At 39.0% G+C, this 434,743-nt stretch overlaps 16 protein-coding genes, 1 long non-coding RNA gene and 78 other non-coding genes across 108 annotated transcripts in view; 7 read left to right on the plus strand and 88 right to left on the minus strand.

Moving 5' to 3' along the window:
• The window catches only part of trnaq-cug (transfer RNA glutamine (anticodon CUG)), a 72-nt gene extending 9 nt beyond the window's left edge, over positions 1-63 (minus strand). The window contains exon 1 of the tRNA in view: positions 1-63. This exon is cut by the window's left edge and continues 9 nt beyond it. This is a non-coding gene — a tRNA (tRNA-Gln).
• Positions 64-629: 566 nt separating this feature from the next.
• trnaf-gaa (transfer RNA phenylalanine (anticodon GAA)) lies at positions 630-702 on the minus strand. The gene has a single exon. It is a non-coding gene; the product is annotated as a tRNA-Phe (tRNA).
• Positions 703-1,201: 499 nt separating this feature from the next.
• Positions 1,202-1,273, minus strand: trnaq-uug (transfer RNA glutamine (anticodon UUG)). Its single transcript has one exon. It is a non-coding gene; the product is annotated as a tRNA-Gln (tRNA).
• A 100-nt stretch (positions 1,274-1,373) lies between these two features.
• Positions 1,374-1,446, minus strand: trnaf-gaa (transfer RNA phenylalanine (anticodon GAA)). Its single transcript has one exon. It is a non-coding gene; the product is annotated as a tRNA-Phe (tRNA).
• Positions 1,447-1,945: 499 nt separating this feature from the next.
• On the minus strand, positions 1,946-2,017 carry trnaq-cug (transfer RNA glutamine (anticodon CUG)). Its single transcript has one exon. It is a non-coding gene; the product is annotated as a tRNA-Gln (tRNA).
• A 100-nt stretch (positions 2,018-2,117) lies between these two features.
• trnaf-gaa (transfer RNA phenylalanine (anticodon GAA)) lies at positions 2,118-2,190 on the minus strand. Its single transcript has one exon. It is a non-coding gene; the product is annotated as a tRNA-Phe (tRNA).
• Positions 2,191-2,595: 405 nt separating this feature from the next.
• trnaf-gaa (transfer RNA phenylalanine (anticodon GAA)) lies at positions 2,596-2,668 on the minus strand. Its single transcript has one exon. It is a non-coding gene; the product is annotated as a tRNA-Phe (tRNA).
• Positions 2,669-3,167: 499 nt separating this feature from the next.
• Positions 3,168-3,239, minus strand: trnaq-cug (transfer RNA glutamine (anticodon CUG)). The gene has a single exon. It is a non-coding gene; the product is annotated as a tRNA-Gln (tRNA).
• A 100-nt stretch (positions 3,240-3,339) lies between these two features.
• trnaf-gaa (transfer RNA phenylalanine (anticodon GAA)) lies at positions 3,340-3,412 on the minus strand. Its single transcript has one exon. It is a non-coding gene; the product is annotated as a tRNA-Phe (tRNA).
• A 671-nt stretch (positions 3,413-4,083) lies between these two features.
• trnaf-gaa (transfer RNA phenylalanine (anticodon GAA)) lies at positions 4,084-4,156 on the minus strand. Its single transcript has one exon. It is a non-coding gene; the product is annotated as a tRNA-Phe (tRNA).
• Positions 4,157-4,655: 499 nt separating this feature from the next.
• trnaq-uug (transfer RNA glutamine (anticodon UUG)) lies at positions 4,656-4,727 on the minus strand. Its single transcript has one exon. It is a non-coding gene; the product is annotated as a tRNA-Gln (tRNA).
• A 671-nt stretch (positions 4,728-5,398) lies between these two features.
• Positions 5,399-5,470, minus strand: trnaq-cug (transfer RNA glutamine (anticodon CUG)). Its single transcript has one exon. It is a non-coding gene; the product is annotated as a tRNA-Gln (tRNA).
• Positions 5,471-6,141: 671 nt separating this feature from the next.
• Positions 6,142-6,213, minus strand: trnaq-uug (transfer RNA glutamine (anticodon UUG)). The gene has a single exon. It is a non-coding gene; the product is annotated as a tRNA-Gln (tRNA).
• Positions 6,214-6,313: 100 nt separating this feature from the next.
• trnaf-gaa (transfer RNA phenylalanine (anticodon GAA)) lies at positions 6,314-6,386 on the minus strand. Its single transcript has one exon. It is a non-coding gene; the product is annotated as a tRNA-Phe (tRNA).
• Positions 6,387-6,884: 498 nt separating this feature from the next.
• On the minus strand, positions 6,885-6,956 carry trnaq-uug (transfer RNA glutamine (anticodon UUG)). Its single transcript has one exon. It is a non-coding gene; the product is annotated as a tRNA-Gln (tRNA).
• Positions 6,957-7,056: 100 nt separating this feature from the next.
• Positions 7,057-7,129, minus strand: trnaf-gaa (transfer RNA phenylalanine (anticodon GAA)). The gene has a single exon. It is a non-coding gene; the product is annotated as a tRNA-Phe (tRNA).
• A 499-nt stretch (positions 7,130-7,628) lies between these two features.
• trnaq-uug (transfer RNA glutamine (anticodon UUG)) lies at positions 7,629-7,700 on the minus strand. The gene has a single exon. It is a non-coding gene; the product is annotated as a tRNA-Gln (tRNA).
• A 671-nt stretch (positions 7,701-8,371) lies between these two features.
• trnaq-cug (transfer RNA glutamine (anticodon CUG)) lies at positions 8,372-8,443 on the minus strand. The gene has a single exon. It is a non-coding gene; the product is annotated as a tRNA-Gln (tRNA).
• Positions 8,444-8,989: 546 nt separating this feature from the next.
• Positions 8,990-9,061, minus strand: trnaq-cug (transfer RNA glutamine (anticodon CUG)). The gene has a single exon. It is a non-coding gene; the product is annotated as a tRNA-Gln (tRNA).
• A 100-nt stretch (positions 9,062-9,161) lies between these two features.
• trnaf-gaa (transfer RNA phenylalanine (anticodon GAA)) lies at positions 9,162-9,234 on the minus strand. The gene has a single exon. It is a non-coding gene; the product is annotated as a tRNA-Phe (tRNA).
• Positions 9,235-9,904: 670 nt separating this feature from the next.
• On the minus strand, positions 9,905-9,977 carry trnaf-gaa (transfer RNA phenylalanine (anticodon GAA)). Its single transcript has one exon. It is a non-coding gene; the product is annotated as a tRNA-Phe (tRNA).
• A 498-nt stretch (positions 9,978-10,475) lies between these two features.
• Positions 10,476-10,547, minus strand: trnay-aua (transfer RNA tyrosine (anticodon AUA)). Its single transcript has one exon. It is a non-coding gene; the product is annotated as a tRNA-Tyr (tRNA).
• Positions 10,548-10,647: 100 nt separating this feature from the next.
• Positions 10,648-10,720, minus strand: trnaf-gaa (transfer RNA phenylalanine (anticodon GAA)). The gene has a single exon. It is a non-coding gene; the product is annotated as a tRNA-Phe (tRNA).
• Positions 10,721-11,218: 498 nt separating this feature from the next.
• trnaq-uug (transfer RNA glutamine (anticodon UUG)) lies at positions 11,219-11,290 on the minus strand. Its single transcript has one exon. It is a non-coding gene; the product is annotated as a tRNA-Gln (tRNA).
• A 100-nt stretch (positions 11,291-11,390) lies between these two features.
• On the minus strand, positions 11,391-11,463 carry trnaf-gaa (transfer RNA phenylalanine (anticodon GAA)). Its single transcript has one exon. It is a non-coding gene; the product is annotated as a tRNA-Phe (tRNA).
• A 1,242-nt stretch (positions 11,464-12,705) lies between these two features.
• trnaq-cug (transfer RNA glutamine (anticodon CUG)) lies at positions 12,706-12,777 on the minus strand. The gene has a single exon. It is a non-coding gene; the product is annotated as a tRNA-Gln (tRNA).
• Positions 12,778-13,323: 546 nt separating this feature from the next.
• Positions 13,324-13,395, minus strand: trnaq-uug (transfer RNA glutamine (anticodon UUG)). Its single transcript has one exon. It is a non-coding gene; the product is annotated as a tRNA-Gln (tRNA).
• Positions 13,396-13,495: 100 nt separating this feature from the next.
• trnaf-gaa (transfer RNA phenylalanine (anticodon GAA)) lies at positions 13,496-13,568 on the minus strand. Its single transcript has one exon. It is a non-coding gene; the product is annotated as a tRNA-Phe (tRNA).
• Positions 13,569-14,067: 499 nt separating this feature from the next.
• Positions 14,068-14,139, minus strand: trnaq-cug (transfer RNA glutamine (anticodon CUG)). The gene has a single exon. It is a non-coding gene; the product is annotated as a tRNA-Gln (tRNA).
• Positions 14,140-14,810: 671 nt separating this feature from the next.
• On the minus strand, positions 14,811-14,882 carry trnaq-uug (transfer RNA glutamine (anticodon UUG)). The gene has a single exon. It is a non-coding gene; the product is annotated as a tRNA-Gln (tRNA).
• Positions 14,883-14,982: 100 nt separating this feature from the next.
• Positions 14,983-15,055, minus strand: trnaf-gaa (transfer RNA phenylalanine (anticodon GAA)). Its single transcript has one exon. It is a non-coding gene; the product is annotated as a tRNA-Phe (tRNA).
• Positions 15,056-15,553: 498 nt separating this feature from the next.
• On the minus strand, positions 15,554-15,625 carry trnaq-cug (transfer RNA glutamine (anticodon CUG)). The gene has a single exon. It is a non-coding gene; the product is annotated as a tRNA-Gln (tRNA).
• A 100-nt stretch (positions 15,626-15,725) lies between these two features.
• On the minus strand, positions 15,726-15,798 carry trnaf-gaa (transfer RNA phenylalanine (anticodon GAA)). Its single transcript has one exon. It is a non-coding gene; the product is annotated as a tRNA-Phe (tRNA).
• A 499-nt stretch (positions 15,799-16,297) lies between these two features.
• Positions 16,298-16,369, minus strand: trnaq-uug (transfer RNA glutamine (anticodon UUG)). Its single transcript has one exon. It is a non-coding gene; the product is annotated as a tRNA-Gln (tRNA).
• A 671-nt stretch (positions 16,370-17,040) lies between these two features.
• On the minus strand, positions 17,041-17,112 carry trnaq-cug (transfer RNA glutamine (anticodon CUG)). Its single transcript has one exon. It is a non-coding gene; the product is annotated as a tRNA-Gln (tRNA).
• A 546-nt stretch (positions 17,113-17,658) lies between these two features.
• Positions 17,659-17,730, minus strand: trnaq-uug (transfer RNA glutamine (anticodon UUG)). The gene has a single exon. It is a non-coding gene; the product is annotated as a tRNA-Gln (tRNA).
• Positions 17,731-17,830: 100 nt separating this feature from the next.
• On the minus strand, positions 17,831-17,903 carry trnaf-gaa (transfer RNA phenylalanine (anticodon GAA)). The gene has a single exon. It is a non-coding gene; the product is annotated as a tRNA-Phe (tRNA).
• A 499-nt stretch (positions 17,904-18,402) lies between these two features.
• On the minus strand, positions 18,403-18,474 carry trnaq-uug (transfer RNA glutamine (anticodon UUG)). Its single transcript has one exon. It is a non-coding gene; the product is annotated as a tRNA-Gln (tRNA).
• Positions 18,475-18,574: 100 nt separating this feature from the next.
• Positions 18,575-18,647, minus strand: trnaf-gaa (transfer RNA phenylalanine (anticodon GAA)). The gene has a single exon. It is a non-coding gene; the product is annotated as a tRNA-Phe (tRNA).
• Positions 18,648-20,004: 1,357 nt separating this feature from the next.
• trnaf-gaa (transfer RNA phenylalanine (anticodon GAA)) lies at positions 20,005-20,077 on the minus strand. The gene has a single exon. It is a non-coding gene; the product is annotated as a tRNA-Phe (tRNA).
• A 499-nt stretch (positions 20,078-20,576) lies between these two features.
• On the minus strand, positions 20,577-20,648 carry trnaq-uug (transfer RNA glutamine (anticodon UUG)). The gene has a single exon. It is a non-coding gene; the product is annotated as a tRNA-Gln (tRNA).
• Positions 20,649-21,319: 671 nt separating this feature from the next.
• On the minus strand, positions 21,320-21,391 carry trnaq-cug (transfer RNA glutamine (anticodon CUG)). Its single transcript has one exon. It is a non-coding gene; the product is annotated as a tRNA-Gln (tRNA).
• Positions 21,392-21,937: 546 nt separating this feature from the next.
• trnaq-uug (transfer RNA glutamine (anticodon UUG)) lies at positions 21,938-22,009 on the minus strand. The gene has a single exon. It is a non-coding gene; the product is annotated as a tRNA-Gln (tRNA).
• Positions 22,010-22,915: 906 nt separating this feature from the next.
• On the minus strand, positions 22,916-22,987 carry trnaq-cug (transfer RNA glutamine (anticodon CUG)). The gene has a single exon. It is a non-coding gene; the product is annotated as a tRNA-Gln (tRNA).
• Positions 22,988-23,087: 100 nt separating this feature from the next.
• On the minus strand, positions 23,088-23,160 carry trnaf-gaa (transfer RNA phenylalanine (anticodon GAA)). The gene has a single exon. It is a non-coding gene; the product is annotated as a tRNA-Phe (tRNA).
• A 498-nt stretch (positions 23,161-23,658) lies between these two features.
• trnal-caa (transfer RNA leucine (anticodon CAA)) lies at positions 23,659-23,730 on the minus strand. Its single transcript has one exon. It is a non-coding gene; the product is annotated as a tRNA-Leu (tRNA).
• Positions 23,731-24,401: 671 nt separating this feature from the next.
• Positions 24,402-24,473, minus strand: trnaq-uug (transfer RNA glutamine (anticodon UUG)). Its single transcript has one exon. It is a non-coding gene; the product is annotated as a tRNA-Gln (tRNA).
• Positions 24,474-25,142: 669 nt separating this feature from the next.
• Positions 25,143-25,214, minus strand: trnaq-cug (transfer RNA glutamine (anticodon CUG)). Its single transcript has one exon. It is a non-coding gene; the product is annotated as a tRNA-Gln (tRNA).
• Positions 25,215-25,314: 100 nt separating this feature from the next.
• Positions 25,315-25,387, minus strand: trnaf-gaa (transfer RNA phenylalanine (anticodon GAA)). The gene has a single exon. It is a non-coding gene; the product is annotated as a tRNA-Phe (tRNA).
• Positions 25,388-25,885: 498 nt separating this feature from the next.
• On the minus strand, positions 25,886-25,957 carry trnaq-uug (transfer RNA glutamine (anticodon UUG)). The gene has a single exon. It is a non-coding gene; the product is annotated as a tRNA-Gln (tRNA).
• A 669-nt stretch (positions 25,958-26,626) lies between these two features.
• On the minus strand, positions 26,627-26,698 carry trnaq-cug (transfer RNA glutamine (anticodon CUG)). Its single transcript has one exon. It is a non-coding gene; the product is annotated as a tRNA-Gln (tRNA).
• A 100-nt stretch (positions 26,699-26,798) lies between these two features.
• Positions 26,799-26,871, minus strand: trnaf-gaa (transfer RNA phenylalanine (anticodon GAA)). Its single transcript has one exon. It is a non-coding gene; the product is annotated as a tRNA-Phe (tRNA).
• Positions 26,872-27,370: 499 nt separating this feature from the next.
• trnaq-uug (transfer RNA glutamine (anticodon UUG)) lies at positions 27,371-27,442 on the minus strand. Its single transcript has one exon. It is a non-coding gene; the product is annotated as a tRNA-Gln (tRNA).
• A 100-nt stretch (positions 27,443-27,542) lies between these two features.
• Positions 27,543-27,615, minus strand: trnaf-gaa (transfer RNA phenylalanine (anticodon GAA)). The gene has a single exon. It is a non-coding gene; the product is annotated as a tRNA-Phe (tRNA).
• A 670-nt stretch (positions 27,616-28,285) lies between these two features.
• On the minus strand, positions 28,286-28,358 carry trnaf-gaa (transfer RNA phenylalanine (anticodon GAA)). Its single transcript has one exon. It is a non-coding gene; the product is annotated as a tRNA-Phe (tRNA).
• A 669-nt stretch (positions 28,359-29,027) lies between these two features.
• Positions 29,028-29,100, minus strand: trnaf-gaa (transfer RNA phenylalanine (anticodon GAA)). The gene has a single exon. It is a non-coding gene; the product is annotated as a tRNA-Phe (tRNA).
• A 499-nt stretch (positions 29,101-29,599) lies between these two features.
• On the minus strand, positions 29,600-29,671 carry trnaq-cug (transfer RNA glutamine (anticodon CUG)). Its single transcript has one exon. It is a non-coding gene; the product is annotated as a tRNA-Gln (tRNA).
• A 100-nt stretch (positions 29,672-29,771) lies between these two features.
• On the minus strand, positions 29,772-29,844 carry trnaf-gaa (transfer RNA phenylalanine (anticodon GAA)). Its single transcript has one exon. It is a non-coding gene; the product is annotated as a tRNA-Phe (tRNA).
• Positions 29,845-31,200: 1,356 nt separating this feature from the next.
• trnaf-gaa (transfer RNA phenylalanine (anticodon GAA)) lies at positions 31,201-31,273 on the minus strand. Its single transcript has one exon. It is a non-coding gene; the product is annotated as a tRNA-Phe (tRNA).
• A 499-nt stretch (positions 31,274-31,772) lies between these two features.
• Positions 31,773-31,844, minus strand: trnaq-uug (transfer RNA glutamine (anticodon UUG)). The gene has a single exon. It is a non-coding gene; the product is annotated as a tRNA-Gln (tRNA).
• A 671-nt stretch (positions 31,845-32,515) lies between these two features.
• trnaq-cug (transfer RNA glutamine (anticodon CUG)) lies at positions 32,516-32,587 on the minus strand. Its single transcript has one exon. It is a non-coding gene; the product is annotated as a tRNA-Gln (tRNA).
• A 546-nt stretch (positions 32,588-33,133) lies between these two features.
• trnaq-cug (transfer RNA glutamine (anticodon CUG)) lies at positions 33,134-33,205 on the minus strand. Its single transcript has one exon. It is a non-coding gene; the product is annotated as a tRNA-Gln (tRNA).
• A 906-nt stretch (positions 33,206-34,111) lies between these two features.
• On the minus strand, positions 34,112-34,183 carry trnaq-cug (transfer RNA glutamine (anticodon CUG)). Its single transcript has one exon. It is a non-coding gene; the product is annotated as a tRNA-Gln (tRNA).
• Positions 34,184-34,283: 100 nt separating this feature from the next.
• On the minus strand, positions 34,284-34,356 carry trnaf-gaa (transfer RNA phenylalanine (anticodon GAA)). The gene has a single exon. It is a non-coding gene; the product is annotated as a tRNA-Phe (tRNA).
• A 498-nt stretch (positions 34,357-34,854) lies between these two features.
• Positions 34,855-34,926, minus strand: trnal-caa (transfer RNA leucine (anticodon CAA)). Its single transcript has one exon. It is a non-coding gene; the product is annotated as a tRNA-Leu (tRNA).
• A 671-nt stretch (positions 34,927-35,597) lies between these two features.
• On the minus strand, positions 35,598-35,669 carry trnaq-uug (transfer RNA glutamine (anticodon UUG)). The gene has a single exon. It is a non-coding gene; the product is annotated as a tRNA-Gln (tRNA).
• A 669-nt stretch (positions 35,670-36,338) lies between these two features.
• On the minus strand, positions 36,339-36,410 carry trnaq-cug (transfer RNA glutamine (anticodon CUG)). Its single transcript has one exon. It is a non-coding gene; the product is annotated as a tRNA-Gln (tRNA).
• Positions 36,411-36,510: 100 nt separating this feature from the next.
• trnaf-gaa (transfer RNA phenylalanine (anticodon GAA)) lies at positions 36,511-36,583 on the minus strand. The gene has a single exon. It is a non-coding gene; the product is annotated as a tRNA-Phe (tRNA).
• Positions 36,584-37,081: 498 nt separating this feature from the next.
• trnaq-uug (transfer RNA glutamine (anticodon UUG)) lies at positions 37,082-37,153 on the minus strand. The gene has a single exon. It is a non-coding gene; the product is annotated as a tRNA-Gln (tRNA).
• A 669-nt stretch (positions 37,154-37,822) lies between these two features.
• trnaq-cug (transfer RNA glutamine (anticodon CUG)) lies at positions 37,823-37,894 on the minus strand. The gene has a single exon. It is a non-coding gene; the product is annotated as a tRNA-Gln (tRNA).
• Positions 37,895-37,994: 100 nt separating this feature from the next.
• On the minus strand, positions 37,995-38,067 carry trnaf-gaa (transfer RNA phenylalanine (anticodon GAA)). The gene has a single exon. It is a non-coding gene; the product is annotated as a tRNA-Phe (tRNA).
• A 499-nt stretch (positions 38,068-38,566) lies between these two features.
• trnaq-uug (transfer RNA glutamine (anticodon UUG)) lies at positions 38,567-38,638 on the minus strand. Its single transcript has one exon. It is a non-coding gene; the product is annotated as a tRNA-Gln (tRNA).
• Positions 38,639-38,738: 100 nt separating this feature from the next.
• trnaf-gaa (transfer RNA phenylalanine (anticodon GAA)) lies at positions 38,739-38,811 on the minus strand. The gene has a single exon. It is a non-coding gene; the product is annotated as a tRNA-Phe (tRNA).
• Positions 38,812-39,481: 670 nt separating this feature from the next.
• trnaf-gaa (transfer RNA phenylalanine (anticodon GAA)) lies at positions 39,482-39,554 on the minus strand. The gene has a single exon. It is a non-coding gene; the product is annotated as a tRNA-Phe (tRNA).
• Positions 39,555-40,223: 669 nt separating this feature from the next.
• On the minus strand, positions 40,224-40,296 carry trnaf-gaa (transfer RNA phenylalanine (anticodon GAA)). Its single transcript has one exon. It is a non-coding gene; the product is annotated as a tRNA-Phe (tRNA).
• A 499-nt stretch (positions 40,297-40,795) lies between these two features.
• Positions 40,796-40,867, minus strand: trnaq-cug (transfer RNA glutamine (anticodon CUG)). The gene has a single exon. It is a non-coding gene; the product is annotated as a tRNA-Gln (tRNA).
• Positions 40,868-40,967: 100 nt separating this feature from the next.
• Positions 40,968-41,040, minus strand: trnaf-gaa (transfer RNA phenylalanine (anticodon GAA)). Its single transcript has one exon. It is a non-coding gene; the product is annotated as a tRNA-Phe (tRNA).
• A 498-nt stretch (positions 41,041-41,538) lies between these two features.
• Positions 41,539-41,610, minus strand: trnaq-cug (transfer RNA glutamine (anticodon CUG)). Its single transcript has one exon. It is a non-coding gene; the product is annotated as a tRNA-Gln (tRNA).
• A 27,365-nt stretch (positions 41,611-68,975) lies between these two features.
• LOC103042955 (melanocortin receptor 4-like) lies at positions 68,976-75,372 on the minus strand. Its single transcript, XM_022669130.2, has one exon. The coding sequence runs from the start codon at positions 74,738-74,740 to the stop codon at positions 73,721-73,723; it is 1,020 nt and encodes a 339-aa protein (XP_022524851.1). The 5' UTR covers positions 74,741-75,372; the 3' UTR covers positions 68,976-73,720.
• Positions 75,373-77,353: 1,981 nt separating this feature from the next.
• On the minus strand, positions 77,354-81,663 carry LOC125781340 (uncharacterized). The gene is made up of 2 exons (XR_007424547.1): positions 81,566-81,663; positions 77,354-80,384 (listed from the first exon to the last, which is right to left on the minus strand). It is a non-coding gene; the product is annotated as an uncharacterized LOC125781340 (long non-coding RNA).
• A 5,003-nt stretch (positions 81,664-86,666) lies between these two features.
• On the minus strand, positions 86,667-113,936 carry LOC103042649 (E3 ubiquitin-protein ligase RNF31). The gene is made up of 23 exons (XM_022669131.2): positions 113,586-113,936; positions 112,065-112,300; positions 110,504-110,650; positions 110,155-110,310; positions 109,211-109,279; positions 108,757-109,027; positions 108,183-108,333; positions 107,921-107,976; positions 107,073-107,182; positions 103,987-104,235; positions 103,187-103,465; positions 102,893-103,078; positions 101,623-101,829; positions 99,190-99,363; positions 97,635-97,733; positions 97,436-97,525; positions 96,657-96,771; positions 95,812-95,924; positions 95,009-95,122; positions 90,175-90,223; positions 89,950-90,043; positions 88,860-89,025; positions 86,667-88,334 (listed from the first exon to the last, which is right to left on the minus strand). Exons 2-23 carry the CDS (start codon positions 112,260-112,262, stop codon positions 88,287-88,289), a joined length of 3,141 nt encoding a protein of 1,046 aa, XP_022524852.2. The 5' UTR covers positions 112,263-112,300; positions 113,586-113,936; the 3' UTR covers positions 86,667-88,286.
• Positions 113,937-114,037: 101 nt separating this feature from the next.
• Positions 114,038-121,179, plus strand: psme2 (proteasome activator subunit 2). The gene is made up of 11 exons (XM_022669132.2): positions 114,038-114,245; positions 115,872-115,904; positions 116,326-116,388; positions 116,924-117,010; positions 117,116-117,152; positions 117,255-117,352; positions 118,332-118,400; positions 118,794-118,861; positions 119,864-119,918; positions 120,115-120,201; positions 120,949-121,179. The coding sequence occupies exons 1-11, from the start codon at positions 114,207-114,209 to the stop codon at positions 121,027-121,029; spliced, it is 717 nt and encodes a 238-aa protein (XP_022524853.1). The 5' UTR covers positions 114,038-114,206; the 3' UTR covers positions 121,030-121,179.
• A 1,252-nt stretch (positions 121,180-122,431) lies between these two features.
• Positions 122,432-126,728, minus strand: lsm5 (LSM5 homolog, U6 small nuclear RNA and mRNA degradation associated). Its single transcript, XM_022669133.2, has 5 exons — positions 126,571-126,728; positions 124,918-125,013; positions 124,766-124,793; positions 123,372-123,444; positions 122,432-122,663 (listed from the first exon to the last, which is right to left on the minus strand). Exons 1-5 carry the CDS (start codon positions 126,614-126,616, stop codon positions 122,631-122,633), a joined length of 276 nt encoding a protein of 91 aa, XP_022524854.1. The 5' UTR covers positions 126,617-126,728; the 3' UTR covers positions 122,432-122,630.
• A 1,101-nt stretch (positions 126,729-127,829) lies between these two features.
• On the minus strand, positions 127,830-148,577 carry avl9 (AVL9 homolog (S. cerevisiase)). The gene is made up of 16 exons (XM_022669134.2): positions 148,269-148,577; positions 141,225-141,345; positions 140,818-140,903; positions 140,133-140,204; positions 139,057-139,146; positions 138,900-138,966; positions 138,469-138,509; positions 137,915-137,953; positions 137,727-137,796; positions 134,957-135,429; positions 134,142-134,276; positions 133,114-133,333; positions 131,796-131,913; positions 131,215-131,268; positions 130,849-130,937; positions 127,830-130,032 (listed from the first exon to the last, which is right to left on the minus strand). Exons 1-16 carry the CDS (start codon positions 148,350-148,352, stop codon positions 129,914-129,916), a joined length of 1,878 nt encoding a protein of 625 aa, XP_022524855.2. The 5' UTR covers positions 148,353-148,577; the 3' UTR covers positions 127,830-129,913.
• A 1,947-nt stretch (positions 148,578-150,524) lies between these two features.
• On the minus strand, positions 150,525-162,146 carry kbtbd2 (kelch repeat and BTB (POZ) domain containing 2). The gene is made up of 4 exons (XM_007260018.4): positions 161,397-162,146; positions 158,043-158,542; positions 156,336-156,501; positions 150,525-155,312 (listed from the first exon to the last, which is right to left on the minus strand). Exons 2-4 carry the CDS (start codon positions 158,216-158,218, stop codon positions 153,750-153,752), a joined length of 1,905 nt encoding a protein of 634 aa, XP_007260080.1. The 5' UTR covers positions 158,219-158,542; positions 161,397-162,146; the 3' UTR covers positions 150,525-153,749.
• Positions 162,147-163,907: 1,761 nt separating this feature from the next.
• On the plus strand, positions 163,908-170,434 carry LOC103038526 (bucky ball). Its single transcript, XM_007260019.4, has 7 exons — positions 163,908-164,130; positions 165,909-166,067; positions 166,815-167,386; positions 167,492-168,398; positions 168,956-169,066; positions 169,728-169,847; positions 170,140-170,434. Exons 1-7 carry the CDS (start codon positions 164,112-164,114, stop codon positions 170,169-170,171), a joined length of 1,920 nt encoding a protein of 639 aa, XP_007260081.3. The 5' UTR covers positions 163,908-164,111; the 3' UTR covers positions 170,172-170,434.
• Positions 170,435-171,185: 751 nt separating this feature from the next.
• Positions 171,186-197,405, minus strand: LOC103043583 (cadherin-20). The gene is made up of 12 exons (XM_022669135.2): positions 197,268-197,405; positions 190,607-190,887; positions 189,036-189,330; positions 187,199-187,318; positions 185,744-185,911; positions 185,402-185,589; positions 183,790-184,043; positions 182,969-183,105; positions 181,362-181,483; positions 180,369-180,486; positions 175,099-175,350; positions 171,186-174,001 (listed from the first exon to the last, which is right to left on the minus strand). Exons 2-12 carry the CDS (start codon positions 190,811-190,813, stop codon positions 173,481-173,483), a joined length of 2,382 nt encoding a protein of 793 aa, XP_022524856.2. The 5' UTR covers positions 190,814-190,887; positions 197,268-197,405; the 3' UTR covers positions 171,186-173,480.
• A 6,415-nt stretch (positions 197,406-203,820) lies between these two features.
• ppp1r9bb (protein phosphatase 1, regulatory subunit 9Bb) lies at positions 203,821-232,948 on the minus strand. Of its 3 annotated transcripts, none has more exons than XM_022669140.2 (10): positions 231,638-232,948; positions 214,828-214,960; positions 213,684-213,804; positions 213,487-213,591; positions 211,935-212,070; positions 211,436-211,597; positions 210,458-210,511; positions 208,807-209,036; positions 207,267-207,357; positions 203,821-206,556 (listed from the first exon to the last, which is right to left on the minus strand). In XM_022669140.2, exons 1-10 carry the CDS (start codon positions 232,772-232,774, stop codon positions 206,503-206,505), a joined length of 2,223 nt encoding a protein of 740 aa, XP_022524861.2. In that variant the 5' UTR covers positions 232,775-232,948; the 3' UTR covers positions 203,821-206,502. The 3 variants fall into 3 exon arrangements, with proteins under 3 accessions (XP_022524861.2, XP_022524860.2, XP_022524859.2); XM_022669139.2 differs by having other exon boundaries at positions 207,261-207,357; XM_022669138.2 differs by having other exon boundaries at positions 207,252-207,357.
• Positions 232,949-233,905: 957 nt separating this feature from the next.
• On the plus strand, positions 233,906-271,349 carry heatr1 (HEAT repeat containing 1). 2 transcript variants are annotated; one of them, XM_049464629.1, is made up of 46 exons: positions 233,906-234,099; positions 234,565-234,665; positions 234,985-235,140; positions 235,520-235,736; positions 235,857-235,998; positions 236,277-236,378; positions 236,457-236,603; positions 237,620-237,831; positions 238,017-238,147; positions 238,920-239,025; positions 239,752-239,856; positions 240,990-241,107; positions 241,261-241,368; positions 243,314-243,409; positions 243,616-243,701; positions 243,808-244,016; positions 244,367-244,488; positions 245,232-245,426; positions 246,788-246,959; positions 247,061-247,209; positions 248,164-248,356; positions 248,447-248,619; positions 251,087-251,248; positions 252,376-252,618; positions 252,719-252,850; positions 254,205-254,308; positions 254,414-254,551; positions 255,708-255,823; positions 256,795-256,916; positions 257,011-257,139; positions 257,231-257,452; positions 259,271-259,400; positions 259,593-259,762; positions 259,867-259,919; positions 260,019-260,142; positions 261,384-261,524; positions 261,636-261,937; positions 262,924-263,074; positions 264,358-264,516; positions 264,703-264,837; positions 264,944-265,048; positions 266,809-266,977; positions 268,005-268,192; positions 268,698-268,856; positions 269,954-270,062; positions 270,839-271,349. In XM_049464629.1, exons 3-46 carry the CDS (start codon positions 234,999-235,001, stop codon positions 270,925-270,927), a joined length of 6,477 nt encoding a protein of 2,158 aa, XP_049320586.1. In that variant the 5' UTR covers positions 233,906-234,099; positions 234,565-234,665; positions 234,985-234,998; the 3' UTR covers positions 270,928-271,349. The 2 variants fall into 2 exon arrangements, with proteins under 2 accessions (XP_049320586.1, XP_022524857.2); XM_022669136.2 differs by lacking the exon at positions 234,565-234,665.
• Positions 271,350-272,016: 667 nt separating this feature from the next.
• arg1 (arginase 1) lies at positions 272,017-374,120 on the plus strand. 2 transcript variants are annotated; one of them, XM_049465024.1, is made up of 8 exons: positions 272,017-272,206; positions 272,286-272,358; positions 278,637-278,811; positions 278,897-279,056; positions 279,321-279,415; positions 280,462-280,566; positions 280,667-280,803; positions 374,041-374,120. In XM_049465024.1, exons 1-8 carry the CDS (start codon positions 272,141-272,143, stop codon positions 374,103-374,105), a joined length of 876 nt encoding a protein of 291 aa, XP_049320981.1. In that variant the 5' UTR covers positions 272,017-272,140; the 3' UTR covers positions 374,106-374,120. The 2 variants fall into 2 exon arrangements, with proteins under 2 accessions (XP_049320981.1, XP_022524862.2); XM_022669141.2 differs by lacking the exon at positions 374,041-374,120 and adding an exon at positions 282,468-282,684.
• On the minus strand, positions 284,191-310,430 carry p4ha1a (prolyl 4-hydroxylase, alpha polypeptide I a). 3 transcript variants are annotated; one of them, XM_049465021.1, is made up of 15 exons: positions 310,328-310,430; positions 306,183-306,267; positions 305,590-305,686; positions 303,800-304,089; positions 302,384-302,635; positions 301,701-301,888; positions 299,806-299,982; positions 298,645-298,715; positions 296,485-296,550; positions 292,842-292,941; positions 292,667-292,720; positions 291,725-291,790; positions 291,520-291,588; positions 291,277-291,373; positions 284,191-290,188 (listed from the first exon to the last, which is right to left on the minus strand). In XM_049465021.1, the coding sequence occupies exons 2-15, from the start codon at positions 306,265-306,267 to the stop codon at positions 290,118-290,120; spliced, it is 1,683 nt and encodes a 560-aa protein (XP_049320978.1). In that variant the 5' UTR covers positions 310,328-310,430; the 3' UTR covers positions 284,191-290,117. The 3 variants fall into 3 exon arrangements, with proteins under 3 accessions (XP_049320978.1, XP_022524864.2, XP_022524863.2); XM_022669143.2 differs by lacking the exon at positions 298,645-298,715 and having other exon boundaries at positions 296,485-296,555; XM_022669142.2 differs by lacking the exon at positions 296,485-296,550.
• nudt13 (nudix (nucleoside diphosphate linked moiety X)-type motif 13) lies at positions 311,476-319,129 on the plus strand. Of its 4 annotated transcripts, none has more exons than XM_022669147.2 (9): positions 311,476-311,874; positions 311,996-312,097; positions 313,842-313,984; positions 314,197-314,304; positions 314,836-314,942; positions 315,050-315,175; positions 315,443-315,554; positions 316,471-316,625; positions 317,826-319,129. In XM_022669147.2, exons 2-9 carry the CDS (start codon positions 312,021-312,023, stop codon positions 318,048-318,050), a joined length of 1,053 nt encoding a protein of 350 aa, XP_022524868.2. In that variant the 5' UTR covers positions 311,476-311,874; positions 311,996-312,020; the 3' UTR covers positions 318,051-319,129. The 4 variants fall into 4 exon arrangements, with proteins under 4 accessions (XP_022524868.2, XP_022524866.2, XP_022524867.2 ...); XM_022669145.2 differs by having other exon boundaries at positions 311,477-311,772; XM_022669146.2 differs by having other exon boundaries at positions 311,477-311,740.
• dnajc9 (DnaJ (Hsp40) homolog, subfamily C, member 9) lies at positions 319,197-324,167 on the minus strand. Of its 2 annotated transcripts, none has more exons than XM_007260021.4 (6): positions 324,016-324,167; positions 323,586-323,764; positions 322,151-322,291; positions 321,777-322,031; positions 321,604-321,687; positions 319,197-319,724 (listed from the first exon to the last, which is right to left on the minus strand). In XM_007260021.4, the coding sequence occupies exons 2-6, from the start codon at positions 323,757-323,759 to the stop codon at positions 319,617-319,619; spliced, it is 762 nt and encodes a 253-aa protein (XP_007260083.1). In that variant the 5' UTR covers positions 323,760-323,764; positions 324,016-324,167; the 3' UTR covers positions 319,197-319,616. The 2 variants fall into 2 exon arrangements, with proteins under 2 accessions (XP_007260083.1, XP_007260084.1); XM_007260022.4 differs by having other exon boundaries at positions 323,861-324,146.
• si:ch211-207i20.2 (C2H2-type zinc finger protein) lies at positions 324,610-330,407 on the plus strand. The gene is made up of 5 exons (XM_049465022.1): positions 324,610-325,225; positions 325,720-325,888; positions 326,243-326,301; positions 326,670-326,772; positions 327,465-330,407. Exons 1-5 carry the CDS (start codon positions 325,004-325,006, stop codon positions 328,472-328,474), a joined length of 1,563 nt encoding a protein of 520 aa, XP_049320979.1. The 5' UTR covers positions 324,610-325,003; the 3' UTR covers positions 328,475-330,407.
• On the plus strand, positions 332,248-434,477 carry ccser2b (coiled-coil serine-rich protein 2b). Of its 4 annotated transcripts, XM_007260026.4 has the most exons (12): positions 332,248-332,744; positions 360,039-361,413; positions 361,840-362,030; positions 387,114-387,213; positions 391,106-391,217; positions 395,557-395,713; positions 400,530-400,610; positions 404,120-404,206; positions 412,561-412,662; positions 420,781-420,865; positions 424,214-424,253; positions 428,953-429,203. In XM_007260026.4, exons 2-12 carry the CDS (start codon positions 360,081-360,083, stop codon positions 429,083-429,085), a joined length of 2,421 nt encoding a protein of 806 aa, XP_007260088.3. In that variant the 5' UTR covers positions 332,248-332,744; positions 360,039-360,080; the 3' UTR covers positions 429,086-429,203. The 4 variants fall into 4 exon arrangements, with proteins under 4 accessions (XP_007260088.3, XP_007260087.3, XP_007260089.3 ...); XM_007260025.4 differs by lacking the exons at positions 420,781-420,865; positions 424,214-424,253 and having other exon boundaries at positions 332,248-332,582; positions 332,682-332,744; positions 428,953-434,477; XM_007260027.3 differs by lacking the exon at positions 424,214-424,253 and having other exon boundaries at positions 428,953-429,176.
• The last annotated feature ends 266 nt before the right edge of the window (positions 434,478-434,743 follow it).

A 434,743-nucleotide genomic window follows, 5' to 3' on the forward strand; every position in this document is an offset into this window, starting at 1 on the left:
CGAGATTTGAACTCGGATCGCTGGATTCAGAGTCCAGAGTGCTAACCATTACACCATGGAACCCACGTCAAGAGCTTACCTTGAAGATTTCTTATAAACTTATCATGTCAATAGCTGATTAGAAACACAACGTCAACAAGCACAAAGAACACCCTCAGTGTTCTGCCGAAACCCGGGATCTTTAGATCTTCAGTCTAACGCTCTCCCAACTGAGCTATTTCGGCAGCACACAGAGGAAACCTCACGCTGCATCACCTGTCTGTCCATGTTCAGTTAAGCTAGCAAACTCCAACAAAAACCTTGCAACAACTTAATGTGTCTTTCTTGGGTGGAAAGCTATGTGGAAGGCTATGCTTTGCCTTTGAAAAAGAATAACTTTCTCCCCGTCGGGAAATCTAACCCCGGGCTTCCGCGTGACAGGCGGAGATTCTGTCCACTATACTAACGAGGAGCACAGAATGCTTCTGTGTACTCCAAAAAAACGTGATTTACTGAACCACCAGAGTGCTAACCATTACACCATGGAACCCACGTCGAAAGCTTACCTTGAAGATTTCTTATAAACTTATCATGTCAATAGCTGATTAGAAACGCAACATCAACAAGCACAAAGAAGACCCTCATTGTTCTGCCGAAACCCGGGATCGAACCAGGGACCTTTAGATCTTCAGTCTAACGCTCTCCCAACTGAGCTATTTCGGCAGCACACAGAGTAAACCTCACGCTGCATCACCTGTCTGTCCATGTTCGGTTAAGCTAGCAAACTCCAACAAAAACCTTGCAACAACTTAATGTGTCTTTCTTGGGTGACAAGCTATGTGGAAGGCTATGTTTTGCCTTTGAAAAAGGATAACTTTCCCCCCGTCGGGAAATCTAACCCCGGGCTTCCGCGTGACAGGCGGAGATTCTGTCCACTATACTAACGAGGAGCACAGAACGCTTCTGTGTACTCCAAAAAAACGTGATTTACTGAACCACTTGTTTGGCTTCACCACTCTCTGCAAGAGTTTCGTCTTTGAAACAGAGCATTTTCCCTACCAAACAGTGACGGTACAGGATCTAGAGTTCTTTTACAAGGCTTCATTTGAGTTAGTGTTCATGAAAAACGATGGATGTATTTCACCACTCTACAGACTCTTTAGGTAGGCGATGTGTTATTTTGCCCTGTTTTCTCAAATTAATTGTATTTTGAAGGAAAACAAGGTTCCACCGAGATTTGAACTCGGATCACTGGATTCAAAGTCCAGAGTGCTAACCATTACACCATGGAACCCACGTAGAAAGTTTACCTTGAAGATTTCTTATAAACGTATCATGTCAATAGCTGATTAGAAACGCAACATCAACAAGCACAAAGAAGACCCTCAGTGTTCTGCCGAAACCCGGGATCAAACCAGGGACCTTTAGATCTTCAGTCTAACGCTCTCCCAACTGAGCTATTTCGGCAGCACAAAGAGGACACCTCACGCTGCATCACCTGTCTGTCCATGTTCAGTTAAGCTAGCAAGCTCCAACAAAATCCTTGCAACAACTTAATGTGTCTTTCTTGGGTGGAAAGCTATGTGGAAGGCTATGCTTTGCCTTTGAAAAAGAATAACTTTCTCCTCGTCGGGAAATCTAACCCTGGGCTTCTGCGTGACAGGTGGAGAATCTGTCCACTATACTAACAAGGAGCACAGAACGCTTCTGTGTACTCCAAAAAAACGTGATTTACTGAACCATTTTTTTGGCTTCACCACTCTCTGCAAGAGTTTCGTCTTTGAAACAGAGCATTTTCCCTACCACACAGTGACGGTACAGGATCTAGAGTTCTTTTACAAGGCTTCATTTGAGGCAGTGTTCATGAAAAACGATGGATGTATTTCAACACTCTACAGAATCTTTAGGTAGGCGATGTGTTATTTTGCCCTGTTTTCTCAAATTAATTGTATTTTGAAGGAAAACAAGGTTCCACCGAGATTTGAACTCGGATCGCTGGATTCAGAGTCCAGAGTGCTAATCATTACACCATGGAACCCACTTCGAAAGCTTACCTTGAAGATTTCTTATAAACTTATCATGTCAATAGCTGATTAGAAACACAACGTCAACAAGCACACAGAACACCCTCAGTGTTCTGCCGAAACCCGGGATCGAACCAGGGACCTTTAGATCTTCAGTCTAACGCTCTCCCAACTGAGCTATTTCGGCAGCACACAGAGGAAACCTCACGCTGCATCACCTGTCTGTCCATGTTCAGTTAAGCTAGCAAACTCCAACAAAAACCTTGCAACAACTTAATGTGTCTTTCTTGGGTGATAAGATATGTGGAAGGCTATGCTTTGCCTTTGAAAAAGGATAACTTTCTCCCCGTCGGGAAATCTAACCCCGGGCTTCCGCGTGACAGGCGGAGATTCTGTCCACTATACTAACGAGGAGCACAGAACGCTTCTGTGTACTCCAAAAAAACGTGATTTACTGAACCACCAGAGTGCTAACCATTACACCATGGAACCCACGTCGAAAGCTTACCTTGAAGATTTCTTATAAACTTATCATGTCAATAGCTGATTAGAAACGCAACATCAACAAGCACAAAGAAGACCCTCAGTGTTCTGCCGAAACCCGGGATCGAACCAGGGACCTTTAGATCTTCAGTCTAACGCTCTCCCAACTGAGCTATTTCGGCAGCACACAGAGTAAGCCTCACGCTGCATCACCTGTCTGTCCATGTTCGGTTAAGCTAGCAAACTCCAACAAAAACCTTGCAACAACTTAATGTGTCTTTCTTGGGTGACAAGCTATGTGGAAGGCTATGTTTTGCCTTTGAAAAAGGATAACTTTCTCCCCGTCGGGAAATCTAACCCCGGGCTTCCGCGTGACAGGCGGAGATTCTGTCCACTATACTAACGAGGAGCACAGAACGCTTCTGTGTACTCCAAAAAAACGTGATTTACTGAACCACTTGTTTGGCTTCACCACTCTCTGCAAGAGTTTCGTCTTTGAAACAGAGCATTTTCCCTACCACACAGTGACGGTACAGGATCTAGAGTTCTTTTACAAGGCTTCATTTGAGGCAGTGTTCATGAAAAACGATGGATGTATTTCAACACTCTACAGAATCTTTAGGTAGGCAATGTGTTATTTTGCCCTGTTTTCTCAAATTAATTGTATTTTGAAGGAAAACAAGGTTCCACCGAGATTTGAACTCGGATCGCTGGATTCAGAGTCCAGAGCGCTAACCATTACACCATGGAACCCACGTCGGAAGCATACCTTGAAGATTTCTTATAAACTTATCATGTCAATAGCTGATTAGAAACACAACGTCAACAAGCACAAAGAACACCCTCAGTGTTCTGCCGAAACCCGGTATCGAACCAGGGACCTTTAGATCTTCAGTCTAACGCTCTCCCAACTGAGCTATTTCGGCAGCACACAGAGTAAACCTCACGCTGCATCACCTGTCTGTCCATGTTCAGTTAAGCTAGCAAACTCCAACAAAAACCTTGCAACAATTTAATGTGTCTTTCTTGGGTGACAAGCTATGTGGAAGGCTATGCTTTGCCTTTGAAAAAGGATAACTTTCTCCTCGTCGGGAAATCTAACCCCGGGCTTCCGCCTGACAGGCGGAGATTCTGTCCACTATACTAACGAGGAGCACAGAACGCTTCTGTGTACTCCAAAAAAACGTGATTTACTGAACCACTTGTTTGGCTTCACCACTCTCTGCAAGAGTTTCGTCTTTGAAACAGAGCATTTTCCCTACCACACAGTGACGGTACAGGATCTAGAGTTCTTTTACAAGGCTTCATTTGAGGCAGTGTTCATGAAAAACGATGGATGTATTTCAACACTCTACAGAATCTTTAGGTAGGCGATGTGTTATTTTGCCCTGTTTTCTCAAATTAATTGTATTTTGAAGGAAAACAAGGTGCCCCCGAGATTTGAACTCGGATCGCTGGATTCAGAGTCCAGAGTGCTAACCATTACACCATGGAATCCACTTCGAAAGCTTACCTTGAAGATTTCTTATAAACTTATCATGTCAATAGCTGATTAGAAACACAACGTCAACAAGCACAAAGAACACCCTCAGTGTTCTGCCGAAACCCGGGATCGAACCAGGGACCTTTAGATCTTCAGTCTAACGCTCTCCCAACTGAGCTATTTCGGCAGCACATAGAAGAAACCTCACGGTGCATCACCTGTCTGTCCATGTTCAGTTAAGCTAGCAAACTCCAACAAAAACCTTGCAACAACTTAATGTGTCTTTCTTGGGTGACAAGCTATGTGGAAGGCTATGCTTTGCCTTTGAAAAAGGATAACTTTCTCCCCGTCAGGAAATCTAACCCCGGGCTTCCGCGTGACAGGCGGAGATACTGTCCACTATACTAACGAGGAGCACAGAACGCTTCTGTGTACTCCAAAAAAACGTGATTTACTGAACCACTTGTTTGGCTTCACCACTCTCTGTAAGAGTTTCGTCTTTGAAACAGAGCATTTTCCCTACCACACAGTGACGGTACAGGATCTAGAGTTCTTTTACAAGGCTTCATTTGAGGCAGTGTTCATGAAAAACGATGGATGTATTTCACCACTCTACAGACTCTTTAGGTAGGCGATGTGTTATTTTGCCCTGTTTTCTCAAATTAATTGTATTTTGAAGGAAAACAAGGTTCCACCGAGATTTGAACTCGGATCACTGGATTCAAAGTCCAGAGTGCTAACCATTACACCATGGAACCCACGTCGAAAGCTTACCTTGAAGATTTCTTATAAACTTATCATGTCAAAAGCTGATTAGAAACACAACATCAACAAGCACAAAGAAGACCCTGAGTGGTCTGCCGAAACCCGGAATCGAACCAGGGACCTTTATATCTTCAGTCTAACGCTCTCCCAACTGAGCTATTTCAGCAGCACAAAGAGGAAACCTCACGCTGCATCACCTGTCTGTCCATGTTCAGTTAAGCTAGCCAGCTCCAACAAAATCCTTGCAACAACTTAATGTGTCTTTCTTTTGTGGAAAGCTATGTGGAAGGCTATGCTTTGCCTTTGAAAAAGAATAATTTTCTCCCCGTCGGGGAATCGAACCCCGGTTTTCCGCGTAACAGGCGGAGATACTGTCCACTATACTAACGAGGAGCACAGAACGATACTGTGTACTCCAAAAAACGTGATTTACTGAACCACTTGTTAGGTTTCACCACTCTCTGCAGTGGTTTCGTCTTTGAAACAGAGCATTTTCCTTACCACACAGTGACGGTACAGGATCTAGAGTTCTTTTACAAGGCTTCATTTGAGGCAGTGTTCATGAAAAACGATGGATGTATTTCACCACTCTACAGACTCTTTAGGTAGATGATGTGTTATTTTGCCCTGTTTTCTCAAATTAATTATATTTTGAAGGAAAACAAGGTTCCACCGAGATTTGAACTCGGATCGCTGGATTCAGAGTCCAGAGTGCTAACCATTACACCATGGAACCCACGTAGAAAGCTTACCTTGAAGATTTCTTATAAACTTATCATGTCAATAGCTGATTAGAAACACAACGTCAACAAGCACAAAGAACACCCTCAGTGTTCTGCCGAAACCCGTGATCGAACCAGGGACCTTTAGATCTTCAGTCTAACGCTCTCCCAACTGAGCTATTTCGGCAGCACAAAGAGGAAACCTCACGCTGCATCACCTGTCTGTCCATGTTCAGTTAAGCTAGCAAGCTCCAACAAAATCCTTGCAACAACTTAATGTGTCTTTCTTAGGTGGAATGCTATGTGGAAGGCTATGCTTTGCCTTTGAAAAAGAATAACTTTCTCCCCGTCGGGGAATCGAACCCCGGTTTTCCACGTGACAGGCGGAGATACTGTCCACTATACTAACGAGGAGCACAGAACGATACTGTGTACTCCAAAAAACGTGATTTACTGAACCACTTGTTAGGTTTCACCACTCTCTGCAGTGGTTTCGTCTTTGAAACAGAGCATTTTCCTTCCCACACAGTGACGGTACAGGATCTAGAGTTCTTTTACAAGGCTTCATTTGAGGCAGTGTTCATGAAAAACGATGGATGTATTTCACCACTCTACAGACTCTTTAGGTAGGCGATGTGTTATTTTGCACTGTTTTCTCAAATTAATTGTATTTTGAAGGAAAACAAGGTTCCACCGAGATTTGAACTCGGATCACTGGATTCAAAGTCCAGAGTGCTAACCATTACACCATGGAACCCATGTCGAAACCTTCCCTTGAAGATTTCTTATAAACGTATCATGTCAATAGCTGATTAGAAACGCAACATCAACAAGCACAAAGAAGACCCTCAGTGTTCTGCCGAAACCCGGGATCAAACCAGGGACCTTTAGATCTTCAGTCTAACGCTCTCCCAACTGAGCTATTTCGGCAGCACAAAGAGGACACCTCACGCTGCATCACCTGTCTGTCCATGTTCAGTTAAGCTAGCAAGCTCCAACAAAATCCTTGCAACAACTTAATGTGTCTTTCTTGGGTGGAAAGCTATGTGGAAGGCTATGCTTTGCCTTTGAAAAAGAATAACTTTCTCCCCGTCGGGGAATCGAACCCCGGTATTCCGCGTGACAGGCGGAGATACTGTCCACTATACTAACGAGGAGCACAGAACAACACTGTGTACTCCAAAAAACGTGATTTACTGAACCACTTGTTTGGCTTCACCACTCTCTGCAAGAGTTTCGTCTTTGAAACAGAGCATTTTCCCTACCACACAGTGACGGTACAGGATCTAGAGTTCTTTTACAAGGCTTCATTTGAGGCAGTGTTCATGAAAAACGATGGATGTATTTCACCACTCTACAGACTCTTTAGGTAGGCGATGTGTTATTTTGCCCTGTTTTCTCAAATTAATTGTGTTTTGGAGGAAAACAAGGTTCCACCGAGATTTGAACTCGGATCACTGGATTCAAAGTCCAGAGTGCTAACCATTACACCATGGAACCCACGACAAAAGCATAGCTTGAATATTTCTTATAAACTTATCATGTCAAAAGCTGATTAGAAACACAATGACAACAAGCACAAAAAATACCCCCGGTGTTCTGCCGAAACCCGGGATCGAACCAGGGACCTTTAGATCTTCAGTCTAACGCTCTCCCAACTGAGCTATTTCGGCAGCACACAGAGTAAACCTCACGCTGCATCACCTGTCTGTCCATGTTCGGTTAAGCTAGCAAACTCCAACAAAAACCTTGCAACAACTTAATGTGTCTTTCTTGGGTGACAAGCTATGTGGAAGGCTATGCTTTGCCTTTGAAAAAGCATAACTTTCTCCCCGTCGGGAAATCTAACCCCGGGCTTCCGCGTGACAGGCGGAGATTCTGTCCACTATACTAACGAGGAGCACAGAACGCTTCTGTGTACTCCAAAAAAACGTGATTTACTGAACCACTTGTTTGGCTTCACCACTCTCTGCAAGAGTTTCGTCTTTGAAACAGAGCATTTTCCCTACCACACAGTGACGGTACAGGATCTAGAGTTCTTTTACAAGGCTTCATTTGAGGCAGTGTTCATGAAAAACGATGGATGTATTTCACCACTCTACAGACTCTTTAGGTAGGCGATGTGTTATTTTGCCCTGTTTTCTCAAATTAATTGTGTTTTGAAGGAAAACAAGGTTCCACCGAGATTTGAACTCGGATCACTGGATTCAAAGTCCAGAGTGCTAACCATTACACCATGGAACCCACGACAAAAGCATAGCTTGAATATTTCTTATAAACTTATCATGTCAAAAGCTGATTAGAAACACAATGACAACAAGCACAAAAAATACCCCCGGTGTTCTGCCAAAACCCAGGATCGAACCAGGGACCTTTAGATCTTCAGTCTATCGCTCTCCCAACTGAGCTATTTCGGAAGCACACTGAGGAAACCTCACGCTGCATAACCTGTCTGTCCATGTTCAGTTAAGCTAGCAAACTCCAACAAAAACCTTGCAACAATTTAATGTGTCTTTCTTGGGTGACAAGCTATGTGGAAGGCTATGCTTTGCCTTTGAAAAAGGATAACTTTCTCCTCGTCGGGAAATCTAACCCCGGGCTTCCGCATGACAGGCGGAGATACTGTCCACTATACTAACGAGGAGCACAGAACGATACTGTGTACTCCAAAAAACGTGATTTACTGAACCACTTGTTAGGTTTCACCACTCTCTGCAGTGGTTTCGTCTTTGAAACAGAGCATTTTCCTTCCCACACAGTGACGGTACAGGGTCTAGAGTTCTTTTACAAGGCTTCATTTGAGGCAGTGTTCATGAAAAACGATGGATGTATTTCAACACTCTACAGAATCTTTAGGTAGGCGATGTGTTATTTTGCCCTGTTTTCTCAAATTAATTGTATTTTGAAGGAAAACAAGGTTCCACCGAGATTTGAACTCGGATCGCTGGATTCAGAGTCCAGAGTGCTAACCATTACACCATGGAACCCACGTCGAAAGCTTACCTTGAAGATTTCTTATAAACTTATCATTTCGGCAGCACACAGATGAAACCTCACGGTGCATCACCTGTCTGTCCACAATCAGTTAAGCTACCAAGCTCCAACAAAACCCTTGCAACAACTTAATGTGTCTTTCTTGGGTGGCAAACTATGTGGAAGGCTATGGTTGGCCTTTGAAAAAGGGCAACTTTCTCCCCGTCTGCGAATCGAACCCCGGTGTTCCGCGTGACAGGCGGAGATACTGTCCACTATACTAACGAGAAGCACATACCGATACTGTGTACTCCAAAAACGTGATTTACTGAACCACTTGTTAGGTTTCACCACTCTCTGCAGTGGTTTTGTCTTTGAAACAGAGCATTTTCCTTACCACACAGTGACGGTACAGGATCTAGAGTTCTTTTACAAGGCTTCTGTTGAGGCAGTGTTCATGAAAAATGATGGATGTATTTCACCACTCTACAGACTCTTTAGGTAGACAATGTGTTATTTTGCCCTGTTTTCTCAAATTAATTATATTTTGAAGGAAAACAAGGTTCCACCGAGATTTGAACTCGGATCGCTGGATTCAGAGTCCAGAGTGCTAACCATTACACCATGGAACCCACATCAAAAGCTTAGCTTGAATACTTCTTATAAACTTATCATGTCAAAAGCTGATTAGAAACACAACATCAACAAGCACAAAGAACACCCTCAGTGTTCTGCCGAAACCCGGGATTGAACCAGGGACCTTTAGATCTTCAGTCTAACGCTCTCCCAACTGAGCTATTTCGGCAGCACAAAGAGGAAACCTCACGCTGCATCACCTGTCTGTCCATGTTCAGTTAAGCTAGCAAGCTCCAACAAAATCCTTGCAACAACTTAATGTGTCTTTCTTGGGTGGAATGCTATGTGGAAGGCTATGCTTTGCCTTTGAAAAAGAATAACTTTCTCCCCGTTGGGGAACCGAACCCCGGTCTTCCGCGTGACAGGCGGAGATACTGTCCACTATACTAACGAGGAGCACAGAACAATACTGTGTACTCCAAAAAACGTGATTTACTGAACCACTTGTTAGGTTTCACCACTCTCTGCAGTGGTTTCGTCTTTGAAACAGAGCATTTTCCTTCCCACACAGTGACGGTACAGGATCTAGAGTTCTTTTACAAGGCTTCATTTGAGGCAGTGTTCATGAAAAACGATGGATGTATTTCACCACTCTACAGACTCTTTAGGTAGGCGATGTGTTATTTTGCCCTGTTTTCTCAAATTAATTGTATTTTGAAGGAAAACAAGGTTCCACCTAGATTTGAACTCGGATCGCTGGATTTAGAGTCCAGAGTGCTAACCATTACACCATGGAACCCACATCAAAAGCTTATCTTGAAGATTTCTTATAAACTTATCATGTCAAAAGCTGATTAGAAACACAACGTCAACAAGCACAAAGAACACCCTCAGTGTTCTGCCGAAACCCGGGATCGAACCAGGGACCTTTAGATCTTCAGTCTAACGCTCTCCCAACTGAGCTATTTCGGCAGCACACAGAGTAAACCTCACGCTGCATCACCTGTCTGTCCATGTTCAGTTAAGCTAGCAAGCTCCAACAAAATCCTTGCAACAACTTAATGTGTCTTTCTTGGGTGGAAAGCTATGTGGAAGGCTATGCTTTGCCTTTGAAAAAGAATAACTTTCTCCCCGTCGGGGAATCGAACCCCGGTCTTCCGCGTGACAGGCGGAGATACTGTCCACTATACTAACGAGGAGCACAGAACGATACTGTGTACTCCAAAAAACGTGATTTACTGAACCACTTGTTAGGTTTCACCACTCTCTGCAGTGGTTTCGTCTTTGAAACAGAGCATTTTCCTTCCCACACAGTGACGGTACAGGATCTAGAGTTCTTTTACAAGGCTTCATTTGAGGCAGTGTTCATGAAAAACGATGGATGTATTTCACCACTCTACAGACTCTTTAGGTAGGCGATGTGTTATTTTGCCCTGTTTTCTCAAATTAATTGTATTTTGAAGGAAAACATGGTTCCACCTAGATTTGAACTCGGATCGCTGGATTTATAGTCCAGAGTGCTAACCATTACACCATGGAACCCACATCAAAAGCTTATCTTGAAGATTTCTTATAAACTTATCATGTCAAAAGCTGATTAGAAACACAACGTCAACAAGCACAAAGAACACCCTCAGTGTTCTGCCGAAACCCGGGATCGAACCAGGGACCTTTAGATCTTCAGTCTAACGCTCTCCCAACTGAGCTATTTCGGCAGCACACAGAGTAAACCTCACGCTGCATCACCTGTCTGTCCATGTTCAGTTAAGCTAGCAAGCTCCAACAAAATCCTTGCAACAACTTAATGTGTCTTTCTTGGGTGGAAAGCTATGTGGAAGGCTATGCTTTGCCTTTGAAAAAGAATAACTTTCTCCCCGTCGGGGAATCGAACCCCGGTCTTCCGCGTGACAGGCGGAGATACTGTCCACTATACTAACGAGGAGCACAGAACGATACTGTGTACTCCAAAAAACGTGATTTACTGAACCACTTGTTAGGTTTCACCACTCTCTGCAGTGGTTTCGTCTTTGAAACAGAGCATTTTCCTTCCCACACAGTGACGGTACAGGATCTAGAGTTCTTTTACAAGGCTTCATTTGAGGCAGTGTTCATGAAAAACGATGGATGTATTTCACCACTCTACAGACTCTTTAGGTAGGCGATGTGTTATTTTGCCCTGTTTTCTCAAATTAATTGTATTTTGAAGGAAAACAAGGTTCCACCGAGATTTGAACTCGGATCACTGGATTCAAAGTCCAGAGTGCTAACCATTACACCATGGAACCCACGTCGAAAGCTTAGCTTGAAGATTTCTTATAAACTTATCATGTCAAAAGCTGATTAGAAACACAACATCAACAAGCACAAAGAAGACCCTCAGTGTTCTGCCGAAACCCGGGATCAAACCAGGGACCTTTAGATCTTCAGTCTAACGCTCTCCCAACTGAGCTATTTCGGCAGCACAAAGAGGACACCTCACGTTGCATCACCTGTCTGTCCATGTTCAGTTAAGCTACCAAGCTCCAACAAAAACCTTGCAACAACTTAATGTGTCTTTCTTGGGTGACAAGCTATGTGGAAGGCTATGCTTTGCCTTTGAAAAAGGATAACTTTCTCCCCGTCGGGAAATCTAACCCCGGGCTTCCGCGTGACAGGCGGAGATTCTGTCCACTATACTAACGAGGAGCACAGAACGCTTCTGTGTACTCCAAAAAAACGTGATTTACTGAACCACTTGTTTGGCTTCACCACTCTCTGCAAGAGTTTCGTCTTTGAAACAGAGCATTTTCCCTACCACACAGTGACGGTACAGGATCTAGAGTTCTTTTACAAGGCTTCATTTGAGGCAGTGTTCATGAAAAACGATGGATGTATTTCAACACTCTACAGAATCTTTAGGTAGACGATGTGTTATTTTGCCCTGTTTTCTCAAATTAATTGTATTTTGAAGGAAAACAAGGTTCCACCGAGATTTGAATTCAGATCGCTGGATTCAGAGTCCAGAGTGCTAACCATTACACCATGGAACCCACGTCGAAAGCATACCTTGAAGATTTCTTATAAACTTATCATGTCAATAGCTGATTAGAAACACAACGTCAACAAGCACAAAGAACACCCTCAGTGTTCTGCCGAAACCCGGGATCAAACCAGGGACCTTTAGACCTTCAGTCTAACGCTCTCCCAACTGAGCTATTTCGGCAGCACACAGAGTAAACCTCACGCTGCATCACCTGTCTGTCCATGTTCAGTTAAGCTAGCAAACTCCAACAAAAACCTTGCAACAATTTAATGTGTCTTTCTTGGGTGACAAGCTATGTGGAAGGCTATGATTTGCCTTTGAAAAAGGATAACTTTCTCCTCGTCGGGAAATCTAACCCCGGGCTTCCGCATGACAGGCGGAGATACTGTCCACTATACTAACGAGGAGCACAGAACGATACTGTGTACTCCAAAAAACGTGATTTACTGAACCACTTGTTAGGTTTCACCACTCTCTGCAGTGGTTTCGTCTTTGAAACAGAGCATTTTCCTTCCCACACAGTGACGGTACAGGATCTAGAGTTCTTTTACAAGGCTTCATTTGAGGCAGTGTTCATGAAAAATGATGGATGTATTTCAACACTCTACAGAATCTTTAGGTAGGCGATATGTTATTTTGCCCTGTTTTCTCAAATTAATTGTATTTTGAAGGAAAACAAGGTTCCACCAAGATTTGAACTCGGATCGCTGGATTCAGAGTCCAGAGTGCTAACCATTACACCATGGAACCCACGTCGAAAGCTTACCTTGAAGATTTCTTATAAACTTATCATTTCGGCAGCACACAGATGAAACCTCACGGTGCATCACCTGTCTGTCCACAATCAGTTAAGCTACCAAGCTCCAACAAAACCCTTGCAACAACTTAATGTGTCTTTCTTGGGTGGCAAACTATGTGGAAGGCTATGGTTGGCCTTTGAAAAAGGGCAACTTTCTCCCCGTCTGGGAATCGAACCCCGGTGTTCCGCGTGACAGGCGGAGATACTGTCCACTATACTAACGAGAAGCACATACCGATACTGTGTACTCCAAAAACGTGATTTACTGAACCACTTGTTAGGTTTCACCACTCTCTGCAGTGGTTTTGTCTTTGAAACAGAGCATTTTCCTTACCACACAGTGACGGTACAGGATCTAGAGTTCTTTTACAAGGCTTCTGTTGAGGCAGTGTTCATGAAAAATGATGGATGTATTTCACCACTCTACAGACTCTTTAGGTAGACAATGTGTTATTTTGCCCTGTTTTCTCAAATTAATTGTGTTTTGAAGGAAAACAAGGTTCCACCGAGATTTGAACTCGGATCACTGGATTCAAAGTCCAGAGTGCTAACCATTACACCATGGAACCCACGTAGAAAGTTTACCTTGAAGATTTCTTATAAACTTATCATGTCAAAAGCTGATTAGAAACACAACATCAACAAGCACAAAGAACACCCTCAGTGTTCTGCCGAAACCCGGGATCGAACCAGGGACCTTTAGATCTTCAGTCTAACGCTCTCCCAACTGAGCTATTTCGGCAGCACACAGAGTAAACCTCACGCTGCATCACCTGTCTGTCCATGTTCGGTTAAGCTAGCAAACTCCAACAAAAACCTTGCAACAACTTAATGTGTCTTTCTTGGGTGACAAGCTATGTGGAAGGCTATGCTTTGCCTTTGAAAAAGCATAACTTTCTCCCCGTCGGGAAATCTAACCCCGGGCTTCCGCGTGACAGGCGGAGATTCTGTCCACTATACTAACGAGGAGCACAGAACGCTTCTGTGTACTCCAAAAAAACGTGATTTACTGAACCACTTGTTTGGCTTCACCACTCTCTGCAAGAGTTTCGTCTTTGAAACAGAGCATTTTCCCTACCACACAGTGACGGTACAGGATCTAGAGTTCTTTTACAAGGCTTCATTTGAGGCAGTGTTCATGAAAAACGATGGATGTATTTCACCACTCTACAGACTCTTTAGGTAGGCGATGTGTTATTTTGCCCTGTTTTCTCAAATTAATTGTATTTTGAAGGAAAACAAGGTTCCACCGAGATTTGAACTCGGATCACTGGATTCAAAGTCCAGAGTGCTAACCATTACACCATGGAACCCACGTCGAAAGCTTACCTTGAAGATTTCTTATAAACTTATCATGTCAAAAGCTGATTAGAAACACAACATCAACAAGCACAAAGAAGACCCTGAGTGGTCTGCCGAAACCCGGAATCGAACCAGGGAACTTTATATCTTCAGTCTAACGCTCTCCCAACTGAGCTATTTCAGCAGCACAAAGAGGAAACCTCACGCTGCATCACCTGTCTGTCCATGTTCAGTTAAGCTAGCCAGCTCCAACAAAATCCTTGCAACAACTTAATGTGTCTTTCTTTTGTGGAAAGCTATGTGGAAGGCTATGCTTTGCCTTTGAAAAAGAATAACTTTCTCCCCGTCGGGGAATCGAACCCCGGTCTTCCACGTGACAGGCGGAGATACTGTCCACTATACTAACGAGGAGCACAGAACGATACTGTGTACTCCAAAAAACGTGATTTACTGAACCACTTGTTAGGTTTCACCACTCTCTGCAGTGGTTTCGTCTTTGAAACAGAGCATTTTCCTTCCCACACAGTGACGGTACAGGATCTAGAGTTCTTTTACAAGGCTTCATTTGAGGCAGTGTTCATGAAAAACGATGGATGTATTTCACCACTCTACAGACTCTTTAGGTAGGCGATGTGTTATTTTGCCCTGTTTTCTCAAATTAATTGTATTTTGAAGGAAAACAAGGTTCCACCGAGATTTGAACTCGGATCACTGGATTCAAAGTCCAGAGTGCTAACCATTACACCATGGAACCCATGTCGAAACCTTCCCTTGAAGATTTCTTATAAACGTATCATGTCAATAGCTGATTAGAAACGCAACATCAACAAGCACAAAGAAGACCCTCAGTGTTCTGCCGAAACCCGGGATCAAACCAGGGACCTTTAGATCTTCAGTCTAACGCTCTCCCAACTGAGCTATTTCGGCAGCACAAAGAGGACACCTCACGCTGCATCACCTGTCTGTCCATGTTCAGTTAAGCTAGCAAGCTCCAACAAAATCCTTGCAACAACTTAATGTGTCTTTCTTGGGTGGAAAGCTATGTGGAAGGCTATGCTTTGCCTTTGAAAAAGAATAACTTTCTCCCCGTCGGGGAATCGAACCCCGGTATTCCGCGTGACAGGCGGAGATACTGTCCACTATACTAACGAGGAGCACAGAACAACACTGTGTACTCCAAAAAACGTGATTTACTGAACCACTTGTTAGGTTTCACCACTCTCTGCAGTGGTTTCGTCTTTGAAACAGAGCATTTTCCTTCCCACACAGTGACGGTACAGGATCTAGAGTTCTTTTACAAGGCTTCATTTGAGGCAGTGTTCATGAAAAACGATGGATGTATTTCAACACTCTACAGAATCTTTAGGTAGGCGATGTGTTATTTTGCCCTGTTTTCTCAAATTAATTGTATTTTGAAGGAAAACAAGGTTCCACCGAGATTTGAACTCGGATCGCTGGATTCAGAGTCCAGAGTGCTAACCATTACACCATGGAACCCATGTCGAAAGCTTACCTTGAAGATTTCTTATAAACTTATCATGCCAATAGCTGATTAGAAACACAACGTCAACAAGCACAAAGAACACCCTCAGTGTTCTGCCGAAACCCGGGATCGAACCAGGGACCTTTAGATCTTCAGTCTAACGCTCTCCCAACTGAGCTATTTCGGCAGCACACAGAGTACACCTCACGCTGCATCACCTGTCTGTCCATGTTCAGTTAAGCTAGCAAACTCCAACAAAAACCTTGCAACAACTTAATGTGTCTTTCTTGGGTGACAAGCTATGTGGAAGGCTATGCTTTGCCTTTGAAAAAGGATAGCTTTCTCCCCGTCGGGAAATCTAACCCCGGGCTTCCGCGTGACAGGCGGAGATTCTGTCCACTATACTAACGAGGAGCACAGAACGCTTCTGTGTACTCCAAAAAAACGTGATTTACTGAACCACTTGTTTGGCTTCACCACTCTCTGCAAGAGTTTCGTCTTTGAAACAGAGCATTTTCCCTACCACACAGTGACGGTACAGGATCTAGAGTTCTTTTACAAGGCTTCATTTGAGGCAGTGTTCATGAAAAACGATGGATGTATTTCACCACTCTACAGACTCTTTACGTAGACGATGTGTTATTTTGCCCTGTTTTCTCAAATTAATTATATTTTGAAGAAAAACAAGGTTCCACCGAGATTTGAACTCGGATCGCTGGATTCAAAGTCCAGAGTGCTAACCATTACACCATGGAACCCACGACAAAAGCATAGCTTGAATATTTCTTATAAACTTATCATGTCAAAAGCTGATTAGAAACACAATGACAACAAGCACAAAAAATACCCCCGGTGTTCTGCCAAAACCCAGGATCGAACCAGGGACCTTTAGATCTTCAGTCTATCGCTCTCCCAACTGAGCTATTTCGGCAGCACACTGAGGAAACCTCACGCTGCATAACCTGTCTGTCCATGTTCAGTTAAGCTAGCAAACTCCAACAAAAACCTTGCAACAATTTAATGTGTCTTTCTTGGGTGACAAGCTATGTGGAAGGCTATGATTTGCCTTTGAAAAAGGATAACTTTCTCCTCGTCGGGAAATCTAACCCCGGGCTTCCGCATGACAGGCGGAGATACTGTCCACTATACTAACGAGGAGCACAGAACGATACTGTGTACTCCAAAAAACGTGATTTACTGAACCACTTGTTAGGTTTCACCACTCTCTGCAGTGGTTTCGTCTTTGAAACAGAGCATTTTCCTTCCCACACAGTGACGGTACAGGATCTAGAGTTCTTTTACAAGGCTTCATTTGAGGCAGTGTTCATGAAAAACGATGGATGTATTTCAGCACTCTACAGAATCTTTAGGTAGGCGATGTGTTATTTTGCCCTGTTTTCTCAAATTAATTGTATTTTGAAGGAAAACAAGGTTCCATCGAGATTTGAACTCGGATCGCTGGATTCAGAGTCCAGAGTGCTAACCATTACACCATGGAACCCACGTCGAAAGCTTACCTTGAAGATTTCTTATAAACTTATCATTTCGGCAGCACACAGATGAAACCTCACGGTGCATCACCTGTCTGTCCACAATCAGTTAAGCTACCAAGCTCCAACAAAACCCTTGCAACAACTTAATGTGTCTTTCTTGGGTGGCAAACTATGTGGAAGGCTATGGTTGGCCTTTGAAAAAGGGCAACTTTCTCCCCGTCTGGGAATCGAACCCCGGTGTTCCGCGTGACAGGCGGAGATACTGTCCACTATACTAACGAGAAGCACATACCGATACTGTGTACTCCAAAAACGTGATTTACTGAACCACTTGTTAGGTTTCACCACTCTCTGCAGTGGTTTTGTCTTTGAAACAGAGCATTTTCCTTACCACACAGTGACGGTACAGGATCTAGAGTTCTTTTACAAGGCTTCTGTTGAGGCAGTGTTCATGAAAAATGATGGATGTATTTCACCACTCTACAGACTCTTTAGGTAGACAATTTGTTATTTTGCCCTGTTTTCTCAAATTAATTATATTTTGAAGGAAAACAAGGTTCCACCGAGATTTGAACTCGGATCGCTGGATTCAGAGTCCAGAGTGCTAACCATTACACCATGGAACCCACATCAAAAGCTTGGCTTGAATATTTCTTATAAACTTATCGTGTCAAAAGCTGATTAGAAACACAACATCAACAAGCACAAAGAACACCCTCAGTGTTCTGCCAAAACCCGGGATCGAACCAGGGACCTTTAGATCTTCAGTCTAACGCTCTCCCAACTGAGCTATTTCAGCAGCACACAGAGTAAACCTCACGCTGCATCACCTGTCTGTCCATGTTCGGTTAAGCTAGCAAACTCCAACAAAAACCTTGCAACAACTTAATGTGTCTTTCTTGGGTGACAAGCTATGTGGAAGGCTATGTTTTGCCTTTGAAAAAGCATAACTTTCTCCCCGTCGGGAAATCTAACCCCGGGCTTCCGCGTGACAGGCGGAGATTCTGTCCACTATACTAACGAGGAGCACAGAACGCTTCTGTGTACTCCAAAAAAACGTGATTTACTGAACCACTTGTTTGGCTTCACCACTCTCTGCAAGAGTTTCGTCTTTGAAACAGAGCATTTTCCCTACCACACAGTGACGGTACAGGATCTAGAGTTCTTTTACAAGGCTTCATTTGAGGCAGTGTTCATGAAAAACGATGGATGTATTTCACCACTCTACAGACTCTTTAGGTAGGCGATGTGTTATTTTGCCCTGTTTTCTCAAATTAATTGTGTTTTGAAGGAAAACAAGGTTCCACCGAGATTTGAACTCGGATCACTGGATTCAAAGTCCAGAGTGCTAACCATTACACCATGGAACCCACGTAGAAAGTTTACCTTGAAGATTTCTTATAAACTTATCATGTCAAAAGCTGATTAGAAACACAACATCAACAAGCACAAAGAACACCCTCAGTGTTCTGCCGAAACCCGGGATCGAACCAGGGACCTTTAGATCTTCAGTCTAACGCTCTCCCAACTGAGCTATTTCGGCAGCACACAGAGTAAACCTCACGCTGCATCACCTGTCTGTCCATGTTCGGTTAAGCTAGCAAACTCCAACAAAAACCTTGCAACAACTTAATGTGTCTTTCTTGGGTGACAAGCTATGTGGAAGGCTATGCTTTGCCTTTGAAAAAGCATAACTTTCTCCCCGTCGGGAAATCTAACCCCGGGCTTCCGCGTGACAGGCGGAGATTCTGTCCACTATACTAACGAGGAGCACAGAACGCTTCTGTGTACTCCAAAAAAACGTGATTTACTGAACCACTTGTTTGGCTTCACCACTCTCTGCAAGAGTTTCGTCTTTGAAACAGAGCATTTTCCCTACCACACAGTGACGGTACAGGATCTAGAGTTCTTTTACAAGGCTTCATTTGAGGCAGTGTTCATGAAAAACGATGGATGTATTTCACCACTCTACAGACTCTTTAGGTAGGCGATGTGTTATTTTGCCCTGTTTTCTCAAATTAATTGTGTTTTGAAGGAAAACAAGGTTCCACCGAGATTTGAACTCGGATCACTGGATCCAGAGTGCTAACCATTACACCATGGAACCCACGTAAAAAGCTTATCTTGAAGATTTCTTATAAACTTATCATGTCAAAAGCTGATTAGAAACACAACGTCAACAAGCACAAAGAAGACCCTGAGTGGTCTGCCGAAACCCGGGACCGAACCAGGGACCTTTAGATCTTCAGTCTAACGCTCTCCCAAATGAGCTATTTCGGCAGCACACAGATGAAACCTCACGGTGCACCACCTGTCTGTCCACAATCAGTTAAGTTACCAAGCTCCAACAAAACCCTTGCAACAACTTAATGTATCTTTCTTGGGTGGCAAACTATGTGGAAGGCTATGGTTGGCCTTTGAAAAAGGGCAACTTTCTCCCCTTCTGGGAATCGAACCCCGGTGTTCCGCGTGACAGGCGGAGATACTGTCCACTATACTAACGAGAAGCACATACCGATACTGTGTACTCCAAAAACGTGATTTACTGAACCACTTGTTAGGTTTCACCACTCTCTGCAGTGGTTTTGTCTTTGAAACAGAGCATTTTCCTTACCACACAGTGACGGTACAGGATCTAGAGTTCTTTTACAAGGCTTCATTTGAGGCAGTGTTCATGAAAACCGATGGATGTATTTCACCACTCTACAGACTTTACAAGGCTTCATTTGAGGCAGTGTTCATGAAAAACGATGGATGTATTTCACCACTCTACAGACTCTTTAGGTAGGCGATGTGTTATTTTGTCGAAAGCTTACCTTGAAGATTTCTTTTAAACTTATCATGTCAATAGCTGATTAGAAACACAACATCAACAAGCACAAAGAACACCCTCAGTGTTCTGCCGAAACCCGGGATCGAACCAGGGACCTTTAGATCTTCAGTCTAACGCTCTCCCAACTGAGCTATTTCGGCAGCACACAGAGTAAACCTCACGCTGCATCACCTGTCTGTCCATGTTCGGTTAAGCTAGCAAACTCCAACAAAAACCTTGCAACAACTTAATGTGTCTTTCTTGGGTGACAAGCTATGTGGAAGGCTATGCTTTGCCTTTGAAAAAGCATAACTTTCTCCCCGTCGGGAAATCTAACCCCGGGCTTCCGCGTGACAGGCGGAGATTCTGTCCACTATACTAACGAGGAGCACAGAACGCTTCTGTGTACTCCAAAAAAACGTGATTTACTGAACCACTTGTTTGGCTTCACCACTCTCTGCAAGAGTTTCGTCTTTGAAACAGAGCATTTTCCCTACCACACAGTGACGGTACAGGATCTAGAGTTCTTTTACAAGGCTTCATTTGAGGCAGTGTTCATGAAAAACGATGGATGTATTTCACCACTCTACAGACTCTTTAGGTAGGCGATGTGTTATTTTGCCCTGTTTTCTCAAATTAATTGTGTTTTGAAGGAAAACAAGGTTCCACCGAGATTTGAACTCGGATCACTGGATTCAAAGTCCAGAGTGCTAACCATTACACCATGGAACCCACGACAAAAGCATAGCTTGAATATTTCTTATAAACTTATCATGTCAAAAGCTGATTAGAAACACAATGACAACAAGCACAAAAAATACCCCCGGTGTTCTGCCAAAACCCAGGATCGAACCAGGGACCTTTAGATCTTCAGTCTATCGCTCTCCCAACTGAGCTATTTCGGAAGCACACTGAGGAAACCTCACGCTGCATAACCTGTCTGTCCATGTTCAGTTAAGCTAGCAAACTCCAACAAAAACCTTGCAACAATTTAATGTGTCTTTCTTGGGTGACAAGCTATGTGGAAGGCTATGCTTTGCCTTTGAAAAAGGATAACTTTCTCCTCGTCGGGAAATCTAACCCCGGGCTTCCGCATGACAGGGGGAGATACTGTCCACTATACTAACGAGGAGCACAGAACGATACTGTGTACTCCAAAAAACGTGATTTACTGAACCACTTGTTAGGTTTCACCACTCTCTGCAGTGGTTTCGTCTTTGAAACAGAGCATTTTCCTTCCCACACAGTGACGGTACAGGATCTAGAGTTCTTTTACAAGGCTTCATTTGAGGCAGTGTTCATGAAAAACGATGGATGTATTTCAACACTCTACAGAATCTTTAGGTAGGCGATGTGTTATTTTGCCCTGTTTTCTCAAATTAATTGTATTTTGAAGGAAAACAAGGTTCCACCGAGATTTGAACTCGGATCGCTGGATTCAGAGTCCAGAGTGCTAACCATTACACCATGGAACCCACGTCGAAAGCTTACCTTGAAGATTTCTTATAAACTTATCATTTCGGCAGCACACAGATGAAACCTCACGGTGCATCACCTGTCTGTCCACAATCAGTTAAGCTACCAAGCTCCAACAAAACCCTTGCAACAACTTAATGTGTCTTTCTTGGGTGGCAAACTATGTGGAAGGCTATGGTTGGCCTTTGAAAAAGGGCAACTTTCTCCCCGTCTGCGAATCGAACCCCGGTGTTCCGCGTGACAGGCGGAGATACTGTCCACTATACTAACGAGAAGCACATACCGATACTGTGTACTCCAAAAACGTGATTTACTGAACCACTTGTTAGGTTTCACCACTCTCTGCAGTGGTTTTGTCTTTGAAACAGAGCATTTTCCTTACCACACAGTGACGGTACAGGATCTAGAGTTCTTTTACAAGGCTTCTGTTGAGGCAGTGTTCATGAAAAATGATGGATGTATTTCACCACTCTACAGACTCTTTAGGTAGACAATGTGTTATTTTGCCCTGTTTTCTCAAATTAATTATATTTTGAAGGAAAACAAGGTTCCACCGAGATTTGAACTCGGATCGCTGGATTCAGAGTCCAGAGTGCTAACCATTACACCATGGAACCCACATCAAAAGCTTAGCTTGAATACTTCTTATAAACTTATCATGTCAAAAGCTGATTAGAAACACAACATCAACAAGCACAAAGAACACCCTCACCTGTCTGTCCACAATCAGTTAAGCTACCAAGCTCCAACAAAACCCTTGCAACAACTTAATGTGTCTTTCTTGGGTGGCAAACTATGTGGAAGGCTATGGTTGGCCTTTGAAAAAGGGCAACTTTCTCCCCGTCTGCGAATCGAACCCCGGTGTTCCGCGTGACAGGCGGAGATACTGTCCACTATACTAACGAGAAGCACATACCGATACTGTGTAGAGTCCAGAGTGATAACCATTACACCATGGAACCCACATCAAAAGCTTAGCTTGAATATTTCTTATAAACTTATCATGTCAAAAGCTGATTAGAAACACAACATCAACAAGCACAAAGAACACCCTCACCTGTCTGTCCACAATCAGTTAAGCTACCAAGCTCCAACAAAACCCTTGCAACAACTTAATGTGTCTTTCTTGGGTGGCAAACTATGTGGAAGGCTATGGTTGGCCTTTGAAAAAGGGCAACTTTCTCCCCGTCTGCGAATCGAACCCCGGTGTTCCGCGTGACAGGCGGAGATACTGTCCACTATACTAACGAGAAGCACATACCGATACTGTGTACTCCAAAAACGTGATTTACTGAACCACTTGTTAGGTTTCACCACTCTCTGCAGTGGTTTTGTCTTTGAAACAGAGCATTTTCCTTACCACACAGTGACGGTACAGGATCTAGAGTTCTTTTACAAGGCTTCTGTTGAGGCAGTGTTCATGAAAAACGATGGATGTATTTCACCACTCTACAGACTCTTTAGGTAGACAATGTGTTATTTTGCCCTGTTTTCTCAAATTAATTATATTTTGAAGGAAAACAAGGTTCCACCGAGATTTGAACTCGGATCGCTGGATTCAGAGTCCAGAGTGCTAACCATTACACCATGGAACCCACATCAAAAGCTTAGCTTGAATATTTCTTATAAACTTATCATGTCAAAAGCTGATTAGAAACACAACATCAACAAGCACAAAGAACACCCTCAGTGTTCTGCCGAAACCCGGGATCGAACCAGGGACCTTTAGATCTTCAGTCTAACGCTCTCCCAACTGAGCTATTTCGGCAGCACAAAGAGGAAACCTCACGCTGCATCACCTGTCTGTCCATGTTCAGTTAAGCTAGCAAGCTCCAACAAAATCCTTGCAACAACTTAATGTGTCTTTCTTGGGTGGAATGCTATGTGGAAGGCTATGCTTTGCCTTTGAAAAAGAATAACTTTCTCCCCGTCGGGGAACCGAACCCCGGTCTTCCGCGTGACAGGCGGAGATACTGTCCACTATACTAACGAGGAGCACAGAACGATACTGTGTACTCCAAAAAACGTGATTTACTGAACCACTTGTTAGGTTTCACCACTCTCTGCAGTGGTTTCGTCTTTGAAACAGAGCATTTTCCTTCCCACACAGTGACGGTACAGGATCTAGAGTTCTTTTACAAGGCTTCATTTGAGGCAGTGTTCATGAAAAACGATGGATGTATTTCACCACTCTACAGACTCTTTAGGTAGGCGATGTGTTATTTTGCCCTGTTTTCTCAAATTAATTGTATTTTGAAGGAAAACAAGGTTCCACCTAGATTTGAACTCGGATCGCTGGATTTTGAGTCCAGAGTGCTAACCATTACACCATGGAACCCACATCAAAAGCTTATCTTGAAGATTTCTTATAAACTTATCATGTCAAAAGCTGATTAGAAACACAACATCAACAAGCACAAAGAACACCCTCAGTGTTCTGCCGAAACCCGGGATCGAACCAGGGACCTTTAGATCTTCAGGCTAACGCTCTCCCAACTGAGCTATTTCGGCAGCACAAAGAGGAAACCTCACGCTGCATCACCTGTCTGTCCATGTTCAGTTAAGCTAGCAAGCTCCAACAAAATCCTTGCAACAACTTAATGTGTCTTTCTTGGGTGGAAAGCTATGTGGAAGGCTATGCTTTGCCTTTGAAAAAGAATAACTTTCTCCCCGTCGGGGAATCGAACCCCGGTCTTCCACGTGACAGGCGGAGATACTGTCCACTATACTAACGAGGAGCACAGAACGATACTGTGTACTCCAAAAAACGTGATTTACTGAACCACTTGTTAGGTTTCACCACTCTCTGCAGTGGTTTCGTCTTTGAAACAGAGCATTTTCCTTCCCACACAGTGACGGTACAGGATCTAGAGTTCTTTTACAAGGCTTCATTTGAGGCAGTGTTCATGAAAAACGATGGATGTATTTCACCACTCTACAGACTCTTTAGGTAGGCGATGTGTTATTTTGCCCTGTTTTCTCAAATTAATTGTATTTTGAAGGAAAACAAGGTTCCACCGAGATTTGAACTCGGATCACTGGATTCAAAGTCCAGAGTGCTAACCATTACACCATGGAACCCACGTCGAAAGCTTAGCTTGAAGATTTCTTATAAACTTATCATGTCAAAAGCTGATTAGAAACACAACATCAACAAGCACAAAGAAGACCCTGAGTGGTCTGCCGAAACCCGGGATCGAACCAGGGACCTTTAGAGCTTCAGTCTAACGCTCTCCCAAATGAGCTATTTCGGCAGCACACAGATGAAACCTCACGGTGCACCACCTGTCTGTCCACAATCAGTTAAGCTACCAAGCTCCAACAAAACCCTTGCAACAACTTAATGTATCTTTCTTGGGTGGCAAACTATGTGGAAGGCTATGGCTGGCCTTTGAAAAAGGGCAACTTTCTCCCCATCTGGGAATCGAACCCCGGTGTTCCGCGTGACAGGCGGAGATACTGTCCACTATACTAACGAGAAGCACATACCGGTACTGTGTACTCCAAAAACGTGATTTACTGAACCACTTGTTAGGTTTCACCACTCTCTGCAGTGGTTTTGTCTTTGAAACAGAGCATTTTCCTTACCACACAGTGACGGTACAGGATCTAGAGTTCTTTTACAAGGCTTCTGTTGAGGCAGTGTTCATGAAAATGATGGATGTATTTCACCACTCTACAGACTCTTTTGGTAGACAATGTGTTATTTTGCCCTGTTTTCTCAAATTAATTATATTTTGAAGGAAAACAAGGTTCCACCGAGATTTGAACTCGGATCGCTGGATTCAGAGTCCAGAGTGCTAACCATTACACCATGGAACCCACATCAAAAGCTTAGCTTGAATATTTCTTATAAACTTATCATGTCAAAAGCTGATTAGAAACACAACATCAACAAGCACAAAGAACACCCTCAGTGTTCTGCCGAAACCCGGGATCGAACCAGGGACCTTTAGATCTTCAGTCTAACGCTCTCCCAACTGAGCTATTTCGGCAGCACACAGAGTAAACCTCACGCTGCATCACCTGTCTGTCCATGTTCAGTTAAGCTAGCAAGCTCCAACAAAATCCTTGCAACAACTTAATGTGTCTTTCTTGGGTGGAATGCTATGTGGAAGGCTATGCTTTGCCTTTGAAAAAGAATAACTTTCTCCCCGTCGGGGAATCGAACCCCGGTCTTCCACGTGACAGGCGGAGATACTGTCCACTATACTAACGAGGAGCACAGAACGATACTGTGTACTCCAAAAAACGTGATTTACTGAACCACTTGTTAGGTTTCACCACTCTCTGCAGTGGTTTCGTCTTTGAAACAGAGCATTTTCCTTCCCACACAGTGACGGTACAGGATCTAGAGTTCTTTTACAAGGCTTCATTTGAGGCAGTGTTCATGAAAAACGATGGATGTATTTCACCACTCTACAGACTCTTTAGGTAGGCGATGTGTTATTTTGCCCTGTTTTCTCAAATTAATTGTATTTTGAAGGAAAACAAGGTCCCACCGAGATTTGAACTCGGATCACTGGATTCAAAGTCCAGAGTGCTAACCATTACACCATGGAACCCACGTCGAAAGCTTAGCTTGAAGATTTCTTATAAACTTATCATGTCAAAAGCTGATTAGAAACACAACATCAACAAGCACAAAGAAGACCCTGAGTGGTCTGCCGAAACCCGGGATCGAACCAGGGACCTTTAGAGCTTCAGTCTAACGCTCTCCCAAATGAGCTATTTCGGCAGCACACAGATGAAACCTCACGGTGCACCACCTGTCTGTCCACAATCAGTTAAGCTACCAAGCTCCAACAAAACCCTTGCAACAACTTAATGTATCTTTCTTGGGTGGCAAACTATGTGGAAGGCTATGGCTGGCCTTTGAAAAAGGGCAACTTTCTCCCCATCTGGGAATCGAACCCCGGTGTTCCGCGTGACAGGCGGAGATACTGTCCACTATACTAACGAGAAGCACATACCGGTACTGTGTACTCCAAAAACGTGATTTACTGAACCACTTGTTAGGTTTCACCACTCTCTGCAGTGGTTTTGTCTTTGAAACAGAGCATTTTCCTTACCACACAGTGACGGTACAGGATCTAGAGTTCTTTTACAAGGCTTCTGTTGAGGCAGTGTTCATGAAAATGATGGATGTATTTCACCACTCTACAGACTCTTTTGGTAGACAATGTGTTATTTTGCCCTGTTTTCTCAAATTAATTATATTTTGAAGGAAAACAAGGTTCCACCGAGATTTGAACTCGGATCGCTGGATTCAGAGTCCAGAGTGCTAACCATTACACCATGGAACCCACATCAAAAGCTTAGCTTGAATATTTCTTATAAACTTATCATGTCAAAAGCTGATTAGAAACACAACATCAACAAGCACAAAGAACACCCTCAGTGTTCTGCCGATACCCGGGATCGAACCAGGGACCTTTAGATCTTCAGTCTAACGCTCTCCCAACTGAGCTATTTCGGCAGCACACAGAGTAAACCTCACGCTGCATCACCTGTCTGTCCATGTTCAGTTAAGCTAGCAAGCTCCAACAAAATCCTTGCAACAACTTAATGTGTCTTTCTTGGGTGGAATGCTATGTGGAAGGCTATGCTTTGCCTTTGAAAAAGCATAACTTTCTCCCCGTCGGGAAATCTAACCCCGGGCTTCCGCGTGACAGGCGGAGATTCTGTCCACTATACTAACGAGGAGCACAGAACGCTTCTGTGTACTCCAAAAAAACGTGATTTACTGAACCACTTGTTTGGCTTCACCACTCTCTGCAAGAGTTTCGTCTTTGAAACAGAGCATTTTCCCTACCACACAGTGACGGTACAGGATCTAGAGTTCTTTTACAAGGCTTCATTTGAGGCAGTGTTCATGAAAAACGATGGATGTATTTCACCACTCTACAGACTCTTTAGGTAGGCGATGTGTTATTTTGCCCTGTTTTCTCAAATTAATTGTGTTTTGAAGGAAAACAAGGTTCCACCGAGATTTGAACTCGGATCACTGGATTCAAAGTCCAGAGTGCTAACCATTACACTATGGAACCCACGTAGAAAGTCTACCTTGAAGATTTCTTATAAACTTATCATGTCAAAAGCTGATTAGAAACACAGCGTCAACAAGCACAAAGAACACCCTCAGTGTTCTGCCGAAACCCGGGATCGAACCAGGGACCTTTAGATCTTCAGTCTAACGCTCTCCCAACTGAGCTATTTCGGCAGCACACAGAGTAAACCTCACGCTGCATCACCTGTCTGTCCATGTTCAGTTAAGCTAGCAAGCTCCAACAAAATCCTTGCAACAACTTAATGTGTCTTTCTTGGGTGGAATGCTATGTGGAAGGCTATGCTTTGCCTTTGAAAAAGAATAACTTTCTCCCCGTCGGGGAATCGAACCCCGGTCTTCCGCGTGACAGGCGGAGATACTGTCCACTATACAAACGAGGAGCACAGAACGATACTGTGTACTCCAAAAAACGTGATTTACTGAACCACTTGTTAGGTTTCACCACTCTCTGCAGTGGTTTCGTCTTTGAAACAGAGCATTTTCCTTCCCACACAGTGACGGTACAGGATCTAGAGTTCTTTTACAAGGCTTCATTTGAGGCAGTGTTCATGAAAACCGATGGATGTATTTCACCACTCTACAGACTCTTTAGGTAGGCGATGTGTTATTTTGCCCTGTTTTCTCAAATTAATTGTATTTTGAAGGAAAACAAGGTTCCACCGAGATTTGAACTCGGATCGCTGGATTCAGAGTCAAGAGTGCTAACCATTACACCATGGAGCCCATGTCGAAAGCTTACCTTGAAGATTTCTTTTAAACTTATCATGTCAATAGCTGATTAGAAACACAACATCAACAAGCACAAAGAACACCCTCAGTGTTCTGCCAAAACCCGGGATCGAACCAGGGACCTTTAGATCTTCAGTCTAACGCTCTCCCAACTGAGCTATTTCAGCAGCACAGAAAGGAAACCTCACGGTGCATCACCTGTCTGTCCACAATCAGTTAAGCTACCAAGCTCCAACAAAATCCTTGCAACAACTTAATGTGTCTTTCTTGGGTGGCAAACTATGTGGAAGGCTATGGTTGGCCTTTGAAAAAGGGCAACTTTCTCCCCGTCTGGGAATCGAACCCCGGTGTTCCGCGTGACAGGCGGAGATACTGTCCACTATACTAACGAGAAGCACAGACCGATACTGTGTACTCCAAAAAACGTGATTACTGAACCACTTGTTAGGTTTCACCACTCTCTGCAGTGGTTTCGTCTTTGAAACAGAGCATTTTCCTTACCACACAGTGACGGTACAGGATCTAGAGTTCTTTTACAAGGCTTCTGTTGAGGCAGTGTTCATGAAAAACGATGGATGTATTTCACCACTCTACAGACTCTTTAGGTGGACGATGTGTTATTTTGCCCTGTTTTCTCAAATTAATTATATTTTGAAGGAAAACAAGGTTCCACCGAGATTTTAACTCGGATCGCTGGATTCAGAGTCCGGAGTGCTAACCTTTACACCATGGAACCCACGTCGAAAGCTTACCTTGAAGATTTCTTATAAACTTATCATGTCAAAAGCTGATTAGAAACACAACGTCACCAAGCACAAAGAAGACCCTCAGTGTTCTGCCGAAATCCGGGATCGAACCAGGGACCTTTAGATCTTCAGTCTAACGCTCTCCCAACTGAGCTATTTCGGCAGCACACAGAGGAAACCTCACGTTGCATCACCTGTCTGTCCACAATCAGTTAAGCTACCAAGCTCCAACAAAATCCTTGCAACAATTTAATGTGTCTTTCTTGGGTGGCAAACTATGTGGAAGGCTATGGTTGGCCTTTGAAAAAGGGCAACTTTCTCCCCGTCGGGAAATCTAACCCCGGGCTTCCGCGTGACAGGCGGAGAATCTGCCCACTATACTAACGAGGAGCACAGAACGCTTGTGTGTACTCCAAAAAAACGTGATTTACTGAACCACTTGTTTGGCTTCACCACTCTCTGCAAGAGTTTCGTCTTTGAAACAGAGCATTTTCCCTACCACACAGTGACGGTACAGGATCTAGAGTTCTTTTACAAGGCTTCATTTGAGGCAGTGCTCATGAAAAACGATGGATGTATTTCACCACTCTACAGACTCTTTAGGCAGGCGATGTGTTATTTTGCCCTGTTTTCTCAAATTAATTGTATTTTGAAGGAAAACAAGGTTCCACCGAGATTTGAACTCGGATCGCTGGATTCAGAGTCCAGAGTGCTAACCATTACACCATGGAACCCACATCAAAAGCTTAGCTTGAATATTTCTTATAAACTTATCATGTCAAAAGCTGATTAGAAACACAACGTCAACAAGCACAAAGAACACCCTCAGTGTTCTGCCGAAACCCGGGATCGAACCAGGGACCTTTAGATCTTCAGTCTAACGCTCTCCCAACTGAGCTATTTCGGCAGCAGAAAGAGGAAACCTCACGCTGCATCACCTGTCTGTCCATGTTCAGTTAAGCTAGCAAGCTCCAACAAAATCCTTGCAACAGCTTACTGTGTCTTTCTTTGGTGGAAAGCTATGTGGAAGGCTATGCTTTGCCTTTGAAAAAGAATAACTTTCTCCCCGTCTGGGAATCGAACCCCGGTGTTCCGCGTGACAGGCGGAGATACTGTCCACTATACTAACGAGAAGCACAGACCGATACTGTGTACTCCAAAAAACGTGATTACTGAACCACTTGTTAGGTTTCACCACTCTCTGCAGTGGTTTTCGTCTTTGAAACAGAGCATTTTCCTTACCACACAGTGACGGTACAGGATCTAGAGTTCTTTTACAAGGCTTCTGTTGAGGCAGTGTTCATGAAAAACAATGGATGTATTTCACCACTCTACAGACTCTTTAGGTAGGCGATGTGTTATTTTGCCCTGTTTTCTCAAATTAATTGTGTTTTGAAGGAAAACAAGGTTCCACCGAGATTTGAACTCGGATCACTGGATCCAGAGTGCTAACCATTACACCATGGAACCCACGTAAAAAGCTTATCTTGAAGATTTCTTATAAACTTATCATGTCAAAAGCTGATTAGAAACACAACGTCAACAAGCACAAAGAAGACCCTGAGTGGTCTGCCGAAACCCGGGACCGAACCAGGGACCTTTAGCTCTTCAGTCTAACGCTCTCCCAAATGAGCTATTTCGGCAGCACACAGATGAAACCTCACGGTGCACCACCTGTCTGTCCACAATCAGTTAAGTTACCAAGCTCCAACAAAACCCTTGCAACAACTTAATGTATCTTTCTTGGGTGGCAAACTATGTGGAAGGCTATGGTTGGCCTTTGAAAAAGGGCAACTTTCTCCCCTTCTGGGAATCGAACCCCGGTGTTCCGCGTGACAGGCGGAGATACTGTCCACTATACTAACGAGAAGCACATACCGATACTGTGTACTCCAAAAACGTGATTTACTGAACCACTTGTTAGGTTTCACCACTCTCTGCAGTGGTTTTGTCTTTGAAACAGAGCATTTTCCTTACCACACAGTGACGGTACAGGATCTAGAGTTCTTTTACAAGGCTTCATTTGAGGCAGTGTTCATGAAAACCGATGGATGTATTTCACCACTCTACAGACTTTACAAGGCTTCATTTGAGGCAGTGTTCATGAAAAACGATGGATGTATTTCACCACTCTACAGACTCTTTAGGTAGGCGATGTGTTATTTTGTCGAAAGCTTACCTTGAAGATTTCTTTTAAACTTATCATGTCAATAGCTGATTAGAAACACAACATCAACAAGCACAAAGAACACCCTCAGTGTTCTGCCGAAACCCGGGATCGAACCAGGGACCTTTAGATCTTCAGTCTAACGCTCTCCCAACTGAGCTATTTCGGCAGCACACAGAGTAAACCTCACGCTGCATCACCTGTCTGTCCATGTTCGGTTAAGCTAGCAAACTCCAACAAAAACCTTGCAACAACTTAATGTGTCTTTCTTGGGTGACAAGCTATGTGGAAGGCTATGCTTTGCCTTTGAAAAAGCATAACTTTCTCCCCGTCGGGAAATCTAACCCCGGGCTTCCGCGTGACAGGCGGAGATTCTGTCCACTATACTAACGAGGAGCACAGAACGCTTCTGTGTACTCCAAAAAAACGTGATTTACTGAACCACTTGTTTGGCTTCACCACTCTCTGCAAGAGTTTCGTCTTTGAAACAGAGCATTTTCCCTACCACACAGTGACGGTACAGGATCTAGAGTTCTTTTACAAGGCTTCATTTGAGGCAGTGTTCATGAAAAACGATGGATGTATTTCACCACTCTACAGACTCTTTAGGTAGGCGATGTGTTATTTTGCCCTGTTTTCTCAAATTAATTGTGTTTTGAAGGAAAACAAGGTTCCACCGAGATTTGAACTCGGATCACTGGATTCAAAGTCCAGAGTGCTAACCATTACACCATGGAACCCACGACAAAAGCATAGCTTGAATATTTCTTATAAACTTATCATGTCAAAAGCTGATTAGAAACACAATGACAACAAGCACAAAAAATACCCCCGGTGTTCTGCCAAAACCCAGGATCGAACCAGGGACCTTTAGATCTTCAGTCTATCGCTCTCCCAACTGAGCTATTTCGGAAGCACACTGAGGAAACCTCACGCTGCATAACCTGTCTGTCCATGTTCAGTTAAGCTAGCAAACTCCAACAAAAACCTTGCAACAATTTAATGTGTCTTTCTTGGGTGACAAGCTATGTGGAAGGCTATGCTTTGCCTTTGAAAAAGGATAACTTTCTCCTCGTCGGGAAATCTAACCCCGGGCTTCCGCATGACAGGGGGAGATACTGTCCACTATACTAACGAGGAGCACAGAACGATACTGTGTACTCCAAAAAACGTGATTTACTGAACCACTTGTTAGGTTTCACCACTCTCTGCAGTGGTTTCGTCTTTGAAACAGAGCATTTTCCTTCCCACACAGTGACGGTACAGGATCTAGAGTTCTTTTACAAGGCTTCATTTGAGGCAGTGTTCATGAAAAACGATGGATGTATTTCAACACTCTACAGAATCTTTAGGTAGGCGATGTGTTATTTTGCCCTGTTTTCTCAAATTAATTGTATTTTGAAGGAAAACAAGGTTCCACCGAGATTTGAACTCGGATCGCTGGATTCAGAGTCCAGAGTGCTAACCATTACACCATGGAACCCACGTCGAAAGCTTACCTTGAAGATTTCTTATAAACTTATCATTTCGGCAGCACACAGATGAAACCTCACGGTGCATCACCTGTCTGTCCACAATCAGTTAAGCTACCAAGCTCCAACAAAACCCTTGCAACAACTTAATGTGTCTTTCTTGGGTGGCAAACTATGTGGAAGGCTATGGTTGGCCTTTGAAAAAGGGCAACTTTCTCCCCGTCTGCGAATCGAACCCCGGTGTTCCGCGTGACAGGCGGAGATACTGTCCACTATACTAACGAGAAGCACATACCGATACTGTGTACTCCAAAAACGTGATTTACTGAACCACTTGTTAGGTTTCACCACTCTCTGCAGTGGTTTTGTCTTTGAAACAGAGCATTTTCCTTACCACACAGTGACGGTACAGGATCTAGAGTTCTTTTACAAGGCTTCTGTTGAGGCAGTGTTCATGAAAAATGATGGATGTATTTCACCACTCTACAGACTCTTTAGGTAGACAATGTGTTATTTTGCCCTGTTTTCTCAAATTAATTATATTTTGAAGGAAAACAAGGTTCCACCGAGATTTGAACTCGGATCGCTGGATTCAGAGTCCAGAGTGCTAACCATTACACCATGGAACCCACATCAAAAGCTTAGCTTGAATACTTCTTATAAACTTATCATGTCAAAAGCTGATTAGAAACACAACATCAACAAGCACAAAGAACACCCTCACCTGTCTGTCCACAATCAGTTAAGCTACCAAGCTCCAACAAAACCCTTGCAACAACTTAATGTGTCTTTCTTGGGTGGCAAACTATGTGGAAGGCTATGGTTGGCCTTTGAAAAAGGGCAACTTTCTCCCCGTCTGCGAATCGAACCCCGGTGTTCCGCGTGACAGGCGGAGATACTGTCCACTATACTAACGAGAAGCACATACCGATACTGTGTAGAGTCCAGAGTGATAACCATTACACCATGGAACCCACATCAAAAGCTTAGCTTGAATATTTCTTATAAACTTATCATGTCAAAAGCTGATTAGAAACACAACATCAACAAGCACAAAGAACACCCTCACCTGTCTGTCCACAATCAGTTAAGCTACCAAGCTCCAACAAAACCCTTGCAACAACTTAATGTGTCTTTCTTGGGTGGCAAACTATGTGGAAGGCTATGGTTGGCCTTTGAAAAAGGGCAACTTTCTCCCCGTCTGCGAATCGAACCCCGGTGTTCCGCGTGACAGGCGGAGATACTGTCCACTATACTAACGAGAAGCACATACCGATACTGTGTACTCCAAAAACGTGATTTACTGAACCACTTGTTAGGTTTCACCACTCTCTGCAGTGGTTTTGTCTTTGAAACAGAGCATTTTCCTTACCACACAGTGACGGTACAGGATCTAGAGTTCTTTTACAAGGCTTCTGTTGAGGCAGTGTTCATGAAAAACGATGGATGTATTTCACCACTCTACAGACTCTTTAGGTAGACAATGTGTTATTTTGCCCTGTTTTCTCAAATTAATTATATTTTGAAGGAAAACAAGGTTCCACCGAGATTTGAACTCGGATCGCTGGATTCAGAGTCCAGAGTGCTAACCATTACACCATGGAACCCACATCAAAAGCTTAGCTTGAATATTTCTTATAAACTTATCATGTCAAAAGCTGATTAGAAACACAACATCAACAAGCACAAAGAACACCCTCAGTGTTCTGCCGAAACCCGGGATCGAACCAGGGACCTTTAGATCTTCAGTCTAACGCTCTCCCAACTGAGCTATTTCGGCAGCACAAAGAGGAAACCTCACGCTGCATCACCTGTCTGTCCATGTTCAGTTAAGCTAGCAAGCTCCAACAAAATCCTTGCAACAACTTAATGTGTCTTTCTTGGGTGGAATGCTATGTGGAAGGCTATGCTTTGCCTTTGAAAAAGAATAACTTTCTCCCCGTCGGGGAACCGAACCCCGGTCTTCCGCGTGACAGGCGGAGATACTGTCCACTATACTAACGAGGAGCACAGAACGATACTGTGTACTCCAAAAAACGTGATTTACTGAACCACTTGTTAGGTTTCACCACTCTCTGCAGTGGTTTCGTCTTTGAAACAGAGCATTTTCCTTCCCACACAGTGACGGTACAGGATCTAGAGTTCTTTTACAAGGCTTCATTTGAGGCAGTGTTCATGAAAAACGATGGATGTATTTCACCACTCTACAGACTCTTTAGGTAGGCGATGTGTTATTTTGCCCTGTTTTCTCAAATTAATTGTATTTTGAAGGAAAACAAGGTTCCACCTAGATTTGAACTCGGATCGCTGGATTTTGAGTCCAGAGTGCTAACCATTACACCATGGAACCCACATCAAAAGCTTATCTTGAAGATTTCTTATAAACTTATCATGTCAAAAGCTGATTAGAAACACAACATCAACAAGCACAAAGAACACCCTCAGTGTTCTGCCGAAACCCGGGATCGAACCAGGGACCTTTAGATCTTCAGGCTAACGCTCTCCCAACTGAGCTATTTCGGCAGCACAAAGAGGAAACCTCACGCTGCATCACCTGTCTGTCCATGTTCAGTTAAGCTAGCAAGCTCCAACAAAATCCTTGCAACAACTTAATGTGTCTTTCTTGGGTGGAAAGCTATGTGGAAGGCTATGCTTTGCCTTTGAAAAAGAATAACTTTCTCCCCGTCGGGGAATCGAACCCCGGTCTTCCACGTGACAGGCGGAGATACTGTCCACTATACTAACGAGGAGCACAGAACGATACTGTGTACTCCAAAAAACGTGATTTACTGAACCACTTGTTAGGTTTCACCACTCTCTGCAGTGGTTTCGTCTTTGAAACAGAGCATTTTCCTTCCCACACAGTGACGGTACAGGATCTAGAGTTCTTTTACAAGGCTTCATTTGAGGCAGTGTTCATGAAAAACGATGGATGTATTTCACCACTCTACAGACTCTTTAGGTAGGCGATGTGTTATTTTGCCCTGTTTTCTCAAATTAATTGTATTTTGAAGGAAAACAAGGTTCCACCGAGATTTGAACTCGGATCACTGGATTCAAAGTCCAGAGTGCTAACCATTACACCATGGAACCCACGTCGAAAGCTTAGCTTGAAGATTTCTTATAAACTTATCATGTCAAAAGCTGATTAGAAACACAACATCAACAAGCACAAAGAAGACCCTGAGTGGTCTGCCGAAACCCGGGATCGAACCAGGGACCTTTAGAGCTTCAGTCTAACGCTCTCCCAAATGAGCTATTTCGGCAGCACACAGATGAAACCTCACGGTGCACCACCTGTCTGTCCACAATCAGTTAAGCTACCAAGCTCCAACAAAACCCTTGCAACAACTTAATGTATCTTTCTTGGGTGGCAAACTATGTGGAAGGCTATGGCTGGCCTTTGAAAAAGGGCAACTTTCTCCCCATCTGGGAATCGAACCCCGGTGTTCCGCGTGACAGGCGGAGATACTGTCCACTATACTAACGAGAAGCACATACCGGTACTGTGTACTCCAAAAACGTGATTTACTGAACCACTTGTTAGGTTTCACCACTCTCTGCAGTGGTTTTGTCTTTGAAACAGAGCATTTTCCTTACCACACAGTGACGGTACAGGATCTAGAGTTCTTTTACAAGGCTTCTGTTGAGGCAGTGTTCATGAAAATGATGGATGTATTTCACCACTCTACAGACTCTTTTGGTAGACAATGTGTTATTTTGCCCTGTTTTCTCAAATTAATTATATTTTGAAGGAAAACAAGGTTCCACCGAGATTTGAACTCGGATCGCTGGATTCAGAGTCCAGAGTGCTAACCATTACACCATGGAACCCACATCAAAAGCTTAGCTTGAATATTTCTTATAAACTTATCATGTCAAAAGCTGATTAGAAACACAACATCAACAAGCACAAAGAACACCCTCAGTGTTCTGCCGAAACCCGGGATCGAACCAGGGACCTTTAGATCTTCAGTCTAACGCTCTCCCAACTGAGCTATTTCGGCAGCACACAGAGTAAACCTCACGCTGCATCACCTGTCTGTCCATGTTCAGTTAAGCTAGCAAGCTCCAACAAAATCCTTGCAACAACTTAATGTGTCTTTCTTGGGTGGAATGCTATGTGGAAGGCTATGCTTTGCCTTTGAAAAAGAATAACTTTCTCCCCGTCGGGGAATCGAACCCCGGTCTTCCACGTGACAGGCGGAGATACTGTCCACTATACTAACGAGGAGCACAGAACGATACTGTGTACTCCAAAAAACGTGATTTACTGAACCACTTGTTAGGTTTCACCACTCTCTGCAGTGGTTTCGTCTTTGAAACAGAGCATTTTCCTTCCCACACAGTGACGGTACAGGATCTAGAGTTCTTTTACAAGGCTTCATTTGAGGCAGTGTTCATGAAAAACGATGGATGTATTTCACCACTCTACAGACTCTTTAGGTAGGCGATGTGTTATTTTGCCCTGTTTTCTCAAATTAATTGTATTTTGAAGGAAAACAAGGTCCCACCGAGATTTGAACTCGGATCACTGGATTCAAAGTCCAGAGTGCTAACCATTACACCATGGAACCCACGTCGAAAGCTTAGCTTGAAGATTTCTTATAAACTTATCATGTCAAAAGCTGATTAGAAACACAACATCAACAAGCACAAAGAAGACCCTGAGTGGTCTGCCGAAACCCGGGATCGAACCAGGGACCTTTAGAGCTTCAGTCTAACGCTCTCCCAAATGAGCTATTTCGGCAGCACACAGATGAAACCTCACGGTGCACCACCTGTCTGTCCACAATCAGTTAAGCTACCAAGCTCCAACAAAACCCTTGCAACAACTTAATGTATCTTTCTTGGGTGGCAAACTATGTGGAAGGCTATGGCTGGCCTTTGAAAAAGGGCAACTTTCTCCCCATCTGGGAATCGAACCCCGGTGTTCCGCGTGACAGGCGGAGATACTGTCCACTATACTAACGAGAAGCACATACCGGTACTGTGTACTCCAAAAACGTGATTTACTGAACCACTTGTTAGGTTTCACCACTCTCTGCAGTGGTTTTGTCTTTGAAACAGAGCATTTTCCTTACCACACAGTGACGGTACAGGATCTAGAGTTCTTTTACAAGGCTTCTGTTGAGGCAGTGTTCATGAAAATGATGGATGTATTTCACCACTCTACAGACTCTTTTGGTAGACAATGTGTTATTTTGCCCTGTTTTCTCAAATTAATTATATTTTGAAGGAAAACAAGGTTCCACCGAGATTTGAACTCGGATCGCTGGATTCAGAGTCCAGAGTGCTAACCATTACACCATGGAACCCACATCAAAAGCTTAGCTTGAATATTTCTTATAAACTTATCATGTCAAAAGCTGATTAGAAACACAACATCAACAAGCACAAAGAACACCCTCAGTGTTCTGCCGATACCCGGGATCGAACCAGGGACCTTTAGATCTTCAGTCTAACGCTCTCCCAACTGAGCTATTTCGGCAGCACACAGAGTAAACCTCACGCTGCATCACCTGTCTGTCCATGTTCAGTTAAGCTAGCAAGCTCCAACAAAATCCTTGCAACAACTTAATGTGTCTTTCTTGGGTGGAATGCTATGTGGAAGGCTATGCTTTGCCTTTGAAAAAGCATAACTTTCTCCCCGTCGGGAAATCTAACCCCGGGCTTCCGCGTGACAGGCGGAGATTCTGTCCACTATACTAACGAGGAGCACAGAACGCTTCTGTGTACTCCAAAAAAACGTGATTTACTGAACCACTTGTTTGGCTTCACCACTCTCTGCAAGAGTTTCGTCTTTGAAACAGAGCATTTTCCCTACCACACAGTGACGGTACAGGATCTAGAGTTCTTTTACAAGGCTTCATTTGAGGCAGTGTTCATGAAAAACGATGGATGTATTTCACCACTCTACAGACTCTTTAGGTAGGCGATGTGTTATTTTGCCCTGTTTTCTCAAATTAATTGTGTTTTGAAGGAAAACAAGGTTCCACCGAGATTTGAACTCGGATCACTGGATTCAAAGTCCAGAGTGCTAACCATTACACTATGGAACCCACGTAGAAAGTCTACCTTGAAGATTTCTTATAAACTTATCATGTCAAAAGCTGATTAGAAACACAGCGTCAACAAGCACAAAGAACACCCTCAGTGTTCTGCCGAAACCCGGGATCGAACCAGGGACCTTTAGATCTTCAGTCTAACGCTCTCCCAACTGAGCTATTTCGGCAGCACACAGAGTAAACCTCACGCTGCATCACCTGTCTGTCCATGTTCAGTTAAGCTAGCAAGCTCCAACAAAATCCTTGCAACAACTTAATGTGTCTTTCTTGGGTGGAATGCTATGTGGAAGGCTATGCTTTGCCTTTGAAAAAGAATAACTTTCTCCCCGTCGGGGAATCGAACCCCGGTCTTCCGCGTGACAGGCGGAGATACTGTCCACTATACAAACGAGGAGCACAGAACGATACTGTGTACTCCAAAAAACGTGATTTACTGAACCACTTGTTAGGTTTCACCACTCTCTGCAGTGGTTTCGTCTTTGAAACAGAGCATTTTCCTTCCCACACAGTGACGGTACAGGATCTAGAGTTCTTTTACAAGGCTTCATTTGAGGCAGTGTTCATGAAAACCGATGGATGTATTTCACCACTCTACAGACTCTTTAGGTAGGCGATGTGTTATTTTGCCCTGTTTTCTCAAATTAATTGTATTTTGAAGGAAAACAAGGTTCCACCGAGATTTGAACTCGGATCGCTGGATTCAGAGTCAAGAGTGCTAACCATTACACCATGGAGCCCATGTCGAAAGCTTACCTTGAAGATTTCTTTTAAACTTATCATGTCAATAGCTGATTAGAAACACAACATCAACAAGCACAAAGAACACCCTCAGTGTTCTGCCAAAACCCGGGATCGAACCAGGGACCTTTAGATCTTCAGTCTAACGCTCTCCCAACTGAGCTATTTCAGCAGCACAGAAAGGAAACCTCACGGTGCATCACCTGTCTGTCCACAATCAGTTAAGCTACCAAGCTCCAACAAAATCCTTGCAACAACTTAATGTGTCTTTCTTGGGTGGCAAACTATGTGGAAGGCTATGGTTGGCCTTTGAAAAAGGGCAACTTTCTCCCCGTCTGGGAATCGAACCCCGGTGTTCCGCGTGACAGGCGGAGATACTGTCCACTATACTAACGAGAAGCACAGACCGATACTGTGTACTCCAAAAAACGTGATTACTGAACCACTTGTTAGGTTTCACCACTCTCTGCAGTGGTTTCGTCTTTGAAACAGAGCATTTTCCTTACCACACAGTGACGGTACAGGATCTAGAGTTCTTTTACAAGGCTTCTGTTGAGGCAGTGTTCATGAAAAACGATGGATGTATTTCACCACTCTACAGACTCTTTAGGTGGACGATGTGTTATTTTGCCCTGTTTTCTCAAATTAATTATATTTTGAAGGAAAACAAGGTTCCACCGAGATTTTAACTCGGATCGCTGGATTCAGAGTCCGGAGTGCTAACCTTTACACCATGGAACCCACGTCGAAAGCTTACCTTGAAGATTTCTTATAAACTTATCATGTCAAAAGCTGATTAGAAACACAACGTCACCAAGCACAAAGAAGACCCTCAGTGTTCTGCCGAAATCCGGGATCGAACCAGGGACCTTTAGATCTTCAGTCTAACGCTCTCCCAACTGAGCTATTTCGGCAGCACACAGAGGAAACCTCACGTTGCATCACCTGTCTGTCCACAATCAGTTAAGCTACCAAGCTCCAACAAAATCCTTGCAACAATTTAATGTGTCTTTCTTGGGTGGCAAACTATGTGGAAGGCTATGGTTGGCCTTTGAAAAAGGGCAACTTTCTCCCCGTCGGGAAATCTAACCCCGGGCTTCCGCGTGACAGGCGGAGAATCTGCCCACTATACTAACGAGGAGCACAGAACGCTTGTGTGTACTCCAAAAAAACGTGATTTACTGAACCACTTGTTTGGCTTCACCACTCTCTGCAAGAGTTTCGTCTTTGAAACAGAGCATTTTCCCTACCACACAGTGACGGTACAGGATCTAGAGTTCTTTTACAAGGCTTCATTTGAGGCAGTGCTCATGAAAAACGATGGATGTATTTCACCACTCTACAGACTCTTTAGGCAGGCGATGTGTTATTTTGCCCTGTTTTCTCAAATTAATTGTATTTTGAAGGAAAACAAGGTTCCACCGAGATTTGAACTCGGATCGCTGGATTCAGAGTCCAGAGTGCTAACCATTACACCATGGAACCCACATCAAAAGCTTAGCTTGAATATTTCTTATAAACTTATCATGTCAAAAGCTGATTAGAAACACAACGTCAACAAGCACAAAGAACACCCTCAGTGTTCTGCCGAAACCCGGGATCGAACCAGGGACCTTTAGATCTTCAGTCTAACGCTCTCCCAACTGAGCTATTTCGGCAGCAGAAAGAGGAAACCTCACGCTGCATCACCTGTCTGTCCATGTTCAGTTAAGCTAGCAAGCTCCAACAAAATCCTTGCAACAGCTTACTGTGTCTTTCTTTGGTGGAAAGCTATGTGGAAGGCTATGCTTTGCCTTTGAAAAAGAATAACTTTCTCCCCGTCTGGGAATCGAACCCCGGTGTTCCGCGTGACAGGCGGAGATACTGTCCACTATACTAACGAGAAGCACAGACCGATACTGTGTACTCCAAAAAACGTGATTACTGAACCACTTGTTAGGTTTCACCACTCTCTGCAGTGGTTTTCGTCTTTGAAACAGAGCATTTTCCTTACCACACAGTGACGGTACAGGATCTAGAGTTCTTTTACAAGGCTTCTGTTGAGGCAGTGTTCATGAAAAACAATGGATGTATTTCACCACTCTACAGACTCTTTAGGTGGACGATGTGTTATTTTGCCCTGTTTTCTCAAATTAATTATATTTTGAAGGAAAACAAGGTTCCACCGAGATTTGAACTCGGATCGCTGGATTCAGAGTCCAGAGTGCTAACCTTTACACCATGGAACCCACGTCGAAAGCTTACCTTGAAGATTTCTTATAAACTTATCATGTCAAAAGCTGATTAGAACACACAACATCAACAAGCACGAAGAACGCCCTCAGTGTTCTGGTATCGAACCAGGGACCTTTAGAACTTCAGGCTATCACTCTCCCAACTGAGCTATTTGTGAAAAATTTGTGGAACTATAAAAACTTATTGTCCAAAAATGTTTTTTACATTTTGGGAACTGAAATTTTGGGGACTAAAAAACTTCGACTACAAAAAATGTTGGGAACGGAAAACACTTTGTCTCTGAAAAATCTTAAAACATATTGGGGACCAAAAAACTTCATCTCCAAAAAGATTTTGAAACGGAAAAAACTTTGTCTCCGAAATTTTTAAAAAAAAATTTGGGAACTGAAATTTTGGGACCGGAAAACTTTGTCTCAGAAAAATGTAGAACATTTTTGGTAACTGAAAACTTATTGGAAAAAACATTGAAACATTGAAAAATTTTGGAAACCAAAAAAAATTCTCCAAATAATTTTGAAAAAACAGTTGTCGTGCCAAATTTGGCACCCTTGCCAAAAAGTGCACCCTCATGGAAACCAAATAAACTTTGTCTCTTAAAAACTTTCAAAAACAGGTGTCGTGCCAAATTTGGCACCCTTGCCAAAAAGTGCACCCTCATGGGAACCGAAAAAATATAGTGGCTGTATTCGGAATGGCATACTACATACGACTCGCGTACTAAATCTGCCTAAAACTAGTATGCAGTACGCAGTATGAGCACAAACTGAGGATCTGTAGTGCACTACAGGTACCCGGATGGTGTACTCCTCCGCTCCGATTCCGCAGTGTGCATGGAGAGCTATCTTCGCGGTGTACTGCATCCCAACATGCATTGCGACTGGCTTCTCCGGCTCGCTTTAGAAAAAAACAAAATGGTGGCGAGTGCGAGAGATTTTTAAATTATGGAAATTAATATATTTTTAAATTAAGGGAATTATTTTGGAAAGTATTGGCTCACCGCTGTCGAGCCCCCTCCGCTGCCGAGCGCTGTTCGCCGCCGGGACCCTCCGCTGCCGCGGCCGCTGTGTACAGCAGAGGGTTCTCGGCAGCGGTGAGCCATTACTTTCCTTGATGTAGTAAATAACTCCCTCAGTTTTAATAAATTATTCTGTTACTTTAATAAATAATTCCCTCATTTTTAATACATTATCCTGTTACTTTAATTAATAATTCCCTCAGTTTTAATAAATCGTTCTCTTTATTTAATAAATAATTCCAATAAATCGTTCTGTTATTTTAATAAATAATTTCCTCAGTTTTAATAAATCGTTCTCTTTATGTAATAAATAATTCCAATAAATCGTTCTGTTAATTTAATAAATAATTACCTTTGTTTAATAAATCGTTCTCTTTATTTAATAAATAATTCCGTGAGTTTTGATGCATATTTTTTTTAAATAAGGGAATTATTTGAATACAAATTAATAAAATTGTTTCACTTGTATTGAGATTGTGTAAATATGAATGAGAGTTTGTTTTAATGTTTTCTTCTTGTTGGTATTTACATAGATGAAAATAGTAATTTACTAAAATAAATAGGAAAACATATTTAAATATAACTGGAACATACTTGGGTTGTGCAGGGCTGCTGTAAATGGTTGTTAGAATTGGGTTAACTGCACTTACATTAAACTCTAAAATAAAAGCAGCAATTGCTGTTCTGGACAGTATGCAGATCTCATTAGTTTTAATAATGAAAAGGTAGGACATTTTTCATGTTCTTTCTGTTTACAACTCATTCTAAGGAATTCAGAGCACTACAGAGCACTGACTGGTGTTGTCATGGACCGTGTAGGGTACTACAATCAAAAGTGTTGCAGTACTGAATACCACATACTTGGCAGTGTGTAGTATGCAGTACATACTAGTGCAGTATGCAGTACGCAGTATAGTAGTATGCCATTCCGAATACAGCCCAAGTCCGGAAAATTGTGAAAAAACAGGTGTCGTGCCAAATTTGGCCAAAAAGTGCACCCCCATGGGCGGCAAAAAATATAGTCTTCGGAAATTTTTTAAAAAACAGATGTCGTGCCAAATTTGGCAAAAAGTGCACTCATATTGTCGGCAAAAAACTTCTTCTATGAATAATTAAAAAAAACAGGTGTCCAGATTTGGCACCCTTGTCAAAAAGTGCACCCCCATGGATGGCGAAAAAAACTTTTTGTCTGAAAAATGTTGAAAAAACAGGTGTCATGCCAAATTTGGCACCCTTGCAAAAAGTGCACCCTCATGGGAACTGAAAAAGTTTAGTCCCCGAAAAATGTAGAAAAAACAGGTGTCATGCCAAATTTGGCAAAAAGTGCACTCCTATGGGCGGCAAAAAACTTCTTCTATGAATAAAAAAAAAATAAACAGGTGTCCAGATTTGGCACCCTTGCCAAAAATTGCACCCTCATGGGAACTGAAAAAATTTAATCCCCAAAAAATGTAGAAAAAACAGGTGTCGTGCCAAATTTGGCAAAAAGTGCACCCCTATGGGTGGCAAAATCTTCTTCTTGCAGAGTGGTTGGAGGTAGCAGCCCAAGTTTAAATTCCTTTTGATTGGCAATATCATTGCCATTGTGCATGACAATGAGGCCAATATTGTGGCTGCAGCAAAAACAGTAGAAGAGAAGCATGGGGTTTCCTCTGTCCGCTGCACTGTCCACACCTTGCAATTGGTGCAATTCTGCATTGAAGCACTCATGCATTAATAAAGCTATTGGGGCTGCAAGACATCTAGTGGAACACTTGAACAAAGTGAACTAGCAGCTAACAAGCTGAGACAAAAACAGCAACAGATGGGTATGCCTGAACACAAGTTGGTTCAGGATATAAGTACAAGATGGAACAGCACATACTATATGGTTAGCCGACTGCTTGAGCAGTCTCAACTCAACTGTCACAGTGAGGAACAATTGGTACATTGACTTAAAAACTGACCAGTGGGACCTGCTTGAAGAGCTTTGCACAGCCCCTAAACCATTTAAATGTGCCACTGTGTTTATGAGTGTGGACAAATATACCACAATCTCCACAGTACCTCCACTTGTGCAGGAGCTAGTGAAGTCCACCCAGAAAGCTGCTTTTGAGTCAGCAGCAGAACAGGCTTTCAAAAGGATTGCTACAGTGCAGCTTGGAGGAGGAGGAAAGGAGGAGTAGGAGAGGAGGAGTAGCAAAAGTTTCTGGACGCAGCCAGACTGTGGAGAGCTCCTACTCATTTAAATAACCCCGCCCCTGAGGGCTGCCTAGAGGTCACAGGCTGCGGAGCCGAGCGGAGCTGACGGTCTGTTATTGGTCCTGCCCATAACCAGCCCTTTTACAATAATCACATCTTTTTTAATAGAGCTGAATAACATTTTTAAAAACAAATTCTGTGGGGATATAAAAATTGACAATATAAGCAGAAGTTACACTAGCTGTTACATTTAAATAATGGAGGTAGAATTACAGTATATTAGAAAAAAACATGAATTGAAAGTTGTTTGTTTTGCCATTGAAACCTATGGGGATGGGTGGGGTTACGCAACTTTCTGAAACCGAACAGCAGGGGGCGCCCGACCTGTGGTGGCTTCACTTTTGAGAGACGATGCTCTGTTCAGCTATACACAGTCTATGGTTGGGACAAACTATTTTCATTCTGGGTGTGTCCTCCAGTTTCTTACACTCACCATCAGTGTGTAGTCATTCCCCCCTGGGGCTACCATTGTTAAATGTGCAGATCATATGTTATGATTAACTGTTTGGTATCTAAATTAATCTTTTCTAGGATGTCAGTGTGAATATTTATCAAATAAATTTGTGAGTAAAATGGGTTGAGTTTTTGGGCACATGATTTGGTATAAGAAAAATAAAAAAAGTTAAATAAACTTCCCCTTTAATTGTAATAACTATGTTTTTCATTACCCATTATTTAACCTTTTTAAGGCAACCAGTTTGCTCAAATAGTTTTAAGTAAATTCAACTTATCTGGGCTTGAATGTGTACGGTTTAAAGTCGTACAGCTTTCTCAGTGTGATGTTTGTTGCCTGCGGCTGCATGCTCTGCAACTTTGCTCTTTAACCTCCTCTCTACTCTCATATTAATATAGTGAGAGTATGACCCATTCTTATATTATTTAAAAGCATATATATGACAGTAATGTTTTCTGACACAGCTGTCTTTTCTCATGCATGTTATTTTATTCACTGAGCTGTGCATGCACTCTGATACTGAAGACATAGAGCTCATCATTGTTGTCATGTCTTTACGGTGCTTGTCTCTAAGCTGAAGTCTGGAGGGCTTTGGGGTCAGAGTGTGTGTGATAGTCTTCCTGTGCTGTTGAGAATTAGTATGCACCTCCACCATCGTACAGCTTTTAAAGCTGCTCGCTCTAAGTCTTGCTTTCTTTTTTACCCATTCAAATTCAATAAAAATTTTATTAATGTAGTGCTTTTTACAACAAATGTCACAAAGCAAACCGCAAGCCTGAATGAGTTTAATTTACTTATAATAATACTTAAAAAAAAATAATGTTTGAGAAACCTATAGTTGCCTCAAGATTTTTAAGTAACGTTTACTGAAATCTTAAGTTTATATTAATCTTAAGTTAATAAGACTAAAAACTTGTAGTTATTAAGACACATTTCACTGTTTTGTTTTTTGTTATATCAATTTCTTTGTGTAGTAAATGTATTTGGAATATTATGGTCAATAAATCAGACTTGCATTTTGTTTTCTCTTTGATTTCCTTTATAGATAAAAAAAATAGAACACTAAATGATGTTATGTAATAACAAAAGTTTGGGAGAAGGACCATTCTAACCCGTTCTAACTCCACCCCGTATCAATCAACCGCCCTATAAATACCTGCCCTAATTAACTACCTCTCGTGACGAAAGTTTGCATCCCACCTCCTCCCCAACAACCTCCTTCTTCTATTCTATCACCTCCTATTAAATAAAAAGGGGGGGATGTAACTGCAAGATCCTTCAGCATGCAGTTTCAGAACTCCAGCCCAAGTTCCCAGAGTTCCCTTCCCTTTTTTTTTCTTTCCTTTCTCTACTTCTTTTAGGCAGGATCCACACTTAGCAAAATGAATATATAAAATTGTATAGAGCAAACAGTAGAGCAGTGAAAGTCAGCAACTGAAAAAATAATATTTTTTCTTACACCCTACTACGTAGAATTTAAGCCAGGGGTGTCCAAACTTTTTTCGTTGGGGGCCAGAAGGAGAAATATATTTGAAGTCACGGGCCAAAGACTGTATAATAAAACAAATAATAAATTATATCACTTTAAATAATACATTTTCCTGATTATTTTTGTGTACACACCATTTTACTTGACTTACTATCTTTATCTTTAACAGTGTTGTGTAAAGTAAGATTTTTCAAATTGATGTTTAATGTCATGATGTCTCTTAATATAAAACTCCTTAATTACGGCAACTTTTAGATTCCTTTGCCCTTTTTCTGTGCTAAAACTGCGCACTCTCTCCGCTTTTAGACTCTTTGCTCTGTTTTTCTGCGCTAAAACTGCACACTCTCTCCGCTTTTAGACTCTTTGGGCAGTTTTTTGCGCTAGAAATGCGCACTCTCTCCGCTTTTAGACTCTTTGGGCAGTTTTTTTGCGCTAGAAATATGCACCCTCTCCGCTTTTAGACTCTTTGGGCAGTTTTTTGTGCTAGAAATGCGCACTCTCTCCGCTTTTAGACTCTTTTGCCCGTTTTTCTGCGCTAGAACTTCACTCTTGCTGCTTTTAGACTCTTTGGCCTGTTTCTGACACCTAGCCTTCAAACTTTGAATCTCACATTATAAAAACCTGTATAACAGCGGGCCAACTTTCATTCTATTTCTAAAATACCTCGCGGGCCACTCCAAAAAAGGAAAGGGAGTTTGGACACCCCTGACTTAAGCAATCAGCCATACGTGTTTTATGTGTTCTACCTGTTTACCTAATGTAGACCGGGCGTATGACTACACACTGATGGTGAGTGTCAGAAAATGGGGGACACCCCAGTATGCAAATAAAATGTGCCAGAAGCCAATGGAAAAGAAGCTGCCAAAGGCAACAGGCTTAGTCATTATAAGATGATTTTACTCAAACATGTCTCAAAAGTTTGAATACACAGTAGTAAAGTGCTGTGTCTGTACTTTACTGAAGTAATTTTTTAATCCCCCTCTTACTTTTATTTCACTACACATTGTCCATGAGTTTATTACTTTTAATGATTAACAGTAACCCCACCTATTCACCATGTCCATTGGTTCCCCAGCCTGCAGTTACATGTAATATTCGGCAGCTGATGTCAAGCTGCATCACCAGAATTCGAATCATCTCCTGATTAAAGTGGCAGTGCTTTAGACCACTGGAACACTAAGTTAGTTTTTTTTTTTTTTAACTCTACAGTTAAAAGCTGTAGAGCTGTCAAAATACAGGTAATTCATGTATTTTATTTAAAAAATAAGTTTTGTGTAAAATCATTTGACACATTAAAAAAACAGTCTGTTCAGAAGACAAAACAAAGGGATATACTGTAAAAAAATACTAGTAAAAAAAGTTTTTTTTCAGTGTAGTGCAGACATAAATATTGAAGTAGCAGATGTGCTGTTCCCTGCAGCATCAATTAAGTTAAGTTAAGATTAAAGTAGGTTTAAAGTTAAATTTTTAATAAAGAATCCTGCCTTGCAGGACTGGATAGAAATTTTGATTTAATGACCTACCAGTGGCCTTCACAGCCTGGCTGGACAACGGGCTGTGCTAAATGTCATTTCAGTGTTTCAGAATGTGTGTGAATCGTTCTGACAGAATGGTTGTCCACTTGAAGAGTGGACGTTGGATAAAGTGCACTTCAAGATGATGTATAGACAGTTTTATGTCCTCCTGAATCTTCTGAACAGTTTTTTCTGTTACATAAAAATAAGCATAAATGAAGTTTGCCATAAGAATCTATTGCTTTATATCTCTTCTTACTCCTGCTCTGTTTACATAGGAAATTAACTGGTTTTATTCAGAAAAAAGCTTTCAGAACATACAAACAAAAACACCCAGGAAAAAAGGTTTCAAACGAAGAAACGTGTGAAAGAGAGAGGGACATATTACTGATGCACCTTTACGTTTCTATTGAGCTCCACTAGCTGTTTAATCTCATTACCATATTCTAAATAATGCATAATCACACCTTATCAATGTTTCAGAATGACTCAGTAGGCCAGTGACTTATCTAGTTATGTTCACATCTTAATGACCTCATTCATATGCAATACTAGATTATTTACTTACTGAGATGTGACAATGCTTAAATGGTTCTGTTTTGGACACAGTGTAACAGTTTGTTCTATTTGTTAAATTGTTCACTGAGTCACTACAGAAAATATTCTCACATAAAATAAAAATCATTATTTAATATAGAAAAGAGGACAGCATTAATGTGGAGTTGTACAGTTAAGTGTAATTTTAACTCATTTGTTATGTTGGAGTTGTTTGACAAAGTTTAATATTTTAGTTTTCTATTGGCTCCTTTTATCGATTGCATAATCGGTGTGTCTCCGAATTCATCATTAGTGGGCAAACCTTTCCCACCTTAAACAATGCAGTCTGAATGCAGTCTGAATGCAGTCTGCGGGAGGGTGGAGTTGGACGTCCAGCGCATGCAGCCCCGCCCACGTTGTTAGCGCCATGTCGTTCAGTCCCGCCCACTTTGTCAACGTCATGTTTTAGCTCCTTCTCTAAATGGAAGTAAACCTTGTACAGGGCAGTTAGCGGTTGTTTTTTATCCAGACTGACTAGGCGCAAAGCTGACAAAGTGGGCGGGGCTGGACGTACTGGGCGTCCAACTCTGCCTTTCCGTAGGCTGCAGTCAGTAGTAGTTCGCTCAAGTTTGCACAGTGGGTGTGTCCCTCCAACCCTCCATGCTGTGTCTCCCAACTCACCATCAGTGTGCAGTCTTTCCAATTTTAAGCAGTGTGATGGAAAGGCTACAGTTTGGAGAACTAAAGAATCTGCTCATGATCCCAAATCTTATATTTAATATTTCCTTTTTTAGTTGCTTGTTCTGTCGTTTGCATAATACATGGGTCTCCCCATCCCTCCACCCTGTGTCTCTCAACTCATCCTCAGTGTGTAGTCTTTCCCACCAGAGCTACCTATCAGTCTGGTTTTTATAGGTGTTTGTTTGACTGCAGTGTTGAAGGCTGTAGTAGAAAAAGTGACAGTTTTAAGTAAGTTCTGTGATTGTATGATGTTTGGATGGCAATGCGCTGAGAGCTGAAGTGCATTAAAAAAGACTTGAAGCAAAAACAATCTAACTTGTCCTAATTATGCAGTGGTTGGTTAGTCATACCATGGTTTTGCTGTGCAGTTCATTAAATCATTGTTTGGTTTGCATTAAAATGTCAAGTGCTGAATTACCTCCCTCAGAGTTGATTTCAACATCAAAATTGATCAAATATGAAGAAGACAAAGAAGATATACAGGGTTTGGACAATGAAACTGAAACAACTGGTTTTAGACCACAATAATTTATTGTCCCGACAGACAGTTCTGGAGGGAACAGGAGAGTTGAGGTGCACATTGAATTCTGCAGTGATTTGAGCAGCCGCGGTTTTATGTTTTTGGATAAAATCCGGGTTGGCACCCGAAAATCCCTTTCAGACAGCTTCCTCCTACAGCGTCCACAGTTAATCCTGTTGGATGTGGTTCATCCTTCTTGGTGGTATGCTGACATTACCCTGGATACCGTGGCTCTTGATACGTCACAAAGACTTGCTGTCTTGGTCACAAATGCGCCAGCAAGAAGTGCACCAACAATTTGTCCTCTTTTGAACTCTGGTATGTCACCCATAATGTTGTGTGCATTGCAATATTTTGAGCTAATCTGTGCTCTTACCCTGCTAATTGAACCTTCACACTCTGCTCTTACAATTTAGCCATTAGAAAAGCCAATACAAAAAGATGGTTAGTGTAATCTACTAAAAATGTTAGGTAAACTTTATTTTTATTTTTAGTCTCAGACATTTAATCTAGGTAATATTTACTGTAAATATGGGGTGAATTTGACCAATTAAAATGTATTATGTAGACTCCATAGTTTGTGATGTGCTGCAAAAGTCTTGTTGTCTCCAAACAAAAAATAAAGTAAGTGTGCAAAATATACTTAAACCTTTGTAGAGTTGGGCAGTTTATTTATGTAAACTATATTCCACTAAAAAAAATCAAAACTGAACACAATTTAAATCTTATACTTTGACACTTTGAAAATCAACTCTTAACTTTTGAACTATGAAATTCAACTCTCCAGTTTTTCTTTGATACGGTGGTAAAGCAGGCTGTGTAATTTATTTTTTAAAGGTGTTTTTAATATTAATACATATTCAAAATTAAATTCAGGGCTTTTCTAAATGATTTTATTTCTTTATTTGGCAAAAATTGATCCATAACAGCTTTAGAACACTTGCAGTTTGAGATACACTCCCACTGTTGTTTAAGTAATGCGTCATTGTGGGACGACAGCAGCGGTGAGTAAATTTTGCATGAATGTTGTTGCTTGCTACATCCTGATTGTCGTACTGAGACTAGATGCAGCCTGTGAGGATTGGAAGTTGCCATGGAAACCAGTTCAGGTTTAGTTAGAACCTCAGGAAGATGTTTTTTTTTTCTTCTGTAAAACACAGCAGCACACAGACCACAGTGAAGAAACTGATTGACAGTCCAGACACCATTTTCACAGATTTCTTGTAGCCTTCATGAATAAAGGATTGATTTCCACATTCTCTTAGGGTGAAAGAATGGGCTGCCCACTGTGGAAACTTACCTCTGTGATCAGTGAAGCACTGGAGAATTGCATGAAGAATCAATAACATAGAGAAGATTTACCACCTGTCAGTCACAAAATTCTTATATTACTGTGAAGGGATAAGACCCTATAGTCTGTATTACCCCTTAGAATATCCCTTAGATATTGTTACGCACATCCCACCCTGCAAAAACTCATTTCAAAGAGATCACATCAACCCCCCACCCCGGTCATTTATATTACCTGTGTTTGAACTCTACACTGATGGGTTACACTTTGAAAGACAAATGTCAAGTGTAAATCCCGCCCACAAGAAACACTGATAGGTCTACTGAGCACAAAGACAGACAAATCAGCATGTAAATGCAGTTGTTTAATTAATAACAGTAAATAACTGCAATTTATTAGCATAATACAATATTGTACAGTATTTATACAGTATTTGCTTTACTTTGGTCCCCACACCAATCACTAATCATCCTGAAAGACAATTTTAAGTATTCAGTTATGCAGGTTACCCCTGCTACTTACCGGCTTCCTTAGGGAGTGGCAGCGCGCGGGTCACCCAGCTTTTATACCCTTAATGGGGTGGGAAGAAACCTTTGGTGCCGGGGGGGGGGGGGGTTCCAGATTACCTGTGGGGGAAAAAGCAAAATTGTTTATATAATATGTGTATTTATATATATATATGTGTGTGTATTATACTTACCTGTCCTATTAGTCCTAGTATGTTGTATGAATGGAAATAACCGGTTATGTGTATATTTGTTATTTGTGTAATTGTTGGTAGCTGTCTCACCCATGTACTCTTTTTTTTTTTTTTTTTTTTTGTCAATAAACTTACGTCAGCTGAACAGCTTACAACTGCTCTAAGCGCCTCCTTTGCCATTAAGTCGCTATTCAACAGCGGTACCGCCTGACCACACCACCCACACTACCACATAGTCTTTTTTTTATTTATTCTTTTTACTCTTTTCATTGTTTTTAGGGAGTAAAACAAACACAAATGTGAGTTAAAAACGAACTCTGTCAAGAGTGTGGAGCTATATAAACCCTGAGAAACAGTTAAACTCTGTGGCACTTGACCCTTTTGTTGTGTACATTAGGGTTCATCAATGGTGGGGACTATTATAAAACTCATCACTGCAGACTGTATGAAAAAGTTGGTTGGTTAGTTTCCTTGAATGTTTTTTTTTTTTTTTTTTACTTTTTTCTTTTTTCTGGGACCTGGCCCCAAAGATTAGGACATGGATTTGGAACTGTAAGCACAGTGTATGCAGTTCCAGATTTGTAAAGTCAAGATTGATGCTTTCTATGAAAGTAAAATCTGCCAGGTGGAAAAAAAGAATGCCTGAACACCCAGCGTGGTGATCAAAATGCTTAGGATTTAAATAACATTGGACATGCTCAGCTGGGGTTTTCATTTGTATTTGGCAACCATTGCCTCATTACCTGCCAAACTAACAATTCCCTACAGTTTGTGCCAGCTGTTGTGGCAAAATGTATTAAAGCCTGCTTATACTGTTAATGATGCCAATAAAAGAAATTCATCAGTAGACATGGACAAACAGATTAACCTGCTTTGCTTGTTGCTTATTAGTTTGTTATTAAAGCTGAGTCAAGCCATTTTTTGTAAACGCCAATGATGGACAAAGAACCCAAATCATGTATTTAATGTCCTATTATCATTTTAATTGAAAATACGCAAAACTGAAAAAAAATTGTTGGTTCAACTTAACTCAGTCAAGTAATCATTTAGATTTGACTCAGTTAAGTTGTAAATATATACTAATAATTTGAGTTTATTCAACTTAACTCAGTCAAAGCTAGATGATAACTTAAATCAGTTGAAAAACATTGCTTGGGCCCCCAGAACTTCCACATCCGCCCCAGCTTGAGCATATGGGAATGAACCTCATTGGGTTGCTGGAATGCAGGAGATTGCTTTGTGCTGGTCTTTGCGGACTGTACCAGGCTCTTTTCTGACATGTTACTATTGAGTAGCCAAATCATTTCTACCTAAAGCAGAGTCGAAGCCTCTTTTGTATAATATCTTTTATTAATATGACTGGTAAGGACATTGCATGGTTTACATTAATCACCCTGCTCAAATTGTATACAGGACAAGCATGCACTATCAACAAATCAACTGATTAGTTAAACACTTTAATAGAAGTGTGAGCTGTGAGCTCAGTTTGTATGAAAATCCTCACTATTGGGATTAGGACGCCCAACACAGCATATTTTCCTACATCTCCTTCTTTGTATCATAATTCTACACAATAAGTAGCTTGGCAACATCAGGTTCACAATGTCCACAATTCCAGCAGAGTTAAGTGTCTGAGAGAATTATCCGTGGGAGTCAAAGTGCTGATGTTATTGCCCATCTCCACCATCTCCAGCTCCAAATTACTGGCAGAGTGGTAAGGCTCATATGGGATTACCTGGAGAGCTGGACTACAAGGTGAGACGATTGGTCAGGGCAGGGTAAGATGATGTGTATATCCCACCTCAATCTTCTACAATCATCAAAGTGAGGTGGCTCCAAAGAGAGATGAGATGGGTCCATAAGTACCAATTATGTCCAAATGTCTCTCACCATCACTAAAAACTGAGCCGTCACAGAAAGCCGAGATTTCAGACGTGTTTACATCCATGCTCTGGTCAGACTGACCTCATAGAACATCACACAGAGACTCGTGATTCCCAGGGATGAATTTTAAACCATGCTGCAAATGGGTGTAATAGAAGAATTGAGCAGGATTGGAGCAGATCCATCACACTCTGTTTGGTTCTGTGTCAACTACCAGAAATGAACAAGCAGGCTTTGCTCATTTTTTACTCAACACTATATTTAATGAAAGGCTACTGGCAGGTCTCCTTGTCTCCAGCATCCAGCATAAAAAAGTCAAAACTTTCTTTACGGTTCGAATTGCATCAATTTGTCAACCTTCCTTTCATCTTAATTGTGGAAATTGAACAATACTCATATACATTTTGGTCATACCGCCCAGCACTAATTTAGTTGACCATATAATTTAAAGTATTGATTGGGAGTATCACGCCCTAAAAAGTGATTTTGTGTTTTAGTCAGGAGAACTAATATTACCAAGTTGAGTGGAAACTTACAAATGCTTGTTCAGCCAACGGAAAAAAAAATTAATCAACTTTTACTAAACTACACGCCAATGCTCTTTCTACAGTGTTGGATTGTGCAGCTTTCTCATAGGCTCCTGGCACCATATATTTGCATATTGGGTGTGGCCTCTCCCTTACTTACCATCTTTGTGTTGTCTGTTGCCCAAAGATACCTTATCCTGGGCGTGTTGTAGTGTAAAAAGTGATAGTTGCTAGTCCTTAGAATTGAAGGCTGTAAGAGCAAGTTACCTTTGTTCTGTGTTTCTGTCACAGTATGTTGGCTTGAAGCTACAGAGTTGTGTTGTCCAATTATTTTGTGTCCAAAATATTTTTTTTTTAAACTCACAATACTTGAAAAACAAAAAAACAGTTGAGTTAATTAAGCTATTGCTGTGAGAACAAAACTCACTTAAGTTAAATACATTTAACTTCTGCATCTGTGTTCTTATTTTTATTTTATTTACATTTTATCTATATTTATCTATTTTAACAATTGCTCCCGGGTGAAAACTGGATCATGAGATCACAATTTCGTTCCACCTCATGTACCACATGTGATGCGAATGACGATAAAATCTCCTTAAATCCTTGAATCATTTAATCCTGAATCTAGATATCATGTGGCTTTGACTTAATTAAATTGAACAAACTTAACATTGTATATATTTAAAATTATCTGAGTCAAAACCAAATGATACTTTGACTCAATTAAGTTAAATAAACTTAATAAGCTCATAACTTTTTTTTTATTTTTATTTTTTTTAAATCAATATATAGACCTAGAGCACAGCTATGAAATCCTTGAGGAGGGCAGAACAACTGTTCTGAAGGAGTGTGCCATTGAGGGGGTACAGGTACTGTAGTTGGGCTTCCACTTGGGTCAGAAGCAGGTGTGTCCCCAAACTTACAAAACCACAAATATTGGTGTGCAAACAATTTTTTTAAGATGTAAAACACATTTACAGGACCTTTTTTTAAGTGTTAATTTGTTTTGTACTTCTCGGTTGCCATATAAAGCGGATCATTTTTTGTTTTGGACCTTTGTGCAAAAAAAAAAAAAACAGGACATCTCATACATGGATCCATACCAGAGCCAATGCTAAATCTGCCCCTAATTCAATGCAGTATACATTTTCTACCTGTGAATTGTACCATACTAGCTAGAATTATGTATTTATCATAATATCCAACTCCCTGCCATTGCTGCCCTCTATCCCTCACTCCCACGGGGGCTTAAAATAAAAACCCTGGAACAGCAGTTGTCATGGTATTGGCATGAAGATGCTGCTCTGCACGTTTGGAGGTATCTGCGTCAGATCGTTTTATCCATTTCACCTTTAGGCATTAAGACGCAGAGGCTGTGATTAAATCCCAGGTTGTGCAATTAGTAGTCTTGTCCTAAAAGGAAACTGCATCAGTGGATCAGCGACAGTGATGCTGTTCAGAGACACTCCCTGAAGCTGTAAACAGATTTCATTTCATTGGCAGCAGAGTGGGAAAAATCAATACTGGAACAAAACTGGAGTCGAAATGCTTCAACCCACACTGCAGTAAAGTGTTTTAGCAAGTTTTTTTTTTTTGCATTATTTTTTTATCTTGTTTACAACCAGATCAAATACGGACTTGTATAAGAGACCAACAAATGTCCTTTTTTTGATGTCCTGACTGACAAAATTATTCAACTCCTTAAAGATTACCACTCTCAAGAACAATAAGCCATTGAATGCATCTGTAAATGTGACCTGTACACTGAATAAAATAAATCTGAGCGTTGGTAAATGTAACATAATTAAATCTGTGATATTAACAACAAAAAAATATGTTTCTACCTTTACATGAATATATCTAATTTTTAATTACTCCACATTTATTCAAAATACAAGACATTGTGGGTTTTTTTTGTCCTTAATATCATTTATTTATGTAATCCCAACAATTTTTTTTAGGTAAACCTGCACAACAAACAAAAATCTTGTTATATTTACTAGAGTTTTAGTCACTACCTGTGTCAATGCTCTTTCTACAGTGTTGGTTCGTGCAGCTTTCCTATAGGCTCCTGGTACCATATATTTGCATATTGGGTGTGGCCTCTCCCTTACTTACCATCTTTGTGTTGTCTGTTGCCCAAAGCTACCTTGTCCTGGGCGTGCAGAAATTATTATATGTTGATTGGCAGGCCTCAATGTAAGAGCACATTAACTTTATTCTGTGTTTTTAGTGATTGCAGTATGCTGGCTTTGAGCTACAGAGTTCACTCTTTATTGAGTTTTCTCCTGTATTTCTTCATTATTATACTGTCAGTATTGGCAGTTAAACAATAATGTACTAAATATGTTGAGATTAAAAAATCTAATAGAAAATCTCTGGTGGGACTTGAAAAACGCAGTTGCAACATGCAGACCCAACAAAGTTAAAGAACTGAAGGCCTTTGCCCATGAGGAATAAGCTGAGATACCTGTTGATTGCAAGCTATGTTTCATGTCTGAAGTACGTTATTGCTGCCAAAGGGAGTTGTACTAATGTACTAGGTACTAATGTTGTATGCGACTGTAAATGTAGTTGCTAAAACACTTTACTTCAGTTGGATTTGAGTAATTTTGAATGCAACTATGTATACAAGACTGTGGTTACCATATTAATACTCATGAATACAGTGTTACAGGCTTACAGGTTAATTTTATTGGGTTGCACATATGCTGGTAAAATTAACATATTTTCCATGCCACTGCACACCTGAAATTCTGACATCCATACTGTGATGATACAGTATGATGTCACATACTGTTACACTAGGGTGACCAAACGTCCGTTTTTAAATTACCTTCATTGGACCATTAAATTTACAGGCACTAGGGCACTGCACATGGCGCTGCGTGTGACATAATCCCTGAGCCGCCTCAGTGAGAGCAGTAGACAGCGTCAGTCTCACAGTCAGAGCTCAGAGTGCACTTTGTTCGATTATGGCCAGGTTTTTAGTTTTTATTTCCTATTTTTCTTTAGAGCTGCAGATGCGTCCTGTTACCGGGTTTGGCCTTCTACACTGTAAACCTAGAAGTTGTTCGAACTCAAATAAATTAAGTCTGTTTTACATAAAATTTAAATTTCTAAACAATACTCAACTATTTTGAGTTAGTTGAATATTCGTGGGCACATATAAACATTCAAACTGAGATCTTTGAGTTGAATCAACTAATAATAACTGAGTTTAGTCTGTTGCCATTAACAGCTTCTTTTCCATTGGCTTCTGTCACAATCTATTTGCATACTGGGTGTGTCCAACAGGTTCTGACTAACATTCACCATCAGTGTGTAGTGATTCTCTCGGGGCTACCTTAGCTAAACTTGTAGATTATATATTATGATTAAATACTTTGTCTCTGTGTTGTAGGTTGTAGAACAAGCATCATTTACTGAGTTGCAGTAACCCTGTGTTCTTGCTGTGCTCTCAGTACTTTTAGTTCTTTACTGTTTTTTTTTTCATTTACTTTTTTATGAGTAGTTAAAAAAATAGTTGAGTAAAACTAGGAAGAAAACTAAAAGCTCAAGAAAATATTAATTTAAATATGTTTGTGTATGTATTTGTTAAGTTCACTGTACTTACAAATAATATTACATGAACTTAAAATTTATTAGGTAATCGATTACAACAAAAGTTTTGAGTTTAGTCAACCTTTTTAAACAGAGACACCAGTCCAGATATTTCTGAAGTCTGTTATCTTGTTTTTCAGCCACTGAAGGTCTGGGGGGGCGTGAGGCCAGTGGGGTATTCAGCTTTTGGTATTCAGCTCATATCAACACAGCCTGTGGTGTCACAAGTGGCAGTGTGATGTGCTGGTTGTGTGAGAGATATCTCCACTTCAACACTAGACTCTTGCCAAGACGATTCATGTGGACACATTAAATATTTACTCATCATTTATTTTCCATTATGTGCAGTTTTTCTTGATATGTACACAGAAATGTGTGGGCTTACAATGCTTGGCCACCCCATCTCAGCTGGGGTTATACCCCAAAGTATTTTGACCCGACCAAAAGCACAATTTGGTTATATACACTGGTCAGTGACTAAGTCTGAACTGGTCCTGTCAACAACCAACAGTAGCTGAGCATTAAAATAATAATAACAGAAGTCATTTTTCTTTAACTACCTCTACATGTTTACTTCTTTCATGTTCAAATTTGTTCAGTAGTTTTCAAATGCCACTGTGTAAATCTAAGCTGCCTTCTTATTATGCACTTCCTGACATTTCAGTTTTTTTCAGTTCTGTCTTAAATAATGCAGAAGCTTCTTTCTGATGCTATGTTCAACAACAAAGCACCAATTAAGGTTGAAAAGAAATAATAAGTAGCCAACATCTGCTTTTTACCACTGCGTTCCTTACCTTCAGAAACCCCTGCAGTCTTTACAATCTGCATTGACTCTGTTTCCTTACCCAAGGCAAATTTCCAAAACCTTGTGTTAGATTTCAGGGCTGTTAGGAGGCACAGAGCCTCCCCCAGGTCATATTGAGTTAATATGAAAAAAAAAAAAATAAGACAGCACTGGTGCGTAAAAGAGAATAATTAAGAAAACAAAAACACAGAGATTTTAAACTAATGATGCTCGTTTATTTGGTGGCCTTTCAACATCAGCAGACATGACCTCCCTGCCCCTGCGATACACCATTTTCACAGACAGCCTTTAATTTCCTCAATCTCTAAAGCAGATCATTATGTTTCCAGATGAATCATAATAAACAACACACTCACTTACTGCTGCAGTGTTCAGCTGATTAGCTCATATTTGCATTTAACCTCATCCTCATATAGGGACATTACGTTTCTGGTTCTGTGCACCATGATACTTATTTTTTTTTAAACATGGACCCTTTGACCTCCTATGAAGACATTGTGCTCACTACCAAGTGGTTACATTACAAAATTAAACTTGATGAAAAATTAAGGTGGATTGAAAACAAGATCACAAGAATTCTAGTCAAAAGTTTTTACAGCCAGTCCAGATATTACATTACATTACATTGCATTGCATTTGGCAGACGCTTTTGTCCAAAGCGACTTACAATACTGAAGTACAAAAGTAGTAGAAGTTAAAGGTAAAAACATCTTTATTCCAATCATTTTTTTTAGTCCCCATCGCAGACGTCCCAAGTGTCCCGGAAGTTACGGGAGTCTACCGCATATCAATAACGTCAGATATGTCCAGGTCCGGGGGTCCAGGGGTACTTCCCTGAAAATAATTTTTGCAACGAAATGACTTCCTATACATAGACAAAGTTTAGTTTTTATGCATGTTAGGACCTGTTATTTCCAAATAGCTAGGACAAAAAAACATAACTCCAGGTCATTATACAAATGAAAAAACTTTCACTTTTTGAGTTTTTGGAACAACAAAAAAATAGGTTGTGTCCATGACATTTATTTAATTTTCATTGACTTTATGTAGTGAGTACAACCCTACTTTTCTTGGTTATTTTAGTTAGCAACTTGGAAGCGGGAATTTATGATTATCACTAGACCTGGGCGATAAACCAATTTTAGCGATTAATTTGAATTTACAGTTAAGAACTGTGTTTTTATGAAAATCGTTTTTTCTCATTTTTAACTTCTGCTACTCATAGTTGAGAGTGATGCACATACTGGGTGTGTCCCCCCAAGTTTCTGATACTCACCATCAGTGTGTAGTGATTCCCCCTGGGCTACCTTAAGTAAACTTTTTTTTTTTTTTTTTTTTTGAATAAATGCTTGTTGCTGTGCTGTAGACTGAAAGAACATCTATCATTTTCTGAGTTGCTGGGCAACTGTGCAACAACTCTGCAGCTAATGTGTTTAGAATTTTAGGCTGTAAAAGCAGCGTGTCAAGTGCTTGTGTCTGTTGTGACTTTTGTCCGTCAAACTTAAAGATGAACATTTGTTTAAATCCATACAATAGTGTTAATTACTAAAAAAAAAGAGTTTTGAAAACATAATTAATTTGAGGTAACAAATTACTTTTTAGGATTTACATTGTAGTTTGCAGTGAAATGTTATATTCTTTGTTCAGCTGATTGAAAAATCATTAAGAGAAAAATTTAAAATTTCACACAATACATGTAGTTTTAAAATTTCCTCTTAACTAAAACCTCTTGCAACTATTTACTTTGACTTGTCAGCTCCTGTATGGTGAATCAAATAACATTAGTCAACATGTCCTAGTTCATAATATCCTAATGATTTAACTAATGTCATTTTAGTAAAGATGTAGTTTAAGAATTTGGCCTCTTAAAGGGGCACTGAACCCCCTGATATTTGCTGACTCCACCCTCAGCTCAAACTTGAAGGCTAAGAAATGGGAGGAGTAGTTTGGGAGGGGCACTGGGTGATGTATGAGTTTAGAGGCAGGCCTGGATGGAGGAGCTGATTGGCTGAGCTGCAGCAGCAGCTGCAATATTCCTCTGATAGCGGTGACACCCAGATGGTTGGACGTCAGCAGGGAGCAAAGTTATTAATAGACTGATCTGCATATTGAGATATGTCTGCATACCAAATTATATGGACATATCATCCTTACCTATAGCACAGTTGGACCTGAGAGGGTGCTGCAGAGGCAGAAATTACCACAGTAAACCACAGTAAAAGCGTTTTTAAAAAATTGTAAGCAGGACTGATATGTTTCAATACTTCTAATAACCACATTTAATAATCAGCTATAATAGAAAAAATATGCTTTAAGGTTTAGTGGTTCTTTAACAAAACTAGAAACAGTCTAAACTGCATGAATGTCTCGCTCATCAAAGTGACAAGCACTACATTTCAGACTAGCTGAAAAGTTCCAAAAGGTCAAGCTCAGCTAGTGCTTCATTAAAGAGCTAATGAGTTTCTTGAGAAATGCACTGTTGTACTGCATGGTTAGCAGACACTGTGGTGCTCTGGACACTTGTGCTTCTTCTCATGCAGAAGATTGTTATGATTTTTGTATCTAGAATTTATTATGCGGATTGATTTGGACATATTGAAAAGTTACATACAGGAGCTTTTTGGGGTGTTGTATGTTCATTTATCCCCCCAAATAACTGTAAATAGACATTTTTAACCTTTAGCACAGTTATCACTGCCTTAATAAAACACTATGGGTTTCCAAGCATGTGTTTGTAAAGACAGTAAATAATAATTTTAAGAGTCTGAGAATTTTCTAAGATTTTTCACAATGTTTTTACACCATTATGAACATAAAGAATAATCAATTTTGGATTTTGAAGGATAAGTCCTTCACAACATTTAAAAGGATCTTTAATTTGTAACATTTTAACAATCACTTCTTTCTTAAAGCTGTAAAATCTCTACAGTGCTATCCACGCACCAGCAGACTAAGCACCATAGCTCTTGTATCCTCACACTGTGTGCTGCTGGGCTTGGCAGCAGCTGGTTGTGGGTAATTGGGCATGTGTTTTTTTAATCTCTCTGTTTGAGCTAAAGACTCTAATCGCATTTTCAAAACACGGTTCTTTTATAAGCCCCTGCATGACAAACTGGGATTACAATTCAGAGGCTCAAAAAAAAAAATACGACAAAGAAAAAAGGAAATAAATAATTTCTGCTTTTGTCAGATATGTCAGCCCAAGTGGAGGAGTCCAGCTCGAGTTCCCTGTTTGACAATGTTTGGACTTCCATCTGCTCTGAACACAGTAATAAAGTACTAACTGAAGACAATATAAATAATTTGAAGTGTACATATATGGTCTATATAGTCAAAAAGACTTAAAAATAAAAGATCAGACACTTTAGTTGAAAATATATTACATTTTGGTATGTGAAGTCTTACAGGTTGTTTGAAGGGTTTTCCAGAAAAAAAAATAAGATATAGATTTAAATTTAACTTTATTGTCATTAGAAGAATACAAGTACAATCCATTGAAATGCAGTTTGCATCTAATCAGAAATGCAAAAATAAAGTATTATTTACATTTAAATACAGATGTTAAAAGTGGCACACTCACTGAAAAAATCATTCATTGGCTCAATTTAACTCAACTTATCTTTTAGATTTGACTCAGTTAATTGTAAATATATACAATTTTAAGTTAAATTCACACAACAATAGTTAAATCAGCTCAACAGTTGTTTTTTTAAGTATTGTGGGCTTAAAGAATTAAGCTTACTTTCTATATCTATTTTTGACATATTTAGCATATATTTGACAGCATAATACTGGGGCAGCATAAAAGCAAAAACTCTGTAAAGACTGAACACTGTAGCTCTAAGCCAACATACTATGAAAACTAGGAACAGAGAATGAAAGTAACTTGCTCTTACAGCCTACAACACTAAGACCTAGCAACCAACACACATATTACACTAATGTATGTCTAGGATAAGGTAGCTTTGGGCAACAGACAACACAGAGATGGAAAGAAAGGGAGAGGCCACACCCAATATGCAAATATATGGTGCCAAAAACCTATAGAAAAGCTGTATGTAGCAACTAAAAGTTGGTTGGAATCACATTTTTTCATTGGCTCAACAAACATATTTACATTTTCAGGTTGAAGTTTTCTGAACTTAGTTTATTGAGTTGCACTGGCCGGTAAGTTCACTCAACTTAATAATTTTAGTTCTCCTGACTAAAACACAAAATAACTTTTTTAAGTCCCTCTCCCTCCTGCCCCGCATTTAAACCCATACATCACCCAGTTCCCTTCCCAAACGACCCTTTACATTTTTAAGCCTTTTTCAAATTTGAGCTGAGGGTGGAGCCAGCAAAAATCAAGGGGTTTAGTGCACCTTTAAGGAATAAACTTAAACAATCGAACGCTTATAATCATACATATTTTTGCTTCCTTAGGTTTTTTTTAATTCCAGAAACTTGCTGTGTGAAAGAATACTTAACAAATGAACAAATTAGGGATTGTATTAGTTTTTCTGTTGATATCAAATATCCATTTAACATTATCAGATATTAAAGTTTGTTCATTCTATCGTTGAAGAGAAATATTTAGACATTCCAACGTTCAGTAGGATGGTAAATGGTTGTCCTTGGGTTTTCACAGTTGTTTGTCAGTGGCATGTGCCTGAAGAAAAAGTGTTGATTTAAGTGGAGATGGTTCTGTCAGGCACTTTCCAATGAATCTGCCCACACACTGCCAGTGGCCTTCACTAGGACATGGCCTTTAATTTAATAATTTAATGTGGAATTCTGCACAGTGGCTGTGGCCCGTTATTACCTTGACTAGCCTGCGGAATCATACATAATGAAATGTGTGGGAGCAAAAATTCTGCATGTGTGTTCAATAAGTTATCCACACTTTACCACATTTTCATATGACCTGTGCTAATCTGATCTGGGCTCCAAAGCTAAACAACTACACTGAAAAAAATAAATCTGAGCGTTAGTAAATGTAACATAATTAAATCTGTGATATTAACAACAAAAAATATGTTTCTACCTTTACAAGAATATATCTAGTTTTTAATTACTCCACATTTGTTCAAAATACAAGACATTGTGTATTTTTTCCTTAATATAATTTATTTATGTAATCCCAACAAATCTTTTGAGGTAAACCTGCACAACAAACAAAAGTCTTGTTATATTTACCAGGGTTTTAGTCACTACCTGTGTCAATGCTCTTTCTACAGTGTTGCTTCATGCAGCTTTCCTATAGGCTCCTGGTACCATATATTTGCATATAGGGTGTGGCCTCTCCCTTACTTACCATCTTCGTGTTGTCTGTTGCCCAAAGCTACCTTATCCTGGGCGAGTAGTAATTATAATATACATGTTGACTGGCTGGTTTCAGTGTTGTAAAGCTGTAAGATCACATTAACTTTCTTCTGTGTTTCTGGTGATCACAGTATGCTGGCTTTGAGTTACAGAGTTCACTCTTTACCCAGTTTGCTCTTGTATTGCTCCAGTATTATACTGTCAGTATTGCCAGTTGAATAAAAATACACTAAATATGTTGAGAATACCTATGGATAATGTAAAATGATAAGTTTTGTGAATATTACTAAAGTTTTGTGTGTTAAAATAAAGATGACTTGTCAGTTTATTTTACTAAACAGATCATGTTTTAAAAAGGACAAATTAAACACTTAAGTTGAGTTAACTCAGCTTTTTAAGGCAGCAGTGTACAAGAGATAATTAAGTTGACAATACTTAAATTTCCCATGTAGTGTCAATGGACTCTTTTAAGTTGACACTACCTGAAAAAGTATGTTAGCCCTACTTGAGAAAATTAAGTAGTAAATACAATGACTACTCTTGCTTGATCTACCTAATTATCTGATGCTAAAAGTTGACATGATTTTTTTAAGTAGATCAAGCTAACTATATTTTTCAGTGTGTTGGACACACCCAGTATGCAAATAGATCATGGCAACAGACTAAACTCAGTTATTATAAGTTGGTTCAACTCAAAGATCTTTGTTTGAATGTTTATATGTGCCCACAAATGTTCAACTAACTCAAAATAGTTGAGTATTGTTTAGAAATCTCCAATTTTATGTAAAACAGATTTGAGTTCAAACTACTTTTGGGTTTAGAGTGCAGTTTCTGACACTCACCATCAGTGTGTAGTGATCCCCCCTGGGCTTCCTTAGAAATCAGGCAACACAAAGTAAGTAAGGGAGAGGCCATACTCAATATGCAAATATATGGTGCCAGGTGCCTTATGGGAAAGCTGTATGATTCAGGTTGAAGTTCTCGGGACTCATTTTATTGAGTTGTACTGGCTGGTAAGTTCATTTAACTTGATTTTATTAGTTCTCCTGACTAAAACACGAGATCCCTTTTAAGAATGAAGAGTCCAGAGGAAAGGGGAGGACCTTATTTTATATTGATTTATATATAAGCTTACTCATGTAATAGCAGCCTCATCAGCCTGTGTGAAGAATGTAATCCTTTTCACAGTGCTGTATTAGCATGCTGTATATGGCCTGAGGCCTGTTGGTGTGATTAGACAGTGATGGGATGTTAATAAGATCCTCTGTGGTCCCAGATTCAAGGCTAAAACACCTGTTGGCTCTAGCGCGCTTTATTCACTTGTCACACAGATCCTTGGATACATCTAGGGAATTGTGGTCATGGTGCTTATGGTTGTGAGTTATACTGTCATAAAATATATTTCTGTTAAGCCCAGCAGGCATTAAAAAGGATAGGAAATGTATTGATTGTAAACACACGGGCTGTTATTTATCCAAGTCTTGTACTGGTAAATTTAAAAGCCAATATACACTCTAAAAATTAACACTGAACTTAACTGAGGCAAGTGCGGCCTGCAATTCTTTAAATGTTGTTCTGGGTCCTTTTATGACCTCCTGGATGAGTTGGCCATTGCTGGGAAGGTTCACCAGTGTTCCAAGTTTTCTCCATTTGTGAATAATAGCTCTCACTGCTGTTCGCTGGAGTCCCAAAGCCTTAGAAAAGACTGTGTAACCATTTTCAGACTAATAGATATCTGTGACTTTATTTTCTAAACTGTTTTTTTTTTCAGTTCGGGGCATTATGTGTTGCTTTTTGAGATCTTTTATCTGCTTCATGTTGTCAGACAGATTCTATTTAAGTGATTTCTCGGTTCTACAGGTTTGGCAGTAATCAGGTTGTGGTTAATGAGACTGAACTCTTTCCAAAAAGTGTGATTAATCACCGTTAATTTAGGGGGGGTGGGACACTTTTTCATATAGGGCTAGATTGGTTAGCTTCATTTATTTTATTTTATAATTACTGACCACTTCAGTTTCCGAATCAGTTTATCTGTTTTTGCTATTTTTAGGTATATGTTTGGTAAAATGAACATTGTTGTTTTATACTATAGACTGGAGACAACATTTCTCCCAAATTCCAAATAATTAATAAAAATATTGTCATTTAGAGCATTTATGAGAAATGGCTGAAATAACAAAAAAAGATGCAGAGCTTCCAGACCTCAAATAATGCAAATAAAACAAGTTCATACTCATAAAGTTTTAAGAGTTCAAAAATCAATATTTGGTGGAATAACCCTGGTTTTTAATCACAGTTTTCATGCATCTTGGCCTGTTCTCCTCCACCAGTCTTACACACTGCTTTTGGATAACTTTGTGCCTTTACTCCTGGTGCAAAAATTCAAGCAGGTCAGCTTGTTTTGATGGCTTCTCATCATTTATCTAATTCCTGATTATATTCCAGAGGTTTTCAATTTGGTAAAATCAAAGAAACTCATTTTTTTTTTAAGTTTTCCCTTTTTTCCTGTATATAAGGTGTTTTTGGGGCCACAAATGTTCATCGAACTCAAAATAATTGAGTAAAGTTTAGATATATCAAATTTTATGTAAAAATAAGTTTTGGACAATACTAATTAGATTTATTATTATATCATTGTCTCTGAACTTTACTGCAATAAGTATATGACAGTAGTTTGCTACATCTCTGAGTTCTCAGGAAAATTATTATTATTTTTCTTTTTTATAAATTCTCCAGCCATATGACCCTATATCACACTTGTGCTCCCTGTAAGCAGTGGAAACTATCAGACCCTTTCCAGTAACTGCTAATCCAGGTTCTGAGCTACAGTCTATCAGCCAAATGGAACATATTGCAGGAGACTGGATGCTGGCAATCGATCAATTTAAACCTCTCACCACCTTCAACAACCTCCTGTTATAGCAGGTCAGTTGGGAAGGGGTAGAATTCAAACTTGGTATACACTCTAAAAAGTGATTTTGTGTTTTACTTAGAAGAACTAAGTGATTAAGTTGAGTTACCGGCCAGTACAACTCCATAAAATGAGTTTAGAGAACTCCAAACTGAAAATCGAAAAATGCTTGTATTTCAACAAAAAACGGGATTTGAACCAACTTTTATTATACTTCACGTGTCAATGCTCTTTCTACAGTGTTGTCTCATACAGCTTTCCTATAGGCTTCTGGCCCCATATATTTGCATATTGGGTGTGTCCTCTCCCTTACTTACCATCTTTGTGTTGTCTGTTACCCAAAGCTACCTTATTCTAGTCGTGCATTTGTGTAGTATGTATGTATTACCAGGCATCAGCGTTTGTAGGCTGTAAGAGCAACTCACCTTAATTGTGTGTTGTAAGACTGGATAAATTTAGATTATTTAACTTTTTTAAGGCAGCCAGTTTGCTCAAATATTTTAAATAATAGGGAATGAAAACTTTAGGCGTAAATTAAAACATCAATTTATTACAACTAAAAGGGAAGTTGATTAATTTCTAAGGCAGCACAGGGGGAATCACTACACACTGATGGTGAGTGTTAGTCAGAAACTGTTGGACACACCCAGTATGCAAATAGATTGTGACAGAAGCCAATGGAAAAGAAGCTGTTAATGGCAACAGACTAAACTCAAAGATCTCAGTTTGAATGTTTATATGTGCCCACAAATGTTCAACTAACTCAAAATAGTTGAGTTCAAACAACCTCTGGGTTTACAGTGTGTGGGCAGTGTGCCAAGTCCTGTTGGAAAATGAAATCCGCACCTCGATAATAGTTGTCAGCAGAGGGAATCAAAAAGAGCTGTAAGATAAAATCTGCATTTCTATAAAAGTAGCATAAAAGCAGAAGACCATCAGTGATTGTAGAAACTTCACTCTAGACCTCAAGCAGTTTGGACTGTGTGTCTCTCCACTCTTCCTCCAGACACTGATCCCTTGATTAACAAATGAAATGTAAAATTTATTGATGATCAGTGATGGTTTGGAGAGACATGTCATCTGCTGGTGTTGATCCACTGTGTTTTATCAAGTCTAAAGTCAGTGCAGTGATTTCCCAGAAAATCTTACAGCACTTCATGCTTCCCTCTGCTGACAACTTTTATGCAGATGTGGATTTCATTTTCCAGCAGGACTTGGCACACTGCCCACACTGCAAAAAGTACCCATTGGTCTTATAATAAAATAATATATAATATTCAAATTTTCTGAGACATGTGCACATTATTTATTTATTATATTATTTTACTATTGAAATGTTATTAATATATTTTATTAACTAATGACTCTTTGTTTTAATAAAATAAAAATAAAACCGTCAGTTAAATTATAGTAAAATCTAGACCAGAATAAATGATGTGTATAATTTTGCATCAGGTATTAAATATAAATTAATAATTTATAATTACTCAGTTGCACCCAATAGAGATAAAAAAAACAGCCAAAAGCACATATCATTTCCTATATGTTCAACAGACAATACATAATTTAACAGACAGTTATTTAATTTTTTTATTAAAATAGCTCTGGGCTACCATAAACATAAAATATATATGATTTCACACAGCAGCATCCTGAGGCCAAAACAAAATGCAACAGATCAGTATATACATTTGATTTTTCAAGCTGTGCGGCACATTTTGAGCATTTAAACACACAAAAAACCCTGATACACATGTACACAACCCAGTGATTAAACCATTAACAAAAATAAATAAGAATCATCTGCAAAGAAAATTACAATTACAATTAAAATACAATGAGAATTAAGCAAATTATATAAAGTAAAAAGAAAATAATGGAAATTGCCTTTTAAATTATTTTTGTTCATCGGTTTTCTCTTTCTTATGTGCGTTCGTTCTGGTCTGTTTTGTATACCAAAAGGCTACAGGCTATATTTAGTCAGTTGAATTACCATATAATCCCCTCAGGACATCACAGTTTACACAGCTGAATGTTCTGGTGGATTCAAATATTTATGTACACAAACACACACAAAATAAAAACACGTAAATATCAGAACACAAACACAGAATAAGTCGATAAGTTTTTCTCTGCGCTTAGAATTTTAACATCTTTATGTCCCTTAAAATTTAATTTGTTGCATTAACCATTACTGTCTTCACCAGTAAAGTCAGGCTTTAATTATCATCACAATCACATCTATCTAAAAAATAAAAAAATAAAACCCAAATAGCCTATAAAGTGACAGTCAGTGCAGGACTGAGAGGGAGAATATAATGTACCTACTAAACTTTCAGTAACACTTTACAATAAGAGTGACACATAACCGTATTTACTACATTAAGTACTAGCCAGCAGAAACTGCGAGTGTGACTGCATTGCTGATTCGTGGGTGGTTACTATGGGGTTGCTAGGTGGTTGCTAAAGTATTGCTATGTTGTTCATGATGGCTGCTATGGTGTTGCTAATGTGGTGCCAAGTGGTTGCTAAGGTGTTGCCATGGTTGCTATGGTAACTGTGCTCCTCCATGCACAGACTGTACAGAACATTTATTGACGTGTGTGCTGTCCAAACGTTTGAGCAACAGCTGGTTTATCCAGCAGCTCCTCCATACACAAACAGTACTGAGGAGCATTGTAGAGAAGGCGTGCTGTGCACAGATTCAACTGGTGTGTGAGACAGAATGTTGGATCCCTCTTTTCATTCCTATGGAGAAAATTTGTAAAAACAATTGTCCAAAAACAGTATTGGCATATTTTCCAAAAGCATGCCGAATTTGGTCTTCATATCTCAAAAACTGGGACGTTCATGGACGTGCACTTTTGCTCTGCATTCATTCTTAATAAGCAAAAAAAAAAATCAGTCAAATTTTTTAAAGAAAACTGTTCAATCAAAAATCTATTGGAATCTATTGGAGTTGATATCTCGATAATTGCCAAAAAAAAAAAACGTGTATAATAAAAAGAAGGCTTAAGAAGAACAGTACTGTGATTGCATACTGCAATTAATTGTAGCTATTAATTTACACTAGTTAAGACATTATTAAACTAATTGTTAATGATGAAGAATGTTGTAAATAGTAATGAATTAAGATATTGTTTAAAACATGTTGTAATGATTAATAATGCCTAATTAATAATTAGTAGATGCATTATGTTGATAGTACTATTAATTATTGTACTTACTTAATGTAAAGTGTTACCAAAACTTCTAATTTAATACATGAACTGGGTGACGGCACTGCATAATAATTTGCTGCCCGCAACTAAACTTTTTTGAAGCAAAAATGTATTTAGGCTTTATATAGACTGAGCACTACAGAAAACACATTTTAACCCTTTTAGACCCAAATTATGTTCCAGTGATAGAAAAATATCAGAAAAAAATGCTATTTTCTGTCTGTGATGCACACTAAGGAAGACATCTAATATTTTATTATAAAATCTATGTAAAAATGTAATCCAATTAAATTAAAATATCTAATTGTCTTTATTTCATGAACCATCCCTTGTGTGTTTTAAATAATATCAAATAAGTAAAAATTAGCCTTTACTTTGCCTCGTTGGCTCTCGTCAGCTACTAGTTCATTGGCTTGCAGACCCTTTCATCGGCTGGTTTATTGGTCATTTCTGATGGACAAAAGTCTCAATTAGTGTTATGTGCAACAAAACCTGAAAAAAAGGAAAGACATGATGTCTATTGTAACAGATGCAGGGTCTGGATAGGTTAAACACATTGCCCAGTATGACATTCAATGGTCCAATTTAAATAGGAATTTCCCCCTTTTTTGTTAGTTTATTTTATATAACTGTTCTGTACTTTAGCATAAAAGCTATAAGCCTAATGTAGCCAACAAATAGCTCATTTAAAAAAAAAAAAAAAATGAGGTAAGAACTTATTTTGTGCCTGTTCCAATCAACAAGTGGTTGTGCTAAATTTCATACAGCTATACTCACACAGAAAAAAATAAATAATTATAGAAATAAAAGCATTGTGCTCAGTTGGTTCAAGACCCTCAAAACTCTCAAGATCTCCAAAACCAAGACAAAACCATTTATATGGCCTCAAGCTTTTAATTTCCACATCATGCAGGTCTAGTTTCTGATAAAACCGTATCTTCACATCTATACAGAAAACAGAAGGACTAACAATAATGTCAGCACACACACATATACACATACATAAATTGAATTAAATTGAATTGAATATATATCAGCAAGTGAATCAGGATTGCAGAATGCAGTATGCTTTGAGGCAAGTGTGCAGTGATTTATGCACACAGGCTGCACAGATAAGCTTTCATTTACTCGTACAATAGCTACTGTACAATAGCTTATCAGGTACTGGCTGTTCCTCTACATTTAGGATAAGAAGGAAACTGATCTTTTTCTGAAGAGCTTTTTTCCTTTTTTATGTGGAGCAGAACCAGTTCCCTGCAAGACAGCAATGTTCTGAGTGTCACAGCTTTTGTCCAAGTTATATTTACATATTTATGGTCTATAGAATTAACATAATCTTAATCAAGTCTGGTCCTGGATGGTAATGGCAATCTGCACAATATAAAGCTTATATTATATTATATTATAAAATGTTTGGGAGGAGGAACATGCCTGAAGTTCCTCTTTTCAATCTAATATTCTATAAATATGATCTCCTTCACACATGTCTATATCAGGTCTATCAGGTCTTCACAACCCTCCTCCATTCATCTCCTCCCTCACTTATCTCTCCTTCTTGACTTTCCTTATTAGAAAGGGTGGTTGATTGGTGTACAAATTGATGTAGATACCTGTAAACAAGGTAGAGATTAAATTTATATAATATTAGATTGAGAAGAGGCACTTCAGGCATGTTCCTCCTCCTAAACGTTTGGTTACTTTCATAAAATCACTTTATGAAACATATCTCACGTTTTTACCATTATACCTGTAACAAAATGTTTTCTCTCCTTTCTTTAGTGTTCTGTTAAATAGTCAAATACTGACGGCATGTTCTGAACTTGAGAGCATTTCTCTCTATTATTCAGATTCTTCTAATGAAATTGATTAACATTAAGTGCATTTGAACAGCTTTATTTTGAGGTGAAGACTAGGGCTGCAACGATTAGTCGATATAATCAACAATATCGATTATAAAAATTTGGCGACTCCAAATGTTCATTGCCTATTTCAATGTTCATTGACTATTCGTTAATTTGCACCACTTCACAATGTACTGGGTCTCCAAAAGTGCCCAAACACAGCAGATTACACATTTCCTCACTAAATATCAGCACTTCTCACATTTAAAGGACAATGTTCTGGACATTTAAAGGGCATTAAAAACCTTTGTTTAGCTGTTTCTATCGATTTAAATCGAGTACAAAGAAAGCTAGACACAGGAGTCGTACTCACAGCAAGCAGAGATGGAGGGCATGGCAGAAATAAATGTTGACTAATCGGAAAAATAATCGCCAGATTAGTTGACTTTCAAAATAATCATTAATTGCAGATTAGCTGCAGCCCTAGTGACGACCAACTCAGCAGAGATGACCAGTATTAATGCCGACCACAACACTGACCCCCATATTTAGCACAATTCAGTTGGCTCAGATTCACAGACATCGGACATTTGGGACGAGGAACATGCCTGAAGTCCCTCTTCTTAATTTAATATGCAATAAATATGATGTCTACCCTCAACCAGCCGTCTACCCCTTTTATCTCTCCTACCTGGCTTAAATAATCAAAGAAGGACAAAATGACTTCCTTCTGCAAGCAGAAGCATCTCGAAGTAATAGTCAGATACTGATGGCATGTTCAGGCAAAAAATAAATTTTAGTATCAAAGTATTTGTTTCTAATATTCAGATTCTTCTAAATAAATTAACGACCTGGTGCATTTCCCATAACTTGAACAGCATTTATGATATGGTAACGACCAGCTCAGCAGAGGGGACAGGTGCCAATGCCAACCCCAACCGCCTACCCCCCTTTTTAGCACCTTTTCAGTTGGCTTAGATACACAGCTAGATGTTAGGCAGCCTGTACCAATTGCAAGAGATCTCCTTGAAGGTTTTCCACATCTCATTGCTTTAGAAGGAGTAGATCGAAAGTGGTTCGATAACAGAGTTAAAAAAAAAAAGATGAGACACCCCAAGTGATGTTATGAAAATGACAAAATATTTGGGAAGAGGAACATGCCTGAAGTCCATCTTCTCAATTCTGATATCTGATGACCGCTACCTTGTCTACATGTATGTACATCAGGTTTTCAGAAACCTCAACCAACTGTTTCCTTCCTTTTGTCTCTCCTTCACTGGCTTCACTTACTTTAACTTCTTTCGGCAAGCAGAAATTGCCCAAACTCCAACCCACAATGTTCTCTTCCCTCTCTTTAGTCTTCTCTTGAATAGTCACAGCAGAATCTTTTAAATTAAATTGATTAACAGGTGGGTTTCTCATAAATTGCTCATCATGCTTTTTGATAAGGTGATGACCATCTCAGCAGATGCCAAACCCAACTGTGCACCAATCACCAGTATTTAGCATGATTCAGTGGGCTCAGATACGCAGACGTTGGGCAGGCTGTACCAGCAGCAGAAGATCTCCTTGAAGGTTTTCCGCATCTCGTGGCTTCTGAAGGCGTAGATGAGCGGATCGATGACAGAGTTGCACATGATAAGGATGAGGTACATGTTAAAATGGGACATGAAGCAAGCACAGTAGGGATTCCTGGGGCAGGTGATCATAAGGATGAGGTGCAAGAAGAACGGCGCCCAGCAGACCACAAAAACACCCAGCAGGATCGTTAGGGTCACGGCCCCCTTCATGTTGGCCCTCTGGCGAATGGGGGCGTGGCCCGGCAGAGCCGCGATGCGCTTGATATGGAGCCGCGCCAGCAGGAACATGTGGACGTAGAGCGAGGCCATGAGGGCTAGCATGGTGAAGAACATGCTGATAAGGCACACCAGCACAGTCGTGCTCTCCGAGTAAACGATGAAAAGGACGCCTGAGACTGTGCAACATGCCCAGATGCAGCTGATGACGGCTAGCGTGCGACGGACCGTCACGATGTGATGGTAGCGTAGCGCATAGAAGATGGTAATGTAGCGATCGACGGCGATAGCTAGCAAGCTGCAGATAGACGCTAATAACGAACTGCAGATCATGGAGTCGAAGATGTTGTCCATGTTGCGAATCACTCCAGCTGAGATCGAGACGTTCCCGCCGCTGATCAGGGCGATCACGATGGTCTCCGAAGCGTTGGAGACGCTAACCAACATGTCCGCCACAGCCAAGCTGCAGATGAAGAAGTACATGGGCGAGTGCAGGTTCTTGTTCTTGGCGATAGCCGCTATCACCAGGATGTTCTCCAGCAGGCTGACAATGCCCAGAGTGAGGAACACTTCTGTTGAGATTAGCAGCTGTTTGTAGCATCCGTGCGAGGATGAAGATGACGAGTCTTTAGCACCTTGAGCGTCTCTGTGGACGGGCATGCTAGCAACGCTGCGGTTCCTAGCGTTGTAGACCTGGATAAGTCCATAGTGCAGGGTGGTATTCATCTTTTGAAGAGTTCTGGAAGGTTCTACATAGTTTTAAACTGAAGTTCTTAACATGTCAAGAAGAATTAAGAGTGTCCACTGTGTTCCATGTCCATGTTCAGTCACCAAAATGATGGAAATAGTTTTCTCACCTTTTGTTTGCAGTCAGCTTTTAAAGTAAAGGTCCACAGGTGTCAGAGTCTTCTTCAAGCATGTCAGAAGAGGCCAGAAAAAAAATTAAGAAGGAAGGAAAATAAAGAAGAGCTTATTTGATAAGAGCCTAATAAGGTGTATAATCAGGCAAAAGAGCTAAAACTGTCCAAAACTAGAAGGCAGAAGCTGATGCAAAGTAAATAAAATGCATTTAATTCCAGTTAGCAATAGAAAAAAGAGATACAAAAAAAGAACAAAGAGAAAAAGGTGAAAGAAAAAGGAGAAAGCAAAAAGAGACAGCAGTCACCGAGCTCAGGAGAAGATCAGAAAAGCAGAGAGTGAGGGATCATCTCTGAATCCATTGCATATCGCAGAGGCAGTGCAGTCGCATACACACACACACACACACACACACACTTCTCCTGGCTGTGAGTGCATCGTCACTCAGCAGCTGGAGTTCTGTGCACTAGCCTCTCCCTCCTCTTTTTTTCTGAGCCAGGGAGAAGGGAGGACACAGGAGGTTAGAACGATGTGGGTATCTAAATCAATAAATAATTCATGACCTGTGATCAAGCATTTGGTTAATTATGAAGTTTACACACTATCAAGAAACGTCTATTTTTTTTGTCTATTTTCATACGTAAGGTGCACCGGATTAAAAGGCGCATTTTAAGAGACACTATAAGGAACTTCTAGCATTAAATTCAGCAGGTCTCGCCGCTGAATTTAATGCTATCTTAGCTTTACTTACCTAGGTTAGTAAGTAAAGCAAAGGTATTTAAACAAAACCGTAATAAAAAAAATACTTTCTTTTTTAAAGTCAAACGAGCGCTGGATGATAATCTACACAGATTCTCTCCTAAAAACTGTTTATTTGGGTGAGTAAAGTGCTTCAGTATATTTACAGTAAGCTTAGATTCCCGAATTTCCCCAGCATTAAGGCTGAAGCATTAGCGGCTCACCTCTGAACGGTGAAAGAGCTAGCGCGGTTTGCAGCTAATGCTAATGCTGCTCCAGCAGTGCTAGCCGGGGTTAGCAGCAGGCTACAGGCCCAGAATGCTTACCTCTGAATGGTAAAATAAATAAACTAAAATAAATAAATAGACACTTCTGACAACAAAATGAGAGTTTTAATTGTGGAAATAAATGCTACCTCCATATTCCACAATCAACAACTTGAAAAGGAAACATGACTTATAATTCCAAATTTTTTTGGTTGTTTTAGATGCATAAAATTCCAGATATCTTAAGGTCACAATTCAAATCCAAATGAAACAAACAACAGCAAAAACCCCAGTAAAATTTTCACATATTTTAGAAATGTACTAATGTGTCAGACATACAACAGTTTTAGACTCCTGTTATAGGGCTGAGTAGTGCTGTTGTAGTGAATATTTTAGTAATGGAGTTGATCTTTTTAATCCTTTGGGAGTTGATGCTGGAGCATATAGGGGGACAATAATAATTGAGAGTTTTAATGGTGAAAATAAACGCAGGCTTTATATTCCACAATCAACAACTTGTAAAGGAAACATGACAGCAGCTGTTTAAGAAAGAGAAAGAGAGAGAGAGAGAGAGAGAGAGAGAAATAATTAAATAAAAGTAAATCTACCTTCTGAACTCTGTAGTAGTTAACCAAAATTGGTTTACTAATGTGATTAATCTGCATTAAACTAAATAACGCGTTAAAGTTTACAGAATAATGGCACTTATTAATGTGTGAGCTTGTCAGAACTACACCAAATAATCTGTCATTTTTCAGTTGCTCACATATTTGATAAGCGTATGTTACATCATAGCTTCAGAACTAGCAAACATAAAAATATCAAATTCTTTACCAAGTGATAAATAAATATATTTTTTGATGTTTATGTGTGAAAATGGAATAAAATAAATTTTTATACACTTATATATAAGTATTTCGAGTGTGTTCATGCCTCCCAGACCGGCACGAGCTGCATACATTTCTGAGATGTCTGTTCGTCTGCTTACAAATGAGCTCCCTTACTGTTTGAAATATGAACACAACACTTACCAAAGCATCCAAACAGACAAACGCACACAGCATGAAGCGTCATCCCCTCTCTGAATATTTTATTGTTTGTGGTTCAGCAGGGCTTACATATACATACTCATACATATTAATGACCGATGCTTAGCGTCTCTTTAGAGGCGAGAATGGATGTTGCAGCCTAAAAACAAAAGAGATAGAATAGATATGGTTTGTGATTAATTTATTTATTAATTTATAATTTATAATTTATTTTTTTAATTAATCTAAATTAAATGCATATCACTTTTTACTATAAAAATATTTTTATTTCAGATGCATAACATGCCAGACATCCTGAGTTCACAATTCTAACTCAAATTAAACAATTTATTAAAAGTCCCTAGAACTTGCTTCTTACACCTCTCAACCAGATACTGAGGCAAACAAGCTTGTTTTGTCACAAAGGCCAAACACAAGACAGACAATCGTGGATAACAAACACACAATTTATTAAACAGGGAATTAGGCTTATGAGAATAGTCAGGGACAGGCAGGATAAATAACCAAAGGACAGTATGAATAAACAATATACCAGGGTGAGCAGGCAATGAGGTCATACACAGGAAATCGGAAAAAAAAAGAAACAATCAATGGGGTAAGGCAAAAAGGTAGTCTAACGTGCAAAACAATAGGCAACAAGTAAACAAACAAACAAACAATAAAGGGCTAGGCAAAAAGGGGTAGTCGGAAAAGCAAAAAAATTTAGGTAACAACCAATAAACATAAGAACCACAAGGTAAAAGAGCCATGAAATAGATTTAATGCCAGGCAAATAGGAATTAAAAACGGGGGGTATTTATACTGGGGAAGACACATGAACTAATCAGAAAGCCAGCGAGCTAGAACGTAGAGGTGTCACGTGTTCAGGAACATCTGGGAGGTTAGAAGCAGGTGTATCCTGGGAAATGGAGTCTTTTGTGAGAGCACTTGAGTTTTTTGGCAGACAGACAGACAGTGACAGAACTGATGTGTCTACATTCTCAGAGTTACAGTAAATAATTTTGTTAAAAAATAACACATTTTTATAATGTATATTAGTGTTCTCAATCACTTAATAAGAAATTGTATTAATGAATGAATTTTAGTGGAAATGAACACTAGCTCCATATTCCACCTTCATCTCCTAATGTACTAATGTTTCAGAGAAACAATGAATCTATTTCTTGTTTCTTAAACCTTTTACTTAAACCAGTTACTGAGACAAACAAGCTCGTCTCCATTCTCAGAGTTACAGTAAATGATTATGTCACTTCCAGGTGAGAAATTAAGCCATTAAGTGGGCTGAGTAGTGCTGTTGAGATGTCGCTTCTCAAGACTAAGATTTTACTAATGGATATTTAATTGTAAATAAAATGATCAATGTTAAATTGGCAAATTGAAATTATATTTATATCAGTGGTGGCAATCAAAATCACTTTTATTATTTTATTTATCACAATTGGTCTATTCCTTGCTTCTTACTAGAGTTTAGATTCTCTGTCCGAGCCCGACCCGAACTCGGGCCAGGTCGAGCTCAAGAAAATGGTCTGTGTCGTCTGTTTTTTAAAGCTATTTTTATTTTATATAAAATTATGGTGTAATAATCAAAATAAAGCAAAGTAACAAAATCAAATAGTGTTTTTAAAAAAAAGTAGCACAAATCACACACGTGAGCTCCTACACTTGTCTGCATTACACATTTGACTTGCAGTGCTGTGTGCAGCTGTTCTTAATAAGCAGGTCTCTTAAATAATAGGCCTGTGCTTCTTCAGTGTTGCAGTGTTAATTAACATCATTCTCAACAGATTTAGCTCATTCAAACAGCCCAAAATATTCATAAAAAGCTTAGTTTTAACGTTATACTTACTAATAAAAGGTCGGGTTTAAATCGGACCTTGGCTCATAATGACAATTTATGACTTCTTACACCTCTCTCAACAAGTTACTGAGACAAACAAGCTTGTCTACATTCTCAGGGTTACAGTAAATGATTATTTTACTTCCAGGTGAAAAATTGATCTATTATTGTTTTTTAGTTCATTAATTTGTCTCCAAATTAATTATGCTATTTGACAGTCCTAATAGCTTCATATTTTTGAGAAGCTGTGGGTGCTGCATATATAAGTTATGTATTGTATCTAAATATTAATGCATAGTGTTCTATGAGCCCAAATAAATTCGTTTTTCACAAAACACTAAATTATCTATTGAAGTCGCAGTGTAATTTGTTTGCATTAAAAATGACACACAACTGCAAACTAAGGCGTTGCCACTATGATCGAAGATTACTGGTTAGAATCCTGGTCATGCAGCTTGCCATCAGCTGCCAGAGCCCTAAGAGAGCACACACCAAATTAATTGCGCTTAATTTGCGTCTTAATAGCTTCATATTTTTGAGTAACTGTGGGTGTTGATTCTGGTATGACATACATTAGTTATGTTTGTATCTAAGTATGAATGCACAGTGTTCTATTAACCCAAATAAAGGAGCTTTTTACTATGAACTACAATATCTATTGAATACATGATGTAATTCGTTTGCATTAAAAATTACACACAAGGAGCGGACTAAGGCGTTGCCACTATGATCAGGAGATTGCTCATTTGAATCCTGGTCATGCAGCTTGCCATCAGCTGCCAGAGCCCTAAGAGAGCTCAATTCGTTTTGCTCTCTCTGGGTGGGTGGATGATGCTCTGTACCCACATCACTCCAAAGGTTGATGTCGACCATCACAAGGCTGCGTCTGTGAGCTGATGTATCAGAACCGAGTTGTTGTGCTTTCCTCCGAGTGCGCTGTGATTCTACTCGACAATGCTGCATCATTGGTGGTGTGTGCTAGTCTTCACCCTCACCCCAGTGTTGGAGCATCAACAGTGATAGTAAATTGGGGAGAAAATGGGATACAAATTTGAAATAAACTATTTTTTTTAATTACACACATAGAACAAACTGAGTTCACATGTCATTGACCCTGACCTTTTGGGGCTTATAGCACATTCCCAGACTTGGTGATGACTCACTCATATTCACACACTCATAGTTTTTTTTTTCCATTAGCTCTTAAGACTGATCTCCAAGACAGTCAGAGAAAGATGAAAGAAATAATCAAATACATTCATCCAAAACCCCATTATGCCAGTACTCAACAACTGCCAAAGACAGAGCTCAAGAGCTCATCAGAAAAGCTCTTGAGGAGGATGGCGAGGCTGATGAATCATATGGCTCCATATAGGCAGCTGTGGAGGTGTGTCTCTATTGGAGACTTGAAGGACAGGGCACTGTTTAATTGTGTAGAATGGTAAGCTGTGCATTGCTCTGCCAGTAAAGCTCTGGGATTTGGCCTCGACTTACAGTAGATACAGCTTTCATGTGTCTCCCAAGGGAAAGACTCCATGTAGGTTCCACAGAGGATCAAGCCCTCCCTCCTCCACACAACATCTGCAGCTTCTGCGCCACGGCTGATCAGTGCACAATCCTAACTAGAATAAAAAAATTTATTAACAGTCCCCACAACTTGCTTCTTTTATCGCTCTTAACCAGTTACTGAGACAAAAAAGCTCGTCTACATTCCCAGAGTTAAAGTACGATTATGTTACCTGCAGTTGAAAAATAGTGCCATTAGGGGGCTGAGTAATGCTGTTGTGATGTCGCTTCTCAAGACTAAGAATTTACTAATGCATATTTAATTGTAAATAAAATAATCAATGCTGCCCTTTTTTTGGAAGGGGCAAAGGAAATTAAAGGTGTCCTTCCACAAAAATCCACTTTTTCTTGTTCTCTATGAAATACAATTTACATATACAGTTGTATATGCATGCTGCACATGAAACTCTTCCTCAACCTCCATTGTCTGCAGTAGCTAGTAAAAGAAAATATTTAGAAAAACGAACAGTCAATCAGGAAAAGCACTGCATCTATGTGAACCCATGAATTATTGTATTCATGGCCTCGCGAACGGCCACAGGCAGAGCTGAAGACACGCAGCCAGGCACGTCTCGACACACAGTAGCTAACAGCACTAGGAGCAACATGGCAGTTCATTCCTGTGTTAGTTGTGCAAATAACACATCAGTGTTACATGCTTTGCCCAGTAACTCAGAGCTAAGGAACTAATGGTTAGAATTTGTCTATGGAACACCACCAGCAAAGTACAATTAAGATAGGTAGGTGTATATTTAAAACTGTTCTGTTTACACTAGTTAAAAGTAAAAACCCACCCCGGCGTTTTGTTTCAACTGCCTGGCCAGCTCGGCTGCAGCTCAGCCAACAAAAACCTGAGGTGGATTTGTACTTCCTGGACCTGGACTACCCACCTTTATGTGTAAATAAATATAGGTTTACATAGGATCTACAGTGGATTTGGGGTTTTACAAAGACTCTAAGACTGGGTCAGTGGCTGAACTGCAATTTAGCAGGACATTACACATCTTGTAAAGTAACATATGACATTGCTAAGACTGCTATTAGTGTAAAAATGTCTTTATTATTTTAAAACGCTTCTAACTGTTAAATGCTAGTTCCCTACTTCAGTTTGATTTAATTGTAAATAAAATAACCAATGAAAAATTGGCAAAATGAAATTACATTGAAATAAAAGTGGTGCAAATCACAATATCTTGGGTTTCTGTTATTTAATCACAAGGATTTGGTCTCTACTTACAGTAGATATAGCCTTCATGTGCTTCCTGAGGGAAGGACTCCATGTAGGTTCCACAGAGGATCAAGCCCTCCCTCCTCCACACGACATCTGCAGCTTCTGCCCCATGGCTGAACAGTGCACACCCACATACGCTCAATAACACACTCACACACACACACACACACACACACACACACACACACACACACACAGTCATATGTTCTAGCTGATGGTCATGCAGGCATAAACATCTATATACACATATCCACCCCCACTGAACATTTATTTTTCATCATGTTCACAATCAGATCAAATAAGGACTTCTATAATAGACAAATGCAACTTAAATTACAACTATTTTTTTAATATACTAACAAATAAACATATTTTTGTGATTTCCACATTGACAAAATTATTCAACCCCTTCAAGATTACATAAAAATTCCGCCATTAATTTAGGTCAAAAAACAATAAGCATCAGGGCTAACGCCTACAGGTGAATTTGTCTGTTAGCAAGCATTAAACTGTTAGCTGCGTTCTGAGTTCAATAAATGAGGACTGAAGTGAAATACAGCCATAATCCATAACGTATCCAAGCATCAGGGTTAAAGACACGTGTCCACAAGCAATTTTTTTAATTTAATATTCTATAAGATCCATAAATCCATATTCTGCCATTTTCAGCTTCTCTTCTGTGGTTGAAAGGTGCCTGTTGTGTGTGTGTGAGACTCGTATGAGTGTGAAGTCACAGCCTGCTCTTCTCTGATTGGCTGGACGCAGTGTGGCCGCCGGATTCAATTGAAAAAAGTTGAGCTCTGCTGAACGTTTTCGCTGGAGGGTAGGGCTGCCTTCAACGCAACCCAGCATGAACCACGGCATGCGGCGGCTCTCTCCATTGAAATTAAAGGGATAGTTCGGTATTTTTGACATGAGTCTGTATGGCATCATCATAACCAGTGTCGTGCATCCACACTGACTTACCCCCCACAGCGTCCTGTGAGCCGAGTTCTTGTCCAGTTTAGGTCAAAGCGAAAGTAGTCCGGCATGTTTGCTGGGGTCAGGAAAATAACTCCTTTTTCTTCCCAAAGCAGTACGTGTTCAAAAGAGTGATTTATTTACATCACAAAAAACTAACCCTGCAAAAGTCACGCCTCGTAAATCACTTGGGTCCTACTTTCTCTCATTTCGTATCAGTGCGCGTCATTCTGACAGCGAGCTGCGCACGCGTCAACTTGTTCTGTGTTTTGGCAGTGCTTAGCAGCTGTGTTCAGACTAGCAACGCAAACGAGCTAACTTTAGGGAGAAGTCTATTGGCTTTTATAAGCTTTGTAAACACATATATATATATATATATATATATATATATATATATATATATATATATATATATATATATATAGCTAGGTGTGTGTGTGTGTGTGTGTGTGTTAAAATGGTGCGGACTTGTGACTATCCAGGCTGTAGCAACAAAGATGTGGCTGATTCTCCGCAGAGTTTTCATCGTTTTCCTGTGACTGATGTTGCTCTGAGGAAACTTTGGGTACTAGCGCTGGGCATCCATGTGGACACAAAAGTGGAAAAAATAAAAAAGCTTCGTGTTTGCAGTGCGCACTTCTCTGTCCACCGTCTCTCTTTCTGCCCGATCTAATTCCATTTGGCGAAGTTCAACATCTGTATACTCGGGTTCATAAAGATATCCCCGTGGCTCTGAGCGGTGATCAATGTTTTCCTCGTCACTCTCGTAGTCACACATGTTCTCGAGGCGAGAAGTAAACAAAGCGACCCAAACACGTAGGCTAGCTGTCAGGTTGCAGCGCTGCGCGCATTGATATGGAACGAGAGAAAGTAGGACCCAAGTGATTTACGAGGCGTGACTTTTGCAGGGTTAGTTTTTTGTGATGTAAATAAATCACTCTTTTGAACACGTACTGCTTTGGGAAGAAAAAGGAGTTATTTTCCTGACCCCAGCAAACATGCCGGACTACTTTCGCTTTGACCTAAACTGGACAAGAACTCGGCTCACAGGACGCTGTGGGGGGTAAGTCAGTGTGGATGCACGACACTGGTTATGATGATGCCATACAGACTCATGTCAAAAATACCGAACTATCCCTTTAATAGGATACAATTGAAGTCGGCTATTAGCTAGCATTGACCCACTAGCTGCATTCCTCTGTTCTGAGGTCAATAAATGAGGGCTGGAGTGAAATACAGTCATAATGCACATACCATATCAAACCACAGAACCAGCTCATCTAACATCCATTTGTTATCAAAAATTAGTGATTAATTCACCTCATCACCTTCATCTCTGACATGTGTGACCGGCTTCTATGAATTTCATATTACTAAGATCTGTAATGTTTAGGTCATTAAAGCTGAATTTTTATCAAACTATAAAAATTGTATGACTGTAAGGGATACACAGTATTTACAGTATCTGTTACTGGGGTATATGTTGTATAGGTTTTCAATACAGGGAGCTTTTAAGTCTATACCAGTTATTCATTCATTCAGCAAACTATTCAGTTGAATTGTACAGTATAAAATACTTTAATGATGAATGTGATTAAATGCGACTCATTGAAAACCATATCACCATGTCAATTTATGTCACTGTCACTACGGCAACAGTGCTGGGCTATTCATCCTACAAGGCAAAATAGTGAAAAGCATTAATATTTATTGCACAGATGATTTTCCCCCATGTTCCTTCAGGAACTTCACCTGCTGGAGATTATTAAAGACAACAGATGCTCTGCATTTTAAATCATGAAGAAAGCGTGTTATGTAAGTGTGTGTAAGGACATCAAAGGATTTATGCAAGCAGCTTTACGTTATTATTATTATGACCCAAAACTGGTATCTGTAGATCAATTTTGGAAATTACTAACTTAGAAAAAAATAAATAAATGAATAAAAAAAAATCATCTATTGACCTGCTGCACTAAACATACAGCTCTGGAAAAAAATTAAGAGACCATATCAGTTTCTGAATCGTTTCTCTGTTTTTGCTATTTATCAGTATATGTTTGAGTAAAATGAACACTGTTGTTTTATTTTATAAACTACAGACATTTCTCCCAAATTCTAAATAAAATACTGTCATTTAGAGCATTTATTTGCAGACTAAAATGCAGAGCTTTCAGACCTCAAATATTACAAAGAAAACAAGTTCATATTCATAAAGTTTTAAGAGTTCAGAAATCAATAATTGGTGGATTAACACTGGTTTTATTTTAGTTTTTTAATGCATCTTGGCATGTTCTCTTCCACCAGTCTTACACACTGCTTTTGGATAACTTTATGTCACTCCTGGTGCAAAAATTCAAGCAGTTCAGCTTGGTTTGCTGGTTGTGATCATCCATCTTGATTACATTCCAGAGGTTTTTAATTTGGTAAAAATCAAATAAAATCATAATTTTTAAGTGGTCTCTTTTTTTTTTTTTTACAGAGCTGTATATATGCATATTCTCTACCTTCCCTACCTTACTCTAAAGCACATATTTTGCAAAAAAAAACTAAACATACTTCCCTACAAAACCTTTTGGAATACAATGCCCTGCAAATACCACACTCACATACCAGCAGTTACCCAAACCCAGCTGTACCAGGTGAAAACACTTCTGGATAATCTTGACAAATCTTTAGAAACAGGGAAGAAAAAGATGAAGAAGAGGATGAAGAAGAGAATAAGCAACCAGCATGCAAGAGGTCTGGGCCATTTTAAAAATTGTTTTCAGGAGGCTGGGCAGAAACTATCCTGAGTGCTTTATATCTCTTTCATACTGTCCTGCACTACTGTAATGTTTTTAGGGAGTGATGGAGATAGAGATTGCAGCTGCAGTGGAGCACAAGTTCCATTACACTGATGAAGCTTCAACCCTTCCAAAACAAGACACGGGAAGAAACATCATAAGACACTGTGCCATTGACCACTGTGTCGGCAGCATCAAAGTCTGGGCAGCCATTAGATATAATAGGCTTCATAAATCATGCCACTTTTGCCCCTACAACACTGTGCACATCTTTACCTTTCCAAACACTCTACACAGCATACCCAATGATGCTGGGGAAAGCCACACATATCCCTTCTCCATCACCAACCCCACCAACACATTCTTAAACAACAAGTTTATCTCAGTAATCCATGCTTTTGGACTGCTTGTCTTTAGCAAACTGTTTGCGGACGTTTCTATGCGTCAGCTTCAGAAGAGGCTGCCTTTTAGGACAGTGCCATGCAGACAGAATTGATGCAGTCATGTGCAGCATATGGTCTAAGCTCTGCAGGCTGACCTCCCACTTCTTCAACCTCTGCAGCAACACTGGCATTACTCAAGCCTCTATTTTTTTTAAGTCAACCTCTGGATATCTTTGGTCGACCTTGTCTAAGATGATGCCGACCTGGAAAACTGCTGTATGATCTTGGCGATCATGCTGTATTTCAGTTTTAGGGTGTTAGCAAACTTTTTATAGCCTAGGTCATCTTTGTGGAGAGCAAAAATCCTGTTTCTCAAATCCTCAGAGAGTTCTTTGCCATGAAGTGCCATGTTGAATATCCAGTGACTAATATAAGAGAACTGTACCCAAAACACCTGAGACCTTGTAACACTATTGAGTCACATGACACCAGTGAGGAAAAAATGCTAACTGGGCTCAACTTGGCTTTTTTCACTTTTGTTGCCAGTGGTTTAGCCGTTGATGGTTGTGTGTTGATCATTAATGGCATAGTTACTTTGTAAAAGTAATCCAATTTCTGATTACTCCTTTAAAAATTCATTATGTTACTTTATGGATTACTTTTTTTTTTAAAGTGACTAAGTTACTTTATTAGTTAATTTCAATTAACTAATAAACCAATTTCAGCTGTTGTTAATTTGGTGTGGTTGTGGCCGACAACAAACCAGTTGTACCAGAAATACTGGGCATTTAGTGTAGCCTGCTTGGTCATTACATGAAAATAAAACGTGTGGCCGTGCTAAAACAACAAAAATAACGTGCTGCTGCAACACCTAGGTGACTAGACACCCACACTACAATTCCCAGAATACAGTACGTTTTAACGCGTTCAATATCTAGAATATCTTTTTACTAAGAAAAATGGCAAAAAGGTAACACACAGTGACTTGGATAAGTAACTTTAATCTGATTACTGGATTGGACTGGAACAGCAAATTTACACCGTTAAACAAGCTGCACATGGACTATTTAACATTGTATCAAAGTAACATATCTTCAGTGAAATCCTGTAAAAAAAAAAGAGATACAATAAAAAAAAAGTGTACTCACTTTTATAAGATACTGTGGTGATGTACTCCATCACCAAGCCCATCCACAAGGAACCCTTCTTCATCACCAATCCCACCAATGCCTACAGCGCTGTCAGTCTCTTATTTCCTCTACCACATTCTGGCGTGCCCTTCACAATTACTGGCATTTACACAATCAACATGCACAGAAGAGACTGCATAACATTCATTTCATTGTTTATTGTTCATTGTCAATTATTTTCTGATAGACAAAACAAGCCAAGCACCATGGGAATGTTATATAAGAATATTAAAATAATTGGCAGTATGCCATTACTGTAAAATCAAAATTTGCTCGAAAACCCTAAAGTACTCAATTAGACTAAAAAATACCTCTGAGAGCCTCATCTGCTCTGATTATATTTTTCAGCTGCTTCCACCCACACACACACTCTATAGAAACCTCTCTCTGACATTTTGATTACAGACATCCAGACATTATAACCACTGTGCTTCTGTTAGACAAATTCATCAGGTTGCCTCAAGGTTACCCATCAAAAAGCTGTACATACAAACAGTAATGGAAATCATTCTAAAAATACTTTATCCTGTTCAGCCTGTACATAGAGAATCAGCTAAAACATGACAAGACATTTCATTGTTTCATGTCTTCTTCAGGAAGATGCTTCTTTTAAAATATAAAAAATAATAATAAATAAACAGCTTAATGGACTAGATTGTTATGGAATTGCACATCATCAAACAATGCAACAGGATTTTAATGTTAAAATGTTAATAGACATGATTAATGACATTTTTAATAATTATGCAGTTTTCTCACAAAACAACTAAAACATTTTCACACACAAGTGTAATAGGAAATGCATTACATTATGAAAGTGTGTGAAAAAGAGAGAGTTAAAATTTTGGCATATTCAATTAGTAATATGTGTCATAATAATAATAAAAATGTGTCAAAAAATAATAATTTATTTATCTATTATCTCCCCAGAAGGAGAGAGAGAGAGAGAGAGAGAGAGAGAGAGAGAGAGAGAGTTAAAATGGTGGCATATTCAATTAGTAGAATTTATTCATTTAATTTAATTCAGTGCAGTCTTAATAAGTCAAGAATATCTTATATCCCATTCTTTTAAAAAAATAATAGGAAAACATGAGGTTTTATATATCTATTAATTCATCTCCACCTTTTAATTTATTTATCTATTATCCCCCAGAGAGAGAAAGAGAGAGAGAAAAAAGAAAGCGAGAAAGAGTAAATATTTGGACATAATTCATTAGTAAAATGTGCTAATTTAATTTAATTCAATTTAGTGCACTGTTAAGAAGTAAAGAATATAATATATCCCATTATTTTTAAATTTTTGGGTAAACAGGTGTTTTATCTCTGTATTTATTTATGTCCATCTTTTCATTTATATTTGAATATTTGTTTTCGCTCAGATAAATCTAAAAGTTGAACGAATCATTCTCTTTTATATTGTTCGAGAAACTTTTTCACCCAGGGGAATCTCCATTAATTTCTGCAAAAAAAAAGCAAAAAACATTGTTGTTAAAAGAAAATAAAAAATAAAACAATCATTTCTACTACATGCCACTGATAACCTGCTCCTTTCACTGTCAGATTAACACTATAAATCTAATATATTTAATTGAGGAGTAATAGTATTTAATGGCAGTCCATTTCCAAAATGTATTCCTAAAATACAAGATACACCAGGCTAATTCGAATGAGTAAATATTGATTTCTAATGAGAAATATTGAGAAATATTTATTTCTGAAGTCTTAAAACTTTATGAATATGAACTTGTTTTCTTTGCATTATTTCAGGTCTGAAAGCTCTGCATCTTTTTAGTTATTTCAGCCATTTCTCATTTTCTGCAAATAAATGCTCTAAATGACAATATTTTACTTGAAAAAACTGATTGAGAAACTGAATTGGTCTCTTATTTTTTTCCAGAGCTGTATATAAAAACAATCTTATCTTATCCCAACTATAAACATCTGTAATAAGTAGATGTGTGCTTTTATGAGTAGTATTAATGACCTGTTGCAGTCTGTTGTGATATGCCTCATCATCCTCCTCTTCCTCTTTTTCAGAGTATATATGGTGTCTTTTACACGTATTGACTATTTCATCTTTATCCATCAGATCAGCAGGATCGAGAGAGTGGGCATTGATCAGACTGACCAGGTACTCCCGGTAGTGTTTACTGGAAACAAGCATAAATAAATATCAGTACTGCAAGGGATAAAACATGTTATTTAGCATTAATCATAAATAAGTCAAGTAGAAGTTTTAATGTTTAAACAAAATAAACAATTGCCTTTCACACAAACCAGTGAATGATGCGAACAAGATTGTTTCTTGACTAATTAAGAAAACGAGTGAATAAATGTGTGTACAAGCAAAGAGTGTTGTGAACAGGAATAAATAAATTAATAAATAAATGGACAGGGCAATAATTTGGTGAATCAGTAAGTAAATGACGAAGGTGTGAAAAGTATTGACAATCATTACTTAGGCAGAAGTATAGATACTAAGGTTTAAAATACTTCTGTAGAAATTGAAGTATCAGTTGGAGCTTTTTACTTTTTAAGTTAAAGTGTAAAAGCACTGTTGTAATTTAAAGCATAAAAGTAAAAGTAATTTAAAGGAAAAAATGCCTTTAAGGACAAAAGCTTAGGCTGAGCAATAGGAGCCCTCTCCCACAAACTAATTTTTCTAAAAGCCATAATGACTATATATATTATACTAAAATGTTAAATGATGAAACTTTTGGGATGCACTAGGCTGTTTCATCTGCATATAATCACACTAAAAAAAATGCATCTTAGTACAATACAAATATATTAAAGAAGCTTAGTCAGGACATTTCTCTCAAGTCTCTGCGTGGATCATCTTCATACTAGAGTACATACACCCGTTATATCCTTACTGTAGTGTAAAATGATGTGTACAAAGTTCAGATAATTGGGTGAAAATGTAAGAAGTAGAAGTAAAAAGTCGTCTGAACAATAATTACTCCAGTAAAGTATGAATTACCCATCTAAGTAAGGTAACAAAGTGTTCATACTTCATTACTTGACACCTCTGATAAGTGAAAGAATGAATGAAAAAAAAAGAGATCACTCACTCGCAAAGCCCTGCATGGCCTTCCTCGACTTGAATTCCACATGCATCATCCAACGCCTGCCCACCTTCTTTCTGCTCCATCACTCCACACAAACCTAATAAAATTAACCCCACACACAGTTAAACAAATAATACGTTATCTACAGAATTAAATCATGAGATTTAAAGAAATAAAGTAGTTAAAGTGGAAAAACAGGAGTTAACAAAGAAAACACTGTGGGCTTACCATTTCCTGTCCCATCAGGGTGATCGGTATTAAATTCCACTTTGTGTTTCTATAAAGAAAAAAAATATCTGTTACAGCATTTTCATACAATTTCTATTTGTAGCTGAATTTAGTGTTATATTCTTAAATTACAACTTATTAAATTAAACATAGTACTGGATGTAGATTTAGAGATCTATAGGCAAGCCGTCAACTGTGCTCTGCGCAGCTTGATTTAAGACATTTCAGTGTGTCTTTGGTATCGTGAGGACAGAAAAAATACAATATGTGTGGCTCAAAACGTGCTAAAGGTATGTACTAATTCTCTTAATTAATCATAGGTGTGTTTTGGGTGTACTATGAAATAGATCAACCAGCGTGTCACTTGTCTTTCTCTTTAAGAGACAGGTGCACTCTGACTTTGGCGGATTGCTTTTTTAATGATGCAGTGCTTCTGCGTTTCTCAGCAGAGGAAACTGACCTATTATTTAATTTTGTATTCTGTTTACTGTTGATGTAAAAGTTGGCTTTGTGTGCTGCGGCATGTCCTAGTGTGTGTGTAACAAGTGGGGGAGTATGCGTGTTGTGCGAGCATAGCTCGCAGATAAACATCCAATGGGTGACTGTTGTCAAGGTTTAAATCAGTTAGTGGCACACCTGTGTTTTCAGTTGCCGACATAGCAATATGCCAGAAATTAACCTCAACTTACCACACCTATCAGCGTACATACATTCACAAGCGCTGCTGCAATTAAAACAATGTCGGTGCAAGATGTGAAAATAGACTGGTTGACGGGGTGTAGAGTAGCAATAAGCATTGCACCACACCTTGCACAGGGTGTAAGATAGGGCCCATACACATCATTGGAATCATATTTAGGATGGTTTGTTGATGTGGGTGGAATGGTGCCCACACACAAAAAGATCATAACAGTGAAATTAATTTTCACATCAGTGATATATATCCCAGTGATCAACAGCAGACTAGAATCCCCACTGGTCAAATAAGGTCATGAGCAAAACAATATACTGGAGGCAGAACAGCTGGCCCAGCATTGCTTGTTGTGAAGTGCTTACAGCCTTACACAAGCTGAAAAGTGCCACACTCCAAAATGGGCCACCATAACAAATGGTGGTGTATCAAATGGTGGGCTGAAAAACTCAAAACAGCAGTGGGGGACCCTATTTTTGTCTTTTATGGCCAGCAAGGAAATAAATTGTTAGTGTGGCTCTAACAAAGGCTGAGTTTCCTTATTGTGTTCTATTTTCTGGGAAAAGCACCAACAGAGTACACAAGCTGTATGTGTTCATTTGTTAATATAGGCATTTTTCTATAATACAGTGTCCTTGGCCTAAATTGTTCAGAATTCGTTATGTGTTTTTGACTTGAGTCCTCATCAAGTGCGTGTGTGTGCAACCTACAGTTATGAAATGCACCTATGTGTGTTTGCAAATCACTTTAATTATGTGCAAACAGGTTTTTGGTTGCTGACAGTATAATATGAAGATAGGCTGTAAATATATAAGTAACATGGCGATGCTGTGGAGAAGGTTGTTGGAATTGTTATAGCCTTTTGTGGTCTTAATCTGGTTTAGATTTAGATTTAGAATTTTAGTGTATTGCAGTAAAAATACTGTAAAGTCTAGAGTTTAGGGAATTTTAATGTATATTAGTTGTAGTAATAATGTATTCTGCCAATTAGTTTACTTGCATTACCTCTTAATAGGCCATGGTGCGTGTACAGGCTACAAGTGTAGGTGATACAAAACCAGTTTTCTCTGTAGTAAAATACATTATTTACATCTGAAAAACACTGAAAGCTCTCCTACAGAATACTTAGAGAAGCTGCCTGTCTAGGGATGCACGATATATCGTTTAAGCATCGTCATGGCGATGTGCGCATGCTCAAATGTCACATCGCAGGATGTGCAATGTCCCTTAAAGCAATTAGATCAAACACATCATGTTGCAATATTTTGATTCTTGACACAAGAAGTAAATACACAGCGCTGTCTCTGTGTCTGTATAAGGGACAGGCTGCTGCTGCCTGAGAAGCATGAGGGGGAGAGGAAGCACGAGGGAGGGGGGCAGGAGTAAACACAAGGTAACCGCATGGCCTCCATCCACATGGTTGGGCATGTGCGTGTAAATGCATGGGTGGAAAGCTGTGCACCTCAGACCACCCCAGTTTTGCACAGATATTTCCAGTTACAGCTGAATTCATGCTTTTAATCCCAAAAAACATTCTTATTTACTTTTTAAAAAGACATTTAAATGCCCGACTAAAGGGCCGATTACTGTTGTTTTGCTCTTTTTCTCAGGTTTTGAGTGCTCAGCTCTTGATCGGTCCGGACACCAGACAGCAGATGGGTGGGGACGGGGCTGGTGACGTCATGGGCCCTGCATTGTTTAATATTGTGATATATATTGTGAAATAAAGAACATTAGCAATGTAAGATTTTCCCAATATCGTGTCTGTCTACTTTCTACTCCACTTACCGGTAATGAAATCAACTCCATATTTAGCAAGTTTAAAAATACATAAAAACTAGACAACCAAAAAAAAAAGAAAAAAAGCGAAAGGTTTGGAGGACATAAACTGTTTGATTTGTAGTCACAGACACATTGATTTTAAAAGGAAGTTCAGAAAAGCACCACTTTCATTATATTTTGACAGTTGCAGATTTACTTCAATATTTAAAAAATATTTTTACATTACAATTTCAATTTGGATATTTACTAATGTTTCTTATCAAACAAAAAATCTTTTTTAAGTAATTCTTGAATAGAAATCCTCAAAATTTAGGTTTGTATCATCAGTCAAAAAAATTTACCTGTAGTTAATATGCAGCACAGCCTGTAGTTTGATGTAAATTAGTAATAGTAATATTAGACTACCGTATTTTTCGGACTATAAGGCGCACCGTATTATAAGGCGCACGATGAGTGAACGGTCTATTTTTAGTGTTAGTCCATACACAAGGCGCACTGGATTATAAGGCGCACTAAATGAAACTTTATTTATATCAGTAACAATAACTCTGAGCAATAAATCCTTCACAATATCTGTGAAAAATAACAACATCTCTGAGCAATAAATCAACAAGCACAGCAAGTACGTATTACTCCGCGACGCTCCTGACAACGGTAGCCGCAACGCTCCGACAGACCATAATATTATGTTGAAGCACAGCAAGTACGTATTACTCCGCGAGGCTCCTGACAACGGTAGCCGCAACGCTCCGACAGACCATAATATTATGTTGAAGCACAGCAAGTACGTATTACTCCGCGACGCTCCTGACAACGGTAGCCGCAACGCTCCGACAGACCATAATATTATGTTGAAGCACAGCAAGTACGTATTACTCCGCGAGGCTCCTGACAACGGTAGCCGCAACGCTCCGACAGACCATAATATTATGTTGAAGCACAGCAAGTACGTATTACTCCGCGACGCTCCTGACAACGGTAGCCGCAACGCTCCGACAGACCATAATATTATGTTGAAGCACAGCAAGTACGTATTACTCCGCGAGGCTCCTGACAACGGTAGCCGCAACGCTCCGACAGACCATAATATTATGTTGAAGCACAGCAAGTACGTATTACTCCGCGACGCTCCTGACAACGGTAGCCGCAACGCTCCGACAGACCATAATATTATGTTGAAGCACAGCAAGTACGTATTACTCCGCGAGGCTCCTGACAACGGTAGCCGCAACGCTCCGACAGACCATAATACTACTTGAAGCACAGCAAGTACCGCATTACTCCGCGAGGCTTCTGACTATAATAGCGTGTTGTGCCGAATTCGGTGAATAAAACGGTTTTAAAACAGAGATAAAGATTGGATAAGTTTCATTTCTGGATGAAGTGATTTCCAGCGCTGTTTGGATATAACTGTGGATTACAGGAGACTGGATTGATGGATTCTCTTTAGTCTGGACGCGTTTTGAAGGTAGGACCTGTGGCTGAGCGCGGGTGTGTGTTCGGGGGGTGGTGGCAGTGACCGGAGGTTAACCCCGGACAAAAGGAGAGCCTTTTATTACTGGAAACATGCGCTCTGACGCAGCTCTAATTCATGAAACATACATCCTACAGTAAAAGCACAGTTCTGGAATCCGGAGAGCCAGACGGTTCGAATGGTGTATGACATGACCGCATTCGATGAAATATGGACGAACGATAAACGCAAATATGAGAGTTATGAATTATTAAAATCATAACCAAGGCATATTTCGCCCTAAATGTTTATTTTCTGAAAGGATATTCCGCTAAATAGGCTAAATAGCTCAAAAGCAGAGATTCTAAGCTTTAAAATGGTATATTGGATGTCTATGTTGAACCTGTAACTGTTCATAACTATTCAGAAACACAGCCAGTTATGAAATATTAAATATTTCTGGCCCGCCGGTGGGCCAGCGCGTGTTAAGAGGTTAACTTTACTTAGAAGTGGGCGCTAAAAAGAAACAGTTTGTGCTATTACCCCAGAACGGGTGGAAAGGAAAGTTTACCGGCACCTTGTTCTGGCCACGGAGCTACAGTGGAAACTAGCTACCTTGAGCCACAGCCGAGAGGCAGTACGGCAGTCAAAGGTAACCGCGCGCTAGCCCAAGAGGGGATCTTTTTCTGGCGTGGGTGAGGAATTCTGCACAACAGAGCGCCGTGTACCACATAAAAATCGAGGTCAGTAAACACAAGCAAAATCCATACACAAGGCGCACTGCATTATAAGGCGCAATGACGATTTTTGGGAAAAAATAAGTATTTTAAGTGCGCCTTATAGCCCGAAAAATACGGTAAATACTTTTTGGATGCTAATGTAAAGTTAGTAGTTTCTTTAGTAATTACCTGTAGTAAGGCTTGCAGTCTGACTGGCTCCCAGTCCCTCAGGTAGTAGAGGCAGTCTCGTGGATGGTGGGCATGAAAACCCTTTGATATACACTGATTACCTGGACATGGTTTCTAAACAGAAAATAAAGGCACGCTTAGACTGGTCACAATAACTGTTTTCAATGGACAATATATTGCCCCAGAAATTATTATAATAAACGATTTTACTGCTTTGTGCTTTTCAAATGCTTTTATGCCACTAATATAAATACACTGCCTGGTCAAAAAAAAAGGTCACATATTTGGTTGGACTGCATTTAGCTTTAAAAACGGCACACATTCACTTTGGCATCTTTAATTTTCCAGGCACACATAAAAGTTATACACATATATCCCCACTTTTGGATTAATAAAGAATTATACTTTTTTGTCTTTTTAGGTACATACACAGTCATACACTGTATAACTACCAGTGAAATGCTTTTATGAGTGTTTAGTCACAGGCTGGTTAAAAAGAAATATGCTGGACAAAAGTATTGGGACTGCTCATTCACTGTTTCATCTGAAAGAATGATTGAAAAAGATGCAGCAATCCAGGGTGTCTTTTTTGATTGAGCATGTTTATGGAATTTGTCATTTAATTTTTATACTTCTATAATCCATTTAGTGGTAAATTCTTAATGTTTGTGTATCTTAGTAGAGTTTAATAATACAAAATTTGTAAAGAACACATTTTAGATATTTTATACATATACAATAATTGAGCATGGAGCAGTAATATGTATTGATTTTAATATTTTAAGTATGAACATTATTCTTACCTTGTGGAAAGGGTTGTTGCAGCCACAGCAGAACTCGTATCTGCACTGACTGCAGGTGAAGTGCATGCAGCCACCTTTAGCCAGAGCATACTGAAATTTACAGCTGGGACATTCTGAAAAAAATATATACATTAAAGATTAAAGGCTTTGAAAATCTGAAGAAATTCATACAAAGTTATACTCTATACCTATACCACTATTGTCTATAAAAGGTTTCTATTACATAATGGAGCATTGCTGTGAAGATTTGATTACAAAGCCTTCTATATCTCCAACTCAGCCAAAAGTGATCACAAAAGTATTGGATGGAGCTCCATCATTCAAGACAACACAGTTCCACTGCTCCACAGCTTAATGATGGCATAAGCCCACACCAGAAGGCCAGGTACCGAAGCCAAAGCACAATATAGGTTAGGCTCCAGTAGTGATGCCTCGCAAATTCTGGACACTGTATTATGCAACTGTATCACTAGAGCATCAATAAGCAGCAGGCTATAAATGTAGATTAGTGATGATAATCACAGCAGCCCTGTAACTGATCATGAATGGAAAATGCTCCTTTCCTCCGAGCTTCTTAAACTGGCAGCCCAAGTAATTAATCTACTTTTCTCTTTCAAAATTATTACTTTACTCTTGTGACTTTTCCTGGTAGACTACTGTATTTGTTTGAACCAGCCAAGTCACAGCACTGTTCACGGTACTTAACATTATTTTGGCAACAAGACCAGTTTCTGTGGTGAATAGGTTATTAAATGTGATCATTGTTTTCACCATGTGGTTTTCATGAAAGATAACAATTAAGAGACAGATTTTTTTAATATTGCATTCAAAACTGTAATACTGACTGATGCCATTTTCCCGCAGAAATCCAACCAGGCCTTGCTTCTGATATTCTGGATCGTTCTCTCTCTTCCACTTCTGAAAGTCATTACATGTAAGACCTTCATGTTGATCCTCCCACTGAAAACAAACAGCACACAGATAAAACTGTTTAAAAAAAGTTGGTCATTTTAAAGTAGTCCAAATAAACTATGTGCAGGACCGTAAAAAGTCCGCATAAAGTTCTGTCTAGCTTACACACTTTTTACAGATTCAGATTTACATTTTATTGTTTTTTTTTGTCAACTGTGCGTATTTCAATCTTTTCAAGCACAGCATCATCATAAGTGGGGATTTATGCCCTCAAGCCTACACAAGGCAATAGGTATTGTGCCAATATTGATTACAAAAAAATTGATTACCCTTTATTTAAACTGGGAATAAATTGAGCATGACCATAATTTACAAAGTAGAAAAGCAATAATCAGAGAAAGGAACTGACAATCAAGGTAATAAAATCATAAAAATGAGAAAAAAACAAGGAAACCAAATGAAAGACAGAAAAAAAAAAGAAAATGAAAAAGCATTGTTTAACTTTAAAATAATATGTTGATGCTTTATTCTTCAATTCTGTTTCTAAAAATGTGAATTAAAAACAAATTTTAATACTATCACTAAACAGATCTGTAACAGTTTCAAGTTTAAAGTATTATAAATGAAGCAGTAAGCAGTTATTCAGACAAAAAATAAAAAAGTATAAAGTACATGATTGTTAAAGCAGTAAGTTAATGAGGTATTTACTTACAGCTTTTTTGCACTTGGAACAAAAGCTTTTGCGGCAATTCTGACAAGTAACTTTGAGCTCATCTTTCTCATAAATAAAGCCATTGGTGCACTGTGTAAAGAAGACAAATGTTAATAAGAGATAATATATGTATAGCAAAGCAGATTTTAGTAGACAGGTTTGACTGAATGCAGTATGAATGGGGAAGGAAGTCACTCACATGGCAACACCACAGAAACTTGGGATCCTTCTTTAGAGTGTGTTCCATCAGCTTCTTACCGAACAGATCATACACTTCAGGTTCTAAATTCAATCTTAACTATAAAAAATACACAAGACATGCATTATATATACTGCTTTTAAACCTTACACTTCTGTGGATCATTTGCAACAGCAGTTTTAATAAAGATTTCAGTAACACAATCTGCGATATTTGTTTTTAGTTAATTGCAAAAAACTATTTAAAGAATGATAAAATAAATGTAATTGCATATATCAGAGGTCAGTATTATCTGTCTGTAGCCTGCTGCTAACCCCGGCTAGCACGCCTGGAGCAGCATTAGCACTAGCACTAGCACTAGTGGTTAGCCGCTAATGCTAATGCTGCTGCACCCAGCCTTAGTGGAAATCTGGAAATCACTCTTAACTAAAAAAAAATACTCAAGAAATGCATTATCCGCAACAATTGAAATGGAGATTTTTTTTAAATAATTGCAAAAAAAATATTTGAAAAAGTCTAAAATAAATGAAATTGCTCATATCACTTGTCAATTTGTATTGTATTTCCCTTAATAGAGGTCTCTGTAAAAATTGACTACATTTTGTATGTATGTATTCTAATTCAATTTTCTAGTTTTCTATTTAATCTAGTTCTTACAAAAGAAACACTGCCAGATATACAACTCTATTACAAAAACAAGAAACTGGAACGTTTATAGAAAATCACTGCATATTTAGTTTTATTCAACATTATGCAGAACTTACTGACAGTTTTGGAAATCCCAAAATGCTAAACCAAAATTTTATTTGTCTATCTATTAATGGTGTATTATGTACATTCATTCCATTCCAGAAAAATAATAAATAAAATTATTATTTAAAGCCCTATATTACATTAATGTCCATAATAATGGTATATACATTTATGACAGCAAAATGTATATCTAACAAATCAAAACAAGATTAAACAAAAGAGAATATCTAGAGAATAGCTAGCGGTTAGCGGCTAATGCCACCTAACAGTGCTACACTGAGGTACACTGAGTGTTGTTGTAAGCCAGGGCGAAATTAGTCAGCAGTTACTCACACGCAGCTTGTTTTAACATGGTAAACATGCAGACTACAGTCCAATAATACTCACCTCTGAACAGTGAAAGAGCTAAATGCTTAGCGCAGTTAGCGGGTAGTACTTATGCTACTCCAGCTGTACTAGCCAGGGTTAGCAGCAGGCTACAGGCGCTTAGCTAATTCTAGCGCTTAGCTAAGTTAGTGGCTAATGCTAATGCTAATGTAGAACTAAACTGAAACTTCTGTATAACACTTTACTTCAGCAGAGTGGCTTTACTGCTTCTTACAATCTGACTGGTAAAATTCAAAATTCATACATAAAGCGCACTGACGATTTTTTGTAAAATTAAAGGATTTTTAGTGTACCTTAAATTGCGAAAAATACAGTATTTTAACTTTTATTTAATTTTCTGCTTTACAGTTACAAATAAATTAAGTGAAGTGCACTGAAACTTGACTTCATGCACGCTGTGTGAAATGTATCTAACCTGCACGTCGAGAGTGAAAAAGTACGTCTCCAGGGCTTCAGGGTCATTAATCTCTGGCTCCTCACACACTGGACACACCATGTCTCTGATGTGTTTATCCCTCAGAGCCACCGTAAAGTGCTGTATGAAGCACTCGCTGCACATGGAGCACTGGCAGAAGGTCAGAGCCTGCATCTGCATGTGTGAGAGAGAGAGTAAGAGAGAAAGAAAAGTGGTAGACAGGAGAACGAGGACTTAACACATGTTGGAGAATAAGTCCCACCATGCAGCAGTCTCTAAGCAGCTTGCTTAGTGCCCGGCTTCTGCACTGGCGTTATGTAAAGGAGAGATACTGCAGGTAGTGTTGCCAACTCCTCAGTAAGGAAAGTAGCTATTGGCTGTCCTAAATGTTGCTAGAAGTGCCAAATTTGACGCCATCGCCTAATTCGATAAAGCATGTTTTTAAAGCTGTAAAGGATTAAGTAAAAAACACCCTAAATATGTTAGAAATGTTACAAATGAACTCAAACAAATGAGTAACTTCTGTTGCTTAGGCAGTCACTTCCCATAATAACTTCATTTTTACGTAAATTATATAAATCAGTTTTTTGCCATGTGGTTAAATGCTATTATAAGAGCAGCAGTTAGCCGGAACTGTTATTATACTTTTTTTTTTTTTTTTTTTAGTTTTTTTTTTTTTTTGTTTTGTTTTTTTAAGTTTTCTTAAGTTTTCTTTATTTTCAAACCTATTATAGACACATTGTTCATTGATGAGCTAACTAGCTAGATGTTTAGCTTTTTACAAAGAGACAGACACTGTGGAGGAGGTGAGTGACAGGCTCCGTGGTGAATGAGGTGAGGGTCAGACTTATAACTATGTGCAATGATACACTTTACTCGTTACTGCTCTAGTGATTTACTATTTATTCTTTTATATATATATATTTTTTTTGTCTATTTTCTTTTTTTTTGGATATATACAGCTCTGGAAAAAATAAATTACCACTTTAAAATGATGCATTTCTTTGATTTTACCAAATTGAAAACCTCTGGAATATAATGAAGAGGAAGATGGATGATCAAAAGCCATCAAACCAAACTGAACTGCTTGAATTATTGCACCAGGAGTGGCATTAAGTTATCCAAAAGCAGTGTGTAAGACTGGAGGAGGAGAACATGCCAAGATGCATGAAAACTGTGATCAAAAACCAGGGTTATTACACCAAATACTGATTTCTGAACTCTTAAACCTTTATGAATATTAACTTGTTTTCTTTGCATTATTTGAGGTCTGAAAGTTCTGCATCTTTTTTCTTATTTCAGCTATTTTTCATTTTCTTAAAATAAATGCTCTAAATGGCAACATTTTTATTTGAAATTTGGGAGAAACATTGTCTGTAGTTTATAGAATAAAACAACACAACAATGTTCATTTTACTCAAACGTACCAGTCAAAATTTGGACAAATTCTCATTTCACACAATCACATGACACTGCACACTGTACTACCAGAAAGTGCATCACCTGAATATTAATTACACCTGTTATCACCCCTGCACTTGCACTTAGACCTGCACTTCACTTACTCCTCGCCAAGTATTGATGGTTCTCCACTTTACAAAGTGTTTATTCTCTGCCAGTGTGAGCTCTCTTGACACAATCTTGTTTTTGCATCTTTTGCCTGCCCTTCTGTATTGCCTCACTGTGCATGACCCTTGGACTGTTAATCATTTATAGTATGCTTATTCTCTTTGGCTGCTGTTCAGCGTACTTGACTCTGCTCATTTTAACTACCACTGTACCTCTACTTTATTTAATGAAGTATTTAATTTGCATCTGTGTGTGTCTGAGTCCTGTCCAGCAATAACACATTTATATATATTTTTTTTATTTGCATTATTTACTACATTGTAGAGTAATTTTAAAGACTTCAAAACTATGAACTATGAAGAAAAATGCAATTAGGCAGCAGAAATAAAAGTATTTGGCTTTACAAACACTCAACATAAAAACCTAAACCTGGATTAGTGGATGATGAGTCGGAGCACAAAGTGAAAGAAAAGCAAGTTGACAAGAGTTAAGCACCTCTAGTTCTTGTTTAAGACAGTTGCAGAACCGTTCCCGGTTCCACTAATGAGAAAGTGCAAAGATGGTATCAAAGCAAAAGGTGCTAAAGTACAAAACATGTATTTTGCTTGTTCATAATTGCATATACGATTGATATTTTAAATAATAATCTACAGTGTAGAAAATTACAGAACTAAAAAAAAACTTTAAATAAGAAGGGGTGTGTTCAAACTTTTGACTGCTATTGTATTTCCTGACACTTCTGTTCTTTCCACTACGCTGCTGTAACAATGCAAATTCCAGTGCTGTGGTGTTAATAAAATATTATAAGATCCATACATCTAGAGAGGACTGAATACAGACACACATACACATACACACACCTACCTTTCTCTGAGGAAAGCTGGCATAGCATATTTGACACTCCTTTTTGAGGATGCGGTTGATGAAGTCTTTGTCATGGTGTTCCCTCACTGCCTGAATCACATCCTCCACTGAATATTCAGCATCAGGCTCTTGGAGCAAGGTCAGAGCCATTTGGCTTCGACCCCAGCTGGGTAGATTATACAGGCCTAGCAGCCTGCGGTACAGCCGCTAGCGGAGGACAAAGATGGAAATAAGGGTTATTTATGAAGCCCTAGTACTGTATACCACAGTCGCTAGTGGAAGACAGACAGAAGGAGTTTATACAAGCCTAGTATACATTTGAGAAAAGACATGGGGCCATGCTTTTTGCTATCTTACACCTCATCAACAGTCTATTTTTACGTGTTGCACCCGGAATTAGGAAATATGGTCTAGAAGTGAGGTGTGTTCAGGTAAATTTCTGGTGTGTTTCTATCTTGGTGTCGGAAAACATAGGTGCACCACTTACTGATTTAAGCCCTGACAACAGACATCCGTCTACTGTTCCCGTAAATTACCTGCTGGTGCACCTTCACAGCGTGAACGAGCAGGTCAGTTTCCTTGGATAATATGCGCAAAGTGCTGTGCTGTTAGGATAGCAATGTCACAGTCACAGTGCACCTGCCTCTTATAGGATGGCCTCTTAAAGTGAAACGCTGATAAGTTTATTTCACGGTACACCCAAAACACACCCATGATTAGTTAAGAGAATTAGTACATTCCTTTTTACGCATTTTGAGCTGAACAAGGAGTGTTTTTTTGGTCCTCATGATACCAAAGACACACCAACAAATTCTAAATCCAGCTGCATGCCACGCAATTAATGGCTCGTCTATAGATCTCTAAAATAGGGCACATGGTCTCAAAAGGAGATTACGCACCTCTAAAGAACTCTATCTGACAGAGGTCTCTGATAAGGCTCACACATATCCTTCACTAGTGAAACCAGGAGTGTACAAGCACATTGTTAATACAGTGTCCAATTACTGCAGCTTTGTATATACTATGCTAGATGTAAAAAGACCATTAAATGGATACGATGGTCATATTACTTTACAATAATGTATAATTCTGTTTCCATTTAACACAATTGTCAAAAAATAGATATTCTCATTCCAAAAACACATCTGACCATGTAATGGCCTAGTTACCTGTGGTTCTGTTATAAGAGGGAGACAGAAAAACAGAGAGATGATACAGGCAGTCACAAATGGGCATACTGTGCATTTCTTAAGTAGCCATGGTCACTCACGTCTTTATCTTGATGATTGATGTTAAAATAGATCTGTGGCTGCTTTTTCCAGATGTTCTGATGGAAATGTTCCAGCAGTGGCCGCTGTAGATGAGAAAGAGCACCATCTAGATCTCCCCCACTCATGGAAAGTGCCTTCTCGCACGCTAACCTGTCGACAAATCCCAGTGTCCTGAGCAGACGCAGCTGTGCCCACACACACACACACAAACAAACATAATTAGCAATCATAACTTTTTTCCACATATTCCTGCTGTGTTTAATTGGCTGCCCATGTGCGTGTCCTTCGCTCACCTTTTCTGCTCTGTTTCTCAGGATGTTTGCAACAGCCTTCTGAGTGTTTCCTCCAGAACTGACCCATGCCTGCTTGGCCTCGGTCCTGGACAGCAGGACCTGATCCTCTCTTCCAGAAGGTTCTGTTTCACTTTCTGGCTGCACTGACGATGCTAGAGCACAAATTTCGTCTAGAAGATGCGGAAGTTCAGACTGCAGCCAGTCGAAACAGTTACTGCCGTTTGACATCTGAAAGGCGGCACACACCTCCTCTGGATCCAGCTTTCTCTTTTCTCCCTCCTTATGAAACAGAACATTAAGAATAATGTTTAACTGCTCACAAAAATATTGACCCACTTTTGGCCAGTTCTGTCCCCTGAGAAATCTAAAACTAAGATTTCTTTCTAATCATATAATTCCTCAGGGACCCCTCAGGGCCCCCAATGTAAATGTACAAAGTATGTCTAAAGAATATATTTCTAAAGCGTAATAATGGTCTGTATTTCATTAGTATCGCTCTCCTCTGTAGATGTAGAAAGGGAAGTCCTTAAAGTCGATCAGGCTCTGCCCTGTCTTCGAGTCTGAGCAACCTGACGAGCTAAAGTTAGAACTAAAACTGGAGAGCTAAGGTTTGAGCCACCACTGGGGGAGCAGCAGTTCACCCAGTTACAGCTACAGCATGTGTCTATAAGTGAGCTGGTAACTGCATTACAGATATTTTAGAACTAAAAAACAGCTGGAAAAAGTGCTATATAAACAACTTTGACTGATTTGATTTTCATAAAAATCTATCCCTGAAAATTAAGTGCTGTGAGTCATACCTTGAGCTGATGGAGCAGTTTTAATCCATCCTCCCTCATATGGTCCATTTTCTGTATGTCTATAGATGTGAGTTTAGTCTGAGAGTCATTTCCAGTTACATCTTCATCCCTGGCTGGTCGGAGGCTGGGAGCAGTAAAGCCCCTAATAAACAGCTTGCTTTCCACCGCAGTTGTGTTCTCCCGAGGGGCCAAACACATCTCACACTCATCACCCTTCACATTAATAAAGGTACACCTTTGGCATTCCCACTATAAAAAGAGAAAATAATAAAGAGAGTAGACAAAGAAGTTTTTTATTTGTCAATGCCACTGGACACCATTACAACAGATTTCTAATAAAGACTTTCAGCTCCTAAGGTGCAGTCCAATGAGGTGATGATGCATGGAAAGGAGGCCATTATTTGGCTGATGCATCAAACAAACCGATCAGAGAGCAGCCAAATCAACAATTTGCCAAGTATTATTTCAACTGTCAAACCATGTTAAAACAGCTTGTTTAAAAAGCTTACACCGTGAAATATATGGAGTTAATTTTGTGCCAAAAGGTTTTTTTATTTCAACATTTTCTCCCCAATTTACACGGCCAATTACCCAACCCACTCATTAGGACTCCCCCTATCACTAATGATTCCCCAACACCAGGAGTGTAAAGACTAGCAGATGCCTCCTCTGATACATGTGAAGTCAGCCACCGCCTCTTTTCGAGCTGCTGCTGATGCAGCATTGCAGAATAGCATCACAGCGCACTTGGAGGAAAGCGCAGCGACTCGGTTCCGATACATCAGCTTACAGACGCCCTGTGCTGATCAACATCAACCTTTGGAGTGATGTGGGGAGAGAGCGCCATCTACCCACCCAGAGAGAGCAAGGCCAACTATTTGGTTCATTACCAACACTAGTGATGGTATTGCATCCACTTATAATCGGATTATCTCTTTCGGGCTAAGGACTGATGATGAGTGACAAGAAGGGGCATTTCAAGTAGGGCTGCAACTAATGATTATTTTGGTAGTCGACTAATCTGACAATTATTTTTTCGATTAGTCGATTAGTCAACAATTATTTCTGCCATGTCCTCCATCTATAAAAAAATGATAGAAACAGCTAAACATAGACTAAGTTGAGTGTAATGACTGAGTCATTTACCCATCTCCTATTGCACTTCTGTCCCCAGCACTTTCAAGATTTTTTTTTTTAAGATTTTTATTGTCACGTCACAGAGTACAGGTGTACATGTGAGTGAAAAACTTGTGTAATGCAGTACTGTAAGAAATTAACGATTAGTCAACAATGAAATTTGTAGTCGCCATATTTGAATAATCCACATTGTCAACTATATTGACTAATCGTTGCAGCCTTTAAGCTGTGAACCAACAGAAACACTAAAGCCACAACTTGGACTTGTTGAAAGCATGTACAAAAATAGCCTAGATTAAAAAAAAGGTTTTGGACTGATAATATCAATGTGTGGTGGCGGGTGCAGGGACAGGAGCAGCAGGTTCTACTTGGTATGGTAACAGGTCCAGCTGGGACTGCTGACTTGGTGACATAGAGCCAGACTAGGACTGAATTACCGTTAGAAAGATGGGCTCTAACTGAACTGTTGACTGGGAAGGCTCGGGCTGCTGGATTAGTGACAGAAGTGGTGAGGCTCAATAGTTCACAGGAGCAAAGGGGCAGGCAAGACTGCAGATTTAGGGGGATCAATTGGGTGCACTCTGGTCTCTGGAGATGAAAAGCCATTTCAGTCTTCAGTGAAAGCCAATAACCTCTGCTCTAACATCAATGAGGGCAGAAGACTCATTCACCATGCCCTTTGTTCACACAGCACAACTCTAGAATTCTAAAGCCAGTGCTTAAAAAATAGAAAGTTTGACAATTTTAACCCAGTAGGTAACAATATACTGCCAATCAATCCTGCATGGACCCTGTATTCATTTTTTTTACACAGAAACCTAAAGTTGTATCATATAATAAATCATTAACACTTTTTGTACCTCAGGGTGCTTGCTTTCTAATAATTATCAAAGTTACAGCAAACTGTTCCATTTCCTGGCCCACAAATCAGTGAGGGCTTAGGACCTTGCTTAAGTTATAATACACAATCCACAACCTTGCCATCAACAGCCCAGTGATCTAACCCCTGAGCCACCACTGCCCATACACACTTTGTGATGTATAAACTGTATCTTTCACACTATAAGACACACTTAAAATCCTTTCATTTTCCCAAAAATTGTCAGTGTGCCTTTTAATCCAGTGCATTGTATTTATGAATTTAACCAGTCGCATTGTAAAGAGCAGTAAAGCCACTCTGCTGAAGTACAGCGTTATACAGGAGTTTCAGTTTCAAGTTCTCCAGGGAGTAGCATTAGTATTAGCCTCTACCAGCTATTTCTCCGTTTAGAGGTATTATCGGCCTGTAGCCTGCTCCTAACCCCGGCTAGCACAGCTGGAGCTGCATTAGCATTACCTGCTAACCATGTTAGCTCTTTTTCTGTTCATTGGTGAGTATATTGGACTGTAGTCTGTGTGTTTATCGTGTTAAAACAAGCTACGTGGGACGAACTGCTAGCTAATATCGCCCTGGCCTACCGGAGCACTCAGGGTTCCTCAGTGTAGCACTGTTGTGCGGCATTAGCCGCTAAGCGCTAGTGGTTAGCCGCTAATGCTAATGCAACAGTCTTAGTGCTGGAGAAATTTGGGAATCTAAGCTTACTGTAAATAAAGGGAAGCGCTTTACTCGCCCAAATAAACAGTTTTCAAGAAAAAAATTCTGTGTAGATTAAAATTCAGCGCTCGTTTTTTTAATTATTTAACAGTTTTGTTTACTTAGCTTAGACTAGGTTTTAAAAAAAATTAGTTAGCTACCCCCAACCACCACCCAGCGGCGAGAACTTCTAAACAAGAAGTTCCTTTTAGTGTCTGTTAAAATCTGCTTTATAATCCAGTGCGCCTTATGTATGGAAACAGACAAGATAATAGACATTCATTGATAGTACGCCTTTTAGTGCAAAAAATACAGTATTATCATTTGAGGTTGCTGGACTCAAAGGGGTGGGAGCAGCATTCTGTTATAAACTTACCCGTGTTGACTGTGTTAGAGTGGCCTGTCTGGCAAGACGGGGGCGCTCACACACTTCACACAGCACGCTGCTGGCCAAGTTCACTACTGTACAACTCGTACACTCCCAGTCTAACAGAGAAAATAAAAAATTATTACATACAGCCATAAAATCAACTTTCTGTATTTAAAAGCTTAATTTAACTTATCAGTTAAACTTTGGCTGAAAAATTGCCTGTTCAAGTACTTTCCATATAGAACTCGAGCCAGTTAGATTTGCCTTCATTCTTAGTATTTGTTGGTGATCTCCAAAAAAAGTATCTAGCCTAAAATTTTGTAATAAAAATCCTGGCCTTTAGAGATAGAAAGCAATTAAGTACAAGTACTTTATAATTGTACTTAAGTAAATGTTTGAACTATCTGTGCATTACTTGATTATTTCTATAACTTAACACTTTTTACTTCTACTGTATATTCAGACATTTAATTGCATGTTTGATTATAACCCAGACCCCCCAATGAATCATTAACTCACTGAAAGCATTTTAAAGCAGTAAACTGCTCCTGTCTATTCATTTATTTTGTCTGATATTTTAGGGTTAAAATACTTTGATACTGAAGTTTATAACTGTTCATTTCTGTTTATAGCTGATATCACTCAATCACTTGTCATATAATCAGTTCAGCAATTTCGCTAGAAGGAAAATGGTGAAGGATGTGGACGAGGGTTTAACAAAACCAATTGTAAATGAAGACAATTTTAAAATGGCAAAACTATAATTCATTGAAACTAGAAAAATAGTAAAGCATTTAGAACATTTTTATTTCAACCATTTTACTATTGATAAGTACTTGTTAATGTAGACTGACCCAATGAATCCTCAGGTCCAGCAGATCCAGTAGCAGTATTCAAGCAGGGTTTCACACTAACAGACAAACAACACCAGCATTAGCACGTCCAGTCACTGTGGAACACTCAACACATCACATGACATCAGTGACAACAGTTTTCACAGAAAATTGAAAAGAGAATGTGAGTGAGCTGTGTGTGCAGGATAGTGAATCGGTTTAAAATTCATGTTTAAATATTATATAAACATGTATAAATAATTCAGTCTTGTATGGAACAAACCTCTGTGGTGTTGTGACTCCTGAGTTTACTTTTTTATGTCCTGCTCTGTTTGGGTGTGAGTGGTACAGCGTGTCACACTGAGCACAGAGTTGTTGAGCACAGGTCTCACAGCATGCTGAAACTGGGAAGATTCCACAGATACCACACTTCTCTAAAGGAAGGAAATAGATAAAGATACTTACTATGGTTTAGCACAGCCTTACTTTTTATTTTTTAATTTACTAACTATTAACTATTAAAACTACTGCTACTATTAATAGTATATGTCCTCTGAGTTTTAGAGCTGTAAAACTGACTGTGGGGGGAGGCAGGTAGCGTTCTCTGCTGCAGTGCTGTTAGCCAATCAGATGCGATATGTTTGCATGTATGAATATTCATGGGAAAAAGCCGAAAGCCTATCTTTCTTCAGAGACCACTAATGCAAATAAATAAAGTAGGGCTATACAGAAACAGCGGAGCACTCTTTTTTCACAAAAAAACAGCTCGCATGGCATTCATTCCTGCTAGAGACCACAACTAGACATTTTAAAATGATTGAAAAAACGATGGAATGAGAACTTTAAAGCTGACTTACCTTGTTTTCTAATCTGACTTCTCACATGCTTGTTTTTCTGGGGATGAAGATGGACCATAGTGTCACATTTCTGACAGAAAGTTTGAGATCCACAGGGTTGGCAGAGAACACATGGCTTTCCCCCACAGATGTCACACATTGAGGTGTCTGGGGTGCTTAAGAGTTTTAGGGGGTCTGATGGGGGTACAATTGTCTTTGCTGCCACCAAACCTGTCCGGGGTTTAGGGACAGGTGGAATGGCCACAGCATCTGTCACAGGATCTTGATCAACCTGAGAAAACAACAATAATATATATAAAAACACAGGTAAATGTCAAATCTAAAATATAGAAAATCTAAAATAAAAGTGAAAAAAAAATCTTAAAAATGCATAAATATTTACATTTATTTCAAATAATTCTGAAGACAACACAATTATAATGATTAAAATATAATAGTGATAGAAAACTGAAACCTTTTCTTTCTCTATGAGTTGAAGTGATGGAATAGTCTTCTCAAAAAACTCAGGGTGTGCGTGAATGCCCTAAGAAAACAATACAATAAATAAATAAGTGTTACACAACGTGAAAGGTGAAAACAAATTATTTTCAGGCCATTTTCACAACTGAAAATCTGGAACAGAGCCCACACCAAGTGGATCCAGACCGAGACTAGCTCTTTGAGTCTGCTCCTTTGGACTTTGGTTTGCGCTCAAACTGAAAGTCTGAAAGTGTGGAACATAAGGTAGAAAAGCACCCTAAAGCCCTGTATAGTCGGGATTAGTTTCTCAGAGGGTCCTGGGGTATTTTTTCTTTTATGTGGGGTCCTCTGTTATTTTATTACCATCTGGAACGACCATGTATGTGTTTTCTCAGTTCGAAAAAAATTACAGGCTGAATTTCCTACTGTTTTTGCTGAATTCTGTGGTCTTCCGGTAATTTTAGTCCCGTCCGGACTCAAATCTCTGAGTTTCTTTACCTACCGTTTAATAAAATAGCTATTCTGTATATTCTATAGTTACGTATATTCTCTACCTCAGTAACTGCTGTGATCATACATAACATATTTTACAGTATGTTGCACATCTCTGCACCTTATCCTCACCACACACTTTTAGACTTTACTGTGTCAGTACTAAACTGTCCTGTCTGTTAAACTGTCTCATTTCTGCTGTATTTATTGTATTATTTTTATAGTTCTAGTTCTATGTTGCATAATTTGTTGCATGTTACACTTTGTTGTGTATTTACTCTGATGGAATTAAATGGAACAGCAATAAAAGCCTCTTGGCTTGACTTGATCCATAAAGTAACCTAAAATAATTATCTTTGTACCATATTTAATTGATACTGAATATTCTATTTGCATCACTTTTAAACTAAAATAAATTGAAAGATTCCTTTTTTTATTTATTTTTACCTTACTGAGCAGGTCCAACTCTATTTTCAGAGTCATGACCTCTGTGGCCACCACTGAAACCGTGTGCACATCAGGAGCTGTGACATCATCAGGAAAGCTCAGGCCGTCCTCCAGCTGAAATGTGTATCCATATAGCATCAACACATTTCTGCCACCCTACAGGAGGAACCATAGAAATGATATTCAAATGTACGCATGATTTAAACATAGAAATTAAGGAGACATTAAGGAGAACTCCGGTGATTAAAACCATGTTCTTATACTGTATACACTAATGAAGGAGCTGTTACTGATGCTGTTTACTAACCAGCTTCACTTTAATTAGATAAAAACTATATAAAATAATCACCTTTAAAATGTCCACTGAAGCCTTGAACACCGGATTGTTGAATTTTACAGTGCGCCAGTATTTGGGTCTGTTGGGATTCAGTAAGTTGCAGGCGTACTTCTCCAGGATGCTCAGAGCTTTCACTATGAGGTTGAGGGAATCCACAATCTTAAAAATAAAATGTGTGAGAATTCAACAAATAATCAGATTTATCTTAAGAATCAAACAACTTTTTTACCCACAAGACCCACAATGATTACAGAACAATTTAAACAACAAAAATAAATTTCTATACAGTTATATATGTCAACCAAGAGAAGAAAGTTTTCTTCTTTAGTTTTGCACTATTTGAGCTACAGTATAAGCAATTAACATAATGCTACATGAAAGTTTATACACTACTAATAAGTATTAACCAATAGCATGTCTAATGATGACATACAGTACTTACCTCAGAACATGTACTAAAGTCTATAGACAAAATCTAGGCCTCAATAAAGCTGCTACTACTGTTTTTAGCTATATTACATCTAGGTCAGTCCATTGATAATGTACTGTATGATATGTATTGTATGTTTGACTTAATTCCTTTTTGCAGACCTCAACACTAATACACATTACTTGCTTAGCACAAAGAGCTAATTAAAACATGAGCTAGTATGTCGTCAACATTGATAAAGTCATTTAGACTATGATGAAACACATTAGAAATCATGTAGTAACTTAAAACTGTAAGGCATTTAGGTGACTCTTCGGTGATGTTAACTTCTTAAAGTATTTTTTTCTTTACTTAGTTGAGTAGTTCTTGGCATAATATGGATTAGAATATTACTCAAATGGGGCTATTCACTGTTTACCAACTCCACTTCTTCACAACTTTACAACTGATGCTCTTAATTCAAGTAATTAACTCTTGACAAGTTCAACACAGCTGTTAACAAAAAGCCATTCTAGGTGACTGTATCAAGAAATCAAGAGGTGGACCTTAAAGTGTTTAACATATAAACATGTTCTGGTTCGTTTAGCACTTTTTTGTTTACTAAATAATTTAATTCAATTGTATTTACAGCTCTGAAAAAAATAAGAAACCATTTAAAAATGTGTTTCTTTGATTTTACCAAATTGAAATATAATTGGAATATAATCAAGAGGGAGATGAATGATCACAAGTCACCAAACCAAGCTAAACTGCTTGAATTTTTGCACCAGGAGTGGCATAAAGTTATTTAAAAGCAGTGTGTAAGACTGGTGGAGGAGAACATGCAAAGATTATAAAAGTTTATGTCCGTAATTAATAGAATAACACAGCAATGTTCATTTTACTCAAACATATACCTATAAATAGCAAATCAGAGTAAATTATTCAGAGACTGAAGTGGTCTCTTAATTTTTCCAGAGCTGTATTTAGCGTGCCATAACTTTGAATATATAGCTAAATTATGAGGCAAATGCGTTTATAAGCCATTACGTAAAAATTGGTATGAGCCAAAACTTGTTAACTACAGTAACCATTTTAGTTCCAATGCAAAACAAAACAGGCAAAATATATTGTTTTATTATTTATTTAAAAAGTATCCCTTACTTCCTGTTGTTGGTTTCCTGAGATGTTGTCTGATATGATGCTATCAACAGAGATGTGCTGGTACCGGCTGGACAGTGGCATTGCCATTTCTGCCATGGCTGTTATGAAGGGTTTAGCCTCCTGGACTGAGCCGGATGTGGACAGACATGATTCTGCTTTTTTCTTCAAATCCTCAAACTGGGTGGCGAGAGAAGCCATGTCTTTGGCTCGGTGGTGTTACAGCCAAACAGATTTATCTGTAATACAGAGATTTAGAGATAAACACTGCATTACAAAACCTGTATGACTCCAGAAAGAGGAATCAAACAGCTGACAACTTCAACTGTGTAAACACTAAACTCTTAACACTGCCCCTATCATTTTCACCAAGAACTGTTTAAACAGAAACTATACTAGCTAACTATATATAGTTACTTCATTTTGTTATGGAAGTTTCCCTAATGAAGCAAACTGGCTAAACTGCATTCCCTCTACACACACCGTGTGCTAATGCTGACTTCCCTGTAGGAGAGACTGTGGTGTGTTTATGGTGAAATGCTGCCCCCTGGTAGAAGGTAGCTACATAAACCGCACAAATGATATATAATCAGCTAAAAATATTTACAGGCTTAAAGATTATAGTTTCACTACTAATATAGGTTATGGAACACTATAACTACCAAAATATAATAAAAATATAATTAATAAATAAAGGCGGAAACAAATAAAGAAAATAAAGAAGTCTATAAAATGAATAAAATAATAATTCAGTGTATAAATAAATAAAATAAATACATTAATAATATTTCTATATAATATTATTTACTAATAAAATAATTTATATCGGAAATATATAATATTAATTTTAATACTTACTTATTACTTATAATACTTAATGAATTAATTATATTTGTATTTTTATATAATGTATCCTTTATATTCCTGCATTTATATGTTCCTCTTTTTTATTTATTTCTGTATTATTATTATTATTTTTTTTTTAATATTGTGAAAAACACGGACCTTATTACAATACGGAGGAAGAAATACATAAATAAATAAATTATTAAATTAAAAAGAAAAAATGAATAAACAAACTAAACAACAGTTAAAAATATACATAAAGAAAAATATAAAAAATGTATAAACACACTAACAGTACTATTTTTGTGTTTATTTATTTATACACTGAATGTATTCATATATGTATACATGAATGTATTTATTTATTTGTGTTTTATACCCCTTATGCCTTTTTTCTTGCTTCTGTCCCACTTTTAGTCATTTATTTATATATATTTTATTTTATTATAATTCTATATTGTATTCTATGTGTCCACTGCTGTAGATTAACCTGTAAACAAACTGTACTGTACGCTTACTCTTAACCTGAGTCTAAAATCTTTAAATCTTAATATTGAATAAAGTTATCTAAGTAATGTCTTATCTAACCTCTACAGTATTACAGGTCACACAGGAGAAGGGCCTGTGTTTGGCTAATAATCCTGTTTAGACAACGCATGATTATAAACTTTAACCTACCTGATGATTAACGTTACACCGCTACACCGCTCCCATCAGATCCACAGGTCGACTGTTTTCCACATTTACGGCGGAATTAAGACTCGAGTAATTCATTAGTTAATGTTAATAAACGTTGTTGTGACCAGTGTACACAGGCAGAGAGCAACAAAACAGAGAACGCTAGAAATCCCTGTTAAAGTCTGGAGTCTAAACCACTGGAGGAAGTTTAGGGTAGTTTCGGTATCTCGCGCTCCTGCTGTTAAGGTGGACTGATCAAACTCTGCTTTAAATGTAGCCAGTTAGCATTGCTAAAATCATATAAAGAAGAAAATAACATTGTATGAAACACCTCAAATCAAATGTCTAAACGTACAGATCTAGGACATTTTATTTTGAACCAAATTTAGAAAACTCGAATCAAAAACACAACAAACATAATCCAATACCACCTTAAGAGCATTATTTCCTTCTTCTAGCGCTTCTCAGAGTCACTGTTGTTTTATTGAGATCCTGATCAAACCGAAAGCGTTTAATCACACTCAGAGAAAGTGTTCACCCCGCTGCTGCACCTGGACTTCACCTCACCACACATTTATCCACAGAGAGAAGGAGAGAATAATCAGCGGAAAGCAGCGCGAAATGTCCAAATTCAAGATAAGCGGAGAGAACGGCCTGAAGGTGAAGCGCTTTGATTACGCTGGGTTACGATATTAGTTAGTTAACGCTGGGTTAGTTAGCTAACGTTAACGCCGCTGAAACGCGGGATAAGCTAACGTTAACCAAACGTCAAAACTCTGTACCCCTAAAAACAAACAAGTAGCTAGTTAGCTAACTTGTTAACAAGTTAAGCCACGCAGGTGAGCATGATGTTCACGGTTAGCTGAGCTTACTGAATTAAGAGTTAATTAACCAAAAGTGTAAACACGACACCGGCCAGCTAGGTTAGCTAACTCCGACTCGTTAACGATTCGGTTCATTAAAACTGATTCACTGATTCAAATGAGTGAAAATGATAAAGCTTTGTTTCAACGTTTTGTTTAATAAACTAGTTAACAGTTAACTTACTGAGCAGATAAAAACATCAGACGTTTTATCTTTTAAATATAGGATTAGTGTTTTCTGGTCACTTTCTGGAAACCATGTAGCTTTAGTGAATTTGTAATCGAGATAATGAGCAACAGGTTTAGGTTTAATTACTAAATATGAATCTCGTTGCACCTGGACGTACGATATATGAATAAAAGTGAAGTGAGTTGATTCACGAATCAGTGAATCTTTGAATCAGTCAGTGAGTTCGTTAAAACAGTCGATTCTACCGAATCGGTTTGGTAAAAACAGTCAAATTTCCCTTTACTTCAGTTAAAGCTCTACACTAATATGAATATATTCCATTTTTATGTGAAAAACACAGAGAATGAAGCAAAAACTCATTTAAAGCAGAGTGTTTTTTAAGGTTTTCTCTCTTCACAGTGACTTGCAGATTGCTGTGAGTCAGTTTCACTTTCAATTATTCAACCAACCCAGAGCCGTGCTTCTGTAGCATCACATGTAACTTAGCTAAGAGATTGTTCTGGAATATGAGATACGTGATAATATGAGATATGAATTACTCACAGATACATTTTTACTACCTTACAGACTGTACAGTAACATACAGCAGATTAATATAACCATATTAATAATATTCATAGAGGGGCCAGGTATTATTTCACCAGTCACATCATGTTATAAAACCATTAAAAAAGCTTACACAGTAAAATATAAATTAAATCTGCTCTCAAAAAATAATTAAAAGGAAAAAGTGTATGTTGCAAATTCAGAACTGAAAAATATATATATATATATATTAATTTAATTTGCTTAGTTACTTTATTATTCTTTGCAGTTATTTAAAAAAAATATTTGCTTTTTGTCTATTGTGTGTTTTTGTGGATTGTCTGTGGATTTTTGTAGATTGTGCTGTTAAATTCTTTTGCTCTTGTTTGCTTTAATTTTTTTTTGATTGCAGATATTTTATTTTGTGTAAAAAAGTATTTTATTAATTAAAAAAAACTTTTTCACAAATACTGTCAGTTTAAAACATCAAAACATCTCTCCTACATAAGCTTCAAACTCACGCTGAACATTCCTGTTTAACTCATAAGTGCTACTAGTGTTTGAATTGCATCCACCTATAATAGAGTTAATTAACAGAGTTAAATGCAGCCCTGTAACCAAGTTGTATTTCAAATCACATTTACCACCAGTATTTCACAATTTTTCACAACATTTCTTACAATGAATCCTTGCACTTTCTCTGTCCAGGTTGACAACTTCCGTCAGGCACTGTATCAACAGGTACGGTATTGCAAACACTGGCTCAGTTTGTTGAATTTTATTTATTTTACATAACATTCTACAGTACCAGTCAATTCTCATTTAATTATTTTCATTTTTTTTACATTATAGATTAATATTAAAGATATGAAAACAATGAAGGAATGCATATGGAATTATGCAGTTAACAAAAAGGTGTTTAGGATTCACAATCCCCTGAACTAAACCCAACTGAGATGGGGGATTTTTTAAATTATAAAAAGAAAGAAAACACATTTGAGGTGTTTCCAAAAGTTTGACTGGTACTGTATGTTTAACTCAGTCAGCATTTAACATATTTCACAATTTGTTTTTAAACATGTATGTTAAAATATTAAAATGTGAGAGTTTTTTTGTAAATTACCGTCAGTTTGAGTAGTGGCTGTTTTTTTTTTTTCTATAGGCGGAAAGCCTTTTTTGTAATCATATTCCTCTGAAGATATCTCAGCTGGACAACCTGCTTAAGGTAAGTACTGCAAGTTCACTGACCAAGAAAAAAAAACAGGACCCATTACACAGGCCATGATATAATAATACATAATAATGTATTATGTGGTATAATGTGCAGTGCCGTGGAAAAAGTAAGTGTTTTATTAAGACAAACATTTACAGTCATTTATCAGTATATTAAATCTATAGTATCAGAGCAATGAGTAATGCTAATGCTGCTGCACCCAGCCTTACTGCTGGAGAAACTTCACTGAAAACTCCCCCTTAGATTATTGGAAATCTAAGCTTACAGAAAATAAACAGAAGAGCTTTATTGAAACAAATAAACTGTTTTATTTAGCCATAGTTTAACATATAAGAACAGTTTTCCAGACAGGGATTAAGCCTAACACTGAATAACACAACCTTTTAAATTAAGATTTTCAACTGAAATATATATATTCAAGTATAGTCTAGTCTAGGTTCAATTCCTTGTCCATGAAACCAACCCATAATAAATACTGCTGTAAATAATCTAATTCTATATTTGTCACGATTTATTCCTTGTCTAGGCTGATGAATTCAGTGTTTCTGACCTTTCCTCTCTGCACGCTCCACTGGACATTCCCATCCCAGACCCCCCTCCACCAGAGGATGAGGTTAGTTCACACACACACACACACCTTTAGTCAGGAAAATCAGTTAACAGAGCACAAACCATTTTTAAAAATTTTAAATTTAATTATTGATGTTTTGTTCAACAGGAAATGGAGACCGATAATGAAGAAGAGAAGAAGAAACGTAAATCTGATCACTAATATATTGTATATATTTTACATATTCTTTTTTATTTAACCTTATATTCATTTGAACTGTAACACGTTCCTTTTTTGTTCTCCAAAGCTCCTAAATGTGGGTTCATCAAAGGAAACGAGAAAATCATAAAGCTGCTGGATATTGTTAAGCCAGAAATTACCAGTCTCAAGGAGACCATCATCACAGTAAGTGACAAATAATCAAATAAAAAGTAATTTTAACCACTGAGATGATGTCAATGTCACTACATTATTGTGCATTAATATCCTGTAAGTGGATATTTTGCCTTAATTGCAGTAGCATTCTCTAAGTTGTAAATCACTTGATATTCTTAAAGTATTTATTTATTACAGTTGGCCTACAATGTTCCTAAAATTTACTGCAATTTAAAACCCTTTGCAGTTACTGAACTAAATAGCCCCTAACGATCTATTAAATCTGTATATACAGTATAGTGATCAGTAATAACATTAGCACCACTGACAGGTAAAGAGAAAAACACTAATTTACCTCATGTACAGTGGCTCCCCTATAAGAAGATGAAGCAGGAAGTGAAAACACAAAAACAAAAACAACCAATGTCTGTAATGTCCTGGCACCATATTTTTTTGCACTATAAGGCGCACTTAAAATCCTTTCATTTTCCCAAAAATCGTCAGTACGCCTTTTAATCCGGTGCGCCTTATGTATAAATTTTACCAGTCAGGTTGTAAGAAACAGTAAAGCCACTCCACTGAAGTACAGCGTTATACAGGAGTTTCAGTTTAGTTCTCCAGAGACTGGAGAAGTATTAGCATTAGCCTCTAACCGCGCTAAGCTCTAGCTCTTTCGCCGTTCAGAGGTGAGTAGTATCGGCCTCTGGCCTGCTGCTAACCCTAGCTAGCACAGCCGGAGCAGTTTAGCATTAACCTCTAACCGCGCTAAGCGCTAGCTCTTTCACCATTCAGAGGTGAGCATTATCATACTGTAGTATTCTCATACCCCTGTTCCTTACTATTGTAACTTTATAGTATGAAAAATACGGTACCTCAGAACACCTTTAGAGGTTGAATCCGTTGTGGTAGCAGAAGGGGGGGGCTACTTATTTATAGACATTGTGGTGCTAATACTATGGCTAACCGTATAGACCTTTTAGTTTGTTTGTTTATTTACTCTTTTGTACAGGTCGCCTGCTGGATTTCACATCTAATTCCCAAAATAGAAGATGGAAATGATTTTGGAGTCGCTGTTCAGGTACAATTACAAAACCTTCCTATCTCTTACTGGCTGTTTGCACATAGACACTCAATGCGTTATTGTATGATTATATAAAAAGGTTTTGTAATGCATTGAAACTGAATCATTAATTTCATTAAGTAATTTATTTATTCAGGATACAAACAAGATGCAAAATTAGAGTTCCTGTTTTGGGACATTAAGATTAAGATTAATTAAAACCCAACCTCAAGGGTTACATTTGTGTACCATTGAACCTAATAAATCACCATTACAATCATACATATGAAGAGATTGTTGGTAAAAACAGAAATGTTTATTTCACACAGAATATGAGTAGCATGGTAGCTACAATTACAGATTAAAATGCCTTTGTTTGACTATGATGTTTGACTTTGTGTCATATTTCAGGAGAAAATCCTGGAGAGAATCGCTGCTGTGAAGACTAAAGTGGAGGGCTTCCAGACCAACATTAACAAGTACAGTCTTTAAATCATTACAGATGACAATGACAAAATCCTCAGCTAAAGATCTACAAATACAAGTAGAAGACAAGCACAAATGTTGTGTTTAGATTTTTATTTGAGTAAAAGTACAAAAATGTTAGCTTTAAAATATGCCCAAGTACACATGTTTTGGCAGAGGTGTTAAGAATTAATGCATACAGGAAAATGAATAGTGGCATCTTTTGGTTAAATATGTAACTACACCATTTATCACCTGTTGCTACTTCAACATCATTACTTTTTTTTACTAGGAAGACTCTATTATCAGGACTGATTGAGATGTAAGCAAGATTGACCTTGGAAAAAAAACATTAAAAACCATTAAAACCACAATTAATAAACTTTAAATGGTATAGATATATTTTTGGCCATGTATGTGTAATAAAAAAACGATTACATTAAAGATGTATGTTGTAAACTCATTCTCCCCCAGAAAAGGCAAAAATTAAAAGCCCCAGTACTGTCATGATGGTCTGTGTTCATGATGTTTTAACTTATGATAACATGATTAAAATAAATACAGATCATTTTTACTTATTTAAGTGGAGGTTTATTTTTTGACTGTAAAAACATTAAAAGATGGTGAATTGTTAGTTGACAAAATGTGCAGTTTATATTTTTAGTGTGACTATAACGATTATGATTTATGCTATCAAATGTTGTGACAAATTCTGTTTCTTAGCAAGAGTCGGAGATTATGCTCAAAATCTTTATTAATGCACCTGCATTATTTGCAATATGCACTATTCTTTTGGGGCATCTTCTAACAAAAAAACACAGAACAGGACAGTTAAAAAGCGGTATTGTGATTGTTTTACCATTTTTCAGTGTTAAATGTAAAATCAGATAACAGCTGGCCTCTATTAAAATAGATGTTTCTATTTGAAGGAGAAAAAAACTCAGATAACAGGTTGTGGTTGCTTTCTGTACTCTGACTGTGCAGTATATCATTGTTTTTGATTATTTTCTCTGTAGATATTTCTCAGAGCGAGGTGATGCAGTGGCTAAGGCCTCTAAAGATACTCACGTGGTAAGGAGAACAAATTTAACATTTACTAACTAATAATATACGCTGTAGTCTTTAGATTATATACTCTTTCTGTCAAAATGAACAGAGGTACAGACAGAACCTCCTTGTTTTAACATGGATGCTTCATGTTTTTTCTGACTTCTGAGCTGCTTTTTCTGCTCTTTCTCTCTCTCTAATGCCATTCATTTTACTGCAGATGGATTACCGTGCACTAGTTCATGAGAAGGACGAAGCTACCTACTCTGAAATCAGAGTGATCGTGCTAGATATCCGCGGATTCTATGTGAGTGAATTGACTTCGAAACTATTCTTTGCAGCATATAATACACATAACTTAAATCAAGGTAATACAATGCAATAATTAATAACCACTTGATTGAACTTTTTAGGAAATTATTAAATGCATTGAATTGATTACCGTATTTTTCGCACTATAAGGCGCACTGAAAATCCTTTAATTTTGCCAAAAATCAAAATACACCTTAAAACAGTACACCTTATTTATGAATTTTCCAGTCAGCGCTCTTGCTTGCCGGAACACTCACGGTTCCTCAGTTTAACTCGTCAAACAGCATTTACTAGTGCTAAGCACTGCTAACCACGGCTAGCGCTGCTGCTAACCTCGCTATTGAAAATATTATTGGAAAACTAAGCTTACTGTAAATAAATGGAAGCATTTTACTCACCCAAACAAACTCAAACTGTTTTCAGGAGTTATCTGTGTAGATTAACAACATGGCGTCACCCTTGTTCCTTACTATTGTAATTTAAAATGCACCTTATAATCAGCTGCGCCTTATGAATGAAAATACACCAGAAAATAAACGTTCATTGATAGTGTGCCTTACAATACAGTGCGTCTTATTAGTCCGTAAAACACAGTCATTTGTTTTTGTGTAGCTTAATTTTTTTTCTCCAAGTAAAGGAAAAGGGAGGCCATGCTGTACTCAATATTATTTAAAGCAGTTGATTTGCCACATTTACACTCTTACTAACCATTTACTTCTCTTTTCAATGTCCTTGTTTGTAGGCGGAGCTGTATGATATCATCAGTAAGAACCTGGAGAAAGTGACCAATCCTAAAGGAGAAGAGAAGCCTTCCATGTACTGAGGCTGAAAGACAAATCAGGGTTTTCTGTAGTTTTGTTTCTTTTTAGGAAATAGGCTTCCAGATTTGCCTCTTCATTTTAACCACAACAGCTGTAGTCTGTTTCTTATTTCAGTCCAAACCAATAAATCATCTCTGATGCTGTACACTAAATCAGTGAGACTCAATGTTTTTTGAATTTCATTTTTTTAAGCTTAAAGCATGAGTATTAAATTGGAACGAGTGTGTAAAATAACCTACTACATTGAAATATTGAAATAACCTTCATTGAAAAGTAGTAGCAGCAGATGAGAACACAAAGTAAAGAGCAAAAATCCAGTACTTAATCAATACTTAATTTTATTCAGAAGTATGAATTGGCCTTTAGATTGTTGTCTAAAATCTTACACTGCAGTAATCACCTGTATTAATGGAGGATAATTCAATCAGTTGGTTTGTGTGTAAAGTGTAATACTAGAGTTTTTATATACAGCTCTGGAAAAAAATGAGATCACTTCAATTTATGAATCAGTTTCTTTGATTTTGCTATTTATAGGTATATGTTTGAGTAAAACATGAATGTTTTATTTTATAAACTACAGACAATATGTCTCCCAAAATATTGTCATTTAGAGCATTTATTTGCAGAAAATGAGAAATTACTGAAATAACACAAAAGATGCAGACCTTTCAGACCTCAAATAATGCAAAGTTCAAATACATAAAATTTTAAGAGCTCAGAAATCAATATCTGGTGGAATAACCCTGTTTTTTAATCACAGTTTTCATGCATCTTGGCATGTCTCCTCCACTAGTCTTACACACTGCTTTTGGAAAACTTTGTGCCACTCCTGGCAGTTCAGCTTGATTATATTCCAAAGGTTTTATATTCTGTAAAATTACAATAATATCAGCAACATTGTTATATTATACCATGGAATATCATGCCATATCACCCACCCCTAATTATCACATTAGGGGACTACTTTTTGTTGTTTTTAGCAAAAGACAAATTCACACTGTTCTTATTTCCCCATTATATATCTATTAGAAACAGATTATATTTGTCCAGTATCATTTATGTTACTTTAATCCTGGATATATGGAGATATTTGGAGTGCATTATTAGTATCATGACATTCTGGATCATTGACTTCTGTAGCAAATCTTAAAATAAAACTTTTTTTAAACTGCAAAAAAACATTTTGTTGCAGTAGTGTATTCTTAAAATATTTTTTTTATTTAAACATCTTGCCATATCGCCAAGAGTATTGCTATCACGAAAATACCATGAAATATTGTGATACTATTTTAGGGCTATATCGCCCACCCCTAACACCAAATTAAAAAAACATCCTAAACTGCCCTTCATATTTCTTCAAAATATGACAGCATGAATGAAAAGTCAAAATATAAATCATCCAAATCCTTTCTTGCATTTTTAATTACAACAAAAAATCTCAGTTATTGAGCAGTCATGTTTCAGAACTTTAAACAGGGTTTTATGTTTTCTGATAAAGAAAAAAACAAAACAAGACAGTACAACTCAAAGGACAGCTTTTACAAACAGGAGAAACAACTAAAGGCCGTTATAAAGAGATGAAAGAAAAATCCAGGATGTCTTCTCATACTTCCGGTCCTTCTCCTCCTGGAATTAACTAAATTAAAGAGAGACAGAAATTAAATGCAGAAATAATACTGTACTGCGTTACACAACTAGTAAACGTGCACATCTTGTAGAGAACATAGCTAGAGGTAGATAAGACCGCATGTACAGTTCATTTCAATCAAGCTTATAAATCACAATGGCAAATATATTTGTTAGAATGACTTAAAAATGAACTATTTTAAGTGTCAGGTGTGTTGTGATATTTTTTCTAAAAGCATGTCTGTTAAGTTCACAGGTGTATAATATCCTAAGATGATAAACTGTTAACAGCCAAGTTTACAATTTCAATAAAACAAATAAAAAAATAACACCATATCCTAACTATGACAGTGACCCTGTTCATATTTGACCCCAGCCAAGCACACTGAGCATTAAATAAAATAGAAAATGATCTTGTATCTCCTATATTTTTATAGTATCTCCTATATTTTAGTTTTTTTTACTACTTTACAACTACTTTAATAGTACCTGCTATTTTTTTTTTTTTGATGAACAGACCAAATGTGTAATATGAGCAGACAAAACATGAATTGTTAAAAGGAAGAAACACTGCACTTTCTTATTTCCATGTACCATACTGTCCTAACACTTTCTGAATGTGGGTTGTAGTAATAATATTAAGAATAAATAATAATAATAATAATAATCAAACTTCATCACTGTATTGTAATTTTCTATGACTAAATGGTTCTCTCACCATGGTTATGTTGTTTCCATTTAGTAGAATCTGATCCAGCTTGGTTATTCTTCTGCCTTCTGGTGTAATCTCACTGCAAAAAGACAATATTAGTACTGGAACATCATACTGATACTCATTCATTGTAAGTATGGCTGGGGAATATGGATAAAATCTAATCAGTCGATATCAATATGCATCACAATATAAATCAAATTTCTTTTTACTTTTTACTTTTCTTTTTAAGTAAAACAATAAGAAAGAAAATATATCCAAAATGTCTGTATTATCACCCAGACCTAACTGTAACATAATAAATAGCATAATACAGGAAGATGGCAAAATCTTGCAATATTACAAAAACATAAATAATTCATATAATTCATACTGAATACAGAAACTTTAAAGGACATTTAATCACAGGGTCATATGTGGAGGCATAATCAGGTATTTAGGTCACTTAGCAGATACATTTGATAAGAAGCTTTTAAAGATTAACAACTTCCTCATTTTTAATGGCAGAAGAGCAATTAGATTTGTTCACAAGAGGCAGTGTAATGTAGAGAGAGAGCAGCATACTGATATTGGTAAATGGTTGATGCACAAAATTGGAAGTTGCCAGCAGATAGATTCCTTCATGACAGTCATGAAGGAACGGTCAGTAGTAGCTGAAAGATCTACTCAGTGGTAACAGCTACGAATGTTGGATGGAGCAGGGCAGAGTCTAGCTAGCAAACTTTCACCGTTCCACCTTAAATGGTGCAACAGATGGCAGGGGCTGCAGCATTTAAGGTGGAATGAAAAGATAAATTAAAGCTAATTTTAGCTCCCCATCACAGAGGAATAAAGGAATTGACAATAATAATTAATTTCTGCACTACCTCCCTTTTTAAAGACATACAATGCCCTAAAGTTACCTAGCTAGCCAACAGCTAGGTTACTGAACTTTAGCGCACCTGATGACGGTTGTACCAATTCTTAGGGGGAGAATTTTACCCCTTTCTCTTGTAACTCTGCTCCAAGGGAAAGGGTTACACTTGAAAAGAAAGGGGAAGGGGAAGTGGTAGGGCCAATGGGTAAAATGGGATTAGGCTGATTGGTTCATATGCTGTTAGGATATCAGTAATGCTGTTGTGAGTACAATCCTATGAACTTGGAGGGAAGTGGGGGCCAGACATTACTGCTCAGCTTCTGGTGGTGTTGTAGACCTAATTCAGCAAAACACTAATGACTCATGTGAGCTTGCAATGTAGTGGATGACTGGTGTACTGTTTGAAGTAGGATCTTGTAATTTGAAAATAATAACGATGATAATAATGAATAAATCATGCTGGATTTTGTTATCTTCCTGCATCACAGTACTTATCATCCTGTTTTGGTGTCTGTATAATAATAATAAAAAAATGAATACTTACAATTCTGTTACATCCTCAAGTACCATGTCTGAATTAATTAGTAAAGGAAGCAAGTGTAAGTACAGTCTGTGTACATTTAATGTGTTCATATTGCTGCTGCAAATGCAAGACAGAAACGATCACACGGAAAATAAAAAGCTGTAAAAGGATACTGACAAAGTCATCAAAACCCAGTAAGGTACCCACAATCTCTTTGTCATTTTTCATAACAATATGAATTCGGGAGCCGATACATTTGTCCACCAGCTCTGAAAAAGAAAATGAACAGAACAGTGTGTGTGGTTATAAAGATGTATAACATTTATAAGTATTTATCATTTATCAGATGTAAAACATTTTTTCAATATTGTGACCACCTTGCTGAAAATTCAAGCATGATGCTAGCTTTAGCTGGCAGCTGTTTAGATGGGTTTTACTGTTCATCCAGGCAAAAACATGGCCTATGCATGATCAGCAGTGTATATATTTTATTCTGATCATGTTTAGTCATGCTGGAATTGCTGGTCAACCAGTAGAGTTGAGACAGTGTGATAATGCTCGTAAAGCAGCGAAACCATCAAATTCATAAGATTGGAAACGTACCCTGTGCTGGTCAACAGCAAGCCTGGTCAACCAGCTAACATCAGGTAATTCAAAGGTGTATTAATCACTGGTATAGACCAGAACATTATAGAACGACTTGAATGAATAAAAATGTAAATAGTCCTATAAAATAACTGTCCTATCAAATCCCCCTGAGTCTTTTTATTTTATAAATGTTTTTATTTCCAACACCATTAGCACTTTTTTGGTGGGACATATTTTATTCAAATTCTCAAGAATAAGTGAGATATATATTATTCTTATTCAATTTTACCTACATTAATTAAATATGTCTTGCTTGTATTCATTTCTTATAGCCTAAGTAATTTATTTATTAATTATTAAAAGAAGGGGTGCGCCAAATCCTATCGCATGCAATAACATCGCAAAAAAATGTGACAAAACTCTCTCTCTCACACACACACACAAATAATAATAATAATAATAATAATAATAATAATAATAATAATCATGATAAAGTCAAGTATTCTTGAAAGCATTTTTATGTTATTATGGGTATTAGTATTTTTTTTGTTTATTTCTACTGAATGTAACAACCTGATATTTAAACTGAATATATAAATAAGATTATTATTACTAACATTATTTTGTTAATTTATTTTTTATTTAAAATGTTGTGATACGTAATGACAGGAATATTATTATTTGTGGGGAGCACCTTTCACATAAAAACATTAATTGAGAGTGTAAAAGAGCTTCAATTATTCAAAAGATTCAATGTCAACCAACATTTTATCAATAATTATACTGATGCCTTTGTGTACTCGGGAAATGTTGATGTTTAATTAAGGCTAAATTTTGTTTATTTCATTAATATCAATAAAATACTTAATGCAACAAAAACAACGTTTATTTAATATTCTATTCATTAACCTGCACTGTTCACTCATTAGAGGTGGGTAACCCAGGTGCAGAAATTGAAAATCCACCCCAGAGTTTTGCTGTGTTTTTCAGCTGCAGCTCAGCAACAGTCTGAGCCGCACAGGCAGCTGAGACAAAACCCTGGGATGGATTTTAACTTTCTGGACCTGGGTTACCCACCTCTATCTCTCAGTGAAGAGATCAGAGCCCACTTACACCCTATACAGCTTTTATACACCAGCAAATGCGTATCAGACCATAATCTGAACCCCTTCTGCTGATATTACTCTCTCTAACCCGCTGTTTCTGTCTCTAATCTGATATAATTAAACATTTCATACCGAGAGGAAGGAGCTGGGACGGGTTTGAAGCCGCTGTTGCCGCCATTTTGCAAACAATCTGAACCCGAACTAAACCAGAACTACTGTTAGAGAATCTGAGGAGGGACCCCTGCTGGCGGGGTTAAAACATCTCAGAAACACAGCCTGCGTCTGGATACGGGGGTTAAAATCTTCTTAAAGCTTGATTTTTGAGCTTGAAGCAACCATACAAAAAAACATACAAACTCATAGATAGTTACAGAACTCACAAACACAATATAACGTTAGCTAACACGACAGAAACCCATGTAACTTAACTACTTTACTGTTCTAATATCTACAGTACCAGCATAAAGTTTGGACACTCTTCTCATTTTGTATTTTTATTTATTTATTTATTCTACATTGCATATTAACATTAAAGGCATAAAACAAATCAGGAACACATATGACAAATATGTAGTTTAAAAAAAACTAAACCTAAATCTGTCCTTAAAGTTAAATGTGGTAATCTTGTAGTCATTTCTTATAGCCTAACATGTTCTTGCCATGTAGAAAGGGACAATAAAAAATAATAAATAATTATTGTGCATGAGTTTCTGTTTAGCTTTAATGTCTTCAATATTAAATTTGCAATGTAAAAATCATAAAAAGAAGGAAAACACATCGAATGAGAAGGGGTGGTATAATTATGCTTTTTCTTGAATTTGATTTATTTTTTATGTGTTTTTTTTTCACAAGACCTTATGGCCACAAAGGCATATTTGGGGAGTATATACAGTATCATTATGGCATAAGGCTCAGTATGTTTTTAAAAGCCTTGACAGGTTTAACTAGATTTTAGAGCTCTGGCTTTATGAATGATTTGTTCATACCTAATATTACAGCACGTTTAATGTCAGAGTGGTTTGTGTGATTGTAAAACAAAAAAACATGCCAAAATGATAAAAGAAGTTAAACTGAATTAAATATAAGAATGTAAATAAACAGTCTGAACACTTATTATTAATAACAATATTAAACTCAGCATTTCGTTCTGTGCTTTTGTATTGGTGAGGGGTACTCTAAAACTAAAGCTTCCAGTAAAACTACAAACCTCAAAAAGAAGTCAATGTCTGCAAAATTCTACTGTAAACATTTATACACGAACAGTGTATGTATATATATATATATATATATATATATATATATATATATATTTTTTTTTATACAGCACAGCTTGTACATGTTTATTCCTCTCATGTGCACCATAAAGAGATACAAATCATTAATCCAAAAAATAAGGTCTTCAAAAGTATTTTATTTAATAGATGGAACTCAATGATGTGTAAATATTGTAGATCACCAAAAAAATAAACAGCATCTGCATCATTAGTTCATTTTTGATATATCTCTAAATACCTCAATATAAAGTGAAAAGCAATTTAAGGACATTAATAAATAAACCGCTCCAACACAGAGAAGAGAGAAAATGGAACAAAATTTCACAAAAAAAAAAAAAAAAAACAATATGGTGCATTATTTATAGTTTAAAAATCAAGGATATGGGCCCTTTAAACACTAACCAGAAATCACTCTACATTTAAACACAAAGAACAACAATAAAATTGATCATGTCATCCCATTAGATATGACCATTATTTTACAATAATAGCACAAACGAACAGAAAATGAGAAAACAGAAACAGATATAAAAGATGTGTTTTTGGTGTTAATAACCAATATGAGAGAGACAAAAGAAGGGAAAATGGTTTAATTAATTTAAAATGCCATATTAAATAAGGCCATTAGGTACGTACTGGTTCACTTAGCCTAGAAGGGAAGCCTTGTACGAGTTCACAAGGATTGTTCAAACACAATCTGTGTGTGTGTTTTGAGACATCTAAACACAAGCTAATGACACAGAAACTAGATACATATACATGAGAGCACAGCAGCCATATTCCATTTTATACGTTTTAAACATGTTCCGAGGAAAACAAACAGGATAACCAGCCCAGAAAATGGTCAAAACCAACCAACCAAACAAATTAACACTTAAATAGTCTATGGTGAGACTTTACATTATATTATAGTATATACTCTGTTTATTATATAACAATTTCACACATACATTTATGTTCTGCTTTCTTAACTATTCATATATTTTTTAAAACTGCAGGTTGGAATGGGCCAGCTCTGTTGACTCAAGGCCACAGTGCTGCAGGGTTTTAGAGTTTTACATCATTAAAGACACTTGAGTCAACTCATCAGCTAAACAGAAGAGTTTTTTCATTGAAAGGCATTGAATATACAGCCCTTGAAAAAATGAGACCACTTAAAAATGATGAGTTTTTTTTTTATTTGACCAACTGGAATATAATCAAGAGGAAGATGGATGATCACAAGCCATCAAACCAAGCTGAACTGCTTACATATTTGCACCAGGAGTGGCATAAAGTTATCCAAAAGTAGTGTGTAAGACTGGTGGAGGAGAACATGCCAATATGCATGAAAACTGTGATTAAGAACCAGGGTTATTCCACCAAATATTGATTTCTGAACTTATTTGGGAGAAATGTTGTATATAGTTTATAGAATAAAAGAACAATGTTCATTTTACTCAAACATATACCTATAAATAAATATACCTATAATCAGAGAAAATTATTTAGAAACTGAAGTGGTCTCTTAATTTTTACAGAGCTGTTTGGGCTTTTAAATCCTAGCCTCAGAAATGGACTGTGAGTGTAAGAAGCTGTGAGTGTAAGAAACTGCCTATACAGTTTCTAAAACCTTGGTAATGGTTATATGAGAGCAAATCTCTGAGTTCTCAGTTCCATGTGTGTTGTTTTTAATAGTTTGATGTCATTTTTAGGCTACAAATGTAAAATCCCTTCTTTCTTTGAGTCAATGCGACTAAACCTGAGACTGTCAAAAGTACTTCATTTAAAACACAAGCAAAAGAATCAGCATAATCCACACTGCCCTTTTGTCTCAGTGACAGTGTTACTATTTCCACTCATCTTATGTCAAATACGATGTTAATATTTCTGATAATGATTTGTAGCTCTGTAGAATATTTAAATAATTCTGGATTGCTAAAGGCAACAAGCTTCAGTACTTAATTATTTTGGTTAGACATGATGATGCTTAAAGATGGCTAAAGGAAGTAGGAAGTGTACTGGACAAATTCTAAATCATTTCGAGACTGAATACTTTGAAGCTGAACAGTAGAACTGCTTCTAACATTGATTCTCTGACCTAAAAGATGAAGAAAGGTAAAAGTAAACTTATGCTGTGATCATAAAAATACAGTAAACCATCCAGAACCATAAGTGTGAAGATGAATCCTGGTGAACAGTGTGAATGAGGCATGAAGAGGTCACTGTTTGTTTGCTGTAGAGTCTGAAGGTGGATTGGTCACTGGGGGCGGGGCCAGTGTGGAGAACCAGGAGGACATGGCAGATTTAGCGTTGGTGAAAACTCCGCCCACTGACTGACCTGGGCAGGGGAAATGTACACATATATTCATAAATAATCTGAAAATTGTGCACATAAATTTGTAGTACAGTTGAAAATATTAAAAGCAATGTTTTAGATGAAGCATTTTGTGGCAGATAAATCTAGAACAAGATTTTATCATAATTCTAAAACAAATATTACAGTGTACTAGGGTAGGCTATATGGCCATAAAAAAATAATCACAATATTTTTAGGAAATTTTTACACTTGCAATATTTTTTTTGACGATATGATTTAAAAAAAAATTCAAACACACACTACTACAACAAAATAAACATTAAAGATTTACTTAGAATAAATATACAGTTTTATAAATTAAATGTAATATAAATACATCTATTTCATAGACTTACCAAACTATTAAATGTAAATACAGAAAGCACAAGCAAAACAAATACCAATTAGTTTAAGAATATTACTATTATATAATAACTAGAATATAACTCCTATCACGATATGATTATTTTTTTTGTTGTGTCAAAATATTTGGAGATATTTTTGTATACAAAACTATTGAAAATAGAAAAAGCAATACTATAATTATATAGAATTGGTCAAATTGGGAAAATAAAAATTTTAGTTAGTAGTAGTAGTAGCAGTACCAGTAGTAGTAGCAGTACCAGTATTTGTCTCATAATACTAAAAGATAATTACAGTATATTATTAACTTGGCATTCTTGTTGTTTACACTATTTACTCTTATGTGCAACCCTTTCCAATCTCCATTGTTAAATAAACAAACAAACTAAATTATTTTGTGTGTGTATGTGTGTGTGTGTCCTTAGTCATACATACCTACAGCTTTTCCAGTCTGCACCACACTGCGGCTGGTGGTCATCACAGCGTTCCCAAGCTTTTTTCCCCGCTCACTGTTCTGCACTGAACTAGAACAAAAACACACTCAAATTACTTTCACTGATTAATACTACCTATTTTTAAGTCGTACTACTTATTTAAAGCATATTATTTACCCTCCCCACAACAACGAGCTACACAACTCTTCAGGCTGCACTAGTACTCTACATACTCAAACATCAAAAAGTCACTTTACTCACTTTCTATAGGAGTCAATTTTTACATACTAAAATAATGCAAAGTAGCAGAGTTAAAAATAAAGTTACAGAAGTTTAAGAGTTTAAGACGTTTGAGTCCAGAACTTACTGTGACAAGCGCAGCTTCACATCAGCCACACTATACTGTCCCTGGAATGGATGACTGATAGGAAAGAGGAGACATTTACATCAATAACATAATAACTAACATTTCTTCACATAAGGCAAAAGTAAGTTTAGCATTTGTAGTCAAATTTGTGCCAAAAAATATATAAATGGATATACATATACAGCTCTGGAAAAAATTAAGAGACCACTTTAGTTTCTGAATCAATTTCTCTGATTTTGCTATTTATAGGTTTATGTTTCAGTAGAATAAACATTTCTCTCAAATTCCAAATAAAAATATTGCAATTTAGAGCATTTATTTGCAGAAAATGAGAAATGGCTGAAATAACAAAAAAATATGCAGACCTTTCAAAACTCAAATAATGCAAAGAAAACATGTTCACAAGTTTTAAGAGTTCAGAAATTAATATTGGTTGTTTTTAATCACAGTTTTTATGTATCTTGGCATGTTCTCCTCCAACAGTTTTGCTCTTGATTATATTCCAGAGTTTTTAAAAATATATAAACACAAATCATACATATTTATTTTTTCTCTTCTTTATTTTGGCCCTGCCTACCTACCCTGGAGTAATCTCAGCCATGGCTGGGTGCTTGTTGCTGAACCATACTCTGTAATTGTGTGTGATCTTCCAGGCAGAGATGAAGGCAGAGCCATAGTCTGCCAACAGCTTCTCATTATCTGGATTTTAAAAAAAGCAAATAAAAAAAATAACAGATTAACAAAAGCTGGATAAATGTAGAAGTATAATTTCCTACAGGCATACTAATAGTTATTTTACGAAAAACTCAAATAACTCTAACCTCCTGTTTCTTATAATACGAGTACATACACCCCTTTCAATGTTCTCAACTATTGTATTGTGTGTGCTTATTTATCCAAATTTAAAATCTTTGCTATATACCAGTGGCATGCAGTTAATATAGTGGGTACTCTTTCTGCAACAGCCTTAAAAAGGCTTTTTAATATGATGTGACACAATATCTGTCTCATTTATCGTTGCAATTCAATGATAGTTAGCTAACTATTGAACTAATCCAGCTTAAGCGCCGTTTTATACCAAGCAATGCGTAACACCTTCAGCACAGCGCACGCCCCCGCACACGCCCCCGGTGTGAAAATCATGAATCTGGTTGGTAAGATTGTCCGGCAACTTTGCTAATATACTCATTACTACACCCTTCTCAAAATCAGGAGAAGGGTCCACGCAGACACAAGGGGGCAGAACCATTTTAAAAAGCTTTGATTGGTTAGAACAGCTGTCAGTTAGATAAGAGTCCTGTGGCAACTGAAAAACGAAGACTAATGCTTTAAATTAGTTGCCGTTTTTAATTTTAGTTAATTATGAAATATATGCTTATAGTTTACAATAACTATGATATGTATTTTCTGATTAAATATTATGTAATGATTTACATGCACCTATTGTCACCCCTTCTCTGAAGGGTAGATACAAAACATACCACTGAACAGCTTAATTTATATTTGCATTAAACTCTGCAAGCATTTTGACCTTAATTATAGTAATAATGTATTATAGGTAAATTATAATATATCATTTTATTACATTTGATTATGTTTTGATTAATGCTGAGAATCTAGCTGTTTTTGCTTGTTTTCATTTGCATTTGACACTGTATGACCACACAACATCGCTATTATTACAACACAGTAATTTTTGTGCTCCAATAGCACACTGAACTGCATTTGATTATTCTCTACAAACCTCATCACTGCTATGGATATGAATAACACTGATTAATATCATGCACAGACAGTCAGTGATAGACAAGTAGTAAAAAAAACAAACTGATGCCATTTTGGCCTAGGCTTTTGCAGTGTAATAACAGTGTTTCATTCTGGTATTAGCATTCGCATTACCTTGCTGTAGTGTAGATGCTAGGAGGGAGTGTAAATACAGAGTAAACTGTGCTCTGATCCACTCGTCTCCTCCTTCCCAGCCCGTTCCATCCAGAAACACGTCCTCTCTGTTTTCAGTGACATGTTTGATCAGGAAGTCTGTGAATCGCAGGTCTGCTGTGGATAAACCCAATATCCTGCGTAGCTCTGGATCATCCACATGGATATGGGCCTCTTCCACCTGAACACAACAAGAAACAATAAACCAGGGGTATCAAACTCAATGATATAAGGGGCCGTACTAAAACATCTCATAAAGCCAGGGGCCAGAGTATGTGTATTTTTTATTTCATTCTTATTAAACAACAACGGAAATATAAAAATATTAAAAATATATATATATATAGGCAATTAAAATAGTAGATATTGATATATTACATTAGTACTTCAATTATTCATAGTAATTTAAAATATAGATTTATATTACAATAGGCAGCTACTATGTTCTTAAGAGGTCTTTTAAACCTAGTTTTTATTCTTGAACTAGACCCTCTATTTATTTGCTGCTAGAAAAGAGAGAGAGAGAAAGAGAGAGAAAGAGAGATAAAGTTTTTTCAAAATGGGATCTAAACTATGTAAAGGGTTAGTAGAAGACAATGCATGTGTACACAACCCTTATTATGAAAATTAATCATTTTATTATAAATGATAAAATACCCAAAATAACAGCACAATCTTCCAATTAAGTCTTAAATATTGTCCTACACATATTTAAGGATTTAAAAATTTTGAGGATTTTAAAAGTTTTGAAAATGCTTATTAATGGGCTGCTTTGTTAAATACGGTGTAATAGGAGCAGAGAATGCACTAAATCAGGACCAGGATTGAGAAACACTGTGTTAATAAGTCAGTGAAGCATCAACTCAATTCTAAAAATACTACGTAAAACTATATTAAGTGATTAACAATTACAAAACATCTGTGGTAAGATTTCATGCACACGTTGCATATTAAATTGCATAGGTTTCATGAAAAATGTTTTTACTTACATCTACAACAGCATCACTGAGGTGTCTCTGTTGGCGAAAAAGGATGTTGGTTGCCCCGGCAATGAAACCTCGCACTTTCACATCCGACAGCAGATGATGCTGCTGCAGGGCCATGTAGGGTAGGCACAAGTAACCCTGATCACAACAATACCACAGGAAATGATTAACAATTATATACAAGAAAGCCTAATTCTTAAGATACTGATCAAATGCTTTGACGAAGGCCGGAATTAAATCTCTGAACGGCTAAGGAATGGCAACAAGACTAACTCGAATAGTGATGAAATCCGGGCATGCTGTTAAACTCAAGACACTAAAGTTGAAGAATTTGATGGATTTGTGAATGAACTGAAAAACTGAACTGAAAAAGTGAGTGTATTATTTCGTATTTTATGTGTTACAACTGAACAATAACTGAGTTATTGTGAATGTGTTGAATAAAGTTTGACTGTTTGGTTTAACTTAATGCACCTTATAATCTGGAGCACATTACGTATGAAAATAGACCCATGCATTCATATTGCGCCTTGTAATCTGGTGCAAATTATATTCCGAAAAATGGGCTGATCGGATTACGGACAACTTCTAAAGATCAGCAATAATCAGATCATAAAGTGCGTGTATACGTACTTAGTGCCAAATTGAAAATTAATGTCTATGCCTGTCAAATAACCCTTTTTCTGTCAAACTAGTCAAACTGCACAATATTAGAAAAAAAAAAGTGGCATGGTAATAAGGTCAAGAGTTGTCCACAGCACCCACTACTGGACATATTAGCTCACATTGTCAGTGCAACCCTTAGTGTACGTGTGTACCTTAGTAAAAATTGCAAGTGGTAGACCGTACTGGTCCTCCTCCAGACCAGACACCAGCCCCTGGATCAGCTGACCCTGGTCTGCAGCAGATTTGGGCTGGACTGTGATTGGCTCACTGGATTCTGTGTCCAGACTCTTCACTGTCCCGTCTGTCCGCTCCCCGGGCTCCAACACACTCGGGTCCAGCGTCTCCCAGTCGCTCTCAGAGGAATCTGGCGATGTGTGGGAGGGTGGGTGTGGCTGGGGGTGGCTCAGAGGGCTGCCTGAGGCATGTGATTCGTGGGTTTCTGAGTGGTCAAAAGCACAAGACTCGTCCTCTGTGGCATCAGCAATAGAAGTTTTACAGTCAGTTTTACGCTGCTGTTCTCCAGCGGTGGGGACGACCTTGGCTGGGTCAGGACTGTCTGAGGTTTCTGATACGCTGCTCTTACAGGTGTAGTGAGAGGAGTCCACCAGGCCATGGTCAATCATACCTAAACACACACACACACTATACATATTTCTGTGCATTCATCATACAGTGTACTGACTTGCAAAAAAAAAACATTTTTTGGCAGAGTTGTTTCAAGAAGTCAAACAAGTTACAATGTGGACAAACTACAACACTAGAAATTTCTATAAATAACTAATGGACCTTAATTAATTATTATCTGTGCAAATTATCAAATAAATCTAACTGCGGAAGTGCCAAGCTATTGGTAACATGAGACATTGTTTTTGTTTCAAAATTTCGTTTTTTTTATTTTGAGGAAAAAAGCTTAATATCTATTTATTTCAGGTTGCTGTGCAGGAACAGTAGCCTCTGTTCATTACGCAGCAAATAAAAGGCTACTAAAAATGACCGCTTATTCACGTGCTACCCACCCATAATAGCACCCGTAATAGCACTAAAAACCCTACTACCTCACTGGACTCTATTGAACACTGTGTAATAGAGTAATTACTATCTCACCTGGTCTTTTTTGCACACTTTTTGCACACTGCATAATTTGCACACTGTCTTGTTATTTATTATTCTTTGTCTGTATTGTGTTGTATTGTCTGTCTGCACTTTTGTACTGTTGCACTATTGTTCTGTCTACACTGTGTTTATGTGCACCATGGTCCTTGGAGGAACGTTGTTTCGTTTCACTGTGTACTCTGTATATAGCTGAAATGACAATAAAAAACACTTTGACTTTGACTTGACTTTGTATTTAACTTACCCACCCGCATACCCACCCATAACATTTCGGTATTTGTAAAACCCACCCGTTTCAGCATCTATTTGCCCGTGTCCACGGGTACCCGACCCGGTGCAGGACTCTGACTCAGGCTACAGTCCAATGTACTCACTTCTGAACAGCGTAAGAGCTAGCGCTGCGGTTAGCGGCTAATGCTAATACTGCTCCAGTCTCGGTGCTGGAGAAACTTCACTGAAACTTCTGTATAACACTGCACTTCAGCAGAGTAGCTTTACTGCTCCTTACAACCTGAATTCATACATAAAAGGCACACCGGATTAAAAGGTGCACTGAGGATTTTTGGGAAAATTTAGGGGGATTTTAAGTTTGCCTTATAATGCGAAAAATATAATACACAGTGTAAAAAGCTATATTGCACTAGGTGTAAATTCTAATACATGAAATTTGTCTACTCTTGGGTTTATTTTTTTTTATTTGAGGTTGTAACAGTGCCACAGAACTCCCCAAACAGTCACAAATAAAACAATAAGTCACCATGCGTTCATGCTAGCAGGCAACAAAGTGACAGAGCAACAGGCAACATACTTATTGTTAATTAGATTTCTCCAGTTCAGCACCTAAAAATATTGGTGATACACAGTACCAGTCAAAAGTGGTCGCACATCATTTATTATTTATACTTATTTAATGTGTTTTCTTTCTTTTTATGATTTTGTACATTGCAAATTTAACATTGAAGATATTAAAGCTACACAGGAACATATGCATAATTATTCTGCAAAAAATGTTAAACAAAGCAGAATATGTTTAATATGTCTTAGATTCTTCTAAGTAGCCACATTAAGCTTTAACGACAGATTTGCACACTCTTGGCAATTTCTCAGTGGCCTCATGAAGTAGTTCAAAATGCTGTTGCATTCAGGGTGTTTACTGAAAATAGAGAATTTGTCCAGCAAGGGGAAGAGCCTTCTCTTATATAGCCTTCCACAAAATGTTCAGTCTCAATCTCAGTCTGGACTGAAAATCTACTTGTTTAGTTTCATTTTTGGTAATTAATGTTTTTCATTAGATAAAGGCTGCAGGTCCAGCAGTTCATGAACATTGGTAACTGTTGTAAACTGAGATACTGGTGCTGTTGGTTGTCCTGCCTCCTGCATACATTTACTGAAGTTTGTAGCATTCAAAATCCCTCCACAGTTAGTGCTAATTGCTCCATTTGGTTTCACACAAAACACATGAACCAAAAAATACTTATTAGGTGTAAACACACAGTATGATATGTATCGTCGCTGTTGATCTCCAAAATAGCATCTTTACACGAGAGAGAAAAAACCTTGTAAACTTTCAATGGAAGTCAATGTAAAAAGGGTTTATTTCAGGTCATTTTAAAGATTGATCCATTCATCAAGAAATTCTGGCACAGTGTAAGGGACAGTTTATCTGTTCAAATTATGTAGTAAACTAAAAATCGACAAAAATGGAGATAAGTGTTTTTTATAGGACAGTGACGATATACATTCTCATAGCATGCTATAGTCTGAAATAGAGGAAGCACAGAGTATAAATGTGAACAGGGATTTTCTCACCAGGGAATAAAGAAAGGACAGTCATTAGAGTTCCCACTAATCGATGGACAGGAGACACATAAAACAGCACCTATGAGGAGAAAGAGGTTTTTAAAACTTTCATACTTTCATTCACTACACTAAACAACAACAGTGTAACAAGAAAGTATGTGCGATCAGCAGTAACCTAGCTAAAGATCATCTCACACCTTCTTCTCCAACAGGACCAACTTGAAGAGAATTAGAATCTGTGAAAAGAAAAAAAAACATATAAAAAATGTACTAAGAACTACAGATCTGGACAAATTAACACGCTACTTCAGTTTCTGAATCAGTTTCTGTGATTTTGCTTTTTATAGATATAGGTTTGAGTAAAATGAACAATATTGTTTTATTCTATAACAACAGACAACATTTCTCACAAATTCCAAATACAAATATTGTCATATAGAGCATTTATTTGCAGAAAATAAAAATTGGCTGAAATAACAAAAAAGATGCAGAGCTTTCAGACCTCAAATAATGCAAAGAAAACAAATTCATATTCATAAAGTTTCATGAGTCCATAAATCAGCATTTGGTGGAATAACCCTGCTTTTTAATCACAGTTTTCATGCATCTTGACATGTTCTCCTCCACCAGTCTTACACACTGCTTTTGGATAACTTTATGCCACCATCTACCCCAACAACATATATTTTGTCAACATGCGATGCTAGAATACAACATATTCCCCAGAGTGATTTCAAATTAGTTTAGTTACCTTGTGTTTAAAGTGCAGTATTAAATCCCGTGGAGATAAGCCTGCGGTAATAAAAAACAGAGGAATGATTTACCCAAAATATATTTACACAAATTACTGCCTTCCTCAAGCATACAGTACCAGTCAAAAGTTTGGACACAAATCATCTCATTCAGGAGTGTTTTCTTTCTTTTTAGATTTTTTTTTTTTTAGAATAATTTTAGATTTTTCTAAGTAACCACATTTAGCTTTGAGGACAGACCCGCACACTCTTGGTATTTTAATCTCAGTGTCTTCATGAGGGAGAGTGACCTGGAATACATTTCTCAGCATTTTGAAGGAGTTCATGGAGGTGCTGAACAATAGTTGCTGCTTTTCCTGCACACGGTGCACCAGTTTCTATTATCTATTAAAGATATATGCTGTAAAAGAAGAATAAGTCAATAACTCACCTAGATACACCTGAGAACCCTCTAGCGTGGTACCTCTTAATGAACCGTTCATGTGATCATACAGTTCCTACACAGAAATCACAGAAATTAAGCTTAAAGTAACAATATAACTGATCACATTTACATAGATTTGGAGGTTTCCAGTATTAAAGCTCACCTTGAGGATGGAGATCTGAGAAAAGTCTTTCTCCTCAAAGTAGGCATGTGTGATAAGCTGGAGTTTAGCCTGAATTAGACCATACAGTGGCTGCAGGAGAAACAGGCAGACATATTATTGTAGAAGGCAAAAAAAAAAAAAATCTACAAAATTTAACTAAATGAACATTACACTATTTTAATTTCTACCTGTAGAAATCAGTAATGTGATGATTCAACTTAAAAAGACTAAAAGAGCTTGATCGGTCACAATTGTTATTTTATTAAGTTATAATACAAAATATAGGCATAACCCTAATCTTTTTGATGACGTCAATATTGCCATTTGTGTTATTAAAGACAAGCAATTAATGTAAATAAGTCTGTATGTTGATTCTCTTTAAATATTATCACAATCAGAATCATATTTTGATAAAGAAAGACAATTTTGATGAGTTTTTATGTTTGTAAGGGTTAAAATGTTCTGTAAATATAAAAATATTCTTTAAACATAATATAGAAACAATTCTTATGCAAAAGAATATTACTGCATCATTTTGACATCAGGCGTTTTTCTCTAATGTGTTTATACACACGGCTTTTATTCAATTCTGAAGGATTCACCCTATTGCAACGCAGAAATAGTCAACTAATATTTCTCACACCATCCTGACAAACTATTTTTACACAAAAGTGTTTCTGAAATAAAGTAAACTTTAAATGTAGAGTTAATTTATTTTTATCCTTTTTTAATAAGTCTCATTATAATCTCTCCATTACTAAAATATCTGCCACATATTGTCATCAGAATAAGATTTAAGTTGAGTCACGTTTATTAAGCTATATTGTACTTTACACCAAACATAATCTTGCATTATTAAGGTAACTGTCTATACTTTTTTTCATAAAGAAATCTCAGAGCATCTCAGAGTAGAACAATAATAATAGGAAAAAGACACTGAATGAAACTGTTTAAATATTAAAATATTGTAATACAATGAGTAAACTACAGGTGTAAGTGCTTCTAAAGCAATGTAAAGCTTAACGTACTTAAACTAATTCCTGATGTTTATGTAAAAAAGTTCATGTCTGACATACCACTCTGCTAAGCACACACACACTCTTCTGCACCGTCTCCCTCGTAACATCAGCTTGTCGCACTTTCAGAGCCTGAAACACAAAACCATGGCGATTAATCCATGGTGGGCAAATAGTTGGAACGACCATCCTACTTCTCTTAGTCCAGTGATGCACCCTCTCTTAAAGTCTCTCAACTGGGCAAATGGTCTTCTAGAACATTGTAGAGGCATAGCTTTTTTTAAATTATTTATTTATTTTTTATTTATTTTTCCCCCCATTTTCTCCTAATTCATCTGGCCAATTGTCCCACTCTCTGAGGAAATGCAGCGACTAGGTTCACACACATCAGCTCACAGATGCCTTGTGCTAAATGACATCATCCTAGGAGTGATGAGTGGAAAGAGCGCCATCTAACCACCCAGAGAATGCAAGGCCAATTGTGCTTTCTCAGGGCTCCGGCAGCTGATGGCAAGCTGCATGACTGTGATACGAACCAGCGATCACCCGATCATAGTGGCCACTCGGCACCCCCATTGTAAAATCATGTCTAACAGTCAACAATCCCTTAGCCTTTTACATTTGTTTACATTAAAAAAAATAATGCATCCAAATTTATTGTATGTGTTAATGCGTTAACACTAACAGCACTAAAATAAGCATTTATTTATTTATACACAATCACAAAATGGCAAAACATACATACCTTTGCTTCAATCTGTCTATAGCAGGAGACACCATACACACACTTCATTTCTTCACTCAAAGGCGGTAAATGGAAGTAAACGGTGTCTAATAAAAAAAAGGAATTCAAAACATTTATCACAAGATCACAACCAGAAGCTGAAACTAGCCTAAAATGTGTGAAGTGTAAATAAAAACACTTTTTTAAAATAATATATCCCTTTAAATTAATTGTTGTAACAAGTAGGATCTATTCTGAACCAACAATCCAAACAACATAACCACAGAGATCTAAATTTCTCTTATTTTATTGTTGCTGTTAATGTAATGTAAGATTTTTCACTTTGCATCCACACAGTTTAAAAACTCACACTAAAGATTAAGACTATAGGTGTTCCTAATAAAGAGTGTGTGTGTAGCTTCTCTTACCTTCCTGATAATTGTGTGCTCCGTCAGGCAGAGCGAGGAAGGGCAGGTATTTCCATTTTTCTGGCAGATTATTACTGTCATGGCCTTCAGCAGGAATCAGGGGTGGATATGAAAATTCCACCTAAGAAAAACATATACATAATTGTTACATAATTAAGGACCAAAAGCAGAAAACTCTTCAGCAGATAACAATAGCAATTCTTGCTTCACTAAACAATAGCTTTTAGCCTTTCCAGCCATTTATACCTGCAATGTTACACCCAACATTAATTATTAGCCGTTTCAGCCACTCCAGAGTCCTTTGCAAGTGGGTCAGGTTTTGATAGAGTGCATGCTGTATATAAGTCCGAGAATTTATATACTGTGAGTCAGGGATGCATGGTAATGAAAATGAAATGAAACCAAAACTGGACATAATTATTCATTTTTTTGCAGGTTTTAATTTTAATTTGGACCTTTTTCCCCAATAAAGTTAAATGAAATAGCCTAAATGTATTTCTGTCTTGCTTTCCAAAGAAAAATCACTAAAATAGCACAAATTTATTGAATGCTGTTACTATCCCAGCCCATTTACGGCTTGTACCTTTCAGCTGGAAAACATGCTGGGCATAATAAATAATGCTTGATGCTTTATTTCATTTATGCGAGTGGAGTGTACAAATTAAACTAAATCTTTTTTTTTTTTTTCGTCGCTCTCTGATGCCACTGTATAAAGCAGTGTTCTGCAGCACTGCGTTCACAGTATGTAATTCCACTATCTTTTCAAACTGTTACTAACGTTTGGTCACTACACCATTTTCAGTGCATTAGCTAAGAGATGCCTATGCTGGAAAGCATCATTTATAACATCCCTAAAGAGAAGGTTAAATGCCATTTCTGCTCTACATGATCCCAGCCATGAATCAAACTCACAATCTCCTGATTATCTGCCCAATGACTTCTAAGCTTTTAAAGGTTCCTTTGCCACTCTAAGACCTGGTGTGCTGAATTTGTATTATTCCAATTAGTCGGTCAGACAGATTAGTTATTAATGATCTTAAGCATGCTCAATTACAGTGTAAGCTCAATTACAGCTTATATTCTATGCACACCAATCCAATAAATTATGCATTAAAACAGGAGCAACACTGGGCAAAGGTGCACATTAGCAATGCCTTAAAGAACCAGCACAGAGAAAAAAATAACCTACATTGAACTGAAGCTATGTGTATTTATTAGGGGTGTTCCAATCACATTTTTTTGCTCCTGAGTATCTGCCGATACAGATTCCCAATCCGATACTTTGTTAAATGAAAGAAAAAAAAAACACATCTAAGTTGTCCCTTAAAGTTTTTAAATATTTTTTCAATTGTTATTGAAACAACATCAAAACAGACAATGTTTTTACAAAATAAACAAGTAGTAAATGGCCATGTAAATGATTTTCATGTAAATAGGCATGGACTAAGAAATGCCCAAAAACAACAAGTCTGTGATTAATTAGAATTAAATTATTTATTTTCTTTATTGCTGGCATTTTCCTGTTTTTTAGGGAGACAGTAATAATTTAGTAAGTAGAAATAATCTTGCCTGGCAGATTAGATTACTACTATATTATAGTAGTATAGTTTTGATGCTTTTCAAATTTTTAGTTACTGAGTTTAAATAAGTGCTTTAGTGTATAGTGAACTCGTGGAGTAACAACGTAAATGTTATGTTTTTAATAAATCACTGATCCAGATCTTTTCCACCTGATTTGAAAAATAGTGAATTCAATTTGAAAAATATGCCCTACAATTTATAAACCCAACAATTTACACTGCGAAATCATCACAATCTTCATACGCTTATCGTACTGCCTTAAAGTGTGTGGGTGTTTTGCTGGTGTTGTTTGCCACTGAAGGACAGAGTAACTATAACACAGAGAATTTAAGCACATTATTAATATTAATGCCTAAACCAATACATACAGATTTGCATGTAGGCTATTAAAAACAAATGATTACATAGTTTCATAATGCAGTCTGACAATCTGGCACTTTTTCACACAGGGTCATGTAGTTTTGGATTTTTATTGTCCCTTATTAATAAAAACCTTGATTTAAAAACTGCATTTTGTGTTTATTTGTGTTGTCTTTGACTAATAGTTAAATTTGTTAAATGATTTGAAACATTTAAGAGTGACAAACATGCAAAATATTTTAAAAAAATCATGAAGAGGGAAAACACTTTTTCACACCAGTGTATGTATCTATGTATATATCTATCTACAGAGACTCTGGTCTCCAGTAGAGACTCACAACAGTTTGACCACAGAGAGTGATGCATATCATTATGTTTGAGTTAATATTGATAAACCGAAACCACACGTCTGCACTTGAAACAGCTGCTTGCTCTACAAACTGCGCTTAAAGACTCCAGTTGTGAATGTGAGATTGCAAACATGATCAGTTGTACAATGATAATGATGTTCTCTCTACACTGTAGGCTGCAGACTCGCTGTTCATTACAAGCTCTCAGCTGGCAGACAAGAAGACAAAAAGAGTGTGGTACTTTTTTTACCCAAAGGACGCTCAGGCTGGTATGGGGGGATCTGACAAGCCAGCTAATGATGTTTTTTTTTTTTTTTTTTATACCATTTTCAATCCATCTTGGCAGATATGGGGCTAACTTCGAAGCAGGAGCCCATGTTCTCTAACATGCCAAACAGACACCAGCTCATACTGTATTGGATATATTTTTTCAATTGGCGGATTAGTCAAACGAATAGACCATTTCTACAACAATAGTTGAACATGAGATTTCAAAGCCATATAAATGTCAAGATGTTGTTTAACCCTCCTATCACGTTACGGGTCAAATTGACCCGTTTTAAAGTTTGAAGATCTAGGAAAAATAGTTAAAAGTATTTATTTTTTCAGAATCAAACTTGTTCTGCTTGCATTAAATAGTGCAATCAACATATAAAATGAAAATGTTTTATATTTGCAACCATAACCTGCAAAAACTAAAACTAAAACAAAAAAATTTTATGGTTCAGTGTTATGTAAAGCTATTGTGTTTTATATGTTATTCTTTCAAAAGTAATAAAGTAGTGAAACATTTAAAAAAAATAATAAATAATGAAAAGGGCTGTCCCTAACGATTATTTTTTAAACGATTATTCTAACGATTATTTTTTTCGATTAGTCGACTAATCTATTTATTGAGAAACATATTTAAATAATTATTATTTTACGTTTTAAAGCAAACGATAAAATACTATATTTATATATAATAACAACAACAGCAACACAAGCCTACTAAACCAAACCCCACACTTATAATCACTTACATGTACAACACGTTTAGATCTATAACGCTAAAAATGGATAAGCTCCCATACACCACAACCGTGTGTTGCACTGTTTTCTGTGACCGCTAGATTTTGTGACCACTGGCAAGTAGTTCTCAGCAGACCGGTGCACTGGCCGATTCGAAACGTGTTCGTTTCTAATGTTTACCCCGACTGGCCAAAACGGTTAAGTTTAGGGCTGAGGGTAAGGTGTAGGTATAGAAAGCTTCCGTTTTGCCAATGAACGCTCATAACCGTGAGCACTGGTCACAAAATTCCGACGGTGACAGAAAACGGTGTAACACCGCAGCGCCGACGGCGCTAGCTAAAATAACTTAAGGCAGCTAGCTTAGCTAAACACCTGAACTTATGAATAATGCTACTTTTTCTGGAAACTGCGAAATGCCATGCACAAATATAAACCAAAACTGTATAATTTCTGCCTGTGGCAGGTTTAAAACCTTTGGTAGACAGCCTTAAGTCTTTTTAAGGACACCCGCGGAGACCCTGATGTAAACGGTAACTTACTGTGTGACCCTGTTGACATAGTGCTCCTGGATGTTTGCGCTTCAAGTGCTCCTTTTGCACATATGGCAGAGGACCACATTGTTGCCCTTTTGCGTGAAATGCTCCCAAACTTTAGATGCCCGCTGGCGTTTTTTTGTAGCCGTTTTCACTACCGCAGTTCTACAGCGGGGGTGTTGTGCCGATTCTGTCCGCTAAGCGGGAGTCAGATTCAGCAGAGAGTCGGATTCGGCACAAGCGCGGCTGCACCTCGCGGTCCGCGGTGTCAGTTGTAAGCGCTCGCGCTAGCCGCAAAATACGGCGGAAAACACTGAGGGAGCTGCAGAATTATGTCTGTGTCTCTCTCTCTCTCTCTCTCTCTGTGTGTGTGTGTGTCTCTCTCTCTGTGTCTCTCTCTCGCACGTGAACTCCTCCGCGTTTGACTTGCAGAACTGTGTTTAGCTGTTCTTAAAAATCATTTTAATTAAATAATAGTTCTATGCTTCTATGTTACCGTGTTAATTAACATATTTACGACGCGCCGACGCACGTTATGCAAATCGATGTATTTTCGTAATCGATGACGTCGATTATGTCGACGCGTCGCCCCAGCCCTAGAGTTCGTAATTAAATATTCACACTGACTGTTAGGATTTTTGGGGGGTTCAGACATCTTTTGGATAATTAAACATGCACTGGGTCAAACTGACCCGGGAACACCACTGCTGTTGCTGACAAATTAACATAACAGGAACGTACTGATATTTAGTGAGGAAATCTGTAATCTATTGTGTTTGGGCACTTTTGTAGACACAGACCAAGTTGAGTGTAAACTGTGAGTGAGTCCATTACCCATCTCCCATTGCTTTTTTTTCAATCCCCAGAACTTTGTGTAATGCAGTACTTTTACAAATTAATGATAAGTTGACATTGACATATATTATATTGACTAATCATTGCAGCAATCTTCCATATAAATTAACCGGTTGTTTTGAAAGAGTTCTGGATCTGGAATCAGTCAAAATAATTTGGTCTTTGACAGTAGCTAGCTAATGCTAGCATCACACAGACACAAAGGAAGGGCAACAGAAACAGGTTAATCTGGTCTTGTTAAAACAGTAAGATGGGTATGCTGTTCTTCTGGATTACATCAAATGTTTTTTAAAATATGGTGGTATTGATTTAGGGCCATATGGGTCATCAGGGTATAACTTGTTTGTTCTTGTTTGTAAATTCTTTATATAATATATTATGATTCTATCAGAATTGTTTTTATAGCTGCTGTATTTAATATATTAATAAACTCTTGGTTTAATGGGAGGAAAAAAATACAAGTAGTCTGAACTGCAACAAACTCCCTGACAGAAAGTTTTTTTCAGTTTTACTGCTTAAAATTCTTCATCTGCACTGCTCACAGTAACACTGGCATAGCTACATCAAGCATGGCACTTTGGTGACGTCATGCTCTGTAAACACCGGCGACACTCAATGACAGCTTAGTAAATAATTAATGAAATATAATTCTAACTAGCTAAATAGACTAAAGGTTCGACTAAGGCTAAATTCACTGGCAAAACAATGTGAATAATTTAGATGGATGGAATTCAATTTAGATGGCATGAGCTCAAAAAAAAAACTACCCATTTCTATCTGGCAGTTCAGTGGTTCTCAAACAACTAAAAAGTTAATGTACCATCTGAAAGTCATCCACTGGAACATAATTATGCAAGCAAACAAGGGGTAAACAATAAGAACAAAAAAATGCAAGGTGTAATAACTAGTGCTAGTCAAAGTTATAACATTAACGCCTGTGATTAATCTGGAATCTTCAATGATTTAATAATTTCTAGTATTTAAATTTATTTTATTCATTTTGTACTATTTGTATTTACTTACTTACAGATTAATCACGTTACTAAGTTTGGCCACAACCTCCTCCCATAATTCACTAGTTTTACAGAGTCTGGTGATCAGTCTGGTATTAGCATTTTAGCACAATGTTAGCACAGCACTGTTTACTAATTCTGAATTTAGAAGTTTAGTTTACTTTTTATTTCTGCTAAAATAACTAGCTGTTATGTTCTGAATCTCTAAAGTATGGAGGATGAAGAAAAAAAATCCATCCTATTTGAAAGAATCGGAAAAAAAAAAATAGAATCGTGACCCCAAGAATCGATTCTGAATCGAATTGTGGGATTTTCAAAGATTGATAGCCCTCACTGACGCCCTCAGTTATTCTTATATTTAATCATGATTAATCAGTGAATATGTTTGTAATACACACTGTTTATTTTATGTGATTCACATCACTAATGTTTTGTTGGACGAAACACCAATTGAGACCTGTTGTCTATCAGAACAGACCATGAATCAGCCAATGAAAACATTGACAAGACACTAAACCAGTAGCTTAGCCCCACTCACTGCACTGGAAAAATAAAAACACCAACTTAGACATTAGGAAATGTCAGCAATAGAGCCAACAAGACAATACAAGGGCTCACTTTTACCAATTTTATGTGATTTAAATACCTTTTTATCCTTTTTACTGGACTGCATTGGGATAAACTATTACTTTCTATAAATTGGACATTAAAAGCAATTATAGAGTCTAGTTTATTCAATTTAAATGTTATATTTGAAGGTTTTGTGTGCATTACAGACAGGAAACAGCATTCTTATGTTTCTATCACATAATTTAGGTCTGAAAGGATTAAGAAGAAGAAACAATGTGATTATTCACGATTAATCACAGAATTCTGTTGTGCTAAATCAAATTATTAGTTTTTTAACCGATTGACACCACTAGTAATAAAGCACAATGCGAATGTAAATGCTAAAATAAAACACAATAAATTCATGTAATGTATGTATACTTCAAATTCCAATAAAATGCTGCTAAATTACTTTTATTTTGAACTTTATGACATTTGGAGAATGTTTGATGTTTCCAAAAGTCATGTCCAATAAAAACAGTGCAACTCTTCAGAGTCTGTGCTGGGTTGGTTAATGAGCGTGTTGACTGTGTGGAATAAATGGGCGTGTCTTCAATTCAGTGTGATCAGGGAACAGGCGCTGTGTCTGTGTATAAAGGGGAGAAGCTGTGTGTTTAGGGACCCCAGGTGAACCTGAGCGCGGAGAACACAGGCTGCAGCTTTAACTCAGTGTGTGTGAGTGTTAGTGAGTGTGAGTGAATGAGTGTGAGTATCGTGACCCCCCGGTCCTACCTGACAGCCTCTCTTGTGATGAAATCCCACCACCACGATGTGCAGCACGGGCCCTTTAGCCTCCTCCTGACCGAGAGACTCCATACCGCGGGTAAACCCACCCTGACTGAACCCGGAGTCACAGTTATAATAACTGAGAGATCAGCGCAGCTCTGACATACACAGCAGCTCCCCGCATCTCCCGCACAGACTCTTCTTCCTTAATCCCGTCACACACACACCATTTCCGCTGCGCGTGACTTCACTGCCGGGTGACGTCGCCACTTCGCCACCGCACGGTGTTCATACGGGTCACCAGCCTTAAAGCGGCAGAGCAGAAACACATCCAGGCTCCTTCCAGAGACTTTCGATACTCTATGGAGTGAATTTTGTGCCAAAAGTTTTACGTAAAAAAATAAAATCCACAATCAAAATTTTAAGAATCAAAAGTAAAACATGTATGTTGCAAATTCAAAAGAGAAAAAATATATATCAAATATATATATTTAAATATACTTGGTTATTTTATTATTCTTTGCACTTATTTGAAAATTATTTTAGTTTGGATTTTGCCAGTCTTTGCTTTCATTTTTGGATTTTTTTGGATTTTCTGTGGATTTTTGTGGGTTTTGCTGCTAAAGACTTTTGCTTCTGGAATCTCTCCTTTGCTTCTGCTTCATTTTTTTGGTTCTGATTTTTGGCACACTTTTCACGGGTGGGCGGGGCTTAGAAGAAGGCGTTCCCCTTTAATCTCTATTGGTCACCTACCCTGAACCCTCGTCTGAGACAGACCACGCCCACCCCGCCAGCTTCAAGCGCTCTTCCAAACATGGCGGAGCGAACGGGGTTCAGCTCACAGCAGCACCAACAGGTACTTTTCCAATTAAATTTCATACAGACGTTATGTTTAATGTTATATTTCTTTTTTAAGTAAGTGTTTAACTCTATTAAGATGCTCATGTTAGCGGGGTGTGCTAAATATCCATGCTTAAATTATACTAGTTAGTTAGTGAACACTAACCTACCTAGTCAGTGAGTTAGCTAGTTTACCTAGGTCATCTGGTCAGTGAGTTAGCTAAGCTAGTTAGGTTACCTAGTCAGTGAGTTAGCTAGTTAACCTAGGTTATCTGGTCAGCGAGTTACCTAGCTACTTAACCTAGGTCATCTGGTCAGTGAGTTAGTGGGTTAGCTAAGCTAGTTAGGTTACCTAGTCAGTGAGCTAGTGGGTTAGCTAAGCTAGTTATTATGCCCCAGGGTAAAGCCAAGTAAGTGCTGGTTAAGGTTAACTAGCTAACTCACTGACTAGGTAACCTAACTCACGGTTAATCCGTGTAACGTTAGCGCTGTTGGGCAGCATAAACTGCTAACCACTAGCACTTAACGGCTAATGCTAATGCTCCAGTCTTAGAGTTGGAAAAATCTGGAAATCTAAGCTTACTGTAAATAAACGGAAGTGCTTTACTCACCCAAATAAACTGTTTTCAGGAGAAATCTGTGTAGATTAACTGCCAGCACTCGTTTAACTTTAAAATATTTTTTTTTCTTCAGTTTTGTAGACTTACCTTAGCTTTACTTAGCTTAGTTAACCTAATACAGATGCCCTATAGTGCAGGAAAACATTATTCTGAACCTGTGTTTAAAGCAAGTTTTTAATGAAATGTATAATCAAGTTTAATATTTAAAATCATTATATTGACACTCATTGATGACATTCTTTTAAAAGACTGGTGGTGATTGGTGAGTGATGCATAAATCTTTTCGCCTAAAATGAGTCAGTTAAGGCAAATCTTGTTCTAAAAAGGATAATAGAGCCATAGTAAATCTTCAACTTCAACTCAAGTGCATGTTTTTTGCAAGTTGCATTAGATGCATTTTCTTATAGCCACCTCCTGCTTTAGCATCAATCCCAATGTTGGGACAAGGTTTGAAATTACAATCACCCAGACTTTCCTTCTTGCAAAAGCCCTAGACCAAACAAAGTCATTAAGTTTAGTGAGACTCTTGTAAATTTTCGAGAGCGGAAAGCTCAAATCTGATTGGGTGCCTGAACTTTTTGCATTGTGCTCCTTTCAATTTTTTAATCTACAATGCACAAACTAAAATACAAAAGTCTTGCTCACAGTTTTTAAAGTGTCTCATTTTTTACTTTTCTATGTAGTCAACTGTTCACTCCACCAGAAACTCAGACCATGAGAATGGAAATATGTACAGACTTTGTGGAATGAAATACTGAATTATACTTATATTGTAATTAAGACAGACTTTGCAGACTACAAATATTTTGGTATGGTTTTTAATAAATTAATGTTCATTCAAAATACAGTGCCAAAAAAACAGGATGCAGTTGAACATGCTAGTAAAGAATCTGCTGATAGCACCTGTGCTCAAATGGTTATGGTACGAGAATCCCATCAACTCCCACCCCTTCCCAACTGCTAGTGGTTGCTGGAACATTTGCCATAGCAACAGGCTTGGGCGTGTCCTCTTCCCCCCCTAAAAGAATCAATCAGCAGCAAGTCCCCTCAAATCTGACCAAAAAACAAACTAACAGAGAAAAGACAAAATACATATACATACCCAGTCTTACTACAGTAATGGCTGATATTAAATAATATAAAATATACTTAATACAAAATAGACCTGATCATTGTCCCCCACACTGCAAGGTGTTTATGTGAAGGAGACAATACTTCAGCAGCTCACAAATATGTATAAAGTCAAATTTAATTGAGCGCGGCGATGGGTATGTGAGCATGTAAGCCAGATTATTAGAGATACAGAAGAAAAAAAAATTCCAGCAAACCCAACAGAGGAGATGATGATGATGATGCCGTGCCTACTGTATAGAGGGATCTGTAGTTTTGTAGAGGCAACAAGGATTGGAGCTGAGAGATGCATGAAATGAACAAGTGAACCACCGACTGGACCAGCAGTCAGCTCCTAAGAACCTAAACACACTCACCTACACGTGACCCGTACACATGATTACACTGCATTCTATGGTTAGTAAAGATGGGACAAACCATGTAAAAAGGCAAAGAAAGAATAAAACAGGATGTTTGGTACAATAACCTTTCTGCAGACATGTCACTGTATCGCCAAAATGCCCAAATAAGGAACTCCTGAGTCCTAGCATAATGCAGACATTGCTAGATCCACACTAAACAAGTCTATAAGCAAGTCACCATCTGTTAACATTAAATTGACATGCAAACCATAGTTAAAGGAAAAAAATATGGAGTGAAATGGACTTAATGTAGTGAAACATGATGGCAAGCACGAACTTCTGTCAAACTTTGTCGAACAGACTACCTTCGTTTACCCCCAGCATTCTGAAATACAGAGCTTTTAGCTGATGCTTTCAACAAACAAACAACGCTAGTGATAAGGACAGTGTTACCCACATAAAGAATTCGCCATTTTTACATCATTAACAAGGTCAATCTCAGAACTTCATTGGTAGAATTCTAATGGCTTTGACATAAAAAAATGCACTGATAACTTTGAGAAAAAAAGACTATTTATACACACAGTACCTTGAGAAATTAAGTCACGATAAGTCGACTGCTGAGTGAATAGGTAGGAAAGGGGAACAGATTCCATTTCCACTGAATTCATTTAGCAATCTGTCGACTTATTGTGACTATCGCCCGGAGAACTAGCTCAAGGTACTGTGTTTATAAACACTTTTTAATAAACTGGCTGTGCACTTTCAAATTTCTCAGTGTCTCGATTTAAATGTAAGGGCCCTCAGAATTCTACCAATGAAATGCGGAGCTTCTTTGAGCATGTTAAATAATAGCAATTTCTTTGCATGTGCGCCACTATGTTACTATTATTAGCATTGCATTAGCCTGTTGGGAGCATCGGCTAAACGTGCTTTAATTCGGAATGCTGAGGGTGAATGGAGGTGGGCTATTCAACAAAAGTTTATTCTCGTTATTACGTTTCACTACACCTAATGTCCATTTCACACCAGATTTCTCCTTTAAGTGACTTTGGGAGATTTAGTGTGGTGGAGTTATGCACTGATCAGAAATAAAAAACCTAATCCTAACATTGTATAATACTGAGAAATGTGTGTAACATTAACTCTTCTGAGACATGAGACTAGTTTAAGTAGGCCCTGGCCATTGTATACTGTGGCCGAGATGATGCAGTTCCATTGAATAAAAGTAGTAGCCTTACTAGAAAAGGAACTCAGTTGCATGCATGTAGCTTTAAGTAGTAATAATTGTAATAGCTCACATTTCGACTACTGTGTGTGTAGGGTAAGCTTTTGTACATTTCAGTTTAGTACAGCATTTAAAAATTAATGGGTTTTTTTTCGTCATGCACAAATCCAGCTTGAATTCAGGAGTCCCTTATTTGGGTATGTTGTCAAAAAATAATACAGATAAAACAGTATTTCACTGCTAATGCCAGTTAGCTGGCAGTTAACCTTTATGTCATCATAATCAAAATCAATACCATCAGTTTCTTAACATTATCACATTGTTCAACCAAAAAATGATTATGATGATTACAGCTAAAGTGTATAATGGTTATGGTACAAGTTATCAGTGGTGACTCCTGGGGCAGCATGGGCAGGTTGGGATTGGAGGTTGTGGTTGACTGGGTGGGTCTTACTTCATTTTGCACAGTACGTATTTTTTTTTAAATTCCTAATGGAAGTAAGAACACGAACACCCTGCTATGTTAAATGATTCTCACTCTTTAATCCTCTCAGAACATCCTACTGGAAGTAATTTGAAGACTTAAAGAAAGTTCCAGAAAACAGGTAAGCTAATGCAGGAGTGTCTACCTTAGTCCTGCAGGAAGGTGGAAGCCGAGCATGATTTAGGGCTTTCCTGGCTCGAACACACATGATTCATGGAATTAAAGGAATACTCCAGTGTGCTCAGCCTAATCTCAGTTTTCGGCTTTTACAGGACAATTACTGCTGACAATCATGTCATGCCATGCCAGTGCTGCGCTTATAAGGTTTCGTTTTATCCAACTTGACAATGCAAAACGAAGAACAGTTTTAGTACTTTTGACTTATTTTCCCCCCAAAGGCTTTCTGGTATTCAATCTAATTAGGTGAAACCAAACTTCAGACACACATCATTATGGTTGTACTTCATCCCTCTTGACTAGTCAATTCTTTGAAAGAACCAAATATACATATTTACAGCTCTGTATTACAAATACGGTTACCTCAATGAAGTACAAAACTATGGGTAACATTACTGATACAATTTCATGAATGTCCAGCAAGTTCTTCGCAAGTTAGAACATATTTATAATCATATTATTTCTTTGGACTGACTGGAGACTACAGATGCATCAGACGGAGAGTAAAATGGAGTATTCCTTCAGTAACCAGGTGTAATCGGGTGTGTTTGATAAGAAATGATTTTGAAGAGAAACTTGGTGGAACTACAACCCTTAAGAATTGCAACTAGTTACCCTGGGCTAGGGGGGGAAAAATGCTATGATCTCAAAGTTTGAGCTCTAAGGCTATACATGCGGCAGTGCTACCATGTCCCTGTCCCTGTCCACTTCAAATTCCTCCACTCCATCCGGGGAAAAGAGGTAGGTGGGCGGTTTCCATGGTGACTCTTCCAAGCAGGATGGGTACAGTTTCCCCACAGTGCAACGGAAGTCCTTACCCAGGTCCCACAGCACGCGCTCAGAGACAGGCTGCCGCAGGCACCACCGGTCCAGCTCCAGGTTGTACTGGTAAAGGGCGTATTTTGCACGTTCGTTAAGGTGAGTTTCACGTATAAAGATGCATAAGGAATTCAACAAAACTACAGCACGAACGCATGGATCAGAGTAGCGTTTAGCTGGGATGTTGGCAGCCATCCGCCATTCGTTCTTGTTCACGTCGTAAATCTCCACAGTAACAGAAGAACCATCAATAGTGCTCGTGGGTAGCCGCAAACTGGAGTTCCCCACGACATGAAGGCCACCTATGTAGAAGATGAGGTCACCCAGCGCTGCAGCAGAAGCAAAGCAGCGGCTCGTCTGCCGCATGGCCATTTCCACCCACGTGTCGGCGTGAGGGAAATAGCAGTACATGAGGTCGTGGCTCATAACGTAGACACAGTCTCGGGCAGCCACGGCTGTGCTCCAGCTCCAGGCACAGGGCAGGGGGCTAGTCATGCTCCATTCATCTCGCTCACAGTCATACCGTTCAACCGTGCGCTTATTAAGCTCTCCGCCTACGTTATCACCACCAATAGCGTATATATGCCCCTGGCAGTACACCAGGGAAGGTTTGGTGCGAGCACAGAGCATGGGCGTCTTGGCAACCCAGGCGTTCTGCTGGGCATCCAGCCAGTAGAAACTGTCAACAGAGCAATATGCAGCCTGAAGCTTGCCACTTTTGCTGCCATGGCTAGCCAAAGCACTTTTAAGAGGTACCTGACCACCAGCAATAAAAACATCATTGTCCGGAGTGACCAAAGTACCAACCTTCTGCAGGTCTCCCGGCGGACTGCTTAGTTTGTAGACCTTCTCAGCCTGCGGACTGTAACACACCACAGTGTGACGAGGACCGACCACTATTGGCTGACTGTCACCGGGCGACTCAGCTTCCACAAAAATGAGCATCTCTTCCTTGGTCATCCCCAGCCTTGGCTTGAAGAACTTGGGCATGGACTTATAAAGACCCTGCACCACCACTGATTTATCATTAGGAGGAAGGCCCTGGAACCAGGCACGCTGCGTGACTTCAGAAAGCGCGTCAATCCGAATCTGGCTAAGGACAGACGACAGGTACTGCGAGCGGGCTTCCATGTTGTACTCCAGCCACAACATGGCCGCCTCCCGCACCGTCTCCTCTTTCTCCACATTCAGGTTGTCACTGCTGAGCAGGTCTAGCAGCAGCTCGTGGGAAAGCTGCAGGAAGGCCTCTTGACGATATACCACTGGGAACTTGTGCTCCACCATCCGCTTCGCGCTCTGCTTTAACTCATTACAGCTGAACATATCGCCAATGCTCAGCATTCGCACGCAGTTATCTGCCGTGATTTTCTTCACCAAGTAATCACGACACTGCAGCAACACATCCTCAACCTAAAAAAAAAAAGAAAAACAGGAGTGACATGCTGTGAAAAGGCATAATGTGACTTTTAAGATTGTTGTGTAATATGCAATATACTTGATGCCATCAGGTTGGCCTCTATTACTAATACACTTGCTACAATATGGCAGGTAGGGGTGGGAATCTTTTGTACCTTACAATTCAGAGGTCTGCTGTGCAATTTTAAAGAGTTTTTTTTTTTTAAAGTAAAGTATCTGTAATGATCCATAATAAATCCCGCTGTTAAATATATTTTCTTTGACACTTGTAAAAAAAAAAAAAAAAAAAGCATAATTGTTTAAATAAATCAAATGATTATTACAAAAATCTAGGGTTAATATGGTGAGGGTAATATTAAACTAGCTACAATTAAGAAACAAACAAATAAAGTACTAAAAAGTATTATAGAATATAATAGTATCAAGCATTATGCATTTTATTTATTTCAGTGTAGTTTTGATGCTTTTTATAGGAAAATATTTTTAATGTTAATCTGGGAGTTTTAAAGGGAGAAATAAACTAAAAATGTATCTGCATATTTTAACCATCCTTAGAAATCCTTCCTCGTGCTATCAGCTGTGTGTGTGTGAGAGAGGGAGAGTGTAAGAGATCTAGAGAGTGATAGAAAATTACAGAGAGACAGTTTGGAGGACAGTGTGGATGAAAGTAGTAGATGGCTCGATATATTGCTAGATTAGCATTGGTGCTAAACATGAACAGCGTGACGGAATGAGAGGAAGTACATAAGGAAAATGAGAGATCATACAAGCATACTAGGAGATCAAAATGCATAGCTATTGGCAGGTCCTAATTGATTTTTGGAATTTGTGAATTGATTCAGAATTGCCCACATGTGAATTAAGATACATTTAAGAATCAAATATTTTCCCCACCCCTTATGGCAGAGCTACAAATATGACTAAGCACATATCAGAATTTTGTCTGTGTGCATAAATATAAAATCCAAGTAACATGCAGATAATACATGCCATATGTAAAAACAGATATTTACAAACCTGTAGAAAGCAGGCTGTTTCATACAGAGGTTCAACAGTACTGTCGCTGATGGCCAAATTGCCTGTATAAGCATAGGTGATGATTGTCTGCAGAGTGACAGGATCCACATTCCTCAGATGAACATGTGACTGCTTACTTTCACTTAAACCGCTCATAAACATCGCTCTAAAGATAAAAAGAAGATGAAAAGAAATTGTGAATATTGGTGTATCTACCCATTAAAAACCAATAAAACAAGGGCAGGAAAATTTATCAACAATGACATTCAGAAATAAAGGTGTTTTGCTATGCTATCTGCTTATTGTTTAACAGAATAAGCAGGATTATTTCCTTCTAATTTAATTAACATTTAAATTAGTCAGCTTTTAATTATTTTGGATGAAAAGAAAAACAGTAGATGTAAAACTGTTAATATGTTAATAAATCTCCACTGTAAATGAATAAACAAATTGATTTAGGTTCTAAAATATTAAAACAAACTCTGTCTTTGTCAAATGAAAGAGTGTGCTGGTCTACATAAGTCAAGTCTTCTATTTGAAACAAATTGCCATTTGAAAAGATTTTCTTTTACATGTTGCTTCCTGCTTATTTTTTTCCTGAGATATAGTCATTGCTAACCTTATGTAACCCATTCCTCTATAGGTTCATAGTTTCCCATTTAACAGTGAAACACCAGCACTTTGAATGCAGTCAGACACTATAATACCTCCCCCCATTTCAGTGTAACACAGTCTGTCAGAATGATCATATAAACATTACAAGTCACTGGTGTAAACTGCAGACCAATTTTATAACATAACAGTTGTCTGACTCCTAATTATTATTAATTATTATTATGGTAATAAGTATTTTCTACAGTCTGTAACAGCAGTTCTCAAACATTTTAGAAAATGTACCACTTACAATCAATCTAACACATGCAAGCAAACTAAGTGTGAATGATATGGACAAAAAATGCAAAATGTAATAAAGCTGTTGGATATCTAATTAATCGATTAATTAATCAATTAATCGATTAATTAATGCTATTAAAATGTAAACTCCAAATTCCAGTAGAAATGCTGCAAAAAGACTTTCATTTTGAAGTTCTTGACATTTAGATAAAAGTAAGAAATTCTTAAGACCCAGAGATTTGGAAATCCCCTAGTCCACACATGCATTTTCCTGTATAATCTTTCGTTTTTGATACTTTATAAACATTTATTTGGTGATGTACCACCTTGGTGTGCTTCATGTACCACGAGTGGTACACGTACCACAGTTTAAGAACCACTGCTCATATAAGCATTCAGTTCATGTTGCTAATGGTCATCATGTCTGTGACATTATCTTCTCTGTGGAGTAATCAGAGTATAATAATCTGGCCAGTTGACCAAATCCAATATTCTTAAGCCAATAAGGTCCAGAAACTTGAGAGATCATAAATACTGCAAAATATGAAACAATAAGCTAGTCAGCTCCTCAGGTTTCACATGGCATGCTATTTGACATAAATGTCATACAGCTCGAACATATAAACTTCAGTTAAGTGAGAAAGTTGTTTGCTGCATTTGTAAAGTGAGTAAACTGCAGCTGAAACATGAAAAAAGTTGCTTTGTGATACAGGCCCCTGCTATACATCACGGCATATTGCCACACAAAAGAACAGCAGGAAATACTATTCATCTCTGTAACCGACAAGAGACAAAGACACACCTACAACTCACCTGAAATAAGAGCTGCATGTAGCCAGAATCATCTTGTGGCAGGGGAACTCATTGTCTTCCACCAGCAAAGTGATGTCCGTCAGTAATTTCTGCTCGTAGAAAAACTTGAGCTGTTCCAGCACAGAAACAGCATACTCTGTGTTCACCGGACGGCAAACTCCTGCCTCCGACATCATTGCAGCCCATGAGTCACACCCCAGCTTCAAAAACTCATCCAACCACCGGCTTAACCGGTCCCAACAACAAATACAGCAGCAGAGGGGAAAAAAAATCTAACAAACAACTAAAATCCCTGCAAATCTCAGAAGATAAACCTTAAACTTTTATAGATTTATAGATGCAGATGCTTCTTATCAACATGATAACTATTTAGAAGGGAATGTGCTAAGAAACTGAATGTGTTTGGATACTGAAGAAAGGTAATGAAGACTTTTTCTTCAGTTTGAGGTAGCGGCGGAGAGAGGTCAAAGGATTTTACATCAGTGCTACGTCCAGTGTATCTGCAAAAAGGAGAAAAGAAAAAGAAAATATCAGTACAAACTTCCCATACATATAGTGTACACAGTTATTTTAAACAGTTTGGGTTGGTAATAGAAAGAAAACGTTTAGATTCAGAGATCAGTGTATATTTCATTTATAAAATCTGACAAAGCAACTTAGTATTTAATGGGTTAAACAGCACAATTTACAAGCTCTCACATAAAAAGACCAGAAAGAACCACCAAACCTTACTTAGCCACATATAAGGTTACAGTGCTCCACACTACAATAATGCTGGTAAAGATGATGCACCTAATTGTGCTTACACACAGGACCAAAAACACATTAGCCTTGCCCATGCTAGGATGCTAAGATGCGAGGACTACCGTTTGAATTATAGACTTTGCATACACTACAGGACCATGATATTCTGGGAAGATACTCCAAACTTCAAACTCCTCACACTCCAGTGCCAATTAACTAAAATACCCAAATATTACACCAGTGGCAGACTTGAGCCCTATCTGGACAGGATTAGTTTCTCAGGGGGACGTCAGTGAAATATTTCACACTTCTACTCAGTGACAAAACTCTGAAAACTGAATACAGACTGCAATAAAAAAAAAAAAAAAACAGGAAGACCAGTGAGTTTTTTTTTTTCAGTAGCTCCTCCATTTCCACTCGCTGTTGTGTTTACGTGGATCTCTGTGGCAACGCACACCCAAAGTGTAATTACGGTGCATGGCAATGGACAAATAGCTATTTCATTAAAACATGAGGTGCCGAAACTCAGAGATGCGTGTCCGGACGAGACTAAAGTTACAGGAGGACCAAAGTTCAGCAAAAAAACAGTAGATAATTCAGCCTGTAATTTTTTCATCACATACATGGTCGTTCTAGACGGGAATAAAATCACTGAGAATCCCCCGTAAAATAGAAAATGACCCCAGCACCCCCTGAGAAACTAATCTTGTCCTGATAGAGCTTTAGTCTTAAATAAATAGTAAAAAATTAAAAACTGCACATTATGGGGCCCACCAGGGCTTAAAACGCTACAATGGACCATGTATAATCAACAGAATACTAAAACATGATAGAATAGATGTAACAGTGCAAAACTTACAAATATTCAATTTGTTTATCTTGTTGCGAGGAAATCTATAGAGGTATATAGGAGCCCACTAAAGTGGCTTCAATTAAAAACTTTCATTCTTAAACATGTAAGGACAACAATTACAAAAAACTAAGATCATCTTTTTTGTAAGCATTTCCCAACCTCCCTAAAACAATAGAATTATCCTCATGCTTCATATTTAACAATGTGTGTTTCCAAAACATTGGAGTGACCTGGAAGCTATTAAAAAGACCAGCATCTAAGATTACCAGCATCTTCAATCCAGTAAGTTTTATATAATCAAAGACTGACAGGCTGGTGTTCAAAAAAAGAAGCCCCTGCTGCATATATATAGAGAGAGAGAAAGAGAAAGAGAGAGAGAGAGAAAAAGCTGAAGAGTGTAAACATTAGACCTTCCTTTGCAAACCTATGTAATTTGAATTTTTCCATAAATGCTATAAAAATTAACCTAAACCACCTAAAATAGTAATCTATGTTCTATTGCACAAGTCTAAGATCAAAATTAAAATATGTTACTCGTTTTTCAAATTGTTTTTTTCAAATTCAATTCAGTGTGCATTAATAATATCCTTCGACCTACAGGATTAATATATTTAAGATTTTTTGCACATTGTATTAGAGACATGATTATTAGAGAGTTGTACCCAGGACAGATTCTGAGTTGTGTGAATAATTGTGAAAGCTTTGACCGCTTGGGTGTTGTTTTTCTATTTTACACGAACAAAACACTCATAAGGTGAGTGGCGTTTTTACTTCACAAAGCTGAGCTACAATTACTCCAGTGTGTTTGTTTGTTATGCTAGAGGAGGGGAAATATAACGGTATACCGCCCCGCCCATGTCTTGGTGTCAGTTTTACAGAATTTGACAACCAATATTCTTCAACACGGGTTTACCCAATTTATTTGAGTAGAGCCACCATGTTAAGTAAGGAAGCAGTAACTTTAGTAGGTCAAATTGGCGAGTCTTAAGGGGTTTAGAGTGGACGTTTCAATAAATATACCGATATTTGACACCATGCAATAATGCATTGTCCCACCCCTACCAAAGAATGCTCAATTCTCCCAGCCAGAACGTTTGAAAAGCCACATTCAGCAGTAACGGCTTCAGAACATCTTCACTTTAGGGAGAATGAGTGATGAGAGCCCAAACATGCAATGACATTTAAGTCCTTTTTGAGCTGAGTAAACTTCTGTTGAGTAAATGACTCCACACCATGGATGCCAGGAAAACACCCTTAAAACTGGTCTAGTGATACCTCTGCCCAGAGTATCTAGCTAATGTTACTGTTGCAACAGTAAAGTGACTAGTGAAGAACTTAAATGACCAGTTTATTAGAGCCCAGTTCGGCATAAAGGTGGTAAAGGTTTTTAGATGTATAAAAACCTTGTATCTATCTATTTATCTTAAGCTGTGGGCTAGCTATCCTAACCCACAGCTATCCCAGAGTATCTAGCTAATGTTGTAACTTAAATGACCATTTTATTAGAGCCCAGTTCTACAGATCAATGAAGAGGAGAGACATGGAAGCCTCATAAAGTCAATATGGTAAAGGTTTTCAGGTGTATAAATACCATGTATCTATCTATTTATCTTAAGCTTAGGGTTAGCTAACCTAACCTAGCTAGCTTTGGAAGGTGCCATCAAAGCTTTAGCTGTGTGCTGTGTGAACTCAATTCAGTCATAAACAGGAGTTTCTCTGAAGGCCTAGTGAACAATCACTGTGCGGCGGCCCCTTACCTCACTGCTGCAATCCTCAGCTCCAGGAGCTCTGCGCGGAGTATCCGGGTGATTTAACAGCTATCAGGCCAGTTTAGCCGTTCCAACCACCTAAATTAGTTCACACACTTTACTATAGACACCAGAAATAAAAGCAGCTTCCTTCTCCGGCTTCTGTTTCTCCTGCAGTAAACCTGCAGCCGCACATCCACACACTGCGCTAGCTAACAGCTAAGCTAACTACCTAGCTAACGTTAGCTAAATAATACTGCAGAGCCGTTAGCTAGCCAAAAGCCTGCAGTCAAGTTAACCTAGCTTAGATATCTAACAAGATATCTAACCCTCGATACGTTTAAAAGCTCCACTAACAGCTAACCTATCACCACTGTGAGTCCCAACTAACCGTTAACACACCCTACACCACTCATCCTGATACCCGCCGGGCTATCAAAACAGGCTAGCTATAGCTAACCTAGCTACTGCAGATTTCGCCGCTTACATGCGAGCTAGTCATCTAGCCTAGCTAACCAAGCTAAGCTAACTTAGCTAACCTCCTTACTTACAGCCTGTTAAATCCTGAACTTAGCCGGCTAACTCCTTATAGCACAGCGATAACTGACCAGGATTAGTCCGAGTCTCAAATACAGGTTTACACCATAAAATCCGATATCGATAAACTAATAATCCGCGACCTTTAGCTACTAAAGCCTTTACACTACAAACTGAGCAGTCGCTGCTCCGGAACGGAAGTGAGCCAACTGGACGCGGGGACTCGGTCGACTGAATCTCCCAATAAAGAATCGGTTCTTTTTTTTTTTTTTTTTTTTGCACTGGTCTGATCATTGAGAATCAACTTCATAGAGCTGATCCGAGTGTTGTTTTGGAATCAGCTCTCACCTTCATTAAACGTAGGCTAACTTTTATGAGAAAATAATTAACATTTAGCAATTTACTAAATAAAAAACAAACAAAAAATAGTAATCATTGTACTAATTGTTTACATCTAACGTTAATCATATTCTGCCATATTTACAATTCAGTCCTTTTTAGGTTTTTAGTTGCAGATCTCCACAATTATACCAACTGTGTTTTCCAATGTATTATTTTATATTATTAATTTGATATTTGACTGGCCTCTCGTTGGTGTAGCATAGTGTGCTTGCCCACCCAAGAAATCAAAACCCCCGTCGACCGAAGCTACCAAAAAAGAATCGGTTCTTTTTTTTGCACTGGTCTGAACAATAAGAATCGACTCCAAAAAGCGGAATCAAGCGTTATTTGGAATCAGCCCTCAGCCAAGGGGGGGTAAAATTCAGTAATTTACTAAATAAACATTTATTAAAACAAAATATTAAAAATCAGGACCATATGGTCATATTCACCAACAGAAATGTCAATATATTTTATGTGTGGAGCCCTTTAAGTAACATCCTGTAGAAAAGTAAATAACTAATGCATGGCCACCACTTAAAGTGTTGGAATATGGCGGTAAATCAGTGTCACTAGAACCTGAACCAAAAAACATGATTCTTGAAAATAAAGGGTGTGAAATCTGGTGGGCTATCTATTATTTTAAAACTGTTCTAAACTTAAATTTAAATACCTGATTTTTTTATTTAAATATCTAAATATTTTAAGGTAACAATTTCAAGAACACCTAATTTCACACCTTTTTTTCAAGAATTATGTTTTTTTGGTTCAGGTTCTGGTGACACTGATTTAGCTCTATACTGGAACCAGATCCTAAAGCATATTTATGACTTATTTGCTCATATTTGAGACCCATGTTGTGGGGACACAGTTCCAGTTGTGGGGACGATTTAAATTGGCTCCTTTTGAACCTCAGTATGATTTTTTACAGAATTTTTATTTTGACATTAAATAAAGAGAAATTAAAATAAGTTATATCTCACTAGGATGAGGTGAGTTATTTAAGTTTAAAATAACTCAATTCTCTTTAAAATCTTGTTAAAGGTCTTGTGTGAATTAAACTAAACAAATGTATCACTGTTCACTATATAGCATTTACTACATAGTGGAACTAGGGACTAGGGAACGACCAAACAACTACCACGTTGCATTATATACTGGTATACAGTGTAAGTTCTAGAGTACACCAGCTGTACACCACGTTTTGCGCTGCAATATGTGTGTTTAATAGTGCAATATATAGAGAATAAAATGTATTATTGAGATTTCCAACAGAACTAGAAAATGGATGACACTATATAGTGCACTATTACTGTAATAGGGAGCGGTTCTGAACGTGACTTTGTTGCGCGTTACATTTACCGTAATTTCACGCGTGTACGCGCATACAGATTTAAATTGCGAGTTTAACTCCTTACTGAAAAGCTCATTTACTTTATTTGTGTTAAACTTTACTGTATATTGTGTCTGTTTAACGTTGCGTACAACAGGTAAAGACTGTTAACTTAACAAATAAAAAAAAACGTTTTCTTTCACTGACGCCTCAATATCTCAATATCAGGAAAGCCCTCAGCAGTAGAGTTGGGCAGGTTAATTGCCTGGTCACAGGTGAAGCTGATAAAGTCCCCGGGAGAAAACGCTCGAGCGAGTCTCCTACTCTTCACGCGCGACTGTTGTTTTTCTACACGATGTAAAACAGTAACTAGTTTTGGTAGCTTCTGAGCGAAATTCTGGGATTCTGCGAATCTAGCCGGATGTTTATGTTTGTTTGAGGTGGCTGATGTTATCTTCAGAGTTGGAGAAAATATGGAAGACCGAATGGACGGTAAATTAGTGGACTGCTTATTTTTACTGATGTTAGAAAACTGGGCTTTGGCTGGGAGAACCGTATAAGTTTAATGTTAACTGTTTTAAGCCTGGGCTACAGTATTTTAGGAATTACAAATGTTTGTCTATAAATCCCTCATTTCAGAGGCTCATTAATTGCATAAATGTACTTTACCATAAATAAAATGTTAATTTTAATATGTGGTTGAGAAGCCTTTGCAGGCAAGAACATCTCCAAACTCTAGGTTCCCTTCTTTATGATGTTTGGCCAGGCCTTTACTGCAGCTGTCTTCAGGTGTTGCTGGTTTGTGGGTCTTTCTACCCTTAGGTTCGTGCTTAATCAGGTTGAGATCTGGTGATTGACTCGACCACTGCAAAATATTCCATTTCTTTGCCTTACAAAACTTTCGCCACTTCAGAATTCATCCTTTTGCTTCTGTCGTTTGTCACATCTCTAAATAACACTAGTGACCCAGTGCTATTGGAATCCATGCACATGTATACCACCACCATGTTTTACAGAGGATGTGGTGATTGTTGGGCAAGCCGTTTCAAGCCTTCTCCATACTATCTGTTTCCCATCATTTTAGAGAAGGTTGAAACCTTAGTTTCATCTGTCCAAAGAATTCTGTTCAAGAACTGAGCTGGTTTCTTTAGATATTCTGATCATTTGTCAATCCCAACATCTCTAATATCTGAAAAAGTTATTTTTTTGTCCGCCTAATGATTAGCTGTTTCTCTTCCATTTGGATCTCCTTTAACTGCATGTTGTGGGTTTACAGTAACCGCTTTCAAATGCAATTATATTTTACCTGCTTAACTGATGATGGATTAATGAGTAAATTGCCCATGAAGCCCAAAAATAGCTTTTTAGATATTTTGTCCAATTACTTTTGAGCCCACGAAACAAGGCTTTGTAGATAAATGGTTGTAGTTCCTAAACACTTCATAGAATATTTAATTGAACCCCTTGAAATAAACCTGAAAGTCTGGACTTTGGTGCCACTGTTCAAATATTTATGGACCTAAATGTACATGGCTGTGGTAGACAGAGATTCCTCTAGTAATGAATTATTTATTTTAAAATAACACCGGGCCATATTGACCTTTTGTTGTATTAAATGTACACTGTAATATTGTTAGAACCAAACCAGGTATGGACTGCATAAAATGTGTAATGATTGAATATAATGTTGTTTTTTAACTAATAAGAGCCCAGACCCTCTTATGAATATTGATAACAAATTCCAATATATATCTGATAAAACAAACATGAATAAACTGCTCACTAAACGTGTTACTTTGGGCACATGACTGTAAATATGAGGCTAGGTTTTAAAGCCTATATTTGAACATTTTGTTCTAAAAATCAGAATTATGTTATGTGGAAAGTAAAACCTTTTAATTAAATGGTTGAAACAGAGCTGTAAAAGCAAACATTCAGTTTAAAATATTTTAGTTTTATCTCTAGCACTAACCCAGCACTCATATACATTCTATAAATAAGGTCAGATGAACAAGCACAGAATTACTGTAGTCAAGTCCTGTCCTGTAGTCAAGATGTTCAGTATATGTTACTTTGGGACTTCGTGAGTTAAAATGACTGACAGAATACTGTAGGGAACTTTCTACATCTTTTCAAGGATCTATGACACATGCGTCACCATGGGTTTTATTGGGTTAAAAAAAAAACTTTTAAACATTTCAGTTATATCTTGTTTTATTTGTGTCCTAATTATGTTAAGAATTTCCATGTGTTGTCTTGTATGTGCACAGAGCCAACCAAAGCTTCACAGCCAGCAGGAGGTGGACAATCTCATCAGCGACCAAATACCCATTCCAGGCCATTTTTCTACGTTCAACCACCTATGCAGCCTTTTTATACATACCAGTGGCACATGAACAACCCATACAGTCACAACATTCATGGATCAGGTAAAACTGAATCTAAAACTGTTTTAAAGCAGCAATACTTAACCCTCTGTGGCATGGCGTTTCCCTCAGGCAACAAACCATCTTTTTGTTTATTAAACTGTTTCATACCATGCAATACTCTAATGTTCTATTTATTTCTTTAAAAAAAACATTTTATATATATATATATATATATATATATATATATATATATATATATATATATATATATATATATATATATATATATATATATATATATAAAAGCATCTACCATACACACACACACACACACACACACACGTATACATGTAAACCTCTTGTTGGGTCAATCATAATGAAACAGTGGACCTTACCTGTACTCCAGGAAATAAAGGGAGGGGGGGGGGGTGGCATTCTAAAAACAAGGCATGGAGGTATTAGAACAACAAACTTTGGTCTTCAACTGTTCATTTACTCATTGTTAAACAAAGGAAAAACAGAATTATGCTTAGACATTTTTTTATTTCATTATTATCTGCACATACTGATTATAATGTGGTACTGATATAATCGCTCATCCCTATAATAATAACAATAATAATAATAATAATAAATATTATAGTAAAATAATAATTATAGTAGAATATTAATAATAGTAAAATAGTTTTGCAGCTGCCAAAGAAATCAACATAGATAATGGTAGATGCTTTTATAGTGTGGTGAGAAAGTGAAAAGACTCTCAAATTGTATTTTTTTTTTTTTTTTTTTTTGCTATTTCTATTGCAGGCTTTCATTTTGGTCGCCCCTGCATGATGCCTTATTCCTACCTGCAGTATCCTGGTTATGTTATGCCTCACGCTGCCGTGCACCCTGTAGATTATAGAAGAATTTATGAGCGCAGCTTTCCACCTGGCACATCAGCCGCTACTTACGACTTCAGCTTCCGCCAGCACCAGTCCAGTGGTGCCCAGAGAGAGACGACGTGTGCAGGGGCGCAGACCGACCCCTGTGAAGCACTGAATAAACTAATCGAGTGTCTGGATCAGCTCCGTGTCGGAGAGGCCGTGCACTCTGGAAAGAATTCCCAAACTTCTGGGACTGGGACCTTCTTGCCACAAGCTGATGAGGAAAAGAGTGGAGAAGAGAGTGGTGCAAGGAAATCTGTTAGTGGGTCCAAAACAGCAGAGCCAGAGTATAGTGGGGAAAGGTGTTGTACCCAGCTGGAGAACTGGTCGGTGAGTTCAGGAAAGGAACCGTCGCTAGATAGCTCCTCTGTGCAAGAGGAAGTCTGTGAGATACAAGAGGAAGATGACCACCTGCATCAAGATTTGTGTGTCCAGTCTCAAAAACATCCCAAGGTACCATGTTTGTTTTTGTTTTTTTTTCTTTCTTGTAGTATTTTATTCCACTGATTTGCCTTATTTATTAAAAAAACACATTATCTTTGCAATTTCATCTTTTAGTGCACTGAAGAACCAAATAGTGGTCCAGAGAAAAGCCAAGATAGGAAAGTTTCAGACGTCAAAGCATGTGAACCCAGGGCACAACCAGAGTGGAAAGATCCTAATGCCAACTGGCCTTCATCACAATCCTCTCCAGTTCATCCTCCTTCTACCAGAACAGCCGAATCTCAGGGTACCGAGAGTGCCCCAGCCGATATTTCAGGCAATTACTCCTGCTGTATCCTCCACCTGCCGTTTGAAAAAGTCCTGAATGCTAATGTTTATAGACCTGGCTCTACCACTCGATCACTTGGTTCCCCTTTTAGTTACAGCTACTACCCACCGCAGCTGTCCCACGAGCGTGTAAGTGTATTAAGCCCATCTCTGGATGAACTTTCTTCCCATGATGAGCTTCTGTCCACAGACCTGGAGGACATGGGCCTGTTTCCAACACAAATTTACACCAGAGGAAGACTGGCTGAGGTTGCATCAAGGAAAAGCACTCCGTGTGTTGGTGAGCTCCATACAGATATGTGTGTATTCTATCCAAAGAGGCTTACCTGTTCCGTTTGCGGCTCAAGTGCCCTCAAGGAGCACAGCAGGCCAAAAGCGTTCCGCTGTGAGACACACCATTATGGAGATGTCGATGACTCTGATGAGGAAGATCTAGAAGCTAACGTTGGAGACTGGGAAGCAATAAAAACTTGCAAGCATTGTCTTGGAGGCAACATGACAAAAATACACACCTCTAAGAAAAGTTACCCACTCTCCAAACACAGATTTAGGCACAGAGAGGAGCTCAAGGGGAAACCAGGCCAGACAGACACAACTTGTACTGAACATATGCACTGTTGTGAAAAATGGATTAGTCCTCCAGAGATGAGTACTGGTCATTCCACCAGAGGAATCAACACTCGACTTTGTAAAGGTTACTGATCAATTTTGTATTCACTCAGTGATATCTGCTCGGATCTCTTTTCATTATTTCCTTTCAACCCATCTTCACTTTCTTTCGGGGTCCTTTTTTGACATTAACAGCATTTAGCTGACACTCATACCCAGTGTGACTTAACAAGGTTATTCCTATTACAGAGTTTGGCCAATGTAGTGTTAGGAGTCTTGCCCAAAGACTCTTTTTTGGTGTAGTGTAAACCACTGTAATTATCAAACTACTTTCCAGTCATATCTTTTTCTTTACACTGCCACCTAATCCCAATAATACTCACTGGTGCACTATCATTCCAGAAAAAAAATGCTCTGTGCATCTCTTGCCCATCTACTGTCCTACCTTACTTACTACCTGTCTCAACTAACTTTTATCCCACATAAATTTACATTTTCCTTCTTCCTTTTTACCAAACATCTTACATGCCTACCAATAGTGCATGCCCATTGGAAGCTGTAGCTCTGTTCAGTGGTAGAAGAACAGGCACATCACACAGCTTGCAGCTTGATCTATGAAGGTGTCTGTCTGGTAATTTACAGAAAGACGATGCAGAACGATGGGAGTAATGCCTGATCAGGTTGTGTGGGAAAGTGCTGGAGGTAACGCCAGAACAAAGCCCTGCAGAGCTCAACCACTACCACAAAGGCAAGGTAAAATCAGGCTTTATAACTGCTGTAAATTATGGTTTCTATGGTTTAATATCCCAACTAGTGTCAAATAAAAATATATCGAGACATTCTGCTATAAGTACTGTTATGTATGCTTATTGTGTTTGCATTTATTTAGATTTTTGCTAGTTTACTGTTTACTAGCTCACATTCCTCACACAGCAATACTCAGAGAGCACTATCAGGAATGCTCAGACTTCTAGCAACTTGCACATCCATTTCAGAAAATTTAAATATCATTGAAAATGTATTTTATTTCAGTAATTCAGTTCAAAATGTGAAACAAATATATTATATACATGTATTACACACAGTGATATTTCGCCATTTATTTTATTGTTGGTGATTATGGCTTACAGCTAATGAAGAAAATTTAAATATTATATAAGACCAATTGGTACTTTTGAGAGTGTGGGCAGTGTGCCAAGTCCTGCTGGGAAATGAATTGCGTATCTCCACAGTGGACCAACACCAGCAGATAACTTGTCTCTTTGCATGCAGGGCCCAAATCATGAGTATTATATAACTGTACAAATATTTCTGGGCCCAACTCTATTTGTCCCAGCACAATGTCTAATTTTCTAAACCTAATTTCCTTAATTTGTGGGGAAAACTGATTTTCTTTATTGCTGTCTTTCTGCAGAAAGAATGAGCCAGAGGAAGTCTCGCCTTAAGCATCAGGAGTCCAGAAACGACAGTACTGCTGCAGATGATGGTGATGATGATGACGACGATGATGAAGAGGAGGAGGATAAAGGTGAAGGTAAGGAGATACTTTTGCTTCATAGGGGGAAAAGTTCAAAGAGGTTAAAGTAAACTGAACCTTATATTAATCCAACTTTCAGTTAATAACAAGTCAAAGTGCCAGCTTTACAGGTAAAGAGAAATCCTTCATGTTCACTGGAAGGCAATGTAAAGAATGTATTCCTAGTCATTTTGTTATATAAGGAATATGCCCCTGCATAAAAGGACAGTTATGATACTAATTCACTTCATGTTTTTTTTTTTTTTTTTTTGCTTTGCTCTAATTTGTTGCATTTAATCCTGATTTATAGGGACTACGAAAAGAGGGGGTGTGAGATGCTAAAGTCCACAACGCACAGTGTCTGCAGTCAAAATCGTCCACCACACACAAAAAAAACATAAGCACTTGTTTTGTATTGATCATTGAAAATAATTAAAAACAAAATCTTTTGAGTTTTTGAGTGACACAAACCTCAGTACACACCACTGCTTAATGTTTATAGCACAGGGTAAGTCACGGGCATGTTCTATCATTAGAAAAATTTAAAACGGTTCCCAACACTGGATGATTTTGAAGTTGTTCATTATTAAAAATGTTGCAATCCCGTTTTCTGAATTGTTTTATTCTGATACCAGATCATGATGTAAAGCAGGGGTCAGCAATTAAGTTTGGCCATGGGCCAGATATTTTCCAACCCATTACATGGCAGGCCACAAAAAAAATGTTTTGGAACTGTTTTGGAAATGAAGTATAATCGCATGGAGTGCTATAGACTAGTAGCTCTGCAGCCCAGAGGCTTGTTGAACCCAATTGCAGAACACTTGATCTCAAAGCAGGTAAACCCAAGAAAAAAGGGGAAAAATAATATATATTCTTCATAAAAAATGTCAGCTCTAAGATGATTCTTAGATGGTTGAGCGAGTTTCAGGTGTTATCAATGCTAGTATGTCCTAGCTAGCCAGAGCCCTGAGAGAGCATAACTGGCCTATCTCTCTCTGGGGGTGGGTAGATGGCACTCTTTCCCCTCATCACTCCAAAGGGTGATGTCAATCAGCACAAGGCGTCTGTTAGCTGATGTATCGGAATCGAGTAGCTGCGTTTTCCTCCGACTGCGCTGTGATGGCAGTTGGCAATGCGGCATCAGCAGCAGTCCGAAAAGAGGCATTGGCTGACCATACATGTGTCGGAGGAGGCTAGTTCTTTCCCTCCTTATGTTGTGGCATCACCAGTGACGTGGAATGTACATCTTGACTCGCAGCTGAATGGATGGGACAATAGGGAAACAAAATAGAAAAAAAATGCTTGTAACTAAATATTTGCTTTAAATAATTAAGATTAAAAACAAGTGAAAATGAGTAATTAAAAAACAAGTTTAATTCAGATGCAAAATTCACATTCATAGGCTGCTCAATAAAAGAAAATGTTATTAAAATACTTAATACAATAATTGTGCTTTTTATTTTGGCACTGAAGGCAGGTAAAACTGTACAGAGGAGAGAGATGTTCAGATTTTGTTCTTCCGGAAGCCACACCTGATTTTATGGCTGTTTGCTTCATCAGATTCCACCACTGACACTCTCCAGGCTTTCTTGCTCTCCTCAAACTGCATTAACATGGCCAAATATAAAAATATAAATAACAGATACAACTGAAAATGATTATATAATTGTAACAGCATCTGATACAGCATTTATTCCCATAACATGAAACTTCAGATGTCACAATCCTGCAAACTTCACATTTGATGAACATATTACAAAAATAATTTAGAAAAAAATAAATAAAAGCACAGATTATGAGCAAGTATAAATAAGGTCCTGTAAAAGATTAAATGAGTAAACGATAATAGTTTTTTATCTGGCTCCATAAAAAAAAAGGAAAGAAAGAGATAGAAAACATGACATTAACCCTCTATGGCATAGTGGTGCCCACAGGCAACAAAGCAAATTGTTGGTTATTACATCTTTCAATACAATTCCATAACTTATTTATTTACTTTCTTGTTCATCTTTAATATAAAGTTACATGGCATATCTATGTCCAATACAATGTGATGTAAAAGTGGGTCATAAATACAAATATGCATATTTGCAAACAAAACAAAACAAAAAGTATATTCTTGTTGTAAACTAATCAAAACTTGTGCAGTTAAGACCACTTTTATGACGAAGCAGTGGTTCTCTGGTTCTCTGGTTTTGGACACCTCCTCCTCCTACCTCCCATGTTTGGGTTCTTCCTTGCTCTAAAATGCCTGATCAGCTTATCAAGTCAAAATCTAAATTTATGTTTTATAAAAAATAATATACCACATTTTTACCACTATAAGGTGCACTTAAAATCCTTTAATTTTCTCAAAAAATCAGTGTGCCTTATAATCCGATGTGTGTGAATTTTACCAGATCAGGTTGTAAGGAGCAGTAAAGCCACTCCACTAAAGTAACTTACAGAGTTATACAGGAGTTTTAGTTTAGTTCTCCAGCACCGAGACTGGAGCAGTATTAGCATTAGCCTCTAACCGCGCTAAGCTCTAGCTCTTTCACCGTTCAGAGGTGAGCATTATTGTCCTGTAGCCTGCTGCTAACTCCGGCTAGCTCTAACAGCATTAGCATTACCTGCTAACCGTAACTGTAGTCTGCGCGTTTATGTTAAAACCAGATACGCGGGACAAACCGCTAGCTAATATCACCCTGGCTTACCAGAACACTCTGGGTTCCTCACTGTAGTCACAGATGGAGCTTGTTGCTAGTGCTAGCTAGTAGTAAGCCGTTAATGCTAATGCTAGTGCACCCAGCCTTAGTGGGAGTCCAAGCTTACTGTAAATAAAGAAAAGCACTTTACTCACCCAAATAAACTGTTTTTAGGAGAGAAATCAGAGTAGATTAACATCCAGTGCTCGTTTGACTTTTGAAACTTTTTTTTTTTTTGTTTACTTAGCTTAGCTTAGCTTAAGTAAACCCCCACCACCACCACCACTAGTATTGAATAATGTGCCTTATAATCCGGTGCATTTTATGTATGAAAATACACAAGAAAATAGACATTCATTGATAGTGCACCTTTTAGTGCAAAAAATATGATAATTAATGCCATAGAGGGTTAAAACATTTGTATGCTGTATGCTAAATCATACAGGTCTTGGCTAAAATCCAGAGGGTTATAATTACATATTGTTTTGCATGTCAGTGAGTAGATCCAGACTTCTGTAGACTAAACAAAATGATGAATATACATGGATTTTGTGGTATCAAATTGTATAAAAGGCTAAACAGCCTTGTACATGTTGAAAGATAGTTAACTAGAAAAAATACAAAAAAAATAGAAAAATAAAAGTTTCCCCTCCGAGTGGAAGTGGAGGAAAGGCCTAGTTCAGGCTCATTCTAGTAGCTGTTCATGCTGAAGAACGTGGCAATGTCTTTGTTCCCTTAATGACTGTACCATGTCTATTAATCCCATCCATCTCCTACATTCATATAGCATGGTTCCAACAGACTTTCGTTTTAATGTGTTTAGACTTTGTTCCTTTTCAAAAGAATGTTCCTTCCTCATTCTTTCTTAATGTGACTGCTCACATTTATCTCTTTTTATTTGTACTTCCAGTAGAGAGCATGCTTTAGTTTATATATGTTTATGTAGTTTAGACATGTTGAAGCTCTACCACATCGGGCTGTGATTGTTGCTGACACCGTACATTTCCGCTAGTTTAAGAAACCGTGGCCCCCACTCGTTTAGGTAGTCATATTCATGGTCAGTATGTGAAGTCTGAGACTGCAGGGAGCTCAGGGATCCCGCTATAGATCCTTCACCTTCGTATGCGTATGTCTGAAGGGAATCATACGGTGGGGCGCAAGTGTCTGAATCGGCTTTGTAGAGTTTAGCCTCCACGTAGCTGTGAATGTTAGAGCTGTCTTCCCCCACTTCCGTAACGCAGTGCTGAGGGACATGTCGGGAAAGGCTCTTGTCCTCAGGTAGCATGTCCTGCCGCAGTTTATGATAGTTTGCTAGTGGTTCCACACGAGGGCTCCATAGAGCATAAATATCAAAAGCCTCAGTGTCCTCCTCTCCTCCACCCTCGTCATCATAACGCACAATGTTCTCGTGCAGATGTTCCTCCTCTTTGGTGAAGTAAGGCTTTTTGCTTTGGCTCCGCAGGGACAACGTCAGAATGATCATCACTGTGGAGGCGAGAGAGAAAACGATTAGAAATGTTCAGATGAAATTTACAGTGGTACCTTCAGTGATCTCAAGTTGCAAACCACAAAAATAAAATATCACAGAAAATTTAATTTATTTCAGTAACTCAATTCAAAAAGAAAAGTGTATATATTATACTGATTAATTAAACTTAGAGCAATCTATTGCAAGCATTTATTTCTTCTACTGCTGATGATTATAGCTTACAACTAATGAAAACACAAACAGTATGTCAGAAAATTTTAATATCATATGAAACCAAGTGGTACAGTCTGGGAACAGATGCCAAGTCCTGCTGGAAAATGAAATCTGCATTTCCATAACCTTTATGTAAAAGAGCAGTGATCTATAGTTGCATCTCAAAAAAACTACACTATCATCAAAAAATGTATTCATTTTAGTAATCCAATTTAAAAAGTATAAGTCCATATATTATATTGATTAATTAAACTCTGAGCAATCTAGCCAATTATTTTGGCAGTCTGGGCACAGATGCCAAGTCCTGCTATCTCCATAAAGCTCCACAAACCACCGCTAACCATCAGTACATTTTAAATTTCATTTGGATTTTTTGATACTAATATTATGGAACAAACATTTAATTGAATCATTTAATTGTTAAAATTAAAATGATTGGAACAGACTTGTAGAAGGAAGAAATACACTTTTAAAAGGATCTAGATTTGTCTCAAGCACTAAGCCAACACACCTACATTCTGTAAACTGGGTTCAATGATCACACATCCACACACTGTCCTGTGATGATTCTCTCATGATATAAAGTATATGTTACTTAGGGACTTAATGAATTAAAGTGAAGGACAAAGTGCTGTAAGGAACTTTACACCTTTTTTTAAAGGGTCGGTTACACATATGTCACCATTGGCTCTTTAAAGTGAAAAGGTGGCCTGTTCTATATAAATACAGTGAATTTGAAGTAATATGATCAAAAATATATAAATGTTTGACATAAATGAATTTATAAAACATCTGCTTTCTTGCATCCATCATATTATGTATGCATGTAGTGTAGTTAATTAAATTTTTTTTTTGTAAAATGTATTTCAGTGTTTCCTACCAATCAATACGAAGGCGCAGGCGAGGATGGCTATAAGTGCAGCTTGGCTCAGGTTGGCTGGCATCGTGTAGGCTTCAGCATCACAGGATAGAACCTCTCCATCTGAGTCACAGCTGCACACACGTACGGTTAGTGTGCTGGTGCTGGACTGAGCAGGCTGATCTCCATCAGACACCAGAATGGGCAAATAATACACACTCTGCGTCTGAACTGACCAGCCACCACGCCGGGTTAAAAGCCAAGCTGAGTTATCTGCACACACGAGATAACGAGGGAGAAAGAAGAGAAAGACAAAGAGGAAGAGTTAGAAAAAATACTTTAGTGTACTGCTACTGTAGTGATAATTTAGTTCAATACAAGTAAAACTATAATTGAATCAGGCTTCCTTATACAGCTCCTTATACCAATTTCTGAATCACTTTCTCTGATTTTGCCATTTATAGGTATATGTTTGAGTAAATTAACTTAGTTTTTTTTTATTCTATAAACTACAAACAACATTTCTCCCAAATTCTAAATAAGAATTTTGTCATTTAGAGCATTCATTTGCAGAAAATGAGAAATGGCTGAAATAACAAAAAAGATGCAGAGCTTTTATACCTCAAATAATGCAAAGAAAACAAGTTCATATTCATAAAGTTTTATATTTAAAAGAGAATATTTTAAATTCAAAAGAGTTCAGAAATCAATATTTGGTGGAATAACCCTGGTTTTTATCACATTTTTTATGCATTTGGATAACTTTATGCCACTCCTGGTGCAAAAATTCAAGCAGTTCAGCTTGTTTTTAATGACTTGTGATCATCCATCTTCCTCTTGATTATTTTCCAGAGGTTTTAATTTGGAAAAATCGATCATTTTTAAGTGGTCTCATATTTATTTCTCGAGAGCTGTATGGATGCAATATCCATACTGCAAAACTCAAAAACTCTGTGAAAATATTCAATCTGCATGTAATCAACACATGATTAAATATTAAAATGATATGGGTAGTTTATATTAAGCTACACATCTTGGCTTGGAGTTGTAGAGGTTCCTAATGGTGTTCCACGTTAATCCTTTCGATGCAGCTTGAATATTTTCACGGAGTTCCTGCTGGTTTTGCAGTATAGGTGGAGTTTTTTGGGAGTTTTGCAGTATGGAGATTGCATCCAATAGCATCCCACACATTTTCAATCGGGGATAGGTGTGGCGATGCAGCTGGCAATGACGTAGCATCTGTGTTTTAAGACAGCTTTTAAGACAACAGTTTGTGGATAAAAACTAGTTTAAAATAGTGCACCAGAGTGTGCTTTCAGAAATGGTAGGGCCACTGGTTGAAAAACCTTATTAAAGTAACGTTGGGCTGACTAACTGCCTGTAATAAAGACCAAAGTGATGTGGCATTGTGGCATATGTGGCATATTCCTGTTATCTCCGGTACTCACAGAAGGCGAAAAAACACACACAGGCGCCAGGACCATACTAACCTGCGGCCACTAAAACAAACCACGCCCACTACTACCTCATTCTCTGTTGGGCTATGGAACTGCCAGTCGGCTGTTAACAAAGCAGACTTTATCGCCTCTTATGCAAATCATCTGGCCTTACAACTGCTGGCACTGACTGAAACTTGGATCAAACCTGAAAACACTGTTACTCTGGCGGCTCTTTCCAATAATTACTCCTTCTCCCATACTTCTCGTCCCTCAGGACGAGGAGGTGGAACTGGCCTATTAATCGCTAATGGCTTAAAACATACTCCACTACTACCTGCAAACTCATACAGTTCATTTGAGTATCATGCCACACTGGTTAATACTCAAGCAAAACTTGCCATTATTGTTATCTACCGTCCTCCTGGACAAATGGGCGAGTTCACACACGAACTTGACATGCTACTGTCTTCTATCCCTGAGCAAGATTGTCCCATGCTCATTCTAGGGGATATGAACATCCACAACGACAGTACCAACTTTAGACTTCTCATCCCTCATGCAGTCTTTCGAACTGGAGCAGGTCCCCAGCCCTCCAACACATAAAGCTGGCAAACATCTAGACCTGATTTTCACTCGTAACTGTGACACCGACTCTTTAACTGTCACTCCTTTGCACCTCTCGGATCACTACTTCATGAAACTCAATATTCATATTTCAAACAAACCCACGGCTACTCCTACGATGGTCTCGTTCCGCCGAAATTTACGAGATATCTCAGCAGACCAGTTCTCCTCGCTGGTGACTGACAAAATGCCACCAGGCTCATTTTCATCACTCAATGTAAATGATGCCACCGATACACTCTGCTCCACACTAAGCTCCTGTTTGGACAACCTCTGTCCTCTTACATCTCGAGCCATTAGCTCTAGCAAACCGCAGCCATGGCTAAAAAATAACTCACTGAGGGAACTACGTTCCAAACTCCGAGCTGCCGAAAGAAAATGGCATAAAAACCAAAAACAAGCAGACCTAAAAAACTACCAAGTGCTCCTGGCTTCCTTCTCAGCCAGCATCACGACTGCTAAAGCTGAATTTTATCACAATAAATTCAGCTCCCTCACAGACTCCCGGAAACTATTTGCTACTTTTAAATCACTACTGAACCCTCCTCCTCCTCCTCCGGCTACATGCCTTACTGCTGAAACACTTGCATCATTCTTTACTGGAAAAGTGGCAGCTATCAGCAACCAGTTTACTGATGTAACATGTAGCAGTCCTACTACATGCTCTGCAGCCCGGTGTCCCTCCACCGAAGGCGTTGCGCTCTCCTCGCTACTTCTCTCACTGAGAACGAGACACTGGCTCTCCTAACACGTAGCCGTCCTACTACGTGTCCGCTTGACCCAATTCCCTCAAACTTACTACAAACCATCGCACCTGCAATCATTCCGGCTATCACTCACACGATCAATGCCTCTTTAACTTCTGGTGTTTTCCCAACTGCTTTCAAACAAGCACATGTGACACCACTGCTTAAAAAGCCTTCTCTCAACCCCGCCCAGGTTGATAACTACAGACCGGTCTCACTACTACCCTTTCTCTCTAAAACACTCTAGAGAGCAGTTTTAAATCAGGTCTCTGGCTTCCTCTCCCAGAATGACCTCCTGGACCAGAACCAATCTGGATTCAAAAAAGGACACTCTACCGAGATGGCTCTGTTGCCTGTGACTGAAGCGTTGAAAACTGCTAGAGCTGCAGGCCAGTCCTCAGTGCTCATTCTGCTGGACCTCTCGGCCGCCTTCGACACGGTCAACCACGACTTCCTCCTAACTATACTTTCAAACATGGGGATCTCAGACAATGTGCTGTCATGGTTTAGATCATACCTCACTGGGCACTCGTTCAAGGTGTCGTGGCAAGGACAGCTGCCCTCAGCCCACTCCCTATCCACTGGGGTTCCCCAGGGTTCGGTACTGGGTCCCCTTCTCTTCTCAATATACACTGCCTCTCTTGGTCAGGTTATCCACTCACATGGCTTTTCCTACCATTGCTTTGCTGATGACACCCAGCTATACCTGTCATTCTCACCTGAAGATAACTCAATCTCTGCACGGATATCGTCGTGTCTCTCTGACATATCCTCTTGGATGAAGGAGCATCACCTTCAATTAAATCTCTCAAAGACTGAACTTCTGGTCATACCAGCAAAACCATCTTTTCAACACAACCTCTCTATAAGCATCGACTCTCTCTCTCTCTCACCGACAAAGGTTGCTAGGAACCTGGGTGTTATGGTTGATGACCAGCTCTCCTTCACGCACCATGTGGCCTCGGTTGCTCGATCCTGCCACTTCGCGCTTTATAACATCAGGAAAATTAGACAGTTTCTGACGCAACAGGCCACCCAACTCCTGGTACAAGCAGTCGTCATCTCACGCCTCGACTACTGCAATGCCCTGCAAACTGGCCTCCCGGCCTGTGTAGTAAAACCACTCCAAATGATCCAGAATGCAGCAGCACGTCTGGTCTTCAACCAACCAAAACGGGCACATGTCACCCCGCTGCTCATTGAGCTCCACTGGCTACCAGTTGATGCTCGTATCAAATTCAAAACTCTTACAATCGCCTACAAGGTGATGACAGAACAGGCTCCTTCCTACCTGCACTCACTCCTGAAGGCTTACGCTACCTCCCGGCCGCTGCGCTCCTCCAATGAACGTCGCCTCGCTTTGCCAAACACTCACACAAAGCAATCCAGACTGTTCTCATACAGAGTTCCCCAATGGTGGAACAAACTACCTTCCACTACCAGATCAGGAAAATCTCTCGCTATCTTTAAGAGACTCCTGAAGACAGAGCTCTTCAAAGAGCACTTACTCTCCTAACACCTCTAACACACTAACTACTTCTAACCCCATTTCCTTCTTCCCCTCCTTCACTTCTCTATCCCTTTATTTCCCTTCGACCTCCTTTAAGCCCTATCTAAAAATGGGTTATCTAAATTCCTATTACTTTTGTACTTCATTATTGTAAGTCGCTTTGGACAAAAGCATCTGCCAAATGAAATGTAATGTAATGTAATGTAATGGCATTGTGTGAAATTTCACCCCACACCATCACACCAAGCCTTCTGGACATGTGACCTCTACTGCAGTCTTTGGCGACGTTGACATGGTGTTAAGGGCAGTTGTCACAATAGTCTGCGTGCATGTAGTTCTCCTTCATGCTGCCGTCTGCCAATGGTGCTGACATTAACAGGATCACTCATGAAGGGGGTACTCCTGATAGAGAATCACTCCATGCATGTTGGACAATTCTTTGGACATCCTGGCAATTGCAAAAAGTCTCCTAATTTCAAGGTGATCATAAACAATGATCTTCCCAGATTGTCCAATAGTGTGTGGTGTCCAATAATAAAATAATCCAATCTATAGTGTTCAATCTTCTTCCAAAGAGTTCAGGCTAACCTGATCTTGAATCATAAATATGAAACATCTTGTTTTGTGTTGGGAAATGTGACTTGTGAACAGTGTATATATCCATTTTCAATTTGTGTGTGCAATCTGTATAGCTATGTATGTTTGTGTGTATTTGCTTCCAGCGCATACACAATACATATACTGTATTTTTTGGCACTCCGGATAATAAGGCACGCTATCAATAAATGTCTATTTTCTGGTCTATTTTCATACATAAGGTGCACTGGATTATAAGGCGCATTATGACACTAGTAAGGAGGAAAAGTAAACAAAACTGTAGTTCTTTAAAAAAAAAAAAAAAAAAACATTTTCTTTTAAAGTCACATCGTCAGTGTGACCCACAGAGATTGTCTATTCATACTTGATTCTCACCTTGATTATCTCGCAGAGTGAAGTTGGGATTATTAGCAGCTTCTGGGGCTAAACTGTAGTGGAAATGCTGTCCCCCTGTGGGCTCGTCTGGATCTACAGCTGTTACTGTCTGAATCAGCTGGAGAAAAAAAAACAGAAAATCAATTAATCAATGAATAAATACATTTCTTCTTCAAAACATATGGTGGCATTATCCATATTAATTCAGTTTTGCTTAATAGTACTTGTGTTCAACAGCTACTAAATCTAAAATAAAAATATGAGTATGCCAGACAATCTGCATTGTGTATGTGAAGCACTTTTAGGAACACCTGTAGACATAGACTTATTTATGCAATTATTTTATTTGACAAGCAGCTAGTAGCAGTGCAATGCAATGCAGATATGGGGCCAACAGCTTCTGGTATTGTGCACATCAACCATGGAAATGTACGAAAAAATGTAATGTTTTGCATGAGAGATCAAGGTAGAATGACCGGACTGGCTTGAGCTGAAATAAAGGCCACAGTAAAACAGGTTGCGCTGGTGATTCCTGTATATACTGTAACTGTAAAGCAATGCTTAGTCATAAACAGAAATAAAAGGAATCAGATGGGAATCTGTTATGCTTTTTCTGCAGAAAAAGTAAGAAAAAGTCAGATTTCAACACAATGCAATTCCAAATGCAGATTTGGAATCTTTGTTCTGCACAGTGATCCTTGGCACCTTTTCCTGCACCTACTATTTTGGTTTAGACCAAACAAGGTAGGGTTGAAAGCTCCTTAACATAAATTATTCAAAATCTCCTGGAAAGAAATGTATTTAATGACTTACATTTCTCTTACAGGTTCTCTTAATGTTGCCATGTTGAACACTGTTCCAACATTGATCACTATGGTAAGTTTAAACCACTCCTAATACTAGTTTATTATTACTGCTGCTTGAATTTATTTAGTGTATAATGTGTATGTAAGTATATATGTAGGCAGGGTGGGTGGGTGAGTGTTTGCTTACTTGTCCTGCTTTTGCATTTTCACACACAAACGTCCCATAGTACTGCATCAGTGATGGTGGGTTATCATTTACGTCTAGGACCCTTATAGCAACGAATACACTGCCAATCTTTGAAGGGTTATCTGCAAAAGACACGCAAACTTATGTTTAGCTCATGTTTTATAAATAGTTACACGCAAGAACATACTTTCACACACCCTAAATGAAATGGTAAGGTACACTATTTGGACAAAAGTATTGGGATATCTCCTACACTTTACACCTACAGGAGCATGTATGACATCCTATTTGGGATCCATAGGCATTATTGCTTACTACACTGCCTGGCCCAAAAAAGTCGCCACCAAAAAAAAAAAGTCACACTCTAATATTTGAACCGCCTTTAGCTTTCATTGCGGCCCGCATTCTCTGCGGCATTGTTTGGATCAGCTTCTGCAACGTCACAAGATTTATTTCAATCCAAAGTTGCATTCATTTTTCAAGATTGCATTAATGATGGTAGAGTCTGACCCTGACACCGCACAAAGCTTCTCCAGCACATCCCAAAGATTCTCAATTAGGTTAAGGTCTGGACTCTGTGGTGAACTCTCAATCCATGTGTGAAAATGATGATCTCACACTGCAGAAAATCCATTGGCAAAAACTAGACATAAATGTATGTATAAATATATGTACATTAAGCAAAAAAATCTGCCAATGGGGTAAGCAACATTTTCTTAGTAAGATTTCTTACAAAAAGCAATGGCAAAGTCTCAAAATGAGTGACGTAACACCTAAATCAAGCCAAAAAGTCACTGTTTTTGGACACAAGAATCAGAATAACTTGATTGCTGCTTGATTGTGCTTATTTTTTTAAATTACTTAAAATAAGGTATAAATTCTAAGTAAGAATGATTAATATAATTATCCCTAAAATAAACTAAATAATCTAACACTTACAAGGCTTAGGAAGACAAAAAGTCTATCAGAAAAGAAAATAAGATTTGTTGCCCTAAATTTAGAAAAATTTAGATTTAGTTTTTTGCAGTGCATAAACCACTTTTTCACAATTCCAACACAATGAATCCTGGCATTGTTATCTTGGAATATGCCCGTGGCATCAGGGAAGAAAAAATCCATTGATGGAATAACCTGGTCTGTATTCAGTATATTCAGGTAGTCAGCTGACCTCATTCACAAACTGTTGCTGAACCTAGACCTGCAGACCAACTGCAGCATCAACCCCACATCATTTATTTAGTTAAATCCAGGTGGAGACTTTTTTTGACAAGAGTGTACTGTTTTTCTGTCTTTTTGGACTATGCTTTTTGCACTGAGGTACAACCATTTAAGGAAAAGAAAGAGGTATTCCCCAAACTGTTTCTACAAAGTTTAAAGCACACAGTTGTCCAAAATGTGTTGATATGCCGAGGCCTTTAAGTTTTCATTCACTTCATTTCAGCTTTTAATCTACACATGCAAAGAGCCTGCTTAAATGTGTCCTCCTAAAAACCTCAGAAACTCAAACTGATGTTGCTTGCTTATGCAACCTATAAACCTGAGTCTGCTTACTCATCTCTCTGGCTAACACATAGAGACATTGTGTTTTTGTATATGTGTGTACTCACTCATCTCCATAGCTAACACAGTAAGGTTGTGCCAGCTGGCTTTTTCTCTGTCCAGAGGTAACGCTGTCATCAGAGAGCCGTTAGAAACGTCCATATAAAAGCACTTTTCAGGATCACTCTTACGCTCTATGGAATACCTGAGCAAAGAGAGGCAAAAGATTACCATATGAACGATAAATAATGGCATTCTATATTTCTACATTATTCTACACTACATTTTTATTTTTTTTTCCCATGTGTGATGCACCACAAATATATTATTTCAAATTGTATGTAACCTGGCAGATTATGGCTGAATCCTAAAAAGCTAAAGCAAAATGTAGCAATGCTAAACCTTTAGTGTTCTATAAAGCATGTTAGTGTTTAATGAAACACATTCATAGTATGTATAGGATGTACAGTAAAGTGTCCAGGAGTGCAAATGTACAGTATGTACGGTAAAGTGTAGTATTAATCTACATAATCATGTATCATATAAGTGACGTAATGGTGTTACTGTATGAATTTTTTATATAGATCAAATTTTAGAAATAAAATAAGAAAGAAGTCTTAAAAAATACTTGTAATAGTATATATTATGTACATTTCAAGTAATAATCCAGTAAAAAAATTAATTAATATAATGGCAAATGTAGGAAAATTGCCTATTTGGTTGATTTTCGAGTTCAATAAAACATAAAAAAATCTAAATTTTATCATATAACACCAGTAAATTTGACATTATCTTATTCTCGTGTACTCAAGCCATGAACAAACCAATGAAATGTAGGTAGCAGAATTAGGATTAAGAATGGTATTTACCTAGCTGGCTTGTATCTCACCTTATAGTGTTGTTTGCAGTGTCTGGATCCCTGGCAGAGACGGTTTTAAACACTGTTCCGATTTCAGCATCTTCAGGAACTTCTACATAGTAAAACTGAGAATCAAACTCTGGAGCTTCATCCACATCCTCCACACTCACATGGACAGTCGTCACATCACTGAGTGGATCTTTAGTCTTAAAGCGCGAGTCAAAATGAGTATTAGATCCTTCCACCTTAAGAGTGTAGCTATGTTTCGTCTCGAAGTCCAATTTCTAAAACACACACACACACAGAAATAAAGACACATTGATCAGTATTCTACAGTTCGGTCTTTTAAATGTCAGTTCAGCAAAATTTAAACCATTTTCATCCTTTCCCAAAATATATTCAGTTATCCGATTATAACAACATATAAGGTGTAGTATGCTGAGCTTGATGGGTTGGGATCATCTAACATCAATATATGTGTTATGTGAACAAGGTGTGCAGTGTAAAGAATGTAATGAGTAAAGAAGGTACACTGCTAAGAATAGGAAGAGGGTTCCAGGAGGGTCCCTACTGTCTCTGGTCTAGTGTATGAGTGTGTTTGTTGGAAATTCTGCTGGTGTTTAATCTTCTCTAGATAGGCCATTAAAGATGAAGCCCAACACAACAGTATCATCGGTAGATTTCACAATGGTGGACCAATGGTATTTTCACAGGGAACAATTTCTGAAAGTGTTCCTGAGCCGTTGCATTGATTTCTAGTACAGACTCAGTTCTTTTTTTTTTTTTTTTTTTTTACCAACAACAAAAAACGTCATATTTGAGAGACGACTCGTAGCTTTACAAAAAAATTAGAAAAAAAAAGGTGAAATTTTGCTAGAGTGGAGAGTAAACAGCTGGTCTGAAGTACATGCTCAGGTCGAGAAGGGAAAAAAAGGACAGGTGGTTTGCTTTTGCTGTTTTTGCAGCTATAGCTGCACAGCTGCACCAAGAGATGTGTGTGGGTATGAGAGAGAAACACGTAGCGCATGCGTAAAAGCAAAAAGATGCATGAATTCCCATTTGATCGTTCACATTTATGTTGCATGTCCATGGATCAGATACAATTCCGATATCAGACCACATTTAAAAGTGACACAGATCTGATTTGGGAAAAAAAAAAAAAACGTATTTGACACGTTCACACAGCCTTGAAAAATCTGATCTCAGAAAATCAGATTTGTCACTTCAGCCTGGTAATATAAACGTAGCCTTAGTTGCAAGATGCTGTTTTCTAATTGAAGTATTTATACAAACGACCCCCAATCTAAAAAAAACATGATTAGAGAACACACTAAGCATATCGTCACTGTGCAGTGAAAAACAAGTATCTCCAAAACAGCAGCTTCACAGAAGAGAGATAAAACCTTCTTTACTTTAAATGGAAGTCAATGTAAAAAGAGTTTATTTCAGGTAATTGTAGAGAATTTCCATTGAAAGTTTGACACAGTGTAAGGGGCAGTTTGTGTGTTCAAACTAAGTAGTAAACTAAAAAAAGACAAAAATGGACATACTTGTTTTTCACTGGACAGCGACGATATACAGCAGCCCATTGATTTCCCCAGTTTTTTTTTAAAGAAACCTCTTATTGAATGTAAATGCTTACCTTTTTAACAGTGATGATGGCATACAGGTTGCTAACATCAGTGCTAATGTCGAAGAAGTCTTGTCCGTCTCCTCCGATAATGCTGTATTTCATTTCCGCATTAATGCCAACATCACGGTCTTTAGCTTGGATTTGTCCCACCACTGATCCTACTGGACTTGACTCTAAAACACTCATTTTGTACAGCTCTGAGGAAAGAAAAGATTAGTTTACAAATATTGAGTTACACAAATCACACCCACTGTACACATGATCAGATTGCTACCATGTCTGAGGGTTTTTTTTAATTGCTTGTAATAAAGTGTATTCATTTAAATATAAGGAAAACACTTTATATCTTACGCTGAGTGAATTTGGGTGGGTTGTCGTTGATGTCGCTGAGTGTGATGTTGACCGTGGCTGTTCCTGCCAGACCACCCAGTTGACCCTCCATATCTTTAGCCTGAATAACCAGCTGGTACTGCTCTCTGACCTCACGGTCCATGTCAGGCAGAGACACATGCACTTCACCTACACAGACAGACAAATTAGGATAGGTTTGCAGAATAATTGTAAATATCATTTCTTTGTCTAAATACATTTTAACATTAAAATGTCAAAAAACAAGAAACAATTCAATTTAACTAATTGGTTCATTGACACAGTGGTTCATTTCACTGGCCCCTTTATATAATTAAAGGGCAGCTGTTTTTTTTATTTATTTGTTTTTACATTAAAGCTGTAACATTCTCTATTTGCATAAGTACTGCAGTAAAAGTCAACAATCTTTATTTTTTATTTATATTTATAAAACCATTCTTTCTGCATTCTTTAAAGAGAAAAAATAAAATATGATTTTAATTAAGTTTAACTAATAGAAAACGATCAAATTCGAATTTAATTAATAAAATGAATAGTAATATAAACATTAAGATTTTTCTAGAAGAACAATTCTAGAAAAATTGCAAAACAAGAAAAAACAAAGTGTTCAAAAAACAAAACGTAAAATTAATCAGGATGAAGGTAAACTAAATATTAAATAATGTAATAAAATATATTAAAAAAAAGTAAATGGTTAAAAAAATAAGTAGGAGATAAAAACAATAATAAAAGCAAGTTAAGTCGAGGTAGTTAGAACCAGCCAGTGGAGCTTTAGTGTTTCCTGTAATAAATTCCTGCTCACTGGTGCACGGTGACTGATAGCAGATTTTTCCAGTTCAGTAAATACTCGTTACCTACCAGCTGATCCAGCCACCAGAGCATGTCTAATAATTACCAGTGATGTAATGTTAATATTTACCCTCACCAATAATGCTGTTGATTTAGGTTTTAAAGATTTCTGTGACCACAAAAATAAATCTTTTTACATGTCAATCCCAGAAACCTACTACCTAAAATAGACCATCTTCAGTCTGGACTGAAAGCTCAAAATGACCTTACAACAGTCTGACTCCTTTAGTCCTCATCAAATTACAGTATATCACATCCTACCAGTGATCCCTGAATTCTCCAGATAAAACAACTCTGTTAGCTGTATTTTCCATAAGATGTGCCATTGAGGGGTTTCATTCGCCTGTGTGTCTAATAACCAAGTAGCAAAACATACAAAGATATAAACTTAAAATGTGAAAAAATAAATGTAATATATTTTAATAATCAAACATTTAAAACTACTTGGTTGCAGTTCTTTTTTATGTAGTTTTGTCCTTCAGGTCCAGTGTAGCCAACAGATGTAATTATGAAATGTACAGTTTTTAAAGGTTGCTCTCCCTGAATAATAAATTTGCTTTATGTGTACGAGTGTATGATTGCTTGCACCTGTTTTTGCATCCACAGAGAAGTATGGCTGTCCTTCAATAATACTATACGCCAAACGTGCACTGCTACCATATGATGGGTCATCAGCATCTACAGCTGTCACCTGGATCACAAATGTGCCTATGAGAAAAAAAAATAAAGAGAGGGAATTAAAAACAAATAGTTATTATTAATATACAGCTGCAAGACTAATAAATAAATCTTTAAAAAAATACTTAATTTTTTTCATCATTATAGGCAAACACTATCTAAACGAATTATACACAGACATTTGTGCTGATCACGTATTTTATAGAGCACATTAAGTAAGCATATACTATGGGGTGAAAAAGTATTTGCCCCCCTACAGATTTCTTTTGTTTTTGCTTTTTTGTCATACTAATATTTTTCAAAGAAATTGTAATATCAGACAAATATAACCTGAGTAAATATAAAAAGCATGTTTTAATAGATTTGCAGAATTGTGTTGGAGGCCACAATTTAGTTTTTTTTTTTTTTAAGACATTCAGAGATGCACTTGTTTGTGTGCTTTGGATCATTGTCCTGCTACAGAACCCAAGCACACCTGAGCTTGAGGTCACGAACAGATGGTCAGACATTCTCCTTCAGGATTGTCTGATAAACAGCAGCATTCCTGGTTTCATCCAATTAAAGCAAGTTGTCCAGGCCCTGAATCGGCAAAGCAGCCCCAGATCATCACACTACCACCACCATGTTTTAAGTTTACTGTAATGTTTTTTCTAAAATAATATGTTAGTTTTACACCAGGTATAACGGGACACACACATTTAAAAAAAATCTACTTTTGTCATGTTAGTCCAAACAATATTTTCCCAAAGTCCTGGGAATCATTAAGATGTTTGCAGGCAAATGTGAAACAGGCCTTCATGTTCTTTTTGGTATTTTTTGTTCTTTTTCGTTTTTTTGCCTTGGATACCATTTTCAACCAGTCTTTTTCTTATTATTTGAATCATTAACATTGAACTTAACTGAGGCAAGTGAGACCTGCAGTCCTCCTGGATGAGTTGTCCATGCCCTTATGGAATAATTTCAGTTGGCCGTGTACTCCTGGGAAAGTTCACCAGTGTTCCATTTTTCTCAATTTTTAATAATAGCTCCCACTGTGGTCTGCGGGAGTCCCGAAGCCTTAGAAATTACTTTGTTTCCTTATGATTAGACTGGTAGATGGTTAGTGACTGTTTTCTTCAGATTGCAGCAAAATGTGTTGCTTTATGTTTAGTTGCTTCCTGTTGTCAGACAGGTTCTATTTAAGTGATGTATTGATTCTACAGGTCTTGGATTAATCAGAACCTGGGTGTGGTTTGTAAAATTTAACTCGCTTAAAACACTTTTTCACAAAGGGATAGATTGGTTTGGATAGGTTTTTACCTTAATAAATGAAATCATTATTTAAAAAGTGCTTTTTATATTTACTCATGTTATCGTTGTCTAATATTAAAGTTTGTTTAATTATCTTAAAAAAGTATTACAAAAATGCAAAAAAAAAAAAATAGAAATCTGTAGGGGTGAAATACTTTTACTATTATTGGGCCAACTAGGTATGCAGCCTAAAAATATGCCTTGCCTCTGGTCCTTCAGGCTGTGCTGTAAACTCAATAAAGGCAGTCTGAGACACACTTGGTCTGGGATAAGGGAGCGGCCTTATACATATCTAGGCTAGTCTTGCTCTGCCTCTGGTCTCTACTGAGTAGACTTACATTTTAAAATTGAATTTGTTGGTCTTGTTGCACTTGGTGTTTTTAATGTGTGTTATTATTTTTGCATAGAAAATATAAAGGAAGACACTGAGAAGAATAGTATTGTGTGGATACTTTACCAACTGGTGACATCTCGGGAATAGTTGCTCTATAAGGTCCATCCAGAAATTTTGGCTCATTATCATTGATGTCCTGAATCTTCACAATGAACTCTGACTCAGGCTCTAGCGGACGCCCCGTCTCGCGGTTCAGGGCTTGAGCTCGGAGAACATATTGGGCCTTCACCTCACGGTCTAGCCTCTTGATGGCATGGATATCACCTGTGCTGTCGTCCAGAGTAAAAGTATTACCCGCACCTTCACCAGACAGGGTATACCTAGTGGAGCCATCCCCAATATCCATGTCCGAGTGAAGCTGAAACAGAGTCCAAAAAGGTCAGTTATAGGTAGTGATGGTATGGTTTTTGTCCTATATGTATATAGTTGCAAGAAAAAGTATGTGAACTCTTTGGGATTACTTGGATTTCCTTTTTTTTTTCCTCTATTTTTTTCCCATTTTCTCCCCAATTACCCAACCCACTCATTAGGACTCCCCCTATCACTAGTAATGCCCCAACACACCAGTAGGGTGAAGACTAACACATGCTTCCTTTAATACTTTGATGGGAAGTCAGCCACCGCTTCTTTTTGAGCTGCTGCTGATGCTGCATGGCCGAGCAGCATCACAGTGCGCTCAGAGGAAAGCACAGCGACTCGGTTCTGATACATCAGCTCACAGATGCCCTGTGCTGCGGGCATCACCTAGGAGTGATATAGGGAGAGAGCGCCATCTACCCACCCAGAGGTAGCGAGGCCAATTGTGCTCCCTCTGAGCGCCAACAGCTTGATAGCAAAGCTGAATGAGCTGGGGTTCGAACCTGCGACGTCCTGCTCATAGTGGCAGCGCTTTAGACCGCTGGACCACTCAGCGCCCCATTACTTGGATTTCTACATAAATTGATCAGTAAATGTGTTCTGATCTTCATCTAAGTCACAACAATAGAAAAACACAGTCTGCTTTGAATTGCGCCATCAACGGAAAAAATTATTCCCAAGTTTACCAAGACATTTTGCAGGAAAACTTAAGACCATCTGTCCACCAACTGAGGCTCAACAGAGGATGGATGATGCAGCAAGACAACGACCCAAAACAGAAGTAAATCAACAACCGATGGCTTCAACAGAAGAAAATACTTCTGAAAAGTCCTAGTGAGAGTCCTGACCTCAACCCAATTGAGATGCTGTGGCCTCATGATCTCAAGAGAGCGATTCACACCAGATATTCCAAGAATATTGCTGAATTGAAACAGTTTTGTAAAGAAAAATGGTCCAAATTTTCTCCTGACTGTTGTGCAGGTCTGATCTGCAACTACAGGAAACGTTTGGTTGAGGTTTTTGCTGCCAAAGGAGGGTCAACCAGTTATGAAATCCAAAGGTTCACATACTTTTTCACCCTGAACTGTGAATGTTAACATGTTGTGTTCAATAAAACCATGCAAACATAACATTTTTTAAGTGGTATTACTTTAAGCCGACTGTGTTTGTCTATTGTTGTGTTTTAGATCAGAACATATTTAATGACCAATTTATGCAGAACTCCAAGTAATCCCAAAGGGTTCAAATACTTTTTCTTGTAACTCTCTTGCACTTACCTTTCCGATGTACAGAGGTTTCTGTTCAGTGTACTCCTCGAGAACAAAGAACTGGTTCCAAACCCATCCTCTCTTCACTCTGCTCAAAGATTTCACTTTCAGATTGTTCTCCACTTGATCTTCCAGCAGGACCTCTTTAAGGTTTAACAACAACAGTACCATCAGGATCATGGTAAAAGTTCTTCTGCTCAGTAACACACTGGCCATGTTAAAGCAGGAGTCTGGAGCTGGTCTGGACAGTAGGATGGTCCAGAGAAATGTCTCTAATTTCAGGTGTCAATCTGTTAAAACAAACATTATACTGTCACACAATGCTATCTGATTTTAGAACAAAAACTGTGTACAGAATGCTAGACACTAGAACCATTTTAAAAAATTTACAGTAAAACAGGGTTTATGAACAGATATCACTTTATATGGTATATAAAATATTCAAGCCTGTTATTTGCCATGTCATTAAGTTAAGATTTAATTCATTACATTTTTAATTTATTACATTTTTCCTAATGTTATAGTAACTTAATTTAAAGCTCTGAAAAAAAAAACTAAGAGACCAATTCAGTTTCTGAATCAGTTTCTCTGATTTTGCTATTTATAGGTATATGTTTAAGTAAAATGAACATTGTTGTTTTATTCTATAAACAATAGACAACATTTCTCCCAAAATCCAAATAAAAATATTGTAATTGAAAGCATTTACTTGTAGAAAATGAGAAATGGCTGAAATGCCTTAACACTTTTTAACTTCACTGACTTTTACTCCTATTTTAGTGTAAATTAGACAGATGCCATCTGTTAATTTTGGATTCAACAGATTGGCAGAATTATTTTTTCTGTGAAAAGACTGTGTGTGTGGGGGGGGAGGGGGGGCTGGGTGGTGGAGGTTGGGGGGTTAAAAGGTGGGACCACCCTAATAGACTGCAAAGAGAGAGAGTGTGTGAACAAAACGAGCAGAAAAAAGAGCCTCCTGACTCTATTATTCTTTGTGAGGAGTGCATGTATTATATAGCCTCACACTCCATCACACTCTTAACCCTCACTTCATCTTAACCAAAGACACACAAGAGTCAGTCAAGAGCAGGGGTGGAGGGGGGGACTTTCGTCCTTTTTTTTTTGTCTAGTTTTGTTCTTTTCTTTTAGTTCGAGATTTGTGGGGCCCTGCAGCAATTTTAGATCTTTAGTAAAAAGGGGAAAAAACCAGAAAAACAGCCTCTGGAAATTGGTTTAAAGTTTGGTTACATATAGAATCACTCTGATCAGTCAAAAATTGTTGGGGTATAGTTTCATGTCTAGTGTCACTGAAAGTCAAGTACCTACTACTACTTGTAAAAACAGCTTTTACTTTAGATAAAAGTGCTACACCTTTCCGAAAAACTAGGGCTGTCAATATTAACAGTATAATGCATGCAGTTAATCTTAAAACTTTGATGCGTGATTGTGTTTGAAAGCAAATTAATCAGCCTAGTGATGCATCAGCAGTTTTATTTATCGGTGTAACACAGTAACGCTTACTGCTGACTTCTGAAGGTAGATTACCTTTTCTTTATACTGAAGTTTATGCTCTCTTTCGGTTTCTCTTTCTCTCCCACATACACACTCACTCACTTGTGTAGTCATGCACACACAGAAACACACAGCTGATGGCACGTCTTCTCTTTTTTTAAGCTGTTGAGTGTGGAATATGGAGCTACACTAGTGTTTATTTTCTCAATTAAACCTCTCAGGTAAACTCAGCAACTAAGCACATTACAATATTATATTCTACCCTGAGATATTTAAAATATTGTTAAAAAAAGTCTGGTGTAAATCACACTATAAAATTATTACGGTATTACTGTACTGATTATTACAATAATTTTTTAAGGGATTTTAAAGCACCAATAGTACAAATCTAAGTTTTTTTCAAATATTCAAATACCTCATATTAAAAGCTTAGTCATAAGAAGAAAAGGTGTTGAGAAGTTAAGAAAAAAGTGAGACTAATTGATAAATTGTGATTAAACAGAGAATTCTATTGTGATTCATTTTATTTATTTTTTTTACTAATTGACACCACTACAAAAAAAAACACGCACATAAGCAAGTATACCGTATATGAAAGAACTCAAAATATTTACACAGTTTAAATATGTTTTTGGATTCATGCTTGCCGTTTTATACTATTCTAATTTGGCAATAAAGCTGTTTAGTTACACTCGTTATGCATTCCATTGCAAAAAAGACCCTCACTTTAGGTTTTAAATAATCTGGGGCCTAACAGAACGATTCCTTGGGTGCATGATGCCGTCACAAATTTAAATGAGCTTCTATTGACCACAGAAGGTCAAGTCTTACCCGCCTGTATTCAGCAGCATTTTGTCACAGCTAATAAGCTGACATGCTATAGTATTGTGGAGTCTAAACATTCCACACGTCTTTCAGTGCCTCTTTTCTTTCTGAAAGAGCAGCTGGTACTTATGGAACACACACACACACACTATCTCTCTCTCTCTCTCTCTCTTACACACACATACAGGGATGATGGATGGGAAGGACAGAGAGAGTGAGAGACCACATGAGTAAGATTTGCCTTATGGACAAGGACACACTTTTTAAAAAATATGTCACTAATGCAGAATGTATTTGAGAACTACAGCATGTACACAAGTTGTATTTAACACGTATTTGAATATTACTGTGTGTATTTCAGTGATAATCCTATCATAAAGAAGTATAGATACTAGAAGAGAAGTATTAACTTAAGCTTTTTACTTAAATAAAAGTGTAAAAGTACTGCTTTCAAAACTACTTAAAGTATAAAGGTAAAACTAATGTGAGAGGAAAAAATGGCATAACAACAAAATCTTAGGTCGAGAGCACTTTAAAAGTATGATTTTCTTTGATTTTACCAAATTAAAAACCTCTGCAATATAATCAAGAGGAAGATGGATGATCACAAGCCATACAATCAAACCGAGCTGAACTGCTTGAATTTTTGCACCAGGAGTAAAGGCATAAATGCCAAGATGCACGAAAACTGTGATTAAAAAACAGGGTTATTCCACCAAATATTGATTTCTGAACTTGTTTTCTTTGCATTATTTGAGGTCTGAAAGTTCTGCATCTTTTTTGTAATTTCCAACATTTTTTTATATTCTGCAAATAAAGAATTTGGGAGAAATGCTGTCTGTAGTTTTTAGAATAAAACAACAACGTTCTTTTTATTCAAACATGTACCTAATCATCGAGAGACTGATCCAGAGCTGTATATGCCCATTTAAAATACAATGCAAATATATTAAAGAAGTAGGTATGATGGATCATGTATAAACCAATAGGGTGTATGAATGGTATATGTTTATACTTCTCACCCAATCACAATCAAATTCACTCTATCTAAATGGAGATATTTATCTGGATAGGGTTTTTTGAACAATGAGAAGCCGGAATGGAAACAATTAAATAAAACGAGGCTATTTTTAATTTGTAAGGAGTAGAAAATTCAAATAATTTTGTAAAAATGTAGTAGAAATAAAAAAGTTTTTTTTAATAAATATGACATATGAATTGTCACGTCTTGGCCTCGTCTCGTGTCTCTGTGTGCATTCCCCCCGTGACCTGTGCTCCCCTGTGTCTCCCGTCTCAGTACTTTTCCACATGTGTGTCTAATTTGTAGCTCCGCCCCTCGTTACCTGTTTCCCCAGGTGTTCAGTGTTTCATGTTACTATAAATAGCCCTCCTCTGCCACCTTGTCCTCCGTCGGTCTTTGCACCTTCCTCTGTCGTTTGTCTCGCCACGTTTACTATAGTTTGTTCACGGTTTCGTTACGCTCTATGTATTTCTTGTATATTTCTAGTCACGTTTCTTGGCTGTTTGTTTCTTTGTTTATTTGTATATATTCACGTATTTATCCTTTGTACATATTCCCTTACCTTGGTTTGTACTTATCTGTCTAGTTTAGCTCTTTGTTTGTTTTCCCTGTTTGTTTATGTATATATATATATATATATATATATATATATATATATATATATATATATATATATTCGTTATTCCCCTGTTTGTTTATTTGTTTATTTGTTATTTATTAAAGTCTGTCTTACCCGCATTTACGTCCGCCTCCTGTCTGGTCCCGCGTTACATGAATATGATAACCAAAATTTTCACTTCATTACTAGACACCTCTTTTGACATCGTATTTATTTGAGATCTACAATATTAGTATTATAATACTATAGTGAGTGTTTGTGTACTCCGGTGTGTACTTCAGCACCATGCTCTCTCTTTCTCTCTCTCTCTCTCTCTCTCTCTCCTCTATTACTAAGCAAGATGTCCTAAAGATGCAGGCAGACTAAGAATGAGATCGGCTAAACAACATGTTCCTTCAAGCATCTCACAGCAGCTGCGAGCTTGTGAACACAAACACAGACACAGACAGACACACATACACAAAATATACATATATATTAAAACAACTCACAAGAGGTAATAGTATACCATAATAATATAATAGCTTATATTACAATGTACAAATATACTGTAAATTAGTATTATTATGATGCAATATTTTTAGTTTAGTTTATTACATGTCTATTTAAAAACTGTTTCTTTGTGTTCTCCTGTTCTCACCACTATGATTCCCACTAATTCCCAATTCTTCTCACACTCAGGACTGAAAACTTGGCTCGGTTTGGCTGCATTGTGGGGGGTTGAATCGCGAGTCTATGTGTGTGGTGTTGTATACCATTATCCTGGGCTGATTTCACACCCAGCATGACCGTATCCTTCGCTCGCTGTGGTCTAAATGGAGGTCTATAGAGGCCAGGGTCCGTGGAGAAATCCAGAGTGAATGACTGATTCAATCCCACACACTTTGCTGTGTGTCATGGCTAATTTGTTAATCTTAATTGATTTCACATGGTGCCGGATATCACCACTGGACAATTTCATGCTGTTGACCTTTGTATAGTCCTAGAAATTTAAGGGAGCTAAAGGTAAAACATCTAATTTCACCCAAATTTGCCTTTTGAACAATTGCTGTAGTTAATTAGCCATGTTTGGGGTCTAAAATACGCTTTTTTGTTTTAGCTACCAGCAGATAGCATCATCATAATCTGTTACTTATTAAAAAATGGTCAAGTAAACGGAGAGACTCAAGTCTTTAGATTGGGTTGGCTTTGTTGAATTTGTGCTGTTTTTACTAGGCAACATTTCATATTTGTCCATTTTTATAAATAATAGTAGATGATACAGTGTCGAATATCTGCAATTTTTGAAACAGTGAGGGTAGAAAAAAAGGTTTTTGAATTGTATTTGTATAAGAAGAGTCAGAAATTAGGAGGAAAATCTGCACAATTCAATTGATAAAACAAATTACATTCCATCTAATCCTTCTACCATGTGCTCACATTTTTACCTTTTTAGCATGTGTATTATAAGTAACTAAACTAATAACTAAGTGCTTCAGTCCGTAACCTCCTACTCATCTGTGTTGGTTAATAATTTACAATTACTAAAGCACTCTCCACCACAAAAGTATTTGCGTTTATGTTCCTAAAGACAGGTTTATGAGTGTTCAGACAAATTTCACACTCCAGAAACAACTCCCAAACCACACAGCATTTCCCATTAGCATCCATGTCCTCCCCTTTGTGCTTCAGTTATTTCATGACTAAAGCACAAAACAGTCAAACACAAATCATAAGAATGCATTCTCAAGCATTAGTCCTTCAATTTTTTGTCAATTACTTTTAAAAATGACAAAAAAATAAAAACTCCAGCCAGTCTTTAATGCTCTAAACTGTTTGCATGTCTGTTTGCATGTCTGTTTGTAGGTCTGATTTTTTTTCGTCATTTTTTTTTTCGTCATTTTTTCTATCTATCTAACATTGTCTGAAACGACATAGGCATCCTACTATCCTAATTTGTTATTACCATGAGTAGCTTCTGTGTAAACCTAGAGAAATAAACCTCAGACACCAACCATGTTTAAACGCATTTCAGAATGGTCACACTTCATTGACTCATTGAGTCGTTGAGTCGTAACCCTGACCTTTCTCAGCTCATTCCTCTGTCATTTCCTCATTACACTGTAACTAGCATATAAGGGCGGTCTGTTTATTCGTGCGGAAAATTGAAATTAGCCATTTAAGCTGTGCTCTGGTGCCAACCTCAAAAATCTGGAATCATAAGAGTTGCAAAAATGTCTTTATCTGTTACTGGCCTAAAACTAAATGCCAGTATAACACATTGTATTTGAGCAGAGCATTGAATGTTGATGGGTAAGACAGAGAGCAACTGTGTGTATAGTGGCTATCTGTAGTAGTGTTAATAATGTTATTAATAACACCTAAAAAAAACTGGAAATATGACAGTCACCTGTCAATCTCTATGCATCTGTAAAAATGCATAAATTCTTAATCAATCTACCTATAGGGGTAATGTGGCTTACTAAGTCAACACACAAATCTACATCAATCTGTCGGTTCATTTTATGTCATACTATTATCTATAAAAATGACATAAGCACACTGACAGACAAAAAGAGTTTTTGTATACTTTTGCCCATTCTTAGAGAAATCACATAAACATTCATATGTATGTCATTTTTTCTTTAAAACACTTTCTAGATAATATTTCAATTCCTAAATAAATGAATGTTCCAAAAAGTGTACTTTCTTACCCTCTCCTTCTCTTCTTCTCCTGTCTTTCTCGCGTGCATCAGCTACAAGTCTCGTCTCTATTTCCTTCTGCAGAGTGTTAGACGTCCTGCTTTACTGCATCACTACACACTGTGCCCCTCTCAATCCAAATTGCCCATTCAAACTTAACCTAGTTACTGTCCTACCACTAGCACCAGCCAATCACAAGAAGGGGGAATCCTAAAGGAGGCGGGTGAGGGGGGAGAAATGGAGAAACAGAGCGAGAGAGGCAGAAAGAGAGAGCACATGAGAAAGCAGAAAGGAAAAACTAAAGGAAGAGCAGTAGAAATAAGCTACAGATAAAAGCACCAAATGTGAGAGAAAATAAGAGACAAAAACAGCAGAGAGAGACAGACAGCAAATAAAGAGTAAGATAGAAAACTGTCAGGTACAATTTAGAAGAAAAAAAACAGAGACAAAGAGCAGAGTTATCAAATACAGGGAATCAAATATATATTGACAAGTCATCTAAGACCAAAATTCTCAAACATAGCTGCACTATTACATATTATTAGTACTACTATTACTAATACTATAATTCTTTACCATTCTTTTTCCATTCATTGTTCTGTATCAGTCTGACTTTAGTTCAGATTAGTACTTGGCAACCGAAACATCTGTATCAGAATGTGCTATTTAAACTTTAAGCCCAAAATGATTGGAAATCACCAGTGGGTAGTGTATTTTAGAAATTATTAGATAAAGTAGCAGATAGATAAGATATAAACTTGGCTTACGTTACAATAAGAATAAAAAGTGTTAATCAGCAGGTAGTTATATGTCAAATCCTCTACATATATTTATTTTATATTAAATATTTTTATCCCATTTTCTCTCCTAATTTATAAGACCAATTACCCAACCCACTCATTAGGACTCCCCCTATCACTAGTGATGCCCCAACACACCAGGAGGGTGAAGACTAGCACATGCATCCTCCGATACATGTGAAGTCATCCATCGCTTTTTTTTCATTGATGCTGATGTAGCATTGCCGAGTAGCATCACAGCCCGCTTGGAGGAAATCGCAGCGACTTGGTTCTGATATATCAGCTCACAGACGCGTTGTGCTGAGTAACATCACCCTTTGGAGTGATGAGGGAAGAAAGCGCCATCTACACACCTAGAGAGAGCAAGGCAAATTGTGCTCTCTCAGGGCTTTGGTAACTGATGGCAAGCTACATAAACAGGATTCGAACCAGCGATCTCCTGATCATAGTGGCACTGCTTTGCCTGCTGGACGGTTTGGAGACTCAAATCCTGATCACAAAGTTACTGTCCACAGAAAAGTGACTAATGGCTGAGCAAAAGCCATTTAGTTAGGGGTGTCAGAAGTAGGAAGGGGTCTTAATTGAAAGAATATTTTAGAGATAAATTCAACAACTCACAAGCCTATTTTTAAACTCACAATACCTAAGATAATGAAATAATTCTGACATAATTTATCACCATCAATGCCTTTATGGGTGAATTTCAATTTTAAATTCTTTTTTATTTAGTTTTAAATGTAATGTGCCATAATGATACTTAGACACTTAGACACAGATGCAAATAAAATACTTTATTAAACTGCAACTGGAGGATCTGCAAGAAAGAATGGTAGCGGATCCCCAAATCCAGGTGTGAAAAACTTGTTGCATCGTTCCCAAGAAGACTCATGGCTGTACTAGTTCAAAGGGTGCTTTTACTTTATGATTTTCTGAAAAAAGTTCATTTTATTTCTTCTAACTGTACACTCAGCACCCCATCTTGAAAGGAGAGTTTTATTTTAAAAATTAATACATTTATAAAAAAAACTGAAATGTCACATGGTCATAAGTATTCAGATTCTTTGCACAGTATTGAGTAGAAGCACACTTTTAAACTAGATCCTCTGCCATTCTTCTTTATGTCTTTCTCTTCCTGCAGCTGAAAAACACCCCCATAGCATGATGCTGCCACCACCATGTTTCACTGTTGGATTGTATTGGGCAGGTGATGAGCAAGTGACTGGTTTTCTCTACACATATCGCTTAGAATTAATGAGAAATATATATATCCACTGTATGGAGAGGTGAGGAGAGCACTGGTGTATCTTAACTAGAAAAGCAGCTGCCCCAGATGGTACCTTAGGTAGAGTCCTAAAAGCCAACCAAATAGTGGCCTACTTTGGTGGAGAGCATATTGGAGTCTACTGTTCATGACAGCTTTAAAGTCACAACCATTATCCCAGTTCCAAAGAAACCCTTCAGCTCTTGCCTAAACGACTTTTTCCTGAAAGATTACTGTCTCAGGGTGATGAAGTGCTTTGAAAGGGTGATCTTGGCTCACATAAAGAACAACCGGCCTAGCACTCTGGACGTACATCAGAGTGCCTACCGGGACACAGATCTACTGTCAATGCAGTCTTAGATTATTAAAGAAGGAATAGTTAACTAAGTTATTTAGGGATAAATCAAGTAAACAAAACTGTAATTCTTAAAAAATATATATGTTAAAGTCAAACAAGCTCTGGATGTTAATCTACACAGATTTCTCTCCTGAAACTGTTCCTTTGGGTTAGTAAAGTGCTTCCGTTTATTTAGAGTAAGCTTAGTCTTCCAGATTTCCACTAAGGCTGGGTGCAGCAGCATTAGCATTGGCGGCTAATAATGATGTCTGACAGAGCTACACTAAGGAACCCTGAGTGTTCTTTTAAGCCAGGGCGATATTAGCTAGTGGTTCATCCTACGTAGCTTGTTTTACCAAAGTAAACACGTAGGCTACAGTTCGATAATACTCACCTCTGAACGCAGAAAGAGCATGCGTTTAGTGCAGTTAGCGGCTAATGCTAATGCTGCTCCAGCAGTGCTAGCCTGGGTTAGCAGCAGGCTACTGGCTGATAATATTAATCTCTGAATGACAAAAGAGCTATCACTTAGTGCGGTTAGCGGCTAATGTTAATACTGCTCCAGCCTTAGTGCTGGAGAAACTTAATTGAAACTCCTGTATAACACTGTACTTCAGGGGAGGGGCTTTACTGCTCCTTAATACGTGACCAGTAAAATTTATACATAAGGTGCAAAATGAAAGGATTTTAAGCGCACCTTATAGTACGAAAAATATGGTAGATATATACTTCATTCGTCTATATAGTCCTTGTTCTTCCTGACAGGCTAATTTTCTTAGTTTCTGCAGCTTTCCCTAAAAATACAGATGAGGGCCTATTGTCCTTGGTCAAAGCAGATGGTCTAAAGGTTTCTCTCTTCTGTCAGCTCTGTGCAGGAACCCTCCCCTGCAGCCCATTCCCTCCTTTCAATATGTTCTCCACCCATTTATCAGGCCATTCTTTACTGCTAGACCTTCTGAGACTCTTTGTCTAGCTGAGGGTCTGGCTCGTTAAAGCCCCCACTCGCCTGTCACAATACGGTTGGGTAAACACTTAGAAAAGTCACCGTTTCTCCTCACTGTGTGGGAAACGTGATGTGCGTGAGTGTGATTTAATGTCTTTTCAGCTTAACGTACCGTGGCTTCCTAAGCAGAGTGGAGGAATTAGTAAGCGAAAATGTTAACTAGCAGAACGAATGTGGCTTTACGAGATTTTTAGGAATGCAGAGGCCACTTTGAGAGTAGTCAGCACAGAGGGGTTAACATTAACACATTCCCAGTGAAAGGCTACAAAAGGACCAGAGGTAGCGTAGAAATAGATTAGCTACAGTAAAAGCTGTGCAGAATAGTCCATATCTAATCAGAAGGATACAGGTTTTAACATTACACAGTGATCAATGTTTTTACTTTAACCCTCCTGTTACGCTGTGGTGTTGTGGATTATTTCTCAACTGTAGATCAGTGAAACAAGGGAGAAGTTGTGTGGAAAGTGCAGATTCTAAACTTTCCTAAACTTTTCCCAGATACATTTCTCCATCCAGATTAAGAGTGAATCTGATTAAGGTTGGATGAGAACTATAAATATATACCATTTCGACACCCTGTTGGTTTATAAGTGATCCATCACACTCTCACACGTCACGTCACACTCCTGCATTCCTGTATTTTAAACCCTACTTCTACCTGAATAATGAATGTTAATACTTTTACTCCTTTGATTTAAGGGTAAATCAATAAACTGGATTTAGATTGAAAATGAAAAAAATAGTATTAGGCCTAATAGTAATAGTATCAAAAAACTGTCATTGAATATCATTAAAAAGTTATTTTATTTAAAAAATTTAGTTAAAAATGTATATATATATATATATATAGATATATATCACACAGAGTTATCTATTTAAAGCGTTTATTTCTTTAATTGTTGGTGATTATGGCTTACAGCCAATGAAAACCAAGTCAGTGTCTCATAAAATCTGAATATTATATAAGACCAATTGGTACTTTTGGCAGTGTGGGAAATGTGCCAAGTCCTGCTGAAAAATGCGCATCTCCATAAAAGTTTTAATTAGACAGAAGCATGAAGTGCTGTAAGATTTTCCGGGAAAACACTGTACTGACTTTGGACACAGTGAATCAACACCAGAAGATGACATGTCTTTCCAAACCATCACTGATTATCAATAAATTTTGCATTTCATTTAGAAATCAAGGGATCAGAGTCTGGAGGAAGAGTGGAGAGACACAGTCCAGTCCAAGCTGCTTGAGGTCTAGAGTGAAGTTTCTACAATCAGTGATGGTTAGGAGAGACATGTCATCTGCTGGTGTTGATCCACTGTGTTTTATCAACTAGTGGTGTCAATATTTAAAAAATATTAAACCGATTAATCACCAAAATATTCTGTAATTAACTGTAATTGAGACGTTTTATAGTATGTATTTAAATGCAAATAAAAGATTGAATGTAAGAAATAAAAAAATGCAATAATATTTATATTAGAGGTGTTAATTATACTATAAATACTAGTATATACTTAGTATGTTTGAGGAGAGAAAACGCCAACGTGGGGCGCTGGAATAAAGAATACATGATAAATGGGATAGAGTTTTTTACTTTATTGTAAACATCTTAGTTTGGTTGAAAGGATTTCTAAATTTTAAGCATGCGCACCACGTGGGCAGCAGGATGTACCGACCGAATGAGTCACTGCACAGCGCGAGCCCGAAGTCGACCGCGCGCCCCCGCGCCCGCAGTACGACCAGCAGTCCGCGAGCTCCAGGTTGACCAGCCTTCTGGAGGAATTTGTTAATGTTTTATTAATGTAAAAATATGTAAAGAAAAGAAACACTACCTGAAATATACTCATACCGTTACCCGTGTATTTTAATTTGTATTACTCACTCATTGAAACATTTAGACTATATTAATATTAGTGGTGTACCCCGTCAACTTCAGTGACTGTTGAAAGCGGGAGAAGGGAGCTACATATAATGAACGATGTCTGGATAGTTTACTTTACTAGGGTGAGTGTTCAGAACTTCCAAAATTAACACAAACTAACACCATGAAAAAACAAACCTCCATCAACAACAAGTACCTTCTTATTAACTAAAGAAAAAGTAAAGACACCAAAAGCATCATGGGAGCACTGCTACAACATAACATCCCCATGTCACTGTGTGGGTCAGTGTTTGTGTTTAGTGTAAACCCTTTGAGATACAAAAATCAAGGTATGTATATATATATATATATATATATATATATATATATATATATATATATATATATATATATATATATATATATATATAAACACTGCAGAGGTTAAAAAGGAATACTGGTAGATTGGCTCCCTCTGCAGGTGGAATAGCGTCTCTACAGCAGAGTCTAAAAATTGTAGAACACAATCAGTATATATTTTAAAATATGATACACTTGTTATACATAGGCTATATTGGTATATGTTGATGTGTGTGTAAAATGCGTACTGTTTAAACAAATATGCATATATGTAATATGTTTCAAATTTGTGACACATAAATGCTAGATATTCCATATCTTTATTAAGAGACCACCAGTTTCTAAATCAGTTTTTCTGATTTTGCAATTTATAGGTAATTATATGTATTGGTAACATGAACATTGTTGTTTTATTCTATAAACTATGGACAACATTTCTTCCAATTTCCAAATAAAAATAGTTCATATCCATAAAGTTTTAAGAGTTCAGAAATCAATATTTGGTGATATAACCCTGGTGTTAATCACAGTTTTCATGCATCATGGCATGTTTTCCTCCACCACTCTTACACACTGCTTTTGGATAACTTTATGCCACTCCTGGTGCAAACATTTAAGTAGTTCAGCTTGGTTTGATGGCTTGTGATCATCCATCTTCTTCTTGATTATGTTCCAGAGGTTTTCCTTTTTTTGTAAAATCAAAGAAACTCATCGTTTTTAAGCTCAAAACACACAAAAGGCATGTACTAATTTTCTTAAATAATCATGGGTGTGTTTTGGCCGTTAACATGAAATAAACTAATCAGCTAGTCACTTGCCACTCCATTTAAGAGACAGGTGTGCTTTCACTTTGGTGGATTGGTATTATAATGATGCAGCGCTTCTGTGCTTCTGAGCAGAGGAAACTGACCTGGTCATTCACGCTGTGAAGGAACACGAGCAGGTCATTTACGTGAACAGCAATGTTATTTTATTCTGTATTCTGTGTACTGTTGATGTAAAAGTTGGGTGTGTAACAGGGAGGTATGTGTGTTGTAGCCAAGATAGCAATGAATTTCTGGTGGTTCTAATCACACAGTTGTGCACCTGTGTTATACGTTGCCAAGATAGCAATACACCAAAAATTTACCTGAACTCACCTCACTTCCAGACCGCCACATCCATCATCTCAGATATATTCACAAGCATCATTGCTGTTTAAACGACACAGGTGTAAGGCATGAAATCGGTTGTTTGCGGGGTGAAAGTGCCTGAGAGACAGCATTGTGAGCTGGCCAAACTGAAGAACATCCACCCCTTAAGAAAAGACCTGATGATGATGATCCATTTTTTATCACACTTGACATTCTGACCCCAATCCAAAATACAGTGTCATCCACCCACCTTCTTGTATGTCTTCTAACCAACCATTTCTTAATATCTGTCTACATATGATCCACAATATCTTCTTGAAACTAAAAAATACAAGCCTGCAATTTTGCTCAATTTGTATTTAACAGAATGATAAAGATTATTGTTGGTTGTTTCTTCATGATTACATGAAATCACAAAAGTATTTAGATTAAAAAACTGTCCAATTACGAGTAGTTTTCCATGGTCTATCTAGGCACATACAACCCAAAATGCTCTTCTATTTTGATGATAAAAACACACCAGTCCAGTTATTCTGGAAGTTTAGGTACCTCACTGGCTATTCCTACCAATGTGTTCAAGAGTGTGAATAACCCTCAGTCTTACAAATCACTACGGGTGATAGAATTTCTATAAAACATTACATACACATATAGCTGTTCATTTTCAGTACAATCTTCAGAGTACAAGCTTTAAATGTCCGTGTTTAATCTAGAACAGCCACAAAATGTTCAGATGTAACATCAGTGTTCAATTAGAACTAACATACTATTCAAAATCTTCTAGAGGAGCTAGCAGAAATGTGCGTTATCACAAATAAAAAAGGTTTGATATTTACGGCCTAAAGTAAAGGCCAGTCTCTGATGTCCTGATGAAGTTTACGGGAGGGACCATTTCACTATATCTTAGCTCAGAAGCACATATTTCACAAATAAAAACAAACACTGGAAAAAACTGGAAAAATATGTTTTGGAGAAAAGTTCTGAAATGCCCTTTTAAAGACATAAGTATGATAAAATTTTAAGAGAACATGACAGACCACTGACCCCAGATACTGATCTGATGGAATGTGATGATGATCACATTGATGCCACCATTATATCTGTACCCTTAGCCTTAGATCTCACCTCTGTAACTTCATGCCTCATAGCAATTGTAATGGGATGTCTTGAGTATGGTAATTTAGTTCCAGTTAGGCCTGGGTAAGTATCACTATAGTAAAGATCGTCAATAGTAATAAGACTTTTCAATAGTTCTACAAAACACTAGATAGTGCACCCTTTACACAACAGGTGGTCTAAAGGAGGAGCTAAAGGTTGGTAAAGCTTGGGTTCCTAGCCCAACGACTATGTGTTGCTGTTACCCAATATGGAAGTAAGTGTATGAGGCTAATGTGAGTGAATGGGAACTGAATGATGATGGTTTGTGTGGTGCAATGGATAACACCATAACACTATAGTCTGCCAGTGAGCTACCATGTGAGAGACTGTGGGTCAATTCCAGGTTTGGGTAACTTGGCTGTGCTACATCAATAAAAGTCCTTGGGCAAGACTCCTAACACTACATTGGCCCAACCTTCTAAGTCGCTCTAGATAAGAGCATCAGATAAATGCAGTAAATGTGATGATCCTCAAAGAGCCCAAGCTCTATAGCTCTATAGTTGGCCAGCCCAAGCATACGGAGAACGTTCAAAAGAGTAAATAGCACACAAAAGGTGCAACAGATTCCAGTGTGTTTGGAGAGGGATTCAAAAACATCCACCATCTTGAATAGACCCAGGCCTCATACTTGCACCAGGCCTCCACTTCCCCCAGTGTGTATTGTGGAAGTGTGGTGTCTAGATAAATGCACCTTATAATGCAACTTATAGTGCACCCAACTTATTCCTAACAATAGAATTCTCGATAGTTTCCCTTAAAACACATTTAGTGTAAACCTTCAAAAAACATGTCAAAATACACTGGTTTTATTTAAGCCGGTGCCCAATGCAGCTTGTAACTCCTTGAAAAACGGTTTACATAAGGATAATCCACAATAACTTACTGAATTACATCTTTTTAACCTTGTTTACATATCTGTCTAATAAGATTTTGAACTTTTTTAATCAAACCTTTAAATCTGGGGTCAGTGATCAATCAGGATAATTTGACTTTTTAAACTATTTAAACTTCAGTCTTATTAACGACAGTTGAAGGATGCTCGCCATATACCCCTCATACAGACAACTTCGAGACACAGTCTCACTTTCTTCTTCTTTTCCTGAATTGGTTAGATGCCCGAGCTGCAGTCCGGTATGTGGTAAAATCAGATATCAGATAAAATTAAAAAGTCATTTTTTAAAAATGCTGATGGTTGAAGTATTCACTTAGGAAAGGCTCTAGACGAGGGAAAAGCCTGGAGGTTAGAAGGTAGGAGGTTAAATTGGGTAAGGGTCCAACTTCTGTTCACATCTTGCAGCACCCATCTGGCTGCACAGCAGTTGAGAACAGCAACAGTCTTTATAAAGGTTCGGAGGACCTCAGCTCTTCTACCTGCGACTCCAGATCAGTGACCTGAAAGCAGAGAAGGATTTAATCAGATCTTGAGGTCTTTGACCACACTGTTCATAACAAACATATACATTTCTAAAGGTCCATATGTTACATTATCTTCTTGTATTTTTTTCTGTAAAACCAATACTATCAGAACTGTCAAAGAGAACTGTTAGTATGGTGGCAAGACAGGCAAATCCAAACTGCTGTATGACCCAGTCATACAAGAAAGTCAAGAGGGTGGTGCACTTTAAATTCTAGTTGAACTTGTTAGTAAAGATATTTGCTGTATTTGTTGTATAAAATAAATATACCAGCACTTGACACAGAAATCCTATTTCACTGATCATATTGATTTAGATGCAGCTATTTTGATGTGTTTGTTGGAAAGCTTGTCTTTAAATAGCATAGCTCTCTATTGTATTTTTATGCCGAGGTTTGTGTTGGTTTATGTGTTGGATGTGGGTCTCAGAACTTGAAGTTGAAGCTGTGCCCACAAAAATGTATAAAAAATAGATGAAAAGCTCTAGAATGACTAAATACATGTTTAAAATCCATTCATGGTGGAACGAAACTTGCACAGTGTTCTAAGGCAAAAATGTATTTAGCCTTTCCACTATTTTACCATCATCATCATTCCATATTTACAGAGTTACTACAGAGTGTATGCAGTATTATTATCAGTAAAGCTAGAATAATTAGCAGGCTCTACACACATGCTCTACCTTGACCTTGAGCTGCTCTGCCTCCTCCTTGTGTGACGCTTCAGTCTCCTCCAGAGTCCTCCGCTGAGCCGTCTGCTTCTTCAGAAACTCAATTTCCCTGCATCCCCAAACGAGCACACACAGGCTTTATTAGCAAACTGATGTAACAGTATATACACAAAAAATATACAAAAGATCCAGTCAATCATTTCATTAAAGAAAAAAAACAGTGAATACATATTAAGAAAGAAGTCATTATCATAATTGTTGACATAGTCTTTTTTGTGTTTGGAGTCTCAGAGGATCTAATGGTATGATCAACCTGATTAAAGCTACAAATGTAAAAACATTTAAATTAAATAAAATTAAACCAAATAAAAAAAAAGTCAATTTTTTTGTTCTTGTTCTGCTTTTCAGCCTTTTTTTCTCCCCCATGTGCTCTTCAAGCACAAGGCCCTGTGTTACTGTCTTGTCCCCACCTTAGCCCCGCCCTGTCATCTGTGTTCCCTCCTGTCTTGTTTGTAACTCCACCCCCTTGTTTCCTACACCAGGTGTTCCCCACCCTCTTTGTGTATATAGCACCACTTGTTTAATGTTTCTTGTAGAGTCTTTTGTAAATTCTTTGCATGCTGTGTCTGGCTTTGTATCTTCTTGTATGCTCTATGTTTCATGACTTCAGGTCTGTGCTACTTGTCTGTTTATTTCTTGTTTCCTTAAGTCACGTTCATTCAGTCTAGTTTTCATAGTCTTGTTTATTTTATTTTGCGTTTACCTGTGTATGATTTCGGTTTCGCCTTTTTTCTTCTTGTCTATTTAACTAAATCTCATTTTTACCTGCGTTACGTCCACCCTTTCATCTCTGATTGTGACAATATGATTTTAAACAAGCAAACAAAATAATAAAATTAAACAAAAGAAAAAGAATGATTTGTAACACTTTACAATAAGAGACATAAATAACGGCACTTTCAACAGTAATAAACATTGTTTAATGGTTTATTAATGTCTCAACTAATTAAACTAATTAATAATTGACTATAGTTAAGACAACATTGACCCTATTAAACACTGCTAAATTTTACATTAGGTAACACGTTTGTAATTAATAATAAGGTGCTAATTAGTGTCAAAAAATATTATAATTATTTGAGATATTCTGTCGTACATACTGCTGTAATGTATGATTATTGTAAAATGTTACTGAAAGATTAAATATAGGAAATTAAAATGAAGCTAATCTTAATGCTTAAGACCAAACGTAACGCTAATTTACTTTTTAAACTTTTAAATTAACCCCTGTATGACCTTTCAGAAAGGTTTAGTTGAGTTAAGAGGCTGGTGCACTGTTCTAATGTTGTTAAAAAGCAGTAATAAGGAAACTTTAAAAAGGAAAATGAAAAAACTGTAGATCAGTACAGTGTTTACAACAGCAGCTTCTTCAAAGATCACATCTATATGGACTCAGTTATTTTGATGTGTTTAGGTTGGAAAGCTGGTCTGCTTCAAACAGTATTGTACAGAGCTGTATTGAATTATTGACATGTGTTCGTATTGATTATGCACTCACTTCTGCTGGTACTCTTTAATGAGACGCTTGGCCTTGCTGTATTTGCGCTCCAGGGCCTGGTACTGCACCTGCGTCTCCTTCAGGTGCTCGTCCACTGCCTGACACAGACTCTGTGCCTCCATCCAGTAACCCTCCAGCTTCTCCATGCGCTCCCTGTTCTCCTGAACGCTGCGCTCTAACTGGGCCTTCTCGTTGCGCCAGCGCTGCCTGTCCTGCTCCGCGTGATTCAGCTGCACAAACACACACATGTATAGTCGGGTCCATAGGAATCAGGACAGTGAGAAAATGCAGGTCATTTTACTTCTGTACACCACCTTGGCTTGGTAAAAGAAAGTATACTTAAATTATGCTGAAGCAGGTCTGTACTTAAGTTATATTATTTTGGAATCACTAATTTGTACTTAATTACAACATGTTTGTAATGTATGTATGTATACAGAGTATACTAGTCATATGTTGTTTTCACCACTATTTAACACAATTATAATATATTTGTGTGAACAGTCCAATTAAACATAAAAAAAAAAACATATTAAAGCTGTGATTAAAATATTTAACATCACATTCATTTCACACAAGATATCTCTGCTGCCAGAATCAGCAGTTAAAGTTATTTTACCTATACTAAATTATCTAAAGTAAACTATTTTAAAGTATAATTTAACACATAAAAGTTCACATCACAGTTTATTTGTCAACCCAAAGTTAATGTAGGCAGCAAATTTCACTTAAGTACAGTTTTATTGCAGAAATAAGGACACATATGACACATTTAGTAAAAGTTTAGTTTTATCACAAAAGCACAGTTTATAAAATAATTATTATTATAATATTTTATAAATAATTATAAGTAAATCATCAGTACGAATTAGCACAGCCAACTTTTTTCAAAGTATTATAAAATACAGATTAGGAACTAGAAAAAAAATACTTTAATTATTTCGCATATAGTTCAAGTACACTATCATTATTATTATTTTTAAATAAATAAAAAAAATTATCATAAGGGTTTATGGATCTGAAATAAAGCAATCAAGATGTGTCACTTTTCCATAGAACGCAGCAAAAATGTTCATTTCTGTCATTATTTTTACGTCATGAAACTGTTACTGGTACTGTGCCTCATAACTTTTAACATGTCCCATGGAAGCTAAAGGACACAGCACTGACCTGGAGGTCCACTGTTCCACTGTTCACAATAATTACCACCCACTGCATTGTCCACTGTGGGTGGTAATGCCTTCTATGAGGTATTCCAAGTGCTCATCTGACACTGTAGATCGAAAATTGTTCAAATTTGCCTACACAACTTCAATCAAATCAAATGTCCCAACCATCTACCACCCACTACCAGACATCACTCAAACTCTAACTCTAACTGAAAACAACACAAGAAAACACCTCACAACTTATACAGGTGGGGCATTTCTAAGCCATCCCCTGTTAAACTCTAGTTATGTCTTATCTTGCGTTAAAACGTCATAATGAACCAACAGGATAATCCATAAATCATTGCTAAATTAACTTTCTTTTAATCTGACATATGATTGTTGATGTTGTTTTGATGGCAGTTTAGCAGTTTAGAACTCTCGTAGTGTAATAAATGTGTGTGTGTGTGTGTGTGTGTGTTTGAGAGAGGGTAAGGTCTTACCTTCTTTTTGAGCTGCTGAATCTCAGCCTGAGTGACGGCATGTTTGATCTGCAGCTGTATTAAAAATAGCAGGAGTTAGACAGTATCTTCTAGATGATGTTATTCCATATTGCTGTTTGGTGTGTTAAATAACACTTCAAACCCTGCAAAAATCTGACTACTGACCTAATCATATAAACATCTTTTGGTTGATCGGATTATTGAAATGTAACCATAATTATGAAGGGAAAGCAAATGCTTAGTTAACAGAGAACATTAAAAAACATTGAGTAACAATGTTTCAGAAACTTCCTGAAAACGTAATAGTAACATATTAAAGCAGCACTAGGTAGGATTTTCTTGATTTTTGATCTTTTTAAAGAAGTGTAATTACAGCTTGAAACTCTCTGCAGCGCTGCATTGAGGTGTAATAGGAGGAATAGCGGTGCTCTCGTGTCTGTGCCGGGGCTCCTCTGAGCTCAAACCAGACTCTGTAAGTTTTCCTTGGTGGCCGCGACCAACGCTCGCGAGAACTGCGACCTGCTTTCCGACCTTTAGTTCTAACAGTTCTACAAGAACTACTGGTTCATTCTTTACAAACTAACATACAGACACTCTGGCTGAAGCTGGAAAGAGACCAAATATGTCTGTGAAAGTCAGAAAATGAGAAAGAGAAACTAATCTGCCTGAAACATTTATTACACTCTACAACTGTAAGGGGAGCCCACGAGCACAAAATCTCAATCCTACCTAGTGGAGCTTTAATGGTTTACATCATAACATTATTAGACAGTTTCTCACATAGTTGTCCTAAATATTAACTTGTTGAAAAATTTAAACTAAACATTTAATTACATTAAATAAAAAGGTTCAAAGAACATTCAGACATCTTGACAAATTAAACATTCTAGAAAAAAGTTAATTGTAACGTAAGAAAAAGCTCCACTAATCAAAAAATTACTTATATCAGGTCTGGAAAAAAAAGCTGTACTTTGGTACCTCTTTGTATTTGTGGGCGAGTTTCTCGGGGTCCATCTCCACAGGAGAGAGCGCGTCTTCATTTTCTGCCAGGTCAAACACCTCAATAGCACTGGGGTACATGGAGCCTGTCTCTTCATCCTCCTCCTCCTCCTCCTCTTCATCACTGCCGTAGGCTGCAGGCTAATAGGGAAAGGCAGGTGGAGTCAGTTATAAAAAAAAAAAATTGAAAACTGAATAAGTCCTTGACCAGGATAAAGATTGTTTTATTAAAAGGCCCACTAGGTGGGGACATTGGACTACACAATGCATATACTGAACCACACTGCCTATTTCTTTGCTTTTAAATCCTCTTAATTACTACAATAGCAGAGACAACCCTGATTGGTCAATTTAGAACAGTCCGCTGGAGAAAATGTGCAAACTGTTTTTTTTTTACTGGAATTCATGCAAACAAATCAGGTTTAGTGTTTAAATAACTTAAAACTATATAGTCTTTACCAGATTTACACATACACACCTCATCTTCATCTCCTATGTAGTTTCCATAGCGCTGTTCCATCATCTCCCGCTGCCAGCGTTCCTGCTCCAGTGTCTGCTGTATCAGCTGCGCCACCTCGCTCTGCTCCCCCGGCTTCTCCCGGCCGATTGTAAACCTGCACAAAAGTAATGTTCATTAACTACAACCCAGTCAACCAGCCAGGGGTGGGTTTCCCAAAACGCCTGCATAAGTCATAATAAGAAAAATGCTTTTCAGTTAGCGATCACATAGTACTTATTATGTACTATGTGATCGCTAACTGAAAAGCATTTTTGATATTATAATGTTTCATTCTCTGAAACTTCTTTGTAATTAAAGAAACACTTAAATTTACTAAGAAGTTTAAGAGTATTATGATGCATTTATAATTCACTAAGTATATTTTTTTACTTCAAATTCTCTTGAAGTTTAACCTCTGGTTTTATGGACATCAACAGAATAATGAAAATCAATATTCATTCATGAAAATGGAACACTTCTTTAAATGCCAACAACTTAATTTTATTGCACTGGATTATTTTGGTTATGTAAAACTAATTATTTTAACTCGATTGAAGCAAAGGAGATTATTTTGTTATTTTACCTTTTTTCCATTGAATGATCACAACTTTAATCCCTCATGTCAGTCCTGACGTTGTCAGTCTGCCTGCCACGGACTCTTGTGTTCACTCTAAAGACTCCATGTCCCAGAATTCACCTGCGCCCAACATCCCAGACATGCCAGATCACGTGATGCTTTACGAGATAGCTCTCACCTGTGTTCCCCTATATGAATATCTCCTGTTTTCCCCTTATCCCTTGCCCAGTATTGAACCTAGATCCCTATCTCTTCTACTCAGTGTTTGCTACTTTGTTACCAACCCGTTTTGTATTTTTGACCACTCTTTTCGCCTTGCCCTTCTATCTTTGGATCACCAGTATATGACCTTTTTATATACTGGTATATGTCCTGCTCACTTTGGTATGTTTTTTTTTTGTCTTTGCTTCCCTTCTGTTTCTGACCTTGCCTGTCCCTGACCACTCCTGTAGGTTTTGCCCCTTTAGCAGTAAACTGTGTGTTTGGTATCTGCGTGTGTCTGTCGTGTGTTTGGCCACCGTGACACTTTATTTTTAAATTAAGTTTAAGGACAAATAAATAATGGATTTACTACAAATTTTTTAAGATATTAAATTATCAGCCAATTGTAGCAGTGCATCCAACATCGCTTGGTCCTTTTCCAGCTTTCAATAAATATGTCAGCAAATATAAGTTTAAAATATATACGCCAATTTGTCCGATATACCTTCATTTTGCATCCCTAAGTATCAGGCACCACTTTTTAAGATATGGCCAAATTGACATCAGTGAAAATTATAGATAGAAAAGATACAAACTCTAATATTTTTCTTCAGCTACCTTGTAACCCAACTTTGACCCCTAGTTTGAGCATCTCTTCTCAAAACTTTTCTGATGTGGATGAAGGAGGAAGAAATATTTGTTTGAAATCTTCAGATACGTGTGTGTGTGTGTGTGTGTGTGTGTAGGCCTCACCTAACTGTTCCAGAGGTGTTCCTCAACACAGAGGCAGCAAAACTCTGAGTCACTCCAACCAGACTGATCCCATCCACCTCCACTATCAGATCATTCACTCTGATCCTGAGAGAGAGAAGGAGGTATATAAGACTGGATCATGTACATCTCCATGCTGCTGTGTGTGTGTGTGTGTGTGTGTGTGTGTGTGTGTGTACCTATCATCTCGGTGGGCAGCTCCTCCTTCGGTGACGGTTTTGACGAATATCCCCAGTTTCTCCAGACCCATATCAGCACCAGCTCCCATCCCGATGATGCTGATACCCAAACCGTCCTTGTCTGAACACACACACACATTCACAATTTAGAAACAGCTGTTTTGTCCTATAACTGGTTTGTACAGTCATTCTTTCATCCATCCATCCATCCATGAATCCATCTGTCAATCCATCCATCCATTCATTAACCAATGTATTCAACATTGAACTTCCCAGTCAATCACCCTTCCACCCTGTCATCCTTTCCTCCATCCGACCTTCCTTCCAACTGTCCATCCATCCAGTCATCCTTCCATCATCCATCTTTCTCACCATCTAATCAATAATCAACTATCTGTTCATTGATTTAGCCAATCATCCATCCACTGAAACCTCCTTCCATCCAATAATCCTTTTATCGATCCATACTTCTTTCCGTCGACCCATCCATAAAAATGTTCTTCCATTTAATAATCTATCCATCCTTATTTTCATCCATCCATGCTTCTGTTCATCTACACAACCATATATGCAATCTATCAGACCATCCTACCATCCATCCAACCATTCATCTATCTATTTAGTCAATCATCCCTCCACCCGATCATCCTTTCATCCATCAATTATTCTGTTCATGCATACATCCGTTTATCTATCTATCCAATTATCCTTTATCAGTCTATCCATTCCACCTTCCTTCTACCCACTGATTAATTCATTCAGCCAATAATTCTGCCATTCAATCATCATCCATATCTACATTAACCTCTTCCATTTATCAATGTTTCTATTCTACTGTGCATCTGTTTCTCCGTCCATCCATCCATCCATCCATCCATCCATCCATCCATCCATCCATCCATCCACCTCTCCATTCTACCATTTATCCATTCCACCATCTATCCATCCACCTCTCCATTCCACCATCTATCCATTTCTCCATTCCACAAACCATCCGTCCATCTATCCATTCCACCATCCATCCATCCATCCATCCATACATCCTCCTCTCCATTCTACCATCCATCCATTTCTCCATTTCACAAAACATCCATCCATTCATCCATTTCTCCATTCCACCACCCATCCATCTATCAGTCCATACCCTTCTCCAGCTCTACAGGAAACAGGTCAAGCTTCTCTACTCGTTTCTCCAGCTCGTACTCGGCTGAAGCTGCCATGGGGTCCACCTCATCGTTCCTCCGGTCATAGTCTCCATTGGAGTACGTCATAAACACCTGCAAGAGACAAACGATACAGTGACACACCCAGCATAATCTGAGCAACAGCTGCATCACACCATCTATAGAGTCAACACCTACACACTAATGTATGTAGGTTTTCATCTTTTCATCCATGTATTCATCCACCCATCTAATTAAACTACATCATGTAAACGCTCAGTATGTGGGCTGAGATTATGATAAATAGTTGTGGGTAACACCAGTAAAATCTGGCACTGAAATCTGACGCGAGTGTGGTGAGCTGTTCAGCTATTTTCAGACCCTGATCTGAAGGTAGATCTGCTCTGTGCAGGTTCTGACAGCACCTCTCCACGTTCAACACTCTCTGGAACTGAACCAAAATCTCCCACACACACCACACAAACCTACTACACACACCCATCACCAGGTATGTGGCTTCAGTGTTCTTATAAGGATGTTTTTGTGAATTTTGTGGATTCTTGTTATGAGTGAACTAGTACATCTTCTTATAGAACAAGAAATAATATTGTGTAAATATGGAGAGTTTCATTAGAATAATAATATAATTTATATGAGTAAAGGAACAGTTTGGGAGAAAATATCTAATAAACATGATTGATCAGTGATCACACGGTTGACCAGCCAAGACACTTCAAAGTTATATGTCAGGGATACCAAAATGACTGGGAACAAAGAAACAACCTGACTGACGCAAAGACGTAATAGAACTGAAAGGGGAACACTGAAACAAAGGTGGTATATATACACAGAAGTGGAACAGGAAACAGAAAACCCCTGGGGACAGGTAACAAGGGGCAGAGCCACAAATTAAATGTGGAAACACAAAAGACTAAGCCAGAGACAAGGGAGGAGATGCAATGGAAACACAGGGCCATGTGCCAAGGAGCACACGGCGACAAAAAACACAAGGGGACCAGAGGAAATCACGAAAACAGATAAGGTGAAGACATGGAACTGGACGAAACCGTGACATATTTTAGTAACCATTGTGGGTTTTTCTAATTGAAAGGGTTCCAACAATTTTGTCCAATTGTGTTAACAGAAAGCTGTGTTTTCTGTCTACTTTTTTTAAAAATAAAAACAGATAATTTAACATTTTACTCATTAAGGTTTTCGTAATATCATATTGTATATTGCCATACCTACTATGGATAGCAAGATATGAGTTTTGTTAGGATGTTTGGCATATCATCCAGGGTTAGTAGCAATAGATTCTTAAAAATATATAATCTAATTCTCACCTATAAATAGTACAGTGTTTTTGTTCACATTACTTGGACTAATTACATTCTGTGTAATGAAATGTGCAGTTGGTCAGTGTTTATTATCCACAATATCCACTTTTTTCACAAAATACTTATAGAAGTCTATTGTGCATCCCAAAAAAAGTTCTCTAGTTACTCATGTCAGTATTACTTTAACATTAAACTAATTTGTACTGTTTGTACAGTGGTGTTTGTGTACGTTCTAAAAGTTTATTTATAATTTATTCATTGTTTTTACAAAATTAGCTGACTACACTTATTTAGGAATTTTCATGAAGTAAAATAGACCACAGTTTTACAATACCAGTTAACACACACTATATAATAAAGTCTCTCGACTGAACAGCAGCCTCAACCACAGTCCACAAATTCCCACCAACCACTCCCACAGGACCAGAAGCTGGTATTGATGCAGCCCTGGGGGAGTTTATATTTTTGTGTTGAAATTACAGGCTATTGTGTTTTCCTTCCTTCCTCTGTGGTCATGTTTGGGTCTGTGGGAGGGTTACTATTTTGACCCTAGCCTGAAATGTAATTTTATGGCATATAAGTATATGAGCCCTATCTTACACCACATGCAAGGTGTGTTGTGATGCTCATTGGCATCATATATGCCCCAAAATGCACTCATCCTAGAGAATCACCCAATATACAAAGTATAGATACATATTATACACCTGTACAGGCTACATTCACAACAGCAGCAACAGCTAAACTAATTACATATAATCACATACTATCACAATAATGCTAAGACTAGATTCTTGCAGGTCTTAGATTGTTATAGTTATTCCCCAAATAGATTAGCCAAAAACAGTTTCTGATGGTCAAGTTTGTCAACCTATAAGAACAACTAAACTAGTCATGCCTAAATGTTTGGTTTTAGGATCTTATTCAAAAACATATCTTACAGCTTAAGCTTAAATTGTTGGAACTGAACCAAGTTTGTTTATTTCAGCAAGGTGTTCCAAAAGCAATCATTGTTGATATTTACTTTTAACAGCAGTAAATGGTAGTATTTATGCTTGGCACACAAAAAAACCTTCAGGAGATTTGAGCAAGCATCTGTGAGGAATAAGGCTTTTTGAGAAACTGGCGTCATTTGTCCGTGAGATGCCATCTGTCCAATGGGGTTGCATAAGCGCAAATGTGGCTTGAGCTTTAGTGTTTTTCAGAAAAAATCCTTTTTACATGCTGCAAGCAACAGAACAATATGCAAATTCCAATAGAACAAGCCCCAGGAAACCACCAACAGGAACCAACCAACAAATCCACGAACTGTGCCCATGAACACACCAATGTTTCCATCCCACTGACTTCTTGACTCTTTATGACTAGTCATTAAAGTTCTCAAGTTGTGTACATATTATAGAGAAGACTAATTCTAGATTTTCCTACGTTGGTACACAAAAATATGTGTTTGCTCCCTAGGTACGTTTACATTTACATGTAAGACAATTTATGCAGTGCAAGTTGAGTGCTGATTTAAGTACTCCTATTAAAAGGCATTAGAAGATAATAAGCGACTCTGCCCTTTTGACCAAATGTCTGGATGCTTTGCATTCTATGCATTTTGAAGGCCAGCATCAAGACTCTTTAAATCCTATGTGAGCAGCCACAGGACAGTGAAGTAAACAGCTCATGCTAACAAACTTATTTCTAGTACTAGCACGTTCTGCTCAGGACCGGCTTTCATGTTGTTTCTTGAGACTGAAACCAAGACTTTGTCTAAGAGCATAAAAAGGAGCCAGTCAAACCAAGACTTTTTCAACTTGATGCAACTTTTTAAAATTAAATTTACACAAGAAGCATCTTTCTGCATTAATTGGATCAACAAATTTTTCTGGGTTAGAGGTATCCAGCTTCTGCTTTGAGGACGTTTGATTCTACCATTCTTTGTTCATATTCTTAGCAGCGCGGTTCAGGTGTCTTAACAGGTAGCTTGCTTGATTAACCACTGTGCTAACTGGCCTTGCCAATACACACCCACACATTGAGCCACTGAGATAATACACAACTCAAATGGAGAATTTGTCTAAGAGCATGCAGAAGAGAACTGAAAAGAACCATGACTCAAATTGGGAACCAGGAAGAACCACAGAGAAGAGTTAAGGTAAAACTTCTTTATTAGCATGAAGACGAACTTGTAAAAAAAGCCACTAAGAGGAACCAAGACGCCAATACAATAACTTGTTTATAAGTGTGCAAAAGAACCTCTGACAGAAACCAAGACTCAGATTTACTTGTCCAGAAGAACCACTGATAACCCTATTCATCCAAAATACCTTTGTTTCTAGAACCTTTTTTGTTGGTGGAAATGTGACATACAGAGCCTGTTCCAGGCTGGTGAAAAAGAGCTATGAGAGGAACAAAGACTCAAAGGAACTTGTCAAAGGAAGAGACCAAGGGAGAATGTCCCTACAAGCAAAATTAAGAAACATTAAAAAGAGCCATGACTCAAAAGGGATATTAATTGTCTGCTTAGGTTGGAAATCAATTCTTGAAAATTCATCACAGCCTACAAAAACAGCATTTCTGGAGGCAGTACTGATGATGTTGGAGGTCTATCAGCATGCAGCGTGACACCTTGCAGTGTTGATTTGTCCTTCTACTTAGCCCCATCTGTGGCCCCCTCCCGCTGGCAGGCTATCCCCTCTGCCACACTGCTGCAAAGCCACCAGCTGAGAGCCCATCGCTGCAGTCACTGAGTTCACATGGACCAGTCGGCAGCCCCTCTCTGGGACACAAACATCGGGATTAAGGTGGGAGAGGGAGGGGAGAGAGTGCTGGATAGTGGTGCTCCAGTTGTAACGCAGTGAGAGTAGGTCACATCTCTGAACAGATGGCCAGGAACTCCCCTGCTTAGCACCCTGCCCCCTACCCCCCCACCCTGCCTCGCTCCACCACCGCACCAAAGGCATGAATGACGCTAACGCTAATGCCAGCACTGGGCCCGCGTCACTGCTGCTCTCCAGAGTGGCCGCTGTAATCCCTGACAGAGTCTCGCACGGTCGTGGGGTTCAGATCATTACAAATGATCTTGCAGCCGCAGAACATGTAACTGAACATCATGTCTTAGGAGTCTGACCCAGTTGCTGGACGTTATTTTCAAAATACATCTGTGAAATTAAGTGATACATCAAGTGCTTATGATACAGAAACCTTAATAAACACCACTGTAAATACAGTATTTTTTTACAGTATAAGGTGCACCATCAATGAACGTCTAGTTTCTGGTCTTTTTTCATACATAAGGCGCACTGGATTATAAGGCACATTATGCAACACTAGTAAGGAACAGGGGTGTTGCCATGTTTTACTTCTAATTCAGCAGGTCTTGCCGCTTGGTGGTGGTTGTTTTAACACGGTAAATGCGCAGACTACAGTCCGACATACCTGGACGGCAAAAGAGCTAGCGCTTAGCACAATTAGCAGCTAATGCTAATGCTGCTCTAGCAGTGCTAGCCAGGGTAAGCAGGAGGCTACAGACCAATAATACTCACCTCTGAATGGCGAAAGAGCTAGAGCTTAGCACAGTAAGTGGCTCATGCTAATACTGCCAGAGAACTAAACTAGTGTAAAATTATAGTGCAGTGCTAAATAAAAAAAAATATTAACAAAGCCGAAAGGTTAATTTTTTTTAAGATTTTGTTAATGGTTCAGAGGCCTAGACGGCACCTCAGGGGTCATATTCTCTTCAGTAATAAGATCTAGTTTATATAACTAAATGGTAAAATAACCACGACAGAAAAATCCTATTTTTTGTTTTAAAAAGCCTCTAATTGCAGTTTGGAAGTAATAATTTGGTGCTTTGTACATTATCTATGCAATATTATGGTCAACTAAATCACAGAACTTAATATCATGTATTCTATTTATTTCTTTTTTTAAGTATCAGCATTGCATTTGGTGATGTGAGGCTTGTATGCAGCTATTCGGCCATGGAAATAGATAGATTCAAATGCCTTTCCTAATGACCCTGTTCACACCTGGTAACTTAATGTGTCTTAATTATCAGGATTTATATATTATATTAAATATCATTTTATTAAAAGGTGTCAATGCATGTGGCTAAAAATTTTATCAGGATACAATCAGGTGTACACCAGATTAATGTGGATTTGACCCCAGCTGAGGGCCTGAACTACACAATTTCATAGCCTTAAAACCAGAATTCAGCCTTAAAAGAAGCTAAAGAGGCTCAGTCAGAAACAGTTATGAGGCTAGCACTAGCAGAGGCCAATCATCAGCTGGACACTCATGGAGCATAGTGGTCAGAGCTGAGTGCTGCTGAGATGTCACATGGGCACGGTGTGGTCGTGCCTGCGAGACGCTTTGGTTTGTTAATAAGACTCGATTTTTTTTAAAGTCAGGCTATTCTGGAAGATTTAAAGGGAATTTTACGACAATGACGCAAATTTCTACAACCGCAGGTCCAAAGGGTGTGTGCACTATTCTGACTATAAACACACATATGCAAACACACAAGCCTTAGTGATAATATGATTGAGATCATGCCCATATGTTGTAAAATAACTCTAAAAGGTAATTCTCATGACAGACCTAGTCTAGGTCTGTCATATATAGTGAATCTGTTAGTTTAATGCTAAACGTGCAAATGTTCATGTATTATTGTATATTAAAAAGGAACATAACAGCCCATAGCCCAGTTCCAATAGGTGCATGGGCTATAAAAGACATGATCATGTTCAAGTTCTTTACACAAAATCACTCTCACATAAAAAAGATCTCACCAGCTTTATTTTTGCCCATTTCAGTCCCCTTCAGAAAGAGCCATTTAATGCAAATAAGCTGTTGCTGGCCACGTTACACTTACACACATGTAAGTGTTAGCTTGCACTAAATAGCAAAACACAAACAAGCTAGTTTATGATTAAATCTGATAGAAGCACAAATTTCATTATTTGAAAGTATTTCAATCTCTCTCATCTGCTGACTTTCCACAAACCCATGCTGATTACAACAGATCCCCCCTTCAGACGAAGTCTACTGGCTAATCTCATCATGAACTGACTGATGTCTACAACCAAAACAGACCGAAATGGCGTTTCTTCAACTGATCTAGTGGGTGGGGCTCTGGTGGGGGTTGACAGGTGAGGGGTGGTGCCATGGTGGTTCTATGCAGGTTTCCTTATTGTGATGTCACAAAAAAACATGGATTTTTGGAGCATAATACAGCTGAATGACTTCTAATTTCTCCAGTGTGTTCCCAGAGTCCAATCTATATAACTTTCCCTTTATTCACTATTAGCAATGTTTTCTTATTAGAGTGACATAATTCATTTCAACTGTAAATAACATCAACCAATTCCTAAATTTAACACTCTGTCAAACCTAAAACCAAACTCAGCTTTTTTTAGATTGTTACATAAAAACGAATGACTTCATCCCCTCATCATGTCTATCAATACAGCAATGCTATTATCTACAGAGATTAACAGAACACAAGTGCACTCAGAGTGTCGGGCTGTATGCATATGTGTGTGTGAGAGTGTTTTGTACATGCAAGCGGGTGTGGATGAGGATGAGTCAGTGGAGCTGTAAGACGAGTGAATGAAATGACACACAGGAAGCAGATCAGAAATAAACCCCACAGATGTATGAAGACAGGATGTGCTAAAACACTCGAAGCTGCGAGAACCTCCGAAATAACAGCAGCCGCTTCATAACCATTACATACAGATGAGAGCCACACTACAGTGAAATCACAGGAGTTAAACACACCTGAAAAGCGATGGAAAGCTTCATAAGGCAAAACGCAGGTGTGAAATTACACACCTTCCTCAATTTTCAGCTGGCAGTTTTGTAAAATTAGCTGTTGTTACCAATTACATGTAGGTTTCAGCATGTTTTTTTCACAGATTGAAATTATTAAAAAAAACATGTTCTTATATTATTTTTACCACTGCCACTAACAAGCCAAACGTCATTTTTAAGTCCTTTTAAGTCCGTTTTATCCCACTGATTTACTGATGATATGATTAAGGTGAAGATAATGTAAGATTATGGTAAATAATAATAATGGTAAATGTGTTAATTTGTTTATGCATTATTGTTCATTAAAATTAAGAGACAATTTTAATTTCTGAATCAGTTTCTCTGATTTTGCTATTTATAGGATTATGTAGGTTTATAGTAAAATTAACGTTATTTTATTCTATAAACTACGGACATTTCTCCCAAATACCAAATAAGTCTTACACACTGCTTTTTGCCACTCCTTGTGCAGAAATTTAAGCAGTTCAGTTTGGTTTGATGGCTTGTGATCATCCATCTTCCTCTTGATTATATTCCAGAGGTTTTCAATTTGGTCAAATCAAAGAAATTCATTATTTTTAAATGGTCTCTTATTTTTTCCAGAGCTGCATTAGAGGTTAGAATACCAGTTTTATTCTTGCCAGTTTCAGTAACTTTTTTTAGAATTTTAGGGCTCTGTCACTTTTATGTAAATAAGCTACAGAAGTATGTCAATTCATCGCTATCTCATGGTGAACGACTTGGAAACACAACTGTACAAGTTGTAACAACTGGTAAACATGGTGATGGCAGCATCATGCTCTGGGGTTGTTTTGCTGCCAGTGTAACATTGCAAAATGGATAGAATAATGAGGAATTCTTTAGCATAACCTGAAACCAGTTCCAAGGTCTTCAAATCTGGAACCAAAACCAGTTCCTGTGATCCTTATTAAAGGTGTTCTAATGGTCTTCCCAAAGTATGGTCTGTGCTTATAAGTAAGCTCCAGTTCTAACCCAACACATGAAATTTTATCTCTTTAAATACTAATTCAGACTAAAATTCTCAATGAGTGACAACAGTAAAAAAGTAAAAACTAATCCAAAGCATTTCATTGCATCCATACAGTTCTCCCAAAACGTGTGTAAATGAGCTTGAAACATAATGTTAGAAAAAAAAATACAATACTATTGTACAATGGAGACCCTTTAGTTTATTATAGTCTACAGTGTAGGCAGAGAGTAAGTATTGGAGTGGGCGTTCAAGGCCCGGTCTCTGTCTGACTGCTCTTGACTGCTATTGAAGAGCCACACTAGTATCAGTATTAGCCCTGCTGTGTGTGTTTTTAGGCCTTACATTGGATCTTTTCTTCCCAACTGTGTGTGTCAGAGAGTATGTGTGTGGTCTGTAGAATCGGTGATTTGATGGAATGTCACTGTAGGTCTGTAAGAAGAGTAAAAATAGCCTCCAGACAATAAAAGAAGCGAGACAGCAGCTCTTAAACAGCTTTCTGATGCTGAGACCCAAACCGAAGCAGTGACAAGATTAAAGGGAAGATGATGGAAAACTTTTCCTCGCTTTCCTCAAATATACAGCTTTTACTGCAGATTTTAAATCATAGTAAACACTTACTGTTCTTTTCCCAGGGCATAAACTTCCTGTTTGCAGGCCGGAATTAACAGATTATTTTTGTAATGTCACAAAAAGCAGCACTTTCCCTATATTTCCATTAGTTCAGGCAGCAGAATTTCAGCCATGACTATTCACAGTGAGGTTTTAAGTAGCAGGTTTTATTTGTATCATTACAGACTGTAGTTCTTCTGTTTTCTGTAGTTTTTCTGCACTTCTTTACTTCATTATCCTCCTTTCACCCTGATCTTCAATAGTCAGGACCCCACAGGACCTCCAGACAACAGCTATCATTATTTTTCATTTTCAGAACTGTAGTAAAACTAGCATGGTGGTGGTGTATAAGGCCACACAAGCAGCATTTTCAACAACTTGTCTGTCCACAAGGAATCGCCATACCACTCAAAAAAGCTGAAATGAAACAGAGATTCTCTAGACATTCGGAAGTATTCTCGCAACTCCTCAGAAAACAACTACTTTATTTTCAAAACTCTTCCAACAGGTGCTCGTTCCGCTAGGCCTGGTTCTGAATCTCGGTATCGTTTGCGGTAAGGTTTGTAGGTTACCTCCGGACAGGAGGATTGGAAAAAATTGCATGCTGCTCATTTTGGTGCCACAGCTGCGTTGGGTAATGTGAGAGTAACCTTAAATTAAGCTGTAAACATGTTATTAATCTGCAAATCGCAGAGAGAACAGAACCGTTTTCTCCATCCACATGGCTCTGCTGGTAACAAAGTTCTCAAAAATCTCCACATTGCAAGGCATTTTCTAAAAGCTTCGTTTTCAGTGACCGAAAACAGCTTTTTCATGTGGACGAAAGGCCAAAACAGGGAAAAATATGCAAACAACTTAGTTGTTTAAAAACTCCAACAGCAATGCTGTATCTGATCCATTCATGCCAATTCATGGGATTCATGGGATCCATTTCCAAGCCATTACGTGGCGGGCCACAAAAAAATTATTCTGTTTTGGAAAATGAAGTGTAATGGGATGGAGTGTTACAGACTAGTAGCTCTCCAGCCCAGAGGGTTGTTGAACCCAATTGCAGAACAGTTGATCTCAAAGCAGGTAAACCCAAGAAAAAGGAAAAAATAAAGAAAAAGAAACCCACCGCTCCTTGGTGCGGTGATCAAACCCATGTCGTCAGGGTCGCGTTCCAATACACAACCGCTGCCCCGGCTAGTGAATTGGGACACGGCTAGAAAAAAAATGCTCTTATAAGGAGATAGGGAGCCCAAGAACGGGCAGAAAAACAAGAACGAACGGAAACTAAAGTCACGCAGAGCGCGACAGAGAGACAGGGGAGGAATGTAAATGAAATCTCGCCAGAGAAACATTTTATTTTATTTTTTTCATTATTGTTCATTATACTGTAGTTCAAACAACCTCAAGGGCCAGATGTGTCATGCTTGCGGGCCACATCTGGACAGTGGGCCGCCAATTGCCGACCCCTGGTATACACCTCTCTCTCACTACACCTCTCAGTCTTTCAATCTTTCTATACATCTCTATCTACCTCTCTATCCATCTCTATCTCTCTGCATATATCTCTCTACACATCTCTCTGCCTTTCTGTATATGTCTCTGCTTACCCTTAATCTATCTCTGTCCCTCTCTCCCTCATTTCTCTCTGGTTTCTGTCTGCAACACTGGCTACTTTGTTCTTTTCCTTTACTCTTTCTGCTCCTCTCACTTACTTCTCTGTCTCTCCATTTTCCCCCTTCTCTTTCTCTCTCTCTTTTTATCTGCTGCTCTCTCACCCCTCGTCTTTTCTGCTTTTCACCCACTCACCCCGTTTTCACACTTCTGTTTCACTCTGTATCTCAGTCACTCTCTATCACACACACACATACACACACTCCAGTGTGAGAGACAGAGCCTGCAGTGTGTCCCCTTCTCTCTCTCTCTCTCTCTCAGTTGGTGTCAGGGGGCTGCAGACAGTGAGGACAGTGAGGGAGTGTGAGGATGTGTGTGTGTGCGGAGCTCTCTGAGACACAGACTGTAATTAAGTCATAGATCTCTAGACAGAACACTGAAATAGCTGCAGACGCGTTATTCACTGAAAACACACACACACACACACACACATTCTCTAGTGTGAATGCTGATGAAGACTGATGAACTGTCTCTTCCACTTTGAGTGACAGAGGAGAAAAAGCGAGGTTCTCCCCATTCGAAACAACACCCAGACTTCCTCCTTCAATGCAATCTGACCAGGCAGCCACAACAGTTTGGCCCCGCCCCTTTCAGTCACCGGAGCTTAATTCCGCCCATTTATACTACAGCAGTTTAGCCCTGCTTATTCAAGCTGTTTATCTCCAGACATTCAGGCTACAGCAGTTTAAACCCACCCATCTAACATACAGAAGTTTAACCCCACTCATTTAGCCAAAAGAAATTTAGCCACACCCATTAATCCTACAGTACTTTAACCCCAGCCATTCAGCCTACAGCAATTTAGCCACACCCATTTATCCTACAGTTGTTTATCTCCGCCCATTAATTCTTCAGCAGTTTAACCCCACCCATTAATCCTACAGCAATTTAACCTCGCATATTCAACCAGTTTAACTCCAAACATTCATTCTACAGCAGTTTAAACCCATCCATTCAACCTACAGCAGTTTAACTCCACCCATTTAACCTACAGCAGTTTAACTCCACCCATTCAGCCTAAAGAAATGTAACCACACCCATTCAACCTACAGCAGTTTAAATCCACCCATTTAACCTACAGCAATTTAACAACACCCATTCAGTCTACAGAAATTTAGCCACACCCAGTCAACCTACAGAACTTCAACCCCAGCCATTCAGCATACAGAAATTTAGCCACACCCATTCAAACTACAGCAGTTTAACCACACCCATTCAATCTACAGAAATGTAGCTACACCCATTCAACCTACAGCAGTTTAGGAACTTCCTTCAGCCTACAGGAGTTTAACCCCATCCACTCAACCTTCACATGTTTAACCCCACTTAATTAGTTCAATATAGTAGTTTAATCATGCCTATTCTGCTAAAGTAAGGCCCCAACCATTCAGGCTACTAAAGTTAATTTCCACCCCTTCTGCCTATATCATTTTAACCCCACCAATTCTGCCCAAAGCAGTTTAAACTTATCCATTCCGCCTACAGTAATTTAACCTGCAACCTACAGCAGGTTAACCCCACTTATTAAAACTACAGAAGTTTAATACCATCCATTCAACCTACAGAGGTTTAACCCCACTCATTCAGTTGACATCGGTTTAGCCACACCCATTTATCTCCCTTCCACAGATAGCTAAGTTAAGCCTACTTTTGAAAACACATTTACAAATAAACAGACACTCTTCATGTAGCAAGACTTTTGAAACACAACAGAGAAAAAACAGCCATCTGTGACAGTGCTCAAGAAACGAGAGAGAACAGACAGCGGATACCACCATTACCACATTTAAAAAGACAGTTATAAATAGCCAGACTTGAGATTGACACATCCCAGCAAGTGCTAGCATAACAACTTCACTTCATTGTTATGCACTGAAAGCTACAGCTAACAGGAGCAAACCTGAGAGGATGTCATGTACATTAGCTCACTGTTAGCATTTTAAACTGCCCTAAGTAGTTTTAAAAAGGTCTTAAAATATTATCTCATGAGTGAAAGCATCCACCTAACATAAAAATTATCTAATTTTCCTTTACTCCAAATGAGAGCTAAGGCATACATTATATGTCCAACTGTTTGCGGACACCCCTTTAATCATTTGCACCTATTAATAACAGATATGCAAATTATATGCAAATGCACACACAGCTTGTCTATTCCCTGTAGGAAAGTACTGCTATTATTATCGAATAGGTTAGAGGGATGTAAATCCCCCCACATCATTGATCTGTGGAGCAGTGGATCTGTGTTCTCTGGAATTCTTTTGGATTAAGTTGAGGACGTGCAATCAAATGTAATTAAATCCTCACAGCAATGTGTCAGGTAGAGAACAGGAAGGAGATGAGGACAGCGTACACTGACTTGGGAGTATATGTCGATAAACAGGAACAAACAAATAAAAGAACACATAACCTGACCGACATAAACACATACAACCACGGACGAGGAACACAGGAACAAGTAGAACTATTTATACACACAGACAAGGACAGGAAATGGAAAACACCTGGGACCGGATAACAAGGGGGCGGAGCTACAAATGAACAGGTAATCACACATGTGCAGAGGGTAAATAAACACAGGGACAGATCAGAGAGATGCAAAACCGGACGAGAATGACACAATGCTCCAAATTCTAGTAGAAACTCTTTTCTGGACAGTAGAAACAATTACTCTAGTAAAAGTGAGATACCCTGTTTCAAAATGTCACATTTCAGAAGAAACAATACATTCTAAAGTCATCTCATCCTTGGTTTACTGTGCTTTTACCCTGATAGTTCCAGCGCTGAACTAAAGACCCAAATTCAGATGCTTGCCGAACAGGCTTTGCCTTCAACACTAAAATGTGTAAATGAGCTTTGTTCTAAGGGGCTGCACCACAATTTGCCTCATTGAAAAAGGCAGTCTGGGCTAAAACACTCTTCATAACTTCAGTATGACGTTATGCCTATTTTTATCTATGAGTTGTATTATGTTCTCGAAGTCTCGTAGCTCCAGCAGTGCTAAGATACAAAGCTAATACTGATCCAGTCCTCTACTGTTCTAGATGTACCATAGGAGACACAAGCACAGAAAAGACCCATTGAGAAAGTATACATTCAACTACAGAATAGAAAAATGCCTCACACACACACAAACACAGTGCCATTGGTCCCAAGATGGCCATTTACACAGCATTAGCTTCAATGCAAACATCATGGAGACAACAATTATCTAATGTTTCACTTAAAATGAATTTATGAAAACTAAAGCTATACTTAAAGCAGCACTTGGTAGGATTTCCTTGATTTTTGAACTTTTTAAAGAAGTAAAATGACAGCTTGAAACTCACTGCAGCGCTGCATTGAGGTGTAACAGGAGGAATAGCGGTGCTGTCGTGTCTGTGCCCGAGCTCCTCTGAGCTCAAACCAGACTCTGTAAGTTTTCAGAGGTGGCCGCAACCAACGCTCACGAGAACTGCGACCTGCTTTCCAACCTTAATTCTAACAGTTCTACAAGGACTACTGGTTCATTCTTTACACACTAACATACAGACACTGTGGCAGAAGCTGGAAAGAGGCAGAATATGTCTGTGAAAGCCAGAAATCGAGAAAGAGAAACTAATCCGCCTGAAACATTTATTACACTCTGCAACTGTAGGGGGAGCCCACAAGCACAAAATCTCAATCCTACCTAGTGGAGTTTTAAATCAGTAGCGTAGGTACCAACAACACAAATGTCACCAAAATGATTGAAATAAATAAAGAATAACAATGATTGTTAAAACATTTAGATGACCTGATGGTGTGAATCAGTTCACGTAGCAACTGCTTCAAACATGTAGTCCCAAATAGTGCCCTAACTTTACACTTAAGCCCGTCGGTAATAAATATTTCACACTACTATTCAGTGATAAATCTCTTGCACCTGGACTGCAATTAGTCATGTGACCTCACATTCAGTAGCTCCTCCATTTCCACTCCCTGTTGTGTTTTTACGTGGATCTCCATGGAAATGCACGCCCAAAGTGTAATTATGGTGCATGGCAGTGGACAAACAGTTATTTTATTAAACGCGAGAAGACAAAACTCAGAGAAGTGTGTCTGGACAGGACTTAAAATACTGAAGGACCGCGAAGTTGAATAAATTCCTGCAATTCCATGGTTCGTGTTTACTTTGGACCAAACAGAAAAGTCTGAAATATTTCTGTATGTATTTATTTTGACAAATGCTTTTAACTTGCACTTTTCAAAATATGTTTTAAAAAAATAGGGTCAGTAACATTATGTTCCTGGATCCTCATTTAGCAACCTTTCAGTTCTTTTTTTGCCCAAATGACACATTCAGGAACTGGATACACAGGTCAACCAGCCATTTGACCAATACAATACAAAACATTCACTCTAATACAAGTATCCATACTTGCTTCCTTAACATAATGTAGAGAAAATGATTAAAGAATATGTAAAAAAAAAAAAAAAAAAGATGCAATCACATTTATTATTTAAAACATTCATTTCAGTTTTTCCACAACAGCTCTACTTCATTTTTTCAAAAATTTAAAACCTAATCAAATACCCCAATCCTGATCTTACTTTCCTTGTTTCTAAATCACAATTTTTACAGTTATTTTGGATGAACTGTAACAAAGGTGTTGATAATGACTCTTCAGATAATATGAACTAGCTGAATAAACTAAATAGACATTTTGAGCAAGAAGTCAGCTTTAGTTTAGTATGTAAACTTTCTAAGGTAGCAGTAATTGTCTTAAGCAAGACAACAGTGTAAGATTTTGATAACTGTTATAAACACATAATGTCAACATAATGATAACTTTATCTAACATGCTAAAATGTTTAACTCTAGCTAAAACTGGCTTAATCTGGCTAGTGACTTGAACAATAGTAAATAAAGTAATAAGTATTCAATAAAAGAACAGTGACAACAAATGGCAAATAAGTATTATTGTCAGTGCTACATATGTCATATGTTATTTTATGTTGGTATTTCGGGTTTGTTTTAACTTGGGTTTTTTTATTGAAAGCCTGGTTTTAGAACTGGCTGTAACTGGTTGGATGTTCCAACCAACATCCTCATGTGGGGCTCACATGGGTGGGTTCCAGGTGGACATGGGCTCTGAGTGGATATGAATAGGTGTTTTTACTTTGGGGTGCCACATTAATCTCACATGGGTAGTCTACCATCTAGGCCCCATGTGAAGTTGTATGTTTAACCCATCCTAATACCCATCACTGACCCTTGTGGGGCCCCATTATTGACATTAATATCTTAAAGAAGAACTCCGGTGTGAAATGGACTTGGGGTGTAGTAAAATATAATAACGAGTACAGACATTTTTGAAAAATAGCCCATATTTATTTACCCTCAGCACCCCAAAATGCAGCGCTTTTAGCCGATGCTCCCAACAGGATTACAATGCTACTGATACCATTAACAGTGTGGCTTCACACTTCATTAGTAGAATTCAGAGGCCCCTGACATTAAAAACAAATAGTTAAGAATGTTGAAAGTGCACAGATAGTTTATTTTTAAAAAATCTTCAATATGTACCCATATTGTGCTCATCAGTTGACTTATTGTTACCTAATTTTAAGATGGTGACGCCTGGAGAACTAGCTCAAGGTACCTGAGCACTTTTATTTTCCAAGTTTTCAGCACCTTGTTTTAAATGTTAGGATGCTGATTACTCTACCAATTATGTGTAGAACTACTTTGAGACTGTTAATGTTAATTTCTTTGCATGGGGGATGTTATGCCTCTATATCACTTGAACTGTTAGGAGCATCAGTTAAATTGCATTGTGGGCTCTAAATGGTCCAGTGGGCTAAGCACTGCCACTACATGTAGTTTGCAATCGGCTACCGGAGCCCTGAGAGAGCACAATTGGCCTTGCTCCCTTTGGGTGGATAGATGGCGCTCTCTCCCCACATCATTTCAAAGGGTGATGTCCACAGCACAAGGAGCTGTGAGCTGATGATGTTTCGGAACCAAGTCACTGCGCTTTCCTCCGAGCACGCTGTGATGCTACACACCAAGCAGTGTCTGACTTCACATGGCATGTGCTAGTCTTCACCCTCCTGGTGTTGAGGCATCACTAGTGATAGGGGGAAACCCAATAAGTGGGTTGGGTAATTGGTCTTGCAAATGCTGGGGAATGTTGGGGGTGAACAGAGGTTGGCTATTCAACAAAAGGTTGTACTCGTTATCATGTTTTACTGCACCCAAAGTTAATTTCACACCATATTTCTCCTTTAAACCAAAAAAAATAAATAAATTGGGGACCCATACAGGCCCCATGGACCATGGGAATGTGTTCTCTGGTAGTTTTATTAGACCAGTGGCTCCTTAAATCCACCTGATGACCATCTATCATCTGTTTGACCCACCTTAATCGGTGCGCTGCTGAAGCGTATCTTGCGGCTTGGTGGTGGATCTTCCTCCACCGGGAGCCCCGGGGCCTCCACACAGGTGACCTCAGGCTCGTAGCAGCCCTCCTCATCATCTTCACCATCATCATCCTCATCCTCCAGCTGGCTGCCTCCGGAGTCCTCCCCCGCTGCGCTGTACATACTCACCTCCACCAGGGTGGCACCTGCCGACGAGTCATCCTTTAGGGTGGCCTCATCATCCCCACTGTCCTCTTTACTACTGCTGACCCCGACGGAGCAGCTGCCCCCCCTACTCGCCCCGCTGACCTCCACCTCCAGTACCTGGGCAGGGTCAGGTTCTGAAGTCTCGCCATTGGCGTTCTTCAGCGGCTCGGACGCTGCCTGTTGCTGCTTGGTGTCCCGTGTGGCCTCTTTTTGGAGGTCCTCCGCGGCGCCCTCCTGCTCTCGCCCCTTGCGGTTCCCCCGGTGCTCCTGGGCCGGGCTGGGCCGCGCTCTGCCTGCGCTGATCCGGGACAGGCGGTTGAGGTTGGAACGCAGCTCCGCTGCCCGCTCGAACACGGCGCTGAGCTGGCTGACGGTGGGCGACACGGCCTCGGACGCGTCCAGCCCGTCCAGCGACTCGGTGCTGCCGTTGAAGCGCGCGACCACGTCCAGGCGCCCGTGCTGGAGCCCCCCGGCCCGCTCCTTCTTCAGCGCGCTCCGGCCGCCCCCGGCATCGTCCCCCTCCGCCCGCTCGAAGATCCTCCGGGTCTCCTGCAGCCTGGAGGAGGAGGAGGAGGACGAGGTGATGCTGCTGATGGAGGAGGACGCGCTGATGGACGGGGTGATGGCGGGGGTGATGATGGTGGAGGAGCTCGCGCCCCCTTGCGCGCCCTCCGCGCCGAGCTTCAGCAGTGCGCCGTGGTCCACGCGCTCGTTCAGGCTGCCGGCGCGAGGCAGCGGGGCGCGCGCGGTGGCGGCAGCGGCGGCGGCTCTGTGCGGTGCTGCGGGGGGGTCCGGGCTCGCGCCCATCTGCATGAAGAGGCTCTTGATGCGGTGCACGTTGGAGCCGTAGGCGCGGCCGCTCGCGGCATCGTGCGGATGCAGGGGGGGCAGCGTGGCTGACGCGGCTGAGGAAGGGTCGGTCTTCATCATGGCCTTCTGGGCATCCAGAATAGAAGCCCCCCGGCTAGACCACCCGAATGACCCCCTTTTTACCCCGCCGTTAATCCCGCGGTCCTCCCATCATCGTTATCATCATCCTCATCATCATCAGCCTCAGCTTCAGCGCTCCGGCTCTCTGCGCTGCGGATCTGCGCCGCGCTCGCGCAACGGGGAGGAGGAGGCGGCAGGAGGCAGGAACCTCCGCGCGGTCCTAGAGCGCGCTGGGTTAATTGGTCGCGTGCGCGCCCGTGTATGTGTGTACTACAGTATGTGCACGTGTGTGCGATTGCAGACAATGTAGACCTACAGTGTGTATTTATGCAGGTATTAGTACCGAACGCTAGTAATAAAAAAGAAAATAACTACTGAATAAAAAATTGCTGAATTTACCAGTACACTGAATTAACCTTCTATAGCATGAAGTTTATTGAAATTTGTTGAGAGTAAAAATCAGACCACTTTTTTAGGAGCATGGGAGCTTGAGAACCACTGCTTCAGCATGACTGTAATGTGGAACCAAATAGGCAAATAGGCTTTAATTGCTTTAACATTTAGGTTACAGTGTAATAATCAATAAATTGAATTGAATTGAATAATCAAAAAGTTTTCAAGACCTAGTAACAGTATTTTATTTATAAAGCATAAAATTAAGAATACCAAAAAAGAGAGAAAACTATTTATAAACTTTCATCAACTTTCACTGCTATGTGAAATTGTTTGACATGTCATATTTTTTTGTACACAGAAGTCTGTAATTAGGGTCCAGAAAAAGTATACAATTTTGAAATGTGTAGGAAATATGTAGGAACCCTGAGCTGTGGCCAGTTAACACATCTTCCTGCAAACCAGTGCAAATTTAACAACTGCACACTTAAGTACTTAAGTATTGAAAGGCAGCAGAGCAACAGGCAGAATGGGGGCAGCCTGGTCTTATTAAAATAAGTAGTAAATTAAATTTAGATGTAGGAGAAAAGTAATACCTAAATAGATACAGATGCAGCATTTTAGCACTTAAGTACAGCAGTTAAGTAGTTCAACTTCGTTTCTCTACATCTCTGTTTATTTATTAATTAATTTATTTTTTGTGTAGACTAGTGTGTATACGGCATAGTGCATGCAGTGCTCCTCCAGTCCACATGGTGTCAGTAGAGGTCGGACTGTGGTGTGGCGTGCGGGGCAGCAGCAGTGTGGCAGCACATGTGGAGGAATACAGCGCGCACGAGGGGGATTTTAAGGAGGCTGATTCTGTTGTAGAGTTGTTTATAAAGTGTTTATAAGCTCCAGAGGACTCGGTAACATCTGCTTTAAACGGAACGGTAAGTCACTTAGCTTTGTTAGCGAGTTTCGTGTTGTAATAGAGACACCAGACAGCGAATGCTACATTTATTTAAGGTGGAACGGACAGTCCCAGTGAGAAAAACAAGCTGATAGCTATAGTCAGGAATGCAGATTTGAAGATCTGTTTAACTTGTTTTTTTAGCCTGATCGCGTATTGATTCTTTACTGGTGTAGACAAGCATTATTTGTGTGTCTAACGGTGGGTATTATTGATGCTAATTAGATAAGTATGGAAGCTTTCGTCAGCAGGGCTGCTAGAAGTTACAGAGCTACAATATACATCGATCAACCACAACATACACATTCTTACTGACTCTCTGTTCCTTTAATCAGCTCCACTGAGAAAATAGGAGCGTTTTGTAGTTCTACAATTGCAGATTGTATTCATAGTATTCTTTAATATACTTTATTATCCTGATTTCATCCTGTTCTTCAATGATCAGGAACCTACTGGACCATCACAGAGCAGATATTATTTAGGTGGTGGATCAGTCTTAGCACTGCAGTGATTACATCAGTTACATCTCATGTGTTGGATGTTAAGGTATTTTTCATATTATTCATACTGGTGCAGTAACCTAGCTAAAATAAAGGCTTATTTGTGTAATACAAATCCTATGAAGATTATGGACTTATTTACTGATATATTGCAATATCAGACTTTTTAATTGACTACCTGTGTTAAACTGACAATGATTTCTCTCTCTCTCTCTCTCTCTCTCTCTCTCTTTCATTCTTTCTTTCTTTCTCTCTCTTTTTTTCTCTTGCTCCCCTTTCTTTCTCTTGCTCTCTCCCTCTCTGTCTCTCTCTTTCTCTCTCTTTCTCTTTTTTCTCTGTCCGTCTATCTGTCTGTCTGTCTGCAGTGTGTGCGCTCAATATGACGTCTTTAGCCCATCAGCTGAAGCGGCTCGCTCTGCCCCAGAATGCACCTGAAGTTTTCTCGCGAAAGGAGACGGCTTCACTCCTATTCGAGCCGAAGCACGCCGCCACTTTAGACAGAGCCAGCTTCTACGCACTGGGTACCAGAGGACATTTTTTTCACCCACACACTCATTTGTTGTCATTTATGTGGCATACAGGCATAATCATTGACCAAATCTGATTTTCTGTTAAACGCATATAAATGTCACCCCCCCCCCCCCCAATTGATAAAAGAAACAGTTTGTTGTTTACTTCTTTTGATGATAAAATCTAAATACAACCTACTGAATCTAAAGTTATTTTGTGTATTTTGTAAAGTGTGTGTCTGTGTAAAACTGAATTTAATTAAAACTGAATCTGTAGGGGGATAAATAAGCTGTCATATCATGGTCTATAAGGAATCTGTACTACAGGGTAAAGTGATGAGGTTGTCAGTAACAGGTTATAAATGCCATTGTCACTGTCTTGATTGGCCAGGCTGCACAGGGCTGGAGGAACTGCTGGGGATCGAATCAGCATTTGAGGAGTTTCAGGAGACGCTCTTCAGCGAGGCGTCTATGAGCCTAGAACGAAACGTGCAGACCAAGGAGGTCAACCAGAAACTGGACAAGAGCATCTCACTCTTCCTCACCCGCCTATCTCCCTACTTCCTTCTGAAACCAGCCCTGAAGTGTCTGGAGTGGCTCATACACAGGTAAAACACTGTCTGCACAGCGAGGAGGTGGGAACTGGAAACTATACAGTGCAGTAATATTAAATATGATGAGTAGCAGGTTTGTGTTCATGTTGTTTCTGTTGTGTGGCTGCTTTTCAGGTTCCACATTCACTTGTACAACCAAGACAGCCTGATTGCCTGTGCCTTACCGTACCACGATACCAAACTGTTCGTTAGAGTAATTCAGCTCTTCAAGATTGAGGACCCCACCCACAGATGGCACTGGCTGCATGGGCTTCAGGTAAACAGTCTATTAGGATATATAGCCACACTTTGAACTTCACTTACTGGCCACTTTATTAGATACTAGTAATTATTATGCTTTCTGCATTACACAGAAAATATGGACATGCATTATTATGATACTGTATTATCAATAAATTAGTTGTTTAAAATGGTCTTACTGCAGTTTTTTCTGTGTCTCATCCAAAAAAATGGTTATCTTAACAGACACACTCCACTCATCCACTCCCTATCTTACGCTTTTTTCTTTGTTTTTTTTTATCGATCTCTGAACAGAAACCTGGAGTTCCTCTGGCCAGAGGCACTCTGCTCACGCACTGCTATAAAGATCTGGGCTTCATGGACTTCATCTGCACCATGGTGACCAAATCACTGAAGGTAGGCCAAATTCACACTGGTAAAGGTTGGTAACTTTGATGTGCAGGAACTTTATTAACATAGTTCATGTGCTCGCAGGCTTATTCAGGAAGTGTTCGTGATGGACACTGTGCTCAGCTCAGGGTGATGTTTTCTTTTTACGCCGCGGCCATCGTTCCTGCTCTAGAGGCCGTGGAGAAGGTCACCGATTCCATCGTAGCCAAGCTGCTCCCCTACGTACAACTGGTAAGAAGTTAGTCTGAGACGAGTAAATGACCTGTGTATAATTATTTCATTTGGTTAATTAAAATTTCTGTTTTGCTTTACATGGAAGCTGCTAGAGGGCATTTCAATAGAAAGTCCAAAACCTGTAAAGAACTCTTTAAAGGGCAGCAGTTTTCATATTTTGCACTTTTCCTTAACTAAAATACAAGGAGGTTATTTTTGCACTGTTTAATGTATTTTTCACACTATAAGGCGCACTTAATATCCTTTATTTTTCCCAACATTCCTCAGTGTGAGTTTTACCAGTCAGGTTGTATGTAGTAGTAAAGCCACTCCACTGAAGTACAGCATTATACAGGATTTTAATATTAGCTTTCCAGCACTGGGGCTGGAGTAGCATTAGCCGCTAACCGCTATTTCTCCTTTCAGAGGTGTGTATTATCAGCTTGTATTCTGCTGCTAACCCTGACTAGCATTGTTGGAGTAGCATTAACATAAGACACTAACTGCTATTTTCCCATTCAGAGGGGAGTATTTTAGGACTGTAGCCTGCTCCTAACCCAAGCTAGCATTGCTGAAGCAGTTAGCCACTAATGCTAATGCTCCAGCCTTAGTTCTAGGAAAAATTGGGAAGCTTACTGTAAATAAACGAAGGCACTTTGCTCACCCAAATAAACAGTTTTTAGAAGAGAAATTTGTAGATTCACATCCAGCGCTCGTTTAACTTTAACGCTTAACTCCTTGTATTTCAGTTAAGAAAAGTGTAAAATATGCAAATCACAGCCACATAAGAGTTCTTTACAGGTTTCTAACAGAAGCAAATGTCTATCTACTGAGATTTCCTCTGAGAGCATCTATATGCATCCATATAGATGTACAATCTTGATTTTCCCATTGTGATAATCACATTAAAACAGTAATTTGATTAATCAACCAGCCCTAGAAGATGTGTTTTTCTTTTTGTTTAATGGGACAGCACAGGGCAGCCAATCAGGAGAGAGGAGATTTGAATATAAATGAATCCAATGTTTCCACAGGGTCTGAAATCAGAGCTGGTGGACTATAAAGCTGCCACCTACATGATCGTGGCTCAGCTGTCTGTGAAGGTGGTCATGCAGCCGGAGCTGGTGGACTCGCTGGCTTCCCAGGTGAGCAGATCTTTGAGCAGGGGTCCTGCGCTGACCACCGAGGGGCTGTCCTGTCTCGTCATCCTCCTGCAGAACCAGAAGGAAGGGGTTGTCGGGCCAAAGTGAGTTAAAACTTGAGTTTCTCTTGTTTTCTGAAATTACCCCAGTTTTTGGTAAATTATCACAATGCATTGATAAGAGTGTGAAGTGGAGGAATGCATTGATTTATATAAATAAATCACAAAAAAATATGGTACATCAACATGTGGTTTGTTTTAATAAAATCCTTTTTCATTTTGTCCTTCAGGCCATTTGGGTATCTTTGTGCTGTGCCCTCCCTGGTGCCCACCCTACAGGCCATATCGGCATCCTACAGCATCAGTCCTGTACTGCGGTACCTGCTGCCACATCTCATTCACGCTGCTGTCTCTCAGAATGGTAACTATTTGAAACATATTAGGGACTTCTTTTTTTGGTATCGGTTTGAACTCTTTAATAGTCCACTGTGTGATGTTTAAAATGAGACGTCCACCATTGATTATGTGAGTAATTTGCATATATTTTTTTTAATTTTTTTAATTTTTTATTTTTTATATAACACTTGGGGCCCAATCCCATTTCTCTTTTTTTCAATGAGGGCCAAAAACTCCAGCTAGGAATTGGTTTTAACTCTTTAAGCACACAATACAGATATATAGCAGTGCAGAACTAAAGTAAAGTAACCTAGCTGTTGGTTAATTAGGTAACATTAGGGTTTTATCATATGTCTTCATAAAGAGGGCACATGGTGCAGTAATTCATTATTTCTGTCCACTTCTTAATTCCTTTATGATTGGAAGCTGAAATTAGCTTTTACTAGCTTTTATTGTATTAGAATTTCCAGTTGCAATGCTGCAATCCTTCAATGCTGCAGCCTCTGCTGTGTGTTGTACCATTTAAGGTGGAGTACTGAGTCAAACCACTTACAATTTATTTTCTGCTTGTTGTTAAGAAAAGGGCCATAAAACATTGAAACTACACAATAAACTATGGTAATAGAGACTGATACACCTACACATGGTGAAATATGCTTAAAGATGCCTGTATGTGAACAGTTCACAATGCAGCCGGTCATCTCACGAGCCTATGGCCAAACAGCAAGTGTATCTGTATCCTAAAAAAAAATACTATGGGATGTATTTTTATGGTGTTGTGTTTGCTGTTTGTACAGATGAGCAGCAGGACCAGGGTGCAGACAGGACTCTGCACAGTCGACTGCTGGAGTCGGTTCTTCAAATGCTTCCTTTGTCTGCTGGTCTGGAGAACACGGTGGCCAGGTAAGATCTGTTTTACCCCCAATTGCTGATTCAACTAATGGCTGCAACAAATGATTATTTTGGTAGTTTATTAATATTCGTACTAGTGCTAATACTTGTTCAGAGGTGACTTGTATCGGCCTGTAGTCTGCTGCTAACCCCGGATAGCACTGCTGGAGCATCATTAGCATTACCAGCTAACCGCAGCGCTAGTTCTTTCGTCATTTAGAGGTGAGTATATTGGAATGTAGTCTACTGTGTTACTATACTCTACTATAGTTACTGTGTTAAAACAAGATACGTGGTACGAAACGCTAGCTGGCTTACCGGAACACTTAGGGTTCCTCAGTAAAGCTCTGTCGGGCACTAATGGTTAGCTGCTAATGCTAATGCTCCAGCCTTTTCAGGAGAGAAATCTGTGTAGATCAACATTCAGCGCTTGTTTGTCTTTTTTTTTTATCATGGATTTGTTTACTTAGCTTAGCTTTACTTAACTTCCTTATAGTGCCTTTTTTAAAATGTGCCTTATAATCCAGTGTGCCTTATGTATGAAAATAGACCAAAAAATAGACGTTTATTAATAGTGCGCCTTATAATGAGGTGTGCCTTATAGTGCAAAAAAAAATAGTTATTTTAATTATCTGATGATTACGCTGATATGAAAATATGCTATATATATTTTTTTTTTATTTGTGCTGTTGTTAGTATTTAATATGGCTAATAATTGATTGTGGTTGGTGTTTGCAGGCTCCTCCTGGATGAATATGTGTCCTGTGGTTCTGAGCTCTCCTCAGACTCTGTCTCCGCCCTCAATCAGAAGCTCCAGCCAATCGTCAGACTCTTTGAGCGCAGGTGAGTTCCTTTACCAGGCCCTGCCTTGGGTCAAATTTTAAATGGCCCGTACCCTGCCATTTTCTTGTATTATATGTAAGGTTTTTATGTCATTGTCAAATCTAGTAATGTACTGAAATGGCCATGTTTAAAATAAAACCGAATAGCCAAATACTAAGCTTGTTTTTTCACATTTTTTATTTACCATGTTTTTCACCATTACATAAATTAAATATCTTAAATGTATTTTTGTATTGCTTTTCTAAGTAAAAAAATAATTTCTTCAGATATCTGCAGATCTCAACAAAGTCTTATAAAGTCTTACATTTATTTATCTAAAAAAAAGGCTGTAATTGGTCTTAAATCCATTCCAAAATCTTAAAAATACCACAAGACAATAAATCCAATATTGGTTTTATTTTCAGGCATTATATTATGCAGTTTTCAAATCTGATTTAGCAGACAGGTTACTAGTTTAATCGCAGACTGAGCTTAGTAAAACAAATTCTATTCATTTTTGGCTCCAAGTGGTATCATTTTCAATTAAATTCAATTCAATTTTATTTATATAGCGCTTTTTACAACAAAGGTTGTCACCAAGCAGCTTTACAGAGAAAAACAGGTCCACGCCTCTTATGAGCAGCACCACAGAGATGCCCATTTTTATGGTGACACAGTGGCAAGGAAAAACTCCCTTTAAGAGGAAGAAACCTTAGAAAGAACCAAGACTCAGTCAGAGGAACCCATCCTACTCGGGTTGACCCGCTCAGTACAAACCATCACAAACAAATAACAATAATAAACAAATATCAGATAAAAATCATATACGTCTATTACTGTCATTTGTCAAAAGGTGAGTGTTAGCCGCGGTTAGCAATCTCTTAACCAGCCCCGGTTAGCAGCGCTTAGCCAGTCCCGGTTTTTCAAAGCTGGATTATTCACTTATAGTTGATGACTGGTTAAAGTCCCTACATGAGTTACATTTTTATACAGCCCTGTATTTGGGGAGGGTGGATATGTGCACATGCTTTTTGTGCCGACACGAAAACACACAAAGCAGTCTGTTAAGGCTGGATATTTACCCACATATGGTTTGGAAAGTGATAAATTAAGTAAGATCTTTATATTTAACCTTTTGTATGGTCTGATTGCAGGTATCCTGGTGCTCTGGATGCTGTTCTGGAGAGTCGTGTAGCTGAGCTGACCTTAGATGAGCAGAAGAGCCTCCTCCATCAGTTTCTCTCTCTCACCCTGAGCTGCGGCAAACACCAGGTAATAATAATACATTTTATTTGTAATGCACTTTACATTTCAAAGAAGTCTCAAAGTGCTACACCCCAAAGTGTCTGTGTGTGTGTGTTTTCCTTTCTTTTTGGTTGTGTGCACCATGACCACTAATTAATAAGTGTGTGTTTGTGTCTCCAGGTTCTGGCTGATTCAGACACATCTCTGATGCTCAGTCTAAATCATCCTCTGTCCTCCGTGAGGAACATGGCTCTGGACCACCTGAAAAACATCCTCACATCCGGACAGGTGCGTGATCACTCTTACTCATTTTACTGCAGCTTACATAACTAGTTTAGAAACAGAACACACTAGCCAGTATGAAAGCTAACTCTCAAGATAACACCTCACAACTTACAGGTGTAGTTCTGATGCATCCACTGAAGTGACAGCATGTCAATGTATATCACTTTCTATCATGGCTGTAGAACACTGTTGAATTGGTAGAAATCCTTTTGTAGATGTTTTTTTGTTTTTTTCATAGCACATTTCATAACATGGTTCTGTGTAGCAACAGATATGCTCAAGGAACCCTCTCTTAGTGCTATGCTTGTTTTGGTACCATTGTAAAATAAGGTGGTTCCCTTTTTAGTGTCTCTAATAACTGTGTAGTTACACAGTAACATGATGTTATAACAGTGTAACCACAGGTGACGTATTTTTTGTTACAAATTTATTTTGAATTTTACAGATTATGTAATTACTTACACGTGTGTAAAGGTCAGTTAAACATTGTAGAATATTGTCTGCCTTCTCATAATGCAATTTGAATAATGACGATTTTTGAATTTTAGTACTCAACCATATTCACAGCCCTAATCACATACCACTCAAAAGCTGTCGGAGAAATATACATTTATTCACAGTTTATTCCACACACACTAATTTTTTTATTAAACATGTCTAACATTATTCATACTTTACCAGTAGTTACACTGTTATTACATGCATTGTTAATGTGTAACTACACACTTATTAAAGACACATAAAGTTGGACCAAGAAGGCTCTATATAAAGGGTTTATAAATAGTTTATTAAGAGATTTTAAGGTTTTAAATACTTAACAAAAACCTTTAATAAGAAGTTACATCAAATAAACAAAGTTCAACAGTGGCCCGTCGTTAGCCAAATAATGATCCCACGTTTATTTATACTGTCAAACATTTCTGGATCTTTTTGGTTGCTAATCATACATACATTTTTGTCATCTCCTTATACAAAAATATAAAAAGGCAGTTTAGTCATTTAATATATACCACTAGCAATATAAATACCAGTAATTTAGTATACACCACATTCGTGATTATTGTATAAATTATTAATCTGGGTAGTAAATGAATAAAGTCATTAACAGCTATGTTATTCTGATGGAAACGTGAAAATAAGACAAGCTTTCAGAAAGCTTTGAGAGTATGAATGAATGTAAATTCACTCTGTTGCCCTTTCCATGTGTTGTGACTTCTTGTTAATGTTTCATGGGACTACACCGAATTATTTATACAGTTATCACAATGTGGTGTTTACTAAGAAATTAAATGACTAAACTGACTTTCTATATTATTTTATTAAGAGATATGGTAAGACTGATGGAAACGACAAAAAGAATTATGAGCATCCAGAAAGATCCAGAAAGATTTGACAGTATGTTATATCATGATTTGGAAAACGAAAGGACACTTTCTGCTTATGTGTTGTAACTGCTTATTAGTAGTTTTGAAGTATTTACAACCCAATTAATAAATAATTAAAATGCCCATCATAAACTTTTTATAAGGGAGTCTTATTCATATAATAGCAATGTAACTCCTGGTGGAGTACGCACTGTATTACAGCTGAATTACAGTTGTGCAGGTTATGTGAAAGTACATGTGTATGAATTTTCACATTTAAAATTGTGTGTAGAACAGGTTTAGTTTACATTTCTTGAGGTTTGACAGTATAAATGTGGAATCGCTGTTGTTCTTTCTGTTTGTTCTGTTGTAATTGCTTATTAATGGTTTTCAAAGTATTCACAAAACAATTAGAAACAGTATTAACTCCTTTATAAACTATTAATAAAGCCTATATAAAGTTTAAAAGTTGTGAAGTTTTACCACTTGTTGTATTAAAGGGCTTTATAAGTAAGTCAATTAAATGTAATATTATATAGACAACAATTCATTCAGTGTGTGTATGTTTGTGTGTGTGTTTGCAGGAAGGGTTTGACGAGTCCTTCCTGAAGAACGCACTACTGGAAAGGATAAAGGATGAAGCTCCTGAGGTCGTTCTGTCTGCGCTCTCAGCCCTGCAGGTTATTTTCTATTTTAGCTACAGAATCAGACAGGTCTTATTCAGTGTGTTAAGGAAGATTTCTACAGATTTCTGTACATTTTATGCTTTTCTCCATTAATTGAGTGCTCTCGGACCTCAAGTAGACTTTGCAACCTAAAGCACATGTAGAGAGTGGAGGTGGTTGAGATTCATCACTAACTGTTCTTTCTTGTTATGGCTGTCCAGCTTTATGCTGACCGGATGAATCCAGAGGAGACTGTTTCTGGTTTAATTTCTCTTCTACATCGGATCCAGCCATCGAACTCCCAATGGTGCGTACGGTAGTTCTTCTACCAGTATGCAGTATCCATACAGTGTATCAGAAATGAATGTAAAGTTGCTGTAAAGTTGGTTCTCTAAATGCTGCCGCCTCTGCAGGTTTACAGTCTTGAAGGAGGCTGTCCAGTTGCTTGATGACCCTCGTCTTAGTGAAGTCAGCCCTGATCTCAGAACCCAGATTGGCTGGGAGCTTCTGCCCTTCGTGCTGGTGACCAACCCTGAGGAATCTGCACGGCTGCAGTTGCCTCTTTGTGTGTCTGAGACGCGCCTAATGACCCAACATCCTCTCACCCAGGGCTGGGCTGATGGTACGCGCACACAGACACAATCTTCTTTTTCAAAAACTATTCTGATTACTCCTCCACGAGGCATGATACTTTTACACATTCTACAATTATGTCAGATACCTGTTTTTCGTTCATTGCTCAGCATAGGCTAGAAATATTGGCACACTGGATATTTGGGCTAAAAATTGTCTTATAATAATACATAACCAATTGATCCTTTAATCTTTTGTGTAGCTGACTGACAATTCATTTGAAAAATCATTAAAACAATGAATCTGATTCATTTTTAGCCAGTACTGATTGTGTGCCCCCTATGAATATACTATAACATAGACTGAATATTAATTGTGTTTGTTTGCCTTTGTTTAAAGTTCTGAAGGATGTTCTGCAGAAAACTCCTCCTGCTGCTGTCGTAGGAGTGGCCAGCCAGGTGCTCATCAGCACTCTGTCCAAAAACCTGTCCAGCATGGAACCATCGGCCAAACGCAACACTGTAAGAACTCCACTCATATCAGCAATGGCTTGGGGGTCTACAAACCCTGTTTAAATTACAAGTATTTTTCGCACTTTAAGGTGCAGCAGATTATAAGGTGCACTATCAATAAATGTCTATTATCTAGTTTATTTTTATATATTAGAGAACGGCCAGAAAAAATAAATTAATAAAATTCAGACGAGTCAGACAAGTCAAAGAAGCACTGAATTTTAATCTACACACATTTCTCTCCTGAAAATAGTCTATTTGAGTGAGTAAAGCAATTCAGTTTATTAACAGTAAGCTTAAATTTCCAGATTTCCACTGAAGCTTGAGCATTAGTGGCTAATTGTTAGTGGGTAATGCTAATGCTGCTCCAGCAGTGCTAGCCGGGGTTGGCAGCAGGCTACAAAAAAGCTAGCGCTTAGCGCAGTTAGCGGCTAATGCTAATACTTTTATAACGCTGCACTTCAGCAGAGTGGCTTTACTGCTCCTTACAAACTTACTGGTAAAATTCAAACATAAGGTGCACCGGATTAAAAGCCACACTGACGTTAAGTATTTTAGGTACGCCTTATAGTGTGAACATACGGTACTATAATTATTAGCAACTGCATCACATAATTTAGCATTACATGCAATATCTTAGCACCCCTCTAGAGTGAAAAAAAAAATAGTGCAAATCTCCATGGTTTAATAATGTTTGTTTTTGGATATCTCTAAGTTTACCTTTGTGTGTGTTTGTGTTTGTTTTTGATCAGATTGAGAGTCTGTGTTCGCTGCTGGCTAAGCAAGGCTCTGGTGTACGAGAGAGGGCTGCGTTCGTGGTTCTGAGTCACGCTCTCCTCCAGGCTCTGGACTCTCTGAGTGAGAGTCAGCATCTCCACACGGCCCAGACGCTCTTCAGCCTGATGGAGCCTGCGCTAAAAAAGTTGGACAAACTGGAACAAAAACAGGTTAATGCATGTTACTTACACATAGAGGCCTTTTCACACCAAAGTGTGATATGTTTTGCTTTGTAGCTCTCCACTCTCTATATTAATATCTACTCTTTCTTTTTCTTTGCTTCCTGTCTTCTTCTGCTCTCTTTAATTTTTCTTCCTGCGTATTAGCAGTAGTTCACAAACATAAATATATTTCATTGGAATTCAATGTGAAAGACCAACACAAAGTGGTTTACAATAGTGAAGTGGAAAGAAAATTTTGTATTGCAAATAAAAAAAACTGAAAAGTGCGGTGTGCAAAAGTATTCAATACTTTTTTCAATAAAACGGTCAATAGTTTGTGGAACCACCTTTTGCTGCATTTACATCTGCAAGTCTTTGAGGGTGTGTGTCTACCAGCTTTGCACATCTAGTGACTGAAATTCTTGCCCATTGTTCTTTGCAAAACAGCTCAAGCTCAGTCAGATTAGATGGAGAGCGTTGGTGAACAGGACTTTTCAGATCTTGTTTTGTCATAAACCGTTCCATTGTTGCCCTGGCTGTATGTTTAGGGTCATTGTCCTTATAGAAGGTAAACCTTCGCCCAAGTCTCAAGTCTTTTGCAGAATATAACAGTTCTTCTTTTAGGATTGCCCTGTATTTGGCTTCATCCATCTTCCCATCAACTCTGACCAGCTTCCCTGTCCCTGCTGAAGAGAAGCAGCCCCAGAGCATGACGCACACATAGCGTTTTGCATTTTGGCAAAAAGTTCAATTTTGGTCTCATCTGACCAGAGCGCCTTGTTCCACCTGTTAGCAGTGTCCCCAACATGGCTTCTGCAAACAGGACTTTATGATTTTCTTTTAACAATGGCTTTTAACAATTTAACAATTTTAACAATTTCTTTTTGCCACTCTTCCATAAAGACCACATTTGTGCAGTGCATGCTTAATAGTTGTCCTGAGGACAGATTCCCCCAACTGAGCTGTGGATCTCTGCATTTCGTCCAGAGTCCCCATGGGCCTCTTGACTGCATCTTCTGTTCGTGCTCTTCCTGTATTGTTCTCTCTGTTTTTATCTGTCCTGTGTTCTCTCTCTCTTCTGTTCTCTGTCTATCCATTTATATGTCTGTTTTATTCTCCCTCTTTTTCTATCTCTCTTCTGTTCTCTCTATAGATATTTTGTTCTCTATTTATCTATCTATCTATCTATCTATCTATCTATCTATCTATCTATCTATCTATCTATCTTCTGTTCTCTAACTTTCTGTCTTGTTCTCTCTTAATAAACCTTTCACACTCTAAAGTGTGAAAAATACAGTAATATAAGGCTATAATATAGACTGACTGTAAGGGGTATCAATATTACCATGTGTTGAACCTCTTCTCTCCAGCTTAATTATGATGGTGATGAATCTACGTTCCTGCCTGTGTACGAGGTGCTCGGAGACTTCCTGTCCAAACTGCAGACTGACGAGAACTCGGAGAGAGAGCACGGCCTCCTCCTCCTCGCTCTACTCCGACTCTTCATCACCGCTCTCAAATGCCCTGAATCCTCATTTAAACGTAAAGCAGAGAGATCATTCAGCTCTAAATTTAAATTGAGAAAAGTTAAGAGATTAATTGATTATAGAAATGAGTGTTGTACCTGTATTGCTGTGTTTCAGGTGATCGCTGGTGGAACCTGGAGAAGCTGGATGAGAGTACGTGCTGTTACCTGCAGCTGCTGTGCCGTGTGTTTGATGTGGTGCTGTCGGGGGCCAGTGAGGGACCGCTGGCTTCCTCTTTCAGGGCCCTCATGCAGCTCTTGCTTCAGGTACTGTAGTAGCAGACCTTTTTGTTGATTTAACTGTTAATATTGTTAATATAACAAAAAAACAGCTTCAGCAAGCAGTGGAATAAATGTGCACCTCGCTGACTGATTTATTTTTCTATTAAGTTTTTTTTTTTGCTGTCACATAGGGGTGCAATAAATAATAGACTGACAACCAAATTAGTTGGCAGTTTGAGAGGTTGATTATTTGGTGATGATGTCACCAACTCACACTAACCTTGAACGGTTTAGGATGCATGTGCGTCACAGACTGCATGAAATACAGCTGTTATATTTACAGTAGTTGTTCCCACAGTCTGGATGCAGAGCTGCAGTAGAAACATACAGACCAAGCTGCTGCCTGTCTCTTATAATAAACGTATGGATAAAAACTATCATAACTCTGCTGACAACTTTTACGGAGAAGTGGATTTCATTTTCCAGCAGGACTTGGCAAACTGGCCACACTGCCAAAAGCACCAATTGGTCTTATATAATATTCTAATTTTATGAGACACAGATGTTTGGGTTTTCGTGGGCTTTAAATCGTAATAATTAACAATAAAAGAAAAAAGAAGAAAACTGATAAAATTATAGATCAATCTGTGTGTAATACATCAATATAATATATGAATTTTAAATTTCGAACTGAAATTACTGCAATAATGTAACTTTTCCATGATCTTCTAATTTTTTGAGATGCATCTGTAGTTGTTCTGTGCACAGATTCTCCCAATTAAGCTGTAGATCTCTGCCACTTCCTACAGAATGACCATGGATTCATGTCTGCTTCTCTAATTAATGCTCTGCTTGCCTGGACTGTGAGATTAGGTGGATTCTCTAGGCTTGCCTTCATTTATACATCCATAAGGCTCCTCAGTTCACCTTCTACTAACTTAATTGTGACAGTGATTAACTCTTAATTCTTTTTTTCCTGTCATCTGTGTACGTTTTTAGGTGCACCTCAACGAACCAGAGCATCTCTTCAAGTTTCTGTCTCTGCTGTGGGGTTACAGCGCTAACCGGGGCGACCAGCTGGAGGTTCACGTATCCGCGCTGCAGCAGACCCGCGCTCTGTATGTGGCCAAGGCTCTGCTGACCACCGTACCTGTAAAGATACTCAACCTGCTGGCCTCAGCTTCCTCACCAGGTACTGCGGCAGCTCTCAGAATGCTCGTTAGAATGTACAAACACACCTATGCTTCCTCACTGATTCAGAATTCCTCTCTTCTGCCTGCAGTGGTGCCGTCTTTGCTGGCGTGTGCGAGCTCTGGGGTCGGGGAGGTGAGACGGGCGGCGTTGGCTGTGCTGAAGTCTCTCTCTGGAGTCACCTCCTCTCCGTACTGCCCGCTGGTGGAGAGACTGCTCAGTGCAGCCGAAGAGCTGATTGCAGACCCAGCTTACCTCAGCCAGGTGATTATCCTCTGTGTACCTTTTTTCCAGAAAAGCAAAACAAGCTGTAAGAAAAGAGAATTCAGCTTTTTATGTGAAATAATATTGGTCTTTTATTTCTCAGCTTCTCAAAACTAAAAAAATTGGAATTAGGACATTTAGAACAATGACATTTTTTTGGTTTGATTTTTTTCTTTTTAAATAAAAAAAACGTATTCTGCTTTGTTTTAAACTTATGATATTTAATTAGTTATCTATCTATTTATTTGTGCGTTTCTATTTATCTGTGTGTATTATCGCTGTCCAGTGAAAATAATGCATCTCAAAAAAATTTCAAATTCTCTATAGTAAACTTAAAAGAAAACTAAAAACGGACACAAATGGAAATCCCTGTTTTTATATTTAATATTATCCAGACTGATCTCTCAATTATTACTTATTTATAATTGTTTTTCAATTATTCTTTTTGACAACTTAAAATAACCTAAAATAATTGCCTCAAAAAACTATTTTTATTTTTTTTTTAGAAAACACATGGCTATTTAAAAATTAGTAATGGTTTAGGATTATAGTTTACCGTACAGCCGAGCAGCAGAACCAACCAAACAATTAATAATGTAGCAAATATTATTTAAAAAAGACAGAAAAAAAAATATTTTAACAGACACAAACTGTAGAGCATTTTTGGTCATTATATGTTTTTTGAATTTTACAAACATAGCAGTTGTATCAGAACACATTTAAAATCTCTCACCAGGTTAACATGTTACATGAACTGAAATAGATAAATAAAAAATAAGAGTAAGACAGGGCAAAATTAAATTAAATACATATATGATACAAACGAAAGAATCGCAGGTCGTCGCATATTTTCCAGACTGATAACCAAATTTTTCAGAATTCTTTGTGTCTACTGTGGATTTCAAAAGCGAATTTCTCCAATAGGAGAAGGTTTGGTACCTGAGTCAGCCACATATTGAGTGAAGGAACTTTTGGAGATATTCACAGCAGTAAAATGCATTTTTTGGCTAGATATGATAAGAATTCCAAGAGTTCCAAGCTTCATTCTCATTTAAAACCATATCATGGCTGTAGTTCAGAAGATACAAATATGGTGACAAATATGACCATTTTTATCCAACATTTTTATAAGAAGTTGATGTACATCTCTCCAAAACATCCAAACATCTTATGAAGGCGTGTCGGTGTTGGGTAAAACCTGTATAAAAATTTAATTTTAATTAAAGGTCACCTTCCATCGTTTTTTCTTTCATTTTAAAATGTCTAGTTGTGGTCTCTAGTATGAATGAATGACATGTGAGCCGTTTTTGTAAAAAAAAAGTGCTCAGGTGTCTCTGTATAGCTCTTTTTTAATGGACTGTTTTAGGGGTGTGTCCAAAATGACCGGATTCCAGCTTTGCTCATGAATAATCATACATGCAAACAGCATGCAAATATCTCTCCTCTGATTGGCTAGGAGCACTGCGACGCCCCTCCACCGCTCTGCCGCTCACTGCCTCCCACCTCCTAACTGATGAGCGGTGATGTTGCGTCGCTTCAGCTCCGCCTCTGGGAGTTTCTCGAGCCAAGGTGGGCTGGTCTGTGAGTTTCTGCCTACGTAGGCAGAAAGATAATTCAAAATTCACCCGTTTTTCGGAGGGGGGGAGGGGGGATTTCTTTGCTTAGCTCCTGCAGACAATGGGGGCTGCAAAACAGTTTAATGTGCAGGTGTACACATTCAACTCGGAGAGACCTACTGTATTCCACAAAAAACAAGAAAAATCGGATTTTCGCGGAAGGTGAGCTTTAAGTAGAGCTTTTTTTTACTGACTAAACAAACTCATTAAAACTCAATGAAAAGACTAAACAAATATGCAATAATTGTAGCTTATAGTCTTAATTACTGTGAAGTAAACATTATATCATAGGCAAGGCAAGTTTATTTATATAGCACCTTTCATACACAACGGTCATTCAAAGTGCTTTACAAATTAGAAAATACAAAGAGAAGTCAAATAAAAAAACATGTAAAAGAATAACAGTTAAAAATGGAAAAAAAAACTAAAATAAGAATAGAACATGAATGATTCAAACATGATTAAAACAAAAGAGAAGTAAAATTAAAAACATGTAAAAGAACATCAAAGAATTGGAAATAAAATAATTGGAAAAAAATAAAATAAGAATAAAGCATGAATAAAACATTAATACAAAAATAGTAAAAATGTAATAGTAAAAATAGTAAAACTTCTAACATGATATGAGCTAATTGGGGATGAGCCCTGAATCGTGGACAATAGTTCAGTAAAGTTAACCACCGTCTCTTGAAAGCTATTTAAATTGACATTAATGAGATAGTATGAAATAAATGCATGCAATGTACTGTAAACAGCAAGTTCAAGGTTAAGGCTTTTTATTAAATTTGCTTGCGTTGATGAAGGTGATCTTCTAAGTACTGTGTTCATGCTGAGTGTGTGTTTGGCTGCAGGCTCTGTCCAGGCTGTATGAGGAGGCCGTCAGTGTGAAGGTCAAGGGCAGGAACAAGCTGCTGTTGGCCATAGAGCAGCTGTTACAGTGTGTGCAGGCTCCCGACTGCCCGTCCTACATGGCCAAGGTGCTGCTGCGAGAGCTGCGGGATGTTAATGGAGAGGTACGCTCACACATACACACACACACACACCACATTCTGATTAGGATGAGGCATATACTGATGCTGATGCTTGAAAGATGTTTTTTTGGCCATCTACTACTCTTCTTGTACGGTTTCATGTTTTAAAGTATGCATATTGTTTGATTTTGCATTTCACCATGATGTCCCAAGTTTTTCTGGTATTATAATACATTAATAAATTATTATAACTAATCAAAAGAATATTGAGATGATTAAAACAATACATTTTTACACAATTAACATCAATAAAATAAATGTACTGTATTTTACGCACTATATGGCACACTTAAAATAATTACATTTTCCCAAAATTTTATAATCTTATAATCCGGTGCACATTATATATACATTTTACCAGTCAGGTTGTAAGAAGCAGTAAAGCAACTCTGCAAAAGTACAGCGTTATAAAAGGGTTTCAGTGAAGTTTCTCCAGCACCAAGGCTGGATCAGTATTAGCGTTAGCTGCTAACCGCAGCTTCTGCAGCATTCTGCAGCTTCGTCATTCTGGCTGTTAGAGCGCCCCCTGCGTCTTTTTTGTGAAAACACAAGTACAGGAGTACAAGCTGTAGCTACATTCTGTGGCTAAATGCCATCCTCAGCTCTCACTTACTGTTACTAGCTGTCTTTGTAACATGAAGTCAATAATCTGCTCTCATAAACGACTGAGCTGATGGTTGTACCCTAGATACTCACTGTTACTGAGAATTTCCAGTCGGATACGCTAACTAAGGCTAACTCTTCAGCTTACAGTGCTGGGACTCTAAACGCATTTAGATTTTGCATTACCTCCTGGTTAGCTTTGCATTTCGGCTATTGGCCACTACTGCTGTCTAAATATCGGCATCGGCCATCAACAAAAACCCATATCGGTCGATCACTATTCATAATCACTCACGAAAAAAACTTTGGGTAGAAGTTTTGAGCCTTCCCAAACACTTTAAGGCAAATACTTATCAAATACTCAATCAAATACTGCTATCCCATGACTTTTTGCATTTTGGCCACAGAATGTGTGCAGAGTTGGGCTTTTTTTTTTTTTTTTTTTTTTTTAATAAAATACTATGGTGATTTATGTGTATATGTATATCTCTCCCGCTCTCCTCTAGTCGGTATTGTCTATCCTCCTGCCGGCTGTGGGGCGCGTGTTGGAGCAGTGTTCTCCGGACACGGCTGTGTTCCTGCTGGACGAGGCTCTGTTTCTGCAGCTGCTGTTGGGGAAGTATAACGAGGCATCGGCTGCTCTGCTGTCTCGAGACGCTCGCAGCCTGGAGCTCTTCGTCACGGCTCTGCGCGTCTCCTCCAGACCCTACGAGCACATCCCCAGCATCCAGATCATCGCCCTGGAGCAGGTGGGTGCACTTTCATTTTCTATTGCTGATAACCGTACTATTAGACCTGTGTGTCAGGATGAATAAACGGTTGTGTTTTCTGTCATTCTGCTTAACCCAGATCACCAAGCCCTTCTTTGCAGCCCTGGATGATGAGAAGATCCAGCAGAGGATCATGGGAGTGATGTTTGATCTGCTGGTGGACACTAAAAGCCCAGCTGTCTCCCAGACCATCAACAGTGTCTTCAAAGCAGTGAGTGGGCACTAGGGTTTGTTTGGCAGCCAGTTAGTCTCACAATTACAAATTTTTAAGTTAAACCCTGCTCATTACTCATTAATAGGGCTGAATCATTTATCGTTTTTAATTGACATCGCGATTAGAATGCAATGGCAGGAGCTGCGATTTGAATTAGCCAATAGCCTGCTAGTAGGTGTATGAAGAATCAGCCTGCTCTTCCCGAGACGCATCACGACGATGTGGCACGTGTGCCGTGACGTGAAAGTGTTTGTAGTCCGTAGAGTGTTGGGGGTTGTAGTCTTCTGGCTCATTGGCACTATTTCCACTGACCACTGCGTTTAATATGAGAGCCCTGGGAATATTTCACGTGGAAAGAAGTTTAGAATTATATTTGATAAATATTTTAAACACTAATACAGGTTTCATTTAGGGTTTAATGGCTTTAAAAATAATCACAATTTAAATTTTGCCCAAATCGTGCAGCCCTACTTTAAATTTGGATGAGAATAATTCTGATTGAGTGAATGCTGGTGGCTAGCAAAAGTTTTAGAACGGCCTATTTTTCCCATTTTTGCCATTTAAGTTCTTCCGGTCCAGGCAATAACCAGAAAATCCAGTGCACAAAATTTTAAGAAAAACAAATTAACTAAAAGCTGGATTTATTTTTAATTTTAGTATTCAGAAAAAAATCATATATTGTGTAAAAAAAGGAGGGACTGTTTTCTAGCTGACAATTTATTGGTCAACGAGCCCACAGCTAGTAATTAATAATGTTTCCTACACCTTCAAAATCTAATGGAAACTGGTGAAAGCTGGTTCATTAAGAGGTCTGGCTGACCCACATGGCAACACCTTTAATTCAGCTAATACTAGACTAAGTTGTTGCTAAGATGAGAAAATAAAAAAGGAAAAATTGAAGAAGATCGCACAGCACTCTTATAATATACAATGTATTTATTTAACTCGTAGATAAAACACGAACATTTCGGCCCTCAGGCCTTCCTCAGTGTGCTCACCAGGCCTAAAGACAGAAATGTTCGTGTTTTATCTGTGAGTTAATTAAATACATTTGATATTATAAGAGTGCTGTCCGATCTTCTTCAGTTTTTGGATTATCCATTGCGGATTCAGCACGTGAGTCGTATTTGGGAGGGCAGCCTGTTTTTTGTCTTTTTTCAAAATAAAAAAGCAGCTTGTCTGGGCTATATAGCACTGCTAAAAATAGGCATGTTCTGAAACTTTTGACTGGTAGTGTATCTTATGAAAAAAAACTGGCATTATTCAATATAACCCCATGCCCATCCCTTTGTGGGCACATCGTTTGTCATTTCCTTTGGTTTCTGATGGACTGTGTGATGTTCTGTTGCAGATCACTGTGGATGCAGAGCTGGTGGCTAATGAACTGGCCCCCGTAGAAAAGCCTAAAGTTTCAGGAAGTGTTCAGCAGACTCGCAGAAGCAAAGCACAGCCCAAGTAAGCAACGTGAACCAAACCTTAATCAAACCTAACTGATCAAACCAGAGCATGATTACAGAGCTGCACCCACATCTGAACATCTTTCTGTTTTTCACCAAAAAGGAAAACACAGGAAGCTGTGCCAGAAGAAAGTGCAGTGTCCTGGCCCAGGGTCACCCTGGTACTGGAGCTCCTGCAGCATAAGAAGAAGCTGAAGAGAGCTCAGATATTGGTGCCAACACTGTTCAGCCTCCTCTCCAGGTATGATCAGCTGTAACTGCTGTAGTTTCACCCTGTAAAAAGAAGGTTGGGGTGCCTTAAAGAAGAACGATGGTGGGAAATTGATTTTCCGTGTAGTAAAACATGATTAAGAGTGCTAACCTTTGATAAATAGCACATCTTCGTTCTCCCACAGCTTTCTGAGATCCAGAATTTTTACTCTGTTAGTCCAAACATGCTTTAGAATAAATGATATGGGGCATATTGTGCCCCTGCAGATTAATTGCTTTTTACACTGTTATCCTGGCTCAAAGTGGCTCCACACCTCATTGGTGGAATCCAGAGAGCCCTGGCCTTTAATATGAGGCATTATGAATTTTAAAAAAGCAGAAGAAGCTTATTTGAAACCACTGTTTACACCCCATAGTGTGGCTTAATCTCTGGGTGCCGCTATCTTAAAGTAAAGTCATGATCAGTACAGTGACAAGAATATGCCCCATATCACCCATTCTAAAGGTTTGTTTGGACAAACTGAATTTAATTTCTGGATCTCTGAAAGCTGCGGAGGAACGGATGTGGTCTATTCAACAAATGTTAGTACTCTTTATCAGGTTTTACTACACCTAAAGTCAGTTTCACACTGTAGTTCTCCTTTAAAGGAGCACTTCACTTAAACCTGACTTGATCTGAAGTGTTATTGATACAAATGTAATTCATCTTTAAGGCTGATAAGCCCCTTAGTCAGCTGCACCTTTTCTATAAATGCTGTGCCTATTTCTATAAATAAAGTCAAATTGTGTTCTAAACCATGTCAAAAGCATCAAAAAAAAAAAAAAAAAAACTTGGTTGAGTGATGGACTCTTGAGAGGGATGTCCGGTTAGTTGTGTTAAGTCTTTACTCTGCTTCCTTCATGTGACCTGTTACGTTTACACATTCTACAAATATGTTTGAGGGAGATACAGATAAACAAAATAAAGAGAAGTGCCAGACTGACAACATTTGAAAAGCTCACAGAATAGATACTTTTACATAACTGATCCATTCCATCCATGGAATTTCAAATTCCATTTCATTTTATTAGTGCACTAGCATTTTGTGTTTAATATAAAATTGGTTGTGAAGATAGTAGTCTGTATGTTTTCAGGTAGATCTAGTTAAATTGCAAGTATGAAGTTTGTGCTGTTTTGTGCACTGCAGGTGTTTGGAGGCATCAGACGAGCAGGAGAACATGGAGTACACCAAGCAGCTGCTCCTCAGTGTCCTTCTCAACGTGTGTCAGAAGCTTTCCCCACAGGGAGGACCAATCAGCAAAGGTAAACAGGCCTACAGTCCCCTCCAGAAGTGTTGGAGCATTGGAAATTTTTTGCTAAATTACAGCCTGGCCTTCCTATTTACCTCGTTAATGGTGGTTTTCATCTTCTGGTAAAACCTCTGTACAGGACTCACCTGGGCTAGAAAACACACCTGACAGTCACATGTTCAGACAGAAGATGGTTTCTTCTGAACTGTGTATCAAATCCAGATTTAAATATCTGGAAATAAAAACTGAAATGTTGATATTATGTCTCATATTAATATAATATTTTATGTCAAATTCAAGTGTTTTCAGTCTACAGCAGAAATAATAGGTTTGATCTCATTGTTTCAATACTTTTGCACTAGAACTGTACATGCAGGTCCTAGTGCACTGAAAACTAATTTTAACTTAGGATAAATAACCATCATTCCTGAAAACACAGTTTCACTGCTTCACAGCTCAATTCTGGAGGCTTTGTACTCAGGGTTCGTACGGTCATGGAAAAACCTAGAAAAGTCATGGAATTTGAAAATAGCCAATTCCAGGCCTGGAGAGGTTTTGGAAAAGTCATGGAAATTTGGTCAACAAATCTTTGTGTTTCAGTTTATCGATGGAGAAAATCTATTTTGAGCTAAGAAATACGTCAGCTCAGAGTTAATTCAGTAATTTATCCCTACACAGTGGAGCTCTCAGGATCTCACACACATTTTATTATTAAAGATAATAAAGATTGTGTCTGTCAACATTTTGATCAGATTCATTTTAGACTGGATATATTATATTAAGATTATAGTTTTAGTTGATTTTTGGTTTTATTTTCCATGTTTGCACTTTGGTTAAAAGTGTATGTATAACCGCCTAACCCATACCTGGCATTGGACATAGTGCCAATATGTTTATTTTAATTTATCGGAGAGTCTTATTTCTATTGGCAGTACTTATATATAGAGGTCAAACTTAACAGAGGCTTCTCTGTTTCTGTTCCAGACATCCTGGATGAAGATAAGTTCAGCGTGGAGCTGGTGGTCCAGTGTGTGAGGACATCAGACATGCCTCAAACACACCACCACGCTCTGCTTCTGTTAGGAACTGCGGCTGGAATCTTTCCTGTGAGTAACACAGACGTCTTTTATTTGTGTGTGTGTGTTTAAAGTAGCTCTCATCTGTAATCAGTAATAATTTCATCTTCTTTATCACATTCAGGAAAAAGTTCTGCACAACATCATGCCCATCTTCACATTCATGGGCGCCAACATCATGCGGCTGGACGACACCTACAGCTTCCAGGTCATCAGCAGGACCGTGCGGACAGTCATCCCTGCCCTGATCCAGGTACATTAAAAAGTATTGAGATAAAATAATGAGTTTTATCACTTCAGAATCTCTCAGAGTCTTACCTGTTGCTCTTTTTCTTCTTCACAAGGCTCACGAGGCTGCGGGCAGTCAGTCGAAGGGACAGATGGAGGCTGTGGTGACCAGAATTGTGCACGTTTTCGTTGACGCTCTCCCACATGTGCCCGAGCACCGACGCCTTCCCATCCTCAAGCAGCTGCTGGATACTCTGGGACCGGACCGATTCCTCTGGGTCCTGATGCTGCTCCTATTTAAACAGCACACTGCCCTCAGCACTGCGGGAGCAGAGAAGGTAAATAAATGTTCTTCCTATAGTTCTTCATCATTTCATTGGTTCCACAATATATTGGAAACATTGCTTTGTGATTCTGGTCCATGGTATCACATCACAAAGTTCCTAAACAAGATTTTTCCTGGAGAACCCGGGAGAATCTCCTATTCTGTCACATTCCACAGCCTGATTTTACTGATTGAGGCAGGGCTAGATGTTGAACTTTTAGATTTGCACTGTTTAGCACAGTGTAGTTGGCACTTGTTTATTAGCTGTGCTAATAAAACAAAATAACTGTACACTGGGTTGAGGTATGTACTTTTGAGAGGGCTAACCGGTTAGTGGTGTTGCATCTTTACTCTTCTCCCTCCACAAGACATTACCTTTACACATTTTACTAATATGTAAGTTTAAGTGTAATAATAAAAAAAGAAAGAAAAGCCAGACTGACAACATTTTAGAAGGACTAGATACTGTTACATACCTGATCAATGATTATCATTATAGATGGAGTCTATCTGGGATTTCCAATTTTTTTTTTGGTACTAGCATTTTGTGTTCAATATAAAATTGGTTCTGAAGATAGCGGTATTATCCAGTTAGTAGGGTTAAATTTATTCATTCTGGTTCCTCCATGACTCAACTGATACATAGCTGATCGATCTTTCCATCTCTGCGATATTTCAGAATATGTTGAATTGTAAACCTTGTATCTTCATAAGTATCGTAATGCCTGGTTCTTGGCAACACACAACCCTACTGCTGTCTGTCCTCATCTTAGTCTTTGTTCTAAAGCAGGGGAGTCCAAACTACAGCCAGCGGGCCATTTGTGGGCCGTTTCCTTTTTTGGAGTGGCCCGCGAGGTATTTCAGAAATAGAATGAAACTTGGCCTGCTGTTAAGCAGGTTTTTATAATGTGAGATTCAAAGTTTGAATGCTAGGTGTCAGAAACGAGCCAAAGAGTCTAAAAGCGGCGAGAGTGAAGTTGTAGCGCAAAAAAACAGGCCAAAGAGTCTAAAAGCGGAGAGAGTGCACAGTTCTAGCACAGAAAAAGAGCCCAAAGAGTCTAAAAGCAGAGAGAGTGCACAGTTCTTGCGCAGAAAAACTAGCCAAAGAGTCTAAAAGCGGAGAGAGTGCACAGTTCTAGCACAGAAAACCGGGCCAAAAAGTCTAAAAGCGGAGAGAGTGCGCAGTCCTAGCGCAGAAAAACGGGCCAAAGAGTCTTAAAGCGGAGAGGGTGCGCAGTTCTAGCTCAGAAAAAGAGCCCAAAGAGTCTAAAAGCGGAGAGAGTGCGCAGTTCTAGCACAGAAAACCGGGCCAAAGAGTCTAAAAGAGGAGAGTGCACAGTTCTAGTTCAGGAAAACGGGCCAAAGAGTCTAAAAGCGGAGAGGGTGCCAGTTATAACGCAGAAAAACAGGGCAAAGAGTCTAAAAGCGGAGAGAGTGCACAGTTGTAGCACAGAAAAACGGGCCAAAGAGTCTAAAAGCGGAGAGGGTGCTCAGTTGTAGCACAGAAAAACGGGCCAAAGAGTCTAAAAGCGGAGAGGGTGCAATCATCAGTTTGAAAAATCTTAGTTTACACAACACTGTAAAAGATAGATAAAGATAGTGAGTCAGGTAAAATGGTGTGTACATTAAAATAATCAGGAAAATGTATTATTTAAAGTGGTATATTTCATTATTTGTTTTATTACAGAGTCTGTGGCCCGTGACTTCAAATATATTTCTCCTTTGGGTGCATTAAAACATGATAAAGTAATTACCTTTGATAAATAGCTGTCCTCCGCTCTCCCACAACTTGAAACCTTTTGTGTATTGATGGTGTTGATGTCTGTTGTAGGAAGCAGCTCTGGAGCGGGACCAGGAGTTCTGGATCTCGTTGTGTTGTGAGTTTGAGGTTCAGGAGCAGCTCGCCTCTCTCATTAAGATCCTTCAGTTCCTCACAAGTCTACCAAAGGACAAAGAAGAAGGTAAGAGCTTCATCACACGTATATTAGTGCTTGATGTATATGATATACTGTATGTACTTTAAGAACTAGTGAACAAATCTCAGCTTTTGCAAGTAAATTAAACACAATTGAACTGTAGGTTTGCTGTATTTAGGGTGTTGGCCTGGTGTGGGTAATTGATTCATCTTTGTTTTAACGTTTTCTTCTCTATAGTTACGGACAAAAGGAGGGGGAGGGGAACAAGAGGACAGAAGAAGGAGGAGAGCACCACAGATCTGATCTTCAGTGTGGAGACCCACAGTGGAAAAGAGCTCCGGCATTTCAAATTCCTCTCCGTTTCCTTCATGGCCCAGCTACTGTCCTCCAGCAGCTTTGTAGGAAAGGTGATGAATAAAATCAAATCAAATCTGTCTTTAATGCTGTGGTTTTGCATAAATAAAGAATAATAAACCTCAGGACTAAATGCTGGTATCTTACTCTAATTCAGGTGGCCGATTGTGAGGATTTGACTGAAAAAGCTCTGCAGAACCTCCAGCAAAGGTAAGAGTCTACAGCACAGTGTGATCAGTTTGGTTGTGACGATTTCTCTGTGTCACAGCTAATGGTTTCTTCATGTTTATAATACATGTGTTTATTCAGTCTTTTAGAGGAGAACCTGCGCTACATTCACATGGTTGCTCAGTGCGTAGAGGAGAACGCAGACCAACCCACCACCAAGTTCTGGAGGGCACTGCTCAACAAGTCCTATGATGTCCTGGATAAGGTGAGGTTCTCACACTGGCGTGTCTATACTGTAGATACGGCACATTTTCTAAGGTCATGATATAGCAGTGTGCAAATTAGAAGATGAACAAGTCACTGTGTGAGCTAAAGAACAATGCAGAGCTTTCAAACATGAGAGAGGTAGTTTTTACCAACATCTCACAGTAAGAACTAGCCATGCTGAAGTACAGCTTCCAAACATGGTGGAGGTAGTTTTTACCAACATCTTACAGTAAGACCTAGCCATGCTGAAGTACAGCTTCCAAACATGAGGATGGTTGATTCACCAACAACTCATTGAGTGCTGGCCAGACTAATGTAGAGCTTCTAAACCTGGTGGAGTTTTTTTTTTTTTTTTTTTTTTACCAACAACTGTCAGTGATAGCTAGCAAGGCTAAAGTGCAGCTTAGATAAACAGCTCAGTGTGAGCTAAAGAATAATGTAGAGCTTCCAAACACGGTGGAGGTAGTTTCACCAACATCTCACAGTAATAACTAGCCAGGCGGAGGTACAGCTTCCAAACATGGTGGAGGTAGTTTCATTATTGCAATGGAGTCAGGCTTTGAAGCAGATAATCAATTCACAGTGTGAGCTAAAGAATAATGTAGAGCTTTTATACATGGTGGAGATGTACAATAAGAACTAGCCCTGCTAAAATACAGCTTCCAAACATGGTGGAGGTAGTTTCACCAAAAACTTACTGTGAGAGCTAGCCAGACTAGTGTAGAGCTTCTAAACATGGTGGAGGTAGTTTCACCAAAAACTTACTGTGAGAGCTAGCCAGACTAGTGTAGAGCTTCTAAACATGGTGGAGGTAGTTTCACCAACAACTTACAGCAACAACCAGTCAGACTAAAGGCCAATTTATACTTCTGCGTCAAAACTACAGCGAAACCTTCACATACCCTGCAAGTAGATTCAGCACAGGACTATAAATTAGCCTTAAAGTGCAGCTTCTAAACATGGTGGAGGTAGTTTTTTTAATTACTGGTGTTGGTATAGATTTATCAGCCTGTTACAGATTGCCTGCGTATGGGGTAATCTGAACTATTTGTACTCTTACTACTCTTTTTGCCAGAATTATATATAAATAATCAGGGCTGGAAAATAAATTTTCATTTTGATTTATAGAAAAAATGTGCAGAATGGTTGTATAAATAAATACTGCATTTAAAACATTTTCCCTAAGCTAAAAATTTAGAACAAAAATAAAAATTAGCTTTTTTTCCCCCCTTTCTACAGGTCAACGCCCTTCTACCCACAGACACCTTCATCACGGTGGTGCGTGGGCTGATGGGTAATCAGCTGCCCTCAGTGAGGAGGAAGGCGATGGATCTGCTCAACAACAGGCTGCAGCAGAGGACCCAGTGGGAGTCGCAGCAGGTGTGGATCTTCTTTCAGACTGATCTTTCTTCAGCCTTTTTTTTTCTTGTATTTAGTTCTGATTTAAAGATTTAAAAGCCATTCCTGAGCTGATGTCTGACTCTGTCACAGGTGGTTGTGCTGCTGGAGTTAATCAGTGACCTCCTGGTCATTGTGGGCCATGGTCGTGTCCAGCCAGAGCGACAGGAGGAAGAGGAGCAGGCCATAAACCGCCAGACTGCGCTCTACAGTCTGAAGCTGCTGTGCCGCATTTTTGGCACAGGCCACCAGGAGGCGTTCCTGCCAGTACTGAACAGGACGGTGGAGCTGGTGGCGAACCCGGAGGAGGAGAGGAACGTTATGGGCAGTGCGTTGCTGTGTGTGGCTGAGGTCACCAGCACCCTGAAGGCCCTCGCCATCCCACAAATACACAAGTATGAAACATTTTTTAACATATTTTCTTATTTTTATTTATTTATTTATTTAAAACGTATTAGGCTGATGGTGTTTATTTAAAACGTATTAGGCTGATGGTGTTTATGTGCCTTTAAGAGTGATATGTAAATTCGCTTTGTAAATTGGCTTCTTTATTTAAAAGCATTAAAGATTATTGTGGCTTAGGGGCGCTGAGTGGTCCAGCTTTTTAAAGCGCTGCTGCTATGAGCGAGAGGTCGCAAAATTGGCCCTGCTCCCTCTGGGTGGATAGATGGCGCTCTCTCCCCACATCACTCCAAGGGTGATGTCTGCAGCACAGGGCGTCTGTGAGCTGATGTATCGGAACAGAGTCGCTGCGCTTTTCTTGACTACTCGAAAAAGTGGTGGCTCTGACTTCACATGTATCGGAGGAGGCATGTGTTAGTCTTCCCCCTCCTGGTGTGTTGGGGCATCACTAGTGATAGGAGGAATCCTCCTAGTGAGTGGGCTGGGTAATTGGCCGTGTAAATTGGGAAGAAAATGGGAAAAATTAGGAATAAAACTATTAAAAAAAAATAAAAAAAGATAATTGTGGCTTTTCATATGAAAAATAACCATGCTAAAAATACGGAATGGTATTAAACCAGCTAAGAACAGCATGTATTATATTCTAAATGCTGATATTCTGGACTTTTATTCCCAGGCCTACCTATGTCATGTTCTGTACACTGGAATACTGGACAACCAACAACAGCTTAAACCAGCATAGTTTGTTAATAGGTCGTTTTTGTTTGTGCTACATTATCAATACATGGCATCAAATATAAATATACCGTATTTTATGGAATATACGGCGCACTATCAATGAACGACCCTAGTTTCTGGTCTATTTTCATACATAATGCGGGTTTTATGGCACTGGGGCGCCTAAGTAAACAAAACTGTTTTGATTAAAACTGTCAGTCAAAACTAAATGATCAATTGTGTGTCCGTCTGTCTGTCTCAGGTTGATGCCGGCGGTCCTACAGACCCTGCAGGAGCGTAAGGATCTGCTGTCTAATGAAGTGTATCTGCTGAGTGCAGTCACAGCCCTGCAGAGAACAGCAGAAACCCTACCACACTTCATCAGCCCGTACCTTAAGGACACCATATCACAGGTGACACACAGCCAGAAACACCAATTTTGTATAACATTGTCTTAACATTCTTTAACATTACTTATACATGTGCTAATACCAGTCTGATTCACTTGTGCATGACTGGTTGGTTCATGGGCCTAATCCCATTTCTCTTTTGTATCCCTACCCCCTGTTTTGAGTGTTAGATTGAGAAGGGGTGAAATTCTCCCTCTAAGAATTGGGGCAACCCTTTATGCACCTGATACAGATGTAGCTATGGTATAGGAGTGCAGCGCTAATGTTCAGTAACCTAAATGAAATGATCTTTTATTTAATTTTATTTTTCTGTTCCAACTTCCAGCCTCCGCTGTCTGTTGTATTATTTAAGGTGGAATGGATAAGTTAGTTAGCTAGCTAGCTAATGAGGCTGAGACGAACTACTAGCAAAATGTTAATACTTGTTATGAAAGAAATGGCCATAACACATTGAAACCACACATAAAGCTATGGTTATATAATGGTTATCATAGCGTATTTTTCGCATTATAGTCCGTAAATTAAAAAAAAAAAAAAATTGTCATTGTGCCTATTTATCCAGTGCATTTTATGTATAAATTTTATCAGTCAGGTTGTAAGCGGTAGTAAAGTCACTCAACTGAACTACAGCGTTATACAGGAGTTTCAGTTTAGTTCTCCAGCATAGAGACTCTAGACTCGAGCAGTATTAGCATTAGCTGCTAACTAGAGGTGAGTATTATCACCTTGTAGCTTGCTGCTAACCCAGGCTAGCTCTGCTGGAGAAGCATTAGCATTACCCGCTAATCACGCTAGCTCTTTTGCCATTTAGAGCTGAGTATTATCGGACTGTAGCCGTCCAGTTTACCGTGTTAAATTAAGCTGCATGAGGCGAACCACTGGCTAATATACCCCTGGCTTACAGGAACAGTCAGGGTTCCTCAATGTTGTGCTGTCCGCAGCATTAGCCACTAACTGCAGCTAGCTTAAGTGGAAATCTGAAAATCTAAGCTTACTGTAGATGTCATGTAGCCCTAATACTCCCCCCCTACCCCTTCAGCCTAACAACAATCAGGACACCCCTAACCCAAGGTGTGTGCATACACAAAACAGAGGAGTAGGGCCAAGGGGTGAAATGGGATTGGGCCTAAGTGTTAAAAAAGAAAAAGTGCTTGTTACATGGTTTTTACTGTAGGGCATCACACTCACCAGACTGCTTCTTTCTACTAATATTTCCATAATAAACTGCTTGTGTTTGCGTACAGTAGTATTGTGATGGTCTCCTGACGCTCTCTGTTTTGGAGCAGGTGACTCGTCTGGATCGGGTTGCCAAGCGTCTTTCCTCCTGCCCTCAGCTGGCCATCAGACTCTCCTCCCTCAGCTCAACACTGGCAACTAAAGTGCCCTCCAGGGTCCTGCTGCCTACCCTCGCCAAGTGCTATGGCGGCATGGTGGACTCCCAGCAGGTGCGTGTCTGTGACTATGTGACCATCCAGTCTAATCTAGTGAAGCCTTTAAAAGCTATTATAGCCATAACATTGTTTTTATTAATTATTTTATTATTAAAATCATGTGTTGCTTTATACATACAGCAACAGTATAAACTAGATATAAGGAATTTCTGACTAAGTGTATGCATTATCTTGGTTCAGAACCGTCTCGGCCCTCTGATGAACATCCTGAGGGAGCACATTGGTCAAATGGAGAAAGAACAGTTTACCTCCCACCAATCAGAGCTCACCTCTTTCTTCCTTTTGGCTCTCGACTTCCGCAGCAAACACTGCCAGGTAAAAAATAAATAAAAAATATCAGATCAGGCCTTCCTGTACAAATGTACAGTGTATGTCTGATACAAAAACATGAAAAAACATATATTCTGGTCTGTTTGAACAGGGAGATCTGGAGAAAACTGCAGAGATCGAGGGTTATGTCATAGACTGCCTGCTGGCCATGGTTATGAAGCTCTCAGAGGTCACGTTCAGACCTCTGTTCTTCAAGGTGAGTTGAAACTCACTTACACCCACAGACATAATTAACAACCAGAAACAAACTCAGGTAAATATCAATGACAGTAAAAATCAGTAAAAAGCATTGGAGAATGAGAAAAGCAACTCTGAACATTTAATATTTATATATTTTGTTTGTGTCAATAAATGTGTTTTGGGCTCTAGTGTACCGATCTTTCCAAACTGCACTCTGGACAAGTTCTAAATTCACACTTCTAATGGCATTGATGACACATTCTTGGCAAATGAGCAAAATGTGGTTTGACCAGCATAACAGTAATTGTTACAGTAATGATTTTCTGCTATATAACTCATAAAAACACAATTTCACATATTTGTTTCTATTTTATGTATTTTTGCATGTTTAACTAAAAATAACAATAATAGTAATAACATAAACAATAAAATAACTTAATATAATATTTATTATTATTATTATTATTATTATTATTAAGTTCTAGAAACAGTGGGGTGCATCTAAATTGTATGTGCCCCAGCACAAGTATTCTGATTTAGTTTAATTTCAGTAGATTTTAGTCATGTCATCTTTAGTCATGTGCTGATTAGACTTCGGTACACACATTTAAGTAATTTCACTGTTTCGTTTTTACTGTATTTTATGGATTATAAGGTGCACTATCGAGGAATGTCTATTTTATGGTCTATTTAATACATAAGGTGCACTGGATTACAAGGCACATTTTAAGCGACACTAGTCAGGAACAGGGGTGTTGCCATGTTTTCCTTCTAATTTAGCAGGTCTCACCACTGGGGGCGCCTAAGTAAACAAATAATAAAAAAAAAAGTAAATAAACTGTAATTCTTAAAAAAATGTTAGTGATTTTTAAAGTAGAAGCAGATGGATCTGGTACAACTTCACTGTACAACAAGGTGCTTTAAACCCTGATGAAGGCCTGAGCGCCGAAACGCGTTGGTTATTTTTGTATTGTCAATAAATCTGTAATTTTCCAGTCAACAAGTGCTGCTGGTTTTTTACCATTTTTAGTCATTTTTAAAGTCAAACGAGGACTGAATGTTAATCCACACAGATTTCTCTCCTGAAAACTGTTTATTTGGGTGAGTAAAGTACTTCCATTTACTTATAGTAAGCTTAGATTTCCAGTATTTGAGCATGGTTAGCAACAGCGCTAGCCGCGTTTAGCAGCGGTTAGCGCTAGTAAATGATGCTGAACAGAGCTACACTGAGGAACCCTGAGTGTTTCAGTAAGACAAGGCATTATCAGCTAGCGTTTTTCCCATGTAGCTTGTTTTAACATGGTAAACACGCAGACTACAGTCTGATGTACTCACCTCTGAATAGCGAAAGAGCTAACGCTATAGTTAGCAGCTAATGCTAATACTGCTCCAAGAAATTTCACTGAAACTCCTGTATAAAGCTGTACTTCAGCAGAGTGACTTTACTGCTCTTTACAACCTGACTGGTAAAATTCTTACCGGATTATAAAGCACACTGTCAATTTTTGGGAAAATTAAAGCATTTTAAGTGCACCTTATAGTGAGAATAAATGCTGGATATTGCACATTAATAAGAATGAGCTCAGTTATTGTTTATTTTGATCGAAGGTCACATGCAAATGTATTACATTCAGTGTAAAATAAAACTGGATTTTCTCCACTTGGCCATAAACATGATGCCCCCCCAAACTAACCCTCTATTTGTTATTTACTGTTTTCTGAAGATCTGATGTTGCTTTAAATCATCCAACTCTAACTGTCTTTTTCTTTGGGCAGCTGTTCGACTGGTGTAAGACCGAAGGAGCATCTAAAGACCGCATGCTGACCTTCTGCAGACTGGCCGACAGCATCGCTGACCGGCTGAAGGGTCTGTTCGTGCTGTTTGCAGGTCAGCTGGTCAAACCCTTCTCAGACCTGCTCCACCAGCTCAACTCCGCCCAGACCGGTACGTCTCCTCCTGCTTACTGTAAACAACGAAAGGTGATTTAGCCCCACAGCCTTCATGCTCTTAAAGGAAAATGTTTATGGAAACATAAAGCCAATGTGGGCCCTTTTCTAGAGAGATCTTAACTACAAACCAAGAATAAGAGCCTTAACTTGTTGCACAATTAGTCAGACACAATATCGTACTCATATTGTTAATCATATCATATGTATAAACAGCTCTGGGAAACAAATAAGAGACCACTTAAAAATGATGAGTTTCTTTGATTTTACCAAATTGAAAAACTAATAAAGAGGAAGATGGATGATAACAAGCCATCAAACCAAGCTGAACTGCTTGAATTTTTGCACGAAAATTTATCCAAAAGCATTGTGTAAGACTGGTGGAGGAGAACATGCCAAGATGCATGAAAACTGTGATTAAAAACCAGGGTTATTGCACCAAATATTTCAAATATACCAAATATTGATTTCTGAACTCTAAAAAAAGGTTAAATGCTCTAATATTCCATTAAACCGCCTTTAGCTTGGATTGCAGCACACATTCACTGTGGCATTGTTTCGATAAGCTTCTGCAATGTCACAAGATTTATATCAATCCATTGTTGCATTAATTTTTCACCAAGATCTTACAGCATTGATGATGGTTGAGTCTGACCACTGCACAAAGTCTTCTCCAGCACATCCCAAAGATTCTCAATGAGGTTAAGGTCTGGAAAATGATGATCTCATACTCACTGAACCACTCTTTCACAATTCCAGCCCCATGAATCCTGGTATTGTCATCTTGGAATATTCTCATGCCATCAGGGAAGAAAAAATCCATTGATGGAATAACCTGGTCTATATTCAGTATATTCAGGTAGTCGGCTGACCTCATTCTTTCAGCACATACTGTTGCTGAACCCAGACCTGCGACCAACTGCAACTCCAGATCATTTACTTAGTTTAATCCAGGTGGCGACTTTTTTCATTGTGTAGTTTATTTGTACAATAGCAGTGATTTCTTGATCTCATTCCCATCATAGATGCAACCTACTTTGATTCAGAGAGTGATGATGATGATGATGATGAGGACGATGAGGACAACATTAAGAAGAGCAGTCTGCTGCTGCAGTACACGCTGGACTGCCTGCATAAGATCTTCCTGTACGACACACAGCACTTCCTCAGCAAGGAGAGAGCTGATGCTCTGTTGGGCCCGCTGGTGGATCAGGTGGGTACAAATTCTCTTTTTATTTTTTCACTAGTGATGCCCCAACACACCAGGAGGGTGAAGACTAGCACATGCCTCCTCTGATACATGTGAAGTCAGAGCCACCGATTCTTTTTGAGCTGCTGCTGGTGCAGCATTGCATAGCACAGAGATTCGGTTCCAATATGTCAGCTCACAGACGCCCTGTGCTGCGGGCATCACCCTAGGAGTGATGTAGGGAGAGAGCGCCATCTACCCACCTGGAGGAAGCAGGGCCAATTGTGCTCCTTCTGAGCGCCAGCAGCTTGATGGCAAAGCTGCATGAGCTGGGGTTCGAACCTGCGACCTCCCACTCATACTGGCAGCACTTTAGACCGCTGGATCACTCGGCGCCCTCTTCTTTTTTTTGTGCCTTTTTGAAAATGCATGTAAAAATTGTTGTATATAAATACAACTGAGGAGCTACTGTAAGTCTCAACTTTGTTTTATCTGAATGTGAGAATCTCTATATGTGGTCTGCTGGCAGGTGGAGAACATGCTGGGAGGAGAGCAGGTGTATCAGACCCGGGTGAAGCAGCACCTGGTTCCATGCGTGGGTCAGTTCTCTGTTGCGATGGGAGACGATTCTCAGTGGAAGGTGCTCAACTACCAGATCCTGCTAAAGACTCGCCACAGCTCTCCCAAGGTAAACCCTCCAAAACTGCAGTGAAACTCTAGTGTTGGGTTCTCTCTGCTTTGTGTACCTCTCTACTTTGTACAAATCAGAACTGGTGTCTGGTAGTATGTTTAGACTACAGCACTGAAAAAAAAGAGAGCACTTAAAAATAATGAGTTTCTTTGATTTTACCAAATTGAAAATCTCTGGAATATAATCAGGAGGAAGATGGATGATCACAAGCCATCAAACCAAGCAGAACTGCTTGAATTTTTTTGCACCAGGGGTGGCATAAAGTTATCCAAAAGCAGTGTGTAAGACTGGTGGAGAAGAACATGCCACGATGCATGAAAACTGTGATTAAAAACCAGGGTTATTCCACCAAATGTTGATTTCTGAACTCTTAAAACTTTATGAATATTAACTTGTTTTCTTTGCGTTATTTGAGATCTGAAAGCTCTGCATTTTATTCGGAATTTGGGAGAAATGTTGTCTGTAGTTTATAGAATAAAACAATGTTCATTTTACTCAAACATGAACCTATAAATATCAAAATCAGAGAAACTGATTCAGAAACTGAAGTGATTTTTAGAGCGTAGTTAGACTAGCTGGGGATGTTTTTTTTTTTTTTAAATACATACTTAATTAAATTATATCAAGTAAGAGTAGGTGAAAATTTTAATTCTAAGATGAATATCGATTCTAAGCCAAAACTAGATTCAGACACTTTAAACATTTTGAGTAATGGGTAAGCATTTTGACTTCCTTGTATGCTTGTACTATTTCATGCTCTAAAGTATGCATATCGTTTGATCTCGCATTTCCTTCATGTTGTTCAAAGTTTCTGTGTGAGTGTGTTCACAAAAAAGATTGCATTCCAATTTTATTGCACAATAAGTTTTAAACCCTTTGGCAGTCAGATTTTTTTTTAGCAAAGTTTGAATGTGGTTGTGAAATGTGAGATACTTAAGAAGACATCAAGCCAACGTTGGTTAGGTTATTTTTGAGTAGATATTTTACATATTGTACATCCACAAGCAAATCCATTCAGTGATCATTCATGTTTCCCTTATCTAAATGCATTTACATGTGCTGGATGCTGATTGGTGGTATTGTCTTTGTTTCAGGTGCGTTTCTCTGCTCTTATGATGCTGCTGGAGCTGGCTGGCAAACTAAGAGAGAACTACATGGTGCTCCTGCCAGAGACCATCCCCTTCCTGGCAGAGCTCATGGAAGGTAAGCCTTCTGTTTGTCTGTATATAAGTGTGTGTTTATTGAGGTTGGGAACAATTAATTCCAATTCAAGAATGGAGAATAAGTGTTTATAAGTGTCCTTATTTAATCAATGGAGGCATGATGCAGCAGAATGACACCAAGAAGAAGCGATTGGATTGAAATAAAAGATTATATATGCAACTCGCCCCTGTTGGGCCCATGCACGTTTCCCCACAGATGTTGCAGCTGGGTCTGTAGATCCTGCACCATTGTGGTTTGTATAAGGCATCCCAGCTTGTCCTAATGCTTGATTGGTGATAAAACAGGCAACCAGACAGGCCAAGGAAGTGCTGCAATCTGGTAGAGACAATCTTGGAAACACTTGTTTAGCGGGCAATGCTAATGATGCTTCAGCAGCGCTATTCGGGGTTAGCAGCAGGCTACAGGCTGATAATACTCACCTCTGAACAGCGAAAGAGCTAGCGTGGTTAGCGGCTAATGATAATACTGCCCCAGTCTTTGAGTCTCGGTGTTGGAGAACTAAACTAAAACTCCTGTAAAACGCTGCAATTCAGCAGAGTGGCTTTACTGCATCTTATAACCAGACTGATAAAATTCATACATAAGGCGCACTAATAATTTTTGGATAAAAATTAAGGCTTTCAAAAATTCCTTTTTTTTTTTTTTACCAGTGTTTTACCAGTTCAACCCTAATTTGCATGTGTAGATTGTCCTTTCAATTGTCTACAAAGCTATAGTGTTGAGCCAGTCCTCAATACACCTGTGTCTTTTTGCAGATGAATGTGAAGAGGTGGAGCATCAAGTCCAGAAGGTCATTCAGGAGATGGAGACGATCCTCGGAGAGCCTCTTCAGAGCTATTTCTAACATCAGCAGAGCTTCTCCTCAAACCCAAAACCCAGAGAGTCTACGGTTCATGATGTGTTCACTCCTGGCGAGTTTACATATTAACTGTATTTTTACAGAAACGCCCACATGAGCCAGCAATGGCCAGACCAGAGACCTCTGGCCCAGAGTCCAGCTGGGCCACTCTGGCACATAGCCTCGAATGTTCCGAAATGCAGACGTTACCTTGAACTTTGACTCATCGGACTTGCTGTTAAAATGTGCTGTTTTTAAAAATCATTTTTATGCATTAAAAACATTTACTGTATATGCAGTCTGTATTATCAAGTCTGTTGATTGCGTTTGTCCATGAAAATGATTGTTGCATCCACATGATTAAAAAAGCTGGAAGGTAAAATGCTAAAATGTTTTCATATTAAAACAAACTATAAATATCAAATACATTTTGTGGCGTGTGTGCGTGCGTGCGTGCGGTGTGAAATATACTGGGGGTTACTCTTATGGTGTCTTGTACTCTTATATACTGAAATCTGATGCATATGATTTTAGATTTCTTAAATTAGAGTATATCATGTTTGGGAATATTTGTTGAAAAATCAAGTGAACTTGATTTGATTACTAATACCACATTCAGTCGATCAGTATCAAGACAACTAGATGTGCTTGGCTGAATTCATTATAGTAGAGAAACTTAAGTCTGAACTGACAACTCACTGTTAAATCATTCTTAAATCACTTAACTAACACTGATGCGGTTAAGATAAATAAAAAAAAAACAAGGGAGAGAGCGAAAGAAAGAGAAGAAACGGAAGCAAAAGAAAGATTAAAATAGCTGGTGAGAGAAATAGGGAGAAAATGGGGACTAGAGAAAAAAGATTAAAAAAAGAGGAAGAGTGGGATAAAGTGAGATGCCAGAGGATAGGGAGAAAAAAGAGAAATGAAGCGAGAGAACTGAAGAAAGAACGGTAGGGATATAGAGAAATAGTCCAAAAGAGAAAGAAGGCTAGAATAAACACAAGCAGAAATAGTAGAGGAGAAAGAAAAAGTAGGAGAGGTATAGAATGAAAGAAGAGAGGTCATAAGAAAGAAAGGAAAAAAGAGAATAGATTGAGAGAGACGATAGAATGACAGGGACAGTTTGTGTGTGTGTGAGCGCTGTGGGCGTGTCACGCGCTACGCTTTAATCCGCGGGAGCGCGCGCAGTTTGCTGTGAGTCTGTCCTCGTTGTGAAGTGATGCGGCGCGCGCTGGGGCAGCTGCGCTCTGTGGGGATCATCGGGGCTCCTTTCAGCGGGGGGCAGGTGAGGGGGTGACGGGGCTGAGGGGGGCAGGTGGGGGGTATGGGGGGTTGATTGTACTAATACAGTTTGTCCTGACCAGCCAAAGGATGGAGTGCAGTTGGGACCAGACCTGATCCGGGCAGCTGGACTAGTGAACAGACTCAAAGAGCAGGGTAAGACCACCAGCACCCCCCACAGCACCTGACATCAGTTCAGAGTAAGAGAAATTAATGCACTGTCAGAGCTGAGAGTGAACTCAAATATTTACACACTGTTAACAGAGCCTCCTGTCCCATCAACTCTAATATTAATCAAAGTTATTAATCTGATTAAAATACCTTCAGTTTAGTTCACACTGACTTTGCTTGTTTTAGAGGGGTGGTAGTGCTACAATATGGGTGATGTTGAGTAGGGGATATAAGGCTGTGTTGAGATTAGGGTTGGGGTGATGTTACGGCAAGGGAAATAATCCTAGGGCTACAGTATGTTAAAATGGGGATGTTGCTATGGTCGGGGTAATGTTAAGATAAAGTTGATGTTAGGATAGGGATAATGTTACAACTGGGGTGGCATATCAAGAAAGTAGTGACAAATAAGAGTGAGGTTAAGATTGGGTGATATCAGTTTGGGTCATGTAACAGTAGGGGTTATAAAGCTTGGATGAGATAATTAAGATAATATGAATTTTAATATAGGGTAATGTTCAGTATTGGGGATTTTAAGGCTACAGTAATGTAAGATGAGGCAATGTTAAAATAAGGTAATCAGGCTGGGTGATATCAGGGTAGAGGTGATGTTAATTTTGTGTCATGTTAAGTTGGGGGTTATAAGGCTGGATTGATGTTACGATAATACTGATTTTATAATGGGGTGATGTCCAATGTGTGATTTTAGGGCTACAGTAATGTTAGAAGAGGCAATGTTAAAACAGGTTAATAAAGCTGGGGTGATATCAGGGTAGAGATGATGTTAAAATAAGAGTGAAATTAATTTGGGGTTTATAAAGCTGTAATATCACACAAGGGATTATGTTAAGGCTGGGGAGATGTTCAAAAAGAGTGATGATAAGATAGGGGTGATGTTAAGGTAGAAGTGATATCACAACAGGAGTGATGATTATGCTGGGATTATATTTAGGTGGGGTAGTGTTAAAATTAGGGTGACATATTTGCAGAAAGCCGCTGATAAGGAAGGGGTATTGTTAAGATTGGGGTGATGTTAGGATAGGGATGATGTTAGGATGGGGTGATGTAATGGTAGGTGTAATGCTGGGATAAGGGTGATGTTAGGATGGGGATAATCTTAGGATAGAGATGATGTTAAAAGTGGGGTGAGGTTAATGCTGGGATTATATTAAAGAGGGGGGTGATGTTAAGGTAGGTATGATGCTATAGGAAGGGTGATAGAGATGATATTAAGACTCGGGTGATGTTAAGGTGGGGTGTGTGGTATAAGAGGGTTAATTTGAGTTCCGTCTTTGATTGATGAGCAGCCTGATGGTCTGTGTGGAAGAAGGTGTTCCAGAGCCTGTCAGTGATGGATCCAGTGTATCTTCTGTCAGACAGCAGCACTGAATAGAGTCTGTGTTAGGGTGGGTGGAATCGTCCACAATGCAGAGCGTGTCCTATATATATAGTCCATACTGGATTATTGCTGGAGATCGGTGATATTATTAGTGATGTTAGATCATTAAATATTACTAGTGATATTTGTTAGTATTTCCAACGACCTTGGACTGGAATGAGAAAGAAAAGGTGAGGGGTGAACTCAGAGGATGAGGTGATTTTATGGTCAGAGTTATTTAGGTTTTTAAAGTATTATTATTAAGGTATTAAGGTTGAGGTGATTTTAGGGTTAGAGTGATTTTACATTAAGAGTGATTTTAGGTTTAGAGTGATATTAAGGTTGAGGTGATTTTAGGGTCAGAGTGATATGATTGAGGTGATTTTAGGGTTGCGATGAATTTATGATTGGAGTGATTTTAGGTTCAGAGTGATATTAAGGTTAAGGTGATTTTAGGGTCAGAGTGATATTAAGGTTGAGGTAATTGTAGGGTCAGAGTGATTTTAGGGTTGAGGTGATTTTAGGGTCGGAGTAATTTTAGGATCGGAGTGATTTTAGGGTCAGAGTGATATTGTTGAGATGATTTTAGGGTTGATGTGATTTTAGGGTCAGAGTGATATTAGGGTTGAGGTGATTTTAGGGTTGATGTGATTTTAAGTTTGAGGTGAATTTATGATTGGAGTGATATTAGGTACAGAGTAATATTAGGGTTGAGGTAATTTTAGATTCAGAGTGATATTAAGGTTAAGGTGATTTTAGGGTTAGAGTGATATTAAGGTTGAGGTAATTGTAGGGTCAGAGTGATTTTAGGGTTGAGGTGATTTTAGGGTCTGAGTAATTTTAGGATCGGAGTGATTTTAGGGTCAGAGTGATATTTTTGAGATGATTTTATGTTTGAGGTGAATTTAGGATTGGGGTGATTTTGATTCAGAGTGATATTAGGGTTGAGGTGATTTTAGGGTTGATGTGATTTTAAGTTTGAGGTGAATTTATGATTGGAGTGATATTAGGTACAGAGTAATATTAGGGTTGAGGTAATTTTAGATTCAGAGTGATATTAAGGTTGAGGTGATATTAGGGTCAGCGTGATAGTAGGGTTGAGGTGATTTTAGTTTCAGAGTGATATTAGGGTTGAGGTGATTTTTAAATTTCAGTTTAGTTTTGAGTGATTTTTTCTTTGGGGTGATGTTAGGGCCAGAGCAATATTATGGCCAGGGTGATTTTAGACGTCTAGTAATCAGGGTAAAATGTTATAGTTGGAGTGATTTTAGCACCAGAATGATGCTTTAATCAAGGTGATCTTAAGGTTTTTAGGATCAGAGTGATCAGGGTGTTACGGTCGGGGTGATTTTTAGGTTAGAGTGATATTGTTGCTAAGACAGTATGAAAGTGGTTAAATATGTGACTGATCTAAAGTCTAACTGGACAACGAGCCTATAACAGTTGATCTTTTCAGAACAGCAGAGGAGTTATGATGTAACTGGATGTTTATTTAAACCACAGAGCAAGCCGTGACCATCGTCAGGCTGTTTCTCACGTTCCCTAAACAGAGAAAAGATCTAGGAGCACTAAGCATTAATTTTTAAACAAGTTTCCAACCAGTCTGAGAGCTTCAGTGATCAGTGCATGGCATTTAGATTATTCCTAAATGGAAAATCAGACTTCTGAGGGTGGAGCTGTGGTCAGAATGCTTTTAGCTGTTTATATGTCAGAGGAGTCTGTTACTGCTTAAGTTAATTCTTTTAAACTTTCATTAGTTTTTCAAGCGTGGTTTGTAAAACCCCTATACTGTTGTCATCAGTCAGGTTTACAGATCACTCATGGACACATGGTTGTCATCCCAACATAAAGCTCTCACAAACAACAGCAGAGCCAAACCTGTTCTACCTGCACATTATTGGGCTTAATGGGCACTAAAATGGCTTTTATAACTTCGGAGAAATGCCGTTAAGAATGTTTTGCATTTGTAGCATCTGTAGCACACAGTCAGTTTCCATGAACAGTAGTTGGTTCTACAATTCTACAGTCAGATTTAAAATAAATCAATCAAGGTCTTGTTAAAAATGGGTTACATATGGAGTAGAGTAAGTTTATGACTAAAATTACACTGCTTTATATTTGTGATTTAATTGGCACTGCTGAGGTAATGATAGAAAAAAGAGCACTGCTAAGGTGTGACTACAATGCGTGACTAGAATAGCCAACTGAAGAAAATTTAGGACCAAATTGCGCTGCTGAGTTACATTCATGAATAGAATAGCACTGCTGAGGTGAATAGCACTGCTAAAGTAAATTCATAAGAATAGCACTGCTGAAGTAGATTCGTTATATAAATTGCACTGCTAAAGTAAATTCATAAGAATAGCACTGCTGAGGTAGATTCATTCTATGAATAGCCCTGCTAAAGTAAATTCATAAGAATAGCCCTGTTGAGGTAGATTAATTATATGAATAGCACTGCTAAAGTAAATTCATAATAAAAATAGCACTGCTGAAGTAAATTAATGCATATTTATGTATAGCACTGCTTGGACATTAAAAATTATTCAATAAATATTTTTAAACTGTTGTTTATATAATTTATTAACTTTATTAAAAAAAAAAAAACCTTTGCATTATTTAGGCTTTAGCCAAAAATATTTAATTCTGTAACAGAGAGCGAGAGAGAGAGAGACCAGTGTTTAAAGACTTGATCTGATAGGACAAGGCTTATTGACCCTGTACCACCCACTCTGTGTGTGTGTGTGTGAGAGCAACCATAATGGCAATTCTGAGAAACTGTGATGGTGAAAACACAAACACACCTCCCATCATGTAGGTGACATTAGTGCGTCGCTCTCCTGACGGTGTGTGGACACAATACGCCACAGTTCTGCACAGGTTCAATCAATAACACACAGACGCTCTCATCAGTGATGTATTGGCCAGCGGTCTGTTTATACTGGGTTATACTGGGTTATTCTTTTATTTCTGGCTTTCCTATCAAGCATTACACTCTGCCTGCTCCGCCCATCACCGCTGTTCTGATAACATACCTTTTAAACCTGTAGTTACCAAACATCCTACTTCACATGTAGTGCACAAGCTAACAGACCTCTGGGGCAGTTTCACTGATTAACTGATTAGCATTAATTTCCACAGAATTCATATAAATGATAAGAACATTAAAGTGGACATGAAACATTTCAAGTATTTAGTATAATTCACAAGATGTATTTTCACTCTAACAAATCGTATAAGTTTAACAGCTATCAGTGAAAAATAAGCTGAACAGCGAGAGGTACCGGTAGTCTAGATAAGCTGACAGTAAAAAGATAACATAGCTAGCATTAGCTACGTATCTAACTATCTTACCATAGCTAGCCAATGCTAGCTAACGCTAACTAGATGAAGCTAGCCACCCAGCAAGCCTTCTAACTTCCAAACTGAACGGGTTATCAACCAAACAGTGCCAGGTTGTTTAAATATCCACTTAAATCATGTACATTTCATTCAGTCTTAATGAACTCTGGACTTTACATGCTAAATACCTTAATGTATATTAACAAGCTACGGGCTGCAGGGATTCTGCACGGACCTCACGTAGAAAGAGCAGAGAGACCTCCAAAACGGTCCGCTCTTAGAAAAGCATCTAAAATGTCTTAGAAAAGCATCTAAAAATTTCCCCCCAAATAAATTCCATTATATTTAATCCCTTAGAAAACTTGTACAAACGTGAAATGTTTCATGTCCACTTTAAGTAGTGTTAGCAACTAAGTAATTTGTTTTTTAATTCTTCGTTCAAATATTTAAACCTCCATAGACACACAACTTAATTTGATCACATTATTGAAGAATTGTATACTCCTGGCTTTGCCCTACCAATAAAAAGTGGCATTCACACTTTAGGACATGTTTTTACACATGCATTTCTGGACAAGCTGACAACACATAACCAACACTAAAAGAGAAAGACGCATGTAAACTGAGGCGGTAGAGTAATATTACGAATTTTTACACGAATAACATTGTTTCACCAGACTTGTACACTGCAGCAGTGAACTGCGTGTCTAACCTGGTGTAGCAATGATCAGTGTAGCATCATAATGATTTTTTTCTTATTCTTATTTTTGGGGACAATATAATTCAATATAGTTTTGTTTTTTAACTATTCTACACATGCTACATACCAGCTAACTCTTTTAATTATTGAGTTAATATTGTAAGACTGGCAACCTCATTAAAATACCCTATGCTAACAAAACCATTCATATTCCTTTATCTATATTACCTTTGTTCTTAATGGCAGCTGCACACTTCTGATGGTACCAGTTTACTGGCTCTTCTTTAATGGAGGGGTTGTGCTTCTTTTCTTTTTACTTTAATTCCCCAAAAAGGGGAAGGTGATCCATTTTATTTGGCTCAGGTGACATTCTTGGCCAGATTCTCTTTTTTACTTTCTTTATCTTTTAAAGACTCCTGTTTATATTCCCCAATGTGTTTAGGGTCATTGTCATGTTGGAATATGTTGGAATATCCGAGTGTTTTGAGAGTGGGAATTATCTTTACAAACAGTATTTTGGAATTTCATCTCCATTACACCGGTTCAAATCATACAAGCTCATACTTAAAAACTACCACCACCATGCTTCACAGGAAGTAATATGCAGTCATTGTGACAGTCCTGACAAGGTCTATCACATACCAAGCTTAGTGAACTGATCTTTACAGGTTAATCTGTTAACCTTCGTCTGATCTGACCAGAGGATGTGCTGATAGTAGTCATCAGGCTTCTTTTAATGTTTCTTAGCAAACTTTTTAAAGTTTTTAGTGTCAGACACTGCTTCCGTTCTGTTTTTTTTTTTTTTTGAAGACACATTCTTATAAAGATTCCTCCTTTTTCTGGCAGGCTGTGATGTAAAGGATTATGGGAACCTGGCGTTTGAGAGCGTGTCCAGCGATGAGCCGGTTGGGTTGGCGAAGAGGCCGCGGGCGGTCGGACGTGCCAACCAACAGCTTGCGGACGCTGTGCGGAGAATCAAGCATGATGGCCACACCTGTGTGATGCTCGGGGGGGATCACAGGTAAGAACATCACTCATGTACTGTGACTTCTGTGGATCAGGCTCATGTACAAGGATCAAGTCTTCATTCTTTTTTATTCCCCTAGTTTAGCGATTGGTTCAATCCACGGTCATGCAGCCTCTGGAAGTGAGGTGAGTGTGGTTTGGGTGGACGCTCATGCTGACATAAACACGCCCCTCACCACTACGACTGGCAACATCCACGGCCAGCCCATGTCCTACCTCATCCACGAGCTGCACAACAAGGTGATTAGCAATGTAAATTAATTGTTTAATTAAGACAAAGATCAGACTAAAATCTTACATTTGTCAATGTCAATTAAGTGTACATTTTTCTGCTGTTTGATTTTAACTTTATGTGAAAGTTGGCGACCCAATGTGTAACGACACATTAACACATGTTTTCTGCTTTTTGTTTTTCTTGCTTTTCAGTTAATCAAATAATTTAATCTGCACATGTACAGTATTTGTTAGCAGTTTGTATTTTCCTCTCTTCCTTTCTTCTTTCAGATACCTGTCATACCAAACTTTTCCTGGATAAAGCCCTGTATAGCAGCCAAAGATATTGTGTACATAGGACTCAGAGATGTAGACCCAGGAGAGCAGTAAGTGTAGAGCCAGAGTCACTAAATGCTTTCATGATTAATATACAAAACTTTGTAACTCTAAATTGGTATCTCTATAACATTTATTGTCATTAACTTCACTCACTGACATGCCAAAGATAATGGGACAAGAACAGGTATTGTGTCCTGTCCCGTGACTTATGCCATATCCCATGGAAACTAAAGAAAACGCTTCCTGCTTGAACCAAAGTCACTTGTCTGTTTGCATGGACAATTCTACCCATTGAGCTGTTTACTTTGGATGGTAATACTAGCCTTCTATGACATAGTCCCGGTACACACAAGACACTAAGGATTAAGGAATGTTAAAGAGGACGTATTATACCGTTAGGTTGGGTCTATGGGCTATACAAAACATTCTCATAAAGTTCTTTGCCCTTTTGTCCCTTTCAGAATTAGCCATTTAAGGGCTCTGTCAATTTTTAATGCAAATGAGCTTCTGCTGGCCACACCATTGGTTTTGCTAGATCATGCTTAACTGTGATAGAAGCTCAAAATTCATAATTTGAAAACACCTTCATCTTTCTTATCTGCTGACTTGCCACGGACAGTAGGTATAGATCTGAAGTGGCATTTCTTCAGCTGTGAGGCTTTGGTGGGGGTTTACAGAAGAGGGTTGGTGACAGGGTGGTTCTATGCAGGTGATTGCTGACACCAAACTCTTTCAACTGATTCACAGAAACCAGATGAATGTTTTTTTATTAGTATTTATAGTGGCAGTCGAAACCCAAGTGGAAATAAAAAAAGAATGCAAAAAGCGATTTTTGCACAAATGTGCCTTTCCATGAGCACATTAGCCAGTGTTCAGCCCCACTCACAATATAACACCTCATATCTTATGCAGGTGTGGGCTTTTCCAAGCTATTTTCTGAGGTATTACTTCATTATCAATTTAAATACTGCCCTCCCATGACCTTTGGCATGCCATTGTATTTTTTTGGCGATTAATGTATAGTGATGATTAGAACAGAAGAATGCACTGAAACAAACTTTGATGTATTGAGTAAATGCTCTCTTTGTTCCAGTTACATTTTGAAGTACCTCGGAATCAAGACCTTCTCCATGTCAGAGGTAGATCGTCTTGGAATTGCCAAAGTCATGGAGCAGACCTGTGATCACATATTTACAAAGCAAGTTCACACCATAAACATTTCATTTGAGAGTTTTGATTGTATTTGATTGGATTGTATTGTTTCTCAAGCTCCATTCTGTACTATAAATACTCTGCAGGGTGAAAAAGCCAATCCACCTGAGTTACGACATCGATGCTCTGGACCCCTCAGTGGCTCCTGCGACGGGGACGCCTGTGGTAGGGGGTCTAACATACAGAGAGGGGGTCTACATCACAGAGCACATCTGTCAAACGGGTGAGAGCTAAAGCTGTGTCCTCTGTCAAAACTTTTTACTACTTCTACATGCACTGAGGTTTCAAGAGTCATTGATCAAGAGCTATTATGTGGCATTGTCTCGTGCAATCCTAGCCAGAAGATGCCAGTTATTATCAATAGCACCAACTATGCTGTCCACAGTGAGTGGTAATGGCTTTTACAATGTCACTTTGCAATAATTGCAATGGTCATCCAGCAAAAAATCTTCCCAAATAATGCTATGTTAGGACAATGAATAGGTTTGATATGAATGGCAAAATAGTAAAGTAAAGAGTAAGACTCTACTGCTGTCTGCCATCCTAAATGTTAAACATGGTGGTGGAAGCATCACTGTTCAGTGCTGTGTTGCTGCCTTGCATCCAGGTCAGCTTGCCACTGTGAATTCTGAGTTGTACCAGCAAATTCTACAGAAGAATGGTTTAGGGTATCTATCTTTAAATCTTAACCGTAAGTGGATCATGCAGCATGACAACTAAGAATAAAGATTTATTGTCATTGTAAATGATACAATGAAATTCCGAGTGGTATACAAGTACAAGACAAGATACTTCCATAAACATATATCTATAAAGCATCCATAAAACAACTTTTTAAAACTTTTTAAAACCTAAAAATATAATATAATATAAAACTCAAATATATATCAGGAGTTTAGTATACTAAACGTATTAGCAGTGATACAAGATTGGTAAGTTTGGTTATGCAGAGGAAAGAAAACTGGAAAGAAACTGTTCCTCTGCCTGCTAGTCCGAGTTTTTACTGTCTTGTATCTCCGTCTTGAAGGTAGAGGAACAAAAAGGTTGTGTCCAGGGTCTTTAGTAATGTTGCTGGCTTTCTTATGGAGGCGGCCAGTATACAAGTCCAGATCTGGAAGTGGACATCCTATGATCCTCTGCACTGTTCTCACCACCCGGGTCAGGTCCTGCGGAGGCAAAGGATACTTTCGATTGTGCTTTTATAAAAGTGCACAAGTTGTTGTGGGGGGAGTCCAGTCTGTTTCAGTTTCCTCAGACGAAAAGTCTTTGATGGGCTTTCTTTATGAGGTGCAAGGTGTTAAAAGTCCAAGTGAGATCAGCTTAATGTTGTTCACACGCTCCACTTCTCCATCCACGCTCCATCTCCATGTATGACTAGGGGGGCATGTGAGGTTCTTTTAGTTGTCCTATATATATGACCTCTTTTGGTGCTGTTCAGAACTCGGTCGGTGTCTGAGCAACACTGTACCAGGTGGTGAATCTCCTCTCTGCAGTGTGTCTCATCGTTGTTTGATATATAGCCTATTCTAAGACAATAAAGCCTAAGACAATAAGGAAGCGCTTAAAGCAGAAGAAATTCATTATTTTAAAATGGCTGTCAAAATTCAGATGCCCTAAGCCAATTGATGTTGATGACAGATCAAAAAGTGCATTATTGAGTTAAATCGGCTTTTTAAGAAGGAATAGGTTTTCCTTCAAAACATCTCCAATGCATCCAGATCTCAGGTTCAGGAAACTTTTTATTTAAATTGTTGCTGTTCTGGGTTTTTACATCAATTACTGCCCTAATGAAGACCAACTTAGCTAAAACATTGAAGTTCTTATTTTGTTGCTGTTGAATCAATATTGAATTCTGTTTTTAAATGCATGATGCTGTCTCTCTAACAGACCTGCTGTCTGCTGTCGATATCGTGGAGGTGAACCCGAAGCGAGGAAGAACAGAGGATGAGGTTCAGTCTACAGTGAATGCAGCGGTGGATCTCGTCCTGGGATGCTTTGGAAGAGTCCGCGAAGGATCGCACCCAGCTGACTACAAAATGCCTGATCCATGAGTGCCTAGAACATCAACACTGTGCCATGACAATAAAATCTTTCTAAACAATAAGTGACTTTTTAAATACCTTTTTGTTGCAAAACATGATTTTTTTTTTTGTTACAAAATCCAATCCCCAAATCCCAGTAGCATATATCCATGTATGAAGTTGAGAGTGGCTGATCTCCCAATCACCTACAGTCCTGTCTACACCTGATATTAATATGACCACTGGGTGATCAATAAAAAATGATTTCTAAAACGGATAGCCGTTCACATGTGGCATTTTAAAGGCATCTCCTTTGAGTGCTTGTGTTTACATTTCATTTTGAAAAAACTGATGATTTTAGTGAGGACTCTATTGCACTGTCATTTACCTCACAAACTCTCTTCAGTTCTAATTCTGGATTTCTTTGGGTCAACAATGCATGATTAAGCAAAAATGACAGATGAGTTTCCCATTCTGATATCTCAGTGTTTGCAGTAGCTCTTGTATCAGCACAATTAGCAACACCACGCTCATCAGGCGCAGGTAACATATCAAAGCTGTTTTTGCCAGAAAAATTACCCAAGACCCACCAGACACCCTGTTTTTTTTTTTTTTTTTACAATGAATGTATGTATGTAGAGTGGCTTTGCAGGAAGGGAGGCAGAAGAACATTGATGCCATTTATTTACATATTTTGCCTTCTCCCAACTCTACTAAACACTACAATTTAATCGAAACTATCTTAAAGACTGCTGCATGTTTATGCCAGGTGTGAACAGGGCTTAAATTCTTTCAGAAAAGGTCACACACTAATATTTTATTGGGCCATCTTTAGTTTTGATTGCTGCATTGATGATGGTACAGTCTGACCACTGCACAAAGTCTTCTCCAGAACATCCCAAAGATTCTCAATGAGGTAAAGTTCTGGACTCTGTGGTCAACTCTCAATCCACGTGTGAAAATGATGATCTCATGCTCCCTGAATCACTCTTTCACAATTCCAGCACCATGAATCCTGACATTGTCATCTTGGAATATGATCGTGCCATCGGGGAAGAAAAAATATATTGATGTAATAACCTGGTCTATATTCAGTATATTCAGGTAGTCAGCTGACCTCATTCTTTCAGCACATACTGTTGCTGAACCTAGACCTGCACAACTGCAGCATCATCCCCACATCATTTACTTAGTTAAATCCAGGAGGAGACTTTTTTTTGGGCCTTTCACAATGAAATATGAAGCAAATATAGTATATTAATCATTTCAAAGCTCTACATTGACTGTTGTGCTGTATTTGTAAGGATTTTAAATGGTTGATCATTTTTTGCATGGGCTGCAGAGTGTTATTTGGTGGGTTAAGAGACCCACGAGTTGCAAAAGGTTGGAGAAAAAACACTGTATTAGAAAATGGACATGTTATAAGCACGCTTTTTTTTTTTTGAAAGAGAATTCAACACAAACGTGAATTTAACACTCAGATTAGGAACATATAACAGAAGGTGTATAATCATAGATCATAGTGTATAATTTCTTTAATTATATAAAACTAAAACTTAAAAATAAAAGCACACACTCACACACACTACAACAGCTAAAACATTGTTTTATTTTTGGTAGAAAACATATCTTCACACATTCCTGAAATACTCTTTCTGAGGCAGAACTCTTAATGAACTGCATGTTGGGAGATATAAATAGAAGCTTCCACCTGCAGATACATAATCGGATCAGATAAGATAACAGGAGCTTTAATAAGGCTTGCTAAGAGGCTGGTTTGACTGTTGTCACAGCATGAAGTGAAAACCATAGCCTTTAAAGGGTTTTGAATGCCACTAAATTAAATGGTTAACAATGGGAACAGAGTAATTTAGAGTGGTTTGTGGTGTATTGTTTGCAGTGGTGGTGAACGGTCAAAGGATTTCTTAAGAGTTTAATGCCTTTAAAAGCTACGTCACAGAAAGTTGGGGCATTAATGCCTGATGCTGGAGACACAGATTTACTCTAGGGGCTTGGTCATTGGCATGTTTGCCTCTCAGTACTGGGGTCTCGGGTTCAAGTGGGTGGAGTTTCCCTGTTCCCCCTCTGTCTTTGTGGGTTTCCTCTCTTTAATTGGTTACTCTAAAAACTACCCTGGAATGTGTGAATGTACGTATGTCTATACACCCAGACATGGACTGGCACTCTGTCATGGGTTGGTGTGGTCATTTCCAGTTGAGACTATGTTGTGCGTGTTTGGCTGCCACTTCTCAAAGGTGTGTATGTATGTTGTGTGCGTTGGTCGAATGCTAAGTGTAACGGATTGTGAAGAGTGTGAAGTGTTTATAGTGGTTTAAAAAAGGATAAAAATGTACTTTAAAGGAGAACTCTGGTGTGAAATGGACTTTGGGTGTATTAAAATGTGATAAAAATTAATTACCTTTGTTGAATAGCCCATCTCTGTTCTCACACAGCTTTCTGAGATCCAGTATTTTGTGCACTTTGCCCAAACAGGTTTTTAGACTTTTAGACTGGGTGATATGGGCCATATTCTTGCGCCTGCAGAAAAATAATTTTTTGCACTGTTATCCAGACTCAAAGTAGCTTTGAGAGACATTTAGAACTTTAAAACTGCACAAGAAGTTTATTAAAATCCACTGTTAAGTGCCGCCATCTTAAATTTAAGTCACAATAAGTATGAATGCATAGGTAGGATAGTTGGGCAGATTGCAAAATTAATTTCTTGGAAATGCATGAATTCCAGCTGTTGCTGAAAATATCTGGTTACTGTCGATATTAGAGTGCAAAGAACCAACAACAAATTACATGAACATTACATTACATGAGTTTTACTATTCGTGTCCGACGGTTGACTTATTACGATTTAAATTTAAGATGGCGGTGCCTGGAGATTTACCTACGCTATGAGATGTAAACAGTGGTTTTAATAAACTTCTTGAGTAGTTTTAAAGTTCTAAATGCCTCGTTTTAAATGTCAGGGTACTCCGGATTCTACCAATGAGGTGTGGCACTACTTTGAGCCTGAATGATGGTGAAAAAGGCAATTTATCTACAGGGGCAAAATATGCCCCGTAAAACCCAGTCTAAAAGCCTGTTGGGCAAATTGCACATACTGGATCTCAGAAAGCTGCAGGAGAGCGGAGGAGGGCTGTTTAACAAAGGTACAGTAAGTACTCAGCTTTTTATCAGGTTTTAATACACCCAAAGTCCATTTCACACCAGAGTTCTCCTTTAAGTACAACAAATGTGGCAAAAAAAATAGTCCCCAAAAGAAGCCATAATTGTTCAGATATGCAACTATTTTGCTATTCTCAATATAAAACTGAGGAGCCTTTAAAAAGTCCCTAGTGGGTTTGTACAGTAAATAAAATGGCAATCCATGTCTGGTTCTATTCACCACCACTAAAAAACAAAATATGAATCAGTAAGTTTCTTTAAAATAAACCAACATTTTTCAAACACTGAATAGGAAAAACTTAAATAATAATAATAATAATAATGGTGGACCTTTTGAGCATTACTTTTAGGAGACTTGGCATTCATTCAAACATTTGTCTCTTTGCTGTTAAACTCTTGCACATTGTTTTAATGGAGTTTTAATGGTGAAATCAGATGAACAAGCTGAAGACTAAAAGCGGTCAGATTGCGTAGCTGTAAAGCAGATGAAGCTTTTATTTGTTTTTGTGCCACATTGAGGGGAAAAAAGGCTCCAGTGTGTACCCATGGCTATAAATGTCAACCATCTGTCTGTTTGTCCCTGTGTGAATGACCTCAGAACGTAAATCGGCTCTTGAGCGCCAACCTGGCATCAGAGAGAGTGAGGGAGTGTCCGACTGGTGGAGGGAGAGGGGTTAGTGTGACACTGCAAGAGTGAGAGAGAGTGTGTGTGTGTGTGTGGCTAAGCTTCAAATGCACAGTCAGCTTTTGGGATAATGACAGTATGTACTGTAGCTCTAGCCACACAGATATGCACAGTCATATCAGAATGACATAACCCCCTTCTTGTTTATAAGCTCACTCTTCGGTTTATCAGCTGCACTGATCATTAAGGGGCTTTTGTAGTTCTATAATTACAGACTGTAGTCCTTCTGTTTTTCTGCATACTTAATTATCCTCCTTTATCCCTGTTCTTTAAAGGTTAGGCCCCAATAAAACCACCAGAGTGTAGCTGTTATTTGGATGCCAGGTCATTCTCAGCAGGACTGGACTATACTGCTGGACTTTTTGAACACCTCAGTGTCACTGCTGGACTGAGAATCATCCTTCAACCAGATGTATCCAGTCAAAAGCATCCTATAGGCCGTCATAAAATACCTATGATGACAAACACAATGTGCAACAACAAAGAAGCTTCTGTCTCTACTTTACATCTACATGGTGGAGCAGCTAGGTATTTAAAGTGTTACAGGTAATAAAGTGAACAGTGCGTGGACATAGTGTTTAAAAACTCCAGCAGCACTGATGTGCCAGTATCATTGCACCCCTGAGAATGACCCACCACCCATATAGAGAGGTTAATAATGTATGAAGAGAAACAAAAGGACCATAGTCTGGATAATCATAACTAGCTGACGGCTTGATTTTTAGCTTAAAGGGCAATTTTACCATCTTTCCAAATCACTCTAAATCAAATTTTATTATATAATCATTATTATACCACAGTTAGTTCCGACCCTGCAATGTGATTGGCTGAGAGGCGTTCTATAGGTGCCATTATCAGCCAGTAATGCACTGTTACCGAAGCTCTCCATGTATTACTACGCCACATACAGGTGACCTAGTAACGATGCAACGCTTACCAGCAAAACAGCGCAGCTACAAACAGAGCAGCAATGGAACTATTTTAACTCGCAGAGCGTTTATAACCAAACAGATCATATTTTCTTATCCTCTTTAAATCATTTTTTCTCAATAAACAGTGATAAAGGAGCTGTGGTATAATCACTATACTACACTAGCGATTAGCACGAGATTCATGCTATATTGTGTAATATTTGCACTGCTGTGCTAATCTATGGCACAAGGCCGCAACCACAGCACAGCTGTGTCAATATTATACATTATAGCACAAATCTCGAGCGTATTATTTCTTAGTCACATGACTAGGAGAAATTATTACTAAGTAATTCAGAGTGGGTTTGGTGGAAGACTGGGCCTCTAAAATCTGTTCATGGTGGAGGGATATGTGGAAGGTGCTGTATGGCAAAAAAACAGTCCCCAAAGATAACAGGCTACAATGACAAACGAACGTTTGTCAAATGGATCATAAATAAAGTGTTATAGAGACAGTTTGGGAGTGTCCATATATGTGTATGTGTAAGTTATGAGGAGTTATCTTGTGAGTAAGGTTAAAGACTGGCCAATGTGCTCATGCCAAAGCAACATGAATTATTGGAATTTAAGTGAGGCCAGAAAGTGGGTGCCAGATGGATGGACATAAAAGGAATTACACCCCACAGTGGACAGCACAGTGATTGATTGTAATGGTTGTGACCAGTGGCTCAGGCCGAAATTGTCCATGCAAACAAGCAACACTGACAAGCAAATCTGGAAGAAGTGACATTCATATTAGGTGTAGGAAGCCTGGCATGCTGTCCATGAAACATGGCAAAAGTCATGGGACATGATACCAGTTCCTATTCTGTGACATATGGCATGCCAGTATATGATGAAACTTTGAAAAGTCAATAAATTCCTGTTACAATCTTTCTAATATATGATTTTACCACAACTGTGTAAAATAATTTAACCAATACAATTCTATAAGGGCATTACTAAATCTAGTTCTTAGTTCTTATAAGCTGTTTTAGCATTCTGGCTTTAGTATCTGCAGGCTTCTCAGTTCTTTGTGAGCTCTGTCTCTTTGTTCTTGGCTTCAGATTTGTCTGATTTTTAAGGTGCGAGACCAGCCCCCTGCAAATCTGCACCAATATTAAAGGAATATTCCAGTTTTCAAGTGTGAGTCAACCTAAACTCTATCTGCTGCATCTATATTATACTGGTGTAATACAACTAACAAAACTGAGAGCTTGGCTGTATTCACACAGCAAGTAAAACTGGGTCAGTGTAACGTTTATAGGTTCGTTTTTCTGACCGTTTAAGGCTAAATTTGAACATAGAAATTTGGGTATGAAATTGTGTTATTTAATTTTCCATTTTTTTTTGTAAAGAAAAAGAATCTTAATGTTTTTTTTTTCCATTTTTGTATCTTGTAACAAAAATCTGATTGTAAAATGCAACTTACTTTTGTAACAAGACGGAAAAATCAGAAAATTGAGAGAAGATTCATGCAGAATTAAAAAAAAAACTATAAAATATAATACACAAATGGTAAGAATTAAATAATAAATAGGGTTTTACCCTCAATTTTCTATTTTCGGATTTAACCTTAAATGGTCAGACAATTGAAAACCGTTATAAATGGCCCAAACCGTTATATCTCTATTTGTGTGGCAGTGTGAACGCTGAATACCACATTAAATCTGAAAATTTAAATTCAGATTTTTCAGATTCACAATCAATTTAAATACAAATACCTGATCAGTATCTGATTTGTGTCTGAACAGCCAAATTAAAAAAGAAAGAAGAAGGGCAAATATATGGTAGCAGTGAGGGAGTGTTTCAGTGACGGGATATTTGTGTGTTTAAACATAATTAGAAGGCACACATCGCAACCACCCTGTTTATTCTAAAGCAATGGCTGAATGCTATGAGATGAAGATGCTGCAGCAGCATCAAGGAAAAATAAAAAAAAGATGAAATGTACAAATAAGTTGATGAGAAAATCGTCTTTGGCACATTTTCTTGCTGTGTGAACATTGCTTTGCTAAAACATATTTACCTGTATTTATGAAAGGACAATAATCCATCTCATTCTTAACTCTCTTACAATAAAAACCTTCTGGGCAGTTGCTGACATTTATGAATAAATATTTACACATACATATAACACAAAGTATACAGTGCAAAAACTGTTGAACATTTAATTTCTTTCTAAAGCTTTCTGGTTTCCTTGGCGATCAGGTAGAGCTTGAGAAAGCACACCGACTCATGAAAAAAGCTAATTACATACATTTACACCAAAATTCAGCAACTGCCCACATGCTTTTATTATAAGTGAATAGAAGCACAGAACAAATCAGTGGTTAAATTTACCCTCTAAGCCAATCAGCTGTAGACTTCAGACGTGCAGATACAGATTAGGTTCAAACATACTCAGGTCTTCCTTTAATGCAGACCTGTGCAGTGTGGAGTGTTGTAAAATTGGGGGGAGTCTGGGGGGCTGGATGCAATGAGAAAAGGCACTAATGGTATCAACACAAATCATGAAGACACAAATTCATCAGAAATAAAAAAATAAAACAAGGCAGACATGAGTTAACTGCTGAAGGCAAACGCTGCAGATGGTCATGACTTCAAGGAGTGTGGGGCGGTGGGTCCATCAGGAACGTCTCGCAGCTCATAGTCCACAGAATCACGGGCGAACCAGGGGGAGGTAGGGACCAAGAGGTTGGGGTCAGTCTGACTGGAGCAGACTGCAGCGTCTTCTGAACTCCTGGCCTCTCTCATGGATCCATTTATTTGAAACTAAAGCAGAAAGATGAGAGAACATCAGAGAAAAACAGATACTCAGAGAAAGTGAGGTTAGCAGATGTAAAATAAACTGTATTTAAATACTGATCAAAGACAATAAATTATTTTTATATTTTCTCATATAATATATTTTATATTTCTTATATAATTATCTTATATAATAATGTCAATTTAATTTTGGCATGTGAACCACAGGGTAATTATTCAAACATGCTATATTTTACAAAAAGATCTAGTTTTTTAAATAATTAAATATGCAGCTTTTTAATTCTACCTAAAATGTTATTTAAATTTACCAAATTGAAAACCTCTGGAATAAAATCAAGGAAAATGGATGATCACAAGCCACCAAACCAAGCTAAACTGCTTACATTTTTGCAACAGTAGTGGCATAACGTTATCCAAAGGCAGCGTGTAAGACTGATGGAGGAGAACATGCCAAGATGCATAAAACCTATGCATATTCCACCAATTATTTCAAAGATTTCAGAACTCTTAAAAGTTTTTTAATATGAACTTGTTTTCTTTGTATTATTCAAGGTCTGAAAGCTCTGCATCTTTTTTGTTATTTCAGCCATTTCTCATTTTATGCAAATAAATGCTCTAAATGACAATATTTGTATGTGGAATTTGGGAGAAATGTAGTCTGTAGTTTATAGAATAAAACAACAAATGTTCATTTTACTCAAATATATTCCTATAAATAGCAAAATCAGAGAAACTGATTCAGGAACTGAAGTGGTCTCTTAATTTTAACGTCTTAATAACGTTACCGTATTTTCTCATGTATTAGGTTAACAAGAAGACTTAAATGAATAGCTTTTAGCTTTGGAAGCTTTTTCATCAAACGATGCAGATACAAATGGCACCCATTCTGTAGAATGTTTAGAATGTCAAGTTTACAGTGAAACATACAGCATGTTTTTTTTACAGCATTAGGTTTAAAAAAGGCATAAAGTACGTTAAAGAGAAATTTAGGAAATTGATTTACGGTTATCCAGCTTTTAATACCATACAGGCCCTGTTATTTCAGTTTACTAACATTAGGCATTGGTCTAAAATGAATATAAAGGATGTCTTACCCCACTTGTTGCCCACCAGTACTGGACAGGCTGCATGTCTTGTACTGTAATCTCCTTCTCCACTGGGGAACAGATTATACCAGAACACTGCTGTGCCCTGCACACACAAAAAACACACACACAGTCAAAATAAGCGGTGAAATTTAAGTGTCCAAGCATTTCCAGTGTCCAAGCCTGTCATCTGTACTGATTATCAAACTAGGGGTGACCTCATTCACCAGCAGGGTCACAATCTTGATTTACCTTCATTGGCTTTACTGCTGCTCCTACTTCAGGAAAGACTGTGGCGCCCCCTGCTGCCACATCACTCATCTGCAACACAAGAGGAACACGAAAACAAAATAAAATAAAATAAAATAAAAAAATAACAATGATTAGTGACAACTATTAGTGAATAGCAGCTCCTTTAGAGTTAGGCCAAAATGCACCCATCTTAAAAACTACTTACATAGAAGAGCCAGGTGGCAATGCGATTTCCCGTGCCGAGCTCTTTAAAGGCATCTGGCTCATCTTTCTGGTGACAAAGGAGATTAACACATATAGAAAAGTGCAAAGGTACACACTCACTCAATACACACACATGGACACACAGCAGCACAGACCCAACTTTTACATCAACAATAAAAAGAATACAAAAAGAAATTGCTGTTCCTGTAAATTATCAGGTCGTGCACCTTCATAGCGTAAATCAGCAAGTCAGTTTCCTTTGCTGAGATGCGCAGAAGCACTGCACCATTAAATTACCGATCTGCCAAAGTCAGTCAGAGCACACCTGGCTATCTAGGCTAACTATCTAGGTATTTTTATTTTTCCAAAACTTCCAGGCCTGGAAATTGCTATTTATAAATTCCATGACTTTTCAAGGTTTTTCATGACCGTATGAACCCAGACACAAATAGTGACGTGAACAATGCCGCCAACCAATAGGAGAGCTACGGGAAGCTACAAGGCAAACGCTGTAACGTTGTGGAACTGGACATGGATAAGACTTCGGTGATGGCTCGGTAATCATGTTATTTTTATACCATGACAGAGTGAAAAAATACAAAATAATAATAGTATATATATATAAATAAAAGTAAAATAATCTCAGAAAAAAAAATTGTTGCAGTCTTGCAAATGATGACACTGCAAGATCCCACGTCTTTGCAAAATCTTAGCCTGTAACTAGTTTGTGACTAAAAGTCTGTGACTTGTCTTTAGATGTAAGAGGGTGTCAGTCTATTAAAAGTCTTTTTAGAGTCTTCTAAAAGTTATCTAGTGTATGGTTACCTTAAGGTGTACTTCTCCCGTCAGTATGATTGCAAAACACACCTTAAATCAAGCTGCGTCATGCACAGTTGACAGCTCGCCTACAGATCGCTAAAATAGGGCCCTAAGCCTTGCTTACCCGTCCAAAGTCAAAGTGTGGTTCGTACTGGCCTCCTACTCCATAATTAGCAACCTAGATACAGAGACAGGGAGAAAAAAAAATTATTCTGTTTTAGAATAAGATCAGAATTAAATTATTTAAACTAGCTCATTCGATTGAATTTAACTGTATAGAGAGGATTACACCGCCCCACCTGTAGCTCCTCTGCTGTGGTGACATCGAGGCCTGTGATGTCCTGGATTCTCTGATTAATGCGGTCCACTACCGGATGCTCATAGGCTGCTAACCAGGCACTGCGAGCAGAAAACAACCAATCAAATTATCTCTGAAATCTCAAGTTTAGGATAAGATTATAAACGATGGTTAACATGTATGTTAGAATAAAGCAAGGCTGTGAAAGGATGTGAGGGGAGTATTGGAGGGAAATGTCTGCATGCAGCATGGGGTTAATAAGAATGATGAATTATGAGTTATAACACCCACACCCAATGCTGATGAATCTAAATATGAATGAAAACTTTTAACAGACTCTCCAAAAGGTATTTAGGGAGAAAAATGAGGAATGGCTGATCAGTCTGCTTAGATGTTGCAATTGGGTTGAATGGTTGGGGGGAAAAAAAGCTTCATACACATCTGAAGTAAATGACAAATGTCCAAATAAAAAAAAAAATAATAATAAAACAACATCAAAAGTAGCTGTTATATACTTGTTATATACCATATGCACTACTAAATAACTAATTTATAAATAACAATATTTTGTGGCATATACTCATAAATAATAGATGTAAACACAATATTTAAGCAAGAAGTGTTAATTAAGTAGCAAAAAACTGCCATTTTTGTCAATAATTATTTATTTTGAGAATGTCACTATTTAAATGTTTAACAACTGAAAATAAAAATACAATCTACTGTAAATGTAACAAATACACACGACCTCTTCTTATTTAATGTGTTTTTACATTTTTTTATATTGTAAACTTAATATTAAAGACTATATTAAAACTATACAGGAACACATACTTTTTTGGTAAACAAAAAACAGCATTTCTCAGCATCTCAAAGGAGTTCCTGGAGGTGCTGAACCATAGTTGCTGCTTTTTTGTTGGTTTAATGTCTTTAAAATGGCTATAAAAGCATACCCTACAAGCTTGCTAGCACTAAACATGTCTTTGTCCCACAGCATGTGTGACTTTGGTTTGATAAAATGGCATATAAATAAGGTGAATTTATTTTAATGATAATGATGCATGAGCAAGCACCATGTTTTAGCAAATACATTTGGACGAAACACTGTAAATTTGTACATTTGCTTCATCAAACCATCACGTTAAGACCTTTTTCTATCATGGGAACGAGGAAATTCCTAGGAATGATGTTGGAAGGACTGATCTGCAGCTGCTTGGGGTGAAAAAAAACTAACAGCTGTTGTTGATTTGTTTCTCGTCAGGGTAGAAGAGGGTGTCCACATATAGCTGTTTCCTCAGTGACACCACAATAATCACTTTTCCTAAAGCAGTCTACAACTATAAAAGCTCCCTCTGAGGTAAAAACCACCAGTGTCATGATGACAGCACTGCCTGGCGAGACAGCAACCCTGTGACCCAGTGTCTGAGGCCTGGCAGGGAGGTGGCAGACTGAAACCCTCCGACTGTGCTACGTCTGAACAGCCTGCTTCAGCAAGAGCCTGATGTCTAACTGATGAGCTCACATCCTGAGACACTCAGTGCTCAAACTGGGGGGGGACGCAGAAAACATGTGACCTCAGAGGAATATTCCTATTTGCACAAGTGCCTGTAGCTCATGTATTACTGTAATACTCTCAAGGATTCAAAACTCACTATTTAAATTAGCTGCCTAATGATTTACTATTAAGATAAACAATTAGGATGAAACTATACAAAGAGACAAACACAGACACATACAAACAATGACTTATAATGGAAAAGACGGAGTAGCCCCTTAAACTGCAGGCTTAATATTATTCAGCAATTAGTACCCACTTTGAATGATTCAGTAACTACTATAAATTACCCACCATAACTCGATCAGTATCTGCTACATACAGCTCTGAAAAAAATTAAGAGACCACTTCAGTTTCTGAATCAGTTTCTCTGATTTTGCTATTTATAGGTGTATGTTTGAGTAAAACGAACATTTTTGTTTTATTCTATAAACTACAGACAACATTTCTCCCAAATTCCAAATAAAAATATTGTCATTTAGAGCATTTATTTGCAGAAAATGAGAAATGGCTGAAAAAACAAGTTCATATTCATAAAATTTTAAGAGTTCAGAAATCAATGTTTGGTGGAATAACCCCGTTTTTTAATCACAGTTTTTATGCATCTTGGCATGTTCTCCTCCACCAGTCTTACACACTGCTTTTGGAGAACTTTTTGCCACTACTGGTGCAGAAATTCAAGCAGTTCAGCTTGGATTGGTGGCTTGTGATCATCCATCTTCCTCTTGATTGTATTCCATTTTCAATTTGGCAAAATTAAAGAAACTTTAAATGGTCTCTTATTTCCTTCCAGAGCTGTATGATTCAATGAAAATTATAAATGATTCAGCATGTACTACACATTATGTTCTATACATAACTCACATTCTACCACAAATCATTCAATATTAATTATTTTACTAAAAACTAATTAATAACTACTAAAAATAATATTCAGCATACTAAAAACTATGCATTATCGACTAGGGTTGGGAAATATTAAGCAATAAGGATATATAATATTCTTCATAATAATATTGGTATTAATTATTTTTAAAAATCCATAGAATGATAATTTTTCTACATTATTATTGTTGTATACAAAATAACAGAGCAGTCTCTGCAAGCTACTGTTGTCTACAAAATATTTTTTTTGTTTTAGCTGAGAGTTTGAATGTCTAATACTACCATAATTAAAACTCCAACAAGTGTTTTGTTGCAGTAGTATATTCTTGGAATTAAGAAAATAATTAAGAGAATATCACTATTGGAAAAACTATTATCCACCCTATTACCTATTATAATTGATATTCAAATAAAAATATTATAAATATCTAATATAAATGATTAAATACCTATAATATATTACTTAGTACGCATATGGTAACTTATACGGTAACTACTATAAATTCAGTAAGTAATATTAATTATCATCTAAAACGTATTCGGTATGTAATATACATGATTTAATAGCATATTCATTAAGTACTATAAATGATGCAGTAACTTCCATAAATTATTTAGTATTTACAATAAATGATTTTTTGTACTATAAATAATATACTATATAGTATTTATTAGTTCACTATAAATCATTCAGTAATTAACATACATGAACTAGTTCAAATGATTTAGTATAAACTAAAACTCTACTCAGTATCTAATTTATCTGGCAACTAATATAAAGTAATCAGTAATTAACAATTGAAGAATCATTATCAATTGATTTATTCAGTAAATTATACATTCTAACCATATGATTGTTGTTTTAATAGTTTGGTAGTAATGAGAAACTGGTCTTTGGGTTCACATTCAGGTGCCTGCAGTTAAAGAAGTTAATAAAGCTGACGTACACAGTTATGTCGTATCTAAGACATATGTCAGGTCAGACTATATTCTGCATGAGGTACAAAGCAGCCATTTAGAATTGAGTCACAGTAATAAAAAAACATATTAGGCCTAATAAAGAAAAATATAGGATAGGCTATAGACTCTGTAAAAGGCAATTTAATGTAAAAAGAAGCAACTGGACCAATATACACAGAACCACCTCGCCCCAAAAGCAATGGACACATGCCTGACTGCTAAGTCTTCATTTTTAACCCCTTACCTCTTGGAGACTCTGTACTGGGCTGTGACGAGTTTCCCTGTTTGAGGATCATGCACAGTGGCTCGTCTGAGCTATAGGGTAGGCACAGTTTTGAGAGAGAAAGAGAGAGAGACAGAAAGCAAAAAAGGAATACAGTGGAGAGAGGGGGAAGCAGATAGAGTAAAAAGAGAGAGAGAGAGAGAGAGAGAGAGAGAGAGAGAAGGAGAAGAGAGTCCATCACTACTTGCTAAGTTAATGACTCATTGAGTCCCCCAAACCCCACCCGAATTAGATCCTAAAATTGCAGCAGAAAAGAGTGAGCGGAGGCTTCGCACTAAACAAGGTGAGCAGCTGTGATTTTCACTGTTACCCCTCTAAACATCTACAGGTATTACGAGAAACCACTCCAGCTGTGATATCCCTCTGTGTTAAGAAAGTTAGCGGCATCTTTACCATGAACAGCGACACCAAAAGAAACAACACACACACCCTTGTTATGAACTATGAATTCTGTACTGAATAATCTGAAGATCCATGCTAAAAAACTCTAGAAAAAAATCCAGAAACTGTTTTAATCAGCAATACAAGTCTGGCTAACAATAAATACAGAATTTTAGGAACTCCCACAGTTCATATTTAGCAGTTTTTATATCACTATGAAAGCTATTTTTTATTTACTGTTAGCATAACATTAAGTTTATTATAACTAGCATTAGCATAATTAACATAAGGGATAAAACAGCTACATTTTATATGTTTTTAGCATAGTATAACTAGCATAGCTACCTAACACAACATTATTATAGCTAGCCCCATCAAAAAAAGCATATAATGTGCACCAGGTTATAAAGCACATTAAGCAACACTAGTAAGAATGTACACTTAAAGTGAACAAGGGTGTCTGCATGTTTCCCTTCTTATTCAGCAGGTCTCTCTGCTGTGGGGTTTTCTTCCTGAAAACTGTTTATTTGGGGGAGTAAAGCACTTCTGCTTATTTACAGTAAAGCTTAGATTTTGTCCAAGGGTGAGTGCTAGCCCCGGTGTTTAGCAGCGTTTAGCCTGCCCCTAGCAGTGCTAGCTAGCCGCTAGTGTTAGTGCTAGTAAATGCCTCCGGAGAGCGCTACACTAAGGAACCCTGAGTGTACCAGTAACCCAGGGTGCTATTATCTTGCTATTCATCCCATGTAGCTTGTTTTAACACGGTAAACACACAGGCTACAGTTCAATATACTTGTCTCTGAACTGCAAAAGAGTTAGTGTTGAGGTTAGCGACTAATGCTAATGCCGCTGCACTCCGCCTTAGCGCTGAAAAAAACATATAAGGCTGTACTTCAGCTTAGTGGCTTTAGTGCTCCTTAATACCTGACTGGTAGAATTCATACATAAGGCGTACTGTCAATTACAGGAAAATTAAAGGATTTTAAGTGCACCTTATATGTGGAAAAGCCAATTTTGATTCATTGTTAAGCATAACATTACGGAAACTGGTCTAGCAACATTATGAGAAATATAACCATTTATTTTATACATTTTAGCATTGTCAATTACCACAGCTATATTTTATCAATTCTCAGCACAAGGATTATGGTAACTGTAACTGATACGTTTCATTACTAGCATATCATTATCTTAACTAGCACAGCTTCTGTTTATTCATTATCAGCATACAAATACATTTCTAGCAATGATGGTAGCTACATTTTATTCAGCATTAGTAGAACATTATAATAGTAAAGTAAAAAAAAAAGAGTCAATTTGTATTTGTTAATTCGTAGTAGTATTATAACCGGCACAGCCATGTCTAATTTGTTGTTAACATAACATGGCTAAATAACCGATAATTATAATTTAGCATTAGCATAACATTATGAACACTGCAACAGCTAATTTTTATTCATGTTTAGCATATCACGATTACTGGTACAGCTAATTTTGATCCATTGTTAGCATAAAAGAATGTAATCTTATTTATTGTTAGCCACGTTTAGATTTTTAGTTTATTTTTTATGTAATTTCTACCGATAAGTATGTAAATCATGATCATATTCACATATTAAAGTATGAATAGTAACAGTAATAGGAGTGTGTGAAATCCCTTTTGCTGCCTCTGTTCTTTCTAACGTTACAGCAGGGAGGCGAGGCCGGAGGATCAGCAGGGCTGTACGTCTGGAGGCTTCTTACCTTTTGCTGATGCGATAGTGGGCAGTTTCCAGCACACCAGTGATGGGGTTGGAGATGGTGGCTCGACGCAGCTGTGGAGCCAACCGGCCAAGAGGACACGAGTTACACGCTGCAGTCACACCATCCCACCCCGCTCACTGTGTGCAGGGGCTCAGGGATTCACCTCATTCCAGCTAATCCTAAATTCCCACTAGTGTTTTACTTAAAATGAGTGCTAACAGAACTGGGAGGGAATAAGAACTGGTGTGGGCTAGTTAGGAGCTGCTATGCTGACTGATACAGTGTTGATGTAACTTCTTCAGTCTGCAATACCTTTTGTACACTTGTCCTCTCTTAGTACAACAGTAGTACCCTAAAATTATTGCACTTATTGTTCTAGGGCACATTGCATGATGCATGGAATGAAATAATCAAAAATATATCTTACTTCCAAACTTTCTGTATTCAATTGGTATAAAAATGTTTCAAATGTTCAGAGGTTCAGACATCTGGACCTTTCATCATTAAACTATTCTGATTGGGAAAGTTTCTCTACAAGATTTAACACCAAACCCACTCTAAATGAGTTTTCATTTAATTCCCTGGAGCCCTTAAATTTGACTGCTTACACAATTGTAGTTATGTAGTTTTGGCCTCTGAAGTTAGAATGTAGTCATTCTATAGTCAGCATCATGTCCATATTTGGACTTATGGGTCTAAACTGGATTTCTCTGCCAAATGAATGGAAGGATTTTTGAAACATTTTTTATTTTTTATATTTTCTCGATTGATCCTTTGAATTACAAGGGTAAGCATATATTTTGACTCTTTATTGAATTCATGATTTAGAGAATTCAGAGACATTTCGGAGAGAAACATAACAGTCAATATTTTGTTTTTAAAAAGCCTTCATTTTCATTCAGAAATCCAGATACGACACTGAGCTCCTAATATGGGCATGATGCTGTATGGAGTCTGACAGGTCCTATTAAATCCACTCTCTCAGGGCCATAACCTTAATTACTTCCAGTCAGTTTATGTTTTTCATCTGAATTTCTGAATAGTAATACAACTAACATAATCATGATGTGTTTGACTGTGAATCTGGTGTATGAAAAAAGAAATATACAAAAATGCACACCAGGTAAACAAGCATGGAAGCAACAGGTCTGCTGTACTCACCCTGGGCTTGGACAGCTCCTTCACCTTCTCCATCTCTTTATCGCTGATGATGTTGTGGTAACGGACGATGCGCGGCCGGTCCCACTCGTCCTCCTGTTTCACGGGTCCGAGTATATAGTACGGGTGTCTGTTGTTGTCATGGAAACGGCAGAAGAGTCGACTCTGTCTACGTGGCGTCTGTGTGGTTCAGACAGGTACAAAAAGTAATAATAAATTTTAACTCAGGCAGTTATTGTTTGTTTAATGTTACTAATATTGACAATCTATATTTCTATCAGTATTGGAAAAAAGCCTTGTAATAACTTACAAATACACTGACACTGGAAAAGTCATGGGAGAGCAAAGTGCTAGTTTATCATAAGGTTTCATCTGTGCAATGCTCACACCTCTTTAAGATGTGAGGTGTCCCCCTGTGAATGAACCGCTGGACCACTTAGAGCCCCCTCTTCTTGTTCACTTTTGATTCCATTAAAACTTTTTGTAATAGTTTAAAAGGTGTAGTGTGTGAGTGTTAGAAGCCCCTTCAAATCTAAAGAACTTTCCCTTGATATAGAGCTGACTGCACTCTGTGGTTCTATTCCTTTTAGTTCTATAGTAATACAAAAACAAAATTGTCAGCAATGGTTGCATAGTAGAGGTCAGTGGCCAAGACAGACTGCTTACTCATTTGCTTGTTCCAGAACAAGCATCTCAGACTGCCTTCATTAATCTTATAGTAAAAAGTGTTTATGTTGTGTTTATCAAGCAAGATCCGTTTCAGTTCCAGTTTTACATGAAGTTTGCGTGAAAGGAAAGTCAACTCATTTTCTAAATTGTAATGTTATTCAGAGTCACTGTTAAGATTTGTATGGTAAAACAGTGGCATATCAAAAAAAAAACACATTTTCTTATGTGAGGAGGTTTTAAATTGAATGTGAATGTTAATAAGAGTTGCTTGTCTGTTTTTATGAACACTGTGGGTGGTAATGCCTTCTGTTATGCTTCCATGGTACATATATGATACTGTGTGATCTAGCTGTGTTAAATGACCTCACAAGCTAACACCTTATAAATTATACAGGGGTGGTCATTCTCAAGGTAACCCCCAAAAGTAACACTTTGTAATCAGTTTGCATACTGGTATACCAGGACTTTAGACGTTGACTAAACTAAACTAAATTCAGCGATGGTTTCTTAAACAAGCATTAAGGTTCGACTAAATTTTAAATAGCAATCGTGTATCACCAAATACTTTAGGGGCATTTTCACACCTGTAGTTTGTTTCTATAGTCCGGATCAGTTTGATGAGTTTACTTGGAGTGTTTTCTCCCTCTGTTTGGTTTAGTTTCACACCTAAACGCACCAAAATGTGCACCAATAAACCACACAAGCAAATTGTCTCCTCTGATTGGCCAGATCTGTCTGGCGCAGGAGCAAGAAAGTTAATATAGTGAGAAGATTCTGTGTTCCAGTGCAAGTAAATGTGTAGTTTAAAACTGAACGCTGAAACACTGCGCTTACAGTGTTTTCAATAGGGCATGCAGTGCAGATGCAGTACACAGAGTAAACGGTCTGTTTTTTTTATCCTCACTAGAGTGTGATTACTGTTTTAACACCTGGTCAATCGAACTGCAATAAGGGCACAAATGAACCAGAGTCTGTTTTCACTGGACCAAATAGTGCTGGTGTGAAAACGCCCAAATTCTAGACTAAATCTGTGAGTGATTGACTTGTGTACATATTTGTAAAAAGACAGAAATGTAAACACAGTTCTACCTATAAACATCTTCCTACAAGCCAGTTTGAGACAGACGACTCTGGCCCACAACTTGATGGAAGTCTTAATGGAAGTCTCACGAGAGTCTTGTTTAGACTGAGCAGGTCACTGTGAAAACAAACAGAAGTAAGCTTCTCACCAGCCTGAGTCCTTCCCCTCTGCAAAGCTTCTCGTACTTCCTCTTCTCAGGAAGGAAGCTATTTTTCTCCGTGTCTCTCTTCGTTCTCTCCTCAGTGGTTCCTTTCTGCTCCTTCTCTGCCTTCCTCTGCTTGGCCAGCTGGTACTCGAAGTACTTTAGGTTGCCGTTGGCTCTCTGATGTTCTGAGTCTGTACAGTAAGAATCCAAATATGAGCTGCAACCAATGACTCAGACCTGCAAATCTTGATCGAATTTTAGTACAAATCCCACCAAGGCACCGCTACCATAAGCAGTAATAAGAGTGTAGTGTGGTTTAGGCCTGGCAGACTAGAGCTTTTTGAACTGAATTCTAATAGCTCAAAGGAGTTTTGATTGCTTTTAAATTAGAATATTGTAATATGTTAAGTTACTTAGTTAAACTAAGAGATTTAACCCTTTGAAACCCAGCCTATTTTGGTGTATTTTTTCTCAGTTTTTGCCAGATCCTATTTCACTTGTTAGAATCACTCACACAAAATGTTGGGGGGAAAAATGGTTTCATCTTTAACTGTATATCTTTACAGTAACATACACTGTTACCAAACACGATGCACACCACCATACATTTTGGAACACACAAATCAATAAAGACATCAGGAATAGCAACACGCAAGCTATGAGTGATTTAAGAATTCAGAACTCACCCAGTGTCAGCAGTCTCTTGGTGTGCTCCAAGGCTTTCTCTAGTTCTCCTTGCTGGTAGACAGAGTAGCTGAGGTAGTCCAGAACAGTCACAGAATCAATGCTGGATTCCTCTCCTTTGTCCAGCTGTCTGAGAGCCTGCCCCATCCACAGCTCTGTGTGGTAATAATCCGCGTCCGAGTATGCAATCTTCCCCAGCTCAAAACAGTCGTCCACTGTTAGAGTACTCTTATAAGGCAAATCGGATGTTACACCTAAAAGAGCAAGAACACTTACTGTTTATCTATTCTACCAGATTCAAGATTGTATGGTCAAGTGCACAGATAGACAAGCAGTACAATGTACAATAAAATGCTTATTGTGCAATATGCATATATATATTAAAATACTGTGTAATAGTTGCTAAACTGTTCAACTGTTATATTTCAGTCACTTTTGACTAAAGCCAATCACACCAGTACTTTTTTTTTCACTATGTGGGGGTGTGAGGGTGCTCACCATGTTCACAAGCCAAAAGGAACAAGAGATTTCCAATAAGGTAGTGAAGTGGAAGTAAGATGTACAAGAGTTTTAAATTAAGCCAGATTAGTAAGTAAAAAGTCAACGAAAAACAAAAATACTTGTTTACTATATTTAAGTAGAGTAATTAATTACATTTCCTTTGTTACTGTCTGCTCAGACAGGGAGCATTTATAAAAAGGTGCATTTTTCATTTTCTACATATATAGGCGCTAAACCCTAAACCATAATTTTTACATTAATAGCTGAAATAACTTTCTTTGAAATAATGAGACTTTCCTAACCTTTAAAAAACACTTTTATTGTGGTAATTTGTGCCTCAGCAGCGTACTCTCAGGTTCTACTGTGCTACTGAGGATGATGTCTCTGTGTACTTGGGTATGCAGACACATCACAATATACAGATAAGTCAATCAATAATACCACTCCCCTGCTAACGTCCAACCATATCCTGCTGCAGCTCAGCCAATCATCTCTCCCTCCTGCCCTGCCTCTAAACCCATACATCATCCAAATCAGGGGCTTTTTTATTGACCCTTTAAGAAATAAAATGTCTTTTTTTTGTCAGTTGTTCCGAATATTGTGAGAAAATCAAATCGTGAATCCAGAATCAAGAACCGGAGCAGAGTGCATAATTACACCCGTACACAATTTAGTATAAATGAACATGCAGTTACAGCAGAATGTCAAAATGATAAATCACAATTTTCCTGACTGGCCTTTTCTACTGGCAACTTTTTAGTACCCATTTCTCTTATGTTACTACATAATAGGCACATACAAGAAACTCACAAATACTGTGTTTCCTCCCACTGGCCACTTCACTAGAAACATCTACCTTCTGCTTTCAGTTACTGGCCACATCCCCAGCCAAAAGCTTCTCTGAAGGCCACACTCACCTGGCAGGTTACCGGAGGAGATGGTGTGTGTGTCCAGCCTGTAGGTGTCCTGAAGCCTAAGCAAGGCTTTGGCCGCTCCAGTCTGGTCCTCATCGTTAGGGAAATACTGCCGCTGGATGGTCAGGTTGGAGATGAAACCGTCAGACATGTCTTTAAGCACCAGGTCTTCCACCTCGCCCCACTCTGTGTTCAGCCTCTTCATCAGTTTGAAGGCGTTGACCGGGTGGCCGAGGAAACCCTCAGGGTCCTGCGTCGCCGTGGCAGTCAAGGCATCTAGTTTCTCTGCCCACCTGAAGATCAAAAAAGGAGCGTAACTTAAATGGAACAGACCAAAAGACAGAAAAAGTCAGAACACAGAACAAAAGAGAGAAACACTAGAAAGCAATTACCCAGACAGGGATTAACACAGCACAGCACTTTTAAAAGGAGATTTCTTATTGAAAACAAATTTAAGTCTAAGACTAGGTTTAAATCCTGCCTGGGTAACTGACCAATAGGTTTGACTAAATGCTTCGATCCAAAAGGCTGAAAGTAACTGCAACCAGCTTGTTGTTAGTGATAATGAAGCTAAATAATTACTATTAAACATAGTAAAAAACAGTAAGATTGTAGATAAACAATAGATATTTTACTTATTATCTACATTGTAGATTCATATTAAAGACATGAAAACAATTAGGGGCACATATGGAATTACGTAGTAAACAAAAAAAGTGTTCGTCCTTCACAATCTCTTTTGTTTAGCACCTCCAGGAACTCCTTCAAGACGCTGAGAAAACTATTCCAGGTGACTATCTTTCATAAAGACACTGAGATTAAAATACCAAGAGTGAGCAAATCTGTCATCAAAACCAAAAGTGTCTAGTAGAAGAATCAAAATAACACATGTTCTGGTTTGCTTGAAACAATTAGTTTACAAAATAATTTTGCATGTTCTTCTGTAGAGCTTTAATGCCTTCAATATTAAATTTCCAATATAAAAAATAAGAATAGGCATGTCCAACTTCTGACAGGTACTAAATGTGTTATTCGAAACAAAAAAGGGAACTAAGAATAAAAAAGGTAAAATCTCCCATTACTGCAGTCTTTTAAAACAAATTTTCTGTAAGTTCATGAAAACTAAACATAAAGAAGACAAACTTGTTTTTACGCTTAAAAGCTTTTATTTTCTTAATGTTAGCATGTTCAGGAACCATTTGGTATACTCAGAAAGGTGCATGTGTTTTGCTTAGCTTTATTTATGCCACAGCCGTTATTGGTATTAGGCAGTGATGGGAATAACAGCGTTTTTACGGGTAAACACAAAAGTAACGCCATAGTTACTTTTACTGGTAACTAGTTACTTTTATAGTGGAGTAACTCAGTAAGTACCTCACTTTTTGGAGAAGTAACTAGTAAATATAACTAATTACTTTTTCACAGTAACACGCCCAACGCTGGCATTAGGGTATATAAGAAACACAGACAACAGGGTGGTTTTTGGTAGGTAACCTGTATGCATCAGCATACTGCCCAGTATTAAGCAGCTATACACCAAAGGCTTTTCTTTAGTATTACAATTGGCTGATACAAGGTCACTAAGACACTTAAGCCTAAACAAGACTGTTTCTTTGGGGTTGCTGGAGTGGAAGCAGGCTGTAAATTCCAATGGTTAAAAATGAGCTCCTAACTACTTCATAATTGGCTCCTTATTACTACATTTACTTCCATAAAGGCCTATACGCATATAAAATGGAGGCATGAGGTAAAACTGAGGAAAATCCATATGGATGTGGGAGGGAGTCTCTTACTGCTTGACCAGCTCCAGCTTGCTCTCCTCTGCTTTAATGTAGTCTTTTAGGGATGTCACTAGGTCCTTCTCCGTAAACAGCAGATCAGTCATTTGGCCTACAGACACAACAGGGTGGATATCGTACAAGAATACCGGTACATGAATGAAACAACAAAATTGCAGGTTTGTGGATTTAAATGCATGTTTTCACACAAAAGCACTTGTTTTACATTCAGTGAAAAATACATTTTAAATAAATGGTTTTTAATACAATCAAAAGATAAAAAAAAAACATTCATTAACCAGCCTTTAATTTATTCTAAAAAAGAAAACACTCTAAAACTAGAGAAATTCACACTAATCAAACAAGAAAACATCGCATAAATTGCTCTTGTAACCTTCTAAATGTAAATTGCCTTTTACAACAACCTAATATGGCCTTGCCTCATCAGATACACAAGGACTGGTCTCAACAAGTCCAACAGCAACTTTTGGCACTAAAGGCCAAGCTCAGAAATAAGAGCTGCCAATGCCAGGCAGATGTTTGTAAAGGCAGCATATGAAACTTTTGTTTCTACAGTAAGAAGGACTCGGAGAGCGCTGGGGACTCACCAATGGAGGTAAAGAAGTCATTGTGAGCAGAACACTTGCAGAGGTAGCCGATCAGCAACACGTACCACATACACCACATCTCCATCTTAAAACACACACAGACAAAAAAGTAGTTAGTGCAATGCATTCTTAAATATGTCATACAGTGTTATCTTCTTTATATTTGGCTCCTTTATTGGAGTTATCCACATAATTATCCACAGCTATGAACAAACGTTCAGCACTCTTGGTGTACATCATAAAAAAAATGTGCAGCTCTTTTAATTTTGCACTCAATCAGCATTTTTTATCTGGACAAAGTTTACACACAGGGTTTTGAAACTGAAAATGTACTGTGCTGTGAACATGTGTGACAACCTTTGATATTTGGCTAGTTTAAGTTTTGGCCTGGATATTTTTACCAACCCTGCTCTTACTAAACATCTCTGGTGGAGCTGCAGCTCATGGTAACTGGCTCTCTGCTTTTCTCTATTGCTCCAGAGAGAGCAGAAACCACTAAAAGCTCTAAATATGTTTATCATATTTTTCGGACTATAAGGCTCAGCTAAAATCCTTGAATTTTCCCAAAAATCAAAGTGCATCTTATAATCCGGTGTGCCTTATGTATGAATTCCACCAGTCAGGTATTAAGGAGCAGTAATCCGCTGAAATCTAAGGTTACTGTAAATGAAAGGAAGCACTTTACTCCAAAAATAAACGATTTTCAGGAGAGAAATCTTAGTGAGTTTAGCTGTGTATTTTTCCGTTTTTGGTGTGTTAAACATTTTTATAGAGCCAATTGAGTGTGTGTGCCTATTACCCCACAGCACCTTGTGTACTGTTCTCCATCACACATTAACAATCCATCAACAATAAAATTCCATCTGTGCTTTCGGCAAAAAATGATTGTCTTAAAATGGTGTAAAACTATCTAAATGCTTTCCCGGGAAGCTTTCAACTTGGTTATGACATCGTTCCCAGCTCATCTGACTTCCAAGTTAAATGGAATGCAGCATCAGATCTCTTGGCTCTCAAACTGTTCCTTAAAAGCCAACCTGGTCTTTACTACGTTTGGCAAATGGATGTGATTTGGAACACCAAATTAAGTCAATTAACACACACACAAACATATTATGAGCTACCATGAGGGGGATGGGTTCATATTTCCTGCAAAATGATTGTGAAAACTGCTATATTGGTCTGAAAACAAGCATATATTTAAACTATTACCGTTAAAACGAATTATTTCCAAAATATGAATTCTACAGTAATATGGAATCAAATAATCCCTTTTGTCCACTGGCTTATACTCCATATCCTGCAGTACAGATTTCAGCAGGGTTGCAGCCTGGCTGGTCCACTCTCTGAACTTGACAGCCTTTAACAATGCAGCAGGCTCTCAGCCCACTCTGGTTGTGTGAAAAAACACAGTCAGCCTCCATCTGGCCCACAACCAAGCCGCAGCCTTGACCATGTTTGAAGATGTTTAAAGAGCACATAGTCCTGCATTATAAAGCAAGTTCATTAAGTGTGTATATCCTGCACCAAGTGTGTAACGCATGTACATCTTGCATAATTAAGCATGTTTATAATGCATTAAAATCCTGCATTACTATATTTAAAAACACATAAATCATGAATAGTAAAGCATGTTTATTGAGCATGGAATTCCTGCATTATTATGCATGTTTTAAAGCATTCATCCTGTATACTTATCTCATGCATATAATGCATTCATTCAGAATAAACCACATTTTTAAAGCCATAAAAATATGTAATTCTTGTTTTATTAAGAATGTTATAAAGCATGTGTTCTTGCATTACAAACCACACCCATTATGTTTATAACTCTTTAAGTGTGTAATTATTGCTTTAAAGGGATGTTTTAAAATATACGTGCCTGCATTATGTTTAAACATGTTTATAAAATGTGTATGTTCTTCATGACCTATGTTGCTGTCTCAGATTTTAATGTCCCATGCATTACAGATGTACACATGCATTCTGGCTTTTCATGCACAACTGAGCAACCTCCACTGAAAGAAATATGTTCTACCGCTAATGCTAAAGCCTCTCTTTAGGTCCTGTCCTGCCTCCACTTAACAAATCCTGCTGTGTCTAAAAAGGTAGCCTCAGGCCTCTCTGCCCCACAGTGGAGCACAGGAATGTGATGTGGTCACATGACTGGGCTGGACTGGACTGTGAGGACTGGTAAAGGCATGTTCCAGCAGCTTGCAGGTGATCAGGGAGCAGGGAAGCAGGGGTGTGACTGTTCAACCGCATTTCAGAACTGCTGCAAACTGCTGAAAAGAAGCATGTGGTCTGCAGAAAAGAGAGCTGCAGGATGAGCGATCAGTCTCTGTGCCCTGATGAACGTGATCAGGTTGGGAAAAAGAGCTGAACTAAGATAAGCATTGAGATTAACCCAGATTAACACAACTGTTTTAGGTAAACAGAGAATAAACACCTCATTAAGCCTATAGACAGACAACAGACGACTCTCACTGGTGTTACACACCTTGGCTTACATAGACGTTACAGTTACACACAAACCTACAATAATGTTACACACACACACACTGACCCAGTGAGTAGCACACGCTGTGCCACAGTAATGTTATGCTTGCTTATATGTAGTGGCAATACAGACACAGCCTTTTACTGACAGCAATGCTGCACAATGACCCACAACAAGGGTTACAATTACTGACCTACACTGTCCTCAGTGATGTTACACAAGATGAGTGTCATTACACACACTGGCTCTCGGTGATGATACATTCTTACACTAACATTACACACTGTTACACACAGGTTCTATTGCACACAGTAATTTTACACATGGCAACCTAAAGCGACCTTACACACACACACACACACACACACAGGATGATGTTATACACACTGACCCACAGTGCCATTACACACACTGACTCAGTGTGATGTTACATACTGACCCTCAGTAATGATGCACATGCTTACAGTGACGTTACACACTCTTACCCACTGTGAACCTAGAGACGCTACATGCACAGGATGATGTTACACACAGACCCAAATTGCCATTACACACACTGACCCAGTGTGATGATACATACTGACCCACAGTTCCATTATTTAGAATGATACAGCGTGATGTTACACACTGACCCACAGTGCCAATACACACACACTGACCCAATGTGATGTTACACACTGACCCAGTGTGATGTTACATACTGTCCCACAGTGCCAGTACACACACTGACCCAGTGTGATATTACACACTGACCCACAGTCCAATATACAGACTGACCCAGTGTGATGATACATACTGACCCACAGTTCCATTATTTAGAATGATACAGTGTGATGTTACACACTGACCCACAGTGCCAATCCACACACTGACCCAATGTGATGTTACACACTAACCCACAATGCCATTACACATACTAACCTATTGTAATGTTAGACACTGACCCAGTGGGATGTTACATACTGTCCCACAGTGCCAGTACACACACTGACCCAGTGTGATGTTACACACTGACCTACAATGCCATTACACATACTAACCTATTGTAATGTTAGACACTGACCCAGTGGGATGTTACATACTGACCCAGTGTGACTGACCTACAATGGCCCACAGTGAGATTACACGTACAGACCCAGTGTGATATTACACACTAACGCACAATGACCCGCAGTGAAATTACACACTTTGAGCAACGGGTTCTACTGCACACAGTAATGTTACACATGGCAACCCACAGTGTCGTTACGCGCACAGGACGATGTTACCCACCACTGGCCCACGGTGGCTATTTTCCTACAAAGTATTAATCACAGCCTAAAGATACACCACTGCCCAACCCACACAACAACCACAAACAAACACAACACAGCCACTAGCTACACACTACCTCCAAACACACAAATACAAACAATTCCACGCTAAGAAACAGAGCTATCGGACAGTGAATCACAAACACACAACTCCCAGCGAGTCTTCTGAAGCAGAGAGGAAATTTCTAGACTCTCTCTCTCGCGCTCTCTCTCCCTCTCTCTCCGTTTAGCTCAGTAAAAAACAAGCAGCAGCGCAAACACACACTCTACTAAACCAAAACACACAAACACACACCCGCACGAGCACACACACTTTCACTCATTCACTCACTCACCTCTACGGATTTCCTCCCAACACAATCGATATTTCTGCTCTCTGGCTACGTGTAGGCTTTTTCCTCTTCGCACCCGTAATCTGCAGAGCTCTGGGGTTGCCCCGTAAAGCCCCGCCCCCCTGCGCTGGGATTGGTCAGTAGTTCATATTTACCCAGCTTTCGACTTTATTGGCGTGAGCAGCAGCGAATCACAGGGTAGGAGGGTGGGCGGTTACACAGTGAAGGTGGAAAACAAAATATCTGCTTTGCTGCTGCAGCAGGGCTGTTTCAAAAGGGGAAATTTAACCCCACGCAATTTTTTGGAAACGTTGCACAGTGCAGAAAATCCGTGTGCAAAACAAAACAAAAAGCAGGAACACACTCACACATTTACTACAGAACTACAAACTATATTAATTTAAAGAAAAATATAAGTTATCAGTGGGCATTTGTTTCACTGTTCACCCAGCCAGTTTCTGTAGCCCTAAGCAAACTTTGTGACATTTTGGCCAAATACAGTACGTAATACACACGATACTTAGAAGGTCGAGCGAGCTTCACACTTATGTACATTAAAATCAGCAGCATTATTTTATATCTGGATATGTTTTCCACAGATTGAAGTTCGACCATAGTATTAAAAACTACAAATCCCAATATTTAATATTCTTTCCAGAGGAAAACAAAACATTTTTAGAGTAATACAGACGATATAATGGTCAGTTATCAACCTTGGTAATATTTTTGGCCAAAAACAGACAGATCAGTATAGCTAGCTCCTATTATTGAATGGACCATTACTTCTGTTCTATATTAGAAAGCTCTTAATTATAATGTTTTTTTTTACCCATACAGGTTTTTCAGTCATAAATATAACATTCATTAAAAATCAGCAGCATTATTTTGTATCTGGATAATGTTTTCCACTGTTTCGAAGTTACACCGCCGGCTAAAAACTACAAATCCCAGGAATAACATTCTCCCCGGCAAAACTAGCAATGTAGCCGTTCTGTTTCAGTCACGGTGTTCCTTACTAATATTTTCCAATTCATGCAACGCTTTAGAACTATATATATTTTTAAAATCAATACAGGGGAACCTTTCTTTTTTAGTTTTAGACGCTTTGGTGAACTTTAATAGTGAAGTGGGTAAGAGTAACAAAAGTAGTTAGCCAGAGTACCCGGATGAGGTGGCGGCTTCTGATTCGCCCTTACACAGACGGGACATGTAGTTCCATGAGGCAAACTACAAAACTAGCAGCAAACCTCGTATCTCCACGGCTTTGAATTAAATATCGAAATGTTGGACGGTTTAATGTGTATCACTGTACAGACGGACTAACCAGGGGTCCTGACTGAAGACCGGTGGGCTGAGACGCGTTTCTGAAGCCCACAGTCTGTGAGGAGTTACCGGTGGCGGACATATTGGACTGCGGTCAGCTGTGACTCCATGAACCTTTAGCTACAGTCAGGAGGAGTTAAAACACTACACCGTGTTATTTTATTTAGCTAGAGCAGTTCTGAATGATATTCTTAATGTAATAATATCATAAGATAATGCAGATACAGGTTTGTTATTGTTAGTTACTGTACTGCACTGCTGCTGCTAGTCTGTGTGATGTTATTGGTGATGGTGACCCTCAGTTCAGTTCAGTTCAGTTCAGTATCAGATTTGATTGTTTTTTTTCAGGTCTGTTCACTGTATATCCAGAAGAATGCAGTCTCTGAGGTCTCTGTTCAAACCAAAGCTGGTGACCCCTCTGCCCTTTTCCACCTATGTGTCCCGGATAAGGTCAATGTCCACTTCTCCCTTTTATGCACCAAAACATTGTAAATTATTTATTTATTTACTATAGTGCTGGGTGGTATGACAAAATGTTCGGTAAAATGGCAGAGTATTTCTCTTTTTTTTCTTTTATTAATATTATTTATTTTTAGTTTTTTTGCATGAATGGGCTGTAATATAGGATTGTGACTTACTGTACTTTTAGAAAGACATACAGCTCTGGCAAGACTCTTTCTGAATCACTTTTGCAGATTTTGTAAAATAAACATTGTGGTTTTATTTTGTAAATTACGGTAAACATTTCTCCCAAATTCTAAATAAAAATATTGTCATTTAGAGCATTAATTTGCAAAACAAAAAAACCTCTGAAATAATAAAAAAGATGCAGACCTTTCAGACCTCAAATATTGCAAAAAAAAAAAGTTTATATTCAGTAGTTTTATTTGGTGGAATAAACTTGGTTTTAATCACAGTTTTCATTCATCTTGGCATGTTTTTCTCCATCAGTCTTACAAACAGCTTTTGAATAACTTCCTGTCACTCCTGGTGTAAAAAGTCAAGCAGTTCAGATTGTTAAAATCAAAGAAACTCATCATTTTTAAGTGGTCTCTTATTTTTTTTGCAGCGCTGTATAATATAAAACACTAAGGATTTAAGTTAAGGCTTTGATACTATTGGGTTTACTTTGTCCCACAAAATGACACAATATATGAAGGACTCAGACTTGATTAGCAGAAAAACAGCTGAAGAATGTAAAAAAAAAAAAAAATAGACCTTAAAAAGAGATACGCCAACAACTTTATTACTACTTCATTTTTAAAGCTAAAAAGTTTAACACTATAAATGGACCTAAAAATCTCAAAATGTATGTATTCAAAAGTTATTTCTCAAATGTTCTATTGCACAGCCGGTATACTGGATGAAATGATATACCCCACAGCTCTATTAGGTATTTAACCTTTATTTACCCAGGAGGTCCTTTGAGATTAAAATCTCTGTGTCAAGGGAGACCTGGCCAAGATGGCACACGAATTCCAGTTAAAGATAATTACAGCAACGTATGTACATAAATATATTTAGAATAAACACAAAACCAAACTCAAAGAAACCAACTCATTAAGCTGTAATTTGTTTAGAAGGTTACCGGTATTCCAAGACCATGGTGTGAAATAGGAGAAAGCATTTCTGCCCAGTTATTAACTAATTTGAGATCCTTGTATTGGAGCCTGTTGGGAAAGCGAGAATCATAGAAACTATTAAGACGTGAGGGCTGGGATGATGGGAGCTTACCCAACAGAGCTTTATAAAAAATGTGCCTAAGGCCAAGTAACCAAATCATATACACAATATTGTGTGCAAAACAATGAATTAGATATAAAAGAAGTAAAGAAGAGTTAGCAAGAGCATAAATTATGTCCCGATTATTGAACACACTTAAAAATATAGCTTGTACAAGTGTTTTTCATGTTTCAGGCAGGTCCTAATAATAAAAACTCAGTCTTACCTTTAATTTCTTTACTAGAGTCTCAATATTCACACTGAAGGAGAACCAGTTATCTAACCAAATACCCATATGAAAGAGTAATTTCATGGAATAATTACAAGTTTAATAATAATAATGAGACTGTTTTTATTTATTTATGTATTTTTTTTAAATAACTCAAAAATCTTTGCACCTTTTGAGAAGATCATGTGACTTGTTGCAATCATGACTCATGAGTTAAGTAATTTCTGTGGTCCCTCTATGCAGATATCTGATGAAGTTAAAAGAGGACGATGACGCGTGTCGGGAAGCCCTCAGGTCTGGAAACTTGATGCTTTTCCACAAGCTAGCTCCTCTGGTGCGGAGGAACAAACATGGTGTATGTCAATCTCCACGTCTTACAACTCCAGGTATTAAAGATGCAATGCCTCAACATTACATGGTAGTGGGTCACATGAGGAGATTGAACAGATAGAAGGACCTGAATTAAATTAACAATGAAAATCAATGGATTGAACACAGCGCACACTTGAAATCAGCCTCACTCATACTGAAACTAAAGCATGTGATGTAGTCAGAAATCCTGATCTCTGTGTCTTTTGATGCCTGTCTTGCTTTTCAGTTGTTGAACAGATACTGGAGAAGCTTGGGCAAGACAAACAGCTGGTCAATGAAGCTGTCCTTATGAGCTCTACTGAGTCCAATGAGCCCCAGTTCTGTCTGGATGTGGGTAAGAACAGAATACAGATAAATATGTCACACTACATGACTATGATATTTATGGATATATTATTTTTTTTAAATATATTTTTAAAAGTAGTCTTTTACAGAAAAAAATGCATTCATGTCATAAGAAAGAGAAATTATTGCTGAATAGAAACAACCTCATTTTTCCCCCCTTTTCCCTTCTTCTTTCCCCTTTTTCCTACTACCCACAGCCTCTTCATCCCTCTCATAATATCAATTTACTTACTCACACAAACCCACACACACAAGCATGCACACACAACAGGACAAAAACATAAAAAAGGACAAAAAGGAATTCCAGTTATCATAAAATTTTGAAGTGTTACCTCTCAGAGTGAGTCTAACTTTCTCCATTTAAGTAAATTAGTCGTATCACAAAGCCACATTGAAATTGTGGGCAAAAGCAAAAGAATACAATTATTAATTTATTATTGTATATTTATTTATTTATTTATTATATATTTTTTACTGCAACTACCCATCTAGTAAACTGATGACTGATTTTGTTTTGTAGGTGATTTACAGCAGAATGGTATGGAGATGCTTTGTGGCGGTGTGTTCATGGATATCCGGAAAGCCTTCCTAATGCTAAGGACACCAGATGCCTCAATGGTTGCTAAGGCATGTTCTTCTCATTAACTTTACCAGTGACCTCACCTCACCTGTTAAAACTGTTAAAATTGCAGATGAGACCCTCTGTTGTCTCTGCTGTCCTCTCTCTGTCTCAGGGTCAGGCCCTGTTGAGGTGGCATCAGACGCACGGCTTCTGCAGTGCGACTGGACATCCCACTGTCAGAAACCAGAGTGGCAGCCAGAGAGTGTGTCCCAACAGCGGGATCACCTACTACCCCCAAGTGAGTGGTTGTAAAATGGACCCATCTCTGACATCTCTGACACAGATGTGCAGCTTCACACAAAAAGCTGATCTAGTCCCTGTAAAGATGTATTGCCAATGTAATAGTACTTTCTGGTGCTGATAAACTGTTGGTACCAAACCCCAGCATTAAGCTGTGTAGCAGTGGATGAAAGTGCTTGAGCACCACAGAATAATGCATTGAGGGTCTGTAAGATGCATGCATTTGTGTTAAATGTGCTTTGTAACATGTACTGTTGTCCTGCAGATGGCACCAGTGGTGATGGCTTTGGTGTCTGATGGAAGCAGATGTCTGCTAGCCCGCCAGAGCACTTTCCCACCAGGGATGTACAGCGCACTGGCGGGCTTTTGTGATGTGGGTGAGTGATTAATGCAGCTCGCCAGTAGAGACCACCATAGCACTGCACAGCAACATTACAGATACTACTAATGATGTTATGTAGTAATGATTATATAAACAAGCTTACAACTGAAATACAGAACTACATTAATTCTGCAGGCCAGCCAAAAAAAGTATCTTTTTATATTTTACTATGGGTGTGCGATATCATATCGTATGCAATAATATCTGCAAAAATTAGATTCAAAACATATTCTTGATGATATTCTTGATGTATTTTGATATTTACTGTATTTACTTCTAAAAGTTTGCTTGCAGTTAACATAAACATAAATTCGCCCAACCCTATATTTTAGATAGGCCTGCAAAAAAAATATTTTTACTCACAAGGTCTACAAATTGAGCTATATGTTTATTCCTTGGACAAGTCTCCAGAAAATTAAAATATTTTTATTTTGATTTATTTAATTTTAATTTTAGTTTCTATTTTTATAGGTTTCAAATACATTTTACTTTTTTGTAGGCATAAAAAAATTAAATATATTTGTATTTTCCACAAAAATACAAATTTGTGTAGGGCTATCAAATAAATAATACATATATTTGGGAGCAATATATATGGAACAAAATAAGAAACTACTTAAAAATGATGAGTTTCACTCAATTTTAATCAATATAATATAATAAAGAGGAAGATGGATGATCACAACCATCAAACCAAGCTGAACTGCTTGACTTTTTGCACCAGGAGTAAAGACATAAAGTTATCCAAAAGCAGTGTGTAAGACTGATTGAGGAGAACATGCCAAGATGCATAAAAACTGTGATTAAAAAGAAGGGTTATTCCACCAAGAATTTATTTCTGAACTGTTTGTGTGTTATAAACACCCTGTATGTTTGTGCTCACTGCTGTGGTGTTGGTGGTGTGATTGTAGGGGAAACGATGGAGGAGGCCCTGCGGCGGGAGCTGGCTGAGGAGGTGGGACTAGAGGTGGAGACGCTGCAGTACTCTGCCTCGCAGCACTGGCCTTTCCCACAGACCTCCTTCCTGGTAGCCTGCCATGCTACGATTAGCCCTGACAAAACAGAGGTGAGAAATGGTTCTTTGCAGGGATGCAACTAATTAACTACTTATCTATTATTTTGGTAGTTGACTAATCTAATGATTTTTTTATATAAATCAAGATTATTTCTGCCATGCCCTCCAACTCTGCTTCCTGTGGGTGTGGCTTAAGTTCCTAGCTTTTAATATCAGTTCGAAATAAGGAAAAACGACAAGGTTAAAGCTGAATGTGGGATTTAGATGCCCTTTAAAAGCCCAGCACACTTTAAATGTAAAACATTCTGATATTTAGTGATGAAAAGGTAATCTGTTGTGTCTCTCTCTGGTCACAATGGTGACCAGGTTGAGTGTGAACTAAGTGAGTTTTTATTTCCAGCATTGCAAAAAATTAACCAATAGTCGTCACTGAAAATTTCAACAGATATTTAAAACTAACATTGACGATTAAGTTGACGTATCGTTGCTGCTCTAGTTCCCCTACCCCTTGTTTTCGAGTGTAACTCTTCCCCTTTGGAACAGAGTAGGCGAAAAATTTAAATATCGAAAATCTGTTTAAAAATCATATCACTGAGGGCGCCGAGTGATCCAGCGGTCTAAAGCGCTGCCATTATGAGCGGAAGGTCATAGGTACAAACCCCCGATCATGCAGCTTTGCCATCAAGCTGCGGGCGCTCAGAGGGTGCAAAATTGGCCCTGCTTCCTCCGGGTGGGTAGATGGCGCTCTCTCCCCACATCACTTCTAGGGTGATGTACGCAACACAAGGCATCTGTGAGCTGATGTAGTGGAACCGAGCCGCTGCGCTGTCCTCCAAGCACGCTGACTACTTGGCAATGCTGCATCAGCAGCAGCTCGAAAAGAAGCAGTGGCTGACTTCACATGTATCAGAGGAAGCATGTGTTAGTCTTCACTCTTCTGGTGTGTTGGGGCATTACTAGTGATGGGGGAGTCCCAGTGCGTGGGTTGGGTAATTGGCCGTGTAAATTGGGGAGAAAATGGAAAGAAAATTAGAAAAAAAAAAATAATCATATCACTGTTATTACAACATTTTTTAGCATAGTATTGATATTGAATTATTGTTCAGAGATTTAAGATTGGCTTGCATCACACTACGTGATTGGGCGAGAGAGATCCATCCTACCCATACAGAGAGAGGTAGACCAGTTAAGTTGGAATAAAGGAAAGGGAGAATAGAACTCATGATCTAAGTTGTTGCTTTTTGTACGCAGTTAAGTGCCGATAAGGCAGAGCTGGAGGACGCTCGTTGGTTTAGCCTAGAGGAGATCCAGGCAGCTCTGCAGATGAAGACACCTCCTCTAAACCGCAGATCTGAATTGCCAGGCTTCTGGGTGCCTCCTGCTGTCGCTGTAGCCCGCCGGCTCATCCAGGAGTGGGCTGACCAGCAACAATGTCAAAGGAACGGGTCTCGACGTGAATCCCAAATGAAGGAGTAGACACTGTGCACTGTTCATCAGCCAATTGAGGCCCACTGTTTCAGTACAGTGGCCTCAGCTTCACATGGTGCTTAATAAGCTAGCCTCTTCTATGAGATGGTAAGAAGATATTTTTAAGTGCCTGGAGTATTCATTACAGGTTAGCACATATTTTTGGTGCAGCTACACTACCTGCTACATAGTTTGTTTTTGCCAGTGTTAATTTTAATAGGTGATTTTAATTTAGTTTTGTATAACTGTGAATTAGTTTTACTCAACGTGAGTAAAACTAATACTAATTAATAATATTTGTTCAAATATATACTTTATGGACTTTTTATGGACAATTAGCAAAAACTTTTGTCGCATTAAGTCAAGTAGTGTCTGTACCATGCATTGTAAAATTGCCAGTTCCAAGTGTATAGTGGTCTGTTCCTCAGCGCTCCCTTTCTTTGCTCACGATTAGTGTACACAGTGAAATGGGATGGATGAGGCCAGGTCCGGTGAGGTTTTGAGTTCGAGCATCATGAAATACTTGAGATTTTCAGCATTTTCCTATGTGTGCCCAGAGGATTCCAGAGGAGGCTGTTTTCTCTCATACTTGGTGCTCAATTCAAGTCATTGCATTCAATTTATAACCATAACAGTTGTTGTTTGGAGGCCCAGGCCAGCTCAGGGACTTTGAGCAAATTGATTGGTTTGCTTGCCTTGTGTAAATGCTCTGTTTATAGAAATATTTAAACAATTAAACAAAGGTTTTTAATTTAGGTTGTTTTAGGGAACAAGGCCCAGAATCTTGAGGAGCAGGATAGGCCGCATACTGGACATGAGGTTTTTAATCTGCTGCTGTAGCCGATCTGACCACAGCTTCATCTGTGGCAGGGGCTTTTTATGATATGTTAATCTCCTGACTAACAGGTGTATAAGAAAATATAATTTTAAAAAACATTTTAAATGACACTACTGTACTTCTACCTCCAGAATGGACTTCTAACTAGAACCAGTATTTTAATGTCACTTTACTGTGAGATTGTACTGTAAATTATTAATCCATGAATGATCCATTATCTTGAGTTAATAAATGTATCTGAGACCTGCAATGTTTTCATGTGTTTACTCATGAAATATGAGGGACTGTTTAAGAAAACAAAAAGGACAGTTTATAGGAAAAAAAAAAAGTTTATTCAATTCCAACATGTTTAAATGAGCATGTGTGTTCCACTGCAACAGACACACATGTGAAAGTGCCACAAAAGCTTAAGATCAACTACATACAACTTGTTTATACATGATAAACCAAACATAAGAGCAGGAAAAGAAATCCCAATCAATCAAACAAACCCCAGTTCTATGGATGGAAACAGCAGACAGTGGGCCTTTAAGTGTGAACCTAAAGCTTGTAAACACATTTAGGGTTCATAACTGCACATCAGCTGTATAATAAATAACTCATCTGGTGTGCTGTGAATGGATAACAGCCCAGAGTCACGCACTGCAGGTTCCTTCAGTCACAACTGAGCCGCCAGCTCTTTGCCAGTCCTGGGAGATGCAAAAGGTTTCTCCAGTTCAGGTACGAACAATGAGCTCTCACTTTTTTTTGGACCCTTTCTTCCCTCCAGCGGGCTTCTTGCAGTACTTGGCCTCAAGATCTGCGATGAGAGAGTTGAAGCCTTTCTCCTTGGACTTCTGTCTTTGCTGCAGGGACAGAAGGAACAAAACTGATCTGATCAAAATATCACCACATATGAAAGCTGCTGTGAGGGATTTCTTTTTTTTTAAGTGTATTTACCCTAACTAGCAGTGGGTCTCAGGTTAAATAACTGTAACAGTGCTTAGTAACTGGAGTTCTGAGCCACTTAGAGTCCTACTTTGTACTTTGCCTTAATGTCGAACAGGTGGATCAACTTTTACAGATCACCACCCACCTACACCTATGTTATAGAGGGACAACGGTCACCATTTCATTTCTAATTAAGAGGCAGAGTTGCAAGCAGAGCTGAACTTTAAATGCTAACTGCATAATAAATAACTGCAAATCTCTTGTTTCAGCAAATATTATTTTAGTATGTGTGAAATTGTTTGTGGATAGTTAAATTAAGAAATTATTACAAATCTGATGAGGCTATTCTTACAATTCTTAAATCTTGGGGATGGTCAAAATCTTTACTTATCCCTTTCAGACCTGAATTAACTCCAGTGATAGAAAAAAACATCTAAGAATGTTGTTTTCTGTCTGTAAAGCTCAGAAAAAATATAGTTTTTTCCGCTATTTAAGATGCAGTATTAGCATTAGCTGCTAACTGTGCCAAGTGCTTGCTCTTTGGCTGTCCAGAGGTGAGTATTATCCCAGGCTTTTATTAACATTTGTTGACCACAGTGCTAGCTCTTTTGCTGTTTAGAAACTAGTATATCGAGTATATATTTTAAGAATTAAAGTTTTGTTTACTTAACTTAGCATTTATCTTTTTTTACTGGGTGGCAGAACCTGCTAAATTGATAAGGAAAACATGGCAACACCCCTGTTCCTAATACTGGTTATTAGTTACTAGTGTCGCGTAAAATGCACCTTATAATCCGATGCCCCTTATGTATGAAAACAGACGTTTATTCATAGTGCGCCTTATAGTGCAAATAATAAGGTAGTATTCTACTATAAATTCTATATAGCAAATAAACCCAATTAACTAAAATAATATATATATATATATATATTTTCAATTGCATTGAAAGCCTGTGTAATATTTTATATCTAAATTTAAACTTTTTTTCATAAACCTTCCCTAAACATAAAAAAAACTTGATTACAAAGTGTTTATCACAAATCATTTTAAATTAGTAAACATGAGCTATTACTTTGCCTCAATCGCTCCAGTACTACTGTTTTTCCTGTGCTGTGGGCGGGACCAAGTTACTGTTTCATTGGTTTATAAACTTGTTCATTGGCTGGTTCATGGTCTAGTCTGATGGACAACAGCTCTCAAATAGTGTTATGTGCAACAAAACATTTAAAAATAAAGAAGGTACATGATGTCTATTGTAATGGATGCAGAGTCTGAAAGGGTTAAATGTATTTATTAGAGTCCCCCAGCAGATATTTGCTGCCGAGATAGCAGCGAGTAGAAACTCTCCTAAGGTGTGACAGGAGGTTTTAAAAAGTAAATTTTCTATTTAAATTGCATCTTATTAAGAAAATATGCAAATTTAAGCAGATGCATGTTCGTGTGTGCACTCGTGTTTGTTGGGCTACTGGAAAGAACCACTGACAGCCAGCTGTGTCCAAATACTGAATTGTCCTCTCCTAGACCCATTTATACACTTGGTAAATACATGTGACTAGAGTCTGTATTATATTCTGATTAGAATTTTGCCATATGTATTTACTCTGGGCTGTCTTAAACAAAATCTGCTCATTGCACTACTGACCATGTTTAAACAAGTTAATAGATTTTTTTTGGTAGAATTATGGTGGATCTGGTATGAAGGACAATTAACCATAATCTACTCGGGTCTGCCAGTATATTTACTGAGATCAAACAGATTTGTTAAAGAATAAAGCCTGTAGATGTATGTTCACCTGGATCATGGCCACTAGACTGTCCTCAGCATCCAGTCCCATCTCTTTCCGCATCTCATCCGCCTCCTGCTGCTCCTTCTTGGCCTGGACAACACAGATCATAAACGTAAAACACTACACAAGTACTGGAGACCAATAAACACTGCCATGGGCTGTTCTATATTTCCACCGACCTTCCTTTTGCGGTTGGCCTTCTTCTTGGTGCTCTCATGGGTGAAAGCTTTGTAAGCAGGTATGTCTTCAGCATCTATGGCATTCTGAAGGATCTCCCGGATGCGAGGCTCATCTCCGTGCTCACAGCACAGTGCGTGGTCCATGATGTGGTCCATGTCTCCCTCATGAAGCAGGTAGAGCCTCTTCAGGTCCTGCACTTCCTCATCTGAGCCCTTGTACTGCTTCTCAAAGTTTAAGATGTCCTGAAGGGTGATCTGATACAACAAAAAAAGACAAGAGGATTTGTTTACCATAGTATTTTAGATAAAAATCCCTTCATATTAAAAAAATCAGTGCCTAGATCTATGAGTAGTTGCTGTTAAGGAGTACTGACCTTTGGAAACAGCCTCCTCCAATGTTCTTCCCAGTCACGGTCCTGATCAATGGAGTCTGATTCTTCATCCACTATGCCCTGTTCATCATACACAGCCCTTTGCTCCTTGTCGCTTAACACAGCATAAACCTTTCCGAGAATCTGTAAGCACAAGCAATGTAAGGTTTACACAGATAAATCATGCAGAATGTCCCTGTAAACTTGGTGGCGGTAGTGTCATGGTCTGGGGCTGTTTTCTGTCAGTGGAAGTGGCACACTGCACAAAGTGAATGGAATAATCTTTTTAGTTCGGGAATGCTTTTCTGCTTGGTCCTACAAGCTTTACAGACCATAAGCCACACACTAGCTTTAACCCAATTTAATTATAATACAGCAACAGACCTTCATAGTGCTCAAATGAGAAGTAATGCAATAAAAACCTTGTGTGATTTATATATTAATAACTCAGAAACAGATAAGTTAAGAACACACCTTACATTAATAACTATAATTAAAGAGGCACTAAACCCCCTTATTTTTGCTCACTCGACCCTCAGCTCAAATTTGCGCATTGCCTTGGATGTTACGTCAACATGGAAGGCAAATGTGTACAAATCAACACTAAAATCAATCTTCTTTTGGAACAATGTATCTAGGAATCACCAGGCGATGACAAATAAAATGTTAAAGAGGAAAAAAGAGAGTTCAGGAGGGGCAAGAACAGAAATGAGTTTTTTGCTAATTATGTTATTACTAAATGTTTTTGACTGGGATATAAAACACTAATGTTACAGGATTATTAATGACAAAGATAAATAGCAATACTGATAATAAATCCCATGTAATCCAAATACAAAGTCATGCACTTAGTTGTTTTGCCATATGCTTTAAACATGTGACAGACATATACAGCAATGGAAAAAAATTAAGTGACCACTTTAAAATTATGAGTTTCTTTGATTTCACCACATTGAAAAACCTCTATAATGAAGAGGAAGATGGATGATCACAAGACATCAAACCAAGCTTGAACCAACTGCTTGAATTATTGCACCAGGAGTGGCATAACATTATCCAAAAGCAGTGTGTAAGACTGGTGGAGGAGAACATGCCAAGATGCATTAAAAAAATTGGATTTTCTTCTAAAACTTTATAAATATGAACTTGTTTTTTTTTTGCAGTGTTTAAGTTCTGAAAGCTCTGCATCTTTTTGTTATTTCAGCCATTTCTCATTTTTGTCAAATAAATGCTCTAAATGACCATGTGGTGAAATACAAACATATTCCTATAAATAGCAAAATCTGATCGACTGATTCAGAAACTAGAGTGGGCTCTTTTTTTTCCTCCGGAGCTGTATTTCGGGCTAGTCTAAGCTTCTGAAGGGCGGGTTTTAGACTGAATATGGGCTGGATATTTTTGTTGGACCTGGCAACCCTGTGCAGTGTGCTGTTTTTACCTGGAACTTGGTGGTGGCCTGCTCATCCCCGGGGGCTCGGTCAGGGTGAACCTGCAGGGAGAGCTTGTAGTAGCCGCGCCGCATATCAGCGTCTGAAGCCCCCTTCTGGACCCCCAGCACCTCATACAGACTGGAGGAACCAAACAGCTGCTCGCACTGCTCCAGCAAACCCATGACTCCTGTGAGGAAAATCAAAATAAACACATCAACCTAACTGATTAACTAACTAGCTCAGCAGAGGAAGAGCCGTTAATTACCCCCCTTCGCCCACTAACCTTCTATTAGCTAGCTACAATCCTCAATTCCACCTTAAACAGAGCAGCGCTTTTCTATTCAGCGCCTGAAAGTTTAAGGTGGAACGAAGAATTCCAATAAGAAGAGAAGTCCAGAGGATTTAACACAAGGCTGAATTAAACACACACTCACTAACCCGCTGTACACTGGATACGGGATTAAAATAGTCCCCTGTTTTCCGTTGTTTTCCTCTCTTCCCTCTAATCCCCCTCTTCTCGCTGTTTCTCTCCTCTCACTTTGCCGCCTTCTGCTCTTCTTCGGCCGGTCAGGTTGAGGTCCGGGAGGAGTAGCGCTGCCTGCAGGCGGACATTGGTCAGGGCAACATTTTGCAACCTGCAAAAGCAGTGGTGTGTTTTCCTTCTTAAAAATAAATACAGTTTGTGCCATAAAGTGTTGATATGTTTTTTTTCTTAATGCACTTTTTCACTATTTTTTATTTATTCATTTATGCTGCTATTTTAAATAAGCAATTTAAATTGTCTTGTGTTTCATCTGCAACCAGTTTTTAAAGTATTTTTAAAAGTATTTAATCTTTTATCACGTGTTTCAAAACATGTTCCCTTCTGCTTTGTGAAAACAATACATACAGAATTATTAAGGGAATTATTAAGGGAATATCAGATACATATTCATACACTTCTTAGTGGAAAAACGATTGACTGATTTGCATTGTGATGTGTCTGCGTACCAAATCACACGGACACATCATTCACACTTAAAAAAAAAAAAAAAAAAGAAAACATCATTCACACTTTACACACTACAGAGGTAGAAATTACCACAATAAATGTGTTTTTAAGGTTAGAAAATGTTTATAAAAAATAAATAAGCAGGACTGGTACGTTTTATTTCTTCTTATGAACACACTTCAGCTGTTAATGAAAAAAAACTATGGTTTAGGGTCTAGTGGCTCTTTAAGTTTTGATTGCGGAGCGGAAGCGGGACTTTTATTTTGATTTTGGTTACCCGGATGTAACTTCTCGCGCCACTGTTACCAGTGTTATCTGTGTGTTGTGTGTAGAGGCGAGCAATGCTGCGGTTGACTGCAGCTGTTTGTGATCGATCTGGTTAACGGATTAATTTATCGGGTCTTTAATCGATTAGCGGACTGATCGGCGGGACTGATGTCTGTGCCGGCGCTGCACGCGCACCTGGCGGCGGTGGTGGAGGCGCTGATCCGCGCGGCGGTGGCGGAGATGAGCGCACTGCTGTTGCTGCGGGACAAGCACAAGAGCACGAGCGCCACCACAACAACAAGAACACAAACAACAACAACAACAGAAAAAGACACAGAACCGACACAGAGAGCAGCGCTGTTACTGCAGGGGGAGAACGAGCAGAGACTGGTATGCGGTTTTCAGCCACGGGGTTAAAAGAGGTTGGGGTTCAAACTCATAGTAAAGTGGGGGCAAGTGTAGTATAACATGTCAGTTTATATATAAAATGTAATGTTTATTTTTTAAGTTTTAAATACAGTTCCAGTCATACATTTGGACACACCACTTCTTATTCAATGTGTTTCTTTCTGTTTTCTGTTTATTTGAGCTCATTTATAAAATGGGGGTGTGTTGGGTTATGGCTTTAAATAAGTAGCTTCTTTTAAAAGTGTATCATTTGCTTCTCCATGTCTTTTCTTCACTCTGTGAAGCTTATCCCAAATCCCCCAATATTTATGTAGTTGTACTGTAACTGTAGTTGTGAAAATCAATAAAAGTCTGCTTTAAATTATATAATAGCAATGCTCAAGGAGAATGCAGGCTTATAAAAGGGATGTCATGTCATCAAATTGATTCCTGTTTATTAAAGCACACTCCTGTTTTGTGATTTTTCTTTCTTGCAGAAGAAGTTCGCGTCAGTCATGGAAGTCCTGGGCAATGAGGCTCTAGGTAAGATCATCAAGCTTGTGGATGAGACCAAGTTTCTGCTGGAACTAGAGTGCAAGACTTTTTCAGGAAAGAGAGCACAGCACCCGGGGAGCATCCTGAACATCCTCTCAGTGGGAGAGCTGGGTAAGGACTTGGTAATTAGTGATTCATACAATATTAAAAAACAGAAAAGTTAATTCAGAAGAAAATTCATTGTAACAGTATGGCAAACAATGCACCCAGGAAGCTGTTAAAGTTAGGGCCTTGCCCAGTGGCAGCTTGTTGAACCTGGATATTGAACCCTTTTTAACCCCATTTAACTGCTGAATCACCACTGCCAAATTTTAAAGCAATAGTTTGGTATATAAACCAAGTGAACATGATAGATCACTCAGTCCAGACCCCTTGGACTCACTGTGCTTCACTGCAGAAGGTTCTCTGTGTAATTTAACAATTTAATTGCTGCTTCACTTCTTTTTTTATTTTTCTTACTCTTAGAGGAGGAACATTCCTATGATGGATGTGGAAGAAGCTCGGAGACGAGAATGCAAGATGAGGTGAGTTATTGCAGATGTATTTTGTGGTTTGCCCAGGGGTAAAAGCAGGTGTTTTATTGTTGAGAGCAGCTGATGGGTAAGTATCAATATAACATGACTTTTGCTGTCCACCCTGTTATGGTCAAATATAATGGTAATTAATATAAAAGGTCCTCATAAACAGTTCAACATGTCTGTAACTGTTCTAATAATGAGCCCAATAAAATAAAAGCAAAGCAAACTAAGTTCAAAGCATGCAAACAATTGGTGGACAAATTTGGTGAATATACAGTACTTCCCTATCCTTTTTGGAAAAATGCTATTTTCCCCCTTTCTCTATGGTACCTCTGACCTGAAAAAAGTAAGAAGTAAGTGTTTTGTTCTCTCAGTCTGCAGACACAGATGAGCCTCAGCAACCAGACTCTCCATTAACCCTGGCAGTGACCATCAAAGATGAATTTGGAAACATTGACCTGAAGTCCATCATAGCAGGTAATATGGGTTTATTTTCTGAATTTCTGAATACTTGTCTTATCTTATCTTGTACCATCTTTTGATCCAGTCTCTTTCACTAGGAGTTGTTTTTTACCCCCATAATCTTGTGTACAGTTAACCAAAAAGGTCCTTTAATTATTTCTGAAACTTTGCCAGACACATGCTCATCTAATGTTTCTACTGAAATTATGTGAAAAGGTATTGGGAAGAGGTTTATTGAGCAATCAAATATAATCAGACATTATTAATCTCTCACCCACATGTAGTTTAACAGCCAAGACATGTTTGTTATCTGATGCTCCACAAGATTACCCAGATACTACAGTTACTACAGCTATACATAAATACCAAGTGTTTACCAACGCCCCACATCAATAGTCCAGAACACAAGACATTTTTGCTGTATTTATTGTCTTACTCCCACCCCGGACAGGTCTGACCAGTAAGCAGAGAGAATGTTCTCACACAGGTTGTCTTGAAACATTTTGGTGTGCTTAACTCTTTTTCCCTGTGTGGAAATGATAAAAAAACAAGGGGAAAAATGCTCAGGTTTACAAACGCATTAACTATTATTTATTTTTTCAGACCAGAGCAAATTATCTGGCATTTAATGGTTATTCAGAATTTTGCTGCCTGTTTTTTTTCTTCTTCTTCAAATTCTGATTTTAATCAATATTTGCCTATTATAGGTCATTTGGAGCTGACTTCCACAGAAGGTCGAACAACAGAAGAGGGCAACGAAGCTGATCAAGACATTGGGAGCTTTGGAGGACGTAGAGCTTACATATGTTCAGAGTGTGGGCGAAGTTTCTCCACAGTGAGCAACCTCAAATCCCACCAGCGCATCCACACAGGTGAAAAACCCTTCGGCTGCGTGCTCTGCGGCAAGGCCTTCGCCCACAAGCAGAGCCTGGTGGACCACCACCGCGTGCACTCTGGGGATAAGCCCTTCATCTGCAAAGTGTGCGGCAAGTGCTTCGGCAAGGCGGCGCACCTGAAGACGCATGAGATCATCCACACGGACGAGAAGCCGTTCAGCTGCGACAAGTGCGGCAAAAAGTTCAACATTGCTCAGAACCTGGCGAGGCACCAGCTGACGCACACGGGCCAAAAGAGCTTTGTCTGCTCCAGTTGCGGGAAGAGCTTCACGCGGGCCAAGACGCTCATCACGCACAAGCTGATCCACACGGGCCAGAAGCCCCACACCTGCATAGTGTGCGGCAAGTCCTTCCGGCACGCTGTAAACCTGCGCAACCACGAGCGGATCCACACCGACTTACGACCGTACCCCTGCGACCTCTGCGGCAAGACCTTCCGGCAGGCGGTCAACCTCAAGATCCACAAGCGCATTCACACCGGTGAGAAGCCCTTCACCTGCAAGGAGTGCGGTAAGAGCTTCAGCCAGCAGAGCAGCCTCATCTCGCACGGCCGCACGCACTCGGACCTAAAGCCCTTTGGCTGTCGGTACTGTGAAAAGTGGTTCAACAACTCCAACAGCCTGAAGCTCCACGAGAGGATCCACACGGGCGAGAAGCCGTATAACTGCGAGTCCTGCGGCAAGTCCTTCAGCCAGGGGAGCCATCTGCGGACGCACAAGCGGCATGTGCACGGAGGGGGCAAACAGTATATATGCGACAAGTGTGGAAAGCGCTATGCAGACCCGCGCAACCTGAAGCTACACAAGTGTGTGTATGCTTGAGTACAACTCGGACTCAGGACTCAGGACTTTTTAAAGGGGAATTCCACAATATTGTTAAAATCTGCTGCATTATTCAGTGTTTAAAAGGTGGTTTGATTTATTATTAAGAAATGTGCCAACTCTGTTTTTTTTTTTTTTTTTTCATATGAAATGGGTGTTGATTGACACAAATATGACCTTTTTTATTTAATATCCAATCCCACCAGTCAAGCAATTAGTCTTTTCAGTTCTATAAGGAATGTTGATAATGGTAGAATTGTTGCAAATCAGTTGCAATTGCAAAAAATAGGCTATAAAATAAGTTTTGCCTCCCATTTTTATGAATGTATCTCTCTACCATGAATTACAAGTTATACATGAGTTGCGAATACAGTAATATACCTATTTAAAATTCTTATTTTCAGAAATATGGTTGCACAATGCACATTATTTGCAGATTAATCTTGCTCTTTTGTCTTTAAACTCCCACCGTTTTTGAGATATTGATACTGTTCCAAGTCCAGATTGAAACACACATTAAACCAACCAGTAACCACCTAGTATGCAATAGAAAACCTCCTATCAGGATCTTAGCAACCAATACCTTTTTTAGCCACCATCTAGCAACAGTTTAGCATCCAACAGCTACACCATAGCAGCATTTAGAAACTGCTTAGCAACCAACCCGTTACAATAGATTAACATCTCAGCAACCAACAGCTTCACCATAGCAACATCTCAGTAACCAGTAGAGTTTTCTCAGAATTCTAGTAAAACAGTGTTTCAGGTAGTATATTTATATCAAAGTTTAATGTTATGAGTTTCTGCCATGATGTTTTTTACACCAATTCAACTTTCCTCACATCTTAATCACTTAATTATATGAATTTTACAATTTTAAAACAATAGTGGAATTCCTCTTTCCGGGAAAAAAAACCTTGCAAAAAAAAAGAGTTCTTGCAGCAGTGCCATAAAAGAACCATTTTTGATTCCTTAAAAAAAAAACATAATAATATAAAAAACAAGCTAAAGCTCCTAAAGGTTTAAAGAAACTTCACTGAGTGTGGCTTACCAGGCATCAGTATTGGATAAACAGATTATATTATTGTATCTGCCAGTTTGCCCCACCCATTTCACACTGATGTGTGTTTCAGCCTATGCTGCAGGTTTAGTTAGCCAGTCAAAACATTTGTTGTGAAAAAACAAAATTATAACTGTTTTTGTTTCATAACCCCAAACGTCAAAAGCACAATTCCAATGCTATCCCACAAAATGAATTTAAGGGTTCTATATACATTATGTATACATTTTTTTAACATTCATACGTCATTATCTAAAGAATCAATCACCAACCGTCAATTAAAAGTTTTTTTTTTTTTTTTAAGTTATCAGAAGTGGTTCTTTTTCTGTGAGAGTGTTGCTGCCTCGGACTCAAGTTTTCCATGATGGTGATAATGCTGTAGCATTCTGCACTAGCGCGGATACTCCTCAATCCAGAAACACAGAAATTTGTGAATTTCTGACAGACATTAACAGAACTTAGAATTAACAGAAGATGTGCACAATCTACATAAATGCTATTTTTTAAGATGTTTCTGATTTTACTCTTTGCCTGAACCACCCAAAGAACTATTTTTGCTGTAGGAAAATAAGGCTGAAGATGAACACAGTACCTGCTATGAACCTCCAAACACTGGGCCATCTGGAAAATGCAGCACAATAGACTGGTGCCTGCCTGTGGTGATGGATTTTTTGAGGCCAAAGCAAAGCTTTTGTAACAAAATACAAAGCTGTTAAACTCTGCTCACATGTTCTCTCTTCGCTAAAACAATGTAAAAGATTGAGGAATACCTCCCTCCTCAGGCTGATTATAGCTGTTTGAGGTTCACACTAGTTGTGCTTCCCAGTGGCTCTCGCTGTTTCTTGATTTTGAAATAAAAATGATATGCTGTTGGTTTGGTTCTTTGTTTTTAATGACTGTCTCCACTGTGGATGATCTCGTCCCTCGCTGCGGTGAAACTGACTAGCGCTGTCACAGTTTCGTAAAAAAAAACAGGCTTTTTCCGTGCTGTACTGTTTATTAACATAATTAAAACAGATTTCGTTTTTTCAACTGTTTGTGAATTTAGTTAAAATCTGTTTTATTGCTGTAAGGTTACTTACTTAATATATGGAGTTTAAATCAGGTCTGCGCTCCTAATTACAGATTATTAGGCAGGGCAGAGTCAGGCTGGATTTTTTTTTATATTGTATTATCTATATATTAACAGTAAGTGAGATATTTTAAGCAGTAAGCTGACTCTGAAAAACAGGCTTTAAGGCGGCTGATGTTGGGATACACATTCCTGTGGTGTTGACATATAAATATAAAAATTCTGGTGTCTTATAAATATTTACACATAACTTATCTCTCTCCTGAAAAGCTTTTATTTTGGTCAGTAACACTCTTGTGTTTATTTACTAGCAGTGTAAATTACCAGTGTTTGCTTAGGTGTGGATGTAATTAGGGCAATCTGTACCAGATTTGCCTGGCACCTGTGTGGCATTAATGTGGCATCAGTATCGGATATCGGCCGATCGAGGTGAAAGACGATCAGCGATCGGAATCGGCCCCAAAAAACACTGATCGGTCCATCTCTAATAGTTATGTATTAAGAGGGGTATGGTTTATTTAGGTGGGCTCAAGCACTGCTTAAAGAGAGAGTAGAAACTCCTGTTTTTACTTCTAAAAAACGAAGAAAAAAAATTCAAATCTGAGAAAGTGCATAACAAAACAGTATTTTTTTTCTCTCTTAATTTTTCCCATTTTCTCCCCAACTTACATGGCCAATTACCCAACCCACTCATTAAGGACTCCCCCTATCACTAGTAATGCCCGAACACACCAGGAGGGTGAAGACTAGCACATGCTTTCTCTGATGCATGTGAAGTCATCCACCGCTTCTTTACGAGCTGCTGCTGATGCAGCATTGCCGAACAGTCAGCGCAGCGCCTCGGTTCTGATACATCAGCTCACAGACGCCCTGTGCTGTGGACATCACCCTAGGAGTGATGTGGGGAGAGAGCGCCATTTACCCACTTGGAGGGAGCAGGCTCGGCATAAGCGGGTGTTTGAAGCTGCGACCTCCCACTCATAGTGGCAGCGCGTTAGACCACCATACAAAACAGAATTTTAAGAACGAAAATACAAGCTTGCGTTCCATTCTGAAGGCAGCTGACCAACTGGGCAGCATTTTCAGGCAGCATGTATGCCCTTCCAGGTGAAGGACAGTCCTATTTGAGAGACAGCATATCCTGGGGCAGCGTCCTTATTTTACCCCAATTTAATCTTCATTGTAATGTAAATACACATATACGACTTCATAAATATATATTTAAGTAAGTAATTTGTAAAATGTAATTAAAATATTATTTTTGTGAGCTCCCTGCCCAATGACACTTATAATCATTTTCTTTTTTTTTATGCATTTGTGACCATTTTCAGTTATGGTTTAGACATGGTTATAGCATTACATGTTCACTGTTGTCTGATTTGTGAGTTTAACGTAGTCACTAAGGGATGTTTTCTATGTTTTATAATTTAATAAAATAAATTAAAGGGGCTGCTGTACAGTGTGATTTTTAATGTAGTCAGTAGGGGGCGCTGCTGTGTGTGTTGTATTGTACTGTAGTCGGTAGGGGGCGCTGCTGTGTGTGTTGTATTGTACTGTAGTCGGTAGGGGGCGCTGCTGTGTGTGTTGTATTGTACTGTAGTCGATAGGGGGCGCTGCTGTGTGTTGTGTATATTCTATATTCTGTATCAGCTGTGATTGGGTTTCAGCAGCAGCTGTGGTTTCGCTCTTCGGTATCAGCGCTGTTTATTGAGTATTTTTGCCAAATATTAGTCCGGCTTTAACGCGCCCTTTGCGGGTTAGGGTCAAGATCCGACGCTTTAACCGGAGGAGACCGAGCGGAGACCGGTAAAGGAACGGTGAGGGACTCGCCGGGTAGCGGCGTGCGTGTGTGTGGCACCGCAGCCGGGTTCGGCCTCGCTGTCGGCGGCGTGAAGGAGCGGCTGCGCACGGTCTTCTGTTAGCTCCGGAGCTAAAACGGGTTAGCAGCGTCACCGTCCTCCACTGCAGCTCCGCCGGTAAACACGGGCTGCCTGTTCTGCCCTTTAAACGGGGTATTTTTAAGGTGTCACGGGCTGATTCCCTTCAGAGACTGATATTCTTGCTCTACTTTCCAGGATTTTTTGGTTGAAGCGCCGCTGCGGTAGTTCTGATTGGATCATTTGATGGATTGATTTGAGGTAGGTAAAAGAAGCAGTGGGTCTCCGGTCTCGGCTCGGGTTCTGTGTAAAAGCAGCTCAGTTAGTGGGTGAATCTGGGCTCTGTAAGGGTCTGTAGTGGAGAAACAGGATTATATCTTTATCAAATGGGAGTTTATTCCCCTCAGGAAATGACTAAACATAGTTAACATTCTCAGAATAAAAGAGAAGATAATCTTCTATTAATCCCACAGCGGGGGAGCGTATAATTCCACATAAACGATCAATCAGTAAATAAGTAGATAATTATTAGTAAGTAAGTGCCAGTGAGATTACAGATAGTAGAGTAGTAATCAGTAACTGTTGTATTTATCTAATATTGAACTATATATCTTTAACTACATATCAAAAATTAGTTTAAATATCACATATATTATTATAATTCTGCCCGCAGTTTGTCAATATTTTACCTCAGTATTGTAAATTAATGGCCTAACTTAGTTATCTATTAAACATATAGCTTTTTACTTTTAGGAATACTGATCTAAACACGAGTTTTTAAGGTGCTATACTGGAATATGTTGTTAATATGAAAACTGAATATAAATTTAAGACGCTATTTCAATCATTATTTAGATTATTTATCATTTTAATAGATCCAGTAAATTAAATGACAGTGACAGCTTTTACAAAAGAGTCGTTTATTGGAACAACCTAGTAACAACCATAGTAACTTAATATAATAAAAATAATTTTGTTGAAGTAATTTTAAATTGAGTGATTTCAAGATGCTATGTCAAATATTTCATCCTTTCATAGTAATATTATTTTTAGTTGTATTATTTTGAAAATTGAATGCTAAGTTTAATTGTTCAGAAATTGTGTAACATTTAATAGTAAGCCGTGATTATTTACTAACTTGAAGTAGTAGGCCTGTGATGGTAATTTTTAGTGGACAATATATTGTTGCAGATTTTGATGAAAAAAAAAAGTTTATAATTTAAATGCCAATGCTATAATGATGATATAATAGGAAAATGCATTGGAAAGCAATTATGCAAATTTAAAGACAAAAAAAAATTGTAATAATTATTAATAGTTTGGAAAATATATACTTTTTTTTTTTTTTACCTACTGCACTTAAGGCTGTGTTTATAGAGTCACAGTTATTGAAGCATTGCTCTGGTATAGCATGACTGGCTAAAATAAAATACACTGTTATATTTGTGAACAAACATACAAATAAACACAATAGACAATATCACAATTATCGCACTATAATCCTATTAATGTCATGTCCATTTATTATGTGTCTGACATAATTATTGTGACAAGCCTATTTAGTAACCAGATAAATTTAGAATTTCAACATGTTTATTATTTTGAAACTGTTTTACATTTGACATAAATTAGAGAAAGTATTTAAAACTTCTTAAATGCAACTATACAGTTAGTTCCAAATTAAATATTCATTATACAATTATTTTGACATCATAGGTCAATACATGGAATAGTACATAGTTAAATGATCATTTATTTAAAAGGAGTGATTTCTTTGAGTTTACATTTTGCAAAAGTATTTTGAACTTTTTTTTTTTTTTTTTTTAGCATTTTTAAATGATTATTTCTAGGAAAGTTAAAGTAGGTTAAAGTTTTGACAGGTTGCTGCCATAAACAAAGATGCAGCATGGTGGGAATGGGCTTCCTTGATGTTGGTGGGTAGTTGTTAAAAACAAACAAACAAACAGACAAACAAAACCCCTACATTTTCCCGCAAGTTTGTTTGGTGAATATCTAAAGCTGGTATGTGTTGATGTGTTTATTGATGGTCAGTGTTTACACTACTCAAATACAGTGTACAAACACATGGTTGTGGACATACCATCTATGAATGAATGTGTTCAGCAATTTTAAGTTAAACTTACTGCTAACATAGATGGGTAGAGTTGTGCTATATCATATGGTGTGCTATTATATTGCAGAAATTAATAATATGATTTAAAAAACTCCATATCTTAATAATAGCGATATTCTAAAAAAAAAAAAAACATTTCATTTTGTGTTAGTTTTATTACATACGGTATTTATTGTATTTACTTTAATTGTCTGTATGCAGTTGATATGCATACAATAAATGTGCTAAATTTTAGGTTTGTGGTAGACTTTTTTTATTTTTTATAATTTTATAAAAAAAAAAATTCCCCAATTTACAATTGCCCAATTACCCAACCCACTCGTTAGGACTCCCCCTATCACTAGTAATGCCCCAACACACCAGGAGGGCGAAGACTAGCACATGCCTCCTCCGATACATGTAAAGTCAGCCACCGCTTCTTTTCGAGCGGCTCCGGTACATCAGCTCACAGACGCCCTGTGCTGCAGACATCATCGTAGGAGTGATGTGGGGAGAGAGCGCCATCTACCCACCCGGAGGGAGCAGAGCCAATTTTGCTCCCTCTAAGTGCCGGAAGCTTGATGGCAAAGCTGCATGAGCGGGGGTTCGAACCTGCGACCTCCTGCTCATAGTTGGCAGCGCTTTAGACCGTTGGACCACTATGCGCCCCCTAGACATTTGTTTTTACATTACTTTTTTAAAAACGTATTTATATAGATTTAGTTGCAGTATTATATTCTCGTAATGTTTTTTCATATGCCCAACAATATTGTTTTCGCTAAAACTTGTTGGCACAAAAATACAAGATTTTTATTCATATTATTTTAGTAAATACAGAGGTGCAAATGCACACTCAGCTGCAGAGAAGAGAAGTACAAAGCTGACAAAGAGACAAATGTATAGGACTCTTTGGAGCAGATGAATATGAACATATTGGCACTAATGCCTAATGATAGGGTGTTGTAGTGGTGTGTAAATCTTTCAGCATTGAGCTGTGGAGCATTAAAACTTTACAGTTCATCATCTAATACTTTTAGAATGAGCTGGGAAGACCTCACTTTTACTTTTAACACTAACAAGTCTTGGACACTAGAGATTAGGGGTGGGTGATATGGCCCTAAAATAATATCTTGATATTTCACGATGTTTTTGGGATAACGATACTCTTGGCGATATGACAAAACACTAAATTAAAAAATAAATGTCAAGAATACATTGCTGCAACAAATTGAATATTTAATTTTATTAATGCATACAAAATAATATGGCACACCCCTAACTGAGATATTAAAACATAAGAATTTGATGAGATTTTTAACAGAAATGAAAGATCCAGAATGTCATGATACTAATAATGCACTCCAAATATCTCCATTTATCCAGGATTAAAGTTAAATAAATAATACTGGACAGATATAATCTGTCCCATGAAGATATACAATGGGAATGAGAAGAGAAGTAGTGAAAAACTAGTGCCCTGATGTGATAAATAGGGGTGGGTGATATGGCAGGATATTTCAGGGTATAATATTGTTCACGATATTCAAAAATGTTGGCGATATTATTGCGTACAATACGATATAGCACATCCCTACTAGAGATTAAGAGTTACTCCATCAAAAGCAAAAGGATAAGCTCTTTAATACCCTTAACTATAGAATAAATAATAGGTTAATGAATGATTTGGTATTCTAATACATTTGTCTAATACATTGGGAAACTGCCCAATAGTGTGTCTGCATTTTTTTCTTTTTTGCAGATATATATGTATCATAAACATCAGAGAGAATTCAGCTGTGAATTCCTATATCTGAGCATCCTTGTGTTTTATTCCTTGAATGAGTTGAGCAGTCATGGACTAAATGGCCCATTCAGAGATTCAGAGGCTGTACAGCCTGAGCTTTAGTCATGAACTCCAGAGCTGCTTTACAGAAAAAGTGATAAATCCTGGTGGTGAAGCTTCCTCTTTTGTGTTCTGTGTGGGTTGCGCTCTTTATCCGCCAGCATGATTTTTACGGTGTGTTTTTATGGAACCTCTCCAGTGTTATAGGAGGGAGATGGGGGTCGGTGCGGTGCTGTGAAGGTCAGAAGCGCTGTAAGTGTGCAGGCGTTATGTGTCTAACCCTGTGGAGATCCGGTATGGTCTGTCCGATCCTGTTCCTTTCTGAGCCCAACCGTCTCCGAGGCCTGTCTCATCCTGGCTGGTGTGATCCGGTGTGTCCGTAATGGGCTGCTGATCTCTGGGCTCCTTCTCCGGTGTGTCTTTAACAGCGCTGACGGGATTAAAGCGCTTTCTCCATGCATGCTAACAAGATTAGTGTGCAGCTACTTACGCTGTCAGGAAGGAGACTTTGGCCAGCCACATATTTCCTTCACATATACTGGTATCGCTTTACAGAAGCAGTGGGACAGTGTGTTTATGATATTGTGATGTAATTTTTTAATGATTGATGTAACACATAATCGTATTGCTTTTTGGTTGATTGAGACCCATTGTAAAGAGTCTGTGATCAATCGGATAGTATTTTGTTGGGGTCTCAGCACTGTAGAAACATCTCATTTAAAGGATAGGTGGAAAAAAGTTCCCCAGTGGGCTTGAACCTAACACTACAGAGCAAGTTTATTGTTATGTCCTGTATCTCCTAAACTAAAGGTCACTAATAGGTGAACCATAAACCTATATACAGTATAGAACACCTCGATTTCAGTGGATTGTTATTGCAGCTATGAGGGTTGGGCATCTTCAAATTACAATAGATTTTGTTTAGTGGCAGTCATGGGGTCCAAGCGCTGAGCAGCTCATGATGAACAATATTTCAAGGCTGGCTTTGCTTATAACAGGGATCTCAGGCATTACATGGGAATGTAAGTTTTAAGTTATTTAAGTCACAGTACATGAGCAAACATCTTTTAACTTTCCAAACAAGCATGTTGTCTACTTAGATAAAAATAGAAGTTATGGACATACAGCTCTGGAAAAAGTGACCACTTTAGTTTCTGAATCAGTTTATTTGATTTTGCTATTTATAGGTACATATTTGAGTAAAATGAACATTGTTGTTTAATTCTATAAACTACAGACAACATTTCTCCCAAATTCCAAATAAAAATATTTTAATTTAAAGCATTTATTTGCAGAAAATATGAAATGGCTAAAATAACAAAAAAGATGCAGAGCTTTTAGAACTCAAAAAATGCAAAGAAAACAAGTTCATATTCATACAGTTTTAAGAGTTCAGAAATCAACATTTGGTGGAATAACCCTGGTTTTTAATCACAGTTTTTATGCATCTTGGTATGTTCTCATCCACCAGTCTTACACACTGCTTTTGGATAACTTTATGCCTTTCCTAGTGCAAAAATTCAAACAGTTCAGCTTGGTTTGATGGCTTGTGATCATCCATCTTCCTTATGATTATATTACAAAAAAGTGGTCTATTTTTTTTCACTTTTTGTTTACTACCTCAGTGTGATAATATGATATCAGGATCACATTAGCCAATTGGATGAATGGTGGACTGTTTCTTCTTTCAGTGCTTTTTTAAACAAGGCAGAGCCAATCAGAAGACAGCTCATTTATTTAAACCCCGGGGAACCTACTGTAAAACTACTACTGAGTTTATTTCTCATTGGCTTTTTTTTTTTTTTTTTTTTTAGCTCTTCTGTTACCCCCACCCCACTCCACTGTAAATGTATTTTGTTATGAATATCTGATCAAATGTAATAAATCTCTGCTGTATTTCACCAGTATTACTAAATCTAAAAGTGGCTCAGGCTAATGTGAGCAGAACCCTGACCAATCACAAGGCTTACATAGCTCTGCTCTCTCCAAGTAGCTATCCAGATATTTACCAGATATTTATTTAAGTTATGCTTCTCCATCTCAAGGCTGTGTTCATTGCCAGGGTCATATAAACATAAGTTTGTTTGCCAAAGATAACTGCTGTCAGTCACACACGCTTGTTAGAATATTATGACCACACCCACATAGTTTTCAAAGCGGTCTAAGAAGTGCTTTTTGGCGATTATTAAGGAGTGTTTTATCGTATTTCTGCTTTGAGTTTTATATTTAAACTTACTGAAAAAAACAAAATAAAATGTGTTCCCAACAGAGCCACATTTTGGAACATAAATCCTCACAAACTTTGTAAGTGGATTTCACTTAAAAGATAAAATATAAAAAAGTGTAGTTCCATTTTTTCCTATATAAATCGAACCTGCTTCTTAGTACGGCCTGTTCTAAAGATATTCTTTCTCTGCTCGAGCATCCTCTGTGTGCCTTCTGTGGCTTTCAGTGGTGTCTCATGTCCATAGATAATTCATGTTCTGGGTTTTTTTCTGGGCGTGGTCAGTGTGTATATGTGTGTGCTGCGGCCTGGACAAGCTGGGGTTAGTCTAAGCATGATGAGAAGCTGCTGCTGATCAGCCAGCTGTACTGCTACTGTTGGATCATGCAGAAGCAAAAGCCTTTGTTGACCCCAGGCTGAGGATATTTGTCTCTTTTCCTGTATAAACATAGGTGGGATTATCCTGCTGTGAATCGGTGGGGGCATATTTTTATTCCCTTTTCCATGATAATACCTGCATGACTGTCAACATAGAGGTCCATGACTGGGTTCAGGACAAAGTCTGCCTGAGCTGTACACGTTCTACCTGTGTGTGTGTGTGTGTAAGAGAGAGATAAGGGAGGAATGCCCACTCAGGCGTTCTTGTCAGGGCAGAGATGAGACTTGTGTCTATTTCTGGTGTCTAAAATGTATCTTACTTTTCTCTTAGATGTTCACTTTGTGTGCTATCTCTGTTATTGGACATGATGGTGTGCTTCTTGGTGTGATTTGTTTATGCTGGGAGGTTAACCAGTTTGAATGATGATGCTGCTCTTTAGATGGGCAGTTTGTGGAGTCTGAACAGGCTGGGAGCTGCTTCGCCTCTGGGACAGTAAACAGTGAAATGAAGGGTGTGGCCCTGATGCTGAATGAGTCTCAGCCTGTTGCTTAGCCATGGCATGCCCTGGTGCTGGGCCATATTGATCAAATGAATCAAAACAGATTAGGGATTTGAGATAGTTGAGATGGGGGATGGGGATGGGTGGTTATGGATGGGAATGATTATAGCTGGGAATGGGTCTAGATCTGGTTGGATAGGAGTGGTGTAAGGGAGTGTGTATAGGAGGAAATGGGCATGAAATGATAAGTGTATGGGTGGGTATAGGTCATTTAGGGAATGTCTGTTCCTGAAAGGATAAAGATATACATGTGGATCAATGGAAAAGGATGAGAATGGAAGTGGATGGGTATGGTATGGGAATTGAAGGGTGTGGTATGATATATGATATGATTGGGGATGGGCGTGGAACGTGAAGATATATGGATAATGTATGAATATGGTATGGTGGATGGGTGTAGAAATGTATGAGAATGCTTGGTTTATGGATGGGTACGACTGTAAATAGAGGATTTTGGGTGAGCACAGAAAAGTGAAGTTACTAATGATGTGGGATGAAAGGGGGTGAATGGTTATAGCTGTTGCTGGGGATGCATAAGATATGAGTATGGATAAGAAAAGTATAGGTGCGTATAGATATTGGTATAGGATTGCGTATAAAAGGATATGGAATGAGTGGGTGTGAATGGATATGGGTATTATTGGGTGGGGATGGATGGCTATGGCTGGGTAGGCCATTAGATAAGGTGAGGTACTGGTAGGAATTGATGGGGATGGGTAGTTTTAGGAGAGTATGGATGAGGATTGGTATGTTCTGTATTAATAGGGAATGGAATGGATGGATATAGATGTGGTGGGTTTGATTGCTATTGGAATGGGTATAGATTGGTACAGCTTCAGATGGATATGTGTATAAAAACTATGGTGGAATTATAGAAGAGGTGGATATAAATGAACATGGGTATTTGTATAGATGTATTTATGTATATATGGGTATGTGAATGTATATCAACTGTTCTAGGTGGTAATCTTGTTGTATCGCATGGTATTTGCATGCACCTGACCTTCATCCTTTGCAGTTTGTATATTAGCACCATTGGTGGCGGCCCCTCTGAGCTGCACGTGTGACCGGGCCGGAGGCAGGAGCGTGGTGGTCCTGTGATAAGAATGAAGCTCTTTGTGTGTGTGCAGTGAGGGGAAAACGAAGGAACGACGCTCAGATCCTGTACAACGACCACATTGTGCTATACGGGGACTGCTGTGCCTGCTGAGGGAGATGCCCACTTGGGAGCAGTAATCAGAGTGGCCCAATTTGTGTCCCAGTTTGGTGAAGATGGGAGTGGGCTTTTGGGCTTGTGGATGTCCTTTTGGAGTGGCCTACTTCATCAGAGCCATGAGTGTGGAAACGTGCTTGAGAGTGGTTCTATGAGAAATATATAAAGCCATGTCATCACCAAAAAAAATACTAAAAAGAGGTTTTCCGTTCATCAGTCATGAATTTAACGCCTGCTTAATGTTTAATAGTGCAAAGGATATTACAGTGTAGAGCTATGCTAACATTAGCCTATTTCAGAACACCAGAGAACAGGTTAGATTCCCCATTTTCCATCACTTAAACCGATTTTAGTTTTTACTTTTTGTAGACTAAACTTGTGTTATTTGACCACCAGTGCATCGTTCATGATGTTGTGTTTTTCATCTTTTCAAAGCTAACACCAGCTCTAAGCTAGTACAAACAGAAAACCTTTATATTTTGAGTGTTTATTATCTAAACTTTTCAGTCTGTTTACTAAAAACCTTTGCTTAGGCTGGTGAAGCTGTTTAGCATATTTTATTATCAAGATGTCACCTGAAATTTACTTTTAGGTATAACTAAAGTTTGAAGTCATGCTATTTTAACGCTCCTATATTTTTTCAAAAAAAAATAAAAAGGTTCTACAATCATGACATTCACACATTGAAATCTATACAATATTGTTTACATACATGTATAGCATTAGCATAGCTCAACACAACAGAGAACAAGTTGGTGTCACACCAACACCAAACACTCAACTTTTTAGGTCTATAGTTGTGCTTGAAATGTTGTTAACCCTTAAAAGTTTCTAAATTTCTAAATCCATAAATGTGACTAAAACATCACCAGTTTTCACACAAGTAATTAAAGTAGATGTAGAGAACCCAGTTAAACAAATAAGACAAAAATAGTATTCTTGGTCATTTAATTATTGAGGAAAATTGTCCAACATGACCGTATTTTTTGCACTATAAGGCACATTTAAAATTCTTTGGTTTTCCAAAAAATTGTCAGTGCACCTTATAATCTGGTTAACCTTATGTATGAATTCTACAAGTCAGGTTGTAAGGACCAGTAAAGCCACTCTGCTGAAGTACAGCGTTATACAGGAGTTTCATTTTAGTTCTCCAGCAGTATTAGCATTTGCTGCTAACCACATTAAGTGCTAGCACTTTGGTCGTCCAGAGGAGAGTATATCGGACTGTATGCATGTTTACCACGTTAAAAAAACTACGTGGGGCAAACCACTAACTAATATCACTGCTAAATGTTAGCGGAGAGAGTTAGTTTACTTAACTTATCTTAGCTTCACTAAAATATGACGACACCCCTTTTCCTACTACTAGTTACTAGTGTCGCATAAAATGCGCCTTATAATCTGGTACGCTATATATATATAAAAAGACCAGAAAATGAAAATTTATTAATAGTGCCTTATAGTGTGAAAAATACTGTACATATTTGTTACTTAAATTTTGAACATTTCACCGCAGATAATGCAGCAGTTGAAGCTTTGATACAGGTTTAAGTCGATGCTTTGTGATATTGCTTCACATTGCTAAAATAATGCTAATCTAAAACAAACTCTTGAGCTATCACCTCGTTATTGCTGAGGTATAAGAAGCTGTTAGAAGCTTCTGCTAATTGTTTACATAGCTGAGGTTAGCTTCTTACTCAGATTTTCAATTCCACCCTAAATAAGTCAGCAGTTTAGTGTACGGTTGCAAGAATAGAATTGCTAAGTCATGTAAGGTGGAACAAATGTTATTACTCTGATAAAATTTCAATTTGTCTCATTACTTGATACTGCAGTAAATCTAACTAGCTTAGGATGCTAGATAGTAGTTCTAACTTGCACATTTGAGGGTTTATTTAATCAATGTGTAATATCTATTTGACATTGTTTCTAACCATATGTTTTGATCAGTTCTAGCTAACGTATTTACACGAATTAGAGCAGTAAGAGCAGTATGTGTAGCATAACATGTTCAATATAATAAAATGTTATTATTCAGAAGGTGTATAACTGCCTAATGTTCCTCACCATTGAGGTCAGAGTGCTAAAAAAAACCCCCTCAAGAACATCACTTTCTGCTAGCTGCTTTAGTGCATGTTATGGATCATCTAATACTGCGGATTAATTTTCAGATGCCTGCTGCTCTGGGCCCTACTGGGGTACAGAGCTATATTAAGATTGTCCCACACACACCTGAGCGGCTAGTGCTTTGGGATTGTTTACGCCAGTGGGTGAAGGTGACCCAAGCTAGCACCATCTGCTAGCGCTGATATCTTAGCCTCCTCTGACCAGTGCTGCTGATAGCCCGAGCAGCTTTCTTAGCCTCGGCTGTGCTCTTTAGCCTTGCGTCTGTGTTCATTACTGTTTTAAATTTACTTAAAAATCACTTTGTGTATGCTAACTCTAGCTGCTGGCTGCTTGACAGGGCTAGTTTAGCCAGACGCTAATCATGATGGCAGTGACTCTAGAGTTACCCTGTGGTCTTGCCCATCTGTTTGTACAGATGGCTATTGATGGGGTAATGTTCATGTTCCTTGTAAAATATCTTTTTGATTTTATGTTTTTGTCTTTTGAAAGATTTTAAGAATGATTTTAGAGAAGGGGTTTCTCACTTTTCTCAGTGTGGCTAATGCTACATACCCTGTTTTGAATAGAGAACAGATTTAAAAAATATATATATATATAAAAAATAAATAAGTGAGTGGCGGTTGACTTGATCTTAAAAAATGTATAAAAAATAAAATGTTCTTTTTTCCATTTTAAGCAGGATTGTTTGTCATAAATATATATATTTTTTATATTTTAGGCAGGATTGTCTGTCTGGTTTGTGTGTGAGGTCTACAAAATTTTTTTTACCAAGGTCTCAGATCTTATTTAGCATTGTGATGGCTATGGTTCCTTCACAGTCGTTGTTAGAAAAATGCAAATTAAAGGTGGGTGGTTATGCAAATGTCAAAGCTTTATAAACATTTGCTCATCAAACCTTGTCCCAATAATCAGCAATTATGGGCTCGTCTAAGTTGGCCAAACTTTAGCATTTTAGTGATTGTGTTTGTAATCGTGTATGTAGAAATATCAAACTAACTAGTTTAAGCCAGATGCTGCAGCTGATGATCATTACCACCCTCTATGCCTTTGCCTGTAGATAGTAATGACCTCTATGACATATTCCAAGTACACACGTGACACTGTGGATCAAGGAAGGTTAAATGCCTCCTCAATTATTAATCCTTACATTTTTCTGGAAGTAATTGCAATAACAATAGTATTGTTCTTTTCAGATCCTTTGCCATTGTTATACTGAAAACATAATAGAAATACAATTTCATTGTTTTACGGTACAATAAACATTTTGTTAATTATTATAAATAATTATTGATGCATTGGCTATAGTACACCTGGCTAAAATAGTGGTGAAATTTATTTGCATGTAAAAGAAAAATGCAAGTAAACCCAATCAATATCACGATCAATATCCAGGTCAATAACCTGCTTATTGTGACAGACGTAGTTATCTTTTACTTCTTTTTTATTTACTGTGACCAAATATTTATATATGTTAGAGCTGCCCAACCTTCTGCATTTCCTTGTGATAGGGTAATTGTGCATACAGGAGTATTATCTAAACATTATCTTTTTTTCAGGTAAGGCTGCACAATATTGGGAAAAAAACTTCCATTACAATAGTGTTTTATTTTCCAATATATATATTTTTAAATTAACAATTCAGGTATTTTCACCAGAAGTTACCAGAATGATGTAATGACATTAATAATGCGCTCTGTTCATCAACTGTTGGTGTAAAAAAATAATAATGGGCAGATATAATCAGTTTCTAGTTGATGTGTCGTGAAAAATGAGAACAGGTGGATGTTTCTATATATAAAGCAACATAAAAGATGTAACATTTAGGGCTATGAGTGGTCCAGCGGACTAAGTGCTGCCACTATGATCAGGAGATCGCTGGTTCGAATCCTGTTCATGTAGCTTGCCATTGGCTACTGAAGCCCTGAGAGAGCACAATTCTCTCCCCACTTCACTCCAAAGGGTGATGTCGATTAGCACAAGGCATCTGTGAGCTGATGTATCGGAACCAAGTCGCTGCGCTATCCTCTGAGCGTGCTGGCTACTCGATAATGCAGCATCAGCAGCAGTTTTAAGTTGGGGAGAAAATGTGGAAAAAAAGATATAGCATTTGAATTATATTTGCTTTACATGACATTGCATGTTGGCGTTGTAAAGATTTCCCATGGTTACATTGCGTTAACAATGCTGAAGCGATACATTGTGCAGCCCTAATTGCAGCTTTTCCTCTTTGGTCTATATCTGTATCTATACAGTTCTACAGTGTATCTAATTACAATAAGTATACTTAAATTTTACAGGAATATTATGTGATTATGTGTGTGAAGTCAGAGTGCTGTGGGATGTTGTGAGCATGCTCTGAGTTTACTGTAGAGTGAGTAATGCCTCGGTTACTCATCCTGCTGAATCTGTTGCTGCCGTTTCTTTCTCTCCGTTTGGTTCTCTCGTTTCCTTTCCACCCTGGTCGGGCGTCTTTCCCTCACACAGCCCAAGCGACCCAGGGCGGCAGCCAGACACAAACACTCCATCAAATATTAACCCCCCATGCTTCTCCTGAGGCTGCAGGCCGGCGGCTTTTCAGTCGGCACAAGGCCGTGGCACGTGATTCAGCAGCATTCGCTGTTATCCACTTTTACAGCTGACTGACTCTCTCTCTGATGGATTTCTCCACAGGTTACATAAATCACATTCCTGCTGAGGTGAACTGAACAAAAATGCCCGTTTTTTTTTTCTCCATGTTTCTGAATGAGTTAAGAGGATGCTGGAGTGAACACGGTGCCAGGTTGTGATTATGGCTCGAGTGAGCGGGCAGCGTGTGGCGGCTAGTTTTGTTTTGCAAGAGCTCACTAATAAGAGTGAGTACTAATCAGAGAAAGCTTGTTTATGGGATGCCGCTTCAGTAGTTCACAGCTGAGTTGGCGTGTTGCACACAGAGTAGCTGAGTACAGGAAGTAGACTTCAGACGGCTGCTGTTGTTGTGAGCTTAAATGTTGCAGGTTTATGGTATGAGTAATAAACATAGATGGTAAAGGACTTTTCAAAAGGCCTTTGTATCTTTAGTTGGTTTTTAAACTGGGATGAAAATCCCTACCAAATAGTACCTCTTGTAAGTTTCCTTTAGGATTCTTGCCATGGGCCTACACTAAGGTCGTGTTCACACCAGCACTAATTGGTCTGCATAAAATGGACTTGTGTTTGTTTGTACCCTTAGTGTGGTTTAAAAAAGCAGGTGTGAAAACAGTAACATCATACTCGGGTGCAGATCTAAACATCCCGACTGAGACCTGCTAGTCGAGGTGGTCTCGATCCGGTTCCAAGCGAACTCTGGAGGGGTTCGCTTGTGGTGAGAATGTGATCCGGTCTCGATCCGACCCAGCTATGAAGTATACTCCTTTTATTTCAACTAAACTGCTGATTAGATGCAGTTTAATCTGATATATTACCCTGATAACACTAATTACCACAGCTATGAACAAATGCTGTCTCTGCTCCATACACGTAATAAATCACATAATAAATCAAAAACAAAGTCATGTGGCTGGAAGTAGTGAATGCTGCACAGAGCGCACGTGAATGGAGCAGAGACACCGTTTCTTAATAGCTATGGAAATTAGCATTCTGTGTTAAAGCAGCTTTACACCTCACACATATACACGTATATCTTCTTGCTAGATTTACTTTCTTGCTCCCGCACCAGAGAGCTCTGGCTTGTCAGAGGAGACAGTGTGCTTGACGTGGTTTATTGGTGCGTATTTTGGTGTGTTTAGGTTTATGTCTGTGTGAAACCAAACCAAACAGAAGGAGAAAACACTCCAAGTAAACAAACTATAGGTGTGAAAATGCTCTTAAATCCACTGTTGTAGGGCTTTAACAATTAGCAATTTCTGTCTATATTTACTGGGCATCTGTACCTGGAAAAAAATATATATATATGTAATGTACCAACATCAGTCAGCAACAGATGTGTAATAATGTGTACTGAAAATTTTAAAAACATCTTACCCTTATAGAAACATTTTGATCTACAGTATATTGATATTGAATTATTAATCTCCAACACTACTGCTTTATAGAATAAAGATTAGGAGAATACACAAGTGTCAGGTTCGTAATTAAAACGGTGCTAGGAGTCATGAAGCACCTGTGTGCATTTTTAAGTTAATACTAGCTAGTTTAAACCTGCTGTTGTTATGTAAGTCAAACAATATATAATATTAGACTTTGAAGTCATGTGATCAATGGCTGTCAGGACAGATGGCCTTTTGCTTAAAAGAAACGGTTAAAAAAGAAAGGTTAGTGCTTTGTAGAAACATATTTTGCCGCAAATCTAGTTCTCTTAGGGTATGTGACTATTATCTTAGCACCTCTAACCACTGCAATTTACACACATTCTTCTCCAGCTTCTTGAAGTTCTAGGAGTCCATGTATTTGTGTTCCTGTCCTGGAAAGGAAATTCTGAGCAGGTGAATGTGTGTGGCTTCTACGGACTTCTGCTTCTGCTAATGATAGATGGCTAGACGGTGAATCATCAAGATATTCCATTCAGTCATTATCACGTGAAGAATACGGATGGTTATCTTTTCCTCAGCAGTATAAAGGTGAACTCTGTGACCGTTTGTGGTTTTAATTTGCTTAGCTGCATGTTGTCATTCGGCAATCATGGGTGTGGCTGTGGGTTAACTCCTCATGCAAACACGAAGCTAGGGATGGGACTGGGAGTGGAACAGTCCAATGTGTCACATTGTGCCTTTCAGCCTGCGTCTCAGTTCACAGTGAGTACACAGCGGCTTTGACTAATGTCAGGTTTTTAGGGTGGCAGTCCATATAAAGTCTGGATTCCCAGTTGTCTTGGGTACTAGCATAAGCCAAGTCTTACAACTCTGGGGTGCTGTTCTGAGATGAGTCTCAGTTCTCTGGTGTGCAAGCACGAGTCGAGTCTTGAGTCTTGAGCCTCAGGGGTGTGAGTCAAGTACTTTTTTACTTGCTAGGCTTGTGGTTCAGAGCATGCCCAGTAGGGACTGAGCATGATGTAAACCCTGCAGAGTACTGCTTTTCCAGAGAGTATTGTCAGACATCCTCCACAATCTAGACATTTGTTAAGTCTCCACATTGGTCACGTTTGTTTTCATCCAACAATATAACCTTTTAAAAGTATGCCATGGCCTTTTGAAAGAGGTACAAATGACTAGAGTGACTATAGTTGGACAGTGTCCACTTTTTCATAATGTAACAAACAAAACATTACAGTTGTATATACAGCATTACCTATGGGCAGGGATTTGCCTAAGCTGCGCTAGTCCTGTGTTAACGTAGTTACAATACCATCAAATTTTGGGTTACTGAAAAATTATCAAATTCAAAATTGACTAAATGAACACTGCAAACATTTTTAGTCAGTCATACAGTAAATGCTTAACCATCAGTCTGACGATTATAACATGTTTAGCACAGCTAATAAAAAAACTTTACCTAGCATGATGGCTAACATTCTGTTCACCACAGAGCACACTCAAGTCTGTCAGACTTAAACTCCACTTATAAACGTTTTAAACACGATTAATTGGGGACTGAATGGTCAGAACACAGAAATAATTTTTTTCCCCTGTTGTGTTGGGTTCCATAGCTTGCTCGCTTGCTGAGCGGTTAAACATACACAAAGTAACAGACAGCTCACTACAGCAGTTTTTAACGAAATAACCTGATTACTGATGGTAAAAACCTGTCATAGGGAATGAAGTCTTCACTTGTTAGCTACTATTGACTAACTGCTAACAGGCTAACTGCTAACAGGCTAACTGCTATCTGCTAGCAGGCTAACAGGCTAATTTATTGAGCTATTTTGGCCTGTTTTACTGTAGCTAGACATAGAGCAGAAATCTGGCACATCTTACACACCATTACACATATTTTTTGAAATACCATCCTTGGTTGGTTGGTAAACAAACCAGGTACCAAAAATCAAGAAAACTCAATTAGCGTAAGTACCACAAAGTAAAATAATTACATTGGGTTCAACCTAGAGTCAAGTCTCCAATCTGTGGAAAGACTGAGTGTCTAGTATCTGGGGTGCAGGTCCAAGTCAAGTTTCCAATCTCTGGGATGGGAATCCAAGTTGAGTGTCTCCTTTGGGGTTCAAGTTTAGGTCAGATCTTAAGTCCTTGGGTGCCAGCCAGAGTCTCCACTCCTTTCTCTGGGTGCAAGTCCAGTTCAAGTTTCCAGTCTCAGGGTGTAAGCATGAGTCACAAGTTGCAAAAAACCCCGAAAAGTAAGGAGACAGCCTTTAACCTCAGCCAATCTTTAGAGTCATTAGTCTCATGTGCATCCCAATCCTATAGACTCAGGCTTCCAACTGTCAGACACTCCTGGAATGGAATTTGGTAAATGAGTGATTGATGCCTGCAGTATTGGCTATCTTGTTGCATGGTCCAGACCCTGAGGCTGCAGCGTTGCCTGAAGCAGCTGACCTTTGTATGTTTGTTCATTGCATTATTGTGGGGATATTGATTGTAGCTTCTGGCATACATACATAAATACAATGCAACTTTTTGTTTTAAAGAAAACACCCACACTTGTTTTTATTTCATTTTATATCATTAAAACTAATAAACGTCTCATCTTTACACCAGACTGTGCCAAGATTTGTGCTGGCAGCACAACATGGATAGACTCATAGACTAGCTCACAGTGCTCAACCCTGTCTTAAGCATCTTCTGCTGTGGGCTTACTTTCTGGCCTGAGACCAGCAAACAACAGTGCTTGCTCACTGTGATGTTCTTGTTTGCCGGTATAGAGTGACTCAGCTGGCTGAGGCAAGACTGGAGGACGTTTGTTTGAGCATACAGCTCTGTCTCTGTTTGAAAAGACCCCACCATTCCAACTGTAGATGCACAAAAATGCCTAAATCAATGAGTTTTTGGCAAATAATTGCTTATAAATATCAACATTGGATAGATATGACTGATAGGAAGGTTCTAGTATAGTTTGCACTGAAGAACCTGTAGGCTATGAGTCTGGGGCCTCCTGCGTTGAATGTAAATGTCCCTCGTCTCTTTGCATGGACAGTTCAAGCCAGAAGCTGCCAGACACGATCATTATCACCTTCTGCACTGTCCACATGATTTTGGCACATCAATGCATATCACATATATATTATTGCACATGATTGTTAGCAGGGATGTCCTGATCTTGTCTAAGCATACTTCAGTGTATTGGGTATTGGTTACTGTAAGGAGGTTTCAGTGATCACAATATGCACGTGTGCAGTATTACCAGTAAGGGTGAGAATTGCCACTGATTTCCCAGTTCGGTTCAAATCTGATTCACAAGGTCCCACTTTGATTTAAAATTGATTCATTTAGGGAAATTTCAGATACAATTAAAATTGTAGTTTGAATATAAAATGTTGTAATTATACAAGGAACTCTCAAACTTCCATTATTAAAATATTCGTACATATTTTTATTATGAAGACTAAATAACAATTACATTCTTTTTTTAATTATTTATATACAGATTTGGAATGGCCACTTTACTCAAATGTTTATATGTAAAATTTTTAACAATTTCTTATTGATTTGCAAATAAAAGTGTGAAATTTACCCATACCCACTAGTTCAGATGTGAAACTACAATAAGCAAAGTGATAATAAAAAGACAACAAGCTTAATTAATAATGTTAAGAGGAAAACTTAATTGAATTTAAAGGAAAAACTCTTCATAAAAGGAGCTAATGCTGCCTCAAGTCGGTCTGAGTGGAGCGCTTCTCACTTTTATAAGAGCCTCTTCCCTGGCCCGGTAATCACGTTCATCCCTGGGGACAAAATAATCTGAATTAGTAACTGCCCTTCGCAGAGGTGAAAACAACTCTGGAAAACAACTTAAAACTCTGTAAAATGTAGTAGTTTGATAAACACATGCAGCAGTGAATGGAAATACAGAAGAAAATTACTTATATTTTTTACAGAAATTTCCCCGCAGTGCCGACTTCTGTGCGTCATCCCTCATGCTTCAGCTCACTCCAGCCAGATGGCGGTGCTCGAAAAAGGATGGTCTCACGAGATAAACCGCGAGACGTTAAAACTGTAAGCATATACAAGGAAAATGGGCTAATTCTACGGATCAATCTCGGGGTTTATATGAATCGATATTGGCTCATTCAAATGAAGATTTGAGCCCTTCAGCAGAGGGGAAACCATGTATTGCACAAAGTATAAAATAAATAATCTGGCCTGTGTGAATGTCTCCTACAAAATACTTTGTCATTTTTAGGTTAGCATAGGAATTTCAAACTATTAAAATGTCCTGCAAATGGATCTAGGGCCCTAAAGGTTTAAATGTCAAGGTGGGGTAAAACATGCATTGACCCAGGAACCTCATCAATAGCAAGACTAACTGGAAAAGTAATAGCATTTTACAGTGGTAGAAGTGGTTCTAGAGCTTTGACTGCATTTGAGCTGCTTTCCTCTAAATGTTTAACTATGTCATGCTGTTCCTGAGCTGTGCTTGGAGTCAAGTGGGCATCACACTGAACACTCTCTCTATACTAGTCAAGATGACCTTAACACCCAGAGGCTTTTGGAAAAGCAGGACAGTGTTCAGAGAACCTTCACCCCTGGAGATCTTGTTAAGGACTCGTGTTATAACATTAGGTCAGGGTCAGGAGGACCATTAGCGTCGGTCCCAATATCTAGTCACGGATGGTAAAGTAGGTCTCTCGTCCTGTCCGCACATCCCCAGGGCAAACATGATGAGCAGTCAGACATGTTATAATGTGTTGCCATGGAGACACATGTGTCGTGATCCAAATCTGGGTCTTGAGTTTGGGTGGTCTGCTGTGATTTGATTTTTTCCCCCTCCCCCTCCAGGTCTTCTGCTTCATTACACATAGAGAAAAACGCAGGTACATGAAGAGAAGCTCCGGTCACTGAGCATTCAGATGTAGGAGCAGCCGTTATTGTCTGGTTCAGATGAAGATCTGAAAAGGGTAAAGCCGTGTGGGCTGTCTTTTTCAGTAAAGCCACCTACAGGCCTCGCCCTTAAAAACCGCCGTTCAGAGTCCCACTTTGATCTTTGTAGTGAAGATGCATATAATGTCTCATTGTAGGACTAATAAAGGCCTCGTTGGCTTTTCAGCTGAGCACTCAGTTCCTGATCTTTATCCTCTCTTCTTGTCATTCTTTAGCTCGGTTTAGTGCCGTCAGGGTTGGGCATGTTTTGCCTGGGGCAGGTAGCGTTTGTGGCTAATAGCCATTGTAGATATTCCCATTCGCAAACAGCCACTCTGCTTTATATTCCACAGGGGATACACTCAATGATGGCATCACTGTATTATTCTGGAACCATTGAGATCAGTGAAACATAATCAGATTAATAAGAAATGTCTGCAATATAATGTTATTACCTGATATATACAGCAGTTGCCTGAATGTGTAATGTCTTTTCTTTTTAAACTTTTGAGTCAGTATTTGTACTTGGGATTAGGTTGCAGTGTTTGTACTTGGACTTGTCCTTTGCTGCCAGGTGTCCTATAGAGTAACTTGCCCTCATTGCAGTAGTGTTTGTACACAGAGACTTTGCTTGGTGTCATATTTGTACTGAAACTTGGCTAGTACTCAGATTTGTCTCATACTCTTTTGTACAGATTTGTATCAAGTTTGAACTCTTGTACTCTTGGCTATGCTGCTAACTGTTAGTCGGGGCTGGTTAGTGCTGTTAATCGGGGCTGGCTATGCTGCTAACCGGGGCTGGCTATGATGCTAACCGGGGCTGGCTATACTGCTAACTGGGGCTGACTAGCAGTGCTAACCGCAGCTGGCTATGCTGCTAACCGTGGCTGGCTAGCGCTGCTAACCGGTGCTGGCTATGCTGCTAACCAGGGCTGGCTATGCTGCTAACCGGGGCTGGTTAGTGCTGTTAACTAGGGCCGGTTAGTGCTGTTAACCGGGGCTGGCTAGCGCTGCTAACCAAGGCTAGGTAGTGCTGCTAACCGGGGCTTGCTAGCAGTGCTAACCGGTTCTGGCTATGCTGCAAACCGGGGCTGGTTAGTGCTGTTAACCAGGGCTGGTTAGTGCTGTTAACCGGTGCTGGCTATGCTGCTAACTGGTTCTGGCTATTCTGGTAACAGGTTCTGGCTATGCTGCTAACCGGGGCTGGCTATGCTGCTTACTTTTGTATAAAATACTCCAAATCTAAGTTTACTATATTTTTTTTACTCACCCAAATAAACAGTTTTTAGGAGCGAAATCTGTGTAGAATAATGTCCAACTCTCGTTTGACTTAAAAAAATATATATAAAAATTATGTTTACTTAAGTGCTTCCCTGCTTCCAACTTTTATCAAGCCTTAACTCTTGACTTTTCTTGTACTTTGACTTTTGTCAGTCTTGTACTCAAACTTTTTCTTATACTCTGACTTTTATCATTCTAGTTCTCTGACTTGTCTCGTACTCAAAATTGCATAATACTCTGTTTTATCTTGCTCTAATACTCTGATCTGTCTCAATCTATTTCTCTGACTTGTCTCATACATTGACTCGTACTTAGATTTGTCTCTGTCTTGTACTTTGTCTTCCTCTCAATAGTATTTATATTTGTTTTTCTTAATAGTGATTGTACTTAGACGTGTGTCAATAGTATGTGCACCTGAACTTATCTAGTACTTTTATTATGGTCACCCGAATGGTGTTTGTACAGTTCATTGGTCTTAATTGTTGCTATAATCAAACTTTACTTGTATTCAGAATTTATTCAAAATGTACTAGGTTATTATTGCGCTTGGTCTGGTCTTGTTCTTTTCAAATTTTGTTTCTGGTCTTGACTGTGATAAGCTACTGTATGGATGTCTGTAGATATTGTAAATGTAAGGGAGTCATTTATCATGTTACACTTCATGTACTGTTTACATACACCTGAAACAGTAAAATCCAGTGTAGTAGTCCATGTACAGTCATAGATTTGATGATAAAGGATGCTTTGGATGAAGAGGAAGAACCAGCTTGCTAGCACAGAGGCACTTAAAACCCAGACACCATTAACATTTAATGGGTTTAATGAGTTTGTGTGCTTCCTGGTACAGCTTGATTTTAGTACTGCTTGGTCGGGTTGACGTAATCACTCAACTTGTTTGTTACTTTGTAATTCAGAGAATCCCTTGACATTCAGAAAAAAATTGACACAGGATATCAAGATTTTCTTTTGTATTGCAAAGTTTCTAACATGGTTATGACAAAATGATTTTAGAGATGACTTAATTTGGAAGATGTTCAGATCTTGTTTCCAGCAGCTTCTGCTTCAACATAACAGCATATGTTTTATATATAGATGACTATGTTGATATTACTAATTCAGAAGCAGTGGACTCTAGTGTAGTGTTGAGTTGATTACATTAATTTGCAATTCAAATTTATGCGTTTATGCACTTTATATCCACTCTAATTATCTAAAATCAGAAAGACCCCAAAACCCCACCCCGTACGTATACTGTACAATCACGTGTTTGGGAGTGAGGCTTGGTAAGGTCTCGGCTGCTGGTTTTGACTCTGTTAGGACCGCTGGAGGTGATTCGAGCTCGAGCTGAATTATGCTGGCTTCTGTGGTGTTCTGGACGTGTCCACTCCGGGCTTCAATCGGGGTTAAGCCCTGAGGTGAGAATGTGATTGTGAGGAAGAGTAGAATATGGGTCACTGTGTGTGTGTGTGTGTAAGCATTAGAGTGTGTGGCCAGCGCACAGTGCCTTTTGAGGTCAGTAGAAATGCTATCACCACTTCTGATTTCTGCAGAGACAGATATTACTTGTACAATAAGCCCAACCAGCTTTCATATGAATTTCTGGGTTAAACACTTCTTAATACAGCAGCGTACAGCTGTTATGATGACCTATGAGGATGATGTAGTCTGGTTAACCCTGTGTTATCTATGTATTGTCATTTATTATGCATTTCAACCCTTGTATATTTGTCCTCCTTAATTGATTGTGCCCATAGACTGTGTATAGCTAGACAGAGCATCGTCTCTCAAAAATGAAGCCACCACAGGTCGAGCGCCCCCTGCTGTTCGGTTTCAGAAAGCTGTGTAACCCCACCCATAGATTTCAATGGCAAAACGGACAACTTTTAATCACGTTTTTTTCCAATATACTGTAATTCTACCTTCATTATTTAAATGCAACAGCTAGTGTAACCTCTGCTTATATTGTTACATTTTTATATCCCCACAGAATTCGTTTTTTAAAACGTTATTCAGCTCTATTCAAAAAGGTGTGGTTATTCTAAAAGGGCCGGGTTACACCTAGCCGGGGTTGGACCAATGACCGTATGAGTGGGACCAATAACAAACCATCAGCTTGTGTGAGCTCTGTGGAGGCAGCCCTCATGGGCGGGTTTATTTAAATGAGTAGGCTGTCTCTCCACAGTCTTTCTTCCTCCTCTGGTCTCTACTGCGCAGACTCTGGTACCAGGATCACAAACAGGGTGGGAGATTTTGGCTTCATTTTCATTGAATGAATGGAAACAGCGACGCGGCGTCCATCTTTTTTACAGTCTCTGATTGTGCCCCTTAAAATGCCGGAAAGCTACATGTCCATGTTGGTCAGAGCATGCAGAACTGGGGTTTTCTGCCAGCTACTGTGTTTCTATCTCTGTATAAAAGAAGCTTCTGCTGATTTTTGTTTTTTTGCTTTTTGCTTTTTGTTTTTTTGTGCTTTGCAATCATTACCAAGCAATAGCACAGGGTAAGCAGAGAACATTTGCAGCGAATGTTTGCTGCACTCAAATCACATTTGGTGCCAATAACTTACACTAACAATACAGGGGTTGTAATTCAATGTACTGAAATATACTGAAATAGTAGTGCAAGACAAACAAGGTCAAATATTGCAATTGTTTAAATCATCACATCATATTTATAAAATCTGACTGTTGCAATTAGAACAGTTGGATCTAACTACAACACTGTTTTTGTAACAAATATTTATTTATTTTTAGTCAATACATATAAATATTTATTAATTTAATCAATAGAGTGCTGCAAAAAAGAATATCACAAAATGACACTATCAGTAATTTCTTACACTCTAGTATGTAGAGGCAATAAGTTGTGGCTCCTGATATCTAGGGACTAGGGTTTTGGCTTATGGTTAAAATGTAAGTTTGAAATTAGAATCTTAGCTTTGTGGATAGCATGTAAGCTTGGGCCTTGACTTGTGGTTAACATGTTGAATCAGGTCTAGAACTTCGGCTTGTGCTTAGTTGGTAAATTTAGTGCCCTAATTTAATCATTTAGGGCCTTAACTGTTGTTAGCTAGGGTCTTAGCTTGTGGTTAGCACTCTAATTAAGAACTAGAACTTTAACTTGTGTTTAGCTTGTAACTAATTAAATATTAATTTGGGGCTTGAGCCTTAACTCATAGTTCCAAATTTATTTTAGAGCTAAGGCCTAAGAGACATGTCCCATATAAGGCCACAACTAGAGTCTTAGCATGTGTTTAGTTTGCTAATGTTTTAGCTTGTGGTTAGCATGTTAGGTCTTAGCATGTTAGCATGGTTAGCAGGTTAGCATGTTAGGTCTTAGATTGTGGTTAGTTTGCTAAGGTTTTAGCTTGTAGTTAGCATGTTAGCTCAGAGCTAGGGTCTTAGGTTGTGGTCAGTTTAAAAAAAATAGGTAGGTCAGAGCTAGGGTCTTAGGCTGTGGTTAGTTTGCTAAGGTTTTAGCTTGTGGTTAGCATTTTAGGATAGAGCTGGGGTCTTAACTTGTGGTTAGTGTGTTCGTTTAAATCTTTACTCTATGTTTAACTTGTTTGTTGTTTTGGGTCCTGAGCCTTAACTTGTGGTTACCCCTTCAGTTAGGAGCTGATGTTGCATGTTATATCACTACGAGAGTCCTGTTGTTAGTATGCTAGGGTCTTATCTTGTGGTTAGTATGTTAGGTCAAAGCTAGGGCCACAGTTTGTAGTTATTATGCTACGGTCTTAACTTGGTTATAATATCATCTTGAGATAAGAGCCTACGCTCCTGGTTAGCACAATATTTAAGATATGTAGGTCTTGTTTGTGTTTAGCATGTTATTTAAAATGTACCTTAGCCCATGACTGACATTTCTAGTTTGGATTTTGGGGCTTGTCTTATGATTGGTGTCTTGGGTTAAGGTTGGGGCATTAGTGGTTAATACAATAGGTTGAGTCTAGAGCTGTAGTTTGTGGTTGGTGTGTTTAACAATGGATAGGTCATTAGCTCATGTTTAGCATAGATGGTCAGATCTATGGTTCTTAGTGTGGGATTTGCTCTTTTCGTGGTTTGAGTTTCAGTGTCTGGAAATGGTACAGTTTTTCCTTTTTTACTCCTGCTGTTAAAATAAGATGGTCCTGGCTTCTGGTTGTATGACTAATAAAGCTATTAGTGTTTATATGCTCATTATCTTTCTTACACAAACACACACTCACACACTTAGATCAGAACTTAAAACAGAAAAATATTACAGCTCATGTTGTCGTGAGCAAAATTACCCAGGTTTTATTCTGAACATGAGTCATAACTAATGTTCTTTGTGGACATTTCTTGCTGCTCAGTTGTAATGATGTACCCTATGTGTGTGTCTGTGTGTATCAGAGAGATGCAGATGTCTGTGTGAAGTAAGTGTGAAGCTGTTCTCTCTGCCACAGTGCCGCTCCATCCATCAGGGCCGTCCTCCACCGACCTTGAGCCTGTTCACGCCCAGCGTGACACTCTGCTCGGGCGTCTACAGATTCTCTCGAAAGTGCATAGACACATTCACGTACTTGGTTGTATTACACGATCCTGAAAATATGTGGCAGATATTTGCGACTCTAAGGAACTATTTGGACAGGATTAGTTCAGTACTTAGTGCTAAAGCTTTGTTATGTACCCAAACAAGAGTTGGACACACTGTATGGTCAGCACCTCTCTGGGTGGGTAATAAATCTCAGTGTCCAGTAAACTACGCAGCGGTTCTTCCACCATGCAGCACTGATTGCTTTGGGTTCACAAGCCACACCCTCTGCTGTCTATCCCTCTCTTGGGTTAGTTGCCCATTAAGGCCGATTTCTGCTTCTGCATTGAATCTACACCATAGACTACCACCATGTACCCTACGTGACATAGGCCACATTAACTCTGATTGCTCTGCCGAGCATCATATTCCCACTTTTGCATTTCCTGGTGTCATTCCTGGTGTCATTGCAGAGCATCACAGACACCAGTGCACAATTATAAACCCTCCGAGTGGCGTAGGCCACTTGCTTAGGCTATTCAGTAGACTCTACTAGATGTAGAAATATAAACAAGCATTTACTACTGCTCTACCTGCTCAGTGTTTTTCTTGATAGATCCACTATTAAGGATGCCGTCGTCAGTGTATAATGTACTGCCATGGACTGTCCAGCTCTGGAGCTTCTCCTCTTTAAAAAATAAACACAAAGATCAGTCTTGCCAGGGCTGAATCATGAAACTTTAATCGCATGTAAACAGAAGTCGCTTCTTAGTCATCCTTCCAAAGAAGTTACTTAACCGTTCGAAGAGAAGACTTTGTGACAGATCCGTGCCCTAAGCACTGTAGACTCTCATGTTTATGTCTCCTTGAGGAGAAAATGAGCGTGTCCTAATCTTTTGAGCTCTGTTAAAGATCCTGCCTTTCAGTCAGCTATACAGACGCTGCTTTTCTTGCTAGAATCTTATGTAGTAACTTTGCCTGAAGACTGGGAACATTCTTTGAATCATTCTTGAGGCATCTCTGGGAGAAATGAGTGATTCTGTTTTTGACAATTACCTGGAGAATGTTAAATGTTAAAAACTGGTTTTGACCCTTAATGTTGGATTAATGCTAAGGAAAGACAAGACAACCATAGTGACCATATTTGTGATGGGCACAGATGGAATGTGGCCTCTGCCGTTACATATCCAGTGGACATTGATATGGTGCCCAACGAGCAGTGAGAGTTGAGGGTTGGCGCTACAGTAACCGCTTTCAGAGTCCAGGTATTGAACCCACAGCCCTCTCATCTCTAACCAGGTGATCTAACCTCTGAGCCATCACTGCACATGAATCTTCTGTTCTTATTGTGGGGCATCTGTTGGCACAAACGTCAGCAAAGTTCCAGAATGTGGTCACAGGAGGAGTCCTCTGTTCTCAGATTAAATAGAGACTTTGTGTTCTTGATATCTTGATATTTCTGCTAGATCATATGTTTGCCCTCCAGGATATCCTATCCAGTGCCATCCAGCAATATGCTCAGCTCATCTGTAGAAGAATGGCCAGGGTTTATTTGTTGACCCACACCCGCAAGTCATTGACTTGACTATGGTGAAGCACGGGCACCCTGTGCCATCTGCCTCCTCTTTTGGCAAAGCCTTTAGCAGAGTTTGTTTTCAGATCGCAGACTGCTCACATGGTGGCTTGTATCAAGTATCAGTTTGTTTTAGGGCATGAGATATTTGCTTTGTCAGCAGGTCACAGGTCTCATGACTTTTATTAAGCGTTAGGGTTACTTGAGTGACCCTCATTTTCTTAGAGATTTTATTTCTGCTGTGGCAGTTCAGGGGCACAGACTGCAATCTGCCTTCCCTTGTGGCAGAGCCTTCAGCCCAGTTTGTTTCCAGATTACAGACTGCTCACATGATGTCATGTTGGCAATATGATAGCTTGTTTCAGAGTCCAAGATTGTTGCCCCTTTAGTAAGTCCCAGGCATTAGAGATGTTTGATGTTTTCACACCCAAGGGTGGGGTTTTAAGGACTTTTGCTTTTGATTTGTAGACTTTGAAGACTTTCTGGGTGGTAGAAAAGTGTAGAAAAAAAGTTCACATTTTGCTATTGTTGTTGAATGTGGTGGTCCACGTGATCAGTTGATCGGAAGGATGATTACTCCAGTGGGAAGGTGGAATTTGGCCTGAGCTCAAGCTTTGTCCAGCCTGCTGCCATAAAATAAGTCTTACCTATAACAGTTGCATGTAAAGGTTGGTTATACCAGGGCAAAATCACTTTGCACTGAAGGTTCCAGTACTTCGCATTAAAAATGTACAAAATGTCTTTTAACCTTGTTGACCTAGAAATGCAGCCTGATGTGTCTAACCTCTCCTCTCTTTCTCTTCCCAGCTTCTGTCCCTGCGCTCATACCCATGGTGGGGGAGGTAGCCGATGGAAGACACGGCCCTCAAGCAGCCCACCATGGTCTCCAGACTGCCCAAGTTTGGCTCCCGTGCTGCCCCGGCTTCTGCTGGCCCCCTCTCCAACGGTTCTGCCCTGCCTGTGTCCTCTGTAGGAGGTAAAGGGGTACCTGTTGGAAAGCAGAATGGGATAATTCGAGTTCCTCCTACACTTTCTACAAAGTGGAAGAAGGGGAGGGATGACAGTGGAGAGAAGATTCCAGATGCTGGTGAAGAGCCTCGCATGGGTGTCCGCACCCAACAGCAGCCACGCTCTGCGGCCATGATTAGAGATTTCGGAAAGCCCTCTGCTGCCCCAGTGGGTAAGGCCCGAAGGTCAATCCCCACGGCAACTAGCACAAATCCCAGAACTATCCCTCAGTCCACCAGGGCCAATCCACGCACTACTGCTCCCAAAAACCCTTCCCCGAATCAGTCGATGTACAGCCGCAGAGCTGGCATGAACGGCATCGGCTCAGGCCTTCCAAAACCCGGCTCCTCATCCTCCTTGTCACAGTCCAGCGACAGTCTAAAGTCTGTCTCTGTGGAACATGTTGTGCGATCACAGAGCTTCAGCCAGTTAAAGAGCTCTACCACCCCTGCCAGTCCTCCACTGACCCGCTCTTTTTCCTTCAACCGAGCAGCAGAGTTGGCAAAGGAGATGCCCAGACCGCTTGCACAGTCCCCCCTAGCCAGGTCTCCAGTCACTCAGCCCTCTCTTGTGTTGGCTGGAGAGAGACCAGGTCCTTTTGGTGTAGCAAAATCAACTATCTCAACCAACACTAGCAGTTCATTACCACCCGCATCCCTGAAGAAATCACTCTTGCCCAACTGCTCTAGCAGCAAGCCATCAGCGATTAGCTACAAGCTAATGCGACCGTCGCTTATCAAGCAGCCCCGCTCAGCACTGTCAGGGAAAGTCCAAGTAAAAGCTGGGTCAATGCAGAGAGATGCAGAATCGCAAGAAACAGTCCCAACGACATCTGACATCTCCAGTAACACTGAAAGTGCTGAAACTACCCCAGATGACCCCAAGGAATCCGATGGCCTCCAGGTTGTCTCCCTTGAGATCCCAGAGGACATGTCCATGTCCTCCACGTCCTCTTTGGAGCGCAATGATATTAGCGAAGAGTACATGGACGACTTTGATGATCTGGGCAGTGGGGTCAGGATCCAACTGTACCAACCTATTCATGACATAGGGAATGGCCAGTCTGGATTTGAAGGCAACGCTCTGGTCAGTCAGTGTCAAGAAGGGTCGTCGGTAACCAGCCTCCACAGCTTCCTGTCCGAGACTGTAGACTGGGCTGAGATGGGTCTCACAGGTATGTTACTGTCTTTAGTTCTTGTTCAAAGCAGCTATCAAAGTCAGGTCCTTGTGGGTCACAGTCCTGCAGAAGAGTTTAATTTTGTCCCTTTGCCTAACAGTCCAGATTTAAGCTACAAAGAGTTCCAAAATTAGCCGACAATTTGAATCATCTGGGTTAAATTATCTAGGATACTAAAATCTGCAGTCCTAAAACCTGCTGCAGCATCCTTGCAGGACTGGAGGCTAATGTCTCTGATGTTAACAAATCTAACAAATGACCTTTCTTTAACCCAGTAGATTCCCTAGATGGTTTTAGTTCTTGCTCCAACTCTGCTCTAGCCATCATGATGTTTATAGAAGGTCATGTGTGATACTATATACCTATACAAGGTTAGAAAAAAAAACATGAAAATTAATTGACTAGTCTGATTGTTCTTTGTAGGGGCCCGGGAAGGACTTGATGTCTCGCCTCGAAAGATGTCTTCTGGGGGAGATCTGCCACACGGCTCCTCGCTGGACCTCTCCCCCTCGGACAGCTCCGGTGGGACCTATATGTGGGACGAAGAGGTTCTGGAGCCACTGGGAGGAGCCACGCATCGCTGTGGGAGCTACGACTCTGAACTCAACAGCATGGTGAGTTGGCTTCTATGGGCCGTGTGGAGTGCATATTCCCTAGAAATGACTGGGATTACAGTGACTTCTGTAGCAAAGTAGACCAGTTGCCCTAAAATGATTTTAGAGACCTGCAACTGGAATTGAAAGTTTAGTTAGCAAGCGAGTTAGGATCTTTATTAATGTACTACTGGTAGAAGTAGGAGTACCAATAATATATACAGCATATATACAGCTCTAGGAAAAAATACTTTAGTTACTTTAGAGACTACTTCAGTTTCTGAATCAGTTTCTCTGATTTTGCTCTTTATAGGTATATATTTGAGTAAAATGAACATTGACATTTCTTCCAAATTTCAAATAAAACAATAGTCATTTAGAGCATTTATTTGCAGAAAATGAGAAATGGCTGAAATAACAAAAAAGATGCAGAGCTTTCAGACCTCAAATAATGCAAAGAAAACAAGTTCATATTCACAAAGTTTTAAAAGTTCAGAAATCAATTTAGTGGAATAAGCCTGGTTTTAATCACAGTTTTCATGCATCTTGGCATGTTCTCCTCCACCAGTCTTACACACTGCTTTTGGATAACTTTAAGCCACTACTGTTGCGAAATTTCAAGCAGTTCATCTTGGTCTGATGGTAAAATCAAAGTAACTCATTGTTTTTAGGTGTACACCTATTTTACCAGAGCTGTATATTTCTCCTATATATAGTACTCTTCTGTGTTTTCAAGTGTTAAAAATGGTTTAATTAACCAGGTGAACTTCCAGGTCAGTCAGTCAGTCACTCTATGGATCTCAGTCCCTCTACGGTTGTGTTGACACCCAGAGTGTCATTATGTTTACACTTAAACAAGATTACTTCATCATAATACATCAGATGATTTCCTGTCACACGTCTGTGTGTGGGCCAGCCATTTTTTTTACGAGGCTTCAGTCACACAACCCTGTGCTTCAGGGAGAAAACGGGGGAGTCACAGTTCTGGGAATTTGCCACAGATGGGAAATGTCAGGTTTGCTTTCAGCATTGCAGTGTTACCAAAATCCTCCAGTCCCTCCTGCACTGTTAGGAATGGGAGGATGTCCACTAGTAAACAGGCCTCAGACTCTGATCAGGAGCTCCATTCAGCTTTAATGCAGATCAGTAGCTCAGCAGGGGAGTGCTTTCTGCTGAGCCACGGAACCTCTTCTGTTGGAGCTGCGCCACCAATCGTGCCCTTTTGATGAGACGCCCATCTGGTAGCATCCTCATTGGCCATTGCCTGTGGTGATTCCCCTGTGCCCACCTCGACAGCCAATCAGAGCGTTCGCTGCCTCACTGCACACTCGGTCAGGAAGCAAAGCTTTGGGATTAAGTGAGGGAATGACGGTGCACTTACTGCTCTGCTCGGCAAGAGTTTAGTCACTACCGTAAATGAGATCAGAGCTTTGTTTTCATCACTATTATGATAAATATAGCAGTTTGCTGTTTACAGGTAGATGTTTGAGTAAAATGAACATTGTTGTTTTATTCTATAAACTACGGACAACATTTCTCTCAAATTCCAAATAAAAATATTGTCATTTAGAGCATTTATTTGCAGAAAATGGGAAATGTCTGAAATAACAAAAAAGATGCAGAGCAGAAGCTCATATTCATAAAGTTTTAAGAGTTAAATTAATATTTGATGGAATAACCCTGGTTTTCAATCACAGTTTTCATGTATCTTGGTATGCTCTCCTCCACCAGTCATACACACTACTTTTGAATAACTTTATGCCTTTACTCCTGGTGCAGAAATGTAATCAGTTCAGCTTGGTTTGATGGCTTGCGATCATCTTCCTCTTGATTATATTCCAGAGGTATTTAATTTAGTAAAATCAAAGAAACTCAAAATTTTTACCTTATATTTAAGATGTATTATTTTAAGGTATCTATATAAAAGGTTAAATAATTCCATTATTTTCTTATAAATGAAACAAGTTTATTAATACAGTGCATCCTAGGGCTGCACAATAAGTCATTTTACCATCATCATTGTAATGTGCACATGCAAAAATAGCCACATCACAAGATGGCAAATTACGTTTCAAAAACTTTGCTACTTAATACAAAAAGAAAATCTACCTATGTATCTATCTCTTTGACTTGTGGAGAAATCAGGTAATAATTGCTGTTTTGTTTTGTTTTTCATACCGCAAAAAATATTTCTGAACAGAAAAATATTGCAATCTCATTGTCTCTACTTGAGTAAAACCATGTGCCTTTTTAGCTGCTTTCATGTTTTAGGTGAAAAGGGTACAAATGTCAGCTGAATGTAGATTAAGCTTTTGAACAGATATTATGTTTAAACCTTCAAAATATATGTTGCAAAACAGGACATTTAAGATAAGTTTAAAACTTGTCACTAAATTCTGATAAACATTGAACTCCTGGCAGCATCACAAATACATTAGAACTGTATTTTTATTCTAGAGTTAATGAATTGAGTTAAATGCGTGCAAACCATAAACCTAAAAAAACAGAGGTGTGAAATTGCTTTCTGTGGTGGGAGGGACCCATCTTGTGGATGTTTGAGAGTACTGCATGATGCTCTCCAGCAAAATGCCATGTCATCCTTACCAAAGTGGCTGAGGCTGGACACTGCATTAGATAACACTATAGCGCCGCTGGAGGATTATTACATGAGTGTGGATGGATTAATGTGTTCCCAGTACCTAGAGATTGTAACTGTAATAAATGAACAGTACAGGGAGATGTACAGTCCCCTTCAAAGGTATTAGAACAGAGAGGACAATCCCTTTATTTCTGCTGTAGACTTGAAACATTTGTGTTTGACATTAAAAGATGAATATGAGACAAAAAAAAATAAAATCAGTTTTTATTTCTAGGTATTTGCATCTGAATCTGATACACAGTTCAGAAGATAGTACCCACTCTTTTTTTGGGAGCAAAATCCTTGGTTGCAAATCCTTGGCTTGCACTAATTGAATCAAGCATGTGACCCACTGACATCACTAAGCTTTTGCATTCTTATTTTGTGATTTGGGTCATTATCTTGCTGCATGATCAAAAATGTCCCAAACAATTTGGTTGCATCTTTAAATTGACAGACATGTTTTTTATAAACTCCTATAAACTATAAATGCCCAATCTGAAACTGAGTGCAAACATTCCGAGTTATTTATTGTTTGAACAATCAATCATTATTGATTATTTTATTGGGACACCTGGACAATAAAAGACACCTGACAGTTACATGTTCCTATAATTCTGCTCATATAAGAAATTGGTGGGTTTAGACAGCAGGTCTTATCTTCTGAATTATGTTTGAAGCTTTTAGTTCCATTCACCCCCAGTTATAGAGGTCTTATTCATGGGCTTCCTCTAGAGTTTAACAGTCATTTCCTGATATAACAGGGGGAGTATATCTCCATAAACAGCTCTGGTAATGCAGGGGGTGAGTTTTGGACCTGTGATTCTCTCTTTCTCTGTAATTCCATTGGCAGTATGTAGCTGCGGGAGGCCCATTGATGACAGTGATTAAATTATTTTGTGATGACAAGTGTGATTTAACTTCAGTATTAATTAGCAACATGTCTTACTTAAACCCCATGGCTGTATTATAAAAAAAAAACAAAACACAAATTATCAGATTGGATTGCTTTTGGCCAGTACTTAGCATTAGGATGCTCTGATCAAATCATTGGCAAAAGAACTTTGTTAGAACTTTCCTTAATATAGCATTATGCTATATACAGCTCTGGAAAAAAAATAAAAGAAGAGAAGAGTTTCTTTGATTTTATCAAATTAAAAACATCTGGAATATAATCAAAAGGAAAATGGATGATCACAAGCCATCAAACCAGGCTGATCTGCTTGAATTTTTGCACCAGGAGTAAAGGCATAAAGTTATCCAAAAGCAGTGTTTAAGACTGGTGGAGGAGAACATGTCAAGATGCCTGAAAACTGTAATTAAAAACCAGGGTTATTCCACCAAATATTGATTTCTGAATTCTTAAAACTTTATGAATATGAATTTGTTTTCTTTGCATTATTTGAGGTTGTAACGCCTGATAGAGGGGAGAGACGCGAGCCGAGTAAAATGAACAGACTGGTTTATTTACAGGCTGATAACCAGGTGTTATAAACAATAGAGCCAAACAAACAATAACCTCACCAGATACAAAAGACGTAGTCGTATAAACAGTCCGTGTTCGAAACCAAAAGACAGTCCAGCCAAGCATTAAATCCAAAAGGGGCAAATCCAGAGACATAAACCAATAAACCAAAAACCAGGGTCGTAACGAGAGATCACACAAGAAAAACATAGAAGAACCGCTTAGTATGCAACAAAAGTCGACAATACCTCGCGAAGAATGTTTACATAGTGCTGCCTTAAATACATAAACATGATCAGCATAACCCGGAACTTCCTCAGAACACAGGTGAGTCTGAGCGTCGGAGCGTAACGTGATTGGGCGAAGGAGAGCGACTGACGGTAACGTCATAATCCAAAGGATTCTGGGAAATGGAGTCCGGCGGTGTGGAAGGAGAGTCGGGCTGCATGACAGTACTCCCCCCCAAAGAGTCCGAAACGATAGACAGATGAGGACGACTCAAGGGAACCGCCCCCTCACACCCAGTGGAGATCTGGGCAGATGGCCTGGTAGCAGGAACTGAGTGGACAGGAGCCCTGGACCTGGGACGACCTCTCCTGGAACCGTGGACGGAACTGAGGGACCGGACAGAGCCCGCGCTACCACGTCTACCCCTTCTAGGACCTGGAGACCCTCTCCTAGGACGACCCCTGGGGCGTGGTGCCGGACGGGACGGATGAGACCGATGGAAGTCCTCCACCAATAAGGGATCCAGGACATCAGCCGCTGGGACCCAACTTCGCTCCTCTGGTCCGTAACCCCTCCAGTCCACCAGGTACTCCAGGGCTCCCCTTCTCCTCCTGGAGTCCAGCAAACGTTCCACAGCATACACAGGACCACCTTCCATATCCACAGGCGGGGGAGGAAGTGACCCAAGCGACGTCTCATCCAGAGGACCAGGGATAACCGGCTTTAACAAAGAAACATGAAAAGAGGGACATACTCGGTAGTGAGAAGGTAAATCGAGACGATAGGTTACCTCATTGATTTTCTTTAAGATCTTGAAGGGGCCTATATACTTAACTGAAAGTTTCTTATTGCCGTCAGACAGCCGGAAATCCCTGGTAGATAACCAAACTCGGTCTCCTGGAGAATAAATGGGGGTTTCACGACGTAAACGATCGGCTTGTTGTTTATGCCGCTCTAAGACTGCCTCAATACGTCTGTGAGTCTCCTCCCACACCTCCTCGCTCCGACGCATCCAATCATCAACAGCGGGGATGTTAGAGGGTTCGGCTGACCAGGGCATGAGCGGGGGTTGGTAACCTAGAAAGCATTGAAAGGGAGTCAACTTAGTCGTAGAACTAATGAGTGAGTTCTGAGCTATTTCAGCCCAGGGGAGATATTTGGCCCAGTCATGGAAATTATTTGAACAATAAATTCTTAAGAATTTACCCAATTCTTGATTCATCCTCTCACATTGTCCATTACTCTGAGGATGATAACCTGATGATAGACTAACAGAAATCCCTAACGCATTCATAAATGCTGACCAGACTTGAGAGATAAACTGAGGTCCTCGATCCGAAACAATATCTTCTGGAACACCAAATATACGAAACACATGATTAAACAGAGATTCTGCCGCTTCTAGCGCATTGGGTAGTTTGCTAAAGGGGATGAACCTTACACCACGAGAGAAACGATCCACAATAGTCATAATAACAGTTTTACCCATGGATACAGGGAGATCGGTAACAAAATCAACTGCTAGGTGAGACCAAGGTCGAGCTGGCACCGGTAAGGGAACTAATTTACCAGCCGGTAGAGTACGAGGAGTTTTACTTTGAGCACAGACTGAGCAAGAGGAAACAAAATCATGAATATCTGAACGCATATTCTCCCACCAAAAACGATTTTCTAACAATTGGAAGGTCCGAGTCTCCCCTGGATGTCCTGACGAAGGAGAAGTATGAGCCCATGTAATTAATCTGGCTCTGCACTGGTCTGGAACGTAGGTTCTGTCTGGCGGGCACTGAGCTGGGGGGAAAGTTACAGAATTAAACTGATCAATTTCTTCTGAAATTTCCCATCTCACGGGAGCTAAAACAATTTCTGGCTTTAAAATAGGTGCGTTTTCTGGACCTTCTAGATTGTCTTCAAACATGCGGGAAAGTGCGTCAGCTTTAGTATTTCTGGATCCAGGTCGAAAAGTAATAACAAAATCAAAACGTGCAAAAAATAGAGACCAACGTGCTTGTCGTGAATTCAAACTTTTCATAGACCTAAGATATTCAAGATTCTTGTGGTCAGTTAAAACCACGAATGGGTGCAATGCTCCTTCTAACTAGTGTCGCCATTCCTCTAATGCTAATTTAATGGCCAAAAGCTCACGATCCCCAATACCATAATTTCGTTCAGCTGGGGAGAGTTTGTGAGAGAAATATGCTACTGGATGCAATTTACTGGGAGAATCAAAATTTTGCGAGAGAACAGCCCCTACCCCTACACTGGATGCATCAACTTCTACAGTGAAAGGTTCTCTAGGATCTGGATGTTTTAGTAGGGGAGCAGTAGTGAACATTCTTTTGAGAGAATTAAAAGCCTCGATAGCGGATTCAGACCAAATCAAATTTCTGGTGTTGCGCTTTAACAGATTAGTGAGTGGAGCCGCAATAGAACTGTAGTTGCGGATGAAGCGTCGATAAAAATTTGCAAAACCTAGAAATCTCTGTAATTCTTTTACTGACTTAGGTTGGGGCCAATTAACAACTGCTTGAACCTTCTTATCATCCATGGAAACACCCTGAGCACTAATGACATACCCCAAAAAGGCTACTTTTGACACGTGAAACTCACATTTTTCTGCTTTTACAAAGAGCTGGTTCTGAAGAAGTCGGGTTAGAACTGCTCGTACATGAGATACATGAATGGATAGATCAGAGGAGTAAATCAAAATATCATCCATAAATGCAATGACAAACTTGCCAAGCATATCACGCAACACATCATTGATTAGAGACTGAAAAACAGAGGGTGCGTTTTTTAGGCCAAACGGCATAACCAAGTACTCATAGTGCCCTCTAGTGGTAAAAAAGGCAGTCTTCCATTCATCTCCTTCTCTAATCCTTACCAAGTTGTAAGCACTGCGAAGATCTAGTTTAGTGAAAATAGAGGCTCCACGCAGTTGTTCAAGAGCTACAGGCACTAAAGGTAGAGGATAAGGGTTGGTTTTGGTTACAGCATTAAGCTGTCGATAATCAATACAAGGCCGGAGACCGCCATCCTTCTTTTTAACAAAGAAAAAAGGAGCAGCAACAGGAGAAGTAGAATGGCGGATAAAACCCTGTGCTAGAGCCTCCTGCACATACTCCTCCATAGCTAGTTCCTCGGTCTGAGTAAGAGGATAAATACGTGACTTAGGGGGTATTTGGTTATCAATCAAATCAATGGCACAATCATAGGAACGATGTGGGGGAAGTTGGGTGGCACGAGTTTTACTGAAAACTTCGTTCAAGTCTTGGTAAGTAGTAGGAATATGTGCAAGGGACTCAGACCCTGGACTTTCAACAGAAGTGGATTGGATCTTAGTTTTAGGAACCATTAAACAATGTTTTACACAGTAGGGAGACCAGGATGCAATTTCCTTGTTTGACCAAGTAATCACAGGATCATGTTTTCTTAACCATGGGAGTCCCAAAATAATCTGATAATTAGTGTCTTTCATGATAAAAAACCTGATCTCTTCTGAGTGAAGTGCGCTGACGCTCATCTGAACAGGGGTGGTGATGTTGGTTATGGTTCCTCTCCCGACAGGAGATCCATCCACAGCAGACAGTCTTATGGGATCCTCCAAGCTCTCAAAAGGAATCAGGAGTTGTCTGGCCAGTTGTTCATTAATGAAGTTCCCCTCGGCGCCGGAATCTATCAGAGCTGAACACACAGAAGCAACAGACTGGCAGAACAGTATAACTGAGATCATGAAAGATTTAGAAAACATGTCAGAATTGAGTCTGCTTACCCCTTTAGCGTGTGGAATCCGAGGGGTTTCCACACGCTTTCCCGAGCTAGTAGCAGGTGGTTCATATGGACGGTCCGGGTTGCCATGGAGACCATGGGATTGCCCACCGTGGGACGAACCTGAAGCTTCCTCTTGGTGTCTAGCTCGAGAGGGGCATGTCGGGCAGTTACGCAACACATGACCAGCTCCGCCACAGTAAAAACATAATCCAGCTTGATATCGTCGTAAACGTTCCTCTCTTGACAACCGGGTAGCGTCCACTTGCATGGGTTCCTCGTCGCTGCGAGGGGAGACCGTAGGTCGAGCGGAGGCAGAGACACGAGATACAAATCCAGACATGCGTGGCATAGTATCCTTACGATTTGATATTGCACCTTGTTTAAGTTGATCCAGTCTTATGGCCAGAGAAATAAGTCCATTTAAGGGTAGTCCATCGTCTTTACAGGCTAATTCCGCTAGCACATCAGCCCTGAACCCATTGCGAAACATAACTCGCAAAGCCGGTTCATTCCACCCACTACCAGCGGCCAATGTACGAAATTCAAGAGCATAATCAGACACAGAACGGTTTCCCTGACGTAGCCTAACCAACAACTCGCCCTGAGACTGACCATGATGAGGGTGATCAAAAACTAACTTAAACTCACTAAGGAAATCTTCATATGTAGCTCTCTCCATGCTAGGCCACATAGCAGTAGCCCAATCGAGGGCTTTACCGGTGAGACGCGAAATAAAAAATGAAATACGCGCTGAATCAGGACCGACAGTGGAGTTAGCAAAAAAAAGAGATATCTGCAACAAAAAACCTCTACACAAATCAGGAGAACCATCATATTTATCAGGCTTGCTCACAGGAAAAGTAGCTGCCGACGGGGTGGAAGAGCTAACTGGAGGCGAGCTAGCTGAGGCTAAGCTAACGGGGTTAGCCACTCTTAGCTGGGCAAGCTGAGAAGCGATACTCTGTAGGCTCGTGGTAATCTGAGCTAGCTGGGAATGCTGCTCAGACTGCTGAGTGGTAAGAACTGTAACGGTGTTAGCTAGGTTCTCAAACAGCTGACTATGTTGTTCGAGAACCTTCCCCTGATTCCCTACAGCCTGCTGTAAATCATTAAACTCAGCCATAGTCCCTCCCGGCGAGGTATTATGTAACGCCTGATAGAGGGGAGAGACGCGAGCCGAGTAAAATGAACAGACTGGTTTATTTACAGGCTGATAACCAGGTGTTATAAACAATAGAGCCAAACAAACAATAACCTCACCAGATACAAAAGACGTAGTCGTATAAACAGTCCGTGTTCGAAACCAAAAGACAGTCCAGCCAAGCATTAAATCCAAAAGGGGCAAATCCAGAGACATAAACCAATAAACCAAAAACCAGGGTCGTAACGAGAGATCACACAAGAAAAACATAGAAGAACCGCTTAGTATGCAACAAAAGTCGACAATACCTCGCGAAGAATGTTTACATAGTGCTGCCTTAAATACATAAACATGATCAGCATAACCCGGAACTTCCTCAGAACACAGGTGAGTCTGAGCGTCGGAGCGTAACGTGATTGGGCGAAGGAGAGCGACTGACGGTAACGTCATAATCCAAAGGATTCTGGGAAATGGAGTCCGGCGGTGTGGAAGGAGAGTCGGGCTGCATGACAGAGGTCTGAAAGCTCTGCATCTTTTTTGTTATTTCACACATTTTTCCTTTTCTGCAAATAAATGCTCTAAATGACAATTTTTTGGGGGGAATTTGGGAGAAATGTTGTCTGTTGTTTATAAAATAAAACAACTATGTTCGTTTTACTCAAACATATACCTATAAATAGCAAAAATAGAGAAACTGATTCAGAATTTTCGTGATCTCTTATTTTGTAAGAGAACTCTGTATATTGCTACATCACTGATTTACTCCTTTTAAAATCATCCCTTGAGAATGTGGGACTCCAGCTGACTTCTATTTAAGAGATATGCTTCTTATCATTTATTAAAAGATCAGATGAAAGTTCTGAGCTGGTTCTCTCTCTCTCTGTCTCTCTCTATCTCTCTCTGTCTCTCTCTCAGTAATGGCACTGTATCAGTGGCTGTGTCATTGCGCCAAAGAAAGCGTCTGTTCACCCAGATGGAATTGATCCATATCAGACGGAGTATTAGGGTGAGATAAGTGTAATTACGTGAGTGAGGGTGACGCGCTGCTCACGTCTCTGCTCGAGAGGTTCTGTCACTCTCTACTCTCTTCACCTTCAGGTGCTGCTGCTCTGAACAGGCTTTAGAACTCCAGCAGAGATGTGAAGGAGTTGGTACTATGGTTATTGTGACTGCTGATATTGTTTTCTTAACGTTTATGACATTTCTTTGTAAATATGGAATTGTGCTTACTTTCAACATTGAGCATTATTCTTTTTGAAATTAGCTACAAGGGTTTTGAACAAGTGTTCTCTGGACACTAGGTGAAAATGTTCACCTTTTATCTGATTGACTTGTCTGAAATGTCTTGCTGATTACTTGGGTTTTCTAGATGGGTTATGCTATGATTTACGTTATGCAGAAAACTTAGAACTGAGACATAAAAATGGATTTCAGATTTTAGACTCTGTGTTATCTAAAACTATTATTTTTAGCTCCAGCACTTACTACTAAAGGTGAGAATCACGGGGCATCTCAGGATACAATATTATCACAATACGTAGACTATAGGGGTGGGCAATATGGCTCTAAAATAATATCACGATATTTCAGGGTATTTTCGCGATAACGATATACTTGGCAATATAGGAAAACAGAAAAATAATTCATTAATTTCAGGAATATAGTATAATAGTATAACAGTATAATCATAATGTGGCAAAATAAATAAAATAGCATAAAATAATATAATGCAGCAAAAAATATTGCAGAATATTTTCATGCATATAAACTGCAAACAAAAACTATAAACTAAAAACAATTATACAATAAATACACTTAAAGCTTCACAGTAAATAATGGACTACTTTTAAGACAGAACATCCCTATTATCACGATATGGATTTTTAATATCATGATATTTCTGTGTTACGATATATTGTATACGATATAATATTGCCCCCCCCTAGTAGACTCCAAAAACGATGAAATCACGATACTGTGATTTAGTGCTGGGTCTTATGCCGTTTCATACGCAGTTTTGAACCGGTATGCACATACCGCCATACCGCGGCACCATACTGTAGAACAGCAGCACCAAAGAAACACACTGTGTGTTTAAATACTGTCACTCTAACTCGCTGTACACAGCTGCGAGAAAGAAAGTAATTGTGTCTGATTTTAAGACCTATATATAAAAGCCCAGTCATGCAAAAATATATAAATAAATAATCATTTAAGTGGTCCCAGAGTTACAAAAGGTTGGGATCCCCTGTTTTTCACATTTGTAAAAATAATAACATATTTTTTAATCCTGTGTAAGCAGATATTATCTGATGATAGGAAAAAAAACAAGCAAGAGAAAACATAAAAGCTCAATCCTCAGGGTCTTACACACCTCTTTACTTCCTGCCATAGTATTCCCTCAGGGACCAATGTGTTAACGTTGGCTGCTTTTTTTTTTTTTTTTGGGTAAAGATCATATCATCATCCAGGCATCCAGGAAGTGGGAGAGGAAATATCTATATCACTGTTGTCAGTGTGTAAACCTCAAGTGCGAGCTGTAGGGGGCAGTGGCAACCTGCGAAAAAGATATATACACACACACACACACACACTCACCGACTGAGTTAAGATGGAGAAGCTGCTGGAAGCCCGGCTGAATGAGAGAACTTGAGTAATGAGGGATGTGTAGCCTGGGTACACCCACACACAGCGATGGTGCTGCTGCAGTTTGCAGAGTCATCCCACTGCTGTTCCGTCCTTTAGTCTGCATCCGTCTGACCAGAGACAGCTTCAGTCTGGCCTCTAGACCTGCTGTCTGCTGAGAATGATGATCGTTGTGCTAATGGAGGGTTTACTATATTGTTGATATGACTAAGCTAAAAGCTAAAATGGGTTCATGATCATTTATCATGGCTTTAGACTGGATCAGTGAAAGGGTTAGTTGGTGAACTGATGCTGGCTATTGAGAAGTTGTGATTAAACAGCCTGTATTCTAAATATCTGTAGAACATTAAACAAAAAATATATACTATTATTTCCAGTTACAGTACAGGGGTTGACAGTACGGGTCTAACATAATATCATGATGTTTCAGGGTATTTTTATGATAGCTATATTCTTCGCGATATGCCCAAACACACACACGTTTTTTTCTGTTAATTTCAGAAATATTGTACTGCTAAAAAAAAAAAATCATGTTAATGTTTAAACACTAAGGAGTAACAAAATAATCTGTAAACTTTTGTCTGTAAACCACCTTTTTGTGAACAACCGTAACAATTAATATCAAATTCATTTAAAGTAACAACAAAAAAGGACCGGAATATTTAGTGCATGCATGTAAACTGCAGACATAAACATTAATACAAAGAATACCCTTATTAAATGTAATAGTAAATAGCAAAACAAATGCAAAAAATGCTTTTAAGACTGCCAATCACTATAATCACAATATGGGTGTCTTATCCTTTCAGAAATATAAGTTAGATTATGTACGATATGATGTGGCACACCACCATTACATTACATTCCCATTTACATGTATTGGTCTAAATTAATTTAGCCCTAGTCCAGCTGTATGATTCCAATTCTGACTGTTCTCTGAATGAGATACAACACAATGTAGCCAATTAGTATAAAGCTTATGTATACTGCTCTGGAAAAAAAGAGACCGCTTATAAATGATGAGTTTCTATGATTTTACCAAATTGAAAACCTCTGAATTTTTGCACCAGGATTGGCATAAAGTTATCCAAAAGCAGTGTGTAAGACTGGTGGAGTAGAACATGTCAAGATGCATGAAAACTGTGATTTAAAAAACAGGGTTATTCCACCAAATATTGATTTCTGAACTCTTAAAACTTTATGGATATGAACATGTTTTCTTTGCATGATTTGAGGTCTAAAGGCTCTGCATCTTTTTTGTTATTTTAACCATTTCTCATTTTCACACTATTTTTTGGAATTTGGGAGAAATGTTTGTAGTTTATAGAATAAAAAAACAATGTTCATTTTACTGAAATATATACTTAAAAATAGCCAGAAAGTCAGAAAAACTGATTCAGAAACTGAATCTTAATTTGTTCCAGAACTGTATATATAGTCATAGTCTCAGAGGCACTGAGAAAAAAACAGCATTTTCACACCATGTTCAATTGTTTGGTTGAAAAACCAACCATCTGAAAAAAAATGTTCAATTTGATTAAAACCTCTGGCAAGTTTTTTTCATTGATGCATATAGCTGTAAACTCCATAGATCTCATAGATGTCCATCCCTTCATTTTCTCTATCCCCTGTCCACTTTCTGCTTTCTTTAATTAACTAAATGCTCTCTTCTCTTCTCCATGTGACTTCTTATTAATGAGAAAGCAAAAGATGAACAGACTAAGATGCACAAAACATGGCCATTTAAGCTCACTGTAAATTATTTACCTCCATTTCCCAGCCTTTCAGTTCTGCTCTGACATTTTTTTATATATATATTTTCAGGGTGTTTTAGTCGCTTCATATAATGTAAGCATTCATTTTTCTGCCAAACTCACCCTCTGCAAGTATAGCATTGGAGCTCTGATTGGTTCGTCTGATTTTAGTCCATCCAACAATGCAGAACTGTATCGGATTTCCTTAGCACACTACCATAAAATCACTAGGTAGGAGCAGATTAGAAGGAACTCCAAACTCTTAATACATCAGCTAACCAGATGCCTGTGCTGACCAACATCACATTAAGTGAAATGTTGAGGGTGTTGAGAATGCGGTCTACCCACCCCAGAGAGAGAACAAGGCTAATTGTGCTGTCTCTCTCGAACTCTGGCCACTGATGGCAGGCAGCATAATTTGAACCAGGATTCTACTTTTGTCCATCCAACAAACCACTTAGAGCCCTCAGAGCTTAAATCTTTTGATGCGTAAAACCATTGAAATATGGTACATGAGTGTTTAGATTAAAATACAAATAAAATGAAAAAAAAAATTAAGTGCAAAAAAAAATACAAAAACTAAAACATTAGAAAGTTTCCATGTAAAGAATTCTAGTTTGAAACTTCAAATCTGTCTCAACTTCCAGAACTTTTAACCCAAATGTAATATATATATATATACAGTATATATAAAAAAGAATCTATGATGAAACCCTGTTTCAGCTCTGGATCTGTTTCAGCTTATCTTAAAAGATAATACACTCTATCTGATGAGTAGGACACTACTTTGACTTTCTGTCTCTGTGCGAGATGCGCGTGTGGCAGACTAGCCGGTCTAATTTATGGGTAGAAAAATTGAGTTTCAAGCAGATCTATCAGGGACAGCATGCCAGGCAGGCAGTCCTGAAGATAAATCTTCATGCTGGCTGTAGAGAGCAGGCAGTGCTTCACTAGGGGGCAGTGTTGGTCTGTCGTAGGGACCGTGAGACGGCTGGATGTGTCTGTGGAGGAACAGGGAGAGGACTGGGGCATAACTCACGGCTTCATTCATCTCTCTCTCTGTCTGTCTCTCTGTCTCTCTTGCGTCCTGCGTCTTTCCCTGGGTACTCCCAACTCGGGCTCCTTCGGCTCCGTCTAATCATCTCTGCTGTTATAGCAGAGAATATGTAGGCAGGGCGCGTTCCCTCCAGGGATGCCCACTGTTGTTGCCACCTGCCAAAACCTTTGAATATCTGGCTTTCTCTGAGCTCCTTACCTGATTACCTTTGCACACTACCTTAAAAGGAAGTCGCTGATCTGCTACGTCGTCCTCCTTTGGGCCTGTTCCTCCCTTTCTTCTCTGTGTTCTCCAAAGGGTTACTAGTATTAATAGTAAACAGTGCCTGATGACTAATGGCTTAAAAAACAAGGCTATTAATAAGTTAAAGCTGTGAAGTAAATGCATTCTAGGGCTTGAGGGAACACACCGTTGCTTTAAGTCTCAAGAGCCTCTGAAGAGTCTCTCAAGACCCAATCACTGGTCTTTCTCCTCGCCACGTATTTATTCCATCACTGGACCTCATTAGAGGCAGAAACTCCGCCAGCTCTTTTTAGAGCCTCTCTGTATCATGGCTCCAATCTCCCTGCTGTCTGTTTGTTTCCTGTCTCAGAGCAATGGCGCTGTTCATTAGCTGATGAGATGAGTTGGACCCTTAAATCCCTTTGTGGGGAGTCATTAGGGTCTGCACTAGACTTGGAGGTGTTTGCAGGACGTTTGGGAGCTCCGGGAGCCAAGAAAATGGCATTACTGTGCTGCAATATTAGAGGCACGGTCATTTTTGCAGGAGGGAGCATTAATGCCGTTTGGGAAGGAGCAAGCCTCCAGTGTTGTTTACTCTCCCCGCATACAGACGGTAGAAGAACCTGCAGACACTTTGTTCATTTCCACAATGTAATAGAGCTCGAAAGAGGAGCAGGAGTGAGTGGGCTTTATTAAGAAGCTCTGCCCGATCTGATCAGAGTGAGGAGCTCCTGCAGTGATCTGGAAATGCGAGGGAGTGGGGCATTCTGCCCTCTTAGTAAAGCCAAACTCGAGTAGTTTGGCTCAGACAAAGCTGTGCCAGTGGTCCTGCAGAGTTCTGACACGCTGCAGATTTACTCCAGCGGAGGATGCGGCTGCAGATCTAATCACGGTACGTGATGGCCCTGACCTTTGCCTCCACTTCACTGATCACTCCTGACAATTTCATTACACTGCAACTCTCCGGCGTTGCCGAGATGCCGTCACCACCAACGCCCTGCAAGAGTGTAGTACAAAGATGGAAGAGGCACGTTTGGATCTAGTGGATCTGGGGAGTGTTCAAAGAGTACTTATGCTCTTCCTTTATGTTTCGTTTTTATGTATTGTGGCTATTCAGTACTGAAGGCAAGTGTCCCACTGTCCCTGAAACATCCTTATCTACCTACATACATAGTACCTTTTCCTACGTCACCTATGATGGTTATCCAGCATTTTGGAATCCCTTGGGACATTGTTTTGGAGGAAAGCATGACTGTCCAGCTCCAGTACAACAGATGTGCTACACCAACCTGTGCAAAAAAAAAAAAAACTACTCATAAATATTGGTTGTCAAATTCTGGGAAAATGATCCGAACCATAATTTATGGTATTTGCTTATTTAGAAGAATTTTACCTTCTTTAGTAGCAGATGCCATGAAGTATCATAGAGAATTGTCTTGTGATGTACAGCTCTGGAAAAAATGAAGAGACCACTTAAGTTTCTCAATCAGTTTATCTGATTTGGCTATTTATAAATATATGTTTGAGTAAAATGAAAATTGTTGATTTATTCTATAAACTACGGACAACATTTCTCCCAAATTCCAAATAAAAATATTGTCATTTAGAGCATTTATTTGCAGGAAACGAGAAATGGCTGAAATATCAAAAAAGATGCAGAACTTTCAGATCTTAAATAATGCAAAGAAAACAAGTTCAAATTCATAAAGTTTTAAGAGTTCAGAAATCAACATTTGGTGGAATTACCCTGCTTTTTAATCACAGTTTTCATGCATCTTTCAGGCATGTTCTCCTCCACCAGTCTTACACACTGCTTTTGGATCAAGTTATGCCACTTCTGGTGCAAAGATTCAAGCAGTTCAGCTTTTGTTCATCCATCTTCCTCTTGATTATATTCCAATTTGGTAAAATCAAAGAAACACATAATTTTAAAGTGGCCTCTTATATTTTCTAGAGCTGGATGTCAAGTATTACAAAATCACTGTAACGTGATCTTATTATCGTGGGCAACATATTGTGATAATCTTATGTCATAAGATGCCCTTTGTTTCCACCCTAGTAATATGGGGCGGAAATGACAAAAACCCACCCTTAGAAGAGCAGGGCCAATTGTTCTCTCTCAGACTCTGGCTGCTGATACTTGAGCAAACAGCATAATCGAGATTCTAACCGAGAGACGGGTTGTAGAGATACTCATTTAATGGGTTATATGACCTGTGTAACATTTCATACCTTTAGCCAATAAGTCACTTTTCTGAATTCTACTATTGCCTTGCATTAGAGAGCCAGCTTTATTGAGATAAAGTGAATACATAAGATACAATAAACTACATTGGATTCAAGGGCATTTTCCTTTTGTGAGCTTCCATTTTTTTTACTTCGCTCTAGAGCCCATAAGATCCTGGTTATGCCACCTCTAATGCTCCCACCTCTACCCTCCATCACCCCAACACTGCATAACCACGGTCACCCTGTATAATCCCTGCTGGACAGGTGCTCCAAGTGGTGAAAAGAAGGTGTGAAAAGCTTCTGACAGCTATGTGGCACAGTTGGGAAAATGCACTTTAGGACATCTGGGTTTTGCTTGATTAACCGAAAAAGCCCATTGTGACATACGTGTCACAGACCCTTTAAAATGTGGAGAGGTTTTACACTTGTTACACAACTCATGAAGTTACTAAGTAACATACACTGAACACCCTGAGTGCATTGTAGGACAGTTTCAAATGTGTGATCAGGTTACCTAGTTTACAAAATATTAGTGTCTAAACACAGCATTAGCACATTAACTCACGTGATTTTTAACGCAAATTAATCTAAATCTGCTGTCGTGTGTCCGTTGTCCGTCCCTCATCTGTTATTGGTGGATTCTGCCTATGTTTTGAGTGAAACTGAGTGAAACTTCATTCGAATGATGAAGAAAATTTCGAAAATAAAGGATCCATTACATTACAATTATTTTTTGCCTTTCTCTCAAAAGTTTTAATTGTGATTAATCACAGACAATTAATGTGATTAATGCAGTTTTTTTTTCTCAAGAAATTGACTCCTCTAACATAAATGTAATTTTGTAATTTCGTTTTGCCAATTCATACATTCCATACATTCACATTTTAAACCTTAAGCCTTAAGAAGAGAAAAGTGTGATTAATCATAATTAATCACAGAATATTGCTGTGACTACTCTTATAGTTTTTTTTTTATTGATTGACACTATGTATGCTATGTATATTACATACGTTGCCAGTTTTTACTCAATTTCTAGAAACCAAGGATATGCAATAAAGTACAAATACTTAAATTACTTGATGTAATGTCACAGTGTAATTTTAACCATGACACATTCATGTTAAGTCATGGGACTGTGTTATCACAATATGAAAAGAAACAGAACTGGGGTGAACTCTTATCTGTAAATGTTTACAACTGTAAGAATAAATTACTGTAGATTAATGTTAACAATTGCTAAAAAAATTGTCCATTCTGGCCTTTGTAGAACCTTTTTTACTCATTAAGGAGTCACACAGGTGCTGTAAACTCCCTAACTTTAAAAAGTTACTACTTCATTACTCTACTTTGTGGCAACGATATAAAAAATAGATCTGTGGTGAAGAATGTTGGTTGTCTAATTCTGTACAACAAAACATAAAGCCTCTTTAGTAATCCAGATGCCGTGAAGTATCATAGAGAGTCACAGTATTGTGATGTCATTATTGTGCTCAATATTATATAGTATCGTAAGATGCCTTGTGTTTCCACCACTAATGAAATGGAAATATATACAATAATCCACCCCTAAGAGTGAAGGGCCAATTGTTTTATCTCAGACTCTGGCTGCTGATACATCAGCAAACAGCATAACTGGAATTTGAACCCATAGTAATTGTGCCTAAGTCCAATGGGCCTTTGTGCCCTGGTAACCCGGTGGCTTAACCATGGAGCAATCACACTGGAGGTTATAGAGAAGGGTGGTAGAGACACTTCTTTAATGGGAAAGATGCTCTGTATCTTGTAAGTCACAATAAGAATAAACACAGAACTAGGTTTGGGCTCTTCTGGGTGAATGTTTAAAAGTGTAAGTATTTATTACAGTAAATTAATGTTAACAACTGATCAGAACAGTCCAGTCTGGTTTGCAGGACATTGTTGTTACAGTTTCCACTTATTAAGGAGTCAGTCTTTGAGCCCGAGTCCTGGACAGCAGTGAGATCTCCGCAGTGTTAGCGCATTAACTCCACTGGACGTTGTCCCCTCTAGGCTTGTTTTTTCATCTCTTTCTCTTTCTCTTCTCATCTCTCTCACCCTGCCTCTCTCCGCCCAAACTCTCCACGTGTACCACAGCCCTCCTGTTGGTTTGTAGATATTATGCACACCCGCGGTTGCAGTGGCCAGACAACCCCTCTGCAATATTGATGAGTGACCTGCTTCTTCTTTTCCATTTCTCTATGAGCCGCTACAGTCGGCAAGCTCTTTCCTTCAGGTGTTCCAAAAGCTCGCTCAGATTTCTGCCCTGTTGTACTTTGTTGATGGAGTTCAAGAGGCGAAAACCAACAGAAGGGCTTCAAACGAGCGACTGTGCTGGGGGAAACATGGTTTATAGAGCTAGTGATGTATTTTTCAAAACTCTCTTCACTCTGACAAGTACTTGTGAACTTTTATTTAACGTTGTTTAATGGAAGGTGACCAAGCTGAGGCCTTTTCAATGCTTCATAGAAGAGGGTGTAGGCTTAAGCCTTCATCTACTTTGAGTTTACATGTGTGAAAATGCATGCAACCTTAATGGCTGCTGGCAGAAATGGTCAAAATCTAAAGTTTGCAGTGAGTTTGCTTGAAGAAGCGTCTGCAGTGCAGTTTACTAAATCTTATAGTAATTTGGATCATGGCCATTTGTTTTTGTAATTTAATACTTCTGAAGAGTGTATTATGAAACAAGACAGGACAGGTAAAGACAGAATTTGATTTGCAGTGAACGCACATACAAACATTTGAGTGTGTGCACTCTGTAAGGCACATACAGTGAGCACACATGCCCAGAGAGGCGAGCAGCCATTGCTGAAGTGCCCAAAAGACAGGCCCTTGCTCAAGGACCCAACTGTGGCAGCCCACCAAACTCTGGTGTCCAACCCACACCCTTCTCCTGTGATCCACCACTTGCTCTACACTGCTCAGTTTAGGTTAAGCCATAGACTGTGTATTGCTGGACGGAGCATCATATCTCAAAAGTGAAGCCGCCACAGGTCGGGCGCCCCCTGCTGTTCAGTTGCAGAAAGCTGTGTAACCCCACCCATCCCCATAGGTTTCAATTGCAAAACAGACAACTTTCAATCACGCTTTTTTTCTAATATACTGTAATTCTACCTCCATTATTTAAATGCAACAGCTAGTGTAACCTCTGCTTATATTATATTGTTTTTATATTGAATTCGTTTTTAAAAACGTTATTCAGCTCTATTCAAAAACGTGTGGTTAGGGTCAAAGGGCTGCTTATGGGCGGGACCAATAACAGACCGTCAGCTCCGCTCTGCTCCGCTCTGCAGCCTGTGACCGGGAGGCAGCCCTCAGGGGCGGGGTTATTTAAATGAGTAGGCGGTCTCTCCACAGTCTTTCTCCCTCCTCTGGTCTCTACTGCGCAGACTCTGGTTTCAGAATCGCCAACATGGTGGAAGATTTTGGCTTCATTTTTATTGAATGAATGGGAACGAGAACATGGCGTCCATCTTTTTTACAGTCTCTGGGTTAAGCTGATTAAACTAGACATACCCAAATCAATTACTGGTGTTCTGTAACATGTCTTAATTTTTTCCAGCAATGTGAAGCAGCATAAAATGTCTCAGAAAGCAGTTTATGTTCTAGAAGAGATAAAGAAAAAAAATATTTAACTAAATCAGTCTGAAAAGTGTTCCAACGTCAGTACCTTTAATTAAAGAATAGCCATATAGCCATATTTGCAAGTGTATAAACTCTAAACTATTCTGCCTTCTCCCCCAAGGTCTTTCTCTCTGTATTATTCCTTTAAATTATATATTTAAACATTTTGAATCCAGTGAATAAATGAACATAAGTCCTTAAGGGTCATTACAACTTAGTTTCATGTTTTAAATTAAATGAAACTTGCAGAGGTTCACAAATGAGATTTGCTTTAACACATTCCATCTATATATGACCAATCAAAAGTTTAGAAACATGTCTTCTTCTTTAAATGTTTTTTTCTTTATTTTTGTATTATTATTATTAATATTGAAGACATCACAACTTTGAAGGGATGCATATGCAATTATTAAGGAAACAAAAAAGTTAAACAAGCCAAAATATGTTTTATGCTTTACATTCTTCAAAACAGCAATTTTTGCTTGGATGCCACTTTTGCCCATTTTTGGCATGATTCTCTCGTCCAGATTCATGAGGTAGAACCTGTCTTAAAGGAGTTCTAGGGGTGCTGAGATCTTGTTAACTGCTTTTCTTCACTCTGCTATCCAACTACAAACAACTGGGCTTTTTTTTGTCTAATACCTAATTGAGTATGTGTCCCTTCATAATTCTTAAGTATTTTAAACCTAAAATGTATCTACAATTGAGTAAATAATACAAAGTACTGACTTTGAACTATAAGTTTGCACTTAGTAGCTCTGTCCTACATGTCAAAACAAAGTGCCCCAGTACCCTAATTGGTGGGCTTGTTTAACAATGGGCAAAGTGGTATTTATAAGAGAGAGTTGCAAACTGCGAACCACTTCCAATCAGGGGGGAAAAAAAGAAACATAATGGCTCGTTTGACGTTTGGAACCTTTAGAAAAGTTGGAACCTTTTGGGAGGTTCTAGTGTAAAGCTAACTCAACAATCCACATTAGGAACATTGTAGCAACATGTCAAACATGGTGGTGGTAGTGTTGGTACTGTTCTGGGAATACTTTGCTAGTTCAAGCTACATAGCATAATTGAGTACCACTGACTTTAAGCACAATTAGGATGTGCAGAGATTTGCTAAAAGATACAAAATTATTTTATATCGGCGTAGTCGAAATCCTTAACACCATTGAAGTTCTGAGGTAGAACCTAATTAGACAGCTAATGCTTAAAAGTCATGACAAATGTGGCTGAATTAAAGCAGCTGTGTGCAGAAGCGCAGGCTAAAATTGCTCCACACTGATGTGAAAAAACTGGGGTAGCCGTGGAGCACAAGATTGGATGTAAGAGTAAAAGCATGTCCAATGCTGGATGGGTATTGTTATGAAGACTGTAGCTGTGTATTGTATGAAGCATGAAGGTCAGTCTTTTGAGGCTCTGTGGGGATGTTTTATTGCAACAATGGAAAAAAAATACACGTAAAATCAGCCCAGGCAGAAAACAGAACAGTATGTTCTGTTTTTTTTTTTTTTTTTTGCGTTCGAGCAGCCTGAATTAAGATAAAAACAGTATCGATCGAACGGACAGTAACGAGACCACTTCAAAAGCAGAAATGCACTTAGAAAAAAATCTTTAATAATGACTGAAAATGGGGGAAAGCAGGGATTGTTACTCCAGTACAACACAGGCAAAGATTGTATTGCTTTTTCTCTTTTCGCTTTATCTTTCTTCTTCTGTGTATTTAGAGAAAGAGCGACATATGTAGCCTTCAGCCTATATGGACCCCTTTGAAACTGAATTAAAGTAAGGTAAAGGCAGGCGGCTGATGGTGTTTTTAGCTCTGAAAGTCTGGACCACAGTCTGAGCCAAGGTTAATGTAACACATCACCACAAAGAAACTTATCCATTGTTCGTTTGGGACTGGATTGAGATCACCACCATCTTACGGTTCTCTGTCATCAAGTCTCAATGACCAAGTACCCTTGAAGGTGCTTTCTCTCTCTTTCTATCTTTTCATTTCCATTGGGCTGCAATAAATTCTTAACCCGTCTTCTAAACCCAGTTTAAAAGGAGTCTCCTCATGGTTAAAAATGCTACAAAATACAACACTCGTCTAATGTTTCTCATCCTAGACTCATAAATCACGGCAAAAGGGCCGTATTTCAGTGTGTAATCGTTCTGCAACAGCCGCAGTAACAGCAGACTAGGCCAGTGGCGTCCAGTGCCGGTTTGTATGTTTCCTTTAAGGCAGTTACTAATTATGTTCAGTTGTTAAGCCCATAAACATTTCAAGAGTTTGAGACTGTTTATATGTAGTAATTCATGCACATACTAGATAGATAATAAAGACACTGCCAAGAAATGTGGGCTCTTCTTCTGTTTTGTTCATATTCTGTAGCCACTAACTAACATTTGTAAACCACAGTATGACACAATGCACCCTAAGCTACAAGTAAAATTCTCTATTACCTTTCAGAAGACCCGCATGTGTGGGCTGATGAGTGGCGCACCAATCTAATTGTTCGTTTTGTCATCAAGTAGCCAATCCCTGAGTTCAATCAATGCAATTTGTGGCCAAACTCTTTAGTGGTGCCGCATTCTGTTAATGGCGTTTTTTTTTATTAAAAAGTGGCTCTTGACATTTTCATTTGGGGGTAAATTAACATTGTGTTTTCAGAACAAAGACATAAAGGACCAGCCTAACTATTAACTGCAACAAATCCAAAGGCCAGGGTCTGTTACGGCATAGGATTGTGTCAATACACTTTTTAAAAAGCAAAAATGTACATAAAGATCTTTGAAAACAACATATGCGGCCTGAAAGACAATATCTTTCCAAGGACTTTCATGCATTTTTCAGTGCAAAACCACATGCTGCACACATTACAGTGACACTATGTTCACAATAGACAATTTGTGGAAAATGCTGGAAAGTATGTATACAATTATCAGTATTTAATAAGTTAGGTTGAGCAGATAAAACATGAAACACCTTGTGTTCATACTTTCTACAATAAAATAAAAGGCAAAGTAAAAGTAAAATACTGCACTCTTTTGCATTTTCCATACTGTCCCAATCTTATTGGGTGTTTTTTAATGTAATCTGTGCCTATAGACCTCTATCTGCATTAGCTTTATGACTTTAGTTGAAACCCAGTAAAATATGAACAATCAGACCCCAAGAAGGTCAAACCCAATTTCTTTGAAACTGTATTACCCTGTAAAAAAAGAACCAGTATGTCTTGTTTTTGCATATATAGCTAAAATGCAAATGCCTTTATTGACCATATGCTGTAAAATATCAAATAAGGTTTATTCAGATATGTGAAAGCAAAGCATATAGAGGTGCCAAACTATGTTCTGTTGAAAGTAGATAAACAAATCTGCACAAAAATATATAGTTGCTCTTGGTGAATTGCTTTCAACTCCGTATCCATCAAACCTCTTTTGATGCACCGCCAGTGACCGTAATCCTTCCGAAATCAATGACCTCCAGTCCCGGTCGTTTCTGTTGTATATTAAAGCCTTTCTAGCCCCCAAAATTCCTTCACTGTCCTCCTATGGGTGGTCAACAGTCGCTCATGGGGAAAAGTCATTTCACAGAGCTCTTCAGCTGGGACTAAGCTGTCGGAGGCCAAGGAAGGTTCCGGGTGCTACTGAAGCGGCATCACAGATAACCACACTTTGCTCAAACATGCACCAGTCGTTCTGCCCGCCTCTTTTTTTTATTTTTTATTTATTTATTTAATTTTTTTACCTCCTGTCCAGCAGTGCCTACATATGCCTTAAACGCCTCACGCTCAAGAAATCCTAATCCTCAGCCTTGTCCATGGTATGACAATATCTTGTTTTTTTATTTTTTTTGTGGCTGTTTTCGTCTTCTCCAAAACTTTGAAGAAATAAGGTGGTCAAGGTACTTTTCCCCCAGGCTGTTGAAACAGAGTGCTTTTTTTTTATTTCAGAGTTTGAGTAGATCGATTTTGTACCCATGCTCTCTCAATACCTACTTATCTCGAGCTATTCAGATCCAAATCCCAGTGGCGTGGATCTCTCACAACAAAAACCTGATAGCCCGAGTATTGATCTAACTTCTAACATCTCTTCGTATTGTCGTCCGTGCCATTCTCCTCAGCTGATCAAGGCCAGTTTTAGTGTATTGGGCTGCGATGTACTGCTGTTGCTTTTTGCCTTTCTCTCACGCCATCTCGGTGTTCTCGTAATCCAGTCGATAAATTTCAGGTTTAAATGATAGTCAATCATCTTTCCAGCTCATCATACCCTCTCATGCCTTTCTCTCTCTCTCTGTCTTTGTCCCCTGTCTCTTATTTCATTCACAAGGACATTCTCAACAACCTGGAGAACTTGGAATCATGTGATCTGGAAGACGATGACCTCATGCTGGACGTGGACCTGCCCGAAGACGCGTCCCTCCACAATGGTGAGTGGTAAAAATACAATAAAAAAAAAAATCCTTATTATGTATTTCTGAGGCATTCTACCGTATATATTTTCTAGTGGCCATGTGCAAAAAGCTTCAACTGAAAAGTGCTATAAAGTAAATGGGATCAATAAGTCCGTGTCCTTCAAATATGGTTGAAAACAGCAGGTAAAATAAGCTCAGACAGACACTTCTTCCTATCTTACTTCTATACTTCCACTCACTGGCCCTTTTATTAAATGATCTTGAACTTGTGCTGGCCCCTTTATTGGAAACACCTGCCTTCCACTTCCACCTACTGGTCACTTTATTAGAATGTCCTTACTTTGTGCTTTTACTCATTGGCCAATTTATTAGAAACACCTGCCTTTTACATCTAATCAATGGCCACTTTATTAGAAGCCTCTATCTAGCCCTTTCACACTCTGGTCACTTTATGAGGAAGTCCTTCCTTTGTGCTTCTACTCACTGGTCATTTCATTAAAAACATCTGAATTGTTTTCTTCTTTACTGGCCACTTAATTAGGTACATCTACCTTGTGCTTCCACTCACTGGCCACTTTATTAGAAACCCCTACATTATGATTCCACTCATTTACCATTTTTTAAAAATCTCTAACGTGTGATTCCACTCATTTGCCACTTTATAATTGATTTATTTCAAATTTTTATCTAAATGTCTCCCCAATTTACAAGGCCAATTACCCAACCAACTCATTAGGACACCCCTTATCACTATTGATGCACCAACAACTCTTACTTCTTAACTCGACTTTGACTTCTTAACTGACCCATCCTCAAGAAAAATTATTTGAGAAATTTAAATAAGGATCACATGACATGCAATAAAAATGCCTGGAGTGAACTTCCAAGTGTTTTGTTAATCATTTGTGGTGGAATCACCCAGAACTAGAGCTTTGTATCGTTTTAAAAGTTTCAATACTGATACCTCTACGGTACTTTGAATTCAATACCAATACCCAAACAATACTTTTTTTGGTTTCTTTTTCTAAATTGCAACCAAAAATGACAAAAACATATAAAAATTCTCACACAACGGATTTATTTAACAGACGACATGAGTTATCTCATTCTCCTACTGTCATCATGAAAGGCTTCCATACTTTTGGATCTTGTTAAAACAAGCAAACAATGAGCATGATTGTGGCACTTTATTAAGAACAAAAACAACAGCATTACTTTAACTGCTTAAACTACAAATATTTTTCCCAAAAGCATATTACTGGATGCATTTCAGATTTTAAAAAGTTATTTTAAAGGAATCTCAGCATTAGATTGGCAAAATGAAATGATTTTTGCTATGTCAATCACTTTTTTTTTAATGCTGGAATTTTCCAGTATTATTGTGAGGGGACTGTTATAAAAGTGTAGATAAAAGTGTTATAATATCTTAGAGTAGAGAGAGAGACGGCAGGAGAGAGAGATTGAGTAGATGAGAGACAGAGAGAGAGAAAATGCAAAGTATCAAAAAAAGTAACATTTTTTTTAGACTGCTCGTTCTTTCTCTCTCTCGCTCTCTGTCTCTCTTGCTCTCTCTCTTTCTCTTTTTCTCTCTCTCTCTCTTTCTCTCTGAGATATTATAATACAACACAAAATGATCTAGTCTGCCAGACATAAACCACACTAGACTATAATTACTGTCCCCTCACAGTAATACTGTGAAATTCCAGCATTAAAAAAAGAAATAATCATGATTTTAACTCATTTTTATGTGAGTGACACCACTAATATAATTTAATTTAGACAATCTAATGCAGATATTTCTTACAAAGAACTCACACACTGAAATGCATCCAGCAACATTCTTAGGAAAATATATATGTAGTTTAATCAGGTAATATAATGCTGTTGTTTTTGTTCTTAATAAAGTGCCATAATCAGGCTCATTGGTTCTTTGTTCCAACAAGATCCAAAAGATGGAGCCTCTCATGATGACAGTAGTAGGGAACCCTGGTTTCAAGCACTTAATAATAAAAGAGCTCGAGCCCTGTTACAACATTCAATTCCAAAATACAAAACATGGTTATGATAAAGATTCATTGTTATTATGAAGTTAATAAAGGTGAGGCTATACAGAATGCCCAGCCTCTGTACCGAAAACATATTTTTTCCAGGAACAGTGGGTTTTATACCGAGGTGTGAACTCAACTGTACATTTTGTGTACTGTTACACCCCTTCTAAACAGTGAACAGTTGTACCTCAGGATCGATGTAAGCTCCACTATTTTGGCTGAACTTTCCAAGCAGGACAGTTTACAAAACTTCTCTTCCTCCACCGCCTCGCTGAAGCGCTCTCCTCTCACACAGGGTTCATGTTTACAGGTCGCTTCAGCTGCTATATAAAACCATGATCGCCCAGCTCTTTTGAAGAGGTGTCGTGTTTGTTATTCGGCATGTCAGCGAGGTTGCAGTTGTAGTTTGCTTGTATAGAAGCTCTGCCTTTACAGACATAACATAGAAAGGCTCGTTAAAGTGGAGTTCAAAGTGGACAAGATTTAAGTGCATTCTATTTTTGATACCTTCCGGTAGTTTGTGAGTGGGTGGGTGGGTGAACAGGCGCAGGGGTCTTCTTCTTCTTCTTCTTCTTCTTCTTCTCCTGCTTTGCTCTTATACTGCCTCGTCTTACTCGGTCCAACAGTATAACTGGAGAGTTAGTTCAGTTGCGCTGAAGATGAAATGGCATCATTTCCATAATACCTCACTCTGGCTGGGGGAAGGGAGATTTCTCTTGATATGAATCTCCAGAGTCTGCTATCAGATGGAGTTATGATCTCATATTAGTGCTGATATCTTCCTCGGCTGGCAGATCAGTCAGTCAGGCTTTTGTCTCTGTGATCATAAAGCTTGCAGTAGATTTACTTAGAAGAGTGTGCATGCGTGTGCACCCCGCTGCTTTATGTGCTGCATTTATTCTTGGGCCTCGTCTTAAAATATCTCTGTCCACATCTTTAAGTTGTCATTGTTCTGTTGCTTTATTAAACAACCCTTTGTTTATTGAGATACTGTACGTTATATTTTACCCTTTGGTAGGAAAATGTAACCTATTTACAATGTGCCTTACAGTCTGTAAGAGTGCTTCAAATGTTAATATCTACAACAATATTTTTGCCATTTTGTTCTGTATGTTTCCAGACAAAATAAATACATTCTAAGAAAAAAAAAAGGATTTATGCTTGGAAAACATTATTTTGTAGGTCTGTTAACTAAAAGATCTCAGTGTTGACCATCTCAGTGTTTCTATATCTATATTCATATTTTTGTGAAAATACACAGAATATATGGAAACTGGAAATATACATCAGAAAGTGGCAAAAATACACTTTGTGTAAAGAAAACCTGTTACAAACTGGCTGTTTCCCAGCTGAGCAGAGTAATGTTAGCTAAACAAACTTTGTTTGCCAAAAAAAATAGTTAATTTCTGTATAAATTTCCCTCCCACTTCCCTAGCACTTCTGAGGTTCATTTGTGATTGTAATAGCACTTGTGACTGGATTGCACTGCTGAAGTAAACCCATGATTAGAATAGCACTGCTGAGGCAAATTTAATGTGCTTTCTTGATATGTTTTCTGTGATATTAAAAGGTGTAAGTGTTTAAATGTAATTACTTTTTTCTTTAAAATATAATATTTAATTTATTTAGTGGTAAAAAAGTGGCAAAATGAATATAAATATAAAACTTAAAAAAAATGGAGATGGATAATCCACAAATTAGACAGAGCCAGTGGCAGGAGATGAGTTGCTCAACTGCACCATGCTGTTGGTGTTAACCCAGCAAAAATACACAAAAACGTCATGTATTTTATGAGTTTTCAGGCCCTGATGGTTTTCCTGTCATCCACACAGTCAGTAACCCTGTTCTAATTGTTGCAGATGTTGATGGAGTGTCCCATTATGACTGTTCAGAGAGTGGTTTCTGGCCGGGGCAGTGGAGGAGACGACAGCAACTCTGGGGTAGATCAGAACAGCTTAACAACAACAACAGGTCAGTGTTTGGAACGCCTGGACAAATGTGAAGTACCTACTCTTAAGATTGTTCATAATGTTCTATTCTTATTCACTGTGGAAAACTCTCTGGTTCTCTTTGGAAAAATAACATGGTTACTTGTACATCGACCATCCAAACCTTGGCCCGACATTGCGAAGTCCAAATTTGTTGGCTCAAATCATTCCTATAGAGATTACCTGTCCTTACTCTTCTAAGTTCTAAGTAGGTAGGATGCCCTCCCTTTGCAGCTGTGCAACATCATTTTGTGCTCTCCTCCAAGCATGTTAAGCCTCAGTTGTATTGCATTGGTGAAGGTGTGGGGAAAAAAAAGATGGAGAAGTTTCCTGTACCTTGAAGGTATTTGACTAGGCTTTAATGCAGGTTTGTGAGTTACTGTACTGTTAGGGGTACATATAATATAAAACACCAAGGCTTTAAATTAAGGCTTTGATTACTATTGGTTTTTACTTTGCCCCACAAAATTACACAATATATTATGAAATCAGACTTTATTATCAGAAAAAAAAAGCTGAAGAATATATAAGATACTTCACCATAACCATTGGTAAACCACAGTAATATAAAATAAACTGGTGGATCACCGTCACTGTGTACCATCTTCTGGTCTTATTGACAAGATTAGAATACATTAATTTACTCTCCTTTTGTCCCACCAGGTATGAGAGAGTCACAGTAGCCAATCAAAACCAGTAGAGAGGAGCAGCCATATGCATTATAAATTGCTGTTTAATTAAGGCAGATGACATTATGTCTGTAAAAAAAACCCACAAATAAATACAACAGTAATGGAAAAAATAAGACAAACAATCTCAGTTTGGAGCAGCTGACAAGATTTAGGACAGTTGGGGAAAAAAAGTTAGTCTGGATTCCTTTGTAGCATTTATTTTTTTAACTTCTACTTTTTTTGTGCATGGCTGGGTTATAATATAGGTCTATGACTTACTGTACTGTTAGAAGTACATATAATATATAAGACTAAGGCTTTAAATAAGTTTACTTTGTCCCACATAATTACACAGTATATAAAGAAACAGCTGAAAAGTGTAAACAATAGACCTTAAAAAGAGATACTTCAACTTTAACAGTGCTTCCTTTACAAAACTAGATATTTTAAATAGTTTCAATAAACACTATAAATTAACCTAAAATACTTCATGTTTAAGTATTTAAATTATTATTATTATCGAAGCCATAAGAGGCTTAAAATCAGCCACAATTCCCTACTTTCTCCAGTTAACAAATATATTCAGATTATCCTTCAAGCTACAGTATTAATATATTTTAAAAGCGCTGTAGTTGCTGCTCTATTTTACTGGGATAAAAACACTCATAAAGTAGAAACGGCAGCAGAAGCTGTTCTCATTTCTCTGCAGGCAGGACAGCACTAGACGAGTGTTTGACTTCAAGCGGCTGCGTGTTCTTCTTTGTCTGTGCTGTTCTACACAGCAGTCCACAGTGCCTCTAGTGGTATGGCGGTATGAGAGAAATGCATACTGGTTCTAGTTTCCCCTCTGGTATACCATATGAACCAGTGTTCCGCCCAGCCCTATTTGAAGTAAGCACTAAAGTTCACTTTTCCAGCATTGACGGCTTAATTTGATGGCAGAAACCTACCTATTTGAGGAAATTGATAATTGTAATATTGTATATTGGTTCACTACCAGAGGTGGAAAGTAACTAATTACATTTACTCACATTACTGTAATTGAGTAGATTTTATGAGTAATTTGTCATTTTTAAAGTAGTTTATAAAATAGGTAATTTTACTTTCACTCAAGTACGTTTTGACACAAGTAATTTACTTCACTACATTGGAAAATTCCCCATTACTGAGTAAAAAATAAAATGCTGGGAAAAAAAACGAATTGTCTGAAAAATTGTCTCAAACAAAAATTTTAGTTTTGTTCTCCATGGCAGCGCAGCTGAACTTCTCCATGCAGTGTTTGTTATGGTTAGCGGGAGAGACGCTGTGTAGCCTGGGGTCTGTGCGTGCAGCTCGGGGGAACTGGTGTTTAGTTATGCTACCCATCGATATGTGCTTCTTTACGGCACTGTGCATGCACCGACCAACAGTTTTTTTTTTGGATGTTTTCATGTTTTTCATAATAATTCCTTAAGTTTTTATTATGTATTATATTACATCTGCTTGGATTAAAAAAAACATGTAAATAGTAGTTAAAGCATAGCAATGGCAAGTTAAAAAATAACAATGACTATAAAAATTAAACTATAAAAATACGGTTTATAGTCACCTATAGGACCTTAACTTTTTAACTAAAGCAAAGAAAAAATGGATCACAGAAACCTACTAGAAACCACTTGTTCTTGAAAATGTTTTATGCGGTGGTCTGAACAAATACTGTCTGAAAGGTCCAAATTATTTAATTTTATATTTATTTAATTTATGATTTGTTGTACTTTTTTACATCAAAGAAAAAAAATTAACTATAACTTTTACTCAAAGTGCATTTTAAATCGAATACTTTTTTTTACTTTTACTCGAGTAGGTTTTAAGATGGGTACTTTCACTTTTACTTGAGTAGAATTTTAGCAAAGTAAAGGTACTTTTTCTTCATTACAATTTTTCAGTACTTTTTCCACGTCTGTTCACTACAGTAAGGTAACTCCTGCTCCTACATACAGCCAAAGTAGCAAGCAGTCTTATTCGACTTTTGCTTCAATCCTGTTCGAGACGGTGCGGCAGGACCTTCTTCCTATCATTGCTCAGGCTGTGAAGTTTGACTCTCGGCTGTCGTCTGAATCTCGTTGGGTCACGGAAGCTCCCTGCAGCGCTCTGTGGGCCTTCGCTTTGGCCCGGCCTTCTGTTCCGTCTCCGTCTCTAAGCGACAAGACGTGTCCTCTATTCTTCTCCACGCATCTCCAGTCTCAGAAAACTCGATACGAGCTGACTGACCCCTGCGGGAGCTTTCCAATCCCTCACTGCTTTCGCCCACCATCACCTCCCTCAACACACCATCACCTCTCGCGTCACACTCTTCCGCCTCCGTGAGCAGCCGCAGCCCCGTGGGCCTGTCACACTGCACTTTCATCTCTGTTCCGTCCGACCCACCGAATCGGTGCCCCCTTTTGTAGGGAACAACGTGAGCGCGTGACGGAGAGACCCTGAAGTGATCAGGAGGCCGTGTGGGTGAAATATACCTGTGTGCAACATTCACTGAAATCACTGAACAGTCACTGAAATACATTTTTGGAGTTTGAATTCATTTTTTTTTACTTCTGTTCACACATCTCCTCAGTAATAAACTGTTTATATAGCTCTGGAAAAAAAGTTTCTGGATCAGTTTCTCTGATTTCGCTATTTATAGGTATATGTTTGAGTAAAATGAACATTGTTGTTTTATTCTATAAACTACAGACAACATTTCTCCTAAACTCCCAAATAAAAATATTGTAATTTAAAGCATTTATTTGCTGAAACTGAGAAATGGCTGAAATAACAAAAAAGATGCAGCTTTCAGACCTCAAATAATGCAAAGAAAACAAGTTCATATTCATAAAGTTTTAAGAGTTCAGAAATCAATATTTGGTGGAAGAACCCTGGTTTTTAATCACAGTTTTCATGTATCTTGGCATGTTCTGCTCCACCAGTCTTACACACTGCTTTTGGATAACTTTATGCCACTCCTGGTGCGACAATTTAAGCAGTTCAGCTTGATTTGATTATATTTTTCTTGATTATATTTTTAAAATTTTTTGATTTTTGGTAAAATCAAAGAAACTTATAAGCTGTATATATTTTGAAATATCAAGATAAGAACTTAGGTTTTGAAAGTTTTTATTAATTGTGATGCATTTTGTGAAAATAATGATTACATTTTTAATGAAGTTTTAAGAAAAATTATATTTTGCACAAATTTAGACTAGTTTTTTCAGAAAATTTGCATTTTTTTTCTCAGTTTTCAGTTGCACTGAACATTGTGAATTATGATCAGAATAATTACTAATTGTTTTGAGATTTTTTATATATTTAGTTAAAATATTGAACTTTTTATGGGTTAAATAATTTTGCCAAACCATTGATTTTTCGTTGAAACTATGTCCGTTTTTTTACCGTCCGTTTTTTTAACGTTTTTCCAATTCCAAATTCATGACTGATAGTTTAAATAATTAATTTGTCCTATATTTTTGTTTGATATTTCAATTTAAAATGATTATTACTGAATTAATGGTTAAGTGTAGCTTCAGACTGAACTTTGATGCTGTGTGTAAAGTTGAGTTCTACTTCAGCATGTCCTCCTCTCTGTCCTTCTCTGTCTCCCCCTCTCCCTCTCTTTTCTGTCTGTCTGCTCTGCAGAGCTGCTGTTCTGCCGTCGTTTGACGACTGTCACCTGAAGGGCCTGGGGAGGCGAGGGCCAGGACACGGTTCTTTGGATGAGCTGATGCTGAAGCACATGGCCCAGGACTGCTCATCCGTCAAGGAACAGCTGCTACAGCTGAGGAGACTGCTGCAGGTCACAAACACTTACACACACACACACACACACAGTGCACCACTCACACCTGCTATTAAACCAAGATTAAATTCTTTGTTTTTAGGACCTAATCATGTTGTTAAACTTGGTTATATTTTATTTAAAAAAATATAGGTTGTGTAATGACCCTCTATTTGAAATGAGGTTATCAAAAAAGATAATTACATTATCCTGCCTATTTTTTATATTTTTATATTTATTATAATTGCAATATGTTAGGTAATACACTTAAAAATATCTTGTTTTATAAACTGCATTTAATTCCATATAGAAATGCTAGAACTTGAAAAATTAGTCTATTAAAACAGGGATTATGGTTGTGAATTTGAATAAATATGTCTGATTGCTATTAATTATCATTGCTATGGGAACACAGTAAAGCTGCAATAATTTCTGAGCACTTAAATCTGTTTAAACTACACATTCAGTGTTTTTTCAGCAACCTATTTGCCCACAGATGGCAGAAATTGTCTGGTGGGGACATACTTGCTGAAAAATGCCTGTTAGAAGCCCTGCCGTGAGATTCAACACGTGGCTGTGAGACTCCCTACACATATCCCTGAGCTTCCAGGGGTGACAGACTATGGGATGCAATGGCTTCTCAGATTATCACAATATCAGTTTGGGGCCCTTTGTTGCTCTACAGCAAACGCAAGACTGAATCTGTCACTATTGTCGAATCCCCAACAGAACCTGGTTAACTGATTAAGACAATATGGTTTCAGTCCGTAGCAGTTCTGTTTTTTTTCCTTTTTTCTTTTCATTACAACACCACTGCAAACAAAGACAATTTGAGCAGTTTGTTGAAACGACCATCATCTATCAGATACGCTTCTCTTAGTCCAATGGTGTACCCCTCTCAAAATCTGTCCACAGAGGCATGTCTAGCCATCAAACGTCTTTCACCAAGAGGTGCACTGCCCATATGTTGCCTCTGAGAGCTTTTGTAACTGGCATGAGCGAGGAACTAATCAGAGCACACCTGTAACCATGTCGTTGGCTTGCTTGACCTCTAGTCCAGGTTGTGCGTTGGTGCGTCTGAACTGTTTGATCACTTAAGTTACTGGATGGGGATATTGATGAAGCCCCATCTGTGACCGCAGTCTGGCATGCTGTGTCATCTTTGTATCATCCTCTGCTGAGGGTGCACCGTTCGTTGTTTGCGCCGCTGTGTGTGACTAATACATACCAGCCTGTTCCGTCAGTAAGATCGATTTGTGCCGTTCTTACTGACTGCACCAACCTCGGTAATTTTAGGATTCTGCCCCAGACGGTCTTTATAGCAGCAGGGAAAGAGCAGGCCTTAAGAAACTTTTGTTAAACACGCCCACCACGTACAGGAGAGCACAGTCTGCTTGGATGGTAATGGTATGCCCCTCACGGCCTGCACAAAGACGACACAGCAGGACCTCCGGCGCAGGCCAGAGGCCCAGAGACCATTGAGAATAACTGAGGGATGGTGGGGGAGTGGAGGAGCTTGGTGGGTCAGACCTGCTGGATCTTGCCTTCTCTGACAAGAACCTAAGCATCTTTTGAAAGTTTTCAAAAGCTTCGACTACTGTGATATTAATGCTAGATGGAGATGGGGAGATGTGATAAGCCTGCAAAGGGTAGGGCGAGCAAACCTGCAGAATAACCAAGTTGTTTGGAATTATTTAATAAACAGAATTAAAGGATAATGTTGCTGCCAGTTCATACAAAAATCATGGATGATCGTAACAGGCAGAATGTGACCTACACACCTACTGTTTGCTAAATAGAAAATCTCTTTCTGGTGGAGCAGAACCAGACTTCATCAAAACTGGCCAGACCTCCAAGCGAAGTGTTCCTCGGGTGAAATCAATCACCTCGTGGAATTTAATGCTGCAGTTGATGATTAAAATCTAACGAATGTGATGGAAAGTGGGGCTTTAATTACCGCCAAGCGCTTCTTGTACACGTTTTTCCTCAGGCGTTCCTCAGACAGCCAGAGACTCCACTCCACACCAAACACCTTAATTATGCAATTGACCTTTAGTCTTCTTGGAAGAATAAACATGACAAGACGGAGACAGAGCTACACCACGTTTCGGCTGCCTGTTGTTGTGATTTATTATAGATTCTTTGAGTCTTGCCTAATTCCCCCAGGTTGTGTCCTGCAAGCCTTTACTCAGAGTTGCAAAACTTCTGAACGCTATTCCATTCCTCGTTCTCTGCTTTGCCATTCAATTTTATGCTCATCTATTTTGCACCCGAAATTGACGTCTCCAGACTTGTCAATAGTGCTTGTCAATTCCTCGCATTCACATGTGCCTTCAGCGCATAATGCAGCTTTTTAGGATTCATGAGGCCTTGTAAAAGTCTCATTCCCGCCGCCGTGCTCTGAGCCGCCGCTGCTTTTCAGCAAGGTGCAAATCATATCGACTCTTCAGCCTGGATGAATGCCGCCATATGCTCAGCAATAACTGGCACAATTTTCAAACAAGACACACAAAGCATCATCCTCCTCCGTTATGCCTTTTTTTTTGGCTCTGAAAATGTCAATATTAATGTCTGAGGCCACTGATTTCCTTACAAACCCAAGGCTGTGTGGGACAGAGAATGGAGGCTACATGCTAATCTGTCTTTGTTTGTTAATAGTCAAATTCATAGACTTGATAAATAATTGAGGAGCTGAAGCTATAGTATATGATTACAAAAGGACTTCAGCAGAGATGTTTATTGTGCAGTACAAGGTGTGTATTTAGGAAATCTCTTGTCAAGTGTGTGCTCGAAAGGTATCGATCCAGAAAGCACCAAAAACAGAAGCTTTTTAAGGTTTTGCTAAGTATTTTGGAGATCCAACTTATCTCTGGTCATCACTGCTGTGGCGAATGGTCTTTGGCGTGACCAGATCATTCCCTGGTTGACAAATGTCTCGTGCCATAGTCTATGTTAAAATAAACCATCTTCTTTAATCAACAGCCTCTGTATGGGCCTGAGGTTGGGAATACTATCTGATTCGCATTCATTCTGGTTTGATGAATGGCCTCCGGAGTGGCTTACGGTTGCAAATACTGGTCTTTGGTGTTGGCCTTGTCAATAGCAGCAGTTCCCAGATCAGTCCCAGGTTGACAAATGCTCTATTCATTAAGTAGCCTGAGGTTTGAAATATTAGACCTGCTTTCTGGAGTGGCCTAAGTTAGGGAATACTGGTCTTTGATGTGGCCTTGGCAGTAGTAGCAGATTCTAGCTCAGTCCTGAGTAAGAAATGCTTTATGCATTCAGTAGCCAGGGAATGGAAATAATAGACCTGCTGTGATGGGAATGGGTTGGGAATACCCCCTGATCTTGGATCAGTTCTGCTTTGTTGAACAAGAGTTCATCAAGAGTGGCCTAAGGTTGGGAATACTAACAGATATAATAAGATCAGACACAGATCAGACTCGTAGGCTTCCCCAGAGGAGGGTAGAAAGATAGAAGCATAGAAGGCTCAGGCAATGGATTGGTCCTTATCTATTGCTTATCTGATTTGACCTTGTCTTGTATTTATGAGCTTGTATAAATCTATAAGAATGATTTACCACAAATTCACTGCTTCATTTCTCAGTGTGTGATAGTGTGTGATGTCCTAGGATAGCTTTGTTCTATAGGTTTACGCCACAAGTTAGTTGGCAGTACATTTTTAAACAGGTTGTCTTATTTGTTATCCCTTGGCAGACACATCTCACTGTCTCACCCCTCACCTCCTCATCCTCTAACACTCCCTTGTTCCTTTTGGGCTGAGGCTAAAGAAGCTGTCTTGAAATTACCTCCAGTTTTCTGACAGCTAGATGAAAGACAGTGCTCAATGGAGCTGAAATACCCGCCATCCTCTGAAAGGGCAGCGTTTTCATCAAAAGGTGGTGTGAAATAAATAATTTTACCGCATAGCCGCTCTTAGAAACGAAAAGTTCAGCGATGAGCGAGCTGGCAGTGTTATTCACTTTGTTACCATCTGTTATGTATACCTCTCTTAACATTGCCATTCACCTCACCACCACCCACTCACTCACTAAATGTACAGACCCACTCTGGCCTCTCTGAAGCCTCCTATAGAAGCCTCTCTGATGCTCGTAATGTATGTTTCATTAAATGGCCCCAAGCAAGGGTTCTTTATGCAACACGAGCATGGTCTGTCACGTTGGATCCGAGCCCTCCTTCCAGCCATTCTGGATCATTCTGTCCCCGAGCTCTCACTCACGAGATGGATGGTGTGTTCCCCCTTCCCCTCACCCACCACCACCAACACAAAAAAAAAATAGGGCCTCTCAATCGCCTCATCAGCATTCTGCGCAGGCAGCCGCTTCCTTCATCGCCAGCTCTTGGGTCAGTTACTTATTGTGTGTCATGATGGATCTGATTAGGACCGGAGACTTTGCGAAGCCCTGAATACTGATTCTGGATCGGTTATGCATGGCCGTGCTCCTCTTTAAGGTGTGCCCAGCGCTGGCTGATGTTCCCGCTCACCAGGCCAGATTAATTCCTTCGTTAAGCAGCGAGCGCACTCCATCGGTGAAGAGTCGACTCTTTATTTGCATGTCATAATTAAGCCGGTAGCTTTACTGTGTTGTTCCCTGCGCCATTAATTTCCATTTTGTTATTTAGCTCCCTTATTGTGCTATAAACAAAGGCAGGAGAAGGCATTTGCTTTCATTATGACCCGGGTGAGTGTTGTTGTGGGTTAGAAGAGGAGGGCTTGGGGGGGAGGTTTGTCCCCAGGGTGAGCCACTGTGTGGTATTAGACAGGCCCAGCTAATTTACAGGCGTGCTTGTTTGTGTGTTCTTGCCTTCGCAGATTGAAGAGGATGGATCAGTTGACGAGTCCTTGGAGTTGGACTCAAGTCTGTCTTCGGAAGAAACAAACTGCCAACAACAGGTAAGACGCGAGACGATGAAGCTAGTTCTTGCTTTGTATCTTTGTATCGTTGTTTAAATAAATCATTTTCTACTCTACACTGGATTAAAAATAAGCCAAAGTCAAAACAAACCTTGGTGTCATGCCAGGGCAAATATTTCTGCAAATGTTTCTTTCTTCGCTCTGAGAATATCAACTCATTCAGTATAACTTGGTTGGAAAATATGATTAAACTCCCACTACGTTCCCAGATCGAAGGAGCACGAAAACTGAGCTCAGGCCACATGCCCTTTACTTCCCCTTATGACGGCAATTCATTCTTGCTTATATATATATATATAAATATATATATATATATTTTTTTTCCTCATCAATTAATAAAGCCCTTTTCATTAGGGCTGCCCTGCTTATCGCCACTCGTGCCCTTGGGTTTTATTCTGCAATCTGCGCAGCGCACTCTGGAGAATAGAATAGCAAGGCAGATAAAGCTGCATCACTCAAGCAAAACTCGCCTTATTCTAAAGCTGCTTCAAATGCAAAGGATTCTCGGTACCAGCACTAACAGACTGAGAGAAGCTTTATGGAGACCGTTTAGAATGGAGATTCTTTCTGTTGATTCTTGTGTATGATCTGGAGTTGTGGATTGTGGTGTCCATCATCAGCTACCATGGATACCTTTGATTGGTTCAGTAATATAGAGTGGCAGAAGATCTACAGCATGTTACATAATCAAAAAGACTAGCACTGTATACAGTAAAGTAACAATTTCCAATAACTGATTTGCTTCTGAGAGCTCCTCCTGACTGTAACTGCTTCTTTAAAACCATCTCATTAATGCTGGAACCAACCAACCAACTGCTGACTTTGATTAAAATTAGATTAGTGCTTATTCTAAGACCTTTTCCTAGACCTTTTCCTATACTTTATACCACCTGATTGTGTGCGAGACCTCCCATTGGTTGCAATTGGTTCTAAAAACCACCTATTGTTTCAGCCACCTCTTCCCAACTGTGATTGGTTGGTTCTAATCACATTCGCAGTAATACTTATGGCTCCCCTTGACTGTGATTGGTCATCCAAGTAACTCCTCTGCTTATTTTAAGTCTCTTATCGTAATTGGTCCTTATTATCATCTGATTAATTCTGAGACCTCCCCCTGACTGTGATTGGTTTTAGTAACTTTTTTTTTTTTTTTTTTTAGTAATTCTGAGACCTCCCCCTAACTCCATGTGCCAGCTGTTGGTTTAAATTACCATGTTACTTGTTGACTGTAATTAGTCATCCAAGTAACCACTTTGCTTATTTTGAGACCTCTTCCTGGTTGTGATTGGCCAAAATTACCATCTTATTGATTTTGAGACCTCCCCTTGGCTGTGATTGGTCCTAATTACCATCTCATTAAATCTTAGACCTTCCCCTGGCTGTGATTGGTCCTATTTACCATCTTATTGATTCTGAGACCTCCTCCTTGCTGTGATTGATCTAAAATATCATCCCATTAGTTATAAGACCTCCCCTCTGACTGTGATTGGTCTAAACTACCATCTCATTCATTGTGAGGTATACACCTGACCACTTATCCTAATTCCTGCTTCTTTGATAGAGACCCCTGACTGTGACTGGTCCAAATTAGCATCTCATTTGTTGCAAGATCTTCTAATTGCTCTTGTTTACAAATACATTATAATTTATGCTGTCACTTCCCCTAAATGCTGTTGACCCAGATTGATTCTGATGCCTCCCTTGGCTGCGATTGGTCCATGTTTTCACATGTTCTTTCATTCTTGTTCATTATTTCAGCTTGAAGACCTCCATTGCGCGTTACATTTTTTTGAATGAGCGCGTTTAGGCTAAAATTCTAGTGCTTTGATTTCAGCACCTGTAGTCCTGTGATCTGTGACAGTTGAGGCATTGTCCTGTTTTGTGGATTATTTTCTTTTCCCAATCTGTTTCCTGACAAAACATGTTTATTTTTCTCTCTGCCTCATTTGCAGTGTGTTTCCGTCTCTCGCTTGTTTCCTCTTTGGCCATGATAGCGGCCTTTCTATTTATCTCCATCTGAGGGGCATCATGGCACTATTTGTGCTTGCAGTTTGTGACTGTTAGGCCCGGTGGGTTCTTTTGTCCTGTAGCAGTGCTGTATGGCTCATACAAGCTGCTTTTTTTATTATTCCTCTAAGAAAAAACGTAGCTTTACTTTTAACAGTTACAGAGTTTTCTGTGTCTTTGTCTTGTTACTATGATGAATGTGTAAATATTCTGTGTATGTGCAGTAACATGGACTGTAAAGAGTTTATTGTCATGTGCACAGTAAGAAACAAGTTAACTAGTACAATGAAAAAGCTGTTAACCAATTAATTATCTGCTAAAAATCACACTTTTTTTAATATAGGGTGTTTTTTTTTTTTTTTTTTTTTTTTTTTTTACATTTTAGTTTATTTGTTTTCCTGCCCTGCAAGTTTACTGCAAAATGTAAAAAATAAATTGTACACTGGATTTTGTACTATTTCCAGTTACTGAATGGACCTGAAGAGCATAAATGGCACAAATAAAGAGAATAAAATGGGGGTGTACTAAAAGTTTGCAGTAGATAAAATTTACATTTTTAACACAATTTTAATGTGTATTAACTAGCGCAGGGCAATATATTATAAATCTCTATATGTTCAAAACTGTTTAATACAAGATACATAACATAATAACAGTATAGTCTTGTGCAAATTATAGGTTTATAAATGGTTTACAATTAGTTTATTAATGGTTACTAATTAGGTTGTAAAGTCCTTAAAAATCATTAATAATCAGTTAAAACACATACGTAGAAAGGGCAACAATGATCTGTTGTTTGTCAAATAGTGAACCCACAGCCATCTATATTGTTGCCCTTTCTACGTATGTGTTATAACTGATTAATTATGATTTTTAAGGCATTTACAACCTAATTAGTAACCGTTAATAAACTAATTTCAAACCATTTATAAACCCTTTATAAAGGTAGTCTTATTTTAAAGTGGGACAGAAAAAGTTAAATTCCACAAAGAGTGCAGTTATCTCATGTTTATTGTTGAAAATGTATATTATTTAGACACACTTATGGGTATCTTGGAACTTGGCAATATATCAATACTGTATCGTATTGTTATTAGTTTTTTTACAATATAGATAATATGCCTTAATAAGCATACCATTGGCTGTCGTCACTGACTAAACTGCAGATTTAATTACAGAGTATAATTTGCCACTCCTGTGTAAAAAATTGATAGATACTTTGTATCTTAAAGTTGTCTTTAAATATTGTTATAATATTACGTACTGTACATCAAAGGCAGTGACTGTTCATATCGATATTGCCTTCTCTTAAGCATATCAAGATTTTTATTCGTATTGCTCAGCTTTAGTAGTATCTAGTGTGTGTATATTACATCATATTTTCGATTATTTGGCATGCAGTTTTAGCTAATATAGCTTCGACACAGTTCTTGATGTTCTAGTTTTAAATGGGGTTAATCTTGTACTTGTTTCTATTCCAGGTGGAGGAGCTCCTGAAGGAGGTGCAGAACCTTAGAGAAGAACTAAGGGAGAAGGAGAGGCTAATTAGTAAGCTCAGTCAGCAGATGGTATGTATGTCTTTTTCTATTTTTCCTGTGTCTTAGGCTAGGTTCAATCCTGTCTGGTTTAAATTGATTAAAATTAACCCTGCTGTGATTGCTCAGTGGAGTTGACTTGTACTGTACCCAAGCATGCTTCCCCCACCCCTCACGTTTCTCCCCCCGACCCGCTATCTAAAACAGATTAAATATAAAATGTGTTTAGTTATATTGAAGTAAAGTAATCCTGGATATAATGGGGTGATTCTGGATCGTGGGCAAAATTCTATCTCATGCGTAGTCCTGCGTCTTTGGCTCAGTTCTCAGACTTAGTTCTGAATCTCAGGTTCGGTACTGGATTACAGGTTCTCTACTGGATCTCTGTCTCAGTCCTGGATCACAGGTTCTCTACTGGATCTCTGGTCAGTCATAGGTCACAGATGATGTACTTGATCGCTGGTTCTGTTCTGGATTTCATGCACAGTGCAGCATTACAGGTGCAGTCTTGGAATCTCAAGGGCAGTGCTGGATTTCATGTGCAGTCTTGAATATCTTGCTCAGTCCTGGGTCTCTGGCTCAGTCCTGGGTCTCTGGCTCAGTCCTGGGTCTCTGGCTCAGTCCTGGGTCTCTGGCTCAGTCCTGGATTTCTGGCTTAGTCCTGGATCTCATGCACAGTGCTGAATTGCAGGTGCATTTCTGGATCTCATGTATAGTCCTGAAACCCAAATGCTCGGCCCTGGATCTCTGGCTTAGTCCTGGATCTCTGGCTTAGTCATGGATCTCTGGCTTAGTCATGGATCTCTGGCTTAGTCATGGATCTCTGGTTCATCCTGGATCTCTGGCTCAGTCCTGGATCTCTGGCTCAGTCCTGGATCTCTGGCTCAGTCCTGGATCTCTGGCTCAGTCCTGGATCTCTGGTTCATCCTGGATCTCGGGTTCATCCTGGATCTCTGGTTCATCATGAATCTCTGGCTCCGTCCTGGATCTCTGGCTCGGTTCTGGATCTCTGGCTCCTGGTTATCTGCTTTAGTCGTGCACAGTGCTGAATTACAGGTTCAGTTATGGATCTCATGTACAGTCCTGAATCCTAAAGACAGTGCTGGATTGTTGCACAGTCCTGGATCTCTGGCTCAGTCCTGGATCTCAAGGACACTTCTGGATCTCTGGCTCAGTACCTGATGTCAGAAACACTTCTGGACCTCTGGCATAGTCCTGCATCTTAGTCTCAGTCCTGGATCTCAGGGGCACTCCTGGATCACAGATTCAGTCTTAGATCTTGTTTTTTTTTTCTGGATCACAGGTTCAGTCTTAGATCTTAAAGGCACTTCTGAATCACAGCACTTTAACTGCAGGTTCTTTTCCTGAACTTGACTCACACGAAAGAGCACTGCTAATGAAGCACTCAGACCCAATGAGAGACCCCCCACTGTTCTCGTGGGCTTGCAGTGCTCATTTTCAGCAGCTCTGACAGTGCAGCAGGTAATGACTCTGTCCGGCCCTGCAGTGCTCACACGCGCCAAGCTTTGATCTCAGCTGCTGAGTGATAAGCTTCGTTTGAGCTCCGCTTCATTTGATATTACAGTATTTTACCACTCCCTCTACTAAATTTCCTGGCTGAGCTGATAATGTTGAAACTGCGTATAACCTACTAATATCTCACACCTCGAAGAAATTACTTTCTGCAAATCCTGTGGACACTTAATCACCTGCCTACAAGTGACAGGGATTCTATCGTTGTAAGTGTGTTGGTTGTGACAGGTGGAATTTAAACAGAACTAATTCTGTTAAAACTTACTGTACAAAAAAGGAATCAGTCCAAGTGATGCCACAGCCATCCGTAAGTCTGGGAATTCCAGAGTACACAACTTACCTTATATCTGTTGCTCTCCCTAATGATTAGCTTTCTGTTAACTGATGTAACAGAATTAGCAGTTAGCATTTTACTCCACAAGTCTTGCTCTCTGGTGGTACTGCAGTAGAGGCAGATTTAAATGATGATGTGCAGCTTAACGTGTCTCAGAGGAAGGCCATGCTAGTCTTTATACTCCCAGCATAATACATATAGACATCATATTATGTACAGTAGGGGATTACTAGCTAGTTGTAAAAGACCAAATTGCTCTTAAAATCAGAGAAAAAAAAGTCTTTCTCTTCTACACTTTTCCTTGGAGCTACATCAGGGGGCTCTACCTGTGAAGGGCCTCATTGCAGAGCTGCATCAGTGACATCTAGCACATGAATGCCTGTGCAATGTAACATGCACTCAGTTCCCCTCTGTGCACTTTCTTTGGAGCTGCATCAGGAGGACTATTGCTTTAAAACACCTGGTAAGACCTCTGTGTGAAGCGGCAGCTGGGGTCTCTGGAGTTTCCTTTCATTCATGGTTCCTTGAAGCTGCATCAGGAGACACTTTGCTTTAAAACACCTGCTAGACCTCTTCGCAGAGCTGCGTCAGAGGCCTCAGGGGTTGTAGGAAGCTGTAGGGTTTTTGTGTCAGGGGTGCACAGTAATGCCTGTGGAACATAACACACACGCACACACACACATGCACTAGGTTGTCATCTGTGCACTTTTCCTTGGAGCTGCATCAGAGGCCCATCGCCTTTGAAACACCAGGGGAAGGCCCCAGTGTGGAGCTGCATCTGAGCCCTCTGGAGTTTCAACTGTAGTGTCATGTAGTGATATGTTGCAGGGTGAATGTTAACGCCTGTAGAATTTGTAACACACATTTGCGGACACACACACACACACGTGTATGTGTCGCATCAAACTTTCTCAGTTTCTTTCAGTAAACTCGTCCTTGGGGCTTCATCAGGAGACACTTTGCTTTAAAACATCTGCTAAGACCCCAGTACAGAGCTGCATCTGGGGCCTGTGGAGTTTAAGCTGTAGGGTGTGTGTGTGTGTGTGTGTGTGTCAGTGGTGCACACTAATGCTTACAGGATACAGAATGCATCACACACACACACACATACATGGTTATCTACAGTGCACTTTTTCTCAAAAAGCCCTTTAGCTTTACAATACCTGGGGAAGGCCTCAGTGCGGAGCTGCATCTGGGACCTCTGGAGTGTCAGCTGTAGTGTTTATTGTGTGGCAGCCTGAACAGTAATGCCTGTGGGATTACACACACACACCCACACACACACTATGATTCCCCCTTCTCCTCCCCGTCTCTCTGATCTTGAGTGTCTCTCATCTCCTGGATCTCGGCTAATCAAACTGAATAAAATCTCCCAGTCTTGCATAAAAGGCAGAGTGTCACCACTGTCGTATTGATTAAGCCGGCTCTGCTCCTCTTTAATGAATTCATTTGTTTCTGTACACTTATTTACTTCTTCTTCTTTTTCAGAACTTATATCACAAAAAAACAAGCTGTGCTGATTGACGTTGCACATAAACTTTGTTAGATTTAAAAACACACTGTTTACTCCCCTGCAGCCATACAGTCTATGTATAGACACTGAACAGGAAAAACTGTCTATTATGATGTCACTGTTTGATGACATTTTACAATGAGGATACATTAATTAACAATACCTTTGACTACATTGCAAGGTCTCAACTAATTAGTTAAAACCTGACTAATCATTACTAATTTTTAACTTTAATGTCTCAGTTCATTATTATTTACAACAATTATTTCTTAAGCATGAACATTTAGTAGCATTTACTAATGTCTTAATTAGTTGGGACTAGGGTTGAGCGATATAGATCAAAACTAATATCTCAATATTTTTAAGCTGAATGGCGAAATGCAAAGATATCTAATATCTTTTTTTTTTTTAGGTAATAACAAATAGACACAAATTCCAAATTTGTGAGATACGTGAGATATATTCTAGTGATAGAAAGACCAGTCGGCTGTGTATCGGTATTGACAAACTGGGACTCTCTTGAGCTAATTGGAATGCAACATATCTATATTAATATAAACGATATTGTCTATATCTTATATTTTGTATGAAAATAAAGCAAAATTCCCTTAAAAAACCTCCATATATCGCACAGCAATTTGTATTACTGTCGTAAATACTGTTATTTGTGACCATTATTGTAAAATGTTACCCACAGTTTGCATCTGCATCTATTCAGACTTTACTGGCTTATCCTCACCCACTGGCGCTGTAATACACCCTATTCTGCCACACCCACTTTCAGTTATTTGCTTCTTATGTCTTCAGTCCCCAGTCATTTTATATCAAACACTGAATATTTACGATTATTAAGAACATATCTAACTAGCTGTCAAACACAACACAAAAAGATGGAAGTGGGATGTCATATAACTTATATTCACCACCTTCCAAAGAAGTGGACTTTTGTTAGAGGTTGGAGGCTCTTTATTTAAAACATCCACTCAAACATCCATATGTTTGCTCTCTTTTGTCATTATTATATTTTATCGAGGAAAAGTGCCTTGGATGTTGTTAGTCTGTCAAAGGAGACATTACCTTAAGGAGCTAACCGAAGTGGCTCACAAGCGTGTCAGTGTGTCCTGAAGCTTCATAAGCAAGTCATTTCTTTGAATAAGGATGTTCTTGTGTTGGCTTCCTCTCCATCTGGACATCTGGATGTTTGGGTGGATGTTCGGAATTTGGTGTTTTTAATCATGGCCGCAGGTTATCCCATTTTTGGAAGGTGGTAAATTTAAGTTATATGGAGCCCCACAACACTCCAATATTTTTGTGTTGAGTTCGTTACAGTGCAGTTTGTGTAAAATTCTTCAATCATACTGAATAAAATTCGTAATGCAATTGTAGAGACCTAAGCCCTATCCGGACGGGATTCGTTTCTCAGGGGGTCCTGGGGTAACTTTCTCTTTTATGGGGGGTCCTCTGTGATTTTATTCCCATTCGGAACAACCATGTCTGTGTTCCTCAGATGAGGTCCTCTGAGGAAATTACTGTCTGAATTACCTAGTGTTTTTCTCTGAACTCTGTGATCTTAATTTTGGGGGGAATTTTAGTCCTGCCCGAACTCACATCTCTGAGTTTCGTCACCTTATGTTTAATAAAATAGCTATTTGCCCACTGCCACACACCATAATTACACTTTGATTGTGTGTTTCCATGGAGATCCACGTAAACACAACAGCGAGTTGAAAAATAAGGTGGAAAAGAAGGCTTTCAGCTCTAACAGCTTTCTTAATAGGATGACTAGCCAATTAGAACAGAGCTAATTTACACAGCTCATGTCTTATTATGCATCTTCTGTGTCTGAGCTTCAGGACATTACTGCTGATCTGTAAATTCCAGCTCACTGTGGTCACTTTGCCAAAGTCGTGGTTCTGCAGGTCAGGCTTTAAGGCAGCGAGCTTTTTACTAAGTGGCCTTTTAGCCATTAGCTTTAATACGGGACTGACTCTCTGTGGGACTACTGAAGCAGCACTATGACAGAGTGTGTGTGTGTGTGTGTGTGTGTGTGTGTGTGTGTGTGTGTGTGTGTGAGAGAGAGAGAGAGAGAGAGAGAGAGACAGAGTGGTTCCTCTGCACTTAGCTCTGCAGATTGAGCCTCACAGTTGTGTAAAAGTTGCCTGGATTCTTCTGGCCTCTTCATCGTTCCTTTAATCTTGGGTGCTTTCATCCTTCATGTCACAGCAGTATGAGTGTGTGTTTGTTGGAGTGTGTGTGTATGAGTGTGTTTAAAAGTGTATCTTAGCTGTGTGTTCAGTTTGTCTCTTTATTCATTTGTCCATCCCTCCATTCAACCATTGATTCACGAGTCCGTTCATCTGTCTTTCAATTTGTTTGTTCGTCTGTCTTTACTGTCATTCATCTGCCTGTCCATTTATTTGTTTTTCCATCCATCTGTCTGTCCAACCGTTCTTCCATCGCTTCCTCAGTTCATTAGTCTGTTCATCTGTCTGTCTGTTCATTTGCTCATCCCTTCATCTGCCAATTTATTCAGTAACCAGTCTGTCGCACTTGTCTGTTAATTTGTTTTTTGTTTGAGTCAATTCATCTGCTTTTTTCCTTCATATGTTTGTCCGTCCATTCGTCTGTCCGTTGGTAATTCCTACATCTGTTTGGTCGTTCATTTGTTCAACCGTCTGTTTGTTCACCGATCTGTACTATCATTCTCTTAAGCCGTTCATGCGGTTATCGCTGTTTGTCTGTCTGTTTGTCTGTTCATCTTTCTGTCCAATTCATCGGTATGTTCATCTTCCTTTCTGTCCATTTGTTTGTCTGTTTTTCTTATTGATTTATTAGTCCTGATCACTGATCTCAGTGATTATTTGTTCGTTGGTCTGTCTAGCCGTCTAGCTTTTTTTTTTTTTTGCTGGTTTAGCTGTCTGTCTGTTTATCTCTTTGTCTGATATGTCTGTTTATCTATCTGTGCGATCATTCTTTCATTAATACATTCATTCACTTAGTTTGTTCCTTCATTTTTCCATCCATCAGTCTAGTTCAGCTGGTAGATTCGTATACTTCTTTTTTCATTTGTTTGTTTATTGATTTTCCATTTGGCCATCCATTTGTCAGTTGATTTATTTGCAGGGTTTGGGAGTTTTATTTTATTTTTTTATATATATTCCATTACAACAACAACAAAAAATGTAATTTAAAGGAATACTTTTTTAAAGATAATGGCCCAATCCCATTTTAACCCTTGGCCCTACCACTTACCCTTACCCCTTCTTTTTGAGTGTAACCCTTTCCCTTGGAGCAGAATTACAAGGGGAAGGGGTGAAATCCTGACCCTAAGAATTGGGACAACCCTTCAAGCACCCGATACTCATCAGGAGCGCCAAAGTTCAGTAACCTAGCTAGCTGTTGGTTAGCTAGTTAGCTTTAGGGCATTGTATGTCTTCAGAAAGGGGGGAGATGGTGTAGAAATGTATAATTATTGTGCATTCCTTAATTCCTCTGTGATTGGGAAGCTGAAATTAGCTTTGAATAGCTTTTATTTTATTTCATTTTTCTGTTCCGCCTTAAATGTTGCAGCCGCCGCCATCTGTCGCTCCATTTAAGGTGGGACGGGAACGCTAGCTAGTTAGCTAGATAGCTGCTTAGACACCTACTAGCGATATTTTTTATGCTAGTTATGAAGAATTCAGCCATAAAACTTAAAAAATACACATTAAACTATGGTAATATAATGCTAATCATCACTTTTAACAAGGAAATAACAAAGAAACTGACCTGTGTGCTGTATGTCTACACACTACACATTAAACTATGGTAATATAGTGCTAATCGTCACTTTTAACAAGGAAAAAACAAAGAAACTGACCTGTGTGCTGTGTGTCTACACCAAATATTATAAAAAGCCAATTTTAAGACCCCATAAAACAATTACCCTGTTTACTACAGTATAAACACTGGGACATGGAACTAATGTTATGTCTCTGACCTGTGGGACATGGTAGTGGGGAATCCTGCATCAAATGTGGATGTGATGTTTGCAAACGTAGCTTATCTGTTTTAAATTTTAAGCCAGATGCTGCCGGTTACCATCATTACCAGCCACTGCACTGTTCACTTGTTCTATGATAATTAGCTAATTTAGGTCGCCTTGCCATAAGCATGCTATCTAGTTTTAGCCTTTCTCACAAGATTAATACCTCACAGCTTATATAGTTGTTGTTCCCAAGATGTTTTTTGAGATAACACTTCATGATCAGTTTGCATACTGCTTTCAAATGAAGAATGCATGTTTAAAGGAATATATATATATATTTTTTTCCCCCATTTTATTTTATTGATCATTCTAATACTCAGACGCTTCACCAGTCCTGGTTGGCTGCTTGTACATGTGTTGTTGAGTGTGTGTAGTAGCATGTTTGTGTGTGTGTGAGTAATGACGTCAGTGTGTGTGGTGTTGATTGTAGAGTCCAGTCTTTTCTCTGAGGGCACTCGGTTCTGTCTCTCAGCTCTAATGAAAAATGACGAAGCCTGAGAGAACCTGATGGGGGAGAGAGAAAGTGGGGTAGAGGGAGAGGGAAAGAGAGGGAGATGAGAGAGAGGGTGTGAGTGAGTAGCAGCACTCGCTCTCTCTCTCACATTGTATCACTGTCTCCATCACTTTAGCTCACTTTCTCCCTTTTCCTTTTCCTCCGTGTTTATCCATCCCTCTCTCTGCTGGTTTTCTTTGTGAAATAAAAGCTTGTGTTCAGGGGCATCCTGACCGCTACCCGCAGCCATTAGACACACACACACACACACGTACAAGCCATTAAATGTCTCCCCTACACTTTCTGTCTCTCTCTCTCTCACACACACACACACACACACACACACACACACACACACACACACACACACATACCCACTCTCAGATGCAGTGTGTCATTTCCAGACATTGCTGAGGGACTAGAGAATGTGGTCAGGTTTTGGTGTACAGAGCTGTCATCTGTAATGCTGTTGTTTGTTTCTGAACAGGCTGCCCAGCTGGAGGTGCCGCAGTGCCACTGCCTGCAGGGGGAGCCACTGAGCCAAGGGCAGCAGGACAAGAGCACTCAGACCCCTTGGAGAGTGCAGAATGTAAGTACACTCCTAAGAGCACCCTGAAAAGCTAAAAAATAAATAAATAAATAAACACTTTCATATTAAAGGACATATTAATGTTGCATTAGAAAAAAAATACCAGTAATGTTTAGTAAGCCTGTATTGTCCTACTAAAATTCAGGGCTGCCTAATCCTGTATTTTGTCGCATGAAATCCTGTATTTTGGCACTTTAGAAAGTTACCCATTATTAAAATTATTAGAATATGACATTTAATTTTAAATATATATACAGCTCTGAAAAAAATTTAAGAGACTTCAGTTCATGAATAAGTTTCTCTGATTTTGCTATTCATAGGTATATGTATGATTACAATTAACATTTTTGTTTTATTCTATAAACCACTGGCAACATTTCTCCCAAATTCCAAATAAAAATATTGTCTTTTAGAGCATTTATTTGCAGAAAATGAGAAATTACTGAAAAAACATAAAAGATGCAGAGCTTTCAGACCTCAAATAATACAAAGAAAACAAGTTCATATTCATAAAGTTTTAAGAGTTCAGAAATCAATACTTGGTGGAATAACCCTGGTTTTTGATCAGTTTTCATGCAGCTTGGCGTGTTCTCCTCCACCAGTCTTACACACTGCTTTTGGATAAGTTTATGCCACTCCTGGTGCAAAAGTCAAGCAGTTCAGCTTGGTTTGATGGCTTGTCGTCATCCATTTTCCTCTTGATTATATTCCAGAGATTTTACAATTCAGGAAAATCAAAGAAACTCATCATTTTAAAGTGGTCTCTTATTTTTTTTTCCAGAGCTGTATATACTGTATCAATAGTGTCCAGCCATTATGTTAAATCCACTGTCAGGTGAACTGAACAACAGTGAAAGTTGTTTCTATTTAGAACTATTGTCACAGGCGTATAAAATCAAGCAGTCTGCCTTCAGAAATATTTGCAAAGGCATGGGTGGTTCTGAGGAGCCTAATACATTTCAGCATGACAGTTGTAATAGGATGCCACTGCTGCAAACCAGTTTGCAGAAATGTGTTCCTTCCTAGATATTCCACAATCAACAGTGAGTAGTATTGCAAAAAACATTCAGACTGCTTTTTGCCAACTTTTGGCAAAAGTTTGGTGAAGGGGGGATAATTCCATAGAGTTGTTATTGTAAAGATTGACATAAGATTGACAGTAATGTGAAATCCTAATGCTTCAGCATACCAGAACATTTTGGCCAACTACATGCTTCCATGGTTGGTTTAGTTTGGTTTGTATGAACTGTAGAGATAGATAGATAGATAGATAGATAGATAGAACTTTATTGATCCCTTGGGAGGTTCCCTCAGGGAAATTAGGGTTCCAGTAGCAGCATCAATACAGTACACACAGATAGAAACAAAGAGTAGGTGTATATAAAGTGTATATAAACAATATAAAGTGCAAACAAGTAGACAAAAGTATAAAACAGCAAATATAATTAGTATAACTATAAATATAAATATGCAGTGAATGTATTTGAATAGAATTTTTATTGCACTTATTCCGTATGTATTATTTTATTGCGCTTAGTCCGTATGTGTTATTTTATTGCACTTAGTCCATTTGAGTTGCTACTGCTCCTCCTCATCCTCTGTCCTCCTGTTACTCCTCCTTCCCCCAGGGGAGGAATTGTAAAGTCTGATGGCATGATGGACAAAGGAGTTTCGGAGTCTGTTGGTCCTGCATTTGGGGAGGAGCAGTCTGTCACTGAACAGGCTCTTCTGGTTGCTGATGACGGTGTGCAGAGGGTGACTGGCATCGTCCATGATGATACCTCTTTTCCACCAACAAAGTGCTGGTGCCGGAGCCGAAGCCGGTTCCTGGGAACCTTTTGATTCGGGTTTGTGATTTGAAAACAACATGGCGGAACCCGAGCTCCTTTTAAAACTTGTGCTGCTATCTTCTGGAGCACTGTTGATTCATTTTCATTCATTTAGCTGCTTCTGCTGCTCTTAGCTGTAAATGGAGGTAAAGTTTGTAAACAACTTTGCCCCGGAGACGCTTCAATGCCCCGCCATTTGGCAGCTCGTGTCACAGGTTCGCTGGTTCCAGACCAGCCAAATTGTGTGGCCAGAACGGAACTGGCTTTTCTGGCCGAGAAGCGGTGATTTTGCGGTGGAAACGTAAAGAACCGTTCGGGAACCTGGCAACAGCACCGGCATCATGCTGGTGGAAAAGTGCCTATAGTGTTTTAGGAAGCAAGTGAACAGTCAGTTCTGAGCAAGACTACGCAAGCATAAGAGTCTGAGTCATTTTTTAGAAGAACCACATACTAAAGGTTAGATGGCTGGATCAGAACATCTCCAAAACATCAGGCAGGTTGGGGGAGGCAAGTTGTGGGGTGTTCTGGCCTTCACTGGTCAGTACCTATCACACACTTCGAGAAAGGTCAACTGGTGAACTGGCAACAGGGTCATGGGCAGCAAAGGCTCCCTGTTGGCGGCACTACCTCCCAACTTACACCTTACCTTCATAGATTTCTCGACCGGTCTAAGAAGCACTTTTTTGGGTGGAGTCTATATAGGTCAGCTTTGCCGAGTGAAGTAGTGCATTAAGAACGCACCCGAGGTCCCTGCAGAAATAACGTGGAAATTTCCCGGTGCTCCCTCTCGCCTTCTGTCCCGCCAGCCGGGTGATGGAGGTGAGCCACGGCTGGGATTAGGTCTGGAGGAAAAAAGAGGAAGTGTGAAATGTGTCCTGCAATAAGCGGCGCTGACGGACGCTCTTGGCCTCTGAAGAGTTGGTGTAAGGGGGAGATGGAGGGGACGCTGGGCAGCCCGGTGTGGTGAGGCAAAAACCCAGCGCTTAATCACACACTCAGCGGGCTGGCAGCCAACGGGGCCGTCCCTCTGCTGCGGGATTTATGCACCTTCGTGATTCGAGCTGGGCAGCTGGTGGGGTTTAGATTTACCGGCCGCCGTCTGTCCTCACCTGAGCGGAGTAATAGCAGGAGAGAGTGTTTTTCGGAAACAAGCTGTTCACACACTCTGAGGAGCGCAAAGCAGATCAGAACAGTGCTCCAGCCGAGCAGGAAAAAGCCCAGAAGTACATTCTTTCATAACAGCTGTTAAAAGGTTGGAGAAGCCTCGCAGAAATGTAGGGAGAATTCATTTCAAATAAATGAGAAGATGGAGGAACAAGACATTCCAGGCCAGGACCCACAAGTTGAGACAATCCACTTAACATTAACCACTAGAAAAACTCAGTCGTGCAAGTGGTTTCCACTTCCAGTCAATTGCTAGACACTTGCTATAGGTTTAATAGTGTGAAAAATTTTGCTAGGTGGTTGACGTGGTTTTGCAAAGTAGTCGCTATACTGTTTTTATAGGTGGTTGCTTTGATGTTGCTAAATAAAGTCGTTAAAATCTTTAAAAGGTTAAAATCTTTTTGCTAGGTGGTTGCCATGCTCATGCTATGTGGTTTCCAGGTGGTTGCTATGGTGAACCAGCTGGTTGTTTTGAGACTGCTAAGTGGGTGCTATGTTAGTTGTCATATATTGTTGCTAGGTGGTTGCTTTGGAGGTGTTTGTGTTGATATGGTGTTGCTAGGTTGTTGCTTTTTTTTGTTACAAAGTGGTTGCTGTGGGCATGCAAAACATTCAATGTGATATGCCAGGTGGTTGATATGGATTTGTAATTGGCTGTCTTTGTGTTGTTGAGTGGTTGCCATTGAGTTGTTTATTGTTGGGCATGGTGTTGCTAGTAGGCTGCAATTCTATCCTAGGTGATTGCTATGGTTTTCATAAGTGGTTGCCAAGTAATTGCCATTTTATTGGTCTGTCGTTGATTTGTGATGTTGATAGGTGGTTGCTATGATGTTTTAAAAAAAAAGTATATTAGCTTGTTTTAAATAAAAGTCATTTAATTGTTTTAAAAATAGTGCCATCCTTATGTCAATCATCATTTCCTTTTTCTCATCAAAGTTGAGCTCTTCAGTGGTCAACCGATGCCCAGTTTCACTGTAGAACTGGCAGGAGGAGGTGGAGAACTGTTGTGTTTGAACTCCTCAGACCTGATCAAAACAGACGTGGAGAGCTGATGGTCTTTAGTACACCAGCTGTGGTCGGTGTGGTTGCTGTTGGTGGGCTTGGGCATCGCTAACACCTCATTCTGTGTGCGTTACAGGGGGCGGCTTTAAACTGTCCTTTGGGAGATGAGCTTCTCTAATAAGTGCAATGTGTGCTCTAACCTGTCTGTCCATTTGTGGACACCTGAAATGTGTGTGTGTGTGTGTGTTAACCCCTTACACTGTCTGATTATAATTCAGTTATTTTTTGAACCACAAGCTGCTTATCATCATTTAGTTACTGTAATGAATGTATGTAAAGTTTGTAATGTAATGTGGTTGAGAACTTGATCTATGCAGGCTCCGCCCACAGTTGCATTCTAGCTACTGGTGCTAGTTTACACAAGCTTGAGCAAAATCCCATTGACCTTAATGCTGTGTTTACATTATGAGTAAAGATGGACAACAGCAAATGTCAGCAACAGCAAACATCTCTAAAATGGATCCCTATCCCCTTATTAGTATTCTCTATTATATAGTTTTTTTTTGTGTGAAATTAGACACTTGACAGCTGAGCCATGTTTAAAACTCTATACACACAAAAACTCCGAAAAAAGTTCCGAATTAAAGCTGCAGTCCTTAAGAGATTTTGTTTTAATTTGAAAGCACTTATATTCTTTAGTGGGGAAAGGATTAAAATATTCAAAAAGACAGAATATATTAATTTATAATCAAATGTATTAAACAGGCTTCTGTGAGCTGATGTATCAGAACCGAGTCACTGCGCTTTCCTCCAAGTGTGATGTGATGCTACTCAGTAATGCTACAACAGCAGCAGCTCAAAAAGAGGCGGTTCCTGACTTCACACATATCAGAGGAGGCATGTGCTGTTCTTCACCCTCCTGGTGTATTGGGGCATCACTAGTGATAGAGTCCTAATAAGTGGATTGGCTAATTGGCCGTGTAAATTAGTAAGAAAATGGGAAAGAAATTAAAATAAAATTATTAAAAAAAAAAAAATCAGATTTTGACACTATGAAAAGAGACTGCACCACAACACATTGCAAAAGGACATTTTTTTTGCATACTCGGTGCAATAGCACATTCTCACTAAAAACTTACTTTAAAAAATATAAATTTTACAATATAGTGCAGTTCATGGAATAATCTTTGACCGATATTTATGTTGTTTAGAAACACGAGTCTCCCATTAACAAACTGAATAGGAAAATCTGGAAATTTTATGCAACAATCAGCTTACATTAGCAAACGTCATTGGCTCTGGTTTATTCCCCTTTCTGTTTCTTAGTAACAAGACTCACAATTGAATTTGGTCTGTTTCTGCTCACATAGTGAGTTATGGTGTTTACTATAAATTAAAGTGCACTGTGTTAATTATTGTGCCCTCAAAGTCACATTTAAATTCCACTTTATGATTCAGGCATGACTCATTCAACAGTGCCCTAAAACGTAAATCACTGCGCTGCATAGGGAGGTCAAATTTAGTTTACTGAGTAGTAATAGAAACACAAATTCAGGCACTGTATCATCATCAGCAGCATGCCCCAACACTGGTGGCGTATACACATACAGATTAAAAATGATGAGTTTCTTCTTTGGAATATAATCAAGAGGAAGACTGATGATCACAACCATTAAACCAAGCTGAACTGCTTGAATTCTTGCACCAGGAGTAGTGGCATAAAGTTTTCCAAAAGCAGTGTGTAAGACTGGTGGAGGGGAACATGCCAAGATGCATGAAAACTGTAATTAAAAACCAGGGTTATTCCACCAAATATTGATTTCTAATAGATTTTTTCCAGAGCTGTATGTGAGTGTCTATGCCATATTTAAAAATCCACACACTCATATACTAACATTTTCTAACTTAGAAAAAGCACTGCACACTTCATGAAATATTCTTGAATCTGCCATTAATGAACTAAATGGGAAAATATCTGAAATGTATGGTGTGTGTTTTCTTGCAAGTTTCCCTCGCTTATATGATCAAACGTCATCATTCCCCTTTCATTCCACTGTCTGTTGCTTAGTAACAAAGAGAATCACAATGCTTTTTTGTTGACATTCAGCCTGTGTAGTAAAGGATGCTGTTCACAAAAAAAAAAAAAAAAACTGAGTGCATTGTGAGAGAATTCCACTTTACGGTTTGGACATTGAGAGAGAGAAAAAATGGCTGACGTCAATAGTGTTCTAAAACTTAAATAGGAATCCATTTATTCAAACCGTCACTAATTTGACAATAAATAATAAACCAGGCAGTGCAACGTGTTCCTAACTTTTACCATTTGCTGCAGACGTTTATTTTTCTTTCTACAGTCTTAGCTGTCTCTTTTACGCACTTAGTGTCTCGTTTAGTTGAAGTCCCTAATTTCCCTGTCATTTTACACTATAAATATTTATTTTCTTTTCATGCTTTTGACTTAATTTGTATCAACCTATTTTAATGTATCTATTTCATTGAAATGTTGGTGTATTTTGCAAAAATAAGTATTTATAGTGTTGCAACGTTTGACTTAATTTGCCAAAATGTGATTTAGATATTCCAAATATACTTATAATTTTGGCAAAAAAGTGATGATAAAAAAAAAAATTGGTAAATTTTATTTTGGCTGATTTCCCTAAGGTATTTTTTTTTTTAATTCAAATAATTTTTCAGAAATGACCAATTTTGTCTTAGAGAGTTTTAGAGACCATTAACTTCACAATATCACAGTTTTGATTTTGCCAAGTGTAGTATCATGAAGGACCATGACATTATTAAGAAGGATCTTAAAAACGCTTGCTTATTGTTTTAATGCTTATTGGATCGAATCCTTAAAGTTGTATTTTTTATGTACAGAAGTGGTGTGAAGACAGACAGCATTGTGGTATTTATGTTAATTATGTGTAAAAGCGATAGCAGTCTGTAGCGATAGCATGTCAGCTCAACATTGCTACTACATTATTAGCCTGCTGACCACTATTGTTGGCATACAAGCTAATGGCCGCAACCAGGGTCGCTACTGTGGTGATAGCGTACCTGCTACCAGCCTTGTTTAGCATCGCACCCACAAGATGTTCATGTTCATGAGCCCTTCTTATCTGAAACCTTGTATAATGTGTTCTTATTGCATAGAATTAGCAAAAACTTGAAAATAGCGAAAGGGCGGCTATGCTAATAGCAAGAGTACACTGAGCACATTTTTTTTAAATAAAAAAAATAAGCTATAAGAATTAATTTAGGTAACAGGAATGAGTGTTGAAATTGATCTCAGTCATACAGGTACAATAAGATCAAATATACAAAAAAAATAAATAAATAAGCGAACTTAATTTTGGTCTTTAGAAAAAACAACTGATGTCACTTCCTGTTGTAGATGTGACTTGTTGTAGAATGTTCCAGATGTTTCAGATCAGGATAATGTTTTACGGTAACAGCGACTGAGTAAAACCCAGGGACACAACTAAAATGTTTATTTTAACTTAAATATGGGTTTATTATGAAAAAAAATATTTATAAAGGATAGATGGAATTTGGAGGCACACAACAATGCAAAATATCTGATGGATTTTAATAACTATATTTCATGGTATAGTTTATAGTTAGAGAGTGGGGACAGGTAACTAATGCTATTTGTTCAGTGTTCAATGTACAAGACACATATATGCATAGTAATAAAATGTATTTTAAAGTTATTTTGTGTGCACATTTAGACATGTAATTTCCGGGTGGACAGAAATGGGACAGATTCTGCGGAATGTGCCTGCAGTATTGGCCTTGCTAGCATCTCTAACAATCACACTATTGTTGAAAGGCCAATGACGATTCTACGCACGCTGTGGTGTTTCAGAATATCTAGGCTTGCATTTGTTTCTTTCTTTCTTTCTTTCTTGCTGCATCTTGGTGAATGTGCTGTTTTTGTATAGCTGGTTCAACCTAGCAACAGTAGCTTTGAAAGTACACACTTTTCTGCGGGGCCTGCACAGAACACTCCATTTGAAGTGTTAAGGGGTTAAAAAGTGAGCCTGTGTGTTTGTGTGTGTTTGTGTCTCTGTGTTTGTGTGTGAGGTGGTGGGTCAGTATTTCTCTCTTTCTGCGCACACAGGGCATGCCGCCTGCTCTCCTCCTGTCTTCCAGGCGTGTGCAGCAGGGGAGTTCACGCCTGTGTGTGCCTGTCCACCACCAACAGAGTGAGTCTCTAACCCGCGGCCTGCACCGACCAGCCACCCAGCATATTCCCACAGTCCCCTGCCTGTAGACCCCCCAGCCTGCACCAATCCACCCCTTGCCTTCGACTGTCTGTCTGTTTTTCTGTTTATCTGTCTGTGTCTGTGTGTGTGTGCGCCGTTGCGCCTGCCCTCCACACCACCGGCAGCGCTGCTGAGACCCTCCTCTGGCCCACTGCACTCTGCTTGTGCTCCTTACCCCCTACCACACCCCCCGGTCGCCTCGTCTGCCTCCGATCTCTTCAAACGGTTCATACAGACATTCCCAGATCAGCTGCAGTCGCTCCCACCTTCACTCAGCAGACCAGCACACATCTCCTCTAACTCTACACAGTTCCTCAGCTCTTTCTCTCTCTTAGTCTTTCTTTTATTTCTGTCTATCCTCTATCTTCTGTTTGTCTCTTCTTTCTGACTCTACCTCTCACAACACTCAGTCTCAAGCACTATCTTACCTGTTACTCTTTCTGACTCTCGCTCACTCTGACTCTCTCACTCTTTTTCATTCTCAATCTCGCTCATTCTTTCTGAATCTCACTATTCAGTTTCTCTCTCTCTCTCTCACTCTTTCTGACTCTCACTATTTTTCATTCTCAATCTTGCTCATTCTTTCTGAATCTCACTATTCAGTTTCTCTCTCTCTCTCTCACTCTTTCTGACTCTCACTATTTTTCATTCTCAATCTTGCTCATTCTTTTTGAATCTCACTATTCGGTTTCTCTCTCTCTCTCTCTCTCTCTCTCTCTCTCTCTCTCTTTCTGACTTTCGCTCACTCTGACTCCCACTGTCCCACCTCACTCTTTTTCGCTCTCACTTTTTCTTTCTGAATCTCAGTATTTTTTCTAATTTGGTTTCTCTCTTTCTCTCTCTCTCTCTCTCTCTCTCTCTATCTTTCTTTCTGACTTTCGCTCACTCTTACTCCCACTCTCACTTATTCTTTCTGAATCTCAGTATTTGTTCTGATTTGGTTTCTCTAACTCTCTCTCTCACTTTTTCTTACTCCCACCTCACTCTTTTTCACTCTTATTCTTTCTAAATCTCAGTATTCACTCTGTTTCGGTTTCTCTCTCTCTTTCTCTTGCACTCTTACTCTTTCTGGCTCTTGCTCACTCTGACTCCCACTCTCCTACCGCACTCTTTTTCACTCTTACACTTTTACCTTTTTCTTTTTAAGTCCTGTGCTTATCTTACACTCTTTCTCTCACCCTCTTCTCACACTGCCTCTCACTCTTTCTCCATTCTCCATTCTTTCTGACTCACCATTTAATCTGATTCGGGTTTCTCTTTCTCTCTCTCTCTCTCTCTCTCTCTCTCTCCCTCTCCCTTCACCCTCCATCTTCTGTTTCTTCTTTCTGTCTCTAGCTCTTACCTCACTAAATTTGACTCTAACTCACCTGTTACCCTTTCTAACTCCCTCACACCATCTCCCACTTCATTATTTTTCAATCTCACTCCCTTTTTCTTTTTAAGTCCTGTGCTCACCTTTCCCTCTTCCTGTCACTCTCACTTCTCATTCTTTTTGACTCTCACCATTCACTGACTCTCACTTTCTTTTTTGCTTTTTAAATCTCTTTTTTTGAATTTTAAAATTCTTCTAAGACACTTTGATTCTACTTCTTGCCTCAATTTTTTTAAATTAATTTTGACACTTTTCAATCTTTTTGACTTTCTCAATACTTTTTTAAATCTTTCAATCTATCACCTGTTATTTCTGACACTTACCTGTAGTTCTTTTTGACTCTATCTTTGACTCATGCACTTGTTTTTTTACTTCTCATCCTTTGCATCCCACTTTTACACATCACTCTTTCTTAATGTCTTGTTCTTTTGATCATTTTCTTTTTCTTTCTTGTACACTTTTAGACTTTCTCTATAGCTTCCTTATCTTAACTCACTTCCTGTCTCTGTTCCCACACTCCTGGATTCTCTTCTTCCTACGCTTACAACAGCTCTAACTCTGTACACTATACCTGTCTCTCTCTCTCACCCTCTCTCCCTCTCTCTCTTTCTCTCTCTGTATTTATTTCTGGTTTTGAAACCCAGCTGGATCGTATCTAAAATGAGTCGAATGAGGTCAGACATGCGCTGTTATCCTTGCCTGCAATCAGAGATTATTTGCATTAATGTGGTGAATTAGAGCAGTGAGCCACTGTCGGCTGTGTGTTAGTGATTTTTATCAGTTCAGGGCAGTTCAGCTACACAAGTAAACTAGAGTGGATTAGCACATACGTAAAAATGACAAAAAACAGTTCAAAAAACTGTACCAATGTTTAGTTTGTAATTAGATTTTAGCAGTAAAAAACACAATTAGACTTTATTCAGTCAGGTACTGTTTAGTTGACTTGTATTTGGCTGCAGAGCAACATAATCAATAATAGTTTATTTGCAGTATTTTTTAGAATCAGTGCTATCTATTGTGTAAAACATCACAGAGTCACATTATCTTAAACACTACTTTTAATGAATACAAATACAACTGAAAATACTCACCTGTCGTTGTCGCTTTCGCCGGTCCACCTGGGTCGAGTGGCAGTTGTGACAACTTTTATGAAATAAAGCATAAAAAAATTTATCAAAAATGCCCATCATCTCTTTTCTGGCCCTCACTGAGTTGGTTGATGAGTGAGACGCCGGGAGGCTGACAAGAGCTGATACAGCTGAGGGAGTGTGATCGTACACACACACACACACAAGATTCATTACAAAATGTGTGTGTGAGTGAGAGCTACACAGCGGTAGCACACACACACCCTAATTCATTACAGCATGGGTTTTGATCTTGATCCGTGGGACTGCGATACCCCGCAGTCTCGGAGAAGGAGGGAGGGCAGGCACTATTCTGCTTCATTTGGGCTAAACACACACACACACACACACACCTCAGTCAAGCAGCACTGAAGCAGCAGAGCGACAGGCCTTGTTCCCACAGTCTGGTGGAGCTGAGAGGTGATGTAAGTGGCTCGCTCTCCTTGGCTAACGAGTGGAAAGGTGAAGAGCAGACCCCCTCCCACCCCGCTAGTGTCTTCTTGATGTCTGTTTTGTTTATTTTGTTTACACCCTGGCATGCGATGCATGAAGCCTTTGGCACATTGGCAGCTGGATGAGGCTTAAACATATCAAACACTTGCTGGGTGTCTGATGAACGAGTTGTGGATTGCAGTGTGTTTTCTTGTGTGCGTGTGAGAGACTAAGACAGAGAGTGTTTGTTTTGGGGTGAGTGTTTCCCACCCAACCATTCCATTGTCCTCCTTTGACTGACAGAGCTCTCCTCTCCTTGTCTCTCCCTCTGCCTCTCCCAAACTGCCCCTGGCACAGGAGTGGAGGAACTAGTGCATTACTTCAGAGATACAGCGTGGTACAGTACTGACTTTTCTCTAAAACCTGTCCCAACCCCCTTTCCATTCCCACACCCCCACCTTAAAAATGACCCCCTCCAACCCATTTCTTTTTTTTTTTCAACCACCCTATCACCTCATCCCCAGGCAAACATACCCAGCCAAGTCATTCCTAATTCTGATCCATGTCTGACCACCCTATTCCTGCCCCCTGCCCCACCACCCTATTCCCAACCCCTGCCCAATCACCCTACTCCCAACTCTTGCCTGAACCCCCTGTTCCCGAACCCTCCACGACCACCCCATTTCCGACCCCTGCCCAACCACCCTACTCCCAACTCTTGCCTGAACCCCCTGTTCCCGAACCCTCCACGACCACCCTATTCCTGACCCCTGCCCAACCACCCTACTCCCAACTCTTGCCTGAAACCCTGTTCCCGACCCCTGCACAACCCCTGTATTCCCGAACCCTGCACAACCACCTTATTCCCGACCCCTGCCCAACCACCCTATTCCCAACTCTTGCCTGAACCCCCTGTTCCCGACCCCTGCATGACCCCCGTTTTTCCGAACCCTGCACGATCACCCTGGTCCCTGACCCCTGTCCCACCACCCTGTTTCTGTCCCCTATTCCCAATCCCTTGCATGACCACCCTATTTTAGGCCCCCTGCCCAAACAACCCTATTCATGGTTCCAGCCCAAACAGACCCCGTCCTGACCACCCTATTTCCGACCCCGTCCTGACCACCCTATTCCCAACCCCTTCCGAAACAACCCTATTCTTAGCCTCTTCACTAATAACCCTATTCCCAACCACTGTCTAAACAACCCAATTACCAGTCCCAACCCAAGCAACCCTATTCCTGGGTCTTGCCCGCCTACCTTATTTTCAGTACCAGCCCAAACAACCCTATTGCTGGGTCTTGCCCAACAACCCTTTTCCCAACCCATGTCTTTTGGGTCAACAGTTTAAGCCCAAACCCTGGTCAACCACCCATAACCATTTTCCCAACCCCATATCAATCCAGAGTTTACCCACCCCCTTCCCTTTCTCCCTGTTCATCCTTTTTGCTCCAGTTTACATTCCACATTCCTTATTCCCCAGATCCGCTTGTCATAATGCCCAATCTAACTCCTATCCCAGGATCATCCTCACTCCAGTTAACTTGCCCTGAACCCACTTCATTATTTCTTCACCCTCAATTCACCCCATAATGTTCCTATCCCCAGAATCCACCACCCCATTTCAAGTACTGAATCTGTCTTTACAATTTCACCGAACCCCAATCAGTCCTTCCTAATAAATCCACCCCATTTTCTCACCTCCTTTCAGCCTCCTCTATCCATCTTACCCCAGTCCCTAAAGTCCCAGTGCACACTCTGTACTCACTCTATCCCCACCAGTGTGGCTGTCTTTTTTCTGCCTGTTCCCCCATTACCCATCACACTCTCTGCAGGCTGGAAAGCCCAGTCATGGCTGTCAGACTGTTCGGAGTGTCTTTACCTCTTTGGCATCTTTCCCCTCCTCTCTCCCTCTCTTTCACACAATCACCCTTTCTCTCCTTACAACCGCATCCTCCCACCACCTCATTCTTTCTCTGTTCATTGCATTCTATTACAGTAGGTGGTAAGATGAATGTTTGTGTAACACAAAAACACAATAAGGTCCTTTTTTAGAAGCTGAAAATGGTCCTTGTATAGGTTGGGATAAAAAAAACCTACATTTTCTCCAAGTCATTCATTAAAGCTGCAATCTCCTCAGGATGTGGTAAATTTTAAATGCAATAAAGTAGCGTTTCTTTAATAACAGAAGGAGTTCTAGTGTTAACTAAAATCTGTACACGACTTCCAGGCATGCAAAGACCCTGCAGAGGAAGAGGACGGAAGAAAGCGTTATTTTTTTTCATCGTATATGCCTCATTTCATCAAGTGTTCCGCCGTTGATAACCGTCTAAGACTTTCTGTGGAGAAATGTATCGAGTTTGGCGCGTTGCTTTGTCTTCCAGGAGTGTTATGAAGTGACAGTGTGTCTAAGCGCGGCACGTAGAGGACTAATGATATAACCCGAGAAGCACACCGCTCTCACCCCAATGCCTCCGCGTCATTTCTGTGGTTATTAATGATGACGGCGATGTGATAGCTCTCTCTGATGCATGAACTTCCACCAGAGACGGACCACGGTGCCCATGTTAAAATCATCTCCACTCAGCTCAGTTCATTATTCTCTGTATTTTGGTGCTGTATGTTGAGTGGCTGAAGGAGAGGCGATTGACTGCTTTTTAATTTGAAACTTTAATTAAGGATGTCCTTATTTTTCTGGCTGATCTGAGTCTGCTGCTATTGAATCTGATTGTTAATATAGACTTCAAACCAATGTTTATGGTTTGTTGGCTGTACATGTCGGGTTGCTAATGGTAATGGTACAGTAATATCTTTGTTTTAGGGGCAGGGCATGGAGAAAATATCGAAGTGTAAATATCTAATTGAGTCAAAGATGATTCTAATAAGTTATCAAGTCATTGATCCATAAGAATATGCTTCAGTTGCCTGGGGACAGGGATTGGGGACATCCATAACTGTACGTCCAAGTTTAGGTGCATAGAGTGAAAATTGCCTATTATCGTTATTCAAACTTGAGTTTTCATTTGATTTTGCTGGGAAACTGAATGTTAGGGGGACACAACCTGACACCAGTGGGTAAGGATTGGAAGCAGCTGGCAAAGGACAAATGTAGGGAGGCGAGACCAGGACAAAAAGGAAGTGGAGAGAACACATTAGTCGTTGAGCCACAGTGCCTCAGCCATTGGCTGCTGTTTGGGCGAGTGCCCACCGTGGCATTTCAGTTATAAAGTCAAGGAGACTTTTAAAATCCTACGGAGAAGTTTATATGTCCCCTATATCACAGTAGGGTCACTCTTACTCTACCTTTACTCTGCATTTTCTCTGTCTTGCATCGCTTTCCTCTTTTTACAGCTTTTACAGGCTTCTCTCTCTGTTTTACATCTCTTTTTCTCCTTCTAAAGCTTTTCACCTCCCTCTACTTCTTTCAGGTTCCCTGCTTTATTCTTCTTGTCCTTTACTCTCTCACTCTATAACATTGTGTCACATTTTGTCCGCCGCTGGTTCCTAATCTCTGGTGAGCTTCCATAAATTATTTATGAAGCGACACAGAGACGCCGATGCCCCTTCTTGACTGGCCTGGCGCTCAAAACTGAAAACCTCCCAGAAGGAAGGGCAGACGCTGCTGAGATGGGCTGCACAGCATGATCAACCTCTCCCCTCTCTTATTCCGTCCTTCCCTCCCTCCTGTTGAATCAGTGCCTGTCGAGAAAGGAAAAAAAAAAACAACAAAATGTATTTTTTCGAAGTCTCAGCCCTAGGCCAGGGGCAAATATTGACAGGGTTGGAGATCAGAGCAATTGATGTGGCCAGCATCATAAAAATGCTACTGTGTTTATTAGTGAGTGGAAAAGGGAGGAGGTGTAGGTAGGGAAAAGCCAGTAGGTGGAGCTGTGGGCCAGGAAATCTCTTCTAATTGGGGCTGCATGAAACTGATCTGACAGGCCTTAGAGCTTGTGCAGGTCTGCTTTGTCTGATCTGCTGCAATGCTGGGGCTTCAAGCCAGAAACTTTTGCAGGGCATTACACTGACTGAAGCTCTGAACTGGACTTTGACTCTGTGGATTATGGAGCTTATTCTTCGTTTAACGCTGCGCTACATTCAGTCAGCAAGTGCTTTTGAGTTTTATGCCTCAGATAAGCACTAGCCACAGCTCATCCTGTGGTTGCATCCAGCCAAGAATGTCTCCATCAAATTCTGTCCATGTTCCATTTGGATTAGATTCTGCAGAGGGTTCAGACTTTAAAGTCTTAAAGTTGATGTTAGTCAAGAAATCCAACATTGTGTAGGTGCCCCTCAAGCAGGGTGTCAATGCACTCTATTGCCAATCGAACAGCAGAGGCAACATCAAAGGATCCACTCCACAATAGCACGGCAGTGGTGCGGCACCTTGGCCGGAGAGCTATCCGTTGCACACAGGAGCATCACATGGAATAATTATCTTTGAAGTGGCCTGGATGGCTTCTGAATGATGGACAGGTCCAGGTCTCTGTGTGCAGTCTGGCCTGAATGAGTGGCATTCAGTCTCCCAAGATGGGAGTGAAAAGCCTGGCCCTTCCTTCAGCACCAGCTTTTTTCCTGACATTCCCAGATTTCTAACAGCAGTGTGGGTTGCGAAACTGTTAAATATGTAAAAGAGTGTGACATTCTAAATGTACACAGAAAAGAATGCGGCACCTTGCTTTGATTGTGACCTCACCCCCTCAGGTGGAAGCACATATCACTGCTAATAAGCACCAAATTGACAAGCTTCAACCAGCACTGCTAACTCTGCTCGCAAGCCTTTGTAAATCAAAGACTTGTCATTTTGTGGAGGACTCTCTGTGTCTCTTCTCGCACCCATCTGATTCTACACAAACAGATTAGCTTTATCTCAGAGTGGTGATGAGTTGCGTGGGTGCTGAAGAGAGGATTTCAGTGGCTTTCAACCATGTGCTCGGGGTTGCCTTGCAGTTGTGTTTACTTATTTTACAGCCATTAAGAATAAAACATAGTAGATAAACTTTTAGGTGTGTAGCCATGCTTTAACTTTTTAGCACGTACATAGACCAACTTGCAAAGAGCATTGTAATGATTTTGTTGTTTCTTTCTTCCCACAGCCTCAGATACTACAGCCTTCCCGACCCTTGTCCAGGTCCAGCGGACACCACAAACTGGAAAGACCATCAAGCAAAGTCCTCACAGGGGCCCACAGTGACAGTGTGGATGCCAAGTCTGGTGACTGTCCAGTAAAGGTCCAGCCTTGTGCTTCAATCTCACGAGATTCTACCACGAGTAACATCATCCTTTCTCCTCTTCCTGAGCCTGCAACTGCACCTGCTTCTGCTGCTACTGTTAGTCCTACTGTTCCTGCCACGTCTTCTGTCACTCTGCAGGACTGTGGACCTGATGAGCTTCACCAGCTTCTAGACACCCATCTCACAATCAGTGACTTGCACAGCCCCAGGGTCCGTACTAGCAATGTGCTCCTCAGAATAGGTGACCCACTTAGCCCTGGGGTTCAAGTTAACAACTGTGTTCAGCTGCTAAGGGGAGACTGTGCACCTAATGACCTTCACAGTCTGCAACCACTTAGCTACATCAAAAGAGCTACTGCTCTGATGAGGCATCGGGATAGTTCCCAGATAAACCTTGGTAGAGGTTTTCTGGGCAGGGCAGGGCGCCAGCAAGCCTGTTCCTCCAATACATCCAGGACCAGGCATATGCCTCCACCATCCCGTGGCCTCCCATGCATCAGCTCAGCCTCGCAGGTTGCTGCCTCCACAAATTTCTCAGCACACAATGTCCACTTTCGGGGCCTCAGACCAAACCAAGCTCCTAGAGACATAGAGCAAAGCTCAGCACGTGCCCGTGAGCTCCCCCAGCCCTGCAACTCACGCCTCCCCAAGCCAAAGAGCCACTGACACTTCCTGACACTTGGAAAGAGGCCAGCCAGTAACGTCCCCTCCCCTCCCCTCCTCTTCTCTTCCCTCCTTTACCCTCCACAGCTCTGCTCAGGGCCTCCCACCAGACTTCATGCCTTCCCCTGGCAAGGTCGTCACATAAGCTCTGTAAGCTCCAAAAGACTGCTCCGCTGAGGTCTTATTTATTTTGCCGAACATATCGAGGAGCGTTGCTGTGTTTGATCTTCCCGAGCTCTCCAAATAAGATGTGCACTCAAGGTTGCTCATCAGGTTGCCTGTGTTATTAAGCGCATCAGGAGCTTCTCATATGCGGTTTAAAAACTCCACTGCAAATCCAATCATTCAGTGTATTCTTCTGCTGTTCAACTTTCCCACTGTCTGTGCCAGGTGATAGCTATATATGTTTTCCAAAGCCTTGAAAAAGAAATAAAAAAACACTATTTATAAATGTAATATATTTTAAACGAATATAAGGCGATTGACAATAATTCCTTTGTTGCCTTTAACTCTTGACTAGCTAAAAAACGAAAAAGAACAGCTGAAATATGAGTTTCATTCTGACTGGGGAAAAAAGAGAAAAGAAAAAAAGAGAGGAATATAATACGACTAATAACCACTTGATATTTTCTATATACTCATATAACAAAATAAGCTATGTTCAGTGTCATTAGAAATGTGCTGATCGATTGAAATGTCAGTAGTTTTGAGTCACCTTATTATTTATGTTTTGACCACTGTAATGAACCTGTTATGCTACACTACACTACACAACAAAATGTTCCTTTTCATTATTAAACATTTGCAGAATGCCTAGGTACATTTAGTAGATTGATCCATTTTGTTGGTGAATTTCTGTCAGTGATGGTTGGATGCTGTCTGATGCTGTCGTCTGTTGAGCACGTGACCCTTGTCTATGTTTCTAAGGAGCTTTAGTAAGGTCGGGTCCATTCTGTTGGCTTTACAGGAATTGATCGTTCACAGTTGCCCTTTAAAAGAGCAATGTGTGACTTGTAGCCTTTTGATTGCATCAGATATCTGTCCCTTTGTCATGAGCAACAGAGTGAGGAGTACCATCAGCTGCAGCAGACTGACTGACTGCTTTTCTGATGAAACACTACAGAGTGCTTTTCTTGTTCTTTTTCTCTGCCATCCTTTCTCTCCTGCCTTTTGTCTCCTCGCGTTTGCTTGTGGAGTTCTTCACATCACTGTTCAGTGAGAGTAGTACGTGGGTGTGTGACTCTTTTGTGCTCCTCCCAGCCCTGCTGTCTGCACTCAGTGTATACCCACGACCAGAACTTTCTGAGGAACCGTATTGTGCAATCGTTCGCCCCCGCCTCCCGTTCCCGATCCCCCCCTCTTTCCACCGCTCTTCTTCCCCAGCTCTCCTTCAGCAGTGTGGAAGCTTGTGGCCTGCGGGCAGAGCCCACCCACCCAGCGCGGTAATGAGCAGGAGTGCTGGGAGCCCAGGCGAACCCGGCAGCGCAGAGTCTCCCCAGCCTTCAGCAGAAGCGGCTCAGAACACAGAACCGAGATGAAGAGAAATAGAAGCGCAGGATCGACGCCGCCGGCGTGGAGAGCTCTGGCCATGCAGTGGGATGCTCAGGACCTGTTGGCATGGTTACTGGGATGAGCTACGCAGCGGTAGTGGGCTGCTGCCCATTGGCTGGCTCTTTGTGGGTCCAATTGCTATCTTGTCCCTCATAATTTTACTTCATTACAACAAAGCAGCAACATAAGTGCAATTCATGATAGCGCAATTGTAAAACAGAATGGCACACTGCGTTTTTATCTCAAAGCCATACTCTGAACCTCCTCTGATTCAGCTAAGTCAGTGGAAGGTTCATGTATATTGTCGAATATACAGTGTTTTTAAGAGGCTTAGTCTTTAGTACATGCACTGTAATACTCTGTCTTCAAATAGAGAACGTCCCGCATGCACTCGCAATACGCAATAAGCAAAGTGATGATACCTGCCTGTAGCTTATCTGTGTTACTATGCAAGAAATGCCCCAAGTATAAGATCAGACAAAGCTGTCCTAAATCAGCCTTGGGAAAATGACAGAAAACGACGGCTGCATAGCTTACATCTATGACGTAACCACTACGTGAAAGCTTCCTAGTGTTTTTAAAGCTTTTCAGATGTCTCATGTTATGTCATTTTGTTTCATATCAGCTTGCATGTCATGATGCACAATCTGACCTTCTGTTATGCTGTCTTTGGCCTGTGGTTTAAGAAGATTTCTTCTTCCTGCAGAGAAACCTTCCTTTATTGTCATCCTAAACCCCTTCTGCAAGTCCCACTCACTGTCTTCCAGTTGCTCAGCCAAGACCTCAATTCCTCTTTTCAGTCGCAGTCTTTTTTTGCAGCAAGACCTAGAGTTACCCAGTAACTACAACCATTGCTTTATCTGTACTCGGCCTCCAGTCCTCACCCATTTGTCTCATTACGTGAACGAGACCGACAGCTCAGCTCTCTCGTATGGCAAGTCAAATCTGTTCACCTGGGCACATTCAAGCAGTTCACCCACCTGAGCTTCCCTCACTCTGTCGTGGATGTCTCTCTGCATAAGCCTTCACTGGTGACATACAGCTTGAATCGTCCTTGAAGCGCTTCTCCTCGGATGTTGCTGTCTGTTGGTAGGCAACTTGAAGACAGAGGCTTGGAAATGAGGAGCATCTCCAGGAAGTCTCTCTCCACGTGCACCAGCGGCCCGCAGATTAAACAAGATGCCCTCCCTGTAATCCCCAAATCCCACTTTAAGTGCACTTGACTTCCAAAGCAGCCCCTTCCTTCTACTACCTCTGCCTACCTTGTGCGCACACTAATGGAATCCCACTCTGGAAAGAAAAGAGAGTGCACACCTGAGCCCCCCCCAGACATGGCCTCTCGTAAGTACCTAAGATGATGGAGTGGCCTAAAGAGGATCTGTGTGTGGATAGTTCTTGAAGTGGTAGTGTTGATGGTGTTCCTGTTAACTGCAATTGACGAGAGTGGGACAATGGAGCGTGAGAGTACCACTCGGTTGTCGGTGAGGACCCAGAGTAAACATACACATTTGCACTGTTTCTATTTTCAAGGGGTGAAAGGAAGGGTGCTTGAAGAACCTGAAGATGCAAGGCACCGCTGAGAGGGACTGAAGCTTCCTTGACTTTGAATAGTTTGAAAGAGGAAAAGTTGCTCCTTTTCGTAGAGTTGGCTCAGATTTGTTTTATTTAATGAATGTTTTATGCGTTTTTTTTTTTTTTTTCGTTTTTTTTTAACAGACATTATTTATTGGAGTCTAATACTGTTGCGTCTTTACCTGGTTTATCGTTTGGAAGAAAAACTAGCTTTAACTTTCCATAGCATAGTGGAGGATGCGATTCTTTCAACTCTCGTCTAGATGTGTCCTATAGCACAAGTGCCTTGTAATTTAGGATTTAGGCTTTAGGATTTCGCATTGAATTCACAGAGCACTTGGCTTGATACCATCAGGAAAAGGGTGTTTTGTGTTTAAAGTTTGAGCTCTGCTACGTTGATGCAGCTGGCATTAGCTTTTGCTTTCACATCAGAGCTGCTGCTGGGCTGCATTGCTTTCCTTCACGAAACTTAGCTAAAGATGTGACCTGTGATGGTATACAACTGTCTTCATGTATTTATTAACCACAGAACCACATGTGTATTACAGTTCCTTTGATTCCTGGTATATTCTGGTCTTTTTTTTTTGTTCCTACTTAACACCTACTGTTAATAACTCAACTGTAATATGAATATAATCTTCTGCTCGGTCTTAACTCGCTGGCGTGACACTACACGTTCAACACTAGGTAATGCATATGTTTGCGTATGTGCTTCATGTCCAGCTCTGTACCACTTGAACAACACTCGAAGTCCGTCCTGTAAGGTGTGACAGTTATTTACGCTAACCGCGAGTCGTCTCAAATTGGCGCCACTTTCAGAAACCTAGTCCAGTTCCCAGTTCTAGAAGTGTCCCTGCATGTCTCATCACGCACTATGGAAATATAAGTTCTGTAAGTGTCTGTCAGTATTATTATTATCTGTTGTTCAAACCTCGGCACGGTAGTCCCACTCTTATGGGAGGGATGTTATGTGGCGGGTCTTCTTTGGCTAAAGCATCATGGTGTTTCAACCATCTTCAACTGTGGCCAGAATAGGTTTCTGCCAGCTTCAAGAGGTTCTTCACACCATGGTACTTCAGGGAAAGAAGCCCTGGGCTGCTGCATGCCTCCATTTCTGCAGATCTTCTTCAAAAACACTGTATGCGAACCAACTGCAGTTTCTACACCCCTGTATGCTTTTTTTACTGGCGATTGCCAGTAGTCGTCGGTTATCTAAAAAGCCCAGCAGTCAGTGTTACATCACTGCCTCTCCTTAGCAATCCAGCTTATTAATTTATTTTTTTGCTCCATCGTGACTTGACAGCTGTTCCATTGTTCTGTACATCTTGTATTTTTAATTTGTGCAATAAGAACACAGCGAAGAGCTCGAGCGGATATGCACTGTTGTTCGACGTGTAATTCTGACTAATTTATTTGAACGTTAATTACAAGAAGTGTTGTCACCAAATACTGACTAAGAATAAAAGAGGAAGAATGTCTTCAGCCAGACACACTCTTGAGACTGAAAAAAAAGAGAAAGTGATGTTTTTGTCTCTGTCCTCATCTCTTTGCTTTGAGGCGGTGTGTCTGAGAGCTTGAAATAAAGACGGCACCAAAACCTATTGTCAGTTTTGCGTGTCTCTTTTTTTATGTGTGTTTTTGTGTGTGTGTGTGAGTATATCTGTAGACACAATCAATTCATCTATGGTTCACCCACAAAGGCTTTCTTTTGTACAAGCCATAGCAGCACTGGACATGCTTTATAGAGCATAGGCAAACATCACATAAAAAAAAAAAAAAAAAATCAAGTTGAGGTTTAAGTGTCTCTTCTTGACGTTTGGTTTTCGAACAAGCTGGCATAGTTTTTGCTTTTTTGGCAGGGTACTGT

The sequence above is a fragment of the Astyanax mexicanus genome, chromosome 15 (genome assembly GCF_023375975.1).
Source record: "Astyanax mexicanus isolate ESR-SI-001 chromosome 15, AstMex3_surface, whole genome shotgun sequence".
NCBI classification, from domain to species: Eukaryota; Metazoa; Chordata; class Actinopteri; order Characiformes; family Acestrorhamphidae; genus Astyanax; species Astyanax mexicanus.

Coding starts and splice junctions, on each gene's coding strand:
- p4ha1a (XM_049465021.1), bottom strand. CDS start 306,267: ATGGAGATGTGGTGTATGTGGTACGTGTTGCTGATCGGCTACCTCTGC. Junction 298,716..299,805: donor AGGAGCTGTCCAAGCCCAGG/GTGAGTACAGCA, acceptor TTGGCTCCACAG/CTGCGTCGAGCCACCATCTC. Junction 290,189..291,276: donor ACTGGTGGGCAACAAGTGGG/GTAAGACATCCT, acceptor TTTCTGCTTTAG/TTTCAAATAAATGGATCCAT.
- ccser2b (XM_007260024.4), top strand. CDS start 360,081: ATGGAAGACACGGCCCTCAAGCAGCCCACCATGGTCTCCAGACTGCCC. Junction 387,214..391,105: donor AGACGCGTCCCTCCACAATG/GTGAGTGGTAAA, acceptor TAATTGTTGCAG/ATGTTGATGGAGTGTCCCAT. Junction 412,663..428,952: donor CCCCTTGGAGAGTGCAGAAT/GTAAGTACACTC, acceptor TTCTTCCCACAG/CCTCAGATACTACAGCCTTC.
- ppp1r9bb (XM_022669138.2), bottom strand. CDS start 232,774: ATGATGAAGACCGACCCTTCCTCAGCCGCGTCAGCCACGCTGCCCCCC. Junction 213,592..213,683: donor GCTGCCCACCGAGATGATAG/GTACACACACAC, acceptor TCTCTCTCTCAG/GATCAGAGTGAATGATCTGA. Junction 211,598..211,934: donor ACATAGGAGATGAAGATGAG/GTGTGTATGTGT, acceptor TTTCCCTATTAG/CCTGCAGCCTACGGCAGTGA.
- LOC103043583 (XM_022669135.2), bottom strand. CDS start 190,813: ATGGCCAGTGTGTTACTGAGCAGAAGAACTTTTACCATGATCCTGATG. Junction 185,590..185,743: donor CCCACCCAAATTCACTCAGC/GTAAGATATAAA, acceptor TTCTTTCCTCAG/AGCTGTACAAAATGAGTGTT. Junction 175,351..180,368: donor CACTCTGCGAGATAATCAAG/GTGAGAATCAAG, acceptor TCGTGTGTGCAG/ATAACTCAGCTTGGCTTTTA.
- LOC103042649 (XM_022669131.2), bottom strand. CDS start 112,262: ATGGCTTCTCTCGCCACCCAGTTTGAGGATTTGAAGAAAAAAGCAGAA. Junction 89,026..89,949: donor GGCCATGCAGGGCTTTGCGA/GTGAGTGATCTC, acceptor GCTTGTTTCCAG/TAAACACTACCGGGAGTACC. Junction 88,335..88,859: donor ATCACAACAGACTGCAACAG/GTCATTAATACT, acceptor TTTTTTTTGCAG/AAATTAATGGAGATTCCCCT.
- heatr1 (XM_049464629.1), top strand. CDS start 234,999: ATGACGTCTTTAGCCCATCAGCTGAAGCGGCTCGCTCTGCCCCAGAAT. Junction 257,453..259,270: donor GCACTGCGGGAGCAGAGAAG/GTAAATAAATGT, acceptor TGTCTGTTGTAG/GAAGCAGCTCTGGAGCGGGA. Junction 259,401..259,592: donor ACCAAAGGACAAAGAAGAAG/GTAAGAGCTTCA, acceptor TCTTCTCTATAG/TTACGGACAAAAGGAGGGGG.
- si:ch211-207i20.2 (XM_049465022.1), top strand. CDS start 325,004: ATGTCTGTGCCGGCGCTGCACGCGCACCTGGCGGCGGTGGTGGAGGCG. Junction 325,889..326,242: donor CCTCTCAGTGGGAGAGCTGG/GTAAGGACTTGG, acceptor TCTTACTCTTAG/AGGAGGAACATTCCTATGAT. Junction 326,302..326,669: donor AGACGAGAATGCAAGATGAG/GTGAGTTATTGC, acceptor TTGTTCTCTCAG/TCTGCAGACACAGATGAGCC.
- psme2 (XM_022669132.2), top strand. CDS start 114,207: ATGTCCAAATTCAAGATAAGCGGAGAGAACGGCCTGAAG. Junction 116,389..116,923: donor AGCTGGACAACCTGCTTAAG/GTAAGTACTGCA, acceptor TTCCTTGTCTAG/GCTGATGAATTCAGTGTTTC. Junction 117,153..117,254: donor TGAAGAAGAGAAGAAGAAAC/GTAAATCTGATC, acceptor TGTTCTCCAAAG/CTCCTAAATGTGGGTTCATC.
- nudt13 (XM_022669147.2), top strand. CDS start 312,021: ATGCAGTCTCTGAGGTCTCTGTTCAAACCAAAGCTGGTGACCCCTCTG. Junction 315,555..316,470: donor GGCGGGCTTTTGTGATGTGG/GTGAGTGATTAA, acceptor GTGTGATTGTAG/GGGAAACGATGGAGGAGGCC. Junction 316,626..317,825: donor TTAGCCCTGACAAAACAGAG/GTGAGAAATGGT, acceptor TTTTGTACGCAG/TTAAGTGCCGATAAGGCAGA.
- LOC103038526 (XM_007260019.4), top strand. Junction 166,068..166,814: donor TCACAACATTCATGGATCAG/GTAAAACTGAAT, acceptor TTTCTATTGCAG/GCTTTCATTTTGGTCGCCCC. Junction 167,387..167,491: donor AGTCTCAAAAACATCCCAAG/GTACCATGTTTG, acceptor TTCATCTTTTAG/TGCACTGAAGAACCAAATAG.
- avl9 (XM_022669134.2), bottom strand. CDS start 148,352: ATGGAGTCTCTCGGTCAGGAGGAGGCTAAAGGGCCCGTGCTGCACATC. Junction 131,914..133,113: donor AGCATCTACACTACAGCAAG/GTAATGCGAATG, acceptor TTTAAAATCCAG/ATAATGAGAAGCTGTTGGCA. Junction 130,033..130,848: donor GCAGACTGGAAAAGCTGTAG/GTATGTATGACT, acceptor TCCCCTGCCCAG/GTCAGTCAGTGGGCGGAGTT.
- dnajc9 (XM_007260021.4), bottom strand. CDS start 323,759: ATGGGTTTGCTGGAGCAGTGCGAGCAGCTGTTTGGTTCCTCCAGTCTG. Junction 322,292..323,585: donor AGGCCACCACCAAGTTCCAG/GTAAAAACAGCA, acceptor TTGTGCTTACAG/ATTCTCGGAAAGGTTTATGC. Junction 319,725..321,603: donor GTCTAGTGGCCATGATCCAG/GTGAACATACAT, acceptor CTGTCCCTGCAG/CAAAGACAGAAGTCCAAGGA.
- kbtbd2 (XM_007260018.4), bottom strand. CDS start 158,218: ATGATGTCGGAGGCAGGAGTTTGCCGTCCGGTGAACACAGAGTATGCT. Junction 156,502..158,042: donor ACATGCAGCTCTTATTTCAG/GTGAGTTGTAGG, acceptor TTTTATCTTTAG/AGCGATGTTTATGAGCGGTT. Junction 155,313..156,335: donor AAACAGCCTGCTTTCTACAG/GTTTGTAAATAT, acceptor TTTTTTTTTTAG/GTTGAGGATGTGTTGCTGCA.
- lsm5 (XM_022669133.2), bottom strand. CDS start 126,616: ATGGCGGCAACAGCGGCTTCAAACCCGTCCCAGCTCCTTCCTCTCG. Junction 125,014..126,570: donor GTCCCAGCTCCTTCCTCTCG/GTATGAAATGTT, acceptor TTTCTTTTTCAG/AGCTGGTGGACAAATGTATC. Junction 123,445..124,765: donor CTTGAGGATGTAACAGAATT/GTAAGTATTCAT, acceptor GTCTTTTTGCAG/TGAGATTACACCAGAAGGCA.
- LOC103042955 (XM_022669130.2), bottom strand. CDS start 74,740: ATGAATACCACCCTGCACTATGGACTTATCCAGGTCTACAACGCTAGG.
- arg1 (XM_022669141.2), top strand. CDS start 272,141: ATGCGGCGCGCGCTGGGGCAGCTGCGCTCTGTGGGGATCATCGGGGCT. Junction 272,207..272,285: donor CTCCTTTCAGCGGGGGGCAG/GTGAGGGGGTGA, acceptor TGTCCTGACCAG/CCAAAGGATGGAGTGCAGTT. Junction 278,812..278,896: donor ATGCTCGGGGGGGATCACAG/GTAAGAACATCA, acceptor TTATTCCCCTAG/TTTAGCGATTGGTTCAATCC.